The 576,716-nt window shown below is 39.3% G+C and overlaps 6 protein-coding genes and 4 long non-coding RNA genes across 18 annotated transcripts; 6 read left to right on the top strand and 4 right to left on the bottom strand.

The window, feature by feature from the left end:
- Positions 1-44,748: 44,748 nt before the first annotated feature.
- Positions 44,749-49,663, bottom strand: LOC120411466. Its single transcript, XM_039566501.1, has 2 exons — positions 49,605-49,663; positions 44,749-45,897 (listed from the first exon to the last, which is right to left on the bottom strand). The coding sequence occupies exon 2, from the start codon at positions 45,655-45,657 to the stop codon at positions 44,968-44,970; it is 690 nt and encodes a 229-aa protein (XP_039422435.1). The 5' UTR covers positions 45,658-45,897; positions 49,605-49,663; the 3' UTR covers positions 44,749-44,967.
- A 1,109-nt stretch (positions 49,664-50,772) lies between these two features.
- Positions 50,773-64,748, bottom strand: LOC120411571. Its single transcript, XR_005603975.1, has 2 exons — positions 64,353-64,748; positions 50,773-50,963 (listed from the first exon to the last, which is right to left on the bottom strand). It is a non-coding gene; the product is annotated as an uncharacterized LOC120411571 (long non-coding RNA).
- Positions 64,749-118,289: 53,541 nt separating this feature from the next.
- Positions 118,290-125,028, top strand: FST (follistatin). Its single transcript, XM_010395259.4, has 6 exons — positions 118,290-118,540; positions 120,535-120,726; positions 121,133-121,351; positions 121,697-121,921; positions 122,957-123,187; positions 123,906-125,028. The coding sequence occupies exons 1-6, from the start codon at positions 118,459-118,461 to the stop codon at positions 123,986-123,988; spliced, it is 1,032 nt and encodes a 343-aa protein (XP_010393561.2). The 5' UTR covers positions 118,290-118,458; the 3' UTR covers positions 123,989-125,028.
- Positions 125,029-152,861: 27,833 nt separating this feature from the next.
- Positions 152,862-200,187, top strand: NDUFS4 (NADH:ubiquinone oxidoreductase subunit S4). Its single transcript, XM_010395260.4, has 5 exons — positions 152,862-153,000; positions 173,648-173,726; positions 192,041-192,213; positions 195,643-195,716; positions 199,979-200,187. Exons 1-5 carry the CDS (start codon positions 152,915-152,917, stop codon positions 200,080-200,082), a joined length of 516 nt encoding a protein of 171 aa, XP_010393562.1. The 5' UTR covers positions 152,862-152,914; the 3' UTR covers positions 200,083-200,187.
- A 25,807-nt stretch (positions 200,188-225,994) lies between these two features.
- ARL15 (ADP ribosylation factor like GTPase 15) lies at positions 225,995-478,957 on the bottom strand. 7 transcript variants are annotated; one of them, XM_039566722.1, is made up of 8 exons: positions 478,856-478,940; positions 469,807-469,822; positions 467,888-467,978; positions 467,228-467,284; positions 394,636-394,780; positions 390,455-390,514; positions 378,185-378,393; positions 225,995-226,709 (listed from the first exon to the last, which is right to left on the bottom strand). In XM_039566722.1, the coding sequence occupies exons 4-8, from the start codon at positions 467,279-467,281 to the stop codon at positions 226,662-226,664; spliced, it is 516 nt and encodes a 171-aa protein (XP_039422656.1). In that variant the 5' UTR covers positions 467,282-467,284; positions 467,888-467,978; positions 469,807-469,822; positions 478,856-478,940; the 3' UTR covers positions 225,995-226,661. The 7 variants fall into 7 exon arrangements, with proteins under 7 accessions (XP_039422656.1, XP_039422652.1, XP_039422653.1 ...); XM_039566718.1 differs by lacking the exon at positions 225,995-226,709 and adding an exon at positions 246,618-250,762 and having other exon boundaries at positions 478,856-478,935; XM_039566723.1 differs by lacking the exon at positions 225,995-226,709 and adding an exon at positions 252,487-252,650 and having other exon boundaries at positions 478,856-478,939.
- LOC109144076 lies at positions 434,640-437,813 on the top strand. The gene is made up of 3 exons (XR_002044568.3): positions 434,640-434,806; positions 435,685-435,767; positions 436,813-437,813. It is a non-coding gene; the product is annotated as an uncharacterized LOC109144076 (long non-coding RNA).
- A 236-nt stretch (positions 478,958-479,193) lies between the features above and the next one.
- Positions 479,194-481,382, top strand: LOC109144093. The gene is made up of 2 exons (XR_002044605.3): positions 479,194-479,399; positions 480,650-481,382. It is a non-coding gene; the product is annotated as an uncharacterized LOC109144093 (long non-coding RNA).
- Positions 481,383-498,312: 16,930 nt separating this feature from the next.
- LOC104686665 lies at positions 498,313-514,909 on the bottom strand. Of its 3 annotated transcripts, none has more exons than XR_002044513.3 (5): positions 514,629-514,909; positions 514,429-514,544; positions 509,361-509,471; positions 500,991-501,177; positions 498,313-499,326 (listed from the first exon to the last, which is right to left on the bottom strand). It is a non-coding gene; the product is annotated as an uncharacterized LOC104686665 (long non-coding RNA). The 3 variants fall into 3 exon arrangements; XR_751381.4 differs by having other exon boundaries at positions 509,368-509,471; XR_751380.4 differs by lacking the exon at positions 509,361-509,471.
- On the top strand, positions 501,757-503,423 carry HSPB3 (heat shock protein family B (small) member 3). The gene has a single exon (XM_010395264.4). It carries the CDS (start codon positions 501,904-501,906, stop codon positions 502,498-502,500), a length of 597 nt encoding a protein of 198 aa, XP_010393566.2. The 5' UTR covers positions 501,757-501,903; the 3' UTR covers positions 502,501-503,423.
- Positions 514,910-515,111: 202 nt separating the features above from the next.
- On the top strand, positions 515,112-534,700 carry SNX18 (sorting nexin 18). The gene is given in 3 exon segments (XM_010395428.3): positions 515,112-515,280; positions 515,282-516,749; positions 533,832-534,700. Coding segments are annotated over 3 exon segments (1,800 nt in total). The 5' UTR covers positions 515,112-515,202; the 3' UTR covers positions 534,086-534,700.
- The last annotated feature ends 42,016 nt before the right edge of the window (positions 534,701-576,716 follow it).

The raw sequence follows: 576,716 nt of genomic DNA, 5'->3' as shown, positions 1-576,716 counted from the left end.
AGGGTTGTCCAAGCACTTCTTGAGCTCTGTCAGGCTTGGTGCCAACCAACCAACCTCTAGGTGAAAAACACTGATATCTAGTCTAAACCCTCCCTGACACAGCTTCAGGTCATTCCTTCGGGTGCTGTCACTGGTCAAGAGAGTGGAGAGATCAGTGCCTGTCCCTCTGCTTCCCCTCATGAGGATGTTGAAGACCACAATGAGGTTCCCCTCAGTCTCCTCCAGGCTGAACAGACCAAGTGACCTCAGCTGTTCCTCATACGGCTTCCCCTCCAGACCTTTCACGACTCTCATGGCTCTCCTTTGGACAGACTCTTATAGTTCAATGTCTTTTTTCTATTGGGACTCCCAAAGCTGCCCCAGCACTGGAGGTGAGGCCGCCCCAGTGCAGAGCAGAGGGGACAATCCCCTCCCTTGCCCGGCTGGCGATGCTGTGCCTGATGCCCCCAGGACACGCTTGGCCCTCCTGGCTGCCAGGGCACTGCTGCCTCCTGTTCAACTTGCCACTGACCAGGACCCCCAGGGCCCTTTCCATGGCACTGCTCTCCAGCCTCTCATTCCCCGATCTGTCCATACATCCAGGGCTGCCCCATGCCAGGTGCAGAATCTGGCACTTTCCTTTGTTGAATTTCATATGGTTGGTGAATGCCCATCTCTCTAATTAGTTAAGGTCTCTCTGCAGGGCTTCCCTGTCTTCAAGAGAGTCAACAGCTCCTCCCAGTTTAGTATTATTGGCAAATGCACTTAACATTCCTTCGAGTTGTGCATTGAAGTGGTTAATGAAGATGTTGAGGGTCACTGGACTGAGGATGGAGCCCTGCGGAACACCCCCCTAGTGACAGGTCACCAGTCTGATACCACCACATTCACTGAAACCCTTTGTGCCCAACCCATGAGCCAGTTCTCACCCGTCCCATGATGTATTTGTCCAGCTGTGAGCTGGACATTCTGTCCAGTAGAATCCTGTCAGAGACAGCATCGAAAGCTTTGCTGAAGTCCAAAAAGATCACATCAACTGGCTTCCCTTGATCAACTGGGTGGGTTCCCTTGTCATAGAAGGAAATCAGGTTCAACAAGCAGGACTTCAGACATTGTGAACCATTCTCTCTGTGGGCAATATTTGGAAACAGCATTGTAAAGAGCAATTCCCACCACCATCCTAGGAGTGAAACCATGCATTAAGTACTGCCATTTCTGCTTTAAACCATCCATATCATGTTGCTTTAATATGTGGCTATGTTGCTGCATGGAAGACATGTTCTGGTCACGGTGGGCTTTACCTGTACTCAACAGCTACAGCTTCCTGGCAGTATTCTGTCAGCACAGCAGCGTACAGTATATCCTGCATGGCTACAAGGAATGAACAACACAAATACATACCTTCTGATTCAGTGGGAAATTGCCAGTCCATTACTTTGGGTCACTGCATGGTTTTGTGCCTTTAATGGCCTTTATGTTCAAAAATTATTATTTTTCCTCCATAAAAGTCATAGCATGGCTTTTACTATGTTATGGTAAGGTGATAAATAAGAATTATTTGACTCCAAATCCATTTTTGAAAATTACTGCTTCATCTATATAAAATTTTGCCTGCAGTTATCACCCTGATCTTTGTATGTATTGGGTCTGCATGACCAAGTTTTGGTAGTGGTGGGACTACAGAAGTGGCTTCTTTGAGAGGCTGCCAGAAGCTACCCCGTGTCCAACAGAGCCAATGCCAGGTGGCTCCATGATAGATGTGCTGCTGGTCAAGGCCAGGCAAATCAGAATGGTGGTAACACCTCTGTGATAACATATTTAAGAAGAAGAAAAAAAAGTTATTGCACAGATGTAATTGTGGCCAGAGAAGAGTGGGGTGAGAAGATGTGAGATGAACAACTCTGCAGACACCAAGGTCAGTGCAGGAGGGGCAGGAGGTGCTTCAAGCACTGGAGCTGAGAATCCCCTGTAGCCCATGATGAGACCATAGTAAAGCAGCTGTGCCCCTGCAGCCCATGGAGGACCACAGGGGTGCAGAGATCCACCTGCAGCCCATGGAGGAGCCCACACTGGAGCAGGGTGATGCTCGAAAGAAAGCTGTAAACCCATGGGAGGCCTGACCTGGAGCAGGCTCCAGGAAGGCACCTGCAGACCTGTGCAAAGAAGAGCCCACGCCTGGAGCAGGTTTCCTGCGGGGACTCACATTGGAGCATACTGTGCCTGAAGGACTGCACCCCATGGAAAAGTGTCCCACGTTGCAACAGTTTTTGAAGAACTGTTGCCTATGAGATAGATTTACATTGGGGAAGTTAATGTAGAATTTTCTCCTGCGGGAGAGACCCTGTGCTGGAGTAGGGGAAACAACTCCTCTCCCTGAGCAGTGGCAGGAGCAATGTGTGATGAACTGACCATAACCCCCATTCCTTGTCTCCCTGAGCTGCTGGGGGGAGGAGGTAGAGCTGGGAGGTAGAGGGGTGGGGGATGGTGTTTTTAAGGTTTTATTTTGCTTCTCATTATCCTTTTCCGATTTTATTGGTAATAAATTTAATTAATATCTCTAATTCGAGTTGGTACTTGGGGAGAGATTTCTCCTGGATCTTATCTCAACCCATGAACCCTTCTTCATATTTTTTCTCCCCTGTCCAGCTGTGGAGGGAACTGATAGGCCTGCTTTGGTGGATGTCTGCCATCCAGCCAGGGTCAACCCCTACAGTCCTGTGCAAGATTTGACCAGCCAGAGGAGGGGTGCAGGTCACTTTGCTGGGATACTTTTCCTCTGAGTACACTGTAGGGCATATGATCTTTTTTGTACCACAGGAGTTGTGCTAGACATAGGAATATCAAATCAGAGAGAAACTCAAGTGAAGTGCTGTGAGGATGGGCAGCTTCTATGTGTGTAAGATCATTTCATGTGGAAAAAAAAGTGAACCTTTTGGACCTGGCATTGTCCTTCTTTTGACTATAGAGCTCTCTGGTTCATAAAAACAGTGTCACAGCCTGTAATTAATAATCAGTTAGAAAACCAAGGCAGACCAGACATCCAAAGATATCTGTGAACTGTTGTGCTGATTTCAGCTGGGGTAGAGTTAGTCTTCTTCACAGAAGCTGGTATGGGGCTGTGTTTTGGATTTATGCTAGAAACAGTGTTGATAACACAGCGTGTTTTTGCTATCACTGAGCAATGCTCACTTAGTGTCAAAGCATCTCTCGTGTTCCTCACTGAACCCCAACAGCAAGGAGGCTGTGGGGGCACAAGAATTTGGGAGAGGATACAGCCAGGAGAGCTACCCACAGCTGACAACAGGGGTATTCCATCCCATACAGCATCAAGCTCAGCATATAAAGCTGTGGGAAGAAGGAGGAAGGGGGCGGGGGGGGGATGTTTCTGGTGATGGCATTTGTCGTCCCAAGTCACTGTTACACATGATGCAGCTCTGCTTTCCTGGGGATGACTGAACACCTGGCTGCCCATGGGAGTGAATGAATTCCTTGTTTTTCTTTGCTTGCATGTGTGGCTTTTTCTTTACCTATTAAACTGTCTGTATCAAACCACACTTTTAGTCCACCATGGGGGGAGTGACTGAGTAGCTGCATGGGGCTTAGCTGTCAGCTGGGGTTAAACCATGACAGCTGTCCATAACACTATCTGTCAAAACTGGTGTAAGAGACAATAACTCCAGTCATATTATTACATTTGGGATTTTTATTTAAGGAAAAGAAGAGCCATGAAGGAAATTAAGTATTGGAGACCTGGTTACATCTTGCTGAATCAGAAGAGAATTTGAAGTAGTAACTAGACTGGATAAGATCAGCATGCATGTAAACGTATGCGGTTAAGCTCCAGTATTGTCTCCTTGGAGAGAATGTCCACACATTTAGCAGGAATAAAAATGATGAATATGTACCCCATTTTCAACTTACGCAAGCAGTAATGTTCAGTAACCAGTGGGTTTGTAATACCCTCTCCTTTATGTTTACATAGGAAAAGAAAAAAGAAACCCGGACATAGAGCCTTTGCTACAGCTACTGGATTTGTTTTCTGTAAAATACAATGTTGGCCCTCAATTCAGGGAGCATACCAATGGGTAGAGTCAGAATGTGCTCTGAATTACCCTATTTTATAATCAGTAATTAGATAGTTATGGCACTCTTGCTGGACCTTTGCTTAGCTAATACTGGCTTGACACCAAACAGAAAAGAAGGTTGTAGTCCAATCTCTCCATCTGCATGTATTAACCAGTTTCATTTCAGTTCAGGACATTGAGTCCCTCTGTCTATCTATGTCTATCTGCCCCGTCACTACTCAGCTGAACAGGAGCAAAGTGCTCTTCTAGTGAGTCTTGGCCACAAGAACCAAGCCAAGAGTGCTGCTGCTGTCTGCAAGGGCAGGCACAGCAAATTCATCAGTCTGTGAATCTTTAATGTAACAAAGGCTCTGGCTCTGCAGTGGCCAATGCAAGCACCAAGTGAGGCTAGAACAGACTAGCTGATGTCTGGGTGACATCATTGTGGCACCATTGTATTTTAACCAGTGGGAAGGGTAAGCATAAATGAGGAGAAGAGGAAGGGGGTTTGCCTCTGATGACATGCTCTCAGTTGCCCTGCCTGGGAGAAAGAGAGGAGATGAACATGAAAATGAAGGATACAGCAATGGGGCAGAGACCAAGGGACTTATTCTGGAGCCATGGCCTTGCCTATGTATCCCTCTCAGCGCTACATGGCAGGGCAGGGAGAGGAAAGGCTGGAAATACATGAAATTTTACTATTTCCATCCTATAGACTTAATCCATTTTAAATACCCAGTCCAGTTTTCAAACCCATTCAGACATCTGGTACCTCTGCAGGAAAACTAGAACCCAAAATTACTTGTCTATAAATGGTCCATGCATGCCCATTATTAGAATGCCCAAATCTAAAACCTAAGAGCAATCTAAGCCAGGAGCTACCTTATGTCAGTGAGAACACAGCTGCCAGGAGCTAGACAAAAAAGAAACTCTAATGCTATTGTGTGTCTTAGATCTTACCCTTTACTATGGGCTGCAAAAAATTGATTTTACACACCCAGTATGTGCAGCCAGGACTCACTCTGGAAGCTATGTGTCTCTGAAGAGCTAGGCAGAGCTTGTTTGTTTCTTTTAAAATGTAGTTAGAACTTGTGCTGCCTCCTTGAAAAGTAGTGAGAGCATTCAAGAAGAAACAGACTCAATTCTTTCCTCATTTCAGAATATTTTAATCCCTCTTTTCCAGATTTTCAGAAGACAGAGATCACCAGGAGGTGGTCTATTCCTCACAGGCTTTTCTGGGAAGTAGAAGAGGACTCTTCTCACCCCTTTGGGAAAATGGGCTTGCTGCGCACAGTATATGAAAGACTGAGTCACAGAGGCAGAGAATGAGTCTCTGGTCTAGTGGTTAGACTTAGAGCTGAGAGACACCATTTGGGTGCCAATTTCCATGGTCATTCCTATATTTTAACTAAATCACCTAAAATACAGTTACTGTCCTGGGGGTGAAAACCAAAACTCAGAACTTCTCCTACCGAATTAAGCCACTTACCCACTTAAGCTACTGAATTGTGTTTCACCCCATAAACCTTGAAGTCTTGCCAGTGGAATGTACATCTACCCAAATTGGTTTAGTCTGGTGGCAGGACATTTCCCTCAAAGAGAGGACATATAACTCTGAATCATCTCATAAACAAGACGGAACTAAACTTGATTGACTATGCCAAGATGGGTCAATTTAGATACACAAACTGAGCAACTCTGGAGGAAAATTTAAGCGGAAAAGGGTCAACTGCCTATTATACCCAGGTGTCTTCAGGGATAGGCAGGCATTTTCAGTATCATGTTTTGAACTTCTAGCTTCTAGATCCCAAATAAAGTGCTTAAGTACTCTTTTGAACCTGGCCCAAAGTCATGTTTAGATCTGAATATAGCATTTACATTAAAAGTCACTGCTTTCTCACCTTACTTTTGGGTGCAAAGTTCACTGAGTTCATGAGTATAAGCCAGTGATCGTGAAAGTTTGGCAAACACAAGAAAAGTTTGTTCAGAGAGCTGGGAATCTGGCAGACCTACACCACTCAGATTCTGGTGTTCATACATCCTTAAAGCAAAAGCGATTAAATTTACCATCCCAAGCACCAGCCCGACCAGAGCTCAGTGGAGCAGGCTGGGAGGGAGCAGAGAGTCTGACCTGGTACCACTGTGCCTGTAAACGCTGTGCCATTGGAGATTCCCCTGCTAGCACTGCTTAAAGCGCTGTGTGCACAGGGAGCTGCCCTTCAACAAGCCTGCAAGCTGTTTGTGAGCACAGCATGTAATATCCTGGCACTGCAGCTGATTGCTTACAGGTGGTAAAAGAGACCCTCACATCCATGCTGAAAGCACCTTTGCGCAATATTAGCCACTGCAACACACATCAGAGACAGGTGACAAAAATGCATCTGCAGTCCTTACTAATGTATCTCTGTGCATTTACGAGGAAGTTGCAAGGGAGGATGACAGAAACAGCAGCTGGAAGGATCTCTAGAGACTATTCAGTCATGCCTCCCACCTGAAGCTTGAAACTGTGGGGTTCTTTTCAGTGCCTCACTCTTACTGTCTTCTCAGGCCCCTTGCGTGCTGACAGATTCAGAGATGTGGCGTGCATTTTGGGTTCTGTAGCACAAAAGTCAAATAAAAGCCTAAATGAAAAGAGAAAAAAAGAGAGAGGAAAAGAGAAGTCAGGAAAGAGCCTCTAGTTTTAAAACACGTCGAAGTCCATGGGTAGTCTTGTTGCAACTGGAATGTGTGGAGCTTTTTTGCCATTAACCTGAAGATGAATGGCTTGTTTTAAAGACAGTAAAAACACCATGTTGTGCAGGTGCCTCTATGTGTGGGTGGATTTCTCAGGGGGACGTCAGGGACTGTAGCCACAGCATTGGCACTCCCCAGTGCTCTGCGCCGTCTGTGGTGTGTGAGGGGGAAGCAGCTGCAGTGCTGCACAGCCCTTTCCCCAGGTCCTCCTCTCCATCACCACCCCATTCGCCTCCAGACCTCTATACCTGAAATTCCAGACCTGAGGTTGTTAAACAAAATGCCAGCTGAATAGAGCAGAAACTAGTCAATGAGCAATAAAGGAATTTGAACACCAGAGGGCAATTAGAAAAGGAGTTGAAATGGGAAGAATTAGATAATACAATTCTAAATGAACAGTGAATTTTAGTTAATCCTATTAACTATTTACGATAAATAGAGCAAGTGGCTTGTCAAAGTGCTGCTAGTTTTTCTATGGTTTGATAGATCAAGGTTAGTTACTGTTAGAACCACAACATTATGCTTTGTTTCCAACTGATGAAGGAATAAGATTGATTTGAAACATATGGTGAAAAATACTGCAGTTCTTTGTTTGCATCTGTTATACTTTTACTTGTTAGTAATTGGTTCACAAGTTGCTTTTCTATTTCTTCGTTGTATTTTTTAATATATTAAGTGAAAACAGAGACTTTTCAGCAGATGTACGAATGAGAGGATAAACGTCTCAGAAAGCTTTGAAGCTGTGTTGTGTTTTTTCTCCAGTTTTATATCTCTAGGGCTACGCACAGGGTTTTCTGCTGGCGAACAAGGGTCTAAGGCTTTTTATTGGGTCACTTGGACCCAGTGAATAGGGGGTCCATATCTGGAATTACATAACAGCATTTTTCAGAGACATAAGATTGCACCCAAAGTAGTAGCACCTTTCTCTGTGGTGTACCTCTGTTTTTAAAAGGGTTAATTCGTATTGCTTCAGAAGGGTTCTGAAGGAAGTTCCAGAGTGTTTATTTAGCTAAAGCCAAGGCATTGTCACATGACTAGTTCTTTTAAAATGCCTTCAAACTGTGAACAGCCCAATATTTAAAGTTAATTCTTAAAGTTGCAATGCAGTGCATTTACAGCATTTTCACATATTTACTCTCTTGTTAAACTATGAAGAACAGCTAATCGTAACCCCATGATCTGTGAGCTTATACCAGAGCAAGCCTAAAAGCTCGTGGAAATTACAATGTGTGTGTTTCAGTACAATCAATTTTGTTTGTTGTTTTAGTGGCATGATTCCTGTTTACAGCAATCAAGCCATCATATTATACAGAGTAAATCAATAGGGTGATAATGTAGCTGTTTACTGTACTTATAGGCTTGCCTGTGACTATGGCTAGGACACACTATATTGCACTATACAATGTTCTTAATTTTTATTTCCCTTTGGATGAAGGTTGACATAACTCACAGGTACTAGCAAATCCCACCATGCTACAGAATGTAACATTTATAAGAGATACATATGGTACATATTTATAGTGAGCAAAATAAGGACTTGTTTCAATTATGCATGTGGATTAGCTCTTTGAAGAAAAAAAAAAGTAGGTGTTACCTCATGCCCATATAAATCCAGGGGTAAAACATGCCTAAAACAAAACCCCCTTTACGTGCCAGTACTTGTACATGAACATTAACATGTTTCAGGCACAACTCTGAACAAGATACATAGACATATGTTGCTATGAATCTTGGAGAACACACTGTGCTTACATTTTTCAAGCTATCCAACAGTTTCTGCAATAGATTTATGCTGTGCCAGAAAAGGACAGTATATGGTTATCCTGTGGACATGAACAACATATATTCAATGCACATCAAAAGCATATAGGTAGACAAGCATGTTACTATTGGCTAAATTAGGAAGTAAACTTGCAGCATTTCAGCTGTTTGACACATCATCCCATGCACACATTATTACCTATTGTACCTTGCACTGTACCCAGCACATCCTGTCTGCCTGTCATTGAGATGTACACAACATCATCTCTGGGAGGGGATACTGCAGAATCACAGGTCACTCTAACTTCTGCCACAAATTTACTCTGCAGCAACCAACTCACTAGAGAAAAAATACAAACAGTAACACTGCGTCAGTTAGTTGTCATTAAGAGTTCATGCATGTCTGTTTCATAGGATGGAAATTGCAGACTTCAATCCCAAGTTCCTTTTCTGGGAGACATGGGAGGACTAGGGAGAAGGCAGAGGCAGGACAACCTCTTGGAGAAGGACCTTCAGGCAGAATACCGCTTCCTGATTTAGCACAGGATGAATCTAGCAGATAGTGACATTACTGCATGTTGGAACCCTGAGTTCTGAGAATTTCAATCTTTCGGTGCTGACAGACAATGATCTTCAAAAGAACATTGCATTTGACCTGAGGCCTTGGGAAAAGCTTCCTAAATTGTGTGATGACACTGAGGTTGTTGCTGTGTAATTATGTCACTGGGCGGAATATATAGAGATGTAGAAAAATTAGGCTTATGGGATTTAGTAACAAAATGGAGGATTTTGGTGTGGATTAGTTCTTCTTCTTTTTCCTCCTTCTTCACAAATCTGGTGGTTTTGGTGCTGGTTCGAGAAACATGCAGTGCGGATCATAAATGAATATTTACTGGGTTATAAGTAAAAAAATTAGTTGGCATTCCATAATTGAACAGTTTGGACTTTAAAAGGCCTTGGAAGTTAAAACTCAGGGCCATTTTTACCTTGTTAACTCAGAGGCACATTCTGTGCAGCTGTACTATAGATAAGAAATAAACAACATTTGAGTCCAAAGATAAACCCCTTGTCTCCTGCATTTCAATCTGAACTCTGAGTAAAAGAACTCACAAAACTGAGGCAAAGAAGAAAAGAAATGAAACGGACAAAATTAATAGCTACAGACTAGGATTTTCACGATTTTTAGGAGAGTTACGTGCACCCACTTTCTAAATCATGTTGTGTCTGGAAAAAAAAACTTTCATCATTAAAAGCAGCATTACTTTCCAGCAACATGGGCAAAGTGGAGATTAATGATGTCTGTAACTAAGTTACATTTTCTTTGTGTATTATTTTGTGTATTCACTTGAAATTAATTCATAAGGGGTGAGAACTTGAAGACTTCTTTGTGTTACTTGCAGCACAAGCTTTTTTTTGGAGGTTAGTGACACTGACTCTCTCTCCCTGAATCTCTTCTATTTCCATAATTTCTGGAGTGCATAAGTGCTGTCTCCAGAGTGTGCCCATCAAAAGAAACTGCAGTATGTCATGGTCTAAAAACTTTACCAGAGCGTGCTAGGTTTGGCCCTTATCCCTCTGCCTTCTAGAGACTTCCAAATCTTCCCTTGAGGGGAGCATTCTTTGGCACTTCTCTAAGTAAACCTGGCTTTGTTTGCTGAGGTTTCAGCCTTCCTTCCTTAGGTTTTGCTCTATATAAATGAGTTATATTCCTGAGACTATTGACAGATAGCCCATTCCTACTTCCTACAAGCCCTCTAGGGTCTCTTCTAGGGTCTAGATCATACCAGGTAGAAACATATTCTTTTGGGTTTTTTGGGTAGTTTTTCCATTATAACTTCGCACACTAATTATTTGTAAAATCAGATTTGTGTGTTTAATAAAATGAATACAATTTTTTTCAGATGATTTGACATTTTATGGAATTCTATTTATTTGTGTTTCAATTAACTTTGTTAACAATGGCAAAGTTAGTAATGATATTTGGCAATCAAAACCCATTATGAAGTATTTGAACAATACAAGGTTAGTTAAGTTAAAGGAGATGTTGTGCAGAGCATTTCAAATTGAATTTGGATAGTGGCAAGCATCTGTGTGTTTGGAAATCTCTAAATTTGTGCCTGAAGGGTAAATTGAAGCTTATATAAACAAGAACTTGTGATCTAATGTTTGGGCTTTTACTGACACAGACACAAAGACACACTCAGATGCACACACATAAACCTCTATGGGAGGTTACAAAAGATAGGGAAAAAAAAGAGAGAAGAGTAGAGGAAGAGATGAGACATGTTAGCTGTCTATTTAATGTTTTTCACTCATGTAATACAGTCTGGCAAGACATTTTCCACAGTTCCACCAAATCAGACCTGTAAAAGCAATTATCTGTCATCATAACGTGAATCAAGCTTGAACTGCTGTGGTTCTGAAAAGCGTGACAAAGTTAATTGAAATTTAGGCAGTGAATAGTTTTCACTTCCTGAGATAAGGTATGTTTTCAGGGGAAGTTTGTTGCTATGTTGGCTTTAGTTAACAGTTCTTAAGTCTCTTGTTAAAGGATTTGTATTATTTCTGTGGGTGGATCATAGTCTCATCCAATTATGACTTCAGTAGAGCCAAGCTTTGTGTCATATGCTTTACTAGCCCATACTGGTTTGCACATTCCTTTCACTTCACAAGAAGATTTGAAAAAAAAAAAAGGCAAAATTTTCTGTCTCAAGTGATTACAAACAGTACTTTGGAAGTATCAAATTCTACTGAATGTTCATTTCATTCCAAAAATATAATTTTGGTGGCTTAGTGGTGTATTGTTTTAGTAACTACAATAAATATAAAATTGTTTAATATATGGCAAAAAATAATATTAGTTCTCAGCCTAGAAGCCAAATGTGATATATATCTATATTTCCTTGGCTAGTTATCTTCTAATCTCCTGACTGTAGAGAAGCATGAATTTGCTTTCATGTTGTGTTACATCTTTTTTAAAGCAATCTCTATATTTAAATGGTTTACTGCTAATGACTAAAATTCTGAAGGCATCCATGGTATTGATATGAGTGCAAGGATGGTAAATATTGTGTGGAAAGGAAACTGGAACTTCCTGAGTCCCTGGGGTATATTGCCTGATTGTCTTTTTTTTAGCCCTGTTTTGCTCTAAAATTTTTGCAAGTTTTGGAACGTCTCTGTGCCAAGTTACAAGAAATATCAAAATTACCATTTAATTTTTGGGGAGGTTTTTTTAGAACTGATTGTTTTGATACATTATAATTTTTATTTTTCGAATGCCAGCCCTTAGTTCTTGCCCTTGAGGTCTTTTCATGTCCCAGAGAACACAAATCTTTAGTCACTTTGAAGAAGAAAATTATTCTAAAGAATTTCTTAGATATTACAAAAAATCTGTTTCATGAAAGAAGAGTTAATATTTCAGTACATTTTTCTGGGTAAGACACGCCAGTAATATAGATAGGATCTGTGGCTCTAAAAACTTTTTCAGAATGAAGACTTGACTAAGAGTCAAAAGAAGCCTTAGTCCTCCTGTCAAACATCTCATAACATAGAAGGACAAAATAGTATTATATAATAGTTGTATGAAGGTTTCTTCTCAAATAGACTAAACCCCTTTATGGCATCCTCCTGCAGCTCCCATTTCATCTTCCCTCTGACCTCCAGCATTCCCCAAATATCTCTGAAGCAAGAGAGAAACTAAGAGTGAGGATACCAGAGAGAATCACACCAGAATCTAATCTAGCAATTTTGAGCAGTTATGAGGATCCCAGGAATACTGCAAGACCTGACATTGGTACACGAGGTTTAAATTTAATCCCACTGAAGTCATTAAGGTCCAAATTAATGCTGTGGAAGTCAATCTAGCATTTAGGGAGAGCAACAATGTTTAGACTGTACATAACAGGCTTCTGTGACCTAATGATTTAAACAGAATGTATTTCTGTATTTAGTATTTCTTTTTGAATGAAAAATGCAAGACCTGCATGCCCCAGGTCTACTTGGACTTGTTGGCCATTTGGGACTAATGCTCAGAACTGAGCATCCCCAAATGATTCTGGTCCTGGGTAACCACTGGAATTGTACCTGAGGAAAATGAAAGCCTGGCATCTGAGCATGTACCATTTGATAAAATGATCAAAAGACAGGCAACTCAACTAACCTTGCAATGGTAGAGTTCTCCTTTCCCACTCCTCTGCCAAATGCACTTATTTGATTATAACAATTCTAATTAAGCTCATTATAACGCAATGGAAACTTCCCAGGGCAGACTTCATTGCTAGAAATAGGCTAAATGATACTTACTGGAATTATTATTTCCCTGTAAACTAGTTATATTTTCTTCCTTTCTTCTAGTGCAAGGTCTAATTTTGGACATGCAAAGAGCTTTCCAGTTTTTCCCCATTCTCTCTACCCTCTGGAAACTGTTGCATTTTTGAACACTGAAGCAGACAAACTATGAAGTATTACATTTCTCCTATCTGGCCTGCAGCCTACCCCCTCAGGCAATGAGCTCACTGGATCTCATAAGCCATGACAGGGTTAGGCTAGGTCAGCAAGTACTGGAGAGGATGGCCGAGCAGAGGGTTGGGTGCTGCAGGAAATGTGAGTGGCATTTCAGTAGGTGGCATCCTTTCCTTTGGAGTTAACCCCAAAATGACACTGCTGCGTGCTGGATGGATCCACACATGCAACCCAAGTTCAAGTCACCCCCCAAGTCCATGAAGGTAACAAGCAGAGTGCCAAGTGTCCCCTCCATTTCACAGGGTCAGCATTAATGGCTGCTGAGCCCCACGTAGGCAGCAGGACAGTGTGTTCATCACTGGCATATGCCACCATTTCGTCTGGGAGAGACACATCATGTGGGCTTGGAAATGACAAGGTGTGGGAGCGTGTTTCCGTTTGGTTTGGTCCGGGTCTCCCCTTTGGATTTGTATTATTGCGATAACCCAGTTTGCACCCTCCCAGTTTCATGTTAATTGCCGTACTCTCCCTCCTTGTCTCCTCCCGGGCCCCTGCCAATCACGTTGGCACTCCTCCCAGGCTTCTAGAAAGCTCTGGCCGGAGCGTGATTGGCCATGGGGAAAGGGTCCCTCCCTTCCTTTCCTCTGATTGGTCCCTTTGTGTGCCCTTCATCCATAGACCGCACCCTCCCCTTCCATGATTGGATACCCTTGTGATCCCTCCCTTGTCGCCACCCCCTCCATAAAACCTGCTGCATGAGCCTTCCAGGCTCACTCTGAGCTGGGTTTTCCTGGGAGGCGGGCTGGTGCTCGAGGGCACAATAAACTTCCGGGATTTCACCCAGACTGGAGTCTGCCTCCTTCTTCCACCACCTGCCTCTATTGCTGCGGTCCTGTGGAAGGACCCACGAGCCAGACCTCTGGTTTCCCTGATTCCGGAGGCTAGCCCGCTGCCGGAGCTGACCGGGCTGAGTGGGAACCGCTCCGAAAGGACGCAGAGGCAACAAGGTCCGTCTGCTCCACCACTTCCTACCTGCCACCTGCCAAGCAAAACCTCTTAAGGATCAGGGGAAAGGAAGCCCAGGGCAGTTCTCCCTTGAGGATGTTGAGAACTAGCAGGATCTGCGAGACACAATGCCAAGGTTAAATATGACCTAATTAATGAGATCTAACTGCTCACAATGTCCCTGAAATGTCAGGTCAATAAAACTTCCCTGGCTTTCAGCACTGTCTGCAACAATTTGGTCCTGTTGTTCTGCATCATCTGCAGCTCTGTTCTGTCTCCCAAAGGCTTAAAACTTTCTGACTGCTGTAGACACTAAGAATATAAAACAATGTCCAAAATTCAACTGTTAGCAATTTTCCCCAAAAAATTAAAGAGGGCTCTGTAGCCAATGGTGTTTCAGCTTTTTTTCCCCTCTGGAGTCCACTCACACAACAAGAAAGAAATCACCTTCTGGAGCACTCAATTCTTTTCCATGAGATCTGTTGGGTATAGTGTAGTTCCCAAAACATTTAACTTCCCAGACCACCTGGGAGAGCCCCACAAACCACTGGTGGTCCATAGACCACAGTCTGAATGCTGTTCTGTTAGGCTACTGGTTAAAGAAAAGGAAATTAAACACAGAAAGTTGTTTAAATGACATTGTGTGTGAGTCATGGCTCCACATTTAGTAATACTCATACAGAGCACTTGTCTTGTCCCCCTGGATGAAAGCTCCCCACCTTCTGTCTCTAGTCTCTACCTCTTAGTAATAAATATCATATTTTTTTATTTCAGAAATGAAAGAAATGCTAATGCTTTGTCTGAGAAACAATGAAGTGATAGAAATAGAAATGTAATGAGAGGTGTATGACTGAATACAGCACTCACATATTTCTGCTACTGACATGCAAGGAATCCTTTAAATTTCCACTGAAGCCTGTTTAAATGAAATTTGTCAAAGAATACTTCTTTTTCACATTCTCTCTTTCCAAAGTGCACCCTAGTGCAACAAGATTGTTTTGTTCAATATTGGGCTGTAGCAAGCTTGCTTCAACCCTGCTTGCCAGCTGATGGGATCATGCAGAGATAGTGTCTAGCGGCCACAGGTTTGTGCAGTTCCCTGTCCTATTTTGAAGCCATTTTTTTTTAATGAGCTAATTTTTGTGATTGCGGACTTGCTTGGGCTTTAAGAAAATTGGTTCGGTCTGGGGAAAGACTGCTGTGCAACCATGATCCATTACAATTGCGGTCTATTATTATTATGCTTCTTTCATCAGATTACAAATGTGGTCCCTCAAATCCCAGATATGATGATGCATCACACAGAATATAATACAACCTACAGAGGACAGCAAAAGAAGGCTTTTTCCCTTGGCATCCTGCCACTTTCAGATCTTGGACCCAGAATATACTGCTAGTTTGTAGGGCTGCTTGTGACATCTGCATCTGGATTCTCAATTCAGACCCTGTTTGTTATATGTGCATGGAGCAAGCAGAGCTCTGAATTTGGTTGATTCTTTCTGTGAAGCAATAGGACCAAGACCCAGATCTGTCACACTTGGGACCTGCTCCCCATGGTGGGTGGGATGATCTTGTGCAACCCATAGCAAAGGAGAAAGGTCAGAACAATAGCTTTCTGCCAGCAGGAACATAAAAAATTGAAGTGTCAAAAATATGGTTAGTAATGCACACAGGATTGTTGTCAGCCTTTTTGTAACTGAAAGCTTTTATTTTCAGCTAGTGCCTCATTTCTAAGGCTTTTGGAATATTGGAACCCTCTCAGTATTGCACTGGAGGTGTGGATAGATGAGGCAGGGCTGCCAAATCCCTTGGTTGTATGAGGCGCACAAAGCTAGACAGGCTGGCAAGGAGCTGTCAAGAAACTGGCTGTGCTATCACAACACTAGGTTGATGGTCGCTCCCCTTCCTGACCCAGGGGTGGGATCTTATCTTGCCCACCAGCAGAAAGGCAAGATTTCTAACTTCTGGGGTTCCAGGTATCACTTTGTGAGAGCATGACTTGGTTCACTTTTTTAAAGCATTCCCCAGCAAATCCACTATACTGACAATATTTCAGCAAGACCTGGCAGCATAAAGCTGGAAAGAAAGGAAGGAATGATGTAGACAAGGCTCTCCAGAAAAGCTCTTGTTGGAGTGGCTGACATGTGAATTGTCCAGCTGGTATTTGCTGCCCATCTCTCCAGCAAGGGTTGCCCGTTGTCCACCTCTTTTCAGGCTGGACATCACCAACACAGTTCCTCTGTGGTGTGTGTATGTGTAAAGGGGACACTTCGAGAGAATTTCTGGAAGTGTGTTGGCTACTTCTGTATTCTGGAATTGATATTCTGAGCTTGGATAGTGGGCCCGTGGTATCAGATGTCAATGACAACATATTGCACTAACAGTAGTTACGATAATAATTGGAATTATGGTAATAATATATGGAATAACTGATGGTAGTAATACTAAGGAACAGTATTTTTTCCAGCAGAATTCTCAGAACCACTGCTCAGGGTGAAGATATGGAGAATTTTACTATACCTTCAATGAAGTGAACAAGATATTGTTGCAGTGGGGATACTGCAACACGCATATATCAAACCAGGAGTCCTGTGGAAAGGAAACATATATGGACAGACAGATTCTTTATAGCTGTTTCAGAGATGTTTATTTCTCCAGCCGCATGGCCGGAGCTCTGCCCAGGAACTGTTCCAGTCACGGGACCAAGGGTCCTTCTGCCCGCCAGAACACAAACCAACCAATGGGAACGAGGCTGAGCAGGGGCAGGGAAACCCCGTGTCTGTGCCCTCAGGGCCCCTCTCCCAGGGCTACACGGCAGGGGAGGGACCCCAACACCTCACCCGTTTTATTTTAATAAAAGGAGAATGAAAACAACTGGATAAACATAACAAGAACAGTTTCAAAACAAAACAAGCCACCCTCCTGAGTCTTTAAATGTCCAAACAGATTCTGTGGAACATCTTAGGGCTGACAGAAGGGAGACAGGACTCTCTGAGCATGCTTTGTGGGGAAACTGAGGCAGGAGAGGGTTTAACTTCTTCCCTCCCCCTTTTCATCCCCCACTCGGCATTGGAAAGGGATTTTTGGGGAAACAATTGGCAAAAGCATGGTTTTGTGAGGGAAACCATGGATGAAAAAACGGATTGGGAATACACTGGGGGTAATAGGACATAGGGTAAAAGGGGAAGGTGGGATTAGGAAAGGGAGACTGTAGGGAGGGCTTACAATGGAGACATTGTCTAACATGACTACGATTTTTTGCATATATACTGCCTTTTACAGGAACACCATCAGGCCCAGTGACCTGCGATGCTTGTAACCCTTTTCTCCCTTGTGTAATTTTGAATTCTATCACCTCTCCATCTCCCAAGCTTGGGATGCATTTTTCAGGGTTATTCTTTTTAATAGCAGTTCTATGCATGAATATGTCTTGCTGGTTGTCAACACCTTGTTATAAAACCATAATTTTGCTTAACATTATACCATTTTACTATCCCTAAGATCTTAGCTACTATGATCTTTTCCTTTTTCCGAGTGGCTGCTGTTTTCTGTCTCGCTGCGTCTTTGCTCTCTCTTTCGGTCGCTCCCGTGTTGGAATTGTCGGGGCTGCTGGTGCCTGCGCGCTCTTCCCGGGGTCGCGTTCGGGGCGCGGGCCGGGCCGGGCCGCGCCGCTCAGTTCTCCGTGCGTCGCCTCCTCTGGTCGCAGCTTCGCTGCCGCTGCCGCACCCACGTCTCGGCCGGGCCCCGAGCGACGACCCCCCCGCCCTGCTCCAGCGCGTCTTGGCTGGGCGCGGCTCCGCTCCACCGCCATGCCGCCCGCCGCCGCCCGCGCGCCCCTCTCGGCCGGGCGTTCACGGGGCTCGCTCCACCACGCGCTGCGGGGGCCACCGCCGGGTCCCGCCGCTCCTCCTCCACCGCCTGCGGCTCGCTGGCTCCGCCCGCGCGGGAACTGCCCTCGCTGCTGGCTCGCAGAGCGCGTCGGTGCACGTGGCCTGGGCCGCACGGTCCCTGCGCCAGGCTTCCCTTTGCAAGACACCAGCTGACATTGCTCAACAGTCTTGGTAACTAAATAATATTCCACGAAAATATTCTTCCATAAGGCATATATTTTTGACTCCAATATTAACTGTGTCAAACCGGTTTTCCAAAAGCCCCTTGGTAGAATGAATCCCAAGAAACATAGAAAAAGTTCTTAAACAACCATGCCAGGAAGTGTTTCAGTTCTTTTTGAGCTTGAATCAAGCTAAAATTTACAAACTGTTGTTCAAGAATCTTTTTAAGTTTAAGATAAATGTCCATATGCGGCTCTGAGAGCCAAGAGTCTTCCCACGGTTCCTCCATAGTTTAGATATGGAATAGCAAAACAAAACCAAGAAGAGGAATCCAAAGTTTCCAGGGTTTACTCACACAAATCAGTCGCTTAGAGATCGGGGATCGTTCTGCTCACAAATTTCCACCATTTGTTGCAGTGGGGATACTGCAACATACATATATCAAACCAGGAGTCCCGTGGAAAGGAAATATATATGGACAGACAGATTCTTGATAGCTGTTTCAGAGAGATGTTTATTTCTCCAGCCGCATGGGCCGGGCTCTGCCCAGGAACTGTTCCAGTCACGGGACCAAGGGTCCTTCTGCCCGCGCAGGGAACACAAACCAACCAATGGGAACGAGGCTGAGCAGGGGCAGGGAAACCCCGTGTCTGTGCCCTCAGGGCCCCTCTCCCAGGGCTACACGGCAGGGAGAGGAGACCCCAACAAGATATGATATAATCTTCCAGCAGTAATCCTAGAACATTTTCCTTGGTTTCTTTTAGCAGATTTGCATATCAATGTAAAGCAAGCAAAATGTCAAACTATTGTTCACTGCCAGACACTTGGAGGATAGGTTCAGAAAGCAACTAATCCTGCACTTCTAATTTTTACTTTGATTAGGCATTTGAGACATGTTAGTAATGCTAGAGGTAGTAAACAAAATTTATTCAGAAAGCACTTGAAAGCCAGTTCCACAGCTTCTGACATAAAGAGTGGAACTTATGTCCCAGTCAGCTGGCACAAAGTGAGCACAGATCCTGGTGTAACAGTTTTTTCCCATTATCTTGGGTGCTGAATTTTGTTGGCTTCTATGTGGAACACCAGAATTAGACAAGGTGAGGTTATCAGAGGGTGATCATCTCCCTCTGTGAAAGAACAAAGGTTTGGCCAGGACTGCAGAGAATCCACAAAGCATCCTCTCACCACCATCACCTCCCATATTAAATCCAGCTGAATTTGGCTGAACAGACAAGGCTGAACAGACAAGGATGGAGACCCAGAGAAGGACCCAAGAGCCCTGTATACCTCTCTGTGATACAGCAGTGTATGCAGAGCAAAACCAAGAGATGCTTCTGGTTGGAATTTGAAGTCTGGCAAATTTATTTCCGTATAAATATTCAGGAATGCCAGAATTTGTGTAACGACCTCAACCTTGGGAAACCAAATATCACCAAACACCAGAGATCAAGGCTCAGAACAAAAATTGTCATGTCAATTGGAGACATTATAGTGAAAGCAGAAATACTATTAAATAATTCTAGCATTTTGGAGAGGGTTACAAGGTGCGTATGGACATAGCCCATAGCAAAATAATTTGATGGATATTTAGCACTTTTGAAGTTAGTTCCACCATCTCCCCCGCCTTCGTACATGAAACTCTTTGGCCTATGGATGGTCTGGATTACTGTGGGAGCTAAATAAACCCTTAACCATAATAAATATGGAATGGTGTAGCATTGCCTTGTTTGTTTCATGGAAAACAAGGCATGACAGCACTTACTTAGGACTTTCGTGCTTTTTTATATGTCTCTGTTCACTCCATGCACCTGGTGCCTTTTGATGATTTATTTTAATGTGTTCAACACATGCTCGTACACAGACTGAGATCACGATAGAAAAGTGCTGCAGTGTGAGTATCCAGGGATCTATGCCCAATCAGTTGTTGACAATGACAGAGTGACAAATGCTGTCAATATTGTATAATGTGAAGAAAAAAAAAACCCTACTAGAAAATTCAGTCTTGGAAAATTCAGACCTGGAAAATTCTGAAACACAGGTTTCCAAAGGTTTCATGATATAAGCAAAAAGTCCCTCAAGCACATATTTCCCTTGAAGAATGTGGATGGTTTCAGTACTTAAAGTCAAGCACATGCATATGTTCTGTGGTGATCCAAAGCTGTTACCACTGAAAGTGTATGGCTTTATCTGTTCCCCTTCTACTATGATAATTTATGTCAGATTTATCATTTACTGTAGATTGATGACATACACCAGACTGTCATTCGTCATAACTAGGTAGCTGAAGTAATCTCCGAAATATTTAGCATCATACCTAGAATGTGTGTTGATGGTACTCAGTGAATTTTGCTGAAATTTGTGTAATACCTTATAAGGGTATGTGGTTCCTGGTACTGAAGAGGGATCCAGAGACAGAAAATAACAACTTCTGTTATTCCAAAGTACTAAAGGCTATCTTTGCAGTGCATTTTCAGTCTTGTTTCTTTACCTTTAAGAGCACAGATTACTTTTATTAGATAGGCAGACAGACAGACAGACAGATAGTTATGGCTGAAAGTACCACAACAGAAAAACAATGTTTTTCATTTAAATTGTTTTGCTTTTCAGTCAGCTTGTCTTACTCAAAAGCAACAGAAGACCCTTGACTTCATTTATATTTCAAAGCACAGTCACTCTTAGACATCTGTTTTGGTGGAAGTTTAAACTACTTTGCTGACTTTGTTGCTTTATATAAATGTTTAAAGACAATTCAATAAAGTGCAATTTCTTTGAGACAGGTACTATCATGTCAGTTTGAGGTAATCATGGCCATGCCTGCTTGCATGTTTTTAATGCCATTTGATAGGTGTCATTGACTTTTATGAAAATCTTTGAGGCACTTCCTTATAGACTGTGTTTGGAATTACTGTACATATCTCTTTCCTGGCCTCTGGCTGAATCTTACAATGTAAATAGGTTCATATGGCTGGCACAGAGAGGAATAAGGTGTGTATTACTAGAGCCAATACTTCAAAGGGGTATGCATGGTTTCAACCAAAATTAAGAACAGGAGAGCCCTACGCAGACACTTCTTCTTTTTTTATTTTTCTTTTCTTTTTCTCCTAGTTGTCTGTTTCAATGAAGAATGTATGGGGTGAAGCTTTCGAAATAATTATTTTGAATAATTTAAATAAAGTTATATGTTATCCTACTTGGATGGGGTTTTTTTTCTTTTGAATTTGTTTGGTTTGAGGCATAACAATTTAGAAAACAAATTAGGGATGTTAGAACTTCACAATAGATCTATTACTGCATTATCAGCATGTTGAGCCGAGGAAAAGACAAATGCCTGTACTTGATATTAAAAATGAAATAAAATTATTTAAAAATATGACCACCAGAAAAATCATATCAACTGTATAAATGCTTTAAAAAACATTGAAAAAGCTATATACACTAATCAACAAGCTTGACAAATATAATTATGCTGCTGGACCTACCCATAATAATTAATATCTTACTCACATTTAGAGGCAAGAACTGCAACAGAATTCATTATATGAAGTCCATACAACTTCTGATAAAACTTTATACACTCTTAATGTCCTTAGAAGAGTTAAAATAAGTATTCTATTATTTCATTTCAGGCGTGGAATGAAAACTATGCAAGAGAAAGTTATTTTTAAAATGCTTTCATTGCAGCCAAGGAGACACAACTGTTTGAAATGAGTTGCACTTGATCTCATTAGCACTGAATTTGGTAGCACTACTATAAAGTGTGTACCCCAAATGCCGTACAGCTATGTTGTGTTTCAATCATAAATAGCCTTTTTTACTAGGGTCAGGCAAGAAAAAAATTATCTCAGGTTAGAATGGACAGACTTGAAGTATAGGCTAGAGGAGTACCATACTTACAGAAAGTACAGGAATTAACAAAATTTTAAAAACTTTCTTCTGTAGTTTATAGAAAATTATGTTATGCCACATCTAGTTTTTTGGCCAAAGCTGTCCATTGAATGTCTTTTTTCCTCTCTTTCCTTTCTCCAGCATGTATTTCGGGTACTACTTCTGGGGTTATTTTCACAATATCAAATTACATTTTAAAGGAAGAAAAGAAGGGTTTAAGATCTGAGTCCATAGCAATTATGAGGAAGAAGCCCACATACAATGTCTTTTGGAGCATCTGTTCAAAGGGAGGACAGAAGCCCTACAACAGCTTTTGGGCAGGCAGGATGTGGGCAGTCCTAATCCCCTGCAAGAATGCATACAGCATTTTATAGCCAAGTTTTTCTGGGATCATTCAATTTCTGCTACACCACCACAACAGAGGAATAATACACACTACCATCTAGACAGCAACACCTTTTGTCTAAAAGCAATTTGCTGGACACAATAATGCAACATTATTTTTGTCTCACCAATAATACATCCTTTCATTCCTACTACTTGTAAACAAAACAAAAAAGCACCAAAGTGGTTTTCCTCAATAGAATTTTGTGTGAGATACGAAACCAAGTAAGTAATAGTAATTATGAAGTGACAAGAAAAATAAAAATGTTATGCTTATAGTTACAGAAGGTGAAAATCCTAAAATACCGTCTGCAAATTGCGTGTCATGCTATATCTGATAGCTTTGGTCTTCCCTCAGAATATTAAGAAAATATGGCTACACCACCTGAAAGCAAATGTTGCTTTAATCTTCTCTATGCTGTGGAAGAAAAATCATCATTGGTTGCATCCTGTAGGTATGATCTATAGTGTACTGAAGTCTACAGAATCCATTATACTATTTCAGTGAAGAGCTGGACTAGATCCAATGCTAGGTGCTTTAGAAGTCTAATAAAGATGGAATTTGGTGGCGTATTTAAGACAGAAAGTCATGAGGACCTGACCTATAAAATAGTAAAGAAAGTTGACTCTTCTTAATAATAATAAATAATGTAAATAATGTTTGCCAAGACAAATTGGAAAGATGTTATTGATGCAAAAATTGGGCAACATAATACACCCAAAGAAATCGTGTGGGAGGCCACTCACATCAAAGCAGATGCTGAACTTTAGTTTGAGTATCTTTGAAACATTAGAAGTAAGCTAAGAATCATGTTATTTGAAAAAGTAAAGTAATCCATACATTTTTCTCTCAGATACTCTTAAATACTATCTAAATTACTGTAAATCACTCTGTTGCCATCTAAACAAAGACTTGGTGACCCTCACAGTTTGCTAACTTGGATTCTGTTCCACAAAATTATATGAAAATTTTGCTTTCAATATGGCCCACTCTGAAAAAAACCCCCTCAGAATTATTAATGTTATTGTGGTTTTTACTTCTTAGAGTTCTAATTATGCCATGGGTTTCTTTAAATAAATTTTAGACTTTTAAATTTGTTCATCAGTGTTCCCTTGAGCTCTTAACACTTCTGACTGTGTCCCTTCATTAGTCAATAACAGAGCAATTTACTGCTATTTTGAGTTAAACCTTGAACTGTAATTTTTGTACCTGAGTTGACTTGTTCTCGACACTGCTGGATATTTTTCTCCTCCACCACAAGCCAATTTTTTCTTCATGTTGTGATGGGGTATTAATGACTTTATTCCTTCCAGCAACCTAATTAACCACTTATGTAATTTGTGTCCAGCTACCTGCATAGGCACGGGATTGCGTTCCGGGTGGCTTAAACCTGAAGGTCCTGAACAGCTGGAGTAGCTTCTTGGTGGGCTGGGAATGCTAGACTTTTCTAGTTAGGACTGAATTTATGTTGAGCTATTGCCTGCCCTTGGAAAGAGGTCTCTTCCCAAATGAGTCTGCATCCTACTCAATCTAATGCACCAATACAAGATCAGTAAGACTTGTCTCATATTTAATGGTTTTTACTACTTAATTTAATTGCTTTAATTTACTTCAGTCTTAATTAAGAACATCACTAATCACTTGCACTCAAAACATTGCAAAACCTTGACATGAAAGGACTGTTCTCATCCAAACCCAGTCTTCTTTTCTAGGCAGGCAGGAGTGAACTGGAAATGGATCAGCCCCAGGTGTTCTCCTTGTGCATGTGTCCAGCTGGTGCTGGTCACTGACTGCCCTGAGCTCTGCAGATCTGGGAAGCAGTTTCAACTGCAGATCCATTTTGGTAATTTTTCCACAGCCTGCGTGACTCCCTCCATGACCACAAACACTGCAGCTCCCCACAGCAGCCTTCCTGAAGTCCCCAATCAGTTGTATGTATTGCCTCTGATCTCAGTGTGAATGCTCTAAATTAAATGATAAATTCTGTCCGGAATCACCTTGGAATCACTTTACTCAATGGTTAACATATTTACCCTTCCAAGTGCACTGAACCATTTTAGCCAGACAGATTTGAAAGAGCTTTTTAATTGAAAAATAACAACTTAGGAGTGTAAAAACTCAATATTGACCTGGTTAGTATGCTTCAGTATAACAAACAGCATAAGACGACTTTGAATCCAACAGACAGATATTCAATATTCACTTCTTATTGCTGTCTGTCAGGGACATACATCTGGTTTTTCTGACACATATTTTGCTTTTCCAGTACATAGCATTCAAGAAAAATTACCTGTTAAGTGATTATTTAAGTAAAATACCCATTTTCACATCCATTAATTAACATGATAGTGCAGTCCTTTGGCTAAGTCTCTTCATAAGGTTTCTAGAAACATGCAGCACAATATTGTATTAGATTGGATTATCTTCTTTTCTCCTCATACTTGTAGAATTGTGTAAGAACTATATATAGGAATACTTTACTGTATGCAACTAGCTAAAAGTAGCAGAATTTCCACCCTACTCAGAGCAAGCCAATAATTGCAGCATTAGACTTGGCACACTAAAGAAGACATGTAAGAGCTTTTTCTGAAAAATAATTTTTTAACAAGAGTTTCTTGTGGTAACTTTTAAGTTTTTTCCATCGTGCTTCTGCATAATAGATATAATATCCCAGGACTTTGTTCCTAGATGCAGACCTTTTAACCTTTACATTCAGAAATGCAGAGATTTTTCTTATATTTCAAGTGACTTAAGGGTATCTTATGTCACAATTACAGAGGCGCAGGTTGACATATGTATTTCGGCTCACTGCCCATAGGGTATTGTTGATGTCACAAGGAAAAGGCAGGTGTTCTGTACTCTTTTACTGAAACTGCTTATAGAAGATTGGTCCAATTACAAATGCGCTTCAACACCTGTTTTGTTAATACCGAGGATTCAGTACTGAGCGTAACTTGGAAGTTTGTGTTGTCTTCACACAAAGAAGAAATCCTGGGCAACATAATTTGACCTTCCAGTTTTCTCTGATAAGTTTCTTGCTTATATTTCATTATAAAAAAAAAAATAAATAGACTTAAGTTTGCCTTCCAGTCCTAATTCTTGGTTTTGCACACAAGTTCATGTCTGTTACTGCCACCTCAGGATGCAATTTGTATTCTTGTGAAGGGCCAGAAAAATATAAATTCCTGCCCCCAGCCTGTGTGAACTGAGATGAAATACAAGAAGTCTGTATCATATAGGGCTATTCATCTTTGATTTGAGAAACTGTGTCAGTGATTCAGAGCTCAACTGATGTCGTACAGCACTCATTACAGTTGTGTACTGGAGGCAGCATACCTCATCTGGATAAGGTGCAACACAGAGGTCGGGTCTGCTCTGTGGCCATTAAGGGTTCATCTTTGAAAGAGAACGAAGTGTTGGGCATTAAAGTGTCAGTTAACTCATACCTCTGGTACTTTCAGAGGCACACACACACATATGTATATGCTTTTGGAGCTCACATTTCAGTGCTTCTTTAAAAACACACTGAAAACCATAAGTGCTAAATATGATGGTTACTATGATTAATAAAAAAATCTGATATCCTTCCAGATAAAAAGTTTATAGAGAAATGTAAAATTTTCCACTTCTTTTCACAGTGCTTGGAGGCCAGAGGGGACCATTAGATCATCTAGATTCATCTCCTGTATGTCACAGGCCATTAACTTTCCCTAGTTACCCTGTTTTAAGCCCAGTAACTTGTGTCTAAGCAAATCACAACTTGTATATGGCTCCAACCAGGCATTTCCATCTGGCTGGTGTGACAAATGCCTTCCTCAGTCTCCCATGAACCCACATTTCCTATAGAAGTCTTCTTGCTGTTTGTAAGTTTCTCTGCAGAGTTACTATCCTGTAGAGGAAAAACAATAGCTCTTAGCCCAAACCAAGAACTGGTACTAGTTTCTATCAGTTTTATTTGTTTGTCTCTTTTACACATTGTAGTCCTTTGTCCAGGTCTTTATCCTCTACTCATGGCAAATATATGTGTTTGCCATAATCTTTGGGATCACACTGTGGTTCAAGGTAATTTTACAACAACTTTCTGTTCTCTGACCTCTTTTCTGGCCTATTCATTGAATATTTGTCTTTGTGGCTTTGAGATATGTAGGGCAGCGTAGGCAGTATACACCCATGTACTTCATCTCTGTGAAAACAAACTCTTGGTAATTAGTGGTTTGCTATTGAGTTGGTAATCCAGTGAAATCCATATTGCAGCATTTGTTAGGACTCTGCTGGCAGCATTTGGGTTACTGAACCAGTGGACTTAACTGCCCAATGCAAGGCATGGTGAGAGGATGGGTGACGCTTGTGTTGCATCATGCTTGTTCTGCTTTCCACTTCCTGTTGCATGAGCTCCTGCTAGCAAAATATACCCATTACTTAGTTGTCTTAGAAGGGACAGCATAATAAAAGCCTCCTCTCCTGGAATCATTAAAAGATATCCTACCCAAACAAGCCGAACATTGATGACCTGCCTTGCTCTGGTGTCCTTGTTGATGGATACAGCAGTTCATGTGTACCTGTTGGAGAGCTAACATAAAAACAGGGAGTGTTTCCCTCTCTTTCCATATCGGTCAACCAGTCAATGACATCTACATGTGTAAAGAACCCCGAAGCCACATTGCAAAATCAATATAAACCAAACATAGTTTAGAAAACGAAATGAAATACTCAAGGTTAATTTTAGCATTTAAGAGAATAATAGGTCAAAATCACTTGTCTGTTTCCCAGATTATACTTTCCATTTTACTACACAGGTGTCTGTTAAGGCTGGCAAAAGCTCCTCTGTTAGAGAGTGAGGGAGGGAAAAGAGGAAAGCAAGAGTAGCAGGGAGAGGTGACCTTATTTTACCTTTTCTGACAAAGGCAGATAACATTGCTAGATTAGAGAGACGATCCCACAGGCTGCCAAAGGCTCTTTCCTTTGGCAATTTCCTCTTTCTGAACAACTCTCACTTTTAATTTTATCATCTTGACAAAGCCCTCAGCACTCATAGTTACTTCAGAGGTGGAGAAACTTCACATTCACAGTGGTACAAGGAGTTAGCATGAGGTCAACTTCTTGTTTTAAATAAAATGCTATGCTGAAGAGCAGCTGTAAGAAGAGCAACAATGAAGAGGGGTTCTATATCACTGATGCTACATGTACGTATAGGGTAGGGAGGCAGTGATATCAGGATAGCACAGCACAGCCTAGCAAAATCAGGTTTTTCTTGCATAAAGTGATAGATTATGCAGCAGCCGTGTAAGCATCACCCTGAAGCCTTGGTCCTAACTTCAGTTAAATTGCTGTTCTCTCATTTGTGCACTTCACTAGCACATTGCCCACTCATATAGTGCTCACAAAATAACTGCATAAGATAAAAGCTTTTAAGTAATTATTATGTAGATACTGCTTGTATCAACAGAGACAAAAGCCCGGTGAAAAGCTGGGGACGCTATATGATATCCACACAGTAGTTGCCAGTGATGCCTCATCTCCTTTTCCACTTCTGTAGAAGACAACAGGGGTGACTTTGAGTTGTCACCACTCATCAACTTTTCATGGCAATGAGGAGACAAAAGGATCCACTGACAGGTACAAAATGACAAAACTTTAGCTTGATGCCTATGTCAAAATGGTCACCTATGAAGTCATAACCACTAATCTCTTAATTTGCTGCAGACTCCAGGAGACATATGTACTTGCTGGTTATTTCAGAAGATTTTGCCCTTACTAGAGGGAGGCCATTCTTTTAAATGAATCCACAGGTGATAGTTCATAGAGCTGTGACAATCTAAAGAACTCTGTAATTACATTAAAATTTATACAGCCATGGAATTACTGGAAAAATATTTATACCACCTGTTTCAGTGCAGACAGCTATAAATTTTTATTCCCAACAGGACTATTAGTTCTTCTCATCATATTACCTGCTCAAAATACTAAGCGTATCATTGTTCAACAAAGCAATAGATAGGGTTGATCATTTGAATTCAAAAGGCAATTTATTGTGTTGTCTTTCTGCAATTACTGCCAAGATTCCTTCACATTAAAAAATAGTATTAAAAAGAAGAAGAAAAGGAAAGAAAAAAAAAGGCTCCATTCATTTTGGCACTACTACTGCTGAGTGCCAGCCAGCAGCAGTATCTGGCAGGGTGCTCTTGAACCACTCTCCCAAATAAATATAGCAGATGTCAGTCAGGTGTTTTTCTACCCATGTCCAACCACTCACCAAGGAATACGTTTTTATTTTAGGCCCACAACATCCTGGTGTAAAGAATTTTTTAAAAAAATTAGGTGTCCTAGCTGAATAGCAGGAATCATGGAACATTTGCCTTCAATATCTTATTTGGTAAATCTGAGTCTGTGTTTGAGCTCCTTGTATATCAGCCAGGCCTAACCAAACCTTACCATCTCATGTTGAAGCGTTGAGCTCTCTAAACTCCATTAAAGTGTTCAAGTTCCAGCATTTGCCATATTGGTCCCATTATTCTCCAAAAGCACTTGTAGACCCCACAGTGCATGGTGGCACTGGCTTTACCTTTGCAAAGCTCAGCAGGATCTGATGGTGTCAGCCCACAACACCCAAGACCCTGCAGCAGAGCTGCCTCCAACCCAGGGATTACAGTGAGCAGCCTCCAGTGGAGGTGAGCAGAGTGATCTCTCACAGAGGTCTCTTTAGTTGCTGCTTAAATCAATGAGTTCATCTGCTTGTGTTGCTGCTTGCTTGCCGTGATCAAAAGGTTAGTTTATACACACACAAGAGCACCAGAGGTAATATTAAGAGTTAATAAGGGTTATGCTTATGGATTGCTTTATGTGGTTCATACATACACCAAATGGAGGTTTTGTGCATTGCTGTGGACCTATCACTCCAAGCTTTTTGCAACAATTAGGCTTGATCACTGCAGTTCAACTTGCTATCATGAGATTCTTACTGTGCAAATGCAGCCAATTCAGTGCTACAGACCTCCCCTGTTTTTTAACTGGCATGTGATGATCAGCTTTTCCCAGTCACTACACACTTTTCATACTTTCTTATCTTTGCATGCTACATAATGAACCAAGGAACAATTATATGTTAATTTTCCCCATCCTTTATATGAAGATATAAAACAGCCCTTGTTGTTCAAGTAGGCTACTCACTTCAGTGTTACTTGCCTCGATTTCTCAATACGCTGTTTTCACTGTACCTTTTTCACTGAGAGGGATAGTATTTCTCTTGTAAGTTCTACTCAATTTCCTAGCCAGGATTGCTGAGACACTGGTCATATGACCCTGAGATGCAGTCTTCAGCAGGGTTTGGGCCATGACCATCTAATCATACCCTCTGTGAGAGTCACTTCTTGATGCACAGCAACTCCGTCTACACTTGTGCCTGGGAGCTTCCAGGCACTAAAGCCAATTGGCAACGTATGGCTCAAGACTATGCCTTTGCCTCTGAAGCAGGCTGGCTGCATGAAAACTGTCTATTGGAAGCAGTCTCTGGATCACTGAACTCCTAAACTGTGCCTCAGAACTGCTCTTGAGAGCACAGGGTGGACAGGTCAGGTTCATGCCCAGGACAGCTGTGTCCATGTCCTGGTGTTTGGGAATGTTTTGAAGCTTTCACCATTGCTGGCTGCAACACTGCTCCTGAAGTGACTTGCTCTAGCCATTTAGGTGACCCCTAGTTTGATCTGATGCCTATAACAGTCAATGTTTAGAGGCTCATTGACTCCAATGGACTTTGGCCTAAACATACAGATCTCTGGATTTCAGATGTTTCTGATTTGCAGGAGCAGGCAGGTTGGCAAATGTCAAAAAGGGACATTTGCTTCTGGCAGGAATCAGTAAAAGAGAAAGCCCCTGCCAAGTATGCTATTTACTGATCTACGTATTTGACCTGTCAGCACAGTGTAGTAGGCAAACACTCAAAGGAAACATGTTTGTGACATAACTTATTTTAGTAGAATTTTGCATTTACTACAGCAACTTGGTTTTATAATTTACAGGTGCAAGTCAGAAGGATGAGTTTTCCAAATGTACCCCTAGAGTTTTATATTTTATTTTTACTGTATTTTAAATGCCAAATCAAAATTATCATGTTTAATTTACTTTATTCTCAGTGGTTTTGCTTAGATTTATGAATTACTTTGGACTAATTGGTGTATAGCATTCTGGTTTTATAGTGTAATTTGGGTGTGTCTGAGCGCATTCCATTTTATTACTTGCTTTAGGGTATATTTTGGATGAACTGTATAATATAAAATAGATTTGGTGTTATGTTTTATATAACGCCAGAGAAGGCACAAAAACTGCATTTAAGTTTCTAGCTTTGTGGGTTCCATGTCCAGAAAACTTTGAAGGACAAATCTGCTTATTTTCCATTTTTCTCAGTTTGTTCTGAGTTCTTCCATTTCAATTTTTCACAATAACCTTTGAATTATTGAAACCTGGTGTCAGTCAGAACAAAACTAGTAGTCCACCCTGAATGATAGTATAGATACCAGTATCATATCTTCCAAGACCCCCATTGAAAAAGTCAAATCAGAGCAACTAACCAAAGCAAAATGAATACCCCACATGAGGGCCTGACACCCTTATTGTATCAGACCTTTCTTCTTTCTTGTCTTTGGAGGGATCAAAGTGAAATACTTTTCACTAGCTAGCACACTGCAATTGTTGACATCTGGAACTTCTGACTCTCATAAAATCACAAAATATTTTGCTATGGAAGGGATATTAAAGAAATCGTGCAGTTTCACCCCTCAGCCCTAGGCAGGGAACTGCTTTCTAAATCAGGTTACTCAAAGCCCCATCTGACCTGGCTTGAACACTTACAGAAATGGGGCACCCACAGCTCCTGAACAACCTGTTCCAGTGTCTCCCCACCCTCACAGTAAAGATTTTCTTCTTAATATATAATCCAAACCTGCCCTCCACCAGCTAAACGCCATTCACACTTGTCCTTATAACTATATGCTCTTGAAAGTACTCTCTCTTAGGCTTCCTTCAGGTATTGCAAAGCTGCAATTAGGTTACCTCAAAGCCTTCTCTTTTCCAGGCTGAACAATCCCAATTCTCTCAGCCTTTCCTCCTAGGAGAGGTGTACCACCCCTCTGATCATTTTTGCAGCCTCATCTGGACTCACTGCAACCAGTCCATGTCCTTCTTATGTTGAGGGCCCCAGAGCTGGATGCAGTGTTCCAGGTGGGTCTCACCAGAGCAGAGCAGAGGGGCAGAATCCCCTCCCTCCCCTGCTGCCCACGGGGCTCTGGATGCAGCCCAGGACACATTTGGCTCTCTGGGCTGTGAGTGCCCATGGCTGGGTCATGTCCAGCCTCTCACCCACCAGCACCCCCAAGTCCTTCTCTCCGGGCTGCTCTCAGTCTGTTCATGTCCAGCCTGTGTTGATACCAGGGATTGCCTCAACACAGCTGCAGCACCTTGGTCTTTGTCTTGTTAAACCAACATGAGATTCCCAAGAGCCAACTTCTCCAGCTTGTCCAGGTCCCTCTGGATGGCATACCATCCTTCAGGAGTGTCAAGAACACCACTCAGCTTGGGGTCATCTGCAAACTTGCTTGAGGATGCCCTTTGTCTATGTCATTGATGAAGGTATTAAATAACATTGGTCCCAACACAGACCTCTGAGGGCACCACTTATCACTGACATCCATTGAGACTCTGAGCCATTGGCCACCACCCTCTGGGTGGGACTGTACAACCACTTTCTTATGCACATAATAGTTCACTCCTCAAATTCCTCTCTTTTCAGTTTAGAGAGAAGGATGTCTGGGAGGAACCATGTCAAAGGCTTTACAGAGTCCAGATAATTGACATCTGTAATCCTTCCCTTGTCCACTGATGTGGTCACTCCACCACAGAAGGCTACTGGGTTGGTCAGGCAGGACTTACCCTTGGTGAAGCTGTGCTGGCTGTCCCGAATCACCTTCCTGTCCTTGATGTGCCTTAGCACAGCTTCTGGGAGGATCTGTTCCATGATCTTCCTAGCAGAAGGGTGAGGCCGACAAGTCTGTAGTTCCCAGGGTACTCCTTTCTACCATTTTAAAGGATGGATAAAACGCTTCCTTTTTTACAATCACATGTCCTGACTGCCATGACTTTTCAAATATCATGGAGAGCAGCTTGGCAACTACATCAGCCAACTCCCTCAGGACTCTGGGGTTCATCTCATCAGTTCCCAGAGATTTATGTACATTCAGGTTCCTCAGGTGGTCATGAACCTGATTTTCACCTGCATTGGGAAACACTTCAATCCCCAGTTCCTCTCTTGCAATCCAGCCACTCAAGAGGTGTGGGAAGAGAGGTTGCCATTGAAGACTGAGGCAAAAAAGTTGTTGAGTACCTCAGCCTTCTCCTCATCTGTTGCTGCCAGCTTACCAGAACTGTTTATCAGAGCAGCAGGCGTTATGTCTTCTTTGACCTGCCTTTTCTAGATTATATACCCATAGGAAGCCTCGATTAGTAAAGCCCAATTTTTAAGTCACAGGCTTCTGTAGGGATTGCTGTAAACTGCTATTGACTGCATTTAGTACTTTTGATGTGCTTAACCCAAAACTACACATCCTTGTCAGCCTTACAGCATGTTCTCTGATTCCTTTTATGCCTTTTATACCCCCCGTCTTTCATTGCATTTGTGTTGATAGGTCTCTGTTCTGCACAAAGAAGCACCTTCCTGCAGTCAGAGTGAAGAAGACTGAACAAAAAAAACCTCTGAATGTTAGAAACTTGCATTTTTTTTTTATCATCTTTGTGACTCCTTGGCTTGCCTTTGGTGCCATTACAGCTTCTACATTTTAGTAAATTGGTGGACCTGTAGTCAAAATGCTACTCCAAAGAACCCCTTTCCAGGCATTGAAATAAAACACTTCTGACCCCTCTTGTCTGCCCCTACTTCAAACAGGCTGGTAAATGGTGGATTTCCTTCCAACATAACATTGGACAGTCATGTTAAATTGTAACAACCACTGCCTGGAACGACAGAAGGCAATCTAGAGACAACAAATTACTAGGTAAGAAGAATACAATTCACGAATCCCTGACAAACAGAGTTGAAACTGAAAAAACAAATGAGTCACTAATGTTATGTTAAATGAAAATTGGGAAGTACTGAAGTGTTTGAACTACTGTACCAACAAAAAGAAGTTTTCCATATAAATGTCATGAGATTGGCTTCAGCATCAGAAGTTTGACTAATGAATCACTAATATGACGTAACTGTGGTTGATACCTTGTCTCACAAAAAAGTACCAGAGAAGTATTAATTTCTTAGAATTTATTCAAAGTATTGAGCATGAATCACTCTAACAAAGAGAGAAGATCCAAAATTTTCATTAATTGAAGAACATGTGAAACACCTTAGAGTATATTTTGTAGGACAAAGGTAAAGCTAGTTAATAAGTTCTATTTATTTTGGAAACTGGAATCATTGCAGAATCATTCTACAACTTGATAGCTATACTATCATCTCTTATTAATGCAGTTTCAATTAAAATGACTCTGTGCTTAGTGTTTAGTAAATACAATAATTACACACTGTATTTTCTTTGCTACTTTCTCCTCTCTCCTTTTGGGCACTTGAAAAAATTTCACTGGCAATGATGAATTGAATCTCACAGTGCATAGAAGTACACAAAGCAGCTGGCTGCAGGGCAGAGAACTGAACAGAGTATTTATGTGACTCTCAGCCCCACATTGGTAAAGTCTCCACAGGCTGGCTAACCCTGGTGTCCCTAGGAGCTCAGTCAAGCTGAATCAGAGGGAATGGCACATACCATAAAATGCATGTGCAGCCTATTGGGGCTCAGTATCTAGCAGGAGTTAGAGCCTAAAGTGACTTTGGAGCTTTTGAAATCTCCAAATTAGATGCTGCTTTGTGTTGTAAGTATATAAAAGCCTTGAAAGTTCTATTATAAGCAATTTTTCCATACACATCAGCAAATTTACAATAGGATCTGGACATGTATACAGCAGAGACAGCATCTCAAAAGGCATATGGAGACCTGCAGCTTCAACTAGTTAATTTCAAAGAAAATCCACAAAACAGTAGTATTTCAAAAAGTAAATTATCTCAGAGATTCCAGAATACAGGAATATAAAAACAAAATGTCTGCCTGTTATTGACTTTACACTCCTGGTGATCTTTGCAATTCAGTGTTAAATTTCCATTTAACGTTCGTAAGGTGTCAACTGTTTTCAAAACATAATTTTCATTACCTAATATTTACAAAGACATTTGGTCTCAAGTTCTGCATGTACATTGGTCATATATCCATGCAACATGTAAGAATGAACATCTGTATAAGGGCTGTGAGGCGATGAAGATTAAATGCTAACTTTGTGAGCTTTACGTAACTCCTACCAAATCAGCTGCCCACAAACCACAGGAGTTCACCACATAAGCAGATAGAAATTTTGTTTGGAAAGGACAGGATGATGATTTCCAGTTCATAAGATATTTATCCCAAGACACATTCATTCATCTGTTGCACATTTAAATGTCTGCTTTTAGTCACTTGCTGGAGCAATACAATTAGAAAGAGCATCTCTTTCTAATAACGGCTTCATTCCACACTGAGTTACAAGCAGTCACTGTGTAATCTAAAGCAGTAGGAACAAAGTGTGAGTTCAGGAAGTCCAAGCCACAAGGAAGGAGATTCTGCACCAAAGAGACAGCTAGCCAGAGGTGATTAATGGGGATGTGGAGCCCAAATCCTGCAGGAGGAAAGGAAAATAAAAGTCTAAGTAAGTTACTCCACCTATGCAAGGACTGTTGGTCTTCAAGCCTGCCTGGTGGATGTTGAGGACTGAGGTCCATGTGTTTTCTTACCACATCAGCCGCCAGACAACCTTCACTCAAGGCTTGGGGTGTAATCCTAGACTGGTCCAATGATAAATGAGCTTTGGTTGTTTTTAAGAAGAAAAACAATGGTAAGAATATGAAATATCTTTTAAAGGTAAAGTATGAGAAGTATTTAATTTCAACAGTTACCAAATTAATTAAATTTAATTACAAAAAAATTATGTGGGCATTTAAATCAAAGAATAATTGGAAATCATTTATCTCTATCTGAATGCTTTCAAACTACTTTCATGGATTTATTAACTACAATAACCTTCGTTTTTAAGCAATGAGTACAGTCATGCATGAACAATTACATTCTGCAGTCTTTAATTTGATGGAATTTATTCTCAGACATCCTTCCTAGGATGGAACATGTTCCTGGAAGAGGTTATGGTTTGATCTAAACACTGTCAGTTTGGGTTCAGATTGATCACTTCCAGTATAGAGTTCAGTAACAAGTTCCTGAAAGAAGAAGGCTTCACCTGCAGAGACCACTGTTCCAAATTGGTGCTTTATGCTGTGGAAGGATGTGACTGTCTAATTGGATTGTGATAGATGCTGAAGGTCTGAGACTGCAAGACTGATTTATTATGAACTTTGCAAATGAGTCCTTGGCTACATGTCTTTTTCTGACTTGAATATTCAAATGTTTCTTAAACAATTTTTTTGCTGACCATAACATTCATTCCTGAGAGATGCTCTTGATGTCAGTATTTCAGCTCATCAGTCTCTTTAAGCACTGTATTAGACCATAAATTCACTTTGACTAAGATGCAAAAGAGACAAAAGATTGCTTATTTTGTAAAAAGAATAAAATATTTTTTTGCGTTTACATGTGAAGATTATTTTGTGAATTTCTTATTCACTGAGTTTCCTTCTGTTGGTTATTGGTCTGATGGGATTTTTTTAGAGGCATGTGGTCCTACCATATAAAACTAAAGCACTACTATAATTTAAAAATTACTCTGGTGATATTTTCTTTCTAGTAATATGTGATACTTATTAATTTTCTCCGTTTCATTTGTTTTCTTCCTTGCCTTTGTTTCGTGAGTTCTTTTACTCAGAGTTCAAATTAAAATACAGGAGACCAGGAGCTTGTCTTCGGATCTTAGATGTTTACTATATCTTATCTATAATACAACTGCACAGAGTGTGCCTCTAAGTTAACAAGGTGAAAATGGCCCTGAGTTCTAACTTCCAAGGTCTTTTAGGGTCCAAATTACCCAATTATGGAATGCCAAGTAATTTATTTTTACTTATAATCCAATAACTAACTATTCATGATCCTCACTGTGGGTTTTTTGACCCAATACCAGAATACCCAGATTTGTGAAGAAGAAGGGGAAAAGAAGAACAAACCCACACCCCAAATCCTCCATATTGTTACGTATATCCCGTAAACCTAACATATTCCACCCAGTGATATAACTTTTAGTTACACAGCAACAACCTCAGTGTTATCACACAATTTACAAAGCCTTTCCCAAGGCCCCAGATCAAATGCAGTGTGCTTCTGAGGATCACTGTCTGTCAGCACTGAAAGGCTGAAATTCTCAGAACTCAGGGTTCCAACATCTCCCCCTCCTGTTTGAACCATGAACACTGCTTTAACTGTTTTGTTAAACCATTACTGGATACATGGAAGTACACAAGGTACAAGTACCATGATGACTATAATGACAATCAAAACATACATGCCCAATTTCAAAAGCTTTCTCCACAGTGGTGTGAGGTTCAACCAATCGAACAGATCATCCAACCATGATCCTCTTTCAGCTTTGAGTTTGGTGAGACCTTCTTCTAATTGTTGAATGCTCTCGTGCATTGATACTAAATGGTCAGAAAGGTTCATGCAACACATTCCATCAAAGTCTTTGCGTCCATGTCCGTGCACTAACAAAAGGAAATCTATCGCTGCTCTGTTTTGCAAGGTTGCATGTCTTACACTTTGAACACCTGTTAACAAATTGCTCAATGTGAGAGAAAAGGCATCAGAGTTCTTACTTAGCCAACAGTGTAATTGATCCAATTGTTTCAAGGCTGCTCCTGCAGTAGCTTGAGGTACAAAGAGCTGCAGCAAACACTCTTCCAAAATTCCAAGCTTTAAAATTATTATTACAATCAGCTGTATATTAATCGACAAATCTTTTTTCTCTGTGCTCATGTTCTTTTATTGTTTTTACATTACGTGTTAGTAAAGTAGGTCTCCCAATCCTACATGGTCCACCTTTGGGGTTTGATGGAATGGCAGGCCAAACTCTATCTCCACAAATGAAAAAGTCTCCTTGTGGTAATTATAAAGGAACATGGTTGGGTGCTATGTGAAACTGAGGTGAAATTGCACCAACATGTCGCATTTTCGTACAATGCATGATTTGGAGTGACATCTGTGATTTTGTTTTTCTTCTGTTTTGACTCAGGAGAATCAAATATTATGCAAAAATCCATTTTTACTGAGCCAAGGATTTCTAATTCTTGAAGTTCATAGGGTGTATCAGGGAGAAATTTAGTCCAGACACCCCATTCCTCTGTGGGATTCATGAGGAATTGTGAAAGATCTGAAAGGACATTTTTTGGTATTGGCCAATTGTCTACTGGTAAACTGACCAAGCAGGTTGAAAATGGCTTTTCTGAATAAGTCAATGTCCTGGGTTGCAGTGTATTCTAATGCCATCCTCATGAGCTGTTAAAATGAGGTGGGGCAGTGTTTCCTTGCCTCCTCCCCCCAGACTATCTTGCTGTTTAATGGCCCATCACTGTCCTGCCACATGACTCAGAGATAACTCCCTCCGGACTATCTTCTGTTAATGAGCCTAATCAACACTTGGCCTCATGACTCATTACCCCATTGTGAGATGCTCCACCCAGAGGGAGGAACCAAGCATCCCATCGTGGATATAATCTGAGACTCTGAACACCAGAGACAACACTTTCCACTGGATTTCCAGAGGACAGGAGCTGCACAGCCACCACTGGACCTTCTGAGAAAGAGCAGACCCTTTTTCTACAGGATCAGCACTTCAGAGGACTGCAGCCACCACTCTACTGCTACCACCACCCTGCCAAACAGGGACTCAGGTTGTATCTTGACTGTCAGTTTGAACCAGTGTTTTCTTTTAGTTTTTTTTTCCTTTTCTTTAATTTCCCCATTAAATTGTTATTCTGACTTGGTGCCTCCCACTGGTTTGTTTTCAAACTAATACAGTCAAACAAATGGTATCCAAACCTGAGGCATCGGCTAAGGTCACCCAAACATTGGTTTTTGGTTGACTCATGGGCAGGATCGCGTTACTTAAGGCAAACAATGAAATAATAAGGCACAAGTATGATACCTGATTTAGTTTCATGTTTTTCTTTGGTTTCTTTTCTCAGTCTCGTTTTGAGACAAGCCAATCGGAAGGCACAAAAGTTACTTCTTTTGCATTCAATTTCACGAATTTGGACCTCTTTGGATTCTCTCTAAAGTTCTCTCCAATTATTGTGGAGACGAGGACTATTCCCTTCCTTGTGACCTAATATAATTAAAATTTCAATGGCCTTACATTTTGTATGTAATTCCGAATCATAACACGATCCACACCACACACTTGTGTTGGGGTTTTAAGAGTTCTCCTAGGTTTTTTTTTTCTGTTAAAGGAATTTTTTCCCCTATACATGTTGCTAGGGGAACAAATGGCCAAGTACTTAAGAAAAACAAAGGACCTGGCTTCTTTTTTTTGTTTCACCTGGGTGTGTGGTCAGTCGGTGTCGGCATCCGGAGAGAGAGGAAGCTGCTTTTCCTTCAGCCACTTTTCTTTCTGCTGGAGAAACACCGGGATCCCAAGCCTGCCTTCCCTGCTCCGCTTGGAGCCGGGCCGTGGCCGCCCTGCCCCACCGTTGCTTTGAGCCTTCACTATGTTGTAGCCCTGTGCGACCTGCCTGCCCAGACCTCTGGGGGAGTTCTCTGTTTCGATACACCTCGTCTGCCATCCGGGATTTGTGCTCGTCCCTGCCGTTCCAGCCTGCTGTTCCTGAGGGTCCGGCTGGACACCAGGGTCAGCTGCCCAGGGGTTTGTGAAGCCTTTGTTCCATCCTTCCCCGGGATCCCAGGGCACCAGTGCCGCGTGCTCCCCGAGCTCGCTCCGGAGCGCCCCCTGCAGCCGCGGGGGAACCATCGCACCTGCCCTGCTCACCGGAGCCGCCAGCGCCCCTGCCGGCTGCGAGCGGAACTGCACCCGAGGGGAAATAGCCTGACAGCCGAGAAGGCTGGGACTGGGTTTGTGATTGTTTGCTGTTACTGCCAGAGTTATTGTTGTTTGTTTGACTGGTTATACACATAGATATGTAATAGTAAAGAACTGTTATTCCTATTTTCCACATCTTTGCCTAAAAGCCCCTTGATTTCAAAATTATAATAACTCGGAGGGAAGGGGGTTGCATCTGCCATTCCAAGGGAGGTTTCTGCCTTCCTTAGACACCTGTCTTTCAAACCAAGACAACTTGTCAACAAGGCTTTATGATATCAACAATTCCTACACTGTTATACCGGTACAAAACCCAAAGTTCACAGCTCTGCATATAAAATATGGGATAAAAGATGTTTATCATCAGCTGCAGTCTTTTGGCAGTTCATGTCTGCTTCTCTGCTTCCGGGGGCATCTTGGTATTCCTGTGGTTTGTAGGGCTTCATGTTTTTTGAAGGAATCCACTTTGGACCACCACCTGTAGAGACACAAGCATACCCTTTGCCCCAGGTTATTAGTGGGAAAGGGTCTTCAATTTTCCCTGTCTGTGGACTTCTTATTAAAACTAAAGGGGTTTCCTTTAACTTTGCTTGTGTGGTGTTGGAAAAATGTCTGATTATTGGTGGATTTGGTTCTGTAAAAGGGCTGTTCAAAAAATCTAAAATGTACAGCGCTTTATTCAAGCACATTTGCGGTGTAGCCTCTGCCTCCCTCCTTTTTTGTTTGTCCAAAAGGGATTTTAATGTGCGGTGTGTTCTTTCAATGATTGCTTACCCTGTAGGAGAATGAGGAATACCAAAGGAGCAATGCACACCCCAATTCATTAATAATTTATGTAGTTCTTTTGCTATGTAAGCTGGACCCTTGTCTGTTTTTATTTCTTGAGGCACACCTAGTAATGCCAATGCTTGCAGAAAATGCTGACGTGCATGTCTCGCTGTTTCTCCTGTGTGCAAGGAGGCAAAGACTGCACCTGAAAAGGTGTCTACTGATACATGGATATTTTTTAATTTCCCAAAAGATGGGTATTTTGTGATATCTGCTTGCCATAATTGCAGACTCTGCAATCCTCTCGGATTGACTGCTCCTGCAACAGGAGGTTGCACGAGCTGACAATCAGGACAAGCACTTTTGATTGCTTTTGCCTGATCTTTGCTAATCTGAAACATTCACCTACGTGCTTGCGCATTTTGATGAAAAAATGCGTGACTCAGTTTTGCCTGTTCAAAAATGTTTGGCAGGGTGTTTGCAGTGGGCATTGTTAATTTATCTACTTCTGCATTTCCTTCCACCGAGAATCCTGGAAGTGAACAATGTGCTCTGATGTGAGAGATAAAGTATTTGTTTTTTCTGTTTTGTATAACCTGCTGCACTCATGCAAGATAATGATACAGCTCATCATTATCAAAATTTTTTAAGAGTGATCCTTCTATTCTTTTGACCACATCAGCTACATAGGCTGAAACTGTTATCAGATTGAGAGGTTCTTGAAATAATTGAAATGCTCTAACTACTGCTGCAAATTCCACAATTTGAGGAGAACCTTCTACTATCTTAATGTCTGATTCCCATGTTTTTGTTGGGTTTTGCCATGTTATCACTGATTTATATGATTTCCTGAACCATCCATGAATAATGTTACTGTATCTAAAGGCACTTCATTTAGCATGGGTTTTTCCCTGAAACTTAATTTTGTCTGCAACAGCTTATGCTTTGGAAAGTGAATTGAACAGGCACCTGAATAATCTAGCAATGCAATTTGCAAGTGTTCTGATTTTTGCAATGCCCAAACAAAATATTCTTTTTTTCAATGGCAGATAAATTATTGCAAAATCTTTGCCTGCCATTGACAGCAACCTTGATCTGGCTCTGATTACGATCTGAGCTATCATTGCAAGTGTTGTGAAAATTGTTTTTGGAGATCTATAGGGTAAGAATACCAATTTGATTACCAGCAAAGGATCTTTCTGTGAGGTATCCCATTGAAACATGAGACCATACAATTGCATTTTTTCTCCCAATACTGCAAGAAGTAATGGCTGTGACATCACACAGCGGTGTGCCTGTTTTTGCTGAAGGGCCTCAGTGGTTCTCTCAAGGGCTTTCTGAGTCTCAGCTGTAAGGGTTCTGGGAGATTTAATGTTGCAGTCTCCTCTCGAAAAGTGGTTCAAGTTCATCATTGCTGATCCCCGAAATCGGCCTGATCCAATTGATTGCTCCCAAGAGCTGTTTTAGATCCTGCAGATTGTTGATGCAGGTTCTAAGTTGTATCTTCTGTGGCTTGACTGATTGCTCTGTGATTGTCCATCCTAAATATTTCCATGGAGACACTTCCTGATTTTGGATGTAGTCCCACTTTTTGAACTTCTGCAATCACGCTGTCATGAGCCTGGTGCATTTCTCTGAGTGTTGGTGATGTAACGAGCAAGTCATCCATATAATGCACAATCATAGCTCGAGGGTGCTCCTTTCATGATGGAGACAAGGCTCAAGCCACAAAACATTGACAAATCGTTGGTGAGTTTTTAAGTCCTTGAGGAAGGACCACCCAATGATATCTTTGGAAAGGTTCTTGTCTGTTGATGCTTGGGACAGAGAGCACAAATCGAAGGGTGTCTTTTGGATGAAGTGGGATGTTGAAAAAAACAATCTTTCAGATCTATAACTACAAGTGGTCATTCTCTCGGGATCATTGAGGGAGAAGGAAGTCCCAGTTGAAGTGGTCCCATTTCCTCAATGACCTCACTGATTTTCCTGAGGTCATGGAGCAATCTCCATGAATTGGAAGTTTTCTTGCAAATAACAAACACTGGAGAATTCCAGGGACTATTTGTTGGCTTAATGTGGCCTTTCTGAAATTGTTCCTTCACTAAATTTTTGAGAGCACTCAATTTTGTTCCTTCCAGGGGCCACTGGTCCACCCAAACAGGGTTCCCGGTCTTCCAGGTCAGTTTTAGGGTGGTGAGTGCCTCAGTGATCCTCATTAAAAATCCACTTCTATTTTTGTTCCCCATTGTGACAGGACATCTCTTCCCCATACCGTGATGGGTTTTTGCACGACAAATGGACAAATGATTGCTGCTTTTCCATCTGGCCCTGTAACAATGAGTGGGTTTTTGCTTTGCAGACATATCATGGTTCCTCTAATTCCTGTGAGAGAGATCAAAGGTGTAACCAAGTTCCACTCCCTGGACCAAATTATGAGAGATGACTGTGACGTCTGCACCAGTGTCCAACATGCCTGTTATTACGGTTGTTTTGCTGTTGTATGTCACGTTGCAAGTTATTAGTGGTCGATCACAGCTTATTTGTTTTATCCAGAAAATGTCAGTCTCCATGTCTCCACTTTCAGGTGGTGTCTGCTGATTCACTATTGGCATTTTTATTGCATTGGATGGTAAAGCAATGGCTTTAGCTGTCAGAATATTTTCTGGAACAATCAGTGGAGGTTTCAAAGCCTGAGCCAAACCTGTTAACTCTTCATTATGGTTTGCTGAAATAACGGATGAACAGCCCTAAAGAGCTGTTCTTGTCTTTGCCTATAATCAAAAAATCTCACCTTTTCCATGAAGTTCCAGTGACTCCTGTGGGTATTACTGCATGACTATCATTCATGAAGTATATTGATTCAGGAGCTGCAATTTGCATTGTGCTCCTGGGGGTAGCAGTTCTGAGTCACTGGGGAAATGGCAGATGGTCTTGTGTAGGGAGTCTGATTGATGTTCCCCACATATCGTGTGTCTTGAGGGATCTCAAGCTGAGGAGTCACCACTATGATTTGTGTCTTCACGCTTTGGTGTCCCGCACTCCTTCTGGAGTTTCCAGGAATTGGTAGGGGTCTTCTGTCCACATTCACTTTGGAACGACACTGATTGGCAAAGTGTCTCCCTTTTCTGCATCTTGGGCAGCGATTTGGTGCTCTTGCATTTTCCGCAGACTGGGCAAAACCTTTTGATATGTTCAAATTTTCCACACTTGAAACATGGCCTCCTTGCAAGTTCTGCTGCCATTACTTCTGCAGAATCATCTTGATGAGGAATTACATGGAGAGCAGCAAGAGTTTTTGCAAGCCTTTGGTCTGCTTCTTCAAGGACTTTCCCAAATTTTTCCCCTTAGGCATTTGCTTGTACTACTTCTATATGTTGAGGAGTGCCTATCTTGCAGCAGGCCTCTATCATTTGAGGCAAGGTTGGCTGAGGATCTGGTAAGGCACTTGCATTCTTCATTTGCATTAGCAAAGGTGAGACTTCGAAGCAGATGGGGATGTGCTACTTCATCACTGCATTGTCTTTCTATTGCTTGAGTAAGGTGGTCTATGAAAGAAGCAAGTGATTCCGATACTCCTTGTTTTACTATAAATGCCCTCTGGGATTCCAGTAGGTTGAATTTGCAGAATTGCCTTCCGAGCTGCTTCTTTGATGTCTGAAATCACTTCTTGAGGCAAATCTGCTTGATCTTCTGGTTTATCATGGGGTGCATCACCTGCTATTTCTGCAAATGTAAGAGCTGCATTTACTCCTCCAGAAGTCTCTATCAGCTTGGTGAGAGTTCTTCTCCATTTGACTTCCCATAGTATGTATTGTGAATCTGTCAAGACTATAGGTGCTATGTATTTACAATTGTAAGACACCAAATCGTAGATATTGAAGATGCCTTTCAATAGCTGTTTGAAATATGGAGAGCCTAAGTCGCTGTCTTTAATTGCTAGTCTCAAGTCTTTGATGACATCATGTGTCAGTGGAATCCATCTAGGATTTGCATTGTTTTTACCATATCTTATTGGCATTGCAATTATTTCTGTTGCCATATCGAAATCTCCTTCCTTCAGTGCCTTTCTTTTAATCTCTGCCCAGCTGGTAAAGTTAGGCATATCTTCTGAAGAATTGCTTGGATTATTGTTTGAAAATACTCCTGAATTAGGAGAAAATGTGACTAATTCTCTATTCACATTCTGCAGATTATTTGTATTTTGTACATTTATGGTTTTCCCTCTGGCTTCAAAGCTGCCTTCATGCTGTTTTCCCTTGTGCAGAAATCTGGTTGTCTTTGTGTCTGTCTATTATATATATTTAAAGGTGCAATAATAGAAGCAGCCACAGGTGACGCTGCAGCTGGAGGACAAACAACTTGTTGGTTACAAGATGGCAGAGGCAGAAGTACGTAGGCATTGTTTACGGAAGTGACTAGGGCACCACCAATTTGTACGGCAGAAGTATGCCGAGTGCCACCATCTTCCTGTATGGCAGAGGTGGGCTCCACGCGCCATTTTGCTGTACAGCAGAGGTGAATTGCGTGCCGCCATTTTGCAAAAACACAAAATCCTGTACACTGTCTTGGAGCTGCAGCAGTCTCGGAGCAAATCCCCAGGAAGTCCATTAGTCTGAACCATGCCAGGACTCAACCAGGCAGCCACAGGGCTTGCCGCCATGGTGAGGGACCCTGCAGGACCCTGCACAAAAGCAGGTGACCGAGAAGGACCTCGTGCCGCAGCAACGGGAAGTAGGGAGTTACAGCTCGTTATTTCTGTTCCAATATCATGCCCTGCTTCTCATTCACTTGCCTGGGGCAGCTCCTGTTGTTCTATTACCTCCCGCCCCAGATCGGTCTGCTCCGCAGTTTGCGGACCAGCTGGGGACAAACCCACACTCCCCTCGCTTGAGCCCCCAGGATCTGCCGAATTCACCAATTTTGGCGATCCGCCGCTTCTCTGAAGCGGCGGGACCACTTCCCTCCATTCCTCAGAGGTTGGTTGTTTCTCTTTTATCGTGCCTGCCACACCGGCACACCTCTCAGCTGGCTCGGGATCTATTACAGATTCCTTCTGGTCTGCTTGAATTTTAGCTGCCTCCGCCTGAGAGGGAGGCGAGGCCTCCTCCCCATCCTTTTTAGTTTGTGTAGGCTGCGGGAGATTTTTGCTGCTGTGAGGTGCCACTATCAGCTCAGGTTTCTGTTCTATTTGATTTTTGCTTGCTATAACTTCATATACAACTCTGCGAATGGGAAGAAGCTTTGCAGCTGGACCATTTCCATGGGATGCTGCATTATATTGTCTTAGATGTATAGAGTCCCAGACATACGGTGTAAAAAGCAAGTCTGGATCAGAATTTGGAAATTGCTGCTTGATCCAAAATACAAGGTCTCTTAATTGTTCTTTCGCGACAGCTATAGGGTGTTCTTTTACCATAGTTTCTAACTTATTAAATGCGTCTCTCTGCAATTTTGACGTAAAATTTCCCATTATGAATTAATTAGCCCTGAAGCATATAAATCATACCTGACTTTGCCATCAGAAGTCTTCCTCAGTTCCCCTTTTGCATGGCTGACCGGCAGCATTGGTCCTGCTTCCTTTCACCGGCTTGTCGGATTTTCTGAGCTGCTTTTTCCTTTTCCCCGGTGAATATTCTTCTTCCTTTTCTAGCTCGAAGCTGCTTTTTCTTCTTTTTTCTCATTCTCTTCATGGAGATTCAAACTCTGAGTCCTGGCACATGGGAGCACCAGTTATTAATTTTCTCTGTTTCGTTTGTTTTCTTCTTTGCCTTTGTTTTGTGAGCTCTTTTACTCAGAGTTCAAATTAAAATACAGGAGACCAGGAGCTTGTCTTCGGATCTTAGATGTTTACTATATCTTATCTATAATACAGCTGCACAGAGTATGCCTCTAAGTTAACAAGGTGAAAATGGCCCTGAGTTCTAACTTCCAAGGTCTTTTAGGGTCTAAATTACCCAATTATGGAATGCCAAGTAATTTATTTTTATTTATAATCCAATAACTAACTATTCATGATCCGCACTGTGGGTTTTTTGACCCAATACCAAAATACCCAGATTTGTGAAGAAGGAGAAAAGAAGAACAAACCCACACCCCAAATCCTCCATATTGTTACGTATATCCCATAAACCTGATTTTTCTACATCTCTACGTATTTCACGTGATATATGTGATATAACTTTTAGTTACACAGCAACAACCTCAGTGTTATCACACAATTTACAAAGCCTTTCCCAAGGCCCCAGATCAAATGCAGTGTGCTTCTGAGGATCACTGTCCGTCAGCACTGAAAGGCAGAAATTCTCAGAGCTCAGGGTTCCAACAGATACTGACCTTTCAGTGAAAGAAATTTTTCAGTATTTTAAGGGCTTCACCTGTATTTCTCTGCTAATGCATTTGTGTGAGTTTTATTAATGTGTAGTGCTAAGCAATAAGCTAAACTGACAGAGACATTTGGGAAAAATTTTATATTTCCCAGCAAAAAAATATTGACCCCCAAATGATTGTCACAATCCTGTATGATTTCCTTATGCAAAATCATATGGAACATGTATACTTTCAATTGTCTGATTTGCCAAAATCATTGTCATATGTACCACTTTGGTCATATGAAATAATCATTTACTGCAGCTAGGCATATTGCTAATCCCCCCCTGCAAAATCATTGTAAGCTCCTTGCCAAGACACAGTATCCCACAAAGTTGGCTTTGACATATTTTCACCGTTACCAGGAAGTTCTGATTGCCTCATTAGAGTATTTTGGCCACCAGAAGAATGGTTTTTTAAGTGCCTCTCTACCTCTCTGTCACATGTAGGCAGGTTGGTCTGTTGTCCACCCTCACGTCATAACCTGAACACTGTTGGTGCAGTGCTCCCAAGCAATGAGAACAGGTTGCTCCAATCTCTTTGTGTGGTGAGCTTCCTACCATCTTCTGCTTTCCTATGTCACTTTTTAATTGCTATAGAAAAGTGGCCAGAGCTCTCACCCATGATCAAGGCTCACTAGGTGAGGCGATGCTTAAAATCTAATCTTCTGACTCCCTGCTCAGTCCTTGAAATTTGGTATTTTTCTAGTTTCTTGTCTGTAGTCTGGGTTTCCTTTCTTCACCTGGCATGGGTACTGAAATACTCTACTTCCCAGACATTTCTTAGACACATAGCTAAATCAACTAGTCTTTTGAAAACTTACAGTGAAATAAATATGTCTGCGTGAGGGAGTTTGCCTGTAAGTCTTCAAACCACGTAACCCAGTTTATTATGTTCTACCAACTTGCTTTGGGAAAAAAGTATTAATTCTGCAAACAATTTGTTTTCAGAGCAAGAATACTTACCATTCTTTAAGTCATTGTCATGAAAACAGCAGTTAAAACACAGCACAAAAAACTTTCCCACATGAGATGTGGAAGACCTGTTTTTTTCCAAGTTGAAAGGATCCATTTTCCTGTTGTGACAATTTCAAAAACAAAACCAAAACTAAACAAAACAAAACAACAACAACAAAAAAAACCACAAAACTGCCTCTTAGGAGCTTTTGCTTACCTACTTCCCAGGTACATTTTTGCTTTTATAGAACTTTGTAAAAATTATCTCACCTTTATCACCAGCGATTTTCTTACTATGTCTTCCAAAATCGGGTGTATGTTCTTTGGCTAGGGCCAAAGCTTCAAAGAAGCAATGCGTTGTATGATTCTCAATAAAGATTTATCATACATTACTAACTCTCTTGCTCTGCAAGGCTGTGTTTTGTTTGGCAAAGAAATTTTGATGGAGATGAGAATGGCAACTACAGAATATTATGAACAATTTCTTATATTTTCAAGGAAACAAAACTGGGCTCAATATTGTTGGAAGCATAAATTAGTCCTTTGGAATAACTGTAAGTAGTACACTGCATACCTTTATTGATAGTCCAGAAGGGACTTCATCTCTAGGCAAAGCTCAGGAACAGATATGCCACAAAAGGGTGAGAACCATTCTGCCTTCAAAGCATACATTGGTACTGTTCTTACCTGCACTTTCTTCCAGATAAATGCTAAAACCCATCCTACAGTTGGTTCTCACTGGCAAGACCATTTCAACACACTGGGCTCAAAAGCAGCACAATGGAGAGTGTTGGAAATCCTTGCCTACGCTCATTAAGTGTCCCCTCCAGAAGAACGTTGGCAACAAGGAGACAGAAATATTCCTTTCCTTTTTCTTTTCCAAGGTCTTCTAGTTTTTGTATCTAAGGCCCAATATGCTGCTTTTTTTTTGGTGAAGTTAGTCACTATTTTTGAAAATAAAATTGCCAAATAATAAATTGCCAAATAATAAATTACCAAATAATAAATTACCTACCTCCTTTTTAGATAGAAAACAGAAAATGAGGCATCTCTCCTGTGTATCAGAATAAGTTGTTTTAAACAGAGAGGAAAATAACTGTTCTTAACCTGCAAATATATCACCTTCCCAGTAACATGGCAGATTCAAGATGCTCCAACTGCCCTTTTCTTAATTGATGCTTATTTTTCCCTTACTATGCCTTATCACCGGTGTCTTGATGATGAGTGCCTTTGGAAGAGGTCTGTGTGTGGCTGTATGTTTAGAAAGGTCCAAGTACACACCAAGTGGTACCAGAATTCATCTCTTATAGTAATTTGTGTAGTTTGTGATCAGCTTTGTAGGCTGGGACTGATCAGGCTGTTCTGTATCTGGCTGGAACTTCAGGAGGGAACAGGCTGAGAAGCTGTGAGTGGCCCTGTTCCGGTTTGGCCAAATTTAGAAATATATCCTCTGAGAGAAGGCACAACCACCCCTCCTCCACCAGGTTCGGGAAAAAAAAAATTTCCTCGAAGGAAAGTGAAGGAGATAAAACTATTTATTTACCAAACACACAAGAAAAGGAAAATAATGCTAATAAAATCTCTCGCTGTGGAGAAAAAACCTGGGAAAAGTGTTAAGAGTCCTCCCTTTGGTCTCCTCGGAGCTGGGGCTTGGCCCAGGGCCAGGCCCTCTGTGCCCAGTGGAAAGTCCTCCTGATGTGCTCTGGGTTGAAGCAGCCCAGTAGGAAAGGGAGACAATCTGAAATTCCAGGGAAGGAAAAGCAAAGTTCAACTCTGTCTCTCTCCAGAGAAAAAGCAAACTGAACAACTGGCCAAAAGCTGACTGGAAAGCAGCTAGCTGGGTGCCTCCTCCCTCCCCTGCCGCAGCTGGAAAACAAAAAGGTTGCTATCTCTGTGTGACCTTGAACAAGCTGCAAACTGCTTTGAAAAAGTTTTGCTCAATTTTTCCTTCCCCCTCTTAGGCTCAGTTTAGAGACATAGAAAGGCACAAAGTTAATTTCTGGGCATAGGGCAGTGACGTGGGATATACATCATAAAGTCACCCCAAGGCAGGCCCCCCAACCTGACCTTCTCCTCAGAGCCTGAGCCCTCATACCTGGCTATGACAGCTGGTTAGGGGTCAGTAGCTCTGACCAAGGAAGAGGTGACCGGTCCGGAGAGATGGTCCCGAAAGGAATCGCCTTCCCAAGGCCCGGTGTCTTCCCTCAGCTGCTGGCTAGGAGGGCCCGTGCAGAAGCTGTCAGCTCTTTAGTGATTGTCAGCTCGTGATTTCAGCTCAGCTCTGCAGGGCAGCCTCCAGGCCGGACCAGGGACAGAGATGAGAGGCTCATGTAGCTGTTCCACACGAAATGACTTTATTGGTCCACACTCCAGCGAAGGGGAACCAGGGACGAACGACACTCTGCCCTCGCAGGGGCAGGGGGCTAGCTTTATAGGGATACAGGGGGTGGGTATCAGAGGGTAAGGGCCAATGGGTTACAAAGGATCTGCATAGAGTCCCCCAGAGGATTCTGGGTTTGTCTTCTCACCGTAACTGAAAGTAGCTGCCTTCCCAGGGAGGAGGTCCTGCTAGGAGATTGCCCAATCTCCTTATCTCAGCAGACATCCCTCCAGGGCAGTGGCTGGGCATACCCTACACCTGGCATCTGCAGGACTCAGCAGAATGGCTGTGTTCTTACTGCTGTACTATTGGAGATACACAGAAAACTTCTGCTCCAAGACGAGCTATAGTCTGGAGGTTTTCAAAAAACCTCACATTTCATCTTGAAATTATGCATTTTACTCAGTTTTACAAAATGGTCCTGAGCACTATCGCTGGAATTTTCATCAGTTTAGCTATTGATCTTGATTTGGGTTCCCCAGAAAATTCTGGACAAGTGAAAGTCCTGACAGCTGAATACTTCCCAGAAATTTTGCCTGGATATGCACTATTTGATTTTGTTTGGTGTTTAATCTGTTGAGTGCTGTGTTGCTGCTGTACTCCTAAATAATTATTACCTTCTAGTCAAAATACAGATGCATGAAAGTCCTTGTAAGGAATTTGGAAAGGGATGGGTTGGGATTCTGAAATTATATTGACACTCTTAGAAGATGTATCCTGTGCCTCAGGCTTGATCTTCCTCCAATTAAAATAACATATACCAGGGATTATTGGACTGGCTACCTTCAGTCTCAGGGTAAAGTGGATTCAGCAGGCAGAAATGGGTCTTTTCATCTGAAGTCCATGGCCAGATTCCTGTCCAGAAGTCACAAAAACACATAGCTTGTAAACAGTTGACAAAAGTTTATTATATACAGTGTGTTAGAAATAACTGCTTGCTGTTAGATTGCAAGAGTAAGAAGCATCCATTTGTGTGAGGGCTTCTCCCAGATGTGGGTCTTCTGCTATGCTCAGTCCACCCGCCTCCGATACAGAAAGAAATCCCCAAAGGGTTTCGAGACAAAGCATGGCAGCCTGGAGAAGAACAAGGACATATGAGGAATGAGGAGAAATTCATGGTCCAGGAAACCTTCAGCTTCAGTTAAGCACTGTCTATCCAAGTGTGTTCCTTCTTCAAATGCTGTGCTCAGTATGGACTGTGCCTTATGTGGACACACACCTCATATGATCTCATTCTTATTTATTTCCCCATTATTATGCATTTAAACCGCTGATTCAAAAATGTTAGCTTTTATTTAGGAACATTCTCTGGGGACAATTAATTGAAACACAGCAAATTTTTACTTTTTTAGAAAAGGTAAAGTCAGAAAAATATTCTGGACCATATTCCAGTTTCCCTTTTTTGCAGGCTGCTACATTCCCAGTGCTTAAGTCTGTAAAATATAGACTGCTTAAGCTGATACTAATGCTAGTGTGACTACTGACTGATAGAATAAGATGTATCGGTTCTGCTTTTGTTATTATTCCCTACTAAAGAAGCAAAAGTTCATCTACGAACAATTATGTGCCCATCCCTGCTTTACAAAAGGAAGGACAGGAATTTTTCACATGTCAAGGTTCATTTTTGGGGGAAGAAAGTCAGCTCTTTGTATCAGCCTTGGCCTTGAAGAGCAGCATTGCTGTGTATTTGCAGAACAGTAGGAAAAGAAAAGAAACAAAAGAACGCATAATGTGTAACAAAAGATTTTAAATTGCATTGTGCTCTGCGTGCAGCTGGAGGAAAAAAGTTCTTGGTGCCTGAATGAAGCAGGACCCATACCAATGACGGTGCAAGGTGTCTTACTGCACTGGCACCCAGCCAGCATGCCAAGGAGCACCAGCCTGCACTGGACTGCAAAGCACCACTTAGCCCAGCTTTTCTTCCAGCTTGAAATTCTGCAGTTGTCAGAGGTTTCTCACTGGTTCAGTTACACATCAGATTAATCCAGCAGGTTTTGGCTGATGTGTCTTTGAGCAAACATCAAAAAAAAAAAAAAAAAAGAAACTCAGGAGACTAGAAAGAATATGTTTATGACAAGCCCCAGAAAACAATAGCATGGCAATCTGCAAAAGCTCTCTTTCAAATCATTGATGAGAACACATCAGTTAAAAACATGATAAATGTTTTGCAAACTATTAATGTATGCCTGATCCACAGTTGCCTTGTAGATGTTTACAGAAGCCAAATCCCCCACAGAAGAGTAATATGTTGGCTAGCATATTTCTGGTTTATACCTTTTTACACAGCAGAAGGACAAAACCAGTATTTTGCAAGGAGGGCACTTTCCACCAACTGCAAGCAGAGGATAAAGCTTTCAGTATGACCTACAGTTCTGAGGGCCCTTCCATCTAAGTTTTTTTAGTAGCCCACACAGTTTAGTTTAGTGAAACTGACTTTTCAGGAAATATCATGTTTTCTGTATCTAGTCACAGAGAGAATTGTGAAATGCCATGTTTACCATGTGCAAGTGTACTAGGACTGTCCAGACTTCAGCAAATATATATTAAGGCTAAAAACAAGACAACTGATGTAGGCAGAAAAACAACTTGTGAAAGCGTAAGAAAGAAAGAGAAGAGGTGGTGCAGGGAGAACAGCATGAGTGAGGCTGCAACATACTTTGTGTACACAGAGTTTCCAAACGTAAACCAACAGTGCTTTGCTATGTTCAATAACTTTTTGCTTTTTCACACTGTACTCTTTGCTCAATTGCAACGTTGAAAAGGAAAAAAAGGCAGAAAAGAAATGATACATACACACACAACTTTTGAGAAAATTGCATCAGCTTTCAGTGAGAATATTTCACATCATGTACCAGAGCCTTTAATTCTTAGTTGATTTTACATTTTCATAGTTGTTCTGGGCTTTGTTAAACTTACCTTAACTTCGGGCTGTGTGTGAAACATCTGAGTAGAGTGAGACAGCAAAAGTGATAAGTCTCAGTCACCTTTTTCCTCCCATGGTCTCTGGTACTGTTGTGACAGGTTTTTTATGCAGTGTGATTTTGGGCCTCTCTGAGTGCTGCTATCTTCTAACCAGGGTTTTATACTAGCTGTGTGTCACTGGGGTGCAGTGTGCCCCAGCCACAGCCTGTCATGCCCTGGCTGACTGACAGGCTTTGTGTTACTTGAACCAATAGCAGTGAAATCATTGCATCATTAACTTCAGGGTGTGTTACCCACTCGAGTAAGCACAGGAGGTCCCAGGCAAATTTGTAGGGCCTACACTAAAGTCTGTGTCAGCACACCTTCATGGCTTGCCAAATTAATTTATGTTTGGTTCCATATGTATGTTTACAACCTCTATATCCTGACTGCAATAAAGTCCTATTTGTAAATCAAGAAGAATTAATTTTGTCTGCTTGCCATCTCCTGTAACCTGCAAGGACCTTGCGATAGCCCCAATTTAACTAGCCTATCTAATCTAATCCAGTTTTTCCCTATCCACCTCAAATAATCATTAAATGGATAGTGTAACATGTATGTGAAGGGGAAACCTTCCGCCATAATAAAGATGTACCACTGTGTTTATATTTGTTAATATTCAGAGTAGAGATACATGAAACTTCCCACTTCTGCTTTGAAATAACCTCCCTAAGTTTTGTATCAGACCTGTCGTAATTTGTGCTTGGCCTTGCACCTGCTCAGGTTGACAACAAGGATCTACGTTTGACCATCTGTGTTCAGCTGATAATGACCATTCCATGCAATGATGGTACCATGGTCTCACCTCTGGTACAACCCACCCTACTGCATGGTAACACAGAGACACTGAGTAATTTTCCTATTAAACAAAGATTTAAGTGGTTCATAAATATACTCTTAAGTTGACCATTTCTTCTTCCAGATAGGTTGAATTCAATAAATTCTCATTTTCAGGAAATGGCAAGTTTTTTTCTAACCTTTGCATAGCTCCAACTGAGTATTTTCTTCTTTCAAGAAAATATTGCAGGTTTGGCAGTAATGTTATTTCAGATCTGGTGCCTTATTACTCACTGCAGTTTTTAGTTGTTGTTACTGCTCTTTCTATAATTATTATCATCATTATCAGCCCTGTCATTATCACTGTATTGTTATTATTACTTATGATAGTATTCTTCATTAATAATAGGTAAAGGCTAAGACTAAGTCACTGTAGAGGGATGCCTGTGGTGAAGATCGTATTTCTTGACTGGTAGGGAGGCCTCTGACAATCAATTCATTAGAAGTTTGTCATCAATCATAAGAAGAAAGCAGAGAAATTAAAGGCACTATGCTTATTTAGCCTGTGTGGGGAGGCAATTAAAGGACACATGACAGAAGTCTGTGGCAGAAGAATTTTGCTCAGTATTTGTTGTTACACTTACCTGTAAAAAAGATGTCTTGCATTGACCAGACACTGACATTGTGCAGGACATCCACTCACTACCTTGAAGCAAGCAGTTTGGTTTTAATTTTTGATAAACAGCGCAATCTGGGAAGGTCTTAGGAAAACCAATCGTATTTGTTGACAGAGGGCTTGAATCAAGAGACAGTATTTCAGTTCTTGAGATTAAGATCTTTGCACAGGTCAGCTAGTGAATGACTCAGAAGTTCTGTATGAGCACCTAAATCATATATGGACCCTCTCAACAGGGAACTGACTGGGAAAGGTCAAGAAGGTACCTGCTCTATGTGGGAATAACATTTATAATACAGACTGGGCACAGCCTACTCTTAAACCTTTGAACTGGGAAAATGCAGCAATATACAGCATTCTTATAAACCAGTATGCACTTTTCAATCATTAGTGTAAAAACAAGATTAAAGAAATTGCTAACTTTGCCAGTCACCTTCTTAAGTCATCATTAACTGACTCACTTTTTACTGGCACTAAGGCAGAAGTTGTTACAGCAGGAGAAATGTAGAAGAACAAATAATAGCAGCTCTATGCACATCTGGCAATACAAATTCCATTTATACTTTTGTCATACGAGCTTTATGTCTAGGTTTAAAAACCTTTTATACTCACAGCTTCCAAGCTATTTTCTACCATGGCCACAACTGTAATTAACAGTAAAATCTATCATATTAACTCAGTGTCTCACTGCATCTAAGAAAAGTCAGAATCACTGGGCAAATCTAATGAGGTTCCTATTCAGTACTTGCAGTACAAAAAAAAGTTGTGCAGTGCAAGAAATGCTTATTGTGGACCTTCACCATTCATCTAAAACATTTGGGGATCTCTGTCCTCTGACTTCTAAGAAGTAGCATGCTTCCTTTTGGAACACAATATTAATTTCCCTTGTTTTTTAAGGCTCAAATTCTGCTAACACATTCATGCATCTAGATGTTTATTAGTGGATATAATTAAATGCATATGTTCAAATATGTGTGTATTGTGTATACATTTAGTAAGTACATATATATATATATAAGCATTTATACATATGTACATGCATATACAAATGCATAGATGTGAGTAGCTTCTTAGGAGTCAATAGTATTAGTCACAAAGTTAAAGACAGTCAAGAGCTGAAGTATTTTGATATATCAGATCCTCAGCCTGATCCAGAGGATGAAAATATATGAGCCAGAATTATTTAGAGCTGAAGGTTCATTTGGAGCAGAAAGTTTCAATTATTCTATCCATTTAGATGTGCTTTTTTTCTGGCATTTGAACCTTCCAATGAAAGTATAATAATGATGAAGACATAGACTGTCATTTATATTTCATAGTAGACCATATGTTCCATATACAAATTTCTATTTGCTTAGAAAAAAATACTATCTATATATGTGCAATGGAAAATGAGATGACACTGAAGCTAAGTGAGAACATATTTTATGGCAACTATGATATTATGTTCTCTGGACACATTTTTATGGAAATCAACTTATGATGCCCTCCATCTCCATTTATTATGCTCTGTGTTACCAGAGTAGGGAGCTGCCAGGCAGTGTTTTATAATGTCCTCAGAGAACATGATTTTACAAGAGTTCTACAGTGAAGTCCCCATAAGTGTTTAACAGTCAGCTTAGATGGTCATTCAGCCTCTCCTCACAGGTTACACTGGAACTATAAACAGAAGGTAGTAGAAATAAATAAAACTAATAAAACCAGGATGGTGAAAAGCCATGTGTAGGCCCTGTGTAAAGGGAATACTCTATGCACTCTTGTGGAACTAACAGCATTCAGAAAAACTATTTAACAAAAACTTTACCAATTCAAAAATACTCTGTGACAACAAGCCATTTTAAGTGATTCATACAATGTTAGAGTTTTCAAATAATTTATTTCCAACTGACATCCATGAAAGGTCTCTTTGTTTCTTCAGGAACCAAAATACCTTTGAAAATCTAACTTCAAGTAATCAATTATTTTAAAAAATAAATACTTTGATATTTTCCTACCAAGTTAGACTCTCAAGTATAATACAAAGGTATCACACTAATCTGCAAAATCCCGGGGCAGGTGCTTAATCACACACTGGCGGGGCTATGTTCAGCTGTAAAACATGTAATAAGCTTGAGCTACCTGCTTCAACCCAGCATTAAAAACATTCTCCCTTCCTCCCCTTATGCAGGGCCCGCCAGACAGATACATTCAAAGCACACAGATGGGACTAGTCCTGGCACAAAAGGCAGCCAGAAGCAAGACTTTCTGGGTCGCTTAACTATTAGTACACTTAGTTTAACAATGGTCTGTGATATGAATACAGAAGACTGATTTTTAAATCCTCTCTTCTTGATTTGGGAGCTACATCTTGAGTATCACTCCCAGGGAAGTATCTTATACTCTACTTCAGTCCGTCTTCATCTCAATTCCCTCTCTGTTTAAATCTCAGTACGCTATTGTCCTACTCCAACAAACACTTTAAGCTTCCTTTTTTATGCTCAGTTTATGTCTCATGTGGGAATACAGCCCAGGCAGGTTTTGTTCCAGGGAACAGGCACAGCTGAGACATGGGGGCCAGACACAGCCCAGGCAGGAGACACCAAGTGTGTACGTGCCTGTCTCGCTGCACCACGTCAAGGAGACACATCAAACAGCCCGTGAAGATCAGGGAAAAAACAAACTACCAGAAACGGGGTTTACAGAGGATTGTGTGCTGAGGTGAGTGAGGTCTGCCAGCAGGAGACAATGGGACTGAGACACTCCTATTCACACTGCAGCCACCTTCCCCAAAACTCTTTCTCCCAGACAAGTACTTTCATTCAGTCTCTCAAGAGGCTGGTGATGGCAACTGTATTTGACAATACTTTAGCTGTTTTTTAAACCACAAATCACTTTGAAGGAAATGGTTTTCTCTGAAAAGCTGTTGTCACTAAGCAGACTCAGAAAGAGTCTAAGACCAGGTCAGCCAAGGATGCAGAGCACAAGAGAAAGCACATTTCTGCGCCGTGGTGCCGAGGAGAATGTTACAGATTCTGACCTCTTCTCCCAGGCCTGTTTCTGCACTTGCCATTAAATGATCATTAGGTTTGCTGCTGATGGGGAAAGAGTTAAATGCTGAGTGAAAGCAGACACAGCTGACAAGGACAGAAATAGGAAGAACAAAACAATGTAGAGCTCATGTGTGCGTGGGTGTGTGCACGTGGGCATGTAGGGAGATAGTTACCTGTGTTGGGACTAGTATGGTGCTACTGGAAACCCAAAGCAGAAAGGAGGGGCGTTGTATCTTTGAACGAGGGCTCAGGAGGGACAGTTGGCTGTGTAATGTAAATGAAATTAAAACACAAGCGTAGGGGGGTCCTACTAATGATTTGATGAGTTGTTAAGTTGCCAGCTAGTGGGGAAAATGGAGGAGTGCTAATGCATGACTTTACAGACCAAGAGGTAAGTCCTGTTGAGTGGAGCTTAATATTGTATACATCTCTTACTCAAAATGTGAACTGCAGACCAGATTAGATCAGGGAATGTTAGCCACATCCACTGCAAAATATGTTTTGTTTTGATTGGTTTCTTTTAAAACAGAGAGAGGGAGCATAAGTTCAGGGAGGTAAGTGAAAGTTCAGTGAGATTTCTCCACATTCATGAAACCTGAGTTCATAGTCAAGCTATTGAGTCACACACAGATGAAAATCTTGCCTGGTCAATTAGGAAAGAAAAAAGGAAAAAAGAACACCAACCCTTTCCCCCTCTAAGTTCCTTGATGTTCAGTAGGTGTGGTTGGGTGAAGAAAAGACAGACCAACACCAACAGCTGCATGGAATCTTTCCACGACTGGAAGGTGAATAATTAACTCTCTTATAACTGCAGCCCCTCGGGGGGAGGTGAATCACCAGCCCAATTTAGAGTTATGTTATCTTGTAATGAACAATAAGAGGAAAATCTATACATGTCCTAACAGTTCTAGTGAGACATCAATGATCTGTGCCCCAAAAACCTCAGGAAGGGAGTTGATAAAAATGCATCTCTAAGAAAATAACTGATTTTTTACAACCAACTCACCAGTGCCTGAAGTTTACTTTTTTTTTCCTAGCTGTACGACATTTTATGAATATGATACTGAGGCTTAGACAAGAGGGAAAAGATGTGTCAGTTCTACCTGGCCACATTGTGCCAGTACCTAAAATCAGATAGAGTTGGTGTGGGAATTAATTTATTTTTGTGCATCCAGTTATGCTCATACTGTTGCCTCTGGAGTTTTGGGATGAAGGGAGGGGTCAACAAAAGGCAGATACGAAAAATAAGCCCGCTGTTAGGTGACTTGGAAACCTACTAAAGGATATTTTTCCAAAGGGTTTGAATGTCCACTGGGAAATCTCCAGCAGACCACAAATCCAGAAAGTTTAAGGGCCGGTCTAAATTTGACAAACTTTTGCATTTATTAACTGCACCTAAAAGAGACAGGCAGTGTAAATCACTCTTCCTCATATGCAGAGATGGAAGACTGAAGTCCTTGGCTTCTGTTCCTGCACAAGGCAAGAGGCAGTGTCCTTGCTGCTTCTTCTGGAGCTGCAGCCTCTTAATTTAGATTTTTAGAGCTCTGCAGGTGATTCAGGCTCAAAAAGTGGCTGGTAGAAAATACTAATGGATTTTTCTTTATAAAACCTTGCAAAAAACAAGTGATTCCATGCCTTCTCCTCCTTCTGACTAAAATGTTGATAGTTCTGATCCCATTTGAGGGGTTCAGGACTAATTAGGTTCACAGCATAACAGCCATAGAGGCACATCAGCCTTATGTGTCCAGTCAATGTATCATACAGTCATGTTCTGGTGGAAGGAGAGCATCTTGGGTTGTTTAATTTGCTTCAGCTGCTTTAGAAGTAGCATTGACTGACTCCAGGAGCCACACCCTCTATATTATCTCATTAAAGAGAGTTTGAAACCAGTGAAATATGTAATTTCATATGGAAATGAAAAAAACCACCAAAACAAAACAAAAGAAACCCAACCAAACAAACCAACAAATGAAACCAACTAACAAAAATGAAAACAACAACAACAAAAAAACCCCCAAACACTACACCCAACAAAGCAAAAATAAAACCATCCCAGCCCAAACCAAAAACTCAAAAATATTCTGAATTAAAGCCTCTGTAGTGGTTATTACTTTTGATTACTGTATTTCTGACTAATTAACATCTATAAAAGAGAATATTTTCCCATGGTGTTTCACCATGCACCATCTAGATTCAAGAGACTGTCACTGGGTACATTTTAATTATTGTGTAGTCACTATCATGTCTTCAGTTCATTACAGCAGATGGTATAGATCTGTTGCAGAAATTCTGTGATCAGTTGTAATGGTTTTTTTCATTAAAATAAGAAAAGCCATTGCTCAGAAATGGAAACCAGGATGCTAGAGAGAGATTGAAAAAACCCTAAATGTCCTATTTTGGAATATAATCAGAGTGCAGAGGACTTCCAGGATAAAGATGCATCTTATCTGATTTTAGAAGGTTAAAGCAAGATACCTCTAGTTTGCTGAATTTTTTTAGGAAGGAAGGAAGGAAGGAAGGAAGGAAGGAAGGAAGGAAGGAAGGAAGGAAGGAAGGAAGGAAGGAAGGGAGCGAGGGAGGGAGGGAGGAAGGATGGGAGGAAGGAAGGGAGGAAGGAAGGAAGGAAGGGAGGAAGGAAGGCAGGCCACAGAGAGACCAGTAAAGCTAAGTCCACCATTGCAAAAAAATGAACCTCCAAGCTTTGTATATAGATTTGTATGATACGTTATAAATATACAATGAAAAGCAACACACGTCTGAAGGCTCTACAACTGAGCTAGAAAATAACCATTTCAGCTTGTTCATTCCAAAAATACCTCTAAATGGGACAGCCAAACAAGGTCTTTGTTTAGAATTGTCCTAATTACTTGCCCAAGCTGGAGCTTGACAGAGGAAGTCCAGCCATGCTGCTTGTAACATGCCCTTACTTCACTGATATTTCAGTGACTTGTTTGCTCCCTGCAGTTCAGACAGTATTTTTTTTAGCCTTGACAGAATGGCTAGACTAGGTAATCCACGCAAACAGCTGCTGCATGCAATGTGATCTTTTCTCCAAACCTTTTTAACAAAGACTTCTGAACTGTTCCTTAGTTTTGGATATGTTGGAAATATCCAGAAGCTAAAATCTCTCAATATGAATGTAATTGACATATCAACTGTCTGACGATACTGCTTTTAGTTTAAGAAGTGTCCCAAGGAGATTAACAAGAGCTCCATGTTCACAAAACCACTCCCTAATCAGAAAGCATTCATCAGGATAATACCTCTGCTTCAAACCATTTTCACAGAGGATTTGTTTTGAATATCAGTGTTCCTGTCTGTAGTGAGAAGAAACATCCTCCTGATTTTTGTAGCATGAGCTTTGCAAACTTTCAAACTTCATCAAAGATAACATAATCAAGATTTTTCATTGCATTTTATAACTTGAATTCTTTTGTTCTCTGTTGATCATTTCTGTCTAATGGAACTCCTATGAGCCCAAATAAAATTAAAGTAAGTGTTGCAAATATTGAAGATATAAAATAACAGTAATAGATCCAAGGAGATTTGGGAGAAGAACAGGAGCAAAGAAATAATGGGTCAGTCTTTAATGAGGTCTATGAATTTAAGATAAAACACATTCAGATGAATGGAGGAATTGGGAAAACAGTAATTTTAAAGAAGTTGAGAGGTGAGAGTGGACAGAAAGTGAGAAATGCATTAGGAATATGATACAACATCCAAAAGGGTATTGCAGCTTTGAATTGCATAGGCAAGGGTTACATCCTCAGTGGGCAGGATGGCAAAAGTCCTTTTCACAATACTCCACTACCTTTTAGGAACTTATATCCTGAATAAAAATCAGTGTATTGGAGAGGATTGAGGGAGCAATAAAATAAGAGTAGGGGAGAACAGAATTTATTTTAATATGTAAGATTAAGTACTAAATCTGTCATAACTGGGAAAAAGACCACATGGATAAATACTTAAAAGGTGTGTGACAGGAAAGGAATTATTTTAGGACAATGAAAATGTTAAGAAAATGAAAGGAGGATGAACATGAGAATGAGGTGTATCAGGCTGTGAAATGGTCCTCTGTGAGATGAGAGAAAAAAAAACTCTCCTAGAGAGAACAACTTTAAACAAGTTTGGATATTATCTTAGTGACCAAAGGGACATCTGGGAATATCAACTATTTTTGAGATTTTGTAGGCAAGGATCCAAATAAAAGAATTTTATCAAGGCCTTGTTTTTTGCTGAGCCACACACCCTTTCTTTTTTTGAGTAAGATCTATTGGCTAGTGGAGTCTCAGTGCTCTGCTATTGCTGGCTGCTCAGTGAGTTCATTAGGAAGAAGGTGAATGGCTGAATGCTTTGCCCCTGAGATCTCTGCCTCACCAGCATCTCTAAATAAAAGTAACAAGGACCGTTGTTGCATGGCAGTAACATTACTCTGCACTGTGAATTTCTACATCCTGTGGTCTTCCAGGTTGTCTGCCAACTGCGAGTACAAGCCCCCAAGGAAAGTGGAGAATCACAGTCACCTAGGTGTTGCCAGTAAACTAAACCTTTAGGCATTTCTTTGCTTTGATCCAGAGAAATGCATGTGCTGTGCTGTTTGTACCCTCAGAACAAATGGCAGTCTTGGGAACTAGCATGGATATTTAGAGATGGTATTTAAATAACACTACTTGGGAAATTCCCACTGCTTAAGAAAAGACCAACTAAAACAAGAGCTTTCTTTCCCAGAAGCCTAAGACAGGTATAATAAGGATTATCAGGCATAATTGATATAATTTCTGTATCCTAGAGGATCATATGATTCATCTTCATAGTCATGTCCTCCCTGTTCTTACTACTGATGAGACTGAAAATGTTGCTGTGAAGTGTAAAGAAACAATATAAACATACTGTGTGATACAAGCAACTGATTGCAAACAAATAACTTCAATAATCCATGTCCATAATAATTACTTACAGCATATATATTTTATACAGCATATTTCCTCCGCAGATCTAAAAGTGCTGTACAGATGGAAAAACTCTGGAGGTAAAATGACTTGTTTGAGGTCATTCAGGTAGACAGTGGCAGCTCTGGGAGTAAACTATGCCACAGTGCCTCACTTTGCGTTATAAATGCCCCTCATGTGCAGTCCTGGAAAGGATCATGGCAGTGAGCCTTTGGAGAGGGAGAGTGTGTAGCTGGAACTGAAATAAGCCTGAGTCTGATCATAAGACCATTGCGAATTAGAAAGGCCAAATTCCACCCTAATGTGCAATCTCTCCTAAAATCAACTGGAGCTTTATATTTAAGTATTTCCAAGGTTTTCTTTCCCATGGTGTCTGAGTACCAGCAAAATTACATCACTCTCGAACTATCTTTGAGGATGATTCCTTACTACTTTTTCCTACTAGCCCTAAGCACCACTATAGATTGTTTTATTTTTATCACTTTTTTTTTTTAATTGACACAAACACTGGTTCTAATTTACTGATCATGCTGGAAAATGAAGGAAATTATTATTTACTACCTAAAACTACAGTATTACAGGATGCCTCAGGCCTAGAAAATATAAAATATAGCAAGAAAAGGTTTCAGTCTTAACTATGTATATAATTTTAAAAGTACAGGGAAAACAATCTGTAGGCATTCAACATCCCTAGCTCACGACAAGAGAAGCTAGGCAGATACTATCCACAAACACTTCACATGATTAAAAAAAATAAAGGGCAGAATGGGAGAGGAATCAAAACAAAATATATCATAAATTCCAAAATTACAAATCCCGTTTGCCTGAAATTTGGGAGGTAGAATACTTCCTACAAATTCCTGGAAGGGAAGAAAAGGCGCTGGTCCTGAAGCCACAAGTCTAGAGTTCCTTGCTGGCTGAGCTGCAGGCTTCCTCTGTAATCTTGGGCATATTGCTTTACTTCTGTTTCCTCTCCCACACTGTGGGTGTGCCTACATTGCAGTCAAAGTGGGCTATTAAAGCTTGACAGCCCAACTGAAGTGACTTAAACCAAGTCAGCTTATATGTACTGTTAGCATTGTAATCTAACAGACTACAGACTAAATTCTTAAGGGTTTCTAAAGAAATTTGTAGAACAGAATCTGAAAGCTGTCAGAGAAATCTCATTCAGATCTATATTTCCCATTATTCTTCATTTTCCAAAAGAATAGTAGAAAAAAAAGTCTGATTAACAGTAGGAGCTGAGCCAGGAAACAAAAAAATAAAAAAAGGAAAAGAGAAAAAAAAAGGATGGTTGATGTTTTCAGAATCATTCAAGGGATTTAGCCACATGCTTCACATTAATGTGAGAGTGCTGCTCTGGGATACAGATCTTAAGAATGAGAATCTGTTCCTGAACTCCATCCAAATAGTATTGTAACCAGGGTATGAAATGAGATGAGTTAGTCTTCCACAGGGGTAAGACCAGCTGAGAAAAAGTGTGTTTCAAAACCATGAAGACATTTTAAAGGAAAGTTGCTTATTGTTATCTGAAAGTCTGCCCAGCTGGTAAATATAATTGTATTGGTCTGCAATTATATACATTTTAAGAAAACACTTCTGTATTGTGCAAGAAAAAGTTGATCTACTTTTTTTTTGTGAAAGAATAACAAATATAACTTAAAGCTGTACATCAGTGTCAAAATCAATAACACAATCTGATATGACACTTCTCCCCACCCAGGTAAATGACTCATGTGCTCTTAGAAACAGCATGATAGTTAAAATACAAATAAGGGGTATTATATGGAAATTATAGCTCTAAAGTACAAACACATGTATGAGAGTTGTTTTAGAAAGTATAGTGAGAGACAGGGTAAGAGGAAAAACTTTATTAATGTCAGAAAGATACAGTGAAATATTTAGTGCACACATGTCTGGAACAATAGCTAGGATGAGGAGCCAGATGCTCAGCTAGTGAATGTTGATGCATCTCTGTTTAAATTGGTGGTATTATGCTGATTTACATCATCTACGGATTTTGCAGCTGGTTTTGACATGCGTATAAACTTTGTAAGTTAAGCAGACCTACCTGCCCTCTACTCTCTGGAAACAAGGCTGGAAGTCTGATGGGATAACGATTCTCAAGGAGACCTCTTGCATTTCTGTGGGTTAGAAACATGGTGAAGACAAGTATTATTGTGGTCAGGACAGAATTTCTACATTTTCCTAGCCTCCTGGGGAATCAAAATGCACACTAAAAGCGAATAATTAACCTAACTTTGTAAGCCTTCAAAAAGCATTCATTCTTGTATGATTCAAGCTGCATTTTGTGTGAATCAGTGCTCCCCTCCCTACTTAAATGTAGACATGTTATTTTTGTGGTCTGGAAGCTGAGATCAGATTTCACCCATAATGATTTTAGCTGCCACACAGCTCATCAAAATTGCAATTATGAATACCAGTGTTTTTCTTTTTCTGGAATGCAGACTGCATCACACAAGATCCTGCCAAAAGATGCAAAATTAGCACTGCAATAGATATACTTCTGGAACCTCTAGGGAAGGACAATTAAGGAATGAGGAATAAGAGGAAAGAGGGAGTTGTCACTACATAAATGACCAAAAGTCTAAATCATCTCTATATCCATCTCTCCTGCACTGGGAGCTTTTGATTCAAGACAGAATAGCTTTAAACTGAAAGAGGGTGGGTTTAGATTAGATATTGGGGAAAAAATCTCAACTGTGTGAGTGATGAGGCACTGGAACAGGTTGCCCAGAGAAGTTGTGGAAGTGTTCAAAGCCAGGTTGAATGGGGCTTTGAGCAACCTAGGCTAATGAAAGGGGGGTTGGAACTAGATAATCTTTAAGGTCCCATCCAATCCAAACCATTCTATGATTCTTAACCCAGTAATTTTCATTGATGTAATGAGCACAGTGGCAAAAAAAAAGTGCCAGAATTCGCTTCGTTCTTTTTCATTCTTCCTTAAACACTGTGTTGCTAATGTGTCGCTACTAAGCTTCTTCTCTGAGTGGATCAGGCTTGAGTTAGGACAACTATCCAAATTCACTTGGAGTCTGTCTGTCAACAAGAACCAGTTGTATGTTTCTCTCCTCTTTACATTCTACCTGTGCTGGCTTGTATTAAAATTAAATCTCCATTGAATCTATGACAGGTGTAGCAAACATATTGTAAATAATACCAGACTCCTTAGCGCTCTCACTGCAGATGGAGAAAAGATAGGGGAACCATAACTGGGTCAGACAGACATACCTGGAAGTTCAGTACTATCGATCCTGCCTCCAGCTTAGGGCTGGTCCAGGGACAATTCAGTTCCTCATTCCATTCCATGTGGAAATCAAATATACATTTCCCATCTGTTCTCTTTGAAGTAGAATCTTTACTTTGACAGTGCTTTGAACAGTCTCCCAATCTGCATGAAAAATTCCTTAGTGTGCTCTGTTTAATCATGCTCAGAGATTTTTGGGAAATAGCTCTGATTAGTTCCAATATCATTAGGAATGACAGGGCTATGCTTTTACATGTAGACTATATAAATTTCCAGATGACAGACTTTATAAAATGAGCAAATACAACATCAGCAGGGAAGGCAAGAGAATGGGAAAGAATGTTTATAAAGATTTTAACCTCTAGAAAAATAGATATCTGTGAGTCCTCAACTCACCTGCTCAGTTTTCAGGTGAGATGGGAGACAGACCTACAGGACACTACTCAACTTTTCCCACAGCATTTTTTGGAAGAAACTGGCTGCTCAGGGCTTGGACAGGTGCACAGTTCATGGGGTAAAAACTGTCAGGATGGCTGGCTCCAGAGAGTGGTGGTGAGTGGAGTTATATCCAGCTGGTGGCCAGTCACCAGTGATGTTCCTTTGGGCTCAGTATTCGGGACAGTTCTTTTTAATATCTTTATTGATTATCTGGATGAGGGGATTGAACTCATCCTCAGTCAGTTCACAGGTGAAACCAAATTGTATGGGAATGTTGATCTGCTGGAGGGCAGGAAGGCTCTGCAGAGAGATCTGGACAGGCTGGATCCATGGGCTGAGGCCAATGGTGTGAGGTTCAACAAGGCCAAGTGCTGGGTCCTGCCCTTGGGTCACAACAACCCCAGGCAGCGGCAGAGCCTGGGACAGAGGGGCTGGAAAGGACCTGGGGGTGCTGATGACAGCAGCTGAACATGAGCCAGGGTGTGCCCAGGTGGCCAAGAAGGCCAATGGCATCCTGGCCTGGATCAGCAGTAGTGTGGCCAGCAGGACCAGGGCAGGGATTGCCCCCTGTACTGGGCACTGGTGAGGCCACACCTCGAGTGCTGTGTCCACTTCTGGGCCCCTCACTGCAAGAAAGACATTGAGGTGCTGGAGGGAGTCCAGAGAAGGGCAATGGAGCTGGGGAAGGGTCTGGAGCACAAGTCCTGTGAGGAGCAGCTGAGGGAGCTGGGGGTGTTCAGCCTGGAGAAAAGGAGGCTCAGGGGTGACCTTATCACTCCCTACAACTGCCTGAAGGAAGGCTGTAGCCAGGTGGGGGTCAGCCTCTTCTCCCAGGTAACAAGAGATAGGACAAGAAGAAATGACCTCACTTGCACCAGGGGAGGTTTAGATTGCATATCAGGAAAAATTTCTTCTCAGAAAGACATCGGACCAGGTTCAGGGAAGTGGTAGAAGTGCCATCCCAGCCAGTGTTCAAAAACCTGTGGATTCGGTGCCAAGAGCCATGGTTTCATATGGCAATGCTGGGTTAATGGCTGGGCTCCATAATCTTAGAGGTCTTTTCCAGCCTTAATGATTCTATGATTCCAAGTGTGTCCTATGCAGGTTAAAATGGCTTGATTGATAAGCCTTAACCTAAAGCTGTAATCAGAGAATCACCCACCGTTCCTTCTGAAGGTGCTCTACAGCCTGTTCTTTGTCCCTCTCTATTTGGACTTCTATCCTTAACCTCAAGTGAAACATAAAATTGCTACCATTAAAATTTACAGCCCATGCAAATATTGGAGCAGTGATAGAAAACAGAAAAAAGCCTTACCGATACAAGTAAATTCTGAGTTATTTGGTGCTTCATAGGCTAGAAAACTGTGGGTATAAGAATATGAAATCAAGCATGTGTGAGAAGAACACAGACCATATTTAAAGACGATGAAGGCTCTGTTTGGTAAGCAACAACTCAGAAAAGATATTATGTAGTCTTGGAAGAAAATCAGCTGTTGGGATAGACAACCAGCATCCAAGTGATCTGCCTGGACAGGCTGCATACTTTTTGAGGCTGATAGAAAAGAACCACTACTACAGCTGCCTTACCTGCCAAATGTCTGGAACAAGCATGCGTGTGCACAGCAAGTAGGCTGAGGCAAGCACACACGAGAATTTGAACTGCTGGGCAACTGTGCATGCGGCAGAGCTGAGAGGCACTTACACATGGTAGCATTCAGCTTCCATGCCTCCCTGGTTAAATCTGGCTGTGTGTCTTGTGCCAAAGGGCTACATGGCTCTGGGCTGCCCAGAGAGGTGGCACTGGGCAGCATGCTGCCTTCCTGCCAGCACAACTTGCCCAGCCTGTGGGCTGAACTTCCCCACCACACCAAAGGATAGTAAATTAACCCTTGTATGTCTTACTAAAGGAATCTCCACCAGGAAGTTTATTTCTTCTGAAAAGAGTCTGATTGGCTTTTGGCTTTAAGTAGGATAAATACCACCTAAATCAGATCATCCACATAGAATTATTCACCATGGGTTTCCTTACAGTAATGAGTGAGAAATAGGCATTTTTGTGGTATGATTCATTTAGGGCAGACTCCCGAAATCTGCAAAATGAGTTCTGTCCTCAAAGTGACTGTCTCTCATCAGTGATATATAGGGCTCTTGAGTGAGTAGTTCACCTTTGGTCAGTTTCCTCCCACCCACTCTGTCTTTTCCAGTGCACACAGTGCAAATAGGTAGATATTTCACAGAAGATTGCAGAAAGAGCCTTGAGAATGAAGAGGTAATTTGGAAATTTACTTTACACTGAGGTAGTGTAGGAGCCTTGCTTAACTGTTCAGAATAACCAGAAGAAAATTAAGACTCAGTCTAATCACATCCCTAACATACCACCAACCATCAGATTTTCAGTTTGATAGATACTAGTCTAAAAGGCTGCATTAGGAGACAGAAGAAATTCTGGAATAGAAATAAGTAATACAGTCTTAACAGTGATGATAATTAAAATGGCATCAGTTTTACAAAATAAATATTAACGTCACATCTTTCTGCACCACATAAAACAAGGATGACAATATAAAAAGACACAAATCAAATTAGAGCCAAGTGCTCTAATTGGCAGGAAAAAAATGATGCTGATGTATATACCTCCACCTGGGAAATTCTAAGTCAAGTCTCAATGAGCTCAACTCAGCATTTTTAGAAGTTTGCCTACTGGACTTCTTTTCTAATACTGAAAGAGTATTAGAAACTCCTGAAAGAGGAATTTTACTGTTCTGGAAAGAAAAGCCTTGTCTAAAGGTGCGAGCTTTAGTCAATGAGCCAGAAAGACTCTGTCTCTAATCCAGTCTTGTCTCTAATTCCTTCTGTTGCCTTGGGCAAGTCACTGAAAACCTAAATTAAGAACAGTAAAAATTTAAGAGCTATATTAATGCAAAATATTGTTATTTTCAAAATAAAATCTTTAATATGTCAAAACCCATCAATAAAAGCAGTAAGGAGAAGAAGTCTAGCCTTGCAAGACTCATAGGAATTTTGGAGTCTCAAGCAATATTGAGACCAGAATGAATTAATTGGAAAAGTGGGGTTTGAATCAATCTAAGCAAGTTGAGACTTACACTTAAACTCATGCAGTTTTACTCACCTGATACAAGATAATCTAGATATTTGCTCAGCAGAGTACATAGTGAAGGTTTGTGTAATGAGGGGAAAAATCCTACAGCATGTGGTTGTCATTCCAATTTGATGAAACATAAAAATTATAAACCTGCTATGGGTACACCAACAAACTGGAACAAAGACTGACTCTTGAAAGCTTTAATATCCTCCCACCAGGAAAGAATTAGAAGGAGCTGAGCTAGATTAAACACAACAATCTAAATTCTGCTCCTGACTACATGCATGCAAATCTTAAATAACATAACTTAAAGACTTATTTTGGACTTAAATTGGTGTCTCTGTAAGTTTGAATTTTGGCCAGCTTTTATTTCAGCTGGGAAGAAGAAAACATGTTTATAAAATCTGAGCAGCCCCCAGTTTATCTGCCTTTAAAAAGACACACTGTGAGCAAGCCAGTAATAGACTTCCAGCTGTAGTGAGATGCTGGACTGTACTGGATAACTTAACAGCATACAGGCTGCTGGCTGGAGAACAGCTTATCTTCTAACCATGTATCAGTGCCAACTCAAAGGCATCTGGGCAAGTTGGTAATACAAACAGATTGTCCTGAGCTTTAAAAAACAACATAAACTTATCTCAGAAAACAGCTCACAGAAGCAGCTAGATCAGTGATATGGAACTAGGAGGCTGCATGTTTTCATGGCCTGCTTTAAGCATCTGGTCAGATTGTGGGCAAATCCCAGAGATTCACTTTTGTCTCATCCAGCTCATAGCATTTAGTGTCCTCCTGGATATTGATATAAGTCAGGTACATCTCAGGCACCTTCTGGCAAGACCTGACATTTTGTCCTGAGTACAGGCATTCCTCACAAGGGCTGAGTTTCTGACTTAGGTGCTGTAAATGGCATAAAAGTAGGGTAAATCCTCCCTGGGTTGCTGGCTGATTTGATTGCCCAGCTGTACAATGGAAATAATAGGATCTGACAAGGGAAATGTGAAGATAACAACAGAGACTGTGAGACACTCAAATGTTATGATAATAGATATTGTACATGACCTTAAAGTAGATAAATATGAAATGAATTATTCACATATCTTTCATTAGTCGATGACAGAACCATTCTGATTCCAACACAGCTGCAATGACCTACACTGTTTTCAGCTGCTCCTTCTCCTTTATTTTTTTTTTTAATATCTTAGTTGCATTTGCTGTGTTTTCAGGGCTAACTTTTTGCTAAATATGTATTATTCAAGAGTAATAAATAAAAACTATAATAACCTTTTATTTCCAACAAACCCCATAAAATGTTCAGTTTTCCCTCTCCCCACTTTAAAACCTCCACCCTAGGAGTATATGCAGCACATGTGAAGAATGTCTGGATAATGAGCAATTCTGAGTCATGAATAATACTTCCAGATTTGCAATTTTGGCAGCTGAGAGTAGGATTCCCTATTTGTACTGTGTCCAGTCCTTTCCTGCACCTCTTCCCCCTTAGAGGCCCTGACTGTGTAGACATATTTAGCAAGAAGGTCCTCTCATTTACATGAAACTTTACTGTAATCTGAGAATCCCTCCCAGGAAGCCAGGCAACCTGCTCATCACTGCAGGATGAGAAACTTTTGCCTTCTCTTCAATATTTTAGCTGCTAAAACACAAACAGATGCCTAAGCATTTAATTTCTCCAGAAATCAATGAGGGACAAGTACTCAGGCAAGCAGGTAGGAGTTCATACAGGTTAAAAATTAACCTTTTCTATCCGTGAAATGTGGTCCCTTGTACCTTTCCATGCCCCACTGAGGCTGTCTCTGTCTCATACATGCTGTGGAGTGCCAGCTGATATTGAGTGGTTTGCAGTGACCTGTACAGCAGTCCAGGCACCCATGGGGACTTACGGTGCTTGGCAGCTGCACTTCTATCAACAAATTCACTTAAGCTTCTGCATATTTTGGGTGATGAATATAAATCACCATTGCTTTTTATGAAAAAAATTGGCAACCGAAGCCTACTTTACACATAACCATACTACAAAGTCATCCATAGCATTTGCTGATACAATGAGAATACACCTTTTTCAGTCACATTGTTATGATTCACATAGCTAGTTGTGGTGCTGTTCACAGTTTCAGTGAAGAGGTCACACCACAGGTTCATGGAGGGCATAGGTTGAATGAAGTAACCCCTAAGTCTGGCTCCTTCAAGTCAAGCCTCTGGTGAGGAAAGTGTGGAAAGATTTGCATCCTACAGTTTGTGAGTGTGTCAATGCACAGAAAATGTATTTTCTATCAAGAGTCCGGAGCAGCAGTCATAAGACCTTTAATAGTCAGTCAGCTAAAGTGTTCATGGATGCAAATATTGCTATTGATTTGGGTACATTTACCGAGGGAAAAACGGCTTCACTGTGCATTTTGTCTTTGCTAAAGGAAAATCCACAATCCTACAGGTGTGGGCAGTTCTTGCTTCAGGAGAAGTTATCACAGAACCACAGAATGGATAAGGTTGGAAAGGACCACAGTGGGTCACCTGGTTCAACATTCTTGCTTATGCAGGGCCATCCTAGAGCACATGGCACAGGATTGCACCCGGATGGTTCTTGAGTGTCTGTGGTGAGAGAGACTCCACAATTTTCCTGGGCAGTCTGTTCCAGTGCTTGGTCATCCACACTGTAAAGAACTTTCTCCTCATGTTCAGGTGGAAAGTCCTGTGCATCAGTTTCTGCCCATTGCCTCTTGTCCTATTGGTTGACACCACCAAAAAAGGCCTGTCCCCATTATCTTGACACCTTCCCTTCAGATAGTGACAAACCTTGATGAGGTCCCTATTCAGCCATCTCTTCTCAAGGCTGAAGAGGTACAACTCTCTCAGCCTTTCCTTGTGAGACAGATGCTCCAATTACTTGATCATCTCTGTTGCTCTCATCTGGACTTACTCCAGGAATTCCATGCCTCTGTTGTTGTGAGGAGCCCAGAATTGGACAGTGTATTCCAGATTGCAGCCTCACTAGGGTTGAGTAGATGGGCAGGATCAGCTCTCTTGACCTAATGTTCCCCAGGATACCATTGGCCTTCTTGTCCACAAGACACACTGCTGGCTCATGGACAGCTTGTTGTCCACCAGGACCCCCAGGTCCTTCTCCACAGAGCTGCTTTCCATCAGGTCAGCCCCAGCTTGTACTGGTGTAGGGGATCATTCCTCCCCAGGTGCAGGACTCTATGCTTGCCCTTGTTGGAATTTCAGATTGTTCTTCTCAGCCCAACTTTCCAATCTATCAAGGTCCTTCCAAAGGGTTTCACAGCACTGCATGGTATTGACCAGTCCTCCCAGGTTTATATCATTAGCAAACATGCTGAGGAGACATCTGACCCTTCCTCCAAGCCACTGATGAACAAGTTACACAATACTGGGCCCATTATTGAATGTTCTGGGGCACCCATAGTGATAAACCTCCAACTGGAGTCTGCGTCTCTGATTACAACCCTGTGGGATCTGTCATTGAGACAGTCCTCAATCCATTTCACTGTCCTCTCATCCAGTCCACACCTCCTGAGTTTTCCTGTGAGGATGTGAGAAACAGTGTTGAAAGCCTTGCTGAAATTGAGGTAGACAATATCCACTGCTTTCCTGTCATCCATCCAAGTAGTTGTTCCATTGTAGAAGGCTATAAGGTCTATCAAACATGACTTACATTTACTGAATCCATGCTGACTGCTCCTGATCAGCTTCTTGTCTTCCATGTGGATAGAGATGAAAATGAGGTGCTCTATCACCTCTCCAGGGATTGAGGTGAGGCTGAGTGGCTGGTAGTTCCCTGGGTCCTCCTTCTTGACCTTTTTGAAGACCAGGATGATGTTTGCTTTCTTCCAGTCATCAAGCACCTCTCCTGATTCCCACAACCTTTGAAAAATGATCATGAGTGGTCTTGTTATGGTGTCCACCAGCTCTCACAGCACTTATGGATGCATCTTGTTAGCACCCATGGACACATGTCAAGTTTGTCCAGGTGTTCTCTAACCCTCTATCCTTCTGGACCAAGGGATAGTTTTCACTCCAACATTCTTTTACCCTGGACTCAGGGGTCAGAAATCCCTGAGGGCTGGTCTTGTCAGTCGTGACTGATGCAAAGAAGGTATTCAGTAACTCTGCTTTTTCTTCATCCTCTGTTACCACAGTCCTCTCTCCATTTAGTAATGAGACCACATTATCTTTTGTTTTTCTTTCGTTATTGATGCATTTGAAGAAGTCCTTCTTATTGTCCTTGACATCCATGGACAGATTTATTCCAAATGGGCTTTGGCCTTACTCATCTCATTTCTACTTACTCTGACATGGTATCTATATTCATTTGAGTGACCTGATCCTGCTTCCATCTCCTTTGTATTTCTTGCTTATACTTCAGAAATGACAGGAATTCTCTATTCATCCATTGAGGTTTCCTGCCTCTTTGGCCAAATTTCTTTCTCATTGGAATGCATTGTTCTTGAGCCTGGAGGAAATAATTCTTGAATATCACAGAATCACAGAATCTCCTGATCTGGAAGGGACCCACGAAGATCATCAAGTCCAGCTCTTAAGTGGATGCCCCATATGGGATTGAGCCCACAACCCCATGGCATTATTAACACCATGCTCTAATCAACTGAGCTAATCTCAGTGGCAACTTGCCACTCGTACCGCTCTTCCCTGCAGGGGCCTGTTTCCATGGAATTCTTCCAAGAAGATCTCTGAAGAGGTTAAATGTAGCTCTCCTGAAGTCCATGGTTATGATCTTACTTGCTGTCCTGCTCCCTCCTCACCCAATACTGCACTCCACAATCTCATGGTAACTGCAGCCAAGGCTTCACATCTCCAAGAAGGCCTTCCCTCTTTGTTAGTATAAGGTCAAACAGCACATCATTCCTTGTAAGACTCTCCACTGCCTGTGACAGGAAGTTGTCATCAGTGCTTTCCAGGACTGTTTCCTGGACTGTTTGTGTTTCACTGTGTTGCTTCTCCGGCAGATGTCACAGAATATTCTGAATTGGAAGGGACACACAAGCACCATCAGGATGATGTCAGGATAGCTAAAGTCCCTCACAAAAACCAGGGCCTGTGATTTGGAGGCTGCTTCTAGTTGCCTGTAGAAGGCCTTGTCCACTTCCTCCTCCTGATCAGGTAGCCTGCAGCAAACACCCACAGTATTGGGTGTTTATTAATCTGCCCTTTTATCTTAACCCATAAATTCTTGATACACTCATCATCCACTTCAAGATATTTCAAGTGTTGCTTCACATTAAGGGCAACTCCACCACCACGCCTTCCTGGTCTGTCTTTCCTAAACAGGGTGCAGCCCTTCCTGACAACATTCCAGTCATGTGAGCTATCTCACCATGTCTCTGTAATTGCAATGAGGTCAAAATCCTGTGACTGCACATAGAGGTCTAGTTCATCTTGTCTGTTGCTCACACTCTGTATGTTGTACAAGTACTTTACAGAGATATTTGATTGTGTCAATATCTCAGTAGGGGTGTAAAGGGACACTCCATAGTCCTGTCTTGTGGTTACACATTTGTCTTCTTGTACTTGCTCAAGGTATTCCATCATAAGTCTCCTTTTGCTACTATCATGGTCACAATAGTCCTCCCTTGCCACACATTATTTCTGTCAAGCTTGGTTATGTCTCCATCCCCCTTAAAATCTAGTTTAAAATTCTCTCAACAGGTCTAATAACTCCTGAGCTAAGATCTTTTTTCCCCTTTGAGACAGGTGGATCCCGTTATGCACTATTCATTGATGTTAAGAGCATATGATTTCCCGCATATGGTAATTACCCTCTTGTCTGACAAAACCAGTTCACCCAGTCCCATTCATGTGCTGCCTGACTGTGTGGGATGCTCTTACCTGCCACCTCAATTCCCATGTAGGCAAAAGAGCAAGCATCTGATGCCCTCAGTCTCTCCATAGAACATGCCTAGTTTCAAGAGGAAGAAACGACAAAAATTCACATAAGAAACCTAAAGAAAAACTGCAGCCAAGCAATGACTGTTACTCTGGTTTCAATTTCACTCAACAGTAGGGGAAAAGCTTATACAGGTTTTGAAAGAAGGACCTTTCTCTACTAGTTTTAACAGTATAATTGTGTCCCTCTATTTAAAGAAAACAGTTCATGGCTTCTAAGTACTGTAAGTTTAGGCAAAATAATGGTTAGAAAACACACTTCATGTGTGGTTTAGTTATTAACTATTTTCTTCAGACTGAGAACTAAAGGGTCAATGCAAGTTCAAACAATAGCTGAGTCAGTCAATTTGTGTCATACAGCAGCCCATGTATCTGCTAAGTAGCCAGGGAAAAGAGGTTCTGCCTTCATTCCTTGCTCACTGGACACAGGCATTTAAAATATGCAACACCTATCTACGTCAGTGAGTGATGCATCACACAGGGTGAATACAAATGAATATTTTGCCCTAATTAAGAATTTTACAGATCCAGATCTGGAGGCTGGATGATGCATCTTGTTGTTCTCCATAAAGAATTTCATGTTCCAGGGCAGATCAAAGGCAGCAGACAGTATGACAACACAACACGTTGAGTGCTGTAAAGCACAGGGAAGGGCTGTCCCTATCAGATATCTTGTGGTGTTGTGCCCATCATGCAGTCACCACCTTCCCACCAAGAGAGGGGTTGGAAAAGATATGCCATTTGAAGCACATTCACTGTACATTTTAAGTTTGACGGCTCGTTAAGTGTCACTGCTGAAATCAGCTGGGGGATTTCCATCTCTGCTTTCCTCACTCAGAAAATAAAGCAGTAAATAATGAAATAAATAATTTGGAAAATTATCATAAACCAATACTAAACTGGAAAGCAGATTTTTGAAAGACACATTTGTCACAGATTTGCCATTTGTGACTCAGTGATGCAATGTGTCACACTGAAACAGTGTTTGCTTCCTGTTCTATTAATGTTCTTAGCACTGGGTAGGATTCAGTGATATGTGCCTGGCTTAGGAATTGCCTACATCTTAGTCACTCAGTTCCAGGAGGGATATCCTGTCCTTCGAAAAAGCTTCTCACATCCCATAAAATCAGTTAAGAAAAGTTGGGGCCTTGAAGACATCTTGTAAGAGATTCCATCCAGCTACATGATCTTTGTCTCCACTGATTCTGTAGAGCCCTTAAGCAGGTGGTCTCACAGGACCTGTTTCCAGCCAGAGGGAGGGCCATAAGGAAGGTTCTGGAGCCATGCCAGTCTGAAAGGTTTGAGTCACAGCTCTCATGGGTCAGGCAAGTCATTTACCCAGCAGGTTCAAACACGCACTCTCCACCTTTTGACAAGTGCAAAAGTAAATGTGTAAAAAGGACGAATGTCTCTCCCCTCAGAGGGGAGAAAGTATATGTACCAAAACCAACAACAACAAAAAATCCAGCTAGGAGTAAATATCAAAAGGCTTTGTCCATTCTCAAGTCTGAATTAGAGCCATATAGGCTGATTTTCTTCTAGCCCCATATGTGTACATTTTCAGTTTTGAAAAATGAGCATTGCACCCAAATTTCTATGCATTGCAATGGTTCATACCTTCTCAGGGTCAGAAGAGCATGAAAACAACCTTGTAAGCAAGAGGTTGCTGTTATGACACACTGCAGAAGAAGAGGGTAACTCAAGTCCTTGTTAACAGATTCCTTGGGACGGGTTAGAGTGAACATCTCTAAATGATTGGTGTTTGTAAATACACACATGGAAGTCTATTACAGAATGATTTGGTTGCAAAGGAAAGCAGCTATGTTGCTGTTTTGGTTATTATCTATAGTAATACAACCACATGAAAGCATTGCAATATGAAAGTACAACATCACCCAAGAACATACACAAGGGAAAAGAGAGAGAGAGAAAGGACAAGAGTGTGAAGATCTCACCACCCATAGGCCCCACAACAAGCCTTGATTGCTTCACAGTCTTCGTTGAAGTAGTGGTCACAAACTGGATCCATTGGGTCATGGGGAAGTCCCGAAGAAGTGGTGGGGAAAAATCCACAGGAAAATCCATGGAACACAAAATCTACTGGGTTTATATCCACTCAGGTTCTGGTGGGAATGCCCAGGTACCTCCCCCAGGGTGGGGGCCCTTTGTGAATCCTTGACACCTTCTGAGACAACACAGCTGCCCATCACACCAGTACAGTTGAGTTGATTATGGCCCATTATGGCCATTAACAGAGATGAACACTCTCAGGCCACAGTCAATGGCCCAGTACTTCCCCAGGGTGGGATGGAGAGGGAGCCCCACAGCCCAGTGTTCTGTGCAAGGCAGGACAACTCAGCATGGCAAGAGGCACCTGCCCGACTCCACAGGACCCTCTGCTGTCTCACTCATAGCCCATCCTTCACCCTCTGTCTTTTTAGATCAGAGATTTAGCCACTGCACACCCAACTGCTCACCTCCTCTGCCTCAGCAAAGCACTCTGGCATCTCCACAAATGGGGAAATTTTTTGAGTCATTATCCCTTAAGACCTTCAGTCTTTTACACCACCAAGTGACTCAATACATTCAGTAATTCAAACCTTCTTCAAGGTGGTAGTTTTGCATAATGGACAGGACAAAAGAGAGAAGAAAGAGTAAAAAGTAAAGACAAATTGTTGTCCAATACTATGCAATTACGAAAACAAAAAGTAAAATAGTAAGTATGAGGAGAATAATCACAGGGTGTGATTGGATTATCAGGGTCTGAGTAGTTACACCAAGTAGTTATACCTCAATATCAACAAACACAAAAATCAGGATTTAATACTGATTCCACAATACGTTGTCTGTTGGATGTGGGCTCAATATGTCTTTGCTGGGTAATTCTATACACTATGAAAATTTTACTTTTGTTATAGAAAATTTTCATACAAAACAGAAAAACATTTTCATCTTTATGCAAATATATAACATACTTGGTTTGCTTGAGAGCTGGTAAAAGGCTTTCTGTGTTTTATAAACATCTCATTTGTAGTCTATAGGTATCCCACCTTCTGGTTTAGGAAGGGGGACTCAACCATTTCTCATGTAAAAAATTTAGCCAAATTAACATAAATTTAAAACCATCTGAGACAGACCTGGAAAGGTTGATACATAATTGTGTGATTCCAAATACATATAAATTCTTGTAGCAGGTCCCGGGTAAAAATGGTTGAGACAAATTATGCATCCATAAAAGTTTTTCCCACACAGTTTTTGTTTGGGTTTTTTTTCAGTAAAAAGAAGAAAACAAACTTGACAAAAATAAAACTTAACAATATATAAAACGTTTTGACTAATATTTAGTCTCCCAACAAACCATAAACACTGATAAGCTGACAATACAAATTATGCTAGCAATTAGATGTCCCATAGTTTCCACACAGCTCCATCTCATCTGTTAGCAGGTTCCTGTAAAAAGAAAATGAAAATTCAACACACTACAGACTGAATATTAAAAAGAAGAAAAAAAATCTGTTGAGTGTTTATATGATCATCCTTTCCATGTGCATCAGTAGCTACCCATGCATAATGGTTGGCCAGGAATTTTGGAGTATGTGGCATCAGTCACACAGAGGGTAGGTTAACTAACACAGATTGGTCTGGATAATGGAGTGGGTTTACAGGATATTTGTCTTCCTTTTTGTCCAGTAGTGGGAGATTCAGGGCAGAATGCTGTAGTTCAGGGGCAACCATTGGTTCCCCATCAACTAGTAATTTTGGTTACCACACTGGAAACTCCAGAGACTCATCCAGAATTATGAGGCTTTTTAGTTTGTTTTAGGAGCACATTGGTGCCTTCCACAATACCTTTTGCTTATGGATAATACGGAGTGTGGAAGGGCCACTGAATTCCTTCCTCTCAGGCCAACTCCTGTACCACCCCAGCAGTGAAATGCTTTCCCTTGTCTGACTGGATGGACTTTGGTTTGGGCAGCCAGCTGAACCTTAACTTTTGGGGTTTTGCAGTATTTTCTCACTTAGCTTGTTACACAGCTTCAGCCAGTACTGATGTTGTCTTGACCCCAAACATATCCCTTGCTTTCTATCAGCAATTTGGGAGGGACCTATGTAGCCTACCTACCACTCTCTTGTTTTGTCTCAGGGGCATTGGTGGATCTTTCAGTGGATCATGATCTCTCAGCCAAGTGTGGCACAGGCTACAAGCAGAGACCGCTGTGTTGCATAGTTGCCTAGTCACTGGCCACCCTCTAGTGATTACTTCTTTAAATAGATCTTTCTTTCCTGAATGGCCTTTTTTCATGTGTAACCATTCCAACAGGTGCTCCCACTTTTCCTTTTCTCTCCTCATTGCTACCCTAGCTAATCATGTCAGTGAATCTACCTGATTATTCAACAGGTACACACAATTATTCCATGTCTGGTGTACAGGAACCTACCCCACAGGGAAGGTTTTTTATTTGGCAATATTTAGAATTTCTTCCAATTTTTCTCATTGCCACAATGGTATTCAATTTACTTCACAGTGATTCTCTTCCTGAAAGGGGACCCACTCTGGACATCCTTTGAATACTGCATAAGAACCTGTGTAAATGTACATGTCTTCCTCAATGTCTGATTCCCTGGTAAATACAATCCATACTGCTATAATTCCCCCACCTGGGAACACCCTTCTTCTCTCACCACCCTGTTCCCCAAATCAACTTGTAGAACCACTACTCAGTATTTTCACACTTTTCCCTCTCATCTGATGAACACATCTGTAAACTAATCATTCCTTAGGTAAGGTTAAAAAGGGGGAGGTTTCATACAGGAAGGAGGAGGGGCCAAGTCAGGTTGTTTAGCAGATTGTTCTTGTATTCTCCCTCAGTTACTTTGTGAGAGTGACAATAAAGATCAATTTATGCATACCATTTCCAGACTGTCTCCCTCTGTCTGCCCTGTGGGGGGAGGAGTTCCAGACAGCACTGGCTTGAAAACCTTAAAAGGCCCTCACAAAATGATCAATTTCTGTTCGAATTGGGTTTTTTGCATCCTCCAGGGCTAATCAAATCACAAACAAGCCTTTTTCTCAAGCACAATATGGCTTCTTAGCATCTTTAAAGCTAAAGAATAAAACCCAACAGGATGGTTGGGACATTCACGTCCTCGCTACCACATATGTATGGATAGACAAAGGATTGCAAATCTCCATTCAGTTTGGAATGGGTCTGTGCAATGTGTTGGCCCCAAAGCTTGATGTACACTGACTTCAAATTAGTAGTTTTAGAGCTTCTTCATGCATGGGGGTCCAGTCTCAAGTTGCTCTTTTCCATGTTAGATGATACAGGGAGCAAGCAATAATGGAGAGGTCTGGAGCATGTTTGCTCCAAAAAGCAAATAAACCCAAAACATGCTGGAGCTCTTTTTTTATTCACAGACATCTTTACCTGGCTCTAAGGTGGTCAAGGTTTCACAGGGAATACACCCTGCTCCTCCTTTCCACCATATAACTCGGAATTTAACCCTAGAGGAATAAAGCTGTACCATTTGTCTGCAAATTTGAAGTCCCAGACTCTCTATGTGGGTGATAATATTTGTCTGAGTCTGGCCCACTGTTGTGATGTCAGAGCCACCCACCAGTATATCATCAATATATTGATATACTTCAGTTCCTCCTTCATGGGCAATCTGTGCCAATTCCTATGCTAGTGCATGATGAGCCAAAGTAAGGGAATGTTGGTATCCTTGAGGCAGCTGAGTAAAGGGATACTGATTCCCCTCCCAGGTAAAAGCAAAACAATCCTTGTCTGCCTCCTGCAAAGGAACCATAAAAAACATGTCTTTGACATCAGTAGGCTCAAGCATGGAATGGGTCCATTCCTGAGTTGTGGCAATCAATTCAGCTGTGTTAGGTACAGTGGCTGTTAAAGGGCCACTGAGGCGTTGGTAATCCACCTTCGGCCACCACTTCCTGTTTGGTTTATGGACGGGCCATACAGGAGAATAATATGGTGATCTTATGGGGGCAACTACCTCTTCCTACCGCAATTCTGCAGTTACTGGAGCAATTTCTTCACGTGCTCCTAAAGGGAGTAGGGTAGGATTTCACATTTGTTATTTTGGAAGGCGGCAGACTTGCAGCAATCTACCTTAGAGAAACAGAGGGAGATGGGAGGCCAAACACCCATTCTCTCTCTCTGACATCTGTCCAGGCATGTTTCTTTAATAGATCCAACCCCAAGATGTTAGCCAGTAGTGCCTCCACAATCATGACAGCTTCTGTGGCTGTCTCATCCCCTGATAACCAGCATTTCACCAGAGCTGTGCACTGGAGTTGGGATTTACCAGAAGCATAAGTTACCCATATCTTTTTCTTGTCTGGCTTAACACCATAATGAATGGCAACCTCAATCTGAAGTGCTGACATTTGTGCTCCAGTACCTACCACCAAAACAGCCAAGGATTTAAAAGGGCCTAGGGGAAAGGTGATTACCATATCTCCCTGGCTTTTTTCTGTGAGCCTTCTCATATAAATACACCAAGTGCTCCCCAGCTCATGTACTGAGACCAATGAGTCCAATTTCCTGGCTCAGAACTGATTAAATTGGTTAGTTAAGTTCCTGGAGGAGCTGAGGGGACCACAGTGTTGGACTCCTCAGCAGGGTCATCCTTAGGAGGTTATTTGATCTTATCCCAGTTCTTTATCTAGCCTTACAGAGTAGTGGTGGGTACTTTGTCCATTATTTCTTGGGGAATTCCTTTCACAACACCCTCCACCCACAAACTGTTTCTCTGCCCATTAGTTGATAAACTTTGTCTGCAATTACCTGTCAAGGAAGGTTTTTGGACCTGATCTAGCCTCTTCATATTTATCTTTGGCTTCAGACTACCACTACCAGAGACTCCCAATTGATGACCAGTAGTTACTAATTCTTGGACTACCTCTAACCAGATTATTCCTAGTCATGCACCCCTTCTTCCAAGCCTAGGGACTGCCATAATGCACTCTTGTAACTGTTTAGCATGGACTTTTAGTGCATCAGGCAGGCCTCAGATCAAGACAGGAAACCTCAGTGGATCCACCTCAAATTCCATAGAAGAATGGCATTCCAGGTCCAATAATTGTGTGTGCATTAATTGGAGACATGCAGTCTTTTGTACGTTTTCTGTAATGTGTCGGTTGTGAGGGTTTTTATCACTTGAGGATCTCCGCTTTCCATGGGGTCCATGCTTGGTTATCACTTGTTATCAGGAAGACCCTTGGTCCCCAGTAACCTCTTGCTTCAGCCTCACTCAAGAGAATCAGATCTCCTCCAGTTAGGGAGACCCTACACACGCATAAAGTCTGATTCATCAGCCCTTCAGCTGTATTTTTCCTGAATTTTAGCCAGAGCTTCTCCCTTGTAGAGGATGGTCCATGTGGTAGTTTGCTGAGCTTCCCCCCACCATCATTAGTAGTTTCAGTTTTAATGAAGGGACACATATGTATTACTTTGTCTTTCTGATATCTTTGCCTAAGCTCTTCCAATTTGCCAGCAGGGTACAGGGATTTGTTAACCCCCCACAGGTGCAGGGCACCTTAAATTGATGTCCTGTAGTTCACAATTTTTTGTTTCTAACTTCTCTGCCTCCAGGAGAGCCAGATGAAGGAATAGATTAATTTTCCACACAAACTGCTTCACATTCCACAGCTAACTGTAAACAGTCCTTCCCTAGTTGCTCCTGCAATGCTTTCTCTGACTCTTGTAAAAAGTTCTTATCATAAGTGGATTTTTGAAGAGCCAATCTCTCTTTTCATGCTGCTTTAAAGGCAATAGCCAAAACAACATGTACACGTAATTCTGAACCACAGACAGATATTTGGAGGGGACAATCCCCACTTGACTCACCCTGGGCAATCATTCTTTTTGAATGGGTCATTAACCCACCTAGAGCTACTGTCTTTCTCACTATTAACCTACTGAGGGTCAGCTTGACTCTGTCCTGGGGAAAACCTTTCAGCGGGACCAGATTATACCAGAAAACCTTTCAGTAGGCCTGATGTCCCCAGGAAACAACAAGAGGAGAGAAATTATTGCTATAATTTCACAATGAGGGGACAGCCACCACCTGACTTACCCTCGGCAATAATACATTTCAGCCACCCACAGAGCATCAATGTCCTTTTCTCCACCATCCCCTGGGGGTTGCTTAGAATTATTACCAGGAGAAAATCCTAGAATGTCTTTGGACCACACCAATCACTCCACCACATCCAGGCGGATCCTGTACTACAACACCAATAAAATGTTACAAGCCACCAAAGGCAAGGGTAAATCAGGTTCTTGTTAATAGATCCCTTGTAGTGGATTAGACTGAACAACCCTAAGTAAATATACACATGGAAGTCTATTACAGAATGATTTGGTTGCAAAGGAAAGCAGCTATGTTGCTGTTTTGGTTATTATCTATAGTAATACAACCACATGAAAGCATTGCAATATGAAAGTACAACATCACCCAAGAACATACACAAGGGAAAAGAGAGAGAGAGAAAGGACAAGAGTGTGAAGATCTCACCACCCATAGGCCCCACAACAAGCCTTGATTGCTTCACAGTCTTCGTTGAAGTAGTGGTCACAAACTGGATCCATTGGGTCATGGGGAAGTCCCGAAGAAGTGGTGGGGAAAAATCCACAGGAAAATCCATGGAACACAAAATCTACTGGGTTTATATCCACTCAGGTTCTGGTGGGAATGCCCAGGTACCTCCCCCAGGGTGGGGGCCCTTTGTGAATCCTTGACACCTTCTGAGACAACACAGCTGCCCATCACACCAGTACAGTTGAGTTGATTATGGCCCATTATGGCCATTAACAGAGATGAACACTCTCAGGCCACAGTCAATGGCCCAGTACTTCCCCAGGGTGGGATGGAGAGGGAGCCCCACAGCCCAGTGTTCTGTGCAAGGCAGGACAACTCAGCATGGCAAGAGGCACCTGCCCGACTCCACAGGACCCTCTGCTGTCTCACTCATAGCCCATCCTTCACCCTCTGTCTTTTTAGATCAGAGATTTAGCCACTGCACACCCAACTGCTCACCTCCTCTGCCTCAGCAAAGCACTCTGGCATCTCCACAAATGGGGAAATTTTTTGAGTCATTATCCCTTAACAGTTCAATGTGTCACAGTCACTTTATAAAGACACTTTTTGCAATCAAACACAAAGTCATGCAAACTTACCAGACTTCTTCAGTTACTTAGGAAAAATGTAGGCAGCCTCCCCCACTGGAACCAACATGGCAGTTGTGTTAGAGTAAGCCATGAGCACCTAGGTCCCTGGCATATCTGTGAGCAGATGTAGACAAACGGAGTCAGACACCTGGGAAATTTACAGATCAGTTAGGGAATACATTCATGCCCCTCAACAGTGATGGAAAAATGCAATGATTGTAATGTTATCTGCAACACAGTCAGATTTTTTATGTATGTTCCAGTTCTAGTAGGATTTTGGGTACTATCTGCTTCAGCGTTTTTTTTGTATTTGAAGAAAACCTATTTCATTCATTTATGTATTTCAATTAATTAATTGCATATCCAACCACATCAGAGATGAAGACACTGTCTGGGTAAAAACTGAACAAATAGCAGTGCCTGCTTTGGGTAAACGTTTTAATTTTTACGGTGAATTATTCTTAAATTCTTTCCAAATTTTGAACATTTTAGTTATCTATCTACAGATAACATATTCAGCATAAGCTGCTTACCTGGGATACATTGGCAGTTTATAGAATGATCTACTTTCTCTTGAATAAAACGTTATTGACCATTGTGTTCATATATCTCTAGCATTGCAATAATTAGGTCTGTATTGTATTACTGTTTTCAGTGCTAAAGGCTGATTCTTTTGCCATTTTTCATGTTGGAAATCACCTTACTCCATGACCAATAGAGATGTTTTAGGAATGATGCACAACTAAATATGAGAAATATAAAAATTATGCCCTCAAATTTTTAAATTAAAAGAAGAAAATGACACAGTTGCCATGAAATTGCCTGAGGGGAATACAACAATACTAATCAATAATAGATCAGGCCATTAATATTGAAAGAGCTTTACACCTCCTGGTGTAACTTACATTGAAACTATGTTTAAAATTATCCCATCAAAACAAGTGGCGTAGTTGTAACTTCCTTATAAAAACCTGCAAAATCTGTAAAATGCTCACAAAAACTGCAGGCTAAAAGGATATGCTCTTCTGCTCTACATGCACAGAATTCAGAAGACTAACACAAAAATCATAAAGTCTTTTACATCTGTTTGCCTGATAATTTTTCTTCATTTTTTTCTGGAAACTATGTTTAAATGAGTTGATCATTAGGATTTTAATTAAGAAATATTAGTAAAATTCATCTAAAATTTATTTCACTTCAGGATTCTTTTTTATCTCAAAACTTGAATAATACAAGTGAAAATATTTAGGTCAATACACCATGAAAGTGAAAAAAGAGCAGATTTGTCATTGCTCTAACCACAAGTCTTGATGATGAAAGATATAGTAGCTTATTTATGTCTCATCACTGAAGTGACTGTCTAAATTGCCTGCCGTCATTTGGTTGTGTTTGTCTTACACACTGTGAAGACTGAACCATACTTGAGCTGGATAGGTGTACTAAGTGGGCAAACAAAGTGGTACCACAGATGCCCAGTGATATTAGAATTTCTGAACATTTATTTGGTATGTCTCGAATTAAATAAACAGTCTATTAGTGTTCAGAATATGAAAGGAGAGTTGGGGAAAATAGATTCAGGAAGCAGCCTAGCAGCAACAAAAGGGACAGCAAAACTGACCTGCTCTCCCATGCCTTACATTGTGCTACGCTCTGTAGAAATTTGGAGTTCACTATGGTAACAAAAAAATACTTTCCATGTTATTCTTTCAGTACTTTTTTTAGAAAGAATAAATGGGGTAAAGTCTGGATAAAGGACGATCAAATAAATGACAGATTTTTTATTATTATAGGCTTCCTAAAGCACTTTGTTTATTTTTGTTTTCTTTGTATAGAAAGGCTGGCTAGGTATTTTCAAAAGCAGTGTTAATTCCTTTAAACCCCTGAGATCTTTTGGAACTTTTTGTCTTTTGAGACACTAAGATTCATCTCCTGTAGGGGAGGAATTAGAGTGAAGTTATAATAACAAACACATTTTTGAAAAGCCTTTTCTGTGCTATTACAAGCCCATCAGAAAATGAAATAAAAAAAGACTGAATGGTGTTGATTTGCTTTTGGCCAGAACAAAAGTTCCAGAATAGTTAAGGCAAAAGTAAACAGATTTAAATGCAAAAAAATTACATGGTTTCCCAGCTCAAGGATAAAGACATTCTCAGAACTATTCTGTCTGCAGGGAGAGTTCATTTTGGTTCCCACTGAATTTGTGCAATTGAATTCATCATAGTGATAGCCAAGTCATATTGGGATTGTAGGTAAACATCACAAATAATTGTGTGTGTCTCTGTGTCTGTGTGTGTTTTCGGGAAGAGAAAGCAGGAAAGCAGTTTCAATAAAGCTGCAAGGATGACCCACAAAGTTTCTTTGAAAAATAATATGAATGTTTTCATACACTAACAGGTAATAATATAACTTTTTTCAAATAATCAGTAAAAATGTAATCTTATTGGGAAGGAGTGACTTCACATGACTATTATCAATAAATAGCATTTTTATTATAGAATTTATTTTAACTTAAATACATGTGTTAAATTCAGTCTACTCTGTGTCATATCTAACCCTTTGGCATTCTGAATTAGTTTTTCCTGGTTATAACTATGAGATAAGTTAGAAGAGGATAAAGATGTCTATGGATCTATATTTCCACAGTCTGACAGCAGGTAGATCCTGTGTCCTGGCCAGGACCCTCCTACAGTAACTATTTGTCTTCACATACAGGAGAAATGTGTTTTCTGCAGCTACTGTTACTCACTCTTTTGTTCACTCCTCCTCTGCTCATACACTGGTTCTGTGTTTCCCAGAGGTGCCACCAGCTTGACTGGTGGGCTCAGCCCTGTCCTGACATGGGTCCATTGGAACCAGCTGGGCACAGGGCAGTGCCTGGTTCCCTGCTGCAGAGGACACCCTGAAGTCTATCTCTCTCAAGACTTTGCTAACTACACCCAACACAATACCTTACTGACACAGCAAGTGATGAAAACACAGTGTGAAGCTGCATTTATTGGTAATCTCATGTTTCATTGACTGATCAAGGAATTGGCTGAACAGGGAACAGTTGTGTCCGTTAACCCATGCCTTGCAGAGCAAGAAAAGGTGAACTTTAACTCACTAGATGCCACAGAACTTCTTTCCCGAGGAAAAGAAGTTGTTGAGAAAACCACTAGAATGAAAATGCATTAAGGCATAAACTAAATTGTGTTGCAGTTCCACGGCAGACTGTACAGCTGTGATCTGTTTCAGCCCTCTTTATACATAAACTTACTATTATGGTGAAGGCTGAGTGAGACAACATTGGTGATGTTTCCCTCATATATGGGAAACAGAAGAAGCCGTTGTAGTCCTTCTTAGTGGAATGCATACAAAACAGCTGAAGCTTGTGAGTCACTACTCAAACCTCTAGCCATATGCAAGTTGAATAAGAGACTGAGTTAGATGGTGAAAAATTTTGCTGGAAAATGTCTATAAATTCAATTAATATACATACTGTTTAGTAAAAGTTTGCATGTTTATGGACAGGAACAGCCAGATGCAAGCAAAGAAGACAAAGATACATCAAGACAAATACTTGAGGGTTTGAAAGAAAGCCAGCTCATGGAATCTGGGGGACAGAGCACCAGCTGAAAAAACTGCTTTCCTGGAATCTGAAAGGTTTTTTTGTACACCTTGTAAATAAAGAACATCACATCAGAAAGTACATGGCTATATTACACATCTGCTCTTACAATAGAATCAGTCTGAACAACTATGAATATTGGCTACCTACTCTATTAAAAACAGTAACAGTGGTGTTAGTAGTGAGTTCCATTTTGAAGAGGAAATCAAGGATTTCCCCAGGGGAAGAAATTGTGAGCTGAGATTCCTATTGTGCATACTAAAGTCCAAGATAGCCAAAGATGCTTTCAAGTCAGAGGCTGAAACTTCACAAAAGGAATTACAACAGTATCTGGAAACTTCCCAGGAAGGGCTTGGAGAAAAACTTAAAAGAAGGAGGAAAAATACCTCAGTTCATCAGTGACAAATTGTCTGGATTCATTAGGAAAATCAATAACAAATGGTCCCATCATTCAGTAGTAAAGAGAAATCAAGAAGTAATCAGCAATCTGGGTTTTGTGTATTAGAGGATTTCCTAGAAAATAAGGAAGGATCAGAAAGGTATAGCCAACTTCAAACTTGCTAAAAAAGTTGAGTTGTAGCAAGGACTCGAAGAGCAGATGGTTCACACTGAGAAGAATATCAAAAGATCACAGACCTCACTGGCAGACAGCCACCTCAAATGGCGCTGATCCAGGCAGAGGATTGTAGGAAGACAGACTAATCACAGTATCTTTCTAGTGCATCTGTAACCCTCAAAGGGGAGAATTTGGGTTGTCAGATGCTTCTATTTGCCTTAGCTTTCCACACCTCATCAAAAACTCCAGGGCTGACCTTTGACGACATCATGACAGTCCTCCTCCTGGACTGGTTTGAAAGGTGCCTGATGAGAAATATAATAGTACCAGAATTCTTAACAGCTGACCAGAGTTAAGTTTTTTGAAGTATTACCCAGAAATCCAGACAGGATTCTTTTTTCTTGATTTCAACTAATCAGGATTTTCAAAAGTCAAGGGATCAATAAAATGGTTTCAAGACTGACTCTGGGTCTGATGGGACAGTGAATAGCCTCAACAGCTGGGTAGCATTTAAAACATAAAGAGTGGGGCAAGTACCATCCCATCCCATTCCTTGGTGGTTTATTAGCACCACCTTCCATCGGGGCACAAAATACACCCTAACACTTCCAATCCTTGGTTACAAGCTAAGGAACAACTGCAGCAGGAACTGTCAGAATGGAAAAATGGCATTAGGACCATTTGTACTATTCAGAAATGTACTGTCTCCAATTTTAAGGAAGTTTACAGCATTTGCTTACTACAAAGTAGGGACTAAGAAAATAACTGAGAAGAGAGATACAAGGTCATGTAAAGGAACTATAAAACATGGCCACCTAACCTGCTCCCCTGAGGCAGTGGAGGTGGTGTAAAAACCCAGGGTATTAGGTTTGTGTAATCCTGCTCAGAAGAGCAGTAGCAAGCATATAGCCAGATCCCGTTAGTCCTTCAAGTATTGCATATCCAGGCACTACAATTGCTCAGAAGTCCATAGGCCAAGTGGACATCAGGATCATGAAGAGATGGGGGAGTACAGGAGGACAACCACAAGCAGGCACTATTCTAGATCTCAAACCACATTTTAACAATTCAGTCCAAGGATAGACTCAAAAATTATCCATAGAAAGGTCTGAGAAAGGAGCAAGGAGAAAACTCACCAGAACCACAGTCAAACACCAGAGATGAATACAAGAGGCAAAATTCAGTGTTCTATGTTTATAAAGCTACTGAAAACAAACAGTCCAATTCTCCTCATGCTTACTCAGGTAAAAGTACCAACAGTGGCTACACAGAAGTAAAATACCCAAGGCTGTGAGAAGAGCATTAAGTCCAGAAGGAGCAACATTGACATAACTTCCATTACAGAATTTCCTTGTCTTTTGACATTGAGTGGTTGAATAAAAGACATAGTAAATCAAAAATGAACTGTCAATTCCTTACTGCCAGCACACACAGAGAAGAAGGATTTTGTTTCTCAGGATATTTGGTGGTGGCTTTTTAGAGCAAAGTTCTTTCTACATCACAAAACTCCTTATAGAATAGAATCCAATTTCATGGAATGGTACAATATTGTTGGTTTTATGTTCCTGTTTCCAATCTGCCTATAGAAGTATGGTTTGAGGGACAATTTGCTGATAGCGTCATTGTTTAGAAATAGTTTTGGTAGCAGACTCATGGTTCATGAAAGTGGTGTAGCAAAATTGAACTACAATTGCTTTCCCATGGTATAGTAGCACAATAATTTTAAATTGCTTCATTTTCAAAGTATTAATAGCATTTTTACATCTAATAAGCTAAATTGTTCAATTTAAAAGCTAAAATATGAAAAATTAGCTTATGGATCACTTAATTCATCATAAATATTTACCTGCTTCATTCAATAAACTTAGATGCTGCTGGAGCACTTTAACAGGAAAGGACACATGAAGCAAGAATGTCAGAACAATCTTGAATCCTGTCAGATATGTTTACTCCGGTTTACCTTTGCCTGTGCAAAGACCAAGAAAGAGAATTAGAAAAAAAATGTCTGAGAAAGAAATCAAAACATACTAATATGTAAAAAAATACTATTAACTTCAATTAAGTTGTGACTTGTTTTTCTAAATTTTTAAGCATTTAAAAGTGCAGACAAAGGGTTTTCCAAAGCATCAAAGCACGCAGGCTCAACTGAAATTTTGGTATGAGTGCCACATAAGTCCTAGATATTACTAAAAGAAGAAAATAGAACACTGAAGTAAATATCAGCTTCATTTGTAGTACTTGCTCCCATTACTCACAACCCTACTCACTTGGTCAACATTATGCCAAAAAATTATGTAATTCTGTGGTTCTGTAGAATATGTAGTCAGAGAGGAAAGGTAACTTACAGGTATTATGAGCACAGATAAAATACACACCTAAAGACTTTAGGAACAAGAAATTATATAACTCTAATTTTGTAAGGAAAAATAGTACATGCTGAAATATGAATGTAGATCTGGATCACCATGAGCTCCCACTGACTATTGGTCAGTACCACAGTCTCTATTAGCAAGAGGAACTTTTCCTTATCTCACTTTTATTTCTTAACTTTATTGCTTAATTCTTCATCTCTGACTCATAATAGAAGTTGCAGGGCAGCTTAAAATGAAAATGATGGCCAGGTTTCTAAATAGGCTGTGTTCAGTCCTTTCAAGTTAGACAGTCTGCAATGTGTACACTTCTGCGCCTCTGAAATCCAAGACCAGAGGCCAAAGTAAAGAAAGAAGCTTTTTGTCCAGTTCAATCTTAATTTAAGTGGATACACTCTTTCAAATGTAGCAAACCAGTTATTCCACCCCCTTGTAGTCTTTCCTTACTGCCTCGACATTCTTTGACCACAGAACACAAATATGCAGTTAGCAAAAGGAGTCAGATATTCTCCAGGTAGCTTGCAAACCAAGTTCTCCAGTATTTATTAAATAATTTATTAAAATTCCCTCCCACCTGTCTGCAGAAATAAGAAGCAGAACAACCATGGTAAGTGGCTTCAAATATCCAAAGATGTAAACACCAAATATGCAGTAATTAGGTTGAATTATGTACTGACATTTTGACATATTAAATTTTGGAATAGTGTCCCTGGAGAAGTGGTTAGGTTCCTCGAAGATTTTCAAAATGAGTGAAATAACCCTACTAAACCCTACTTACCTTAAAGTAGGAAACACCTGAAAAAAGCAAGAAGTTGGAAAGTTTGAGGTAAAAGCCTAAATTGCACCATTTTGTGAAAATACATTTTTAGGCACACTATTTCTACGTTGACATAATAAACTGAATTGAGTGGAAAAAAACTGTAGACCATGTGACAAGAGTATTTAACCAGCAAACAAGTTGGTCACTAAAAATTTCAGTTACAGAGTTTGTGGGTTTTGAAGAGAAAACCTGCCTGCCTTTTGAAAAAGTCTCCATTCTACACATTGACTTTTAAAATATGGTCTACATCTGTATTAATGAGTGACAAGGAATTTGAGAAATCTGGTGCACATGTGGCTTGGCAGGTGCTTTATATTGAAAGGCACATGAAGTTTTGTCAAATTGAGTAGAGCTGCTCTAATCATAACGTCTGAGCATCAGTCATTGTTTACCTTAATTCTATCATAAGCACATCTGGGTAACTCCTTAAAATAATGGTAAGGTAATTAGTCATGAATTGAGTTGGAAATCTGATAAAGTACTTATGACATCCATATTGGTACCAAATTAATTCATCATGGTTTACATTGTTACAAAAACACCAAAGGAATTAATAATAATTTGTGCCAGCATTTGAATTTGTTGCTAACATGAGATCGAGTACAATGTATGCTTTTTAAAAAACAGAAAAAATTATTATGGAAGTGTCTCAGTAGCTGTACAAAATTCTATGTCTGCATTTTTTTTTATTGATAAAGCACATAACTCTTTTTCATGTACTTTCCCCCATCCTTGGGGAAAAGGATAGGCAAGTTAATTTTGTGCATCTTTTCCAGTAAGTTTTCAGGATAACTCTTTGAGGCTGCATTACAAGAACTGAAGACTGTCTATACAGAGCCCACAGCAAGAGCTCCTAGGTGGAGGCAGCATACACAGTGTCCCACCAGGGAAATCCATAAATGGATAGTTAGGGCAGATCTGATTCTTTCCTGTTTTGACTTAGGACAGCTGCAGCCAAAGTTGGTGAATCAATTGCTCACAGCAGCAAGAAGCTGTCCTGATATGTCCATGGCAGTGCCACTGCCATGTGAATCTGGGGAAAGGCTGACACTATAAAGTGGGCTGTATCCTTTGAACCAAGTCAGAGGTTTTAGTCAGGAATAGCCTGCTTTATTCATGCTAAATGGCTACACATTTCTGGGTTGTCTGCTTAAAAAGTATTAGCTAATATTTTCATCATTCTGCACTAATGAAAGTTGCCTGGCACCAAGGCAGAAAATGTCTGCCACAGAAAAAACCTAGTTATAACCTACTTATGAAAAGAAAGGAAGAAAGGACCCATTCCCTGGTATGTGTATGTGTGTGTAGTGTGTCTGCAGTGTATATGTACAGTACTGTCCTGACACTTTCTATTTTCAATTATGTCTGTCCTTGGCAGATTTTTAACTCATTAGTTCAGAATTCTGTGCCCCAAGGGAATTGCAGGACTCACTACAGTAGAAAAAGCACAGGGCAGAAAACAGCACAGACATCAGGCTCTATCCATGGGAGGGTGACTGGATCCACAGGTCATCTTCCTGATGTTCAGGTATCTCCTTTCTTAGTTTTCCTTCGTATTTCCATTTTTCTCCATTACCACACTGATACCTCCCTGATTATTTCCTGATTACCATCTAAATGCAGCCTTTGTTTTCCATCCACTGTTTTCACACTTCTCCATATTTTTCCTCTCTCTTGCATTCCCAGACAGGCTTCCAAGCCTTCAGTAAGCTTATAGGTTTGTAGCTTTGTATCTGAATAAGAGGTTTCATGTTCTCTGTGGCTCTACCTGAAACCCCTTCATAATCAAACTCCTGGAAAATCCTGTTGTTTTTCTTTTGTGCTCTCACAGCATTTAACCTTTGTTTCTCATTTCTTCCACAAAAAGCCTTACTTGTGCCTTAGTCAGTCATTATACCTACTTCCACAATACTTTATCTCAGCTTCTTTCTTTGTTCTCACTTCCTCAGTCTCAGTTCCTATTCTCACTGTTCAAGAAAATAGTGCTCATCCCTTTGAATTTCTCACTATCCCTTCTGTGCCAGGGCACAGTCAGCCCTTCAAAATTTGCACAATAGAGCTGTGGTTACACCCCTGCACTAATATGCACTGATTCTCCCTCTGTCCCTCTGTGCTGCCCTGCCCAGATTCCTCCAACGGCTTTGCTGCACTCTCTAACTCCTTCTAAGTTCATTCCATGATCCAGTCGCCTGCTCATGTTGAAGGCACAGCTTTGTAAATATGAATTCACCCTATTTTATCTTGGCTCATCTTGCTTCTGAAGTGCATAGAATACCTCTAAGTCCAGTGGCTCTCCAAAATCTCTTCTGTCTATTTATCACTAGCCCCTTCTTTCCCCACACCTGCAACAACTGTCAGTCTCACAACTGGTTCAAGTCTAAATCCTTGACAGGCATATTACAAGTCTCCTTCGTAATGCCTCTGTCTGCATCAGGTTGGGAGCTCTGTAAAGTTAAAAAATGCCTCATTCTGTGTCTGTGTAACATCACACTGGTGCTCAGCACTTGAGAAGAATGATTTATTTCTCCCATTTATATGTTCTTGATTTAAAGACATGTTTTCTCACTTGGAATGTATTTTATCATCTGATTTGAAATTGTCATGTAATCATAACAATGTGTTTGTGATAGTACATTACATTCCATGGCAAAAAAATGTGATGTCATAAATGCAGGATTTATACCTTTACTGCAAAAATCAAGCTGAAGAAGCAAATGGATGGAAAAAACCTCATTAAAATACCAACATTTTCTGTAATTGCAGTAAAAATATCAATGGAAACCCAGACACACATTGTTTAATAGTTTTCTTTTTATACATGTTTCCTGATTTTTAAAAGCCTGCTTCTCTGAAAAAGGCCTTTTTGGGGGGTGGAAATATATTTTAAAATAGCTGCAAAAAATAAGTGTTTGGATTCAAGGCTCTAAAATTCAAAACGATTGCCTCAGACAAATTAAATAGAATGGAAATAAAAAGGGCCACAATGGTGAGAAAACACACATAAAAATTTCTGGGCTGCATTTCTCAAAGCTGAGCTGCCTCTGCTGCACTCTCTTCATTAGAGTGCAAATGACGTATTAAGGATGTACTTGCACAGATTATTTACAAGAACTAAGATGTGATTAATAAGAGGATGGATCTGAAAACATCCTCTGTGTTGTTCTTGCTAACAAGTGGGCTCAGCTTTGTAATCAGACGTTGTCAGGAAAAGCAGCACATCCCAAAATGGTATGAATCATGTCTGACTTCCTGCCCTCCCTCACTGAAAACATAGACAAGGGAAAAACAAAAACTTTTGAAGATAATACAGAGGTTAAAGACACATGTTTGACAAAATCATTGAAATTTAAAGAAAAAAAGATGTTTCTAAGCAGATGTCCCTAAACAACTGGTGTATTTCAAACACAGGAATTTCATAATATTATGGTTTTTTATGATTAAATTATTTATAATAGAATTTTTTTGCTGGAGTTTTCAGAAGATTTTGCAACTGTAAGTTAAACAGTAGGAAATTGTTTCCTGTAAAGGAGTTGTGTCTCTAAACTGATTGTAACAATGGTGTTGGATAGAAGATAACCTCTATCCACCCAGTTTGCCTATTGCTCCCACACATTCTGTTGCAACCAGATAAATGAAGAAGTTACCCTTTCCTCACCTTTAAAGTAGGTTGGGAATAGATTAAAAAGATGTGGTTTAACATTTGTGATTGGATGCATTTGGGTTTTGGAGCAAATAGAGTGTTTGAAGAACAAAGAAGAAAGATGGAAGACAGTACTAATATCTGAACTCAGCCAGGTCTCAGAGCTACTAAGCATCATTAGGAAGCATTTGTCACAGCCCTTGATCTGGATTAGACGGCCCTCCCATTCCTGTTACAACTTGTATGGACTACAGTAGTCCTCTTGAGCCAAGCCGCACTTGATGGACATCCTCTGTGAGGGTGATCACTGTCTGAGACTCCAGAGTCAGTCAAGGCTGCCATCAGAAGGACAGATTCTATGGACAGATTTTAAACACCTTTTTCTTCTCATGTACCCAAACACTTCCTTTGGCTTCTCCTACCTAACAACATGTGGGTTTTCATGTAGAGTTCCTTATATAGTGTGAAATTTTTCACTATGGAGAATCACTGATTCCTACAATCTCCGAACAATTAATTTTTTGTGAGGATAATCTTAATATCCAGTGTAGGGATACAGGTAATCAAGACAATCCAAACAGACAAGCAAATGATATTTTGGGACAACATTGAGCACTGCCACGCCTTGCACATGCCCAGGAAATGGATGACAAGTAGACAATAGCTGCTGTCTTAAATAAAAAGTGCGTATTTCAACTATTCATTTGGTAGGTTCACCACGTCTGACCAGAAGGTCACGTACGTGATTTAAAATACAGAAATACTGTTTGTGCTTAGAGAAGGAAGTCCTCTTTCTGAAACAGGAAACCATATATTCAAGAATACAGGCATGGTTTTCAATGTGAATCCACATGGATTTAGTTACAGTCCTGTCACCCACAAGAGCTGTGAGAGCCAATTTAAAGACCTTATAAAATGATGTATAGATGCTTGCACAGTTCCCACCAGCCAGCTCTACATTACTTTCACTTTGCTGTACAAACAGTATTGTGTGTTTCAGTGGAACTACATTCAGAATGAGACAATGTTGTCTGGGGTGATTTTTTTTTTAATGTTGACTTGTGATTTGAGATGTTCCAGAGAATGGCATTTAAATGTTTTGCAAAATTGTGTCTAGCATGTCTAGCATGTCCTTAACTTTTGATGTTCCCCTCAGTACAAATCTTTATTTGCTTACCCATTCAGATCAGCACTCTCACAATCCTCTACTGGACTAGCAGAGAATTCTACACAATCAGCTAAAGGCCAAACCTCAGAAAAGGTTGCCTGTGCTTGTGACAACACAATAAACTATTGCTGAGAGCTGATGACAAGCTGTCCAAATGAGATCCAACTGGTCTGATGACAAAGTAGTCCTCAATGGCTTTCAGAAGATGGTTTTTTGTAACTCTCTGATGACTCTACAAAGAAATAAACACCACAGTCAGTCAAACTGAGGTATAATATGCCTAACACACTGCTGGCATACAACTCATTCGGTAATGTAAAAAGTGACCATACATCTTTATGTTACAAACATTTCCTACCTGCATTTATACAGATATAAAACTGTTAGCAAAATGGAAGCTATTTGAGGCTTGTAAAAGAAAGCAGACCATATTATCTGGATTATTTCCATTTTGGACATATTTTTTTACTTAGTCTAGTATGAATGGTTTATATTAAAACATTTAAATATTGAAAGAAGTTTTGGGTTACGGACTGATAGTAGTTCCATAAAAACAAATTATTTTTCCATTTCTACAAAATTTAATTAAACATGTGAAAACAAATATGTTGTGTAATATCATTCTTCCTTGCCTCCAAAAATAAGGCAGGACGCTGGTAATCTGCTATAGACAGATTTCTTTTTGTGGCTGTATGGCTGGTACCCCTTTGTGAATTACTTCTCCATATATTCTCCCTGCTTCTCCCCTCCCTTTTCTGCTAATTTCAACTTAAAATATTTTCCTGTTAGAAATAGGAAAAGCCTATTGCAACTTGGGAAGTGACACATTGGTATTTGGTTATTTCTAATCAATTATAGATTAAAAATTTGTGACAGCAAAGCATGTAACTCAATTATTACTGTTATAATTATTATTACACTACAAGGTACACCTAAACATCAGGACCTGCCTTAAACCATGACAGGCAAATGCACAATCTCAAGTTTTGTCCATGCCACTTCCATGTAGACCTGAGACTTTTTACCTGAACCATCGACATTGACTGTAATCTCTCACTTAGTTTGACTGAAAAGGGAATGCAAGATCCCTGAATTAGAACCAAGGTTTGGCATTGTCACAGGTAGTCCCTACCCATGTTTAGTTAAGATGAACCTGGATGTCTCAGCACAACTTGAGACCCAGCAGCTTGAGATAAATTCAAGCCTGGAAGGAAAATTGCAGCCTCTCAGGCACTATTCCTCCTCAGACCCCAATTCACACCATTTATTGCAGTATGTTCTGTCATAAGGGCAAAGCATCAGAGTCATTTGTCTCTTCACTGTTCTTTTAGAAACATTGTCTTCAGCCGTGCCTTTTTGCTTCTGAACCTCCCTTCACCTTTGCTCTTTCATGGCTGAGTAAGAGGTTTGTAATATTGCATCACTTGCCCTGCCATCATCTGGCTTTTTGAACTACAACATCTTCATCTCTTCCGCCAGCTGTCCCCAAACAGTCATTGAGGGTTTTTTTGCCTTGTTTTTTATCAATAGCACAACTGAAGAAAAAAAATCACGCTTTCCTCGTTATAAAATCACACCAATAGCAGAATTGCCTCATTCTTGTCTTTCTTCATTTCATCCACTTTGTTTACACGCCATTGGCAAAACACCAGCCAGCATCTCCTACCTCTGCTATAATTGCCAGGACTCCAGAAAATCCAAGCTCTATTTTATGCTCAACTGACAGTTAAGTCTCAGTTGAACATTACACATGTAGCATCAAGATTCCATGTGTCTTCCATTCCCCATACGTAGATCTCCTTCTCCCTTCTCTCCTGCTTCAGTCTGTGAATGCTGACATTTCTTCCTAATTGCATTTTCTGGATTCTCTTTTGAATTTTGCCTGCAGCTTTCCTTCCATGAAAGTCTTTATATGTGAACTCTGTCTGCCTCCCTGTCTTTCTACCAAAGCATTCACAACATGCTTTTCATCTCTGAGGTCAAATTTCTGCTCCCTGGTTTTCCTAATGTTCATTGATTCTTCCAGAATATTCCTTGTATGTCAAGTCATACAAGAGGAGACAAGAAGGTCAACCACATTTGCATCTCTTTTAAAGACCTGTGGGCAAATATCTTAGTTCTATCGTAACTGTTTACTAGATTGGAATCTTACAACATAGATCTCTGAATCGTCACGAACCCACTTGCAGGCCAGTTAGCATTGATTTTACTGTCTGACAAGATATCGAGTTCAACTTCTGATTTATTTTTCTTGTCTTTTTTTCTTTTTAGGAAATTATTATTACAGTCAGGGTGCTACGTAACTTCACTGGACTAGAAAAAATGCTTCTTTTCCATATTCATCTGGATGTAAAATATATCACGGTACTTTTATCATGGAGTGCCCAAAAATATCTGACAATAAAGTCAACTTTGAGTGAGCTTAAATAAACCAATAAGTCTAGAAGACAGCTATGGAAGTGAAGAAAACTCAGAGAGAGGAAATAAGCAAATGGAGTAAGTTGTTTTTGCAGGACTGATTTTGCTTTAATGTATTGCCCTGAAGACAACTATAGGACAACTGTACAGTACAGTTAAATGAACAGATGTGTGCACCAACCATACGTTCAAAAAATAAGCCTTTTTACATACACGTCTGCTAAAGGAATAAGAATAGAAAATAATATCTTTCCCATGCGGGAAAGGGTAGAATATTCAACCCATATGGAACGGCTGGTCTTTAACTCTTCTTCTTTATTAGTGTAGTAGTAGAAATGGAAAAGTTCAATTTATCATCAGTGGTAAGATTACCAGTCTGCTGTCATTTTTTACAGGCTTAATAAGTGATATGCTATTGTTATTAACTTTAGTTATTGTAAGTTATGCGTAAGTGGTGTTTCAATTTTACTTGTGATGATCTTTTAAAAGAAAATACAGGATATTTGATAAAATAAATGTCTATTAAATAAATACACTAGTATTCTGTCCAATTTGAATAACTAATAAATCTCACTATCTGTTTAGAAAAAGTCCGATTTTATGTTTGTCAGCCTCTAACCACACTGAAACTTCACATACAAATGGTATGAATCATGAGACAGAAATGGAAGATGGATGTTACCTTCTGTGTGTTGTGTAAAGATATTATCACCCTCCTCTAAGAAGATTTATGGAACCATCTAATGAGAAACACTATTTAAGGGACAGACAACATTGTGACAAAAACCAGTCTCTCAGAGTTTCCGCACTTCAGAACTCTTCTCTGGGGAAAGTACCACCAAGCCATTCATACCCATAATAACATATAATAGAACTCTAGAAACACTAGGGTACCATGAATATCTTGTGGAGTGTGACCACTAACGGTGCCAGATAGCTACACAACAAGCAGAGGCAGCATGAACCTTTTCCTAGTGACACCAACATCAGCAAAAGGAATTCTTCCATCATCAGCACTTTGCAAATCTTTGAAAAGGAATAAAATCTCCAAGCACGTGATAACTAGTAGGTACTTTATAAGCAGTAAGAATTTTCAAGCCCAGTGGAACACAACAATCTCTGGGAAAGACCTTTTTGACACAGTTGGTGAGGCGCTAGGTGATATTGATTTTTTCCTCATATTAGCAATTCAAATACAACGTATCTCATTTGAGCTACTAGTCTAGGCTAACTAAAAAGGTACCTCCAAAGTGCAATTTGTTATATCCTGAAATCATCACTAAAATGACTGCCCCCTTCACATCTTTCTTTCCCTTAGGAGGCTAGCCAATTAATGCATACTAAAAGCCTGACTTTTTGAAATAAAAGCCAGGTGATATTATTTCCAAACACTGTATGAAGTCTGTCCAGGGTGACTCTAGGAATAATGAGAAGTATAAGCAAGTAGCAAGAATGTTAGAATCAGAAAGCTAATGTTCTTCTTTTGCTTGGTATCTGGCATGAACTAGCATCATTCCACTGAAGTTCCTGCAAAAAGCTTGGCTTCCAGAATGATTGTGGGTTTTATTATAAAACTGTCCATAAATGTACCCTTCCCATATGTCACACCACTGATTATCACAGCAGAATCCCTTCCAAGAGACATTCTGTTCATCCTGCTGGGTTTGACTGACTGTTCACTTATACCACTGTGAATAAGACAATGAATGACACTGTAATTATTATAGACACATCAAGATTAATTAAACAAACAAACAAGCACAAAACCTAAGCATCAGGAAAATCAGATCAGACTAAAGTTTCTGCTTATGTTACAGAATTTACTCCATTAGTTTCACCAGATTTGTTCCTCATTCCCTCTTTTATATTTTGGCCTCCTTTTTTTTTAAGACTTACTAGCCTGGCTATGGTGTGTATTACATACACATCATTCCGTGTATGTGTGTCTGCACATGTGCTTATTTTCTGTCTCACTGACTCTGGCCATCCTTCCCAGTTTTCGAAGTCGTTATCCCACTTAATTAAATCACATGGCAGAGCAGAGTTACTTTCAGAGATATTTAGTGTTTATGAGCTTCGTGAAAACAGATAGCTGGAATGAGAAAATAGCTCCTATCAGTATCCCTGGAAAGATTGTGGCATGAGTCTCTAACTTATTAGACACTTGGGAATCTAACCACAAAACACTGCTCAGTAAGAAAGTGTATTTCAGTAGCTTCACTGTTCATTGCCCCACTAGGAATAAAGTCTACCACCCACTGTTAAATTTCTCTTGAACTGCTGTGGAAATGCCTAAGTGACTACAGATGCACAACCTCATTTTTAATAAATACACTGCAGAATAACCTACAATCTTCTGAAAAATCAGCTGGGTAGAGGATCAGACTGGCCACTCTGAGAGGTCTTCTTGAGCCAGCACCCACACCAGCAGCCTAAAAGCTCAAAGTACACTATACCTTTCCAGCACAGACTGGGCTCTCATGTAGGCAAGGACCCTATCTCCATTTTCCATGTAAAATAAATCTGTTGCTCTATATATAGAAAGGTTAGATAATAGCAATGTTAATGTCATGGCCTGTTTTGAAATTAATTCAGATCACCAGATGCACACAGTACAACCTCAATAGATTTCAAAATATTTCTCTGCAACACAATCACCTTGCAGTTCAAGACTTCCTTTAAAAACACAGGAAAAAACTGCAAAGTAGAGAGCAAAATAACTTATACTGCCATATTCCAGTGTTGTGGAAGAGATTCAAATCATTCCCACCTTGGTCTATCTGCATTTGTGTTTTATCCTTCCTAGCTCAGGGAAACTAAGTGCACATGAATATGAACAGCAGGAAGAAGCAGAAGTGTTAGAAGATATCTGGCTATTCTCCACCCCAGTCTCTTTATCATTATTCTGTTTTTGCCCGTGGCTTTTCTATGTGAAGGGATAAAAATTCATAAAACAAAAATGAGAAAAAAAAAGGAAGAAGAAAAAGAGAAAAAATAGGAAAAAAAAAAGGGGGGAAAAAAGAGCACCACCTTGGTTTAACTAATATTTCCTTTCCTACTTGTTTTATATTACACAACCAAGTGTGCTAGCACTAAAACACCACATCGTCCTTGCTGTATGAGTTAGAACAGCTGTAGCCACAGCGTAAGTGCCCTTGAACATGCTGAAATTTTCCAATGTATCACAATTACAGAAACACCTGTGCCAAACAGCTTTCTTCTGATCCTCTATAAAAGTTCACAAAGCCCTCAAACTTTCTCATTTCATACAGGTCTGTACTGCCTTGAAGCCAGCTCCATGCATCTCAATACAGGACACTGCAGCATTGTTTCTTGTCATTGTGCCTCAAAACATAAAATAAAGGGTATGTGCAGGTGCAGAAGTCAACTTGTGATTCTGTTACTTGACAATAAGGCATAAGACACACCACAACAATACTGATTTTCTTGATAAATCCTTTCCACAAACAAAATTCTTCTCAAAAAATTAAAAGCACAAATATTGTGACAACAAATGCTAGCTGTCTTGATCTCTGCAGATCAGCTATCCCATGAGTACATGTGAGCTATTGATTTGTTATGCATCATTTGGGGGCTGGTGAGGGTAGGTTTAAATCACATCTGTACGTAGTGACCAAAGCTTCAGGACTGGATGCATTTGGCTTTGTTGTTATTTTACAAACATGATGCTATGGTTGCATTCCAGCTTTAGGAACTGCTGGCTTGAGTCTATTAAATTGTTTACATTTATACTACCCAAAATTTCTGTTTAAAAAGGGCCGGAAGAAAGCCACCCTTAGCAATCACCATGGAAAGTGTGGCTGATGATACCCCAGGCAGAGATCCAGAAAAGGGAAAGGGAAGTAGAAGTCAGTTACCAAGCCCAAGTGTTTGGTTCATGCAGAATGGCAGTCTGTAGATAAGCTTGTCTTTTGAAAGATGAGGAGTATGTAGTAATTACACAGCCTCCCAAGCCTTGGCTCTCTATAGCCATTCCTAGCTATCAGAAACTTCTCCATGTCCAAGAAACGCAGCAATAAAGTTTTAATAATAATTCAATCATAAATACTGCATGTAATAATAACAATATATATTAGAATAATAAAATATTCATCCAAAAGTCACCATTTTTGCTGTTTCAGAGAGGGAAAGACTTCCACCCTCCCCATCAAGATAGCCTACTGTGGAAAACATGAGGTTTTTTTCACAGAGCATGAGGAGATAATAAATAAAATTACTACACTAATTCAGGAAGCAATACACAATGGCAAGCATAATTTGAACCACTTCTGCATTGCTCATACACTCAAGAAAAACAGCTAGATGTCATTGTGTACAGCTCAAGGGAAACATCTGTTCCAACTGCCTCGGTCAGCAAGCAATAAGGAATATTACTGAAAATATCTGAATGCTTTTATGCAAATAAGTGGTATGTCTTCACCTTGCATATTATGCTCTGTTCTGATTACTCCACCTAATGAAACATTTAACAGAAATAGAAAGCGACTGGAGACAACTGATAAGAATGTTATAGCCATGAGAAGGATTCTATAGCCTTAAAATGTTAGGATTATTTAGCCTGGAAATAAATAAAACCAGCAGTCACAGTGCAAGCACATGCCATAACGAAATGTTATTAAGGGTGTAAATTGAATACTCCTATTTGCTTGCATTTTCTGTCACTTTTCTTACCCTTCAACTGTCTGGTCTATTTAGATGTTGTGATATGAGAATTAGTAGATGTCTATTACTCTAAATTTGAACCATGGCTGCCATGATGAGGTTCACAGATGGTCACTAGGCAATTTCATAACAAACAAAAATAATCTTATTTACCCTTTGTCCTCATAAAACAACAAGGAGGCCATTACATTTAAAAGGCAACCCATTTCTAAAGGAAACACTCCTATAACATAGCCCTAAATGTGGTTTTTCCATGGTCCACGCATCTCTGGGAAGCAACCACTGCTTGCTCAGGAAAGAAGAGATCTTGTGAGCAAGTTGCCATCCCACAGATGGAGCACCCAGCCCCGCTGCAGCCCAGCCTTCTGCCAGCTTCAGACACCACTCTGACATGAATTCGGGCAGGCAAGGGGGACAACACTCCTGTCTTTGGAAGGGACTTTTTCTCTTGCCACTGGAGCACTTGGGACGCTGCAGTCCCTGGCTGCCGGTGCAGAAAGTGGAGATCCCCCTGCTTCCTCCTCCATCAGCACCACCCTGCCTTGGCACACAGCCACCCTGCGCAGCTCACAGTGACAAACAAGCATCACCGAAGCACGGAGCTCTAAATGTTTCCAACTAATAGTCCAAACACTTTGTGCCATACATCATAGCTTTCTCCACACTCCTTTCTGGAGAATTCAATGCTGGAAATGATCAAGATAAGAATCCAAATGGCTGTGATGCCAGATTACGTTTCTAATTCACATTTCCATCAAAATAGGGGTTATTTTTAGGAGTGATGAAAAGACCTGCTTATTTAAGTGATAAACACATTACTACAAGGTAAAAAATGAGGAAAAGAATTTAGGAGGATTCAAAAGGCTTAGACTCTGTGACAAGTCAAAACTGCCGCAGTTACATATAGCAGACAGACCCCCCTGTAGGAGTGAGAGCATCGATGCATAGTTCAGACACAGGGCTGATCACTGACTGACTGCCTCAATGGACAATCTTCCCCGTAGTCACCTTATCCCATATTTGTCTGCTCTGGGGCTTCTTGATCCCTTTCAGAAGCTTCTGGTAGAGTTGATCTCTGTCACAGATATTCTACTGCAGGCACCAGATCAGTCAGAATTGTAATTTCTATGTCCCAGTCAAAGAACTGGATTTTTTTCCTTCTTTCAATCTTTATCTTCATGTGTATGAGAGACAGAGAGAGGAACAAAAAAAGAGGGGGGAAAATGCTACCTTTTATGCTTTTACATATTGAAACAGGACTATTAGAAGCAGAACATCTGAGATAGGAATCTTAATGGTGGCAGAGATCAAATATAATCTTCCAGCTATAGTATTTATGGTTCCAGTTTTAGTTTCAGTGAATAGAAAATTTATTCCAGCATCAGAAGTTTGCTTCCATTTGCTGTCTATTGCAAGCACTGGCACATACTTTTAGTGTGGATATCGTGGACACAGTCTGTGAATACATGTTGGCACAAGTTTCCCTGCAGCCACGGAAACACCTGCCTCCAAGTTAATTTATAATCTGCACCTATGGCCATGGGCCACTTACAAGTTTATTGAAAAAGGTCTTGTCAAACCATATAGGAAAGACTCTGTTCTTTCTCTTCCTGTTCCACATGACATAAGTTTGGCATTAACAAGTCACTTTTTTATGTCCAGCTTTATAGATTGTTAATAATACAGAAAGATTTTTGATACGTAAGATCATGGGTCAAATATTTCTCACTCTACTCCCATGAATAGTCCCACAAACTTTATTTATACAACTAGTCTGAGGAAGACAGTCATGTTTTACCTATCCTGTAAAATTATTCTGCAGTGTTTTGAAGTGGCTCTCACCATTTCTTAAGGGTGTTCTCATTAACTTTGAAGCACAATGTATGTTAGCCACTTGAGCTCTTCAGATGAAATGCTATAAGATAAAGCAGAGTTGTTCATACATAAAAAGAAATCTGATAATGCAGTCAAGATGTCCTGGTTCTACTCAAATACAATTCAGTACAGGAAAATATCATATCCCCTCCACTCTTTCTGGGTTTAATGTATTCCATGTCACTCTACATAGAAAGGATTATGAAAATCAATTCAACCACTATTTCCTTGACAACTTTTTTCCCTTTGGTTTATTAATGACTATGGAGAACAGGTCTGTAAATGAGTCACTGCTTTTTGACTCTAGTGTAGTCAGCTGGCATACTGCATCTTGGCCTTGTACTAGACCTAGGTGGTTTGTTTTTGTATAATTATCATGTAAGTAATCAGGAAGTAGAGTCTCCTAGGATGTTTACAAATATCACGAAGAGTCATTATTAAAAGTATCAGATAGATGATATAGGATGGTCTGGAAAGTACAGAGAAGTTCAGGTTTTCTGAACTAACTTGTTTTTCTCCCCTAACTTGTGTAGGAAAGAAAAGTGTACCAGAAAATACACAGCAACATAAACAACTCATTTCAGTTCAAATCTGGATCCAAGCTGGAAGCTTAGTATTTAGCACTCAACCCATTTCAACACAGAACCAGCAGCAGAAAGTTTCCACAGCATTTGCAGTTTTATTGGGAATCAGCAGATGGTGCTTCCACAAAGCCCTTTACAAGTTCTGTGTAATGAAATATATAGGGGGCTAGGTCATGCTGAAATGTTAATTATAACTGTCATGCCTGGCTGTGCATTGCATCTGTAAAATCTTTCATTGACCAAGTTTCTTCCATTTTTTTAATTGCTGACCCACCTGTAAAATGGGTGATTTATGCCAGAAGCTTCACTCTTACACCTCTGCAGATGACAGCATAGGTACTCCAAGCCTGGTATTCTACATCCCTGAATGATAGGAAGAAAATGCATAGCTACTTTGCAAGGATTCTTTGGAATCTAAAAATACTGACTTAAGTTAGGCTGAGAAGCAAAACGCTGAACAACTCCGGAATGAGTATCTCACTGGGAGAGGTAAAAGAGCTGTGGGCATCAGCAGCTTGGGACAGAAAACCACCAGTGTTTTTAAAACAATCTAGCACTGATGTGTTCAGAAGTAAATGCATCAACAGCAGAGGTGCAGTTGCTTCTACAGCCACAGTCTATCTTGACTTCAGGGCCAAAAAGAAAAGCTACTCCATACCCCCATTTACTTGGTTTGGACCCTCACCTGCACAGATACTCATGCTTCTCCAATTCTCTTCTGCCCCACTGTTGGCAAGTAGCTGAGGAAAACAGTCACAAGGCAAAAGTTGTTTGTGCAGTCTTTCAGCTTGGGCTGCCAGAACTGGATGGCACTGGGATGTGACAGCACGTTCCTCCTCTCCCCAGAGGCAAGTTCCTTTTCCACCAGTAGCACAGCACTCAGGCACATCCTCCCTCATCTGTGTTATCAGACAGACAATCCCCGTGTTAGTGATTGCATTTTCCCTGCAGCTACCTGGTGCACATTCTGTATTAGACAGCAGTGCTTCAAAATAGCCCAGGACCAAATATTTCATTCATAATTACACTCCGATTATGACATGAAGGTATATTAACATTACCGTAAATTTACAGTGACCTAGAACAAAACAAATTAAATTAGTTTCTTGGAATGACACAAGAAAGACCAGTAGGGATTTTCCAACTGTTATGTTCTATTTTAACCCCAAATCCATCTGTCTTCTTTGCAAATTGACATTATGTATACAAAGTTAGTCCATTTATATCCAACACCTTATTGCTTAGCAGTGGATTCCTGAAGGTTTTCTTGCAAAATACTTAACTGCCTGAGGCCCGGGGGAAATAAAACCCCTTTCTTTGTTTCCCAGCTATTTCTAATGGGATGAATAAAGCCTTTAACTCTGGTAGTAGTTAACATACACAGTCGGAGGTAACAATTATTTCCTGAAAAGCAACTGATCTGTGTACATCAAATCCTATCTTTCCTTAGAGGAGATATCTGGGGAAAGGAAGGCACTCCATGAACAACACAAGGTGTCATCATAGCGTGAAAACGTGATCTAGTAAAATTCATGGAGAAGGGAACCAAAAGAAGTACCTACTGACAATCTGATTGTCATGAAGATGCCCTGCCACACATCTCCCTAAAAAAATCCTCTAGAATTTCCATTTTTCCTTTCTCTTAGGATCTCTGCAGGTGATTTTTATTTACTTATTTACAATGAATTCAGTTAACTGAAAGTTTGAAATTTTCTCCTGTTTCCACAAAAGGAATATGACCACCAAATCTCAGAAACCAACAGCAAAGCAAGTGAGGCCTCATGAGGGAATCCAGACGAAACACCTGTTGTGTGACGTGAGTTAGCTGAGCTGGGGCAGAACATGGGAGAGGGCAGCACATATCACAGACCTCCATCCCTGGGGTTTCCATGAACTTGATGGGAACACTCCTTAAGGGACACAGCAGAACTGGACAGCCGCATGTTAAGCATCTTCTTTCTGAAAAGACTTCCAGCGTGTCACAGCTCAAATTCTATCAGAGCGGTCTCAGGGGACAGCATCCCTGGTGGCATGCTGCTTGGGGAACACTGGAGACATTTCCACAAGTGTCTGAAATCCCAACCAGTTCCACTAGAGGGTTATGCCGAAAGGACAAGCCTAAGCAGCAGCAGAAGCAGGCAGTGTGCTTTGCCTCAGCGCAGTGCTAATTGTCCTTGTCCAAATACAGGGGTACAGCCTCTCATTTATACCCCGACTTTTTCTTGCAGGAGCTATTTAAGAAGCATAAAACCCCTAAATGTTATCCTTTTCTCTGTCTGTGTCTCTGAGCCTTCAAACTTCCCCCTACAAATCTTTCTCAACCTGAATTTGCTGGCTATGGAAATGAAAACTTGACTGATTCTAAGATATTAAAACAAAAGAAACTGCTGAACGATGCCTCTTCTCCTCTGACAAATAAAAGAGCCATATAAGAGAAAATATATTTACATCATAAAAAGGGAATTATTGTAGAAAAGTATGACTTAAATAAAAGGCCATGTATAGTAACCATGTAACTGAGAAAGTGATGGGCCCTGGTCTAATAACACACATCACCTCTACACGTGCATCTTGTCAGAACAGGAACACTCAAAAAAGAGAGATCACGTTTGAAGATACTCTTGTTTCTGCATTGAAAAGAACATTCCTGTAATTGAATCACAACATTCTATCACTTTAAACAAATTATTAAAACTATAAAGACCAAAAAGTAATTACAAATAAATCCCTACTATCTAGTTTCTCTCCCTACATTCAGGCATAATTTATCTGTTATCATTCATCTATGTGTCAAGTTGTTACTTTTTTTAATTTGGGGTTGAAACTTGTCCAGAATTTAATCTCCTTTTTCTGTGAAAATCATATTATTTTAATTCTGAGAAGCTCCAAGAACATTTTGGAGATTTTCTTTTTTTCTTTTTTTTCTTTTTTTAGTAAGTTCAATAGAATTAACACTCTCATACTGTACTCTTACAATATCTTAGAATAAGACAAGAATTACCTGCTAATGTCCTGATGCAGGATAAAACAAATTTTCTAGGAGGCTTAAAAAAGATCTTAAAAATTATGTGTATCTTTAAACAAGAAAGGATACAAATTGTATATTTATTTCATTTTTAAGTGGTTCCAGACACTGCAAGTTACACTGTTTGGTATGCTGTTATTTTCGTCAAAAGAGTCAGTTACTTCACTTGCACTATTGAATTTTGGGATACTGTGGTTTGAGCCAAATAGCATACAGAGTCTAATGCTTAAATTACTCTCTCACTGTCTAGATTTGTTATGTCTTCATCTTTGAGATACTTCAGAATGAATTCTTTCAAGGATTTGTGTTTTACTAGTAGCAGGTTACTAAAGCATGCTTCAAAATTTTGTGGGTAAAGCACTAACTGGGCTGTAGACTTTCCACCTCATGGATATGAAATCAGTTTTGACTTAGGCCTTCTCAGGAATGCTTTTCTTTATTCTCTTTCCCTTTTATTTTATCAATAGGTAAACTGCACACACATCAAAGACATCTAAGAAGAACCAAGCTCTTGGAATTCATTCTTAGTCCTCAAGAGGTCTCTCTTATTTTGTGAATTCTTTGTAGCTGTAAGTCAGTTTGGAGTAGTGAACATTGTTTTAAAATATTACACTTTCAGATTTTCAATTGTTTGTCAAAACCTCCCTTATATCTGTTTGCTGCTAAGAATCCTTTTAAAATTTTTTTTCTCTACTAAAATACCATGAACACCAATTGAAATCTAAAAGCACAAGTTTGATTTGATTCTTTACTTCGCAGTCCTCTCAAGAGGTTCTAATTATTCCATTATTTACCCCTGTGCTATCCCTTCCCTTCTCTCTCCCCTGCTCCTCCACCAAAAGCTCTTGAGTTTCTGTAAATGAACATGAAGAAAAGTGTCTTTCTCTGACAGTCACATTTCCCAAAGTAGGCTGCTTTTGCTATTGTGTTTTCACATCTTTTAGGGACAGTACAGCCCCACAATTGGCAGGCCTAAATTTTCTGGTTGGAAAATCTAGTGTCTCTTTCAAGGACATAGATGTTCTTAAAATGCTACATATTGGAATCCAGACATCATATCAGAGTCTCTGCCTTAATTTCTAAAAAATTACTTGAAAATCTCATTGTTCTGCAGAAAGGCTTGAAAACGTGATTGTCATCTCAGAAACCAGAAAGTAGGAAAGCAAGAAAACTGAATTAAAAGCTACATATTTAAGTTGATTTGTTTGAATCAAGCCTTATGACACATGTACATTCAGAACACTTGACCTTGACAGTACTGCAGCTCACTGAGGGAAGCAACCATGAAAAACAAAGACTTATGAGAACTTCTGGCCGGAGGAGTGGGGCCTAAGGCACCTTCTAGTTACCATTACTGTCATCATTACAGAGAATCAGGGACTTGCCAAGCCTCACAGATTTGCTGATTATGACCCTACGTAGCAAATAGCACTATTTTAGCATTCAGGTTAGAAGGAATTTGAGTGCTCTGACAGAACACTTTTGTGACTTTTCCCATTTGCAGACATGGCCTTCTTTATCTACAAAGCTAAAAGGGGTACTATGCTGCCTTCTCACCACCACCACCACAGAATTTCATCTCCCTTTTGGATACCATGAAGGATGCTCAGAAAGTTCTGTGAACTCTGCAGCACATGGTCAGTCAGTGAAGGACTAGAAACAGAGTGAGTTTAGTCTTGTAAATAGGGTCTTTCAAGACTGTACAATTAGGGTGGAACTAAGATGTTAGGAACAAGGAATACTTGGACTCCGGGTCACACTGCTGTCACAGTCTACTGCCTGTAATGAAAGAAAATAAGACAAACTTCATGACCAAACCTCATAATTCTTTCATCTTCAGAAAAAGAAGAAAGTGAATCTATGGTAAATGTAATAGACATAAATAAGAAGTAGCCACCTAATTTAGACCAAATCCTCAATGTCTGCATTTTATGAGAAACTTTCCTTTAAATAATCAGCTTCTCTTTATCATTTTACATTTAAAAATGTGGGGCCAATCCAAGTATTTCTGCATGCATAAATGAGATACGGTAACACAGCAGCAAGAAAGAACGACCAGTGGGGACAGATTTAGTTAAGATTTGGGCTTATCCCCACTGTTCCACAGGGTATCCATATGTCCTTGAGCATGTGGTTTTGTGCCTGAACAAAGTCAAGTCCAAGTGTACCCAGGTTATTTTTACAAAGCTACCAGATATGTTACAATACACTTCTGGAGCAGCAGCTGGAGTTACATAGAATAGGTACATCATATGGAAAAATGGCTAAAGCTTTTTTCCTGCCCGTACCTCTCAAACTCTCTCATCTGAGATGTAGATGATCTCCATGCTTATTCCTCCTGCTCCCACAATAGTCTTGCACAATGACAAGACTTGGTAAGGGCGAGCAAGTTCTCAGAGTCTGAGGGCCCACAGATATCCCTCCCACCAGAGGAAACCAGAGCTGATTGGATTGATCACGAGAAGAGGCAAGGGTCGGGACAGAGACAAGAAAGCAGAAGCTCAAACCCATGCACTCTGAACTGCCCTGCAAACCTGTAAGTAAACTTGCTACCTGGTGTACAGAAGACGCACCTCTTTTCCCAGACATCCAGGGAGAAAGGGTACTGTACTCTAGGGACTGGCAGTCTGGATATGTATCTTCCTATCCATAACTTGTGGCTACTCAAGTCACCTCATGATCAAGCATAGAAGAAAGTGTATGCAAACTAAACACATTTGTGGACAGAACAGAAGCCACAGGGATCACTAGACCCCCTTCTCAGGGGAGTTTTAGGAGGACATAAGCCAATCTTAGTGTTACTGAAGGGCGACAATTTCCACAGTACATACTGTGAAGCCAATGAAGTCTAAGTAATCCATGCAGGGCCTCCAGTGCAAAGAAATTTATGCAATAAACCCCAAAAGAAAGCATGAATTACTCTGGGGTCTTCATCCTTCCCAGACTGCTAGCTAGTATTTGTATTTATTCCATAAAAATCTGAATTCAAAATAAGACTTTAGATGGCCTCTATCTAGCACTGCAGTAGGACAAGTCTACAGAGATACATGCAGAGCCATGTGCTTAACATAGCACAATAGTTTCAATTTGTACTAAAAACAATTTTTGGAAATTCACTGTTGTTTTTGTCATAGCAAAAATGTGCTTCATAATGGACCAAAAATTTTGATGACCTGTAAAGAGATGTGATACATGTGTGATGATGCTTCAGATCCTGAAATACGCTCCTTTTCTGCTCGTAAAAATAAAGCAGCTCACCACAAAAGGGAAAAAAACTTTTCTTCCATCATAGCTATGACCTTAACTTCTCAAAAATTCTTTGTCAGAGTTAGTCCCATTCACATAATCTTTTTTGCTGATATCTAGTTCATTTCTCTTCTGACTAGAATGTTTAAGGAAGTACTAGAAGGTGACATTTGGAGCATTTGGAGTTTACCAACATGTACCATGTACGACAATTTTGATAACGTCCCAGTAAGCTGGCACTGACTAAACAGCAGCCTAAAATCCATTTAGTTCCATTAATATTGGAAAGTAAACCATTAAAACTGATCCTCTTCCCTGATGGGCAGTAAAGTAAATATAAACCTCACAATAAGGAGTTAATGATCTGTCCCTAACAAGGCTGTAACTTTGATGCACTCAAGTACTTACTCTCTTAGTCTAGAAACAAGATCCAGTACATCACCAGATACATGCATTGAGCTGGAAATTTTCCATTTGTTACCCTTTTTGTCTTGGTATATTCAGATTGTCACAGTTGGCTATCATGCTTAACAGTGATTTTTTTTTCCTCATTAAGCTCCAATCCAGGACCTATAGTCAAACATAGCCTTTTTTGGATTTGAGAGTTACGTGACTCCACACTTCCAAATAATCAGATTTGCCCTTCACATTAAGTCTAATAGAATCAAATTAATAAGAAGAAACACAAAGTAATGGCAAAACTTGACTTAATTTTCACGGTAGTTATTTACAAGCTATGCCTGTCCTCACTTTATCTTTGGGTTAATCTCCAGTCCTGGTTCAGCTGCAACTGATTGCCAACTGATATGTCTCTTGAAGTCTGCCATTCAAAATGTTTCAGACCTTAAAAGCACAATACCCACATATAGCCCCGCCATTCCTAAAGCCCTATGCTCCTCATCTATAATTACAACTTAAAAATTTGAAGTTTTGTCACCAAGAATGACATAGCTTCACTTGGCAGAGTTGTGGAAGTAGAAAAGGCAATTTGCCTGTCAGGAAGCTGGGCAAGAGCCATTCTGCACTTAACACATGACTTAAGACAGCCAAAGGTTGAAATGGTCTTCCAGGAGCTGTTCTGCCTGACAGCTTTTCTCTCTCCATGCTCCCTCCCACTATGCCACTTCTTAAGCCTTTATGTGGAAATGGGTTGTCTAGAGCTGGTGCTGCTGTCCTGGCATTTCTTTACAATAGTAGCAATCTAAGAACTCTTAAGAGCAGGTCTCCCACAACAATTATATTTTCTTTCCTATTTAAAATATTTTTTTAAGTTTTCAAAAATTCATTCAGAATCTATGTCTGAATTCCTGTTGCTGTTGAAAACACTGCAATCCTAACAAGCTGAGAGACTTTTTCTGCCCTAGAAATCTATGGTCTGTTGCACATTTCTAGTTGTTTTATATTGTCTGAAAATATACAGAGGAGCACCTCATCAAAAAATCGGTAAAGCAATAGATCAGTAGACTCCTTTATAATTTTTTATTTCACTTCCCCAGATAGTTAATATTTTTAAGAGTTTCCTTACAGTTTTTTCCAACACCATTTTCTACTGGAATTTTGCACCTTTGTCCAAATTTTTAATAACCCAGAAAGCTTTTGCAACTTGTTTAACAACCTGTTTTCATTCCACTCACACATTAATCCTTGTCTTGCCACACCACATCCCGTTTGCAATGGGTACTGAATAAGACAACTTGCTGGACTTCCTCAGTGCTGGTCCATGATACTGCCAGCACAAGACAAGAGAATGTCTTTGGAGCATCTAAGACAGCTTGTCCTGTTTGGACTTCCAGTAAGAGGTAAATATCTATCAAACGGTAGAGGGATACACAATTCTGTTATTACTTCCTGAACTACCAAAAAAAGGTAAGGAAGGGGCCAGTTTGGCTCATATCACATATATGTCAATTTTATCTGACCTAAAACATGAATGACACCTGTGTCCGTGACCTTTCTGCAGTATGAACCAGAATGAACAGTTGTGCCAGTGTTACATTTTAGGTAAGATCCCTACTGCCTCTTTATCCAGTCCATTGCTCACCACTTGAAAACAGACATAACCTCTTAGTTCAGCTAAAAAACAGAAAAACGCTGTTCAACATACCTGTATTTGTCCGATAAGCACAACACTCCCCAATAGCATGCAATGCAACTTCTATGTTTAATAGTCTCACCGATGTGTAGGAATAATTTCAGTGTAATAGCACACATATCCAATACCTGATATTAGAATTTAGTTGACATATTTTAGAGGTTCGTTTTGCCAGGAACTGGTTTGCTTGTTTTTCACAAAAAGTCTTGGTTAAATCAAGAAATTAACTTTTGTAATATAATTTTTATGCTACTTTTTGCTGAGGAACAGCACATGAAATTTCTACAGAAAATGTTGTTTGAAGGACTGTGTTCTCCTACACTTAAAAAAAAAAAGTGGAGGGAAAGCTTTCCAAACGGAACAATGCAATGGTACTCAGAAGAGTCCTTAATCTAGTATCTGAGATGCCAATGAGGGGAGCCTACATAAAACTGCAGTTCTCCAGAAAGAGGCCCTTCTTTTTGTGATAATTGGTGCAATTAGATGGGAACAAAGCAAGGTAACAATTCTTCTCTCCTACCAGAAAAGGACGTTCTACCTTTATTTGAGTACTTGCTCTGTGGGAGAGGCCAGTTGTGTGAGAAACTGCATGGGATGATGCATACATACATCCAGGACCACAGGAGGGTGTCCGATTCTTTTTCTGCTCCCTTGAATGTCGTATTCCCAGGATAGGCCTTCCCATTTTCACTTGATCAAAATCCAGATCCCTTCCAAATAATCAGTTTTGGCCTGGAGTCCCATCCACAACCTCAAAAAACTTTATTGCAGACACGTTCCTCAAAAAGAGGGGGTTCTGAGCTGCTCCACTCCTGATACAAGAAACCACTCCTCTGTTAAGAGGCAACACAGAGGGGAAAGGCATAAAAGGTAGTAAGTTATACTAGTACAGTGAATAGTGACTTATCACAAAGTAACTATTCCATGTATATGTGGAATATATGCATGTACATGTGTGTCTATATGTATGTGTGTGTGTATGTTAATAGACGAGGTAACTTGCAGATTATTTTTCCTCCTTCTCAGTATTTTGCTGCTATTTTCCTCAGAGGCCCGCTACTTAATATTTTGGATTATGGAGTTTGCTGTAGCTATAGCTATATTAGAAGTAGGACACAGAAATATGTAAATTGAGAGCCAAATCTGAACTTTCTGAAAGTCTGAGATGTTAGTATATAAGGGTTTTTTTAAAGGCTCTATTATTCCAAGATCAGGGCCAGCTGCAAAAAATGGATTCACATCCAAAAGCCTATATTAAAATGCATACATTTCTTGGTAGAAAGAAGTTTTGAAACCTGTCAGACTGAAAACAACACTCTTTTCTTGTGCTGCCTGACAATTCAGTTACAGATTGACCCTATTGGTTTTTTGGTAATTTAAATGTGATTGTTGGCAAAGCAGAGAGGGTGGGGGACTCATAAAGAGTGGCATGCACAGTGAGAAAGAAGAAAGCATTTCTGATTACATAATATATCCCTGACATGTTCTTACTCACAAACGCAGTATCTGGCATTTAAAAAAAGAAAAAGGAAAAAAAAAAAAAAAGAAAGAAAGAAAGAAAAAAAAGAAAACAGTGAAAGAAACAGCAGCTGTTTCTATGTGATGTCAGCGAACAGGTGTGATACAAATCTCCATACCAGCGCAATCATATTGATCTCCTGATGATGCATGCGTGAAGCACATGTGCAAACCTTATCGACCTATTCAGCGTTTCATTTCCAGGAACATGGCCTGAAAACGCCTCACTATAACTGAAAACATTATCAGGATAAACACCGTATTGGCCAATTACTAAAAAAAACATACACAAACGGAACACGGGAAAGGGAGCCTGACCCCGCAGAACGCCCGGCAGCCGTGCAGTGCCGGGCCGTGCCGGATCGCGCAGTGCCGGCCTGTGCAGTGTTGGACCGTGCTGGGCCGGGCCAAGCCGTGCCGAGCCGGGCCGGCCGAGCCGAGCCGAGCCGGGCCGGCCGAGCCGAGCCGAGCCGAGCCGAGCCGAGCCGAGCCGAGCCGAGCCGAGCCGAGCCGAGCCGAGCCGCGCCGAGCCGAGCCGAGCCGCGCCCGGCCGTCTCGTTCGAGAGCCGCCGCCTGCGCGCCCGTCGCTGCCGCTGGGATGCCCCCGAGCCCCCCCGGGACGCCCCCCGGACCACCCCCTGCCCCGACGCTGCCCCGGCGGGGGCCGTGCTGCCTCCGGAGCCCCGCGGGGACAGGCGCGGCGGGGGACCGTGAGAGGCGCGCCCGGCGGCGGGGGCGGCGAAAGCAGCCAGACCCCCGGCTCGGCGAGCTACGCGCCCCAAGCCCGGCACGCTGCCCCCCGCCTCTGGGCTGGGCCGGGGCGGGGGCCGGGAGCCGGGGGAGCGGGCCCCGGGAGCACCTTGCGCCGGGCTCCGGCGCTGCCCGAGATCCGTCCGCGGCGCTGGCAGGGGAGGCTCGGGGCCGGGGGCGCTCCGGCGCTGCCGCTGCGCGCCGCCGCCAGTAGAGGGCACTACGCAACCCTGCATGAGCGCGGCTCCGGCAGCCGGCAGCAGGGGCGGGGGGCAGGGGGAGAGTGGCACCAATTTGGGAAAAGATTAAAAAGGATGTGGAGTCCTGGAGCTTCTGAAGTGCTCAAAATGCCCGGGCGATGCTCAGGACGAGGATCATAATAATAATAACAAAAAAAAAAAAAAATGCAGAGAGGTCAATCATTTACCAGTCTGCTCCTTAATGCGTGTGACCGCAGGTGGTACCGAGGGACATTGTGATTCATGCCCACTTTCAAAGCGGGACCAGGGCCCGGCCTGAGGCACCCAAACAACTGTCTTCTAATATTAGCACGGCTGTATTTCTGGATCTATTATAGTCTGTCCAGACAGATCCTATTGTAATGGGATCTTTTATTAAAAGATTAGCACTATCTCCTGCAGTTGGTGGAAAAAAATCTGTTATCACTGAGTTATTTGCAGTTGTGGGGAGGGGGCAGTCGGGAGGGGGTGGCGGGGGGCGGGAGCGGGGAGGAGGGGTGTGGGGAGGGCCGGGCGGAGGGCGCGGGCGGCCGCGGCGCACCGGCCCCTGACCCGGCACTGTCCGGGCATTCCTGTCTGCATACTTCGCAGTCTGTTGTGCTTTGGTGGCTCAGAAAAGCGAAAGAATCGAAATTTAAAAGGCAGCTTTTGAATAAACAATACCATTTTCCGTTAAGTAATCGTTTTGTATAAAAGGAAATATCGCCTACTCAGTTTCATTCAGCGGTGCCAAAAAATGTTATAAATGAGAGACCGCCAACTTTTCTAAGGGGAGAATAATGCCAGACTGTGCTTAATAAACTAGTGCCCTAGAAGTTCATTATCGATGTTGCAATCTTTTCTGATTCTGAAAAGAGACCGCCTACGTCGCCCCCTTTCCCGTCTCGTCCTCCCGGGCTCTCCCAGTGAAAAATCTATCACTCGGGAACGGCCCTAGGTATTAAACTTTTAGTCGGTTCTGTCTTTTGGGTTTTTTGTTTTTTCAGGTTTGGGGCTGGTCGATCGCGGTTTGGGTTTCTTTGGGCCGAGCGATCTATCCGCCCGCCCGCCGGAGGTGCGGGGAGTGGGGTGTATCCTCCGCAGCCACCTCGCGCGGGGACCGCGCCCGCGGAACCGACTGTGGCCGGCCGGGCGCCGCTCCGCGCCCCGGCAGCACCCCCAGCCCGCCGGCGAGGCCGGGGCGCCCCTGGGCCGGCCGTGACCCCCCGCGGGTCTCCAGCCTCCCGTGGCGCTTGCGCGGCCGCGGCGGCTCCGCGCCGGGGGCCGGGGGCCGGGGCCGGGGCTGCTCCCGTCGCTGCCCCCGCCGGCGGCTCCGCCGCTCAGGGCTGGCGTGGGGCTGCGCGGGTGCGCGCCTGTGTGTGCGTGCACCTAGAGCGGATAATCGGAGAGGGTTTCCAGAAGGTGGAAAATGTCACCTGATTCACACTGAACTTTTTAAATCTCCCCACCCCCGAGCAGACACACACACACATTAGGAGACCGCCCACCGCAGACAGCTAGGACCCCCGTATAGATTTAAAGAGAGACTGCATTCAGAGCCTGACGTTCATTCAATAGAGCGATCATAAGCAGGCTGGCTAGTGCTCGCTCCCTCTCCCTACTCCCCCTCACGCTGTCTCTGCGCCTCTCTCACTCCCTGCTATACTGAGGATGTTAAATCAGAGAATCCACCCGGGCATGCTCTTAATCCTGATGTTTCTGTGCCACTTCATGGAAGATCACACAGTGCAGGGTAAGACCAGACTGTTTATTCGCAGATATGCTTCTTTATTACTACTATTTTTTTCTGTCTTTCGGGATTGGTTTAGTTTGCTTGTGGTGTTAAACGCCTCTCTCCAAGGTCCAACAGAACTGAAGTTAACTGTGGGCATGGGATTGCTTTGTACCGAGGCGCAGAGGTGTCATTTAGATCTCTTTTTGATGGGATCTTTGCACTGCTCTGCAAAGGCACAGAGGACAGATAGGATGTTTTTAGTTTTTTATTGTTATTATGCAGCATGAATGAAGAGTAGAATCGTGAGGGAACTTTCCCAGTCTCGGCTCCCGAATGAGTGCTCAAAGTTTGTTGGTAATTTAGCTCAGATTTTTATCTCGTCTGGCTGACTGAAGGAGAGGTGGTGATGGAGAACCCCACGATTACAGCTGACATTTTTAGAAACCAATAAGTGGTCATTTTACTGACTTTAATATTGGGATTTCCTCCTCCTCCCTACTCCCATACTTTTTTTTTTTTTTTTTTTGAGTGTGCGTGTCTGAATAAATATTGATGTTGTAAATCCTCCTGCACTGAAAAGTATGCTTAAATAAGTTGGCGGTTTGGTTTTTTTCTTCCCCGTGCGAACAAAACAAACCCGAACCTGATATTGACAACTCTTAAGAGCCCTCTTTCGACACAAGGGAATATTGATTTTTAGTTAGGGGGCTTTTCCCCTTTTCTTGACCATATTCCAGCCACAACCTGGACGTCTTGCCATTGCTTCTTCTATAATTCTTTCTCTCTTTTTTTCTCTTCCCCTGTACCGATATAGAGCATAAATTAATCTAACGTAGGCAACAGTGAGATGCAAAACTTTTTTTTTTTAGGGGTATTGTTTGTTCAATTATTTTTAACGGGGGGGGGGGGCGGGGAGGGCGGGTCTTCCCCCTCGCCCTGCGACATCTCGGCTGGCCGATCCTGACCCCTCTCTGCGGTATATTCCCATCGGAGTAAGGAGGCAGGATCGAGCCCTGGCTGGATTAGCAGCAGAATCAATTGGTATTGAGTTGCTGGAGAATTCACATTGGTTATTCACGAGAGACTCATCCCAACCAAAATGCTTCCGCTAAAAAAGGGGGAGTTGCTTGGACTAATGTTCTTGGCTTGACTCCACACATAACAGGGATACTAGGGGGAAAAAAAGCAAAAAATAACCCCAACAAAACCCACTCTACCCGGTGTAAGGACAGTGTACTTTCCTCTGAAATGCTTGCAGGAGAGATGGCACCTATAACTTTTTCAGCTTGATCGATTTTTAAAACTCTGTAGGGACCTCCTACTCAAAGTGTCCTTGTATTTTATGTACTTTGCTCACTTTTTTTTTTAAACTCTGCTGAATTATTTTAGTGAAGGAGACATTTGTTAATAGAAACAGCAAAATGTGGAGATTTCGAAAGACTTCGCTAACAGCAAATGTTCCCAATTCGTGCAGATTGCAAAATGGGCTGGGAGTGAAACTGTGCGGCACTAAAACAATGCTGCTGTGCAGCCGCGGTGAGGAGGAGAGGGCAGGGGGAGGAGGAAGGAATTTGCAAGCGCGATTTTCTTTTTATTCCCTTTTAAATGCACATCCTTTTCAATCTCTGTCACGTGTCGGCAGTGCTCCTTCTGCTCTACATATGGAATAAATACCTCCGAAAACTCTAGTTCTGTTTTGGTCGGGTATTCTCTTTCTTTCATTTTGTTTTGTTTTGGGTTTTGTTTTGTTGTTTTCTTGGTTTGGGCTTTTTAGATCTTTTGTGGTTTTGGACGGGGATTTTTTTGTTTGGTTGGGTTTCTTTGCGGAGGGAGGGCTTGTTTGTTTCTTAAACTGCGCTTCCAAATAGGCCATAGTAGCTGCGGGTTATGAAACGGGACAAATAAAAGGAAACAGTCTAGTAAAAGTCACGGCAAGGCGCACGTGCTGTGTCTGGGTCACTGGTGGCCGCCACTGATCCGTCTGGGTGTCCCCCCCGCCCCCCGCCCCGCAGCTGGGAACTGCTGGCTCCGGCAGGCGCGGAACGGGCGCTGCCAGGTCCTCTACAAAACCGACCTCAGCAAGGAGGAGTGCTGCAAGAGCGGCCGCCTGACTACGTCGTGGACGGCGGAGGACGTCAACGACAACACGCTTTTTAAGTGGATGATTTTTAATGGGGGAGCCCCAAACTGCATCCCGTGCAAAGGTGAGGGGGTGCTGGCGAGCTGCTCCCTGCTGAGGAGCGGCTCCGGCAGGGGCTGGTCTCGGGGAGGAGGAGCGGGTAGGGAGCTGGAGGGGGGCAGCGTGGTCCTCTCGCTTCCTTCCTCGTCGGGGCTTTGAGGGGCTTCTCGTACCAGCCCCGAGATCGAGGAGGGGACCCCCATTTCTGCCCGCCGCCTTGAATATCACGAGGAGAAGGAGAGAGACACTCTCTCCCCCCTGCCCTCACTGGCGGAAGGAATTTACCTCGAGTGGTGTGTCCTGGAACGGGAGGGAACGGTGGTTTTGCTCTGTGCTCTGCGTTCACGGTATCTTTTTTTCTTTAAGCAGTTTTGACACCAGGTCTGTTCTGCACGCTTGGTACTAAAGTCGTGCCTCTTTCCTTCCATCAGAAACATGTGAGAATGTGGACTGTGGACCCGGGAAGAAATGTAAAATGAACAAGAAGAACAAACCTCGGTGTGTTTGTGCTCCGGATTGCTCTAATATCACTTGGAAGGGCCCTGTGTGCGGCTTAGATGGGAAAACCTACAGGAACGAGTGCGCCCTTCTCAAAGCCAGATGTAAAGAACAGCCTGAACTCGAAGTCCAGTATCAGGGCAAATGCAAAAGTAGGTTTGCAAATCTAATCCAATCTCCCTCAAATGCCAAAGGGTGTCTGTCTGAGTGTAGGGAGGAGTTGTTGGATGTACTTCCTCACAGGAATCCGGTTGGGAGAAAGTAACTAGACCATGCTCAACAGACAAGGATGTAGCTGAACTGAGAGCTCACGATAGTGTAGCAGCACTTGTGTTCCACCAGTTATCCTGAGATGGGAAGGCATCCTCCGGCAGCCCTTAACGGAGGAGAGCTGCTGAAGGCTTCTACCTGATCATTTGTTCTTGTTGACACCTATTCACTCCTCACTGGGATCCTGTTATCTTCTACTAATCACTCTGTTTCTGTCTGTATTTCAGAGACCTGCAGGGATGTCTTATGCCCAGGCAGCTCCACATGTGTGGTTGACCAAACCAACAATGCCTACTGTGTGACATGCAATCGAATTTGCCCAGAGCCTACCTCCCCGGAACAGTATCTCTGCGGGAATGATGGCATAACCTACGCCAGTGCCTGCCACCTGAGGAAAGCTACCTGCCTCCTGGGAAGATCCATTGGATTAGCCTACGAAGGGAAATGCATCAGTAAGTATCTTTGGAGGAGACCAAGAGTGGGGGGAGCTTCCTCAATCACCTGTTTCAGGGTATCCAGTGCACGTAACTGGAAGGATATATTGGTGGGGAGGAAGAGAGACTTCAGCAGCCTGGGTTAGTGCTCCCCTCCCAGAAGAGGAGAGCCAGGGTGAACTTAGTCCTGGAAAAGATTGCAGTAGCGATGAGGAACAAGAGGGCCTGATCCTACTACAGCTGCGGGTGCTGACATCAGTATCCAAGGGAGAAGTAGCCTCACTGAAATAGATGATGAGACGGTTACAATGTAATAAGGTCTCTGTATTCAGTGGGCCTGGATTCCTGGAAACAATTGTCTTCAAGTGGTCTTGGCAAAGATGATGTTAACTAAATTGAAAACATCTGATCACCTTTTCCTCTTTAAAAATAATTGTGGGGTTTGGAGACAGTGGGTGGGTGAAGACAGGCAAATAATTTCTGTGCAACCTGACATTCTGTGTTGTGAGTGATTCCAGAAAGGACTGATAGTGCAGTGCATTACAATGGAGCACCTGCAGGGCAGCATCTGCTCCCCAAAACTGCTGGGTGAATTTGGGGGAGTCTCAGGTTGCTTTTAGTTGGCATAAGTTGAGGTGAATTCCCTTTCAAATCTTGTAGACAGCTGCTCTCAGTGGGTAGGTTTAAAAATGATAGATTTAGAAATGCTGGACCTGTTGACAAATCCTGCATTTACCACTAATTTGGGGAGCCGAATTTCCACTGACATGAAATGGAGCAGGAAAGTCATGTACAATAGGCAAATGTAATTCTGTATTCCCAGGGCCAAGCTTTGCTGGCACAGCTGTCTTTCCTCCCCCACATATAGACAGGCAATGTTGTCCAGGGGAATACTCGCTTGAGCAAAATCAGCAAGTATCATCACATCTACTACATCTGAGCTTTGTTTCTTCACAGTTCACAGGGGAAAGGGAGGATTTAGGGGTTGCTTGTCTTTGCTTTGCTTTTTGCTTTGTCTTTTCACTTACCTCTAGTATTCTGTGTTATTTTTAGAAGCCAAATCCTGTGAAGACATTCAATGCAGTGCTGGGAAGAAATGCTTGTGGGATTTTAAGGTTGGCAGAGGTCGGTGTGCCCTCTGTGATGAGCTATGCCCTGAAAGCAAGTCAGAAGAAGCAGTGTGTGCCAGTGATAACACAACATACCCAAGCGAGTGTGCCATGAAAGAGGCAGCTTGCTCCATGGGTGTGCTTCTAGAAGTTAAGCACTCTGGATCTTGCAACTGTAAGTGAGATTTTTAACTCTGCAGACACTTAAGGCTTCTGAAGGCGATACCTAGGTAATGAAGACTTACACCTTTAAACATAAGAAAGCTTGATTTATTGATTCAAGGTACAGTAGAATATAAGTATCTATCTTTCACGCACACACTTTGGTTGCTGATAAAATGCAATAGATCTCCAACAACGAGCTGGCCTTCAAGTTGGAGTTTTTGGGGATGTTCCAAGGACAAGCCATTCTATCAGAAAGGGGTTGCCCGAGGAGTGTAATTCTAGTGACTTTTTTTGTACTTTGTCTGCTCTCGTGTGCTTTGCTGATTGCTTTATTAACACCTGGATAAACTCTTAAGTCGGTCCAAAAGAACAAGCTTAAAGGTAGCACATGGCACCTGGTTTAGCACAGTTGCCTCTACTAACTCTCAATGAAGGACACAAAGCAATTAAACTAAAACACCAGAGCGCTTTTTATTTGATTTCAGGAATCTACCAATAAAACCTGAGCCATTGATTCTTCAGAACTTTCTGCAGTTATGACTTCATAGATTATGTATAAAAAACCTTATTGCATAACAGCAGATGCCAAAGAGCATCTCACTACAAGTCGCATAAAATGCAACGCTGTATAATGGCTGTTCAGAGGGCTTTGAAAACATGCACTGAGCTGCTTCTGCGCTGTTGTTGTCCTTATTTAAACAACAGCTCCCCTGTATTCCCCCATCTAGCAATTAATGAAGACCCAGAAGATGAAGAGGAAGATGAAGACCAGGACTACAGCTTTCCTATATCTTCCATTCTAGAGTGGTAAAACCTCCATCACTATTGGAACAGCCATTGGGCACAAAATCAATGTCCGTACTGTAAATAAGTGTATGCTTATTTATTTTGGGGAGAAAAAAAAAGTATACATATAGTTGAGTCTCGTAGACATTTATTTATACTGTGTCATGTTTTATAATTTATACATAAAATGTCTGGTTGACCGTACACCTTGTTTTTTGAAGAAATTTATTCGTTACGGGAAGAGCAGTGTTATTTATTGTGAGGTCTCTTGCTTGTAAAGTAAAGCTTTTCTTTTTCCTTGTGAACTATGAAAGTCCATTCCTTAGAGCCTACCCACATGATCTCATCTCTTCATTTCACTGATGTTAACTCTTTTCCACTTTAACAAACTTGCATGTCAGTTTCTGTTACGTTTATTTATTGGATTTTCTTTTTGCTGGTTCTGTACATTAAAGATCCCTCGTGTTTTTGTTTACAAGGAATCTTGACTGACCAAAAGTTGTTGTAACTGACTTAAGTATACTTTCAAGGTGCAGTGAGGCGATCTTTAAGGAAACTTCTTACACTTAATTTTCTCTACTTCCGATCACATTATGTACTGAAATGATCTCAGTGTACTGAGAGTTTATACTGTACTATACAAATTTTGAACCCAAAGAAATTGGATTGTGAAGTTTGATAACGGCAACAGGCCTAACTGTAATGAGAATAAAGGTTTTATTTTATTTTTTGTTGTTTTATTTTTTTGTAACATGCATAAATGTTTTATCAGGTGTTTCCTTTAAGATGGTCTTGCAGTACCACTTTCAAAGTTTTCTTTCCCAATCGGTGTGTTGCTAAAAGTTATATGAAAGCTTTATCAGTTCAAGTTTCTTGCTTTTCATAATACTTTTTTTCTGATGCAATTTTATATTTTCAAACATGGCGAGTTAAATATAAATTCATTTAAATATATAGTTTTGTACTTTTCTACCATGTAAATGTGCAATGTATATAAAAGTTATAATGTGTATTTGTAAATAAATGATGAGTGAAAAAAAAATAAAAAGTGGAATTTTCCCTAGAGGCAGTCATCAGTCTTTCGTTCTGAGTGGTTCTGATCCTCTGGATTCTTTTGCACCATGCAACACTGTTTAAGGCCAAAGTTCTCAGCTCGTATTGATATAAAAAACCCTATTTTCAGATAGGGGCAATGTCTCCAGTTCATTACTATTTAAGTCTAAGTACAGTGATAGAGGAGAAGAGATTTGTCATTTTTGTTACCCTCTCAATGCTCTCAATAAAAAATGTCATTTCATAGAATCACAAAATGGTTTGGGTTAGAACGGACCTTAAGATTGTCTAGTTTCAACTCCCCTGCCATGTTCAGGGACACCTCCCACTAGACCACATTGCTCAATGCCCCATCCAGCCCGGCCCTGAACACTTCCAGGGACTGGACATCCACAGCTTCCCTGGGCAACCTGTTCCAGTGCCTCACCATCCTCACAGTAAAGAATTTCTTCGTAATACCTAGTCTGAATTTCCCCTCTTTCAGTATGTACCCATTCCTCCTTACCCTGCCACTCCAGTTCCTGTCAGACAGTCCCTCTCCAGCTTTCCTGTAGGCCCCTTCAGATACTGGAAGGTGTCTGTGAGGTCCCCACACAACCTTCTCTTCTCCAGGCTGAACAGCCCCAACTTTCTCAGCGTGTTTTCATAGGAGATGTGCTCCAGTCATCTTACCAACATCATGACCCTCCTCTGGACTTGCTCCAACAGTTCCATGTCTCTCTTATGTTTGGGACCCCAGAGCTGGATGCAGTGTTTCAGGTGGGGTCTCAGCAGAGCAGAACTGAGTGGCAAAATCCTCTCCCTTGCCCTGCTGGCCACTCTTCTTTGGATGCAGGCCAGGATTCCCCTGGCTTTCTGGGCTGTGAGCACTCACTGCTGGCCCATGTTGAGTTTTTCATCAGCCATAACCCCCAAGTCTCTCAACACAGGGCTGCTCTCCATCACTTCTCTGCCCAGACTGTTGGTGCATCTGGGACTGCCCCCATGCAGGTGTAGGATGCTGCACTTTGTTTTGCTGAACTCCATGAGGTTTGCATGGTCTCACCCCTCAAGCCTGTCCAGGTCTCTCTGGATGGCACCCCTTCTCTCCGCTGACCCACACTTTATTTTAGACATTTTTACTTTCATATTTCTAGGAGAATTTGAATATGCATTTGAATTTTTGCTATGCTTCAGATCCATTTAGATGACCAATAGAAAAAAGCAAAACAGGATCTCCTTGCCTAAATTCAAGATATGTAACAAACAGCGAAGACAAAAAAAGAAGAAATCCAACAAACAATCAAAGAGCACACTATCACTTGGAAATTATTTTTCTCCCAAAAGGAAGTTTAATTCAGAAGTTCTTTTTGGTCAGCCTGTATTAAGACTGGACACTGTTTGAGACGGGGTACTAATACTAATACAATAGTGAATTGAGGAAAGGTAACCAGCATAAGCATAGCAGGAACCAAAATCCCATTCTGTGCTACCCCATCATGCTGTTCTCACAAATAAGGCCCCACTTACAAAATTTTCACTATCATATTTCATAAAAATTAAAAATGTACTTACACATCTTATTCAGTGACCTTTTAAGTACTTTGCTGAACTGAAGTCTGAGTGAAGTTGATTCACTCTTTTAGTTTAAATACAAATATTTGAAGAATTTCCTGCTATAGTTTTCTGTGTATTTTCTACTATATAAAAAATTCTAATTTGTTATGGATTGTTTAGTATTATCCAAAGCAAGCATAATTTATTCATCTCTGAATATATAAAAACTACAAGCATGCATTTATAATATTATATTCACAGTAATAGCAAAAATATTTGCCCTTCTGTTACCTCATGTTACCTCCTGTTATCTCATTTAGACAAATAGTCTCTTTGGAAGGAAGTACATAGTGAACAGAGCAAAGGGAGCAGGATTTTGGTCTCCTGAGGGAACAGAACCCAGAATAAAAGAGAACAGGGGCCAGGAGAACAAAGATATGAAAAAGAATCTATTGGAAAGCCTCTCAAGGAATTAATAAATACATGTCAATGACAGAGAAACAACCTGTTTAATAGATATAGGGACTATCCGAGAAGATTTTTCTTAAATTCAGGTAGGTGCCAGCTACTTCATTTCCAACAAAACAACATTAAAATATTGGTTTTAATTGTAAATACATTTACATGTCTTACAGAGAGACTGTAGCAAAGCAGGATTTCTGGGTTCTAGTTTTATGTCCTGCTGCTGGTTCACGAGAACACCACCACTGGACAAATTCAAAAAAGAAACAAAAATTCCAAGATATATTTTCACAAGTACATGTATGCTAAATGGCCACAAAAATCTACATCAGGTTTTTGCTGATTAAATTATTTTAAAGTTCTGAAACTGCATTTCTCATTGCTACTGCTATTTCTATACAGCTGGAAATCTTGAAGCCTACCTTGCACCAAAGCCTGTTTGTGATGCACAGGTGTGGCATATCCTGAGAGGCTTCATGAAGTAAGCATCTTCTGAGCATGCCTACCGTAGACCAGCCTCATCAGGAATCACAACAGCCCCAGAGACTTTCTCCCAGAAAGATGTCCAGAGGTTGTGGAAGCACAACAGCCAACATTTTACATAATATCATAGTTGTGGATAAGGCACTTGTTCTTGAATTGATAAGATGCAGGTTCACTGCCAGTCTCTTTCTGAGGACATCTTTCCCACATCTCCCAAGAGTGCATCCAGCACCAACTCAAGGTGAAGCTCAGGCTGGAGAACCGTCTGTCATGCCCGCTGAAGCCATACTTCTGTATTGGACAGGAAGCAAGATTCATCGAGAGAGGATAATTTGCAACCCTAATAGGTGTTCCTTTTGAAGAGGAAGTCCTGGGTTATTGCCCCAGGGGCTGCCTACACATTTTGCATTTGTAATTGAGTAACATGCATAAATAGTGCTTGAGGCAGGGGCCAGAATCCAGGTTGCTTCCCTTGCTCCTTCCCCCAGCAGGTAAATGCCTCCATCCTTGAGCTATGAAATCATGTTTAACTCTCTGCTTAAATCAAGATTACAAATCTCAAATCTTTTTCTACATTGAGTCATAGTTACAACAGGAATGAGAGACTACTTTTTTCTTCCTCTCTTCAAGGTTTGTACATGGGGAACTTTTTGGGAAGTGGAACTGTGAATTTAATTCCCTCAGTCTAAAGAAGGGAGTGGTTGTGTGTTTAAATGAAGAGACAAAGACATCTGGATGCTTAAGCACAGAAAGGTATACGAAGCTCTGAAACTATGTGGACAAGCTCCTAAAACCAGAAGAGAAATAAATTTTCAGAAACATCTTTCTCTTCAGTATTTTGTATAGTCTGGCATACATATTCCCCTTCCTGTAAATCACATTTCTGAAATTCCTTGATCACCATGGAGTATACTTCTGTATTGAATCCGAAGTCTGTGAACTCCATTCACAAGTGCAGGTAAAGTAACTCAGAGTGGAGTGCATGTGTTTAAGAACAGAACCCACATTCTGGAGCTGAAGTAAAATCACCTTAATTCTATGAGACTCAGCTTGAGGCATTTGAACAATAAGAATATTGTCTCAAAAGCCCTGGTTCCCAAATGGATTTGTCTGCACAATACAGGCAAAAGAGTATACTACATTTTGATCACACTTGAATGCATTTCTGATAGCCGTGTTCTTATGACAGACTTAAGAACAGTATCATAGACCTTTTTTCCACCTTTACCTCTTTGCTTGCCTTCTCCCTTGCAATACACGTCAAATAAAGCTAAGTTCCAAGCCTCTCTACAAATTTCAAACAGCTGCTATTTATTTCTTTTTCTTATCCCTTCTTTTTCTTTATTTCCTTTTTTTTTCTTACATAAAAATGTTTCCTTTTTTCCCACCAAATGCGAATCAGGTGAAATGAAATTTCAGTATGCCGTGCTGTTCTCTAGGCAGTGACATTTTACTACACGATGAATCACAAGAACAGAAACATCTGTATCTTATCCCTTTGAAGAACTAGGATTCCATGCTTTCTGGTGAAGCATAGCATTTGTGTATAGACCAAGGCATTCACAAGGTACCAGACGGGAAATTCATAACTCCCTGAAGATAAAAAATTACATATTTTGTTTGATATTCCTGTAACTCCAAGGCCTGTCTGACCCTCAATGGCAGCATGAGTTTTGCAGGTAGTATATGAAAAATAATTTGCACAAGTTAACTCTTTAATTTTTTTTTACTTTTTATTTTTCCTGATACATATAAATATATAATAGATCCTAGCGGCTGGATTTGCTCATAATCATTTGGGATCATCTGTATAATTCACATTCATTTGTTACTTCTGAACAGTCTGGCCAATGAAGTTATCACACTGTGGAGAAACACAAGTGGTGCAAGCCACAATGTTCAGCTCAGAGACTGATTTGGTGTTAAACAAACAGGTTTGGCTCATTTTCCTGTAATTTACAACTACATTCTTTTGATCTCCTAATCTTTAAATGGACTTGGTCAACTTCATCGTGGGATTGAACAATACTAATGTGTCAGAAAATTGAGAAGGAAGTATGGATGTTGATAATAGCTAATCAGATGTCCGAGGTGCTACAGGATGAGTCTACCAAGGTGCTGAAGTGTAGATTTGCATGTGTAAAGGCTCCTCAATTTCCACCAGTGCCACTCAGTAATAGCATCTGAATCTCCCACTGTTTCAGTGAGGTCTACAGATACTCAGATCTTCCCAAAATGAAACCACAGCATGCATATTCCAGACTCAAATTTTAGCCATCTGTTTTGAAAGATTTTTGAACAATTAAAAACTAAAAAATTAAATATTTCAAAACTTTGAACTATTTAAGAATTAATTATCAATTAATTGGTAAGTTTCATAGCATTTTAGAGGTCCACAGCAAAAGCAGTATTTTTAAAAAAATCATTCTTACCCAGTGTAACATGGTTATATGCAAAAACTTTTAGATAAGAACAGTTTTAATAAATTTTCCAAGATCCCTTAGCAATTTGAAATGTTCTTACTCAGATAACAGTATTCCTATAATCTTTTGCTGAGCTTCACGTAATGTACTTATCATGTTAATTTCCACTGACCTTCGTATTTTAAGAGACACCTGGAACTAGACGGCTGATGTTGGTGGGTGGCCACTGAAGATACTAAAATGTTGGAGCGGCTCAGCCCACTCTTGGGCCAAGACCATGGAAAGCCAATCAAACCAGGGCCATCCACTGGGTGGATTCCCCGCCCAAGACAATGGGTCGGAGGATGGATCAGAAGATGTGACTGGGGTCTAAGTCGCTGGGTGGTTACTGAGTTCAGACTACCTCCCCCTGTTCTGGAAAGTTCTTTGTTCTTTGGATGTTTATTGGTTCCCTGTCGTGACTCCTACCTCCCTTTCTTCCCCATTGGTTCTGAAAAATTGTATCCTCCCCTTTGCTTGTGTCCCATTGCTTGCTTCCCTTTTCCCCACCTTGCTCCACCCCCCCATAAAAAGCTGTGTCTTGCTCTCCTCGGGGTCTTTGCTGGTCCCTGGAGCTTCCTGTAAGTAAACTTGCTGGAACTCACACCAGAGGCCCTTCTGTGTTCCTTTGCCTCCGGGCTGACACAAGCACTGACACTGGCTGCCTGTTGTGTCTCCTCTGAGGAGGAAGCAGCACGCGCATCCATCTTGCGCCTCGCTTTTCCACCGAAGACGGTCTTCGGACGTCGGGAAAGTGACGCTGTGTTCCCTCTGACTGAGGGCATGCCAGGACTCGAACATTCGAGCCAGCCAGCATCACTAAATGTGCTTCTGTCTCATTTCTGAATTAGAAGCATTGCTAAAATGCACAGGTCACAGGGCAAAACACATAGGTAAGACAGGTAATTATGCAAATCACTGGACAATGGAGACTGAGGTTGCACTGTTGGCAAGTGAGCTCTGCAGAGTCTCAAGGGCTAGGACACTGGCCCTGCAAGTGGAGTCTGAGCAATGGAGGTGTTTCTGCCTGGAGAAAGGAAGGCTCTGGAAGCGCCTCAGATCAGCCTTTTCCACCTACAAGCAGGTCATTGTGTGTAGCAGCACATGTAGCAGGACAAGGTGTGCATAAGCTGAAACAAGAGAAGTTCACACAGGGTTTAAGGAAAGCCTTTTTCCACATTAGTACAATCCAGCAGATGATCTCCTGACAGCCTTTCCAAGTTGGATTATCCTATGATACTATGAAAAGGCGTGCCCACCTACTTCCAAATCATACAAACTCAAAAACCAGAAAGGAATGGCCGATTAAAAAGAAACAATTCCCTCAAATCTAGAAGGAGCAACCATATCACCACAGATCTAAGATACAATTGTAAGTAGCAATATGGAATGTTCCTCCTTTAATACGTCTTTCTGTTATATGAACTTTAAGTGATCCTAAAATTTCTCATAAATGCTATTTTCCCAGTGAATTTAGTGAAAGTTTTTGCTGTTCAAGGAATGCAGCACCTATGCCTAGAATATTTGCTCTGTGCTGAGTAAAATGTGTAGTAGATAAAATGCAAGAAAGTGCATAAAATGTCTATATTTTTAAGTGAAAACAGGTAAATAAAATGAAAGAGGGAGACAGTTAAAATGCAGTTTAAAATTATGCTATTGTTCAATTTGCAATATTTTTTTTCTTAGTAGTGACAATAATTCTCAGAGACAATAACTAGCACCAGCTAGATTGGTCAAGACAGCATGGAAAGCCAAAAAAACCCAAGCCCAAGACAAGAAACTTGGAAAAATAATAGATAATGCCCATTGGAGCAAGTTAAAAAAGTTCTTCAGGGATGTTTTCCATAATCTTTTCCCACCTAGTGTGGTTTAGTCAGATCAATTCAAATCCTCATTTCAAATGGTGACTCCACCAAAACAGCTAAAAGACTAAAATGCTTGACATTCAAGATATACAAATAATGAGTATTTTCACATTTGGACTTCAACCTTAAAGAAACTAATTTTCATTCCTTTTTATGAGAAAGAAAAAAGGGACTGAGCCTATCCCTATAAATATACAGAGCTGGAGCTCCAAATTTACACAGCGCGCAAACTCGACACTTTGCATGCTTCTCAACCCAGCATGCCTGGAAGTTGTGACAATTAGTTTATAAATTTCCTCAGCATTCTCCACTTACAGGTTGTGATAGAACTTCAGCCGTAATTGAAAGACACTTGCCACTGCCAGCAACATAGCAAGCAGCACCACATGAGCTGATGGGACAAAATCCACCCACAACCTACAACAGAAGCCCAAACAAAATCTTCATTTCCTATCAGGAGAAAAGGCCAGAACCTGAAGTGTGTAGCCAGAGCCTGTGTAGAGCAAGGGTAGTCTAACATACAGAGTTGAGTACATACAGCGTGCTTCACAGCACGTTAGCAGAGAGCTCTTCACCTCACACTGCAAAAAATACATGGTGAGGCTTCAGAATAGTTGAGAGTTAATCTTACTGCTTCCACTCACCACCACCCCAGTTCTCCTCAGTAATGAACTAGTCAGGATGTAGATAACTCTTTTCTGAAAATAAATCAGTGAATGATATTCCCCTTATTAGATTTGTTTTACTTTTTTTGGTGGGTTTTTTTTTGGGAGGGGGGTGGTGTTTGTTTCTTTTCTTCTCCAAATGAGACATAGCAAATGCAAAATTGAGAGAAATGAAGAAGTAACAGCAAACTGTCACAGCAAGGTAAATGAAAAAAAAAAATATGATGGCAGAGTAAAGGTATGAGGAAAAAACCACAAGAATAAAAAGAAATCAAATTATGCTAAAAGTTGCACATGAAGAACTATACACCAGAAGGCCATTTGTAGCAGACGCTCAGATGCATGAGCAATGCTATGAACACTGAAGTGCCACCTACTGGTATATTTTGTGCTAACCATGTTGCTTGGAGTACACCATGGGACTCCGCAGGGAATGGGAGATCCATGTTTTTCTCTGCCACCGACGTTTTGGTGACTATGGTGACTTTTTGGTCACCATGGTAATGGCCCTGGTGCTATAACCTCTCCACTGTAAAAGGCAGATATTGAGATTTCATAATCTGTGTGCTTCCACAACCTGTGCGAAGTTCTTTGAAATCTAGCGGTAGAATGTTCTGCAAGAGAAGTAGAAACTTCTGCATGTCCACATCCACTTCTGGAGAAGATGCTAAAAAATGAAGTGTGAGACTTATAAGAAATGGAGAACAGAAGACAGATGAGGAAAAAGAAATGCAAGAAGGTGAAGACCAGTAGGAGTTAAGGGGAGGAGAATCAATAGAATACAGTGTAAGTGATTAATTGCTAAGGACAATACAATTTACACTGCAGTTTTAGCAGACGTGTATGTGTTTCTCCAGCTGTGGGAACAGTAGACTCTCCAGATCTTGTTTCTGACACACAATAACTGTGAACCCTATTATGTGCAAATAATAAATCTAAGCAGCACCTCCAACATACGAATGAGCAAGAAAAAGGAGGTCATATTTTCAGAAGTGTTAGCACATATTTGTCAACACCAAACTTAGCTAAATAGCACAAAGGAAGACTACAAGACAGAACACACACACAAAGCAGTATGTGAGCTTGCAAATAGATACACGATTTTGAAACCCCATATTTAATAGGTAAGGACCCTAGGGATGGCAGACAGCAGGGTCTTGGGCAGACTGGATGGGCTTGTTTTGCTGATGTATTTACTGGCTGGTATGTTAATTTTTTCAATGTGTTATAGAGCAGTTCCCAAGTTAGGGTCATGACCCCACTTGGGGCCCACAAGCCTGGAAGTGAAAATGAAAGTGGGGTTGTGACCCTGGAAGTAGGGTTGCTACGGAAAAACTTTGGGAAGCACTGATGTTGTGCTTCTAGGTGAGACCCCTACGTGGACAGTATGTTTAATCACTGCTGAGGGACAAAGTTTTTGCCAGTGCCTATATTTCCCAGACTTAAGTCTCATTTCTGACTGATGTATTGCCAGATTCAAGTAAATGTCTCAGGTATATAAAGAGAGATTTGAGAATTAGATTCAGAATTTTGAGTACTACATCTTGAAAAGATCAGGCCCACAACACAGTGTAGACATATCCACCATTTTCTTTAAAATATCCTTTAGTAGCTATATTCTACAGATTAGAGCACTTTCCTCACAATCCTTGTCCTGAAGAAATCATGCCCACTTTTGCCATTCTTCAGAAGTATGATCACACCACCAGGACATCACTGTGGCATGGAACAAAGTCTTTGGTAACTCTGCTTTGTTACCAGGGGACATGAGGGTTGTCCCTCACCATCTTTATGATCTTTGGGCAAGGAGCAAGTGTGTTGGCTAAGGAAAGAGTTACTATGTTGAGAGACATCCTCAATAGAAAGGGATAACCACTCTGAAGTCTGACATTGTTTAAAAGAAGTGGCACAGATACCTTCTTCAAGAACAGATCCTAAGCTTGAATCCAGCCTGCACTGTGAAGGTTTGAAGGTTTAGTAGCCAGGACACATTCATCCAGTCCCATTTCAGGCACTGTAAAATATCCTTGTTGGTCTCCAGCTGCTGCACCCAAATGAGACAGTTTTTCCAGCTCCTGTGTAATTTCTGACACCCCACAAGGGAGCTTGAAACCCCAATGAGTTTTAAAAAGAGCAAGATCCCTATGTGTGGTCAAGTGAATTAAGCCCTTAGGCTCTTAAGTCATGTAAGTACTTTTGAAGAGTCATGAAAAGCAGACATAAAGAGTTGCATCTCCTTATTTCTCATGCTCTATGCATAATTATTTCAATCTGAAATTATACTGTGCCATGTCATCAGCTTTCTCTGTAGAGCTGGAGAATATTTCTGACTTTCACCTAGAGAAATATTTTGTAGTCATTAACAGAACAACTGTGATATGCAGCATGCCATTTCAGTAAGTGAAGAGGCATTAACAGCTGATTTTTGGCAGCAATATGTCTCTGTTTCTCATTTATTAGTAGCTTATATTGATTTATACCAGGATTAATTATTGATACAAATATTTCATCCATATTTTTTATGTCACAAACAGGGAAAAAGACATGGCTGTGAATAATCCATAGAATGGTTTATGAAGCACAAATTCCTCAGAGAGTATCAGATATCCACCTGGTGTCCCTGAGTGCTGGATTTCACATTTAAATCTCTGAATTAACAGATGTGTACAGTCACACACAGGCAGAAATCCCCTTCTTGATACTACATCTGAGGAGGCTCATGGACACTGTTTATTTTAACAAAGTGGTGGGGTATCTTGTGCTCATGAAATTTATTCCAAATCTACACGTCTTGGAATGTTAATAACCAGTATCTGCACAGAGTTCAACTCCCAAGTTTTAGTTCACAAAGCACATCTTAAAAAGACAAGTATACTTATTGAAATCAGTTTCCAAAGAGAAAACAGCTACAATTTTGAGCGGAAGTCTCCAAACCTGAAAAGCATGCTCTTCTAATGTATGCAACCCTATTAAAAATTACATTTTTCAATTTTAGCCTGAACATTTTGATAACTGAGATCCAAGCATTTCAAATTAACTGAGACAAATAAAATTTATAGAAGCCATTATAATAAAAACTAAAAATGGTAGATCTCAAAAAGAAGGAACTTGCTCTAAAGCTTAGCATATTTTAAAATACTGCACATTATAGATCCTTCCATTTCCTTTGTTAGAAGTGAGGATTGGAAAACAATTTTCAAGCTTTTTCTTCACGAACATGAATACTAGGAATATAGGCTTCTATGATGCAATCATATTATGCAAGAACTTGGGGATTTTAAGAAACAAAACAAAAACAAACATTGAAAAACATGATAAAGTCATTAAGAGTCAGCAAGGCTGCTGCCAAGCAGAGAGGACTTTATTTAGTCAGAACTGTTCTGTCCTATGAAACTGAAGTCTTATATGCATTTAAGAACACCTCTTTTAATTAGTCCCACATAGGGAAAATCATTCTCCTCATCTAGAAATGGTAATTCTAGCTTAAACATGTTTTAAAGGTATATCCTATTTTTGGCAGTGAAGCAAGTCATATCTTCAGCATGAATGCCAGCATACCTACATCTTTGGAAGGGTAGTGTGAAGCATAGTTATCATGACCAAAAAAAAAAATTGCATTTCTAGCAAACATAATCATGTCAGTGAAATGCATTAAGTATAGACCAGACTGGAATACACCACTTTCTGAAGTACCACAGAAACAAACTGTTATTTAGAATTTGATTTTTCACAGGGGCAAGTAGCCACAGCTGCTTATGAAGTTTTAATAGCTGTTTTTCACTGCAGTAGCAAATCACATAAGAACATATCAAATAATCTTTTATTATGGTCTTGTAAAATAGTCAACAGCAAGTATCAAGCCCAGAACCTGTGTCCTTATTCTTTGTTAATAATGAAAAAAACCCTCAAACAACATGATATTTTGATATATGTGATCTCCAGAAGAAGAGTTGAGTATGCTTGTCACTGTGAAATCTTCATCTTTTCTAATGAAAAGCAAAATATTTAAAGTAATTTTTTCAACAACTCATGGAAAAATGCTTGCACGAACTATCTGGATATTGAAAAAAATTAATGTAATTACTTGCACATACAATCACTTGATGTGCTGTCTTGTCTCAGGCAGATTGTGCACCAAATCCTCAAAGCTTCCGTGGGTTTCACAAAACCTGCAAATCACAGATGATATCTTTTTTTAAAGCCTCCAGTGGCGGAACAAGTGGCTCAACAAACTAGAGGGCGTGTAACAACTGTTGCTCATGAGGAAGGTCTGACAGACCCACCATTACATGCATTTTTTCCTCTCCCCAGGTTACAAAGAAGCACTGCTGCCAGTAAATAAATCTTAGCTGAGAAGGGAGGTGGTTTTTGCCCTTCCACCCCTTCTGTGCAGGCACGTATCCCTAAGCCACTGAGTTCAGTACAGAGAGCCGGGCTGGGCCTTAAGAGCCAGAAGGGGACCCTGGATAGTATGCTAAGGCAGGCATAAGGGATACAACAAAATACTGTATTGATGAGCTCAGCAGGGTCACAGCATGGGTGGCCGAGTGTAGTGTGAAATTGTTATCAAGGTTCCTGGCATAGTTTTGGCTCAGGCCAACTACCTCTCTTCCACAATTCAAAATTGTATGTCCAGGATCTGCAGAGACCAAGGATCATCCTCAACATGAATGCAACTAACACAGTCAAGAATGGACACAGACTTTTGCTTCAAAGAATAGTCCATTTTATTCATTCACACAGACACAACCTTCAGGTCAGGTTTACACACTGTCTGTGTGAAACACCGTATATTTATGGTTCTAGAAATTACTTGTATAACTTGCAAGTGATGGAATGACATAAGACAAAGCCACAAATGAGCTGTGCATGATACTCATCTTAATTTTCCAGCAAAGGCAAGCATGTATCAACCTGACTATGTTCCTTGCTCCTTTAAATGTACCACAGAGATTTTTATTGCAGAATCAGGAGAGACAGCAGTTAAGAGAATATACTTAATAAATATCTTAATATGCAAACAGTATATAAGCAAAACACTAGTAAACAGAAAATGTACTTGCTATTAAAATAATCAGGAAAAAAATTGATTGATTTCAGTAACTTCAGTGAACTTCACAATCTGTGTTTCTGAATAGGAGAAATGCCAGATTTGGAATAAGTAGTTGCCTTATGGAATCTTGGCGTTTTCTCCTGCTCAGAAATGCAAACTCTGAAGTTCAACTGAGCTATGCAAATCATCTTGTCTTATGCTCCTCTTATTAGGCAATTCCGTCTTGATATTCTGAGTAATGAACTACATAATACAGTCTCAATGGTACATGGAATCAACATGTTACTTCAAGAGCAAAGACACTTTCAGTAAAAAATTGCTTAGAATAATTTCTTTCATCCTTAAAGAGCTGCTGTCTGCACAAACATAGCTAGGCAGACTGAAGCAAGGAATGAGAAGGAATGAAGTGCTTTGGACACACCTCGTGGGTTCTTGATATTACTAGGAATATTCCTGGTGCATAGCTCAGTCTGAGATGCTATCTACATTATGGCATGTGGGCAGATAATTCACATTTCCTTTCTTGTATGTCACTGATCTGTCTGCATGAGAACAAGTTATCTAACCTACTGAACAAAAATAAATCATGAAGCTCTGTTTTAGAAAAGATCACAGAAATTTTTGCAAGGTTAAAGCAAATACCAAAATACTTTAGTAAAAGAAAGAAAAAGAAAAAAAGGGAAGAATGCATGAGAAAGCATATTAAAATAGCCAGATGGGCTACTAGTCCTAGGAAGCAAATAAAAGGAGTTAAATTACAGATATTTATGTGCCTTTTTTTTTTAACTCCAGAAAGGTGATTTTCCAGCAGGGAATTAATTGAAAGCTACCTGCTTGGAGCATCATTGTGGAGAAAAAGTGCTTTAGATTTCCAGAAGTAACTAAGCAGAGTCAAGGCTATTGCCTTGATAAGTCAGAGCAGTATGATAATTGCATTGCCTCCATTAGAATTTTGCAGGCTTCGTTAGCAGGAACTAGTTGATTCACTGAGGTGAAAGAACCCAAACAAAATAGAAATTAGTGAAATAATGTATTCTGAACCTTCACTTCAATGCCAGCTGGAGAAATCTGCACTTGATTTGAGCATCCAGGTCAGCCCAGGAGCTCTGTGCAGTATTGGTCCTCCACTTGTGAGAGTTGTAGTGCTTTCATGCGTGGAAAGTCTGGTGTTCTTCCAAAAATCCATTCTCATGCAATAAGATAAACTCTCTAATTTTTCTGTTGTAAGAATGTTCTGTCTTGGGAAGAACTGTTTGAGAGTCTCAGATAGCGCTTTGATGAGTTTAACTTAAGATTTCCACTGCAAAGGAAGTGCCTTAGGCAATCAGCCTTGGTGAAAGTAAAATCCCAACTTTAGCAACATAAAGGTAACCACTGAGAAAGGCACAAGAAAACTACAAAATAGTGACTTGTAAAATAGTTGCATTTCTGAGGCTAATTTTAGTGGGACAGTTTCCTAAGATTAATTAATTAATCCAGCAGACCTAATTGCAACTAAAGACATCTGTCAAGAAATTATCTTTTTGTCATCTTAAGTTTTGATCTAACTTACTTGGTCCATGCATGGAGGAAGAGAAAACTGTTCTGTTTTCCTGTTGACATGAAGATTTGTGGTCCAGTTGCCTTTTTTTTTTACATCATCTCTTCTTCAATCAAGGTATCTAGACTATTTGTATACCCTTTAAAAGACCCAGTCAAGAAATGCTTTACTACGAAAACCACATACATCCCTAGAAATTAAGTCATTTAAATAAGATAAAATGCCACACATATTTTTAAAATTGCATAAAACTTAAGATTAAATAGATGGAAGTTCTGAAAGTTTACTATAACCATCCTGCTGGTTAATAGGGACCCTTTTTTTGTTGTAGTTTGCAGTCAAAATCCATAATTCTGTAGGGTTTTAGCTGCTGTATAAATTGGCAAGAGGCCTTCAAGTTCTTCTTGGACAGGTTACATGGTAATTGTACTCTAATTCTGGAAACTTGTCATTAGGAACTGGTGAAAGGGACATCAAGAACCTAGGATGCTACAAAGAAATACATTTTTCCTCCAAATACTTATGTATGATGATATGGAAATATAAAGGACCTTTTGTGATTCCTTTCTACTGACTCTACTCCATACACTTTTGCTATAAAGAGGAGGATGACCCATGCCAGAAAAAAGCAGGACTTGGTGACTTGTCAAAAAGGGAATGAGTAATATAAACCCAAGAAACTGGATTAGGCTAAAATCAACTTCCAATAAAAACATTCCCTAGGAAGTCTGAGTTTGGAGCTTATTTTTACGTGAAAGTATTTAAACTTTCACTGATACTTACAGTTTCAGACATCCCAATGGTTTTCCATTAATAAGAAAATTTTAGTTTCTCACTTACAAATTTCAGCTGGTTGACATAGCAAAGAGAGGAAGGGCATGACATTCTGGGAAATCTCTACCTTGTAATTCTTGGTCTTAAGGACCTAGGGGAATAAGTTTCATGTTCCATGAGGCTGCCCTATAGATAAATTATTACCTATAATGATAACCTCTTATCAGACACAGCATTGCATGTATTTAAAAATAAACAACATGTTTTCATACAAAGCAAATGAAACAGAGATAATCCACTTGGGCATCAGCAAAAATCATGCCACAACACCATAAAGGAAATTTTTAGTTATGCTAGAAGAAGGTGGGGATCACAGGGAAGATGGTACGGCAGTTAAAAAAAAAAAAAAAAAAGACAAAAAGAGGAAAACTGAGATAATCACAAGTAGTCCCAAGCAATGAAGTATCCCACCTGAGTGCTTCTTAAACATCTTATTTAATATATTTGTCAACTTTACCTTGAAACAAAATCCAAGTATACAAATGTTGATAGCAAACATTAGGACACATTCTAGTCATACAGATAAAGACACGGATACAACCCAGAAGAACAATATGGCCATGATTAACTGGCTAGTGACAACAGACAAAAGAATGAGACTCCAGACTGAGGAACAACTGAAAATGATACAGGACAATAGTGTCATATGAACAAACTTCAAGTCAAACACAATCCCAGGACAGGATACAAAGAGCAATGAAGCTCTTGAACAGACTTCCATAAGGAGCAATGGGGCAAAATTAGTCCAGATCATCTTAAGATGGAACTTTATCAAAAAAGGCTATATGATATAGTTGCCTAAAGTAAGAGGAGATTGGGTGTGGCAAAAGACCCTTTTAAATCCTATATATTCTTGGTTAAAAAACCAAAACACCTTGCGACTATTTCTAGAAATGTAATTCATAGGGACAATAACCTGCATTCAACAACTTTCTATTAAAATTTATTTTCTTGTTCCAGTTTTTCCTATTGAGAAGCTATCAGTGCAAAATTTTTAAAGCACTCAAGGAAAGAATGTGAATACAGAAATCCAAGTAGGGATAGAAAGTTTTTAACCTGATGAGACAAGAATCAAAACAGAATAAATATGTGAAAGAAACCATGGGCTTTGCCTTTGTAGGGAGACCTTAAAGACTGAAGGGTGTGGTGATGAAGAAGGTAATAAAGATAATTATTCAATGCAAAATTCAAAGTATTTTATATGAGCATTCCTGAAATTCCCCCCCATTTTGTAGCAAATCAGTAACAATTATACAAAGTTTAGTACCAATGTAGAAAGTTCTGGAGGTTTACTGGATACAAAATTTTCATATTGGCAAATCAAACATTGCTATTATAAAAGTCCAGAAATTGTGAATGTGGTGTATGGACTTCATAACTTGGAATTTTTTCAAGAAATATCCCCAAAAATTGAAATACAGAAGCATGTAAAAACAAGTTTTAACATTATTGTCTGTGTTCTTAAAGACAGAAAACTAAGAAAAGGGAAAATTCTTTCTCTATTTTCACTGTACTTTAGGAATCTAGTTGTCTTCTGAAGTGCAAATTGCAACTTTGCCAATAACGGGGATATTTCAAGAGACTGCAAAAGTTTGCATTTGTTTTTTTCCCAAAATGTAAATTATGGCAATTTTTATTTAAATCTTCTTCTGAAAATTGTACTCTTTTTTTTGCAGTTGTTTCCTTGTTATTTGAAGGGGTTTTACGTTGTTGGAATTAGAGGCCTCAATTCAGTGAAGTACATTAGCACATTCCAAATTTCTTTAGGGCCATGAATATCTCAGTTGAATGCATGAAGGACTCTATATAATATCACTGTCAGAAATAGACCTGGGTTTTAAACATATATGAGGCAATATTATAAAGTATTTTACATTAATATCTGTTAAAAATGCATTTTCATTTGAATATGGTAATATAAAAAGGTAATATAAATTAGGAATACATTAAATAACCAAATATGAGGCTAAAGAACTCCCTTGAAATTGTCTGATCCTATCAGATAGTACTTAAACAGTTGTTACATACAATAACAAAAATACCCTTTGTGAATAGATATAAATTCTTTTGCCATTTCTAAGATTCACCTGAATTAGAGATATAAGACATAAAATGAATTTAAGCTTCCAGAAGATGTTGCTAATGTCTTAATTTTTTTTCTGGGAGCCTTTGTTCTCATTCAGAATGCCAGTGATCCTCTCTAGACCACAGAGATTCAATGGAAAACCTTTATTATTATGTCCATTTTGTCCATAAATGTACTCTTTGATTTCATCTTGTGCTCTCTTTTCAGATCAGCTACCCTCCTCTTCAAAAAGGAAAACCCTAATAGCACTTTCCTCCAGTGAATTCCAGTAAAAGGAGGTAAGCAATAATAGTATGGATTAACAGGCATTAAAATGAAACCATATGGAAACATGGACAGAGGATTTGAGCAGGAAAAGTACTGTTTAAAAAATAATCTTTATGTCTTGAAAGGGATTGTTAGGAACATTGCAAAAGTTCTGAAAACTCTTAATTCAATGCTGCTACAAAGTCAATGTTCTGAAAAAGTAAAACAACATTTATGTTGTCAGATTGGCTTCTCTTAGAATGACAGCCTGGGAAATACACTTTGTGACCTAAATCTAAACTAACAAAAGACCCTGAAGAACACTTATTGTATCTGTCATTTTAGTCACAATTTCTGTGATCACTGACATGTACATGTTAACATGGAATTTATTACCCTCTTGCAATATTACTACCCTTTTTCTTTTTATGAGGAAAACAGAAAATGAGAGTCTCCAGTGTCTAACATGGCAAATGAAGCACAAAGAAAGAAATATGAGAGCTACAGTACTATTTAGCCTGTTGTTTATGGGGGGGGGGGGGGCGGGGGGGGAGGGGGAGAATGTAATTTAAATTATAATTTTAAAATATTTAAAATTACAGTTTTCTACCTGCTTTTTCACTGCACTTCATTGATATAAAATGGAAAATATATGAGAAAAGTAGTCTGAAAGAAGGGGAGTTTTAATGATACTTTCCAAACTGACATGAAGAACACACAGACACAACAGGGATTACAAGTGTTTTTGATGAAGTCTCTCTCATTTAAATTTGTTTCCGCTTTCCTCATAGAATGGGATAATCTCTCCAAAATGAATTCTTAAAAAAAAATTACTCAAAGAAAGGTAATTGCTAGTATAAGGCTTAGAGGCCAGAAAAAACATGGGAAGAAAGGTAAGGAAAGCAATAATAAATAAATTTATAAAATTAGAAAAGGACTAGTATGAGGTAATTTCACAAGCCAGTTAATGTACCAAATGCTTAACTGTTTCATTGAAGAGCAGAAAAAGTAATGATCATGCATCCACTTGTATGAAAGAGCCTTGGTTTCACAACAAATGGATGAGTTAGGTCCTCCTGATTAAATCTTGACATGTTAATATCTGAGTCAAAAGGCACAGATATGACTGACTTTGCTACCTATTAGTTAAAACTAAACTCAACAGGAACACTGAACTGAGTGAACTGAGGAAAAGACCTATTTGTGTCTAATAGTTTCTGTTTCAGATGAAATATGAATTTATTTCAGTGGTTTTTCCTTGTGTTGCAATACAGCTGCTTTTGGTGAAAACTGAATCTGATAAAAAACTAAACCAGCAACAATTTAGTCAAGAAAATGGAAAAGTGACCCCAAGTTAAAAAATGACCGAATAAACTATTTTCTATTATAGTTATACGCTTGGGGGATTGTTTTAATTTAATTTTTTTAATTGAAAAATAGTAATTAATTTTCATTTGGCAGGCAATTAATGACACTTTTGCTTTGCCACTTTCCTCTTGGATGTAAGTAATTTGTTTCTCAGTATAGCAGCATCCTGCAGCTGAGTGGCTGATAGTGGCAAGCATACTGATATGGTAACCCTTTTAGAGGCAAAGGGCAGAACCACCCCACTCTCCCCAGATGTTTAGACAGGCCTACAACTTATTTCACTTCAGGATCCTGATATTTGATTTGGCCTATACTCTTCAAAATTAAGAACTTTACTGTATTTTTAAGTAGAAATCTTGTGGCATTTACAGTCCTAATCTTATAAAATTAGGTGGTACAAATCAGTGATATTACTACTTTACAGCACTGTTTAGAATTGTCAAGACAAAATGTGGTATGCATTAGAAATTGATGACTACCAAAATGATAACCTCGTAATCAACTGTGTAAGTGACAAAACAGAGCTCACATCTTTAGAACAAAACCATGCTCAGAAACACATTCAAGCAGACAATCTTTTTCAGAAATTCTTTTTTTTTTATTAGTTTTATACAGGCTATAGTATGTTAGCAAGCAGAAAAATAATGTGCATCACTGATGTCACTGTGATTTAACAAATAAAAAAAGGGTTTATACAAAGGCACTTAGACAAGTAGAGAAAAGAGAATTACTGTGAATAAATGATCAGCTGCCTTAATTTATAAAAGTAACAGCACATTTTTGTCTAGTTGTGGTGGGCAAAGCAAAGGTGCCATGGCCAAGCACCTATATATAAAAAAAAAAATTCCTACTGAACATAACCTGACTGGGGGTTGTTTTAAGGAAGGCATAGTGTTCCTTCACCAGTGTATTGAGCAAAATCACACATTCTTCAACATATTCTCTTATAAATTACTCTGATTTTTCTTTTCTGGACATTTTCTAAATATTCTATTTAGAAAATATTCTAAATATGCTGACATATATTTCAGCAACTTACTTCTATGGAAACAGAATCATTAAGAACCTTAAGAATACCAACAGCTGTTTTACAGAAATCATATTGTTTTTCTAGGATTACAATCCTTTTTGCAGAAACTAATTGTGTCACCAAAACATCCCTGGTGCAGCTAACACACTGCTGGTCACAATCAAAATTTAAAACACTATATAGCATGCTGCATTACAGTAGAAGATTTTTGTCTTTCATCCAAATACAGAAGGTGCAGAAATATAGGTCTCTTCCAGTATGCCAGTCCACAAGGCAGACAGAGACAAAACTTGTATTTCCTTATCCAAAGTACTCAGCACCAAAGCAAGTTGGTTGTTGCCAACCAAGAACCAAATGGGTTGTTGCCTTCCTTTTTGCAACCTCCTGATTTCCAATTCCAGCTGCTATTGGGATATCCATCTTTCATTTCTATACAGACAGTTACAGATATTGCAGACTTTTTGGCAGCTTTTGTGAATCTTAAGACTCTGAAGCTCTAAACATAAGACAAAACTTATTTTTTATTTTACAACAAAGATCCAAAATAATGTACATGGTTCCGTAGGATAATTTGATTATGAAAAGTGAGTAAACCAAAAAGGCCCAAATGTCTGGAGGCAACCCATTTTTTTACTTTTATTTAGCAAACTCATTACATTTGAGGCCCCCTTCCCATTTCTGAACAGACTGATTCGCAATGCTAGGTACGTGACAAATGAATCAATCCTCATACAAGGTATAGCATAGCCAGTCTTTTGACCTGGGTATTTCCACAGCAGGGGAATACTGAGTAAATGCTGCCCTTTCCCAGATCGTGTTAGACAGGGGAGCTGGCTGGGGTATGGTGGTGACATGAACACCTGAACACTAAGCATGCTCCAAGCAACACATGAACTCCTGTGAGCAGCACAAAGAGAGCTGGAAGTAGCACTTTCTTCCATCTGGTCAACAAGACAGGTGCACAATTGCAAATCACACACAGATTGCTGCAGCCAGGAGAAAACAGAAAAGCACTTCTTAAAATGTCCTGCAAATTTTATAGCACAGAAGTTTGATTCCCAGTCTTTTCTGTGGTCCAGAACTGCAGAAGTCTGGGGTCCAATCCTTGCTTCAGTTTGTATGCTGTGGAAACAAGCAGCTGGCATTGAGAATCGTGATTATAGAAAGTGAGGTGGGGCTTATTCAAGACTTACGAGAAACGGTTAAAATACTCCACACTATACCTAACCGACTTGTGGGTTTTACTGCCAGAGAATACTATGAAGTTCACTCAAACTCCATCTTTAAAAGAACTTCTGTGAGTAGGAAAAGCTTTCATGATAATGGATATTACTTAAGATGGGAACTTCTGTGTGGAAGATTGAATGTCATCCTTGCCTCCAGTGTCCTCAGAAACATCTTTTAGTGGTAAATACTGAGGCCTACTTTCATGCTAACATTAAAGGACTTTAGTCTGATCTAGCATTGCACTGTTGATATATTTCTGTTCTATATTTCAGTTCTCATAAGGCTAAAGGAAATTTTTTTCAAATATATTTTACTGGACAGCACAGTTGCTCCATTAAGATGTGTTTATACTACCTATTTTCAATAATTTCCCCTAATCTCTCAAAAACCTCTTCAAAGCAGGTGGACTTATTCAGCATATATCTGTAGTTGATGGCATTCAATAAATAGGCAAGTTGAAGTGAGCCACTATTTACAGTGATCAAATTTCTCACAGAGCAGTGGTACTCTGAACACTACTCTTGTGAAAAACTGAGTATAATGTAAGTGTGTGCATCCAAATGAAGATCAGATCAGTGAAGGAAGAGATTTAAATTGCATAGAGTAAATGAAAGGAAAATAAAGTCACAAATTAGACAAAAAATGTTGGTCTCAATACAATTCTCTACCTTTAAATAAATTAATAATTAACCAGATAATCTTTCTCATAATTTATTTTCCTAAATTCTCAAATGCATGTATTTATTTAGCTTACTTATGATTCTCATTTTCAAAAGGAATTAAAATCCTTTACATATAAATATAAATCTTAACGATATATGAGATATACAGAATATAGAATATACAAAAATAGATATAACACTAGATATTATATATATATATATATATAAAAAATATATCTCATAGATATAAATAAATCACTACTTTTCACCAATATATCAAGAAACATTTCCTAATTTTGCATGAAAGGGAAATAGAGTTCAGAAAAATGGTACTTCTACTGCACTACATATTATAATATCATATAGTGTTTCCAGCAATATTAAAGAATGGTGATTTTAAATTCTTTTGTTCCACATTAATCAGTTTAGGTGGGATTTTTTTATACTAAATACCATTTAGTATTTCAGAATGCTTCTAAAATCTCATCATCTGAACTCAGGGTTCAAAAACTATGCAAAATATCAGGTATGGACTTCTAAAATTGTTGGCAACAGAGAAATCTTTTATTTTTTGCAGCATGAACTGTAAGGACAAGGACCAGATTAAGTCATGCTCCTTCAAGACTGGAGGAAAACATTTCCTGAAGACTTCATTTTCCAGGAACCTCACAAAAAGCTAAGAAGGAAGAATGACTATCATTATCAGTGAAGAAGTGTCTGATCTGGACAGCTAAAAGGACTAGAATCTCTAACAATTGTTTTACTTTTATTATTCTGATACACTCTTCCACTAAGAAACACCCAGGCATACCTAGGATCTTTCAAAAATCATATGAGAAAGCAGATGGCTATAAAAATTCAAAGACTGAAATCTGTTTTACCTCCAGTTAAAAAAAAAAAAAGAAAAAGAAAAAGAAAAAGAAAGAAGACATAGAAATTACTCTACAGATGTTAATAATTGTCTGGGGTGGGAGTCGGGGAATGGGAAGGCTGGCTTCTAAGTAAACAATGCAAAAAAAGACAAAGAGGTCCCTGCTGATGTACAACAATAAAAGCAGTTTTCTCAGCAGTGTCAGCTTAGCAAGCCTGAGGGTCTGTATTTTAAACCCCAGTGGCCTGACGTCACTCACCCTGATGGTGTGTGTGAAGGAAGCTATCTCTCCGCAATGACCGACCTGAAAAGTGTTTTCAAAGCCCAGTGGGCTAATGTCACTCACACCGACGGTGGATGGTGGGATCTCTCAGGGTGGCAGCCTGGGGGAAGTGAGCTGCAACACCAGCAGCCGACCATCACTCACTCTGATGGCAGGGGGTCAGCTGGGATTCTTTGGTGGCCTCCCGGGCAATAGTTAAAAAGAAGATTTTGGTTCACATGTCAATGTCTAACTTGAAAGCAGCGAGTATAAAAAGTGATTTTTTTTTTTTCTATTTTTTTTTTTTAATTGTGTTTCACTAGTGGCAGCAGTGCAGCCAGGAAGGGGAGTTTCTCTGCAAGGATGTTTGATTGCATGTGAAGCTTACAATGAGGCTGGCTCTGCCTGGTTTTAATTTTTTTCTCCTGTATGAGCTGAGATATTTTATTCCCCCATACCAAAAGGGGGGGAAAAATTAAATCCAGACAGCTCCAACTGCACTTTACATTTCATATGCAATCAAACAGACTTTGAGAATACCGTCAGCTCTTTTACCAACCTGCCTGCCATATAAAGAATGTAAATAAATACTAAAATCCCAAAACATCATGTTCTTATGCTAACTCATCTTGTAATGCAGAAACTGACATTTGGGACAAATTCTCCCATTAAATTTACCCTGACACCTAAAACCTTGTAAGGTTTGCAAAGGACTACATAGGGATAGTTTCTGTCCCACTGCAAATACTAAAAAAACCCTACAAGCATAAGTGCAGCTGATATTTCATCAGCAAAGTAAATTATTTTGGACAGAATGAAGCCAAAAGAGTCACTACTTACACAGAAAGCTCTTTACAAAGATAAAATTTTCAAAATAAAATTCTCTAAAACTTAGTATTTTAAAAACTAAATCCTAGTCCTATGAAAGTAAATGAATGTTATTTAGTCTGTGTTAAGCTGTCATGCTTAGTTAGTTTGAAGGGTCAGAATCTGAGAGGTATCCAACACTGAAGTCATAGCTTCTGTATGTAAAATCAATGCAACCAACAAATAAAATGAAACTGGGAATACATGCAGCTCTAGACAATATAATCAGCTTTCTTGTATTTTGTATCCCTTTTCTCCCAGCTCTTTGCCCCATTAGACTGTTGAGATTGAGACTGATGCTATTGTTTCCTACACAGTTCCTCTCTGCCACCCAGAAGAAAACAAACTAATTCAAAGCAACAATACATTAAGGAATAGCTCAAGAGCTCTACTTGTGACTGCTAACTGTAGTTTACTTGAGACTGTGAAATTATTTCCACCAAAACTGGTTTGGTTGAGCATGGAGTAAGGCTGTGCAACCTCAGTCTAGCAGGAAAAAAGTAAAAGGTTAAATTTTGCTCTCAAATTCTCACAATGTGTGCAGCTCACATATGTGAAGAGAAAATATGACTAACTCTGCACAGTTAAGCTAATAAGCTTTCTCATAGAGTGAGACAATAGGAACTCTGAGCATACCGTACAGCACAATAAGTGCTGGCACATGAACTGTTTCAGTCTTGAGGGACAGTGTTTCACAGTATATCAGTGACAGAAGATCAGCTTGCAGCCAGAATTATGAATGAAAAGTTTAAGCCTTTGTGAAAGTATTGACTTCGAATGATAGTTCTGCGGTCACCTCAAAAATTGATGCATTGAACTAATTTGAGGCATTTCACACTCCACTTTCGAAAACTGCTATGCACAAAAGTTCATTAGTTTAACCTAAGACATGATGATTAAAAAAGGTGTTGTATTATATGTGTGAATACATTTACACACATTTAAGCCAAACAGATAAAATAGTATACATTCGACCTATGTAGGAGTATCTTACAGGTCTTCTTATAAACCTGGGGAAGTAGTGGGAGACAGAAAAATTCATGTCTCTCCCTTTCTCAGGCACCAGACTACAAGGGACTGTTGGTGCATATTAATTTCAGGGTAAACTGTGCACTTGGAATTGCCACAAATGCTGTCTCTGGACAGCTATGGTTGTTTGTCTTGAAATAGTCTCTCATAATTTTGTGACTACTATACAAAAATACTTCATCAACAAATGCTATGGTTACATTTAAATTAGTAAATAAACAGTCTAAGAATCCTTTTGTAGCCCTGATGCAGCTCAGCTTACATGGCACAGCTCACATCCGTGGAGCTAAACTCTTTCTCCTCTTCTCCCCTACTCAAAAAAAACCAACCCAAAACCTAGAATGGCCTCATCCACACGGCTTATTAGGAACAGTCCCAGGCCCATGCTCATTCCCAGACTGTGCTCAGACATTGTTTCAGATGGTGCTAATTGGTCAGGGTCAAAACGGTTCCAGGGGCTGTGCAAGCAATTAGCAGCACGTTCACTTGTGCACATGCTCAAACCCATCAGTCGTGATCTAACACAGGACCGTCCTATCCCTGCAGCTGCCAGAGGCAGCTCCTGGATTTGGCAACCTCCTTTGAAAGATTCAGTTGATAAGGTGGCAACTTCGAATTCCAGCTGCCATGTGCTAGCTACCTCTGTCCTTCTCCCACCCAAAGGAGAGGCAGCAGGGAGGGCAGGAGTTTGAAGAACTAGGTCACATGAAGCACAGGAGCCTTCATGTGCTGTCCAAACCACTGGCTTCCTCTCTGGCAGGGAAAGAAGACACAGATACAAAGCTGGATCTACCCAAAAGATCTTCAGCTGAGCTATGATAATCTGTCACCTGATAGACAGACTCAGACAATTTACCTCAGTTCACAATGGAGCCCTCAAGGGCAACCAAACCATTGGTGCCTTTATACAGCTATAAAATCTTCCCCTGCTCACATAAATGACAGAATATTCCTCCTAGATGAAGCACCACAAAAGAGAAAAGTTTGGATCAGAGGAAGTAAATCTGAGTTGTTGTGAATGCTGTCATCACTCATGTGCTGGACAAAGATTTTGGAAAAGAGAAAAACTAATGAATTTTGTGAGATACAGATACTCTTACTATGTCTTCTATGCAGGTGACTGAAGTTTTGATGTGAGACGCATTATTACACTGACAGCTAGTACAGCTGTGGAAAAAAAAATTTGGAAGCAGTTTTTCAAGTCTTTCTCTCAAACTTTGGACAAAAACTGCTAAGTTCAAAAGTTTGGGGTATTTTCCCACCTGAATTTACCAAAAGACACCTCTACCCCATATAAACCATACCCCATATAAACCATTCCAATTCATCATTGCTTCAAAATTAGTCCTGTTATTTGTCTTACTACTTCTGACTTTGAACATACTCACTAGCGATTGAAAAATTAATTCTAAATACTCATTTCTGTAAATCCACCAAATTTGTAAATCACTCTTGTTACTGTATCTCTCTATTGTGCTCCCCAAGCAGATTTTTCACTTTTCTCTTTTTCTGCAGCATTGTTGCTATTTTGAAAGGGAAAAACAGGATACACTTTCATTTCCCCGTAATTCAGAAATACTTGATGTGAAGAAAGAATAGAAAATTACATATTTTACAGTGGAAAGTTTGTATAGAATGCCTTGCAACTGCCTAATACACAGACTATGAAATAATGGCTCTAGGTCTGACATTTCGTTAGGACTGTATAAAATAAGGGTGTTGCTTACAAAATTAATGTTCTGTTGATCTGATGCTGTAGAAGATATTTGTTGAAAATTTGTTTAGTTTTTCATTAGAACTATTTTTCCATCTTCATTTAGGGCACGAAAGTGCTGAATTTACTAGCTTGTACAGAATTTTTGTATCTGACCCTGTCAAGCTCTGCTGTCAAAATCAAGCACAAGGCTTGCTTCTCCTGGAGCAAAGCAGAAAGAGTTAGTCAAAACCAACATCCCCTCCTGTAGGAATTTCACAGGTTTTATTTTTTAAAAAAACTTCTAAACATTTTCTCTTTTTTTAAGTAAAATTAAAGTTGAAACTTTATTTAAGCTTTTTTTAAAATATCTTCAAATTTTTAATATAAAAATAATTAGAATAGTTTCAAGAATTCCATCTATTTTCACCATCAGAACCAAAAACTTTTCAGTTCTTCACAATGTTGCAGATCCTACTATAACACTGCTTTTCCACCATGTGTTTTTGGAAAGTTTATGTCATATGAGCTTTTGGCACTGAACAGAAACATACTTGACTTCTGATTTATAGCAATCTGTCTTTAACCGTGTACACAGCACCCTAATTATTCTAGGGCGTGAGCACTGTTATTTACTTCCTGTTTACAGTTAATGTATTATAAATACTACTCCACTTCAAGAGACTAGGGGTCATGTCAGTCTTCCTTGCTTGAATATAGGAGGTAAGGCTGGAATTGGTTTTAAAATAGAACAGAGCTCCTGAAAGTGCCACAGTATGTTAGAGACTTCCTTACAGAGACTCAGCAAACTAAGAACGTGAATCCATTTCAGACAGTGAAACTAAGAAGTATGCTAAAAAGCAGACGCAAGAAGATATACCAATACTTCCATGTCTTTGTACAGAGTGCACCATTTTGTCTGAGAAACATAATAGGAAAGAATGGGGCCAAAAATATCTGTCCCCACAGCTTCTGTGCCCAGGAAGAGATCTCCAGGGGCAGGAGGACCAGCCAGCCCAGACACCTGCCCGCCCTGGGGCTTGTCCCCTAACGTCGAGAGTCACAGAATCAGTAAGTATTACGGCTTGAAACAGATTTTAAAGATCATCTAGTCCCAATCCCCCTGCCATGGGGCTGGGACACATCCCACTAGTCCAGGTTTCTCAAGGCTTTATCCAACCTGGCTTTGAATACTGCCAGGATTGGCGAATCCACAACCTCCCTGGGCAATCGGTTCCAGCGTCTCACCACCCTCACAGTAAAGAATTTCCTTCTAATATCTAACCTAAATTTCCTCTCTATCAATTTGTGCCCACATAGAAAATGGCCTCACAACCAACGCTGCCAGAAAATGTTTCTGGGACAAATATGCGGCTGTGGAAAAGGAGCGTCTGCACCCCAAACACGTGAATGGCTCCTCCACGGAGCTCCGGGCGTCAGCTCTGCCCTCTCCCCTCTCCCCGTGCCAGCAGTGCCTTTCGCTCCAGTCTCTGCCGAGCGCTCTCCCCATCGCTCCCTATCCTTGTCCCTATCCCAGTCCTCCTTCCCGCCCGCCCTGCCCACCGCCTCTTTCCGCCCTCGCCTTCGCGTTTCCTGTTCGGGCGGAGGAGGTTTGGCCCCGCGGCGCCGCCGTCTCCCAGCGGCTGCGCTGAGCGTCATGGCGGCGTATCTCTCAATGTCAGCGGCGCTGAGGGGCCTCGTCGCCAGGAGCGGTGCGGCCGCGCTCCGCCCGCCGCCGCCCAGGTAACGGCACCGTGGGCTCCCCGCCGGCCGCCCGGGGGGCCTGAGGAGGCCGTCCCGGGCCTGGGCCTCCGCCGCGGCCGCCCCGGGAGCTGGGCCGGGGGGGGGCTCGTAGGGACCCGCCGATGGTGGGGGGCGGCCAGGCTGGCAGCAGGCGCCCAGCCGAGGCTTACTCCGTGTCAGTCCATACGTGTCCTTGCCTGTCCCCGTCTGTCCGTGCGTGTCCTTTCCCGTCCTTGTTGTCTGCCTCGCGGTGACCGCCCGCCCGATGTCCTTGTGGTGCCTGGAGGTCGACTTCTGGTCGTCATGGCCGCGCTGCTGGGGCGCGTTCCCTCGCCAGCAGGCCTCCCAGAGATTTGCACCCCACTACCCTCTTCTGTATCGTGTTGCCTTTCCTCTCCATCCCCTCTTCGAAACACGTTACCTTTTTCAGAGGATGAATAGCTGCTTTTTCACTCACTTCCTGAAAGTAATATTGGAAATAGCTTTATGGTCTTTGCTGGAACTTTTTCATTTATTTCTTTAATGCAGAGACCTGTGTTAGAAGTCGAGTACATGACCCAACCGTGAGCTGAAGATGTGTACATGTGTTTACCTTTGTGCATCTCACAGGCCTAAGGCTATTTTAAGACCCCACTCTAGTCAGGAGAAGTAATGTAGCTCAATGCCTTTACTTTTGATTTAGAGGGTTTGCTTTTTGTGCTCATTAAGTCCTTACGTATTGACAGATACAGGTTAGTTACAGTAATTTTTTTAATCTATGGGGTTTTTAAAATGTGTATGTATATCTGTGTGTATGTATGCATGCATATAGAAACACACAGAGAAATCTATATATACATACATTGAGAAAGAAATATAGCTTAACTGTTTTTTCACATTTTTATGCTCTGATTGTCCCACTGGTTACTGCTGCCTCCTCCCTTCTAAAATGGCACCTGTTTTATGGTGTTGAAGGTTAATTCTCAGTCTCCTAAAAATGCTTTGAAATGTGTGAGTATGAATTTAGGAGTTCCTCTAGGCTAATGCAGAAACTTACTGTTCATGTTCAGCTGCTTGTTTCTGCTCTTCTTCTCCTCCTTCATGGTACTGACAGAACTGTTGCCTGTGCCATGTGGTAAACTGGGTCAGTCAAGTGATTCAGGCTAAAAATAATTTTGTTTGTTTGTTTTAAAATCTTAACCATTCTACATTTCAAGTCATTATTTTGGAAAAAATAGTAAGGTGTAGCAGGGCTGGGTATGAAAAGCATGGAAGTATGAGGTAGGTACTGTTAAGTAGGTATTTCTTCTTTGAAACAGTGCCTTAGGTTCCTTCCTTGCCACAGAGTGAGACAAAAAAATTGTGTCCCTTAGTGTTTTCAGTAAGAGGGATGTCAAAGACATTTGCCTGAGTGGGACTGAAACTTATGCTTCGCATTCTGTAGGATAGTGGCCTGATCATAGGTCAGCAGGTTTCTTGGAGAAGAGAGAGAGCATTATGAGTTTCTCGTAAAGTTTTGTAAACAGCTTTGTAATCATTGCTTGTTGTTAGAATGAGAATAAAATTTTCTATGGAACAAGGAAAAGACGCTTCAGAATTAGATAGTTTTGGCAGTATGAGGGAATGCTTAAGACTGTCATTCATTGCATGAGTTTTGCAAAGTAATTATTTCTTGGTCAGTAGGCACTAAAACTTCAATCTTTTCTCAGTTACTGTTTTATATAAAAATATCTGTATATGGAAAATATTTTTGTATGAAATTTTATTCTTAACCAGCCTCTGTAGTCTCCCTACTTGGGGATGAGAATCAACATACATAATTATAGAAAAGGATTTAGGGTTCTATGTTTTAAATTCGAGATGTCTTCACCGATCTTGCAGCTCACAGTGAGGTAGTAAATCAGATAGAAGTAGAGGGGAGAAAGTGTATCTGTTGCTTTTCTACTTTTTATTGCTTCTTGAATGCAACTGTTTGTTTTCCTTTGTTACATACCATATAATCGTTCTTACAGAGCATGTAATCCTTTGTATTTCATCAGAAACCTAGATAAATTTCAGTATACAGATAGATGCCTCAAAGTTTGACGGTGAACAAGTCCCATTTTTAGCTTTAGTGTCTCCTAACATCTCCTGAACTCACAGAACTGAACCTTTTGCTAAAGACTACTTAAGCTTGTTTTCCAATTACAGTGGTCAGCAGCTATCCAAAAGACTACTTCTTTGAGAAGCCAGTAGTTTGCTGCATATCTTGCAATTGGATATATAAATCCTGCAATACTGGTTTCCTTTCAGAAAAGTATTTTGACAGACACAATTTGGTACAAGTAGTTTCTTTGTTTTGGAGTATATTTGAAGTATTTTCTGTCTAATTTATTACTGGTGTAATCTCTGTTATTGTCAAACGGTAGAAAGAATGTATTATACTAGTATGCTAGATGTGTGTCTTTAAGTAAATACAGGTGTTAGAATTACTAAGAATAAAAATTATTGGTGTTCTTAGGAGATGACTGAAGAAGATTCTGGAACTGTGAACTGTGAGGGCATTTGAGTGATTCTTACATCACTCCAGCCTTACACTTTCGTTTACTTAGATTCAGAGTAAGGTTTGGTTGTTACGTAAAACTTTAGGTAAGTTTCATGTTACTTGCCCAGTTAGGTTATGAGAGTAATATAGCTTATTGTTTGGACGCTGTAGGATTAAATTTTAAGCATTCAAGATGTAGTTTTATTGGCAGTGCATTTTTATGCAGCTTTTTGCATGTGAAGCTTTTTATAGTGCTCCAGCTTTCAGAACTTCAGTTAAAAAATAATACAGTCACTTTTCAAGAGTTACAAGAGAGATTCTGTTCTGATTTCCATTTGTGATATTTTGTTCTTAGAAATCTTATGACATCATCTAGCACAAATACTGCTTTTATCGGGACATGTTTAGGCACTTTAAGATACACATGGCCCAAGCTGCCCAATGATTCTAAACTGGTTATTTCCACAATATGGAAATAAGTGTTCAGTTTGAAGTTAAGAGAACATGCAGCAACATTCCTCTTATCTTTATGAAATCCCTAGTGCTTGTTTTAAATCACTTAAGCAGTGGTTACTGAGTCCCTCATTATTTCATGTGGTGGTGAGCCTTTCAAATGTCAGCATATGCCTGAGCTGATTCAGAAAGCAGAAGTGCATCCTTTGCTTAAATCATGTTTTGAAGCTTTCATGCTGTAAGATCTGTGAAGTTTCCAGGAGGCTTGAAATTATGTTGAACATGCTCTCCCTATTTGACCTAAAAGATTGCAGTGTTTCCTTACATTAGTAATAAGGACAGTTGCAGCTGGGAAAAGAAAACTTCAAACAAATTTCTGCTGAACTGGGAGTCAGATACTTGTTTCAAAACCACTTCAGAATGTTTCTGAGAAGCCCTTTCTATCACAGTGTATTGGAGACAGAATTAATTTCTGTTGCTGTTAGCAGAGTATTTTGTGTGTGAAGGTGTAATATGGCCACACACTCTGAACATTTCATGATAATGAATTTTTCATGTCACTTTTCAGTGGTTTTTCAAAATGTGTTACTTTCCTCTTGTAATGCTGTTGTAAAGACAGCAAATGTGTTGCTGGTTCATCATTGTTAGGGGTTCAGAAGAATGCCCATGCACAAAAAAACTCAAGACACAGTCAGAATTGCAAAGCAAGTCAATTTTATTAGTCAGCAATAAATACATACCAACCCCTGGATGTTGGAGAAGCCGCTGAGCAGGAGAAGGAGATGGAGTGTGATGGTCAGGCAGGAGGGGCAGACAGTCTGTGCACCTTCAAGGCCACCCCTGGATGAAAATGGCATGCATCATGTCCTCCTCTCCCCTCCACCCCAGAATCACACATTATATCTCCTCCTCAGGAGTGGCCAGTTTCAATATTATCTCACATGGGGCCAGTGCATGAGATGAGGTCATAACAGCCCATGATCACACCTCCATGCCAACAATGGCTTTACTGTGTATTATTCCTCTTTCACAGGATGAATCCCACCAGGTGACTGATACATAGTTTCATTTCTGAAGGGTAGTCTTACCAACTAACAATAAGGTCTTCTTTTACATTATCTTGTCCATGTGTACAATAGCAAACCAAATATGGCAGGCCTTAGACATGTCTTTAGTCCCTGATACAATCGTAAATGCATATCTGAGGTTATGAAAGCAAACAATTATGGATACTTGTGTAGCACAAAGCCTGTTATTCAATTCATACTCAAGAAATTGAGGATATCTGGGATGCCATTTACATCTCAGTTTTCAGTTACTGTCTTCATAAGCAAGCTTCCCCTCAGGAAAATGAGGGGGAAGCCATTTTTGTGGCAAAATAAAGGACTTCTAAAACAGAAAAAACTCAGGTCTTAGTTTTTTATCCTGTCCTTCCATGGAGAATAGATAAAATGCTTACTAACTTAAAAAAAAAATCTGCAAGATCACTAGCTTACTCTTTTGTGTTATTGTTTGGTTTGTTTGTTTTCTTTCATGAAATAATATTGACCTTTTTGTTGCATGCCAATACCAAACCATGTGCTAAAACAGGGCTTAGTAGACTTCCTGCATCTGGGTAGAGGAGAGAGCTGTTTAAAGATGCACAAAGCCCTGACTGAATTGGTTAATAGAAGCACTGTTTGGCCAGTGTTAGTGCTAGCCAGTGTGAGGTTTTTTGTCAAGTCTGGAATAGGTGGCATGTTGCAGAAATTGTATTATTTATTATTTCATCCACATGTAATACATGTCTGCTGCTTACTTTATCCCACACAACATATAAAAGTATGTGTGGTGTTGTCAGGCTCAGACACATCAGAAGCTGTGGTTTTCATTAGTAAAAATTAGTCTGTAGCATTTATCTTTGTTAAAATTATTTCCGGTGACTGATATCATCTGCAGAGATTATCTGGGATAAAATTTAAAGATAAGACCAGGCGAAAGAGCAGCCTTTTTGCAGTCTTGCCCTACCTGTATAAGTGATGTTTATAGATAGTTTCATTTTGGTTATTCACTAGGGAAAAAAATGTATTTGGCTTCTAAAATATGTATTTGGCTGGAATTTGACAATTTTCTTTTAAGTATCAGTTTTGGTTTTAATATGTATCAGAGCAAGTACAGTGAATCACAGTATCTTACGACATAATATCATTACTGTAAGCTGAAATCTGGAATAAAATTCCAGCAAGTTTTTTGCTCATGATGTTGCCTTGACATGGAGTGTTGGAGCAGACTCAAGGTGAAAGATATGGAAAGACAAATGGGCATAGACAATGGGAGAAAAAAGATTAAATCCACTACAGTTCATACACTTAATAAGCATGAGTTTGAAAAGAAAACTCCAGGCAGCAGTGAGTCTTTGTCTGATCTTGTCAGACACCATGAAGAAGAAGTAGTTTGGGAGTAGGCATTTCATATGTCTTAAGTGCATAATTTGTTTAAAACCAGCTCCTTTTGACTCTGTCCACACTGTTCAAATAGTGATTGTGTCGTTCAGAGAGGGTCTAGGCAGCAAATCTTGCCTGTTCACTGTGACTGAAAGCAGCAGCAGTGGTTATTTGTTACAGTCGCAGGTCCTTTGATGACACCCTGTATCTGGCACTTAAGAAGGATGGCCCTCTTTATGCAGCATTTTTGCATGCTTTGAGGAAAAGAAGGGGAAATTTCTGATAAGTAGGATGACTTCAGTCCCTCTGCAGTATTTTATGTAGTATATCAAAGCTCCTATTCCATCATTACTTGAGTAGTTACAACAGAACAACATACTCTCTACTCATGTCTGTTGTGTTCATGGGTATGCACCATTATTAAGATATCAGAGTGACTCTGGTGAACCAGAATGGTGTCTTAGATGTCCTTCTTTTGCCTTTTCTGTTCGGCACTATTGGAAGTAGGATGTAGGAGTGCTTCTTGTTTCCTTTGGAGTGGAAAGAGGAAGCTTTGGAAAGTCCCCATGGAGTAATGAAGATGTTGAAGGTAATGAAACATGGGAGCAGTAGGATGTTGCTGTCAATGTGAACAATTCCATCGCAATGAAAAAGTGAAAAATACCATGTGTCATGTAGTTGTTTAGTAGTGAGCTCAGATCAAGCTCATTCTACTTCTTAAAGTGTATGGGATTCCTGTAGTGTTTGTGAAAGTTAAAGTACTTTCAGTATTGGTCTAGAGGAGGAAGAGGATGGATTAGAAAGATGTGCAGGTAAGAGGGGCAGATAGGAAAAAAAAGTTTGGGAGAGACAAAGTTTAGGAATGGGGCAAGGAGGAAATGTGTCATTCTGGAAATGGCTATTTTTGTGATGTACTTATGCAGAAGTAAGTAGAGCAGGCATCTTGACAGCAAAATGCTCCTGATAAGGCTTCTTAGGTTGTTCTTTCTTATTGGTCATATAACTTGGAGTGACTTTTTAATTACATCCAGTTGCTTCATTTTGGAATCAGAAACCCGGAGGGGAGGAATGACAATCTATTCAGAAAGTGAAAGTTGAACAGAGACAAGCAGACAGATGTTTAAGGTATACTTGTGTAGAAAGATAACTAGTAAGTAAGCAATGTGCTTGCTTCTCCCCTAAAACAGGAGAATGCTCTTCTAACCAGTTCTGTGGCAACTAACCATCGTGGGCTCTGAACTGTAGTCGCTTACGTAAAGTTTGGCATACTTTTAAAAAAGCATTGTTACATGTGGTAATAACTTTTTTCAAAAACTTACTTATTTGAGAACCTAATAATCTTCTCTCTACATAGAAGATTTGAAGAGGAGTGGAGATATAAATAAAACCCCAAAAATGCACCAAAACAAAAAAACCAACCAACCAACCCCTGAAAAAAGCTTTGGAGGGTAGAGGTGAAGTTTTTGGCAATAGTATCCTAAAACAGAAGGACTTAATACTGTCCTTCAGGGACTAAACAATTTAAAATAGAATCTAACTCTGCATTTGAAAAATGACACTTCGTTTTCAAGACAATCCCCCAAACATTCTTATGGAGAAGACTTTCCTGTTAGTATATGCTAATACCAAATATTTGATATCTCAGAGTTTGAGGAACATATTTGTAGAACTTGTTGCACTAAGTTGAACCACATTTTTTGTCAAATAAATAAGTCAATAGTAAGATTATGAAATGCCAGATAGATACACGGGGAAGGGGAATAATTATGCCAGTTGTCAGTGGACAGTTTTTCGAATCTATGTTAGCAAAATAATAAAATTTGCTTTATTGATGTATGTTTAATATATCATGTTCAACGGGCTTAACTCATAATGGAAAAATACTGCTATTTGGATTTTAAAATTACCTTCATTTTGCCTTAATGTAGGTTTGAGCATTTTGACTCAGTTGACCTTGTTATTGTCTGTCTTAGATGAAATTGACTGTTTTAAGAGACTGAAATGCTGAGAGACTTTTATAGTTAGCAGAGAAGTATGAACCTGCTTGCAAATAGTTTTTAAAAAAACCCAAGTTTAAAAAATTTTATACCAATAATTTCTTTAAATTTGTGTGATCCTTAATAGCTGAATGTTTGATATTTTCTACCCATGTGCAGGTTTTCATTCTTATTATAATACAGTGGACTTTGCCAAGTTTTTAAAATTCTTTTGTAAGCATTTGATTCTGAGTATGTTAAAAAGTATACCTCTGAACTGTCTTAAGATCATATCCTTTTTTGTTTCTAATAAAAGAAATCTCTAAACTAGCAGGAGGCAAGCTGAACAGTTAACATTACCTTCTTTATAATGTGTGTTTTCGTATTTCCTAAGAAATGAATGGCATTATTTCTGTCTGAGTTTCAAAGGACAGTTGTTCTCTCCTGGCAGTATAATAGTATGTTTAAGTACTATTTACTTAACTCTTTCTAGCTGCAGTAGTTTCTGTCCAAATCTTCCCTTGACCCATGACTGGTGTTGAAGAAGTAAAGTAACTTTTGACTCAATAAGACAGACTGTAGGCAGCTCCAGAATGTGTGTGGGCAAACAGTTCTTGCAGCTGCTTATTTCTGGGGTCTTAACATAAAAGAGCTCATAAACAAGTCCTATTCAATTTTTTTAAAGTCAGACTTTTATGTATTTTTAGACCTTTTATGGATGTATATTCTATATATGAACACCTCTGACGTTGCCATTTATGATCAGTCTATTGTAGTAATCTTCTGCTAAATGTTAATGATGCCATTTATATTGAAGTCCAAACTAAAATTTTATTGCAGATGATGGCTGTTGAGTTTTTAATATTTTTCATAGATTTTGGTACTTTTAAGCTAAGATTTTTATGCACATTGCATGTTCAGAAGTTACCATATATCATCATCTTTCTACTACATTTTAAATGAAGGAAAAAGGCAGAAAGCTCTTCATGAAGTAGCTTTGACTATTGTGTCATGTAGTCAAGGAGTATTTGCATGTGCTGTGTAAGTTATTGGAAGGAAAATCCTGCAAGAGTGATGTTTTGTCATATGCCAGTGTTTATGCCTACTAGAGAAAGAGACAAATAATCTGAATGTTGTTGTCTGAACTGGAATTCAAGAATAAGGTTTGCATTTAAAACACCAGTGTTGCCTTAAGGCTTTAGAAACAGTGAGTATTATCAAGACTTCCAGTCTCCTTTCAGAGAGAGAGGTAACAGCTGATTAGATAGTAAGAATATGAAAAGGAAGAAAGAACAGTACTAGTAGAGGAGAGGATCAGTGTACAAGGAAGAGTACAAGCGAACACGCAAATAGGGTATCTATTTTTATTCTCAAAGGTGAGTTCTCAAAAATGCTTCTGAGGTGTGTTTAATAAATAAGGACAAATGGAAATAAAGTCAGATAATTATGGAAAAACAGAGCACTCAAGCTTTCTTTGAATGTAGACTTAATTTATGTAGCTTGGTAGTTTCATTGTATTTCTCTTGTAGCACGCAATAGTTTGTCCTTCATCAGTTTAAAGAGTTGTTGTTCCAAGATTGCAGATGCTGATGCAGTATGCAAAAGAAAGGATGTAGGTTTTTTTTCCTAGCTAGCGCCATGTAATTGTTGCTTACACTTGTGTGTAGAATAGGAGTTAAAGTTTTGGTGTGGTAATTTTTTTTTAAACTCCTGTTAGAGACATTTATGTAGGTTGAGTACATTGCAGCCAACCGTTTGTTTTCATCTCAAGACAGATGGGTATTGTAGAAGGTATTTAATCACACTGGTACCCACAACTAAAAGCTTGTGTGGTTAGTATCTCTTGAAAACAAGATAAGATTTAAAATCAGTCATTATAGAGAGACTACATAAAAATTAAATCCTTTGCTTTGGTTGCAGTATGAGTGTGAATACCAAGTGCAGGTAAATTGCATACACTTGAAAAAACCCTTTTTGATAGGAAACATTCGATAGAAATTAATGACAAGCAAAGTGTCAGGGAGCAGCAAGGGCTGTCTACTTCAGAAGGTAAGGCAAGCTGGAAAGTGAGGGTGACCCCACCAGGGACAGTGCCCTTACAGATGAGGGTAAGAGCCAGAACCAGGGCAGGAGGTGGGTACACTTAATGATGCAACTTAAGCAAGGGCTCAAGACCCAGAGCTGAGCTTTTAAATGGTAATGGCCATTAAGACCTGTTAGTGCCCTTAGGGTCCTGATGCATGGTCCGAGAGAGTTAGTCTTCAGACTGTCAATACCAGAGCACTTGAAAACTCAGACTATATTATTGCACGTGAGGTGGCACCATTGTATCTTCTCTCCATCTAACTCAGTAGTCAAAAATTTATTGAAGTATCATGAAGGTTGTTCCCCTCGGAGGTGTATAAGAACCATGTGGGCAGAAAGATCAAGTGGTGTGATTAAGGTGTGTGACATGGAGAGTAGCTAAGGTACATGATAATTGAGGAATGGCAACAGTTCAAAGGGGGATTGAGGACAAAAGCTTAGTCTCAGAAAGGAAATTGAAAAGTAAGGTAGCTGAGAAAAGGCAAAGTTCACAAAGCAAGTGTGAAATTAAATCATACAAAATAATATTACCTAGATTATCCCATTCTTATCTAGAACAGTTGCCAAGAGCATACAGTTTTGAAAAGAAACCTGTATGTCATGTTCCATTTGTAAAGCATTTGGCTTTCTCTAAGTGGTTTGTACTACAAACATTAATATATAGCTCTTAAATACAGTTTGTCATAGCTGCCCAACAACTAAGGCTTACTAGCCAAATAGCTGGTAGATTTGACTTTCATGAACCATTATAAACCAAGATCTAGTTTTCCAGTAACACTTTAAAGGATTCTTTTTTGTGTAGTAGTTTACAGTTCAAGTGTTTGAGAGCATTAAATAAAAAAGAAGTTGTCTTTGTGTGTGTGTGTGTGTGTGTGTGTATGTGTATATATATATATATATATATATGTGTATGCCATGTTTTACAGGTCTTAGATTATTAGAGTAAGAATTAATTAAGCCTGCAAGTGCAGTCAGATTGCAGAGCTAGTGATATCAGTAAGTGTGGATAGGGATGAAATACAGGACCGTGCTATGCCATAAACCAGTTTGCAAACACAGAGGAATCTTTACTCTTTTTTTCTGTTTAATGTTACGTGATTCAAAGGCTCTTTTTCAAAATGCACAAAATAAGACAGAGGTGGGTTGTGGAACATTAGTTTCATTCCTCACAGTTTTGAAACAAAACCCTTTGACTTTTGTTGTTCCTTCTATAAAGAGAGCACAGTTTTTAGTTTTGTCAAGTTGTATGAATGCCTGAATGTGTATGTGTGGGGAGTTTGACATTTAGAAAGCACAAACAAAGCAAATGTGTCACCTGGGTATTTTATCTTTACACCCTACACAACTTTTCTCTTTTCCTTTTAACTTTATTAGGCTTTCTAACTAGAGAATGTAAAATTCAGTTGATAGTTGTTACGGGCTGTGCAACATTTCTAGTATTATTTGTCTTCCAACTGACTTGCCTATAAGAAGTTTCTTGTTCTTTGCAGCCTGCTACTCTCCGATTGTGAACTGAGGTTAATTCCTAAGATTAGATGTTCTAGTTTGGAGAGTAGTGTGTAATGAAATGGTTTATTAGCAACTGTACAGGTGACAGTAGTTCAGAGCTCCTGTGACCTGATAGCAGTTGGACATCTTAAAAATTACATATTGTATTGCTGTAAAAGTAGTACACCAGGTCTCCTTTTATAATTAGTTATTTCTACAACAAAAATATTTAAATAATTTTGAGTCATTTTATTCTCAACATGTTAAGCCCCTCTCTTAAGAGTGTTTCTAGTCTGTTTTCTGTAATCTATCGGAGACCAATGGGATGCTCTGAGTCATATGCATGTGAGGGTCAAGGAGCACCGATGTGACTTTTTTTAGAAGTTTAGTTGCAAATAATGACTCAGTTGGCATCCAAGCACTTACAGAAATGTTTTGATACCAGCCTGGGACTTGCAGAGAACTGTTTCAGGATGTGCAGCTGTTGCTTGCCAGTGTGCTGACTTGAACCTCCAAGCTCACTCTGTGGATTTTTGCCTGAACTTTTCCTCAGCTCAAGCTGTTGCATTGTGTGTATGCTTGTACTCAAAAGCTTAGAAGACACCTGTACAGCTCTGCAGGAGTAGGTTGAGCTGGCCTGGGCATACTGCCTGCCTGATGTGGAGCCTTCTGAAGGACTGGTCTTTGTTGTGCGCCTAGTCATGTCACCTCAATTAGCTGGCTACTCAAATGGGCCCTGAGTCAGGGAAAGTGTGGGCTTGGTAGTAGGTCAGACCTGACCTCCTTTATTATGTCTTGACTGCAAGAAGGCTGGTTAAATAAAGAAAACTGCTGGTGAGCAACTCATGTCTTCACAGGACTGACTTGTGTCCTGCAGAATTCAATGGGGTGCAGGAGTGGATGCAGTGCTCTGGTCCTGTGGTAGTTCTGGAAGGACCATGTCTGTCTTTACATTGTGCAGTGGTTCAGCTGATGCTTGTTTGAATATAGTAGGTCAACAGCATTTTCCCACCTGTGGGATAATTAAAGTGGAATCTAAAATAACTAAAATTTGATTATTTTCTACTTAATGACATATTCACTACTGGAAAATTTAACTAATTTAAAAGAGTCACAGAATATTCTGAGTTGGAAAAGACCCACAAGTATCATTGAGTCCAGCTCCTGGCCCTGCACAGGACACCCCAAGGGTCACACCAGGTGCCTGAGTGCATTGTCCAAACACCTCTTGAACTCTGTCAGGCTTGGTGCTGCGACCACTTCCCTGGAGAGCCTGTTCCAGTGCTCAGCCACCCTCTGGGTGAAGAACCTTTTCCTGATACCCAGCCTAAACCTCCCCTGACACAGCTTCATGTCGTTACCTCAAGTACTATTATCACAGAGAAGAGATCAGTGTCCACCCTCCACGTCCCCTCACAAGGAAGTTGTAGACTGCAATGTGGTCTCTCTTCAGTCTCCTCCAGGCTGAACAGACCAAGCTGCTCCTCATACGGCTTCCCCTCAAGACCCTTCAACACCTCCATGGCCCTCCTGTGGGCATTCTCTAATAGCTTTATATCCTTCTTATATGGGGGTGCCCAAAGCTGCCCCAGCAATGGAGGTGAGGCCGCCCCAGTGCAGAGCAGAGGGGACAATCCCCTCCCTTGCCTGGCTGGCGATGCTGTGCCTGATGCCCCCCAGGACACGCTTGGCCCTCCTGGCTGCCAGGGCACTGCTGCCTCATGTTCAACTTGCCACTGACCAGGACCCCCAGGGCCCTTTCCATGGCACTGCTCTCCAGCCCCTCACTCCCCAGTCTGTCCATACATCCAGGGCTGCCCCATGCCAGGTGCAGAATCCAGGACTTGCCCATGTTAAATTTTGTGTGGTTTGTGATTGTCAGTCCCTCTGACTGTCAAGATCTCTCTGTGCAGCCTCTCTACCTTCAAAAGCTTCCCCCAATTTAGTATCGTTGTCAAACTTGCTTAGTATCCCTTACAGTCCTGCATTCAGGTTGTTAATGAAGATGTTGAAGGGCACAGGGCCGAAGATCAAGTTCTGTGGAACCCCCCTAGTGACAGGTCACCAGTCTGATACCACCCCAATCACTGTGACCTTTTGTGCCCAACCCATGAGCCAGTTCTCACCCATCCCATGATGTATTTGTCCAGCTGTGAGCCGGACATTTTGTCCAGAAGGATCCTGTGAGAGACAGTATTGAAAGCTTTGCCAAAATCCAAAAAGATCACATCAACCAACTTCCCTTGAGCAACTATGTGTGCTACCTTGTCATAAATGGAAACTGACAAGCAGGACTGTTCCCTCATGAAGCCATGCTGGCTGTGACTGATGGCTACATTGTTCTTCAGGTGTTTTTCACCTTGTTTGATCTTCTCCAAAGCTTTACCAGGCATTGAAGTTAGACTGACAGGCCTGTAGTTTAATATTTGTAAAGGCAGGTTAACTTAACATTTAGCTTTGAAGAAGCATACTTTAAGTTCCAAACCACAAGTCAAATGCTTATTTCCATGTTTATTTAGTACATTTATATAACCATTGCTTCTTTTCATAAGTCTTGCCTGACAGAAAAGCATAGTCAGTTCTTGCCCTGTTTTCCAAACACACAACTGGAAAAAAATTTATCGCATGTGAATTTAATAGCAAGTAGAGGTAGTGTCTGTGTATTTGTATTTCAATTTTGATGATTTCAGCAGCTTATTACAGAAATTTCAGTAGTTTAGATTAACTAAATTAATATTGCTTTCATCTATTTAGAAACATAATTTACTCTGTTTAACATCATTTTATAGGCAAAAGTATGATCAGCCAATTTTGTCACAGAATGAAAGCATTATTTATTAATGAGGAACTTAGTTTTCCTCCAAACACAGAAGTTACTCTTGCATAGAGTAACTTAATAGAACTACATGTCTCCATAGGCAGTGTTTGGCACTATTTTGCTTCTGTTGGAAAGTAGTAAGACTAGTAAATTAAATCGGGTAAAAATGAATGCTGCTGACTCTGTTAAGTCATTATTACTTCAACTGCAGTAGTGAGTTTAATACCAAGGAAGCATTATCCCACTGTGTTTAAATTCATCTCTCACAAGTTCAACTTTGCAAGCTGTCTTTGTAAGAATGCACTATATTGGGGCTAAACAAAAATATATTATATGGGTCTGAATACTGTGATCTGTATTGTATGTGACATTGTATCATTATTGCTTGTGTTTTATGTACAAGAACTTCGTACTGATCTGTATTTAGTCTGTTTAATCACAGTGTATGACTAGGTTGGATGCTGTGGAAGTTGTTAGCTGGTAGTGCTTCTTTTAGTTCTTTTTGTTCAGAATTTAATGTTTTGATGGTGGCTGAACATTTTGATGCTCATATTTTTCCTTATAAGTGCAATAATATTAAAAAGGCTCACTAAGAATTAACATTATTTAATGTATTGAACCGTTCATCATGGCTTTTGCATATATGTATATTCACACCCACTGGTGCCCTAGTCTTTCAGTGTCAGAGCGCTTAGAACATCCTTTAGAGTTCTTGGTGACTTTCTTCATTTTTCATGTGGCACATGGAGCTTTCTTCAAGACTTTGTTTTACCTACACTTTATGATCTGATTACGTGTTTTTTTTAGCCATATCTCCAACAGTTGACCAAAAGGGGGTGCTAATAGATCAAACAGTCAGATGTGTTGCATAAAGATGTTAAGGAAAAGTTTTCGTGCAATGGATTAAGTCCCAGCTACTGAATTTTGTCAGGTAAATACAAGTTTTCACATCTTGGTGTTGTGTAACATTCCGATCACAGCACTGCTCTCCATGGAAGGTAAATTCATGCTGTGTAAATATGGCAGCTTCTTACCATGTAGGGGTTAAGCATGGGTTACCTAGCAGATATTTACAGTGGTCAAATTTGTTGAATTTTAGCAATTGAATGCAGATACCCAGAACCACCAAGTTTTATATGTTCAAGTCGGATGCCTTAATATTCTTTATTCAGATACCACAAAAGACATCCACTGACCAGTTTTTACTGTTTGGTCTCTTCTATTCAACGGAAGTTGTTAACGGCATCAGTAGAGCTGGGACTTCTTAACATAAGAAGGGAGGTGGAGACCTAAGTATCTTCCCTGCAACAAGGAACTGCTATGTCCTTGTCCTACAGTGGGAAGGGAGGGTTCAGAGACCTGATACTGTTATGAATATTGTGATTCTCCAGTAGACTGAGGAACTTCAGTGGCTTCTCACTGGACCCCTTCATTTGCGTAGCAGGGATGTGGAACAGCAGATGATGGTGGAAGGGGAGTACGCACCTTCCATGGAGGACATGTGGTTAGATGATCACAGCATTTGTTTTTCCAGGACACATGATACCTACAGAAAGTTTTGAATTCTGCACTTATTTTTGCTGATAGTCCTCATTAATGAATTCCACGTTACTGAGCTGATGGAAAAGTTACAAGTATTTAATAAGACCGTGTAGATATTGCATGTAGATATTGCAAAATATCTATTCCTGTCTATACAGTGTAAAAGATATTTTACATGTCTAGATTTATTGTGACACTCTAAAATAACAAATGGTAGCCCTAATTCATTCTAGATGCAATGTTCAGTTCTATAATGCCTCTCTAAAGAACTATGCAAAGTGGAAGAAAAAGTCACTTTAACCTATTTAAAATTCCTAACACTGAGACCCAGAAATATAATTAAAATATATTGGTTTTAGCATATATAAAAGCAAAGTCCATACTGAAATAATCAGATTGATGGTAAAGAGAAAATTTTGGTATACATGTTGCAGTTTAAAAGACCTGTAGATATTAGTATCATGAAATTATTATAAACTATAGAAAAAATTATTATAGTGTAAAATAATGGTATCAGATCATATAGGTCAAGATTAGGAATGGGGATTCCCAACACAATGGCAAGGGCCAGGGAGAAAATCCTTTTGTAAATATAAACTAAATGACATTTAAATGGTGGACTCTGAAGGTAAAGGAGCTGCTGTAGTGTGGGAAAGTATATGCAAAATCATAGAGAAGTGGCTTTATTTAGTAAACCTTAATTTTTGTTCTACGTAATTTTGAAGTGTTTTTGTTTTAAAAGGCTGGCTTTTATACCTAGGTTTTTACATTTAAATGCCTGTTTATTCATCACCAGCAAGCTCACTATAAGGAAATCATTTGGGCAGATTCACAACAGAGCCATGGCCGGCTTGGAGCCTTGTCACGCTTTGTTTATTAGATAGTAACCATGAAGGAAGTAAGTTTGGTACGTGTTTTGAATAGGACACTAATGAGCCTAGAAGATAGCAAGGTTTATTGTTTCTAGTTATGTGTAAAACTTTCTGTATAGTTTCTGAAATTCAGAATTATTTTACCAGTCTATTTGTGATTATTCTAAGTATTCTTTGTACAGTAATTTTAAATCAGAGTTTGATTAGACTTGGAACAGGGTAGAAGTAGAACTTCCTGTTCTTAAGGCCTCATCCAAAGATATTTCAACAGGGGGAAAAAAAAGTACAAGCAATCAAAAAGAAGCAAAATGGGGTAATGTATACCTGTACTGCTTACAGAGAGAAAGGAAGAAAGCAGATTACCTTTTCAGAGGTCAGTAATAGAAAAAAGCAGTAGAACCTTGTGAGAATGGAACTGTAAAAATGTATGGTTTATAATTCTGCAAGATTATCCATCAGAAAACCTGTGTAAAATTCAAGCTGGATGTGGGCAGAAGCAAATATTAATGGGGAGTTTTGTGAGAATTACTGTACTGTTGAGGATGAAATAAAAGGCTTAAGTCAAGTGTTCACTTAAGTGATTTAGATTGAGGATTCATTTAATTTGAAGGTAGAATAGATATAATAAAGTTTATACAATTTCTAAGAGGAAGCTTGAGTGAGGAAATTATACTTGCCATTGTGGGAGTTGGAGAAGAGAGGGTTGTGTGAAAGAGGTGGGTTTCCTGGTTCTTTCCTCAGTTAAGTGCCTGGCATTAGCTACAAACTTGAAATGAAGCCTCTTGAAAATTAAACAGTCATTCTAGGAATCAAGCTACACTTTCTATTAGCTTTCAAATAGCAATATTTCAGTTCACATGACGTTTCAGAGTTGCTGGTTTTTCCAAGCTCCTGATTACCTTCCTGTGAGAGATGCAACAAATGGAAATATCATCAGCCTGTCATCTTTAAAGAAAAACTGGTGTTTTATGTATTTTCAGATGGAGGTCTCTCCTCCACTGTCTTGAGATTCACTTTCCTAGTCTAGTCCAAAAGCCAGTTTTCGACCACTCTCCACTTAGGAAGTTCTCAGAGAAAGTATGTTCTTTCCGACTCATTGCGGTCCAGGGATGGACAGAAGGCAGCTCATTTAAGAAGCGTACAAGGTTGCAAATTCCAGTAACAGTTGTGTGTTTTTCAGAATTGTGTAGTCAAGAGAAATGTCTTTGAAAAATGGTGAAGAGGAGAAGTTGACTTCGTTTAGTAAGCTGTCCATCTGCTTTTGAAGAATAGCTAAAATATCATGGAGAGCTATAAGGTATTGATGCCTTGGAAATTATCCCAGTTGACAGTCACCTGGTGCAAAAAAACCAGCTTCCTCTGTGTAAAATGTGGAGGCATCTCAGAAAGAGATTCTGCCCACCTTTAATCTGGTGGGGTTTTTACCCTGCTCTTTATCATGGCATTAGTAAAAGCAATGTCAAATGACGTAATGCTGAGTGAAAATAATTTCCAAGGGTATGGCATTTGTACTTTTCAAAGCTGATTAATGCTTTTTCAGTTTAAAACAAAACAACCCACACTCAGCCATATTCAAACGAAATTGTTCTAAATTTTGTTCATAATTGAATTTATATTACAAGAAAGAGTATGATTCTGATCTTTTACATCCTTACAGCCTTTTTACATCCATTGCATACTGAAATCCTTACAATGTTGATCAGACTTCTCCACAGAGCAAGCTTCAGAGAACTTCTTGATTCATAGTCTCGATTACTTTTCTTTAGAGAATGAAAGAATCAAATTGCATAATCCAGTGTCCTTCTCTGGACATATGTTAAGTAGTGTAGTGAACACTGTATCACATGAAGTTCTGGAATACCTGCAGAATGCTACCTTGATACCAAAGCTACTGTAGTGGGGAGAAACTAATTTTCCTGTTACAATGTTTTTTGCGTATTTAAGATTGGATATGTTGTAGCTTTAGCTACTCAGATCTGGAACACAAGTGTAATGCTGCTGTTCAGGATGCTCTTAAGGTAACTGCTCTCTTGGTGTGTAATTGAATAAGGACCAAGTGACAGCCTGTTCTCCTATTACTGCAGTATCTTCCTATTCTGTTTTTATGATGTATTATTTTACATGTGCAAATTAAAAAATAGGAGCTGTGTTGAGCCAGAAACTCTGTGGTACAGGGATTTTGAGCTAACAAAGTAGTTACCTTGAATTTTTATGGAATTATGGTGCTTTCTTGCACTTGAAAGCTTCTCGGTCTTGAAACAAAGTAACTTTCCTGACAGATTTTGTCACTTTACGTAGGAATAGATATGTCTGTCCATGCCGCAGAGTTACATGATCCTGTAAATTTTGTGCTTTGGAGATTTTTTTGAAGTTATTAATGGCAGATGGAAGGTAATTTAGTAGAATGTAATCTGTGTTGAATGTATAGACTTACATTAAATATTTCTGAAGTGAACTTTGTTCCAGGTGCTTAGTTTTCTAAGATTCTTGTAGAGAAAACTGAATTCTTGCATTTTTGTTCCTCATTTCTTTAAAATGGTCTTAATTCACTATGGTGCACACTGTTGTCTACCTGGATTTCTCCAAGGGTTTTGTTATGCTTTGTCACAGCCTCCTCCCAGAAAAACTGCTGTGTTACAGTCCAGCAAAGTGGTCCACGCAGTGAGGGGGGAACTGGCCGACAGGCAGCATGCACAGGGTGGTGGTGCATCGCTCCTTTTCATGCTGGCAGCCTGTCACAAGTGGGGTCCCCAGGGATCAGCTTTGGGCCCAGTAGTGTTTGATTTCTTCATAAGTGATCTATGGTGGGATCCTGATAAACCCGGATAAAAGTTAGCTGATGATACCAAACTGAGTGGGGAAGTGGACATCTTGGAAAGGAAATTCACTCTGCAGGAAGACCTAGACAGGCTGGAAGAATGGGCTAACAAGACCCTTATGAAGTTCAACAAGAGCAAGTTGTTGCCATTGTTCAACCTGGGAAATCACAATCCAGAACTGCAGCATAGTCTGGGATTTACCTGACTGGGCACTAGCTCTGGGGTAAGGGACTGGGGGGTCCTGGAGGAAAACAGTCTCAATCTGTGTGAACAGTTGCTTCTGAGCAAAGAGAGGCAATGGGTCGCTGGGTTGCATTAATGAAAGTATAACCAGCAGAGATGAAGAAGTTATTATCCCACTGTTCTGAACACTTCTCAGGCCATACCTGCAATACTACATGGACAGGCTGGAGAGGATCCAAAGAAAGGCCACAAAGATCATTGAAGGAAAGGGAAGCCTGCCATGTGAGGAAAGGCTGAAAGAACTGGGTTGGTTTCAGTCTTGAGAAGATCTAGAGGAGACCTTATCGCCATGTTCCAACATTTTAAAAGTTGGTTACACAGAAGGTGGACACTCCTTTTTTACAGTGAGTCACATGCGAAAGGAGCTAATGGTACAAGTTACTCCTGTGGAGATTTTGGTTAGACACAGGAGGAAAATTTTTCACAATGTAGTTAAGTCAGTCAGCTATTGGAACAATCTCCCCAGGGAAGTGGTGGGTTCCTCAGTGTTGGACAATTCAAAGATTCAGCTGGACAGGGTGCTGGGCCATCTTGTCTAGACTGTGCTTTTGCCAAAAAAGGTTGGAACAGATGGTCTTTGAGGTTCCCTTCCAACCTGGTATTCTATCATAAGCTCAGAGAATGAGGTTTCTTGGCTTGTTTCACCTGCTGTTGCATTATTTTGCCAAAAGATGATTTGTACTGAAAGGGCCTAATCCTGACATTAGTGACATAATGTAAGTTAAAGGTAGATTTAACTTGCTAATTCAGTGATGTGGAATTGGGTTTTCTGTTTCCATATGTATCTTACAGATTTAGCAGTTGTGCAGGAAGATAAATTGTATTTCTTGGTAATGAATAAGCTGACCCCAAATGATTTAGAAATGAAGCAAAATAGTTGCAAGTTTTGCCCACTCACAACAAGCAAACTGTGTTTGCAGTATCAGCTTAGGGTTTGCTTAGTTATTTTTTTGGTTTGGTTTGGGGTTTTTTGAATTTTTTAATGTCCTGTTATTGAAGTGTAGAATTTGGAGCTTTACCATTACAAATAGATTTAGGATTTTTTTCCTCTGATGCCATCATTTTAAGGATCAGAGTTCCAGAATGCTTGCAGCAGCCTTGTATTTTTCTGTCTGTTCGTGACAAACTGGCTACTGTACATTCATATAGAGCAGTACAGTCCTTGCCACTGGCAGTCTCTCTGTGACAGAGAGCCTGTAGGCTGACATAAAGTGCAGCCTGTTGTGAACTGCTAAGTGGGAGTCTGCCAAAAACTCAGCAGACAGAACTAATTGGGGAGAAAAAGGATTTTTGTGCCCTCATCTCTCCCTCTTCAATTTTTTTTACAAGACGGATATTGTTAAAGTAACTTGTTTATGTAAGATTTGTCTGCCTCTATTTTCTCATTGCATGAATCATTTTTTAACTTCAAGTCTTGTACTGCAGGTCACTGAGCACTTCCACATGGCGGCTGGCGCAGGACCAAACTCGAGACACGCAACTCATCACAGTTGATGAAAAATTGGTAAGGGTTTTCTACTGAATACTGCTATGATACAGCCTTCAGGGTTATTTCTGCACAATAGGCATTCAGTATGGTATTCTACGTTCTTCTAGGAAAGCTGTATAAATGCGAACTACAAAGCAACAGCCTTTTAAATACACTTTTAAAAGTGGAACATCACTAAAACATAAATATGTGAACAAATATGGCATTCAAAGTGTTAAACAATGTAAAATGATGAGTACCTTATTTATATTGTTACATTTTAGTCAAGGACCAGAGTGAGCTGTAATTAATTACAAGTTTGTTCTTTTTGAAATTTGTGTATATTTTTTATGTAGTGAAATTATACAGAATTTGCCAGCTTCCTGAAATTTTCTTCATTGGTACACATGTTACTAAAGATACTGAGTAAAGAAATATCATGGAAGATTATTCTTACTATGCATATACACTCTAGCTTTTGAATATGCATGAAGGTTAGATTACAACTGGAAACAAATGCATAACATTCTTCTGCTAATCAGTAGCAGATCAGAAATTTGGCAATCTTTTCTTGTAACTTCTTCCATAATGTGTGGTCTGTTACTCTAGATGCAACCTGACACTTATGTTTACATTATTCAATAGTATAATTTTTGTAAGACTTCTGGGGGGAATGCATCACAGCAGAAGCATGCCTTTCATTGGTTTTCATATCGCTTTTGAATCTCCAGGAAAACAATGTTCCTATCGTATGTACCAGACAGTTCACACTGAATGTATCTTTTCTGTATCCCTGAAGCTATACTAACTACCTAAGAAATATTTGGAATTTATGTTTATAAATTGTACGTTTGTAATGATATGTACAAGTCGAGACAGCTGAAGTTTAACAGGCTGTTGTTGGAAAAAACCCACACTTACTTTAACAACTCTTTAGGGTTTATTTCTCTCATGCTTTGTGTATAGATGTAGCAATAATAATCTACATATGGGTAAAAAAAAATTGGTTATTTCATAAACTTCTTTCTGAATTTAAGAAGTAACAGTATAATCTTAGATTTAAAAATTAAGGAAAAAAATGGTACTTTATTCTAGCTAATATGGTTATCTTACTAGTCAAGTTGCATAACTTGGGATTCAGGAAATTTGTACAGAGATCGTGAGTCACTGTGTAAAAAAGATTGAACAAGTTAGTAGACCTGCATTTTCCTAAATGGCTTTTAAATGCCCTGTTCTTTAATGTTAAAATATACATATATATGTAAATACAGCTTTTATAATGCCTGAAAAGTATCACGTTTCCCTACTGTGGCCTTGGGTGACAGATACATAGGTCTGAAAAGACTACAGTGCAAAGACAGACCCACAAAATAAATACTCTTCCATCTTCTATTTTGAATTTAAATGTACATTATCCAAAGTTAGTGTTGTACATTACCCTGTCTAGCTATGACAGTTGAGTGAAAGTGAAAGTAGTTTGAAATACAGCTATTCAGTTCCCTTAGTGTTACTGTAAATGAACCGTATGTGGAGTGCATATTTCTAATGTCATTATATGTTGTCATCAGGTTGAAGACTCTCGTATCATATTTGCTGAGGTTTTTTGAGATCTCATAGTAGCAGCCATTAAGTATTTTTATTTTGATACATATATTTAGATATAATGTATCTAAATCATTATTTCTTGAAGTATTAGGTTAAATGTCAGACTGGATAGTACTTTCTTACAGTGTTGTGTATGTAGGTTCACATTCTAAATGCAAAAACCTTTTTTTTTTTCTTTTCTAGATTATTATAGCGCCTGAAACAAAATGACAGAAAATTAGAAACTTCATTTGTAGCTTTAGTTAAATTTTGTGAGTAGTTTCCATAATGTCATAAATTCATGTTCTTTTAATGGGCAAAAATTATGTCCCATTAACAAGGAAAATTGTCACAAAAGGGTTTGATATGGTTTTCAACATTTTCAGCATTAGGAGAAGTTCTCTAAACACCTGTTAAATCTCATGTTAAAATAGCGTATTATCTTACCTTATTTTAGGTTGCTGCGGTATAATTTTAAGTAGGATTAATTACAACCAGTTAAGAGTAGTTTAACATATTAAAGGAGTTTTCTGTTAATTAATGTTACAAAGCATAAAACCATTATTTCCTTGCAAGTTGTATTTAAACTGTACTCTGGAAATTGATACAGAACATTTAATTTTAAAAGACTTCTTCTTTTGAATTAGAGATTGTTAGAAATCACTAAGTCGTATTTTGATGGGCTTGTCATCTTTGCCATATTTTTAAATTTTTTTTTTTAAAGCTGGGCATCACCTTATAGGTGCTTTTACGTGCATTTCAGAAGGAGCAAGAACAGGTGGAAAACAGGATATGGTTATCCTTGTTTGCCATGTTCATCTTGTAGCTTATTTTGAAACTGAAGTCTTCTTTGACTTGATATGTACAAGGCTGGAAGAGTAATGCTGAGGTTGTTGAAAACTTCTAACTGCATGTTTTAGTGGAATAAATCTGTATTTCCAGTGCTCTTGTAGATCTTGTATTCCTCTGTGTACATGCATATGCTAGAACTTGTTCAACGGGATGATTTGGTTCTAGAAGTACTAAAATATTCCTTGTGTTGGGAAAAACAAATTAAGAAGAGGTATGAGCATCCTGACGTTGAATAATTAGGCGGTAGTTGGTCACTTCCTTACTGCAGCCTAGAATCTGTTGAATACAATAGAAAAATGAGTTCTAATGAAATAGTAGGGAAAGCAGTAGTGTAGACCACATTTGTCACACTAGAAAAAAAGTGTCCCTTTAATGTAAAAGGAGTTAAATGCTCAGCTTGTGTAGAACATATCCAAGAAATTGTGTCTTTGTTTCAGTTATTAGCTGTTTTCAGTGAATACTGAATAAAATTACTTTTAATGGACAGTAAAACCTGAAGAAAATAACATACAAAAGGAACAAAGCTCAAAGAAATACAGTTCTTGCATCACATTTGGATTCTCTGGCCACCAATTAGGTCATATTCCAAGAGTCTGGACAAATAGCTGTGCGAAAAGTAGTCTCTCAAGACCCTGCTTGCATTAGGAAATTCGGGCTATAGAGGGCAAAGGCTGTCAGCAGCAAATCTTACTCAGGTAATGTTCCAAATTATTTAACTGTTTGTGTGTATGGTATAAAATGCATCATTATATCATCATTATAAAAAAGTTTAAGTGGTTTTGCTTGAAATGGGGTTTGAACTGTTCTAATTCCTGCAATTTGTTTCAGTTGTTGTGAATAGGGTGCATCAATACTGTGCGTAGCTAAAAGTCATCCAGTTCCACATGTGTCCTTTAAGCAGGCTTCCCAGTCAGTGCTGGTAAGGCTGCATTGTGGATGTTTAGCCTGGAGTTACGCACTTTGGTGGAGGTTGCTGTTTGCAGTTGAAAGGTTCCCACAAATATTTGTAAATAAAAGGACTTTTCTATTGGTGAAATGATAATGATATTTCAAGAATATTTCAAAATTAGAACCACTGTCAGAAAGTATCCATTGCATTGCTAAAGCAGAATATTCAACTGATAATATATATTCTGTAGCTCAATGCAAGAATAATTGCAAGAGCAGTTATAGGGCTTAGTCACTGGGGAGTTTTAGTTACCTCACAGATGTTTTTATTCTGTATCAGGCCAAGATAAAATAGGATGAGTTGCTGCACAGGGTTAAGCATTCCAGGCCAGTGCTATACAGTGCAGTTTAAGTGGCACTGAAGTAGTGTTTTTAGCAGGTGAGAACATCTAGGGACAGACAGTTACAAGCACGAAAGGCTAAACAGAATGATGCTATTGACATTTCACTGCCTGTCCTGAAGTTGTTTTGTCTGTACTGCTATTTAACCTTTTCTAAGTAATGGTTCAGAAGTCTTTAGTACTGAACCTCATCAGAGGACCATTTTCCTTCAGACTGTAGACAAACTCTATGTAATTCACTGAAAATAACTTGTATGAACTAAACTGGGCACAGAAACCTTTATTTGAGGGTGAGCAGTTCATATCTTTGAAAGGGTGCTCATGATGATACAGAAATACCGTATACTGCAGCTTGGATCAGCAATATGGTGGCCAGCAGGACCAGAACAGGGATTGCCCCCTGTCCTGGGCACCGGTGAGGCTACACCTCGGGTGCTGTGTCCAGTTCTGGGCCCCTCACTGCAAGAAAGACATTGAGGTGCTGGAGGGAGTCCAGAGAAGGTCAGGGGAGCTGGGGAAGGGTCTGGAGCACAAGTCCTGTGAGGGGGAGCTGAGGGTGTTACGCCTGGAGAAGCTCAGCACACTTTGTTGTTCCCTACAACTACTTGAAAGGAGGTTGTAGCCAGGTGGGATTGGTCTCCTCTCCCAAAAAGCAATTGATAGGAAAAGAGGAAATGGGTTGGATATTAGGAAAAATTTCTTCACAGGAAAGGTTGTCAAGCATTGGAACAGGCTGCCTGGGGATGTGGTTGAGTCGCCATCCCTGGAGATGTATAAAAGATGTGTAGATATGGCACTTGAGGACATTGTTCAGTGATGGACTTGGCTGTCCATCCAATTGGATTAAATTATTTTACATGTCTTTGCAGTGATTTCTGTGATTCTTATAACTATTGTGAAATCCTTGTGAAGAATCTTAGCAGCTTCCTTTTGGCTGTCTAGAGCTATCATTTAGTGTCTGTTTTAAATCTTTGCTACTAGATAATCCAGGAGTAACAGTGTATTAATAGGATTTTCAGAATATGAACCTTTTCTGCAAAAAAGTTGTGGAAACACTCCATTCCATTTTTTCTAGAAGACTGTGTTATTAGCAAACATCACACGGTGTTTTCAGGATTGAGTCATAGTTTGTTCACCATCCAAATCCCAATTTTGGCTAGGATTAAAAATTAGTGAAATTGTATAATCTTTGTTTGATTAAAGAACCGTAGACTTTACTATAATAAACAGTGATAATACTGCAGCTCAACGTAAAATATACAAACAAGTGAAAAATAGTCTGGAATGATGAAACGTCTTCAAATCTCAGTCTGATAGTCTACGGTGCTGTGAAACAAAGGATATAGCAAATCAAGCTTTAAAATGCATTTTAAAGTGTAATCATTGCTTTCCCAAGAACTGAGAGTATGTAATACACTTTACTCTGAAAACCAAAGCAGTAATGTGTCATAAAATTGTGTGAGACAGTGTGACATTGCATTGAAGACTGCATGTAGGAGCTGTTTTTGCAACTCAGTGAAGAGAAACACTTGGCAAAGTATGCATTTATTAAGGACAGGCTTACTAGATTTTCTTTTATTGAAACTACTATTCAGCCAAGCATTACCACTGTGTTAAGTAATAGGGATATAGTGGATGTTCTATGTTTTGGTTTTCCAAAGTGCTGTTAACCCATTGTTGGTTAATTCCTTAAGGATGAGTTCAAGCTGTTCCTAAAGTACCTTAATGGGATAAAAGAATTTGCAATAATCCTTTCTTCATTTAATCCACTCTAGCTGCAGTATTTATTCAAGTGGCTACCATAAAGGATTCAATTGAGGACACTGTTCCTCTGTAGATGACAAATCTAACTTACAAGTTTTTCTGTACTTCATATATATAGCTCTGATAGGGGCTTGTCATATTCTAAGCATACATGGGATCAGGATGGTAATTTCTGTGGGGGTTCAGACAGTTACTCATTCCCTCCCCTAGCCTCAAATTTTCCTCTTGTGGCTTGTCTTCCTTCTGTTTTTTGGTTTCTTTTTCTCTATAAATTAGATCAGCAGCTCGCATTTTGCTTCAGAATACTGAAAAATTAATAAAAAATAATAAAGCTGTTATGTAAAATTAGGCTAATAAAGGGTTTTTTCCATCCTTTACTTTGCAGATATATTTTGAGAAACAGTTTCTAGCTTTGCACAAAGGGGCTTTGCATATGAAGCCTGTGATTTGGAGAAGTACTTTCTTCTATCACAGTTGTGTCAAGTAAGCAGGTGATCAGCTTATTTGATGTATTACAGTGTTGTACTCAAGAGACAAGATTTAAAAAAAATGTTTTGTTTGCCTTTGGTCATCTGCAGTTCTCTGTTTGACCACTCTGATGTTTGAACAATGTAGAGGCTGATTAAGGTATAAAACTATATTCTAGAACTATTTCCAAATTATTTGAATTATTTCAATAGAAGTAAAATATTCAAAAGAGAAGACCATTAGGAAGTAAAAACACATGCACATCTACTTTAATAAAATTGTTTAATCTAAGAGTGGACTTGCACAGAGTTAAATGCTTAAAGGCCTTTACTCTGCGGTCACTGATAATTTATTTGTGACACTGCATTTTTGCTATAAAACATAATCTATTACAAAGTTATTTTTCTATTTTTCTGTTTTACCCTGCACACACACACACTCATTTCCCACCACCCCCTCACCCAGTGAAGACTAAGAAATAATACTTTGGGAAGAAAAAACCTTGTTAAAGAAGCAGATACTATGAAAGGTAATATTTAAAGGTTTAATGACTCTAGAGATAGTGATAATCTTTCATACTTCATGTACAGTGTTCTCGTCTGCCAGAGCATATGTTTATTTCTAAACATTAATTAATTTGTTTGCTTCTAATTGAAGTAATTTGACATTTTCAAATTATTTGGTAGTTGCATTTGGGCTTAATTACAGAACAAGCTCAGGTTACCAGTTTATCTCGTTATGTACATATTTTCACTACTGCATATTTACTATATTTTGCTGTTTGGCAATTAAATCCCTCCTAAGTTGCAATATCCTAGCTCAATTCAGTCTGTAGTACTTGCTACAACTTGTTTTTTTAAGCAATTGTAGTTTGATGAAGCTTGCAGTGGTTTAGAAAACCCAGCTGGCTGATAAAGTGCTTTCTGTAAGAATGTCTGGAGGCAACAAGTTATAAACTCCCTGTTATAAAGAAGCTTTCTATAACTCTGACAGTCTCAGCAAAGAAATTCCCATCACCTTTAGCTGTCTTCTAAGAACAGTAAATATTGCTGTATTACCAAAGCTCAGTTGAAAATAATTCTGGTGTTCAGTTTAGAAAACTGCACATTTTGCAGTTGCTCAGAACCCCATATAAAGTGTTAGATCATTGTATCCATGAAGGCAATTGTCCTCTCATCCCTGTGTAGGTTTATTTTGGGTTTGGGCAGGGGCAAAGGATTTGGATTTCTTCGGTCTGAGTCTTTTCTTTTGGTACATAGTAGTGCTCTCTCTGCTGGCTGTTGGAAGGAGAAGTGTCTGTGATTGAGGTTACACAACCCTTCTGAGTGTCTGTTTCAGTGTCTGGGCTTCCTTCATACAGCGTTATTGTGCAAAAATTTCAAGGCTTCAATCTAGAGCACTTGGTCAAAGTATGTTGTTTTGAAAACTGTGTAGGCTCCTTTTTTTCATTTCATTACACAGTATTTAATTTTCTATCAAAGAATAATGCTTTTGAAGACCTTGCTGTGATGGCCGCTCAGAACAAGTTAAAGGGTTGTCATTGTGTGGTGTTTAGTTTGGATTCCAAAGGGTTATTCAACATGCAAATACTTACTTGGTTTTGGAAGTCTAAATATGCAAACCATGTTTCTAATCGGCTAGGAAGAATAAAAGTCATTGATACAGCCAAGTAATCAACAGGAGTAACTTCTTTTTTTGGAGCTGTTTTTTTCAATAGTTTGGGTTTTAAAGCATGGTATTTCCATGTTCTCATAAAACAGTATCATTATCTGAACCTTGTCTAAAACACCCAAGTTCGTATCCCATGTTATGAAATATTTCTGTAGATGACATGAATTCTTTTAGTCTTGTCAGGAATGGTGAATAAACATTTCACTGTACAGTGATCATTTTTCTGTGCATTCAAATGTGTCTTTCTGCATTTCTGTAGTACTGAGTTGTAGACTTAAACCACAAATCCTAGCTAGGAAAGTCTAGAAAACCACAAATCCTAAGAAAGTTCCTTGTACAGACATGAAAGCTGTTTCTAGTCATGAGGTTCTAGCTGAATCATTTTATCAAGTCAGAAAGGACAAGCTTTCCTTCTCTGGGAAGCCTGGTAATTTCATGGGAATCCTTGAACGTCTTGGTCATGCTGCAAGAGAGCTTGGTGCTTCTTCAGTACTTCCTTGCCTCGCTCAGATCATCAGTGATGGAATCAGATGCTTTTCAAATTCCTGATGGCATGTTTGTGAGGCATCTTTGAAATACTTTCATGTCTGTTTTCTCAAACTGGCAAAGTTAACATGTGTCAAGTGGGCACAGTGGACCATGGAGAGGGCATCTGATGTTCAGATCCAGAGTTTCAGTGTGCCATTTAGTTCTTGTGTTGTGAAGCACACACTGTAGGGATATTGCTTAGTCTCTTATGTATCTTTTTGGCATACTCAGTTCTACTCGCTTCAAATTTAAAGCAAAAGAAAGTCTGTGCTGATGGGAAAATAACTTTTATCCTATTACCTGTTATCCTGAAACCTCACTTGGTTAACAAGTGAGAAGAAGCTGAGCTATAAGGAATTTCTACAAAATGCTGGTGAGACATATGAAGGACAGTGTTTTTTTAAAGATGTTTTAATTATGTTGCAGATGTTTTTGAGAAATTTTGACTGGTTAGTAATTCAGATAAAAATTTCTGCAGAAGTTGTTGGTTTTCCTGGTCAGTTAATTTTCTAGATGTGCACATAAATTCACGTATAAAAATAAGTAACTGTTTTTCAATGTAGGCCAACATCACCTGTATAAATCATGTATTTGAAGTTTTCACTGAATAGCATGTTAACCAGGCAGAAGCTGTTTTAAGATAAATATTGTAGCTTGTACTACTATTTTATTTTTTATTCTTCTGGTGTGTATTTTTTCTTAGGACCTCATTTTTGTTGCTGTGTTGACTCCATTTGAAGGCATTCTTGAATCAACTCATTCTGGTTCTATTAAGTCAGAGGTTGACTTAATATCTTCTCTCTAATGTCTGGTTACAATGCAAATTCTTACTTTTTTATCACCATTTAATAAACACAATTGTACATTGTACTCTCCTTTAATTTTTTTTCCCCACAGCAATAGAAAACTGAAAGGAAACATGTAGTGTATCAAGTTGAATTTCAAGTTGGATTTCAAGTATCAAGTTGGATTTCTCTCTATTGTATTAGAAAGTGTAAGACCATGATTTCCATCCTATGAATAATCTTAAAGGCCAAGCTTATAAGGGCCAAAGCACTAATGACAGGAATTGACTTCTAGAGAGAACAAGCTAAAACCAGTTGTGAAGTATTACTGATATGTTGTAGTTATGATTCAGCTTTTTTAAAGAGAGCTTTTTGAAACCATCAATTTTAAGTAGCCATATAGATAAATGTAAAGAAACCTGTTTTGTCCAATGGTATTAAGTAGTATTTTATTGATAACATTGAAACAGTTGAAGCCCCATCAACCCTTCCCATTCCCACCAGGAACTAATGACTGTGCTACTGTTAGAAAAGAACCTTCTAAAACACAGTTAAGGCTTAAAAGCTATATGCACTAATTAACAAAATACAGTGAACATTTAAGCTGTTAATAGCCGCAACATCCCTGATGCATAGACCTTCAATATGCTAACACTGCATAACAGTTCTCTATTGTGCATCTCTTTAATGAGGGTAACTGTGTCAGTTCTTTTCTTGCTTCACTACCTGCTGTGTATGGAAATTATGTACACTATTTAGCACTTTCTTTCAACTTTTAAAGTGCATGCATATTACATAGAAGCATTACATCCTGCATTAGGGTAAGGGACAGCTTTTAACAGGTCTGATTTCCTTGTAGTTTCTGAAGTGTAACTTTTCTTCTTCTAAAAAGCATGCACTAGCAGGGATTGTGCTCTAAATTTGCATTTCTTGATTGGGGATTTGCTTCTGTTTTTCTCATATGTCTCACACCACTTGTAACTGTATGGGCAAAGATCTGTTACAGAAATCACTTTCTCTATAAAGGCAATGTGAAGAATAGAGAACATGCATCACAATGAAGGCAGGCATTGGTTGAATTTCCTGATACTGTTCTTAGTAGCAGACCATACAGTAGTTTGACAGAACTGCCAAGCTAAACTTTAAAACGCTACTTTTTGCCCTTTTTTTCACCCTCACATTTGATGGGTACCTTTTTTTAAATAAACAGAACCCTAAATAGTTTGCTAAATTTTAAACCTTAAATGCTGCTCCATAACTACCATTCAATAGGGAATTAATTAATTGGTGGTTGTGAGGAAAAGAACACTAGAAAATGCATGATAATGGAATTTAAATTTTAGTATTCTTTGCTCTAGCTTCCAGCCTGGGGACACTGTTAGTTAGTTAAAACTGAATTCACAATTAATGTTTCATACACTGTAGTGATAATATTTCTTATGATTTGAATTCATCATAGAAAACCTTACCAGAGCTATCAGTTCCTAAGATGTTGCTGTACATTCAAATGGGTACTCAACAACTCAGACCTTAGAATATTTGCTGTCCAGGTTGGATTAGGAATTGACCAAGGTGTACCTGCCTCACAGCAGCAATTCTACTACCTGTGTGTAAGTAGTTTCCCGGTTCCCTGCAGGCTCTCAATGTTTTGCTCCCTTGGGTCTTTTGGAGCTTCAATGGATAAGGGAGCTTTGAGAAAAAGCTCCCTTAATATTTAATTAACATCAGTTGAAACCCTTTCTAAAGGCTCACGATTATGGAACAAGTGATACCTGAATTTGGGAACTCTACTGGGGCCTTACTTTGAAATGTTCTTATTGATACTTCAAAGGAAGCTTTGTAAGGTTTTCAGATGGGCATAAAGCAGATCATAACACTTAATTTTTTTGTTCCTGACAGAATTCCTGAAAAACCGTAATCTTAAAAAATTCATTTAAATCATATGTTTATGGTTTATTTTGTAAGTACACCTAACTTCTAATGAATGTTGAAAGTAAGTACTTTATTAAAATGGCATCAGAAACATAGAGAAAATACAGAATTTTTTTCCAGTGCACAAGAGTAGCCTGAATTTTGGCTTTCATTTCAGATATGAAGACCTCATCCTGAATTGCTGGTTAAGGCTCTTGGTGTCCATGATCAAAACTGCATTTTATAGACTATAAGTCATCGGTAATGAATAATTCACCAAGATATTATTGAAATACTGTGTTTAGCTTTGCAAGACAATCTGCTTACTGTGACTTACGCTAGGATTATATTATAAGTAATCAGAACTGCAAACTGAATAAATGATGTTTGAAAAACATGCCACCACTGAGCTACAAGTACACTACAATATGCTATTTATTTAATAGTACATACAAAATTGAACTAACCGGGGGAATAGGTACAAAGTTCTTTATCCTAGGTAGTGTCTATCTGCTAGTACTTCTGTCTGCTTTCCTTCAAAGCTCTTTCCTGCCTGTTCTCTTGTTTTCCACTGAGAAACAGTATCTGTAAGAGCAGTTGCTTATGGTAGTACAGCAGTGAAGTGTTGCCATAATGTAAATTACTGTAAGATAAATCAGATTGTTTCAATTGCTTGGTTATCCTCTTTCTAAATGCAGATAAATTAAGACTGCCTCTTCTTTGACTTGAAAGTCTGTCATCTAAAAATATGGCTGTAGTCTTATTCTTCACTAATTTATTTCCTTGCATGTTTTTTAATCTGAGCATTGTGAATTTCTAGCCGAGTGCTTGAAATTTGTGCACAGTAGAAAATTGTATTTTTAAAAGACTTCAAAGACCCAGCCACTTGTGTGTGTGCGCGAGCAAAACATTTGCTTACATATGCTTTGGATGAGTTCTAGAAAGTATGCTTTCTCTAAATATTGTTGGGATACAAGAAAAAGTAATTGCGAGATCTTCTGTAATTCAGACTTTTTTCCACCTTGTTCGAGATAATCATACTGTTTGTCATTTCATCAGTTTGAAGAGCATCACATCTACCCTAAAGTCGCTTATGAGTACTAGTAGCAACATTAATCTATTTTTGTGAAGTATACTCTGTCCCTGATTGCCCCAGCTTTCCTCCATTTAATAATGGTTTTCTTAATTTCAGATATATGGAGAAACCAAAGTGTAAACCCAGCTATTTGATTTCCTTTCTTTTTAATGTTTTTTTATTTACCCAGACAACATCTACACAGCTAAGACATACTGTTACAGGAAAAAAAAATGCAGTATTAACACATTTTTGTTGCTTGTGATTTTTTCTTGGCAGAAAAATGATATTGAACATGAAATAATATGTCTGTGCTGAAAGTGGGACTTAGGTGTTTCAACTGTTTCATTTTTAAATTTCTGAAATGTTGTTTACTTGTCTATCAGAATGCAGGCTATATGGTAGGTATTTTTTGCAAGTGTGCCAAGAAAAATGCGTCTCTGTTTGAGTCTTGTTAGGGTACTGAGAGGTGCAGAATCATAGATTTTTGTTTTTCTTTTCAGTGTTGTAGTTTAAACTAACAAAAGCACAACTCAGCAGCTTTTTCCATAAGTTGCCAGTAATCACTTTTATAAATACCAATTTTCTGTGACTTTTGGAGGAGATGTGAATACAGAATTTGGGGATGTACTGCAGACTTCAAGTGAAGTGTTTTAAAGATGTGAAAGAAGGGCTGTTGAGAAGGATGTTTTCTACTTACTACTGTGAAGGAACATTCCAATCATTATTCCATTATTCTTTCCTTGTGTTTTTCTCAAATCACAGATTCAAAGAGATGTTGGTTTAATGGCATGTTGGAATGTGTTACGCCATTTTATTTGTAGTCTCTCATATAAGCAAGTACAGAATAATATTAAGTATGTAAAATACTGGTGAAGTGTAGTGAGCCTTTGCAGCAGGACAACAGGGAGGTTCTCAAGGAATTTTTGCAACTGCAGTGAATGCTCAGACATCATGGTTGCTACAGTATTGCCTCAGCTGTGAAATACAAACTGATGAATAGAAATGCTGAAGCTACCAGTGCTTGTTTTGGATGCTGACACTTCCTTTATGTAATGGCAGTCAGCAATCTAAAAAGTATTATAGTGGACTTAGCTTGATTCCAGTAGTGTGATGGTTTCTGCTTCTATTAGACCTACTTTTCTTCATTTTCAGTTTCTCTTTAATTTTTTACAAAACTGCTTGTGAAAAGACATTTTCTTTAAATGGAATCTTTGTTACTATCAAATTCTGTTTCCTGTTTAGAATGTTTGGTTTTCTTTTTAAAAATACAGTTCTTTAGGTGCTTTTTTCAGCTTCTTTATTAATCATTCTGCAGGATGGCTACATGGGAGAATATGTTATGAGTAATACCATGTTGTTCACCGTTTACTGTGATAATGCAAAATGACTGTGAAGCCTGAAAGAAAACTGTATCCTGTGTGATACAAAGTTTCCTAAGGGCAAATATGCTTTTTCCCCTTGTTTTGTCTGTAGCTATTAGATAAACGTTGTCTGACCATGTTTAGTTCATTCTGCTCCATTTTTCCACTTGCAATTTACATAGCAGATTCTGTTCTCTTGCATTTCCTTCAAAAATATTGTACTGAAATGTTGAAACATAAATGTTCTCATCCTGACTTACAGTTAAGCAGCTGAGCACATTAAATAAAAAATTCTTTTCACAGCAGCTAGTTTGTGGGTATTATGCAAGATGTTCTGTGCTTTGATAGAACAACTTTTAAATAAAGTGAATTGCAACATGAATTTACAGCAAAACTTTACGTACTTAGTCTAGTAAAACATGTTGGCGGTGGGGAAGAGAGCAAGCTGTTGTAAACTCCTATAAAGTACAGAAAACTTCTACTTTCTCTTCATTCTAACAAGTGTAAAACTATTGAGGTTAAGTAGGTGGGGCACCCGGAAGTAATTGCTAAGGCCAGTGGCATTTTTGTGGTTTAATAAAGGCAGAAGCTAATTATTCAGTTTTTATTTAAGTGAAATGATGCCAAAAAGGAGGTTCCTGCAGAGCAGCTGCACTCCTTCAGTGTTACCCTAATTTACCACAGACACAACTGTCACAAATAGAACTTTTAAACTTGATATATAGCCACGAAAGTAAGGAGCCCTTTGTCTGGAATGCATGCAGAAGAACTCCTTTATACAAATCAACCGGCAGATGACGGACAATGATGAAAATTTGATTCTTTGAAGTCATAATGGTCATTGAAATGTGTGAAATTCTGGTATTGAAAAGAGAGCAGCTAGCAAGACTCTAAATCCTGGGTGGTTGCTGGAAGCTTGCTGGGAGGTTTTTCTGTGTTTTGACATCAACTTCCCATTGCTTGTTCCCTGTTTCCTTTATTAAAAAAAAAAAAAAAAAAAAAGAGGGGGTAGTGCTAAACTGTAGGTAGTTAATAGTGGTTATGTACAGTTTCTGTCTTTGTGGTGAAAGAAATGCCGTAGAAGAAACATGACACCTTTATGCACACCTGACCCATCTATTCAAAACCATTTGTTTTCAGAGCTACTTTCAATCATTTTGTCTCTTTCCTTTAATTAGAGAGTTCCATTTCTTGTCCCCTTTGGAATTTGTGCTATTAGTGGAGTACTTAAAAGAAGGAAATTCTCATTTCCTTTATAAGTCATCTTCATGCTGAATAGTGCTTTCATTGACACTGCCTCTGTGAATCAGTTTTTCTCCTTCCTGCATAGCACATTTCGTTTCTTATTACCCTTTCCAGAACAGCTTTAGTAGGCTTTCCACTGTGACAAGCATTCTTAAGTAATATAAGTTATAATAAAGAAAATCCCTACGTTTGTAAGCAATTTTATGTGGTTTCTGCTGTTTAAAAAAAAAAGTATTTTGTCCCTTTCAGCTTATTCCAAGAAGAGACAAAATGCCTCAAAATGAGTATTAAAATTTTCTTGAGTTACAAAAAAAATTCAGTTTGCTATTCAAAGAATATATATATTAAGAAAAACACAATGTCAGAATGCACCTTTTAGATGACAGCCTGTTTTAAAAATGTGAAGCAGGGTTATTAATTTTTAGTAAAGTAAACCTATACAGTTCAAATCTCAAGTCTTTTATATTGTCATCTCATATCTTTAAGATTTTGAATGCTGAATACCTCACTAGTATCTTAATATGCTAATACAGCAAAATTCATTAAGGAACACTTTAAAAAAAATAGTAATGTGAAACCAGCTGTCAAAAATATCTTTGTTTTGGAAAGTTGGTTCACAGGTAGTTTCAATGAGAACTTGAACTCAGAACAAAGCACTGAAGACCCAGTAAAGAGTTCAACCCAATGCAGCATAGTTCTTTTCAAGTATTATATTGTTTTAATGGCATCTTGGAGCGGGAGCTTTAGCCCATTGAAATGTCGCTTAAAGGACAGGTTCTTCTGTCACTAGCTGGAGCTGTGTGGATGAAATGATCACAATAGAGTGTTGTAATGCATTTTAAAAGTGTGAGAAATCAGTTTGTCTAGACTAAGAGTGCGCCTACAGGGAATAGGAATCTTAGAGCTTCTGTGCTCTTTAGGTGTCAAGTATGTGATAGATGCCAAGCCTTTTTATTCCATATCTTTGGCAACAGCTCAGCTATGCTACAGTACCTTACATGTCTACAGCAAGCAAAATCAGTGATTTTATGTCAGGACAACTTGAGCTTCAGCAACCAGAAACTCATTGTCCTAACAACTGTCTGTTCAATTGCCAGCTTTTAAAATAGGAAGATATCAATAAATGATTGCTAGATTCCCAGAAGGCATGGAAACTGTAGCTGTAATAAATGTAGTATGGAGAGCTAGCAACACCATGTAGATATTTCCATTTTAGAAAGCAGGCAGGTTTTAATTTTCAGTTTGAAAAGATTTTTATGGGATTAATCCTATATTATTAGTGAAATAACCTTGATTTAGAGCTGAGTGCCCAAAAAAAACATGGTTTGAAGGGTTTGTCTGAGGTTTTGGTTTTACTTTCATCCAGATAAACAAGTCTAGGCATTTCTTTACTATGGTTATCTCATAAATATAGCTTTTTCTGGTTTTAACCCTCCTTTTAGATTGTGTTCTGTATGCACTGTGTAATATTTCTGGGAGAAAATAGTATATGTCCATAATGTTATTTAACATAGTATCTTAATTTTAGTACTTCCAGATTATTCTGGAAGAATTCAAAAACTTCTAAAGTTTTTTTTCTAAAGCATAAAATACATAATGGACTTACGAGTTCCTGAGATTAATAATAGTAAAAAATAATCATAATTTTGAGCTGTTTTGAAGTTGACATATCTGGAAGTGTTTGATGATAACAACACCAGCATTTTTGCACATACCATATTGTTTGGGAGAAGAAAAATAAATTTTTTGGGAATATTACCACATTTCCTCACGTTTGTTAAATACAAAAATAAAGACTAATATTTCAGCCTATTTGTATAAATAAGCATGCTGAAACTTTGAATCCTCACCAAACTTTACTGCAGGTAAAAACTTCTTTTTGTTAAACAAAGTACTTTGCCAATTCAAATCAGAAAAAATTTAAGCAAATTCCTCCTAAAATTGCAGTTTAAGCTTCACCAGTGAGAAATGCCAGTCTGTCAGAAGGTATTTTTATATAGGTGTTGCAACATTCCAGTGGCTGGTACTGCTTCTCTTTCATATCACTGGTAGTCTCATACTAAAAATAAGCATGATTTGGTCCTAATGAAAGCATTTATGATGGAATTGTTAAGATACTTTGACAGTTTCTTTTGGTAGTTTGGGTAGAAATGTTGGAAGTTGGAAAGCTAGTGAGGATGCTTGTTTGTTGCCCCTTCAGTCCTAATAGCAAATGCAAGTCAAATGCTTTAAACTTCCTGCCTCTTGTAGTTTTGAGGGACTGATCTCCCAAAATTTATTTTCTGAAGTAAAATTGAAAATAAGAACTTCTGCATTTCAAAGGATGGTCTGGTGATTGCATCAGGAAGTTTTAAGTTTGCCACAAAGCAAAATCCCATAAAGTTACTAGGTACGTTTATGTAAAACCACAGTGTTCTACTTAAACTTGTTTCTCTTTTCATTCAAGTCATGGCAATACTGTCAAGATGAGTTCAATATGCCCAAAGTTTTGCTGCAGTTTTCTGGACTGTTACCAGTTTACTACTTGTTCCTGGAGAGACAGAAGAGGAGGGGAGGGAGGGAGACTGAGGAGCTCCCACTGGCCTTTTAAGTATGTAAGGAACAGGAGTAGTTTAGTCCCCTTAGAGATAGATGGATTTGATGTTTGATTTCACTCTTTACTAGGGTGAACTGACAGGTTAATTTTATATAATTACTGTTTAGTTTTTAGTGAGAATGTTCACTTTAATTATATCAGATGGTGCTGAGGGTAATTTTTCATAGCAATTCTTGTGAGGTTTTTCCCTATCTTACACTTTGTTAAAGTCAGTTAATATTTTTAGGCTGGTTTGAAGGATTTATCTTTCTTAGGTTTATTTGGGGAGGCCCTCAACAAGGCTCATCCCTCCCTAGTAAAGGAGGGCATCCTACTACTGGTTGTATACAATGTTATATATCTTTTTTTTCTTTGAAGGTTGGAATCGCCTAAATAAATTTGTCCTTCACAAATATACTGAAGACTGTTACTAGCATCAAATGTGCATCTCTTGATCTTGAACATCAACAGAACTGACTGTCAAATGCTGAGTCATAGCTTGAAACACGAAGAGGAGGTCAACTTTATGTAGTAACTAATGACTAGAGAAAGAAGAGAGCTGAATTCTAGTACCTGCTCTGCAGTCTCAAACAATCAGTAGCATATTGTGCAAAAGACACTACCTTCTGCCTCTTCCTTCATGCTAAGCATAGCTTCTTGAGTCGGCATAGGTGTTGGTGTCTCTTAACTCTATACAGAGCTAAGCCCAAGGGAAAGCACTTGCACTGCAGCACATACTTGGCTGGCAAGTATTTTGGTAAACAGTCTTGTTCATATGAAGTTGAGTCTCCTAATGGTAATGTAAAATTTTAGAATTTGTCAATATTTCAGTCTGTGCTCTAATGTTTTCCTGAAGCAAGAAAGCGTTTGCACATTTCCATGTTTGCTTTAGCTGGTGCAAGTTGAAGCAGTCCTGACTTTGCAGCTGTGGACAGAGAAGGATGGGGGGAAATGTCCAGTCCCTCCTCTGGCACTACCTGTTTTGTAGGTGGGAAGCGAGCAGGGTCAGGTAACTGATCCAAGCAAAACCTAACTCAGCTGGGGAAGCAGAACGATAGCAGCCCTAACATCTGTCACCTTCCGTTGTTTTTAGTTGAAATAATAATGTACTTCTCTAAATTTTTTTCAGTTTTTGTAATTTTAAAAAAGGTATGAAATTATGTAAAAAGCATAACCAATGTTATTTTACAACCCTCTTACAAACCTCTTTTTAACAAGTCACATTATGGTTTTTTTTAGGATATTACTACTTTAACTGGTGTTCCAGATGAGCACATCAAAACCAGGAAAGTTCACATTTTTGTTCCAGCACGTAATGCAATGCAGTCAGGACTTAACAATACAAAGAAGTGGAAGATGGAATTTGATAACAGGGAGCGCTGGGAGAACCCTTTGATGGGCTGGGCATCTACGTGAGTACTTACTGAATTTGAAAATACTTTTCTTCTGTATTCGGCTCACTAGTAATCTAAATCTGAAATATCCTTTCTACCTGTAAATCTGGTTGTGTTTTAACAGTACTTACAGTAAGTGGTTGGGTTTGTTTGTTGTATGATTTATGATCTGTTAAGTTTAAAAGCAGATTTTTACTCACAACATCATCTGGAAGAGTTTGAAAAAGATGTTAACAACCAGAAATTTCAATGATTACATTGTGGTGATGTTACTGTGTGGCAGCATCAGGGCCAGAAAGTCATTAGTTACATAAAGTAGTAAATCATTCTCAGCTCTCAATTGCATCTTTTAAACAAAACCAACAGTACTTCTGGATTTTTTTTTTTATCCTGAGGATCTAAAATGAGGAGTCATAACTAATAAATAAAACACAACAAACCAAGCTATTTAAAATATTACACTGTTTCTTTAAATATTGCCAATATTAGTATTAAAAACTCCTAAATACACAAAAAGTACAGAAAGGAACTACTTTTAGCTAGATATGCTGTAATTTGGAGATGTAATTACAATTTGGATGCATCTAATTTTTAATTCTTTTTTTTCCCCCTTATATGAATACACTACCTGCATTTCACAGCATGGTTAGAATTCCTGTAGACTCTGAAAACTATGCCAGCAGTTCCTCTGAAAATAGTGTAATTTTGATTTGCAGCTGTCTCCTTTGAGGCATATTGAGAATAGTTAATTATTATACATAAACCAAAGTCAGCCACTAAAGATTATTTTTCAAATTTCAGAAAGGATAAAATGTGTACTGAAAATACCTGGCTACAATCATATTAGCACTTATGATCAAAGAATACAAAATTCTATGAAAGAAAACTTTAAAACCTTAAACATTAAATTACCTGAGGATGCATTTTTTGAGATTTATTAACATTCCAAATCCAGTCACAGGTTTTTTTTTTATTTATAACATGAGTATATCCAGAAATTTAGTTCAAAGTAACTCTGAAATCAAGTCTTCCTGTTGCATTGATCTCTCATAAAAATTTGAGGAGGCTCTACATACGTTTTTATTTTGGGGTAGGGAAAGGAATTTCTCATGGGTAAGCAAGCTCCAGGTAGAATAAAAGCAAGTGCTCTGTTGAGAATTGACACTGCTAGGTTAACGGTTTTGTAAATTAGTTTGCATCTGTTCATTTTTAAGGCATTCTTGTAAAAAGTGTTAGTGTAGACTCTGGTGTTACCATTCAACACCCAAAAATACCTAAGAGTTTTTTCTCTTGAGATTTAATTTCTGCAAAGAACATTTCTTAGACATTTTCCCATTTCCTTTTGAATAATGTAATGGGATTAGTGGATTAGAGCTGTTTAGGGTCTACATATTAAAGCTCTTTTTTCTCTGAACTCAATATACTTATTTACCTCTAGGTCTTTCCTATATTTCTGTCATTTTAGTCTTGTTTGGGGTTAGGGGTTTTTTTGCACTTGCTGTTTCTTGGCTGTTGGGGCTCTTCTTCAGTGAAGATTATCCAGTTATAGATCTAAGTAAAATGGAACTGTGGCATTTTTTTTAATTGGGAGGTTTCATTACAAGAATGCCTAAAGGCAGTTCTCAAGTACACCTTTTAATATAAAGCTGTAAACAAAGAAACGTGGCAAGTGTGAAGTTTCCATTGTATGAGATCTCTTAAGAGAACAAAATGTGGAATCCTAGTTTTCAGTGACTGATGAAAGAATTTGGGGTCGGTATAGGAAATTCTGCAGCACTGGAACTGCTGACACTATCAGGACGTCATCCTGGACATCCTGAAATCAAGTTTGCTCACACGGATAGCTCATTTATAGAAATAAATCAGAAGTGTATTTAGATTGAATGAAAGATTATTCCACATAAAACAGAAGAAATAATTTCTGCAAAATTCTCATTTCCCATCTACCTCTGTCCAGGAAGGCTTTTGCCATATTTGCAGTACTGAATGGGCACTGGTACCTCACTACACTTCAGACTTAAAGCTTCTTTGTTCCTTTTTAGTAGTGTTGAAAAGATTTTTCTAACCGAAATCATGGAAGAGAATAACAACAAGCAAAAGTTGTCACAATATTGCAGTACACTGGGGCCACTTCATTCTCCCCTGGTCATGTCATGAACTAATTCTTAGTTCCTAATTCACTTACTGCTGTTTTAAGAGAAATCTTTAAATGTCTTTAAGAGAGCCTATCGCAGTGGCTTGCAAAAGTGTAATTTATGTCTTTATCCTGGTTTTGTTTGTTGTGTGTTTTTTGTTCGTTTGTTTGTGATTTTTTTTACTGAAGAATATATTGGATATATAGTGAATTCCATTTTTCCATGTGTACATCAGATAAAATTACACTGTTGTCTTTGCTGGAAGCGAGATTCCCCCTTTTCCCCTCCCCCTTTGCCAGTCACAGGCTTTGTCCTTTATTGTAGAGAGTTCAGTGTATCTTAGGTCTTTTCTCTTCATTTATCCTTCTAGCTTCAAAGAGAGAACAGTTGAGAGGCAGCTCCTTCAATAGTTTGTTGCAATTTGGTCTTGTCTTTCCAGTTGTCTCCCAGGCTCATAGGCAGTGTTGTCTCAGGGAGGCTTTATCTATCTTTGTGCTGCTACTACCAGTATCTCATTTCTTTAAGAGTTAGAACCCCTCTCTTTTTTTTTTTTTTCATCCTTTGCCATTGTTCTTAAATTGAGCTTTTATAGCAATAAATAAGGCAATTTCATGTTTTAACTGAGATTTTAATTTGTTTCAAAGGGGTTTATGGTGTTCCATTCCTTTCAAAAATGCAGTTTAAGAATAGGTGGTCATCTAAAACTAACCACTGTGTAATTAGTTAGCTAGCAATTTGCATTTTGGAGCTTCATTTTTTGTTGAGGCCTGTGATCTTGCTTGCTGTATAGGAATAAATTGTGGAGGTCATGTGACCTCAGCCAAAGCAGAACTCTCAATATTTTTTATGGACTTTGCAGTTTCTGCTCAATTCCTTCTCTTTTCACTTAAGTATTCTGCTCTTTTCTCTCTGAGATTTTCTTCCCCTAGCTGCTCTACAGACTCTTGGTCTCCTTGAAATGTTCAGAATTACCTTAAACCTTACCAAAAGAGAGGGATTTTACAGATTTAAATTAAAAAGAGTATTGCAGAGCACTTACTATAACCTCAGCAAGTGGTTAGACATGTTTGTCTACTAACCCAATTAATTTTTGCAAGTAGTTGTGAGGGAAGTTTAACACACTGAAAGAATAAAACAGTACTCTGCAGAAAATAAGTGCTGACCCTGGAAATAATTTTAAAAAGTGTTTTGAAGGTTTTGTGAGTTGGCATACTAAAGTGAGCTGTGTAATACAGCGTTTAATATTTGAGATACAGATATAATTTTTTTCTATTTCCGATCTGCCTAAAAATTGTCATCTGATTTCTTACAGAGCTGATCCTTTATCCAACATGGTTCTTACTTTCTCTACTAAAGAAGATGCCATTGCTTTTGCTGAAAAAAATGGTATGTATTGTACGAATGGGCTATGAGGGGTTCATCCTTCTATAGGCAATCTTGATCTCAAAGTATTAACAACAGAATAAGTACAGGATAAAGTACCTTCCCTCTGTTCTGCAGAATTGGTAGACTGCTAGTGTTCTACAAGAGGAGGAGGAAAATAGGAATGGGGGATATTTCCAAGGGTGCTGAAGGCATTGAATCTAGACTTTCCACTCTCTAGAAAGGTGTTTCAGTCATTAATATTAATATTAAAATGTAATATTAATATTAAAATGCTTTTGCAAGTATCTCCGTTTTGAATGAGAGCTGAATGAGACCTTGCTCAGGTCTTGAAGGAAAGTTAATACTTCAAGTGTATCCCAGGCTTGGTGTTCCGGCTACATGGCAATGTGTTCTTTGCCTGAAGGCTTAACATGAGCATCTCAGTTCTTACTAAGGGAAACTGTCAGAGCGCTTGTGAATATTTGATAATCAGAAAAACTAAAATGACTACCAAGTAAGCATGTTGGACTTCATTTTTGGCTGTGTTGCAGCACAGATTTATTGTAAAAGGAACCCAAGAGGATCATCACGTCCAACTCACTGCTCCTCACAGGACTGCCTAAAAGTAAACGGTGTGACTAAAAGCATCGCCCAGATAATCACTGAACTCCGACAGGCTTGTTGTCCTGGTCAGTTCCCTGGGGAGCCTGTTCCCATGACCAACCACTCTTTCAGTCAATATGCTTTTACTGTTGTTGAGTCTGGATTTCCCCAGATGTAGTTTCATTGCATTCTTTGTGTCCTGTCACTGGTCACCAGAGAGGAGATCAGCACATCCCCTCACTGCTCCCCATGAGGAACCTTTAGATTGAGGATGTTACGCCTAACTCTTAGCATGAGAGTCTAAACACATACACTTGATGATGGTTCTTGTGAAAAAGACAGTAGAAAAGCCAGTATCATCACTTAATAATTTTTTAAGCTGATGATATATCAGAGGGAATGTATCTGTAAACTTATTTCATTAGTTAGGCTTGTATTTCCTTACAGAATGATGGTACCACAAACAGTACCCATAATCTCAGCCTTTTGAATATTCAGCAGTCCTTTTTCATGTTAGCATGTTTTTTTGCTGCTCTCTTTTCTTTTTTTTCTTCTAAATCAACTCAATTTTCCTTAAAAAGTTAATCTTGATGCTTAGTCCCTGTGGATGTGAAGAAGATTAATTACGTTGAGATAAAGCCAGGAATAATAATACACATGAAGCGTAAGCTTCTTCAGAAGTCTTCCCTGTGGTCTTCAGCTTCCAACTGTATTTAGTCTGGGGTAAATAGTACAGTTCCTTGGTCAGACCAAATTATGCAGAGTTGTTAGATGGTTGATGTTGTGCACCACAAACATTGTAAGTCCATTAACCTATACATCTAAGAAACCAAACCATTTAATGTGCAATTTATTTGCACTTTTTAATGGTAAAGGCTAGTATTTAATTTGTCTGTTCCTCTTTGAATGGAATTTTTTTTGGTTTAATAGTCCTAATTTTATTGAAAAATAAGTTCTACTTCTAAGAAATTAATAGGATCATATTTGCATTGGATAATTGTGCAATTTTATTAGTGGTTTTTATTGTTTAATGAACAAATACGAAATTTGGAGAATTTGGTATAGTTGCATTCATGCTTCTGTGTTGTTCATGTTATTTCTTGAACAATTCAGCATACAAGAGAGAAAAATTAATGTAATGAGCTGCTTATGTCATCTCTTTGTAGATGCTATATTTGTACTTTCAAAATGCAGATTCAAGTAAAATGCATTTATTCAGTGTAGAAAGTTTATGCTTTTACTGAGTTAGAAATTACTCCATTGTGCACGAAACCAAATAAACTAGGGCTATGACTTGGTATTAATATTAGTAGTTCAGTATTATGATAAAATTAAGAGTTTGCACTCTTAATTTTACCATAATTGAGATGCACCAAACTCTTCTGTAGATACTGACTTGCCTAAATTGTGATTTCATTTTAATTTATGCATATGATATGTGCATAATATTTTCTGTAGTGATAGCTTCAGTATCATATGTAGCTAGAAATACAAATTTTACGTTATTTAGTTATGCTTTTTAAAATACATTAGAAATTTAGGCACACATTTACACTGGAAGTTAGCTTCTTAACCAAGATAGTATTGAGACATATCTAGGTCTACAAACACAAATACTTAACTCTCTCTGTTCCTCCTGTATGAACCACACAAATTTTCCATTACAAAATTCCTTAAGAACCTAGAGTTTAATTTCTGAAAATTCTAGATATTGCAGGTTATTTTGGTACAGTTGGTAAACTCAGAGTTCTTTCTCACCAAAGAACTTAAGGAGGTAAGACAAGCTGTCTTTCTGCCTGCCCCATCTGATGTGTCTTCTAATGCTGGAGTAGCAGTGCTGGATACACTTAACAGGAAACATTGCTGTCCAAAATATTACTGCTGAGAATGGTCTGAGGTCCAGGCAAGGAGGAAACATTGTAAACTGGAAGAAATTAAAAGTTCTGACTGTTGACCTAATTTTTTTTTTGTCCTGTCTGACATCACTGAAGCAGTTGTTTAAAAACATACAGCTTAAGTAACAAGGATGGAGAGTTTTTCTACTCCACAATAACCTTTAGTCAGGTGGTGAGGGTGTTCTTCCAGAGACGGTGAAATCTGCTTTCTGTCTACTTGGATTGTATGGCAGGGCTCTGGGCAAGAGTAACTCCCCCCACCATTCTGGTATTTTTATAAAAGTGACCTCTGCTCTCCGTCATGAACAACTCAAAGTGCTGGTCTGAAGGAGTCTGTTCCAAAGTGTGGAACCAAATCACATATGGTGGCCTCTTGCAATTTTTAGTTAGATGTAACTAACCTTATGTATTTTGGATATCTATGGCAGTGCAAGTCATTGTGCTGGCAGTTGCAAATCTCTTTTGGAGGCACTCGGCCCCTCTCCATCTAGTGTATAAAAAGATGAAGCAATACCTTGGGGCTGTAGATTCCATTCCAGCAGCCAAATGTCTCAATGTTAGGTGTTACAATGCTGAATGTTGCAATACTGAAGTCTGTCTCTGGATCTAGTTCTGGCTGTTTACTCAAGCTTATATTTTTAATCAGAACAGGAGGCAAAAGCCAGTGTTCTCACAGATGGAAAGAATATGTTTTTAAAATCTCTATTCAGTGTTTCTTACAGAGAGTAGTTAACTTGGAAATTAACACTGGTTGGGACTAATAAACATGAAGAAAATGTTTGTGTGACATTTGTGAATACACAAAAATGAGGCAGTGACATGACAACTTGTGTATCTTACAGAACATTCTGGTGTGTAGGTGTATCTTGACTGTTTACTGTGAGCACCTTAACTGTAAAAATTCAGATATATGTTAAACATTTTGGGGCTTACAACTTTCAGTTTTAAAACTAAGGAAGAAAAGTACTGTCTTATGAGTATCACTTAAAACTGCATATTTAACCACTTCTAGCTTCAACTGAAGTATCTCAACTTTGAGTGAAATATTGCAGCTAAAGAGACCAAACTTCGGAATACTGAGTGCTGCCCTGGCAACTTTCCAGGCACCTGGAGGCTGCAACCAATTTGCATTTTGATTTACATAAACACTAATGTCTCCACCTCCTCTTTTCTGACATTTTTAAGCATTTCTCTTGCTTAACTATCACATAATTTACTTGTCTTCTATCACTTCATTCCCCTTTCTTTTTACTCCTAATTTTTTATGTTCTTATAAAAAATGTTAAGTATTAAACTCCTTTCTAATGTTGAAGTTTTTTCTTTCCTCTTCATTTTTTTGGTCCTCCTACCTTTCTTTTTTTTCTAGCTTTCCAAGGTCTCCATTGTCTCCCAGCCTTTGAGATTGATCTTCTATATGTTATTTTTTTCCATGTTTTTTCTTATCTTCTTCATTTCCTGTGCCAACATACACAGGGCCTTAGTGCTTCTGAGGTGCTGTGGAGTTGTGGAGCCATGAACTTACAGCACAGTCAGTCTTCCCTGTTGAGCTTTTCATCGGTGACTGTCAAGTTGTCTGTAGTATGGTCAGGTCTTGCCATCTCACAGGATGGTTATTAGCCACATTTCAGTATTCTCCATTGCCAACTAGAAAGGAATAGATTAGTGGGTGCCTACATGGAGAAAAACATATTAAATCTAAAACCTTTAAGTTGCATTTGCTGTATATTGTATGCTGAGAATATAATTCTCGTTGTTTCTTGTCTTCCCCTGCCGCATAACCTCTAGGCTGGAGTTACGATGTTGAAGAGAAGAAGATTCCAAAACCTAAATCCAAGTCTTATGGTGCAAATTTTTCTTGGAACAAAAGAACAAGAGTGTCTACAAAATAGGTTGGCATTGGCTGTGTGACTCTGAATAAAGTCAGCTGTGCTATATTTATAGTCCATGTATAATACATCTCTTAATCTCCTAATAAATTTGACCTTTAAACTACATATGTATCTTGTGATGTCTATTTAAAATGTTTTTGATGTCTCCAATTGAACCTGTTACAAACTTCCCTATAAATAGAGGAGATTTGAAGTGTTCATACTTCTAAAAAATTGCTTTACTAGGAATATCAAAAGGAATGTTTGAAATCAGCTGCAACTTTAGAGATTATGATTAATCTTTGACGGTAATTTTATATCTACTATCCTGTTTAAACTTCTGAAGTTTAGTAAGTTCAATAAGCTTTGCATATAAAAAGTCTTTGAATAAAAGCTGGGGTTTTTTTCTTTCAATACAGGACAGTTTTGGCAGTTGAAGAGCAAAGGATGGGTATAACTCAAGACCGTTCTGTATAAATGTATGTTATATAACTCCTTTCTGCTGAAATTACTACTTTCATTATTCCAGAAGAATTCATGACTGGAATAGAAAGCACTGGGTTTTGTTTTGGTTATGGAGGAGGTTTAGTCCAAAAGATTAAGATTGCAGTTGTTTCTCTGTGATGTTCTTGAAATGTGAAACTAAGCCAGTTAAATATTCACAAATTAAGTCAGAATAGTTGGGTGCCTCATACAGTATCAGCATATACTAATTACTTAATTATAGTTCTGGGTCTTTTATTGCTATTTACATGTTTATCTGAATTGAGGTTTCCTGTTGCTTAACAGGAGATGTGATGATAGCATCTCAGCCTTAACAGCAAGTATATATACTAAACTCAATTTGTCTTAAATGGTGTTAAATTATTAGTTTTAAAAATGCACAATGTTGTATTTGAAATCTTTGGTTATATATCTTTGGCTGTTGCTTTATTCACTTAACAAGTTACGGTATTGACATATGATAAGTGAAATGTATTACAAATGGGGGGTGTTGTACCTTTTTCTTATGCAACTGAGAGTTTTATCCCAGCTGTCACAAAAGATACTGTTGAGACATCTCTGTCCACATAGACCTAAGTACTGGTGTGAGTGCTGTGCACTAGCTTTTAGCTAAAAGGAGGCATAAAACTATCTTATGTTGCCCAGATTTTATTATTATATAGCATATATTCTTGCTTCAGTTTTAACCAGCTCCCTGTATGCTGGCTAGCATTCATTTAAGGCATTGGTTCTGACCCAGTTTCAGCATAATCAACCAGTTGGATGAAGTTGCTATTTTCTTATCACAGACGAGAACTGTTATTCCAATTCATCTTCTATTGAATTTTGAATGCAGAATTCTGCAGTGGAGCCTGAAGTCGTCCAGGAACGCCAAAGTGCACCAAACTGGAATCATAACAGGCCAGAATCTACTGCATCTTTTTGTATTCCAGTTCAGCTTAATATGCTGACACTACTAGGAAGACAGTAATAAGAAAAGCCATTCGTTGGAGTTTTTTTCTTCTGTTTTTTTCTAAGTAAAGAGCAGCAAGTTCATTAAATTAAGATCTTCAAGCTTTGTCAGATTATTAAAACAAGAAATCCACAGATATGTAATGCAGCTGAGACACAGCTTGGTTTGTGAAATTACATGGTCCATAGAATTGACTGATTAGTATTAGATACCTAACATTATCTTTGGACACCTAATTCGTGAAATTGCTGTCTGTTAATCTATACTTCTCATAACTAGAACCAGTTCCACAGAAAGCACAGTTTCTTGTTTCTTTGTTTCTACTGGAAAGATAATGGAAATACTTAAAAGGAGAATTTGATAAATCACCTTTTATTTCTAAGGAAGAAATCTTTTTTGTTTGTTTGTTTTAAACGGGTACGTTCATTATGATTCTGTATTGTTCAGGCCACCTTGATGTTTTTAAGTTGTGTTTGGGACCAGGATCTTCTCTTCCTTTGATCATTTTCCTAGGACTTGGATTTTTTGATCCTGTTACATGGATTAAGAATGATCATGGTGACAGTGGGAATAGATTGATTGTAGTCACTACAGTCTTGAAACCCTAGAAGTAATACTGAGGGCATGAGCTTGGAGAGGATCAGTTGCAGCAAGAATATATTTTAGAGATCAGAAGTTCTATTAGATACTAAACTTCTTTAGCCTTTCATTAATTTACCAAATCATTATAACTCTAGGCTGGAACTGAACTTGTACAAGGTGATCGGGCTGTCTTTAGTTAACTGCCTTCAGAAGTGAATGTTTCATAGGTGAACTTCAGCTTCTAGCTACTCTGCAATATGTTGTGATAAGTAAAATCACTCGTGAAGCTTGAATATATCAAAAGGCACAACAAGTAAACTACCATAATAGGTCATTCTTGATGATAGAGATTAGCCATTCATTTGAATAAGAATTAGAATGCTGAATGAGATTAGAAATCCATTTTGGTGGTAGATGTAGCTGTGCTGCATCCAACTAATCTAAGCTTTTAATGGGAAGAATATTTGAAAACTGTGAAAGTAACAAAATCATTACTGGGTAAAGAAGTGTAAAGCTCAAAAGTAAACTGAACATGTTCTTTACCCAGTGGGATTTGTTTGCATCTCAGGTGTCTTGTCACCTAACATGGCACTAGCAAAAGAGTGTTAAAGAATTAATAGACAGCTGCAGTATTCCAGAGTAATGTACCACAAATGTTACATTTACATTCTTTCACTGAGCTGTGTAGAATTGAGGTGTCTTCTTTCCAGTTTTGTAGCTTCCATTATTGTGGAAAGCCCGCTGCAAAGAATGAGCTGATTTGAAGTAGTTGATGTTTTGGCTTCAGTAGTTATGTTGTGTGGAGAAAGCATGCTGCTGCTGGAGACAAAGTCCTTTCACATTTCTAACAAACTATCCACAGAACCTTTCTGAAAAAGGCTTATTATCTGTCATTTCTGTCTCAGCCAGCATATCATAATGAGTTTTGGATTATTCCTGTCAAGTCTTGGTGAAGGTTCCTTCTTCAAAGAAAGAAGCAGCATCATAGTATCTTTCCTCCGGTATGCTACTAGCTTTTAATCCTGTCAACTCTACAAGGTATATGGAATATAGGTTTGAGGGTTTTTTCGTGTCTCTTGTCCACTTGACATTTTCATACATGAGTTTTGAAAGGTTGGCCACTCCAGTTCTATAATTACTGCGTAAAACCAAAAATGTTTTAGTGAAATTTTAACTTCGCTAATAAACTACAGTTTCTTTATTTTACTGCATATTTATGTTTCCACCTTCCTGACAGCTGATAGCAAGTGTGCATCCTGCAGGTACCAGGAATATTGTCATCATTCATAATTCAAATTAACTATTTTTTAAATTAATAATAAAGGCCCTGCGATTCTTAAAATTGTTATGTTACAATGGAACATAAAGAATGTCAGGAAACTAAAAGCACAGTTTCAGATTTCTAGCAGAGTATTTCTTAACTGTGCAGTTTGATGGATAATTTAAAACAAATCAGACTATTAATGGATACTATGAAATGGAAAAATTATTTATCCATATATTGAAAGTTTGGCCATGTGCTAGAAAAGGAGAAGCTAATTTGGACGATTACTAGCTTTTGCCTGTATTTTCACACTTGTGTAGTTTGGTTTTGCGAGATACAGTTATCTAACTATGTTTAGTTACTGGGGTGGCCAACATATTTTGTTATTCTGAAAAGAAAAAAAGGTGCAAATAACTTGAAAATTAACTAAGAAAATTATTTTAGAGAGTTGTATAGTAAGTTATGGTGTGTCTGGTCAGGTGACTTGCTTTCATAAGTCCTTTTTCTCATTTCCACATTCTGAGAGGGATTTACATTTAGTTGGTATTTAATTAATGGAGAGAGTATCACCAGCTTCACAAGATTGTGCTTACAGCAACGTAAAGAAAAAAGTGGGGGGTGCAAAATAATACTGAATTGATATTAACATGTGGATTTCAGTGGATGTAAAATACTGATTCTTCACATCCATGTTCATCAGGAGGGAAATTAAAAAGACTCCTGTCATGAATGCCTCCCACACTGAAAAAGTGAATTACCACCTTTTAGGACAAGTTGATTAGAATAAGTACAAATAAGTTGATTAGAATAAGACAGTAGTCTTGAAGTAATTGAAATTTGGAACTGTGTAACTATTACTTGTGGTATAAACATTTTTCTTAAAACTCTCATCTGAATAGCAGGTGACAGGTTTTGGGTTTTTTGTTCATTGGGTTTTCTTTCATTCCTTCCTACACCTTGAAAATATCTATAAATAATGCTGTGAACAGATACGATATAAAAATGATGCAGCAATTTGGCTATTTCAGATACTACTTATTTTCACAATCTTCATAGGAGTTGGTGGTTATGGGGACAGGGTAATTCGAGCAGTTCATTTAGATTTACAGAAGGCTTTCAAAAAGGTCTCTTATGAAGTTACAGAGCAAGGCAACAGCACATGTAAAGACGTAAGTATCTTTTATTTGAGAAGCAAATCTCTAACATGGAGGAGAGAAAACTGAGGACTAGTATGGGTGGCCTCTAAAATCACAAGTAATCCAGAGAGTACTGTATAATTCACTGTTTTAAACAGGCACATCAACATACTCATGAGAATGCAGCTTAAAAATAAATAAGTACATTTTCACATAGCAGATTTTGAAATTCATTGGCAATTTTTTGATTACCAAAACTAGCTTTACATTAGATTCAGTACAAGAAATGCATGCTATAAACGTCTGCATTAAATATAAAATAGTATCCTGTTTAGTAAAATCCCTGAGATAAAGGCTGCTGACAGCTGGAAAAGGGTATACTTGGAGTATCCCTGTTTCTATGTTCTTTCTTTGTCAGTCACTATCAGCCACTGCCAAAGCTGAGTTTGTTCAGGTGGCTATACTGATCTGGCACAGAATGGCTGTTCTTTGTACTGTTTGCCAGCATGGCATTCCAACATTGTCTGCTATTGTGTGTTGTCAATGTTTTGTGATAATTAAATACATCCTTTATAGTGAAGAAATGACCACAAACAGTGTCCACTTTGAAGCTGAAGGACATTCACTGTTGGCCATCATGATCTTCAGTGATCATCAGGTTTCTTAAACTGGGTTATCATACTTGGATACCTGCATGAGACCAAATTCTGCTGATTCAAGATTATTCTCTAAGACCTCAGAAATATTAAATGAAGATACATGTACAGTTTTCCTCCTGAAACATTCTGGTAAAACAATGGCTAGTCTTGATAAGTAACTACAATTATTCTTAAAAATACCACTCAGAAGAAGTGAAGAAAACTGTTTATTCTGGTACTGTGCCTATACATACTGGAAGATATTTTAATTTCTCTGTTATTAGGTAGAGAAAATGAGAAAATTCTTATCATGTCTGTCAAGTAAAGCAGTTGTCTTTTGGCATGCCTTGGTTGTCTGTTACAGGAATATGTATGCAAAGTTGTAGTCAGTCTACTGAGATGATTTCTATAATTGAATGCAAGCTTGTCATTGCTGCCTTCTTCCTTAACCAGCTAAGGGAAGTCAAACATCAAACTGAGAAGTACTGTAAATTTAAAACAAGGACTGCTTATTACAAACAGTCCCTAATAAATTCTGTGCTTATTCCAGCACCTTTTTTAAACAGTTCTTGGATGCTTCACTGTTTTTGTTTACATGATCCAGTGTTGTTGCCAAATAGTTTTGTCAAACTTACAATCTGCTTATAAATGAAATTTATTTTTGCTTTCTTACCCTTTCCCCCACCTGACCACTTTTATTGCTTCACTTGGGATGTCTGCAGAGTGCTTGAGAAAATATTTTTGAGTATGACTGGGGAAATGCTGTAGTTACAGTGCCCTTTGCATTTCAGACTGTCTTATTCATTACTCTGTTGCATGGATCATTCAGGTTTTAGCTTTCCGGTGGTGCATTTTCTGTCTTTGCACTTTATTACTGGGATATGATAGCAAAGTTCCTTTACCAGTCAACACCCCAAAGTATAGCCTTCAGACATGTAAAATACCCAATTTCTAGAAGAGACATAAAATCTCATTTTTAACAATTGAAGGAGCTTCACAGAGACATTATGAAATAAACTACTAAATAAGGGGGGCGGGGGGGGGGCAGGGAGGGCTGGAGAAGGGGGGCAGGTAATTTCCAATTTCTAGTTATGCTTAGTTTGTAACTGCTCTTTGCAGTTATGCATAAAATAGAACTTTGGAGCAAAATACATGTTTGCCTCAACCCAGAATACTGAACCACAGCACTGGGAATGTGCATTACCTAGATTCCACAGGCTGCACTTGCACAGGTGTAATAACTATGTAAGTAAAATTATTTTATTAAAATGACTTAAAATAACTAGGCTATAAAAAAGCAAAACTTCCCACTGTCAATATAATCCAAATTTTTTAAATAACAGTAAATTGGAAACAACTTTGCTGCAGCCCATCACTGTAACTTGGAGTAAAATTGCCAATCCAGAATCTTAGAGTATCTGTTTTAAAATGAGGTGAAGTGAGAATTGCCCACCTATTCACAGTATGTGGATATTTGCACTTAAACCGGGTTCCTTTAGTAGCTGGTTGATTTTGATTAATTTCTTTAGTGCAGAAATCTGAAGAAGTGAGATGCACAGAGCTTTAGAAATACCTTCTTGTCTATGGGTGTGGTGTGAATGAATGCTAAAAGTGCATGTCTCAAAAGAGAGACTAAACAAATTATTGGGGGGGAAAAAAACCTTGAAGGGTTTTTTAAACACATAGCAGCCACCTTCAGCATAGAATTCCCTAAAGCACAAGTGGCTGAAGGCTGTCAGAATAAGCAAAGGAACACGACTCAGCAGGCATCCCTGCAAAGCTAGACGGCTGTCTACGTTTGCTCCCCTTCAGAAACAGGACCTGGGCTAGATGAAGCCACCATAACCACCTTCTGTTCTTAGAACCACTTACGTGACTGTAAACAGAGACCAGTTAAATGAGTGCCATCTCCACTGTAAACACCTGAAGTTCAATCATCAATACCAATCTTCATGTATGAGAGATAATTAATGTCTGTTGAATTAAATATCATCTGAGTAATGATGAAACTGTTGGATTTATATCTCTATATCTGAAGCTCCTTGCTTTACACAGCTTAAGATTGAATTACATACATACTTTTATTTTGTTGTATTATCTCAAGTTCCTTCAGGTTTTTATCCTGCCTGCTTTAAAAATGATGGCTGAAGCATCCTCTGCTTTTACAAAGAATGGCTAAGAAATTCCTTTTTGCTTTGTTTTTTTTCCCCTTCAGACTGTTAGTTTGGTTCGGTGTCAAAGTCTTGCCTACGTCTTGAAATTCTGAACACTTTCTGAAAGAGGCATAGATACTACCATTGAGTGCAACAGAAGCATGGAAGTTGGGTGTACTCAGTTCTCTTGACCTGACTTCGAAAATAGCATCCTCACTTCACACCAGTGCCTATCTTTGGATTTCAGCCTGATTAAGAAGCACAGGAGAGAGAAATTGCAGGCCCGATGTTTGAAATTAGGCCTTTATTTTTCAGAAGAGAACCAGAAGACCAAATGGAAGATAATATAGGAATTTCATTGCAGAGAAGGGCAGATGACTTACTTTACAACCTGAAATTATTTGAAAGAAAGAGCTGAGATAATTTTTAGATCCACCCGTGCCTGCTTTCTATACACTGGAAAGCAGGTTATGAGGAAAAGTGGGAAACAAATAGAAATTACCACTTCTTTTACTGATTTTTACATGTTAGAACAGGGTATAAAATAATCAGCACCTGGCTCCACCACCCACCAATCACAGAATGCACCTTAGGAAATTGTCTCAATACCAGGTTTCATTTCTTGCCTCTTTTTCCCACACTACATGATGGCTTATCTTCAAAGCATTCCCATTTCACTATCTTCAGACAATTCTGTTTTGCAGGTGGAAAGCAGCTTTTTGTTTTTCCTCAGCTTTGATCATTACCATATGGTCTTTCATACATGCTCAGGGTCTCTTTGCAGGATCACAATTTATTTTTCTCTCACTGGACCATTTTTCTGACCAGTTCTCTATACAAAGAAACTACTTAAACACAAAATGATGTGGTTCTTGGAAGCATTTTGGGTTCCAGACAGAAACGGTTGTATGGTGCCAGGGACATAGATCCATGGCCTGGCCTGGGGATGAATGTTATCAGGTAGGAGGTTTTATTTCAGAGGAATGTTAACCTAAGACACAAATATCCATAATAGAAAACAAATGGTGTCACAGAAACAAAAATCCAGTTCTTACTGGCGCCTCTTGGGCCTTTTATTCTTTTCTATAGGCATTGCCTTAAAGTTTCACAGTCAGTCTTTGAGTGATGTGGTTGTGTGTGCTCCATTCTGGTGCTATGTTTTCTGGAGTTTGGAATGTCTCTTTTGGCCAGTAGGCTCAGTATCCCACATCAGTGCACTTAAATGACCTTCACCATCTCCTGAGGGCATAAAATGGCAGAATGTAGCCAACTGTCTCATCTGTGATTAGAGTTGCTTGTTGTGTCTAGGTGCTTATTTCTTTTTATCTGTGGCATATCACTAATCTAGTACCAGGCTAACTCAAAAAAGTCTTATTTTTAGGCTTCTTTTTTTTTTTTTTTTTTTTAACCTATTACAGCCCTGCTGTTTGAGTTGTCAGCAATGTAAAAAGTTCTCTGATTCTTGGCAGCTTGGAAATATTCTGTAAAAAATTAGGTTATATTGGGAAATGTTGAGTTGTTGAAATCATTGTGATTTGTGGAAAAATTCTGGCTGAAGTAAACATTAGTTTTGAAATATTTTGCAGCCTGTGAATGATTTCAGATCAAAACCACTAAATTTGTACTAGAGCAGCCAGTAGCAGGAAAGTACATCATCTGGAAAGGTGCAGTTAAGGGTGTGGTATGTGCTGCTGCTACAACCCAGGTGAATTCCCTAACTGTTAGGCTAAGGAATTCCTCTTTTCTGCTGACACAACTAATACCCAGTTATTTGCACAAAATAAGACTGTTCCAGAGAATTGACTGAAGCAAGGACAATGGATACTGATGGGATAGTTATCTTGTGTAGGAATGACCTGGGTCTGATTTGAAGCCAGAACTTCAGTCTGGATCTTATGTCTTGTAGGAAGGTGCTGTGACTGTTACTTGCTGTAATTTATTTCTCTCTTTTTCTTTTTTTCTTTGCAGGGGACTTCAAAAGCTCCAGGTTTTATTTCCAGGCAAGGTTCTCAGGGATAATATTTTCCCACCCACTTGTAATTAATTTAGAGTATCTTCTTTGCCAGATCACAGACAGAATATGCTGCCTTACAATTCCCTGCCAAAATTTTGGCTTAGAATGAAAAAGAAATTCAATTTCTAATGCCATCTTGCTGAACTTGCAAACTTTGGCTTCAATAGGAATCAGTAAAACTTGCTTCAATTTTAGACAAGTCCCTGGGCAATGATAACCTGAATCTGAGAATACTTAGTCATGTGACATGGGGTGCATCCATTTCTCTTGAAGCCAGATTTTGTCTTTGTTATGTGCAAGAGCTTCTGGCCTGGCATCCTGGTTCAGAGACTAAAACATTCTAGCATATCAGGTGGAACAATCCTGTTGCAGTATATATAAGGCTGTTCTCACAACCTTCACCTGCAGTGATGCTGATAAAGATTTGCAATCTTATGTTCATCCAAATAAGCTCTCATGCTGTTTCCCTGAGACGTGGGGAGTCTGAGCAAGTTTCAGGGTTTCTTTGTACTTAATTTAGCAGCAATTAATCCAGCTTCTTATAGTCTCAGAAGAATTACTGTGTGTGCACTCTGCAGTTACTGAGCCCTTCATTCTTAGTATTATAGGTGAAACGTACAAGGACTATTTTTTGACTCCTTTTGTTTCTTAAACTATCTTTGTGTGAATATAGGATTCTTTATGAGCATTTTAATTCTGCTTTTTGAAAACCAATAGGAGTCCACCTTACCTTAATTCCAAAGCAAAATTTCTCCTTGAAGTAGTTGTAGCTTTCCATGTCAATAACTTCATTACTATTAAGAAAAAAATTCTCTATTATGAAGACAGGCTGAGAAGGTCGGGGCTGCACAGTCTGTAGAAGAGAAGGCTTTGGAGAGGCCTTAAACAGCCTTTCAGTACCTAAAGGGTGCCTACAGGAAAGCTGGTGGGGGACTATTCACATGGGCATGTAATGTTAGGACAAAGGGGAATGGCTTCAAACAGACAAAGAGTAGACTTAGATTGGATATTAGCAAGAAATTCTTTACTGTGAGGGCTGCCCAGAGAGGTTATGGATTGCCCATTCCTGGAGGTGTTAAATCCCAGACTGGATGGGGCTTTGAGTAACCTGGTCTAGTGAAGGGTGTACTGAGAGAGTTGGAAGTAGGTGATCTTTAAGGTGCCTTCCAACCCAAACCATTTTATGGTTGGAACACGTTACAATTATTTGGATCAAAACATTCCCAGCCCTGATTGAGATGACTGGCGTTGAAAGAGAGAAAGAACAAACCATTTTGCAAGCAGTACTGCAGATTTTCTCCCAAAATGAACCCATATGGATTGCTAACTCAAATACTCTACGTTAACAGATAGCTAAATGAGAACCTTCTCAGTCAGATAAAAATTTACTTCATAAAAGCTTCTGCAACTTCTTTTGGAAATATTCCCATCTTTGGAGTATGCGCTATGCCACCTGTTTATGTATTTATGAAACGCTGCTCCCTGCGGGACAAGTCTGGGTTGTATGCTTATTTTGATAAAGCACTACTTTAATCTTCAGACACCAAGTAACTACCTCCTGCCAATGAAGTTACATCCAAAAGTAAAATATATTATACCTTTTCTCTCTCATTTCAATTTCCACAAATTAATTGCTCATTGTATTGTATACATGTAGGCAGTACTCTGCTATTTCAAAGCTTTTAACAGATTTATAAGTGAAGGAGATATCTGGGACTCCATTAAAGACCATCTAACAACTCAGGATGCAGTATTCTGATGGTGCATTTATGGCATATGTGCAAAAGGTGAAGAGTACTGCACAAACTGGTGTTATAAAACAGTGATCATCAGAGGAGCAACAGTCGAGTCTCCTTTGAGTGAGTGTGTTTCACTGTTGGTACCTTGCAGATGCTAATCCAGTGATAGGAAGTGATGTTTACCATCCAGCTAAACAAAGATTGAAATGCTGCTTAATCAAATAAGCTTATGTTCCGATGTTTCCCTAAGGGCTCCCAACTGGTTTGATATCTGAATACTGTTAGCCTGCTCTTGGTATTCTCTTTACATCCCATCCCATTTTATCCACGGCTGAGCTGTAATTCCAAGTAGATGCTACTCATTCAATGATAACTAAGGATACATAAATTATTCTTCCTTTCAGGGTTCTTCACAATTCTGCTCAGTGAATGGACATCATATTAGCTCCAGCAGGGTGGTTCAGAGTGGTTTACCAAGACTGATCCTTTCTTGAATTACTGTTCTGGTCAGTCAGTATGTTTAACAGGAAATTTGTAATATATTGCAAAGCATTTTTAGCTCTGGAATTGCTTATGTACAAGGGGAAATGGGGTTGCCCATTGCTGTGTGCATGGCAGCATCATCAAGGTGCTGATGAACACATAGAATGAGCTGGGTTAGTAGAAGTTACTATCTCCAAAATATGTCTCACTCATCATAAATCTAATTGTAGAACTAAAGGTTGGCTTTATACATCTGGAAGCAATAAAAGAAGTGGCCTATACTCTCTCCAAGTGTCAAGACTGACGATAGGAGGTGGTGAATGACATACTAGAAAGCTAAGCAGGGTCCCTATTGCACGTTGTCCAATCTCTTACATTGCTTTAGGAATGGTACCAAAAAATATCAGTGATAAGTAAGTTGCTGAGATGTTTTTTATGCCATCTGGCATAGAATGCTAGGACTCTGACCTCACATCTTCAGCATCATTCTCCAAAGACCAAATCTGGCTATGCTGCCAACATGCCTACATGCTGGAGCTAGAGTGGAAACCTAGATGGAGTGATTATTACAAACGCGCATCCCCAGAAGCTAGAACTTACTCTTCTAACTGATGAACTGGTGAAAAAGAGTCTAGGAGATTATAATACAAGAGAATTAGGAGTACCTGCACACAAAAAACCCAAAACACATCTCCTCTGCAAACCACACATTCTCAGAATGTTCAGGCAAAGGACATATGGAGCAGTTCACTACGCCTAATGTTCCTTAGGGCATCAAACATTTTCCAACTTGTCACAGTCACAGAGGCTCAACAACTGTTTGGTGAACTTAAATAATAAGAAACATAGGTCTTGAGGGACCTGGAATCAATCACAGCCAACCATGGATATATATTCTTCTGTTGTCTACAAAAATCTCTGCTGTAAATGCAGGTTCAGTATAAAGAAAAAAAAAAGAAACCAAACAAAAAACCACCTCAATCATCATGGGGTGTTGACGTATATTGACATATGTGAGAGTAAAATTGGAAAAATTAAACGTAACCAGTGTCCCAACCATGGCCTTAGCAATAGGACATTTTTGAAGAGAAACTGCCTAGTGGATCCTAGAAAGTAAGCACTAACCCCATGTATAAAGGCAGAAACAGACAAGACTGTTAAATCCCTTATGAAAACAGAACAGGAACCTCTGTGACTACAGATCTGACAATCAAGGTCCTCTTAAACAATTGAGCAGAAGCAGATAAGGGTTTTTTTCAATATCATATCATATACTAGTAAATTCTGCCCCAATATCCCATCACTTTCTGTGGCCATTTTCCGATGCTTCAAAAGAAAGTAACCCCGTCTACATTCATTCCCCAAAGGCCAAATTATACTCTGAAGGCAAATGTAAATCTGGCCCCTGCAGGTGAACAGCTGGCAGCATTAAAGTATTTAAAACATAGTGCAAAAAAGATATATGGAAATACAGTCTCCTTTCAAGGCTCTGTTAGAGATACAAGAAGTTAACCACCCAAAGATACAAATCACAAGTTTTAACTTTGAACAACAGGATCACTTCTATCCTGTCATCAAATCCCACTTACACACTTGTGAGTTGCTAGCATTTTATTCCTTGTGGACATTATTTCAAATACTACTCCAGAATGGCTTATCTTCAAAATTCTTATTTACAGACTAGTTTTATTTATAACCAGTTCATACACCTTTCCTCTTAGGTGCTTTAACCAATATTCCCTCTCTGGTGAGGGCTTTCTGAATTAAAATACCTAATCAGATTCCTTTCTAGGCTTTGATTACAAACACATCAAACTCTTTCTTTAATCTCTTCTCAGGCATATGGCTTGTCATTTGCTAAATCATTTTGGTAGCCATTGCTTTAATTTCTTTTATCCATAAATCATGCCCAATGCAAAACCAAAACATTACTCAGACTGGGAATTGTAGTTGGTTGTTGTTATTAGAGCTGATAAAATGTGTTTCTGCCACAAAGTGCAGTTAACCCTAACCAGCGTTTGATTGAGTATGAAAGATCACAGCCTAAGAATTTTCTCAGAAGTAGAAAATGTTGTAAATTTGGCAGTGACTTGCAAATCAGATTCTGAAGTGGGGAGTCTGGAACACCAGTTTGGTCAATCTATCAAATGGAGACACTGAAAATTTTCAGCTAAACACTGGGGAAAATAAACTGCTGCTCAGATTTTTATTGTTGTTTTCAAGGAAGTAATTTGTAACTTGTTAACAAGTTGCAATCAAACATGGATTGATTGAGTAGTTTTTAACTGCCTTCTGATGGCACTGAAATACTTTGGGTTTAGCAATTTTATTTCAATGTGTGAGCCATGTCCAGAGACCTAGTCTAGAATAAATAAATACATACATAAATAAATCTTAAAACAAGTAGCCATTTAGAGCATTGAAGGTACTGAGGGTAGGTCTCCATTTTCACCTTCTTTATCGAGTTGGTATTTTTTTCAAACAAAATTCTGTCATCAGTTGGCCGAAAAATGCTGTCACCTCTCTCTGCAAACTTTGTCTTATAAAGTTCAAAACAACAAGGAGAGAGTCATATATAGTCAATACAGTCAATAAATAACAAATGGGAGTTGTTTTCTTACTAGAACAACGGTGCCAGTGGTGGTGATTGGCCTACTAGTATTTACCTTCCATTTGCAACACAGTTTGCCAATCTGATGATTATTTGTGCATAGTCACAAATAAGATAGATGAAGGAGAAGGGGAAGTTATTCATCAAGACTGAAAACTGCAATGTGACAGTGGTCAACGTATATCAGGATTGCAACTGTTGAAACAAATGCTGATTTTCTAAGCTCAAATTGTTTAGGAAAGGCAACATGTTAAGATAGTCCTTTGATAGCTTTACTGTTCTGTTCCTTATTTAAGGGCTGAAGAAAGAACTGTTCATTATAAAATGTGTAAACTTTACTTGAAAGCATATTTCCTTAATCACTTAACTGCAACTTAACCTTAGAGCTAAGAAAACCATCATAACTAAATATGTAGGTTTCAATGAAATTAATATTAACAACTCAGGTAAAGAATCAAGCTGCCTGTTTCCAGTAGATAAAGGCTTTACCTTCCTCCACAACAGTACCAACAACACTTTCCTCTAAAAGAAACCAAGTATGTAAGCAAAGTAAATTTTCATCAAATTTTCATCCAAATCCAGGCAAAGTTCAGTTTTTGTCAGACTGCCAAACAGTATGTGAGCTTTAGCTTTAAATTCCAAAGTTCTGTGACAAAATTTATTCTTTGAACTTGTTAGTTTTCAAAAACTGACAAGAGTAATATACTGAACAGGTTAGTATGTAGCACATAGCTATTTTAATTAGACAGCTGCTTTCCTTCACAGTTTCTAGGAACTTTAAATGCATTGCCATATAATTTCTTGAGGTAGGTTTTTACCGAAGGAGATGCCAGGTGAGATACACATAGGTATATATTCTAGCTTGGATAAGGGAAGGGAAGAGGAACATGGGTGAATGATAAGACTAGATGATGTTAAAAGTCTTTTCCAACCTAAACAATTCTATGAGTTGCTGAGACTTGGCTGTGTCCACAAGACATTCCATTCTGTTCTGGCATTGAAGTGGGTTTGGAAACTACCTATCAATCAGCGGTATTCGCAACACTTTTGTTTTGTGTGTCCATGTTTTCAAAATTGTAGCAAGAAATTAAATGTTTGCTTATCACAGATGTAAGGTATTAAACCTGCATTCAAAGTTTCATGGTACTGACACTGGCCATTTTGGAAGACAATGCAAAATAAATGCATGATGAAGTAGGTATGCATGGAAAAATGATTTCTCTTTTTTAACTGAAATGCAGGGGCTATTTTTTTGCCACAAAATGCTGGGGTTTAGAGTGTTTCAGTGAAGAGGAAACTATTGCTCCTTGCACAGGAAGAGCTGTTGGAGGGAGATTAATTATCTGAGTTGTCAGAAATAACAACCCTTGACTATCATATGAAATAGAAGCATAAAAACAATGGACATAAAAAGATAAGAATAAAATGCAGTGTGTTAGCTAACCAATCCTCAGTGCTCTGCCAAAGCCCCCATTGTCATTAAGAGCAAGCTGAAGGATTCCAGAAGTGAGACAAAGTTGTACGGATGAAATCACGAAAAGAGGCCATGACTGGCTGTTCATTGTTGAAGGAAGTTGATGCTGTGTTTTTGTACATGGTATCTTGAAGAGCATGCAGAGTTGGTAGACTAGAAGGAGCAAGCGTATTCATCTTGTTGCTCTTACATCATCTACCAAGAAAGCATCTGGCCTAAGCCATCAAGTCAGCACTGCCTTTCAAAACAATGCACCAGCAAGCATTCTTTTCTTTATGCATTTCATGTGTGATTAAAACCAAGTTGTTGGTACTATGGGCCATGATAACTTCTTAGCAAGCTGCATACCAGAAAAAGATAGAACGATGCTGTGGTGAAAAACAGACCCTGTGAGCGCCTTCTCCATGGCAGGGAGCAAGACCCATCCTTTCAATCCAGCATGGTAAACCAGTTAATAAAAACAGCAGTGTTAACTCAGCACTGAGTGCACTGAGCACTGCACGTCCCTTGTGTTCTTTTCCACCTGGTGTTTTTTATTGTTGGGTGTATCTGATGCTTTTCTCATGAGGCATGACAGAAGCTTATGATAAGATGGAGTGATCTTAAATTCACTAGGCAAGGATCAGTCTGAATGTGTTTTAATTCTTAATGTGAAAGAATCTACATGCCAGTCAGCACTATTGTTGTAAAATACCTGTCAGGTGCACAAGATTAAGAAAAGGTCCATGCCAAAGACCATTCCCACAAAATTAACAATTCCTCAATGGCTATAGGCTGAGCAAAATTCCTGTAGGCTGAGCAACCTCAGAACAAAGGGTGCCTCTTACCCAGGAGACTGTTCCCACCAGAGGGGTATAAACCTTGCTCAGTCTTTGTCGCTGTGATTCAAACAGAGGCTGTAACCTGATAGAGGTCTGCAAGAACTGAGGCAGCATGTAACACATTTCTGTAGACTTGGGGTTTTTTAAGGCATAAATGTTTCAGCCAGTTGCTGTCAACTGGTGTACCTGTGCAATAACCCTCTCCAGGGATTTCAGTGGCTGTCCCAGAGCTTGCAGAGATGAGCATTAAATGATATGCCCTTCACATTAGAGAGTCACAAGGTGATGGGTATTTTCTACATTCCAATGTATAAAAACAAATTATCCTCATCCTGATAATATTATCTGTATAATTAATAGTCTGTACTCTTCTTGTTTGCTCAATACTGTTTTTTAAAAGTCTCCATTGCCTGACATACTTACACACACCCCCAAGTATACTACAGAACTTTCCGTTGAATACCCTGCCACTGTACATCACCATTACAAGGAAGATCTTGTCACAGTTTCTGGTATTAAAATCCACTTTCTCAAAAATAAATCAAAGTGTTGCTAAAAAAGTCTCAATATGTGCTCTTAGTCTTTGGACTGGCAATATCTGACAAAAAACAATTAAAGCAGGCATGATTACTCAGTAGGAAGATGTACAATGCTCCCAAAATAAAATCCCTTTGGGCAGGGAGAGGCATATTTCTTTGACATATTCTGAGAAAAGGTGACATATAATTCAGGTTTATCATTTTAGCTGCTATGCTGCTATACTGCTACATTACTGCTGTACTGCAGATAAGTTGTGATTTCTAAATAAGTCAGTAATTGAAACTTGTGTATAGAATATGAATCTTGTGTGGATTCTTTAACACATCACATGTCTCCACTACAGTGACACAGAGAATTCCACTTTACCGAGAGAATAATGTCAATTTACTCTTCTATTAGAAAATATGTCCAACGTGAAAATTGAAGTTTTGTTGTAGCTCCTGGCTCCTGTAATGCAATATATAGCAGTTGCTCTGAAACCCCAGTGGTTGTAGCTCTGAGTTGTCTTTCTTTTATTACTTTGCACAAGCTCTCTTTTAGAACTGTGAGGAGAGGAGGGGTTAGAAATGTAAACAAAAAATGAAGTGGTCGAAGATACCTATACAGATACAACCATTTTCAAGTCCAGACTTCAGTTTTGACTCCCAGTGTTAGACAACTGCCAGACACTGCTGGGTTTTGTGCATTCTGTGGTCCACAGCTCCTGTTTGCATCACTGTTGTAGTGGAATAACAGAAAATGTAACTATTTCTATATTGCCTAAGAAAAACTATTTAAGACCTCTAAAACAGAATTTAGAAAATAACTAACTAACTAACTAACTAACTAAATAAATAAATAGTATTACCAGCAAAATTAGATTGGAGCTAAGAATTCCAAAAGCCCATAAAGTAAAACAGTTTATGAAAAATCACAATTATTTTTTTTTTTAATTTGATGGTAAATGGATGTTAAAGTGCAGCTGAGTATATGATTGGAGAAATTTGGAACTCCATTAGATATTTTATGTAATGCCTTCTTGCCTCTTTTGTATGCTTGTCTTGCTGGCTTTGAAACAACAGTCTTATTTGACCTTATATGCATCTCTGTGAGTCACAGGAAGACCATAAGGTTCATAAAGATAAAATAAACCACCCCACTCTATTCCACACTCCCGAAAATGCTTCACGGCAGATCAAAATGGTCTAATATTAGGTTTCAAAATGTTGCATCTGTTTTTAAGTCAATCTAGATTTTTCCAGCAAAATTACACTCACTTTTCCAGAGTTTTTTATACCCAAGAAGAGGTAAGAGCTCCTCTAGAGTAGTTACTCATTATGTAACCTCAGCCACAGAGATGAATAGGTACCCTAATTTTTTTCAACCTTCAAGAGTTACAAGCAAGCCTTTCAGAGAAACACACAGCACATGAATAATTTTATTCTTTTCATTGTCAGACTCATGACATTTATTTTTCTGTTGGACTTTGAGGTTGTAAGGAAAGTTCAGTCCCCCTTTCTTTATAATGTGTGCATATGAATGTTAGGAATCAAACTTCTTTGAGCTTTTCAACAAAGAATGGAATGTTATTGGAACATACTGCCCTAAGAATCATTGCAAGAACTTGATGATCCCCAATAGAAATGAGTATTTGTGGTCTTGCAGTGTTTCTAAATATTTTCTTCAGCCAAAGTTTACTTACGTTTTTCTGATACGGACAAAGAAAACATTGTTGAATTTTATAAGTACCTAGATTAGATGCTAAACTTACCATCATTTTTACTTATTCATCTGTGAGTTGGTCTAGCCCAAGGAATGATTGCTGGCAGTTATTTAATACATCAGTTATTGTAGTCATACACATTAGATAATAACTTCACCTTATCAGGAAAACACATTTCTGAATCTCTTGATCCACTGAAGGCTGATAATTGGAATTTTTTTAGGAAACAGTAGAAGAAGATGGAGAATAAAATAGTCATTTAGCTCTTTCCAAGCTATTTTTGTGTTTCTGCAAAAATAGTGGGTTTTGACAGACCATTTTGGTTAAAGCAAAATCCTTTTCGTCAGAGGTTGCAGCTTTAGATTAAATAATTTTATTGTTTTTGACTGAACTCTGCATATGTAGAAAGATTAAATAAGAAGGAATTGAAGAAAGTAAGACAGAGGCAGGAATGTAATGAACTTTTTTTCTCGACCTTTGGAATTCCTAGTTGTTTTTTTATTAATGCAACAGAGATCCAGGAAGGATTAACTGGTGGAACTGGATCATAATGGTCACAACAACCCCAGCAGCATTACTGATGAGGGGAAGAGTGGCTGGAAAATTGTCCAGTGAAAAAGGACCTGGACATGCTGGTGACAGCAGCTGAACATGAGCCAGGGTGTGCCCAGGTGGCCAAGAAGGCCAATGGCATCCTGGCCTGGATCAGCAATAGTGTGGCCAGCAGGACCAGGGCAGGGATTGTCCTCCTGTGCTGGGCACTGGTGAGGCCACACCTCGAGTGCTGTGTCCAGTTCTGGGCCCCTCACTGCAAGAAAGACATTGAGGTGCTGGAGTGAGTCCAGAGAAGGGCAATGGAGCTGGGGAAGGGTCTGGAGCACAAGTTCTGTGAGGAGCAGCTGAGGGAGCTGGGGGTGTTTAGCCTGGAGAAAAGGAGGCTCAGGGGTGACCTTATCACTCCCTACAACTGCCTGAAAGGAGGCTGTAGCCAGGTGGGGGTCAGCCCCCTCTCCCAGGTAAAAGACGATAGGATAAGAGAAAGTGGCCTCAAGTTGTGCCAGGGGAGTTTTAAATGGAAATTTGGGAAAAATTTCTTCGTGGAAAGGATTTTCAAGCATTGGATCAGTTGCTTAGGGAAGTGGTGGAGTTACCCTGCCTGGAGGTACTTAAAAGACATGTTAGATGTGGCACTTGGGAACATGGTTTAGTGGTAGACTTGGCAGTGCTGGGTTAACTGTTGGACTCATAACCTCTGTGTGAAGATGATGTCAGAAGAGGGGGTGTGGGGGGTGTGTCCCCTCCCTTTTTTTAAGGCAGGAATTTGCATGGAAATTTAGAAAGAATCTTGGTTCCAAAATCAGTTATATACTGCAATCCCATAGGATTTTGCAGAAGTACCACTTAAGACTGTGCATCAGGAAGGTCTTGCGGCCTTAATTAGCATAATCTAGCAGGCACAAACAAAATGTTCCAAACCAGCATGTTTGACTTATGCCTATAAAAAAAGATTAAGCTGTGAAGAAATACAACTCAAGTGACTGAAAGGAAAAGCACTGGAGCTTAAACCTCTTGGTAGATTATGAAAGGCCTGAATGGAAATGTAGAGGAGAGAAGCAGAGCAATTAGCAACAGTAAAGTAGTTACGACTATGGAAAGGTGTGACAAAATGTGAGTATAGATGCCATAAGGGCTATAAACAGATCAGTTATCCTTAACTGGGAACACAAACCAGACAGGAAAACAAACAAAAATATAGAGCAACAGGCAGGAAAAAAGAGTAGGAAAAGGACATGGGCGATAAAGTTAGAAAATGAAGAGAAAAAGGAAGGTAGGAGAGCAATCTTGTTTTACACTGGGGCAACTGATACCAGTTTATTTTTCAGTCTGGGGTGGGGAGGCAGTTTGAAAGGTGGGGAGTATGGTGGAGACTGTGCATGGGAAAAGAAACTGTAGAGAGATATTTAGGGGAGACATTTTAAGGTCATTCATTTCTGTATATTGGCAGTAATCCATTGTGGAGAACAAACAGCTACTGTAGTTGTTAGTAAAGATAAATGTCATTGAATTATAGATGAGCATAATAGGAAAACTTCATGTCTAGCCATTGTGTAAAATTAGGAGTGGGACATACTGGCTGTGTGGGTTTGGTGAATGCCAGGTGCGTGGGTGAGTCGTGAGCATTGGGAAAGAGTGTCTTATTCAAGTGGTCTATTCAGCTCTTACACCAGTACTGTAATGTCATTATTTTTTTCCTGCTCTGTCTGCTGAGTACAAACCAAAGCATAGTAAACACTAAGTACCTTAGTGACTATCTCAGCATGTCCATATGTTTCTGCTTGCATGTTCAATGCAGTGACAGAGCAGAGGTGACTCACCTTTAATGTGGTGATTGTTCATAAAGGCCTGTGTAATCACACCTGCTAACAACACGACACTGCACTGGGTCACAGTGTACAACATGCTAGCCAACCTCAACCAGTCAGTCAGAGATTACAACTGATTAAGTATTAAAGTCTTTATCTCTTCTGACATACAAAATTTTCTTTACCTAAAATACTTTAATAGGTGAACGTTTACTTGCCAGTAGTCTGAACAAAGTCATAGTAGAGGTGTTTCTCCCTCTAAGCCTGTGCTATACAGCTATTATTTTCCAAGTACAATTTTCAGCCTATTCTCACCGTTGGCTGTTTCGCTCACACACTATTCTTTACATCACACACTATTTGTCCTTCTGTATGCATGTTTGAGAATGACACAGCCACTTTTCCAGAAAAACCTGATTCTTAAATTAAATGTGTTAATACCCCAATTGCTGCAGATTTCACTGCCTTAATGCAAAATTGAGTTTACAAAGGCTACCATGAGTTGTGCTTTATGTGAAGAATGACCAATTGAAACAACTGGCCTGCTCAGACAGGAGACTGATAAAGAGCAGTTGGAGAATGAACACAGCTAGCCATTAAAGGCAGAATTCTATAAAAATTATGAAGGCCTATTATCTACAAACGTAGCTTAAGAACTTAAACATATTGAAACATATTCACTAGGGGCATACTTAAAGCAGTAACTGAAAAAGTTAAATTTTCTAATGCAGTTTCTGCATGTTTAAATAAAATACATCTTGTTTAACAGTAGCTAATAGGGAGAAACAAGGAGTAACCTATACTGCATTAGTAAAAAAATCCTCTTAAATTCCTTTAAAAGAAAAACCCTACAAACTAAATTATATAATTTCTTTTTGTTGGAACAGCACAGACAGAGAATTATAAATGGTGTTTGGGAGTGGACAGCATAGAGGAACTATGTCTCCCTCTCTAACATTCAAGGTGAGATCTGGTAGACTTTTCCAGGGTGCATCTACCAGGATAGGATACAAGTAAACATTCCCTGTAGACTGACCATTGCCACGTCCTCCTGGTACTCCGTCATCCTGGGGATGGGACAGTCACCTCGCATGTTTAAGACTTGAAATAATTTGACTTTGCAGCCCCTCCCTGACAATTTCTACTTGGCTTTGATTCTTCTTGAAAGCGAGAAAGGGAATACTGGCATGTGATTTGGGTAGGGGCACACTTCTTTTGTGATTCTCACTCTCTGATTGATGGTAGAAGAAAATCCACTGTCTATGTGACCGTCAGATACTCAAATATCATTTGTAGAAAAGGAACATAAGAGATTTATAGAATATAGAAAAGTAAACACTACAATTATATTTTTAGAGTAAAAAGAGGGAGGTGGAGAGACAGAGATGCTGCCTCCTACAGAATCTATAAACTACTGCAAGCTAGAAGACTATCCAAGGAGCCATCACTATATGCTGCCTATATGTTTCATACAACCTTCCCAAGACATGTGCTGTCAGATACAGCTGAGATGCATCATTGCCTTTACATGTTGCATCTATTCTTTATAGTCACAGATTTAGCTTCTCAGATCTGGATTTTGTCTTCCCAATAATTAGCTCCTTCTGAAAACCACACCCTCCCCAATATGATCCTCAGGATGCAATCCCTAGGAACTCAAGTAAAGAGGCCTCTTTCCTTCCAGTCAGACCCATCCCCTCATATCAGAGGAACACAGTCACTTGGCTCCAGTTCCAACATATACTATCACTTATTCCTGACATGAACACTTCACAATCTGTGCCACTTTCCGGCCTCTCAGCCACCCTCTGCTTCTATGATTCAACTTCTGAAGGTCACCGCTAGCCTGAACGCCTCCTCCGTGACAGCTACACAGTGTGTCCAACACACTATAGGAACTGCCCAGGGAAGAATATCTATGCCATGGTCAACTCTTGGATCTTGCATAAGGCAGCCAACTCAACAAAGACTGGCAAAAAATCACCTGCAAATGAAGGAAAGCATGAATCTATACATCTAATCTACACTTCTAGTCCACACTATGGAAAATACAACTCACCCCAAACCAGACCAGCCTGGAAGAGAGTACTTCATTATGTGCTCTGGTTATAGAAGACAAACTCACCTGCTCTTTCCTACCTTCTTGCATAAGCATTCTGAACAGTTCCATCACAGAAGAAACCCCTGCCACATTCTTCCCCAACCACCTAACTGTTGGCTTGCACCTAAAACAAGGTCCACACTGGGCTCAATCCAGCCCTTTGTGCTGCCCCCACCTACTGGTTTTAACGTAAGAGCTGCTCCCAAACCAGAAGAACCTGGCATGGCAGGGGTTAATGGGGCGACGGGGAGGGGAGGGTGAGACTAAAGAAAATAGCCCGACACTCTTCGAAGCTTGTTTGATGGAGATGCGACCTGGCAGCATTGAAAAGCTTCAAGATTAATGGAGAAAAGGCGGAATCTGACAGCTTTTCCGCTGGTTTCACTCCTCCTGGGTGGGCCGATTGCTCTTGAATGTCACTTGCTACTTAATCTTGTGTATCTGAAACAGACTGATGTGTTTGGGGAGCCCTGCTCGCTCTGTATAGACATCAATTGGCAAGGCAGATAAAAGGAAACTGCATTGAATTACTCTCTTATGCCTTTTATAGAGCACTTTCTGACTACAAAATAATTAGTAGCCTCATCCAACGAAACCCATCGTGGTTAGGGTGCTCGTTAAACACCAAAAGTGAGGAGGAGAAAGTACTGCTTACTCTCTTCCAGCTCCTTCCTAGAGCTACCATCAAACCAAGTTTATACTCAAATGAAAACATCTGTGGCTAATATTGTCATTTAATATCACCTCACTGTCCGTGGGATGCTTGCATTGATTTTTTTTCTGAATGATTATTTCTGTTTGCACATTGAAGATTTACTGCAGAGTTAACAATTGATGTGTTACATTCTTTCACTGCTGAGCAGAAAAAAACCCTTAAGTACTCTTTAAAAATGTAATACATCTCCCACTCAGTGAACATGATACATTCTCCCTTGTAGTGTATAAAGGAGGGCATGGGAGACTAAAACGTAAGGGATTTTTTTTTTCCATCTGCAGTGAAATCAGATGGTGACTGTCTAGCAAAAGACATTTGATTCTTTTTTTAATCCCAGAATTTCAAGTCAAGTTCTTCCATGTCTTTCACCCATGTCATATCATTTACAGCAACCTAGAAATAGTAGCAAAATAAAGAAAGCAGCCTTTGATAGTTAAAATTTGCTTCATGTCTCAAAGTGATTCTCATGCTATAAATCTGAGTTTCTCCCTATTTGTTGCTAAAACTTCATTTGGAGCTGTACTAGTGGTATAGCACAAAGCTGACATAGCTGTTCAAGTCTGCAGTCAGCAACCCAGGCAAAACTCTGGCAGTGTGTGAACTGAAAGTTAACATTTTAACTTTAGTTTTTAAGCATCTGAAAATTTAGGAGCACTTTCCTGCCACACAAATTACCTTCTGCCCTGTGATAGACAATTGTCTGAAATAGATGCACTGAGTCAATTTGACACAGGATGTATCTATCATAAAATTCAATATTTTCCTTTTCAAACAACAAAAGTAATCACAGTTTAGTCTTAAAACTGCAGACTGTGTCACAGCACCTTGTAACTAAGGAAAAGTATCCCAGATTAAACATCAGCACCACCACTGTATTTCACATGGCACCTAAAAACCAGTTAGTAGGAGACGACTGTGCCTTCAGCAATTACATAGACCTGTTCAGCTGGCAGTGGGAAGGAAATAGCTTTGTTCTGTGCAGTTTTTTACAATATTTTTTCTTTAGATCTAATTGGCCCTTTATAGGACAAACATGTGATTGTACATATATAACACAGGGGAGGAATAGCAGCCATTTCACTGGGTTTTTTTAATCCATCTAATTTCTATGCCCTCCATAGAAAGATAGATGATGTAAACTGAATAATGAATCACAAAAGGGAAAGCATCACTAAACTCTGGTATTATATTTATCTACTACTGTTTTTTAGTAGGGGAATCTGTAGACGCTTTACTGCTTTTAAATGAGCAGCTGTTATTTTCTGTTTTTTCTACTTCAGCTGCGTGGGACTACTAACATCCTAACATCTAATTTAAACAATCTTTAAAAATTCTAAAAGTTGTTTGCGAAATTTAAAGCAATAAAAACTTCATAAAGCCCAACTGTTGATTTTTTTTACTGTTGGGCTAATGATTGTGTTTTAATAAATGAAGCATAACTACACATTTAGAGTCAAAAAACATATCAATATCTGTTTTCTTATATTGATATTCAAAGTTCAGATTAATTCCCCCCTTTAAGTTTGTTCTGTACATTTCTCAGCATTAAACCTCTAAGAAACTTTGGAAAAAGGTAAAAAGAGCAACCAAATTTAGTTATGATAATTTATAGAAAATGGATCCCATATCAAGTATCTGTTCCTTTTATATCAATTCAGGAGTGAACAAAGAAACACTAACGAAAAAGAGGCTATTAGAACCTTTTGGTAATATTGTGAAAAACAAGCAGCATGACATCCTAGAAACGAAAGGGTCTTCACATCATTTCCCTTCCCCCTCCCCCAGGAGGATGACATTTGCATTGTTAAAAAATACACAGGACTTTAAAGACATTTACTGAATTTTGTTGAAGGCTCTTAAACAAAATTCTTTCTGTAAATGTAGCCAAATTTATATAGTATTTGTCAGAATAAATCCTAATCTTTCTATATTTGGTTTTGTTTGCTAAACTTGTTTAAGATTTTTAAGAGCACTGATCAAATCCTCTACACACATTTAACTTCACCAGTTAAGTTCATGTGACCTGGTGGAAATGAAGGTGAGCATGTACACAACTGCTTACAGGACCCAGATCTTACAAGCAAAACAACCTGAAACAAGTTACTCTCTTCTTTTTAAGGATTAAGACAAGACAATCTCTGTTAATTGTGTACATATCCTTTATCTGTAAAATTTATCACTTGTTAACATCATACCAATGTTTTAACAAAGTAAGAGTAGGGGATGCAGTCAAACCTTAGGTAATTCATACAAAACTGCTTTACATTTTGTTGTCACATTTGGCCACAAAGTGGAATTTCTTATCTAAAGGTTCTTAGTGCAACATACTGCAAGTATGCTTTGATTTGCAGCCTAGTTCAAAGTACTTGAAATCATGGGTCACTAACACAATATACCACAGCATTCCCTGCCAGTCCTCTTCCCTGCTATTTCGGTGCAGTGTTTGTTCCTACTTGCTAGCAGGATCCAGGCGCAGTGTCTTGTAAGCCACTGATGTGTGCAAATATACACACATGTGCATAAAACAAAAACCAGAAGGAGCTTTGTTTTCCTTCTGCTGCTATTCCACATGAAGATGCAATCACAAACCAAGAATGCCTGGATGAACATCACTGGTGGTAAGCTTAAATGGCAGACAAAACAAAGTCTGATCTGTTTAGACTTTTGTACTACCACGGAAAAACAACAGACTTCCAAGGCTGAGTTAGGCTTCACAGTGACACAGCCAAGGGCAACGGAGTTGTTGTCTGGAATTGTACTGTCAATGGAAGGAGGCCTTTGCATGGCACTCACAGCCCCTCTGCAGCCTCACTCCACTGCCCAGCACAGATGTGACATCCTGGCAATTGTTGTTTCCTGTAAAGAAAAAACAAACATAATTCTTTCAGCCCCACCACTCTATATTGAAACCCATGTGTTAAAAGCTGATTTCAAACTCCTGAAGGTTGATAAATCTAAAGGTAGAACTTGTACTGTTGCAAACACCTTCAGCTATTATTCTCATCTGGAAGCTGCCAAAGTGAGATGACTTTCAGGGTCCTGTCCTATCCCTCCAATTCCAATTTCATTATGTCATAGTGAGATGAGGAGACAAAATGATCATGGTGCAAGAACTACTTTCTCTTTTTCCTAATAGGAATGTGCAGTTATAAAGACAAATGGCATACTCACCCCATGGTGCTTTACAAAGCTAAGACAATATTGTAGTCAATAAATTTTTTTCTCAAAACTGCTTCATTGCAAGAATTCCATAGGAAAAACTTCCCCTTTACAAAATGGGCTGAAATTCCATTTTACCATTCTCTAGACATTTTCCATGACCCTAAAGTATTATTTTCCCCCTGTGCTTCATCCTCAAAGAACTTGCTAATATTTATTCCAACTAAACAGTTTAAAATGTGTTAGCTTTTTCCAGGAGTTCCAAGGCAATGTTGTTCCCTAATATAAAAAAAAAATGAAAGGTAGCATTACAAGTGTAGGAGGAATGACGCAGTCATAGCTGAAGATGCATGTCAGAGCCAAGACACAGCATCACATAAACACAGATGGGCTGCAGGGTCCCAGACAGGACCTGGAGCTGAGAAAACCCCAAGCGGTGTCCTCTAGGCCGCCTCATTTTCCCTGTGTGACAGAAGGTGGCACATCACAAACACTGGAAGGGAACCAGGGCTGAGGGAAAGGTTTGGGCACATTTGACCCTCGTTCAGCAGGAGAGAAAGCAACACTAATGCAACATATCTCATCTTCCAAGCTGACAGTGCTTGTGGGAAATCCAGCCTGCTGGAATGGGGCAGCATGAAGGCGCTGGGTTTGGGGAAAACACTTGCTGTGGTCCATTTGTGTAATGGCTAAGATGGGTAAGTGTGGGTCTGTCAGGGGGAAGAATAAAAACTTAGGAAGGGTAGGAAGGGCGCTCAAGCAGAAAGGCTTGAAAAGCATCATCACCAAGCATCCCTTAAGTTTTTGCAACACAAGACAAAATATCACGTGGTTCCATACCTGTGAGAGAGTTCTGAGACAATTAACAGGTTTCCACATGCAAAGTATTTCTGTAGATAATAAAATAATGAAATAAACTACATGTAATCGTCCTAAGAGACAATATTTTTTGTCAAGATTTAGACAAAGTGAGAAGATAACCAGGACTTGGCAACACTTGATTTTTTGCAAAACCACCCTCCTGCCCCCATAACTCCTAAGGGTGGGATTTTTTCTATCGTGCTTTCAAAGGGCCCCAGCCTATACCCCAGGTCTTGGCTCCCATTGTGTTGTTTAGGAAATATAAATTAAACCTCCTTTCTCATAAGTGCCAGGAAAGCAGGGCTCTGCAGCCAGTTTCAGGAGCCCTTGCCCAGGTCCTGTAGCTGCTCTGCCCTTTTGAGGCCCAGCAGGCGATCCAGTATGCTTGACTCTGCTCCTGGCCACTGGCTGCGCTCAAATGGTCGCTTTCCCACCCCCTGCTGCCTAACTCCATGGAGGAGTAGAGGGAGCACGCCTTGTAATTCAAGTACCTCCTCCCCACAGGGAAAGGACAGGAGGTAAGAGGCAAGTCAGAAGACAGAAAACAAAAGGTTGAGCAACTGCCTGCAGCAAAATAGGGAATTCCAGGAGGGAATGCTGGATTTGGTGGCACCCTGATGAAATGCCAAATTACTAGCCAAATTACTAGCCTTTGCCTTGCTGAGCACTGGGGCCCTGGGCCTCAGGGAACAGGATTAAGATCAATTGGATCAATTCACACAAGTTGGAGGCATTGTTTCAGATTCTCATTGGAGTCACACACATGACATTGCAATGGATTCCACCATATATTTTTAAGTTCTTCTTCAGAACTTAAAGAGTTGTTTGTTTATTCTTACCTCTGAACAAAATTGTAAATTTCTTTGCTATGAAATACATGGAACTATTTTAACAAATCGTTGCTGCACATAAACTATTGCCAGTCATCTAATGGATTATGGATGATACTTTAATTAGGCTGGCCACTTTACTGAGACCAAATCTCAGTGTATCATATCTTGTCTAATTTTAAAATCCTTGATTCATTAACCTCCTTCTCCTCTCCTCTCTTACTTTGCATCCATATTTTATAGATAGATACGTAAATGTATTTACTACAGCTACATATCTTTTTCACATTAGATTAGTTTTACTAATTGATCAGCCCATGGTGCAGCTGGAGCCATCTGCAGTGGTGGTTCAATGCATACTGGTTCAAAAATCCTCCATACTGCAAAGATGTGATGCAGTGAAAAATCCCAGTGCTGGGTCCAGTTTTCTAGAGTGTTGCTGGGTTAATGCTGCAACAACAGGCTTTGTCCCTTCTGCAGCTAGCGTGAAGGCAGCATGTATTTCACACTGTGTATTGTGATCTGTATGACAGAAATGTTCTGATGCACATCAAATCAGGTGAATGAGCCAGGGGTGATCTCGTTCTTTCTTCAGAGACTACTAAGACAAACTGCTGCAACTGCTTCAGTTTCTAAGCTGTTCTGTGAAGTCATTTATCTATCTTATCCAGAGGGAAAAAGAGCTTCCCACTGCTCAAGGATGCCTTCCCCAAAGTAGGAACCAGTGTCATGTGAGAGGCTGGACATCAACATCAGGGTTTATAATGAAGATTTTCTTCTTACTGTGTACTGTGAAAGCATGTGAGCTGCAGCCACACCTGAGGGGACATGAAGGACAGAACAAAGTGTATGGGATTTGTGCTTAATGCCTGATATTTCACACATTTGGAAGGATCATTTCCCTGTTTTCACTTGTAAACCTTGGTTGGAAAATGCTCAGTCTGAGGCAGGGAGGGGCCCATTGCTCAACACTTTTCTGTTAGTTTTGTAGTTTTGGAAAAGATATTGTATTCTTTTCTCAGTCCCTGAGTAATCGTAGAGCTACCTACCTGATGAAGTGCCTCTTTATCTCATTGCAGAGTTTTCACAATCAGCTTCATTCACTTTTCTTCATGATTCATGGTGTTTTATCTCTCAGGAGCAGAAGTAAGGCAGTTCTGGGATACACACCAATGAGACTGGTTCTTCTGGTCATCTGCCAAAGCTTGTGGTCATCCAGTTTCAGAAGACAGTGAAAATCATGGCTGTTTATATCAGCCTTTAATAAAATTTACAGCAACCTCTAGAGTTTATTAATTTAAGGTAGTTGCTTAAGTTAGAGTCCTGTGTTTATCTCTGTTGCCATTACTATTCAATATCTTAAAGGTGTTGTGAGAAGACACTATTCCTGCTCTCATACCTTCCTACCACTGATGCTCATATTTTGTCTACCCCAGCTTCCACTGTTTCAGCAGACACACAATGACTTTTTATTTTATAAACAGAGAAAATTTGTAACTCCCAGAACATATGATCACAGCTAACTTCTCAGTGCCTGAAAAGGTGGTCTGTGATGGCTTTTCTGGCAAACTCATAATTTTGACTAGTGATGGTGAAATGTTAAATCCCCATTACATTAACCTACCTTCTGTCTCAAGTACTTGGAATAGCACCAGGCCTTACAGAACAGAATTTCTTTTCTTCTTCCCAAGTTTCCAGCACAGCCTGGAAGGGCAGCTGGCTCTGCCTTGGTGTATTAGAGGCACGGTGCACACTCAGCTGGCTGTTTGACAGAATTTGCTGGGCAAAGGCACAGAGGAGCAGCAGCACAATACAGAAAGCTCTGATGAGCACTGGGATAAAACAGAGGGAGTTTCTCATATGCCTGAAGTCTGGTTTTGGTATAAAGTATTCTTTGCTTTGTGCACTTGTCTCGCTGATGTGCTTCCCCTGCTCTTGATGCCCTCCTATCTTTCCTTTCTTGCTCCTCTCCTCACCACTCTCTTCTGCTCTTTTCCACACCCTCTTCCCCCACCTGCATCCTCTATGTCCTTTTTCCGCCTCTTCTAGAGTTACCCTGTGTGTGAAGCAGCCAATGCTTGGATTTCATGGGCAGTCCCTCATGCCAAGCATCTGGTGCCAAAGCAAATGTCTGGTTAAAATGCTGGTCTGCCTTTGGGATGGTGAGTGCTGCACGATGGACAAAGAACTGCTGGATGTTTGACTGGGGCTTGGCAGCAGCACCTGGGACACCTCTGCCCTTCCCAGCTCACCATGCCTCCCCTCTTCTTTACTCGTCACATGGACAGGGGAAGTTCTTACCTTCCAGCCTGGGGACAGAGGAGCTGCCATCTTCCCTTTCCATGGTGTGGGATTTTAGAGGGTACCTTTGATTAATTGTTTGATAAAAAGCTATTTTGTCCAGGTATTTTTGCCAGTGTTTTTCTGATGATTTTTATGCCTAGTAGAAAAATTGATCAGAAGAGAAAATAAAATCATCTTACATGCTTTCTTCACTCCTTTTGTCAGGCATAATCTGTTTCATACCACTTTTATTAACAAGATTATTACTGATAGTGGGTGGGGTTTTGACCCTAAAAAACATGTCTCAATTTCCCTCTACAAGACTATTTCACAGGCTGATCAGAAAGCAGGATCTGCTCTTTGAACTGTTTTTTCTTGATTAATCTGGTATTCATACAAATTAAATTAAGAAATTTAAGTCTGACATGCTGATTTATTTTCAAGAGCGAGGTCTCACTTTGTAATATTCCTTGAGAAGATTGTGATTCCTCCTCAGTTTTATTTTCTGAGTTCCAGACAGAGGTCATATAAAAATAGTAACATATATAAAAAGATGTTTTTTCTTCAAGCCATTATTCTTAATTACACACAGCCTTGAACCATCCTTTCTCTCCTTAATATTTACACCAGTCCAATGTTTGTGCATTGTTATCATCTCTTCTATCAGTATCATAGTTCCACATGACTAACTCCCCTAATCTTCGTGGCAGGGAGGAGCAGTGGAGTTTGCAATTGTTGTGTATCCCCTGGCAGCCTGACAGATGGAACAATCCCCACACAAGGCTCCACTATCAGCTGGCTCCTCTCATTACCTGGCAGTGAACTGGCCGCCTCGGAAAGCTGCTCACGGACGAGGAGCTCTGCCATGGCAGCCCCAGATGGGCTCGGGCCAGATTCCTGACTTCCCTGCTGGTCTCAGCTCAGCAGTTTTACAGCTAACTAATTTTACAAGTGTCTTGCACTGATTGCACACATGCAATTGCACACTGAGCTGGGTCAGGGGACTCATATGGCTGAAAAGCAATGTGGAAAAAGGACACTGGTGCAAATGAGAAGGAGAAAGGCAAAGCACTCAGCAGTGTAAACTGTGGAGGAACATGTGCTGGCCAGGGGGACTTGGCCTCTGATTAAAGTCACTGGCGGCAGGCTGTCCTCCCCTTTCTGTAAGAAACCTTCCCCCAGTGCCAGCCTGTGTGGATGGGGCAGATTCCCCACCCACGACTTTTAAAGTGGAAGGAAAATGGCACTTCCACAATAGGATATGCAATTACTCTTTAATATCGCAACAGAGGTAGCTCGGGTAAGCACTGACTGCTTACACTATGGGCAGAGTTCTTTGAGAGGGACTCCCAGAGAGGCCACACAGCTCTTCTTTCATGAAGTAACAGTTTAGTGTGGAGAAAGCACCTCACTACTTCTTTACAGAAGGTGTTTAGGTGTTTCTGTTCACTTAGAGCAGGACAGTCCTAGCAATAATGCTACTCACCTGGATGTTCCTACAAAAAAAATTATCTTGGATAAAACACTGCACCACTGCTGTCCACATCTTAACAGAAGTAGACTTTCTCCTAGCAGTGATTGAGGTCTGTCTCAGTTTTGCCAGAATGGGACAGTTGTGGCTAAGGAAAGAGGCCAGGTCCCCAAAATTCCGCATTTCTCCGGCTTATATAACAACTACTGAAGTCCACTAGTTTAATTTCTGATGGCTCAAAGTGAGCATATATAGAGCCCATTAATAATACAGGCATGTCCAAGAAAAACTGGGAGAAAAGAATTAGGAAAAAAATCCCTAAAACCTCACAAAGAATCTAATCATGATTGGGTGAGAAAAGAATGTGGCTGTGGATTGATGGATGATGTGCAGATATTTTCTGTTAGAGACTTATGAAGTAAGTAGAAAGTCCAGATGTTTCAGAGACAGTAAATAGCTCAATATTTCTGAAATGGGTGTTGTCAAGGGAGAAAGTTAACACTGAGATGCCCAAATATGTTATTATCTTCCACTTGGCTTTATTAGTTGGTGTCTAGCTGAGGTTTTCTTCTAAAAAGAAAAGCATTTTGACCTTCATCTAGGCAATTTTTTTTTTAGTTATTTCAACTAAACATATCAGGCAGGCATTTGTAACGAATTTGGATCCTAGTATAGGACCTGGTTGCTGTTGCACATGACCAGAGAAGTGGTACGAACATCATGATTGTGGGCTGGTGTAATCTTCAGTCCAGTTTTATCTGTATTGCAGAAACCTAGAGGCTGGAGATTTCACTCAAAGGCACAGAAATTGCTCTATACTCACACATCTGTAACTTAAAAGTTCACTTCCTGTCCCCCTCACAGGTCTTTATAGATTTGCACCTAGCCAATTCTGCTTGGAAACAGACATTGTCCTGCACTGTTAGTATCCCCATCTTTTGTTTTCCACTGTCAGTAGGTCTGTTGCTCTTTCTGTTGCTACATATCCTCAGCCTCGAAGAAGCTCCAGGTCACTCAGCCAGCTCACATTAATGAGTTGCTTAAAAGATAAACTTAAATCGCAGCTTTGATTTGTGATTTGCTCTGCTAATGCTTAAATCAGTAATAGTTCTTCAATACTGTGACACCTAAGCAAGCCACAGCTTTGCAGTAGATTTGTCTTGACATTTTATTTTGGTGGATTTTCAAAAAGAGATCAAACCTTGCCTCCAGGCTTTGGTCCAGTCAACCCAGTGGCTTCCCTAGTAGCAGCACACCTGGCAGAGTCTTCTGCAGTCTGCAGAAAGTTTTCTCCACCACTGCTGGGGTTTGGCTGCTGGTTCACTGTTCCTCTCAGCAGGATCTTACTGCTTGGTGCCAGGATTTTCATCTGCAGTCTCTGGGCTGTCCTTCCACCAGCTCTGCAGGGATGGAGGAACAACTCTGCCTTCCAGAAAGTACTCTGTGTCCTTTACAGGTGTTCAGGTGTTCATAGGGATCTTTTTAAAACTTCTCACCAATTAACCTTCGGTAACTTCTGTTATTCTTGACCTGATAGGCATTGGGTATTTTGACTTTTTGTCCTTTCTGGATTAAGGGCTTTCAGACCCAAAAATCCTTACAACCTTTCATACATACATTAGTGAATGCTCTTCCAGTGGCTTGGAAGATATATAAATACTCTTTCCCTGGAAAAAAACGAGTGAGCTGTACTCATTCCTTCCTTCCTCACTTTGCAGGCTTTGTGCTATTTATGGCTCAGCACCCACCCCCAGAGTCTGTTCCCCCAGTTTACTACAGCATATTCTGTACCTGCATTCACACCACAAGGAGTCACAACTCCTAAAGGTGAAGACATCGTATACTGCAAGTCTGATAGATTGAAAGTCTGATACTTTCCCCTTAGTAACTGCATTTCTTCAAAGAATTTTAAGTAAGTAACTCATACTCACACCATCTGAGACAGACTGGCAGGTTTTGTTGCTTCTTGTCCTCTCTACAAGGAAAATATGGCCAGGAATAGAATTTAATTTAAATTTTAAGATTTCTACCTATTTTACAAAATCTTTTAATAATCCCTAATGGCAATTCCAAAAAAACTTGTATCATAAATAATACTTTCCTTGGACCTGAGGTGTGGCATATGTATATGTGTGTGTGCATAAAGACAGACTCACACTTCTTCCTTTTTGTACAAAAATGTTGTTCCTCAGCACCTGAGAGCACCTGAAGCATTAGAAATGGAGAGAGCAGAACAAAGGACAGTATGTAGGCTCAAAGTGTGACCAGCATATGCAAAATGTAATCATTGTTGGGACCACTAAAAATTCCATGACCAGCAATGATTTATTAGTAGTGCAGAATCCAGGGAAACACTCCCTTCTAAATTATTGTTTCTCTGACTCCAAGCGTTCAATATATTCCCATCTTGAGCCAGGGAATTTATTTTCTCCTCTCCTCTATGTTTTTCTGTGGTTTGCATTATCATTCACTAAATATACTTGGACATGACATTACTTTTCTTGAGGTACAGATTTGAAAACTTCTGTGACTCCCCCTTTGACCCTCCACCATTTCAGGAATTTCATAATTAAATCAGTAACTCACACTCCCATAATGAACGGGACCTCTTTTTTGGTGTTATATAAATTACATACTTTTCAAATAAAAAGGGCAGACTAACAAAACTTATCTAGAACTCACTAGATTGAAAGGCTTGAAATATGTAATTTTCATGTTTACACAATTTCTCCCTTTCTTCTAGAAGATATGTATAAGTAAAGTTGAAAATCTGCCACTGAGACAGCTTAAAAGTAGATCTAAAATATAAATTCTTACCATTTTGTCTGGAAAGCTACCATTCTTCTGTCACCAACTATTTTCATTAACAACTTATATGCTTGATGGAAGTCTTTTTCTGTACTAATTACTCCAATTTTCAAGAAACCAGAGGATGAAGTATTTGTCATTAAGGGCCAAAAAGAATAAGTAAAGTTACTTGGGTCTTAAATGAGCCAGACCAAGAAGTATCATATTGCCTACACTATTACTACATGCTCAGTTTGATAAGCCATTGATGTCAGGTTTGGCCAACACTAGTTTGTCTTGGCTGTGAATTTGCTGAAGATGTTACCAAATACACTGAGGGTTGGGGAATCTTCTGATTGCAACATTGAGAAAAGGAGGGGGCAGACTCAGCTTTCAGAGAATCAATCCACACAGGTACCCACTGATGTTTCATGGCGGCCTTTGCAGAGCTGCTGCTAACTGTGAGAAGGAGATGTGCCCCACTATTGCTCTAATACCAATTAAGGAAAAGAAAGAGCACACAAAGGTGAAATTTCCAAAACTCAGTAAACCTGTGTTTCACTGCTAAAGACAAAGAAGAAAGGGATTCCAGTGTGATCTAGAGATGGGTAGTTTTTGTTACCTCCTTTGCAAAGAAGGCAGGAGAAGCAGAAAATATCTGCCAGAAAACGGGTAAGATGGGCCATATAAAACAACAGACAAAGATATATCAGCTGAGCCAAAAAATTGTTAATTGGGATGCTGGTCTGGGAGTTCACAGCTTTGTAGCCATGTAAAGGCTGGTGCTTGACTCTTACTCTTTCTTTTGCTAAGATGCTAGACAAATTCATCTTTTGAAAATTAGCACATGTGACTAAATACACAATGATAAAAGCACTTATATTATTTCCATAAATTCCCCTGACAGCCATTTGAATGCAAATTGAGCAGAAAGAAACCCTGTATAAATGAATTAACAAGGAAAGGCAGCGGGGGGATGTGGGGAAAGAAACAGGACTGAATATAGACATACTAGATACAACCTCTTAAAAATAGAGTTGGTTCATATTCAATATAATTGAAGAAGGCATTTCAAAAACCATTATTTAGGGTCAGAGGACTCTTAATTTATCCAGCTTGAGTGCACTGATACAGTCAAGATAGTGAAACGTTTCATCTATTTCAATACTGCAAACCAGGAACTGCCTGTGATGTGTTTGCTTTCTTCCTTTTGTCTCCATGAACAGAAGAAACAGCAACCTCATAATTGAAAAGATAACATCACAAAATTAAAATGATACAGCACAAAAATTGTGCCACATGTTTAGAATATGCAGTAAACAAATCTCGTTTTGGTGAGGCTCTGTTACAGTGCTTGCTGACCTGGCATGTGCAAGCTGTGTAAGATTGATGACTGTTAGAAGATTTACAAGAAAGCTAAAATTAAGCAGGTAACCAGTTCATTTTATCTTGAAAACAGTGAAATGAGATGAAAGTTTATACCAGTTTGGAGTGTGGTATATTATTTAGACTGTTTTTTTCTGAGAAAGGGATACACAGGTCAGTGGGAACTTTTGGTTCCCAGTGCTGCTGCTGCTCTACATTGCCACAGTGGAACCTGAGGCTGTGACACTGGTGCTAACACCAGGGGCTGAAGATGAAGAACAAGGGCAGAAATAAACTTCTCCTCATAAACTCACACCAAAGAAACCAGAGGGAGACTGCAGGTTCACCTGGGTATTAGTCATCCCAAAGCATTTCATTGGAAAGCATTAGTGGAAATAAAATGGACGGAACTTAATCTGGTATGAAGTAGTACGGGGAAAACAACTCCAGAGGGAAACCAGAAAGAAAAAAGGCATATACTCTCTCCACAGGTACCTAAAACAAGCATCTGCTGCAATACAGATCATTAAGAGCAGTAGGTAGGGACAGACCTATTGTAAAACCAAGTATGGGTTGCAAGAAGTAGCACTAGTGACTCACTGTTGAACAGTGTTAAATTGCCATTCAGCTCTGGTGAGTCAGGGATAACTGTACAGATGGATATATCATGTTCAGAAAAGATGTAATATCATGACACTTCTAATTTACAAGTGTATTTTCATTTGAAAAGAAGTTACTTAATCACAAATAACTTCAGTTTAAAGAAATTTTTAAATTTCTTTCCCTATTTTTCCAATAAAACTATAATTATTTAACATAGTTAAAAATATTTGAGGCTGAAGTAGCCACATGGCACAACTCAGTTTAAATAGAATCAGTTTGAACTTAGCTTCAAAATTAGAAACTGATGATTTGAATTATAGCAAAAACCAAACAACACGTTTAAATAACAACATGGACTGTCCAACAATCCAACAGTGAGGGTTTGAAATAGGCAATAGAACAGATTCCAGACTCTGAACAGATATCCTTTCTTTATGGCTAACTGGGTTTAACTTCACACGGTTTAAAAGATATATGTGAATGTCTAGCTACAGCTGAAAGAAATTAACTACATCCAACAGATCCTTTCTTGTACAGACCACATAAAAAGATAAATCTATGAAATGCTTAGACAAAAGACTCCTTAAAATTAGTCTTTCATGAAAACCATCATTCAATCATCTTCTTAATGTGACCCAAGATATAAGTATACAAGGCCTGTACCAGGTGAAATTACACCATTGTACACATTGCCTATCTAAAACTCTAGTACTGCAATGCAAAACACAGCTTTTATCCCAAAGGACTCTCTAAAAAAACTAAAACCCAAGCCATGCTGGGGACACAACCTTGTCTCCCCTGCAGAACAGCTGCAGAAAAGAATCATAACTGTTTGCAAGGTACAAGAGGACTGCATGCTAGTTGTGATTAGTGAAATCAAGCCCCTTGTTATGAGACAAATTTCATTGAGTTACTAAAGTGAAAGTGCATTGGGAAGCTTAACATGAAAGGATTACAAACTTGCTTTGCTGGTCTCATCTGTGGGAGGCCTTAGTTGCATAGGGAAAGCACTGCAGTGAGAGCCTATGCTCAAGCACCAGCACTGCTTCAGAGTTCAGATGATCTTTAGGTCAAAATCATTCTGCATTTGATCTCCCTCCCTGCCAAATGGAAGAAAAAAAGTCCTCACTTTTGTAAAGAACAGAGTGAGGCTTAATGCTGTGGGCTTGTAAAGCTATTTGAATAACAAAGGAGACAGAGCCATAGTAGAATAATGATGCTAAGTCAGGATGTTCCAACAACACAAGACTACGGCACTGATTAAATATTGATGTGAGAAGGAGAATTGGTAGAAATAGATCATTATATCAGACAAAACATCTTCCCTAGAGAGCTAACAGATAGTTCTGCCCAGACAGACATTCAAAGGCACTCCATGAAACCTAGATAAAAATGGGGAAATATTGACACAACTTCATCCGTTTTAACTGTTGTTCTGTCTGGATAGCAAGATAGCTGCAGGTCATGCGGCAGTTGCTGCCTGCAAATATGCATGCTTAAAACTATTACCTACACCTCTACACAACTGTTCATGTGATGATGGTCTGAATGTCAGCAGCACAACAGGTCTCAGCTCATATCAAACAGACAATGGAGGTTCTGTGGGAGGCTCCAGACAAAACTGGTATCCTTGAAAGACAGCACCACATCCTTAATACTCTCCACACCAAGTTGTATGTCAAATTCTAAAAACTGCCCTTTCTCCCAGCAAGATTTTAATTACTTGAAAGGGGGAGAGGGAATCTGAGATAACCAGTCAATTAAGAAAATATTTCCCAGAATGATTTTGAGATGTTGTCTGACAATGGTCTGAGCAGGGCTACTGGCATTGTGCCATGTTGTTAAGGAAGCTAAGTTGTGCTGTTAGGCAGCCTTTGTGCTGAACTGTGCCACAGACACCGCCTTCCACAGAGAAGATGTTGTCTGCAGCCAAGTCACTGCTCAAGGCATTCCCAGGCCTCATAGTTACTATGGCTGTACAAGAAGGAGGTAACACATCCTTTGGATGTTGGGGCCTTTTTCAGGATCTTGGAGATCAAGAAATTAAGCAGCAAATGAATAAAAGCTTAGGGTTTTAGCTGAATAGGTAAGGTGAGGACCAGTGTTCTGAAACCAGTCGGTTTCTGGGCAGGCACCAGACCTACCTATTCAGAGAACTGCACAATGACCTTGAGATGGAAAAAAATAAAGCAAGCCTGTCTGTCCTGCGGAAAAAAGGCAAGCGGAGTGACCCGGCCAGTCAGAGAGAAAAAAATGTGCCTCTTCTACCTGATCCCTCAAGACCCACATCCATGATACCATGACCAAGGATTAGGGGGCTGTTTTGAAGGTGATGGATCAAGAAACTAAGCCTCTGTTTCGGAACTACATTTGTCCGACATGAGGGAGGGTGATTCTCATCATCCCCTCTAGACAGGTTACATAGATTTGCCAAATTCAACATGCACTCATTCTCTGCTAAGGAAATGCTCTCTTGCTCAAAATATTTTTGTTCTGTCTTTCCATTCATTGAAGACTTTTCATCCACTGGACACTCTTTCCATGCTGTGTAAATGCTGCAGATATGCAGAGAATTCACGGATGGAGGGAAAAAGGTATAATCCCAAAGGTTTGTGAGACCACCAGCACCATAGGGAGCTGCAAATCCCCATAAAAGGGTTGATAAACTGCTTTAGCATGAAGGTGGGCCAGTCATGACCTAATTTTGACATTTGGCATAACTGAAGGATGACAGGGAATTTTACTGGGCATCAAAACCAGACCATGTGCTGTTTGAAAAGTTGTGTTAAAAAGACAGATAGAGAAATGAGGATAGATGAAAAAATTTCAAAATAAAGTTAATTATAGGTATGTATATCTGACACTAAAGTAGTTCTGGTAACAGAATCTCACATTTACATCCTCTGAAACATCAGTGTAATATTTTTTATTATTTTTCAACACATTTGTCTGAGTGCATTTTGAGCATACACAAGGATCTTTCCTACAGGACTCTTTAATTGAGTTACTTTGGTAATGTTTTTCTCTCTCAATTTTCTATAACTTTTTGTTCAAGAAACTGAATCTGATATACTGTAGCCTTAAAGTAACCACAGAATAGAGACATGCAGAACAGACACTGCTCAATAGAAGCAAGTCATTTTAACAGGTGAAGAAAAATCTGAGCGATTCTGAAGGAGAAATAAATACTGAAACATTTTATGTATTCCAGCTATCACAGCCCATAAATGATTACATGAAAGAGATATTTTGTAAAACGCATGTAGACAAGATTTTTCCTTTGTTCTGTAACCACAGATAAGGTTAAAGTTTCCTCATAGGAAACTTTAAAATGGGGGAAAAAATGATGGCATTTACCTTACCGTATGGAGGTCTACATATGTCAGTACAGTGGTGGTATCCAACATGCTTATCTGCACTCCCACTTGACTCTACATCTGTCTAACTACCCAGGAGAGTGATGCATCTGGAAAGGTTGAATAGGCCAAGGGAGTTTACATGTATTTTGCAATGTTCTTGAGAAAATTTACTGGAGAGAGGTCAACATGTCTTTTTTCTTGTATCTCTTTGCATTAAATAAAAACACATTGTATGTTATTTGAACACCCTGACAACTACGTTTATTTATTAGTTTGTTTGTTTTTGCTAAGAATGCAGAAACATATTTGAAACTGTTTGCTTTTGAGAACCTTGTATGCAAGGGGAATGCTTGAGAGGGCGTAATATGAGGATTAGTACTGAGCAACAGATGTAGATGAAGAGAAAAAACAGGTTTCTGATGGAACAGATTACAGCAGAAAATGCTTTCTGAAGAAGTTCATAGAGTTGCAGTCCAAAAATTAGCATCTTTTTTATTTATGGTAGTGATTCATGGTAGCCTGTGACAGGATGGATGGGAATGTGGCATGAGAGAAATGGTGGGGAGGGTTGAGCAGTGCCAAGGAAAAGGACTGGCCCGGGGGAGGGGAGGCCTTTCACATGCCTTTTCTGTCCGTGCAGCCGGTCAAGGCACAGGCTTTGATCTGCCCAGGATGACAGTGAGCCAAACTGTCCCTCGTTCAAATGAATCCACCAGACAGTTGTGAGACATTCCTCAAAGGGTCACCAGCAAAGGGCTGTGGAGGAGGGCAGCTCTGGCCATACTCCTGTATAACATCTCAGAGTCTCACCACCTGCTGCAATTTCCCCCCACATCAGGCTCAATTTGTATGCAAATTCTCCCTCATTTATTCTTGCTCCCTTCGGAAAGGACAAATTAAGTATAATAACTGTAATTGCTTTAATAACATGAAGAAAACGACACCTTTATGGGACCAATAATCAAAGACTGAGACTGTAATACAGCATGACAGGTGTGAAGGCATGCCACCAGCAGTGATTTTCCCATTTCAGTATTTCTTTCGTCACCTCGAAAACTGCTTGTCTCAGTGAGGCAGGCATGGCTGGTGCATGGCTGTAAACTCCACACTGTTCCCGACAAGCCAGTCAGGGTTCCTGTGGTAGAGGCACCGCTGGCAAGCGGCAGCTCTGCCAGAGCAGCGACTGTGGGTCATCAGCACCCGGCTCTGGAGGAGGACATGGGGTGGCATTATCTGGTGAGGCAGAGCCGCTATTGAGGCCTCCTCAAACTCGTGTCTCCCCTCAGCTCTGTGGCAAACAAATCTCTATGGCTAATAGGTCACAGGCTCAGGCAAATGGCCATCCCTAAGGAGGCCTCAGTGCTGGACATCTCAGTCCATTCAGAATGGTGGGCCACATCTCACTGGGATCACCTTCTGCACGCCTCATGCTGAACCAGACATTATCTATTTTTGGCAACTTTTTCTGGTATGATTCTGACATTAGTAAATGAGAATCAACTTTCAGCATAGTCAGCTGGAGCAAGGCACAGTTGACCTTGGCTTTTAGTTATACTCAAAGCCATCTACTAACAATTACATTTTCTAGTTACTTGCATTGTAACCTGTAATTTTGATCATAAAAGAGTCTCAGAACTATCCCCCTGTAATAGTCTCTGCTTTGATAAAAGATAAACCCACCATCAAAGATCAATTACTGCATGAACCAGAGTTCCCACCCAAAATAACCAGACATGGAAGCACAAAAGATGGTGAGAAAATGGGCCTTCATGCATATTCTGATGGAGAAAGAACACAATACTGTGTCTCATCTGGACACAACTATGAATTAACTGGTCCTTGGGTGCCAGGGGAATTCCAGACCGGTATTAACAACCACTCCAAGGGCACACTTGCATGACACGGGAGAGAGATGTGCAAACAGGTGTGAATATCAAGGGGTTTTAAAATTCTATATGCAGGCAGAAATCAAAAGGATCCAGTCACTAACTGGAAACACTGACTAGTAGTGAACACCTCCTCAGGCCTTAATCAGGTTAGATGCAAAACGGTTCACACAGACAAAGTGCTTGAGAACATCCTAATCACTGGTATCCAGGTAGTATAAAGTACCAAACTTGAAAGAAAGAACAGTTTCTGTTTAATTTGTTTTGAGCCAAAACCTAAAAGCAAAACTGCTTTCTGAATCTCTCAGATTCAGAAAAAAGCACGCAGAACAAGATTTACCATCCCACAGCAGTTTCATGGAAGATCTGTCCTTACTATTGAGAACCTAGAAAACAAGATATTTCTAATCTACAAACACTGTATGCATTTCTTTAATGTCTATGTCACCAATATATCTACATATGAGATATGTAGATATACATATGTACATATGAAACCACCACATTTGATACTAAATGCTTCAGAGATCAAAAGCGAGTGCTAAAAATAGGCAAGGTATTTATATAGCCCATAATAGTAGAATCCCATATTGCTGGCACTTCTCAGTGGAGACAGGCCTGAGCCAAAATCTCAGGTCTGCACATCATACCAACAAAAGAAAACAAATAAACAAAGAGCTGAAGTTCTGTCTCAGATCTCAGAGGGTTACCAGGAATGCTCCTGGTTCTGTTAAAGACGTTGGTGTATGGGTGTTTGGTACTCTTAATGCACCAGGAAAAAAGAAAGAAAAAAAAGAAAAAAAAAAAAAGAAAAAAGGAAAAGAAGCTCCCTTTAGTCTATGAGTGAGCACTAAAATCAGCTTGTTATGTGAATGAAATGAGAGAACCCTGAGGAAAAAAGCCTCAGTAACATACTACTATCTTTAGGTAAACATTTGTTTGCAGTATCTTTTTAAAACAATACTGTCAAGTTCAGTGATTGACGATTTCACGTCATTAATCACTGACAAACAATTATTTTTTCAGCTGTGGATCATGTTAATTGTGGAAGCTAATAGGAAGGAATGTGAGGTAAATGGTCTCAGTACCTTCAGTATATGTGATGACTTTCACAGACTTGCAGTACTGTATTTACTGTAACCAAAAGGTCATGCTCTATATAATAAAGGCAAAAGTGAACTTTCCTGCATCAATCACACTCTTGCAAATCATGTAAAAAAATACTTTAGACAAGGCAATTAGCATTTTTAAAAATCAATCTTAGTTTCAAATACTTGAAGGAAGTCTTTCAATTCTGACATCCATGTGTAAACCAGAGAGAATTACATCTAGCTGGCAAACAAAGCAATTTATTAAAAATGGACTAATGCTGTTATAACTCATATTACTGAAAATGAGTGCTAATTTCTTCTCTGCATCAAGATAAATATTGAGAAAATGTTGAGATTGCATTTTTCATTCCAATGTTAAACAAAAAAAAAACTTTTCCAGATACTGCAGTTAATCAGTGTTAATTTTAAATAGTACAATCTGATTCACATCTTGAATCTCTATGTCCTACAAAAATACCAGACATGGGAATGCTAGAATAAAATAATTCTGACTTAGTTTTGCAAAAATGTATTTGTTTCCACAAGGATTAAAACTTCATACTGGTAGAAATAGGGTCTTCGAAAGTTACAATAATACTGCAATTTGGGTATAAATTTCTCTGAGGAAAAGCTAGGATATATGCTTTAAAATAAATGAGAAAGTGACACAAGACAAAAAATGCTATTTTAGTGTATGTTAACTGAACATAAAATGGATTCATTTCTATAGAAGAGATTTTTAAAGCGTCAACTTTTAATGCACAGCAGGAATTATTGTTTTAAAAGGAGTATGTTGAAGTTGACAAGCCCAAAATGTAACCTACCATAAAATTAGACTTTCTACATTTTTTTACATAATGCCCTTTTGATCCTGAAATATCTATCAACCTTCCTAATTCAAGACTGTCACATTGTGAAAACACCAAACACTTTGCAGTGTGATTGGCCATTAAACTTGTTTTGGTTTTGCAACATTCATATGCAAGTCATGATTTCCTCTCTCCTGCATACCATTTCTGGGATTATGCATTTGAACAGCACCAGACCTTTTGTTTGAGATTTCAATGATTTAGCATTTCAGCTGGCAGTGTTTTATAACAAAGTTATAACATAAGGCTCCTGTACTCCAGTGTTCAGTGCTTCCTTTGAAAGACGGCAGCTCTTCATACATGGAAGTTGCCAAACCACAAAAGGATTTTTTGTCTTCTTTTACTTATTACATGCAAATACTTTCTAGTGCATATTGAAATGCAATAAATTATAGTTACATGGCATAGTAATAAAAATGAACAACAGCATTTCACTGTTGCAAGGTGACAGGTGAAAAAAAAGTACTGTGGTGGCTGGTTTTATTTGTCAGTTTTAGGTACAATTCATGCCTCTTGCTTCTTAGTAAGTAGGCAGGTTTTCAAATATATGTACAGTTTTTTCATGTGTGAGGAAATGTTTCTGTGCTTAGAAACTAACTGTACAACAGCTTTTCATTAAAAATATGGTCTTTACCAAAGCCAGCTTGGAGGAGACTGAGGGGAGATTTATCGCAGTCAAAACTTCCTTGTGAGGGGAAGAGGAGGGGCAGGTACTTCTCTGTGACCACCAACAGAAGTCAAGGGAATAGCCTGAAGTTGTGTCAGGGGAAGTTTATGTTGGGTATCAGGAAAAGGTTCTTCACCCAGAGGGTGGTTGGGCACTGGAACAGGCTCTCCAGGGAAGTGGTCACAGCACCAAGCCTGACAGAGTTCAAGAGGTGTTCGGACAATGCACTCAGGCACATGGTACTGTTCTTAGGGATGGAGCTGTGCTTGGCCAGGAGTTGTACTTGAGGATCCTTGTAAGCTCCTTCCAACTCAGAATATTATGTGATTCAAGCTATTTTCAGGCAAAAAGTGTCTCTTTGCTGTAATCATTCCAACCAGTAGTGGACCTTGTGCTGATTACTTCAGTTGGGTTTACTGTAACCCTGACAAGGTTAGAATACTTCTGTTCTCCCCCAGCTTATTGCCACAGGTAACTGGAGTTGCATAGACTACTGTTAGTACCAATACTGACATTTGAATATCTGCCTTTCCTAGAGAGATTCAGTGATTAAAAAACTAAAGCATCTTTAAGACATTATAAATGGAAGTGCTGAACATGTTTGATGCACAAACATACCCTCCACAAGCAAGGGTGTCCTGAATATATCCCATTAAAACCCACCAGAATACCACATATTACATTTTCCTATGAAATTCGGTGAATGAACAAGCAACATATACAGACTACTTTGGCTTCTTTAAATATAGCTGCTAACATTAGCTTTAAATTTAGCAGCTAATAAATAAAAGCAGCTAGAATTAAGAATAAATGTCTCAGAACTATTTAAACTTCATCTTCAGTCGAACCCACACAATGAAATTAGTCAGTTCACTCATGAGGGCAGAGGATTGAGAAAGGTAATGATCTTTTTTTGGTTTCTTCACCTAGCAGAATTCAGTACAGCCCTACTTGATTTCAGGTGTCCTTTTCAAGTACAGATGCTGAAAAAGGTTTTTGTTTTTATGTAGGATATGGACTCCCTCTTATCCTCATGTTAACCTGGGCCCTGGATGACTAACCCTACAGCTGACACAAACAGATGTTTTTATTTGTTTAAACTATTAGGTCAAAGGGCTAATGAGCTAATGAAAATGCTTTTAAGAGCTATCAAATGAGGCATAATTAGCTGGTTTTCAGTTCCTATTTGTATGAAACAAAAGAATTAAAAAGAATTCTCAGTTTACAAATCTTTCATTTCATTCCTAGTCTTGGTTAAGAGGCAGATTTAAAAACAGTGACATGAAAAAAGCATACCTCAGTAGCTGCATCAGCAACTTCAGTCTGGTTCAGCATGGTGTTCTTCTATCAGCTGTTACAACTTGCATTGTGAGAGCAACTTCTACTCAGTGTTTGACAGGATAACATTGAGTTGTTATCAATGAACCAAGCTTCTATTTTTCCCAGAATCTATTCCTTTGCTCAGCTTCCGTAGCTTTTGTTCCGCATATGTACTTTACCACGTCATTTATTTAAAAAGAACTTCCAGTCACATAAACATGTGCCTCCATTTAATATTATGGAATAATTGTGTAGGGATTATTCCACAATCTCTGTTTCACCAACAAACTCGCAATATCTTTCAGATATATTTCCAGCGTAACAACATCTTGCTGTGGAAATAAATCAGGCAGTTTTGGGAAGTTTCTATTTCAAATGTATGTATGTGAATGTGCAACCATGTATGATGTACCAATGATTATACAGTAGTATTTGTTTTCACTTATGAGTAGATAATTCATCTTGAAGAATCCAAATCAAGGTAATACGCCATGCTCCCAAACTGGCTACTTACTTGAGAAACAAAAACTAACCAACTCAATTCTACACGGTGTTTATTTTCTTTTTTTTTTTTTCTTTTTTTTGATAGTGGAAATCATGTATAAATCACAAACAGTACAAGCTCCCCATGTCAGTAGCTGACCACTTGATTGGGTCAACGTCTGTGTATAGACACTGTATTCTTAGTATAAAGTCAAGATAATACGGCAGTTAACTGATACGACTACAGTAAAGATACAAACTTTTGTAATATAAATTAATTGCCATTACAAAAAGGCAACTGTATTAAGTAATACGGTACAAAAATCTGCAACTTCTATAAATATAATGAAATGCGAGAAGTTAAATGAAATAATACATCACAGATTTTTGTATAGCGCATTTGAATAGGCAAGCTAAGATACACATGGAGCATTATACAGCAAGAAAGAATATAAAAACCCACTAAGACTTAACTTTTTAGCCATACAAGTGCCAGAAGTACAAGTACAGGACACAACATGAAGCAGTTAAGATTACCAGCTCAGAGTGGGTAGACAAAGAAGTCTTACTGATGAGTTGTAAAGCATTAGGCAGCAGACAGAAGGTTGTCAAAACCAGCTGTTGTTGGATACTGATTGATAATGTTTTCATTCTGATGGCTGAGACACTGCAGACAGCCACAGGTCTGAGTAGAAGCCCAGTGTGGGCACACATACATACACACACAAAGTAACTTAACAGATGGCTAAAAAACATAAAAGCACAGTATCTTTTTTAAAAAGACAATGTTCACTCCTTAATGAACTTGCATGGAAAGTAGAGCCTAGTGCCCAAGTTTATTCCACCTAAATGACAAACACATGTGAAAAGATTAAAACAAACAAACAAAACCCAAAGGAATTGAGATTGGTTATTTGAATGAAAACTGAATGGTGCTTAAGTAGTCTACCATAGCCAGAGCACTCAACAACACTATAGACAAGAAAGTGTGACATGAGCTGCTATGAACATTGTTATCCCCTCATAAAAAGGTGAAGTTGTTTATAGACATTAAAAAGGTACACATCCATCAAGTCCATCTACAACACAAAACCACAGAAGTACTACATTCAAAGTAAAGTTAAGTGTTGGTCTTAGCCTTCAGCAGTTATGAGGTATTGTTTCAACCTATGATGAGGAATGATCACTGAAAAAGCATACTCAAAATAATTCTGCAAATTAAAATCACTGCTTCTGTGCAGTTGACATTTGCCTAAAGAAAAAACAATGAAATATCGAAAGGTCCTAGTCTACGTGGCCACTGGCATACTCCAAAACCACATTATCATGGACTTCTTGAGCCTTTCCATGTTAGTCATGTAGCACCTTCAAACAGTGCATAGCCGGGAGATCATGACCAAAACATAACTTGGAGCTGCTAAAGTTTTTGGACCAGAAAAACTCACTGATGGTAGAAATAAGTACAGTTTCAAGAATGAAATACAGCTGGGCTTATTTTCATTTCCTGTACGTTTTGGTCTGTAACTAAAGGAAAGCAGGGGGAAAACAGTAAGAAAACATCATCTCACATCTTCTAACTAATGGCCAATGAAAAAGCAGTAAAAGCTTCCTCATTTTGTCTCCCCAAACTGTCTGTCTTCTCTGGGAAATAATCCTCCTACTCCTCCTCACCACTCATTTTTCATTATCTCTAAATAGGACAGAAATTTGGGGACCTTGTAGAAATCTGGGGACTCTGTAGTCTTTAAGTTCACGTCAGCAAAGAGAGAGTTTGGAAATGTAAATTAGATCCAGTTCCTCTTTAAATCCAGGGAAAGGAACCTTCTTAGCCCCCACAAGAAAAACTGATGGGCAGCTGGGTCCCCACTAAAGTGTGCTGAGAGAACTGAATCAAAGCAGGGCTCCTCTGTGCTTTAAAATGAACAATTCCAGTTCTTTGTTGTTTCCAAAAGTATTAGAAGTGAGACGATTGACCTGGCAGGAAGGAGAATATAAAACAAAGCAAGGACATGCCTTTCAGGCTTCTTGCCTATTCCATCTCAAAATGAAACAAGGAGTTTACAAGTTTTCCCAGCTTCTTTCCGATAACAGGAAGCAGTTAAAACAGTGGGAGCAATGCAAGAAATTAATGGAAGTTGAAAAGTAAACTAAAATACCTATGAGAAACATTTTGCTTAACAGAGAGTAAAATTACAAGTAATAGAGAAATGGCTTTTATAAGCCTTTAAAAGCTGATATTCGCTATTTTCTTATCCCCAAATAAACTAGTGAGAAACTACAATAAACTTCAAACAGAAGATAAATGCTCAGAGTGGAAAGGTATGTTGCTTAAAGCCCTGAAAACAAGGCATTGTGTGTTTCAAGACAGAAGCAGAGTCCATGAAGAACTAATGACACCTCACTTGAGTTTGTGTTTGCAGACACTCATGCACAAGCGTTGCTGAATGCGCAAGGCACAGCATTCAAGGCGTGCACCAGTCCAGTGACTGATCTGCACATACCCTGTTGTTACTGACTTGGTGAACCAGTGGCCTGGCACGTTTCTTTAATGGACCAAATCAGTTTATAAGGTTTATAAAAATCAACAAAAGGCAGCCAAAATACTGCAAATCTACAATGGGGAAAATACGGAAACAGGAAATGTGGACTGTGTTACTTGAACCAAATAGACTTTTTCTAAATGTATTGCAAATGTTGTTTCCAACGACTACTTTTTTGTCTTCTAAGTAACACTTAGCCCACAGGAAGTTTGAAAGAACAAGATATAATCCCCTTGAAAAGACAAGCTTGTAGTACAAACACTGGAAGACCCTTAATTATGGGATAGATGCCTTGGCAATGTTACAATAACAGTAGTAGTCTATGAATGAGTGATAGAGGAAGCAATCCTTACTTAAAATCACTTACACTTCTAACTAGTAATAAAGCCTCCGCAGATGAACTAACAGATATTTGCTCTGCTTTTCTTACGGAAAACAACTTTCAATGAAATTTATTACTTTATCCAACTGCTGTATATTTCTAAACTCTTTCCTATACTTCTAAAAGCCTTTTTACTTAGATCACCTGTTTATGTAAGCTATTTCCCCCAAGTACTGTTATCTGTGTACATCTATTTATTAATTTACTTTTCAGTAAACTTCCAGCAAAATACCATACTGCCTCTGGCAGGGTTATGCAGTGACTTTAGAAGAGGACTCAACTAACTTGTACTCTGTGTTTTCACTTAGTAAAACTTCAGGAATAACCTTTGCATTAACATGAAACTGCCTGCCTTTTAGGTATCCTATTAAGGTTCTCAGTGGCTGTGCTTTTCCATAATGTGAGGTCAATAAGCAAGCTAAATTAGACTCACAAATTCTTTAGACATTAGTTATTTTTTAAAATCCAAGGTAATACGTGGAATTCCTCCTTTACAGACTACGTTACTTTTGTGCGTGTAACATTTTCTACCAAGGATGATCGCGATGCAAGAAAGCAACATGCAGTGTGCAGAAATAGTGGTAAACAAAGAGGAACTTCCTACTTCAGTAGTGTAGACAACTTTACTGGAAATAGTTGTGTACCTGATTCACAGAACATTTATTTTAATGAAACGACATTCTGCATTAATTCTGTATGAACAACATATCACAGCTCAGCCTTGATACCACACCACAATTAAGCTGTGACAGAGTGAGCAGGTACAGTGATGTGTGGGAACCACTTCTTTCTCTTGGCTTTCACATTCTTGAAGGTTCGAAGTCTCTCTCTTCTAGCAAGTTTATTAGAAGGGAGAAGCTGTCTTTTACTGCCTCCATATCATCCAAGGAACAGGGTTTAAGAATCCAGCGCTTTCCACGTGCAAGTGGCTCAAGTTCAAAATATTTTTTTATCTATTAAGAAAAAAAAAAGAGACTGATGTATTATATTATGACAATTCTCTGTCTCACATCTAAAAAACCAAACCAAACAAAAACATGTAAAAAAATCAGGATATTCATTTTTAGAATCTTACCCACAGCTGCTCTTATAATACAGGTTATATGACACAACCTGAAAGTGTTTCTTTAGGGGTGAGCAACCTCCTTAGAAGCTACCATTCTACCCATACATTTAACAGCATGGGAGGTCTGAGGAAGAATTGTACTGACTTGAGGCAAAGAGCAAAGCACATGAAATATGTGCTCAAAAACATATCCAAACCAGCAAAAATAAGTAAGAAATTCCAGGTTGCATTTGTATTTTAATGTTAAAAATGTATGTTTCATTATACTCTTACTGGTAAACACTTAAGATGTAGAATTTGTCACCATACTACTCTAACATCAAAATTAAACATAAAAAATGTACAGAGCCTAAACATTCCAGACAAACATGAGCTATAGCACAGCATCTCTTAGTAACCAAGAAAATCCTATAAAAATAAAAATTCTTTCAAAATTTCTTAGCTTTTCTAAAATTAAACACAGAAGACTAGCACACTGCTGTTAGGAGGATAGTAATAAGTATTATACATGAGACATGATGCAGTTTCTTGGAAACACCAATCATTACTGACATTGCATCAACTGTCAAGGCACAAATACAGACCCAGAAAGACTGAGAAAGGAAAGATTTTAGTTCAGTGGTATATTCCAATCACTTTTCAAAATAGAAAGTACAATATCAAAACATGTTTCTGACGTCTCTTAGAAGAGAACAGTAACCTGCAGGTTATACTGGTCCAGTTTACTGTTTTCATTAAAATTTTAGTCTTCGAATGTATTTGATCCAGAAGTCTACTCATGTTTGACTTGTTCAATAGACATTTAGTTTTTATATCCAAAACTATAACCCTCAGTTCTTGCTACTGTCCATATATAACAGAAATACTTAGTCCTGACTTAGTTTGCACATTTTTGTCTGTGGGAATTATTGCCAAATACTCTTAATTTTCTTTTATCACAGACTGTGTCATAAAAATGCAGCACAGTTACAGGAACAGTTGCTAATAACATAGTAGGCAGTAGAGGCCCTAGACAGGCAACTGGAGCCACACTGTGTAAGGCTCCATGTACAGAAGGAATAAAAAAGAGAAAGGAAAATAAAAAGGCTTTCAAAGTCCATACAAACTGCAACATCTCTATGTAGCTCTTACAGTGTCTACTGACAGAATAAACAACAGTTTTGTTTATCTATTAATGTATTCTAACAGAAGAAACCCAAGTTGAGTTGTATAAATCCACATAATTTTTAATTCAACCATGATTATGTGTCAGGAAGGCTTTCTTATTTTTCAGAAAGGAATTTCAACCAGAATGTTTAGTAACAAATATCAGGGAAAAAATTGTGATTTTGAGATGAGAATTTCTGCTTACCCAGAAATGACACTGTGAAAAATTTTACATCTCTTTCCATCGAAGTAGAATTGTATCAATAACATTTGAAAATGAAGTGTGGTACTTGACATTCACTTCCCCTTGCACAAATTTTAGAAAATATACAAGTTGAAATAAATGGGCTTTCAACAAACCACTAATTTAATATCAACATACCTATTTTTTAGCATTGCTATCTCAGTGCCACATCAGTATCTGATATGTTAGCACAATTATATGTGATAAAAACCAAGATACTCATCTCTGTAACGTATTGCAACGTTTCCAGCAGCTTGAATTTATCCCCATTAATATACTGAGTTAATGGCACTGATCACAGTACTGGAGAAGCACGGTAAGGAAGCTCTATTGCCTGTTTCAGCAACATCCTCCTTGACTGTCACATGAGGGGAGGAAGCAAAAGCTGCACGAAAGGATAACAAAGCAAAGTGTCAGTGCAGCTAGTGGATAGAGCTGCCCGCTGGTGTTAAGCTGACAAATATGGCTGAGTAATTTGAGATGTTTCAGACCCACAACCCAGAGGATGTCCACCACACCCCCTCTACTGGAAAACTATTGCCATCAGACCCTGGAGCTCACTGAAGTCAGTCTGCAATCTTCTTTACACAGCCTCTTGAATTAGGGCTCTGCCTTACGAAGGAAGGTCATTACATTGTAAGAACAGCACTTGGGTTTAAAAGTAGAAACACATGCTCAAGGAAATGATGGCAGTAAGCAGACTAGCACTGAGTCTTGTGCATTTGTGGGCAAATACAACACAAGTTACCAAGGTAGCCTCTAGCCAAGAAAAACACAATGCCTTTAAGCTGTATTTCAGTGACTGCAGATGCCAACAGCACCAACTGGTTTAGTGAAACAAATTTTGTAGATAAATTATTTCAATGCCCAAAGTTGATTAAAATTTTTTTGTGTGTTTCTAGCTGTGTAATCAAAATGTTACTAAATCGGTGATGTGCTGTCATCACTTTCCACACTAAGGAACAGTTCAGAGTATCTGCATTAAAAGATCCTAGATGAATGCTAAAATGAAAGTGTTTGTTAGGCAGTTGTTTCTTAAATGTGAGGGTTTGATACTGGCATGAAAACACAACTGATTATATTCACACAAGTAACAGCTATTTTATTCATACCTTCTGCAGAGAAAAAAAAGATTTGCTGGATGACTCGTGTCTAATACAGAAATCTAGAAAAACAACACTGATTGCCTTACAAATAATAACTAACTAAACCAGAAGTAGCACAGAAGTGATTTTCCACAACCCAAGGGACACTTTGTGGTGTGTTACTATATTTCCTCCTTTAAATTTCGCACCACAATGGAGTTTGCTAAACCTCAAGGTTTTGCAAGCGAGCTCTCTCTGAACTTTGAAACTTCCAGAAAGAAGTTTGCACAGACAAATATTTTCCAATTTAATGTAACTTTTCCTCCCTTTAACTCAGAAAAAGTAATTCTGTTCTAAAAGCAAAGTACTTTTTTTAGACTTGAAAAGATAATCATTTTTTACATGCAACAGATGAAACATGAAAAGACTGACACAATCAGATGCCCAACTCTTTTTGTATAGTTGAATTTTCCACTGGAATGCTCTCAGCTCTCCATCCCCATTTGTTTTTCTAGTTGCTTTCTGCCCCACTGACCATCATCCACATTCATTCCCTGCAGATTTCCTAAGAGGATGTACAGTGATCACCAAAGTATCCAAAGAAAGCTGAAATTCTCTGAATACTCACATACCTAGGTAGCTCTTGCATAATCAGAAGTTACTATTTTACAGCTCCTTTCAATTACATTAGCACAAAGGGGTGAGTTCCTAAGAGAGGCTCCTGTCTTCCCCTCAGCATAAACAGTGAAAAGCCTTCTGCCTGTTCATGGATGCTGCAGTGGAATATAAAGACTCAAACATGTTTCAGAAGTCTGACGCATTAGATGTGCTTTTACATACTGGCTTTGCATTTTTAAGAGTTTACTTTGAGTTTGCTAAATTTTTGAGATATAATCTAAGAAGAAAATACAACCAATTAAATCTAATTTTAAGGTTTATTTACTAATTTTTACAAGATCTCACTGTATGTCTTGACTCCATATGGGGGCCTTGTTTTATAGAGAACCTGGCATTGTATTTACGCCACATTCTGAAGTCAGTAAAATCTAACAATACATGTTTGCAATTCCCACTCTTCCCACACTCCACCTTCTAAGTCCTATTCTACTGGCACAATACACTAAACATATGGTTATCAAATGTTGCTTAACCTACGTGCTAGAAAAGTCAAGACACAATAAAAAGGATCAGTGCCCAGAACCTCAGCTGGTGTAAATTATCATAGCAGTGTGGAACTGATGTTACTAAATTGATATACGTAAGCTGAGTAACCAGGCCCTGCTGAAAGCTTTTCTATGTTCGATTACTGAACCTCATCATCTAGTCAGTTCACCACACATGTGAACACAAGATCTACAGAAAAACTTAGATATTATAATATATGAAAAGAGTAATCTCTATTATTCAACATGAAAAAAAGCTGATTGAAAGCATTATTTTTCATTCAAATTCAAAATTATACTACCAAATTTCATCAACACAGAAAAGCTTCTAGCCCACTGTGACTAATCTGTTGTAAACAAATACAAAATTCAGATAGTCACTTACATTACCAGGCTGGTAAATGGAGAACTTAATGAATAAAATATTTTTTCATTCATCACTGTTTTATTGAACAATTTCACTGGGACAAAAAATTGTAGCACAACATGTCTGTTACATCCATCAAAGGCTGCCTGGTCTTGTCAGTGCCCCCACTAGTGTAAATTTTTGAAAGACCTTTCCAGATTTACCAAGTATTACTGCAAAAGTGTGACTGATGAAGGTATGAATTAAACTAAAATCATCTAATTTGCTGAATCCATGTATTAACCATAAGACATGCTTCATTCATCCATTCCAAAACTGCATGGACAAGAAACAAAGTAATAATGGGAGACAGGGGTATTCCATATTCACACCGTTAAAGTTTCACTGAGCTGTGATTCTGGTAATATCTTTTCAGACATTATAATAATCTTCTTTTTGGAGCAACCATTTAGAAGACGAAGGAGAGAAAAGGAATTTTGCTTGCTAGCTCCAGGAACAACAGACAAGCTGCCTGTAACAATTCTTGTGCAAATTTAGTATATTTGGAGAATAGAAAAAGCCAAGAGTCCTTTACATAGCATTAAGTTTTAAAAAGGGAAACTACATAAAATTAGGAACTTAAAGAAAATTAACTGTGCAGCTAAAAAGGTAAAATGCTTGCAGGTGGCACAGAAAAAAATACCATAATTAGAGGCTCAGAGTATATTTATACTGCTACAGAAGACTTTAAAATAAACAAAAAAGCTTTCAACAGTTGCAGTAAGGAAAAGGATGGTATTAGAGGTAAAAGAAGTCATGTCTAAAAGAAGAAAAGAGAAAACAAAAGAAAGGAAATTCTGGCAAATTAAATAGAAACCACAAATGTTGACCTACTAACCATAGAGTAGAACTCATTGCTTAAATCACCACTGAAGCTGAAAAGTAAATTGAAATCCACTCTAGTCTATGTTGGTGTGCTGGACTGCAAACTGCACAGCCTCTTGAGCTGCTACATGTACTTTTCTGCTGTTTCTTTTCTGAGTACAGTGATTTATAAGATTGTGTGGAGTGGACTGATAGCCACTTAATCTTAAATCAACTGGTCCAATCCACTGTCATACAGGAGTTAACACATCCATGCTTTTCCTGAAGAAAGCTCCTTATCTGACAGCCCACTTAGCTAAAAAGGACCTCCTGTCTGACCAGAACAGCTGTTGTAATGTGCACAACTGTCAGCCAAAGTTTTGTAATATTTATTCATCCTACAGAGACACTTCACTTCTCCTGAAAAGATACTTCACGTATGCCTGCTCTTATGCTTCTTCTTAACAGTGAAACAATGATCTCATCCTTGTCTAGAGGGATCCCTGTAATGCACCTATGCATCATAAGCACTCCTCCTAAAGCACCTGTACCTCATATTTATTGATTCCATACGCACTATCTCTTATACAACAGGGAGGGGAATCAAAGTGCCTCAGATGATGAGAAGGGATAGTGATGTGCTGTGGTCTGGAGCAACCTATGCACAGGGCTACTCCCAGGAATGCCAGCTGAGGTCCAGCAACACTATCAGCCACAGAAATGCTTTTATATTTTAGTTCTTTGAGGATACGTATTTCACTGTTCACTGACTTTACTGTGCCAAGGAATCCAAAGTCTGTATGTACAATGTTAAAAATTTGCAGTGAGTCCATTAAGTACATATTATGATAATCAGATTTATGTAATTGAGGTGCCCCTTTATTTTTTAATTTTAAAATAGCACCTGCTGAAGTAAAATCAAAAGTAAAAACAAGTCTGTCTTCTTCAGCATTTCTGTGTGATAGCAGATTTCTCTAGACAAGATTACGAAACCATCAGAGGCCTTTTACTATGTCTCACAAGTAGTGGTGAATGCTTTACAAATTGGTATTTCTAGTTTGTACAGATTTCAACTTTATTTTTTTTCTTTTAGATTTCACCTTTTATAAAAGACTACTGAAACATGTCCAACTGAGCTTTGCACTTAGCTTTCTAAGAGAGCCGGATGGTATTTTTGGCTTCTAAGTCTGTACAAAGAAGAAAACAGTCACTTAAAACAATGTACACAGTGCTTTGTGCACTTTTCCATCCTTGTTAACTCCAGTGGCCACAAGTGACAATACTTTCAGATTGCAAGTGACAGCTGAAAGAAATGTATTTTAAAGAAGATAACTAACTATTCAAAATTAAGAAATTAGATGCCTGAAAAATCAGCATAGCCACACCATTCCAGAGAGCATGGAGTATTGACAAATGCAAGCATGAGACAAGAAAAGGGGGAGTCAGCTAGAGAGCTGGAAGGTTTTTGAAATGGGTAAGTTGGGGTTTTTTTTACAGATAGTCATGTTACAATGGGTCTGGACAAATAAGATGGGTGAGAGTGAGGACAGAAAATTGCAGAGGTTGTAGAAGTAGCACTGAGATTTGTATGTGGATGGAAGCAAAGACAGGCTTTGAGAAGCTACTAGGATCCATCAACTTTTTGCACAAGTCTTCACCACACAACAGTCTACTACAGGGCATTAGATTTTTTTTGTTAGATTCTGTTATTTTATACAAAAGAAACAGTAAATCATGTGTAGCTGCCAAAAACATCCAACTATGCTTTGCCTTCCATGTCTTACTCACCCAGGATATTCCCTTCATATAAGCATGTACTTTTCTTACAACTGGAAGAAATACAAATAACACAAAAAGAGCAGAGCATACTTATATAGAGAAAAACAGACTTCCAGATTAAGGTTCATATAACCACATAACTGGAAAAACAAGACAAGGACTCTCAATTATCCAACCCTAGAGTGAGCGAAACAGCATCTCAAGTGACAAGGGAAACAAAAACAGGGAAGAGGGTACTGTACAAAAATGCATGCAATGAAAGCATAGTAAAGTACTTTCCTTTAATGCAGCTTTAATTCTTATTTTACTTCAGAGAATTACTCAGAAGTGAAAATCAGACATCACTTTAAGTTACTGCTCCTTTTGCTTTCTCTCTTACCCACTGTGTTTTATTAAGTAATTTGGGTTGCCACAGATACTGTCTGACAGTTACGCACTTACAGGTAAAGTGTTAGACTATAAAATCCTAAAGAGTAATGCTGAAAATTAGCCTTGGTTAAAGATAGCTGTTTGGAGGACATCTAAAATTCACATATCTTTTTTCCTTCACATAAAGCAGAGATACAAGAATGCCAATTTACTGCATATAAGGACAATTTTCTATTTTAGTGTATTCTTAGCACATCCAAGTATATTCTTCAGCTGTACCAAAAATGACTGATTGAATATAAGATCAATTTAAACTTAGGACAACTTGTTTAAATTACTATCGTTGCCCTAACGTGTTAATAAAAAATATAGAATGGAACATATCGAAAGATAATTTTACAGAAAACCTACTGAAAGGTTTTACTATACCACCACTCATCTCCTCTCTACTGTCTCTCACTCAGGTTTGTTTTTGTTATAACTTCAGTTAAATAGCTTAAGGAATATAAATAACTAGTACAGACTTGACACTCAAGACCTTTAGGAAACATCTTTCAGAGATTACAGAGTTTTTGTAGCATCCTTGTTTTTTAAATAGACTGCAGGTACTCATGGTTTACTTCAGAATATAAGACAACCGACAGAGTATGCTGATTTCAGCAGCAAAATATGCTAGTTTTAACTACAGATTGTGGTTTGAACTAGTAATAAAACCTGAGACAAAAGTGCTGAGATTTTACCCTCCCCAATTCAGAAAAGTTCACCTGCGATGCTGAATGTCAAAATAACCTTTACAGCAATGAGAAGTCCAATGATCAATCCTTATTTATCACAACCTTTCTGCAAATAGCATTTTTTCTGTTCAGATAACAGTTAAACAGTATTTTCTGGAGAAGTGCATGTGTGATGATTCATTTGCATTTGCCTGAACATGTACATAAATCTAGTACTTGAATAAATAACATCTGTATACTGTGCCCACGTCTGCAAAGCACCAAAACACTGTATGGACATGTACCCTTGTATCAGCAGCAAAGAACAATATTTCTAAGGGCTTTGTGTTTGGCTCCCCACATTCACACTGCTGACACTGTTCCAAGTTAACAGTCAGTGTGAGCGCAGAAGAAAAGCTGCTCAGCAGTAGGTGTGGTTCTGTGAAGTGTGTGCTCCCACAAGAAGAGATAGACAGTGGTTGTGCCTATTTCACTTGTTCCTTACCAGGTACAGAGCACAGTGTGTAAGTGTAGGATGGTTCCAACCTCATTCCAGGTCCTTTGCCAATGGGAGAATTACTTGTTGAACAAAGTCTGCTTAGAGGCAATGGAAGCCAGAACTAACAGCAATTAACGATTTCTTGTTCAAAAGCAGAAACTGTGTAATAAAGCCACTTTAAAAAAGTTAACATAAAACAGTTGTTAAGCAAAAAGTGTTTCCAGAGACCATGCCTCTGCCAGGTTCCGTTGCTGGCTGCCAGAATGCCACAGGCTCTGTGACCCTCCCAGCTTCTCCAGCAACAGGAGCTTCTGTGGGAGCTGTTTCTGAGGATTTCTTCCTGCCATGTGGTTAGAGGATGCAGATTTGTACTTTGGGTTTTCTAGGTCCATGTCTCTGGAAAGATTAATATTTCCACACTCACAGCAAGCCACCACTTAAAACTACTATACCAGGTAGCACCAGACTCATCTATTTATTGATATTTTTTAACTCTCCAGCTAGAATTATCGCAGAACCCCTTCATGCTTGCTTGAGTAAGGCCCCCTCACTGCTTTCAGATTTCTTTATAAAGCACAAGGACACTAAGAGGAAAATTACACAGCTCAGTTCAGACGCAGTCCTGTACACACGAGAACATCCACATGCAAAACAAATCTTCCACTAATTCTAAAATGAAATGCATAAGCAATCACTGATATGGGAAAAAAGTGAGCACTTTACCAAGTAAATGGGAAGTAATATTAGCAAATTAATGCAGAGATTTGTAGCAGTGGTACTGGAAAAGACACGGATGACCAGACGGATTTGGAGAAGATGCGTGAATGCAATGGGATGCTAAAGAGGTGAGTTGTTCTTTTGACTCTTGAACTTAAAGGGCCAGAATCATTCTGCTTTTTAAGTGACAGTGTTATTCATTCCATTACCATAGGTTGCAGCAGACTTTCTGAAAAGTCTTTTAGCAAACATATTCCATGGGAAGGCGTAAGAAAATGAATAATGAGTATTTTTCTCTTACTGCACCAAGACAGTGCTTCCCTACATTATATTGATCCACACGTCAAGGAAAGAGACTAAATAATAGGCAGTTGACCAAGAGTGCTGTCCTAGGTTACAATGTAAGATATAACCAAAAGCATGTATTCTATGATCATCTTCACAAGCTGTTAAAGCAGGTGGGGGCAGTGTTCGTTATCTCCTACCATGACTCATCCCTGATGACTCCCTCCAGGGGCTATCTCTGTTTAATGGGCAATCAAGGACCCACCACATGACTCATAGAATTACATCAGTCCATTGTGAGATGCTCAGCCCAGGGGGGAGGAGCCAAGCATTCCCACCTGGATATAATCAGGGGTTTGGAACAGCATGAGCAGGCTTACCTACTGGATTCCCAGAGGACAAGAGCTACAAATAGACCTTCAGGTAAAGACCAGATCCTTCTACGGGATAGATAACTGCTTCAACAGGACCACTTCATCTGGACTGCTACCACCGCCCTGACTAACAGGGCATCAGGTTGTATCCTGACTCTGTCAGTGTTCTTGTACTATTGCATTTATTTTAATTTTCCTATTAAATTATAATTCTGACTTGTGATCTCCCACTGGTTTATTTTCAAACTAGTCCATCTGCATATACAAGAAAGAAGAGAGATACACAGATATCTCAGGAAGGATATCAACCTTCACATGTGTTGGGGTTTTAGGAGTTCTCCTTTTGTTTTTCCTGTTAAGGAATTTTCCCCATATGTGCTGCTAGGAGACAATAATGACTGGATACTTAAGAGAGACAAAAAACCTGGCCACAGCTTGGGGAGCGGTCCAGCTGACTACTCTGTCTTACATGGGGTTTCCTCGTGTAGGGCAGAGATGCCACAATATTTGAACTGGGAAAAAGAGATTGGGTGGACCCCCTAGCTCTCTTGTGCTCTCGGCGTTCGGAGGGGAGAGAAGCTGCAGTTGTCGTGGGGAGAATTCATCACCACTGTGGTGCTCTGCCTTCTGCTGCCTTCCTTCTACTGTGAGTGGAGCTCCGCTTGCTGGAGCGGCTGTTACACTGGGACCCTATTTAACACCCTACCTCACTAAAAGAGGGACTTTCTCACCATCTGCTAGGGTGCCTCAGGGGAAGCCCCAGGATCCCAAGCTGGCCTTTCCCTGCCCCACTGGGAGCCAGGCTGCAGCCCTCACCGCTTTGAGCCTTCACTACTCTGTAGCCCTGCACCCCCTGCCTGCCCAGACCTCCCGGGGTCCCCGCTGCAGCTCTGGAGTTTGATACATCTTGTCTGCCACCTGGCATTTGTGCTCATTCCTGCCATTCCAGCCTGCTGTTCCCGAGAGTCCTGCTGGGGCACCAGGATCGGCTGCCCAGGGGTTTGTGAAGCTCCTTTGTTCCATCCCTCCCGGGATCCCAGGGCACTGGTGCCGCGTGCTCCCCGAGCTCGCTCCGGAGCGCCCCCTGCAGCCGCGGGGGAACCATCGCACCTGCCCTGCTCACCGGGAGCCGCCAGCGCCCCTGCCGGCTGCGAGCGGAACTGCACCCGAGGGGAAAGGGCCCGACAGCCGAGAAGGCTGGGACTGGGTTTGTGATTGTTTTGCCATAGTTATTGCTGTTTGTTTGCCTTGTTTTATATATAGAACTGTTTTATACAAAGAACTGTTATTCCTATTTCTAATATCTTTGCCTGAAGGCCCCTTAATTTCAAAATTATAATAATTCGGTTACATTTAACATTCCAAGGGAGGCTCCTGCCTTCCTTAGCAGACACCTGTCTTTCAAACCAAGACAACATAAAAAAAACCCCAAAACAGCCCCAAAGTACCATACAAGGGCTTGGGTTGGAAGGAACCTTAAAGATCATCCTATTCCAACCCCACTGCCATGAGCTGAGACACCTTCCACTGAACAACCTGGTCTAAAGCCCCATCCCACCCAGCCTTGAACACTTCTGGGGATGGGGCATCGACAGCTTCTCTGGGCAACCTGTTCAAATGTTTACCACCCCCACAGTAAAGAATTGCTTCTCAATACCTAATCTAACCTGTTCTCTTTCACTTGAAAGCCATTCCCCCTTGTCCTATCACCACATGCCCTTATAAAATGCCCCTCTCATCTCTCTAAGGAATGGCCAAACTCTGACTGACAGCATTTGTAAAACTTATGGTCTCCTTAAAGGAGAGCTACTGAAAATAATATTGAAGAAGCTTAAAACAGGTTTTGTAGTAAAGCTGTTGTTACTTTAAGTGAATTAAGGCTTTCCTTTGTACACTCCAGCTGTGGAGTACCTTTAAAATAATTGAAAAGCCAGATTATTTCTAAAGAAAAGCACCTGGAAGCAGGTGCTATGTCCTAGTAATGCCCCAATTATCATGACTGTATCAATGAAAAACAAAAGCAGATACTTGTCAAGTGATTCCAGCAGAAAGGGAAACCTGGCTTTTGGAAGCTGACAGACAGCTCCTTCCCTCTACCTTTGGATGTGACTTGCAGTTTTACCAACAGGCCCTGGTGTTACACCTAGGGTAAGCAATGCACTGAAAAGGGAATCAAATATAGCAAATATATAGCTGACACTAACTTTTGATGAGGATGAGAAGATTAGCATCAGTTGATTAAAATATCTTAATGCAACAGATTTTTCTAAGCCTTCTTCACTCCCCTTAGAGAGTAACCTATCTATTCAAAATTGTGGTCTAATACGAGGTAAAATCACCTCTTTGAATTCTGAGTTCCCGTGCTCAACCTAAGTCAGAAATCTGCACTTGCTAACTGAGTTTACATTAAAAATCACCATAGGCTAAGTTTGCTGACCACTAGTGGCAACCTAAAAGGTTATAACCACTATCTTCTACAGAACATATTCAAAATTTGTACCATTTTACCACTTCTCAATAATGAACTATTATATATGTCTATAGCTAAGAAGACCTTAACACTCCTTACCAAGCCAGAAAAGGTTCTGTATATTGAAGTTAACAAGTTTAAGTTCCAAGCTCACATATGAGAAACAACCAATTATCCTGTCTGAAACACAGGCTTGTAAAACTCTCAGTTACTTGTAAAACGGTCTGCTACACACGAGTAAGATGTTGTTTAAATGAGTTGTTTGACTAGATGCATTCACCATGAAATTGATTCTTTTAAAGCATTATTTTTAAACTTGATACAAGTTAACTGCGTAAACTCAAAATGGGAAAAAATCTGGCATTATAAAGCGTAGGTTGCAGTATGAGTTTAGTATTTTACGAGGTTGAGGGTTACTTGAATGAGAAACCCATCAAGAACAAATAGCCATTTGTGAGGCAATAATTGAAAGGTTTAATACAATTAAACTATTCTGCTATTTCTATGCCAAGATGTGTAGTATAGGATCTATTGTTATATCACCACAGCCTGTGCAGCTCCAAAGTATTAGAAAGGCAATAAAACAACAAACAGAACATCCTTCAACCATAAGCACCAAAAATAAATCTAAGTTGTGATTTTTCTATAGCCTGAAAGTAGCACTATATCATAGCTTTGTTCTTGGCACTTCCAGTTATATTTAGTATTACTATCCTGTTATGCCTTTTATTGAGTGGGTGGCATGAGAGGGGGATAACTAGCAACAGGTTAGAGAATATTCTTCAATCTCCAGCTCATAGACACAGTTTTCAGCTTTACAGTGGTCCAGATTTCAAAGAAAAAGAAACAATTGCAAGGAGGTAATGGATTTAAATATATTAAAAAACACCCAAAGCTAAAAATATGTTCTTCAATAACATTTTAGATTTGAATATTTAGTACAGACCTATAAAAACAGAAAGATCATGCCAGTTTTACTGAAAAGACTAGAAATTGCAAACTAATGTTTCATGTTTGCTTCCACAACTGAAAAATGATTCAATTGTTTTATAGGGAATCAGTGTACTAACGGTACGTTGCTCGTAATTCAGATCCTTTAGTGACTTATAACAAAAAAGGTCTACTTGGCAAAGAGCTAGAATTTTAAATATTAATAATGTAGTATTTCCAACTGTCCTCTCACAAAAGAAATTACCTCCTTATAAGATGAAGCACTAACAACATTTTAAAAAAATTAATATTATGAAGTGTTTTATATATTGCTCCAGAAAAGCTGGAAAAGATGCTATGTTGCCTACTGCAAAACTGTTCTGGAGATGAATCAAATTCTCAAGACTTAAGACTTCAAATAAGTAGTATTTGCACATTGTACAGCAGTTTCCTCAGCACGCCGTGAAGAGTGCCACTAGCCACACTGTTTTATAAGACCAGCTGTAGACAGATTAATAGAAAGGACATGTCAGTCAGACCACAGGCAGTGCATCAGGAATTGGAGAGGGTAAGCAGATATCATCCATATAAAATGGCTTTAGATGACTTACAAGCAATAAAACATCCTGCTTCAAAAGATGTCTAATCCATCACAGCAGAAATGACTTTATATTAAAAAAAAAAAAAAAAAACAGTCCAGCTGGTAGTGTATCAGTTTGATGTCTGCCAGTTAGAAAGCACAATCTGCAAAAGGACTTGACAACAGTGGAAGAAGAGTATACTGAAAAGTGGACAATGTTTAGAAAAATCAAGATGAAACAGTGACATTTGTCACAGAAAACAAAAAATGTTTCCTTTGTTTCCTTGACAAGAGTTAAAATGTGTTAACAGGATCTATCTGTAAAAAGGTATAAATTCAATCACCTGGGTTTAGATTAAAGACAAACGTGGACAAACAAGTACAACTGGACCCTATAAAAAAATACACTGGCCAGTGGTCTGATTAGATCTTTAGCTGTTCTTGTGGGAGGGGAGAGAGCAAATCTGCTCATTTTATACGTAACACATGCAAGACCATAATGCTTCTAGTAGGATTTGTATACTCCATTTTTAATTAAAGGTTAACATATCTGACTTTTCTGAATTTTCCCAGAACTGTAAGATAAAACACAAAGTTCTTTCCCTTTTAGCCTTGTCTGGTTTTATGGATACAGTATACGAAGAGAAAAAGCCAATGAAACTACATTTGAAGTTATATTCTACTAAAATAGCCAGGACACTCAAAAGGCATATATAAACTAATCCTTATTTCTGTGAACTGTCATTTAATTTGCACAATGAATTTTCTGACCTAAAGAGCAAACATGAACAGTTCAATTACTTGCTTTTCAGTATCTACAGTATATGATTGATCAGCTAAGTTGTTTGGTTTGCCTGCTTCACTGGATGGCATTTTAAAGCATGTCAATAACAGACAGATAACCCAATAAACAACAATTGTGGCTTTGCACAAATACCCTGAATAACTTGCAACTTCTCATTCTCTATCTTCCTTTCACTACAAACATTCAGACATAGTATGTTTATTATCAGTTACACAGTTGATTCATGCTTGATACAACACTTAAGAAAGACAAAGGATTGCACTTTAGATATAAGCTACACCTTAGTCTACATGCAAGAATATCTCAGCTTGTATCATATAAAAACATAAAGTGACATTATCATTAAAATGGCTTCACAAAAATTCACAGCTGAAGCAAAAGGAGAATACAATGTCTTGTTAATGTCCTAAGGAATACTGTTATGTCTCATTAAGCTCTTCTAGTATCTTGACAGACTATAAAGAAGTAAAACCCCTTAGTAAAAAAAAAAAAATTTGAATAGAGCAGTCCATCTACTTATAACCAATCTGCAAAACACACAGCACAACAGAAACCCATTTTACAGGAAAAAACCCCAAACTTTTATGGTCTTACACTTTGATATTGGCACATACTTAGCACTTACACTTTGCAAGACACTGTGACACCACTGTGATGTAGACCATGCTCTGTCTGATACAGACAAATCTGGAACATTTTGATCCTAGTTTGTGCTTAAAGCTGAGAACATTCAGAAGCACGAAACAGCAAGGAGAAAAATTAGAAGAGACATCAAAAAGAAAGACAAAAATAATCCTTTTGCCTACAATTGAAAGTGTTAATATACTTTATAGCCATGATCTAGGCAGAAGGAAGCTAGTGCAAAGAAGTGGGGGTCAAACCTAGAGCGGCATGGTTCATTGAATGACCAAACAGAGGTTTACATATTTCCTTTATGGCTGCTGGCACTGGTTTTGGCCTAGAAGCCTCTAAAGAACAAAGAAAGCTCTGATCCCTTCTGGAGCCATTCATATGTGATTAAGATCCAACAATACAGCACTTTGATCCACTGAGTTACAGAAAGATTGGATGTTTCCTGAAGAAGTCATTTCGGGTGAAAAGGGAGGAGAAGAAAAGAAGAAAATTTTCCTGATCAGGTCAAACTTACTGAGACAGCACTCTTCTCACATTTGACATGCATTGTACTCTCTTGAGAGTTTTGAAGCTTTGGAAAGCTGACAGATGACTGAGGTAAGGAAAAGAGGAGTGAACTGTGGTATCAATGTCTCAAACTCAAAAAATAAATTTAACTTTTTGAAGATGGAGTAAGATTCATTTTCAAGAGAAAGAAATTTAGTTAGGTAATGCAAGGTATATTGCAAAAAAGAAGGACATACAAATGTACAACCATTACAGCAAATTGGACGGCATCTTTCATAGACGTGTTTGAAAAGCTTGCAGCACCATAGTCAAAAATACATGCTTCCTTGTGCTGATGTAGATGAAAAAAGCAGGAGATATATGGGTAAGTCCATAAAAAAATCTCAAGAGAATGAACACCTGGTTTCTTTAAAGTAATCTTTCTATCTTGACACCAATATACTTCACATAACCCAAGAGAATTAAAGGCCTGTTTGAAGTTAGAAGAGCATGTTCTTGACACACCATTTGGAGTATTTACTTTTTTTCAACAGACATAAGTATTAAGCACAGGTGATGGATTCAGATCCACAGGAATGAACGGAGGCTGGAATGTCTAGACAACCAGGAAAGCATAACACAGGTGTGACAACTCTGCTTGACTATCACATTCCAAAATTTTCAGTATAAACTAAATAACTTCCATCATCTGTTGATATAAAAGCAGAAGAGGGAAAACATATTTGGCTTTGTCTACTACAAATGTCTATTCCTAATAATTTATTTTGGAAGCCAACTCTCCTTTTCATATTTGGGTTGGATGCTTCCAAGTCCACCTGGGAATGGCTCAGCTCTCTAGCTATCTAGAACAACAGTTCTTAGTTCAGAAAACACTTCAAATTATTTGTCACTGGTATAGTCAGACTGCTCATACTTCAATGTTTTGCATGTGGCTGTCCTAATGGATGGCAGGTGAGTTTTTCCTCAAAAAGAAAATCTTAATGTTTTAAATTTAAACTCTAACTTCTTGAATCCTTTGCCAATGTGTGTGTTCTATGATTCTTCGTGTACAAAACAAGCAAAACACATTATCTTTCCTCAGATGATTTTTAAAAACCAACAATGTAGAGCTGCACTGATAGCCAACTACCAAAACAGGAAAGCTGAGGTGAAAGCGAAGGGAATCAACAAGCTGGTAAGCCTGAAAGCAAAATCTATTGTCTCTGTCATAAAAGCAGATTTGCCACCAGTTTTGTACCATGAAAGAGAATACCACCCTCTATAAACTACTCAGTTTTATAGTGCTATAATGCCAGATACATATTAAATAAATCTTGAACTATTATGTGTACACAAGCAAGGCAATTAAAGGTTAATATGCTCCTTAAAGCAATATGAATTAAAAAAACATATATGAAAAAAGCATTTTCCGTCTCTAAGAGGCTGAGATACAGTTTACCTGTTTTGGAATTGAAGTTATGGAAAAGTTTTACTTTTCCTATCACACACCTGCAGTATAGCATGTTCAGCAGACAGCTGATCAGTAAAAACCTCAGTAATTAATGTTTGATTACTCCCATCATAATTTCTTCTGCTTCACAGAAGATCATCTCTAATTAATAATTAATTAATAATTTAATTTTAATCAACTAATTAAATATGTATTAGAGACCATTTGCTATTACAAATCCAAGAAAAGGAGACAATTTAACAAATCCATTAGACAAGTACAAATACAATTTTTGCAACTATAGAACTGTAGATGAAAAAACCAGTTTCTTTTGAAAAACTGACAGTGGGTTGTTCCCCAGGACTGACCTGTGAATTAGCAGAGGGGCAGGAGTCTGGACAGCAGCACTCTCCCATGACATTTACAAAGCTGCAGTTCATCAAAACCACTGCTAAGGGAAGTGCTTGGTCTGACAAACCAAAACAACTTATTGATCCTATTTAGAATTAACAACAAAGGCATAAATTTTAATGGCAAGTAAGCAGTTAAGCCAGTTGCCAATTACTGCCAACCTGCAACTGGACACAGCCAACACCTGTGCTTTCAAAACTTTCTACAACCACATAGCTGAGATGTTTGACAGCCTAAGTGTGACTGCTCTTCTTCACCTTCAGGAGTTTTCCACTTCTCAGGGTTGTCTGTACTGCAAAACTACTGCACGTGTAACTGTGTGACAATTTTCATTATTTTCATTGTATTCTCTGTCTTGGAAAGTCCGCTTTGCTCTTTTCTAGTGACTGAGGAATTGATTTTTGGACATTAGCTTTCAAACAACAAAAAAAAATGCACTCTACTAAAGGTTGTTTTAACAGATTATGACAATTAAATTGCATACAGAGTACCAGTGTACTGCAGTTGTAACTCTTCAAGAATCTGAGTTATGCCCAGCTTCTTGAAGAGGCTTTCCCAGAAAGCCCTCTAACTTCCTTCCTCATTTAAGTTCAAAGTAAAAGACATAGCAAGCTTTTGACTGAACTTGTCTAAAATACATGTGGCAGAGCAGAGCTTTCACTTGGAGAGCTGCCAGCCCACCTTTGGCTCCCAGTGACAACCAAATACCCAGCTGCAGTTAGGCTGAAGGATGAGAATTTGGCATATCAACAGCAGTCAGATAGAAAAAAGTTTACTCCCAGGCTCCATGGTTAAATGATCACCTTTTTTGCTTTGACTGGCCACCCAGAATAAGGGAGGCAAATTTTCTCAGCATTCATCGGCCATGAGCAAAGTCGGCTTCATTTCCTATTCAAATTTCACTGTAGCACTAGAATGGTCCATGTTACTCACGGACAAAGGTGAATGCTGCAGGACTGAAGCCCTATACAAATGCTGGAGTCATAAATGGTGACTAGAGCTCCAGTTGTGAGCTTACATTAAAATCAAGTCAAGTATGCCCAGCAGAAATGAAAGAGAAATAAGGGGACTACACAGTTGTGCAGTTGTGAGATTTGTTTGTTTTTCTTTCTTTGTTTGTTTTTGGTTTTTCTTTTTTTTTTTTTTTTTTTTTAGTTGTTGTTCTTGTTCCTTTTGGGATTTTTGTTGGGGATTTTTGAGTGCAGGTGGGTTGTTTATTTTGGGGGATTTTTTTTTTTTTTTGCTTGGTTGGTTGACCTTTTTTTTCATTTTCTTGTTTACATAATTCAGCTCAAAGGAGACTCCAGGAATAGATGAAGAAATGGTGAAGGATATAGACAGCAAAAGAAAGACATGTTCCATTAGAAAAAGAGGAAAAGACACAGAACTTAAAGCAGAAAGTTCAGATCATGATTAGTTTCACATTAATTTTGTTTACTAGAAATTGCAAGCAGTCAATATGGGGCATTATTATATAAGAACTCCATCTTCATTACAGCTACTCATTTCTCTCCAGGGTTTCTCATTCATTTCAGAAGTCAGCTGAAATCTCTCATTCCATAAAGTTCGTATTTTGGGGTCACAATCCTGGGTTTAAAAAAGTGTATTTTTCAAGTAGTATTGAGATGTTAAAGGAATACCACACTACTCCCTGTCTTTCAGACACACCTGAATCTGGAAAAGCTTCAATGTGAACAATTTTTGTAATTAATGCTTTCATTAATGCAAGTACCAACTGCAAATCATTTTATTATCCACTCTAGTTCAACAATACCACTGCCAAATGCAATGATCATGCATGCATCATCATGATATACCCTGAAAGCATGGTTAATAAAACAATATGGTAACATTTACCATCCTCATAACCAGTTACAGTATCTCATATTCAGCTAACAGAACACCTAGAATCCTATAGATAATCATATATATCATATATATAAGAAGGCAAAATATTTGAACCATGTCTTCAATAAATTAAAATTCAGATCTTGGAATATTTTCTTAATGTAAACATACTGTTGAGCATTGTGAGTTCAGAAAATTTGGTTTCTTTACTTCTATATCACTTGGTTTCATTCTAAGGGCATACCTACTTCAGGCATCACTTAAGGAGACATAAACAAGCTTTAGATTAACATAAATTACAATAGGGATACCAGCTGTCTTTCTCAAAAATACTATTGAGTTCTTGAAGACTTTCTATGTGAGAATACCATCTTATGCCCAAGATATTAATGAAGGAAATGTCATCTATCCTTGTGAGCTAAATAAGTACTGTTTTCCCAGTTTTGCAGATGGAAAGCAGAAAGGAAGAACTAAAATCCTGAAATGGCAAGTTACTTCACCAAGTGTTTGATTACCAGTTTTGAGAAGTCCCACTCAGATGGGTAAATACTTCACTTCTGACTTGCAAGCAATTTTTTCCAATTTTTCCCAGCCACCCCCATCCCAAATATGTTGGAATAAGCTCAGCCAGGTAATGGCTAGCCAGAAGAAAAACAACACTTCTTTTTAGGAACTGACACCAGCTCAGACTTGTTCTTTTCTGAGTCTGTGCCTTGGACAAGGAAACTTGTCATTTCTACACAGAAACTGTCTCCTAAAATAGACTCACTTACAAACAGGCTCTGGCAGCACCTGGATCTGGCACATCTCATGACCCCAGAAGGGGAGTTGACACAGGTGAGTTGGTAAGGAGCTGTGACATGTTTTTGGGTTTTCCTTAGAACTCCCTGTCTTTTGGGAAAACATGGGACATTATTAGTGCTTATTGTCTAGCCATTCAATAAATTCCTTATGGAGGAGTGAATACATCCAAACTCTCAGTCAATCAGCTAGCCAAAAGTTAAACTGCCAGGGAAGGAACAAGGTGTAGAGGGTTGGTTTGCTTGCAGGACAAAGAAGGACCTAGCTCTCCTTCAGACATCATCTCTTTAGACACATAGAATGGCCGAGGCTGGAAAAGATCTTAAAGATCATGTAGTTACAACCACCCTGCAATGGGCAGGGATGCCACCCACTAGCCCAGGTTGCTCAGAGCATTCAACCTGGCATTGAACATTTGTGGATCATTCACAGCTTGTCTGATCAATCCTCACCATCCTCACAGTAAAGAATTTCTTCCCAATGCCCAATCTAAATCTACTCTCTTTTCAGTTTAAAGTCATTCCCTCTTATCCTGTCATGACCTTGTAAAATGTCCCTCTCCATCTTTCTTTAGGCTCCCTTCAGGTACTGGAATGACACAATTTGGTGACCTCGAAGATTTCTCATTTCCAGACTGAAAAATCCCAATTCTCTTAACTTTCTACATAGCAGAGGTACTCCATCCCTCCAATCATCTTGATTGCCTCCTCTGGACCTTCTCTAACAAGCTGGTGAGGGCCCCAGAGCTGGATGCAGTGCTGCCGGTGGGTCTTACCAGAGCAGAGCAGAAGGGCAGAATCCCCTCCCTCCCCTGCTGCCCACACTGCTCTGGAATGCAGCCCAGGACACATTTGGCTCTCTGGGCTGTGAGTGCCCATGGCTGGGTCACGTCCAGCCTCTCACCCACCAGCACCCCCAAGTCCTTCCGGGCAGTGCTGCTCTCAGTCTGTCCATGCCCACCCTGTGTTGGTACCTGGGACTGCCCCAGGGCAGCACTTGGTCTTGTTAAACCTCATCAGATTCCCATGGGCCCACTTCTCGAGCTTGTCCAGATCAAATGTTGGGAAGCAGTAAACTATAGTAATTTAGAATTATGAAAAAATAAGGATTTTTTACTAAGTTCTTTCCCAGTATTTACTAGCAAAATGAATTTTAGGTTGTAAACACAGTAAGTTTTCTCATCTACATGTCTCAACTTTTTTGGGAAACTATGCTATGTCCATATTAAGTGTTCATTTTTTTCCCCCTTCAGGTAACTTTGAATCCACAAATTCAGTGGGTTTAAAATAGAGTAAAACTAAGTTTATACAAATCATATTTTGTTAGCAAATCTATCTCTTATTTTTATGGGTAAATATATGCACAGAGAATTGCAGTATGTTGGACAAATTTTTGCCATTCCATCACATTGATGGCTATATCAGGAGTTCCAGTGCTATGTATATGTCACACGTATAGTTGTCCAAAAGATAGCTGAGACTTCTGCTTGGCATGAAGCCAAGGAGAAAAGATTCTAAAGCCCATTAACAGTGCATCATGACTGGAAATTTAAGAATCTTGTGGAACAATAAACTGTCTAGAAAGAAAATGAGAAAAATAATAAAATTCAATCAGAGAGTTAATATATTTTTATTAGTGCCTGGCAGCAGACTAGTAATAGACCATTTAAATGTGTACAGCAATATAACTGTCTTGTGTCAGATGCACAGTGGTGAAAAATCTGCAGACAGTAGAGTATTTATACTCTAGATAGTAGAGTATAACAATTAAAAAAACCCCAATCAACCAACCAATCAACTAAAAAACCACAAAAAAAAACCCAAAACACCAACCCCCCAAAAAACCTGACTAGACTTCGCACAGCTCTTATCTGTATTTATCAAGCTGATACTCTCTGTAACGTGGAGATTTTCTACAGCAATCAAAACATTACCAAATGTTTCCAGGCTATCAATATCAATAATTACATAGCAAGCACTGCTGGGAAACTAGAATTCCCACATTAAAATCCCAATCTAAAACACTCAAAACATAACTACCCCACCAATCTCTGTTTAAATAAGGTAAAAATAGCTGCTCAATGCACAGCAAATTTGCACAGCCCAGAAGATGAATGCTGCAAGGTAGAACTACCTCTCTGTCAGTGGCTGCAAAAAGTAATATTCTGAAGTACATCTAGCCCATTAGTCAAGAATTTCATAGCAAGTCTCAGGAATAAAATACTACTTTCCTCCTAACAGAATATAAAATGAATATAGAGTATTATTTAAGTTAGATTTTACATGTCCTCAAATACTCAAGTCCTGAGAAGCCAGATTTTGGTTGTAGAAAGTCTTATGTTTAAATACCAAAAAGACTGTATTTAAAAAACCAAGGATGTTTAAGAAGTTCCAGGATCTTTTTTTGGCTTTCCCATAAATGGGAAAGCCAAAAGTGACACTACAAACCTAATATTAATTCATTTTAGCTACTAACACATTTGAAAAGTTTGTGGATGTAGAGTTAATTAACACAACTGAAGATTCTCCAAGTAAATACAAAGAGAAAGTCAGAACTTTAGCTGATTATGGAAACATTAACCATATGTTTTTGTTGTCCTCCTCACCCACCAAAATGGTCTTACTGTTTACTTGTTAAGATATTTATATCTATTTATACAGAATTTAAAGATAGAAAGCAAAAACTTCAAAGAAAAAGGAGAAAATAAACATAGCTTGTTTATCCCTCTCCATTCCTTCCCCTCTACCCCCAGTCAAGTGCCTTTCCTGTGCTTACCTTGTTCTGATCTTTCAAATCCACCCAACTGGACAAGAACCATCTGCTGCAGCACCACAGCTCACAAGGCCAGGAATAGCATGGAGAACCATAGCATCACTTAGCCCACAGGCTGTTTTCTCACGACTGCTGAAAACGTGTCCAAGAGCCAGGTCATACTGCCTTCCATCTCCCACAGAACAGATTGCAGTGACTCAGGATCCTTCTGGGTCAGAAGTCCGCTGGGCCAACCTGCTGCTGCCATACACAGAACTAATGCACCCTTTTACAGCCACTCCACTATTTTCGAATCATTTAAATGTGTTCTGGCAGACAGCTATGACAAATAAATGCCTTTTAGCAGCAGACTGAAGTGAGGCTTTGGGACATTCAGTGAGAACAGATGTGCAATTCAGTTTAACACTGGACAACTTGTTTTTTTGAACATGCTTTTTCTTAAATGATGCTTCACCAAAATACAGCAAGCACTACAGTGGTATCACATTTTCTCTGCATTTCTTGAGGACCTCTCAGAACTATACCTGGGCTATGCAAAAACAATGCTTATTTTAATGATTTGATAAATCCATTCTTGGTCAGTAAAGCACGCACACATTCATGTTAGTTGACTTCACAAATTGACTATAAAAATGATACAGAGAAGTGGAGGGGTTACTGCCAGAGACAGAAGAACTTTAAATAATAAAAATTAATAAACTCAAGCAGCAGAAGAATTCAGACGGAATTATAATGTATGCTTCTTTTTTGTTTCCTCCTTACTATGTAGTAGAACTTATTTTGGCAATTAAATCATAGTAAGAAAGATGTTTATGTAGTGAGCTTCCCTTATTTTCTACTCATGCTCTCCCTAAACACACAAACTAAGAAGACACAGGAATTAACCAAACTGCAAAAAAGTCCAAACAACTCCTAAAATAATCTCAAAGCCATCTGCTTGAAAAAGATTCAGGTACCACCTGAAGTGAACAGAGGAACTTCACTATTGGTACTTTATATAGAAGCAACTGAGATATGAAATCTTCATACAGAAAGGCAGCTATACTAAGCAATTTAAATAGCACTGTCTTTTCTTCCTGTTATTCTTTACTTGTGGTGATGCGAGGTTTTTACTGTATATTCATATGTTTTCTGCACCCCAGTGGTTCATCCCTACCTTCCCCACTCCTACTCCCAGTTGGTTTACCCCAGACCCAAGCCGCCCCCCTGGTGCTCCTATATGGTTGTTCTCCTCCCCCTGTTCTGGCGCTTTCCCTATCAATCACCCAGACCCCTCCTGTTGTTCCCGAAGGTTCAGTGTCCATCACCTGAGCCCTCCCTAATTACCCTTATATGGCCCCCGTCAGTCCCTGCCCCCTCGGATACCTCCCCTCTTGGAAATCCTCTAAACCTCGACGCCCCATTGGGGCATGTGACCCCTCTCCCTCCACCCACCAAGACCATTGGACCAGATGTGAGTCCATCCCTCCAGCGTCCCTCCCTCCTAATCCGCTTATTGGTCCCTGGTTGGTGCACTCCCCTTGTTCACCCCCGCTTTGTGAGGCATGGGCGTGCTGCAGGCGGGGCTTGGCCTCTGTGGATTCTTTTCAATAAAGTTGGGTTAGCCCCCGGCGCAAGCCTTCCTGCTGCTTTTTCTCTCTCCCTTCGTCCAGGGCTGCTGGCTGCCACAGTGCCTGAGACCTTGGCTCCCCTGGGTAGAGCAGAGGCTTCAGAGGAGCAGCTTTAAAGCTCGGTGCCTCCGGCTGCTCCCCAGTCCTGTCACACACCGCTGGAGCCAGCCCGGGCTGTAGACAGCAGCGGTCCATGTGACATTTACTGTTCAACACAGCCTTATTCTGATAATAAACCTCTGATAGCAGTATGAAAAATGCATTGAGAGTCTCAGATACAAAGCAAGACCGTTACTACCTAATTAGTACCATAAACATTACATGTTTTTCTGATGAAAAATAGAAACATTATTTCCATTAAAACTTTTGTATTATTCTAAAGTTTGAGATACACTAATTGAAGTACAGAAACAGCGAAATGCTTTGTTTCCCTACTTTGAAAAATATTTTAAAAGCCAGTATAGAATTCTGGAACATCACAGCAAGACTGATTTTAATACAGTATCAGTAATAATGATAGCTTAAGAGCCAGAAAAAGGAAGCAAGAAAAAAACCCAAGGAAATTATTTCCCCAAGCAATTGGGATGTCTGCAAAAGGACAGAAGGAAGGTGATTTAGTAATAAATCTAAACAGTCTGGGAAGTCACCATGCTCTGTACGGCTCCACTACAAATTGCAGATTACTTTCAGTACTGCTTTTTTACTCCTGAAAGGTGTTCCAGCAGTTTCAAACACAAAAGTACTTAAAAAACCAGTCACAACTTTGCTGGCTGCTTGTCAGAGCCTTTTGCTGTTGACAGATGTTTCCTTAATAGCCATAGCAATGGTGATTTGTAGGAAAGATGAAGACTTGACACTTTCCTAGATATCTATACACAATTTCAGGAAAGGAGGGAAAAGCTCTTCATCTGGGACAAATTCTCCTTTCTGAGAAGAGAAGCACAGTGGAACTTGCACCTTCAGACAGTGATGTTCTTTTTCTACCCAGAGATCTGTGGTTCTTCAACACTGCAAGCTACATAGCTCTTTACTGACAGCAGCCTTCTTTCAAAGGTAAAAATCATCTGGTGCTAATTAAAAAAGTCTAATGTCTGTACTTAGAAACCAACTAGATACCATGGGTCACAAAATAAGAAACTCTTATGCAATGGGCTGCAAGCAGAAGGAAGCACTACTAGTATGTTTGCTTCAGCTGGTACCCCTTTCTGCTTCTCCTACTGGAGAATCAGGATGAGACTTTGTCCGTGCCAGGACTACTGAGGCATGCAGAAAGGTAGAGCACAACTCAGCCAGCAGAGCGAAAACAGACAGCTACTGTGCTGTCCAAGCAATTATTTCTGGATATTGGCTTTCTGTATCTTCAGGCAGGCATCTCAAGCTCAGAAGAGCTCATTTCCTGTTTTAAAAGCCCTGATGCTCCAAAAGAGATACTGTGAAAATGACTGCTGAGTCTCAGTAACTACCACCAATGCTGTGATAATGAAGGAAAAACTCTTCATAAACACTGAGTCCTCTCCTGTTCCCTGTGAGGGCAACTACAAGTTCAGTTGCAACCATTCACATGTGAAGCTCTGCCAGGTTATCCTTGCTTACAGACTGCTCATGCAACAGCAGTATGACTGAGTGCAAAAGCTCCCAACTGAGAATAGAGAGCTCTTAACTAAAAAGAGAAAAATGTCAGCCTGAAGAGACTGGGCTTTTATTTTTGATGGGAATATCCCCAAAAATGGAAATTTCTCCAAATCTAATATGCAAGAGCACACTCTTTTTAACTAAGAGTTCAGCAAGCTCATTTAAATTATCTGCACAGAAAAAAAAACAAAACAGAAAACCCAGATGAACATACATAGAAAATTCATTAAAAGAATACCAGCCATGAATGAACAAATCAACTATCTCAAAAAACTGATCTACAGAAATAAAGACCACCATTTTTTATTCATCTCAAGATCCAGACATTCACTGTTTGATTTGTCAAAGTTTGTAGCATTTTACAGCACTTTCCAGAGTTAATGTGCCTACTGAGTCTTTGATAGTCAATATTTACCATAGAAAAGTTCGCTCAAGCTGGGTATCAAGAGAAGAGAACCGAGAGAAAACACAACAATGAACCACTAAAAACCACTAGATTTCAGTGACCTATTTGGCATTAGACAAAGAAAGTCTATGATTTTAATATAAAGATAATATAAAGATAATATAAAGATAAAGGCAGTCAGATAGAGAAGCCTTCAATTACTACAACCACATACTCTTTGTGTGTTGTCTTGCACATCCTCCCAACTGGATCCTATTCCTTCCTTCAAGGATTTCCAGCAAAGACCAGGATTAAACAGAACACTACGTAAAATTTCAATATGCAGTATGGATTTTAAGCACATGCTGACCTTCAAATATTTAAAATGTACCATTAGTACATAAAAAGAATTGAAGGTATTTAAGGACCAGAGATAGGACCCTTATCATCTTCAAAAATAAGTCCTTGGTTAAGAGCTTTGCTGAATCAAGGCTTAAACACTAATAAATATTATTAATGGCCAATTCATAAAAGAACCCTTGCTGAGTCTTACTCTTTTGCATTACTTTTGTGTGTACTTCAGACTGCCTTATAGCTCATTTTTGGCTCTCCACACTTGGTACTAAGCTCTGTGAAGAACATCTTTCACAAAGATACTGCAGAAGAATCTGTAGAAGAAAGTGTAACAGCCACCAATGTCAAGAGCACAGTATCACATGATTGACGTTAATATTTCACCAATATGGAATGCCAAAAATAATCAGGAATGAATTTAGGCTTGATTTGTCAAATGAGATGCCTACAGTTACATTCCTAACCCAGATTTGAATGCTGACTTTGAATGCTGACTTAGTTTTCAGAGGTGTTGAGAACTTGCAAAGCTCAGGGTTTCAGACCTCGAACATCACGCCATTTGCTGAAGTACCTAAATATAAATTATGTAATGTAACTGGAGGTTAGGCTGACTTGCTTCAAGATTTTGTTGATGAGAAAATTAAAATTAGTCACTACTTTATTCTAATGAAACAACGAACAGAAGCACCGAAAATCATGTGGTGACTTTGTGGTTTATAGCAGTATGGAACCACAGCACTGTAGCTACATGAAACCAAATCACAGTAGCTAGAAAGCCACTTTCAAAAGTATTCTCTACAACTGTTTTTCAACCTGGAAACAAAGGATTCGCACTGATGTTCTTTGCTGTACACAGTTTTGAATCATTTTTTGGGAAGATGATTGTGAATCATTTGGGCAGAGAAAACATTTCCATAGATGGACAAATCACCCCACAGCTGAAATGCATCCACACAAAAACTAAAAATAAAACAGAACTATGCATCAAACTAACTTAAGTGTTATCTATTATGAAGTCCAAAAAGAATGCAGCTCACATTGAACACAAACCATAGGATACTCAAAATGAAGACCACACCATTCTACATGCTACCAACCAAAAATGTAAAATCAACAACTACAACTTAAAAAAATTATTACACAAGTCACCTAGACATGGGTCCACACAGACTTCAGTATATCTGGTCACTGTCATTTGTTCTTGATGAAAAAGATTAGCAGAGAAACAGAAACTTACAGAGAGAAATGTGCCTGAAGCATAAGCCCTCTCTCCCACATACCAACAAGATCCTATCTCCTGTACTTACTGGAAGCCACGCACACAGGGCAGAACTTTAGTACACGTTCCAAAAAAGCAAATTTACTGTTTCTCAAAATAAGTCATTGAACAACCAGGAGAGAGAGAAGTCATTTCTACAAAAGAGAGAAATTCTTCTCAGTGTGGCAATACTGGCTAAAACTAAACTACAACTCAACTAAAATCACCCACTAACAATCATTTATGCCTAACACAGTATGATTCTGTAATCAAATGAAATTGCAGCAGGATGAAAGAGGATATATAGGTGACAATATTTCCCCCTTAAAAACAATAATAATGCAGTTGCAGTAGGCATGTTCTCAGACATTTTTTCATTTATCTGTGTATTAGAAAACCTAAACGCTTTCACTTTAGTTTAGGAAGGAGAGTGTTTCTATCTACATAAAAACAACTTCTTATGGAGTTGAGAGGGAAAATTCTCTCCCTCCTACAATCTCCTTTCTCACTCCTAAATGTCATATTATATGTAACAGTAAGTTACATATAAGTATAGAGTAATAAATGACTTCATACACTGTTGTATCAGAAAACACATGGAATGTTTGTAGTAGTCCTAATAAAATGCCATTTTTAGGATAGCCCACATACTTGAGCATTTGTTTCACTTTCATCTGCCAAAAAATGTAACAGGATGAGTGTTTGGTGCTTAACACTATTTTTTGATTTTTATTTGTAACTGGAATTACAAAACATTTTATTAGGAGAAAATGTACTTTAAAACATAACTTACGGAGAGAAGCAACTTCAGTGTTTTCACCACATCTGTTTCCTCTTACACAAGCCATACACAACACGTAACAAATGGACAACACTCAATGAAAGGAAATTAGACATCTAAAACCAAATACAACCACATCAGACTGATCTAGTTGAATGAGACTGCACGTTACAAATTTTTTCTCCCCAGCTAGTATTTTTGGTGTCTAAATTTCCGTCAACAAAATGATTGCCTACCTATGAACATGGGTCCTTTAAAAGGATTTCCCACACACAAAATACAACCAAACTGTGAAACTCGCTGCCACAGAATGCTGTGGATGCCAGAAGCATAAATACATTCAACAATTAATTTGAGAAATTCATGGAAGCATCATTCTTTTAGGGGGGAAGGTATGAACGCAACACTGCACAATTAGGAAGTACCTAAAGATCACTCAAAACTAGGATAGTTTTGATGATGGGCGAAGGATAGGATGATGGGCGAAGCATTACTGTGTACCTACACTGGTAAAATGGTACTGCAAACCAACCATGGTCAGAAAGGGGCACTGGGAAAAATGAGCCTTTGGTGTGACTCAGTGCAGCAGTTTGTGTCTTGCAGTTCCATACTGAAGCTTTTATCCAAAACATAATCTACTTTCATCCTGTGTATCATACCTAGGTCTTTTATATATAAACTGAAACAGTGTTAAATATAAACAGAGTGCTGAATTGTCTAGTGAAGCTGATGCACAGGCAACTGCATGAACCTGTTACTCATGCAGCCTGTATATTCATACTTCACTAAGAGCAACTCGGTATACCTGTGTTTACATTGTCTTGCAAATCAAAACAACCATATTGAACGTATATTAAGAAAAGTGTTAATAATATTTTAAAGCAAACAATTATTTAGAGTTATTTTAAAAATAATTAATCAGAAGGCATCTTTGCTGTAATTTAAGTACATTATGAGATGTTTCTATTAAAAAAAAGAATGCCCCATACTTTCTGAATACACAAAATTATGCTGAAGTATCTAAGAAAGTCACAGAAGTTTTTGGATGTGGCAGCATAAAAACACTCATTCCAAGAGCAAAACACCCCGGAGTACAGGCAATTTCTCTTACTCAATGAAATCATGTATCAGTTTCCTTAGGCAAGAAAATACAACAAAATTCCCTATGTAATATTTGAATGCAAATGAAAAGCAAGTCTTATAAAATCAGATTCAAAAAACCCAATTAGTTTTGAGCAAGATTATACTCAGATGGTAGAAGTGGAGCACAGTTTTGATTAAAAACAAAATAGAATTCCTCTAAAAGAGAAAAGACTTAGCCAAAGCAATACCAAAGCAACATCATATAGCAAATGTTCCTGTGGGGCTACAGTCCTCTCATAATCTAATGTAAATAAGGAAAACTACCAGTATAAGAAAAGAGAGCTGGAAATCAGAGTTTGTGACTTTGGTTTTCCAATTTTCATGAGGAAAAATAAAGTAAAATCTGAAAGAATGGAATGGTATTAAAGGTCTGTCTTTTTAAACAAGGGAGTCAACCAACTGAATGTAATAAAAGTTAAAAAGAGATAGAAAATCATTAGCAAAAATACTAACTCTTGGACACCAATTGCAGACTTCTAACAACATAAATTAACTATAAAAATTCCAAAAGGAGTGGGAGGCTGAAATATCAAAAGTGTAAACATCTCTACATTTCAGGAGAGGATTACAAGCTTGAACCAATAGGGTGCAGCTTGTTTCTGAGTATTTTAGCAGAGAAGGAGGGAACACTCCTCAGGTATAAACCCCTAGTAATTATGCTACTATCTGGTGAGCATGGCACCTTTTAGGTTTCTATCACATACCATTCTACCTTATATTATTAACATTACTTTAGTAAAAAACCAGTAGCAATAAAAGCTTTACCATGGTACTCCAGATAGCTGCCTGTTGGACTTGACTTTCAGAGGCTTTCTGAGTGCAGGATATTCGACATAGTGTGAAAGGCCATAAATAGTTTTAACATAATTTAAAACTACCAAAAGATATCCACAGATGAGCTACAAACTAAAGTGGAGGAACTCATGCAGACAGTACAACCTTGGCAGTCAGCAAAGCTTAGACCTCCCAAACTTCCAGGTTGTTTTTTTCCCTTGCTTTGGGTATATAAAAAAAGAGGAAAACACAACATTTTAGAATTTACAGACTGCTATTAGGTTTCTTAGCAGTCAGCCCTGCTTCAGTTATGGGAAGATTATTTTCACATGATGGATAACAGAAATAAACCGAATTTATGAAAAGCATTATATGAGAATCTAGACTAAATCTTGTTTTCACCAACAACAAGCTTGGGAATCAAACAGATGATAAACATTAAGTATTAAAAAAAAGAAAGTAAAGCCATGTGATTTTACGTAGGATCTCAGTAAGGAGTCAGTGTGGGCAAAGAGGCTCACTTTGCAGGAAGTATCATTGCAAGACCGAAGCACAGGGCTGCTCACCATGTTCCTTGACCATGTTCCCTGGGTTCTAGTTTTTTCTAGCTTTGTTTGGTGTATGGGCATAAAGTCTTTGGGAGACTGAAAATCTCTGACTGACAGAGATGTGGCATGAGGGCAAGTATTGATGGATTAATGGATCTCTGACATTACTGAAATTTTGCACACTAATTTTATGCGCCAATAGAACAAACCAAAAAGTCCCATTAAAAGAAGTAGTTGAGAAAAACTCCTGTTATCATACAGTTATTAAAATGATGTTAAGAATTCATACATTTTCCCTCACATATATCCATGCCTTCTAAACTGTTCCCATAATTTTCATGTGACTTTTTCAGCACAGCTTCAAATCACAGATTTTGTGATTTGCAAGCATTTTTCCCTTCAGAATGGCTTTTCCAAATTACACCATAAAGAGATACCTACACGAAATAAGATCTTATAATATCAGAAAATACACTTTTGAAATAAAAAGTTCAGTTACAAATCATTAGAAATTACCACCTTAGTTTTTCAAGAGCACCCTTCAGGTGTGGAATTACTGAGTACTCCATATTTTAAAATACTTGCTATTAGTTCTGTAGATCTAACCATTACTGTACCACTGTCAAATATTTTGGATAGGTAAATTTTGCATGGTTATCCTATTTCCAGCAAAGGGAACTAGAAACTGGACTTCCTTGACTGTACCATATAGGGTAACACTTTGATCAACTTTTCAGAAGGCAAAATTTCTTCCATTCATTAAATTATTTGAAAACTCAAAGCCTTACAAAGAAACTTATTAGAACCTATGAAGAACACACTTTTGCTGAGTGGTATGATATAATAAATCCCTAAATGTACAGTCTTCAGCTGACCAGAACAGGTTTTCAGGTATGAGAAGGAGATAGTGGCATGTTTCAGCAGTCTCCTTTCTAAAGGCTTTGCATCACCATAAAGCATATGGCTAAGGATCAGCACAATGAGATCAGGCTGTTCATTGAGTTACACAGACGTCTCATTTATCTTTGGTTTTGGAAAGCAGGGTTAGGTAGGCTCTATTTTCACATTAACATCTGCAGAGCACTACAAAATCCTGGCATGGCCAATGACATGGAAGCTTCAGGTCCTACGATTTATTTTCCTCCAGTACACATAAATTAGTGTGTGTAGATGGAATCCTTTCACTTCAACTAAAGTAGATAATTTTCGCTGACAGATTTTTTTCTTCACCTGTTTTTTTTTAAATTAATTTACAAGTCATTATGATTTGTTCAGCATGTATGTGTATCCACAGACATCCTCCATGCATCCATTTGGCAGAAATTAAGAGTAAGTCCTACAGTGCATTTGTATATTACATCCCTGCATTCAACAGGCAAACCTACATCTAATAATAAATACTGAATGAGAATAGAATGAGTGCATGTGTGTAGATGATAAATTTGACCACAAAGCACAAAAGCTTTACTGAAGGGCACAGAAAATTGCTTTCATTACTCAGTTTCTTTTATACATGGGTAGGATCCAACCTTTTCTTCCGACTGCCCAGCAGTTTTAAGTTTGTCTGGTCAAATAATTTCATAGCAGCCTTCATCTGAAGCTACAGACAAAACTATTCATAAGTATACATAGCTTGCAATGATTTTTCCTCAATTAGATTTTTAATACAATGGGTTTAAAATTTAAATTGGGAAGAATAAAAGTATGAAAAAACATTTGTCTAAACAGAATTTCAGCATGGTGTCCCATGCAATCCAGGGAAATAAGACACAGCATATTACTGCACCATTTTTCCCAGCAGAATTAAACATCAAAATACCTTCAAATTAACACAAAGGCCAGACACAGAGAAAAATGCACAAAGTATGACATTAACCATACTGGAGTTATTAATGGAATAAATGCAGCAGTCAAAGACCCTCTGAAGATAAAAGCATCACTCTCTCCCATCTCTGGAACTCTGCCCAAATCACAGTCATATTTTCATATTTGTCAGCCTTTTTTCCCCTGTAATGAAAGAGTTTCCTTCATAATAGTAATAAAAATTAAGTGTTCCTTCTGTGCTTCAAAGTAAAATGGTTTCAGTAATGATGCAGAAGTAGAGTGTGCATCTTTCTAAGGAAAGATTTACTGCTTCAATTTCAATTTAACATTTTGTATTGCTTCAGGGTTAAAAATACTAGGACATGTAATCATGCAGAAATCTATTTCTTACAAGTGAATTGGTTGCTTTTTCTGGTATCTAGCTCTATGTTTGAGAAGGGTCACATTTACTCATTAATACTCAGAGAAAGAGGTTTTATAATGTAAACATATGTGCTGTAAAACTAAGTCTTGCATAGTCGACAGTAAAATAATCTTAAAAACTTCAGTGTAGAATGTTAACTAGACTTGGCCTTAAAATTCTTTCTGCAGGAAAAGTAACTGAGCTAGAAAGAACAGTTATGTCAATCACTGGTTTGACAGACTGACAGTTATATCAGTTATGACAATTTCTGGTCTTACAGACAATCCACAGAGTTTCTGTACAAATCTCAGCTATTATTGTTTGAACTAGAACCAACTTTAAGCAAGATATCTGGTCTAGTTTTAAAAATTGCAGAAGCTTTGACATAGTCACTATGGAACAAAGAGTTACTATATTCCCAAGCACCATGCTGACAGTTTACCCTGGCCCAAGACAAATTCAAGACACTTTACATCCTCTGAGAACTAACTTCATTTAGATTATTTTGTGTTTCCCGAAGGCTAAGTAGGCATGGACTGCGATTGTGAATGAGCTGACCTGTAGCAAGTTCAAATCCCATTGCAACTGTCTTCCGTCCCCCCAGCCCGGCCCCCCCAGCACTTACCGGAGCAAAATTATTTCTGTACTTAACTCCCTCTAAGATCCCCTTCTATTCAAAATCTTCCATGTGTTCACTTACAGATGACAGTAATTTCTGGTCTATTTACTTGTTTACATAAGAGACATAGCTTCTTAACAGTAAGCGATTTTGCTCTATCTCAAATCAGATATTCTTAACACTTGACTCTGAAAAACAGGCTCGGGATCTGTTAGAAATGGGGGCAAAAACAATTAGAAAGTACTTGGACCCGTAAAGACAATGCCTTCTTTAGCTGCATGAGGAATGGCAGTTACAGTCTGGTATTCAAAGCCAACTTTGCTGGTACCATTGCTCAAGTAAGTTCTGCTGTCTTAAGGCAAAGCTGAAGCATCAGGGAGAACATAGAAATGCCAATGTTACAAACTATGTATCACTTTGTGCAATGTTTCATTTTATCAGGATTGCACGTGAAGTGAAATAATACTACTAAGTGGTGTTGTTCATTTTCTAACTAACCTCTCTGATAAAAGGGGGAAAAAAGCTGTGGCTAGCATATAGCAGACCTTCAAATCTCTTTTGGATTCCTTTTCCACATACCGCAACAGCAAGCTATTTTCTGTCCTCCCACTCTCACCCAGAAGTAATGTCTGCCTGTCACTTAGATAGCTACTCATGAAAGATACAAGTAGTAACAAGTTGTTGATTTCAATATTTAATTTATTGCCAAGAGTAGAAGCAATAAGCAAAATTCTGTTTGACTACAAGCAGTCAGCAAATTAAGTACCACCACAAACAGGCCTGTATCCTTTAAGTGTAACTTAACCACACCTTATAGCTCTTTTCCTATGCAGCAGGCCCTTACATAATGTACGTCTGACAAAGCTGGTGTGTCTCTACATTGTCCTGGATATCCAGCATCTTGACATAATGCAATTGAACTGTTTCTTGCTTGCTACACCTACAATTCTTTTTATTATTAGCAAATTTGGTGTCACACTGTGACTGAGGCTATGCAAGCCAGCACACACGCATGCTGTTCTCCAGCACATATGCTTCTTGGGGCCTGCAGTCTGAATCTCAAGTACAAAGGTGAAGAGACTTTCCATGTCCATGAAGACTTGCAGAACATTACCCAGATGTGTTGTTACAGAACTAGAAGGACAAGTATTGTGGATTTTGAAGGGACTTATCCACTGTTACGCATCTCTTTCAATGTGTGAGGGAAGAGCAATGTCAACTAACCTCACAAGCTGAGAGGATTTACAGTTACAACTATTTAGTTCTTTATAATTTCTTTCAAAGTCATAAGCAGAAGATTACATTTTAAAATTGTTATTTTTTTCTGTTTTCCAAAAGTTGTATCAGGTAACACATGTTACTTTTGATTTGAACTCAAGTGACATCTATTTGAATGTTCAAACACTTTTTTTAGGTATCTATTTCATGCTAAATGTACAATTTGGTAATAAGAACAAATCTCCTGAGCTGAGGTTCCATTCAACCACAGTGCATGCCCTACAGATCACAATAACACATTAAATCAAAGCTGTTTTTAAAACTTCCTGGACTGAAGCTAAGGTTTTTAACTTTAATTGCAAAATAAATATATGAAAAAATATGAATGTGAGCAAATGGGTTATCAAAAGTTTTCAGTCTTTAGAAATTTCCTGCATATCCAGAATGAAGGCAGATTCAGCATTGCTAATGGCATACAAGTCCCAGTGTGATTGTAGTAAAATAAATCTGAAGTCCACAAAATCTCTACAAGCTCTTCTAATTCCTGCAATAAACTTAGTAAGATAAAAATAGGGGCAATGAGAAAACTGTATTGCAATATTGATGGAGCACTGCCAGCTGCTGCTCTCATTTAAATGGGGATCTTTTGTTTGAGCTCCCCTGTTGCTCACTGCTAGAATAAACTGCCTAGACAAGTTCCAAGCCTTCAGGTGTTCCATAGGCCAAAGTCAATATTTTAAATACCACTGCAAGAACACCACCAGCATTATTAACTTATGATTTTATCATGAGTCTCAGGATATTTGTTGATTTTTTTTTCCACACCCCAGTTTCCAGAGTCACACAGTGACAAGAAAACCGCACTTGTTGTATTAAATGAAAAGAGTTGCTGGAGAGAGATGCACTTAAAGAAGCAGCCTACCATGCTCCTTACCAGCTTTGGTGTATGAAGGTGGGTTAAAAGGCAGTTCAATAAAATGCATGTTGCAAACATCTAATCACAAGCAGACAGAAGTCTGCAATACAGCTCTCCACGCTCAGTCTTCTATAAAAATACAGATGGAAAAATGTTTTTTTGGCCATTGATCTACTTGATCATTGCCAACAGCTAGAAATCTAGCAGGATTTGTAGCTCATGAATACTTCCACTAAATTTTCTGGTAGTTTCCCTTACCAGTATTTTCTTTCTTTTCTTTTGATTGAGCTTCTGCCAACCAACTTGCTTTTGTGCATCAACCAGTCCTCCAAAATACAGTGACAGACTGCTGAGACCATCTTAAAAGAAAAAAGCTCGCGTTGATAGGATTATGACAGCAACAAGCCTGTAGCTCTCTATTCCTGTTGGATTTTGATGCCAGGAGAGTTCCCCTAAGAGAGAAGAACTTCTTCAAACTCCCTGGGGGAATGTTTTGTAGGAAAGGAACACTTGAAATTTGATTTGTCCACTGAATGAACAGTACTAAAAGTCTGTTTGAATGCTATAACAAACACATGAAGTACAGCACAGCCAAGTAACTTTACTTTATAAGTCATATCGTTTTCATTTCCTGAATTCATAACCACAGTGATGCAATAATGGAAACTTTTGTATGTTTATAAGTTAGATGACCCACAATCATTCCCTACAGTAAGCACTAGTAATTTCTGACTATTAAAATAATTGTTATATTCTATTGCTATGGTTTGCTTAACATTGTAAGACAAGTTTTCTATTTCATAAACCGTCTTACATTGGCAATAAGATTTCTTACCTTAGCCAACAGTATTGGATGTGATTAATTTCTAACATTCTTTTTGGAAGTCAAAATAAACATCCACTCAGTTTTCTTTGTTTGCCATCTTAACATCCTAAGCCGGCTAGCCCTCTCACAAATTCATGTTGATTGTCCCTAATTAACTTTTTTTCTTTTTAAAGTGTTTGAATTACGTCCACTTAGATTATTTCTATTTAAACTCCCTTTCATCTAACATTAATCCCCAATTGTTGCATTTCATTTAAATAACAATCCCACATTCTATTTTAAATTAAACTGTCAATTAAAATAGACTGTTCAGACTTTTAACAAAAGTCATTGATGCGGCAAATAATGATGGGGAAAATGAAAATACCTTTTACAGAACTCTACATATGAAGTACTATATTACAAAATCAGATCTTAAAACACCACCACATGTGATCAAGGAAGTTAATATGTACCATTTTAGAATATTTAGAGGAATTGCTTTAGGATATTACTTTGTAACCCTTCATTTCTTAAATTACTCTCCATCTCAGTATCTTGTGCTGGTTAGAGAGAAGTTAGTTTGCTCTCTCAGCTTCTGCCATAGATTCCTCACCTATGTAATTAACAAAACCGCTGAAAAGATACCTTGCAGATTTTCTCAAGAGTTCTTCTGAAGGAGAACAAACCTGTCCTTTTGTAGAATAACACACAAAGTAGCCTGCAAGGTTAGATTCTACTCTTCACACTTCTAACTAATATTCACGCATCTGTTTCACACCTTCAGTGTAGTAGCTGCTTTCCAGACACTTGAGAAGGGCAGCCTGTTATCTTTCAGACAGGAGATCAAAACTAGATGTGCCATTTAAGCAAAATAACCACAGAATAGCTTGCTGGAAGTAACAACCACACTATGAGTCTCAACAGATGAGATGCAATGAAGAAATTCTGTCTATACAATCTGCTCCATCCATTTCTTTTCATAATTAACTTTAATCTTTGCATCCTATGTCTCATACTTAATTTGTTTAATTGGCTGAAGTCTAGAATGGCCTCCAGCTGTCTAGACCATTGAACTAAAAATGCAACCCTGCACTAGCTCAAAGTACAGTGCCTCAAGTTTTGCTCCCAGAGACTTATGTGAGCAGTTATTCACAGTGCTTTCTACTGTGTCTTTGCAAGGTACTTCCTGTTCTACTTGTTTTAATTGCCTACCTGTTATTCTACCAAAGCATTACCTGACTACCAGTGTATTTACCATAAATATACATTTGTTTTGCAAACAATTACAGTTTTTCTTGGTGTGGATCTTCCATCATTCTCTTCTTTCATTCACTTACAAGGTATATTTTATGTCCTTCCATGATGTTAATCACATTATTGCGTATATTTGCTTCAGTACAATGAAGTATCTTTCTCTTTCTTCCTCTCTTCCTCTCCTACATCATAATTTTTCTTTATTATGGGTGCATGAGCCTATAGTATAAGAGCAGAAAATTTCTGCATGTTTCATATTAACTTTCCCATAAACTAGCTCTGCTGGAAATTTTATATGTTACACTTAGTTTTTAGAGTCAGTTCTCTGTAGCACTTAAATAAATAGTTACTTAAATTTTATGTCTAAGAACAAGGTGGTTTTGAAACACTCACAGTTATATATTTTGATTTTTTCAACCAAAACACAACTTACCATAGCTCCATAGCATAAAGAGTTTCATTCATTTTTCTACTTTCTGACATACAAGATAACATTGGGCTGTGTACCTGCGTCTTGGGGTGATAGGCCAACATTCTCACGGCTTCATTTCACAGTTTATGTCAACCAATCATCCCTTTGAAATGCCAATCCCTGAACACTTTAAAAAGGTTATTTGATAAGGATCTAAGTCAAATTAATTGTCTCCCTCTCTCTTTCCAGCAGAGAAGAGACTTGATGCACTAAGAGACTTCACTCTACTGACTCTATCCGCCCAGTAAAGTGGGAGATGAGATGTGCCACCAGTATATTAAATCTTCAAGTCTCATGACGATCAACAAGTCTGCTGAGCTCTGTAATCACATTAACTGACCCACTCTCTTAAAGAATGAAGCCCAGATCCAAACCTCATTAGAAACTGAAGAAGCCACAGAGGGAGGTAACAGCATATGTACTTTGACTACAGAAAAGCCAGAGATAATCCTCAGATCAATTTTAAGATTCAAGTCCATCAGAAGTCTGCACCTTAGACTCCTTCCAAGGTTTTTATCACCTTCTCATTTTTAACGCAGCATCTGTAGATTGTGCATCTCCATTCTTGTTTTCAACTTTTTTGTCTGCTTATCTATACTGTTTAATAATTTGGAAGTTTATTTTCTTGGATTTCTATATCCATGAAGAGAGTCACCCTTCTGTATGACTCTCCTTCCACTATTAAGCAGTAAAACCTCAATGAAGTTTTCAAGAAATTGTCCTTCATCTTGTTTTCATTCCTTTTGATGATATCTGCCAAATCTCTTTGTATTCTCTTTCTCCACAACTCTCTTGGCAGGTTAGGACTTCTGTTTTATCTAAATTTTAATAATTCGCAATTACATTTACCAGATTTAAAACCTATCTTACATGTCTCAGAAAGCCCATCCAATTTTCTTCCTATTATTATTCTTTCTATTATTCTATTATTCTTTCTATTTGATCCTTCCCACTCTTCCATTATCTCCATAGATTGTCAACATCTTTTGGACAGCCTGTAAAGGGATTACTCACTTTCATGATACTGTTATTTCTACTTATTTAGAAGTACAAGCTTACCACATATCAGTTGTGCAATCCTTACTCCTTTCAGTTTTATTCATATCTTTCTTCTTTCTTGGGCCTCTCCATAGAGTTATTGCCTCTTCACATTTTAATTTTTTCAGCAACAAAATTCAGACACTACCAGTAAATAATACTAACAAGACATATCTCAAGTCTGCTCAGGAAAAAAGTTCAACCTTAATCCAATACTGTATCTCCGTATAAATTACTCTAGTGAGGTGAACAGGCTGGAGAAACTATTTTAAAAAGAAAGTGACTGCAAACATGGCCCAAATAATGAAGACAAAGATGCAGATCTAAGCACAATTCTGAATAAGATCAACTAAAATGCATAAGAAAACCCAGAAAATTTATACTTAATCATCAATAACATCTGAGCATCTCTACAAAAATTTTCAGTTTACCACTCACTTTTAGAGTGTCAGTCTTAAGGTATAACCAAGAAAAAAATAAGTTGAAAAAAGATTGAAAAAACCAAAATCCCTCCAATCAACACAAAGGTGGTACGGGACAAAGTAGCAGCATCCAAAAATCTAAGTTTTTATCTCTGTATAAAAACATTAGATTTTAGAAAAATTGAAAGGTTTTTGAACAGTAAAGTATCCCATAAGAAATAAAACTGGTAAAATGTTCGAAGTCATCACACGGCATGGCAAAGTAGTCAATAAAATATGGACTACAAAACTCCATGTAATTTGCTACTATGTATTTGTGATAATTAGGAATATTGAAATAAAATGAAAGTAGCAGCCACAGTATTTATCTCAGACTATAATGAATAATAATTTCAATTAAAACATTATCAGAAAGATATACCACTGTATCATTTAAAAAATTGCCTATATTCAATAGTGATTCTATCCACAGTAGTTAGTGTGCACATTGAATATAACTGTAACAGCATAATACTTCCCAAGTATTGTATCTTGCAAAGGAAGAGGCTGAAGTCTCAGTTTGAAACTATAATAGTAGTCCTAATTAATGTCTAAACATTAAGTCATTTAATACCTAACAGATTTTAAATTTGTTGCTTGATTCTATGGAATTTTAAAAAGTGGTGCAATAGATTTATCTGGAGATTACTTAAGTGGGCAAGAAGTAAGATCAGTAGTCTCCAGATCTCCTAGGGCACTTAAGCAAAAACGGACAAAGGAGACCTCCATTTAAATAACACACCTGGGAATGAGATATGAACTTCACAAAGCTACAAGGGAATCAACAGAGAACAGAGTTAAAGAAGCTGCAGAAGCTAAAGTTAATAAACGCAAGGGTACACATATCCTGAAAGAGCTTGTCTGCCCATAATATCAAAGCAAAAGCAGTTTCAGGACATAAAACATTGCTGACATGAAAGGACTTATAGCTCTGAATATTACTACCACACTTTGAATTTCTTTCAAATTAGGGGCTGACTCACAGCAGCTGCTTTGTAAGATTCAAAGCTTTATTTAGTTTTGATAATGGTAATTTATATTTTTAAGGCATCCCCCATTCCTGTGGAAAAATTGCCAAGTTTAGTATTAAGAACATCATCTGGGCTCTCTACCATATGGAAATACAGATCAAATCTAAATAGAGAGCTGACTTTCTTCAGACACTTTTGGAGTCAATCCTGGATGGTAACTAACTATTCCTGATTATGATGCTGAATGGAACAGACAGAACTAAATGAAAAAGAGCTAAAAATTATACAATCAAGTCTAGCACTAATAGAAATGTTAAAATTGTGCATATTCTCAGGAGCTGCAGAGTACTTTTTTAAAAAATTAGTTTTACATTCACTGGGTATTTTCCAATTTAAATACCTGGCAATTACTTTAGACCTTTGTAAGCTTTACTTAAGCTACTACATACTTGGACCCAAAACAGTACCCTTCCCTCTTTCTGCTGAAGCCATTTTCTATTCAAAGCAAAAGTATAAATCAGAAACCAGTTTCCAAATATCAAATTGGAAGAAAACAATCTGCAGTAATTATTAATAGAACTACTTACTTTAGTGCAGCTAAAGATAATTTACTGCGATCAGTTTTGGTTCTTTTTTTAGGGAAGAGATGGAAGTAGCTAGAACATCAGTATGATGCATTTATAATGAACAAAAGAACATAATCATCACCACTAAGTCTTTACAGGGGAGTGTTTTGCCAAATCACTTTCTAGGGTTCTAAAATGGAGATGAAAGTAGACAATAACCCTTTATCTGCTAATGCGGTATCGTGATTGAAAAATACATGTCACAGTAACTCAAGGTGGTGGGTGTAAATTTTTTTCTACAAATAATGCCTATGGCCAACATGAGAAACTGGCATTTAGATCTAAATCCTAAATTCTATGACATATGTTTTTATTTTGAGTTTTCCCCCCATCCCTGATTCAAAGCACTGGCAAGAGAAATTACATCAACAGATTTTTGGCACAGCCATGACAGATCCCACATTACAATGAAAAAAATTCCCCCAAAAACTGTGTGCGACATTTTCTCCTTGAGACCAATGAACGTCCAGCATTATCAAAACATGACACGCCAGACTTTCAATATTACTCAACTGAATACATAAAACTCCTGAAATGTTGATGCGCAGAGTAAGACTGCAGTCCGCGGATTTAAGGTTCAGAGGGATCATCAGATAACTCAATTTTACAATCTGTGTAACATATACAAGGCATTTCAGGCAGCATTTCATGTAATCACTGCAATGACTTGTAAGTGGTAACTCATGGACCCCATTCACTGATGATTCAAACAACTGGTGATAAAGGCAATGTGCAGCACTCCAGTTTCTCAGGGGTACAATGAGATACCATCCAAAAGTGTTAGGCATGCGAATGCTGGAAGAGAAGCTGAAAAGGAAATGGAAGCAAAGTACTTTAGCTAATGTTAGCATCTCAAGTCAGCTCATAGTACAAACACAGAAAGCCATATTTCAGGTTGCCATGGTAACAAACACCAGATTAGAACATTTTCACCAGATTTACCTTTTTGTTTGAAAGGAGGAGGAAAACCCCATGACTGTCATGAATCCCCTGGGGTATTCTCTACATAAGCAGAAAGCCAGGTCAGAAAACACACCTAAAGTATGCGCTGTGCATATGAATAACCGGTACCTTTAACCCAAAGTACTTAGCCTGATCCACATAGTTTCCCAAACAAATTGTTACTGTATCACAAGTGCAGAAAAGGGAGAGATGAACATGTGGAGGCCTCTTTCAGCACACACACATGGACTAGAAGACCTTCTTTGAGCTGCAAAGGAAAGCCGACTAGGATAAAAGGTGTATCTGAGAACAGTGTTATGCATGCAGATGGCTCCTTCCGTTGCTGAAATGCAGTCTTGGATCACCAGCCAACTGCTGACTGTGATCTCAGCTGATGTCCTCTGCTGAACACATAATTGCTTCACTGCAGCATATCTCAGGCTTGGTGGAAGTACGTGGCTTTTAGATCATCTGATCACACAATCAGCCCTGGAGCCAAATACGAGGTATGCTTCCAGGGTCCCAACAATAAAAACCAGAAATATGTGAACAACAGCATTTGTCACACCACCACAACATACAGATTTACAACACCAAGAAAAAAACACCAGCAATACTGTTTAAGTTTTAGCTTTTTTTAGAATATCACAAAATAAATTCTTCAGCCTTTCTAACACTCTCCACGCAATTTTGAACACTTTTGTGATCCTGTCAGAGGCTGTGACATCAGCTAAGTGTGTTTGCATTGCGCCAGCCAATGTTTCAATGCCCACATACTGTAAGACTGTTCAGAAAAATTTCTTTATGATAAAATACCCAGACTTTTTTTTATTCACATCAAGCAACTCAAAATTCTTGAAACATCCCATTTCCTGATCACAATTCAAAGTAGCAATGTTGATACTCAGGCAGTATTGTAACCTCAAGTTTTAAGCTCTCAGTTTATCCAACTGCTGTAATAACACTTCCGTCAGTTGTCCAGCTTGAAATTCTTCATGTCTCTGTCAGCTCTGGACCCTTTTTTCTCTTCTTTCATATAGTTTAAAATGAAAGCACTACCATACAAAGGCAGATGAAAGAAGTGGAAGTTGCGAAAGAAACACAGGTTGACTAGAGGACAGGTAATCATATTTACAAATAACACTGATAATCAGAGTTTAAGAGTTCTGACTAACACATAGTTAGATACCTCTCATTTATTTGCATATTTCAATGCTACTTTACATCTAGTAAGGGCAAGAAACTTAAGTAAGCACACAGACAAGTAGATACACAAATGAATATCTGCACTATGTTCAGGGGTTCTAGAAGTACGTGATCAGGCATAATTATATTTTCAGCATGCCTAATGAAGTGTCTGTCATGATAAAAGGATAGAAAAAAACCCCTTGCCTTGACGAAATGAATCCTGCAAAATGATAATTAGGAAGAAAGGCACTTAAGGCAAAGGGACAAGACTGAAAAGTTACTTTCAATACTACAAAATTAAACCTTAAAGAAAAAAAGAACAGGAAGGCTATAACATGGACAGTACTTCTACCAGTTGTACCTGAAAGGATTTTTCTGATGTAGAAAGTAATTCCAGAAACAGCTGAATGGTTCTTTCTTCCTATGCCATTCTCTTCAGACCAGATTTACTCCATTTGCAATCATGAGCTTAAATTTCAAGAATTCATTTTCTGTGCTCTTTCATGAAATACCAGCCCACTGAAACTAAAAATTTCAATCTGAGCATTTCTATCAAAGGGACTGGGACAGTTTAAATTTAGAAAATGTAATATGGGATACATGAAGTTTTAATTCACTTTTTTCATTTAATTCACCACTAATTCAAACTCAGCCTGGAATTTGACAGCTTAAGTGTGATCTTCTATTGCTGCTCATCCAACAGAGAACCTGTATTTTGCAGGGTCTTTTGCAAACTGTGTCAAGTGACTGACCTTTGGCAGCACAAATGTCAAAATGCAAGCCAGGTTTGTATTGATACTGTGGAGTTAATAGGAAAAGCAACTGAAGTAAAAAGAAATATTTTAAGGCAAGCAGATGCAACACTGAGTATATACAAGGAATAGATCTGTTGAGTAAGGTGACATTTTACATAGCCACTTTTCAAAGTAGAACTACATTTTAAGGGCTTTTGCATATGTTTTACCTAGAGACCTCTGTGATGGTGTGCCAATATCAACTTCCCTTTCTCTTTAGTTGCCAATTTTATTTGATTTCTTTCTTCAGATATGTGCCAACCAGTTTCAACTTGTTTAACAACATTTTTTTAAAATCAGCTGCCTTGCTGGAATGTTGAACTGATGAATGTGTGGGTGTGCTTATAATGCATGCAAAAAATACATTAAAGTAATATAAAGGGTCTGGTTTAAGCCCATAAAAGTAAAAAAAATTAAGCATGAAGGCCAAATACTGAAGCAGACACCTCTTTACATATCATAATACCTTACAAAAACAATCACCTAACTTGCATAGAAAGTGCTGTGGAAGTGGGAGTGCTACATGTTCATTTAATACAGCTGTGGTTTGTATGGTTGAACTGCAAACCTAATGGACTATCATAACCATGTTATTATTTAATGGAAGGAGTTAGATTTGCAAAATGTTTCACTCTCAAATATCATAATATGTAATAAAATTATGCAATATAATATATTGGATGATTATATATATATTGGATTGTGCAATGAAGAGAAGTTCTTTCCAGAAAATTTTTTAATAAAATGTTGATGACATGAGGGTAATCAAGCAACACAATAGAACCAGGATGTCAGATGGGGATATACTATTAATGAAATCAAAGCTGCATCCTGATTTGGAAAAGCATTAAGATTTACTTATTAAGTCAGCTTGAGGCACAAAAGCTTGCCTGTTTCAGGCTCAGATCTCCAAGGTGTCATAAGCAACAATTAGAAATACCTTAGGAAATTTCAGTTGCATTGTCTGACCTTTATGTTTGTGATTAAAAAAAGCTATAGGATGAGAATAGACACATAAACAAGAGAGAGACAAGTCCACACCTCCACTTAACGCTGGTAATCACACTAACTGTAAATCCTCATACTTATGATATACAATATTTTGAAGTGTTTTGATAAAATATTAAACAAATCACAGAATAATAGAAAAGCTTGGGTTGGAAGGGACCTTGAAGATCACCTTGCTCCAACCCCCCTGCCACAGGCAGGAACACCTTCCACTAGATCACATTGCTCAAAGGTATTGCTTCTGAATGCCTTAATACTTAATTGGATTCATTTTTGACAACTGATAAATTGTCAGATTCTTCTTGTCCACATTGGGAGAGAGAAAGTAGAGTTAATAGGAGGTTTTGGGGAAAAGTGGTAAGATTTTACAGCTCTAACAGTCACTTCAGGATGCTTGGATGATCAGCATCACTTTGATAAAGAGCAGCTATTTGTGCAAGTCCTACCTTGTGCTTAGGTGTGACTTCCATTCTGCTAGCAGAGTAACAAGCTTGTTTGCGAAAGGAAGTGGAAATACACTTAAAGGTTTTTTCTTCCTTATATAAAAAGGACTGTTCAGAAGAAACTTCTCTTCTGGGTCTGTCTTGCCATATCTCCGTCATCTGAATATTTTCACTGTCTCTGAAGCATGGTCAGATGCTTTTGATCTTCTCTAATGCCTCTGATTTCTACATTTTTCTCCAAAATATCATCTATGCCAGCTGTCTCAAATAATCTTTTTTGTTGTTGTTGTTCCATTAATACATATTGTTGTTAGATTAATACATTCCATTGTATTGCTGTAGGTTTCACTAGAAAAGTGAACAAAAAAAGCCACCTACAACACCTGCCTTGTCTTGACTTTTGGCCAATCACCACTGACTTCACCTGCTGGAGCTGCTTAATGATTTTGCAAGGTGGCAAGAGCAGTAGGGTCCTGCTTTTTTAATCACTGCTTAATTTTTTCCATTACGTGAGGGGAATTGATTTGCTTAAATCAAACCTTTTTCGTAAGTAGAAGGTATGTTGCATCAAAAGACATTTTAAGAGTCCACCCAACTCAGTAATTCTGCTTGCCTCTACCTGCCTCACTGTGAGTGAATTTGTGAGGAATAAATGATGCTTAAGCTTGTCTAAACCTGATTGAAGACACATGTTCAAAAGAAAATGGCAGTCAGTGGAATTTTTTTTTTTACTTTTCTCTTGTTGGCATTGTTTGCCTTTTGCTGTCGTTCACTCAACAGTGGATCCAAAAAGTAGTAACTTGAGATTTTACTCATGCACTACTTCAGCAGAAGTTCCTGCCACATGGAGTTCATAGGAAGGTCTCAGGGGATGTAAACCAACTAGTAGTTGGCCCAGATTGGCCCTCTGTGTTTACATACATTCCTTCTTGTAAAAAATAGAAAGTTCCCTCAAACAGTCCTCAGTGACTGCAGACGCTGACCTAGCATGTTGGAAAGATAATTTGCTAACAAATGAAGTGTTAGTCATAAAAAGTTGTCTGTGCTCATCTGTTAGAGTTGTAAGGCTCTATGGACTGTTATTTTTAAACACCTGAATACTCAAAAGGTCATAGCATAGCTTAAAAATAAGAGGAACTCCTGCAGTATTATACACCTATTCAGATTGCATGTATTCTTTGATATTTTGTCTTTTTCGACGCAGAGTTGATCTTTTACCAGTCTGTTTATATGCCTTTGGTAAACTTCAGCTATATTCGATGACTATGGCGGCATAACCTCCTGCTTTGACATGGCAGGTCTTGTACCACCTGCAAGAACAACCAACTCATCAGGCACCAGCCAACCAGCACACTCCACAGAGGGATTTGCAGGTGTCCATTAACCATGGAACAAAAACCAGAACCACGAGTTCAGCTTTGTACTGTGATAAATCTCTAATCTAAGCTAAATCTCACCCTGACTTCTGCTCAATATCCAAAATTTTCATGCCAATTTGACTACTTGAATCTCAGTATCTTGAGCAGAATGCTTTCTGCATCCTTCCAGAATGCAAGGGGACGTAACCGTCTGATGTAAAACCATTCAAACAAAGAACTTTGTCATCACAGTTGTAAATAGATTAAATTTAAACCACCCTTTTCTAGTGAATACAGCAGACTAATACTCAAATGATTTTAGTTGAGTAAGATGTACTGACACAGGTATTAGAGGATACCACTGTCATTACACAAAACAATCTTCCTTTATAGTTACTTCTTTGCAGTTTGATAAAAAATACTTCACCATTCCAATTTAAAACTTACTGCTCTCATAATTAGACTTCTTTGACAAGCAACATAATCACTCACCTTTGCTAAGAGTAAATGGAGTTATGCTCAACCTCTGTGCTGTTGAAATACAATATCACATGCAGTTTCTAAGGTATTTCTCTCAATATCTCTATCTATTCCTTGTCCAAACCAATAATTAGATATGAATATTTTACCAGCATTTCTGCAAAGGATATAACTATAATGAGAAAAAGTATAACCCAGATGTAAGAATTAAAAATCAAATTTGATATAACAGGGTTGAAGATTTAATATATATTTCTCCCCTGTTAATGCCAGAGTTAAATTTATGTCAGAGCTATCCAGGCTATCAATATGTGAAGATGTAAATCAAAATGAACTTTTTTTTTTTCCTATGGCGTAGTACAATGAGTTGGAATGAATGAAATGACACTGAAATGGTCAGTTTAGGTTTTGTAACTACAGATTTCTCAAATTTATATTTTTTTGTTTCCGATAGTGTGAAATACCTGTCAATCTATGCTTAATACTATGTTACATAAAAATTGACCTATTTAAATGATAGAATGCAAAAAGGAGGGAAATAAAATTCTCAATTATTTCATGCCACGCAGACCACTTTTTTTTTTTTTAATTTATATGCCTGCCTTCAAAATACATAGTCCATGTTCTAAGTTAAATGAGCAAAGCCAGAGGTATTAAGACCTTACTTTTCCTTTAGTTCTTTGTAACTCAGAAATTAGTTCAGACATCGGCAACTTTCCTTTTGTTAATGAACATACAACTCTTCCCACTTTCTTCTATGGACATCTTATTTTGATTCTTGAAAAACAAAAATCACTTTCAGTTCCAGGACAAGATATTAGGTACTCGGATGGTATTGGTCAGGTGTGTCAAGTAATATAGTTATTTTTAAAAACTCTAATCACTGAATTTCAGGCATTTTTTTATCCAAGTGGCAAATACACTGAACAATTGACTGGATTCTTCAGGGTCACACAAAAAAAGAGCTACGTGATTTATTTGCTAAAAAGGGAAATATTTAGGAGAGTTGGGTGGGAAGAACCTACAGAGAGAATAGGAGTCAACAAGAGATGGTAGATACAGGAGGAAATAATCCATAAAACCTATCTACATAAACAAAACAAGACATACTTCTTCCTGCAGAAGCTCATAGGACATTTCTTACTAGGCAAAACATTGGTGGTTTCGCTGTGGTGGAAAATTAACAAAACTAAACCAAACAGAACAAACCTGACATCAAGGCGCTAAGTGCAACCTGGATTCAGAGTCTGTCCCACATCGTATGTTTAAAAGGAAAAGGCTACTTTATGCTGAATAACAGTATCTTGGAAACACATCCTCAAAGTAAGAGTCAAACAATAAAATTTTATCAGAAAGCTTTTACCAATCTTCTTATTATTCATGTCAAGTAGTTACAAATGAAAGGAGAAGAAAAAAGATGGTGTGCCTGGAGACACCAGGACCTGATCAACCCTTTGCTGTATCGCAGATTTGAGTAATAAGAAAGAAACTTTCCCTAAACTCTCATCACAGATACTAGTAGTAACAACTCTATACTACTTCAATGTAAAAAATCAAAATAAATGACTGAGCATGTACTATTTGATAATTTAGAAAATAGATGTTTCAGGACATTACTAAGTCTAAAAGTCCTACTCCTATTTTTGCTGACAGTTTTGCAACGCATAAAGCGATATACTTCTAATAAAAGAAATGTTCTCTGATTTTCAAAGACAGATAATTTATTTTTGGGAAGGCTAAAATCCTAACTCAGAATGATCACTCCTTTATGTTTTAAGTAGCAGATTAAAATAGCATCCACATAGTGATACAAGTGTTTCCTTTTTAAGGGAAGTCCATGGCCTGAGGCTAAGATGAGTGAGAAAATACAGGTCAAGAGGAGGAGCACAGGAGAGGGAGTGCATTGCAACTACCTGGCTGCCACTAGAGAGATCCTTGGGAGCTCTGCACTTGCCCATGGGGAGGGCAGGGGCATATGGGAAATATTACACTTATCAAGGTGGAAGACCAGAATGGGACAAAGCTGCTACAAAAACAAGATAAAATGGGCAAGTAACAATTATGTAGGAGCGACAGAGCTTCCCCAAGCTTCCCTAGGACGAATGCAGGGGATACACTGAACTGAAAGCAGCAGGTAAGCATAGTTCAAAGGAGAAATGCTTCTCTCCTCTGCTCAGCTTCTATTTCAAGCTTGGAGGCAGGGATGGCCTGCTCTGCTCTAAGCTGCTGCAGCCTCACCTTGAGTCCTGTGTGCAGTTTCAGGAACCACAATATAGAAAAAGACATTAATCTATTAAACAGTGTCCAAAGGAGGGCAACAAAGATGGTGAAGAGCCTTGAGGGGAAGCTGTATGAGGAGTGACTGAGGTCACTTGGTTTGTTCAGCCTGGAGAAGAGGAGACTGAGGGGAGACCTCATTGCAGTTACAACTCCCTTGTGAGGGGAAGAGGAGGGGCAGATCCTGATCTCTTCTCTGTGGTGACCAGTGACAGGACCCATGGGAATGACATGAAGTTGTGTCAGGGGAGGTTTAGGCTGGATATTAGGAAAAGGTTCTTCACCCAGAGGGTGGCTGGGCACTGGGACAGGATCCCCAGGGCAGTGGTCACAGCACCAAGCCTGACAGAGTTCAAGAGGTGTTTGGACAATGGTCTCAGGCACATGGTGCCATTCTTAGGGATGGTCCTGTGTTGGGCCAGGAGTTGGACTAGATAATCCTGATGGATCTCTTCCAACTCGGTTTATTCTATAATTCCATGATTCTGTGGATAACTGGGCTGGCAAGGAAGAAAACATCAATGGTTTACCAGTCATGCTGGACAGCAGACAGTCATGCTCACAATACCATCTAACACACCCTCAAACAAATTACAGAAAATCTAAAATATCTTTTTGAAATAAAAAGACCAAAAGAATAGCTGATATGATCACTACCATCAGACGAGGGTCCACACTTTCAAGCTACATCATACAAAGAAACTGAAAACAGCATCCATACAGTCTATATAAAACAGGGCCAGATCTCATGGCTTGCTCACCTGTATGAGAACCAAATCTGTCATCTCAGAACTCCCCATCAAAACAAACCAGCCTGGACCAAGACAAAGTCATGCAAGGCTGAGTTTAAAAAGAACCTTTCCCAACTTGGAAAAGACACAAATTAAACCCATATGTTACATATGAATCAAGTGTTTCCACAAGCAGCTGAAAGAGTAAAACTTGGTTTTGTGTCCTGCCGAGGTGAACTTGTTTTTCAGAAGACTACTCAGAGATGTTGAAGTTGGATAAGAGCCAAAAGTTATTGCTAGTAGGGCGCACAGGCAGGTTCACACATGCAGAAAACACCATCACATGAGCTTTATTTTCTTGGGAAACCACATTTAAAAACAATTCCTCAAAGGATATTTATTTTAAAGCAAAACTTCACTTGTGACATGACAATAATAAAGAATCACATATTTTAATAATCAGAGTTCACACCACATTCCTGGGACAAAAATCTAAAATCATGTTCCAGGAAGTAGAAAATTTGAAGGAAAAAAGCCATCTTGCTGTGATTTTCTAAGGCATTGAGGCATTTCTAAGGCTGAATTAATTTCTTATTCAGAATTAAATACTGGTAGTAGAGGGAGCACTGAGATTCATAACTGGTTTGGTACCCTAGAACCCAACTCTCTTAAATTAATTCATCTGAAACTCATACTGTCCTCTCAGTACTATGTTAAAGAGGATTGTACAAAAAAAACAGGTATTCAAACAATAAGTGGTTCATCCATAACCTCAGCTGTTCAGCTGACTGCCATGAGCTCCTGTGCAGAACCTGAGAACCTCACTATCATACCTACTGTATTAAATCTTCAGTCATATTTGAGTTCAGAGAAGAAAGCAAAATTGTATCTATCACTCAATAGATTTTAGTCTATAAAGATCATGTCTTATTTGGTGTACAACAGTACGAAAATAAAAGAACTAACAATAGTTGGAAGCTAGAAATTCTTAATTTTTTTTACTTAGTTACAATATTTGTGTGTGCGGGACACCAGGTTGACTAAGGAGGGGTGAACCGGCCCAGGTCGGAGACGGAGCAGGTCAAAGCTCCCGTGGCGGTCAGTAGCGGGATCGTGCCTGTGAATAGCCACTGCAGCGTAGCCTGGGCAACACAGAAAACTTACATAAAAATACAATAAAGGTATCTCATCACCACAATTTGGAAATTTTACAGCAATTATTTCAAAAACTGAGATTGTGGGAGTCTTGGCTACAAAACAAAATCATTCCCTACTGGCTGGAAAAAGTTGCTAGATTCAGATTTTTGTTTTGAAGTACAATATTTCAACTGTTATTTGAATACTTTGTTTCATCTTCTGTATTACTTTACTGCAGAGAACAATCTTTTCAACATAAAATAAGGCAAAATACTGGGATTTTTTAGAGCTGTACCATTAAAACCGACAAGTTCATACAACATATTTCAGTTTCAACAAAAGATTTCATTATTTTGTAAACAAACAACTTTTCAACATAATAATTTGGTGGACTGTTTCAAGTTTTTTCAAGACCAAAGCCACTTAAGTTTCCTGACCACCATACCCAAATGCAGCAGTTAAGCTGGATAAAAAACTGGTATGCAGTAGGTGCAAAGACCCAACCAAAAAGACATCTGCCCCCTAGTATGTTTACAGTTACTATTAACCAAGAAGCTGAAAACACACCATTCTTAGAGCACACACTGACATGGCTAGGAAAGGTTTCCTAGTTGCCTAATTAATCTATTAAAAAGTCTCATTAACAAAGCAGTTGACAGTATTGTCTTATAATACTTACAAAAATATTCTCTTAAGACTGGTAAAATGTAGACTGCTGCTGGTTTTAATATTTAATAATCCAAAAGATATTTAATATTTTTTTAAGCCTTGATCTATTTCTTTCTAGGTCATAGGAACCAAAAGAAGTTTCTGCTAGAAACATAGATTTATATTTCATCCTTAAAATCAGTCAGATGATGTTGTCAAAGGTAACAGCCATTAACCAAGAGGACATGGCTATGCAAACACAGGCAAGCTCAAAACCTTATGGTAGCAATAAAAACCCCTCCAAAATACAGAAACAAAGACAAGATCCAGTAGTTACAATGTGAAGACCTTGTGGGCATAGGGGAGAACCAAGACCTGTACTGATCCTTAGACAGCATCATAATTCTTCTAAGAGGAGGGGAAGCAATCAGTCATTAGCAAGAGCAACACTAACAATTTTTCCTACTCCTCATGGCAAGTGCCATAACACCAGCAATTTCTTTAAGAATGTGTTTGCCAGAACAGAGCATGACACAGTGAAAATATGAGAATCCAGGTTCCTTTCAAGATGTCATCAGAAACATACCACCTCAAGTGTTTAGTATCTTGCTCACCTAGCATTATTGTTCTTCTTACTGGAAACAAAATTTTATTATATGTTAAGAAAAGCTTATGGGTTTATATTCTAAAGCAAGCAGCTTGCAACTTGAGACAAAGCTCAGAAATGCATACTCAAGACAAAAAGTCTTAATAAAGGTCAAAGGTTCAGATAAATTCTGCCTTTTGGCATAAGCCCTAGGTGTGTTAAAAAGTATTCAAAGGGACTTCACCCACTTTTATGCTCAAGCAAGATCAATTTATAGTATTAAACACATATGTTCTAGTATCTTTAGTAACTATGTTTACACAACAAGCATTCTCTGTCATAGAATATTATAAAACTAGTATTACTTATTCAAGGATGTGAATTCCCTGGGAAGTTTTGTGGGGCCAAACAGTATTATACAGTTTTTCATAAGTGTTTATGGCAGAACTTCAACTACTTTCCTGTTAATGAAGTGTCCAGAGTGGGGGTTTTTTTCCATGTTTATCTTAAAAACATTAATTTTCAGAAATTGGAAACATGTGACAATAATGACTTCTGCATACTGCCAGAAGCTAAATGTAGTCTTTATAATGAGAAAGATTAATAATAACTTATGTCCCAGTAAATCAGTTAAGATTCACAAAACAAGAATGTTTTCACCATCAGTGCTGAAAATGCTGAAGACTAGCAAACAGCCTCTCACAGCTCAAAGAGTCAGACAACACCTATTCTGCAAAACAGTCAACACAGTATATTTTTTGAGTTCAAAGTCTTATCAAATAGCAAGCACTCACTTTCTTACAAGCAGTAAGATGTTCATACTCTAACCTCTTCCTCAGGAACAGCATTAAATTAAATTTTATTAGACATCCTAAATTCATAGAGTAGTCATTAACATAATTTGGGGCGTCTAGGTTGACAAGTAGGTTCAAATTTTCACTGTACACAAAACTCATTCCAGATTTCCATTTAGAAACAAAATGTCCACTACATCAGATCTACACAATTCTACACACATGCAAAGAGTACATAAGAATATCTGCATGCAACGTTTTTTAGCAGAAGTAGTAATGCTCACTGTGTTCAGGCTCACTGACCATGCTTATCTCAGGCTCCCTAGCAATGCAAAAACGCTCTCTTCAAAACAGCTTTTCTTCTGAAAAATTACCTTTTCCTTCATATCTCCAACTCAAACTACACATACGCAGTTCAATGCGCAGCACATTTATATTATGGTATATAGGGCATCTCAGAGAACATGGGTACTACAGAGAGTCACCTTGGCAGTCCTTAAACTCTCCCAAGTTTTGTTGAGACACCTATTGATGATGCAAAAGCAAGCATGTTAAGTGTAGACAAGGGAGGCAAGGGAAAAGATTCATTAGTTTGCCAGACCTTCTTCTGTAGAAGTTTTGGGGTTTTGTTTCTGTAGGTTTGTTTGCCTGGGAGGCAAGTCCACAAGCGCCAGCTCTTTAAACATCTGTGAAACACAATGGACAAAACTAGAAACTGCTGACCTTCCAAGCATAGCAAACTGTAGTTGAACATAGCAGCACAGAGCTACAGAGCACACTGTTGGGGCTGGGGACTGCAGAAGGCAGCCAAGTCCCATGCACTGGGCAGTGCCTCTGCTGATGGTGCTGCCTGTAGCTGAGCTCCACAAGAAGACTGATTTCTTAACTTGGCTGTCACTGCCACCTGCCAGCTCTTTTCCCCGGCACATCAGGGGTTTTCTCTCCCTACAATATGCTGGCATAACTGCTTGAGCAATTATTTGCTTAATTTGTTCAACCACAAATTGTTAGAATTGTCTGGGCTAGCTTTAACATCAGTAGTATACTTTTTAAACTATTTTTTTGCAAAATTTTCAGCCTAGAGATGATATGGGAGTAGTGAGCAACCACGTGAGTTATGTGATGAATGCTAACTTGCAGCAGGGACAGTGTCAGGGAATTCTGGAGCAAGGAGGCAGAGTGAATAGAGTGAGATGGGGTAACTGGACAAATTCTCTCTGCTCAGCTGTAGAAGAGGATCAGCAGCCAGAGATTGGGAAGAGGAGGGGAAAGGAAGGTAAAAGCTGAAGACCATTGGCATGTACCAGCAGCAACCCAGCAGCAGTAGAACAGCTCAAGGCCTTCAGAGTTGGGCCAGGCATAGGGCTGGGATCCTCAGAAGGGCTGCCAGCAGATCAGCGCCATGTCCTACAACTATAAGCCACTCAGCTTGCTGAATGCTGGAGCAGTTTGTGGTTGATAATGTCAACAAGCCTTTATTACGTTAGTCCCCGTGTTCGTGAGGAACCAGCAGCTGATGTCCATCATCGAGCACAAAAACACACAATTAGTGCCTCCGTTGAGAGAGACCTGGACAACAGAAGTGACAAACACTTTCCTGTTTGCTGGCTATTCTATTTAATACAGCACTTTACAAGTATGATCTAATATATTGTGAGATTTGGGACATAGCGTTACTATGGTTATAACCTCCTTTGCTTTCTTCCCCTTGCAGGCAACAAATTAAAAGTAGAGCAGGAAATACTGTTCACAGATATTAACTGGTCCAACTCTGGATTGTCTTAACATAATTGTCTTTCTCCATCATCCATGAAGGTTTATTAAAGGTTAGAAGAAAACAAATGATCACAGGTACATAGGCTGGGGGATAAGATATTTTTGCTAATTGAGATGGAAAACTTCTGAGGCCCAATTCCCACCTTAGGCTTGCCAATCTTTTAATGCTCTTACAGTTAGATTTATACTACCTCGCCAGACAAAATACACAAGGAATTAACTGGAATGATTACAAATGAATATTTTTTTTCCTTTTTTTGTTTAAAAAAAACCAAGTTATCCAGTTGCCAGAACCATATTTAAAATGGAACCTCTATCAAGAGCTTTATATGGCCCTCATAATTTCTGTTCACCTATCTCAAACCAATCAGAACAAGTCTATTTAGGAATACGGCTGAGATATATTTTAATCCATAAATAATATATGAAACTGCCTAGGGAGGATTTTAAAAGGGAGTTCATTGACATGGGTAAGAAATTTTGTACTAGTGAATAGAAATAGTTGAAAACAATGCAATTTTCTTTGGATAAAAGATCATTCTATTGTCCAGTGTAAGTATTTTAAAGAAAACCAAAGAGACTGAAATTGTTGGCTCAGTATAGAAATTATGACATTGAACAAATCAAAGTCAAAAAAATAAAAGCCCAAAACAATACTAGGAGATGAGAGGTCTGGTCAGGTTTTAGACAGACTATCCAAACAGCTGGAAAAGATGTAGATTCTCTGAGGGAAATTTGTAATGTATTTGACTCATGTTTTTGTGGAGTGGTGGATTATCCTAAGGGGTTTGAAAGAAGGAACATATGCCAGAAAGTTACAAACATTATCTGGAAAATGATAGCATTTTAGTAGTTTTCCAACATAGCCAGCAATAGAAATTAAAGTTTAAAAATAATGAAAGAAAAAGTAAAACAACAATTGGTGGGATGGTCAAAATGAGAGATTACCTATTGATGAGGGGGATTCTTCTTTGTTTTCACAAAATAGAAACAGGTTCACATTTCCAAAAACTAAGCTTTCTTTAAAAAATATGTTTTCAGGATATACTTTTTAAAAATATCATTAATTCCTTTCTAATTTTTGCAATTTTTTCATCCATTAAAATGACAGAACAGAAATAAAATTCATCATTAATACAGCTCTTACTGGCTTGCTTTTTCAAGTCACATATGTACTACACTCTGTAAGTGACAGACTACCCTTAACATGTGTAATACTGTCTTCTCAAGTAAATCTGTTTTATAATGATTATGACTTTACAAACTATTTATTTTTAGAGATTTGCAATATGCTTCCTCTCACCATTTTCAAGTACTTCATAAAACCGATAATTATGGAGATATTTTGTGTCTTTGTACGATTACATCTTCTCATGTTAGAAGCCAGTTTCATGTAATTAAAGATGGAGCTAGAATGGCTTACAGTGTCACTTTTCCAAACAAAGGTTGCTATCTTCCCTGAAATTTGTCAAACCCAGACAACCAGAGTGTGTCATCTTACTAATTACTAATAATTTATTAATTACTATATTAGTAATAAAGGGAAATGTTCAGAAACTAGCCCAAGTAACTGCTTCTTGTCTCCATTATAAGGCTTAAGAGTTTTTTATTTCTACTTCAGTGACCAGCATTTAACATTTGGGAGGGGATACTGGGTACTTGTGGAAGAATAATGCAGAATTTCCAAATCTTGCAAAAGAATTCAATTGACAGGGGCCAGTGACAGACAAGCCTCTGAGTAAAAGGGTGTGCATAGTGCACCTGACCAATGACAGGTGGGGAGAGATGTGATGGGCACTTGGGGCTTGGCACAGGACACCATGTCACAGAAGTGTCCCCAAATACAGGGCCCTGAAGGGTTGACACACACCTCTTGGAGTTGCACAGATCCTACAGCCTCCCACATCAATGGAGCTGACAATTAAAATATACCATTTCCAAACAACTGTGTCCAGGTTGATAGAAGCTACAGAGAGCAAGTGAGACTGTGATGTGGAGATGGCAAGCAGGACTGAGAACGCATTTGGAGTGATTAATATGCAATTTCACAATTCTCAGAGCAAGAAGATTGATGAATCTCAGTATGCTGGGGCAGGATGCACATTCTTTCTGAGTCAGGAAAGTAATGTGTTCATCAAATTACCAATCAAACTGAAGCCAGCTTTGAACACAACAAATTTTGATCCCTTTCTACCATGGGAAGCCTTCACTGCACCTCCTGAGATGGGCTTCTGGGGGGTAGTCCATGTTGGTGGTTCCATACCGGGGGTTCCTGGCACAGGAGGGATTCTCATGTGTAGTAGCTAAACCTGCTCTTCATTGGTAGAGCCAATTAATGAGACTGTGGATTAACGAGACATGTGGCCCAAAGACCAAAGCATCATTGGAAATACATGAGCAATGCCAATCCTGAGCCAAATCCAGGAAGTTAAGCACATGGAAGGAGGTTGTAAGAGCCCAATTCTGTTCCCAGAAAAATTCAGAAGTGTTTCTGCCATTAATTTTTGTTTGGAGGACACAGCTCTGCAGAAGAATAATCAAGTTCAAATTGTTTGCAAGCTTAACAGTTTTAAGGCTGAATGATGAACACATCCAAACCTTCGGGGAAAAATTCTGCTTGCTCTTTTAGTCCAAATATGACAATTAGATTTTAAGCGGCATAATTGAGCAGGTCCAAACACCAGTTTAAAATTCAGTCCAGAATCCAGAACATAGCAGCCAACTGAGAAGCATCTGGGGACATCCAGATCAGACCAAAGAATTTATAGCACAAACCCAGTATTTATTTAATAATCATAATAAATGTACAAAAGCACATTAATATAAAGGCCAAAAAAGTAACTGCATTTACCCAAATACAAAATTCTACCCAAATTCTATTTGCAAACTCATTACATTTGAGAAAGTCTTAAACTGGTTTTCACTTCACCTCGAAAAATTACTGATCAAGCAGCAGAATTTTAATTTTCAGTAGATATTGAGTAACAAACATACTGAGAAGAGTTCTGCTAGAGTGGAAAACTTCTGTCTACTTACAAATCACAATTTGGTGGTTTTTTCCAGTACCAAAATAAAGAAATGCAGATTCACAAATGAAATCTTTAAAAACAAAATGTTTTTCCTATGTTTTTAATTTAAACCGTATCTCAATGTTGGATCTGTTACAGAAGCAGAGGCAGTCTTTTAAAAATGTGCTTAAATGCTCATGCACAAATATTTCTCCATTTCAGTAATCAGACGGGTCTGTTTTAAGACAATAAGACGTGACAGGTAGCACATTTGTGGGAGATCAGTGATTCCCTTGGTTGCTCTGCAAGATGCAGGTCTAAAGGCATAGTGACATCAACCAGCTGAGAAGTGCAGTAAACCCCTGGGACTAGCTGTCATGTCTCATTGTCCTTATGAAAGAAAAATGGTAAACAAGGAAGCCAGTCTGCAATCATGAATTTATGGATGTTTGTTAATAAGTATCTCAGACCTAGTCAGACAGCTCCTTTTGGAGTATTTTCAAATTTCACAGGCTGTTTCAGAATGGTCCTTCAAAACTGATTAAAAATGCCACCATCATTAGATTATATGAGAAAAAAGCCCAGATCAAAATGTTAACTCAAATACACTTCAAAAGCCTGGGGAACACAAACCCCCCTAAGTTTCAGGCATCAGCTCTTTCCAGTGAACAAATAATCCAGGAATGAAAAAAAAAAAAGAGATTGAGAAAGGGATTTAATTCATAATGGTACAAAATAGAATGACCCAAGAGGACTTCAAGGACCAAATTTAATGTATTTCTGGTTTAAGCCACACAGACAAAAATGAAATATCAGGAATCATATATTATGATTTATGCTAAAGGAATCCTTCAGAAAAATTGCCAGACAATTACACAAAAAGATAATGAGGCTAAGATGACACAATTTGAATACAGACACCCAGACAGACACCCTTTTGGCCATTTAGTAACTCCAGACAGACAGTTCGCAGCAGTTCTCTTACCCTAACTATCCTTAAAATCAGGGAAATCACACAGGAGGAAAAAAAAAAGCCTTCTTAAAATTATAAAAAAATAGAATGTAACTAGAGCAGGAAAATATTAAGTGAGAGAAACACTGATGATTTATAATGAGTACTGGTACCAGACAAGGGAGTAGGGTTGGGATGGCAGTGGATAAGCAGTTCATAAAAGTGTCTTGGGCTACAGGTCATATACAATATAACACAATATCTTTTTTATGGGGGAGATTTACTTGCATGTCTGCTTAATGCTTTGCTGCATGCCTGGGTATACAAATGATCCTTCAGAGAGGTACAGTGCTGTTTCATATATGGTGTTTAACAGTATCCAGGCACCAGTCTGCAGATGGAGTTTTATAATTGATCGGAACATATTTTCCGCAAATAAAACTAATTTTTCCACAGTTTGTTGAACAACAAAGGCAAACATCCACTGAACTACCTGACAAAGCCCTAAGAGCAATCTGTGAAAAAGAGAAGCAGATCACAGAACAGTGCTTACTGCCATCAGCTAAGATCCAACTAAGTCAACAAGTTTTGTCTGAAGTCAGGTTTCATTTTACTGCATTGGGGAAACCCATTGCCACTCATCCATTCAATATATTTGCCTTCTTGCAGATTAATCCAGGTGCTGCACATTGCACAGCTCAAACCAATTTCTGAGCAGCATGCCAGTGAGCTCACAGACATGAAGCCATTCTGGTTTAAGGACACAAGAAGCTCAGTTTACTCTTTCCTATTCAGTATATGACTTTGAAAGGTGGTAAGAGAGGGAGAGTGTGGCATTACAGCTGCAATATATTTCTAGTCACCAATGAACCCTCTCTCCCTGAGAGCATCTCTGGAGACTCTCCAGCTAAAAGACACACTCACAGTACTCACACACCCACAAGCTGAGCAGAGCTCAGTTGGAGGGCTGGTGTCCTAGCTCAAGCAATTGAAGTGACTTTGATAGAGCCACAGAAGTGCCAAGTGAAAACGGGAGACTGAACTGCATGTAGCAGTCTTGCAAGTCTCTGCTGTGCATTATTTCACATGTTCAGGTCACCAAAGAGGCCACTGCTACAGCTCAGCATGTCACAAAACCTAGTCACCAACTGCTTAGGAAGCACTACTGCTCATGCAGTTTAAAGATGCAGGGCACGATTCTGTTCCACATCTATTCAGAATTAGACTTTTCTATGGCAGTATAAAAATTATCTGATCCAAATATAAATACTTGTATGCAGCCCTAATGTAAGTGACCCAAAGAGGAGACTGATTAAGTTTCTAAAATTATCTTAATTATATAATCATGGGAAATTTAAAAAAAACCAACATGCATTTGGAGCATTTCATGTGTAATTACATGGACTATAATTAAAACAAATGAAGGAATTAAAACACAATAAAAATATTTTAAATGCGTATTTTAGACTTTAAAAAAGAAAATTATTATAAATTATCCAAAACAGGACCAAGGATCTTACTTTTGTGTCAGTGACACTATTTTATCTAGATGCACGATATCATAAGAAGATTAACAAAATATTTTAAGGATGCAGGTTTATAATGCTTGAACATCACATATCCCAACTCTTACACAGCACTTGACGTAGGTACAAAGTGCTTTTTTTTTTTTCACACCTCAGATATAAATGGACCAAGGAAAATGGGATACCTTCTTGCTCAACAGCTGTAGCTGTAGATAGTTACTGTGCTGCAGATGTTTCTACTATCATTACACACCCTCATTTGAGCAAGACAAATATATATATCTCTCTCTATATATATAAAATATATATATATATATATATATAAAATAATTGTATATGCTTTAGTATATGTCAGCTTAAAGAAAAGGTTAACTTAAACTGTCTTCATCAGCAGACTACACCAGCACATTTTACCTTGCTCCAGAAATAAAGAGGAGCACTTGCAGTGCTGGATATGTCATTGCAGTTCAGTGCCAGTAAACAGTGTTTTGTGGGGTAACTTCTGAAATAGCTTATGGCTGCTCCCTACAAAACCTGACTTGGCTGCATTTCATTTTGGTTGTTGCAATTTTATTTTCAAGTTGAAGACAGCAAGATAGATGGTCTTTTTTTGCTACAATAAACCCACTATCTTCTCTTGGTACCAGGGAACAAAGCTATGAAGACATATGTGTTATTGTATAAAAAAATTTCTTTTTAAAGAAAAATTAATAGTATCACACCCAAAGGGAGTTATAGTAAGTATCTATATCATGTGACCTACAAGTCCAGGATTTTAGAAAAATGAAGAGAAGAGTCTGCAGCAGCTAAAGCAAAACCTTTGTTTCACAAGGCATCAGTATTTCTCCGTTTTCTCCTATCTCCAATACAGAATTACATTTTCTTGAACTGCTGGTATTTACTTTATTACCAGCTCCCAGAGATACCAGTCAAGAATCATTCATAGTCTGAGTGGATTTTTGGAGTGGGAGTGGGTGTTTTACTGTAGGGGTTTCTGTTTTTTAAAAAATAGTTCACTTAAACAAGGATCTACAACAGTAAATATACAGTGTACACACTCAAGTTGTACTGGCTTGAGAAATAATATAGTTAAAGAGTTACCAAGATCCTAGCACTGGCATTTTTTTTCCCCTCAGAACAGGCAAAACTATTGTGAACAGTAGGAGCTCTGCACTGTCAGATCTTCCTGCTTAAATCAAAACCTTTATTCCTAACTTCAAGGATGATGAACAACTTGTTGAAGGCATATGACTACAGACTCGAGACAAACCTTATAGGGAAAACCTGCCTCTACAGTTTTTGATCACTTTGACTTAATCAAGCCACAGAGAATGTTCTTGTCAGCGATGAGCATGGTCTTTGCAGACACAGTGCATCATAAGAAACAAAAGCAGAGTTACCAAATGGAAGCCATCTAGACAGTCAGCAGAAACTTGAACATTAGCATGTCTCTGACCCACAACAAGAGAGGATTTTGCTCTTTCCCTAGAGAGACTCTTCCCTTGAGCACAGTTCCCACCTGTGAAAAGAATGTATAATCACTTCATGGGTTTCTAAGTGCTCTTGTCAGATGATTTCTACTGCGTGAGCTCAGGTCAGGCCGCACGAGCATGAGACCAAATCCCTATTTTAAGGACACAGCCACAGCATTTAACTACTCACACCATGCAGCTTGGCTGCTGCTATAGCAGTGTGCACAGAGTAAAAGTGAGTGAAGCAAAGGGCTCTCATTTCACATCCCGCCTTCACTCTTGTTTGGAAGAAAGGGATGATAGCATAATGATTCCCGAATGTCTGAAAGAAGGAAGTGTAACACTGTCCTAAATTTCCTAATAACTCAAGCATCAGATTACTTCAACTCTAATGACTATTTCTATTTTATAACCAAACCTGAAACTTAATAGCAGTGGAACTACATGGAAAATAAACTGAGAAGAATGTTGATATTTAAAAAACTATAAGCAAATAAGTATAATTTGATTTGGGTTCTATTTTTGTTTCTCTTTTTCTTTGTAATTTTTAAAAGGGCCGGTTTGGTTTCCATGAGTATATTTCTTTTGCAAAAATTGATTCTACAGATGTTTATGAATTTAGAAAAGTAAAGCAACAGTGTTGCAAATCAGGCTTGGGAAAAATCATCAGAGACTGCTTTCATCAACTGCATCACAGACACACTTTAATACTGACCCTTCACCAACTATAAACTATAGGAAGTATCTAGTGCATTAGCTGTTTCCTGCTGGTACCTAAAGTTTAAACATTTGTGCACAGAATGAGAACTTGACAGTCAGCTGACTACAAAAATTGGTTTGGGGTAGATTGCTTTGGTTATAGTAATGCTATTAAACCTATTAGCTTTTATGAACATTAGCATAATATTTAAGTATATTTGAACTGCTTTTTTTTAATCCATAGAAGTCAGCAGCTTACTACCACTGGCAGTTAAAATGATGCTAGTCTCAGTGGCAGCTTGCCTAACCTCAAAATCATTGAGGTTCATTGCAGCAAGCAAGCCACTAAATCTCCTCAGTGTCCAGTGGGGACAATCAGAATTGTGCTGATTGAAAGGAATCTACAACAGGGATACAAAAGGGTCACCACACCTAAACAAACATTGTGGCTGAAGGCAATTTCAATCTTTATATGTTTTGTAAACTAGAGAGACTTCTTTTTCCAAGGAAAAGTAAAATGAGATTCAAGTCTTCCCATTTATTTTCTCTTAAATCATCTGGTTTTCCAGTATTTATTCTTTACACTCTGCCAAGCAATATTATAATTTACAGAAGTTTTTGCTGATAGAAAAAAACCTGGAAGCCCTCTCCAATGCCAAGCGACAGCAGTTTAGAGTGCTTAACTGGTGAGTAATGCACTGATGAAATACCGCAATGCAAATTTTTTTCAAAATATTTAGGACTTAGAGATTACTTGCGGAAATGGTAATGTTTCCTAACAAATCAAGTGTTTCAAGAACAGACCACCCAAATGTATTATCATAAAAAGAAGTCAGTTACTTAATTATATAATAGAATGACACATTTCTGCTTTACTTCTCTATTTTACATTTTTTAATTCTTTTTTTTACCAAAATGTATCCTCTCTAGAGAGTAAAAGATTTACAACAGGAGGCGGGTTGAATTAATTTGCTAGAAACCAACTTCCTCGTGTTCCAATTACTTTGGAAATAGTTTAGCTTGAACCGTGATACTGTACATACAGCACAAGGGAATGAAAACACTACCCCTTTTCCGCATCTGAAATGGCTTTACTGAGACCACCTACGCTGACTTAAACTGTGCGCACTCTCAAATAAATTTAAAAATCACAGAATCATTGACTTGTTTAGGTTGGAAAAGACCTTTAAGATCATTGAGTCTAACCACTAACCTACCACTGTCAAGTCCACTACTTCTGGACCACTTGTCCAGTGCTTGACAACAACTTAGGTGAAGAAATTTTTCCTAGTATCCAATCTAAACCTCCCCTGGCACAACTTTGAGGGCATTTCCTATCATCCTGTCACTTGTTATCTGGGAGAAGAGGCCAACCCCCACATCACTTCAACCTCTCTTCAGGCAGTTGTAGGGAGTGATTAGGTCACCCCTGAGCCTCCTTTTCTCCAGGCTAAACACCCCCAGCTCCCTCAGCTGCTCCTCACAGGACTTGTGCTCCAGACCCTTCCCCAGCTCCGCCGCCCTTCTCTGGACTCCCTCCAGCACCTCAATGTCTTTCTTGCAATGAGGGGCCCAGAACTGGACACAGCACTCGAGGTGTGGCCTCACCAGTGCCCAGCACAGGGGACAATCCCTGCCCTGGTCCTGCTGGCCACACTATTGCTGATCCAGGCCAGGATGCCCTTGGCCTTCTTGGCCACCTGGGCACACCCTGGCTCATGTTCAGCTGCTGTTGACCAGCACCTCCAGTGGCTTTCCAGCCACTCTGTCCCAAGATTGTAGTGCTGCCTGAGGTGTTGTGACTGAAGTGCATGACCTGGCACCTGGCCTTGTTGAATCTCAAGCTCAGGCCATTAGTCCATCCTGTCCAGCTCCCTCTGCAGACCCTTCCTGCCCTCCAGCAGATCAACACCCCCACACAATTTGGTGTCTGATACAAAGTGACTGAGGATGCACTTGATCCCCTCATCCAGATCATTGACAAAGAGGTTAAACAGGACTGGTCCTGACAATGAGCCCTGGGAAACCCCGCTAGTGACCAAATGGATGTAACCCCATGTTTCTGCCTGTTCTGAGCTTCCCTTACCCCTCCCTCCTCCCCAAGACAAGCCAGGACTTGCCTTCTGCCATGTGCTCTGGACCCCTTTGTTCCAAGCGCGGGCAAAACCAAATGTAACTCAGACTCTTCAGCAGTGCTCATTGGCCGGTCACCCCGGGTCCGCCCCCAGTCCTCCCCTTTCCCCTTCTCCGAATAAAAGAAGGACCCAAGAGGGGGCCCGCCCTCTTTGGCTTTGCAATCCTTCCGGGAGCATGTGTGTGTCTCTGTCTCTGTCTCTGTTCGAAAGCTCTAATTGCAGGAATTAGACAAACCAAAAGCTGTACTTCTCCCTCTTTGCTTCTGCTGGATATCAGCTTTGCAGCTACTATTTGCTGCTTTTAGAGCTACTAAAGTGCTGGATTGCCCGTGCTGCCTCTCTAGGCTGCCCGAGGCTTTCTAAGGCATTGAACTACAAGCGCTAGCAGGTAAAAAGCTGTGAGTATTCCACAACCCCATCCATCGCCACCCTCTGGGCCTGGCCATCCAGACAGTTTTTCACCTAATAAAGAATGCACCTATCCAAGCCATGAGAAACCAGCTTCTCCAGGACAATAATGTGTAAAATGGTGTCAAAGGCTTTATTGAAGTCCAGGTAGACAACATCCACAGCCTTTCCCTCATTCACTAGGCTTGTAGGCTGGTCATAGAAGAAGATCAGTGAGGATGTCTGGCTAAGCAGAGATCTACCTTTCCTAAACCCACTCTGCCTGGGCCCAATACCTGGTGTGTCCTGTACATGCTGTGTGACGTCAGTCAAATGATGTGCTCCATGACCTTCTCAGCACTCAGGTCAGGATGACAGGCCTGTACTTCCCCAGATCCTACTTCTGGCCCTTCTTGTAGATTGGCATACTTTCCAGCCTCTGGGAAGCACACATATATTACTAAACCTCTCCTTCATATTTTAATTGTCCTCAAAATGAGGAAAAATATGCTCCTAAAATGTATGCAGCAATGGTATATCTGATTGTTCAGAGTTACTTTCCAGAAATGTGCCTTAAACACTGGGTAGCTTAGTGAATACTAAGCAGACACAAACTCTATTTTTCTATTTGAGAGCAAAGTGCTGAAACAACTACTTTGTACTTCACTACCTATAAGCCATATTGTGTGTTCATCACCATTTTACAGAATAGTCAAGTCTACTAAAGGGACTATCAGTATCTGATGAGAAAGCAATATGTATTGGCAATCCATTAGAAAAGGGTAACAAAAAGGACAAAGTATTTAAATAATTGAATTTCACAGCAGATAACTTTAGTGGGTGCCATAAAACATGCTATATCTGTAAAAACATGAACATACTGAAGGGGAACATGGAATAAAAATGGATCAGAGGTGCTCTGGCAAAGAAAGCAGGGAAAGAATAGGGATTTTGTAAAAGAATTCAGCACTGGTCCTTCTCCTTTTCTGGGCAATTACCCTACATTTTCTTCTGGGACTGTGACAAGACATTTGGTTTTTTTCTTTTTCATTTTATTGCACTGCAGGCCTACCATTTATTTTAACATATTCGGTGGGTGACTGTGCACTTTCCTTGGGTGGCTGTCCCATTGGTTTACTTCTTATGTGAACCTGAATTTGAGAGGATCCTATACCTCATCTGAAACTAATCTACTGTGCAAAGAAACTTCTACTTATCTCCTCACTGCACTAAAACTGTTTAAACCAGATGTGTCAAAGTTATTCTGCAAGAAGGGGCTGAATTCCACATTTAATTATGCCCCATGGAGCAGGTCATAAACCTCATGCTATCACTGACAAACTCTTTTTGATCCCTCTTGAAGAGAAGCTTCTTTGGCCCAATGACTAAACACAGAAAACAGCCCTCTACAAAAAATAAAAAATGTTTTAGACTTGCTTTGTAAACACAAGGAAAATAATTGGAGAAGAAAATGGTATTAGATGTTAATGTAGCATTGACTGACAAACAGTATAATGGGACAGAAAACAGCTAGCAGAGTGGAAGTTAGTGCAAGTTTTTACTTCTTGGGAAGCATCCCATTTGCCACATTCTCCAACAGAATGACTGGAAGAAGTTTACAGCCTTCCCATGTTACAGTGCAGTGTGGTTGCACTGTAAAATGGACCATGGAGACATCCTAGAACAAACATCTTTCTCTGAAAAGAAAGGAAGGTACATTGAAGGATGTAGAATTTCACTGATTCTGTTTACAGCAAAGATATTTCTATCCTCCAGCTCAACAGCAGTGTTAGTACCACTATTGGGAACAAAAATTTGCAGCTTGGAAATGAGAAAAAAGTGGACAAGGACACAGCTGGGAGAAAAAAATAGGAAAAAAAATCAAGATGGTTTGTTAAATCCAGTATCTAACTTAAACTTTCTCCATCTTTTCAACCCATCCCTCACTGGATTTGAGAATTTTTCATACCTCACTACAGTACATAGCTCCCAGCTGATCAGCGCTGCTTCCTATCTTATTTGTTGTTGACAGCCTCCCCTAGAAAGTGTTTGTTCTTAAATTATTATCTGGTTCAAGTAAAAAAAAAAAAAAGTCGCCATTTTTGCTAATACTGGTGGTCTGCATGACCTTGAATTTCTGCTTTTTGAACATTTTCTACAACAAATCACATGACTTGGGCTGGCAGAATTTAAACACTCCTATGCCTTGAAAACTTTTCATAGATCTTTCAGAAGCAACACTAGCTCAATCCTTATTAGGTATGTAAAAAAAAGACCTTTGCTTTTCATGGGTGGGGACAGTCATGCCATCTGATTTTCTCTCTAGTTTCAGTGTTTTATCCACAAGCTATCACCTGTGACATTCTGCTAACAGCAAAAAGCTATATGTTACAAGAATGAGACGGAAAAGACTATGTTAAAATGATCTTAGAAACAGCAAAAAGAACAGAGTATTGTCAAAAGTTACTCTAGGACTTCATGCAAGCATTGCTGCCTAGTGTACATGTGTGGTACAGAACCTTTCACTCAAGTGCAGGAGAGCCTTCAGTCTGAATTCAACTTGATAGCTTCAGTTAGGCTTCCCTCAGGCAGCATGCCCCTTAGTGTGCAATCTATCACAACTAAACTGTACTCCTCAGGTACTTGCTATACACTACATCCACGAATGAAAAATTCTCAATTCAAGTGACACGTGGGTTGAAAACGTTGAGGAAGTTTCAGTTACATAATAGCTACTTATCAAGGCTGAAACCTGTGGCCTGGCAGAGCACTTGCCTTCAGCAGAAAGTTTTGTCCATGATTCACTGGTAGGAACCAAGATCTCACCCAGGTTCTGTTCATGGGCATCAGTGAACCCCAGCAGATTGTAACAAGACCTCTGTAGATCACTGAGTGTGACTTCAGGCAGAAGCCTGGAATAACACCATCACCTGGAATAACACCATCAGTTGTGGCTTTATCTCCATGAGTCTTAAAAATCTCTGAAGCGAGACTCCATAACTCCTCTTTCCCAGTGCAACCATGTTCTCCTGGGGGAGATCCTCTCCCAATGTCTGGACTGAGCCACCCAACACACAACTTCTGGCTATTACTCCTTATGTCACCTGGCTCTACCAAGAAGAGCTTGCTTTCATTATCTTTCTAACTGCTTTTCCTGTATTCTTACAGCATGTAAGCCTTCTCTTTGCCAGACTAGAGAAGCTCAGCTTCCTTGCAGTCTCTCTTGGTAAGAAGGTGGGTCCTGGTTACCCTGGCAGCTTGCCACTGGACTGTCTGCACTTTTTCCACATCACTGCTGACTTGAGGACTCCCTGACTGAAACGCAGTATCCACATAGGAAGACAAAGGGCACAGCAACTTGTGTGCAGCTCTGCAGAGCTGCTGCTAACACCCAGAACAAAATTTGGACAACTCGTTCATGGTACTAATCACTCATGTGCAATCTGTGCAATGAAAATGTAACCAGAAAGAGAGAGATCCAGATGGTAGTGGCTAGATCTGAAATGTAATTAGTTCAGTCAATACAGTAGTGTATTTTTAGATCTTCCACTAGTCAAAACAAGAGATGTTGCTCAAGCAAATTTAACATTGCTTAAAAAAAAAAAAAAAAAAGATTGCAAAAACTGTTTGCATGTCAACTCTATAGAGACTTTTCTGACAACTTAGGCAAGAGCTGGAAAGCATATTTTAATTCATACAATGGCTAAAGGTAGGAGCACTGCCAGAAAATATGATTTGGAACAATTCTTGGAATACAGAGGTTCATCTGTTTTGCAAAAGAAAGAATCAGAAGCACATAAGTATAAGCAGTTATTTTAAACTTGCCTATTAAGCAAGGACACCAATAGCTAACAGATGCGGTTATTTGCAAATGGTTTCAGCAAAACATACATACTACATATGACAAACCCTGATTGAAACCTGTGTCCTGGTAGCGACATGACTATAATACAAACCTGTCTATTGAACTCAGCATTTGTCTGAGGGCTATTACATTAGCTATTTAATTGTGTTTCAGTAATGGTATCTTTCAGATGCAAAGCTGGAATGTAGAAAAATTAATCTAGATTGTCATTTCCCAGAACTATTTAAACCACTCAACAGAAAACTTGCCTTTGTTGGAATTTTTCAGTGTGGACTAAGAAAAACTATTCCTACTCTGAAGGATCTCTTTCTAAAAAACAGACCTAATTGTTTCCAAACACACCTCAGAACACTGAGGAAACCCAAACCTTTACAAACCAGTTTAAACACTGTGGCTTTGATTATCATTGACACATAACACCCATTACATTGTTTGGGTCTGTTTTGATAAGTGCTACACAAACACAGTAAGAGTGAAAACACAAGAGCAATACATATCATCTGGGAGGAAAGAGAAGAAGGAGACACCAGCCAAGTAACAAATGGCTACTTCATGTCTCGAGCTGTGTAATTGGGAAATTTCAAGAAGCAGCAGCCTGGGAACAGGGTATGAACTTCCAGAAAAAGGGCAGCTAAACTGAACAACCTTATGAACAGGCCATCACAAGGAAAAGGTACTGTAAGGAAAGTAAAAAATGCTCGTTTTGGAGAGCAAGCAAGCTGGTGAAAAGCCAGATAAGAGCATTCTACCTATAAAACAATACTGTTGAGTTTAAAATAATTTTTTTCTAATTAAGAAATAGGAGTCTAGGGGCTTTTTCTGGAGGGAGACCAACACCAAGAGGAAAAAAACCAACAAAAACTACACAAAGCCACCCCCATCTCCCTTGAGAAATGAGACAAGGCAGTAAAGAACTGGATTATCCATTTTGAGAAGTGCATAAGGTAAGCTATGGTGGTTTATGTTATGTTGCATTTCAGTGGTTAGAAAACTTCACTGGAGCGGTGGAGAGTCCCATTGGCTCAATGCAGAATAGTGGCGGTAGCCAAGACAGCAGTGATAAACCACTTTAAAATGTCTGGTGCACCACAAGAGAGCTGTGTTTCAATGACATCAAAAATACACAGCAAACCAACCATTAAAATCATTCATTCAAAACACAGTTTGACAGTTTTCATGGGGCCAGTTTTAGGATTATGGATTTTTATTTATTTAAGCCTTTTTGAGAAGTGACAAGCCCTTTTGTATATAGGCTGAACAATGATTGCTTTCTAAATTACTACAAACACAGTTCAACTTGTGTTGTTTTCATCTTTTGCTTTCACTTTTTGCATAAACAATTTTATGAAATATACTTAGTTTCTGCCATCTTCTACCCACATTAAGCAACCTAGGATTGTAAATGAGCGCAGTTTTCAGGCTGAATGCAGTGTATTCTCCACTCCCCTAATCGTGCAGAACCTCCTCCGCCTCACATCTGCAGGGCTGGAGCACTGCCAGTGGCAGGTCTGTTCTTCACAGCATCATTCCTTCGATGCCTGTGGGGATTTTCTGCAGAAGATAGTTTTGACCATATCTTACTAAAAGTGGATGTGCTTTGATGGCATCAAGTTGATAGTTTGATAGCGTGTGCAAATTTGGTCGATGGCCTTGCTTAATTTCTAGAATTCCTGGTATTCTCAGTAATAAAGAAACAAACCCCTTGATTCACACTACCATGATGACTAGCAATTTTGGCAGCTCTGCAGCTCAGACCCAAGGCTGAAGTGGCACAGGAGTAAAACCACTGTTTCCCGTTCCTGCAAACTGGCTTTTGAAGTCATGGCTGAAACACACTGGGCAGACAGCTTCTGGGCATAAACACAGGACAGTTTTTAGGACTAACCACCATGCTCTCTCCACAGAGTCTAAACCAAGATTAAAATAATATTTGCATCAAGAGAAACTATAGCTGTAAAGAGAGCTAATTTTATGCTGGTATGGTTGGAATATTATACCTGAACTTGCTCAGAAAGTACATACCTTCCTTTAATACAAAATTAGCTTTGGGTGTAACTATTATTTGTTTTTCAGCAGAACCTACAAACTACTTCTATTTGCTTGCACCTAAATGTAACAAAAAGATGTCCTCCACACCCATGAAGTTTAATTTTAGGAGCCAGAGGCTTCAGAAAAACCCAGGTGAGCTAAGAGCTGGCTCTCATCTTCCTCCAACCACAAATGGAAAGGTGGAAAGTCCTAAAGAAGGAACAGCCCTAATCCTATTACTTTTCACTGCTTCCACTCCATGCCAGCCAAGCACCTCAACCACAGTCACATTCACTGTCTCCCTCTTGCGGGATTAATGGCCCTTTCCTTGCTGTCAGAAGGTAGTCCTCACCATCAGGAAACTTCCTTCGCTGTAGCTAGTGTCAGATTTATCTGAGATTACTGATATTTTTCTTCTTTGTTTATGCCTTTCTGGCAGGACTTTACAAGAATGGCTACATTTTAAAACTTAAAATTCACTTGCTAAATACTGTTCATGATTACTCACTCCTTCTGCAAGATTATCGTATTCCAAGCACTGTTCCAATTCTACCAGATACCAAAAATCACTAGGGAATATCTGAATTAATATTTTCCATCATATGAATAAGAGAAACAAATATTTTTTTTAAAAAAATTAGTTCCTATACTTCATTTTTACTCTTCATTTTTTATAAATTAGACTTGGAATATTTTTATAAATTTTAGCATTCCTCTATTTCAAATGAGAAACTAATGGTTTTGTAGGTAACAAACCAAAAATTTTGGCTGAACTGCTAATAACTGAATAGCTGAGTTTGTGTGTGTGTGTGTGCATATATACATACATGCATGCACAAAAAGGCAACACCCTGAGGTTAAATTATCTTTGCAAGAAGATTCTCCTTTATTATTTTTATCATGGTAGAATCTACAAACCCCACTAGAGACTGGGGCCCCACTGCATGATGTGCTGTACAGACAACTATTACAACTCAGTTACAGCCCAAGAGAGTTTACAAATGTGTGTTTCTCCTATGATGCACATAAATACAGTGTGGCTGTTTAGTTCTTCAAAACTAGGCTCAATAATACCCCCGAGAGCGCAGACTATCAAGAAATTACTATGATTTGAGTTTGACTATCCATATATTTTTTAGAAGACTAAATAGCACTTCAGCTTAAAAACATTTTGAGCACTGTATTGAAAGACAAACATCAAATGGACTTTTAACACTTTTATAAAAGCAAGCCCAACTAAAAATTAATCAAGTTTCTAACTGCTGAAGCAGTCAAAAAAGGAGTGCTTTTGCAATGGCAAACCTTTTTTTTCCATATGGAAAGAGGTGGGGTAAACATTTTCGTTCAGCTTTAAGCCAAAAAAATTAAATTGGCCCCTCACACTATCAAGAATAAAAAAATAACTTGGTGGGTCTTCTCTCTTTCACTCATCTCACAATGTTTTTTAGTTTTGCACATTGACAATGACAACAGCTCGTCTGACACACACACTCGTTAATTATTCTGTTTTACTGCATTGCCTGATGCACAGCTGTTGACTTGCACCCAGTGCAATAGATACTGCACATACAGAACAGAGGCTCAGCCCCAGAACTTAGAATGCGTGTGTAACAACAAAAACGGCAGATGGATGCAGACAAATTCCAAAAAGGAGATAAAGCTGGTCAAAATATTCTCAGCACAGTGGCAAATGATTGGGTCTTATATATCTCACTATATAAAAAAATAATACAGCAAACTTCTTTTGAGGCACACACAGAGGATGACAATGCTTGTTTAAGTGTTAGGCGAGCAATGGAATTTATCATCATAAACAGAGTTAGAACACTTCACATTGGCCTGCAAACATTCCTATTTAAACTTTTCTTTTCATGAGAACTGAAGTAATGAATAAAGAGCTCTCTCTCTCTTAATATGCAATTGGACTCCACAAGGAATCCTCAACCAATCAATCCTCCTTTTTTTTCAACCTCTAAAAAAAACTAACAAAAACCCCCCACAACCAAACCATCCAAATGCCCTCCCTCCCAAAAAAACAACAAAAAACAAAATCAACCACCCACTGAATAAAACCCCCCAACACATCAACAGCATTTATCAGTCAAATGGGTACTGTGTATGGGTCCTGTGTATTTCTAAGTATTACAGTGGCAGTGACAGAAATATAAAAACATAATTTTAAGAGCATATGAATGAAAAGATTCAACAGAGTTTTATCATGATGATTGTTTACTGTGAAGTTATTGACAGATTCCCTCTGATCTGATTTCAGGTTTGTATCCGTAAGCTACTGAGTAGGTAACCCCTTAAGTACAAATCTTTAAGGTAAACTGGGAGAAGTAGTTAATATAAATGCAACACTACTGTTCTCAAAACTATCAGTCAAAAATTATTCACATTTTTGCCATTTCCTGACTGAAAGCAGCGCCTCCTGTTAATTTACTAAGTGCTACACTCCAAAATTAAGTTCATGGCATCAAGGATACTAAAACATAAAATGTTTACCATCAAAGAACGTAAACATTGAGATGATTAAATAAATTAGAGGATTAAGGTCCCTAGGATCAGAGAGGAAAGGTCTGTAACTTGGCTTTTTCATCTGTATATTTCTCCCTCCCTTCTCATTTTCACTTATCTTGCTCCTTTTCCACCATCTCTCCATCATCTTTCTTTCCAACTCAACAGGAGATCAAAGGATGCTCCACCCATAGTAAATCAAGCCAGAGGCTGCCAGTCTGGAGAACACAGCCAAGGCACAACTGCAGGAGAAATAAACACAACTGCACTTATATCAGCAACAGAGGTTAATAATTTTTAAAAGATAGAAGTCACATTTTCACTGGTTTTACAATTACAAAAATGAAGTCTGTGGTTTAGACATCCAGTAACAAGGTTAAAACATACTATTCGCTTTTTAAAAATAACTCAGAAGCTGTTTACATTGTTCTAGGAAAATACTATTTTTTGAAACCTGTTCTTGTTAAATGTTTAAGTTTATATTCAGCACGATTCAGTCTAATTTCTATTAACATGTCTGCAAGTGTAACAATATCCGTATCCTTTTCAAGCTGTTTGAATGTGGGATTTTTTCCAGCGTTTTCTTTAAAAGTTTAGCTGGCTGTTTTATAATTTGTCACCTTTTGTCTTCTTTCAGCAGTATGTCATTAAGTCTTTAATTTGGCGTTTCCTGTTGTCTGCAGAGGGATATATGCTGTTTTAAATCCAAAGGACTGCAGACATAGATGGTGGGTAAAATCTGTGAACCATAAGTAAATTCTTATAAGGAACATACAAAAAAGATTGTTCTTCAGTCAGACTTAAGCCATTACTTTCTTCAAAAGAAGAAAAGACACAAGTTAAGAAAAAGGCACCGCCAAAGACCTTCTGCCCAAATGTGCATCTCCATGAAGTTTCCTGCTGAGTGCATATGAATGCACAGCGATCTGGGAAAAGGATCCAAATAGGATTTCAAACATCCAAAAATTTTAACTCAAACATTTAGGTATTTCACCATGCTGCTATTCATTCATTCACTGATTTTTTTTGTCTTAGTTTAAAGAGATGCTAAACAAAAGGAGAAGAGCTCTACATGTATTTACATTCCAAAACTAAGCTCCCCTTACCACCCCCCTAGTCTGTCATCCCTTCATAGCTAAACAAACCGTAAAGTCTAGCCCTATGTCCTTGAAGCAAAGTCACAAACATAGTAACAGAAAAGTTTGGTCTTTCAAGAAAAAAAAAGACAAAAAGCGGTTTTAATCTATTATAGCTGCCCATGTTGTTTAGACACCACATTCAGATAATATGTGCAGACTGAACCGGTGGAGGAGTGGGATCAATTTCTTTATTATTTTGGCTCTTACTAAGCTTTAAAGTTCTTTGACGAATTCCCAGTCATTAACAGCTATTCCTGTCCTACTGCTAAAACCTGCTCTTAGATACAAGTGATACATTTACCAAAACTATCTTGCAAAGAAAACCAGAGGCTAAATATTTTACCATGTAAAAGGCAGGCAAGACCAATGGTTGGCTCTCTGCAGCTGAGGGGTTTCCACAGAGAGGAAGCTTGACAGCCCCAGCTGCCTGTGCCACAAACAGCTGCAGGGCCCTCTTGGGAACCACTGGGTGCTTCGGCTAGGGGAGGTCACATGCTGCAAACACCAAAACCTGTCAAAGTTTTCCCCATTTCTGACCCAACAATACTTTTCACAGTACACACATACAGGCAAGGGGCTGTATCTTTCCCAAGGAGGTGAGAACCTAAACAACATTAGAAAGGCACATCATTCCATTGAGAAACTCCACAATACTTTCTGTTTGTGCTGAACTCTTAGAGCACATGTGTTGTCTGCTGTGGAACAGGCAGAAATACCCCATTTGAAGCAGAGCAAAGCATGAGAACAGAGTGTGAATGACTAAGTGGATTACAAAGAAAATTCCTTCACGTGGAGAATACATTTAACCCACTTTCTTAAAAGGATTCATAACAAATTATACCATCTTCTGTTCGTGAATCGTATTTTAAACTTTAGTATAGTATATCCAGCTGAAAGATTTAAACATTGGAATTTTACTATAAAGTTATTTATTCTTATTGTGAAAATGCAAAATGATATATTAGAATAATATATCTACCTAACAAGGCCTCTTTGATGAGAGTGACAAACATTATTTTTGAAGCACTTACAAAATTACACCTTTTAACATTAGAAGAATCTGTTGAGATCATTGTGATAACTTGAATTGCATCCTGTTCAATTTCAGTTCTTCTAGTGAAACATTGCTAAGCACCACCTTTTTGAGCATTAAACATGCAACAAAACTCTTCCTAGGCTGCTGCTAAGATATATTAGACTTTCTGACCATGTCCATGATATGTGTTTTGCTTTGTTATTCACATCCAGCCTTAAAAGCTGAAGGATTCCAGAACCTGACTTTCCATCTGACTTGTTTGGAAAAGTTCTGGCCTTTTCTGCGCCAAAAATACAGGAGTTTTACGATCTTGAAAGTTGTACAGGCTGAATTGATTTCTGATATCAAGTATGAGGCAGAATTTTATAATCAATCTTTATACAGCGTATTTAACTGCTCATGACCAGCATTGTTATATTCATATAATTTTTAAGAGCCTTCATTTGTATGTTTATTATTTCGTAAATATACTTTAAAAGTTTTCTGAAGCTGTATGCTGTCATGAACCCCAAAGGAAAATTCTCCTAGAAATGGTCAAAACTGCTGCAGAGACAAATGTATGTGGGGAGGGTATTCTAAAAACACAGAAGTACTACACCTATTCCGTTCAACTCCCCCACACTCTTACTAAAAGCTTTCCTGTGGTTTAGCTAAATCCACTTTCAAAGTGGACGAAAAAAGACACCCTTAACATCCTCTCAGAGAGCTACTGCAGAAGAGCTATTCCTTGGCAGATATTTTGGGCTAGTTCTTCATGTAGACAAGCCTTATGTGATACCTTTCTTGGCATATTTCCTAATGTTACATCATCCACCACAATGCTTCAGTCTTTTGTAAACAACTTTGTGGGTAGACACAGGTATTCTTTATCCCAAGTCCTCTAAACTCTTATATACTTCTCATCCATAGAAGGCTTTGTCTATATAAACAGTTTTTCATGAAGCATTTGTACAGAAAATGTGAACTCTGAACATTACTTTGTCATACTCTAAAGGTTTTCACTATTATTCTCCCTTTGTACAAGCAAATTTTCCATCCAAATTAAAAAGAAAGTCTCATAGCTGTATTCTTTTTAAACAACAAACATTGAAACCTGCTGTTTCAATCTAGGAAATTGCATGTTTAGGAAATTACATGTTTAGAACTCCAGAAACACTTATATAATCTTTAGGATTCAATTCGAAATTGTTCTTTTTCCTCACCTTTATAATAGAAAATTACCTATTCTGATGTAGTAGTTACACTGCTAATCCAAAACTTAACATGGTGCATTAAACCTGTTCTGTGATGATAGAAAACATGTGCAACTGTGCAGATACATCCATCAAGAGAAAGACATCCAATAACTTTAAGACAGAAAACAGCAAACTCTAGACTCCAAAGGGAAAACAAAAGAAATAAAATGTAATTTCACACTTTGTCAAATGAGAAACTATAAAATAGGTAAGTAAGATGTCTCTCCCTTTTCAAAAGCAGTCAACTTTGCCAGCCAGTCAACTCCAGCCAAAGTAATAGAATATATCACTAGGTAGCCTTCATTTACCATGTAATAACCCTGTCTTATCTGGCAGCATTATCAACATTGCATTAAAAGATGAATTTATTTCACTTGAAAGTTTGAAGCCTTTAACATGGAATTGCAATAATTACTTGTATTTCACAAATATCATTGAATATATTGCAACGTGCACTAAAGATGCAATACAATCATTGTTTTCCTGTGCATAAAAGATTTCAAGAGACATTAGCAAATCACTGTTGTTTTGGGACATGCTAAACTAAGTTTGAGCACACAAAAAGCAGGTCTGCTGGAAATCAATTATCCAGTCTCAGAGGATGGTAAGGCCAAAAAATGTAAAACCATTTATTAAAAAAAAATAGTATGTTCTCAACATGACAACAAATGGGGCACTGCAGAAAACAAAACTGTTCTGGACATCATCACAAGGCTGTTCATGACCTGGTTAGAGACGATGCTCAAAGGCATGACGTGGGAAGCCTTGAAAAAAGATACATGCAGTCATACACCATGACAAAGTGATTATTTTTTTGGACTCTACAGCCTGCATGATTTCCATCTGCTGTTTATTCGTTCTCTTCACCCTCATCCACTCATTTACATTTTGTGAGAAATAGACACATTTTATGTCTAGCTGTTTCACAGTCCAGCTTTGTTCTCTTGCTTCCCTCTTTTCCACCCAAACTCTTAAAGGCTTCTAGATTTTTCTAATGGCTTTTTTTCTACATTGTCAGCCTGGTTGCTAAAGTGCAGAAGACTACCACAGCAGTTCTAACTCTCAAACCTAATCATTGAAGCTTGCTCTTCCTGCATCCAGCCTCCCAGACACATCATTCCACTAAACCTTTTCATCTGGCCTATAGGCTTTTGATGTATTTGTAGGTGAGAGAAAGGTACACAGTGCAAGAATGCAAACCCAAACTAGCCAACCAGCATGTCTCCTGTGAAAGAACACACTCAATTTTAGTCAGCAGTGGCACTGCCTGGCTTATTCTTCCTCTAATCAAAAAAATCTTTCCAAGAGTCCATTGCTGTTTCCACGTCCAAGCTGGCTTTAACATTACTCCTTTGCAGTCCATATCTATTGGTTGTGCATCAAACCAGTTCCCAGAATACTGTCTCTGTCTCACTATTTAAAACACAATTAAAGCTCTTTCTCTAAAAGCCAAGTATGAGCAATGAATTCCCTTCACATGTTAACAAGGCAACTCCACACCAGTTACCATCCTCTGCTCCTGAAATTTCAATAATCTTATAAAAGCAAGTACTCAGAAGCAAGTAAAATGGAGAGTAAACCTGCTTATATAGACTGAATATTGTCCTCTCAATTACCATTAAAATACAAAAATAATTACATTCATCAATAGGGCCCTATTTTCTGTAAAGATGCTTCCTTGATTCCATGCAAGTGGACAGCCTCTGGAGAATGAGTTCTCCACCTCTACGTGCAGGTTAGACCTAATGAAGAAAAGCATAACCCATGCAATTTGCCTGACACTCCGTGACTAACCAGCAGAGATCTGGTTTTCTGTCTTCCAGTTAGAAAGACAGAAGCTCTCAATTTTAGTTTAATTTTTTTACACTGGAATTCACCACTACCATAAGGCAGTTAATTACAGCGGGAAGAATGCATGGGGCAAAACAGACTGAGAAGCCCCTGTTTTGGGGTTTTATTCCTGGTTTAAGGAATAGGGTTTAAGAGCCAGGGTGTTTAGGTTTAAGGGCCAGGGTGTTTAGGCACCTTCAGAAGAAGGATGCTGGAGAGGATTCACAGCAAGTAGCCTTGGGTAGGTCAGAATTCCTTCCTCGGTAAAGAGTGATTAGGAAAACACAGATTATTAACATCAGTCAGCAGACGTGACACCTGATCTCATTCTTTTCTGATTACCTGCCCCAGGACACCTTTGTCTGGGCCAAAGGGTATTTAGAGGGAGGAAAGCAGCTGCAGCCGTAGCCACCACTATTTTATCTGCGTCCTGTCTGGAGTTTAAATTGAGTGTGTCATACTGACGCAAGACACTAAGATGGTTCAAGTGTTGTGCTAATAATGCTTAGTGATTCTGGCAGGAATCCAGGAACACACTGTACAAAGGAAAAGCTAGACAGACTATGACAATTTTCAACGGTTTATAACTTGCTCAACTCTCCAAAACTTTTCAAGGAGCTAGCAAAAGACTCCCCCCACTGTCTACCTTTCTTTTTCAGGAAAGGAAGTAGCTGAAAGTGGAAAAAAAAAAGAACCTTTCAAGCTGGGAAGCATTAGTATTGAAAGAAGTATCAATAGTACAACAAATTTTCACTTCCCCTGAAAAATTCAGACACGATGTGCATGATAAAACAGCAGCAAAACTCCCTTATAATAGTCAGTTATCAGCCTACAAAACCCTTATGAGCCTTCATCTTGTAAAATCCCAGTTCTACAGTTCTGATAAGACATTTTTAAAAATCCCAGAAGTTGTTTAATTGTGAGGACCTCCTAACGTGAACTTGTTCTACTGGTAATAAATCCATCTATCAAGATTACTACTTGGAATAACTAATTGTATAGAGATCCTCATAACTGTGAAACATCATGTATAGTACATTAACAGGGTTTACCTGAATCTTCGGGAGACTCTCACTATCTCATTTTATATACAGAGCCCTAAATCACAAACTTTCAGTACTCGTCATACTTTTCCAAGGCATTTTAATTCAGAGAGAGAAAAAAAAATCTGTTTAGTTACAGAAGCAATCAGTTTAATGATAGGAAATACATTACTGCATGATAGTCTGGAACAGTTGGCCAAGCCAACAGAAAGCTATGATTTTTAAGAAATGTTTTTTCTATATAAGCCTTGAACTGACCTAGTTAGAACCTTAAGCAGAACTGGAATTATTCTGTAAACTTTTAAAGGTCTTGCCTGCAGGAATACATTTGCACAACTCTCATCCCAGAGTTGTGTCTAGTCCAAGCTTTAACAAATTGACAAACACCGTAAGTGTTCCCAGAAAAGAAATTTGTTTAGAAGGTTCAAGACCAGGTACTTTAATGCCTGGTGAGTGAGCTTGAGCAGTTTCATTATTCAATTCTCATGAGGAAACTGACAAAGACAGAAGTCGTTGTATGCTGTGCAGAAATGGGTTGTGAGAAAGGAAGCATTAAGATAACTCAAGCATTGGACTGATTTCCTACAGAGTCCAACAGAGACTGATGTACTGGACTTTGACAACGCCCTAAATTCAAAATGTAAAATGCCAGGAAAGCCATTTTATACAGGACAAAGCAAAAATGCAGGACTTAAGATTAATAAGAAATACCTCAAAATCTGTGTCAAGCATTTAGTTTTGGATAAGAAGAAAATTTCCTCTTACGTTCCCAATTTGGCAGTACATAAAGCACAGGTAATACTCTTACCACCTGTCCTACATAACTCAATTCTTAAAGTGGGCTCTGTTACGCACAGCAGTAGGTTTAGGAGGAAGAGAAAAGACAAGATGATCATGACTCTTTGTCCCTAAATAAAAAGAAAACAAAAACCAAAACTAAATACGGAATAGAAGCCTTAAGCACTTTCAAATCTTTACCCTATTCATAAACAAAATAATCTGTGTGGATGAACCTATAGTGTCAAAGTTCTTCTCCAGAATATAAATGGACATAATATGAACAGCAAATAAAGCCCAAGAATTTTCAGTCACCTATGCAGGCTAAGCTTTAACTGGTGTTCTTATAACTAATTTATTTCCCAACATCTTGTATTGTACATCAACTATTTGTATTCAGTTAAAATCTAACAATTTTATTTTTAAAAAATGCTTATGAAACATATCGTGCCTTGAAAATGAAACTCCAGCACAATAGATCTGTCTTCACTCTCTGAATTATTCACAGACAATATCCTGTTCATCTCAATACAATTTTATTCTTACAAAAAGCAAACAATACAACTGGTTTGGGGGCTGTGGGGAGAGCTGCATCCCATCTTGTCCTAACCAGTCCAGAGCAATTCTACATGGGGAGATTCCTCTGGATATTACTTAGACTTCCTTAATGAAATTCAGGTGTAATCCCTAAGGCTCTATAGCAAAGAGTATCTTTAACTCAACTACAGAATATAGTATTTGCCAAAAGGAGATTAATTATGTTTAGATGTGTCTACTATGAATACCAACAAGTCTAGAGTCTTTCTTCGAAATACTTTTCAAAATTCATTGAACTTAAAATTCAGTAGTGAAAAAAATATAAGCGATTTATAAAATACACTGGGAAATCCAGTCTATAAAGACTTTGCTTTCATTAGTTTTAATTCAAATAAAGTGAGTTACAATATGAACTCCCTCTCTAGCCCATAGAAAATACTTATGGGGAGCAAAACGTTCAATTCTATTCCCAGATTGCCACAACACAGTCTGTGGTGTAATCCACAGAGGTTTTCCACCAGCACACTATGGAGCCCAAAAAATATTTGCCTTTTAATTTGTTCCTTCTCATGCTTTTCCTGAAGAGAAGCTTTATCCATCAATACTATTTTGGTGAAGTTTTATGTTTCTGCAATGGTTTCAATGCAGTCTAAATTAGAAGGAGAGTAAGAGTCAAGCCCTACATCTCTTTTGAGCAAACATCTTTTCCAGAAGCTTCAGCCTTCAGATTTTTTATTATTATTATTGTGTTAATACTTTCAGCTGTCAATCCACCCTCTCTCAACCTGGGACCATAATGTACTCAGAGCATTCCAGTAGTCTATGGGGTCAGAGACTGCTTTTTGTTGCCAGACAGAGCACGTGAATAAGAAAAGTAAAAATACTGACTAAAGGAAAACAGACAAATATTTCTAAATGTAAAACTGTGAATGGACACCATACTAAATACCAGCCCTTCCCTTCTTCTGAATCAGGAAGATAAGGGAGATGATGTTTAGACTATGCTGGACATTTCAGGCAAATACCCTCAAAACCAGTCAATATCTCAACTTCAGATTTCCAAAATCCTGAAAATAGGCAGATACTGAATAAAACAGTCATTCTGCAGAAAGAAAACTATCAACCCACTGACAAAAATGGAAAACAAGGCATTTATTGATTCAGTTAATATATGTGCTTTTGCATGGAAACCTAGTGCCAAGAAGAAAGAGGTGCATCATCTAGAAATACCACACGTCATAGCTTTTCTTAGGTCACTAAATCAACTTTCTGTTTACTTACACAGGTACTGCAAAAGCTAATGCAAGTGTCTAAACCCAATAAGCAGTGCTACAGTGACTGTAGTCCCATGCTGTGGACCTATTTTAAACAGTCAAAGATTTTAAACAGTTCAAAATCATAGGGGAAGAAAAAACCCAGAAGAATCAATGCTGACAGTCCTTGATTACCTTAGCATAAACTATTAATTCTTAAACCTTTTCGTTACTAACAAAATGCAACAATATCTTCACTTCTTTTATCACCCTAGTGTGTTTATTTTTCTTCTCTAAACACTTCAGACTTGTTCCTGTTACCTGATTGTATTGATGCACGCTCATGAATGGTGTGGTTGTGGGGAGGGCTCTCTTAAACTAATAGAGCAGGAAAAGCCTCAGAGGAATAGTGCAGTACAAATACTTGTCTATAGACATATGAAAGTTAATTTAACATTGAAATGTAATTTAAAGAAGCTTTAGACACAAATCCTTCAAAAAGCTAAGCTGAAAGTTATATGTTCCATCTACATTTATAATTGTATTACAAGGCCATATTTTGAATATTTTCTATTAAACAGGCTACCAAGGCAGGTAAGTCTGACTGAAGTGGTAATGGATGTACTTTAAAATTTTAGGTATTGCTAACACAGAGAAAAGCCTCTATATTCCTGGCCCACCTAATTGTTCAAATTTAACAGCTGATCTCTCACCATAACACTTTCCTTCTTATAGACCTTTGTGAAGCATCACAGTGACCTGTGCTAATAATGACTTTTGTATATAATGGAACAGCAGATCACTGAGAATTGAATTTGATTTTAGAAACAAGAGTAATAAAGCAATTCAGATTCTTCCATAGCAGGATAATGTGTTCCTGCACCTTGTAATACAAACCCCAGAAAAGCAAATAGATAAGAAGTCAGAAGGAAAATAAGAAAAATGCAGTAGTAGTTATTACCTATGGAGCTCTCTTGCCTCTCATTTATATATGAACAAGAGAACTGTGTTCTGGTTAAGAGAAGTGTTTTTCCCAGTACATGTGTTAGTTTTATCACTTGTCAAGTTCTAGGAGAAGCTTAATACAGAAAGATCCTACTCCCTGAAAAAGGAACCTTTCCAAACTGTGAAGGGAACTGCAAGGGTGATCAGAAGGGGAAGACTGCTCTGCTTAAGCACCATGACTACAGAAAGATGTACTCGTGATGATGGAGGAAATGACCAGGTGAAGAAAAAAAACCCCATCTCTGTTCTCCTCAAACTGAAGGTTAGAAATAGCTAACCTAATTTATGTACGTTTGAATGTCAAATTCTTCAGGCTGACATAACAAAAGAAAGTATTCATATATTATTGTAATCGACGAACCCTTTTAGAATTCAAAAACTGGTAATTAATCAAATTGTCAAAAGAATATTAGAACATGCTATTTTTTATTTTTATCTACATACAGAGGAAGGTTCTGTCACCCAATCATTTTATCAAATACCCTTTAATTTTGCATTTATTCTTACTCTGACAGCTACAGTATGTCCCAGCTTGTTGTAAAAAAACCTAACAAACATTGTAGCAAAAAGGGATGGAGGAAACAGACACTACCTAACCGACTCAGTTCAAGCAGTACAGCCAGTAAAAGTAATTAAACAATAATGTAATATGTTAAATTTAAAACAAACTCGTTTTCACTGGATGGTCTTCAAACTTCTCAAAGTAACCTTCAAAGAAAGAAAGATTGTACACAGAGTCTTACACAAAGACTAAAAGAATAAAAATATTACTCCCTTTCTATTACTACCTCTTATTTATTTGCAAGAGTAATGTACTTTATTACTCTTTATACTGCAAGACTAGGAGGTTTTTATAGACTCCACTCTTTAACTAGTTACATTTAATTAAAGTATTTAAGTTTTCATTTCTTTGGGGTTTTTTGCTGAAGAAATCTACCCACATTTGCCAGGAATAAGCTTGGATTTTCACAAGGTGTTAGTGATGCACTCTTGTACAGCAATAAACAAGGAGTACTTGGGATGAATTCCTGAAGCATGCCATAGCTTATTAAAACTGTGAAGAAATCAACAAGCAGACTTTTTAAAAATGCAGGCAAGCCTAAAAAAGAGAGGTAGAGATGACCTGCCCTCCCCTCACCTAAATGGGGCATCTAGGGAATGTGGTATCCTCCTCCTGTTAGGGAGATTGTCACCTTGTCTCCTTTCCTACCTCCCTGGGAACTTCCTTATGGGCCGTGTCTGGAAACACATGTAGTGAGCAATAAAAGGCTAATGAAAAAACTCATCCTCTTACTGAGTTTCAAAGCATCTTCTTTTTGCCAAGGTAAATAAGAGCAACATTCAAGGCTTTAAAAGAGACTACCCTGGTTTTCGTATTTTTAACCAAAAGCCCAGTATGTTTGATGGGAGAATAAAGGCAGGAAAAAAAGCTGGAACAAGCTACTTTTTAGAGAAAGACAAGGGGGAAAAGAAGAGTTTCATCCTTAAACAAACATCTTAATAGGATATCTTTCTTCAAGTTACTCCAGAAAAAAAACCCCAGCCAACCAACCAACCAACCCAATCCAAGTTCCTTTAGTTATACGTGAATTTCCCATATTCGCATATCAAGGCTTTACATACAGCTCTGACCATTAGCATCTGATGCTGCATCACTCTCACTGCCAAGGACACCAGTGGGATTGACTCTTAATCACCCAGCTGCCTCTTCCAACATGTGCAGGAGCTTAGTTTTCTCTGAGATACTGATACTAGGATCTTTGCTTAAACCAGACAAATAATCTTACAAGTCCAGTTTCAAACTCACCACAGTTAAAAGGGATGCACATTTTTAAGTGATCATGCTCCATAGCATCAGTAGCCTGTGCACAGACTGCCCAAACCTCTTGTCCATTCATTTACTCTTACCTGGATAACTACGCCACTGTACTGCCTTTATCTGCATCCTGACTCTACACAGTCTTCTCACACAAACATCCTGCAGACAACATCCTACTCTCAGACAAAAGGAAGGCAAAAAATACATCTAAGATCTGTTATCTCTGGTTTTCTGTAGTTTTTCCCTTTCTTGTCACTTTGCCATGAACTTATGATAGACACAATGCCTGTCCATAAAGATGCTAGCTGTCATCTAGAGTACCTTTCACAAAACGAAAATGAAAAAAGGGGAGGAAGGGGGGCTGCATGTTCTTCCAGTAGTTTTTCCTGTGAGAATAACTGAAAATTATGGAGAACAGTGGTAGTTCCTTCTAGAAACTCCAGGCATGATCCTAGACTACTGCTGTTGGACATTTATATGGAAGAGCTAAAAACCTCCATGTCATCACAGTTATACTTCTTTAAAATTTACTGTTTATCTTCTGGTTCAGAAAGGCCTTGTTCCCACTGTACATGTGTGGGGCAGGGCAGAGCTGTAAGTAGTGGTGCCCCAGCCAGACCATCACATACTTGGTTCTGCAATATTAAAAAACCCACACTGCTCCAGGACAACACATCAGGAAAAACCTGAAATCCTCACAACTAGTAATGAAAAATAGTGAAATAATAACTGTGATCCTTCAGTACTCTTCAGGAACTTGTATTTTAGTAACACTCAGAAGCAACAAATTATAAGATGCTCTTTAGACACATTGTAAATTCTCTCCAAGCAGTAATGGCTCAGAAACACAGTTACTTGGTGTGTTCTGCAGTTTCTCAAGATACTTCTACTGTGTCATGTGGACAATTATTCTACCTAAATGTGATCACTGTAGAACACATATTCTGGACGATACATACTCCTCATCTTAGGACCTTAAAATCTATTAATTGCAGCATTCTATATAAGAGCTCTCTGGGAGAGTACCTGTATGTACTTTTAAACTGAAATGCTCTATTCTCAGAAGGACTGAGTCCTGAACTAACCTGGACCATTCTAGTTCAACTTGTCCTAGAATTTACTTAAATCAACATGTTCTTATTAAAAGGATTTTTTGGGGTATTTTTTTCTACTGACAGTTTTTCTAAAGCATGAAGGACTCTTCATTTTACAATAGACATTTTTTGAATGCACTTCACAGTTTTTTTTAATGTATACAAATACATATTAATACTGAAATTGAGAACTGCGATCTTACCTCAATGCCACAGAAGAAATAATTTCAGTCATTATATAGGTTTTTCTGTTTCTGGATGCTAAAGACTGATCAAATCCTCAAATTCCCAGAAAAACTGCTGAATGCATTTCATCATGATTTTATAAGAACTCTACCTTCTTAATTAAGCCAACCGAAAAACACTTTCAAGTTGCCTTTAAAACGGGGAAGGCTTGTGATTTTTGTAATGGGTTCTGTATAAACTGAAGAATTTCCAAAATTTTATTGCATACCATTATATAGTATGAATTTATTTTTTAATAATAATACTAGATTTTTAGTAACAATACTGCTTTTATTACTTCTATGCTAGCCTAAAACACTAAATACATTGGAAAAAAGTCAGTAACTAAGAGTTTATCTTAGCAACTCTGTTTTCTAAGACAGCTACAGGAAAAAACTTAGGTGCATTTAAAAGAGGCTATCACCATTTGTGAGCAAACAAGGATATTAAAACCAGTATCCATACAATTAGTAGATGGATTTTTCTTGTTTTGGAAAGACACCAGACTACCCAACCTACTTCAGAGATCTTGGCAAAACTTAAATATACCATAAAATGATGTGCCTATTTATTTAGCCATTACAAAACCTGTCAGCCATGCTCTCTTTGCTTTTCTTTTTTAAGCAGAAGTGAATGCAGTTTGGTGACACTTTGATAATATTTAGTAAGAAACATATTATTTGATACTGAAGTATTTATTAGTCTTTGCTTCAAGATAAAGCTTGAAGTCTGGATATTTTAGCACTTAGTTAAATATTAGATGACGACCTTCTTTAAATGACAGAGTAATTATGGAAAATACATAAAAAGAATTAGCTTGGACACATCACCAGCATCTTGAAAATGTGTTAAATGATTATGACAGACACTGCTTGACAAGGCTAATAAGGCAGACTGACATAAGTTATTTCATTGCATATTGATGCTGATGGCCTTAAAACAGTAATTTTAAAAAGTATAAACTACATACATTTAATGTATATATAATATATACACAAACATTTTTTCCAGCTGAGTCAATGAATATTTAAGAGTTAATTTTCTACAACAGAAATATACAATCTCATTAGACAATTTAGTAAAATAGAAATAGTAACTACGCAGAAAATAGTGATTTATAAGTATATATACATAAGCAAACTAGTATTCTCAGACACTGGAAAGTAAACTGTGTTTTCTTCTTTACTAAATTGTGGTCAGTCTGTAGATAAAATATTTTCACAGTTCATCAGACAGCATGAGATGCAAAAGTGAAAAAAAAAAAAAAAAAAAGGATGGTCCAAATCTGACAGGGTAAGAAAGTTGTTCTCTGTTTTTTCTCCTTCCAGAGACCTGAGGTGTCAAAGAAAACACTAACTTGGAAGATAGAACTCTTTCTTTTAATGGCTTAAAAACAATAATCATATAATAGCAGATAGGAGTCACATCGGTTTGGTGCAAAATATCTTCTTATCTGCAGTGAAAGAACTTAACATTTGTAAAACTATCAGAATGATACAGCATGTGTCTGCCACTAACAAAACAAAGAATGGCAGGCAGTGAAATCTTTACTACATTTCAAATTACTATGAGATTTAAAGTAAAAATATGGAACTCTGACTTGGGTAAACTGAAGAAGTACAATGTCTGTGGGGATGAAAAAAAGAATGGGGTGGGATTTGTTCACACTGACTAAATACTTTTGGTTTATATGGGGTGTCTGGATATCATACTTAAGAAATAAATTGTGACAAAAAGGTGATGACCAAGTTATATAATTGGAAACTGTTTGGGGTTTTGAGGGGTTTTTTGTTTGATTTGGGGTTTGTTTGTTTATTTGTTTGCTTGTTTAAAAACTAATTACTGGCAACAACTGATGAGAGAGAATTGGAGGACAGGGATATCTCTTAATGTTTCCTGCAACTAATTGTTCCTAGCAACTAAGGAAAGAATTTAAGCCTCCACAAAAAATATAAATCCTATTGCCTTTTTTCTTATATATTTTCACTGATGGAAACCTGAGTATATACTAAGACAACCAACAAATACATTCCAAAACTAAAGTCCAGGGATTGACTTGTTAATTCATATAAAAAAACTATTTATGTGATAATCTATGTGCTCAGAACATCCCTTCCCATTAATTTTTGCTCCCTTTCGTAATTTTCAAAGACTTCAAAATGCATAGCCTATGATTTCCCTCATTGTAAAAGATGTAGTTTTATATGATATTACAATTACAACTAAAAAGTGTTTGGCAGAAATGTTGGTAGGTTATTTATTTATTTATTTAGCTCTCTTTGTCCAAGGAATATTTTTTGCAGATTTTCCTTTTGCTCTCATTCTAACATCAGTTCCCCAAACAGAGTGAATTTGGTCAGTTCCCTTAAATTCAACAAAACATTGTTTGCTTTTTCAAAAAAAATCTATCTGCCTGAGGAATTCAGAGCCCAAAATCTACTTCGTAAGAAAATATTATCATTGTTGTAAGCAAGGTTTTCTGGTAACATAAAAAACAAGGACTTCAGGCTGATGGAATAAACTGCAGAAATCTAAGTATTTACTTCCCTACACTGCTCCTAATGAAAGCAGCAGAGGTGGTTCCAGTGTGGTTTTACCACAGTTAAAAGGGAACGGGGAGCTTCAACCAGTGTGGCACTTCAGACAGCACTTGACAGAGATCCTAAACAGCCTTTCTTTAGGCAAGTCTGTAAGTTTGTCATTACACTTCTTCTTCCCCTTACCCTAGCCTACTACTTGGCTCTTCAGTTCGAAAGGAATAATTTTCAGTTCCCTTGCAGAACTACTGGGAGTAATTTTTTGCTATATTTTGGAAACACTGAGGAAAATGCAATAAAAATGTGTCAAAATAGCTAGAGCAAAGTATCTTTAAGGACATGTATTTTGCTTAACCTTCCCAATACAAGATAACTTCTCACAATAGGATTCTTGCATTTGTCTTGCTCTGGTTTTAAAGATGTAATTCTTGCGCTTTATACCATTTCTCCTCTCATGCCTTCGGTATCATTTGAGAAAAGAATCCCACAAAATGAGACATCTTTTAATGTCATCAATACTAATTCAAGTTCTACACAACTCAGAACAAACCTTCCCTTCCTTATTAGTCTTCAATAATTCACAGACAGTTGTTTCTTTCTTAGCCTACATGCACCTCGCTAGGCTGTATGTATTAAGCCCTGTTACTCATCCCTCACAAACCAGTCCCAGTATCCTCTTTAATGTGGGGTCAGTTTGTATGAAAGAAAAAAGACAGTTACTGTCCTTTTACTGAGATGTTTGAAAGCGTCTGGGTGAGAGATGCAAGGTGATCTTGAATACTGTTGTATACTTCATTCTTAGGTAGATCAGATATGTTTCACTTCCTGAGTGAGATTTATTGGCAGCTACTACCAGGATTTTTTAATATTTGCTGATGGCTTCAATTACATATCCCTCATGTTAATTCCTACCATCTCTTTTAGAAGTTGTTATGGATAGGTTTCCCTAAGTTCATTAGCCATTTGCTCATTCATTAGCAGTAGCAGCACTATATTTAAAAGAAACTGTTAATAAATTGCCTATCTCCAACTTATAAACTTGGATCTAAAATACCCCGATTCTTTTGAAGAAACACACAATGACAAGGGTGATGTCTACATATTTTCACAAGCCCTTTCCCAGCACTAGATACTTCCAGGAATTTTCTTCAAAACTCAAGACAACCATTGTGTGTTAAAAGCCGTACCTGTTACTAAAATACATCTTTTTTATGGCGAAGTGCACTACCATCAGTCAGACGATAACCAAGTTCATGAATGATTACTAAAATATTTCGTCAGCATTTAACCCTTTCAAGTCTTTGCTACTTGCCAATTTTTGAATTATTTTATCCTTGGGAGCCGATTCTTGCTCTGAGAATGAACAGATATATAGAAGAAAACTTGCAATCAGTACAAATGATTCTTACATATATACACTGTTCCTCACTCCTATATTCTCCATAAGCTGGTCATTTTCTTCCCTTCTCAGTTTACACTTCCTCCTCTCCTGGACAGCTTTCAACTATGTGACAATGAAGAAATCAAACACCAAAATAGCAACAGCTACATATCCTCTGCATGACAGTGTAATTTCTTCTGCCTTAAGGCAGTGTCTAGCATTGAAATCAAAGCCTGTTTACTTCCAGCTCATGTATGTTACACCAAAGACTTAACTCTTGCTTACATAAAACTTGCAGAAAGACCAATTTACTCACAATGGTTCTGTTTAGTGCTTAGAGTCCAAGCCAGCCATATATTTCACAGCCAAGGCAGTGACAGTAGTTGGACAGAACCCTGGTCCTCATGCAAAAGAACAGAGGAGCTCAAGCCCTACTGTTAGTCGTATTCCTAGAAACAAGAAAGCAAATGTCTACACACATTTACTCTACATTTTAGGTATAGAACCTGTTTAGAATAGTGGCAAGTTTAATATTTTAAAATAAATTATCTTGAAGAGTTTAAAAAATAGTTTTTATACCTAAAGTCCAATGTATTTGAAACAGATATTTCACAGTTTAATTAAAAAGCTAACTCTTGTATGATGGGGTCTTGGAAATAGGTATGCTCATCTGAATTGGGATGCATGATTCTGATAATCGTGTGAGAATCAAAGGGAGAAAACTTCAACTAAAATGAGCAAATGAAAATGCAGCAAGAAACACTGAGACCTCCTAAAGACCAAAAAGTAAAATTATTAGCTTCACATGTTTTACCCACATCTGCAAGATATTAGCAGAGAGTTGAGAGGGCAACAGCATTCATGCAAAAGTCGTGCAGGTTAGAAGCACAGCACTCGGCATGCACTGCTGGCTACATAATTCAGCACACGTGAGCAGTTCCCCCTGTTGCCCATGAAGGTGTCTGCTGCCAAATGAAGTCACTACTGACTACCTGTTCATTGTTACCCAGCATGGAACGGTACCACACAGTATTTATTTAGCCAAAATGGTTCGTATACAACAAACCTTTCAGAAACCTCTGTAACTGTAAATTAAACATGTCCATAAGTATCTTCCATGGAACTGAGGCCAACTGGTACAAAACGACATGTGTCTAAGGTGGTAAACTCCCTTAGTCTGCAAAACAGAGTGGCCTCACAGAAACTGTCTTTAGGGGATGATCCTTGGAACACTGACTACCAAACAGTGTCCAGAAATTAGCTCAGTGGTTTTGGCATCAAGTTAATCAGGACATTTTTCTGTAAAACTTTTACTATGGACATAGCCAAGGAAATTCAAAATGTCCCCAGGTCCAGTCTACAGCTACAGAGAAGAACTGCAACCCGTCTTCAGCTGGTAAAGGAGTAATAGTTCAACATCATTTTAATTAAAAACAGGCAAAATTGGAGCCTAAAGCTGAGGAAACAGATACTTTGTTGCTGCAGTGAGAAGGCAGCTGTTTTTACCTCTGAGGGGAGTGTGTGGTTAAAAACTTCCATACACACAATGCAGACAGGTAAAGAAACAACCCTATCCCTGTGTGCATAAACAACATAGCTACCTTACTTACCGCGGTTACTTCAAGCTCCCACATCAGATGACACGGTTGTGCTACTTTGAGGGAGTTGTCCTATCCTACCCTGTTTCCTCAGTGGGGCAGTCAGGTCTCAGGAACAAGATGGGGACACATGATAACTGACTCACCATCCAGGAACAAGTAGGAAATAATCTTGACCTTCACACTGCAAGCTCTAAAATCGGATGAAGCCACAGCCTCAGTGAAGGATGAATCTCACATCATAGTACAAAAGGAAACAATCCCAGCTGCAGCTGAGTCACATAAAGAATGCATTTCACAAAACTGCATTTTTGTTGGGCACATTTCTCTGTCCTTCTATAAACAGTTCAGGTATGCAACTTGGGCCATATTCTATGAAATTCCTTAAGGCTATGGTATTTATACTAAAATACATTTTATGACACAGCAGATTAAAGCAGGAGTTTCCACAGATCTGCACTGTACCATATTCTATACTACATTAGGAAACTCCACTGCTGTCCTTTGGCAGATCTCTGTTTTGTTATTCGTTATAATCTATTTTACACGAAGTAGCTTAATTAACTTATATAAACTCAGTTTTCTCTAGCAAATTTTGCATGCTTGGAAGCAAAAAATCTCTGGCTTTTTTTAACACCTAAAATTCTACAGTGAAGCCCTTTACCTGTGATAATTGATAGAAATTATACATGTAAAAAAATCATTCTAATCAACACTTATCTAGAATTATTCTACACAAGTGGGGTTTTTTTTGGCTAGCCACCTTAAAAAGCACCGCCTCCTAGTATTAATGAAAATAAATATATCTATTCTCTACCTATAACAATAAAGAATAATTTTATGTTGCTATGTTGAAAATAAACCCCACATCTTCTGTGTAAGACAAATAAAACAACTTCTGTGTATTTACGTGTTCTTGAAACAAGCACTGATTTTATGGCATAATTCCAATGCCCAAACAAACAAAATGTACAAACATCTTTTATTATACAAGGAAATTAAGACCATTTCCACAGCTAGCAATTGGTCCTCTAAGCCACTGTCTATCAATGCTTGTTGAGAACTTAGGCTCAAAGATAATTTTTATATGCCAAAGCAACTTCATAAACTACATTGTGGAAATTCTCAAAATGGTTTTAAAAATAAATGCTGTCTAAAAATCAGAGTCCACTAAAATTGCTCTTAATTCTCTAACTCTTCTGGAATAACTTTTTTGTTGGACATCTGCAGTGAACATAAAATCTGGGAAAAAGAATCTTGAAATTACAGGAGTATCTCATGTGGCCATCTCTAATTTAATGAAGTCAGCCTATCTGAGTGAAAGAATGCAACAAGCCTGATCAGACAGACACTATCAAGAAGTGTTTAACTCAGAGCTATAAGCCTAATCTTTTGCTGTCCAGCATGCACCAGTTAAGCCCCTATAAAGAAGGCACAAGTAGATTCGTTACAAATTTCCATTTCAAATTACTAGGTCTCAGAGAGCAAACACTATCATCAGGAATTTCCAGAAAATATGACTTACAATCTTCTGTTCATATAACAGTCAGTCTTTATTAGGTTGTACTGTGGGAAATACCTAAATCATTTAGATACATTAAATATCTTCCATCAAAATGTCTACTTGGGATTGAGAGTATCAGTATTCACAGAATGGGTCAGGCTGGAAGGGCCCACAGTGGTGCGTGGTCCAACCTCCCTGCTCGCGCATGGCCATCCCAGAGCACATGCCACAGGATTGTATCCAGACGGTTCTTGAGAGGGAGACTCCAGAACCTCTCTGGACAATCTGTTCCAGTGCTTGGTCACCCACACAGTAAAGAATTTGTTCCTTGTGTTCAGGTGGAACTTCTGTGCATCAGTTTCTGCCCCTTGCCTCTTGTCCTATTGCTCAGCACCTCCGAACAGAGCCTGGTCCCTCCATTGACCCCTCCCTGCAGACACTGAAAGACATTGATAAGGTGCCCTCTTCTTGAGGCAGAACAGGCCCAGCTCCAGCCTTTCCCCATAAGAGAAACATTCCAGTCCCTTAATTGTCTTTGTTGCCCTCAGCTGGACCCACTCCAGGACCTCCATATCTCTCTTGTCCTGAGGAGTCCAGAAGTGGACACAGCACTCCAGCTGAGGCCTCACCATGGCTGACTATAGTTGGGGGTTTTTTTTTGGTTTTTTCTCATTTCAGTCTTTCTGATTATTGAAATCTGACACTTGAACTAGCAATTTTTAACATCATGTAGCTCATTTATAAAACTAGGTAAGTGCATTTTTATAGAATGAACAAATAATCTCCAACTTCAGGTAGGAAAAAAGAAAGTCACAGAAGATTAATTTCTGTGTTCCAAAAGTGCTATTTTGATATAAATACACTATTCTAAGATTTCAATTTTTCTTCATATTAGAATAGCTAATTTCAGAACTGAAGCTGTGTCTTAAGCATAATACAGGGGTGCCCTCAGGTTTTGGTCTAATTATTTTATGTACTGAAGTATGGCTATAGTGAAACAGAGGTGGTGATACAACCCACACAATTTTTAAAATACTACAACAGAAATTCCTGTATTAAGACCACATTATCAGTAAGTCTTCCTTTTGCTGGGTCACAGGACTCAATAATTAACATCAAGGCTCTGAGACTGAGTAAAGCCTCAGCTTTCATCTAATTCAGATGACCTCTTCAAAGCTTCATTATAAGATTTAATTGCACTAATTAACAGAGATCAGAGTCAATTAGCTATTTGCAGGATGCACATCACAAGGCACCTATGTTTGCAGTGATGCTGCATGACAGGAAACTAGATCAATTAATGTAACACAACACTTATTTTCTTCCCCAAACGTGCATCTCCAGATTATGGATGCCTCTCTGCAAAAGTTGTCAAAGCTGCTAAACCCAGCAAAAGCTCAGTAATATTAAAGCTCTTTACAAACAGGAATTACCGGGGCTTTTAGCTGTAACAAGAACTTCTAAAAAAATCACCAAGAAAAATAGTAATAAAAAACTCCAACTTATCAGTGTCCTTTTCACATTCCAATTTGAAGGATCAAACTTCCTGCACAGCTACATTTTTAAATTCAGAAGATATTCGGGAGAAGTAAATAATGAAGTAATAAAGTTTTTCATGCGACAGACACCCTTCAATCTCTCTGTAAAATGCACCTGTGCCCTGCAGCTGTGCTGGACAGCAATAGTAGACACAACACCAAGCCCTGCATTCAAACCATCGAAGTTTCCCCTGGCAAGTGGCTGCAGTGCTGAGGCAGCACAGACACTTATCTGCCGGTCCTGTGCTTTCCACAACATTTGTTCCTTTGAATGCAGTGTAACCTTCTGTTCTCCACTAATTACAGGCTCAGTGACCAGTAGTAGAAAAAGTCTCTTATAGAAGAAGTATGTATAAAGTAATGACATCAAATAAAACAGTGGCTCCAACTTTCAGCTGAGCCAAGACATGCCTAAATTAAAGTGATCTTCATATTGCCCCATTAGAATATGCACAGAAATATAATCCTAAATTGTAATACATATTTTGTACTAGTACATTGCAATGACCATTATTTAGGTATCCAAAATCTATCCTGAAGGCTGGCCTGAGCTTCCTTTGCCTGAACTTTAACCATGTATAGCCAAGTCATGACTTCAGATGAAGAGAAGAGTGCCAACAGTGGTGTGCTATGTGCCCAGACATCCTGAGACCAGTGCCACAACAACACGGCTGCAGGACACCCGGTCTGCTCATAGTCTTCCTGCAACTGCCTGGAAAACACTGTGTAGACGTGGTTTTCATCTCTGGATGATTTTACACATTATTTCTTACTTGATCTTAAATATTATAAGATATCTTAACTCTTTTTTGGTAGAATACTGAAAACTGGTTGCTGCAGGAAACTTCTGAGTGCTTTTTATTTTCTTAGCTTTACATCGTATGAAAATTAAGCTGGCTCATGTTCTGCATATTAAATGCCATATCAAGCTCCTGTAAGTGGGGCCCACTGAAATTCTCATACACCGGGAAACCACTGAGATGCCACAAAGCCACTGCTTTAAGTAAAGAGACTGAGATAACAGAACTATTATGCAACATGACATGGGTATGAAAATCACTTGTGTATGTTTTTAATGAATAGATAACAAACTCAAGAATATTTTTCTGCTGATATTAATGTACATGCATATCTCAATAATAATGAAAAATATTAACACTGTTTTATGTATTCTCATATATATATAATTTAAAAATTAAACAGTATTGATAATGATTCAGGTTGACAAAGGGATCAAATAGATCTAGCCAAAGCAAATGAAGGGCTACATAAGGTAGCAATAATTGCACATCAATTATTCTTCTTATTATGCTTCTGAAAGGAGTAATATGACATACACATACATTTTACTGAACTCTAAACTGACCGCCAGCTTCTCAGCTAGGGTGGGAGCTGATGACTGTGGGGAGCCAGCCAGGACAACCAAGTGCATTCCTTCTCTCCTGCAGGTAATCACAATCCCTGTTTCCACTTGGAAAACTGATGAAGCTACATTTTTAAAAGTATGATCTGTTGACCTGAGATTATGATTGACCTTGATTATAATTGTAGGTTTATTATTTCAAGAAATTTGGGAAACATTTATATGCAAACATTTCCATTTTTGCTCTACTAACTAAGGCTTCCACAAAACCATCTCCACAAAATCCATCAAAGCACTGTAGCAGGTTCTCAAAAAAGGAGACAACCAGAAAAAAAGAGCCTAAGACCTAAGTGGAATTTTCCTTGGGAAAGTGATACTGCTTTGGTGATGATACTAATCACAAAACACTCTTTCTGCAAATAAAGAAAATTTAGTAAAAACCAATGAGATTAGATTATGCTAGGAAGGCTTAGGGAGAAAAGAAGGGATATAGGAACCCAGGGAAAGAACGACCAGGTCAGAAACACCACCCAAAAAATCCTGTGTACTGTCTATTTACCATCATACGTATAAAACCAAGGGAAAGTCAGAATCCCAAAATCAGTTAGGTTGGAGAAGCCCTCTGAGATCATCAAGTCCAACCTATGACCAAACACCACCATGTCAACTAGACCAGGGCATTAAGAGCAATATCCAGTCTTTCCCTAAATACTTCCAGGCACAGTGACTCCACCACCCTCCCTAGGCAGCCCATTCCAGCATCTAATCACCCCTTCTGTGAATTCTTCCTAGAGCAGAGCCAAGAGACAAACTATTTTAAAACCACAAAGCCTGCCAGAGTTCAAGAAGTATTGAGACAATGTTCTCAGGCACATGGAGTGATTCTTGGGGCTGTCCTGTGCAGGGCCAGGAAATGGACTTTGATGACTATCATGGGTGTCTTCCAACTCAGGACATTCTATGATTACATAATCAATAAAAGCTGGGGCTTGGTGATTATTAATTTCTCAGCCCCACCCCCCACCTCCCCAGTTCAGCTGCTCTGTGAAAAATGTCAAAGGTAACACAGCAACTAAATTAACAGTAGTTCTTTGGAGCATTTACTCTGGGCTTTGATCACTGGACCCAAATGTCTCGGTCCAGTTCTGTATTCCATCCTCATCCTTGCAAAGGAACATAAGCAGAGACGTTTTCTCACACCCAGTGAGATGCTGCTTCTCTTCTTGTCAGAACTGGGCAGAGATGAGAGGAGCAGCCAAGCAGCTGCACAACTGCAACAAACACAATTTCCTTCAGAAAACTTTTCCCCCTATTATTTTTGCAAAACCTCAGCCAAAGTCTTGTGTATTTTGCTTAATTTTCAGAATCCTTAAGCACGTTTATGAGAACCTTTCTTAGAAGAGCAGATTTCCATTATAAGTGATTTCAAAAGAAGCTAATACTATTAAAATTCAGGCGAAATTTATACAGAAAAATATTATTATATCTATTATATTAAAAGCTTATTCTAAAAACTTCTCAAATGTATCAGATTACATTCACAAGTCAAATTCATAGTTCAGCTTCTACCGTTCATTCCCACCATTTCAGCCCGAGTGTAAAATTTGCTCAAAGTTTGCAGTACTCTACATTTTACTCAGAGAAGGAAGAGTCAGGAGGTTTTGGGGGATAGAGAGATGGGAGAATAGAGGCCTGTTAACTGGTCTTTATTTTCCTGAGTATTTTGGTATTTTTTATATTCCTGAATATTTTGATAGTATTTCTTCTAGGTGATCAACGGAAAATGGATAGTGGAATTATTTTTTTTCTTGTATTAAAAAATAATAATTACTATAGATTACCAAATCCTTAGAAATCTCTGAGAGGAGATACATGAGTAGTTTTGCCCTTAACTGCAATTGCTATAGATTAGTACTCCTGCTGGGAATACTCCTGTTTTCTCTTTTATATTATCTGGGAGGAGTTGATTAGGTGATCAGTCCTCAAGTTTTCTTTTAATCCACTAAAATCTCCCGTGGTTCTCAAGTTTCTCTCTCCTTTCCCTGCTGTTTTGTCCCCCGTTTATATTAAGCTGGAAAGTAGCTTTCTTCAGGATGCTATAATGTTAAACAGTCGTTACTGGCATGACAACATGATTTTTCCTGTCACTAGTGGAGTTTCAGTGGCTTAAAAGAATTGAAAACAACAATCAACCCAACAATTTTTAACCTCCCAACACCCAAATCCCCCCACACACTGAAACAACAACAAAAACAAACTTACAAAAAACTTTCTCGGCACTACTAAGGGAATACGGCAATGTTGAAAGTGATAGTATTTGAAAATATTGGGAGCATTAAGACTGTTAAATCTACTATGCACAATATATAAATAATTTGGAAATTAAAAAAATTTAAAATAAAATGCAATTTTAAAAGGACTGATTCTGAGAGATAAATAAGGCCTGGGATTTCCCTGATTTCTTCTAAGCTATCCCTTCTTTAGGGAACTCTCCATCACAAAGAGAGGAAAAAAGACTAAAACCAAGATGAATGACACAGCTAGACTGAAGTGACTGTGTCCCAAAGTTTTTTGTTCAACCACACGTTCCTGTACCAGGAATTTGACAACCAGTTAAATGCTTGACCTTTATGCAAGAAAGAAGCATGAACATAGGATTTCTTCTCAGAGAAATTTTTTATCCAACCACTTAGAGCATCTATGTGTGGCATTCACTTTTTGGCTCATCTTGGATAAGATGAAGATGCACTCAGAAAAGCTTAATCTTTCCAGAAGAGCAGTAGAGGATGTCAAAGGTGAGTAAGGTTTCCATATACTAAACGACAGATTTTATTGTGTAAAGTCCAAATTCTGTAACACCAGCAAAAAGACTGGGAATAAAGACCAGCAGAAACTTGTACACCACAGTAAGACAACTCATTCTTCATAAAAGCACGTATCTTTTCAGCACAGGAAAACTCATGCTGGATGTTACAGGCTTATCCCTCTATTATAATCTCAATCTCCATTGTTTCTAGGAAAAAGGGTCAAAATTCTTTGTGTGATTCTTTATGTGGTTTTTTATTTGTACATATTTCAGTCCTCCTGCCATTTTCTTACTTCTTTAGAAGAATGTTGTTATCCAAACACCTGGATCTGTTGTTTTCTCTGCAATATAACAAGTAATATTTTGTATATTGTATATTCCTGTAGAAGTATTTTATTTGTCTACAGTTACATACACTTAATTGAAGGCAAGAGTGAAAAGTATACTGCTTATGTTCCTTACACCTGACTGTGTCTTACGTTTCTCATGATGAAGAACAGGACCAGCAAAGTCTATACACATTGTAAAGGCCTGTTGAAAAACTACTCACTTCATGATCTAAACTGCTTGCAATAACAGATTATCTGATTAAAAGTCTTTTAACATAAGTAGATAAATTTATCTTGCCTACAGGCATAAATGAGAGTGCATCTGCAAACTTACAATAATGTTTATCTATTGGTCTCTTTAGCAGCTCAATAACATGCACTGAAGAAGCATTTTAATAAATTCATCTGCCTTTTGTAGTTCACAGGAAGGGGGGAATGAAGGAGAAAATGCAGACATCTCCAGTTTTCGTGTAAGCCAACAATTTTAAAAGGGTCTATTACAGTACACTTGGCTCCTGACAAACTACTCGAGAACCTGTCATATGGCATGCCAAGTTCTTTTAAACCTCTGAACAGGTTTATTATTACTGCTCTACAAAGTCTGCAACAAGTCTTGGCAGACCTACCACTCAGAGGCAAGAGGAACACTAGACCAGATGTGTTTAGAATTCAAAAGTGCAAAGTTGCCATTTTCCATTTACAAGTCACCTTTAATCTTTTCAACTAACCTTTCAAACTATAGTCAATCCAGGGTCTTGCCTACTCTAGCAAGACAGATAGATGGAAATGTAATGAGTTCAGTTGTCAGGCTAGCTCTTCATGGGCCAAAACCACTTTTCTAGTATGTTAATTAGCCTTTTGGTAAATCTAACTGAAGACAAACTACAGTGACTAAATGCTGCTGGGCGGCAGAACTACGGTGCACAAATATACACTATTTCAGATAATATTCACTGCAGCACTGCCTGAAGATGTATGTAAAAACACACACACACATCCAGATTAATTCTGGATGATCTTTCCTCTATTCCATACTACCCCTTTCCACCTCAGAGTTCCCAAAAATATCAGGACTGACAAAACTATCATGTTAGAAGTGGCCAGGATGTCACGAATCCTGACCAAATGATCAGTGATAAGAATTTCAAAATGCCACAATTATTAATTTTCAGATGGTCATGTAATGTAATACTGTGGTAATATTTATTAAACTGCTTTTTTTTCAAAAGAGTTTCTGGCTCAGAATCAAGAGAGAAAGAGCTTAAGAAAGAAAATTAACAATTAAGATTCCAGAGTATAACTCTTTGGATAACAATGATGGCTCTATCATGTTCAGGACATTACTAATCAGAACAGAAGACATTTTTTCATATAAGACATATGTCTGTGGTTTGTGGAGGCTAAAGGCTTCTCAGAGGTTTAGAAAACTAGCTAAGATACAAACAATATCACAGTATTTCATAAAGTGCAAGCATTAATACATATCTGAGAATTCACAATAGCGTTTTCTGAAAACACGTACTTTCTCACCCAGAATTCTTTACAAAGATGCAGTTCTCTTCAATCTGAAGTGATCAGATAACAAAGAGTATATTTTAGTAAATAATTACAAAACTGAGGTAAAGTACTATACTGAATGCACATTAATAAAGGAGTGAATTAATCCCTGAAATATGTTGCCTGAAGGAATAACACAAATTACAATGTTTTTTGGTAATGTATAAAGTTTTGGGTTTTGGTTTGCTTTTTTTTTAATGGGTGTGTATGTGTCCATGAATTTCACATCATTTTGCTAAGGATTGTAACAAGGGACAAAACATCAAGAATCAGTGAGAGAACAAAGCATCAACAGTTTCTCAACCCCAAAGTACATACGTTTCAAAACATGTCATTTACACTTTCAAAGAAAGCTTACCTCGCAAGGAATAACCGTTGAAATAGGTTAGGTATCCTTTCAGGTATAAATTGCCCATTTGCTATAGGATATATAGATTCCACAGTATTTCTCAAGTGCAAGAAGCTGTGCCTTCATCAGAAACAATGATAATATCTTCAGAAAACATGTTTCCCTGTATTTTGTATGCTACTTCTCTTTCATCAGACAAGTAAACATTACATAACTTAAAAAATTGGACACAAACTGCATTCTCTAGAAAACAGCTCAATATGATGATCACTTCTCAGAAGCAGCTAAGAACACACCACAGAGCTTTCAGTGTTTCACTTGTTTGTTTTGAAAGGACTGTTTCTAGCAGAGTAGCTATAGCACAGTATAATGAGCACAGTTTCACGTAGCAATGGATCAATGTTAATCTACGATCAACAAGCATTTTTATGTAAGGCCCTAGCAACTTCAGATGATTTTGAAATATTCACCAACACCCAACAAACTTGACTGAAGAAGCCTTCCAGCCTTCTTGCTTACTGGTGGCATTTGCATGACAGTACTCTTCCACACCACATCTATACAGCCAGTATCTTTGAGAACTTCAGCAGTGTAACACCTTGGAGCACTGAATCAGTATTTCAATTTAGATCCTATGCATGGATCGGAGAGTTAAGCTGAAATCTTAAACAGCAACGTTTACAAACAAGGAGTATGCTTCTACAAACTAGGGAGTGTCTTTAGACCATTTCAGCAAAGATGCCTTCTAACAGGATGGTATTATATAGCTGCATTATCTTGTCTAGCATGGCAACCCAATTTCAGGACATTATGTAGGCATTCTACTTCTTCCTAGTATAGACCAAGATGAGTTGCTCAAATGTGGATGACCTTATGGAAATAAGAATCACACAGTTGGTGCTCTCAACAGCTTATGTACACCTATGCTCATCTTAATGACAAAGATCAGCAGTTGGAAAGGTCATGACTGAGACCTCCCAGGATGATGAAGAAGAGCAGCTAATCATGCCACAAGTTATGCAACTGCTAGGGGGGGGAGTTCAAAAACCAAAGCAGATAGCTACAAAGACAGGCCTATGTACAACAGATAGATATCTGTATAACTGTAGGGATAAATACTTACCTGTATGCACAGGAACATCAGACAGCGCCAGACACCCTTCTCCTCAGGGGAAACTCAGAACCATGAGATACTGTGCATTTTGCTCTACATGACCACCATATACATTTCTATATACCTCCGAGATGAACACTGGGATCCGACTCAGAGATTGATGAATGTGAGATTATCCATGTTAATATTCTGATAACGTTATGTCAATGAGGTGAAAGGATAGGCTTATAGGAAACAAAGGGAGAATATTTCTATGGATCAAAGAGAATTCTATTTGCAAACAGAATTTTGGAGCAGGAAACTCACTGGGCAGAAACTCCTTTTACACAGGAATTTTTCCACTGGGGTCATGTAACTCTACTAATCAATAAGTAACTTTCTGAAGACAGTTGAAGAATAAACACACATTGCAAAACATGCCATAAAATGGGAGTTGCTTCTTCTGATGATACAATGAAATATTCCAAATGACACAAATGTCCTCCTACAAATCTTTCTCAGCTTAATGCCAGGACATGTTTGGTTACTGCTTGTCAAGTTCATTTTCTCCTTTCAACAAGCACCTCATACAAAAAAAATCCTTATTAATTAATGTTATTATTCCATAGCAACTTCCTTTACACAGTCACAACAAAGATCTGTCCCATCATAATGAGATTACGTAAAATATGCGTCCACCTTAGTTGTATAACACCACCTAAGATAGGCTTTAAATATGCTTCTTTTACCATGTTTTTTTCTGAAACTGTATGCTTTTTGGACAATCAAAAAAATAAAGTTGCCTTCTTCAGTTTAAGAAAGCTGTTTTCATGGTCTTGCTGCTTCTTATCTCCTTAAAGGAGTTATTAGCATTATTCAGAAAGATAGTTGATAAAGAACACTTAACTGTTTAACAATACTCAACAGACAGTTGATTATAGAAAGACATGTCAGTGCACATATGGCAGGCGGATAAATTATGCACATCTGGATTACTTTTGGCAAGAAACACAACTAAGTGTCTAACGCCAAGTTTAGCAATCTGTCACTATCAATATGTGCATTTATTTAAAGACGTCAAGGATTCAAAGTCATATTTTCTATTTCTTCATAAAAGTTCCAGCTCTTCACGAGACGGCAAAACAGGTGACAAAACACATTGCTTAAATTGCCAAAGGCTGTATAAACAGGGAAATTTTTTAACTTACCATGCTTATAGGAGTAGCCAAATTTTCAAATCAACTCTATTCTTCACCAGTTTATATTAGTATCTAATATAACAAGTGGGTATATAATCAAGTTCTGAATACTCAGCCTCAAAACATAGGTGAAAATTTGCTATGTTCAAAGAAAATGAAACAATATGAAGCTATCAGAAAAGTTTCAATTACAACCTTGTTTGTACAGTAACTGATTATTTTTTGTGATAGTTTAATGAGAAAATATACCCATATCTAACTACATTGCCCATAACTAACATTACATACTAAGTAATAGATTTAGCAGTAGGGAGAACTTACAAGCATAAAGGCAAGCGTAAAACTGAAGGCTGAGAAGTCATGCTTGTTCTTAATTCAAATCTAAGATAAGTAACCAAAACAGAGAAATACAATTGATATGGATTAACATTTGCCACAGAAAGCAATAGTTGCACATAAAGAAAATTATCAAAAAGCCAGAGCAGTTTTTTCTCAAAAGAACAGAGAGAATAATCAACAATATATATAAATCCATAAGTATATTAAAAATATGAAAATCAAAATGAAATTTTGCAGCAAAAAGCCTACTTGCTTTCCTACACATTAAAATCATTCAGCTTATACTAAACAAAGGGAGAAGGGAAAGAAGTAATACCACTGTCTATCATTTTTAATGTAAAAAAAGCTACAAAAATATGATGTAAGAATTTCAAGACTACCCATTGCTTAAAAGAAGGTGAACACCCCCGTAGCCTGATGCTGCTGTTTCTTTGCTATAAGAAATTCCACTCAGGTTTAGCTCTATGATCCTATTAGACTCATCCACAGTCCTCTTATGATTTACATCTCTGAAGGGAATAAAACCTCATTCGGTCTCACACTGTCTAGATGTATGGAAAGGCAACATTAAGCCTGCATAAATAAATTTAACTTTTATATTCATATTAATACATGATACATGAAAAATAGAAATGTAGTTGTAACAGAGCCTTAATTACATTCACAAGAAATTTAAATTACTTGAGATAGGTAATAACATTTATTCCAAATACTTACTCAAATTTATATTAATATTTGCCATACCAAAATATAAAAATTTAATTATGTATTTCAAAGCCTAAAACCTTGGCATATTTTCTACATAAGTAGTAGCCATTTACATTTTATTTCACACACACACAGAGGTAAACAAGCAACCACAACAATTTAAATTTTAAAAAATTTATTGATTCACCACCTTATTGAACACTTTATCTGCAGCTTTGAGTGAGTTTTAACCTAGCCAAACATAAGAAAGAGAAACTGAAAGAAACCAGTGAAGAGCGAGTAGAATTATCTGCCTTCCTGATAAGCAATCTCTCCTCTGGTAGAGAAAAAGGTATTGCACTGTTGGGGTTACTGGGAAATTACATTTCATAAAAGCCTTGGGACAAACACACCAGGCAGCATGAATTCACCCAGGTCTTTGAGAGTTTCACTTAAGATGGATTTTTGTTTGTCTTTTCATTTGTACTTTCCTGCTAGTTCACCTTCTAGCGGATAACAGTACCTACTTCTTACCATAAATAATCTACTTCTCTTGTCTCCAGTACCTCTAAAATTTTCACTCTTCACAAGTACTCAAAGTAAATATGCAAAATTTGGCACAGGCACTTCCCACCACAGAAGGAGTTGAGAAATTCTCCTGACAAGCATGCATAGGGCAATGTTTTAAGCAGATGATTAATTAAATCAAATTGGAAATCTCTTAAAAAGGGTAACTAAAAAGGTTGCTTACTAGGACAAAAATCTTGAACAGCACTGAAATGAGTAAACACCAAGCTGAACAGTCACTGGTTTGGTATCGACAACACAATTGTTCACACTCCCTATTGGGCACTTGACATGAATTACTTACATGCTAGCTAAAATAAATGGACATAGAACTTGATAACTTCAGTTGTACTATATTTCACTTTAAAATTCTTTTAGCAGACTGGCAATAGTTTACACTGTGTAACAGAGGCTCTTTCTTTGCATAAATATGTTCAGACTCAACTGTGTTTACCCGCGTCTAGACACACTGAAATGTCTTGAATGTTGAACTCTCTACCAGCAGAGGGGGAACCTCTATTGTGATTTCTTTCTTTCAATACTTAAAGGCAATCACAATCTTAAAGGCAGACTTCTAAATCCATTCTTTAGCTTCTAGAGCATTCTTTTTACAAACCTCATGTATAGGAGTAAGTTAATACTCCTAATTCCCATGGGCATTCAAGACAGAAGACTCAAATTGGCTGACTGTGCTTTTTGCTTTGATCACATCATGAGACAGCATTTCTAAAGCTACTTCTATAATTTTAGCATATACCAGCATGACTGTATGTTAAGAGAACTGTATACATTCAGATTTTTCTCAATCCTTGTTTTAAATTACCTCTTAGCAATTTGTGTAACTCATTTGACTGTCACAATCTTTTACAGGTTTTCTTTGTAGAGAAGAAAGTTCTTCTTTCACAGAAATCAATGTTTCTTCTCCTTGTACTTGAATTTCCAAGCTTTTCAAAACTATGTATCTTCATTATAATTTAGAGTACTTATAAGACTCTTCTATATGGACATAAGCTGGAGAATAGAAATAACCTACTCCCAAAAAGTCTTATGCAGCAAGTCAACAGCAAATATAAGAAACGAACCTATAATTCATACATCTCAATAATTGTAATGACTTCTCCTACTATGATTAATTCCACCTTAATTTCTTTCCCCCAAAGGATCCCCTTGGATGAAAGCAAACTGTATTAGCTATTAGTAAACAAAACAATGGGTCACTAGCTCTTATGCTCAGAAAGCATTATATTATGTTATTCTAACTGTTAAAAATAAAACCTCTTTCTGACAATAGCAACTGAAAAATTGGACAGTGGCCATTTGCTGGAGAATCCTCAAGGTGGAAGATTTATACATAGAAGCAACTTATGAATTAAAATATTTTAAGTATACACAGGTTTTATCTCATTTATGTATTTTCATTTACATCACCCACATAAGATGCTCTAGATTGGAGTCATCAGGAAACAGTATTAGGAGATATAAAACAAGGAACACAGATCTAATGCAATTCAAGAAAATATTGTAAACAGATTCTTTTTTTCTTAAGGGCAAAACATTTTAAGGGCAAAACATTTTTCTCACTAGAAGACAAGTGCCACAAAAATAGAAAAAAATAAAATATCTAAATCCCCGTCTAACTTTGCCAAAATCTAATCTGAGAGCTTACATTGTGCTCAAACAAAACTTTGATCATAAATTTCTTTTCAGAGACCAAAATGAATGACAATAGGAAAGCAGGTTTCTATGGCAGGGCAGCTCTGTTAAAGCTTTCAATAACCATGTCAGCTCCCAGGGGCTTTAATTTGCTTCTGTGGTGGCCTTTGTTTTTATCTTTAAAGAATTCAGTAACTACATGACATACATGTACCTAATTTTTTTTTCAGTATTCTTTGGTAAAATTCTAATTGCTCTCAGACACATATTTCTGAGGGATGATGGTCACCAGAGCAGATTTGTAGAGCACCACAGACAGGTGAGGATCTCAGCCTCTGACAAGAAGTCCCAAACGCTGACAATTTCAATTCTTTTGGGGAGGTGAACAGGCAAGCACAGCTCTAATTTTCTGCTTTTTAGTATTCTTCTTTCCACTCAATGCTTGGTGACATTAGCTGGCACACCCTGCCTGTCAATATTTTTTTTTTCTGCAGAAGTAGTTTCATGGGGGAAAAAAAAGAAAGAAAAGGAATTTTCTAGGCCTCTAGTTTGCTTTCCTCCTCTTCTCCCTTGTTATTTGCCTCTTAAGATGAAAACCTCGGGTCTGCAAAGACAAGCAGGAGCTCACTACTGCATGACAAAAAAACCCCTCTTGTATTTTCTAACAATAGCCTGCCAGCCTCAGAAACAGACTACAAGAGACATGTAGTTTGGTCCTTCTAAGGCAAAATTTAGATACTATGTGTAAATAATATTTTCCTAAATATGTATTTCCTAGTGTTATGAAATACAAAAAAGCCAATATGGCCCTAAAATATAGTACCACAGTACAGGAAAACCTTGCAGGATCTAGTACCAAGAACACAATTTAAAGAAGTAAAATGGAGTGATTAGAAGGGTTGTATTGATCCATGCCTGTCATAGAAAACTACAACGATAAAGTTTTATTTTGGAAATATTCCTCAGTGTCTGAAAGCTCATGAAAAGAAAGCTTATGGTGGTGATAGCCATAAGTTGTCCTCTGCAGGAATAGCAAGTATTCCACTCACAAGGTAGATAACGCCAGGCTGGGTGGTGCCCTGAGCAACCTGGGCTAGTGGGCTGGCACTCCTGCCCATGTCAGCGGGGTTGGAACTGGGTGACCTTTAAGGTCCCTTCCAACCCAGGCAGATATCATATCATATCTAGATATCTGTCATATCTAGAAATCCAAATTAAAATCAGAGAGGTTTTAAATAATAAGGTGCCAGAACCAAACTCTTTTTGAAAGACTTTTAATAGCCAAGAAGTAAAAATTCACTCAACAAGAACAGACTTCAATTTTCCTCTTATGAGCCGAAATTTAGACTTGCAGAGTGGTTTTGAGTAAGACAGTTCTAAACATCCTGGTGAGGAATAATCAAATCTGTCCCAGAAAAAAAAAAAAAAAGCTGCAGATATGAAAACATTTCACTATTTCTGAACACTGCACAAAGCATCCATCTAATAAAGTTTGAAGACGCAAGAGAGAAAACTGATAGAGGTTGTGAGACTGATAGTCCTGATCAGTCCTATCACTGTTGTAGAGGGAGGGTAGTTGTCCAGAGTGCAGTCAGCTGAAAAATGCTATATTTGTGGAATCCTGTGGTGTTTTGCAGGATTTCTGGCAGATTTTTCCCGTATTTCAATAGAACTACATCAGTTGCTTGGTGAGTCTTTTGTGGAGCTCAAATAGAAAATTCCTTTAATAGGTAAAAGGTTGCCACACACTTCAAGTAGTAACACTTTATAGCAGTCTTCAACAAAACTCCCATTGCCTTCTGAAGTGCGTCATTGGTCTAAATTAAGAACTAAGTAACTGATAAAGCAACACTTAAATTCCACAAAAGAGACCTGGGATTCAGATTTCAAGCTTTCTTTTCATGGGTAGAAAAATACAGAATTTTATCAAAGTTTGCAAACAACTCCACTGAGCAAGCTAGCTGACACTACTTTTTGCATATTAATAAAAATTAAAGAGTTGTTATCTAAAAGAAATTACATTCTTCATGTATATTCACGCTAATAGTCTGAATAATTGCCCCAAGAGTCTGACTTGGTAATTCTGCAATACTTCCAAATAGAAACAATTTCTTTTTATACACAAGATGAATTAATACTCTATTAAGAACATAAAGTCAAGCAAAAGAAAATGGAAACAAATGACAAAAAATCTAAACAGTAACAGGAAATTTTAAATCTCTAAGGTAAGGAGAATTATGGTTTTCGAGTCACACACTAGCAAAATGACCATGGATTATTTCTGCATTCTCTAACACCACAGCTGAATTGACAAGGAGGAAAATGATCACACAAATAGAGAATATTAAATCATCACAGTTCTCAAAAAACATTAAACTCAGAGAATGATTCAACTGTTCTAGGACAGACATCCTTCATAGGAACATACTAATACTAATAATACATACCACAATGGATGAAGCATGCAGAGTAATTTCTTTATGACAGATAACTATTTAGAAGATGCTCTGTATTACCTATGTCTCAGGAAATTCAACAGTGCCACTTCAGAACTTGAAAGTGCTATATTTATTTCCAATTATTACAATAAAAAATAATACAAACTGAGACCAAAGAAATCAACATCTTTTTCAAAGGGTCAAGAAAGGTTTTGAATGACAATGTTGAAGTGTCAAGAGAACATCACTACCTCTTTCAATTAATTTGCAGCTATTGCTCTCCAACAGGTTATAAAGTGACATTATAGTTATAGGAGTATGCTAAAAACTGTATTTTTAATATAAATTCAAAATTTAAACCCAATTTTAATTCAAAGAAACAAAATTAATTTTCAGATGCATAAAACAACCTAGTAAGTTTTGACAGATTTTTCCAGCATTTCTTTAGTCAACTAACACAGTGAGTGCCTGGTAGAGAACCCTGAGCAGGGCAAGTCAACTCTTCTTTCATTGCCTGATCACAACACCCTGACAAAACACACTGTATTCTCAAGCACTTCCAGTTACCCATTGCAGGTTCTTCAGATACAAACTCTCATTGGAATCACCAATAATTAAAAGGCCACTAGCTTTGTGGTTGTAGCTGATAAGTCTACCAGTGCTTAAATTACTGTAAAATTAACAGCAGACTGCTTCCTTACCTCAGAGATGACAAGCAATTACATTAAAAGACTGACATGCTCCAATACTAAACTACTATTTCAGTTAAACAGGTAAGTACAGGGAGCAAGATGCACGAAAAAGACACAGACATCCTTCCATCTAAAAACCCTAAAGAAAGGGTGCAGCGTAGCCACAGATGTAACTCCAGTCATCTCTGGTATAACGACTTACACCTGAGGTCTCTCTTTAACTCAGATTTTGTAAACATGAGAAGAAAATTGAGTAGAAAGAACAGAACCACAATTATGAATCTGAAACTTCCTGAGAAGGGCAGTTCTGCAAAATATTTTGTATCCAAGAAGCCAGATTTCCAGTCTTCCCACTAGCATGCTTCTACCTAGGACAAGTTTCTCCTCTTTCATGATATCTGATTCCTCCCTCCAATCCCTCTCTGTCTGAATTGTCTCTGTTTTAGGGCTCAGATATATATGCTACTTGTTTTGTCCTCAAATGCCTTAGGGAGATTCAGAGCCATGCACAGCCTGATCAATACCACACAGAAGAGGATTTAAACACCAGACCACGACTGAACCAAACTAACACAAAGAGGTGCCACATACCCCACAGACACAGGAGATTTTTTAATTCTCTCTCAGCCAGGTTCTACCAAAAGTGGAGGCGGTGCTTTGCCATTGTTTGAATGCAGTCCACTTCTGCAGCATTCATCCCTCTGCACAGGGTCACGGATTGATGATCTGATGCCTTCTACATGCTCAAAAAACATCAGCCAAACCCTGAGCTTTACTACCCACAAAAACAGACCCTTTGAGCTTTGACCCAGTTTGGTTACTAACAGCCTGTAAGGATATTCCTAACTAAACCCTGCTGTCAAGTAAATACCAACAAACCAACATGTAACAAACCAAAAAACTTAATTAAATGTTCCTGATTTCAAAACAGGCAGTTCTTCAGTCAATAAACATTTCTTCTAATGCTACAAGTAAGTGAAAGGTGACTAACAGGCAAAAGACTTTTTAAATGTCTGGCAAGTTTGGAGAGGGTTTGGAAGGAATAAGCTTGCCAAAAACTGCTGGCAAGCACACTCCCTACAACAGCCAGCAATGGATATCCAAGCATGCATTTTTGCTTCCTTTCCCAGACATAGTATTACCACCCCCACCTTCTTATTTATGCAGGGAAAGGGTGGCATTATTGAATTTGTTTTCTTAGTTAAGCAAATTTTTTTCCTATTGCACAGAAGGAATGACTTCCAAATGGAGAGGTAGCCAAATACATCTGGGGAACATTTTAAGTCCATTTTACAGGTACTAAAAACTGAATTGTCAGAGTCCATTGGCAGAACATAACACTTCACTTTTATGCAACGTATTAGTTACCACATTCCCAGTTTAGGACAGTTTGAGAGTTATACCTCTCAAATATAGCCATGAGATGCAAATAATGGCTTCAGAGAAATGTAAGAATGCACACCCATTTTCTTTAGGAAAAGAGCACCTGCAACTACTTCTATATTTTCCTTCTTCTGCTCTGCTAAACTTTGTGTTTGCCTCCTATACATGACATGGATTAAGTCATAGCTACTTCACACTGTTAAGGATTTTACAGTGGATAACCCATGGGAACTGTAGCTTAACCTGAAGGAAGGTTTTGGTGGAGGTTTTATATCATGACATACAGATAAAAAGGAAAAACTTCTAATGTTGCATTCTAGTGCCTATATCAAAAGTTAACATCTCTGTCTTACAAGAAATGCTTTCTAAAAATGCAACTGTGTACTAAAAAAAAAAAATTTCCAAAAGCCCGCATTTGGCTATATCCCTCTTCTTTTGTGAGCTGTCTTTCTGAAGCAAGCAACAATATTGCCATCAAAAAAGAACTTAATCTTTTCATATAATACCTGGCAAGTTCATGTGAAAACAATCTATGTGGCAGCAAAATTGTTGTGTTTTTTAAAAGCGTTTCCAAGCACCAAACTGCAAAAACTATTCCCATCTTAAGGAAAGCTAGGAAGAAAATATGAAAATTTCCCTTTTCTTCAGATGGGTAAGTAATATTTACTCTTCCAAAGCCTGTGATGGGCAGTATCGATAATATACTCTTGGACTGACTTTTTTTTTATAAGCCAATTTTGAAATACTCCTCCAGTGTCTTGATTCCTAAACACACACCCGCAAAAATTAGTCCAGCAAGATGACATTAGTCTCTTCTCGCTGACCAAATGCTTTGTAATAAGCAGATTGGCGGAGATGACTTAATTCAGACACACTGAGTAACTGAATAATTAAATCAAATAGAAGAGCTAATAAAGAGCGCATAGAGACTGCACAGACAACATTATTTAGGGAATGGAGAAAGTCAATAGAAAGAGAATAGTAGTAAGGCTTAAATGTGCCTTGACTCAGTATTCTGATTTGTTAAACATTTTCCCATCTTTTTATGCCCTAATAAGTTTCCATTGACTAACATGACCTAAAGCTACTGAGAAAGCTAGCTGAGTGCAGAGTTTCCTAGAATGTATCTCCACCAAGATGCTACAACTAAATATCAGTTAAAATAACTGAGAAAATGGAAGCATATACCACAGCAAATTTTTTTGAGACTAGTCTCTGGGTATAGTAACAATTAAGCCACTTTGAACACCATGCTGTTTCAAAATAAACTAATTCTATTCCAAATTCTAATAACAAGTGAATTTTAAAATGTGTTAGAAACAACAGTGACATACTGGGGAATTAGTTGAGAAATGCAGCACTGAATATAAAAAATGTACTTTGCTACCCACATTCAAATGTCACTTAAACCTCAGGTTATCAGGAGGTAAAACTATATACCATACATTCACTGTAAACAAAAAATGGCCAAGATGAACCAAAAATAATCTGGCACCACATATTAATACATAATCCAATACAAGTTAAAGCCAGAAGTTAATGTTCAATGTGAACACTGAAGCCTGACATCCTGTTGTCTTCTCTTCCCTTCAACCAAGAAGAGACACTCCCTTAACATGAAATTATTTGAATGATCAATACGAGCACAGCCCCTGAGATCAGGTAAGAAATACAGACTTCATTATGAGTCAGTTGTTCTCAGCTGCTTAATTTCTTGTATTTCTAATTGCAACAAGACACAAGGATCAAGACAACAACCTCTGTCTATGAAGTACACTCTAGAAGTTAACATATATGCAGCAATAGTGAAAACCAGACTTTTGACAGCCAACAGGAGTAAGAATCTATTAGTGAAACTTCTGGTAGCAGACAGAAAGAAGTACCTTACCCCTAAGACCACTCATTTGTTTTATTACCTACTGCTACAATGAACAATGATAATAAAGCTAAAAGCTGCACTTAGATTTTCATTAAAGCAGCCAGATCAGAAATAGCAATGATGGGAGTTTGCTATGAGTTAAAAGCTATCAATTCAACTGTCTGTACTCTTCAAATCATGGAGAATCAGGCCACTGCCAAGTAAGTGAATGAAACAGAAGAGTAAATGCAAATTCAGGTAGCTTAAAGTTTTTGGTTTTGTGATTGCAAAGCAGCAGGCTGTTAAGTCCAATTCAAGTGTTCAGAAGCAAGCTTTAATATTAGGAAAACTAACTCTTTAGTATATAAAGACAATTTTTATGTCTGTCTGTATTTGTAAATTTAAGATAAATCTATGCCTATTTCAAGACCAAAGGCATGAAGATTCATGTTCACTCCAGAAGAAATAATCAAGGATATGAGGAAAAAGAAGTACCATAACATGCTGAAGAAGATTAAAAATCTACATTCCTGGGCAAGTAGTGCTAAAATTTTTTTTTTACATACATATGCATGTCTGGATATACATCTGTGTGTGCATTTAATAAACACAAATAAAAATTATATATTATACAAACACGTGTACACATACACTCTACAGATCTCAAAATAAGCAGCACGGGCACATAATTAAGGGGTCCCCAGGGCTCATAAAGAAAGTGCAACGACCTTGTTAGTGTTTGGCCTTTCTTTCGCACCCAGTCTCATTGTAAAACAGTCAACCATGAAAGTACTTTAAAAAGCTGGTTTTCTTTTTATTTACAGCATGATTTTATAATGTACCATTCATGTTTTATAGAAGCTGGTACTTCTGTATATCTTTCTGCCAAATTCAACATGAACCACAAACTTTCTAATTTACAACTTTCAGAAATTTGAATGCTTTTGAATACCAGGATTTTCAACTTTGCAATTTAATGACAACCCTGCCTTTGGCCTTTCCTGACCTGTTGTGAAGTAAATCAGGCACACTAATGTGGGCTAACAAGTCTTTTTCACACTGTTCGATCACCCTGCATCTTTTTTCTCAGCAGACACCGCCTCTCTCCCACTCTCTGTCTAGCCATCCTCCCTCAAAGCAAACAAAATGGTCACTGTAACCCTGCATTACTGCTCATTAGATCACAGGTTAGTCAAGTGGAACTGCCCGAGGTTCCCAAAGGAGAGCTATACTTCAAAAATCTGTCCATGTCAAATGAAGAAAAAACCCCTGAGCGTGGGGTCACCCAGATCAATGATCAAAAGAGACTGAGAATAGTGGAGGGAAAAAAAAAAAAAAAAAAAGAAAAAGAAAAAAAAAAAAAAGAAGAAAAAAAAAAGCCCTTTTTTTGTAAAAAAACAGCCTTCTGTATAATAAATCAGAATAGAAAGATACGAAGCTTTTTTTTCCCCTTTAACAACAGTCCATTTTGGCTTTAAAATGTTTTTCTTGTTTTTCAGAAGATTTTACAAGAGTAAGAGTATTTTTAAAGTGTTAAGAGGGAGGTTTTCATAAAACCCAGACTTACTTTAAGAAAATTAGCAAGAGGAATAATAATGGAAGATATTGGAGATTTTCTCTGCATCCTTTAAATACTTTACTATTCCAAAACAAGTCAACATCAATTTTCATTCAATTATGACTTTAATTTAAACAAAACATACATTCTGAACTTCATGAGAAATGATGCAGGTAGCATGTCTACAAAAAAAGGTAGTCAAGCAAAACTACATAGTTTGAACTCTTCTGGTACATGACAGATGTGCAGGCACGTGCAATACTTCAAGAATGTGCAGTACCATTTCTGTAGCCTCTGTTCACCTTTTAAGTACATAGGGCAATTTATTAGTAACAACCACAAAAACAAAAAAGCCCAAACCAAATAAAAATGTTTTAAAATATAGTAATAATTTTAAGTAATAAATTTTGATACACAGACCAGATCAAACTACTCAATGAAGAGTACTGACTGTTTCACAAGGTTCTGTGCACACACACATTATAGAGATCCATGCATAACTCTGCTTATTCAAAATGAGTTATGTATTTCTAAAACAACAAACATACAGTGTCACTAATGAAGACACTGTTGCAGCTAAAGGGACCTGATTGTTTCCTGCAATATGGTGACAGAGCATCCTTTTGTTTACAGCTCTGAAAAGATTTCTTTTCCTGCCCTAGGGAGTAACTCAAATTTCACTCTTACTCCCTTTATCCTCAGCCATGAGTAAAGGCATAATTAGGAACAAGGAACAAAGGTAAACAAATTGGAACTACATTTGTAGTAGATTTGTAGTTAATATATGGTCTGTTGTAAAAGCATTACTGCAACAGAACAAAGCTATAGGAAATCAAAAGAAAGAAATCCTTAAAGTACTTAAATGCTTCATGTAATGTAGTAAACAATCTCCTAGCATTTATTACCACAGTAATAGAAAAACCAAAATGAGACTGTAAATGCTGTTATAATACATTATGAAAAAATATTGAAAAAAAGTTTACAGAATAAGCTTGTATTACCAGAGAGACGGATGGAACAACTTATTTTTAAATAAACAATGCAACTGTAGCAAATATATAACAATATATGCAGTAATCCCAATTATCCACCACTATAGATATTGTGGATGAAATGAACAGCCTTTTAATTAAAGCTCATTCACTAATGCAGGCTGGGCTTTTTGCTGGTTTTTTTTATCAGTTTGCACTACACTGTGTATTAATACTTGAAATGAAACTTCAGCATGCATTAACTTGAAAGATGCCCACACATTAATACTGAGTCTTTACTTCTAAGACAGAATTAATACAGCACAGGCTTTCTGACCCTTTCAACTTTGCATCTAATCAGAATCTGAACAACTAAATATAAAGAAAAGATCCAAAAAATCAAAGATACTGAGAAATATGTAGTCTTAGGTATGGATTATTCAGTACACTGTCAATACTCTATTTTTGAAAACACTAGGAAAAAATATAAGGATGATGCGGGTAAATCTGGATAATAGATGAAGACCTTTTCAAGTAAAAAAATTGCTTAAATTTGCCTTTTTTAAAAAATATGTTACCTAGTTAATTTGTATGATCCTCCAAAAAGTTATTTTCTAGACTAATTCAAAATTTCAGGGAGTTCAGATTCTAACAGAAGAAGTTACTGTTTCATGTCAGACTGCTGTAATAGATTTTCTAAACATTTGAACTATTTTGAGAAAACATTTACGCTTATAAAGATTCCAGCATGACTAATGATATGCTGCAGTATCAACAAATCACCATTAGAATAATGTCGTTACATTCAAAACCCTGCTTCTAGTCTTATGACGACGATTGTTCCCAGATGCTAGAGTGGATAATTCAAGTTTCTTCAGCAGCATGTCTGCATCTGCTGCTGAATCACTGCAAGAAGCGGATGGGAAAATGGTTTCCTCTTTTTGAACCAAATGTCATTATGCACTGAACAGAAGTGGTTTCTGAGGAAATAATGAATACTGTTCTCAGCCTACATTGCTATAGAAGAAGGTCTTCAATGGGTCCAATTTTCTTTAAGCAAAATCTCTGAGTACTGCATCCTCATCATCCCTGAACTGTGGGGCCCTTCACTACTTTTGAATTTGCAGAACTCCATTCCATTCTTCATTTTAGTTTGAACCCCCAGAATGCTCTCTACTCACCTCTTCTACTTTACTGCCAGTAAAGTCTTGGGAAGTAACAGGGAAAGAGGTGCATGAGACTTGTCACCAGTCCCCTTCCATTCCTCCTGCTACTCCTTATCTCTGCTTCATTCCATTTGCAAAAACAACAGTGTCCCGTCCAGCAATCAAGCTCATAGCAATCTTTGATTTTTGACTTACATCACACCCAGAGAGCATCCAAGATTCTTCCAAGAGCATAATGGCTTGAAAGAATCCCAGGGTAAAAAAAAATGAGTTCAAAACTGAGAATGAATAGGAAGGTATTTAATCTCACTTTACAGCAGTATGTGTTTCCTTCCTGGCCTTTGGCAACTATAGCATTGTTTCAGTAACATCCACAACACTGATGCAAATACGATCCTTTCCCCATCCTGTCACTTGGAAACACATAATTGTTTCATGAATTCCCACATATACGCCAACATCTCCATGTGCAGAGGTTTATGGTTTGTTTTTGCTCATAGGAATTTTATGCTCAAGCACCTAAAGGAGATTCAGCCTCTGATGGGCCAATGATGCCTCAATTTTCAGGTTTGCCTTCCCTCATGCTGTAGCTCACATTCAAGAGAAATTCTCCTCAAGCATCTTCAGAAATGTTGAGTTTCATAAGGAACAGAAAGCCTCCCATACTCAGGCTGAGCTCTGAGCACCTTCTATTTGATGCAGTTTTTAAGAAACTCTGCATACACATATTCCCAGCAAGGTGTTCAGGGCATTGGTAACTACAGACAATATTAATCTATGCTACATCACAGTGCAGGTTGTACTGATGCAGCTAAAATTTTTCTAGTTTTGTGGCACATAACTAAAATCCAATTTGAAATATTTACATAGATATAAAATGGATAGATTTTCCCCTGCTATTGTTGAACTTCCCTGACACGACCAATAAAGATGCTCATCATGATTTCCCATGTGTGTGAGTGCCTAATTCCTGTAGAGTGGACTGTGGCCAGAAATTAATTTCACTGCATACCTACTCTAATGGAATGAAGATTATGTGATCACGATAGCCTTGAAAATTATTTTTTTTTAATATACCTCTATATTGAGTATCAAATATAAATTATGTAGTTCAACTACAAAAAAATGAGCTTTCTCCTTTCTAAATACAAGGTTCACAGTATATTTAACTTGCCTTTAATTAGCAAACTTATTTTAGCACTAAAAACAAAAATAGAAGAGAAGGATAAGTCCTCATCTTTTAAAAAGCAGCAGCTTGTATTACTGAACTCAAGATTTCATTCTAATACATATAAGATGGATGTTTGAAAGAAAAACACATACTAAATCACTTTTACAATAGCAGAGTTTTCACAAACTCGATCCAAGGCATTACTAAATACTTTTCCATTCTTTTTTCAACTGATCCTGAGACCATTTTTGCTAAAATGGTAGAGTTATATTTAGAAAGTACTTATATAGCCACTATTTAGTTCCATTTGTAATAGCTATTAATTCTGAAAGAAATACATCTTCTCTTGTTCATGTAAGATGTCACTAACGGCAATTAAATTTTTGAGCATTCAAGAATTCCCCAGAACAGCAACATCACAGACAGAGAGGCTCAAAAGGATCATAATGATTGTGTGGTCAGATTCGCATCCAACAGGCCTCAGGATTTCATTTAATTCTCTACTAAACTGCACTTTTGACCAAGCAAAAAAGGTTTCACAAAGAACTGTAAAAAGCTGTGCTCTTCTCCAACAGTCTTTACTGAATAGCATAAAAGCATTTGTAAGCATACAAATATTTATGAAAAGCATTTACTAAAATATGAATATAGATTTGTATCTGAAAGCATGTTAAACTTTCTCTCACAAATTTGCTTTTTATTTATAAAGGCTGTGCTCTACCTTTACAGGCACTGTGTTTAGTTCTGCAAGTGCAGCCAACTCCTTCTCTTTGAATGACATTTTCTCTCTTCTTTCTTTGCTTGGAAGTCAACAAAGATACTAAATTTTCAAAGCACATAGTGAAAATAAATGCTTCTTTCCTATCTTTCTCTCAAGTCCAGTAAAAAAAATTGGACACCTACTCTAAAATATCCATTGTTAAGAGGGAAAAGTTATTTTCCAGTATTGCTTGTATAATCTTCCTCTACTGTGGTTCAGGGTAGGGGGATAAGCAAAAAAGCATGAGAAGTAAGGTGATAGGTAGAAGGGTCCAAGTCTCATTGGATTTTAGAGTTCCACACCTCCAACTTTCTGCACCACTTCTACTTTTACACCTTCCTCCAACCTCTTATTTGTGCCTGTATGCCAATTTATCCAATTGTCTTCTCATCCGAGTCTACTCAAAAGTAAGACCTTGATGAAGGATGGTAGTTAAGTAATTTTTAGGTCCAAACCAGTTCATCACATGGCCACACAGTCAGACTGTCTGTCACACCTGAAAGATGGCAGAGACAAGCAAACCAATACTGCTGATTAAAGAAATACTCCAAGTACACACCATCTATATACATATAAAACAAACATTTGGAGACCCAAACTGTAAAAGTCCATGCCTGATATTCAAAACTATATATAGCAATACTCCTCAAAATCTACCCCATGATATGCAGCTGCTTTTTTTTCAGAACTGTACCTGGCACCATTAGCTACAAAGGGCCATTCACAAGATTTATTTCTCTAAGTTCAGTTTGATGTTGTGAAATTGGTGTGTGTGGACAGTACTTCCACTCCTGTCTCTTAGCCACTCTACTCCTACTCCTTATGCCCTTGTACATTGCATAATATATGCACATTTTCAGGTGTGCTCAAGCATTTGTTTTGGTATCCTCAGGAACATTGTTCCAAATCAGAGTTTCTAGAGGCAGTCTTTGAACTCATTTCCTTGCAGACTAACGTATTTGCCAAGAGCACAACTAGGAATTACTATTCAGAGAGGCACTGCTCCTTGTTAAGTTTTTGTTTCTTTGTCCCACATACACTGGGACAGCAGTATTAAGCTGTACTAAGCAATATTATTCACCAAAAAATGATCAACCATACCAATTCATCTTTTCATCTAATGAAAATACGTTGATGATTTTATATATTATGGCTTTTTTTATTTTAAAACATAATTGAAACACAAATTCATGTAAAGAAAAGGTGTGGTTACTGTTTGGGTTCAGTTTTGCAACTGTATGAAATTCCTTGCTGTTCACATTTACCTAGGATATAGATGTACTCTCATTTACTTAAATTGCTTATCTTTTTATATTGCATTTCATATATATTATTTCTATTACAGGATCCTTTTATATCTAAATCATCTTCCTAATAGGTATGAAGAAATTTTTAATCAGAATGGAAGGTCATATGAGACATGCAAATAGGAGTTACTTCTGCATTGTTCTAAACAGGGCAAAACTAATATTGTCTAAACACCAGTTTAATAATATTCTCCTCTGCTGCAAATGTGTTCATAACTGAAGTCTGACATATAACTCTTCTGTTCCCTCAAAGGCCACAGTTGTGAAGGAAGCAGCCAATACTCAAACTAGTAGAGTCCAGATCCAAAACAATCTTCAAATATCAGGGGATACACCTTGGACGAAAAAGAAGTATTTGCAGTGAGGGGATTGCAAATATTAAGGTCACTAAGGTCACTATGATCTCAAAACAGGGTAGGAATCTATATTTTGGCTATTTACTGCACTAATCTGAAGATAAATAATCTCAGAAACAGATTCTTGAGGAACTAAAAATCTGTCCCCAATTTAACTTCGCTCTGGATGTCCCTGTCATAAAGTACACAGATTTGCAACAGCTGGTCTTTGAAAACTCAGATTCAAGAGGCTTGACCAGGGTGAGGATGGGACAGACTGCAGAGAAAACTTTCATTTTCACTCTTGATTTTAGGCTAAGTTTTTGTAGTACTTGCTCCTGAAGAAAATACATGCTCAAAACTGTTAGCTAAGATACTGCAGACTCTCTGAAGCTAAACCTCTGTAGGTGTCACTGTTCAATGCAGTTTTTCAGATTGCTAGTAATGACATCTATAACTCATACACTGAAAGGGTTTCCAAAAAGAAACCATTTTCCCCTAACTAGCAGAAACCACAAAAGGCATGAACTATGGAAAAACAGTACAAAGACATTGGAATATAAAGAAGTGATTACATCCTGAAATTGACCCTGTCATACACAGCCAACTTGGACCAGGCAGGCCCAGAAAGCCCAGTTTCTAGAGTGTTCCAGATCCCTACCACCAGTGAGAGCCACCACAAATGCTGGCAAACCCGAGCATTCTCCTGCAAAGATTATTTAGCTTTAAGATATTTAAGGCTTCAAGAAGACATTGCTTATCTACCAAATTATTTCTAGACATAAACAACAGAGAAGAAACTGGCAGAGTAATAGATAACAGCCCTCATAGCCCTAAGGTGGCTCTTTTCATAAGGAGAGTCACCTTCCACTATTCTGCTAGCAGAAAACCCAATGAAACAACTGTCAGCAATTCAAAATCCATATATTCTCAAACAGATAAATACATCACAATTCATGCAAATATGCAATGAACCTTTCACACTCACTTTTGAAAATACTGTTTGCAATTAAAAGGGGGTTTTTTCAAATCTTGCTCTATCAAATAAAAAAGAAAAATCAAAATGACTCTCCTGTGGAGTTTCACACCCCCATCAATTCAACTTTAAAGTAAGGTCTTGTTTGCAAGGAAAGAAACAGCACTTGTGATCAGCACAAGCTTTCCACATTATTTTATTCATGACAACCATATTTAAAACAACAGTATAATCTTAAAATAGGCTGAGAATGGGTTGATTCACTGTTAACTAGTAAATCTATATCAAAAAGTTCAAACATTTTTTTAAATGGGAATTTAGAACAAATATTCAGTGCTTTCTCCTGAGTTTTCAAGTGGTCACCAATTTAAATACATGAAAGAAATGTACTAGTTCCCTGAATTTTTGGATAATTGAAGAAAAACCCACCAACAGGTTATAATCTATGAATGTGTTCGTGTATATGGCCTTGGAATAGAATAGTTCAAATGGAGTGGACCTACACTGATCATCTAGCACAACAACAATCTTAAAGACAGCCTTAAATACAAAAAAATAAACATCCCAAAGTCAACATACTGCCAAACAAGTAGCTGCTCCATCAGTGAACTGGAAAAACTAGTTCAATTTGGTTCAGTTCTATATAGCTTCCAGCAGTCCTGAACACATTCAGACAAGAGTCCAGAGTAGCCTGCTCTTAAAATATAGTGCCTACCAACAACTTCCAACATATGCAGCTCCAAAATATTACTCTGATCTGGGAGAAAAGTGTCTCTCTCTGCACATTGGTTCAACTGAGAAGAATCCACTGCAATATCGAGCTTCTGATACACAGAAGTAGTAGACACTCCAAAATAAAACTCAACAAGTTGAAAATCACAGAAATGCCTGTTCCCTTTCAAAGCAATTTGAAGCCCTTTTATCACCATCACTATCCTGCAATATTTTAAGCTTGTAACAGAAATCTGACTAATCAAAACCAGTTTTGATAATCAAAAGTAGTCTTGTGTGGAAAAGCAAAAGCACATTCCATCAACAAGATACTTATTTTAAAAAATATATAATTAAGTAAACTGTTTTGGAACTGCACCCTGTATTTTGGAAACCATGGCCAAACTGATATGCCACCACCTTCCCTCATATGCTGAGTAACTGAATTTATTTTTCACTTATACACAGTTTTATTTACTATTTCATAAGGTTTCCACAACTACAGTCAGAACTGACTTATGTATGATTAGTTCTTCATTACTGTAATTTTAATCTGAAGTAAGATTATTTTGGAGCAAACCTATTTAGTCAAATACAATTGTAACAGTTTTACAGCCTAGTTAATATACGCAGTCTTTATTTCAGCATGGCTCTGTTGAAATCACTTAGCAGATATTTGAAAATGTCTAAATAAGAGCTATTGTCACAGGAAAAACAAAACAACTTACAAATATCTTCAACATGGGAAGATGGAATAACCACCATGGAAGTCTACGTAAGAGAAATATGAAGGACATCTTCATTTATAGTTTCTACAATGAAATTTCAAGCTTACTCTCTTGATTTCATTTTAAAATCAAAATATAACCAGGAAACAGCTAACCAGAAACTGAACTCAGGGAAAAAAGGATTACATTTACTGATTAGTATTTCAGCTTGGCTCCTCCTGTTATTTTCCCTGGTCACTTCAGTAATATGAAGCATATTCTGCAAAATGAATTAGGTTAAATTGCATTTCATAAATTAAGTAAGTTATTTGGATATTTTTGCAAGTATCTATTATAGCTGTGAATTGAACCATTCATGAGATTGCTTATTACTTACAGCACGCGGGCTCTACAATACCATTTCTACCTAAGCAATGCAAGGAAAAAACCACATTAAACAAAGTACAACGTTTTTAAAAATTGAAGCAACTGCACTTCCCAATAATAAATATAACTAACATCTGTTGCAGAAACTGCTTGGCACTTGCACAGTTTTGTGAAGAATTTTTGTTATAGATAAATATTTTTCTACATTTCCTATTATGCACCACTCAACTCAGACATTTTCCTTAATTACACTCCGAGGAGTCCTTTCATATCCATTAAAGAAAGGCAATTTGTTGCCTAATAGAATGCATACATATTTTTAAATTTCAGCTGTGATTCATATGTCTTCTGGCACATGAAAAAATCAAGGTAACACCTCTAATTACTGGATTTAGTTCTGCAAAAATGCCTAACAAAACTCTCAATGCTCAACATATTATATTTGTTAAATACTTTAATAAGCTGGTTTTGATATAAGCAATGGTCTAATGATTCATCATTTTACTTCTATTCCACATCTCAATAATGAGGCCAACAGGAAGGCAAGAAATTACCATTTTAACATAGGTAAAAATGACTGAAGAAGGCTTCTACTTTGTAACAACTTTGCGATATTCTCCTCTTTTTTTTATTTTTTCCCTTTTAATTTTGCTTTCCACTATTCTTAGGTAAAGAATTTCAAAATCACTGAGCTCTTGATACAGGGTAGGTAGTTTTTTTTCCTGACAACATACATGTGCTGTGCACATCTAATGTTGTATTCTGCATTTCATACATACTCACATTAGCAATCAAGACTTGTCTGCTATGATAATAAACTGTTAAGATTTTTTTTTAAAAGCATGCAGTAGAAACCTATTTAAATGTTATTGTAACCATATAGAGATCTATTACCCTACTGAGATTTCAAGCAACTGGTAATGAAGAATGAGGTGAAAATGAGGGTACTGCCAATAAAAGAAAAGAAATGCTAACTCTACATACACAAAAAATTCAGTTCAGGCCCAAAAGTCTATCCACACAGGTTCAGCTGCAAAATGAGAGAGTTGTAAGTATAATTTGCTGTAAAGCAAGCCAACTGGCATTGCATTCATTATTAATATGAAATTGGACAAGGAACATGTCTTAAATTTTATTTGCCATCAAAAACCTCACTTAACATTGAACCAAATTTTGCCACTCTAAAAATGAAAAATGTACAAAAATAAGAAATACTTAAAGCATGTAAGAAACAGCACTTTTGTTGATGAAAAATGTAATCTGTATTGCTCTATGAAAATAGTTAAAGCCAAGTCACATAGGCTATATTTGGATGATAAAATCAAATCAGTTGTGTCTCAGGATATTGTCAGTTTTTAAGTGCAAGGTTTAGGACTGCATGCTTTGCTTTTATGCCGTATAATAAACTACACCAAATTATTAAACTTGTATCAAAATTGATATTAAATTTCTTTAAATATTCATTATTTCCTTCTAAGTCTGTTTTTATATGAACAAGACCTAGAACTTGTAGATTCTATCTCTGCATCACTATCATTTACCTATTTATGTAACTTGATATATTAAATACAAATTCCTTTTCTTTCCTTTTTTGTTAGAGTGAATTCTCAGAGAAAAGCACCAACAATTTAAAAAACATTTTACAGTGTAGTTTACATAGCTGTCACTTAATCTCTTCTGATATTAAAAACACTTGCTATACTCCAGTCACATTTACATCACTTCTTAACACATAATTTATAAGCTTAATTTAATAGTAATAAATTTAATTTTAATAATAAGCTTAATTTCTTTTGACTAAGAAAAGAGGCATAATTAGCAATAAAGAAGTAAAACTGTATGTTCAGCTATACCGTCTAAGAGCACCTATTCTACAGATCAGTTTGTTCTGAGTTGAAAGTCTAAAACCTTGTATTTCAGACAATCTAAGAAAGAATCTAGTTTAAGTACAAAACAGCAACATGGTAAGGTGCTGAAACAGTTTTCACTCTCCTGCACTCACAGAAGAAACAGATTTCACATATAATCTTTAAGAGGAGGAGTCCTTTAAATGACATTTATGAACAGAATGATACAACCAGATTTTAACTTCTTCCTACAATTTCAGAAGTAATTTTCAGCATTTCCTCAAATGTATCTGACATGATAGGAATGTAGACAAGATGAATTTCTCAGAAACGCAAGAGCAAAAGGTACACTGAATAGAACAATTACATAATTTACTGTGTGATAGCTAGAAATTAGACAAAAACATTACTCCTTGGAACAGGAGGATCATAACTAGTTAAGGACTTCAGGAATTGCAACTCTGACCTCACATCAGTACACAGCAATTCAGAAAAAGCTTTTACACAAAAAAGACAACCTATGGCCACAACGTATTGCTTTAAGCAGTTGAAAAGAATGGAGTAATGGAACAGTGCAAAATTAAAACTAATAGCAAATAAAAACCCAAGCTAAACAAAAAAAATCACTGTCCCAGTAGCTTTTCATAAGAGTAGTTTTTAAAAACATCTTCTCTCCCTTAAGCAAAATATGGTGAAAGCAGAAGATATGTTTGCATCCAAGTATTACTTGTCTATTTTCCAGCACAATTAAGCCTGTATAGAGTGCAGTGGACTAAGTTTTTAGGGATTGGGACTGTTCTTGGTCTGCATACTTACAGTAAAGAAGAAACTGAGGTCAGTCCTTAACCAGGATGTCAGAGTTATAAGTGATAGTGGATCAGTGGTGTGCAGATAGTAAATATAAACAGGCAAGAAGCTGCCACATTAACATACCTCTTGTACTGAGCGAGCTGCTGGCTTGTCTTGGTGATTGGCCAGTATTAAAAACGGCAAAGTACATAACTGTGGGTGCTGGAGAGCAGAATGCAGTTCATTCCTAGCAGTTTCTAGATCATCTTCAGAGGAGGCGCTGTCTAGTACAAATATTACCCCTTGGGATCCTTGGTAGTAACGACTCCAGTATTTCCTGATATTGTCAGCTCCTTTCAAGACAATAATGAGAACTAATTAAAACAACAATAATTTAACAAATTTAACACTTGTAAATGAAAATAAACCATCTACTTAGAATGATCAAAATAATTATCTAAACTTTCTCTCCTACCTATCATTAAAAGAATAAAAAGAAAAAAAAGCAAGAAAAAATCCAACATAAACACACACAAATTTCAATCAACATTGTTTAAATAAGGAAGGAGGTTGACTCAATGCAGCTTTCTTCCCTTAAAGCTTCTCTCTATTAATGAGTACTGGCAGAGCTACCATGCTTGCAGTACCACACAGCCTAATCCTTTACCTTCTCACTGGAATATCTTGGAACTCTGATACCTAAATCTTTATCCATTCTTTTTCACTTTGCCCTGCAGCTCCTTGTCATAACCTGCAGCTTCTGTCACGGCAGTTGCTCATTTCTGAGCATGATAAGGTCTTCAAGTTCATCTCCAAACCATCAGGCAACCGCTTCATAATTGGGGAAAAAAGGTGTCAGGAAAGCCTATTAAAGTAATTAGACACTTAATGAGGAAAATGATGATACAATAGTGAGTTGAACACTGAATGAGGAGCTATGGTGACAACATGCAAAGGCATTCAGTTCAACTACTTTTGCTCTGTCAACCACACTAAGGATTCTGGAAGAGCCCAACAGTAGACACATGAGTGACTGTATAGGCTTATATGCCACAGTAATTTTTAGGACACAGTTCAGCAGCACTCAGCCATCTCAACAGAAGCCAAGCACTAAGGTTATCAACAGAAAGCTTTTGTCTCCCCTGGAGAGCAGCATATGTTGTAGCAATGAGGTAGGAAAAAAAAAATTGTATTTGACAGCTGTCAAACTATCTAAACTATGATTTGGATATGGGCTATTCTTTGTATGTCTGGATCTGGCACTACACTCATGGGGACGAACACTAAACAGTGAACAGCAGCAGCAGCAGTAGTCTAGTAGAAAACTTGACATGTCTGCCAGACAGTGACTTGCAAAAATGCACTGAAGGTACCTTTTATAGACACTTTTTCTTATTTTGAGACAGGGAGAAGTAAACTTCCATATATACACAAGAACGAAGAGCTGAAAATAATAAAACTCTACTTTCCAATGAAACAAAATGATACAAAATTTCTGAGCAACGTAATGAGGTTTTAATACAACATAATGACCATAACATTGATAGAATACTTAAAATATTAGCTTAATTTACACATTGTGCAACAAAAAAGACAGTCACTAAACAGAAGTGAAGAAATAAACATTTGCTCCATCTAATTTAGGTACGCAACTCAAGAGTATTCAAATCTCGCCTAATGGAATTACTCTTGTCTTTTTACCAGTCACACTGGAACCCTGAACACTTTGTTTCTGTATCTGCACCTAGCCCAAACACTGTCAACACATAAACACACACGCTTTTTCCTACAGAGAATACTGAAGTCATACTTAGTCAGTTTTTTTCTGCAAGAGATCTATAGAGTTGATTACTTCAAGGCAAACGGTCACAGGACTAAGTCAAGACCTTGCTTAATCTCTCTGTTAATTTAACCAGACTCAAAATAACAATGCACAAATAGGACACGTTTTATTTTTTTTACCATCAACACCTGAAGATTATTATTATATAAACAGAAGAGGGATTGCATTGAAAGCTAGTTCTATGTTTCTGTAGCACACGAATATCTGTCAAATGTACTTAGAATTTTATAGCATCTGTGAGATGCCCCAGTCTTTCTGAACAGCTGTCTACTTCAGAACCAAGTAGAGCATGTTGCCAGAGGGACACTATTTACACAGCCACACACAGCAGTGTCGCAGGCATCTGAAGTATCACATTACTTTAAAAACTAGTAGAGAATCATTTTCTATGAACTTAAAGGCCAAGACCATGATCAGTTCTTTGAACATATTTTTTCTTTCCTAGCAACATAACATCTGTCTTATTTACTCTAAGCATCAGTCAGCTACTTTTCAATCACATGTCACTGCTAGAACCCGAGTCTTATCTTTGTAACCATACTCACTCTAAACAGAAAAACTGTGGTGAACTGCAGAGCATTTGACCTCTTGTATCCAGGCACATGGAAGAAAGCAGCTTATGGATCCCTACATGGGACATTGAAGCCAGAAAAGGAGTACACTGATTTGTCAACCTTATGGTCCTGTCTTTTTGGTTCAGGTTCTTTAGCAGCTCAATTTTTTTTCTTCATGTCAACTGTCCCAAAAGAAACACCACCAAAGTACAGCAGTCCTTTTCTCTCCAGCCCTGGTCAGCCACCACGGCACAGTTATAAGAACCAACTTAAAACGTCCCATGAAACTTGGTATTTTCCGCAGGATCTTCCATTACTCTAATGACATGCTCTGAAATTGCTAACACTTCAGCTCTGAGGAAATCACAGCCTAAGGTTTAAGAATAAAAATAATTTGCACTAAGCAGACAAGAAAAAAGACTGATAAAGCATGCACCTTAGGGTGCCATTTCAAACCATTTTTCTGGCAAATGCACTTGAAAAATTATTCTTGGCATCAATAAGATATCAGCAGCTGGATGTCACAATTTCTACAAGACAAATAACCTGATATTCTTTTGCCTTAACTCTTCATATCCAGGGAATAGAAACTGCTCTCAGTTTCTTTCCTCAGAGCAGTGGAATGGAGTTATCCTGAGTTATCCTGGGCAGGAAACACTTGCCTATAAATAGTGTTTCAGCCATCACACTTTGCAGCATGACAAATGCAGCCTTAGAAACCAAGCAGTTTTTAGCTGCAGTTCAGCAAAATTGTCCTATTAATTAATTTTTTCTTCTATTCCAAGGGTTTCAAAGACAGGAACATTCAAAGCCTGAGTTCTTTGGAAATCCAGAATACAACTTGTATCCATTAAACATCCTTAGGATCTCAGGAGACTGATGTGATAAACCAGGAATTCAACTTAACTAGTACCCAAAACATCCCATCAAACAATAGTAACACAAAGAATTAAGCACTTAGGTTTGCCAGTCTGATCTCATGTGTTTCTCTGAGAGCTTCAAACCATATGCATGTTTCTTCAACCAATAAACTGTCTAAACCAAGATTAAAAAAAAAAAAAAAAAAATCTCCAAAACATCAGAAAAAGATAATTCACGTTAGACCTAAGGAATGTGCTATGTGACAGGTTCGCTAAAATGTGATCTTCAGGGTAGCAGCTTCCTCAAACACAAGCAAGAGCCACTACTTACGGCTTAGGAGTGGGTTGAGTCCTGTGATGTGACTAAAACATGCAATTTACAAATAAACTAGGGGGAAAAAAACAACAAAACCCACACTTCGGCACAATCACACCACTTATTCTAAAACAAAAAACAGTATTCAATCAAACATAGGCTTGAATCACTTTATAGCAGGAAAAAAACAAACCCCTCCTTACAGAAAAATGACAGGATGCTGCAATTCAAAACCCCAACCATTTCACATTATTACAGGCCAGGTTTACTCAACTAACTGTAATTTTAAAGACCATAATTTTAATATCTTTAAATATCAAATAAATATTTTTTTCTTTATCAGTCAAAGGAACAGTGTGCCTATATTAACAATGTTAATTATTTGTATCAGTGCCAACAGTACCCCCTGGGAGCTGGGAGGAAGATGTTGACTTATGTGCAGTTTAACATTCACCTGAACCAGTGCACACAAGTACTACTACACACTGCTATAAATATTATGCAAAACACAGAGCTGCAAGATCTTCCTTTCAGCTATGAATACTTGTATTTACATCTTCATTCATAGTGGTTTCAGGCTACCTTCAATTCCCTCCTTTTCAGTACTTTCAGGAGAAAAGAACACAGCATTACAGAAAAAATTGGCTGAAAGAAATTTACATGTGTCAAGCTTGTTACTTGTCAGACTTGCAGCAGGTCTCCATCAAGAGCACAACAAATGTCACAGAGCCCTTGCTTCAACACAGTCTAGTCCACAACTGAAAACTCTTGTTAACCTCAAAATACAGGTCTGGAAAAGTTAAGAGTCTCAAATGGAGGGAAGAACATTTTTTCCCTTCCCATCAAAAACAGTTAACTTGGGGACATAAAAGAATGCAGTCTGCAAACACCTTTTGTACCACTTCAAATATATCCACTCACCTGAAATGAAGACACCTACATACTTTGAAGGTTTTACAGGTAATTAAAGTATTATATAGATCATTCCTCTACTGATATTAAACAGAACATTTCTAATAAAGCATAAAGGTGAAAAAATGCCAAGTACTATGCCGCAAAATCTTTTTGTGAGAAACACCGGCCCATGGGTCAGGGAGTAAGAAAGAAGGGTAGGGAAAAAGAAATCTCCTATCCATCTTGCAAAATCTGTAAATACACCCTACTCTCTCACTCCAAGAAAATCTTTGGAAAACAAATGTTTCTAAATTTATGTAGCGTTTTATAACTTCACTTCCCATCATATCTGCACAAGCAAAACCGATAGATTTTCCTTAGTAGTCAAGAAGATGCCTGAAATCTTAGAAATACATTCAAGAGATGTGGCTGCTCTTTATCTATCACGGGCAGGTTTCCCAGTATTCCATCCTTGAAGAAATACTGTATACAATTTTTTTTTTTAATGTGTTAGCTCCCTTTTATTACAAATAAATTTATAAATACTGTTTAAGATACCTGCTAGGAATGTGCATGGAATTCGTCCCTTTTGACAGACACATCCACACAGAGATACAAAAGTTTTGCATGGGTGTAATGTCAGTCACCATGCTATGGCTAATTTGTATGGCTACTGCAACAACACAGATCCTAAACCAAAACCTTCTCCAGATTCAAAGTCCCAGGACTTCTGCTTCCTAGGGTCTAAGACCAAGTGATCACAGCCTGCTTTCTCTACGCTTTCAGGCAGTGCCCTCCTGCAATGCACAAAACATGGCAGCAGGAAACTGGCACTTTTTCCCCAGAAAGAGGAACATTTTGAGACTGCCAAATCAGCTATATTCACTGCAGCAATTCAACTACAATATGAGAAAACAGCACAAAAGGAAAATGAAAAGAAAAAAGATGTTGAGGAAAAATTTTTCTGCCTTTGTATTCAAAACATAAAAAATCAGCAATGTATATAAGTTTATGCTGCTTAATTTTATTTTTCTTACCAAACCAAAGTTTATGGAAACCATCTCTGTCATCTCTTGTCTGCCTTCCAGGCTTTCCCAGAGAGATTAATCTGGAAGTCAAGCCTTCAGTATTTTCCTTATTAGCTAACTTAAGTGCTGTTTCCAACTCTGAATCTCCACCTTACTCTGATACTTAAATCTGTTGGAACAACATTCAGGTTTCAAGCACTTGGAAGTTTTAAAAACATTATACTTACACTTGCCTGCAGAAAGTCAGTTTGATCTACTTGGATGTGTGCATTATACTACCACATTAAAATAAAACATGCAATTTGAAGCAAATATCTACTGTTCTAGTCAAGAACATAAAATTCATTATAAAGTTCATAAAAAAATTTACAAATTAATTTAAAAGAAAGAGAATGATATATGTTCCTTGCAACATGCTTTAACATCTATTTAAGCCTGACATCTGAAGATTTAATAGTTTGCAGCAGGTGGCACAGACAGCCATTCTCACCCCTTCTTTTTCTTTCTTTCTATGAGTTTGGGGTTGTTCATTTTTTAAATTCTCAAACACACAGTAACCTTTAGGGCTAGCAAAGAATGGTTGGCAACAAGACAATCTTCTACCACTTTCCTCTCTACCCACTACCCCATCTGTGTCCTTCTCCCACATCTGCTAGAGGACTCTGAGACAGCCAGGATCTCAGAAGCAGCAGCACATCCCCACAGCAAGACTGCTGCCAGCACCCAGCAAAGGTGAAATGTACTCTCCCCTGAGCTGCAGTCACAGTTTTGGTAACAGTGCAGCTAACCTCAAATAAAGCTCAAAACACATCTTTCTCCATGGCATTTAAAACTAGAAGGCAAACAAAAGAAGCAGCAAATCTACCACAAGCTGTGTATTTTTGTTTAGCCGTTGTGCTAATTGGCCCACAGAAGTTTAAAGCTTTAGCTTTTGGAAGGATCATGGTCTTTCTAAGAATCAAAGATAAATTTTTTTTTTTTTGGAGGGGATATTGTTCATAAAATAGTTGTATAATTTCTGATGCCTAACTATGCTGCTACAGTCTATCCTTTGATTCTGCCTGAAGAAAATGGTATTGAAAGCCCAACAGGCGACAGAGACTTTTAAGCAAACCAAATGTTCTGCTTTTCTCTCCACAAAATATCTCACAAACAAAAACAACGAGTCCCCACCCACAAAAGCTTTACTAGGAAATTCTGTGTTTTGCTTATCCTATTTACATAGCTGTGATAGGTGTTGCGTGCATGGTTCCTACTTGCAGTGAGACAAACTGTGGGATGTCTTTTCACACTGAAAAAACCTAATTGTAGAAAAAGCACAATATTTCCAAAGGACAATGGTAAGATCACTATGCTGAATAGAGCTTCCCCAGGACTCAGGTTAAAGAGGTCCATAAGCAGGAGCAAATGATATCTCCCATCTATGAAATGAGGAAACTATGTGACAGAGCCTGGGCTTAGGCACCATTTGAACAGCAGGGTGAGCATGATTGATAGCAAACAGATCTAACTTTAATGCTTTTGGAAGCTGAATGTCTCTGTGCAACTAACAGCGTGGACAGCTCAACAGGGTCATCTAAAAATTTCATCTGCTAAGACATTCTGTAAACTGATGCAGCTATGGCGCAGATGGCATTGCATGTACTCCACAACCAGATTTCGTAGAGGTGTCAACTGCCTTTTAGTCAAGTACAGTATGGAGATTTTATTGCTTTGTGTTAGTTCATCCCTGTGTAGATGACTTAGGCTGGCATTTACTTGTAGGATCAGTCTTCTGATGACTAACTTGACGAAATGTTAACTGCTCTGACAGCTATGTTGCTAGAAGGATGTTCAGTACTCCACTCTACCGCCACAGAGCAAAGGAAGAGAGAGATTTCCCACAAATATTTAAATTTTCAATTCTAATTAATAGAGCAACATTATTTTCTCCCTCGTCCATCATTTTTTTCATCAGGCAGATGCTACCTGACAACTGTTGCTGTCTTCTCCAGAAGTTCATATTTACTATTCAAGTTGGACTGCACAACAGTGTGGCTTCTCCTCCTACTCTTTTTTCTGCTGGTCATTACTTCCAAATTAAGGCAAAATACACATGCTTTGTTTAACCAAAACTATTTAAAGCTATTTGTTCTCAAGCTGTCACCTAGACAATTAATTTAGTTGGCCTAAGAATGTGAATTTATGACTTTGGTAATCAAGTTTAAGAAGTAGCAGCAGTGGGGTGGCAAGTTCTCATCTCTTTTCCTGGGCATGTTCAACCAACTGGAGACAAGAGCATTCCTGATATTACCCGCTTTGCTTTTGCTAAGCACTTAAAACATTTTTGTCTTAAATGAAATTTCCAGTATGACTACACAACACGTAGCCTCTATGTTTGAGAAATGGCTTTAGGGTGTATCACAAAACCTAACACAAACATATGACAATATATTTTAATAAATAAAAGAGAGAACATTACTAAACCCTACAGCATGCTGTTGGTATGAAGAAGAGCTGCTCACATCCACAATCATTCTTTTAAATTTGACTTGGCTCAGTGTTTGGCATCTCACTTGTTTCTAAGCCTGCATTTACAAGAAACTAAACTAAATTATCAAATAACTTATTCTAAAAAAGACAACTGGAAATTCTTAGTTGACTACCAGGATGGACCTTAAATGTTGATATAGGCCTGAATAAATATCTAAACCACAACTTCATATTCATTTCAACAGTATTACAGCTGCAAATGACTAAAAAAATAGGGAATAAATGGTGATTTCAGCCACTGTGTCTCCAGGCTGGAATATGTTAAAACCAAAGAAAAAGCTTCCTATTGCCTTTACACCTCCATTATCTATCTTGAGAACCAACCTCAGCATTCAGCGTCCCAAACTTTTTTCAGCAAAACACTGTTAGAATCTTCTGAACAACAAACATTACTATCTGCCTTATTCTTCCAGTCTTCTCCCACTGTTCTGTATGTTCATCATACACAATTTCATCCTTAGTTCCCACAAAAAATTACTGCACTGTAAGAGGAAATCAGCACAACTGTAGTTTCTTGATTACTCAGCTCAATTGCATAATAAAGAGGGATATTTCCAATTGTCCTGGTAATAGTAAATTCTGAAAGAATGTGGACTGGGGCATGGCACATCTCCACAATAATTGGAATTATACGTATTATCTTATAGACCAAATTTTGGGGGGGAAAAAAAGGGTAATTTTTTAGTTTCTTGGGATCAGGAAGGGATTATTGGTATAGCAAAATAGCAGCTTAGAGAAGTGGCAGTTCAACTTGGTCAGCAAATAAAGCAAGATTTTCTTTTCAAGTAATTCAGGAAAGCCTAATGTTAGATTTGAAAGCTCTAGATATATTCTTACTTTTTCACGATCAAACTCAAGGTTTTTAAACAAAACATTTATCATTTATGAAATTGGATAAAACTCTTACTTTCTGTTAGGAAGGAAAGTTCATGTCTCAGGAAACAAAAACAATAAAAAAAACAGAAACTTGGTTAAATTTTTAATATTCTGGTATCATGTAGTTCAAAGAAAAACTGCAAAGAGAGTACAACAAACTTTGCTCCCTGTCTCTAAATCTTAAAGGAGCATGAAGAGATAATTGGTCCTTGAATAGATTAAAGAAGAGAGACTATGTTCTATATATTTTGTCTGAAAATTTACAATCCCTGCAGAAACGAAGAAATAAAGCCTGGCTTCATTAGCAGGTTTGGAGACAACCAGCACAGTAAAAACTAGCACTATCTTCGACCTCAAGGAAATGAAATGATACTTCAATGAAACACAAAGGATGACTACACAGTCAGCATCTGTTTCACATAACTGCTTGGCTGCTGAATTTAAGAACCTTATGCAGTATAACTTCTGCTGTGTTTTAAATATTGGCTGTTAATATGATACTGTATGATGATATATGAAGCTTTCTGTTACCTAAACCTAAAAAGACAAAGCACCAAAAAATTAAAACTATATAGAACTTCACTCTCTAAATAGCATATAACAACAGACAGTGGTTGTTAAGAACAGATGCCTTCCTCCAAGTCTGCAAGATCAAATGTCTGGACAAGACCTCCACACTACAACAAAGAGAAATTATATAACAATAGCATAACGACTGAAGGTAAAAACCAGAAATAAAACAAAAAAACCCCAGCAATCCAACAAGAACATGGCTTCTCTTCAACATCAGAAGCAGAAATTCCAAAATAAAATTTAACAGTGATTATGTATTTAAAATGTTTTGCTTTATTTTCATATAGGAGCAAGAGAGAAACCATGCCTGCTCCAAAAAGCTCAGGTTTTACCCTCATCAAACAGGAACACATTTCTCAGCTAAAAGGTTAAATGCTGACTAGAGAATCACAGAATGATTTAAGTTGGAAAAGACCTCTAAGATCATCAAGTCCAACCTTTGACCTATCACCTTGTAAACTAGATCATGGCACTAAGTGCCATGTCCAGTTGTTTCTTGAACACCTCCAGGGATGGTGACTCCCTGGGCGGTCATTCCAATGTTTAACAACTGTTTTCATGAAGAAATTCTTCCTGATGTCCAGCCTCAACCTCCGCTGGTGCAGCTTGAGGCCGTGTCCGCTCATCCTGTCGCTTGACAGGAAGAAGAGAGTGCCCCCCACCTGGCCACCAACTCCTTTCAGGCAGTTGTAGAGAGTGATAAGGTCACCCCTGAGCCTCCTTTTCTCCAGGCTAAACATCCCCTCAGCTGAGGAGTTCCCTCAGCTGCTCCTCACAGGACTTGTGCTCCAGACCCTTCCCCAGCTCCGCCGCCCTTCTCTGGACTCCCTCCAGCACCTCAATGTCTTTCTTGCAGTGAGGGGCCCAGAACTGGACACAGCACTCGAGGTGTGGCCTCACCAGTGCCCAGTACAGGGGGCAATCCCTGCCCTGGTCCTGCTGGCCACACTATTGCTGATCCAGGCCAGGATGCCCTTGGCCTTCTTGGCCACCTGGGCACACCCTGGCTCATGTTCAGCTGCTGTCACCAGCACCCCCAGGTCCTTTCCAGCCCCTCTGTCCCAGGCTCTGCCGCTGCCTGGGGTTGTTGTGACCCAAGGGCAGGACCCAGCACTTGGCCTTGTTGCACCTCACACCACTGGCCTCAGCCCATGGATCCACCCTGTCCAGATCCCCCTGCAGAGCCTTCCTGCCCTCCAGCAGATCAACGCTCCTGGCCCAACTTGGTGTCATCTGCAAACTGAGAATGCACTTAATCCCCATGTCCAGATCATCAATAAAGTTACTAAACAAAACTGGGACCCATAACGAGTCCTGGGGAATACAACTAGTGACCACCAACTTTTGGAACAAAACAAACTTTTGGAAGCTTGCTTTTGCTCTCTTACCTAGACAATGAAAAGGTAACAGAATTAGCATTTTTCTGCAATATTTCATAGAAGAAAACAGATTACACAGTTTTTAAAAACAGACATGCAAACATCCATAGTCAAAGGAAAAAGAAAGTAAAAGATGCAGTAAAAAATTCTGACAATCTTTCTGTCTTTGAGGAGATAAATGGATGAAAAAACAAATCAAATATTCTGGATTACTTCTCATCATGAGTCAAAACCCTCCAATAAGACAAGATTTCTCAAAATACACATACCTGCAAAAATAGAAGTTGTATGATCAGAAAAGGTTAAGAGACTTTAACAAGGATCTGCTATAGAATACACAGATTCAATTCTTGATTAAAAATTATATTTACCTACATAAATTATATATTTCATATAGCTTAGGTAGCAGAATGTATAAACTAGACTGCAAATTATTCATCCTATTTTTAAAAAAAATCAAAAAAGTTACATTATGACTAAGTGCACATTATGCACATAACACACTTAAGCAGTCTATCCCTGAGGAGTGGTCCCTTTATGAAAGAAAATTACTGGGTTTTTTTTACAGAACACATGCTCAAACAGGAACATATATGTTTAAATCCATGAACTGGTGGTAGTAAAGAGGAAGTGCTATGCTTTCCACAGTTGCTTACCTCAAAGCCTTCTTGAAACAATTTCACATAAGACAACTATCATGCAACTAGATCTCCTGAAACTTTCCTCAAGAACCAAGTCAAATTCTACCCCAGATAATTTAAGAGAGGATCCAACCTTGCTGAAAAATCTAATAAATATCCTCAATATTAAGTCTACTATATTTACATAAATAATAAAGAAGATATACAGAAATTATAGAATATAAAGAAGATCTATGTGGGTTTTTAATTAGAAGAATATTAGACTCCACAAGAAATCTCATCAGGAGAGTGTTTTCTTCCTTGTAACAAACAACCTCTTGGTCACTTGAGACTCAGAGTCAGAACTGGGAGCCAAATAGGTTGCCTGTATATGGAAAATTAAAAAAAAAATCCCACAACCATAAAACAACCATTGTTCCAAAATCTAACAAATCCAACAAGAGAACAGTTCACAAATAATATAACTCATTAGAAGTTGGTTGCCTTTGCAACACTTTCAGTGGTGGAGTAAATATATTGGTTTTGACAAATGTTCACATAGTTACCTGAGCCAGTTCTAATAAATGAAAGTTTATACATACAATAAATAGAAGGAATACACACTTCCTTGAGCTGCCACATGAGCCATACTAAAATTACAGTCCAGTTTGTATTTCTGTATAATTTAACCACTGCAATCCAAGAAATTACATTAAGGACATACAACACACACCTTCCACTCCTCCTGCTTTTTACCCTTTGTTTTTCGAGGTCAGGATTTGTACAGCTTTTCCCAACTTTCTCTGCTGAGATTTTTAACTCCAGCTGCACTGATCTATCATTTCAAAATTTAAAATATCTAACAATTTAAAACAACTGACAGTTATGATGAGATTTAGACATTGCACATTTTTATAACCAGATGAATAAATGCCGTACCTCCAAGTTCTTTTACGTTCAAAATTGCATTCTGGAATGGCACTGCTTTTATACTAAAACCTAAGAAGAGAAATAAAGAGCATTAGTAAGCTATTTGTTAAAGGGGCCATTTAGAATCAATTGCATATGTTCAGAAAAAACAACTCTTTCCATTAAGAACCAGGATCTTCCATGTGAAATTCTGTTTCAATATGTTTAGAAAGTCAGTTATAATGGGATGGGAAGGGGGTAAGAGGTGGAGGAGGGCCATGGAGGGGGACGAGAATAAATCAGTATAAGAAATGAAATTGCCAATTATAAGTACCTGGCACACAAATTCAGCACAAAACTTCCATCCAGACCATCTACCAGAACATACTTCTATAAAATCATCTTTTACTGCATGTGGAGCTAAAGTGGGTAATTCAGACTACCAGTAATACGAGGTGATCATTCTGCAAGTTTCTTCAACGTTGTTGAAGACAACATGCAATTCAAATCACTGTTTTCTTCCATTTAAACTTTATAGATTTTGGTTGCACCTGGATTATTAATCCTGTCTATAAATGTTATTAACTTAAAGATCCTTCTACAGACCTTAGCTGGATGTATTAAAATGGTTATAAGCACACTGGAAACATCTATGAATACTCTATCAACCTGATTTTTGCTTAAACTGAAATAGAAATTAAAAATCCAAACAAAAAGAAAACCACCCACCAAAATGTGATCTTTACCCTTAACTAAAACTTCAGATAACAAGAGAAATGGAATGTGAAAGGCTTCCAGCAATATACCAATGCATTATATACTAAATTTTGCATGTTTAGTGCATACATATATATAAGTATATATAATATTTTATATAGGGAAAATTATGTCTGCTTTTTGAGCATAAAATATCCAGACAGACATTAAATTTATTTCCATCTAGAACAAGTAGTTTCAACATGATTACATATCTGTGAACTGAGTAAAGAAGTTTTGAAAAAATGTGTTTCCCTTCACATTTGTTAGCTATCCTTTAACAGAAACAAGATGTTTTTCGCCCTGGTTAGACCAGTAAGACATTACAGTACTATGGTCAGGGCTAGACGCAATAGAGGAACGTACAAGAAAGTCTGAAGGGAATAATTATGAAATATTCTGGGCATTGCTGTCTGAAAAGAAATCCTAAACTCTTCCTAGAAAGAAGGAAAAACTGGGATGGACCTGACTGGCACTGATGAAAAAACGCAAAAACATAGGTTATAGTTTGAAACCTGAGTGGAGAAGTTGTCACATTGTATTCTTGGATTCTCCACAATATTATTTGATATACCACATTTAAGTGGATTTATTATAAGCTGAATACCCTAGATGTGCATCATTTTGGTTTGCCTGCCTAGTATTGTCCAGAATACTGGTGTTCATTCCTCAAGTTGCCTAATTATATAATGGTATTTTATTGCATCTCTCTAGAAAAACAAAATCAATTTAATTTTTTCTTAATGATATATTCATTACTTCCTTTGATAGCTCTATACTTCTATTTATATTGCTGTGACTGTTTCTTTCAGGGTCTAAAGTGTTAAAGTACAATTTGTACAAATTCCAGAGATAAAGCTCAAGAGAGGGGGAAAAAATAATTAAAAAAAAAAAAGGGTAATTACTCTACAATTTTCTTCAAACTTTTTGAGTTAGTCACCTTCTCACAACCAAGCATCAGATCTCTGTAACGTTGCCAATAACACCACCATAGAGGCCAAAGGTTAACTATTCTTTGTAATAAAACCACTCTTCTTTTGTACCTGTTTTACATTTTACTTACAGTTGTATTAAATAATCTTACCTTCTTGTAAATTAAGCAAACATACATTGAAAAACAGTTAAGTTGCTAAGGCACAATCATAAAATTTAAGCCCCTAAACCACAGCTACAGTACAAAGCCTGTAACTGTAGACACAAGTTACTTGCACAACACTTAGTATCTGTTCCATCAGCAAATCAACCTTTTTAATTGCTGCAGCCACTGAACCAGATTTCTTCCATCTCCATGACCTAATCTGCCCTCTTTCTGAACTTTCCAAACAGGTATTCCCTCTTCCTTCACATGCTTGTTTCTGGTTTTTCTGGTGCTGTTTTGTTCTTGGTTTGTTTCTTGTTGGTTGGTTGGTTTTGTTCTGGGGTTTTTTCAGTCAAAACACGCTTTTCAGTATTAGGCATCCTGGTTCACCTTTACCAAGATGCCTATTGTCGCGGGTTCGGTTTGAACCGGGTGGAAACACCAATTTAGTGTAGTGGTTTGGTCCAAAATACTCATTACTGTTTATCTGCTGTGAGATAAGAATTAGGAGAAATGCAAAACAGGCACCAAACTTGAAAGAATATAAAGAAGTTTATTAACAGACCTAAAAGAAGAAAAAAAAATTATACCACCTTCAGAACTCTCCTCCTCCTCCCACCTTCCTCCCTTCTCCCACTGACAATGTTCAAAGACAACCCTTAAGATGTTCAGTCTGTTTACCACTTCCATAATAACCTGGTTCAGTCCATTTAGAAAGAGAAGTCTCTTCTTGCTCATGCTATGAAAACATTATCACAACGAGACAGCCGCCCACTTCCAAATATTGTTCAGTCCATTTAGGAAGAGGAGTCTCTCTGCCTGCGTGTGAGTCCTTTCCCCCGACTTGCAGCTTTTCCCGCAACTGCTTTCGAGGGTCCACTCTTGAAGTTTTTTGGGGTACAATTTTAAGGTTGAGCCGTTCAGAAACAAAAACAGAGGCCCTTCTCCTTCCCTGGGAGCAAAGGGTCTTCATCATCTTCATCGTTAGGACTATCTCTGGGAGCATCTCTAGGGACTGAGGTTTTCTCCTTTCCCGTTTGGAGCAAAAGTCCTCATCTGGTCCATCTCTCCCTGTCCAAACTTCTCATGAAATTACAGCTGCGTCAGCATCTGCCTATCTCAACGCAGGTGCTTCTGCTTACGAGTTGAACACTCCACCCCCCATATCTTCATGAAATTACAACAGGATACTCTGATATATCATAGATTCACAACAGAATTTCAGCTTTGAGCATCTCCTCTCTCTCTTCCCTCAGGTTTTCAGCTCTTCACAGCAATAAAAGGGTTAATCTCACCTCGGCCTTGCAGCTTTGCAGCTGGAATGTTGAATTTTTCTTATCGCAGTGGAGAGGGGGGAGAGCCGAGCCGCTCCGGCTGCCCACGGCAAGGCAGTGGGGGGGGTTCCACGGCTGGAACAGGTCCATCGGCTCCAGGGTGGCCGTGGCCCGGCCCAGCCTGGCCCAAGCAGGGCCTGGCCGGGCCCACTGGGCCCTGCTCGGGCCCTGCAGCCACCTGTGCCAGCACCGGAAACGAGAGAGAGCTTGGGGGGGAGTTTGCCTATTCTTAAATGTGGATCACAGAGGTGATCACAACTTTAAGTGGCTTAGAGAATTGTCCATATTCAAACTGGCCAGCTGATAGGTTCTATCAGTTCCCAGAGGAAACTGTAAGCACCCCTTAGCAAGGACGTCCCTTCCGGGACTATGCTTGCTAACCTATGACACTATTCAAATTTTTTGGACTTAAGATACCTCTTATCTGTGGTTGTGCTGTCTATTTTTATGTATCTTCTCAATACCACTGAAACTTCTTGTAAATTGTTTATTTAAACTCAATCTGCCCTTACTACATAAACAAGCCTGTTGCTGCTCTAAAAATGTGAAATTATCACCAAAAAACATATTTCCATTGCATTTATTCTTTTGGTTGCTAGCATATACCACAAGGCGGTATGGACCAAGTATGTACAGAAATAAATCCCAATTTAAGTTTCAGAACATCACTGTCCTATTCTATTTTACAGCACATTCTCCTCCTTTCTCTCCAATATATAGTGAGACTGTTTAAAAATCAAAAGTAAAATAAGAAGAAAGGAACATTTTAATGTGTGCCTAAAGTATAGTGCTACTGTATGTTATGGTTCCGCTTCATTAGACCACACTGAACTTTTAACACATTCAAAATTGCATGTTTTCATGCATATTCCCCAGTGTATGAACAAAACTGAAAGAAAGTAGTGGTAGCTTCAAAGTGATCCATTAGGTACTTTCAACAGCAAGGTAAGTAGACTGAAGTTCTCTACAGCCTTTGCTATGTGTTTCAGAAGTCACTTTTGGGCAATGTTCTAGTACACCACAGAATAAAGGCAGCATCCTACCTGTGGTAGACACAATATTCTCCGGGCTTTCGCTGCAGAGCTGAGACAGAAGACTCGTCTTGCCAGAGCCAGAGAGGCCTATGCAAACCAAGTCATACTCAGGTCGTGGTGGTGGCGGTCCCTTGCAGCAAAGTGCTCTAAAACACTGCCAGGGTAGGGCAAAACAAACAAAACAAAAACAAGAGGAAGAGGTTACTTTTCTTTTCTGGCAAATGTTTATTCAAAAATGTTCTAAGAAGCAAGTTTATAAACCTAAAGGCATTGGAGAGAAGCAAATATTATTATTCCAACTTATTATTTTGACTAAGTCAACAAGTAATAGACCAAGACCACCTCTACTAAAATCTAGAACAACTTTCAAAGAAAACAAATACACATGCTAACTTTTCACCTAAACCTCGAAAAGCTGGTGTGGAGAAATATGACATCCATTTCCCAAGTACCACAAACTGCTCACACCACCAGATAGGCATGTGCCCTATACAGCTCTGCAGTTGATTATGTATGAGTTTCCTTCCTGTGCTAATTTCATGCAATACCTGGTGTGAATATCAGGGCCACTCCTGAGCAGCTGCTGGCCAAGCTCTACCTCTTGTCACAGAAAAGAATCAGGGATCTTTGCTCCACTAATGTCCTTTCTGGGCTTGCTTTGTCATGCGTTTTAGCTCAGAATAACAGCTGTTAAATGGTACAGCTTGTAAATAAGTAAATAAATAAATAAATAAATCTTGCTGGACATAGAGCTAGTAAAAAACAGATAGATGTCTCACTTTCACTGGAGAAGTATAAATTAATCACAATGTAAACAAATAAAAATCTCTTACACAAAGCCTCCTTCAGAGTTCTGCTCATTTCTCTTAAACAGTTTTGCCAAAACAGGCCAAGTATGTCCAAAAGGTTCCTTAGGCCCTCCGAAGTTCTTCAGTTCTTTGTTTATATGCAATTTAGAAACTTTATATGTAAAAATCTAAAAGCACACAGTTCCGGGAAAACTAGGAAGTTTATATTTTATATATAGAGCGTAATTACTCACTAATTTCCAAGGCAGATCTCCACCACCCCAACATATCTATGAATACCTTTTTCCCCAGTATCTGCCACCTTTATATCAGAGCAAGACGGCTGCTCTAATAGCGCAGGGAAAACGTGTCTGTGCAATCAGTCCTTTCTCACACATTCTGTTTTTACATAACCCCATCTCAACCACAAGTCAGTCATTGCACTGATTGCAGGAAAAGAAATCCAGTCTTTACAACTTTAACCTAGTTTGTCTTGACAACTGCCCAGGTTTTCTCACTGAGGGCTACTGGAGGAGCAGAGAAACTGAACTGATGTCAGTAAGGCTCTAATGCAAACAGTGGGGTCTGACCCTGTGAGCAAGTCGTCCAGTGAGAATGTGATTATAAAAGAACAGCTCACTCAACGCAGAACTTTAATTGGATTCTTTCAGTATAGATGGTAAGTTATTATACATGCTGCCAAAACAGTTTTCATTCCTTTAAAGAAGCAAAAGATAAATTCAGTGAAAGCTACAAAACTACTTCAGCACCTTTTAAAAGAGTGAAATGAAACACTTTAGAAGAAGTAAGAATATTTACAATAATATTTAAGCTGAAGAAAGGCAGCAAATTTTTAAAATAATAGCTTTGCCTCCACTAAGATTTGATTCAAAAATTATTTTAAGAAGGTTTGCTCTTGTATGTATATCATACCTTAAAGGAATAAACATGCCTCCTAGCTCTATTTACTGATGTTCTATTTATTTACTGGTTTATACTTATCTCACAGGTTCTACAAAGCCACACCAAATATTCTACTGTGGCACTTAAGTCAGAAAGGCCAACTGAGCACATTGAATAACATAAACTCCTTTAAATAAAGCTTCCACTTAATGGATATCAGGCTGAAGGCCACATAAAATCCTTCAGAGCTTGCCAGAGGTCCGGAGGCTGTGTGTCAGACCCTCTACAGCCAGTCTTTAAAAGGATTCAATTTTTCCCTGTCAGCATGGCATCTTTGCAACAACCTCTTGATGTCACATTGAAAAACTTAAAGGAATAGATGAGTTGATGGAATTCTGTGCTTCCCTCTGTCCAGCCACTGTGCCAGTTCTTACGCAACCAGACATGACTTCTGAGCCCTGACAACATCTAGTAACATACAGTCCGGTGAAAGATAATTTCTGCTCTTTGCAGAAATATGGAGGCTCTGTGGTAACAGGCAGATTTTGTCAACTTCAGGATCTCTCTACTGCAAACTCTTTAAGTCTAACTTAGTCTGGAGAATCTTTATATGTTGTGGATTAAACACATGATCAAAAATCCAGGTCAAATTGCAACTCCAAAGTAGCATATGTAGACTCACCACCCCCTCACTTATCCTTCACCAGTAAGCACAGTTAGGCATGAAAATTTCAGAGATAGAACCCTAGAAGATAGGAACATGGCTCCCCCCAGACCACTCTCATATTTTATTTGATATGATTCCCTTATCTTTGCTATATTCATGACTTTGTCCTTCTGCTAGGCTAATTTCCTTCAATAGCTTGGTTTAGCTGTAATGAAAACAATTTTTTAATGCTCCAGCTTCAAAAAGCTGCTAAACTTAAGCTATTGTGTATAGCACATAGCAGCAGCAGAGATGAGAAACTCTAGAGCACATTGTAGGGGATACTTGTAAAAACATATTTAGACTTTTATAAACTTGTTTCACAACCCTCCTTACTCAAGCTCAATGAACATCTTTCCCATAGGAAATATCACTGTACAAACAGTCTGATCACTCTCTTCCTGTTCTCTCGGCAGCCTAAAGTTACCTGCTCCCTAACGAAGTTAGGGTTATTTAAGCATCCTTTATTGAGACTAAACCTTTATTGTCACAACTTTGGCAGCTGCATGTAGTAGCTGCACAGTATCTGTGGAGGAAAGGAGAAAATTCAGAAGTCACAGACCCTGCAAATAAAACTGCATCTTATATTCTGCATTTTATTATGGACAGGAAATGCATCCTGAAGTATTTTATAACCATGGACTAGAGCTACACATTGTTCAAGATGTCGTCACATATTACAGTGCACTCTGAAAACCACAAAACTGCAAGAAATGTGTACTAGTAACTAAAGAAATCATTCCAGAACTCCAAAACACAAATATATCAAAAACATTGAGAGAGTTGCTCAATTCACAAGTAGTGCTCAGTTCTTTCCCAAACCAGCATACTTTCCACTCCATTTGATCAACCCAAAAGGCATAAGAGAAGCCTGAATTAACTTGCCAGATATGGACCTGGAAGTCTCCTCCATTGATTCCCAAACCCGATTTGCTTGATGGGCAATAAAATCCTGCCTTTTAGGTATTACAAAATAAACTCTAAACCCAAACAGTGACTCTCAGAGGACGTGTCAGAGCAGACAGAAAGAAAACATTGTACAACTGCAAATACAGGGTCAAGCGGAGCTAGCTGGCACAGTTACTGAAAGGTTGTTTGAGATACGGTCATGTGTGCAACCCCACTGCTAGCAACAAAAATGCAACAACATTTTTTTAAACCTTCTCATCCTATCAGGGTAAGACGTTACTTAGTATAAAGGAAATGACATACCAAATGGTCAGCTTTCATAGTTTTTGAGAATATCACACTCAAATCTATAGCAACTGGATGGAGAAAACAGGCATGCAAAGAGAGGCAGGCAGGGAGAGTCAGGAGTTAATTTTTTAATGAACCTATTTTTAAGTACTGAAAATAAAACAATAAGGTACCTTTAGTCAGTTTATGAAAAAAAAGGATGGATTTGTCCAGGAAACCAGGGGTAATAGGTGTTGCAGTCCACAGAAATCTGTGCAACATTCTGCAGCTCTGTTACTTTCATTTTACTGTAAGCGTGCATGAACACTGCATGTGCCTGTATAATCATTTTGTAAAAGTTAAGGGAAGAAGTTAGCCAGTTCTACTCCTCCTTTACAGATTTCTAACCCAACCAGACGATTCTGGGTTTAGGTAGAGCAGTATTTATGCTGACAATCCTATACAGTGTCCCTTTAAAACCCCATGGAGATTTCTTCTGGGAAAAGCATATTGTGCTTATAGCAGGGATAGCCAAACACTTTGGATGCATGTGCCGCTCGGAGATCACAGATTGAAGCTCTGGGCAGTAAATGTCCCTGAATTACTGCTCTCTACAACACATTAAACTGCCTCCAGCTGTTGAGTCTGTCTTTGCCTACTCATTGTACTTCTCGTTTCACTCTCCTTTTTGGGGTGAAATACTCCATTATTTCTGCTTTGTTCTGGACCCATCTCCTGTCTGTTTCTTTTGTTGCCACTATTTAATAGGGACAAACAGAAGCAAGGGATTTCATGCTTAGTTGGTTAAACACACACACTCTCAAGGAAAAATACCCTAAGTTAGTGCAGCACTAATGCTAACAAACCAAGCATTCAGAACTCTTGAAATACAGAATTAAGGCTGAAAGCTCAACCCTAACTCTGCTCCCTTCCCCCCTCTTGGTTATACTTATGGATATGGTCTCCTTTTACAATTTACTTTTCATTTAAGGTATCTTTGAAAAAACAGGCTTCTAATACTCACACACACTTATATCCAGAGGACTGGTTAATCATCTGAAGCTGTTGATAAAACTCAAGGAGTTTACTTTAAAAAGTAAAATTTGCACACAGTAGGTTCCATAGCTCTGAGATCACACAAGCATAAAGAAACCTCAAACCTTGAAGAGATAATGTGAAGGGGGGGGGCTCAACAACACAAGACAGACAGTTATAATGTTAATGATAGGAGACAACTGGGAACAGCAGCGGGATAATTGAACGCAAGTAGTAAAATATACAAGGCACCAGAATGAAATTATACACTGGAGGGGGGGCGAAGGAAATATAAATAAACTAAATTTTAAGTGTACAAATACCTCAACTTTAAATTAGTACAACAAAATTCCATGCATTTCACAGTGTGAGCTAAAGCTGCAGGCTCTTCAGTTTCCACACTGCTGTACAGGTGGTTATACCTCTACCAAAAAAAAAAAAAAAAAAAAGGGAAGGAAGAGGAAAACCTACAAAATTTAAGGCACCCAATAAATGACACTGCTTTCAGGTTTTCAAACATCAGATTAACAGGGTTCATCTTTGTCTATATGACTTCAGTAATAAGGACAAAACTTAAGAGTGCTGTTCATTTTGTGGCTACCAACAGATATGAACACAGATGCATATAGCCACTGCCAGCCTGAGTGATGTTCAGCACAGATGAAAATCCTATAATCATGACTCTGACCGTCCACAACCTCATTAAGCAGTGACCACTGTACTCAAGATCCTCCACCCCAACACAGGGTAATGATCCAAACTCCAATGGAAGGCTCAAGATCTCCTAACCTGCTACACCATTCCTCGCACAGGATAAAGCAATCCTCTAGTTTAATCTGGCTAAGGAGTGAGTGATCAGCCCACAGATTGAACCAAAAGTGTTCTTTCTCTCCATACATCTACCTCTCTTCAAATTTATAGCAGCATGTGCTGCAGAAAGACCAACAAGTATAGGCATTAAAGACAAGATAATATAAAAAAGGGCAGAAGAAAACAGTTTCTCAAGGAAGTGAGGCAGTTTTAAAGAGCGAACAGTCCTGGTGATATCCTACAACACAGAAATCATAGAATCATAGAATTGTTTAGGTTGGAAGGGACCATAAATATCATCTAGGTCCAGCTACCCTGCCATGGGCCAAGACACCTTCCACTAAACCAGGCTGCTCAAAGTCCCATCCAACACTTCCTAGGATGAATCACCACAACTCTCTGCAACCTGCTTCAGGGTCTCACCACCCTCACAGTAAAGAATTTCTTCCCAACATCTTATACAAATTGACCCTCTTTTAGTTTAAAACTATTCCCCCCTTGTCCTATCACTACATGCCCTTTTCAAAAGTCCTTCACCAGCTCCCTTGGATGCTCCTTTTGGGTACTAGAAGGTGATACAAGATCTCTCGAAGCATTTTCTTTTCCAGGCTGAGCGAGCTCAGCTCTCTCAGCCTGTCTTCACAGGAAAGGTGCTCAGGCCTCCTCTGGACCTGCTCCAACAGGTCCATGTCCTTCCTGTGCTAGGACCTCAGAGCTGGATGCAGCAAATGGGATCTCACCAGAGCAGAGGGGCAGAATCCCCTCCCTCCCCTGCTGCCCACACTGCTCTGGATGCAGCCCAGGACACGTTTGGCTCTCTGGGCTGTGAGTACCCATGGCTGGGTCATGTCCAGCCTCTCACCCACCAGCACCCCCAAGTCCTTCTCAGCAGGGCTGCTCACAATCTACTCTCTGCCCAGATTGCAGTGCTTGGGATTGTCTTACCCCAGGTGCAGAAACTGGAATTTGACCTTGTTGAATTTCATGATGTTCACATAGATCCTCCTCTGTTAAGGACACTAAGCAGCAACATATGGTCTAGAGCAGAAATCTCAAATTCTGCCTTCTGACCATGAAGAAATACATTTGGATTCATTGGTTAAAATCGTTTACCATCCCATGTCAAAAGCTTCTTGGTATTTCAGAGAAGCCAGGTTCTGGAATCTCATAAGAAGCAATCACGCCTTAAAAAACTTTGAACAGCCCTTGTAGTCTCAGATGAACAAGACATAAGACACCGGCTCAAGCCCCAAAATCAGACAAATGACACAGACATATTCATTTTTTAACATATTTGATAACTCTGCTACCAATAGAGAAGGCTTAGCAGAAATACAGCTAAGAAGAAAGAAGCGGATGACTTCAGACAACCCAGATACGATACTGCCATTCAGAGCATATAATTTCAAAAGACTTCGTGGTCATGATAATAAAATTATAGTGGGTCAAATTGCAGGAGATAATTTGTTTTACTTGGTATCAGATGAACTGTTCTTGGATGAAGGCTTGACCCAAAGTTCAGGAATCAAAAAATTCAATAAATGCAGTCAAAGACATAACTTCCCTGGAAGGAGCTGTATGGCAACAGGAGTCCTTTCCCTACTACCAGTCAAAATAAACCAGAAACTTCACATCCAAAATGGAAAATGAGCCTCTCTGACCTTAATGTCTTGGACACTACCTATAAATCAAAACCAAATTATGACCATCCCTTACATTCACACTAGAAGAAAGCGTGAAATAAAGTAATATCAAGTTCTAGATATACTCAGATATTCAGTGAAGTAGTATGATTTAAAAGCCTACATAAAATAAAATGGCAGACAGCTATGATAAACAAAAGCTAAGTCAGCAAACAGTTATAAACACATGCACAGGTGGTACTCTGAACAGAAGACAATCAGTCGCTTCACTGCAATGTCAGTCAAGCTCCAAGGGGGTTTTTGGACACTTCTAAGTTCCATCAAGTGTAGAATTATTGCTCAAGTTGTTGCCTCTCTGACAGTTTGCTTTCCACTTGTTTTATTGCACAAGAGTAACTCATTCAACGCACTAGTCCATTCACATTTAACAGCAAGAGACAAAGGCAACAAAAAAGATGAATGAAAGCCTTAGCAAACAGTTTATTTCACAACTTAAGGAAACACAACCACACTAAAAAAAAAGCCTGAAGAATCATTGAAAATACCAGCAAAAAAGGCAGTAGCAGCATCACCCAAATGTGCAAAAGTTAAGGATGGGACACCTCCCATCACTTCTAATTTCTGGTAAGGATAAAAGATGTATACATTTTTTTTCTTAATACTCCCCCTCAAAAAAACCCACAAACAACAACTTTAACAAAATCACACCTTTGAGCTTTCAGGCTTGCTAAAAGTCACCCCTGTACAGTTTCTGAGCCAAACCATAAAAAGCATTTCCATGATTTATGTGTGCTACAAGGTGGCTTACCAAACTTTTTTTTTTTTTCATCACAGAATGAGTAATTCTGTTCTGTTCACACAGGATCACAAAAGCAGAAAGAAGCATATAGACCACTTGGTGTTCTTTGATTTTTTCTGAGCTGACTACATGACTACATGACTACATGCCACCTACATGCAACAGCACACTTTGTTTCTTTTTTCTCCTCAAAAACTATTCACAAGTACAGAAGACCCTGGACATTCATATTTGATATACATGGCACGCATACGATTACTCTGGTAACAACATCAAAAAGAGGATTTATTGATACAGTAGAGTGATATCTTCAAGCCCCATGCCAGAATGGGTCAAGAGAAAAAAAAATACAAAAATATATCTGGTGCAAAGAGAAATCTAGCTGCACACTAGATGGAGGTAAATGAAGACTTGCATTCTATTACATGCATTAAAAAAGTAAAGAACAAGAAAAGCTACTGCTGCTGTCCTACTCTTAAAATTTGCAGGCAAATTCAAATACATTAAGAGAATAAGACCCATCATGCCCTGTGAAGTGAAACTTCTGAAATTTACAATAGGATCTATATAGCAAAACGGTCTCAAAAAATTCAGTTCAAATAGAAACAAATTCATTTGAAACATAGTTGGAAAAAGCAGCATGGGAATAGCCAAGTGCAAACAAGAGAAGTGTGCACTAATAGCCAGAAGATCTCAAGGGGGATTCAGGTGATACCAGTGAATAAATCCCTGAAAAAAGTAACAAGATCTGAATTCTTCCACCCATTTTATCAGTAACATTTACAGAAACAGGCAAACTCCAGAGTACTTTTTCCAACCAGCTTCCGCCCATGCTTTCAGAGTTGGGCATCATAATCATAAACAAAAGGAAGTAATTCCTGGGCTGACACTTTACCGCGCCGTAAATTAAGTCTCTCCTGATGGGAGAGAATTTACTGAAAGTGTGTGTGTTTCTCTTGAGTATCAAAAAGCAAAGTAATCTAGAGAAACTATAAGTATGTTTTGAGGGAAGAAGAAGAAATAACTGTTTACTTAAGGCAAAGTTTCCTCTGAGATTAAGCCCCAAGATATGTCTTGTTCCTTCTTATGAAAGATTTCAAAACTAACATTTGACATCAAATCTGAGAGAAAAGAGGAGAAATCTCTGAGGACAGCAGTCCAGACTGTTTTCTACCAAGTCTGGTCTTACTGAACAAGTTCATAGCTGAGACAGAATAGTAAGTACAGTAAGATTGCGAGTATCAGTCAAACTAAAAAATTGTGTGCAAAAAACCACAAAAAAACCAACCAACCAAAAAAAACCAGAGAGACAAAAGGACCCATTGACACTGTGGTGGGGGGGGGGGGGTGGGAAAAGTCACAAATGGAGAGTTTTAGAATCAATTTGCCAAGTACCATAAAGCAAAATTAAACACAATCAGGATAGTGTGACAATGCATTAAGAAGGAAAATACAGTTTCAACTGTCACTTTTAAACCTGCTCAGGAGTCCCTGCTGCTCTCTGCTCATGCAGTATGCTGAGCACACCATGGCAAATTTAGGCATTAACAAACCAAGAAGTGAACAAACCAAAAAATATTTGGTTGCCCTAAAATTATCAGGAGATAAGGGAAAGAAGATATGAGTAGAAACTGATGCAACAAAAGTTACTAAAATAGAAAGTGTATGCACCTAACATCTAAATAGCTTTACCAGTATACACAATCCAACAAGAAGTAATAGGAGGATAACAGATAATAGAAGATGGACACAAAAAGGACAGCCTGACTTTGCAGGCTGTGCAAGTCTTCTGGCCAAAGAATTCTTCAGCTTGGAACACTGAAGACAAAACTGCTTTTCAACACCAGAAAATGGAGTAAGAATTATACCAGTATTAGTGCAGTCACAAATGGGAGATTCAAAAAACATGGCCTATTACCAGTTCATGGTGTTACCAGTCTCCAGTGTTGAATTTGAAACACTAGATAGTTGCAGGCTGTAAGTATCTCTTATTCATTAGGCTCCCTATGAATGATTTCAATCTTATGTGGCCTTTTCCTTTTACTTTCCCAGTACATTATATTTACAAAAAATGAGAAACTTCAAGAGAATACCTGTTTTGACCAAAAGACCCTAGGGAATATGAAATATGTAGTCATGTATACAGAAACGTCTCTTCCCTCCCCCTTAAAGAGCATAACAGTTGTACTTGGCTAGCACAGCACATTACTACCATGGGAGGAAACAGACCAACCCACACAAAAACATTAATCCAAAATATACAATTAGAGGAAGGCATATGAATCTCAAGTACCCTTAAAAATTCTTCAAATTTTAATCAATGAGAGCGTCTTGGAATGCAGAACAAGTTTACCCTCAATCAAACTCTTAATGAGTTAGGTTTGAGGAACTTCAGCCATTGAAAACATCCCATGCTCCAACACAGGCATTTCACATTTCTCCTCTCTCCAGCTGCAGGTTTGGATTTTTTTTCTGGCTACGTATCTACCATGGAGTTTCTCAGCTGACACCCTGAGAAGGTGATGAAGATTCCATTGGCTGTTTTGTTCACTTAGAACTGCAAAATCAGAACTGAAATTTATTATTCCTAAGCATGCATAAATCAAGAACTACACAGCCTTTAAACTGTTTTAAAGAGAATGCCAAGAGATGCCCTACTTCTGGTGCCTGAAAGTTTGGGGAACACAACTCAGTTTGAGATAAGGATTTTCAGCTGATAGGGAAGGGAACAGATCCTACAGAGAAATGTGTCAACTACACATGATAGCTGTTTTCACAAGTTTGCACTGCAAAAAAAAAACTAAACAAAACAAACCCAAACAAAACAAAACAAAACAAAAAACCTCACGTACCCAAAAAAACCTGACACAAAAACTCACACAACAACCACACGAAGATTTTTTTTTTTTTTTTTTAAAGTAAGTATTGAGCAATGCCTATTCATCTTCTTGAGTTACGTGGGGGAAAAAAAAACCCAACAAATAAATGGTAAAGAATAATCTGTAGACAAATTCTGGATGTATAGATTATGTTGCCTTTGAAAAGCAGTGGCTGAATTTCAACATTTTTTAGGTGAAAATGGAAGCTGGCAAGAACCAGCTTTACTTTTTGTGAAAACACAGATTACTGTGGCCTTGCTCACAAAACAGCCTGCCATACAACTATGCAGACTCATGGGTATGTCAGTGTGCCTGCTCTGTGGTGCTGACAGCCCAAACCAAGAAACTTCTCCTGGTGAAACAACCACCATTTTTTATCAATTAAGAGGCATGAAACACTTCAATCCACAAGAGTGTATCACTATGCTAGATTTTTTTTTTTCGGTCTCAGAACTGCTGAAAGCCTTTTAAGGGGAATTAAATTTTTCTCCTTTGAGTAGGTGCAGCCTCCAGGCAGTTCTAGGAAACCAACACTTTTAAAAGGAGTAAAAGCCCTCTGCCTGAACCCTTCCTGTGCAATCTGTTTCACAATGATACTGCTTTCATTGAAAGTGTGATGAGTGTCTGGGTTTTTTCAGATGATTATTATGCAACATTTCCATAAAAATTCTTGAAAGTTAAAAAAGCAACAGGTTGTTACTTAAGAGTACACCTGATGTTGATGAATACAATCACAAATCCAAGCAGAAATAAACTTAACATGTTGTTCAGATAACTGAGCTTAGTTCCTCTAAGGGATGCTCAGTTCCTCAGCTGATTTAATACTTAGCTGGGGGAGATTTAATACATGTTCTAAGCAGGCTGCAGACACCTCAGTAAGAACTGACTCACTGCTTCTTACTGGAACAAAAATTTTATCATTTATTCTAGATCAGCATAAATCTTGCCAAGCTGGGAAACTCCTTTTTGCTGGCTAGAGAGAAAAAATCACTGACGACCAGGGAGAATTGCCATAATGGTGAGAGTCTATCAGAGAAACATAAGCAATCTGTAGCTGGTAGCATAATTTAGAGTGAGACAACTAATAAAAACAGGCTTAAGAAATAGAAGACAGTTGTCTTTTAGAGACTAAGACATACAATTAGTTGTAAAAGCAGTACACTGGCTTTAACTCAACTTTTTGCTTTAAGTATCTTAGATTTTTTCATTCACTTTCCTAAAGACTGGCAGATTACTAAAGAACTGTAATAAAGAACTGAAAGCTGTGATTTTGTAATATAAAGGTATAAGAAACTTTAACAGTGAAACTTCAGCAACTGCCAATTACCTACATATCATTAAATCAGTATTTTTGACACACAGAGAACATATAGAGCGTGAGAAAAGATGCACACAGTTCTATTCATGCCACAGAGATTTTTCACTGAAAAGGATGCTTTCACAGCTCACAAGTAATTCTTCAAAGCAGTTTACAACAATGAAAAGATACAACAAGGCATGGGATATATCATACTAATTTATACAAGGATTAAGGGGTGTAGCACATTTTCATTATGTTATTGGGGAATAAAGTTACAAAGTGTAGGATTTTAGAAGAAACTAAGTGCTCTAAAACATGTCAAAAATCACAGTAACTGAAAAAGCACTGGAAGAATTTTACTTTCTTAAGTAATAATAATATAGGCCTCTTTATTTGAAGAAACGTGTAAATGATCAGGTTTCCTCATCCTTGCAAGAAATTCTTAAGATCATGCTGTTGAGATTATTGCCAGAAAAGCATACAATCACAAATTATGTCTTAAAGAGATCAATGCTTAATCAGGAAGAAATGGCAATCTATAAAATCAGGGAAAGAGACATTAAACTTTGGTTTTCTAGTGCACTGCACACAATCCTTATCTGATACCTGGAGGTGGAATCATCATGCACATAGATGAATTTTACGTGAGAGGTTTGCAGAACAGAGAGAACAGGGTGCTGGTGCATTTCTATATTAGAAACACTACTTCTGTAGACCACTAGAAAGCAAAAACTGCCCCAAAGTCCACAGCCCAACAGAGTAAGAGCTGGTAGTGGGGCATCAGCTCTAAATACAGCTTTGGACAACCTAGCTTGGACTTGTATAGTTGAGCAGGAAGTATCAGTGACCTTCTAGATAGACACTGAACCCAAGGAATTAAAAGGGGAGATCGTCCAAAACTGCAGTCACTTCCAGTTCTGAAGGTCGAGAGCAGAAAGATCAGATTTTGAAGTATTTACTTCAAAAGAATGTTTTCTACTCATTTTTATACAAGCATTTTATAAAGCCTATATAAATAAGAAAAAAATGCTGTGTGCATTCTCTAACAAGGCAAAATTTCTGGTACCCAAAGGATAGCACAAGCTGGTAGATCTCCTGCAACAGGGAAGAGGCAAATTGTGTCAGGTCACTATCCTCAACTGATGTGTACCAAGAAAATCAAACTAAAAATACAGAGTAACATATACAAAAAAGCATAAGACTGACCATTCCTCAAGACTCACTAGTTAGGCAGAATGATGAAGCAGAAGTTCTCCTGTCACTACTAACCATATTGATCAAATCTGAAAATGTGCTAACAGCTACTGTTTTTCCTATTGAATTTTCCAAGTTCCTTACCACAGAAAACTAAAACATCTCAGATCTTTTTTAAAACATTAAGTGCTCGCTCTAAACTCAGAAATATTTTGATGGAAAAGAATAAAATATCCAGGCCTAAGGTTCAAAATTAGGTAAAACATGAGAAATTCTAGTGCATATATGCTGTCTTGAGTAATTGTCCTAAAAATAAAATCTCAAAGGTGTTTGACTACTATGAGGTGAACTGTGACTTCCAAAATTAATGCACGTTTGCCTAAATTTTCAAACTGAAACTAGCAGTCAGGTTATTTTTAAGTTCATTCTTAGAAACATATTTTATTAAACCTATTTTTAAATGTACCTAACTTCACTAAGTTGATGCTAATGTCAGTCCAAACAGAAAAATAGAGACAGAGAGCTGGAAAAGAAAATAGAAAAGAAAACAAACAAACACACGAAACAAACAAACAAAAAAACAACTATGAAAACTAGCAGGAAGGGGAAAGAACATGTTGCTATTAATGTATTACTTCTAGTGAAATACCACTGAAGTTCAACATAATCCAAGCCACAGCGCAATGTGTGTAAAGCAGCAAAGAGTCTAAGTTCCATACACTAGAAGAGAAGTAATAATTATATGGCTTTTTTTCTTTAATTTTGTTCAGAATTGGAATTTAGTTTTGGCACTGATTCAACCTATATGTACTACAAAAGAAAGCAGTCCTTCAGCATGGAAGCATGGTCTAATGCAAAAACAAAATGCAAATTTCAGTGCTAGTTTTGTTTTTAAAGGCATCAAAAAATATGAGAACATGATTGTGATGTCCATCTAGCACAAGGGAACTAGAGCAATTTAAATTAGTTTATTGTAAGAGGACACAACTGAGCTGAGAAGTCTCGTATTTGACTTGTGTCCAGAAACAGGAATCAAAATGAACTATTAAGCTGTAGTCTAAATGTTTGAAGATTTTTTCAGCTGGGAACATTATACAGCCTTAAATGGTAAAAACAGTTAAGTCCTATCCCAGTAAAAATCCTTGGAAAAATAATCTTCTACAAATAAGATGAAGATAAAGTTCCAACAGACCATAAATTGATTTGGAAATGTTCACATAAGAAAAATCACACAGACAGCAATAAGCGCACCATTCAACAGTATGAAACCAGGTAAACATTTTTGCACTACGCATATATGTGAAGTCCATTGTAAAAACATTAAAATCTACTTGGACTTCCAGGCACACTGAAGTATTTTAATGACAAATGTATCATGATTCTTCTTCCTGCTGTCTACTGCTTTTCTCTTCTGCTAAGCCTTACATTCCAGCCTAATAGCAATATATTTTTTTCCTCCAATCAACCATACTATTCGGTGGTATTTCCTAGAAAAATTTTTCTTGTGTGTCAGATAAACACAGAAGAAAATCCTTCAGGGACAGCTTGATATACCACAGATGCCAGTTGAAATAATACTGAACCAAGAAATTAAGAATTTTGTTAGTGAACCTATCAGCACAGAAAATACGGTAAAAGTACATATTTTAGCAAAATTTAACTGTATCAAGCACGTGACTTGGACTTCATTCCATAATTTTAAAGCTATGTGGGTTCAGAAGCATCAGGAAAGTCATACAGTGGGAAAGACCAATTGCAGAAAAAGCCAACTGAAAAAGTCTACAGAAGCAGCATGATAGTATCGCATTATTGTACTACCGTGAATGTCTTATTTGGGAAACAAAAGCAGCTCATATGTGGCATTTTAGGATAGCAAAGTCCTCTTCATAATTTTCTGGTTAAAAAAAAATTGGTGGTGTCTGGCTAGATGAAAACAGTGACAAAAAAGTTACCTTGCAGGTGCCACACAGAATCTCATTGAGGGTAAACAAAAACCTAGCTCCTGGAGAAACTGCTGAACTTCTATCAACAATTAAACACCCCATTAAATTAAACTACACGTAACAAAGAACTGTGGGACTTTGCACTGAAACTCAATAATTAGTGATCTCATACAATTCTGTGCTTCCCACATTTTCAGGAATTAGACCTGCAAGTTTCCCCATTTTTACACATGTTCAAAGAATTTAACATTATTAGACTGTCATAAATGACTTAAGATTTTTGGCAGGCCATCTGCTGTAATAGCTTTGAATTTCCCTTAAGTGCATATTGTGGATGACTTATTTTAACAAGAATTAACACTACCTTGAGGCTCAGACAAAATCTAAACTCTTAACTCCTTTGCATCACTAACATGCCAAGTGGAGGTCAGTGTTATATATGCGTTATTTGCTTAAGGTAGATTAAGACGTATAACATGTTATATATACTAGACATTCTTTTTATCTTAATTTGACACTATCAATCCTTTTAAAGCAGAGTAAGACCATCTCCATATACTTGGACTATGTACTTTGTATCTCTGGCCAGCAGAGTCAGAACTCTAGAAAAATTTCAAAGAAATACTTTTCCAGTCACGTTAGGGTTAAAAATTAAGCATGATTGCTCATGTTTGCCATTCCACAAATTCCAAATATATTTGAAAGTCATACTAGTCTTATTCTGCATTCCAAATTCCTGCAATATTCATTAGTCTCAGCGTAAGAACCATCATGAGTGGAAGACCAATTTGCTCATAATGTTTCCTGTGGTGGTAGCACTCTAGATTGACTTTTTTTACTGTAGCATATTGGAGAATTTAATCAATCTTCCCAGAAAGAATCTCAGCAACTAGAGCTATTTCAGCGGTTCATTAGCTAGTTATTAGAAACAGACTTCATCACTGATATCTTAGGACAGTGAAAACCAAAACCAGATTGCACAGATTTGTTTTTAAAGAATTTGATGTCATCATTTTTGCCATTATAAATTGATACTGAAAACAAATATTGGCAAAGAAAGCAAACATCCTATACTTGCTTGATTTCTCCATTGACCACACATAGGGAAAAATATTGCTCCAATGCTACAAAACCCTCCTCTTCCAATACAGACATGAGATGAGAGTATTTTAAAAATGAATTAACAAAACCTTTCATTTTCTATTCTGTCAAAGAGAGGAATCTCAGTTTACAGCTTTACAACCATGTTTTCCCCTCAAAAAAATACTGACATAATGGTTCTGCAGTTTTCAACCACTTTACACTGCATATCATGTGGCAGAAATGTCAGCCATACCCTTCAGCATTTCCTACTCATTAGTTTGGGTATTCTTTACTTTGTGAATGAATGGGCACATAACTTTGTTCATTCCCAACATTTGGCGACAGGTTGAAAAGTTTCATTCAGAAACCTGAGCATCTAGAAGTTCCAGAGGCATTCAACATGATGAAGGTGAAGATTCCTGAATTATTTCACTGTATTTTTACACACCATCTACTAATTACAGTTTTCTCTTTACCAGCTGAGCCAACATTCAAATAATTTCTTTTAAGTATCATTTATATTCATGGGTCTGTAGGAACAGACTTTGGAATATGGCATCAAGTGCCCATTTGGTTTTTTTCTGTACTTTCCTATAGCCAAAGAATATCAGTGCTTAACTCACTTCAGTCAATGCTTCCATCCAAACAACCAAAGGAAAATGTTTTGATACTGAAGAGACACTATTCACCAGCTGTGCTTATCCTACAGCCACATTATCCCAGGTTAAGCTGTACTGCATGGTAAAGGTGAAGTTTTTAGTTTCAGTATCAACACATACTATGCATAGGTAGGACCCATTAAAATGAACGTACGAAGAAAAAGAGAATCTTCCCAAAGGTGTAGTCTCATTCCTTCAGGGGCATTTGCTCAATTGTTGCTTGGGGGGGATTTTTTTTTCTTTTGCAATTGCCAATTTTAAACCCTAGGAGGCTAAGGCTTTGAAATCTGACTACTAAAAGGACTGATATATCCCAAAGAGTGCAGGAGGAACTTGATTAGGTTTTTTTACTGGGAACTATATGTAGTACTCCTAGATGCTTACATAGTAACAGTAGCTAAAAACTCTTGCCATCTTTGGCTGTCCAGGAGACTGCACTCCTTCTCCAGGAATGTAATCCACGTTCAAGCATAGTTATCCACGTATTCATCAGCCCTAGGCTGAATATCACTGAGCACTACACCCCAGGGATGAGGCGTTCCAACTGAATCAACAGGCACCCTGCCCTGGGAAGCGGCACGTGGGGATTGCTCACCGCGCCAGGTGGCCTGCTGGTCTGCTAGCAGATTCTTTCCAAGATCGGGTGCTTGATTTCATGCTGACACGTGGGAGGGGATCCGTTTCTCCATGAATTTCTGTGATGATGGCAGTTGAGAGATCATTGCTATGGGCCAAATCAGGGGAGGGAGGCTCATTTCCACCACAGCTGACTTCAGCAGTGAAATACTTGTGGTGGTATCTCAACCGCAAGACAATTATTAGTTCAGCAAAATTTCCTTTGCGATAGCATTGTGATTATAGGAATGGGTTCAATGCCCACAAAGAGAAAAAGTAAAGCACCATCTCAGAGTACCATATTGAATTTCACTAGGCACTCGTATCACTTTACCATGCATTTTGAGCAGAACATTTGAGCAACATTTTTGGCTTAACAAAAAGTAGTATTTAAGAAGTTGCCCAGAAAACTTATAAAAAATACAACAAATGCTGTTTTACATAGAAGTAAGAGTAGGGCAGGACCAAAGACATTTGCACAGATTTCTTTTATCCAATTCTGTTGGTTTTCAGTTGGAACAGAGGTAAAATAAATAAGTAGATCAATCAAGGTACAGACCATTCTGCAGTTCAGATTTCCCATGTCTTCCCAGTTCCAGCAACTCCTAGTTTTCTGCTCTAATAAAGAAGCTACTGACTTCAGTAAACAGTACTTTTTCTTAGTCAAGCCTCGTATTACAAAATAGTTTCTGGCCTTGATGCTAGATATTTAATACTGGCTATTCACATGCAGCTCTGCACATCAAAAATGCTATTGTACCACTGCAGAAAATCAACTACCTAAGGCACAGGCTTTAGAAAGCAATCATTGTAGATACTGTGCAATACAGCAAAAGCTCCACTGCATCTGGATCAGGCAGAGGAAGAGAACATTACACAGTTCCTTTTTAAAAATGGGGGTTCGCCCATTCAAAAATAAAACAAGTAATGTACTTTACACAGGCCCTAGACAGCTCAAATGACAGTGTGGAGCTACACACACTCAAGCAATACTTAAGTCCTTTCAGGTAATGAACAAAAAGAAAGCAAACAGGAATTCAGGACTGGATTCTTAGTACTTCCATACATTGCATACATACATCATGCAAGTTAGCCTAACCTAACTCAGTGAACTTTCATACATAGATTAGTGCTTACATACCTAAAGTGTTTTAAAATTAGTTTTAATTACACTGCAAATTGTGCACAGACTAGACTGCAGCTCAGCATGTATTCATGTAGCATGTAGCTCAACTCTATTTCCTTATGACTATCCAAAAGTTGTAAGGTAACAAAAGAGAAATATACAAACCACTTACCTACTTGATAGTCATTAAAGAACAATCTATCTGTGGAGCAGAGAGAAGGCATCTATTTTCATAGAACTGGATATTTTAACATCAATTTCAGGCTGCCCTACTATGTAAGAATAGTGGCATATTAACATGTTGATGTCTCTTGGTTCTGCTGACTTTTTAGTGTCTTCGTGGATGCCCTAAGTTTTCTACACAAAACTAAAATCAGTTAGTCTCTCAACTCTGAGCCTTAAATGTAGCAGCATATTAAAAAAAAAAAACCATTTCCCTTTGTTACTTGCAAAGACACTCATTTCCCTCTTTCAGAACAAGCATTTGTTAATGCAAATGCATCAAGGCATCACATTTTTTCCTTATGTTTCAGATGACAATATTGCCAAAAGTACAAATTTCTATTTGTTCAAATTTATTTTGTACTTATACTACATGTGGCATACAGAATGTGCCAGCTCTCAAAAATCTCAGCGCAGTCTTGAGCTGCACGCTCTGCTAAAAGAAATCTCACTTAAAAAAATCTAAGAAAGCCACAGCAGTATAAACACAGAATAATCTTCGAGACAATCTAAAGCAATTGAGATATCCAGATAAATGTCCTGGGAACTTTCTGAAGGGATGCATGCAGCTGTAAATGGAGTGAGGACAAGAAACAATGGACAAATTGAAGCCCAAGAGGTTCAGGCTGGATTGAAGAAAATACTTTTTGCCCACGGGAACAGTCCAGCACTGCCCAGACAGGCTCCACAGCCCTTATCTTTGATGGTTTCTTCCACTTGGTTTCAAGATCAGAACTAAGCGGAACAAAGCCTTGAGCAACCTAGTCAGACCTTAAGCTGACCCTTGTTTGACCACAAGGTTAGACCACAGACCTTCCAAGATCCTTCCCACCTCAATAGTCCTGTGAAAGCAACACAAATTCTGCAGAGCCCTTCTGTGATATTTCATCTATACAAGTTTTAAGAGACAACATTTCCCAATAAACAAGTTGTAAGTTAACAGTGCTCTTAAAAGGCTAACATCACTAGGGAGGGCCCTCAAAAAAAGCCTGAATGGTTTATTAATTTGAATAGACTTCCACAGATTGCTTGATCCAATGTAGGCATGTTGATTCACTGCCACTTTTGTCCAGGTGCTCAAACCAAAGCACCCACACCAGTTTAGTCACAGGGTGAGTAGTCAGTACCCAATTTACTGTTTCTTTACCAGTGAAAACACCTCTAGAGGTGTATCACAATGACCAGGATGCTTTTTGCTTTGTTTTTATAGTCAGGGGGAAAGAGAACACTCTCACACATTAACTGGAAAGGAATTATCAAGCATCTGCCTGTGCTTCTGGGAGAGCTGTGGGACAGCTCTGAAGGACTGCCAGATCTACTTACTCAGTATCCTCATTTGCACCATGGGCAGGTTGCCAGACTCAGTTAAAACAATACCTGAGGTCTAGTTTATATTCCCACCTAGACCAGATAGCTGGGATTTAAACACTTGCAAGTTTGGGTGTGAGGGAGGTGTGCGTTGACAAGGGAATTAGGCCACGGCTCTACAGGATTTCTCTTCTGATGCAAGATTAGCTCAAGCAGCTCTGCTCTCCCCCTCACCCAGTTTTCCTCAATGTCTGCACAGATGGGAGTGAGGGGCAGAACTGGAGACCGCACTGCATCTCGGGTGCAGTGATGGACCTGCAACTCAGAGCAGTGACCCAGGCAGAGTCCAGCAGTACAGTGCCCTGGTTCTGCTGTTCAGGCAGGCAAGCTGCAGAAAACATTCCTGCCTTTGGGCTGGCAGGGACAGGCTGGTCTCAATTTATTTTAAAAATCAGGCCCCTTTCAGCTGCTCACTTGTTTTTCGTCACTTACTCCTCTGCCCCCATGTCTCGCACACCAGTTGCCATAGTTTGTTTTCTCCTCGCTCCCACTTCTCTCTTCACATTGTCAGAAAAAAAGGGGAGATGTGGAAGCACCTTCTTTCCCAGTTCATCACCTGTCAAAAAAATCTCTCTAAGAAAAAAAAAAAAAAAAAAAGGACAGTGACTCACCCAAGCACAAAGCCAACAAAAAGTTCTAAGTCTTGCTGCTTGCACATCTCCTGAGTTAGGCAACATGGGTGGCCCACAACTATCTAGAATGATGCATTGGAAAGGGAGCACTTCTGGCCATTGTGATGGCAGTACCCAGCACCAGCATCCAGCAGCTCCTAAGTTTTCCTTCTCTACTCCAGCCACATGCTCACAGAGCAGACTTCCTTTGCTGTGGCACTAGGAGTCTTTGCCTCTCAGAACTGACAACAGTTTGTAACTCAATGACCTCAGGCAGCACAACACACCATCCTGCTAGGAACCTGGCCAGGCCCACTATTTTATTGTCAGTCCCTCTGCTATCTTTTGTAAGTTTAGACTGCCCCAAAAATGAGATTTAGGGGGTTGAGGGAAACCAAAACACACACACAAAAAATGTGAACCTTTTAGCCCACCTCTGACAAATTCACTTGCAATGAACAACAAAGTTATGTTAAACCACATCCATTAAAGTGAGCAATGCTTACATAAATACTCTTATTATCTTGCGTATAAGTAAGTAGAAGTAACGATTCTTGAAAATTTAAACTATGAAAAATTTTTAAGCTGATTGGTACAAGTTAAGGCAGCATGAAGTAATATTTCATTCCAAGTTTTCAATGTATCAAAACAAAACCAGAAGTATGCTGAAAGAAAAATCTCAATTCTTCAACTTCTAAGAAAAATTTTGCATCTAAAGCCTCCCAGGCTGGATATGGTTTTCCAGTGTACCATGAGAAAGGAGTAAAAAAAGTAAGTATAATTTAATGGTCTTGAAAATAAAAAAGTAATAATAAACCTGTACTTATTGTTTGTAGATACATGTTTCACGATTTCCAGTTAAAATCAGAATAAAATTATAGTGAAGTTACAATGTTTACTCAATTATTTAAATGCTGTACTAATACTAGTTAATTTTAAATTAATATGGAAAATTAGCAGGTTAATTAAAATATCTCAATGCAACATATGCTTATTTTGATAAAACTGGAGCACAGGAAAAAAATCAGAACCAAGATTTTTTCTCTTACACTGCTCAAAAGGCAGAGTGAAAAATATGCTGCCACTGAGACAGGAGAAGGTACAACAGAGAGACAAAGTTTGACAAACTATTAGACCCAACAGCCATAGATAATATCCCTAAGAATAAAGAAGAAAAAAAAAAAAAGAGAAAAAAAATAACAGCTCTATGCCTTCTTCGCATAAAAATAATTCCTATTCTGCTGTTAGATTTGTTTCTTTGATATTTAATATTCTTTTCACTAGAGAACTTAAAGAGGAAAGCTGTGGAACAGTCAGACATGCTCAGAACACATAAATCACAGAAATCTACCAAAAAACACAAACAAGTATTATACCATCAAAGTCCCTGATCACAGATTTGCAAAGAATAAACTATCTGCTTTTTTCAAGATTCAATAATACACTGCTGCTGTGTAGCAGAGAGGTTTTGAGCCCCCAAAACAGTGCATAGAGAATACTGTTTTCCTGGAGTTGATTCTTGTCAATTAGTATTTACATATTTAATTTTATTTGCATATTTACCAGATGTATTTACTTTCTTCCAGTGTCACAAAGCTCCTTAAAGCAAGAAAAATGACAAAAGGAGAGGATAAAACTGTCTATAAAATGGCTTTATATTTAATTGAGTTCTTGTTCTGATTCATGATCAGTAATAATTATTCCTAGCAAATAGGGGAGAGACTTTCCAAAGCACATACCACAGAGAGACTTGCAAATTAATTCAAGTATTTTGTAAAATTGTTTCTTCATTAAGTGGTAGTGCTCCCCAAACATCCAGTTTATTATAACATCTGGATCTTTTCATCATCCCATTGCTCCTTTTGCTATTCTTGAAATATCCTTGTAACAGGAAAACACTTTCAAAACATGCTCTGGCATGTTAAAGCCCAGAGCTTGCCACTGCAATTCAGATATTTGAAATTTACACTACCTCTTGTTTCCACCATCAAATGTACTAGTATGTCTAGTGTAATTTAAAATTTCCCCAACACTCCTGGTTAGCATTCCCACTGCAACAGAAATTACTGGTGCCTTAAAAAAATAGAAACAAAGATACTTCAAAACATTTGCCTTATTTTAAATATGCTCTCCTCAAAATCATCTCTCCCCTGGTCAACCATCAGTGGTTCTTGCATTGCATAGTAGCTATGACCCCTGCGTTTGAGGTGGCATGATCAAAGGAGCCCTGGCCAGACTTGGAAAAACATTTCCACTGAGAATGGACATACTGCCTGTCAAAAGGTTATTCCCACTGCGTACAGGGAGCAGCTCATATTACTGCAGTGTAACATGAAAGTGCAAAATCTAGCTGTAGTAATCCACATACATGTTTTTCTTTCTAAAAAGGGCATATGGGAGACACTGGCTAGAACAGAACATCCGTATTATCATTTTAAGGGAGGGGATGGACCGGCGAGGGAAAGCTTCCCTAATCAATCCAGCTGTAGGAATCAGCCTCTTAAAAAAATACTTTAAAAATTCTGCCTCTTACCATAGCAATTACTTCTCTTCAGTTGCTTTCCTTCCCTTTAGTTAAAAATTTATATATGCAAATATATATCTACATATAGATAATCACACACATACACATGATCAGACTTTACACGCTGCGGAAGACAAAATAACTTTGGAGGCGTAAATCTTAATGTCAATGACAGGAAGGCTTTGGTGAACCATTACCATAAATCTGACAAACGCTAATTTGATGGGTGGCTGTATCTGTCTGCTGCAAGACCAGTCTAGACAGTCTATTGAGAAATCCTAAAACACAACTGTTTGTTCCCTGTAACACCATCTGGATATGGCAATAAGAGCCGACCCAGTGCCATTCACACATGGATCAAAGCACATGCTAATGCCATCATGAAGTCATACACATAAAAAATTCAATCTGAGAACTCTATGCAATTTTCCTAAGTCCTCAGTGAAGAAACCTCAGACTTAGCACAACTCAAGCTAAGTGCATGAAGAGGGGGAGAGGGTGGAAAAAAAGAAGAGAATATTTAATGAGCTTGGCCTTCCCGAGGAATGTTAGGCCACCCATTGTATTGGAAAAGGCTCATGTCACACTTCAGTCATGGCACCCATCAGGGTGCCCCTTTACAAAAATTGATCCGGAGGTTTTTGTAATTACCTGTTTCAAACAGAAAGAGTGCCCAGAAAAAGGAGAAGGTTTCTGAGGTGTAAATCTTGCATTTTCTTATTTAAGACAGAGCTGGCAGAATTTGCAATATCGCAGACAATATTGAAAACCCCTCTCTCATTAAACTGCACCATGGCACTAGATCAAAGCACCAAGGGCCCCCTATTGAACTTCTCTAAATATTACAAACCTAAGAGCAAGTCTGGCTATGCAAAAACCAAAGTAAGGCCAATTTTTTCCTCCTTCCGAAAAAACAAATGATGGCTTTCAATGACACAGCTTAAATAGGTAAACATACTATATAGCATACTGCAAATTTTAAATTGTCAAAGCTTCATCTACCACAAAAAAAAAAAAAGAAAACAAAAAACAAAGATTACTGTGGGCTTTTTTTCCTGCAAAGCTCACTTCTGACAGTTTCTGGGGTGCTTTTATATTACTGCCCTTCAAAAGGATCTTGTAATTTTTTTTTTTTTTTTAACATAATGCATTATGTAAACAATTCAACAATCTGCACAAAATATTTGGCTTTGTCATCAAATCCACCATTTTTTTCTGTTAAGTATCCACTAATACTAGGCTTCCAGCAATTATATTGTTCCCAGCTTTTTGACCATTGAAACCGCATTTCTTATTTAACTCTGTTTTCTTTTTATGATGTAAAAGTTTACAACAAACTGTCCTTAGTCTTTCCAGAAAAATTATGTATGAAGCTGGTTTGCTGATCCTGAAGATGTATCAAGTCAGGAAGTAAAGGCAGGTTTTAACAACCATTTTGATACAAGTCCCAGCTTTAAAAGCTGACATCCTATCATTTAAGTTTTTTTCTCTAATCTTTTGAAAGCAATCTAAATACTGTTGAACTTCAATGATTCTTTTGGGTCCCTTTCAGCTAAGGCTATCCTATGACTCTATACTGTTATGGTGGTGTTTCATATTGAAAACATTTGGTAAGATCACAATCCTAGCTCCTTAAACAATTTTCTCTGTAAATTAAAAAGACAAGTAGCAAAATTTATTTCTGCCACTATGAGCAGCTCGATGGAAGTTAAATAACTATTAAAACTTCATTTTAAACTTTTATAAGCTGATGTCAGTAATTTCCTTATTCCCAAAAAACAGAACTAGCATGTTAAGAGGACTGACCTGTCACAAAATACTGGATCCCTAAAAGTTTCATAAAATTACTGCAGAAAAATAAACTCCATAGTTACTTTAAAGAGCCTACAAAAATCCTGCATATCTGCAAACAAACACACAAAAATCACTCAAACTAAACTTCCAAACACAATTTAACTCTCAGTCTAACTAGAAAAAATATGTATTTGTAAGAGTAAGTATGAAGTCACAACAGCTATAATGTAGTTCATCACTGAAATAAAACTAAAAAAAGGTGCACTACAGTCCTCAAGATCTTTGAATTCAGTACTTCTGTGGAAATTACAATTGTCTTAAAATTTAAATATCTGAGTTCTGTATCTATAGTTTTTAATAACAACTTCAGAAGATAAACAAGTTCGGCCTGCTACAGAGATGAAATAGTCTGAGGAACTTTCTGCTACCATGCTGTGGGAGGAGCAATTATAATAAACTTTTTTTTAGTGACATAGATTAATACAAGTACTTTTCGCTCCCCCAAAAGATTAGCATTCCCATCCAACAAACAAACAAACGAAAAAATTTAAAAGAAAAAAAAAAGGAAAAAAAAAGGAAGGGTGGGGGACAGAAAAATTTATTGTTGCAATCAGATGACTTTAAGACCAAAAAAAAAAAAAGAGTGATCAAGTAGTCTTTCCATTCAGAGTGTGTTCACAGATAAACAGAAAAAATCTCCACAAAGATTTCCAGTACTAGAAAAGCCAGGAGATTGGCCCTGACTTATGACTCAAAAGACTGATACACTATGAGTCATCAAGTTTTCAGACTGTAGAGATATTTCAATATGGGGAAGTGGGAGATTTACAGGAATGAACTCTGCATCACAAACCAACAGTTGTTTCTGCAGAAAGCAAGTATCTCCCCTTGAGGAAAGAAGCTGGAAGTGTGTACACATCACAGCAATTTCTCATTACATTTCCAATGGGATTAAATGGCATCATACTAGCATTAGGCTCTTTCATGTCTGAATCATGTCCAAAACAAGTAACTGAAGAACACACATGTACTTAGTATCTGTTTAGAAACACACAGAATCTCCTGTCTCCTCCAAATTTCTGCATGGAGCATTTTACTAAGAGAACTAACCTAAGTTTAGGCAGAACAATATATGCCCTATCAATGTTTCAGACACATAGCGAAAGGCATGTTTCGCAGGCTTTAGAATTTCCGAAGACTCCCCTCCATGCTCTGCAACAGGACAGCACTGCCATCTACTGCTCACTGCCGCAGCACAACCCTTTAACACACGTCCAAAAAGTCTCCACCAGCTTAAAAACACCACCTCTCCCAAGCAGAATCAAAGACAGAACCCTGAGAAGCGAGTCCCAGGGAAGACACCTGCCCCAGTAACTCCTCTAGCGATTCTGTAATTGTACATAATACAAAACAAACGTCTGTGTTTCTTTATCAAATGTCTCACGGAGCACAGAATTAACTGGAGCAGAGGGGGAAGAGAGCTGCAGCTGCTCCCCAGAGGCTTCACCAGGTAGCTGTGCAGTGCCCTCTTCTGCTTTCCCACCAACGCAGCTGTACACTTCCTGAACACGGAGTTCTTTTTCCATTTTCCAGTCCTTTTCAGACTACAAACATTAATCTGTTTGTATCCTGAGAAGCTATCCACTTTCACACATACACAAACATTACAAGGTTACACAAATTACATACCCAGTGTTGTAAGCAAAACAATCATTAATTTTCCCAATTTTAGCACAACAGATTCATTTCTACCACATGCTATAGACTCAAGTCTTTTTAAAACAAAGCTTGTGGATAAACCACAGACTAGCTAATAAAAAGGTATTTCATTCATCTGCTTTAAAGAGGTGTCAGGAAATTACTGACATATTCAAATCACTTTAATCACAATCTTGATATGATGAAGAATTTAGTAGAATGAAAGCACAAGGATGTATTTGTGCCACTGCCTTTCTAACTGAAAGAAAATAAGCTAAACCAGTAAGCTTGACAGATTTTGAAGAATCCATCCTCAAAAGTGCTATTCCCACTAACAACAAATTTGGATCCACTAGAAACTGATGCACATAATTTGAAGAAAAGGAATTATGGATTTTTGCTGATGCAGAACATCTCACATGGTAATAATGATGATGAAACTACTGAAACAATCTGTAAATACATTGAAGACAAATTGAACCACATCATTATGAAAAACAAAAAAGTTATTACTATTTTGCAGGATACAAATAGCCACGTAATCACTTCAATCATAAAGCAAGCATCATATAATTACAGCACATAGTTACTCAAGTCTCCCAGATTCCATGGCAACAAAAGGTTACCTGTTACCATATGTGGTAATTTGAACTTGATGGTGACAAGTGGCAGAGGTGGAAAACAACTGAGGTGAGAATAAAAAACTGAGAATAATTGTGTAATCTGTAATTATAATATTGTGAAGTTACACATACAGTTTTCATTTGCTGTTGTTTTGTGGTGTTTGAGTTTGTTTGGGGATTTTTTTGTATGGCAGTCTATCAAAATGTGACTGACCTCGCAGAAACTTTAAGAATCTTTAAGATCTTAAAAAACCCTCCCAAAATACCTCTGCAGACACTCTACCCCTGTTTCTTCTTAAAACAATTTTTCAGAGAATGTGCAAATATACTTGCAGAACCCACAAAAGCAAGTCACAACATCCTCTCTATTTTCTATACCCGGCAGACAAAAAGAAATACAGATTAATTTCTTCACAGGTGACATTATACTGGGGATCTGCCACAGGCCACTCAAACAGGAAGACCAAGCTGATGAGGTCCTCTACAGACAGACAGGAGTGGCCTCACGTTCACACGTCCTGGTCCTCACAGGACAGTTCAACCTCCCCAGTTATCTGTTGGAGAGACAACATAGCAGGGCAATCCAGGAGGTTCTTGGAATGTGTTGGTGGTAACTTCCTTCTCCAAGTGACAGGTAGCCTGGGAGGAGTACCAAGCAACCAAGAATCACATTAGGAAAGCTGCAGGCCTCATATTACTAAATCTGGTCGGGGACATCAAGGGCAGTAAGAAAAGCTCCTATACATGTGGGACTGATAAAAGGAAGATTAGGGAAAATACAGGACCCGTCCAGGAAGAAATGGACAACAACAAGGAAAAGGCTGAAGTGCTCAATGACTTTGTTGCTTTCAGTCGTCACCAGCAAATGTTCCAGCCATACTGCCCAAATAGAGGAAGGAAAAGGGAGGGACTGGGAGAATGTAGAATCACTCAACCACCATAGAAGAAGATCAGGTTCAGCACCATCTGTGGAACCTGAAAGTACACAAGCCCATGGGAATGGGTAATATACATCCACAGGTGTGCTGAGGGAGCTGGCCAAGGAAGTGGCTAAGCCAATGTGAATCATATTTGAGATGTCATGGCAGTTCAGTAAAGTTCCCACTGACTAGAAAAGGGGAAATACAATCCCCATTTATAAAAGAGAAGTAAGGAAGACACAGGAAATTACAGGGCTGGGAGTGCCACCTCAGTTCCCAGCAAGATCATGGAGCAGATTCTCCTGAAAACTATGCTAATGCACATGGAAAATAAGGAGGTGAATGGTAACCTAAAGGGTAAATCATACCTGACAAATCGGGTGGCCTTCTCTTGATAGGATTATGGCTACGTGGTGGATGAGGGAGAGAGAGCAACTTACCTCATCTACCCAAACTTGTGCATAGCATTTGACACTGTTCTGATGACACTGTCCCTAAACTGGCGAGAATGGATTTAATAGATGGACCATTCAGTGGGTAAGGAATTGGCTGGATGGCTGCACACAAAGAGCCACAGTCAATGTCTCAGCATCCAAGCAGACGAGTGACCTTCCTCAGGGTCAGCTTGGCTGAAAATCTTTGTTGGCAACATGCTTGGTGGGATCAAGTGTACCTTCAGCAAGTCTGTCAACAACACCAAACAGTGTGGTGCAGGCAACATGCAGGAGGAGAGGGATGCCGTCCAGAAGGGTCTTGAAAGACTTGAGAAGAGGACTTGTGCGAACCTCATGAAGTTCAACAAAGCCAAGTGCAAGGTGCTGCACCTGGCTTGGGGCAATCCCAAGCACAAATACAAGCTGAGCAGAGAATAGATTGAGAGCAGCTTGGGACATCTGGTAGCCAAAAAGCTCAATACGACCCAGCAATGTGCACTCACAGCCCAAAAAGCCAGTCATGTCCTGGGCTACATCCCATGAAGAGGCCACCAGGGCGAGGGAGAGGATTCTGCTCCTCTGCTGTGCCCTCATGAGACCGCACCTGGAGAACTGAATCAGCATTGGAGCATCCACCATAAGAAGGACATGGCTCTCTTAGAGCAGACCCAGGAAGGGTCACAGAAGTGCTCAGAGGGCTGGAGCACCCATCCTATAGGTAGGTTGAGAGACCTGGACTTGTTCAGTCCAGAGAAGAGAAGGCCCCAGGGAGGCCTTATAGCACCTTTCTGAAGGAGCCTACAGGAAAGCTGGAGAGGCACTTTTGACAAGGGCATGTGCTGACAGGAGAAGGGGGAATGGCTTCAAACTGAAAGAGGATAGATTTATGTTTGGTATTAGTAAGAAACTCTTTACTGTGAGTGGGTGAGTCACTCAAACAGGCTGCCCAGAGAAGTGGGGGATGACCCATCCCTAGAAGTGTTCAAGATTAGGCCGGGGGGGCTTTGAGCAACCTGGTTTAGTGGAAGGTGTACTGGCCCATGCCGAGGGGATTGGAAGTATATGATCTTATTGTTCCCTTCAAACCCCAGCCACTCTCCCTATGGTTATATGAACTGGAAAGCTGAAGAGATTCAATTTTCATACAGTTCTCATCAGGAAGTGCTGACCACATTAATCATTCTATCCCTCCAACAGACCTGCAAACAGATTTTAAGATATAAGTGGTAGACTACCAAATTCACCCTGAAGAATTTATTTGGAACACACAGAAACCAACTTTCAGATTTTATATATACAAATCATTACCTTTTTCTTACAAGCTACGCCTCTTTTTTATTTTAAGTCACTTGTGAACAAGGGTATACTGGCTTTTGCTGGGGTAGAGTTAATTTTCCTCCCAGTGGCTGCTGTGGGCCTGTGTTTTGGATTTGTGCTGAACACAGGGTTGCTAGTACAGAGTTATTTTTGCTATTGCTGAGCAGGGCTCACACAGAGCCAAGGCCTCTTCTGCTTCTCATACTGCCTCACTGGTGAGGGGGCTGGGGGTGCACGGGAGGTTGGGAGGAGACACAGCTGGGACAGGTGACCCCAACTGACCAGAGGGATGTTCCAGAACATGTGACATCACACTCAGCATATAAAATGGGGGAAGAAGAAGGAATGGGGGGACATTTGGAGTGATGGTGTTGGCCTTCCCAAGTCATTGTTACATGTGATGGGGCCCTGCTCTCCTGGAGATGGCTGAACACCTGCCTGCCCATGGGAAGCAGTGAATTAATTCCTTGTTTGCTTTGCCTGTGTGGGGGGCTTTTTTTTTCCCTATTACACTGTCTGAACCACAACCCACGAGTTCTCCTGCTTTTACCCTGCTGATTCTCTCTCTGATCTCACTCAGTAAGCGAGCAGCTGCCTAGGTTTGGCTGCTGGCTGGGGTTAAACCATGACAAAGGAATAAAGGTAAGCCCTACCTGTAAAGAGACACTTAAAATCTTGATGATAGAAAATAAAAAAATTCTAACTGAAATCTAGATGCTTCTTTTGGTAGTTCCCCCTCTTTATATCTGAAAAAAGGTGATCAGTTTTACACCTACCATAAGTCACTTATAAATCTGCAGCTCAATAATGACTTAAATTCTTTACTGTTCTTTACAGACAGTAAAAGGAAACAGGTTTCTCCATAAGTAAAGATCTTCTCTTTCCAAACTGAACATATAAGGCCACAGGTCTAATTTTATGTTTAGATTTAGAAGTAAACCAGAACTGTAGTAAAGAAATAGTTACCAACAGGATGCTCATACTGAAAATTACTTCAGCTATTTATTTTTCTTACACAAAAGATACTAATTCATCTTTGGCAGCCTGAATAAATCATCTCACTTCATTAACAGGGTATCAGCTGTTCCCTCATCACAAGATGATTTCTGGGAATTAATACTGAAAGAAAATTATGTAAGTTGCAAAAGAACAGAGAGAAAAGAGAGTAGCTAGAATTGTTAGACAGTCTTTAAGGTGTCTAAGACAGTCTACTTCTGGGAAAAAAAAAATCCATTATTCAATGGAAATTGCAGCATTCCTGACAATAACGAAGAAAAGCGTAAGTTTAGTACACACATCTGTCTGAGAAAAAGCAAACAATGATGAAATAGTTTCCATTCCAACAGTAACTCAAGATGATGTTAAACAGCAGCTATTAATTGGACACTTTTACATCAGCAAAGCCAGATAGCTTGGATACAAGCATGCTGAGAGATCACATAGGTACCGGCTAGACTGGTAATGCTTACTGTCATTAAGGTTTGAAAAACTGGAATTGGAAAAGCTCACAAGAACAGCAAGAACAGAACTGCTATGTCAATATTTACAAAAGACAAATTGGATGCGCTGAATAATTATGCCTGTCAGCCTAAAGAAGATTTTGTGAAGAAAAGTAATTTTTATGTAGTGAAATAGCTGATGAAAGATTTGATTATGAACAATTAAATTAAATTACACAATGAATGCAAATCAACAGGTCTACAGACAATAGACTTACTGTTCTTAAACTGGGTGTAAAAAGTATGTCTTTATGTAATATTCTTAGTCTTCTGTAATATCCTACAGTGCCAAACTGAGTGTATTTTCCTTAATCCATTAGAACAATCCAATACTGACGAAACACTTTTAAAGTTGTGTAAGTTTATTTGATTTATGGGCTCCTGGAAATACCTTTAAACAAGGCACTTTCATGGAGAGATACATTTCCACTGTGGTCACACAGGATCTAGCCCATACTGTCTGATATTTAAGAGCACCCATCCCAAAGAAGCACAGGATCATCAGAAACAGTGAAAGAACACTGATAAAAAATGAAAAACACAGTTTGTCAATAAATTACTAGGTGTCCAGTAACACAGTAAAACTTGAAAGAGACACTGCTTGAATGAATCTGTGAAAGATAAACCTGTTTAAGTGACTGAATGTGCACTGGGTTTCTTAGAGAGAAGATTGTAGAAAGCAAATGGCAGGCCACACTGACTGTTCTGGGCACAGACAATAAATGGCAGGCCTAACAAGAAACAAAGTTGTGCACATTTCTATCTAGAAACTAGAAAGACGCTAGTACTTTCTGCCTTGGAAAATAACACCTCTGAAAATTGTTTTTGGGCATGGTAACTAAATTTGCTTGGGGCATCTATAAGGATCAGTCATAGCCTCAAAGGACTGATGTCTGCTTTGGAGAATCTAAATTGGAAAAGTAAGAAACTATTATGTCTGCAGTTGACACAAGAATAATCCCATGGCACTGCAGTTGTTTGTTTGTCCTGACACCCACAATGAAGAGTGTTCAATATGGAGAAAAATAGAATCAAAGAGGTCAGGGAAGAGTCACTAAAATGGGATGGTGAAAGAGCAGAAAAAAAAATAATTCAAGGACTGAGGAACTCATAAATTCACCTTACAAAATAAAGAGTAAGGGCAATCTTCCTCAAAACATACAGAAGAGGAGCAAAAATGCCATAGGCCTTCATTGAAGGAGCAGCAGCTAAAAACTAGAACTTCTTGCCCAGAGTATACTGGATTTTTTACTACTGAAAATACTCAAATCAGAACTAGAACTTTTGACCTTCACCCCAAAAAGGTGTTGTAGTTTAGAGGATATCTGTAGATTTATTATGAATAAACCTAATCAGAACAAACCCTTCTGGATTTACATCTATTAATTTGGATATCCAACATATATTGTCTGGACAACCAGCAGCCATGGCTTTACTAAAACAGAGAGAAGGCAGTGCACATCCTGAAGCTGAGTAGTTCCATGCTTGGTTCCACCAGTGCCATTGTGGGCTGTTCAACATTTCACAGTGCTGACAGACGCCCATATTATGCTGAAGCATCTCAGACACAGAGACAGCTCAGATTCAGAGAAGTAACTGACAAGGACATCATAGAGTTCATTAAGTTAAAACTGCTATAGACTGATCTTGGCTTATGAATCTTACAGAGTTCAGGGAGAACAAACAGCACAAAGTACAAAACCAGCATAATTCCCCATTTAAAACACAGCAGCGCAATCTTTTCAATGCAGAGAGAATACCTCTTTCAGGAGGACTCTGGTGCATGTCAGACCCAAGAAGAAAAGCAAACCTTTCCATAGGATGTTCTGTGGGACAGAGCAGCAGAAAAGGTTTCCTGCCTACCTAGCCTGTCACAGAGACATCAAAATATGCAGAAGCAGAAATCACTTCTGCAAGAAGAAAAAGAAAGGAGGCAGAGCGGGGAACAACACCACCCTTTTGTAATTCTCACTTTCTCTCCCTGCTATAGATAGGAAGACAGCTACAGGCACTGGTTAAGAAAAGAAGGGAGATCTAAAAATGTTACAAGTAAGATAGCCACTACTCCTGCTACAGCTGAGAGGACACAGCATGTTCCTTTGTCCCTGCAGCTGGACACAAATGAGGAAGCATTTTGCTCATCTACTCCCATGTGTCAAATGGACTAAGTCTGGAGGACAGAATCCAAAGACAGAACATATTGACTTCAGGGTATTTCATCTGGCTGTCTGTTTCAAAAAGCTTTTTGTAAACTTTAAATTCTTGTTCCGTGTTTGGTGTATCTCACCAAATTCCACAGAAAATGCATCCAGATTTCTATGACAGAAATTCTGTTTTGCTTGCAAGCACCACTCCAAAGAACTTCAGGTGCAAAAGTTGCATTGTTCACCTCTCACATCTAATGTAAGGTTCTCCAGGCAAATTTATGCTGCTGGTCACATGTATTGCATCCCTATGATTTTAACAGATGTGCCCACCTCCAGCTAGAGGTCAGTGAACTGAACACCAGCAGCAAGTTAGTCAGTGAAGCAAGCAAAACCAGCTCCTAACACAGAAAGCAGTTTGACTTAAACAGCTTTTATTTACTCAATTTTGAGAAGTAACAAACTGTATTTTTTCTATTTAGATCCAAAAATAGTCTATGTGTCCATATAAACAGATTTGTAAAGTCTGCACTGACTCAAGAATTAAAATGGTGTCTGTAGATGGCCATGTGGTAGTTTAGACAGCCTTTATTCAAACCAACGCAGTAGAGGAAATTCATCCTAAGTGCAGTGAGCTTGAAAGAAAGACACCAAAATTGTCATTCAGAAAAAGATCCATTTCTGCTGAAACCACACTTCCCTTTCCCATATGGGAACTTACTATAGGGAACCTAACGACTGAGAAAACATTTCAGAGAAGAGTGTGCATACACACCCACATTGGAACAGATTACCAATTGTTAGGCTAGTGAAGGCAAGCATATTTCGCTAAAGCAATCCCTTCTCCTCTCAGGAGATAAATCTTAGGCAAACAATACTTGCTAGCAATGAAAACATAAGATGTCAACAGCTTTGTAGTTTGTTATGTTATTTAATATCAAGTTTGTACAAAGCACAGTGTGGGAATTAAAAAAAAAAAAATAAAAGAGAGACTGAAAAAAACCCGCAGAAAGTAATTTCTGATGTTTTCAGGTCAAATTCAGAACATATTAGTTAGAAAAGTCTGGAGTGATTCTGAACTACATAAGGCCTGTAGGAGTCTTGGAGATGTTCTCATGAGCCAAACAGGCATAAACAAAAGACAGCCTTAAAAAATGAGATAAATCTGAGTTTAAATTGAGCCAACATGGATAAAAAGAAAATAAAACAAATTCTACCTGACCTGAAACTCTCAGTAAGCCACAACACAAATGTCAGCTCTCTCCAAAGGACTGCAAAATGAAACAGATGTGGCTAAACAGACAATACTGTATTCTAAGAAAGCTCCCCCTGGAAATTTGGTTTACATTTAATAACTTGCATATAAAAATCATCCAAGGCACACTTTTTCCACAGCAAACCTTAAATATGATAAATTGCTCCCAGTAATGATAAATTGTTTCTGTTTCAGGTAACACTTTGCAGATAGAAGATGTATGCACCTACCTTGCACAGTCTTATTTCACTATTTAGGGATTATTTATCACACATTAATGCCATTGAATATCCTTCAGCTCCCACATGTAGCAAAATCTACAGTATGGCAAAATTAAAAGACTGAGAACTAATTCATGATCTAGAAAAATACAAATAGTAATGCCCAGAAGTATGATAGAGGACATCTGTGAACAAAATTTGGCATAAATTTCTCACAAAATTTGTGTCTTGATGACTGATGATACAAGTCTCTTAGACACAACAGCACAGTTCAAGCCAACACCTCCTCCTCTGAGCATGAAGCCAAACTGAAAGAAAAGCTTACAAGAATTTCTCAGCGACTTACATTGAACCAGGTGATGCAAAGTTGGCACTGGAATGCTGTCTTGGTTAACATCCTGATTTGGACCAGACGCTTCTAAGTCTAATATGAATAGAGCATCAGCTTCATATGAACAAGAAAAAGTATTTAACATTCAGGCAAGACTTACTTGGTAAATGCCAGAAGTGCAAAAGCATTCATGGATGCCTCATGAACTCTGACCCACTCTCATTCAGGACTAACAGTACAATTTTAAGAGCACTGTCTGAATATTTAATATAATCTGATGAGGCTTTTGTTAGAAGTTAGAGCAGTTAAATAAAGATTATCAGAAAAACACAGGGCCAAGATGGATTCAGAAGAGATTGCTGAGTCATCCAACAAGGTATGAAAGAACTCCAAGGCCGGAAACATCACAACCCTGTAAGAGCAGAAAATCCAACGCTTTCCTTTTGCTAACACTGCAGCTTACATAATCAATACAGGAATTGCATAAGCAGAAAAAAAACAATTCCATTTTTAAAAAGTGATCAGTTTTCTGGGCTTTAATTTTTAGACCAGTTTAACTCTAGCATTAAAATTTCTCTGAGTTACAGTATTCTATCTTCAACATTGTACTTTTTCTTTGTTTCTGGGGCAGTTGGCAATTTAAACAGCTAGGAGAAACAGATGACAAAGCAACAGGTGGGGAAAACCCAGAAGGCCTAGAAAGTACAAAGGAATAAGGCTTGTGGAAACTTGATGTTGGCAAATTAAGTTTTCACTCAGCAGCTGAACAAATTCTCTGAAGTCTCCACTGCACATAATTTTATAATCTCTCAAAATAAGTCCCAAGATTTCACTTTTCTCTTTCATAAAAATGAAAAGATTTGCATTAAGAAACTTCTTTTTCAGTACATTGTTCATTAGCAACTGGACAATATGAACAGAACACCCTTGATCACTTTACTTTGTATCAGTTGTCTTTTCACTATTTTCTACAAAACTTCTAAGACTAACCTTATCATGCAAAACTTTCTTCAAATCTTGAGAACAATACCAATAAAAACGTCATTACCATGCTATGAGTAAGATGCTTACAATGCTGCTACAAACAAGTACACTGTATTGGTTCATGAAATGATCTAAGAGGTGCTATATAAAGCATTTACAGTGAAAGTGAAGGTTGATGACCTTTCCTCCAGGTTTCCTTCATAGTACAAAACAAGAGAGCACATGCAGTGGACACTTGTTAGTCTCTATTAACTCAAAGAGATGCAGCAAAAGCTGTCGTGAGACAATTAGCACTCAGTGATGTCAAAAGGGGAGGCTCACCTCTTTCTGTGTCCCTTATGAGCTGCACATTCCTGCCCCTCACATGCCATACGCCCTTGGTGCTAATTTGGTCCCTCATGTAGACCATTCATGTACAGTGAACTGTCAGAAACCCCCCATAAGGCTGAAAGAAATAAACCAGCTTGCAAAACTGGCAGAAAAATAAACAGGAGAGTATAACTACCACACACACATGCTTAATCTCCCATGTCAGAACAAGTAGAAAGCTAGGGGGGTAATAAACCTCAGAGCAAAATTCCCTTTTCGGCAGCAAACTAGTCGTGGAAGCTCAGCTGTCCACCAAAGTCTCATTCTAACCACTCCCTCATTTTACAGGTTTGAACATTTACCTAGAGAAGAATTTGAAAAATATCACGACAGCAGTCCATAACATTATAAACAAGGAAAGTGCTTCAATGAAAGAAGATCTCCAAGCTCTAGCTCACAGCTACCTAGATATTTGTGCTAATTCTCACTTCCTTGAGTCTGAAAACTTATTCCTGGTTGAACAATAGAAATCTTAACTAAAGAGTTAAAGTACTCTTGATCTTCATTTGCCCTTGTTTTCTCCCCTCCCAGATAAACACCATGCTCTTTCACTTTTGGAGCCATTGCTGGATTTCAGTGCTGGCTTGTTTGTTTGCATCATGAGGTTTTCTTCTAGGCTCTGTTTGTTCTCAAATATATCTGAAATCTCTCTCCTCTGGAGTTCTTGGCACTCGTCAGCTTTCTTCATGAGCTTTGCAATACAAGACCTAAGGTGAGACAATTCAGAATCTGCCCCCGCCAACAACACAACTGTCTAACCAGAAGGGATTTACATGATTCTCCTTGCAAACCAGACAAATCTGTCTTCCTGGCACGTCTTTTTTCAGAGTGCCTAATAGCTTAGCCAAGATAATGGAAATGCCAGAATGGCAAACAGAGGAATAAAGTTGTTACAGGAAACTTCTGCTTGCTTCAAAAATCTTGCACCTATTTCAAAGAATTAGCTATGTAAAAACAACCCTGCCTTGAAAAATCACGGTGACAACTTTGCTCTTTCTCTTCTGCAAATGCTCCATAATTGGAAACAGAAGATTGGTACACTTCCTTCTCCAGGGAAAACTGCACAATGATCTGGAGATGATGCACTTGTAAAAACAGTAAGTATGCTAAATGAGTGGCTACTTCAAAACAAACAAACAAAATAAAAAGATCCCCCCTCCCAAAATGTACAATACAGCAAAACCCCACTGTTACAAGGTATTACAGAATCCAGTCATTGACAAGAACCAAATAGGTTCTACCCACTTACCCAGCAGCAAACACACTTAGAGAGCTGCAATGCTAGGAAAAAGACAGATTGTAAGGAACACAAATTATTTAAAACTCAAATTTAACGATTAGGCACTGTGAAAAATCCTCATAAACTTCCACGAGTTCATATGGGGAGTTTTTTATGTTTTTACTGAATGCTGGAGACCCCAACTGAATCCCAGGTACAAAGAATGACAGTTTTTATGTTCTTATCTCCCACACAAATACTACAGGGAGTAACAGTTCTACTATGCATTACTCAGATGCCCACAAATGGTCTGTTTCTAGAAAAATCAAATTAAAAAAAAACCCAAACACAAAAAACCAAAGGCAAACCACAAAGAGCCTAACAGCAGCAGAGATTTGCAGGACAACTGCAAACAAAGCAGATCACTGTGGATCCTCCCTACTATCCTCCTTCCTGCCTTTTCTCCCCAGTTTAGCCAAGGGGGAAGATTGCTGTGGATTGACACTCTTTCTGCAGAGCAGCAGCACTGCAGAAGGTGGTTGTGTCTTGGCTTTTCACAGCACAAAACCCTAGAAATGTTGGGGGCTGCAGGTAGAAATGTTGCCTTTCTGTTCTTATATTTTACATCCCTCTGCCCTAACACTAGTACACTGCTCATTTCCTGCTATCACCATGTCTCCCAGGTGTCAGGCTCAGGCACTCACTCACCCCAAAACTTCCACTGTGCAGGAAATGTTTGTTTACCATGAGGTGCTGCACTGTACCATTTCAAACACCCCAAGGGAACTACTCCAAATTAGGTCTCACGCTCAGACTTAGCTCTCCCTTTCTGCAGTCCTGACTGCCATTGCCAGCCTTCTAGTCCCTCTGTAGTCTTGTACTCACAGGGTCGGGCCATCCCTGTTCTCCTCAATGTACAGGGTCACTTGTTCCAGCTTTATTCATTGCTCCGTCCAGCGTCCCGTGCCTCAGACCACAAAATCTCCCAGTAATTGCTTCAGATGCTCACAAGTCACAGGACTATCCTGTATTGCACCGAAGGCAAGATACTAGCAGGGAAAACAGTGGGGGGAAAAAACCCAAACAAAATCAGCTCTCTCACCTCACACCACACACACTCACTCCCCTCATCCCCTCGACTTCAGAATTCCTAAACTTGCCCCAGTCTCTTCTCAGCCTTCTCCTCATAATAGAACCTTCGGTCACACCCTCCCTTTTGGCAGGGATCTAAAATTTGTTCATCCTCAGTAGGAATGAGGGCTCCATGTCTTAAACTGCAGCTTAAAACTAAGACGGCAAGCAGTGTTTTCACAACAACGTGCCATGACAGCTCTTCGCTAAAACACGAATCCGCCTCAACTGCAACTCTGGACGTTTCCCAGCAGCAGCACTGCCACACCTGCACTCCGTTCGCACAGCCCCGTGTCTGACGGTGCGAAGGCCGGGCGGAGGCGCGGTGCGAAGGCCGGGCGGAGGCGCGGTGCGGAGGGGCGGAGGCGCGGGGCGGCCGGGCGGAGGCGCGGGGCGGCGGGGCGGCCGGGCGGGACGAGGCCGCAGGCGCTCGCTGACAGCCACCGCGCCGCCGCCCGCCAGGGGGCGCTGCCGCCACTCACCGCCGCGCAGGGCGCCCCCTCGTGGCAGCCGGGGGAACCGCGCCCCGCCGGCCCCGCGCCGCGGCCTCCGCGTCCCCAAAGGGGACACGGCTGGACACGGCGGGACACGGCTGGACTCGGCTGGACACGGCGGGACACGGCTGGACACGGCTGGACACGGCGGGACACGGCGGGACGCGGCTGGACACGGCCGGGACACGGGCGGCGGGACACGGCCACCGCCGGCGCACAGGCACCGCCGCGGCGCGCAGGGCGCTTTCTGTTCTGCTGCTGCGGCTTTCACACTCCTTGCTGCTTCACCACCCGGGGAACCGGGCGCGGGATGGGATGGAGAGAGGGCAACACACGCCACAGGAATTGAGGTTCAAAAGAAAAGTACTTAGGTTTTCTTATTTGTTTTTTGTGGGTTTGGGGCTTTTTTTGGCGGGGGAGGTGGGTGTGGTAGTGTATAAAAGACTTTTAACAAACCTCCATAAAAATACATTTAATTGATAACACTTGTGAGCTGCAATCTCAGTGATCTGTTACCAAACTGCAGCCGACTTTTCTGGAAGACAGAGCTGGTACTGAGGCAAAGCTTCACCTGGTGAATTCCTTCTATACCTTTGCTGAGTGTATTTGTCAGCGTACAGCTTTTTCATCTGCAAAATTTTGTTTGCTAAACAAGTTCTTAAGTAATTTTCTGACGCTATTGTCTCCTAGCTCTTCCTAACAAAACAGATCTGTAACTCAAAGCCACGTCTGTAACACAGGGAATTCTAAAACCAACTACAGAGATTCAGTTTAACCCAGTTCAGAAAACGCAAGACAATCATGCAAACCTATATACTGTATATACTAGAGGAAACACTTTTCATTCAATTAACTCAGAGGGAAACTGGGCAAGTTTCATTAACATCTTCTAAAAATACTTAGCCAGTCTCTTGGGTCTTACCTGTCAGTATCCGAAAACCACAGAAGATACAAAGATTTCTTCCCACAAGAAGTCTGAAAAATCCAATTACCACCTTGACTTTTACTTATACCCAACAATGAGGTATTGTGTATATCTGAACCAGCTACACACCTAAATCACGTACAGGTACATTCTTTAGAGATTATAACAATGCTGAGGGAATATAAGAAGTGGTTATAAAGTAGACTAAAAAAAAAAAATCAATGAAGCTTCAACACTTGAAGCTTGCCTCTTTGCTGTGCTTTAGCTTCTTCTTCTGCTACGCTACAGGTTTCAGACACATTCCCTTCCCTTTCAGAAAAACTGCTGTCCTCACTACTGTGGCAGAAAGATCACCCACAGACTGTTCACAAGGAGAATTTCCAGCAGTGTGAGAGAATGGTAAGGAGTTGTGTGACAAACTGTGGCCAACAGAAAGGCGGCACCCAAAGATGGTGCTGGCTGATCTCAGTGGTGACTGAGATGGGGGCAGGGGGAAAGATCCCAAGCAATGCTAGGGTCATGCCATCTTCAAAAAAACATCTAGGGACCTACAGGGTTATCAGTCTAGATTTGTTCCCTGGGAAAGTCACAGAGCAAGATCTCTACAAGAGGAAAGGCATTACAGCCTTAAGTAGACAACTTAGGATGGGTAAAAACTGACTGGATGATTGGCTTAGAGGCAGCAGCTAATGTCTTGTACTCCTCCAGGACTACAGTAACAAAGTGGAGAACTACAGAAGCAAAATCAATGACCTGTCCTTCATCAGTGGCATGGGAGAAGCCACGCTTGTCAAGTTTGCAGATGACATCAAACTGGGGGGAAAAGCCAATGCACTGGAGAGCTGGGTTGCCATCCAGAGGGACCTGGGTAGAATGCAGGAAGGTGGCGGGGGGAGGCCTTCTGCAGTTCAGCATGGAGAAAAGCCCTGCCCCTGGGAAATCAGAGACTCAAACAGCAGGGTAGGCTAGACGTGGCCTGCCTGGACAGCAGCTCTGCAGAAAAGGCCTTGGGGCTGGCAGCAATGGAGGAAGGGCAGTAGTATCCATCACTACATTAGTATAGACACAATGGAGGAAAGTGATGGTTCCCCTTGATTCAGTAGTTTTTAGACAAGAGCAAGATAAGATACTGAGTTCTTGGTTTGGGCTCCGTACTGCAAGACTCCCACTGCCAAACTGATGTGAGCCCAACACAGGCCCACCATGGGTGGATGCTCAGGGACCAGAGCACCTGCACAGTGAGGGGACCATGAGGGACAGGACTGCCTCAGCCTGGAGAATGGAAGGCTTTAAGGGCACCTCAGAGCAGCTCTCTTCTGCCTACAGACAGGTCACTGACAAGAAAGAGCCAGGCTGTGTCATGGTGGCTGAAGGACATACAACAGACAGGAGCAGAAAGACAACAAGTCCAAACTGGAAATAAAGGGAAACTTTTCTCCTACAGGAACAGTGCAGCAATGGTACAGGTTGCCCAGAAGTGCTGTGTGGTCCCTGCTGTTGGAAGTTTTAAAGAAAGACTGCAAAAGCCCTGAGCCATGTGGTCTGACATCTTTGTTGACTCTGTTTTGAGAAGAAAGTCAGACCAGGGACACCCAAGACTTTTCCATCCTTAGGTATAGTGTCCATCTCCAGTCCTGGCAAATTGCAACACAAAACTGAAAGTCTAGTGAGCTCTTTAGCTTTTCATTTACATTAATCTTGTTAATTTAGTGGGTGACCAGATTCCTACAAATCCAATCTATAAGATGACAGCACCTTTTCAAACCTACTGTCATGGAAGAAAAACACAGAAAAGTGAAAAACCTACTAATTTCAATCCCCAAGCCTGTATGGTATCATCTTCCATGCTTTTGGAGACCAGGGAGGATGGGCTTTCATAAGAAACATTACACTGCCCATTACATATGATCATCAGAAGTATGGAAAGAACTGCATGACTCTTCAAGCAAGTAATACAGTAACAAAACAAAGTCATGTGAACAAGCTCAGTGCTGCTGTACCTGCAGCCAGCATAAAAACAAATTCAAGAAAATCAGTACTGGACACAAAGCATACAGGTTTTTTGAAACCAAAACTAAATACCCTCTTTAAAATGGGGAGGAAAAACATCAGTTCCAGAACTTTTCACAGGCAGAGTAGAAACAAGAAGACCTGCATTCACCTGTATCACAGAAAACAGGAAGCAGATGTGCTGCTGGCATGCAGAGTGATGACAGAGTCCCTGTATTAGCAAACAAAATTCCCAATGCTGAAGCAAGAACTACATCATAATCCTTAAAAAAAACAACACAGAACATGTGAGTTTCCCCAGACTCACCAGCCATTAGCAAAACCCTGATGTTTGCTTTTAAAGAGGTCTGCTGTGTGTAGTCCTCATTACAGAGATTACTGAACGGAGGAGTTGATTCTTGTATAAGTAAATTGATTAAAACTTTGTACATGCTATTAAGTTCTTCACACGAGAAGAGGCGTATGAAATAGGTGTTAACCCTCCAGTCTCCCTAGGAGGGGGGAAGGCTTTGAGAGGGCACAGCACTCAGCTAACAAGCATGCTGTAGAACAGTCAGATGAGGGGTTGTACAAAACAGTCTGAAGTTTCCGAGATGGCTGTAAATTACAGGAGTCTCATATTTTGAAGACCAAGTGTAAGGGACTGCATAAATACCAACCATTATTAAGAATAGCTTTGAAAATGCCAACCTATCATTTCCATAACAGTCAAGTTCTCAACAGTTTGAGGATGGCTCACCAAGAAGAATGGCTACCACACAACAAGTTTAGTTACAACTCAGGTTTACCAGCTTTTGGGCATTATATTACCAGCCCACACTAGACACTGTTACACATACTGCCAAAGCTCGGAACAGCACCATCTCATCTGGTTATTAACCTCAAGGCTCTGCAGGTCCAACATCCAGAAGCAGAGCTATAGTAACTGATCAGCCCCACTTGTGCATCATCATCTTAAGCTCCATCTACACTAAGGTACACTACATAACCTACATCCATCACACTCTGGGCTAAAAAAAAGGCGTCACTGGAAAATGAGAACTACTAGGGAAGGAAATGAGAAATAAAATTTAGCATTTGATCTTCCCATTCTTCACTCAGATAAGATTCTATCTACACATGAATTTACAATTCTGCTCAGCTGAATTAGTAATTACATATAAAACATTGCAAGAAGTCAACACATTAAGACCCAGCAGAAAGGCTGTCTTCTTCCATAGTTGCACTGATGCCATGAAGATTTTTGCCTTTTCTTTTATACCCCTGTTATACCTTTTTACAGCTTCTGTATTCCTAGTGCTTTTTGCCTACATTCTTGGACTTGTTTGTTAAGCTAAGAGACTAAACATCTTAGAAGCTTCCTAGCTAGGGATCAGTGTGCCCCAGACCCCAAGGTCCTCTCCAGAACATATTCTGTAAACCAAGATAGAACCATCCAGGGGAAGGTTTCTTGGGGAGGGGGTGCTCACTTGAACCTCTCATTGGGGAATCTTTGATAGATATGCTAATTAGTAAAGCCTATAATGTTATACCCAGTGTTGGGGGGGATGAAGACACGGGAGAGGAGGAGAGACACAGAGACACAGGGAAAGACTCGGTGGGGTACATCTCAATGCATATGACCTGGACGTGTACACCTAAGGATCCTTAAAAATAAATACCAAGGTAAAATCCCTTTTCCCCTCCTAACCGTGTATGCCTCTTGATTTTAAGACCAGGAAAAGGCATCAGCACAAAGTCTACGCAATTACCTGGTTTTCCTGCTGTAGCTATGTGGCCTATACTAAAAGATCCTAAAAGCCACCTTTGTAGAATGTTCTGTTTTGCCAGTGGAAAAAATGAGATATGCAAGCAACTGGAGGGAACGAGAAAAAAAAAGAAGTGTACAGATACATACATGATCACTCCTACAAATCAGTCTGCCACACATACTCTCCAAATCTACTTATCTATTCTTCCCTTCTCACACTGTTTTTCTTCCATTACTGTTTTCTTTGCTAGCTTCAATAAATATTTCCGGTACTCCAAATACACTAATGAAGAACTAATTGTGTGTATGTGGAAAAACAGCTTTATATATGGCAATACTGGAATGGTAGCAATCTTAAGACACTCTACAATGTTAATAAAAATCATAAAAATACTTTTAGATTTCACCTGGGGAAATGCAGAAGCATGAGAGGATGGCTACTGGTTGAAGGAAATCCCCATTTTCCTACTTCCTTTTCCCTACTTGTTCCCTTACGCTCTGCCTCCTACCTCCTGCATGACAGCAGCAGTAGGCCAGACAACTACCTACTAACAAATTTTACTACCTACTGACAAATATATGCTCTCACATTCAGGCTTAGTTTATCATTCCCCTGCAGCTGGCAGACAGAAACCTCTTGACTGGTTGGGCTACCAGACCTTTAGGGCACACCCCAGCATGTGTTGACTACCAGTAAATGTTGGAGAACACGAGACCTCCTTTCACAATGTCAGGACATGGTAATCAAATCCAATTCTGTGCCAGATAGGAGTAAAAGTCTATGTGCATAAACCGCCTCTTTCCAAGCCCAATATTTCCACTGCAGTGAAACAGTGGGATAATGGGAATTTTCCATGCTCTTTCCTGTTGTATGTTGTTTTATTTTCAGCTCCCCAGAAATTTAAACATAACTCATGGGGTTTTTTTTAATTCTCTCAGAAAATGGAGATGTGTCATTCAAAATGTAAGAAAACAAATCATTTACACAGCATTTGCACACAAATCCTGGGAAAAGTATATGAGTACAGTGAATAAAATTGGAAAGTAATTTGCTATCACACTGCTGCCACATATCATTACATGGATCAATAGGTGCATTAGTGGCTTTTGCTGTATTCTCTGTACACCATAAAATGCTGGATGGTGCCAGAGGACCAGCTGGTGTCATAAACACCAACCTCAGATTTGAGGTGACAAAGAAATATCTCTGGTAATGATGTTTATTTGCCCTTCTTACGTCTTTTGACAGTGAAGACAAAGGCACTGCAACAATCCTTGACCTACACAGGACAAATGACAGCAAATTTAGTCTCTTTTACAAATCTATAAACTATGCAACATTGTTTGTTGCAGAAATTTGAACAAGGCAAGAGATTACAAGCAGAAGACTGCAAGCTTGGTACATGTAATTCTATCACTTCTGCCACGGAGTGGCTCTGTTAGAACACTTAGACATTTCAAAGATTTCAAAGATAGATGCTATTTTAGATACCCAACAGGAGTATGATTTAGTTGGAGTGTGACTTAGAGAAGAACTAGTCATTGCTACAGTCAGCATTATGGATATGTACCAGAAATGATGGCATGTTCTATGAGGATGAGAATTCTGGGGAAAAAATGGAGTCTGAGAGAAAAAAATGAGTCTGAAACTGGGCAGTAAGTTATTACACAGTTTAGACTTCAGCTACTTTATGCTCTGTTCCATAATTGAAGACGTTTTACAACATAAATAACTAAAATTCAGCATTTGTGAAGTATCCTTCACAATAGTAGCCATGACTGCCACAGAAAGACCCACAAAATCATCGTCAAGGTGTATTTTCAGTAAGCTTTCTACAAAATTCTTCAAAAACTGAAGAAACCCAAGTCATCATGATAGAAAAAGAAAAGCCTTGCATGGATGAGTAATTGGTTAAGTGCCAGGAAACAGAGGGCCAATTCTGCAGTGTGGGGAGGCCACGCGCAAAATTTCTCAAGGAACTGTGATGGATCTGCTGTGGCAAAGGTAAGCAGCAAGAAACATCCAGTTACTCAAAACAGTACAGGGTAAAGATTCATGGAGAGACAATGTGAAACTGAACAGCCGTCAGAATGAAAGGTGACATTCAACAAATAAAGTGATCTACATGTAGGGGAAAAAAACCCCAGCAGTTCTAATAAGTTTATATGGTCTATTGCTCAGAAAAGAGATTTGGAGTTAAAACAATCCTTTTAAAACAGGAGTTTAGTCCTTGTCAAAAAAAAAAAATTAGGCAAGTGTTACTCTTAAGGACAGGAACATCATAAAGCCATTGTAGAAATCAGTGTTTCAATTTAACCATGTTTATACTTAAGACTGTATTTTTTATTCCCTTTAAATCAAAAATGTTAACAGAAGTGGGAAAAGCTCCTAAAAGGACAAAAAAGGATGATCAAAATATGGGATGACTTTTCCTTCAAGCAATCTTAAACTAAGCAATCTTTGTTTCTTTATTCTGAAAAAGAGTATTTTAGAGACTGACAAATTTATGAAGGTTTAGGTAGGTTCTAGAGGGTGGTGGTACAAACTGCACACCATGTCTTCCAGTACAAGGATTATGAGCCATTGAATCCAGCTCATCGGAGGCAACTTCAGAAGGACATGAGGGGTTCATTGTGGAACTTGTTACTTCACCCAAAGAACCACCAGCTCATTTGCAACAGAGGCTGTGTATTCTTCTGACTTCATGAACAAGCGGGACGTATTCAGAGATGAAAATCTACTGATGATAAAAGAACATAAGCCACAACTAACTCCAAGATCTCCTGTGCTTAAAAGAGTTGCAAACTCATAAGGTATGAGGTAACATTAGTGCATACACATTTCCTGTTCTTACACCTTCATAGGTATTTGTTAATGGCTATTGTAAAACAATATTGGTCAAGCAATGCATTTGGACTGACCTCATATGACCATCTTTGTGTTCTAATTCTACCTTCAGAACAAACAGCAAAAAAGAATTTGAGAAAACAACATCTAACTCGGTTTTTCTCCACAATTGTTAGCAGCAGCTAATTAAATTACCACCACCCATCCTGTGCAATGAATGACTCATGGGTTCAACGGGGAAAGGAAGAAGGAAAACAAAGCAATGTTAGGTAATTAAAGGCTATACCAAAACACACATGAAACACAGAAGGCAAATTAGGCAGGATTATCTTGCTTCTATATTTCCCAATCTGTGATAGCCTGGCTTTGCAACCAGGCAGTTCTAATGTCTCCTGTTTCTAAAATGGCATGGATAAATTTTGAATGGTCTGGAAGAGTTTGATGTATTGACCTTTTAAGGGAGAATGTCACTCATACATCATATTTAATGGAGTATCTGACAAATCTCCACTTGCTTGCCTGGAAAGAGACAATGCATAAATTATCAAAGACAGTGCTTTAAACTGAACTGGGTGACTTGTACTTGAGTAGATATGGGAGCACTCAAACTGTCTTCTACACAGCTAAGACAGGCAACCATGCTTCTCTCCATCCATTCAGGCAGATTAAAGGTGCACATGACCACAGCTTTAGATGTTAATGAAGAAGTTAGATGCCAGCCCACTGACAGGGCAGTGGTTTTTGTCATCAGTACCAGAACATCCCACACACATCTGCCAGTTAAAAAGACACATCTGTAAAAGTCCTTCTGTTTCTTCAGCATTGGATCATAACCAGAAGGTTATGGGTGATTATGTGTTAAAATTGGGCTGAGTTTACTAATAGATATTATCTGTCAAAGGGGAGGCAAGATTAATTATTCTTTTTAATCCTGTATTCTTTCCTAGGACAGAACCTTCAAGAGCGAGTAGAAAATGCTAACAGGGCTAAGTAAGTATAAACAGACTGCCAACTTCACAAAAGCTATTATTTTTAGGAACAGACATTTACACACTGTGTTTTAATAAGAAGAGTAAAACACAAATTTCCATATAAATTTCCAGGACCCGAGGACATAGCTACACCAGGGAAACTTCAGGTTGGACACTAGGAGGAATTACTACACAGAAAGGGTTGTCAAGCTTTGAAACAGCCTGCCCAAGGAGGTGGCAGAGTCACCATCCCTGGAAGTGTTTAAAAAAGACTTGGGCACTTAGTGCCATGGTCTAGCTGACAAGGTGGTGATTGGACTCCATGAATCTCAAAGGTCTTTTCCAGCCTAATTGATTCTGTGATTCTATATCTGCCAGTGGCTGCTAAGAAAAAATGTACAAAAGAGAGTTGAAGTATGCATGTGAAACAGCACCTGAAATACTGTCTGTAGATTATCTGGTAGAAACCTGAGGTTTAATGTCTTCCCTAAAAATGTCTGCTGTTCAGGGCAAGTATAATTTAATACCCATATAAACATTCAAATGAAATTAAAACTCCAGCACAATCTTATAGCATCAAGCTCCACTCCATACTACAAAAAAATATGCAACCCTCTACAAAAATTAGTTTTCCTCTTTAGTATCATTATTCTAAGAAAAGAGTCCCAAATTCTGCAGTGGCCTCTGGAATCAGAATTTAATAGATTTATAAAGATTTAAAAATTTAAAAGAGTTAAAATTTTAAAGATTTAAAAGTTGTCAGGTTTTTTGTTTTTAAACAGAGCTAGAGGTATTTTATTTCCATAGCATTTTTAGAGAAGAGATGAAAAAAGACCCCTGTCATGCTTTAGGTAAAGGAACAACAGTTATTTATCAAACTGCATCACTATACCATTTCTGGCACCCATGTTTTCTTCTTTTCCAAAGAAAAGAAAGGACCAGTAAGCTTTATCCAATCATGGCAGTCCAATAATTGTTATAGTTTTGTCACCTCTCAGTTTGCATGTGAAGGTAACACATACAAACTATTTTGCTAAGTTACATAGAATCCCTGTTCTGGTCTTCACATGCAGCTGTTTCATTCAACATGCATTCATGCTGCACTGGTTATTTATTTCAAATTCATTAAACCATGAAGCACTTAATTGCCAAGTGGGTACAGACCTCCCCTTTGCAACCCAGCTAATCTGTTCTCTTTTTAATTGCACCATACCCAATTTCTGGGTTTCATTAACTTCCTCCTTTGCACTGGTATCTAGGAAATCTCTTCATGTGCAGTTTAGACAACTACACTGATTTACAATTAAATTGGTTTACACACCAAGACTGCGTCAGACTATATTTCTATGACATTCAATTCAATGTCAATTCCCAAGAGTCCACTTGCTGTACTGAATTACAGCTTTCAAATAATGTATTAATATCACAAACTTATGATACAGTCTGTTCAATTTCTGTGTACCAACTCATTTGGCATCTGACAAAAGACAAAATAGTATTTTAATATTAATTTTTATGCCCAGAGTCTGCCAGTCAACAGATTCCATAATATCAATTAACACTTGAATCACACAATTCCCAGTAGCCACTGTGAAGCACTTATATAGTCCATGGAACAATCATCTACCTTTAGCTGGCAACAGCTCAGCCACTTCAGGGCAGGGTGTGAACTTTGACACCTACATCCAGGAACTGCAGCTGTTTCTCATTCTCCTGACCTGGAAGAAACAAGCTACTACTAGCAGTAGTAAAGTTAAGATAAATAACCATTGGTAATGTAGGCTCTTGCTAGACAGTGCTGGGTAATGGAGAAGACTAGTCTGCAAGGTTTTTTTGAGAAACACCAGTAAAATTTAAGGAGAACAGGTAGTATTTGCTTCTTGCAAATTCTCCCTGATTTTCTGGAAAACGTTTGGTGACATTATGAAAAATAAACTAACATCATGTTTAATAGCTGAATGTCCACTTGAAAAGTAAGGGCAGAGAAGGACCACACAGTCTTACAGTATCTAAACCCACAGTCCTGGAAGGGAGGGAGCAATCACAAAAATTCCTCAGATAGGAACTGAGTGGTTTATAATCACTCTCTAATGCATACCAGGATTTTTCTCAGTAACTTTGCATGAAACCACACACACTGTGAGTGACAAACTCTTCTGAGTTTTAATAAGCAAACACCGCTTTGCAATCACAGTGTGTTAAGCCCTCAGGCAATATCCACATGGTACAGAACCACGCAGTCTTTATGAAATAGCTCTGTAGGACATGTTTCTTATGGCCAGTCATGCAGCAATACAACTGAAGCAGACAGAAATTTTACAGAATGTGGTATGAAACAGTCAAATTAGCAATGCACAGGCATAAGCCAAAATAATGACTGGGACTCAGGAAGAAAAACAGACCATGTATGAGTAATTTGCTTACAACAAGTATTGCCACTGCTTCTGGTACTAATTTTCAAAAAAAGTGCAATTATGCATAGTTTAAAGATCTAAATTATCACCAGAGTTTTCAAATCATTAACATGTATGCTATTAATTTTATTCAAACATAACTACAAAATAGACCCTGAGACCTCAGTTATGCTAAATTACTTTAGCCACCAGGTGCATCGATCAAATGCCACAGCGAGTTGACAGTATGAAGCTATTATCAACACCTGAGCTCCACATTTAGGGTGCAGAGCAGGTAAAATTCCCTGCTCATAGGCAAACCACCTCCCAGCATAGTAGAAATGAATGAAGCAACACAGGCCTGATGGTCTGATCTCAGAAAAAACACATTCTTGACCTACCAATAAAATTGAATTCAGTCATATGAACCAGAGACCAGGCAAACAACTAAGAACACTGATACCACTGTCCTCCATTCTCCACGTTCCTTCCAATGCCTTTGAAAAGGCTATCATAAAACTAACAAATTACTCAGTGCAAGAATATGCATCTTCCCCAAATCCCACAGATGACCAGATAAGAGGCTGAAACAGAAATTTTCTTCCTCCTTGCCTCTCATCTCCCTCTACTTTTTATTTGGGGAAGGTAGGTGGGGTAGTTTTTGTTTTGAGCTAGAATCATTGTCAGATTTCATTAAAAAATTTCCCTGAGAATACATATTACCAGATTCTGAGAACCACAGCACTTAATTTAGGGAAGTTTTTACTGTTGACTGAAGAAAACCAATCAGCACTGTGTATTCAAAAAGCTGGGAGTAAGAACTCACAGCAGCTTCAGAGAGGGATGAGAGGTATTCAGCACAAACTACATAGAAGATAAGACCCACTTTCGGTAAACTCAAGATTCAGCATTGTGCTGGCTCTTCCTACTGTTAGTGGGAACACAGGACTAGATAGGATCACTGTTGAGTCACTAATTTCCATCTTTCACAAGAGCAGGTATCCAAATAAAGATTTATCCATATAAAGATTTACCCATATAAAGAGATGGACAATCTCAATCCTGAAGATTCATTTTGTTCTGTTCTCCTATCCCCTGGACACATTTTGAGCTTCAAGTCATCTCAGTTCCTCACAATAGATTAAAGATTGCCAAAAAGAAATTCCAAAGTCAGAAAACCAGCACTTCTCCAGAAAATAAAAAGAATAAATTGCCAATGTTTTGAGCTCACCAACACCAAAAAAATCTTCGAGGAGTAATTTCTTAGTCACAAAATGGGACTGGGGGAGGGGGGGGGGGGAATAATCAAACCAACAGATAATAACCAAAGAGTCACAGAGAACTTTTAGCAGTCAGTAGCTTACAGAAGACACAGCCTCACAAGGGCTTAGACAAGGAATTGGCTTAAAAGGAGGACCATTAAAAAAAAAAAAGAAGAGAATAAAAAAAAAAGAAGGGAAGTAAGAACAGAAAGAGAACAGAAGGAAACTTCATAGACATTCCTACTAACATCTTGCAGACCAAGAACTTGAGGCAGTAAGCACTAAATTTGTAACAAAAGAAACCACCATAGAAGAGGCAAAGAAAGGATGAGTGCACATTGCATGCATACACCTCTTCGGTCTCAGAATCCTCCCCAAATCTACTGTCTATACAAAACAGAGGGGCAGTAATACAGAACGATTTTGATCCACAGACAAAACAGCTTAGCTTGAGTGTCTCAAGTGACCTTTCATTTAGAAAGAGTCTAAGAAGTAGAAGGCTAAAATATGATTTCATCGAAGCAGGTGACTGAATGAAGCAGAAGTTGAGCCACAGAAATGCAAAAATAAGCACATAAATCCCTAACATCAGGTGAGGCAAATGTAGAAGGCAAAACACAAAGCCCTTACCAGCACTGACAGAGACGGTAATCTGGGCTCCCCTCAACAATTCAGACACTTATAAGAAAGAATTAAGCATTATAAACTAGTCCTGACTAGAAGGAGAAACCACTTCTGCTGAGACAAGATGGTCCACTTCAAAGGAATTATATGAGAAATTAGCAAACCTATAGGGATAGCCAGGAGCAGTATTGATGTGAGTATTATCTGAAATTTAACTAGGAAAGACAAAAGCGAGGAAAAGGAAACATCCCAGCTAGTTAACTTTACAGAATAAGATAATATAGGAAAATACAAAAGAATAAAAATCTACAAAGCTTGTTGTATGGCAACACCAAAGTAAGAAACAATTTAATACAAACTATGCTGCCAAAAGAAGCCCAACCAACCAAAACCAACTGTGCCTAAATTCACTCCCACAGTTTTAAATCTGAAGACACCCCAGTGATTCAAAACTAGCCTGTCTGAACAAGATGTTATAAAATGTCAACAAGATTGACAAGCATTTCTTCCCTGCCTCCATACAAAGGTATTTCCCAACTCTCCTATCATAGCCAATCTAAGGTTTTACTATTTTCTTCAGGTTACATCAACCATGATCTGCCCTCAAGGAAGGACAGTATCTCCAAGATGAAGATTAAACAGTCAAGCATACTGCCAGAATTAGAAGCAGTTTCACATTTTGCTACTGCCTGTCTGTTAAATCTGTCTATGGTAGCTTCACAAAGGATTTCCCTGCTGCTATGTAGAAAGCGCATATCAGCAAGAGTGATTTGACTATATGGAACAAACCACAGATAAGCGACTCAGCAGGCACATTTAAACAAAACAAAAATAAGGGGGCTTAAAGTGATAGAGTGATTATTGTTACAATAAATCAGCATGCAGTTTTTGAGGACAGTGTTCATTAAACTTGTATCCACCTGCAGAACAGGAATGCTCTAAAAAGACAGAATCTAAGTATTTGTTTTAGCAACATGGTATGTACGAGAAGTCTCTACGCCAGTACCTGAGCACCTTCTTGCTCAACCCTGAATATTTTGCAAAGCGTTGAAAAAAGTCAGAACGATTTTTGATTAAGAACAAAAAAAAATAAATAAATAGATTACTGTTAGCAAAAAGAAATTACAACACCTTGGAAAAAGAGGTTTTAAATACTTCTTAAATTGTATGAATTCTTCTTAAGCACTGTCCGGAAACTAATGAAAGAACTGTTTCTGAAAGGAAACTACATTTCCCAATATACAAGAAGTTGTGTGTGAGAAAGCTCCACCAAAGTAAGTTTGTATTGAATTATTATTTATATCTACATCCTGTTTAGCCATTTAGAAAACAAAAAAGTTTAGCTCATGTTCTATAGACGCCTTTGTGTAAAGCTTTAAAAAGGCTTCTGCTAAAATAGGGAGGGCCCCCATACTTATATCCTCCAATTCACACTCTGTGGCAACTCAGAGCTTTCAACCTGGATTTCCCCAACAAAAATAAAGTCATCCTTATCATTTCCTCATGAAGCAGTTGGTTTTAAGCTTTAAACAAAGAAATATAAAGGCAATATTGAAAAAAATAGTCATGTTATTGTTTATAGGTCTAGGTAACTTGATCAAAATACTTGACTAAGACAAAACTAAGTTTTGCCAGAGAAGGCTATTATTTGCCATGCTATAGCACTACTTTTCTATGCCTTTCTGCATGTTCCCAAGACTCATAACCCTTGAAAAAGGCAGAATTGGGCACAGAGACTGCCTAAGGACCCTTTCCTGGCTTTATTATAGCAGCACCACACTGAAATGTCATTGAGGTTTGCTTGCACTTGCCTACTTAAAGTGACAGGTTACCTCAAAAAGTTACAGCTTACATTCAGGTACTCCTCATCCTCACCTTTTTTTACAGGACACAAGGTACTCCAGATACAGACACTCATCTGATACAAACTGTACATTTGTTTCACATTCTGGTTGCACAAAATGTGCAGGCACACAGCTAGCACAGGACACCTCTGGACCCATATATAACTGCTGTTAATTTCTTTTATTATTATTGTTGGCATCAAGTAGAATGTCATATACTAGAATAACCCTGTATTTCAGCACAAGAAATACAATTTGTAATTCAAGTTATATACTGTATTTCTGTAAAAGAAGACCAAAAGAAGCCTTATCTGCTGGGGCATGGGGGAGGAAAAAACCCCAACAAGTTCCAAAAACCACACCAAGCCAAATCAACCCTCAAAAATATTGAATCACAGCTGAAGTCCTCAACACACAGAGCATGTTTCTTTAAATTACCTTAATGCCACAGTCACTGTAAATATATTTCATACTATTAACCACCATTATGAGCATTCTGCTTTCACACATTTTGAAAAAAATATGTATGATGCTGAGTTCTACAAATATAATGTTTTCTTTCAGAATTACAAAGGTACTTCTAAGACAGAAATTGCATATAGCCATCTGCTCAAATTATTAGATAATTGTCTCATGTGACATCATTGAAAACAAGCTGACTTGTATACTTGGGCTTTACTTGAAATAAATATGCCATTCAAAATTAAATATTATAAGAATATCTAACAATTCAATCTACTTCTGTTTTAATTTTACAGAACAGGAACAAGCCCAAAACCAAATTATTTACAAATGTTACTCAAAAATATGCCAATAGAAATGCGTTGTTTGAAAATTAGTTTTCATTCCTGTGGTTTTCATTTTTCTGGGTTTGGTTTTACTCCATTTGAGGACTTATTCCACACTTCCACCATGTAATTTAAAAAAAAAAAAGTATTTTTTACTTCTCCCTAAACAGCTTACTGCTGCTTCTCCTTGCTCTTGAACTTCATTCTGCTTCGGTTTTAAACAGGGGAATTAACATCAAGTTTCCTACAAAATGGAGAAGTCAAACATTAATTTCACCTCATAAGACAGTTAGGACCTGATGGTCAGAAACTGTTTACGGGTATTTCAAAGTGAGGAGAGTCTAAAACCAGCTGCACAGTACCTTGTCTCGTAAACATACCAAAACAGCTCAATTTGACATAGCTCAGCTTTGCCATTTGGATAGTGACAGCACTGAAAATCACATTACTTGGTAAGGATTGCTATTTGCCCCTTCAGGGGCAATCCAAAACTGGTGGGGGAAATCAAGAAAGTCTCCTCCATAAAAAATTACTACTAACTGATTTTAAACTTCTAACTCAGGTAAGTAGTACCATATCATTAAACTACAAATTAAGAGAAAACCTAGAAAACTGATAATTTTGTAATTTAATGCTCTGTTACCAAAACATTAAGTTACAAAAAATAGCAAGAACTGTCTGATGATAAAGTTGACAAGAGCCCTGGTACTGACAGCCAATCATTGGCCTCTGGTGACTTGCAACCAGAATGTGAAACAAACATACATTTAGCAGCAAAAAAGAAAGAAAAAAAAGAAAGAACACTGCATTTCATAAAAATCACATACATTTACTCAGTCCTATAGACACATTCCCAAGTTTTAGAAACTTCCTGAGTGTTAAATCACAAATAGAATGAGTTCTCTCCATAAAAGACCATAGTAAACAGCTTCACTGGAGTTATTTGGTCTATAATAATACAAAAATAATAAAACTGAGTACTAAAACAAAAATAACTGATTAAATAAAGTAAATAAATAAATAAGAGGGAGAGTGACAAGGGGCAATGGCTTTAAACAAAAAGAGAAGAGGTTTAGTTAGATGTTAGGAAGAAATTCTTTACTGTGAGGCTGGTGAGGCACTGGAACAGGTTGCCCAGAGAAGCTGCAGATGCCCCATCCCTGAAGTGTTCCAGGCCAGACTGGAGGGAGCTTGGAGCAGCCTGTGGAAGCTGTCCCCGTTCATGGCAGGGCTGTTGGAACTGGATGATCTTCTAAGGTTCCTTCCACTGTTGGAAATGATACCAAGTTTAAAAATTTTTATATAACTTTAGTCAGGGGTTTTGTTCACCTTTGCCCACAGGGAAAGGAATTGAAGTTTCTTTCCAAAGGACTGTTTCACCAATTGAGGTCTGATGAGCTTAACATCTGAGTAGACTGGGAGTAACACAGAAGATACATAAAAGATAATGACCATTAACGAACATCAACTCCAAACATCACCCCTGGTATGGCTGGAGTCTCCTGATCTGGAAAAAGACAGATAAGAGAATGAAGAATGAGAACCTAATTAACATTGAAGGCAAAGGGATCAATAGCCAACAGGACACTAACAACTGTGTAACCTGGGACTAATGAACATTGAATCAATAAATTTCTCTGGGTTTTGGCTGTATAAGTATATGAAAAATACAGTAAAAATTGTGTGATGGAATTATTTTCTCTGCACAACCAAGGCAATGTGTGGATGAAATTATTTCTGTTGCATATCCTGGCCAGAACAACATCCTGGCCAGAATAAAGTAATGCCTTAATACTCTAACACTAAAAACGTTGGAGACTTTCTGCTTCTCCTGCAGTTTCAGTGACACCAACACAAGCCTTCCTATGATTCTATGAAATGCAAGTATTTAAGGACTGAAATCTAATTACATAGCAAGTCATATTGCCTGTAAACCAAATACCATCCAATGATGGAAGCATTTTGAAATGGGGTTTTTTGTTCTAAGTTTACTATTATACATAGGAAAGAATCTTAGAATCATTTGGGTTAGAGAAGATTTTTATGATCTTTAAATCCAAGCATTAACCCAGCACTGCCAACTCAACCACTAAAACATGTCCCTTAATGCCATATCTACAGATCTTTTAAATACCCCCAGGGTCAGTGAATCAACCATTTGCCTGGGAAGCCTGTTCCAAAACCTGACCGCCCTTTCCATGGTGGTATTTTGATGGCAGATATTAGTGGCTATTAAGAGCAAATGGTGGATATTAGGAACACATTTTCCTAATATCCACACTAAACTTCCCCTGGCATAGATTGAGGTCATTTCTTATCATACTGCTTGTTAGCAGAGAAGAGGCCAACCCCCACCTGGCCACAAACTCCTTTCAGGCAGTTGTAGAAAGTGATAAGGTCACCCCTGAGCCTCCTTTTCTCCAGGCTTAACACCCCCAGCTCCCTCAGCTGCTCCTCACAGGACTTGTGCTCCAGACCCTTCCCCAGCTCCATTGCCCTTCTCTGGACTCCCTCCAGCACCTCAATGTCTTTCTTGCAGTGAGGGGCCCAGAACTGGACACAGCACTTGAGGTGTGGCCTCACCAGTGCCCAGTACAGGGGGACAATCCCTGCCCTGGTCCTGCTGGCCACACTATTGCTGATCCAGGCCAGGATGCCCTTGGCCTTCTTGGCCACCTGGGCACACCCTGGCTCATGTTCAGCTGCTGTTGACCAGCACCTCCAGGTCCTTTCCAGCCCCTCTGTCCCAGCCTGTGGCGCTGCCTGTGGTTGTTGTGACCCAAGGGCAGGACCCAGCACTTGGCCTTGTTGAACCTCACACCATTGGCCTCAGCCCATGGATCCACCCTGGCCAGATTCCCCTGCAGAGCCTTCCTGCCCTCCAGCAGATCAACGCTCCTGCCCAGCTTGGTGTCATCTGCGAAGTGACTAAGGGTGAACATGATCCCCTCATTCAGATCATTGATAAAAATATTAAACAGGACTGGGCCCACTACTGAGCCCAGGGGAACCCCACCCATGACCGGCCACCGGCTGGATATAACTGCACTCACCAACACTCTCTGGGCCCAGCCATCCAAGGCAGTTTTTAATCCAGCAGAGTGCACCTGTCCAAGCCACGGGCTCTCAGCTTCTCCAGGACAATGATGTGGGAAATGGTGTCAAAGACTTTACTGAAGACCAGGTAGACACCATCCATGGCCTTTTCTTCAACCACTAGATGGGTCACCTTCTCGCAGAAGGATAACAGGTTGGTTAAGCAGGATCTGCTCTTCCTAAACCCATCCTGCCTCAGACTGATCCCCTGGTTGTCCTGTACATGCCACATGATGCCACTCAAGATGATCTGTCCCATGACCTTCCCTGACTGAATACTGTCACTGTAAAAATCATCCCAGCTGCTTCAGAAGAAGCACTGAGTCAACACTGGTAAGTGTCTTAAGACAGGAAAGAAAAAACATTGAATCTGTGCTGTGGTTTCTTCCATTATTCTAAGAACACCCACAAATACATAAATGTTATTTCTCCTGTCAAATAAAATCAAGTGCTAACATTAGTTAAGTTCATCTTCAAATACTCTTTCCTTGACAGAAGGAAGAGTGCCTACCCAGTAGGTGATGTTCATCACACAATTTAACATGTTCAGCATGAAAATAATAAGCTGCTTCTTGTTGCAGCGGGGATTACTGCAACAGGCATATTTCAAACCAGGAGTCCCGTGGAAACAAAGTATATATGGACAGATTCGTGGTAGATGTTTCAGAGATGTTTATTTCTCCAGCCGCATGGCCGGGGCTCAGCTCAGGAATCCCGCAGTCACAGGACCCCAGGGTCCTTGGCGACCCCGGGGAACACAAACCAACCAATGGGGAATGAGGCTGACCAGGGGCAGGGAAACACCGTGTCTCCCCCCCAGGGCCCCTCTCCCAGGGCTACATGGCAGGGGAGGAGACCCCAACAGATTCTGACTGCCCTTTTTATTGAAGTAAATAAGGCAAATGAGACACACAAACTTGTGTAATCTGCCATACGACCCACTCCTCATTGTAGTTATGTATCTGGGGTTCTCTACAGAATGACCCATCCGTTAATCTACAGAAAGCTGAAAAAGCATGTGAAAGCAATTTTCAAACAACAAAGGAAGAGACTTTTTTTTTTCCTTTTTTCTGTCTCTAAGACAAGAATGATAGAATGGTTTGGGTTGCAAGGGACCATTAAAATCATCTACTTCCAACCTCCCTGCCATGAGCAGAGACAGCTTGCACTAGACCAGGTGGCTCAAAGCCCCACCTAACCTTGCATTAAAAAGTTTAAACTGAAGCAAGAAAGATTAACAGGAGATTTAGGCTAGATCTTAACAAAATAGTGTGTAGAAAATAGGGCTAGTTGAGCCCAGGAAGAGTTTGCCAGAAGAGATTATGGAACCTGATGTGGGTTTTTTTTAGAGAAGCATTCTGGTCAGAACTGGTTCGGTCACAGTTCATCCTGCTTTTGAGCCAGGAATTAATTAGATGACTCTCACTCCTTTCAGCTCTATTTGTTATTATTTTATCATGTGAACATGAAAAACGGAAACATTTGTGCATTAACAGAGACTCCCTGTTTCTGAGGCCTCTTATACTTTACCAGTCTGTGCCACAAAGTCTTGCATCAGCAACACATAAATCCATTAAGTCATCTATCTATAAAACACTTTTCTCAATTAAGCCCTTCTTTTAAAATGTATTTCAGCCTTGTCACACTCAAAACAGCTATTGAAAAAGACCTTTACAGAAAGACTTTTTTTGATATCCCAAATTAATTTTGCAAAGCCCCACCAAGACTCAAAGCCTACTCTTCAAATAAGGAGTCTGTTTTCAGTACAAAACACAGACAAAGCCAACAGAAAATTACTTAAGTCAGTTTAAGAGCTAAGGAACACAGCAGTGTCCAGTGCCTAAAGAGTAACACAAAGACCTGCAATAGTTCAACATACTGCACATATAGTAGTAAAAATTTATATACCACTTCTATAATTTCTTTTTAGTCCTCCACTGAGTAACTTTTCCTTCTTAAGAAGTCCTTCCTTGCGCAGCTGTTACAGTAAGCAGGCAATACACACACTGAAATATAACAGAAACAGCTTTTCTTAACAAAAATATTCCAGCAATGAGGGAAACAGGGAATCAAAACCAGGAAATCTTGAGCCCTGGTCACACAGAATATCACAGTTAGCATCTATGGGAAAAAAATGATTACCTCATTAGAATCAGATGCTAAGAGAAAAAAATATGTCAGCTTACCTGGTGCACCTATCTCACATAAAGCAGCCTTGTAAAGAAAGTTTTTAAGAGGTCAGAGGAGGACGGAGAAGTGACAACATGAAATCAAGTGGCATTCTTTGCAATATTATTCAAGAACTTGAGCAAATTACTAACATCTTCCTTCCTCAGGAAAGAGCTTCCCACACTACAGAATTTTTAAAGAGAAAATCCTTAACTCCTACAAAAGAAGCCACAAAACTTTTCTCTTTTCTCAATCCCATGCTAGAATTCGCAAACTAATTTGCACAACAGATTCTTTCTAATTATGTTCTAATTTCAATGGTAAAAGAGCAGGAGGCTAATATAAGTATTCAAATGCTCTGACACCAATCACCCAAGGCACGCACTGTGATGCGGAACCACAAGATCTTGTGTAGAAGCTGCTGTGGAGCATCAGCAAATACTTTACATTTTACCCCTCAGTTTACCCTGCTGAAAAACAAAATAGCTTGTGTCTCATTGGAAGTTTGAAAGTTGAGCCACTATCTGTCAGATTTGGGAATACAAGCATATGGAATAATAAAACCATCATTAGGAAGAGTTCCACAGGCATTTCCAAATACATTCAGATTTTGTAATTACTAAGAGCTTTATTAATATGCTCCATCTAGATCTGATTTATCAACCACTAAATTATTATTGGAGAGTGATAGCTTATAAAAGATTAATTAATGTTACATTACAGGCTCAGCACAACACACACCTAAAACCACAGTTTCTTTTATTGTGGTTTTCTTGTTCATTATCCAGTAGTCCTAGAGCTTCAGTTCAGCATAGTTTACTCCACAGCAGTTGTTTTTTGGGTTTTCTAGTTGTTTGGGGTTGAGTTTTGCTTGTTTCTTTCTTTCTTTTTTTCTTTTTTTTAAAAATATACATTTTGACCTTCTTATTTATGGGTTATTTGGATTTAAAACCCAATTTTATGACCCCTCTATTATTCTTTCCTGCAAGGCTGAGGTCCAAGATTAGGGGTTCTCATCCACTGTGGCCATTGCTTTTTAATTTGGTATGATAAGGTATGTATTTCCACACTTCATCCCTTTCAGAGTCATCTTCTTGTTCGAAGTCAAGTGAAATGTCACCATGAAAAGCATTTTAGAATCACTGAAACCAAGAGTTACTTCCTTCTAATATCTCACAATATGGCCCAATCTGCTCATAAACCTCTCTTAGTAGATTCATTCTCTTCCACAGACAATAAATTCATGTATAGAAAAAAACAACACACAACTCTCATGAAGAGCAAGGCAAAAGCACCTGAAACACAAATCTTGATGTCAATAACCAGAAGTCTTTGTCAAGTCTTAGTGAACATATTTGCTTCACTTTCCCTTCATGGTTCCACATCTTTTGCCTATACAGATTCAACTTCACAACAAATCCCACCTCTTTTTCCACACACAGACAAGAAGTGCACTTGGCAAGACCCTGCATGGTTTCCAAATACACTGATGTGTTTGATGTAATCCCTGTCCGCCTGTAGCCTGCTTGTCACAGCACAGACTTGAGTCAATATCGATCAGAGTAGCAACCTCTGTTGGGGCTCTAGATACAACCCTATACAGAGGGGTTATTACTTACACATATGTATTACAGAGAATTGCACTGGAATGTCTTCCACTCAACCCAAGATGACAACAAAATGAAGTACGCAGATCTTCAAGACAATGCTAACACAGGCCTGGTTAAGAAACATAATCTCACATGTTTTGGAAATGTGTGCACTTTCAGAATTGGGGTACAAATAATCATCTTCCGTTAGGGTAAAGTGTATGTTTACACTGACTACATTACAATGTAAAGAGTGGATAAAAAAATCCATTATTAATGGAATTTGAGGCAAAGATAAGCAAAAAAGATGGGTTGTGGGTTTTGCCTGAGATGCAACATTTGTTACTGTTGGGGACATCTTTCACTAGACCAGGTTGCTCAAAGCCCCATCCAGCTTACCCTTGAACACTTCCAGGGATGGAGCATCTACAGCTTCTCAGGGCAAACTGTCACAGGGCTACACCATCTTCAAAGCAAATAATTTCTCTCTAATATCTGTTACAGTGGGGATTACTGTAACACGCATATATCAAACCAGGAGTCCCGTGGAAACGAAGTATATATGGACAGATTCGTGGTAGATGTTTCAGAGATGTTTATTTCTCCAGCCACATGGCCGGGGCTCAGCTCAGGAACTCCGCAGTCACGGGACCCCAGGGTCCTTGGCCACCCCGGGGAACACAAACCAACCAATGGGAAATGAGGCTGACCAAGGGCAGGGAAACCCCGTGTCTCCCCCCCAGGGCCCCTCTCCCAGGGCTCCATGGCAGGGGAGGAGACCCCACACCTCACCCATTTTATTTTAATAAAAGGAGAATGAAAACGACTGGATAACAAGAACAGTTTCAAGACAAAACAAGCCACCCTCCTAAGTCTTTAAATGTCCAAACAGATTCTCTGGAACATTTTAGGGCTGACAGAAGGGAGACAGAACTCTCCGGGAATGCTTTGTGGGGAAACTGAGGCAGGAGAGGGTTTAATTTCTTCCCTCCCCCTTTTCATCCCCCCCTCGGCATTGGAGAGGAATTGTAGGGAAATGGAATTGTATAGGGAAGCCATGGGGTGAAAAACAGATTAGGAATAAACTGGGGATAGGGTAAACTTAGGAAGGGGTTCATATTGGGTATAGGGTAAAAGGGGAAAGTAGGCTGTGGGTAGGGAAATTGCTGGGATGGATATTGTTTATTATTTTGTGCACAACGGCTGCCTTTGACTGGAATACCTCCAGGCCCAGTAACATTCGCTGCTTGTAAACCCTTCTTTCCTTGCACTATATCAAATTGTACAACTTCCCCATCTCCTACACTTTGCAGGTAATTTTTGGGGTTATTCCTTTTAATGGCAGTTCTATGGATGAATAAATCTTCCCCTGTATCATCTCGTGTTATAAATCCATAGTTGTTTTTGACATTGTACCATTTCACAGTTCCTGTGACTTTCGTGGCTACAACTCCTCCTATCACGTGCTTGCGTGTTCGCCGTGGTTGCCGGTCCCGCGTGGCCGCCACCTCGCCGGCTCCAACGTCTCGGCCAGGCCCCCGCGTTGCGGCTGCTCCGCGCTCTCCAAGCGGCGCTGCTCCGGCGCGTGTCTGGGCTCTGCGCGGCCCCGCATTGCCATCGCCGCTGGCTCCGTGCCCTGTGAGCGGTTCCACTCTGCCAACTCCACGCTGCTTTGAGAGCGGCCCCGTTCTGGCTCGGCGCTGCGCAGCTTCTCGTGTCGCTGTGGAAATTGCCGCTTCTCCCTCCGCAGGGCTCTCCGAGCCGTGTGCTCAGAGCGGGCTGCCACACCGATGCCCGGTTCCTGGCTGCTCGTGGCCCACGGCACCCACGGCGCCTGCGGCATCGCTCCCTCACTCGCGGCCGCGTGGCCGGGGACCCCGAGACAGGGATGGGGTCCGCGATAAGGCGCGCGCTCCCGAGGGGGCCGGGCGCATCCAGTGCAGGCACCTCCGCTGGCGTGTGCCACAGGGATGGCGGCCGCGCAGCCTCGGCCACGGGATAAGTATGATCTTCTGCTTTAGGGGTAATGGGACCATACAAATGCTCCTCAAGAGCTTCCCTGATTATAAGGTATGCATGGAAAGCTTCTCTTTGATCTCCTACTTTATCCCAGATCTCGTCCCAGAAACACCCCTCACAAGATTCAGGAGGTTCGATATCAAAAAGTAAGTCTCGAGAAATATAGGAGAACCTTTTGAAAAGCCAGATGAAAAAAATGTTCTAGATCTCCCGGTTGCATTACTTTTTTGTTTTGTTGTTCAAGGATTCCTCTTACTTCTAGATACTTTTTCTGTGGCTCAGAGAGCCCCATTTCCCACGATTCTTCCATCGTCCAGAGAGAATATCCAAACCAAGATGAGAAGAGAGGTCTAGAGTGGTTATTTTACTCACGAATCTTCCTCAGGGATCAGTGTCCTGCCCGCATTCCTCCACCAGTTTGTTACAGCGGGGATACTGCAACACGCATATATCAAACCAGGAGTCCCGTAGAAATGAAGTATATATGGACAGATTCGTGGTAGATGTTTCAGAGATGTTTATTTCTCCAGCCACATGGCCGGGGCTCAGCTCAGGAATCCCGCAGTCACGGGACCCCAGGGTCCTTGGCCACCCTGGGGAACACAAACCAACCAATGGGGAATGAGGCTGAGCAGGGGCAGGGAAACCCCGTGTCTCCCCCCCAGGGCCCCTCTCCCAGGGCTCCATGGCAGGGGAGGAGACCCCAACAAATATGTAATCTAAATTTTCCCTCTTTCAGTTCAAAGCCATTCCCCCTTGTCCTATCATTACATGCCCTTGTAAAGTCCCAGTTGCAGCATGGAAACATGTTGCCTTGTTTTGAAAAAGAAACCATTGGAAGAATATGGATCTGTTCAAAAACATGGTGCCTGCATGTGCTCAAGGCTAAAATGAAGTTTTGAAAATGCTACTGAGCAGCTATTCTCTGTTCTGGCATCTGCATCTTGTTGAAAGCCCAGGAAACATATATCAGACTTGTGTGTCCCTCTCTTAACTGACACTTTGATTTGGAGAACAGGAGGAGAAAGTGGGACATTTCATTCCACTGGCTGCTGTTGCTTTCCTTACACTAATAAAAAAAAAAACTCTTTCAGATGAGAAGCTCTGTGGGAATGGATCTGAAGATTCACCAACCTTGTTTTTTCTGTAATGTGTAAGGTCCCAGTATATGAATCAAGAAGCATTTTGACAATGCACACAGTGAGATTTTTTTGGGTTGTCCTGTGCAGCGCCAGAAGTTGGACTCAAATGATCCTTGCAGGTCCCTTTCAACACAGGACATTCCATGACAAAATAACTGCACAACAAATAATTTGTGTTCATGAGGTCTTGAAGACACCAGAAAGATTGAGTGAAACAAGGTAGGTGTAGCACTTTCACCAGTAGCATTAAATAAAGCTAAAAAAATTGAAGTCATAAGTTTGGAAAGCCTTGGGAAATGCTTTAGAAAGCATTGCTGAAAACAGAGGTACTAGAGATTTGCCTGCATTGACACAGGCAATTGTGACAATACCAGGAACAGAATTTTAAAGTCTTGGTTACAACATACCATGTGATAGCTGTATGTAGCCTTTGCTTCCCATGACAAAAGATATTCTTAAACCTAAAGGTCTATTGCCCAGAATGGCATTTGAGATCCTAGCAACAATTACTTACCTGAAAGCTTCCTTTTGAAATTTAAGTATATACAGACCTACCAGTGGAACCATAGTATGAATTTATGGCATCTATTAAACACTGTTGTTTTCTACTCTTAAACAACATAATACCCAGCAATATAAACCCAGTAAAAATTCAGTATAGTTTTGTACTATATAAATCCCTGCCATAAAAATGAAGTGGCACTCAAAAGGTTTCATATGACAGAATACAACTGGCTTTATGATTTGTGTGCAATATAATCAAACTGATCAAAATACAAACACTGTAATAGAAGGCAGATCTAAAAGCACTATCTACTTTAAAAGGCTCTAAAGGATGTTGTAGAACAGCCTTTCCAAAAGCATTTATGGATTTAATTACACATGCATACAATCTTAAACTACTTTGAAGACAGCACACTATAATTATAAAGAAGCTGTAGCAGCAGATATTTAGCAAACCACTTTGAAAACTAATTTCAACACCTGCGCAAACATTTTCAACTTTAAGATGAGAAGAAACATTAAAAACACCATGGATAGACATACAGTGATGGTGAGAATTAGAAATGTCTTTCTACCAAAAAAAAAAAAAAGCTAACATGTGAACAGATTACATTTTGTGGCATTTGATACATTTCCTTTATTTTTAATCTACTATCCACTTGTATGACTTCTTCCCTTAACAGATACCTATTCTTGAACAAATGCAGGATGTCTTCAGAAAACAGAGTTGAACTATTTTCAGCAGCAATCATAATAGTAACTATCACTGATGCCCTCAGGATACAGGGCATGCATGTTCACAGGAAAAAGCAATCTTCTCTCATTCTAGGACAAACAGACAACTTTTGAGCTCACAGTACAAAGTTTAAGACCTGCAGAACAAACTTTTCCCACTTCTGCTGTAATATGACATCTTGTGAAAGATGATTATTCTGCAAGAAGTGTAATTTCTAGTGCTCTGTGGTTGTCCAATTGCTGTTAAAGGCAAATACAGATTAACAACAGTTTGTAATACATACTCAAAAGCAACACCATTTTTGGCAAGACTAGGACTAAAAAAAACCAGAATAAAAAAACCTGCAACTGCATGCAAAATACTGTGAGTGGTATATATTACTGTTGGCCCCTATTTCCACTTGCAGATCACGTATTAGATTCTTACTCATCCAGCTATACAAGGTAGAGGATGTGATTGAATGTGCACAGACAGCAGGGCATGCAACTTTGACCATAATCACAGGGAGTCTTCCATCACAACTTCCAATCACCCAGTCAGGAATCCTTGCAAATCAATTTGCTCTTTTGCACATCTCATTGCTATCCATACTCCCAACCTCTGCATTACAGAATGTGAAAGAAAAAAATTCACATTCACTGAAGAGCCATTTCTAGTCTTTTCATCCTCTCAATAATTCAAATGATACAGTGAACTACTAGATTTGTAATTTGCCATTAATTCAACAGGTTCCCCTGCTATCTTTCCAAATCCACAATCTCAGGGCACCTCAGATTTCAAACAGGTCATTTTTGTCATAGGAGATTGTCAGAATTTTGAATATCTTTACTTGGCAATGTACTTACAAATTACATTTTAAACCTATTATATTCAATTAAAATAATTTTTTAATATAAGTAAAGAGGCTACTTTGCAAACTACACAAAAAAAGGATGCTCAGCAGAGGCCACTAGAAAAATTCCATGCTCATACCATCACCCCCTGCATCACTTGAGCCTGACAAGAGCAGTTTATTTTCCATGTGGAGCACCATGAAGGCAAAATACAACATTTTGACAACACATTACACAACTGTTTTCTGGACAGACAGCAAGACTGAGGATTAGGAATCCTCACTTCCACAGGAAAAATGCAAAACAGCACTTACGTACAGGATAACTAACCCCACAGCTTCGAGAAATGCAAATTGAACAGCACCTTGTCTGAACAGAAAGGATTGGAGTCTTTTTGTAATGATGATCTGGCCTTTTCCTCTTGTCCTCCCTAAAGCTAATGGCCTGTGGAACAGCCCTGCTGTCCTGTAGGGCAGGAATGAGCCATGGACAGCAGAGACAAATCAGATGGAACAAAACCTGTATTTGTAAAGGCCCTAGTCCAGGACAAAGCTCTATTCCAACCCAAGAGATTCTGACAAAAATTAACAGGCCATTTTGGCAAACCATACCTTTCCAAGTGAAATCAATTACTAATTGTCAGAGGTTCTCAAAGAGCTGGAAATACAGTGTATATCACTGAATAGCCCAAGGAACCAATGCTGTTGCAGCAGCACTGGCTGCACCAAGCTGCTGAGCTCTTTGAGCAGGGAACATGAGCTCTGGCCACAAGGAGAGACTGCTCAGCAATGAAGCACAGTTCACTTTAACCAACGAACTCTGTGGAAAGAAAGGGAAGAGAATTGTATTCTGATCTCACTCCTTTCCCAGCCTTGATGTTCTCCCCCTTCACCTGTCTTTACTTTCCTCATTTGAAAAAATGTTACAACTGTACCTTTATTTCAGGGAAAGTCTCATAGCTCATAGTAAAAAACCCACAGTATAGCTAAAATTCACATGCACAGTGACACATGCATCAAGAGAGTCTGCCGCTCTTTCTCCTGTTTAGGTTGCTAGCAACATAAATCACACCTAGCATGGTCCAAGCAGCTTGACTACAGATTTGCAACAACCAAGCAGGCATAGTCCCACCCAATCCAAGTCACTGCCAAGACCAGGGTGATAGCGAAAACCTTTTATTTAAGGCTGGAAGTTAAAAACATTCACACCTTTCCTTTCCAACAGTCTATCCACAGAATATCAGCAGTAACTGTGAATGGAATTATCCACATTTCCCCAAGGGTAGCACATAAAAGGACTTTTTCCTGCTGCACTTTTGTGCTTTTGTTTTGCAGCTCCTGTCAAGGACACGACATGGGAAAGGGAGGAGTAGACAGGATATGCTATATGAACACTGTTATTACTTTAACTTAGTATTTTCCAATGGGAAACCGTGGGGGGGGGGGGGGGGGGGGGGGGGGGAAGAGTCTCATAGGAAGCTTTCCATACTCTAACTCACAGGCTGGCTCCAGAAACCTCCCAGACATGTTCCCATGATTACCTCCTATTTCACGGCTGCCTTTAGTTGCTGCCTCAGTTGGTTTCTCTTCTTTTAAAAGCTTCCTCTCCACCACTTTATGAGTAAATGTTATTTCTGGTTTTTTTCTAACATCAGACAAACTCCTTAGCACAACAGCTGTTTCCAGTCAAATCGTTTCAAGACATGAATTTATCATTATAAACAAAGACAAATGTAAGTAAGTCCAAAGTAAACCAGAAAACTAAAAGCACATTTGCATCGTTAACTGTACTTACCATATATAAACTATAGCAAGCAAAGCTGTAAAAATGCATCATTTATTTCCACTTCTCAATGCACAAATTCAAGCCAAGAGGCTACTAAAACTGAAATATCCACTACTCATGATTTTCAGGAAGGTGATGCCAACATTGATGCAACGTTGCTACAGTGCATCACTTTCGCCATACCCAGCGTCTTAAAGCAGAAAGATCTACAGAGAGCTTTTCATTATCCTTGTTTTGCTTTGAAACAAAATTATTTATCTATTGATGACATATTTTGAAAACAAAAAAAACTTACTTTTTAATTTCCTGAAACAGGAAAATGCATTTTCCAGTATTTTTACTTCTAATATACACCAGTAAATGACCATGCCACTAGGCCTCCTTAGGTATTTTTGCATGGTTCTCACCCCACACAGGCTTCTGTCCATTTTGCTGGCCAAAACAACAAGTGATGTGAAAATCACGTTTTGCATGTTCCTGCAGTCACATTTAAGGGTTAGGGACAGAACCTGTTCAAAAAAGCTTAAAATTATATGCAAATGGATGAAAAGAACAAAAGTCTCAAAGCCTAGTACAGAGTATCAGTGAACATTCTGGAGTATATGCGTAGGCACCTAATCATGCACATAGTTTCCAAGGTGGAGTCCTAAATATGTATAAAGGTGGCAAGTGTCCTGACATAAAAATTGTTTTACAAGACAAAAAAATTTGGATTATTTTCCCTCTGAGGTTCATGTAGGTAGAATTCTCCATCATTATTTAACAGGACCTTTATCTGGTTAAGAAAATTAAATCAGAAACAGAAAGGAAATAAATTATAACCTTTGTTACAAGCTGCCATATGCTTACAATCTCCACAGTCACGCAGATTCACAAATTTATCTGCCTGTTCCCACACATCCAATTGACACATCTGATGCAGATACTAGTATGGTGGGAGAAGCAGAAACATGCACCTGAAAAACTGGTACTTCTGCCAGAAGCTACTAGCTATGTGAAACACATTGAGGTTTATTTTCATTGGTTGGTTGATTTCTTAATCCCAAAAGCTTTCATTTGAGTTTATAATAATGTTTTCCTTTTAGAATACACATCCATCAGTTTCAGATTCAGAGATGGGCATCCCATCTCTTCCTGTACTCTTGCAAAGATGTAGGTTTTCTCATAGCTCAAGACAACAAAGTTTTGACTTCTTAATCATGGCAGCACAGGCTGTTTTGCCGCAGATCACTATATAAACTCTTCCTCCATCTCATAATCTGTATGTCCCATAAAAACAGGAAGCCTATTTAATGGTGTAGTACAGGTGATGTAATGGGTGCTTTAGAGTGTTACTGATAAGCAGCTTGATAACAGACTAACAGTTGAGATGTCTGTAGTCCAAAGGACTAAAAGCCTTATTTGCAGCATTGTACCATGAGGACAAGGAAGTGTCCAAGTAACACAGTACAAGCTGAACAAATGGTGCTGCTAAGGACTGGCATCTGAGAGACTTCTTAGATTTTGCAGAAAAATCAATCCTAGCAAACAGAAAATCTATTGAATCTGCAAAACAGCATGCAGCAGAAAGCACAAGACACAAGGCATTAATTAAAAGGGAAATAGGAGCTGGAGTTTTGTGGTTTGCTCTTGACATCAGTATGGAGCACACAATACTTGCTAGCTGCCAGACTGCTGACATACCTGAGAAACAAAGCCAGTGACAGAGTTACAAGCATGAGCAGGACACGGTGCAGAGGCAGAAACTATCACACTATATTTCTGCACAGCTCTCACTTCAGCAGGCCTCTCTGTTTATTCTGATACCAAAGCTGTCCAAACCCACCAACCTGTCAGATCATCTGAAACTCACCCTTGCAATGACAGGCATTTTTATGTAAGCAAGTACTCTCTGCACCTAGCATTTTCCTAAATGAACTATTTTAACTTTCAAATGCACTTTACATTGGATCTGTGTCCTGCCTGTACAACTGTGGCCACAACTGTGCATCTCCAGATGCTCTGAAGTCTAGTCATCATCTTCCTCACTATCCTCCCTTAAGTACCAGCAGTCAGTGAAATCAATTTCTTTCAGCATTTTAACAAACCAAGCTAGCTCTTTTTATTTTGCAATTTAAAACACTAAGTATTTTGCTGCCCAGAAGGTGAGAGTGAGATACCAGTTATACAACTATCACTGTAACTGCAGCTACCACAACTTAATAGGGCACTCCAGTATATAGACAACACTTAACCAATTTTAAACTAAAACAGAACTGATTACTGTCAGAGGATGTATTTTGTTGTACATTGTACCTGCTTATACCCAGGTCTGCAATACATACACATTTATACTTGGGACATTCCCTCAAATGAATTTGAACAGCTTACTCTAGCCTTCTAAAGAACTGGCAAACCATTCGAGTACCTTGCAGCCATTGAAACCTCATACTGTAACCCTGTTGATCCTTCAAGATAGTATACTCCTATCACATAGGGATTTTTAGAGAGAAAGTCTTCCTAAGAAATATAAATACCATAAAGAAATATGCCTTTGACTCTTCTACCATTTAGAAGACATTTAGATGTTGAAAACAGAAAGCAGGCAAATGTCATGGGAAAAAAAACTCAGTAAGATATTAAACACTACCTGGAACCAAATTCTATGAACAAAAGCAGATGCTAAGCTTTGAGATTCTGTCCTCAGGTAAGACTTACTGACGGCACATAGGCCTCATCACTGTTCAAAACTCACCTACACTTTTGACTGCATGAAGTGGTACATTCCAGGCTTCCTCCTGAAAAGTGGTAACAGAAGGAGCAGCATTCCCTCTCCAAAAGCTCCAGGATATGAAGCATGATTTGAGCAACAGAGTCTTATACATTGTGTAAGCTCTGTTTACACTACACATTATTGTAGTAGTGCAATTAATTTCTGCAAAACCCCATTCATCTAACTGTTCTCATCACTAATTAGAACAACTGGGACCAGAAAAATAAATGCTAGCATATTTGGGACATATGTTTGAAGTAAACTTCTTATTTCTCTTATATAAGGTAAGTTTAACTTAACAGCATTTCCAAATGTTAAGGCTTTCAGACAAAGCTTACAATATGTGCATTTAGCTACCATGTTTGTAATACGTCACGTAATACGTGACGTTACTCAAACATCATAGATATTTAAAGGCAAAGGTACATAAACCCTTCAGCAACGACACACAAGAATTCTCAGCAACTGATGCACATGAATTCTAAATTTTCTTACACCTCAAGAGGTTGGCTGAATTTTTCTTTCACTTTTTTAACTAAAGTGGAAGATACATTTTCTCTTCTGGTTTTAGTAAATCTTTGACAGGACAAAAACCTACTGTAGTCTGTTTATGCAAACTAGTATGAGAAAGCCCTTTTGCTATCTGCATTACTTAAATCCAGTACTAAAAATCTCAACTTCTTTTCACTCAAATGGCATTAACACTAACAAAAATGTACTTATTTAGTTAGAACATTGCCTTACCGTGTAAATGCCAATTCTACAAACAGCAAATGAGAGCTGGATACATTCAGACATAGTCTAAAGGAATCAAAATAAAGAAATTACCAAGAATGCTATTTATTCAGAACTACTTTTCTTCCCATGTCTCCCCTCTGCCCCGAAAAAAACCAACTTCTTCAAGGCTGTATTAAACAACCTGAGAAAAATGCCATATAAATTCAGGTTATTCAGATGCATACTACCTTTCATACAGAAGCAGCTGTCAACACCTTTACACTTACTAGTTCAGTATTAATTATAGGCCTCAGATTACCTAATGATCCCCAAAATGCCTGTACACAATCTTAACAATTTGCATGTAAGCTTTCAGTCTCATTTATTTTTATCTACTCTGTTTCAAAAACAATCTGCAAGAAACATTTTAATGGAGTGCTTTTTGGCCTCCTAGTAGACTGTAAAGAGCTTCTGTGTTTATATGTTACAGTTCTTCTCTCCCTGTACCATCACTGAAACTTTCTTCCTCTATATACCAAAATAATGTATATAATTTAATGCTTGCACATTTCTGGAGTCTTATTCCTTTAGTTTTCTGATATTTTCATGTTCAAAGTAGAACATGAAAATGAACATTTTATTTTATCTGTTCTTACAGCTGGGAAAAATCATATTAAAAGTTTTTACCCTCAACTTGCTCAACTTCCGATCTGCTGTGATGCCACAATTCTATGTCTTCTGCAGTCACCCAGAGAGGCTGAGGATGGACTACGAATTTCTGATGAAACAGATGAAAAACACCTTCTTTAATTAGCATAACAAAGCCAGGAAATAAATGCAGCTCTCCAACACGAAAATAAACACTACTGTATGTTTGCCATATTTCCTATGCAATTAGGTAAAATAAACTAAGCTTACAATGATTTATTCAGAAAAGTAATTGAGTAATTTGCCTTTCAAATACCATATATAAAGGTATATAAGGTATTTGAAAGGCAAAACTTAAAGCCAAAACTTAAAGCCAAAGTGAAACATTTTTATTTAATATTTAAAAAGTTCACACATTATCTAAGATAAAGTGCTGGATGATACAGACTTTAAACGTACCAGTCAAAACATCATCTCAGCATCTGCTTTCTAATTTCTCCCACCCTTTAAATGAAATACCCATTTAATTAGAATTGGGATTTTAAAAAATCAAAAGAATAGATCTTATTAATTATAAGTAATAAAAAAAATGTGTACCAACATTTTTCTTTATCTGTAATTGTTACATTTAAATTTGAAACAAACAGTATTTCGCTGAATTGTCTGAAAGTCAAAAAGCACAGCACAAAACCCTGAAAGCAAACTTCAACAGCACAGTTGATTTTCTTTTCTTACTGGAAGTAATCTAGCATATTATTAATGACAAGGAAATGCTGATTCAAAGCACCATTTCAATTTAAGGAAATTTTTTTTGCAGCTTTAAGAACAAACATCCAAGTCTATCACTTCTGCTCTGAGCTTCTCCCAGAAAGAAAAAAGTGACAGAGAAATAGGAACTGACTTCAAGAAACCCTGCAGTTACACAAAGTGGTGGGGCGGGGTCAGAAACCATACCCCTCCTGACAGTATTTGCAGACCTTGTTCCAAAGGTTCCAGGGATGGATGATTTCCCCAAGCAATTTAGTCCAGTGCATCATTACCCTCTCTACTAGAAAGTTTCCTAATGTTTAACCTGGGTCTCCGGCAATTTAAGCCCATACTTAAATACCAGGTGATACATGCAGTGATTTGCATTTTCAGTATCCTGGGAGATTCTATGTTGCTAGCGGACGCAACTTTATATCCAAAGTAAATTTATTTGAGCTTGCAAGAGAAGTAAACATGCAGCAGCAAACCATTACAGCTTCTCCATATATACTGTTTGCTTTTATTCTAGACAAGCACAGCATTATAAATTGTTTTATTTTTTTAATTTTTATTTAGTATTTCCAGGCTATACATTAGTGGGAGTACTAAACTGCAGTTCAAATTCCACAGTAAGCCCCTGTAGATCCTTGCTTCAGTAGAATAAAACAACCTACATCCTGTGTTACCTTACTCATCTGTTGTTGGGTTTGCTTGCTACTGTAATGTTCTGAAACCACAGGCTATAATTATAAAGCACGAATTCTGTCACACACAGTACCGATGAATGTTTCCCTTATGCATTTCCCAGTGAAATACTAAGATAATCCCTTCTTCAAGTCCCCAAGATAATGCTTATAAACTACATTCTATTGTGGTAAAAAAGGTCATTAAATCCAGTGCTACTATTAATATCTATTAATATCATATTCACCTATCCTTCTGAAAATTTACATTCCCTCCCCAGTAGTATTTCAGTTTAATCCCTGAAAAAGTGACAGGAATTGATTTAAATAATTTAAAATTTAATGATAATATCCTTCAGACTATCACTCCAACCACTGAGTTAAGATATAGTTGATAATCTGTTGCTACAATGGGGAGTTTATTCTTGATACTTGTAATCTTTCGTTATTTTGGTTGTGCAGCTCACTTGGGACCATACAATTGGGCAACAAAACAATTGTTGTAAAATTTGCATTTAATTTACTTACAGTTTATTGTTGCTTTCTGAAAGGATTTTACACGGTAAGCATGAAAATAAAAGAAAAAAAAATGTAAAAATATACCTACAAATATTATGAAAGAAAGATACCTTGTTTGATACAATTCTACAAGGACTAATTCTTCACAGAAGTGACTTCACATGTCAAAAGCGAAAAATGGAGCCAACAGGTCAAATATGTCAAACAATATACACATGCATCTCTGCCAAAAAGCACCCTTCTGCTTAGGCAAAAGGTCATCTCACAAACATTAAATAACTTCTCCCACTGAAAGTAAACTCATGGCTAACTTTCCTATTTGCCCAATACTTTGTTACTTTAATAGTACCTTGTAAAAACGTGGCTGTTCATAATGACTTTGAAAGACGTCTGCCCTGCAGCTGTGCAACATTCAATTCACAACAAGCATCTGTTCTGCCCATTTTTTCAAGTATTCAGCTATCAGTACAAATATCAGTAAAAAACAATTTCAGTATTTAGTGTTAAAAAAAAAAATCTCATTCAGCTCTGACACAGGCACACAGTCTGCAACTCACAAAGCCATTGTTTTAAATAATATCTATTTTGTCAGCAAATACAAGATTAAATCCCTACTCATAATATTTACAAGAGACCAGATTTTGAAAAGATTAACTAGAGCATGTTCTGCAACTGATGACTTCAAAGATGCAAGCACCAAGTTGAAAGCACTAGCATCACAAACCGCGGTGGGCAAAAGGGGAGGGGGAGCCTAATCAGGTTCTCAGAAAAGAAACAAAAGGCTCAACACCAGACAGAACTGCAGGAGCGGGTATCCTCAATTCTACCACCCAGCAGAAACACTCACCTGGACCTCAACTCGCTGTGACATAATCCTAAATAAATCAAGCAGTGAATATATCTCCAAGACCACAAAAACAGAAAGCAACACAAGAAAAGGAAAATGTTAGAGGGTTTTTTTTCTGGTGATAGGTTTCTTTAATAAACTAAAGATCCAGGCACACTTCTGCTCATTTATAATTAAGTGACACAACCCAGTAATCACTTGGAATTGCTGGATCTTCCAGGCAGAAGTTTTTTCCATCTCCATTCTTACCTGCATCTTTTCCAGTGTATAAAATGGCAAAAATTAGCAGTACAAGTGTATAAAATATGCAATTTTTAAGGCACCTTTATGTATGGAGCCTGAAACAAATTCTCAGTACTTATGTTTTAAGGAACATGTGCGTACCCACTACAGTAAATGTAGCAGGAACTTTGACCAGAACTGCTGTTTGCTAACCTTGTGTACTGAACTCCAACTAGTAACTCCAAGGCTCCCCTTTCTGCACAAGATGTCACAGCCCTCTAGCACATTCCGTTAATAACATTTCTAATTTAAACTCCCCAAATTCTTTTTAATACTGTTCTCAGGGAAAAAGGACACAGAAAATATTTTCATATTCTCCTTTAATGCTGAATAATTAGATTTTTAAAATACCAATCTTCTTGTACATAATCATTAGAAAAATAAATCTTAGTTTAGAGACTAGAAGAAACCTGATGTTGATAGAAAAGCAATGATATGCGAACAGGAATAGGACTGGATCCAAGAACTCTCTTGTCATCACAAAAAGTAATCAAGTGGATGCACTAGAGAACAATGCTCTCCTCTCTTTTAGGCAATATTCTCAGTAGAACAGTTTTCCATGACTGTTTCCAGGACTGCAATGGCTCAGGCAGTGAAAGATGCAGATTAGCCAGCAGAAAATTAAAAGCTCCAAGAACAGCATAGACATTTCTCAAGAATTCTGGACCTTTTCTCCAGTCTTGCTGAAACCTGAAATTATGCAAGTTTCTAGGCAAGAAGAAAGCACTCAGAGAAGAGATCACTCTTTGTAGAGCGCATCATCTCTCTACATAGGCTGTCTACACGGTTTCAGGTTCACTCAGTGTTGTGGGCCTTAGATACAAAGTCATAAATTCAATTAAAACAGAGATGTTGGAAAGCCAGTAGCCTCTCCTCATACGTCAAGGCAGCACTTCCAAGCAGAAGGAATCCATTAGCTACGTGCCCCTGGAGTAGATTAAGTATCTTCATCAATTCCTCTGAATTAAAATGTCCCACCTCCTGTGCAGTTGATGCAATTCTGATTACACCAGGGAGTACTCCTGGACACCACTTGGAACATGTCAATTTTCTAACTGCAATTCCCTGTTCCAGAACTAGTTCTAGCTGTCCTCTCAATGAGGAGAAATGGATGTCTTTAGCCCATGGCAAAGCCTAAGGACATCCAGGGAATTATATCTCATGATCTATCCTTATGGTCCAGCAATCACAACTTCAGGATCTCCTACCATCACATCTGAACATCACATTTAATACCAACCCACAACAGACCTGTTTTTGAAGGCACTGTACAAATTCCTGGTCTACTCATCTTGACTTCTCTAACATTACTGCACAAGTGAGAATTCAACTACACTCACATGAAAACACAGTTCCTGGATTATAACTGTCAGTGAGTTCTTCTATTGGGAAAAATTTACTTATTGCCTAGTTACCTCTCTTTCTGATTTCAAAGATGTCTAGAATATTGCCTGTTCATACCAGTCAGCTCTTTCTCCAGACTGAAGGGCTATAACTATTTAATCCCTGCTTGTACGGAAGCAATTGCTTTCCTTGAATTACCACATCATCCTTCTCTGTATCTTCTTTGGTTTTTCAATACTCTTCCTGAGATGATGCAACCAGACATGCAGCATCTAAGACAAGACCAAACCATACATTTAAGCAGTGTAAAAATGAGATCTTTCCCTTTTTCCTTCTAAATACTCTAAATTTGTTGACAGATGTCTGGGTTGGGGTGACATTTTAAAGAAGGATCCTCATTCCCTTTCCCGAGTACTGATGACATTTTAGGGCCTATCCATGCATCTGTACTACCATGTGACTTCTTCTATAAATATATGCAACTTTGCATTTATCAACACTGAATTTCATGTGCCATTTCATTATGGATATCAAAAGAGGTACTACAATTTTTTTCCTGGGTTCAATATGCATTCTTAGTATTTGTCTCTGCATCAGCCCATCCAAAGCACATGCAGTTTATTTATTATAGTTAATTCTTATTCATGAAATTCCCTTGTAATCTCTGAATTCATTTCTCCCTCTCATTCACTGCCAGAGCTGTGCTCTCAGTGCTCATTCGTACTTCCCATGAAATTTGTATTACAAAAAATGATTTCTTCATTTTTAATTGCTTCTAAGTTTTTCACCTCTATTGGAGTCAAAATCATTTAAAGGAAGATTAGGCAGCAGCAGTTGTAAAAGTTAATAAAATGTAGAAAACAGATGGTTCTTCCATACAAAAGCTCCAAGTCATAACAAAAAAAGAAATCTGCAAACTTACTTCTCCCATATCAACAGTTCCTAGTGGATCTGGGATGCCATCTTGCTTACTCAGACTCTCCAATGCCAAAAGCTAATGTGGGTCCTATGAACAAATTCTTCTGCTGCTGCTCCACCAAAACATACAGCAGAGCATCATACATAGATTCACATTCCCTCCTACTGTTTGTTCTTATAAGCAACTAAGCTCCAGGGCTGGACTGCATCTAGCATAAGGATTTGTCACCTACACTTCCTGTTTTGTGTCTCTTCCTCACAGTTACTTACACACTGGTTGGCAATTAATTTAATCACCTTACCAGGCTGCCAGTGAAAAAAAAAAAAAAATCTGTAAGCTGAAGAGCTCCAGCATGAGATGAGACATCTTTTACTCAATTGCAAATACCCTACTCATGTCCACAAGGACTTTTATACAGTCAGACACTTTGCACTTCAGAAAGTTATGCTGCACACACTGTGAAAAACAGCAAAAACAACATACTGCAGAGCAGTATGAGGCAAAACACAAAGAATCACAACATTTTAAATACTGTTGTGTTTTTTTTCATATGGCTTTTACAGCTCTTTGGGTGCACATGTGTGTTTTTAAACGAAACTAAAAATTATTCTTTTATTAATGGAGAGCTAATATCCTCACACAATCACAAAACTTCAGAACTCAGTTTAAGAGAATAAACATCACAAGCTGGCAGTATGAAAAAACATGACCTGATGATACTGACAACAAGCCAAAAATGTTAATCAGCATGTGGTATTAGAAGGAATATTCTGTCCTTACTAAACGCAGATATTCTCACTTATAAAAAGCTTACATTTCTAACCTTTTGTGAAATTCATCATGTTGCCTCAAGCTTGAGGTCTGACTGAAGAATTCAGGAGCAACATACCACAGAGCAACATGGTGTGGTGGTACAAAGCAAGAGCTGGCATTGAAGACCAAGTATTCATCCTACATACTTCAGACACTAGTTCTAATCTAGGCCCGTGATGTAAAAACCCATTAGCGAAGTAAGTCTTTCCATCTGGTTTCGTTCGAAAAAATATTAAGTTCACGTCATCTGTGATCACTCTGCAATGCAAATCTACAACCATAAGTATTATCTTCTTCAATTCAATGATTCACATCTGATCCAAACACTAATACAGTTGCATGCACCCTGTACACTAGTTGACCTTACAGCTGTTGTTTTCTTTCCTGCATTCAGTTATATCTTTATTTTGAAACAACTGTCAGACCCTTCATCCTTGTGTCTAATCAACTTCCCAAACAGAAGGGAGGATAATAAAATAAAAGCTCTTGTGCTCTACAGAAGGTGTAAATCTTGAAGGATGTTAGAGCTGATAGATGAGTCAACACAGAGCCTAAATAATCCTTATTGCTACATGACAAAAGACAAAATTCCCATGAGAGGGATGTTCAGCAAACACTAAGAGGAGAAGGCCCTATGTATAGACCGTTGCTGCTCATGTTTCAGGCCCTGTATCAAAAACATGCATGTGCCTCAGAGGGAAAATACAGAGTTGCTGGTATAGACCTTTACCCAGTTTTCCTTATTCAAAGGACAGCGTCTATGGGTTTACAAAGTTTCAGTGAAGTAAAACTCCTACCTTCAAACATATGCCTCTGTAACACATTTGTGGTATAAGAAAGAATGTTTTCAATGACCTGCAGATACGAAACAATGGAACTGGCAACAGCAATGGAAACACAGTATCTGAGGTGGAGCAGAATCACTAACTGATCTTGATCTTCCCATATTGCCACTTCCGGAATCTAACCTGCCCAATTAAATTAAAGAGTCTAACTACTTAAAAGAAAGGTCTTAAAAGTAAACTCCCCAAGAAAGAAAAGTTGCTCAGAAACTTTTTTTTTTTTTTAATATCATCTAACACTTTTAAGAACACCAGTTTGGTATATGCAGCTTTCCCCAACCAAGACTTTGTCTGAACACTAACTGTCTAGAATGTGAGGTCAAGACTGTTCAAAAACCAAGCAGAAACTCTTAAGTCACTTTAAGGCCTATTCACATATTCATCTAAAATTTGAAAATTTAGTTACATTTACTCAAAAACTTTCCAAATTTTAGGTTTCATGTGCATGCATACAGGAGTAAAATAGTTTGTATTAGCTAACAAATGTACAAAGAACAAAAAAACCCTCAAACTTGTTATAGTTAAAAGAAACCAATCCCCAACAAAGCAACAAGGATTCTAGCACACTAGCAGTGTGCACTCTCTTGACATTGCAGAACCCATGTTCCTGTTTAACTCCCCAGAAAAGGGGAAAAAAATGAAAAAAAAAAAACCACTAAAGCTGAAGCGGTTGATCATGCAAGAAGAGTTATCTTCCATTTCAGGTCGTAACATGCTCTTCAATACCTGCTCAAGAAACATTTTTATATACAACTAAGATACTACATAGTATCTTGGGATGTAATTTAGGGATAAGCTATCATAAGGAAAATGCTAAAAATACAAAATTAAACAGGTTATCAATTTTTTCTTATAAACCTCTTAGGCCAATATAACACCTTTCTTTTGTGAAGAAACACATTCAAATTTCTACACCACTCTCTCAAGTGGCTTTTAAAAATTCTACACAGATCAGGCTGATACCTTGAATGGAAGCATGTAAGAACTTCATCCACTGCAGAGGATGCCACTTAAGAAGTGTACTGTGCAAGTCTACTCAGGAGCTTAAAATTTGCATTGTAATTTTAGCACATAAGAAAAACGGAAGCTTTTTTATTGTTTCCCCACAAGTTCTCCAAGCAAAAACTGTAAGACTGGTCACATGTCATGCTTTTCACAAGATGCATCATGCCGTAACTCCTTAAATTAAGCATAGTCTACTGAACAGAGGCCAACCAACACAAGTCTCTAATACACTAAAATTCTTCCAGACACAATGTAGCAAGAATGAAGCTGAAGACGATTGCAGACAGTACACCGGATTATGTAGTCATTGACGCAGCTGTGTTCACAATAATGTGTTTTAAAAGTGTTAACTAAATACAAGGAGAAAAACACGTGTAAGTAAAAGGTGCCTCTGAGTGAAGATGTATTCTTTTTTAGAGGTTGAGCCTAGTTTAGTCATGTTGACTGAAAAAAAAAAAACCACCACATCACTCATAACATCATAATTATATCAACACAAAAATAAAAGAGGCACCAGGCTGAAGAGCCTCTTCTAGCCATTAAAGATACAGAGGCAGTGATACTTTTTTGTTACAATGCAAAACCGCAAAAACAGACCAGAGCATCACAGAAGATACTCTTTTAGTACCAATTTATTATCAAATGGCATTAGACATAAATCAAGGATCACATGGGAAGTAGGGGAGGCCCTACTCAGGTTCTGGTTATCTGCCCATAAAAGCTTCAGGCCACAGTCCAAGCTGGCTCCAACTGACTTCACTTTGAGCAGATTTTGAATGCTTTCAACAGCCTGATGATATTGGAAAGTGCTTCAGATGTTCAGCAGTTCTTGGGATCTGCTTCTTAATGGAGAAGTCTCCATCAATGTATGTTGTATCCAGATAAAATCAGGAAAAGAACTTTGCTATGCAAATTTGGGAAGAGCTGGCTTAGGGAAGATGTGTAGATGGACTGACTCCTGAGTCCCTGCTGCAGGAAACCTGACCTCATCTGTCCTCACCTTCTTCCACCAAACTCCCTCGCTCAGCCCCACTGATAACCAAAACTTTGTCAAATACTGTCACAGCACTACTGCAAACAGAAACAACCTCATCCTTTGCTCTGCTCTCTGCCTCAACTGCAAGCGCAGGACAAAACCTCACTGCCTGCAGGCTGCAACACAGGGGCCCAACATGAGGAACCAGAAAAGGAAGCTTCTGTTTGTGTTTTGATGCCCATGTATGTGCAAGAACTCAACATAAATGCACAAAACACAAAATTCCTTAACATGTACAGCTATTTTTGCTATGGAAATAACGCGACAATTATTCTACCGCCATAGGTTAACATTTACACTACAACTTCAAGTCTTGCATAGAACAAAAGAGTAGACCCATCTTTACACCAGGGCAGACTGTGACAACAAGCTAAAAATAGCTGTACACAACTAGTTGCCTATCTCACCATCATAATTTTTTTTTTTGTTAGAGCAGACTTTCTGAGGTGACTGAACCTCATGTTCAATGAGGTATTTCTAGAGCTGATACCAAAGAAGGCCACACAACAACAACAAAGAGGAAAACGATCAGCTGGAGAATAAGAGTCAGGGGAAGAAAAAAAACCCAGAGCTATTTAATCCCCTCCCCCCTTTAGTTAATACAAAAACATGTTCTCAGTTTCCAAGGCTTATTAAATTTATTGTTCTCAGAGTGGTTGGCCTTCCACACAACAGCCTGTAGAAGTCACAAAGGTTAATGTAAGCATTTCAAAAAGTACAGAACGGGCAGTTTCATCTGGACATAAGTTTATAAAGGAAAAAAATCTAAGAAACAGCTCCAGGCTCTCAAGGAGCTATGAGGCTGCACTTGATACCCAGCAAGTTTACTATCAGTGTTTCATTAACTAGGTTCTTAAAGAGAAGTCTGCCTACCATTTCTGCCACACGGGACTCATTTTTTAGTGCCTCTCTGTAGTATTCAAATTCTGAAAGGCAAGCGTAAAATATTTTGGGTATTTGGGGGGGGGGGGGGGGGAAGTGAGGCTCAATAAACCAAAATAAATCTTCGCTACATGGACATAAGAATAGTAAAGTATGCATTTAATGTATTTCTGGTTTAGTTAGCTGTCAGAAAAGGAAAAGCCTGCATGCAGCTCTCATCTCAACATGGCAAATCTTCAGTTCATTAAAAAGAGCATCTCCAGAGATTCTGTTGCATTTGACGAGCCTCTCTTGAAAGCCTACACCCTTGAGCATCCCGTGTGAAAACATGAATGACAGAGCCAAGATTCTGACTCCAAATACTTCCTGGTCACACTTGACACCAACAACGAACAGGGATGGCCAGAAGATGCCTGCTCTTCGTTGCCCCAGCTGACGCTTCGAAGCACTTCACGGTGAAGGAGAGAGCACCAGTTCACAACACAGCGCTCAAAGCAACAAGAGTGGAGCAATGGGATCCCAGCAGGACTGGAGCGATGGCATGTGCTCGTTACGCCCTCACACTGTTAGGCTGAAAAGACCAGGTAAGCAGGTACCATACTATAAAACAAAGCCACCTGCTCATCAGCCAGCCGTGCCACAGGGTTTTTGCTCGCCGAGGGTGTGCGGGTGAGTGCAAACACCAGCCACGACCCCAGCTGAGATGCGAGCCCGCGATACGATCTCTCGCAGACGAATGAAGCCAATATTCATTAAAGAGCAATAAACACTACCCCCGAATACCAGCTGCCCGGGCGCTCGGCTGATCCCGCCGGCAGTAGCAATTTAGTTCATTCAAGCGTGCCTTAAGCTCCAGCATTTAGGAAAAAAACAGCGACCCGGGTCACGGCCTTAGCAACCTAATAGCGGCCAAATGAGCGGGGCCCGGCCGCTTTATCGCCCGTGAACAGCCGGGCGGGCCGGGCACGGCAGCGCGGCCGGACCCAGCGCCCCCGGCCCCGGGCTGCCCCCCGCACACTCCCGCGCCGCGGACGCTGCCCCAGCCACTCGGTAAGATGTCCGACGGTCCGCTCCCGCCGGGAACCTACCAGGTAATCCATGTACCGGGGTGGCGCTGGGCGCCGCGCTGCCGAGCTCTCCGGAGGGGCCGCGGGCGCCCGCCCGGCTGACAGCGGCGCTGGGCCGGCGGGGGCAGCGCCGTCACGGGGCGCGGGGCAGCGGCGGGGCCGGCGGCGTGGGGCGCTCGGCGCGCCGGGGGCGGGCGGGGGCGCGGGCGCTGCCCCGGCGGCGCTGTCAGAGCCGCGCTGCCGCCCGCACCTCGCGGCGGAGGGAGGGGGGCAGGGCGGGCAGCGGAGGGGAGGGACGCGCCGTCAGCTGATCGCACACGTGGGGGCGCGGCCAGGCTGCCCTTAAAGGCGTACGAGCGCCACAGCTGTGCGGCTGCGAGTCCGGGGTTCTGTCGTGCCCCGGAGTAGGAGAGTCCAGAGAAGGGCAACGGAGCTGGGGAAAGGACTGCAGCACAGGTCCTGTGAGGAGCAGCTAAGGGAGCTGCGGGTGTTTAGCCTGGAGATAAGGAGACTCAGGGGTGACCCCATCCATCTCTAAAACTGCCTGGAAGGAAGTTGTGGCCAGGTGGGGGTCGGTCTCTTTTCCGAGGCAACCAGCGACAGGACGAGAGGACATGATCTTAAACTGCGCCAGGGGGGTGGGTTAAGTTGGACATCGGGAAGAATTTCTTCACAGAAAGGGTGATTAGACATTAGAATGGGCTGCCCAGGGAGGTGGAGGAGTCACCATCACTGGAGGTGTTTAAGGAAAGACTGGACATGGCACTTAGTGCCATGGTGTAGTTGAGATGGTGATGTATGGTCACAGATTGCACTCGATGATCCTTCAGGTTTCTTTCCCAATCTAATTGATTCTGTGATAATTTCCCCAAGCACCTGTGAAAGCAACGCCCATGTCTCATACTGCAACCTCACATCCTAACCTGGAGGCTTTTCCACAAATTTGTGCCTTACTCTTGGAGAAATAGAAGGAAACTTCTCAATGTGTATGACGGTGGGATAGGAAATCTAAAAATGAGGCATCAAGTGAAAGAATGAGGGGGAAAAAATAGAGTGCAGTAAAAAGAACTAGGAGGTAAGGAGCTAGAAGAAGAGATGTGTAAATGAGGCGCCAGGAGCAAGAGGGAATCAGTATTTGTAAGGATATTGGTAAACAGTTTACTTAGATCTAGTAAACTGGGGTGAGGGAAGGGAAGTTACAATTGCTGCTCTGAATTTTGTAATTAATTAAGGCCTGTTGTGGACAGTCTCAGTTACTACATCCAGAGAGTGTTGTAAGATGTTCCCCTTGCCCGCCAAAACCACATCTTTTCCTTGTCAATGGATAATTCATTTTCCTCATACATCTGATCTAGAAAAAATTGATTCCTAGGGCAGCCCTTACTTTACTCTGGGATTCAATATCAAATACATCTGCATAGCAAACTAAGTTTAATTTAGATGAGTACAAGTAATTTTTTTTTAATTTTCAATCATTTTGAAGTTCACTCATTTTAGTATTTTAGTAGGTAATGGGTGTAAGGAGGGATACAGGCTTGGCCCTTCCTGCTACTCAGCATTTTGACTGTCTTCCATGTAGTCATAGCCATTGCTGGCAACTGTCTGTTGATCCTGAAATGTCCTTTTGAGAGGAGGAACTACAGGGTAAAGACTACTTAGCCACTACAGGGGTGGCTAAAGTAGGCCTCTCAATAATGTAGCACAGGAGCCACAAGAAACTTTGATTTCATCATGGTTCTGTTATCACATGTGATTTTTAACATTTTGCAGTGCTTTCCCCTTAACCTTTAAAACCCTTTATTTCTTCTTTTTTAGCAGTAATACATCACTCTTGAGACTTGCTGCCTTTTGATGCTTCTCTAAATGAAGGGTGACTGAAAGGAGAACATCAAGAACAAGAAGATATTTAAGAACTGTTTCCTGTGAGACAAATAGCAAAGGACTGGGAATTATTTCTTCTATAGCTGATTGAGAAGAAAATAGAATCTATGTGTAGAGAGTTGTTGCAAAGATGCTGCTGTTATAGGAAAAGAAGTAAATGGCTTTCATTGCAAGAAGGAAAATTCAGTTCAGCTACTGGAAAATACTTTATTGGGAAGGATATTTGAACATGGAGAGACATCACAATCAAAACTAGTAGAATTTCTGAAAGCAGCCATCAACATTTCTCAGATGTAGTTTAGTTTAGTTAGTGAGCACTGATGTACATTTGGAGAAAAAGAAGACCCCTCTGTTTTACATGAAGGTGATAGATCTGATTATGAAGATGTACTGTGTTTATCTATCCAAAGAAAAATGTTTATTCACAAATGACTATTTTATAAATGCTATTTTCTTTCTACTTTATAAACAAGACCTTATGATCTGAACACAAAATCAGTTAAAAAAATGAAGAAATTTCTCATGTATACACTGAAAATCCCACAAACTTGATCAAAAGAGAAGCCAAGCCTAAATTTATGTATTAGTCATTCTGTTCACTGTAAACACATTATTCCTTTGGCCATTGCATAGCCTTATGCCCCATTAATCTTATTACATAAAGTGGACATTAACATTGAACAATAGCAGAATGTAAGCAGAATACAAGCCCTATAACACATGCCTTCCAGCCTACATAGCAGTCATGCAGTTGCTGAGATTTTTCTAGCAAGTCCTGTAGGATTTCTTTCATCTAAAATGAAGATCAATTTCATATTGGAATATATACCTAATGCAGTGTTAGTTATCTTCATAAAGAAGCCTGTCAGCAGGACCTCATATGTCAAGATGGGAAGGAAAAGATCAAAGTATTTAAGTGGAGCAAACTTCATGTGTTGGCTGTGAGGTATAAGTCTGGTTCCAAAAATGGAAGTGAGCTTATGCACAGAAGCACAAGTTTATCTTCAGTGAAATCCTGTTGCAAGAATAATTTTCTGTAAACTTGTATGAAAAATAATCAATGTGGGACTCAGACTTCGACCCTGAGAAGTGCTGAGAAGTGCATTTTATCATCCATTGCTTATGTCAGTGCAATTTAATGAGTTTGAACATTTTAACCTAAGAGTAGCACCTGACTAATTCAAGTTTTTGTAGCACTAGCAGTTAGCAAACCCTGAAGGTGGATTTGACATAAAGATGTGTTTGTTACTTAATAGGTCAGCAAAATGGGAGTTTAAAATGTAAATACTAATGAATATGCCTATTTCCAAACATATTTGAATAGAATTAGCTTATTTTTTGGAATTGTATAGCCAGCTGTATAGATTACAAGCTTTCCAGTAAGCATTATCTTGGAAAACAACTTGAAGGACAGGCATACTGTAGTACATCTTTCAGTCATGTTGCTATAATTTCTAGTCTCATTAGTTAAATAGATCCTTTTTTAAGATAATATTTGTGTAAAAGTCCTGCAGAAAGCAGTGCTATTCATTCAGTAGCTGTACATAGGCATTGCGTTGGCACATCATGGTTTGAATGACCTGAAAACTGGATGTTTTATAAAAGGTGCCCTAAAACAAAAAGACCCAGCAGCACATCAGTGACTAAGACAATCTAAACCTCTTTGCCACATGAGAATAATTTCATTCATTAAGAGGACAAAGTGCATGGTATGTTTGTTCTCCCCTTGCTCTCTGCATCCCACCCAATTTTTAATAACCCTAGGGGAAAGGCAAGTGACTTTTTTTTTTTATTATTAGCAAGAAGGTGGTTGCTGATAAAAGGAGCCCTGATAGCTCTGTTTAAGAACATTAATTACCAGAGGGCGGAGGGGCATGATATTTTACCCTTCTAATTGAAGTTGTGAAGCAAAGCATTCATTATCTTTGAAAGTACTGAAAGAGGCTACCTTACTCATACTTATCAACAGTTTTCCATGGTACAAGGTTGTTACAGCAGGCATGCACAAACTCTCATCTTGGCAAGTTAGCAGGAAAGCAAAACACAATTTGCACCTTTAGGCTAATACCCTATACTTACTCTGGAAAAATAAAATCTGTAGAGAAAAACCTCACATAAAAATGTGGACCTCTTTGACTCAGGATACTGATACATTAATAGAAAGGCTCCCAAATGCTACAAAATCCCTTTATTTATTATGGCTAGGAATTTAGAATTGGATGCCTTAAAAGGTACAAATTGTGGTTAGTTCAAGAATATAAATGATGTGATAAAACAGTCTCTGGCAGAACAGACAAGAAGCTGGACCAAATAGGAATTTAAGAGTAGTTAGAAGAGCTCTGTTGTTCAGCAGCTGGCAAACTAATAGGAAAAAATATTTGAATGGTCTAATGGTAATAGATTTCTAGGTATACCTTTTAACAATAAATGTTAAGAAATGTGGCCAGTTGTGACCAAAAGTATTTCCTAGAAAGATCCAGAAGGGCATAAAAATGTAAAAAGAACTGGACAGAGAAGGAACAGAGAGGAGAGTAAGGAGAGTTTGAATATTAAATAGATGCCAAGAGCAGTCAGCAGCTCAAATTTCAGTAAGTGACTTGGAGCCTGCTGTTAATCAAACTCATGTAACTTATGGGGAAAGGGAGAAGGTGCTCTGAGTAGATAATGCTTGAAGCAATTTGCAGCTCTTTATCTGATATATTGACCAATGTCAACATGCAGAGATACTACAGCCAAAGGTGAACGAACGCTATGGGAGAAGCAAAACCTCTCAGTCAAAAATCTTCTCTTCCTCTTCCTCTTTGCTCTAATGCTTTACTACCTTATGGCATTTTCCTCACCATGTGTGCCATGGTTATGTATTTTTTTTTCAGTAAAAGAATAGATGGATATGAAAACAAGGAAACAGATTTTGAAAAGGATTTTTCACCTGTTCTCCCTCTTCTTGTTTCCTGAAATATTTGGCTAACCTTTAGGTAACCTCACTGGCAAAGTAACAACAGGCAGTCTAAAAGCAAAGGTTAATGGTGGAACAAGGTCAAAAGTAGAAACCAGTTTCACACTGTACTTACACTGATATAAATTTAGTATAATTGTAATGAATAATTAATTTAAACCTATGGGATATGAATAAAGTGATTGTAATATTACAGTTGATTTTATGTAGGTTATTTACTCCTTCCCCTGCACCAAAATTGTTACTGTTGATATTGCATGAGGAAATTTGAATAGATTACATTGCCAAGCAGGCTGGAATTTACATTTTTTTTTTCATTTCTATGTCACCCCAGCTCAAGTTGGTAATGCTGTAGACTCATTTTTAATTTCATTACTGTTCTATGTAAGGTTTTTAAACTGTCCCGCAGCAATAAAAAATGTAATTAAGAGTCCTAGTCCTAAACTGGTAACCTTGTTTGAATTATTAGCAGAATTTGAAGACTAAATGGCTACAGATATCTGTCTTGGTAACAGGGGTTCTGTGTTTAAGACACTGAGGAATGCAGAAGTCTTAGGGCTTTAGGGTTTCTTCTCATACACACTTAAGAAAGCATTTGCCATCTTTGCTTGATTTCTCTTCTGTGAAATGTCTTGTGAAGATTAAAAAAAATAAATCCACAGTTATGATTGGGTTTAACTCTCTATTGCTTGTGGCACTGTGGAAACCTTAAGAGATGGATTAGAAGTTGTACCTTCACGTCCCTGCTAAGAATCAACAAGGACGCAAACCTTAAGAAACTAAGAAATCTGGTCCTGGTTTACATAATGTCTGGTTTTCTGGGATGAACTCAACCTTTCAATTTTTATGACTTAAGTGTGGTACATTTTGTGAGGACAACAATTTTGCTCAAAGTTTGTAGTACATTTGTTTCTAATATTGTTTACAAAGTATTCAAATATTTATCTCTCATGCTCAGATTGTTTTGCCTTTTTACAGAATGAATACATAAATAGAAGCAGTACAGTTAGACTCTGTGGTCTTTTCTCTAGTGTTAACATGCAAATACATGTTTCCATTTGTAGCTTTTTCCTTTGTTTCCATGATGAAAGCTCTGTTACACTATAATGACACTTGTGCTCCAAATTTACCCCTAAAAAAATGAGAGACACAATACTCTGTCTCTTTCAAATTATGAAATGGGCTGGGTTCAGATCCAGTTCTTACAGACTTCCACCTTCCTATTTGGGTTTAGAAAATTCTTCTTATTTTCATAAGTTTTCAAATCATAGTCTTGCTAAGGTGTGAAAAAAATGCCATTGCTTTACTAAAAGAAAATGTATCTTATGACATCAAAAATGCCTCTGTTGTGTTTGAAGATTAACAGTGCCCATCCCAGAGGTCTGCCTGTCCAAAGGAAAGGAAGGTGGTGTCTCAAATAAAGCTCTGCAGGAACCTGGAACATGGGTGACTTTTGCCTGCATCAGTCTTTCTCTTTACTCCAAAGGAGGAAGATTCAATAATGGCACATATGAATTGGTGAGAAGAATTATGAAGTTTCAAAGTAAATGGAGGTACAGATACTTTTGAAATAAAAGAAATTGCAATTTCCATATGACCTTGTGTTTCATATTTATATTGAATGTGTTATCCCATCTTATATACTCCAGCTGTGTCTTCCTTAATAGTCATGTCTTCCCAAGAAGTCAGTGTGACTACAAACTCATAAAACTAAACTTTGCCTGTAGTCTAAATATTAGGAATATGCTTGGCAAAGCATTGCATCTATATCTGTAGATGGTCATTTCATCTCTTGCTGGATATAATGAACATCAGATACAAAGTCTCTGTGGTTCAAGTTTTTTCTACATTTTAACTTACTTTGTTTCTGAGTATTAAATGCAAAGCAAAATTCTTTCCATCAAAAATAATAAAATAAATGCTAAAAATCAGTAAGAAATAATGTCTTGGTATGGATATACTTTCGTGTCAGGTTTTAGTCTCATCTAGGTAGTACATTAAGAAGAAGAAGGACAAAGTAGTAACACATGCCTTAGAGCTTGAATGCCAGTTACCAATTCACACAAAAGTAATTCTTTTATTCACATTAGCCAATTTAAACTATGCAGGCATGTGAACACAAGTTATAATTGAAACTGCATTTTGCTATGCAGAATATCCTTAGGAGCTTTTTTTTTTTTTTTTTAAAGTAAATCCTAAAGGTCTAGTGACTATGTTTATAGAAGCAGATATTAAATAGGTCCTTCTTAATTTTTTTTCTTATCTCAACTTTACCTTAGAAATCCACAGGTCAAGTTTTCACTATTTGTTTTGTGTCACGGATTTTTAAGAAACTATTCTGTTAGTGTGAGTGGAAATAAGAAAGGAACCCTATGCAAAATGGATGATCTTCATAACGAGAATGGTTGCCCATTCTGAAGTCATAGGCAGAAATCACTTTAAAAAAATATAAAGAATATTTGCATCCAGTATTTGCATCTTCAGCATAATATTTATGATTATAGCAATCATCTCTCTGGAAGGCTGAACCCTGTGTCTCAGGAAAAGTAGAAAAGCCTATACTCCTCTTTACAAAGATGCTATATTTGATCTGAAGACCTAATTCATGTTTCTACTAAAACCACTTTTTGCAATAAAAGCAAAACACAGGCTACCTGACTTTCATGTAAAGGGCTTTTTGTGCTGAGGTTTTCTTGGTAATTGAACTGGATTTTCATAGACCTTATGCGCTCACTTCTATGGCTGAACAGACTTGAAAGGGAAATCCAGCTCTTAAATTCTGGTTACCCAGAAAACTGCATACCTCATCCATGGCCACGAGGGAAATGCAAAGCAAACAAGTGAAGTAGCTTAGATGTGTTTATCCAATCAAAACTAAACTCTAAAAGGAAATTTGGTGATATAATTACTTGTCACATAACTAGCACATTGATCAAAAGATGTGTTTTGCACTTTGAAGCTGACCATGTAGCCTGTGTGGTTTTGGAATACATATTTTCTCTTTGAACTTAGGCTAAATTAGCATGACAAGATCTGACACTGTTACTTTCTGCATGGAAGATTTTTTAATGAGAGAAAACAAGGCACCATCTGTTTGGACATGGGCAGCTGACCCTGAAATGCCATTGCTGTGACAGCTCTCTCCACTGTATCTTGTTCCCAGCCCCGGAGATACTTCCAGTAACACTGTTCCAGAATGACTGGAAGCCACCATTCAAGATTATAGCAGCACACAGTGTGGTTTCTGAATCCTTTAAGCACAGGGAAATGGCAACAAGTATTGGGATAAAGTGAGATTTAACAGTGGGATTCTGCTTGTTTAAATCCTTTGTCTTAGAGAATTCCATAGGAGGAATAGAATTAAAATTTTGCCCCTCAGACCAGAATAGACACCTGGAAGGGCCAGAGAGAGGACTTTATGAATCTCAGAAGGTCAAGATTGATTTGCAATAAATGGAAAAAAATCAGTATTGAGTTCGGCTGTGGTGGAGAAGTGGCAATGCTCAACAAGTGTATTTGAGAGTTTCATTCCTTAGAACTGACTGAAAGCAGGGAAAGAAGAACTGGAATTGGCTTTAGGAGGTTTCAGTGGGAAGGATGACTGGAAAAAGTCAGTTCTGTGGAAAGGAGTGGGATTACAGAAAAATGAACCCCCAGCAGATCTTGCAAAACAGGTCACAAACACACTATTGTTTACTTTGGCAGTGCCTGAAAGTCAAACTTGCCCATTGCCAGTTGTATTGGTGAGAAAAGCCTCCACAGATTTCAGCTGATTTCCATGAGCAAAAACTGAATGGTTTATAGTAACAGCAAGCCCCGTTTTCTCTTGGGTATCTGGAGGAAGGTCATGGAAGCCTCTAATGCCCACTGCTACATTTTATAGAGCTTTTTGGATACTGGTGGTAGTTGTACAGCAGCTTTAAGATGGCTCAGTCAGTTACTAGAACATATAACAATACAGAAATTGTTGATGTTCTTTACTGCTCCTTGTAGAATACAACTTCAGAGAAATGTTTCTTTCCCTCACAAACAGTGAAAAATAATAAAGTAAAATGCATAGAATCCTTTGGAGAAAAATATAGGTTGGCATGAGTAAAGGACATTATTGACTGAACCAGCTGGACAGAAATAAGCAATTTAAACAATTTAATTCTGCTTATGTGGGCTGTGTAAAATTAGTTGTAGAAAACAGCTAAAGGCAAAGTCTGTTGTAACTCCCTAGTATATTATAAACTAAGAAATTTAGTCTTCTTAAGGGTGTGAAAGGTATCTAACCATTTGTCTATAAAAAGCATGGAGTAAGTATTGCCATTTAACAAAGGACCAACTGCTTCTGTGCCCTGGAGAACAGAAGATGGTCACTGACAGGGAAGGATTCAGTCCAGAAAGAGGTGATGTGCTGTACTGTCTTGCTTTTTCCTCTGGGAAGAGGTACCAAATGAATAGAGATGTTAACTGACAATTATATTAAATGTGAACTTGCTCTTACAAGAGCAAAGGGCAGGTCTGCATTACTTGCTTTTTTCTGAGGTAACCACAACTAGTTACTGTATTTAAAACTACAGTGAATTAGTGCATTATAAAGCTTAGTATTTTCCAACTAAAGGAATTACAAAAGACAATGGAGGTGCCAAATACTTCATTTTAAATATCAGTAAGGAACCCTGAAAGAACTATCCTGTTCACAGGCAGAAGCAAGTTGCTGTGAATCAGGGTATCTCAGCATTCCTCATCACTGCCACTCACTTTTCAGGCTCTACTAACCTGCTTTGGGATACAGAATGGGGAAATGTGTGACTAGATTTCTGTCAGGATAAGGCTCCCTCCTGACAGACTTTGTGCAAAGGTCTGCATCGCTAAATATGCATTAAGTTTTGAAGAGACTCAGGAATGAAACCAATTCCATATACCTTATGGGAAAATGTAATTACAAACTAAGAATAGGCAGAATGTTCATTTCTTTTAGAGTCTTCTTATTTTATACAAACAGTAAATGACTGACTACTGTTCCATGTTACTATTCACAGGAAACTTCAACTATATAGTTAAGAGAGAAAATCAGAGGGTTATAGCAATTATGCAAATGGTAATCCAGGGTAAAACAAAATTCTTCGTTGTACGTTTTCCATATATGTAGTTTAACACATTAGCACAAACAGCCACTTATCTCTCTTATTTTCATTGCAACATTTTTCCCTCTTAATGTCCAGCTTTTACTCTTTCTACAGTATAGGTATTATAAAAAGAAATACTTAATCCTTTTGTCCCTTTGCTCCTTTTCAGTCCAAAGGAATGCGAAATTCAATTTCAATATGAACTTTGCCCAGGAGAGATCTGAAATGTGAGTGTACAGTTGTTAATTTTAAATGGAACTCAAGCAGTTTCATCCTGTAAAAGCTTTTTGTAGACAAAAATCCATTCATAGTACTATAGTATGATGACTCTAGGAATAGGCACTTTTTTGTATTTTCTTTGCAAACTAATGTTCTACTGGTGAATAAAACAAAAGCAATAGCCTTGCAGACAGGACAATACAGTTACATTTACTTCACCAACAGCAACAAAGGGTAAATCTGCTGAAAACTTCTTTATTTCTATCAAATGCAATCCTTTGACAAACTTTTGATTACTGTGTGCTTTCTTATTTTCTGTATACCCACTCTCCACTTGCTGTACTCCTGTAGTATCAGATGCACTATACTGATCCCTGAGCAGCCACCCATTAACCAGTGACGTACTTCATGCCATAGCAGAGCAGCGGGGAAGGCTTACCCCTTCCAGTAAGTCTGCCTCTGATACCTGAGTCAGCAAGTTGTTCTTTGGTTTCATCAGGAATATTAAAGGTGTGTTCACATTAAACTCAATTTCTTCTTTGTCACTAGTGGTACACCTTCATACTTAAAATTTTCATGATTCGCCTTGTTTGCTCTTTTTTTCTCTGAAAGCTTCATATGATATTTTGTGTAAGTTTTTGCATACATGTATTAGAAGATACTGTTTCTCCTAAAGATAGTAATAATCTAAACAGGGCTAGGATGCCGATACTTCTTCCTGCACTCTTTGAAAGTGGAACAAAAAGACTGATTTTCCAGAAGCCAATGAGGAAGACCTGCCTTAGAGACAAGAACCAAATAGGATTTCTTACATCCCACATCTTACATCTTACATGTGCCCTAACCAAAAGTTCAGCCACCCTCTCTTGCTAACAGCTTGGCAGCTGGATTATAAACCTATTTTGTCAGTAATATAACCAGTGATAATCATCTGAGCAGCACAAACCCAGCAATACTGCAGACATGCTAGGGTACAGTTTTGTGTATCCAAGAAGCTCAGCTGCATTAGAGTCAAGAGTATGGGAATAAATAAAAAACTCTTGGAAATGCATTTCCACTCAGGCAATTTACTTTGTAACTGGGAAATTTACAATAACACTGCCCCTTTTCCCCAATGTTCCTATGTGTTTCCAGGGTGAGGGTCTAAAACCAGCATGTGAATTCAGCCACTTCAGTGCAATTCTTTCATCTATCCTACATACAATTACAGCTCCAAAGGAGAGGGGAAATAAGACAATGGTGTGAATATCCTGAGTCCATCTTGAAGAATTCTTGCTTAGGAATAAACTATGTTTGTCTTTTGAGCATCCTCCACAAAGTCTTGAGGATGGAAAAAACTGCCAAGAAGCTGCACCATGAAGGAATGTAAGGAATGGCCCTGAGAATGGCTCAGTTTAGAGCATGGTGCTATTAGCACCAAGGTTTTGGGTTCAATCCCTGTTACTGGGCCATTTAATTAAGATTTGGACTTGATGATCCTTGTGGGGCACCTCCCCTCACAGAAAATTCTGTGAATCACAGTTTAAAAGATGCTGATGGGTCTCTCAGCCAAACTGTATTTCAACTTAGGAAAACAGGTCGAAATATAGTAAGGCTATGTAAAAGCTCTTTAAGGGCTAAGTATTTTATGTGGTAACTATAGATTTCAGCTCTTGAAGCAAGACCAAAGCACGCTTTACAGGGCCATCTGACTCTCATTAACCTATTTTAGATGTTTCTGTTGAGGGAGAGGCCAGCAGCCAAAGTATAGGTTTCTTGCCTTTAACTCATCTGAAGAATAAGTGAGAAGGAATACCTGTTGTATTTTATTTCTGGTTTATTTCAGCATGAAGGATATGGATATATCTGGACCATATATGATTTTTACAGTCCTGTCTAAATAATGAACTACTTTTCTGTGTAACTAACATGAAATTTGATCTCTTGCTTCTGTGTGGAGGGTTTAAGAATAAAATGGAGGTGAATTTGTTAATTCATTAACATATAATTCTGTTAATACTTACTCAGAGAATTAAAGCTAAATATTGTTGTTATTCTGAACACATAAAAGCCTGTAAGTAATGGTACTAAATTATCCAGATACTGGGAGATTCTTTCAAATAAAGTTGTTTATATTGTGAGCAAAAATCACTGTCCATTTGTGCTTAGACCAAATGATTCTCATTAGTGTTGATCATTAATTCTTCATTTTCACCCTGCTCAGCAGTTCAGCATATGCATATTAATGCACTGTCTGAGAACTGAGCCGTAGGCAAAAGTAATGCTTTTCACACACTCACTGTTTTAATAGCTAGCTCTTAGAAGGCTAAGACATATTACTGCATACAAACAGATATCGATAAAAGTCCCAATAAATTCTGTGGTATATAAATAGACACTTCCAATTTAAACATTTTAACCTGGGTCCTACCAGATCCTGCCTACATTTCCTAAATGGGGAAGTTCTGGTGTATCTCTGCTAGGACAGGGGACAGAAAATACCAAATAGATTCGGCCTCTAGACAGGGAAGTGCCAAGAGGTTTCATTTTACCACATCAGCTGACTCGTAATTCTCAATGAAGAGGAGTAGACAGAAGTCACAGTGTGCTCAGATCTAACTTCACTTTTGAAAACTGTACATTACTATCTGAATTAATTTCCAAATGAGATTCTTTCCACATATCTCAGATCCTTATAGCAAATTGTGTCTCATGCTGAAAAACAAAGAAGAGGAAGAGAAACCTAACTAACTGGCTGTAGTACAGTAAACTTTTAAAATACTTAGGAAGAAAATGCTAAATTTCAGATTTCCTGTGCATCTTTATTTCAGCCTGCACATGCTTGTATATTATGTCGTGCTGTGCGATTATATAACTCTACTGTATATTTTCCACTTGACTACTATATTAGTCAGTATTAAATTTTCCTTCTTCTTTGCTTCTTAGTAATAATTATTGCTGCATGTGGCCTCATGCTTTTTACTCACTACTTGACAAATTCTGTCTGAGGACAGAAATCTTTCTATCTTTGTCACACAATCTGATATTAACTTCTTCACAGATACTATGTTTCTAAGATTCTATGATGCTGTAATATTAATCAGTTAATTTTCACAACAATCTACTAAGATGAGAGATTACTATTGCTTTCTTTCAGAAGCAGGAACGAGGCACAGAAAGTTAAAGGCCAAAGTATCTATTGATTTTGCGTACCTAATATAAACCAGAAAGGATTCGGAAATATTTAATATCAAATAGCTACCAGCCAGACTACTTTTAATATTTCCTGGAAGTACAGCTCTGACTGCCTAACACTGCTGTAGGTCTTGACATTCCAGCTCAGACTTGCTGTACTGGAACAAAGCATGGGCTAATGGCACAGGTATTTTCTGCTAGCCTTTCTCCCCACATCTGGAGGTAATAACTGCAGAGGTTTGCATCCAGTAACACAAGGCATCAGTCCAGTCGTTTCAGACATGCAGGCAATCAACTCCATATTAGTTGGTACAAAAGGCACAGCTGACATGTGGCAGCCTCCTATGTCAGCCAATTTGGAGTCAGAAAGAGAACTCTTAATGAACTCACCCACAGAGGAGATAGGAATGTAAAGGGTAACAAGCTGTTGGAGACAAGTGACTGTAGCAACTGCATTTTGGAAGACCCTAATGGCTTTTTGTCTGCTCAAATGGGACTGAATTTTGTGAGTGGTCATGCACCTGATATGTAATTGGTATGAAGCAAGCATGTTTTGTATCCACATTACCTAGCTTCTAAATGCTTGCTTCACACTTGGATATGGATAAAAATAAACACAGATGTGAAATCAATGTGTGACATTTGAGATCAGGAAATTAAAATTATTGTCAGAGTACATAAAGGCTTTAAAGACTAAAGAAATTGAACTAGTGAGAAAAAAAATATTACATAATCAGAGCATAGAACTGCAGCAGTACACTAACACACTTTTCCAGATTGCAGAATAGTGGTGTCTTTTTATGGTATCAACAGGATGCATTTTTGACTCTGGGAACAATAAGGAGAACAGGAAACTGTATTTGATTTCTCAAAATAGCAGGTCTCTTGCACTATTTAAGTAGCTAAACTTAGGATGCTGGTTTCCTATGGTTCTAGACTAGAACTTAGATGAGAGAATTACCAGTTATTTGTATATTCCAAATATACAAAAAACTTTATTGCTCTGCAGTCTGTACATGTTAGCCTACCAACAACTACAGTTCATAGAAGAACTCATTACTATTGTTTGCTCACTGATGGCTAACTGCTCTCTATAGTTCACTATACAAAGGGAAGAATGAAGCATGATCTGGCATGTGATTTGGCCCTGATGCTTGTTCCTGAGCAGAAAAGGGACCTGTCTCCAAACTACACAGATTCAGGTAGAACTAAATGAAAAACAACATGAAACTGTATCAAAGTAGGGAGGAACTAGAAAGCATCCCTTCCTCCACTAGGTCATGTTCTTAACCCTAAAATGTTGTACGTTAAAAAGAAGAAAAGCCATTGTCAAAAAAAATCTAACATTGCACCAGTGGAAAAAAAATGCCATAGGCTGTGAACCACTGGTATGTGACTTAATAGCCTGTCATTGTTCTTAATCCTGTTATTGTTTTCTTTGCTATTTGTTTCCACAGCAAAATTCCAGCAGTGGTAGAAAATGAATAGCAGTGAGACAGCTTGGAGTCTATCTGAAACTGTCTGATGGTTTTTTCTGTCCTGGATTTTTGCTAGAACAAGATTTAATCCTGCAGCCTTTACTTTGCTTATATCCTCAGTGAATGCTCTGGGAATAGCAGTGAGAGCAGGGAGTTGACAAATTGGACAGATAACCACAAATTATTCAACATCCAGCTGCCTTTAGTTATTACCACTCAGTACAGTTTGCTAAATGACAGCTTGCTTGTACGCTAATAACCAAATTTCTTTGTGTTTAGAACATTTTGTCTTTCATTCTACTTCAACCTTCTTTATCCATCCGTCATTCTCTTTGTAAAACTGAATATGTTTTGAATTGATAACAAAATGTCAACAATGCTAAGTCCTTTGACTGCATGTCAAAGCCCCCTCTGTAGTTTTGCTTATGATTAACTCTTCTGAATTATTTTCCTGTGGCTTCGTTCATCTCTGCACAAAGAAGCTCCTTCTCACTTTATAAACCATGGAGTCCATACTCTCCTATCTGTAAGTAGCTTTAACTGGCCTCAAAGAAAGCTACAATATATATATGGAATAGCTAACACACTTACGCCCTGTAAATACATGAATTATTTTTTAAAACTTCCCTCCAAGAAAAAGTAATCACATTTAAGTACAGTTGTACTAATTACTAATTACAAATCTTTGACTACATTACTACCCCATTAGCCTGCACAGACTTAATTTACCTTCTTGGTACAGCAAAGATTAATATGAAAGAAAGAGCTTCTACTGTGAAAATAAAATGGTTTCTATAATATGTGAGTTAAATCTGCCTTTATAAATATTATTGTTCTCTCATGATCTCACTACAAACATTTTATTTCTTGCAGAGCATGGTATGTAAACATAAACCTTGGCAAAATAAAGTTTAATTAAGGATCTTCTGACCTTCAGTAGAACAACATACAAGCACCAGATTTTCACAGCACTTCTGATCTGTGTTATAAAAATAGCTGCATTGACAAATACATGTTGGGAGGAAAGCATTGTAGTAATGGAAAGAAAATGCTACCTTACCTACTAACCAGGTTTCTGGTCATGTTAAATAAATGTTTACCTGTTTACAGAAATCTTTGCTTAGAGGGTATGGCAAAGACTGAGTGAGATTCTGCCAGTATTTTATATGATACAAAGGCTTTTCTAAGAAGAAAAACAAGTCTCCAATTTTTTTTTCCAGTATGTGTGGCATGGGGTCTTTGCAAATACGCAAGTGTACAAACCAGGCCAGAAAACATTTTTAGATTTTTCAAATTATAATATGTATAAGCAGAAGTGCAAATAAGAGAGAGGACAAAAAGTTTTAAATTTCAGACCAGCACTTCTTTAAAGCATTCATGACTCACATATGTGGAATAACCTACATATCCTTGTCCTGTAAATCAAGGTTCACAGTAAATTAATTGGTGATCTTAAAAAAAAGTCTGGCCAAGTTCTGTCTTCTGAGATGAACACATACCAGGAAAGAAAATGTAATTTCAGAACTAGTATGGATGATAGTGTTAAGATTAAGGATGTAAATTCTGCACTGATAAACACTTAAGTGCAAGTCCAGTAAAGACAAAGGATTATGTAGTTTAGATACCAGAATTTGTTCCTCATACTTAACTGAAAACTATCTACAGAAAAGGATTTCTAGCAGCAGATTTTACCACCTATGCAGCCTTCCTGGCATTGCCAAAGTCAAGAAATTAGGACAATATGAGACTCTTGTTATAATTCCAACACTAAAGGAAATAACAGTTCTGACATAGGACCCAGATTTTGGTTGGCTTTCACCATATGGAGAGTCAAGGCGAGACAATATTTTTGCCAATGAATTTTTCACTTTCCTTTTAAGACTGGAATTTCATATTATCCACTAAATCATCATGTGAAGAGAATAGCATTGAGATATCATTAATTCCCTATCAGTCGCTCTAAACTTGAGATTTCACAGCAAGCCTTCCACTCTCGTTACTTACCCAGTCAGTCTCCAGCTGCTCCTTGTCAGCTAAAGATGCTTGACACAGTAGTTAATTCCCAGCGTACATCGCTATCAAACAGCATTATTTATGTCATTCCAGAAAGCAATTGTTCACTAACCACAGCAAACTCTTCCTGTAAATCCCCCAGCAATTTCTCTTTAAAGACTTTCTGGATGAAATACTTCTACCCTAGGATCAGCAGCCGGCCACCTTCCAGACCAACAGGTTGACATAGCCTCAATGAGTTCTGGGCTGAGTTTTCAGGGATTCTTTGAACACAGAACTTCTTAAATCTCAAAATTCATTTAGTAAGTTCAATTATTTTCTGGCAAGCAATTACTTTGACAAATATATCCAGAGGATCAGTACACCACATATGCTCATTCTAGCTATTTAACTTCAATTTTCACTTTGTTCTTAGGAAAAACAAACAAACAAACAAGCAAACAAACAAACCCAAAAGGAGATAATGAGTGGTTTGTGCTAATTACAAGTTAGCATATTTTATGTGTACTGTAGGACCTAGACAGTACATAATTTTAAAGAGCAGAAAATTTTCTACTTCCAGGTCTTCATAGGTGAGATTTTCAGTACTTGTATTATTTTTACTAAAGCGGTCCACATGAAAACATGCACAGATGAAGATGTCCCCATGAATAGGGGTTTCACATCCTAAATGTGCATGTGAGCACAAGCTATGAAATTTTAACAGATCCAAAATAAATACACCAGTCTTACTGTACTTCATTGCCTTGAGTTATTTCTATCAAGTCTCAAGTAAAACCTTCAGTGAGGCAGAAGAGGAGGAAACCTGAAAATTGGCATTCTTCTTGGAACACTAGTTGATTTTTAACTGGTGAAAAGTAAGACTGTTTCTACAGCAAGAGTGCTTTGGATCCTGACTTTCAACAGCAAAACAGAGCTTTCAAACCCTTAGGCACATTATTCTTTTTTAATTGCTCATTTCCTCTCTACCATTCTGTCTGCAAGAATTGAACAGATTATTATCACTCTAAAGAGTTTGTTTTCTATAGGAATTCCTCAAGAATTTGTGAGGCACAGGTGCATTTGTCTCTAGCATACATAGAAACATTTGAAAACAAGCCATGTGAATAACAAACCAAATTTGGGTAAAAAGTTGCATGACATCACTTTAACATTTATAGTAATGTGAAATTTTAAAATCATTGTTATACATGTTGTATTGCATTCCTTCACTGTTCTGTAAAGATGTTGCTCCAACAGCAGCTGCTGTGGTCCTCTCAACCTTTATCCTCATCCTTCATCTGCTCTTCTATCACCTCAACATGTCAAAAGAAAAATCTTGTAATAATGGTTGCAATGTGTCAAAATGATAGTTCATTCCATGATTACTTATATTTCTTATATAGCATCCTAACAAATGAGCAAACACTTGATTCTTAGCACAAAAGCTGGGATTAGTTTTCCACTTCTTAAGAGGCACCTAAGCTACAAGAGAGCATCAGTGCCCTGGAGAGATTTTCCAAGAGGTTGAGCAGATCCAGCCTTTTCCAGGTTTTGAAGGACATGACCCACAAACTGAAGTCTCCCTTCAGTAAAGCTGGCTATGTAACAGCACAACCTTTACTACTTGCAAGAATTTTTATAACACAGCGTGAAGTCTTGCTGCAGAAAGAGTTATGTTGTGATTCACTGACCAACATAAACACCATGTGACTGGAATGAGACATTACTTTAAAAAAAACAAAGTCCCTCAATATTTATTGAAAACAGAACACTTTGTATCTGCTGATTAGGCACTTGCAGGACTTGTGGTTACATTGCTGATTTCTTCAGAGCTTACACAGATCCAGATCTAGCAATCCAGCTAAAAAGACAGCATATAGCTTTAAGGAGCAATGGACTCAAAGCGACAGAAGTAAGAGACAGTCATTTTCTCACTCTAAAAGGATATATTAGATACCATGTGGAAAATAGCTCTTTACCATGGAGTTTTCATATGTATCACACCATGTTCCATTCTCACATACATTTTACTTTACTATCTAGCTCTTTAGTACCACCACAAAGCTTATACTTCCCTATTGGGTGTAACAACACTGGTAAAACCCAGGGAGTCCAACTTTTCCTTTCATTTCATATGTATTGCAAAGTCTGAAGTGACAATATCTCTTTTGAATGACATGTGAAGTAGACCATGAGTGGCATCATTGGGTGCTTTGGTAAAAGTAACTGCAATGCTTCATCTAAATTCATTTGGATAATTACATGGCCCTGATGTGAATTTAGCCTGTTAGCTTCTTCTGTAAGAGTTCTTGTTCAATTCAGCCTGCCAGCCTCTTCACATTTTTCCCCTTTCAGCAGTTACTGAATTTCAGTGGTAGTTGAAATACAAATTTCTCTTTGGGGAATCAAGCACACAGAAGATTGTGACAGGGCAATCTACTATTTTAAAGTTGTGTCAAGCAGGATGAACCTGTATTTAAGAAATGCATAAAAATGGGTTACTCTCATGATTTTGTGCACCTTACATTTTTTCAGTTTAAAATACAGCTTTACCAGGATGTCTACTTTATATATTTAATAGCATCACAGAATGGTTTGGGTTGAAAGAGACATTAGAAATCATCTAGTTCTAACCTCCCTGCCATGGGCAGGGATGCCACCCACTATATCAGATTGCTCAAAGCCCCATCCAATCTGCCTTGAACACCTCCAGCGATGAGGCATCCACAATTTCTCCAGACAACCTTGTGCAGTGTTTCACAATCCGCATAGTAATGAATTTCTTTCTAAAATCTAATCTAAACCTACTCTCTTTCTGTTTAAAGCCATTCCCTCTTGTCCTGTCACTACATGCCCTTGTCAAAAATCGCTCATCAGCTCTCCTGTAAGCCCCCTTTACATACTGGAAGGCCACATAAGGTGTCCCTGGAGCCTTCTCTTCTCTGGGATGAAAAATCCCAACTCCCCAACTCTCTCAGCTTGTTTCTACAGGAGAGGTTCTCCTGCCCTGTGATCATCTTGGTGTCCCTCCTCTGGACCCACTCCAGCAGGTCTATGCTCTTTTCATGCTGAGGACCCCAGAGCCGGATGCAGCACTGCAGGTGGGATCTCACCAGAGCAGAGGGGCAGAATCCCCTCCCTCGACCTGCTGGCCACACTGCTTTGGATGCTGCCCAGGAGATGAATCAAATCTTTTTTCAGACACCCCCTTCCAAAATACAGGGAAAAAACCCTTAAATCAGCGTGGAAGTAGCCCGCTGTGAGCTGGATCTCGCGTTTCCAGCCGCAGAGGTGCGCGGCCGGGCGGGGCGGGCAGGCGGTGGCGGTGCCCGTGCCGGTGCTGCCCAGGCTGGCCAGGAGATGTCGCTGTGCCCCGCGGAGCCGGCGCCGCGCTCCCGGCCGGCCCTGCAGGCGCATCCCGGCGCTGTCCTGGAAAACCCGCGGGAGATGGGAAGACGAGGAACACCGGCAGGCAGCGAGGGACGGCGTCGGCTGCTGAGTTGCCCGGCTGCTGCTTCGGAAGAACAGCTCTGCAGTGCTTTCCCAGGGCAGCTGGAGGGCTCCTGCCCGCTGGCCAGCATGGAGAGAGGCCTTCACATGGACGGCAAAACCGGGAAACAAAACCTGAGGCACCTGGTGATTTAGGACATCGATCCTGTTCCCGTCGGATCAGCTCTGAAGGTTTAAAAAGACCACGGTAATCAATTGTTATTAGAACGTATTGTTGGACGGAATCCTCCTATAGGTATATTTGAAGAGTACGGCACCATAAGCATCAGAAGTGCCTCAGTATTGCAGCGCTGCACTCATGTTTAAATTTGAAAGCCGAAAAAAAATATCAAGGGTGTTTGCTTGTTCCACTTGGCATATTCCCCATGTTAGTAATAAAGTGATAAGAAGTATGGTGCTAATTCATGAGCCCACAGGTGGCAAACGGAGAGAAGAGGGAACTGAACAGAGGAGAGGGCAGGATGGGAAAGCAGAAACCCCATGGCTTCATCATCAAAATGCTTCTGATTTCTCGTCCTACAGAGTAGAAAGGGATCCTATAAAGTTCTGCAGCATTTTGTATACAACGTGAATTTAAAGGGTATTCAAAGCATCTTTCGTGCTCATTAAACCAGACAGTTTCAAGTATGCTTAACACAGACATTTGAAAGGCTAACACACCTGTTTCTAGGAACAGACACAGTTGTCCCACAGTGACACAGTTGTCCCACAATCACAGAGACGGTGATTTCTGTTTTCATTTGAAGTGTAACTATGGGCAAGTTTACCTTTTTCCAGGGATTATGGGAACAATTAAAACAAAATTTAAAAAAAATTTTAAAAAAAAAGTTATATTCCTGAACAGTGCATTTATTAATGAATCACAAAATTGAAGTAAAATAAGTCAGGCTATCATGACATCATTAATTAGGGATAGCAATAGCTTTCAGCAATCTGTATAAGCATAATACCACAACCAGCCAGGCATACTGCTTCATTCAGGGTTAAAGTTTCCTCATCAAGTGGATCATGTGCTAGCAAAAGAGAAAACAGGTGTTGAACAGATAATGGGCAATGTTCCAGGTTGGTTTTATCAATATTTTAGTCAGTCATACATTCAGAATTACATTTTAAAATTATTTCTGGAGAACAGTTTAACAGGAGAAGAGCCCATAGTTAAATAGAGTAGCCTAACTCCCTTTACTCACAATACTCCTCTCTCACAATACTCAATTAAACAGTTGGCCATTAATGTAAGTTATCTTGAACTTTTGAAAATTTCCTTACCTTCCAATGCAGCCTTTCTAAGTTTAAAATAAAATGGCAGCCCTAGAGCTTTAATTACAGATACATCTGGCAACCCTGCCCTGCTATTAAACCAATAAAGAAGTCAATATCTGGTAAGCACAGTAGTTCAATTGTCTCTTTGTTCATTACTCCATTAGCAACCAAAGATCCCATATTAACTATGGTAATGGAACATGTAAAGACAAGAGAGAGACAGAACTCTGAACAACAATAGCCAAATAAGAAGGAATAAAAGTATCTTCTTTGATTATTTCTAGCACTAGGGCAACTATTACTGCACTAACAAATCAAATAAAAAATGTTCACCACCAGTTGCCATAACACATTCTGATTTACACTACCAAGCTCAGCTAGAGCGATTTTCTAGCAAACATACTACAGTTTAGAAATTATTTTTCCTCTTTATTGCACTTCTCTGCTAGCTCTTGTTAAACAAACTATTGGCCTTTGTAGGTGTTATCTGCCCTGCAATCATAGAGTAGGAAGACGATTACAAGCAAGAGGTTGTACAAGCTCCTTCTCTGGAGATATTCAAAACCCACCTGGATGTGATCCTGTGAAACCTGTTTAAGGTGAATCTGATTTAGCAGGGAGGTTGGTCTAGATGATCTCCAGAGGTCACTTCCATTCCCAAACATTTTGTGATTCCATAATTATGCCTCAGAGAGCCTTAGAGGTCATCAGTCCTGCTTTGCAGACACATGCAGTAGATGAGATCATAGATTCAAGCTGTTAAGCAACAGAAGATGAAGATTACTGGGACAACGTGATAGCATTAAAGATTTAGAATTGTCTTTACAATTCTGCGGGGGAAAATAACTCTACCCTCTTCTGGAAGCTCTGAAACACGAGCTTTCACTGTAGTTCTCTCTGCACTCTTGTGCCTGACTCCCTGACATGCTGGAGACATTTCTGCTGTGTTTGTAGGTCACTAAGACTGTAGATTCAGCACTTCAGGCTCCCCCTTTCTGGGCAGAGATGGTTCCCTCCTCCCACCAATAACATGGTTAACCATGCCCAAATTTCACCTATGCACAACTTCTGCAAAAAAGTCCAATGCACTTGCTAACTTTACAGTTAGTGCATTTTTACCTGAAATCTGCTCTATTCCTGCTGCCAAGGTGATGAAATATCTTCCCTCACTAGCTCCATATTTCAATTAGAATACAGAGTTTGTACTTGTTATCATGTACGCCTTGGAAAAACAAAAGTATCGAACTTCATTTAAATAAAAAATGCTTTCACATTATTTGTGTAATCATTATTCATAATTATAAACAGCACAATATTGCAATAAGAAGAGATGCATTAAAGTTTTGCTTTTACTACTCCTGCATGGAAGCTGTGCATGTGTTGAAGCCACTCAAGACCGCAGCACTATAAATAGTGCTCTATTGTTAGTGGATAAAAGATGAAACAAGTCTCACAGCACTGGAGCACAGGACACTGTATTAAATGTTAAGCTCTGCCTGTTCTAAAAGTGAAAGGCGACATCAACTGATAGACTGGTCTGTGGGTAAGACATACGGCTGGGAAGAGCTCGCTCTGACTCTGCAGCTTCCTGACACAGCACAAGTAGCAGCTGATCTTTCTGCCTCTGCAATGGCAGAAGCTGTCATAAGACACTGGGTGGAAACTCCTGTACGCTACCAGGAGCAGTTTGTTGGCCAAGAGCTGGAAGCACACAAGCTGAACCACCTTTTATACGCTTTGCCGGGCCCTGCTACCACTGCGCTGAGCAACCAAAGGTGCATCACAGAAAGCACGGCTGGGGCCAGGAAGAGCAGCCAGGAGGAGGAAAACACACACTTTCGGGTCTTGCTGGACGTTGTGCAGTTCTGCCCCGAAGATATCATTATCCAGACTTTTGAAGGCTGGCTCCTGATTAAAGCTCAGCACGGACCCAGGATGGATGAACATGGTTTCATATCCAGAAGCTTCACCAGACAATACAAATTACCTGATGGAGTGGAGAACAAAGACCTGTCTGCACTTTTCTGCCATGATGGCATTTTGGTTGTTGAAATGAAGAACTCAGTGGGAAAGAACTAGAACCATGTCTATAGTTACTGGTGAGATTAAATCATTCTTAATGTAACAAAATAATATCAGTCATGCAATGCTTTAGGGTATAGTAAGCATGTAGCTGTATTTATTACAGCAAAGTAAATTTTTTGTTATATTTTTCTGTATGCTGAGTTTATTGTTTGATGTGAAATGTTAGACTGCTTGCCTCCAGCTACACACAGGTTGAAAACCCAGGCTGTTTGAACAGCAGCAAACTTGGGCTAGTCTCAGCGGGAGAAAAAAAATCTATTTGATAACATACTGAAAATAGAGCACATTTTTGAGATAAGTAGCAGGAGTTTTATTTCTAAGGAATAAGCATTTATCATACATAGTCATAAACATTAAAGAAGCAATAGACAAGTTGTGAATCTTATGGAAATTTAATTTATGTACCAAAAAAATCTGTGTTCTACTTTTTGAGATTAAATTCTTCTCTCTGGAAAAGCACATGAACTGAAAGACACCATTAAGACAAAAATCCCTATTTCCATAGCTTCTATACTGAAAAACCCTCCCGAGATTACTTTTTAGAGGTGTGTTGCATGTTTGAAACTATAAGGGAAAAGAATAATCACTGACTTTATTTGCTTGAAAACACAGTAAATAGAAATTATACTTTCTGTCAAAGTAATATGAAAGAAAACCTTTAAAGACATTTTAGAAAATGTTTTGTTTAAGATAACAACTGAAGAAAAAATTTTTGCTTACAAATGCTCGAAAGAATCATATTCTTCTTTGTGAAACCTCAGTAATAAAAAGACGTTGCTCTTGCACAAATGCCTTTTTTCTTACACATTTTAGGCAGTTTTCTTATTTAATCAAATGAGTATTTAATTGTCCATGTTGCATGACACTTTAGGCTGAAATCTCACAACTCTGTCTTCAACAGCAAATTCTTCTTTCAATGATAATCCCCCTCTCCCCAGAGGAACACAGGCTCTACATGAATCTAATTTTAAATAGAGGGGTTCCTTATTGCAGACACAGCTTTAGTTTCTGTTCCAGTGTCTCACATTTCATGAGTGGTGGTGATAAAAAAATATCCACCTTCTATATCTAGTATCTGGTCTTCTCAATACTAAAAAGAAATAATGCTGTGGGTTTGTAAATACTTACACATTTGAGGGGAACTGCATCTGCAAGTTGAACTGCCTCCTTTATGTGTACTGGAGACGAGTATGACTGGTGTGCTATGAATAGTAAAGGAATGTGGAATGGAAAGTGCCAAGTTAAATGCAGACTCTTTATCACAGCCATCTGCTGTTTGGACATATCAAAAACATATTCAAATGAAACTGAATACAAATACAATTTTAAGAATACAAGAAAAATATGATGAACAAAACCTGGCTCTCACTAGCTGAAGCTAGAGTTCCTTTAGTTTCAAATGAAAATCTTAAGCTTGCATGTCTGCACATGTCCATTTATGAGAAAGATTATTGTTGTTTAGACTTCAAGATACTTGAAGCAATTGATTTTAGAAAAGTGGGTAGTACAATTCTTGTATTTTACTTACTAATTGTGCTAAAACTCACAAGAAATTTGCCCAAGAAAGGCAGAATAAAGTCTGAATTGTAAATTTCTATCATGTGCAATTATGCTTTTAATATACCAGAAGTCAAGAGTGTAATGTTTTCTAACAAACTAAACCAAATATAAAACATATGTCCCTACATTTCCACTCAACCCCACACTTTTCCCTCATATTGCCTGTGTTCAATTTGCATATTGGCTTAAGATCCCATTAGCAAATCAGATCTAGATTTCTAAGTCTAGGAGCTTCATCAGACAGCAATCTGGTAGAAGATGTAACATGGATTTAAGAAATTGAATTCTAGATACAGGTCTGGATTTAAACTTTACAGACCAGCTTTATAAAAGCTGCACAAGCTTAAAACCATGGTTTCAACATCACCTTATGGCACGACAGTTGGGATAGAGTTCAGGATCACAAGTTAGTAATCTGCTTTGGTGATTTTTGTTTACAGAGATTTTTGTAAATTTTATCACTTAAACTTACAGGTTGTTATAAAAACTATTCTAGCTATGATGGCAGTGATGATATTCATAGCCCTATAGATGAGAAAGTTCTTCTAAAAAAAACATAACTGATTTAATTATTTCAAATTAGATCATGATTAAACTACCAGAAACTTGGCAAGGAATTAAACCATACAGCCAAAATCACATCATCTGTTCTATATATGCTAATACCATGGTTACACACAGACCTGCTTAATTTCACAAAATTGTATGGAGAATGTGGCATCTGACTGTTCTGTATTGTAGGTCTCTCTGCATCACTCTGTGCCCAAGTCTGTACTTGCTCACAACATCATCAGTCAGAAATCACTGGAACACCTTGACCCAGATATGGCAGGGATGTACCCAGCCAAGCTTTACCTTCTCTTGTAAACAGATCTTTACAAAAGCCTACATCCATGTTCCTTGGTGAATGGGAACTTCCCCTGACCTGGCACCTGAGTGCTCATGTAACAGGGACCTGTCACTGACTTCCTGCATTTTAGCACCAAGAAGAGCACAGAGGAAAAAATTTCTCCCTTTTTTTTAAAGTGGCAGTTTATCAAAAGATCTTGGATGGATGATTTTTAGGTGTTTACCAGAACAACCTCAAAGTACTTGGCAGAGTGTTTCTGAATAATCTGGAAAGAGCTGTTCTCACATATTTATATGATGTTTTACTTCCATAATCTGATTAGAACTGAATGTGAATGTCACATAGAAAGGTGCTAATATTGCTCATGGGCAGCGGACTGAGATATTTATCAACAGCAAAGGATTTCAGAACAACTACAGCTTAAGACAGGTTTAAGACATGCTGATGTGGTTAAATTAAGAATCGTGAAATTGGCTGTCTATAAAATTCTGGCCCAGAATAAGTGATAAGCCTGTGCAAGCCTTGCAGACCAAGTGCTACCAAGCTTCCTCAGTTCCCACCAGTAAGGGATTACCTTTGTAATTGATCAAAATGCTCCTCCAAATGGATAAAGATGACTTCATGCGTGAATCTAAGCACTGTGAAAAATGCTTTCACAGAGATGAAAATGTATCCATATGGCACTAGTCTCCAAAAGCAAGGTAAAAAAAATAAATTTCCATAAAATCCTTGTGTGCAGAAAGCCCAAAAATGCCTTTCTTTGCCTTGCTGCCTTTTCATAGTTTCTGCTGCACCCAAGGTATTTGAGATCTCTCTACAGAGTCCAATACTGGTGGTACAGTGAACCAAGGCTGACACCAGTCACTCAATAACCACTCAGCTGCAGCACTGGAAAAGAGAAAAGGAAATCTCTGGAGTATCATGGTGGCAACATTCCCGCCCAGAGGGGAAGGTCTCACATTCCTTTACTTCATAGCCAGGAATCAAAATGTCCTTTTTAATCTGAATAACATTACAAGATTGGCTTTTAATGTGAGTAGGAATATTTCTGAAAATACTAGGTACACCTTCTGTTATTCAAAAGACATGCAGACCTCTGTCTTGCTGACTACCAGAGACAGTGGCTGGCCCCTCTCACCCAGAGGACAGCATCTCAGTAGCTCTACACTGTGAACACAGGAGTTAAATCTAAAGAGTTACACCTGTACACTACATTGTAGGTACCTGAGCTGGCCCCACTTGTGCTAACTCTGGAGCCAGAAGTACTGTCCCTGTGTGCCAGCAAGTCCAGAAAGCTCAGACTGTCTACTGCTGTGCTCAGGCTGAAAAATCATCCCTTATTAAAAGCTCTCGGACAGAAAGAGACACAGGAGAAACATGGTACTACAGCTCAAGACTCTCCATTCAGGTTAGTGCTAGAGCGGAGATTTCTGCTGTCTGTGCCACTGTGGGCTGCATTTTTACCACAAATCACATCAATCTACATAAAAAGGAACCCTCTTTAGCCACATGGTAGTACCACTGATGGTCATGGTCTAACCCCAGCTAGCAACTGAGCCCCATCCAGCCACCCACTCAGTCCCCTGCTGTGGGATGGGTGAGGGAACAGGAGTAAAAGTGAGTGAACTCATGGGTTGTGATAGAGACAGTTTAAAAGGGAAGGCAAAAGCTGCATGCACAAGCAAAGCAAAAGTGATTAATTGACTACTTTCCATGGGCAGGCAGGTGTTCAGCCACCCCCAGGACAGCAGGGCTCCAACACATGTCATGGTGAGTTGGGAAGACAAATGCCATCTTTCCAAACGTCCCTTCCTTCCTCCTTCTTCCCCTGCCTTTATCTGCTGAGCTTGATGCTGTGTAGGATGGAATACCCCTGTGATCACTTGGACTCTGCTGTGTCCCCTCCCAACTCCTTGTACCCTCCCAGCCTCCTTGCTGGGGGGGTAGGGTGAGGAGCAGAAAAGGCCTTGACACTGTGTGAGCACTGCTAAGGGAGAGCTAAAACATCCCAGTGTTACCAGCACTGTTTCCAGTACAAATCCAAAACACAGCCCCATAGCAGCTACTGTCAAGAAAATACACTCATTCCCAAGTCAAAACCAGTAGGCACATAGAAAGAATTTTGAAGACATAATACTTAAACCTTCTACAAGAAATACTTGACTTTTTTGTAAAATAAGCATTTTTAGGGGCTGACAAAGACATTTCAAAGTTACTTTAAAAAATTTTGGTTGTTAATAGAAAAGGAACACATACATGTACTGAACCCTTGGTATGCTAGGCTGAAAGAGTAAGTCACCTACTATCTTCAGCTACGTTTCTTTCAAATTGCACATCTCTTCAATTTTCTCATCTATTAATTGTATATTCCATCATCTAAGTAGACAGCATGTCAGAATCTCCAAAATTTCATTTGTTCCTGGCAGAGTTGGATGACATGGGAATTAAAGTGGGAGTGTCCTTTCTGAACTAGCCACCCCAAAATTTCTAGTCAAGTCCTCATCAGCTCAAACTGGTTTACTGCATTAGTGTAAACTATTTAACTTGTGTAGTTGTCACTCTCAGTGGGTCTGTATGGAGCTGGTTTGATCCAGCAAGACTTCCTCACTCAGGTGCCAATGTGCAGCCTCCAGGGCTGGTTGGAACCTTTCTCTCTACCACCTCAGTACCAGCAGTAGCAGCTGGCTGCTTCTGCAGCTGATTCAGATGCCCAGAGGAACCACACGAGTTATTCCCTGTGTATGTCTCACTTCCCATAAGAGGTAAAATGGGATCTGAAGATGTTTTGTGTTCCAGTGACACTAACTCCTTTATCTTTAGTTCCTCTCCTCATTTTCCAGGATATACCATTCTCCTCTCAGCCTGCACACAAAAATCAGATGTTCCACAGACATCACAGTAGCACACTGGTGTAAGTACAAAGCACAGGTGTGGCTTGTGTCTGTAAATGAGCTAATTTGGAATTTGGATGTTGAGTTTAAAGAATTCCAACTCTTAACTAAAAGTGATTCCATTGATCATAGCTATAATGAAAAACTAATGAAGGGAAATGATTTTCAGAGCGTAGTGTGACTAATAAAAACGTAATTCTTGTACTCTGTCTTACAAGGCAGACAGAAACTCATAAACTACCTGCTCTGGTGACAGCTGTATGCATTTTAATAGTAGTTCAATTATATTTTGCAACTTTACCACAATTACCCAAGCACTGGTGGCATGATTAGTATGTACTGTACAAGACACACCGTAAATACAGTCTCTGCCTTAATGTATATATGGAGCCTCAGGATTTGATCCTGGAATGAAACTGAAAGACTCAATACAGATTAGGAGACTATGAGACAACTAAGTGAAGAAATATGAACTCGGAGACCCTATCATAATAACCATAGCAATATTTAACTTAGACCCTCTGGAAACTTCAGACTGAAATGGCTACAGTGTCAAGACAGATACGGTTTCCAGATTTATTTTATTCCAGATTTAAAGGTCAGAAGGATCAGTGATGATCCCCAGTGTGATACCCTGAACAGAACACACATGATCTCACTTGATAATTGACTCATGAAGGCAGCCCATAATATGTTTGAAAAAGATGACGTATTTAAGCAAGAGATCAAGTCTTTATTTCAAGACTTCAGTTGATGGAAAACTCATCACACCCCTCCATCAAGTTCACGTGTTAACAATCATCATGGCTTAAAAAGAGCAGGTTTTCCCTAGTCCTCTGAGATTTGTTTGGTGATATGAATTTTACCCTAAAGCTAGAAGTAATACTCTGGACAGCTCTTGGGACAGGCTTTTTACTATCCTGTTGTTATGAGTTACAAAAATATAAAAGCATAACACCTTGTGCTAAACACCCTTATTAGCTACTAATAGAACACAAAGGAATTCATCAACATGAAAAACATTTAAGTATAATTTTTCCACATAGAGCAGAAATATGTATTGAATAACTTTGCATATAATACCTTTCTTGTATCATCATTGGTAATTTTGTCACCTTCATGTCCCACTCATCTAAACTGTTGCTACAATTCTGTTTCTTGCTGAGTACATCCTCACTGTTTTCCCACTGACCATAGAATTTATATACTTTGAGCTTTTTTCTGTATCAATTGGTATTGCTTGCTACCAACTTCTTATTTTTTCCATTTCTACTTTCACTTGCCCTTTTATAACAATGTATTTTAAATTTGGATAATTCTGCTTATATGAGCACAGTTCTGTGTTTATGGGTAGCTAATAAACATTCTAAATGTATACAGAACAACCAGAGCCAGGTTCTGACACTGTTCCTCTCAGTAAATTATAATCTCTTAAAATTTTACTGATGGTATGGGATGCCCCATATCTCTCTGCTATGAATTCCCTCCTAAAATGAATGTTCAAAACAGTGAAGCACCAGGCTGCACCACCTGTGATAGGGAATTCCATTTACCATTTACCTTCTCACAAATACATGGCCCAAAGCAAGCACAGCAAGAATCTTCTTCACACCTCAGTCTTTGCAGGCCTCTTTGCTCTCCAATTGACCAGCAAAACACAGAAGCTAAAACAGAGTAACATAGTGTCATTTTCAGCCACTGAGCTTCTCAGAACTCTCCATTTCTTTAGCTGACACAGACAAAACTAGTAACTCCTTGGCCATCCTTTGAGTAGTCCATGTCCTCAAGCAACAACATGAACAAATTTTTCTCCTTGAAGATAAAACAGCAATTTCACCCAAATGTTAATATTAATTAACCTTAATGTAAAAGCCACTGCCTCCTGATAGCAGAATGCACTATATCAGCTTAAACACAAGCTCAGAGAAAATGGAAGATACTTTGATGGTCAAAATGCCATCAAAACTGGTCTGTTGCATAAGTTAGTGAGCACTTGTCCTGCTTTCCAGACTGAGACTGAGAAGTCACTCCCACAAAATTCAACGATGGACAGTGAAAACTCATAAAGTAATGTCAAGGCTCATCCATCCTGATCCATTGGCAGGTATAACTGAGGAGCTGCCAGTGACTAGTCCTTCAGTGTGCAACCAGCCTTTACCAGGCTCCTCTCTGCACTGACCACAGCAACTTCAGGATTGACCAGAGCAACTTCAGCCCAAGTCCTGTGGATTTCTAGAACCCATCAGCATTAATTTTTCCACGATAAACACCAGCATTAACACATGCATAGAGCCTGCTAAGGAGGTCCTCTCTGCAATTTCTCCATCCCGAGTGACGACAGAGACACTTGTATTCAGGAAATGAATGAATGCTCAATTCTTCATTCTCCCTCCTTCATTCACCTCGACTTACTCGTCCTATACAATGGGTTTACTGCTGGGATAACTTTACTTTCATGCCACATTTAAATGGTACATGGATATAACGCTGGCCTCAATATCAGCTACCCCCTTAGCTCACAGTCTTGCTTTTTATCAAGTATTTGTTATCACTAAAGGTATTGGATTGAAATACACAAGACTGAGAGTCCCTCAAGGACTTATGTAGCTCAGGACAAAGAACAGCAGGCTCATTCATCCTCTTTTGCTGTCTCAGTTTTTATTCAGCAGGTAAATTCTGCCTGTGTGCACGCCGAGGGACTGGCAGCTGGCACGGGCCCATTAGTCCATAACCATGAAAGACTCCGCACCGTCAGAATGTCTGCCTAGCACATACCCCGTGCCACTGCATGGAGGAACTGCATACATAATGGATTTATCCTGACAGCACCTTTAGTTTGAAACATTATCCCTTCAGACAGGAAATGGAGACAGACATGCATTCCAAGCAATATTAAATGGAGAGTGGAGAATAACTGAGTAACAGCCACCTATTACACAGACTGGGGCTGAGATAGCTACTACATAGTGCAAAGGCCAAGCAAAAACCTCAGTGTTTCTGATCAATTACCTCTAATTTTACACAACCTAGTTTGAAAAAAGCAATGCAATTTTTGCTTAATTCATGCTTGTGATTGAAAAATATTGTGTCTTCTTCTATATCTCACTGCATCTTTTCCTAAATTTCAGTTTATAGCACACTATAAAGTGTCTTCATTTCTCTCTGTTTTATGTTTTCAAGTAAGATTTTATAAAACATTTCAAATAAAATCATATTCCATCTTTCAGAAACTGTAAAAAATACCACTAGAATAATATATTTGTCAAATTTATTGCATTTTCTTAAGTTGTTTTATAGTTCAAAGTCTTTACTTGTCTTTAGCTTTTTACTTTAAGCAAGTGAAATGTTTAAATAATTTTGTGTTTAAAATCATTTTGTGCCCTCTAGTGGCAGCCCTGCCAGGCACCCAAACTGGGACTTTCCTGTTAGAGATGATGTAATGATGGAAGAAAAACAGTTTATTCCCCTATTAAGTGAAATATGTTATCAATCAATTAAAAAATTACAGTCAGCTCTAGTTTTGATGAGGTAATACCACCAGCTACAGATATACCACAAATAGCAAAACCCCCAAAAAACCCACATTTTTCAATGTGTAAGCATTTCACCAAATTTCCTCTTAGAAATTATATTGATGAAAATCGACCTATTTGTAGCCATTTCCTTGCAATTTGTAGCCATTTCAAAGCACTACTCAGTGTACTTCCCATTAGAACATTGTTCAATGTCCAGACACATGGTTTTTCCAGGGTCCACAAAGGGGTATCATCATAAAGAAAAGGCTTAGTGCCATAAAGTTTCATCTTCTCTCATGGAAAATCACTTTGCTTTTCTTAGTAAAACAGCAAATTAATAGCATAGAGGAACAGTAACAAAACAAAGATGGAAAGATTTGACACCTTCAAGGGAAAGTTACACAGGGCAATATAACCTTCTATTATTTTTGAGTTCAGATCCTCTACTCATTCACTTTTTCTTAATTCAAGATAGACTAAATGCATACATTTTTCCTAAAATGTTTAAATGTTTCCAAATTTTTTCACTCTAAGTTTCTGCACCTGATCAGCAAAAAAATCATGCTGCCTTCAAACATCTCTTTTAGCACATATTGCCAGGGGTCTTGAGACAACTAACTCACATACAATGAGATATCCCATATATAGTCTTTAGTAGCCATTTGGGTTTAGTATGGCTTTCATCTTTACTCCCCCAAATTACAGGTCCCTAGGAACACAGTAAATAATAGACATTTTCACTGAATTATAGGTTATTAGTCTTTATAATAACATTCACTTTGCCTCTGAAAATTCAATTCCCAATGAAGATGATAGAAATTCCTGACCAAGCAAACATGGAGATACATGCGTTGTGCAGCTAAAATGCTCTAAGTCACTATGTGCCATTATTACTTTGAAACCCTTGTCTCTCCTAATCCAAACAGCAAGAAACGCTCTTCTGCTTGGCATGTAGATGGTTATTGAGGACTTTGGAAGCTGTTTTTTTCAAACACTTTAAAAATGTTTGTTAGAGTGGCTTCTAACTTTGCCAGTTGGTTTTCTTGAAAATAATAATTGATGGTTTTAAAATGTTCTTTATAATATCCACAACAGAGTGCCTCAGCACTGTGGTAATCAGAGTTGGCTCACTGGTGGGAAAGGATGGAAAACATCATTTGCGACCTTTTTATTGTTCCAAATTCTCTTTGCAGTTTTGATCACTAGGGAAATAACATAGCACACATTTTCCTTTCATATTTTTGCCTTATTGAAAGCATTAGTGCCAGAAAAACCATGACCCAATTTCACATAACTTAATTTTTGTTGAAGTCTTCAGATAAAACTGAAAGATCTTAGAGAATAACTACTTAAAAAATTACACCTATGTAATTAAGAAATATTGTTCTCATTAGCTTTGTTGATCTTACACCTTCAAATTCTCCTGATAACAGTTCTTATGCCTGTTGGATTTGACATCTTTGCTTCTGTTCATTTGAGATGCAAACATCAAACCAGTACTTACTGGAGAAAAATTAGGCCAAATGCACTGAGGGGAGCAGGGGGAAGTAAGACAGCTGCCACCTCCACCACCAGACCCAAGGAAGTAAGATAGATGCCCAGCTCAAAGTTGTCCCTTTGTCCTACCCTGGCTGTGACAGCCACAGGCTGACAGGCACCGTCAGCATGACCACTTGGAGCAGCAAAATCCCATTCCTGAACCAGCTTTGCAGCTGCGCAAGGCAACTGTGTGTTACTTCAGGTTGTCCAATGAGAGCAAATCTTAAATATCTATTTAAAGCAAATCAAATAGGTCAGCATCATGTCTAGTACTGTTCACTTCATGTGACAAAAAAGAACTTTCTCTATTCAGAGATAACAACATTCATCATTAAGGACATTAAAATTTAGATGAATAGAACCAAAAAATTTTGGAAAGGAGTTGGATCAGGTGCAGTCAAATATATATATGCAGTAAGTACTACAGAGAAGGCAGTTCAAGGACTATTCTTCTGTAGTTTAACCTGTGAGGATTCACATGAATGCACAAGACTGCCCAGATCAATGTTAGCAGTAACTTTGGAAGGAATACAAAAATCCCAATCACTTATCTTGATCTGTAGCAGTCAGAATTTGGGAGGAAATCTAAGACCGACGTCAAACTAATCCACATCTACCTCCTGATGGGGTTTCAGTCTTTACTTGAAGCTGGCCACATGGGTGGAGGGCAGCATGGTGGGCTGCGGGCCAGCTGCCACGGCAATCTCCGTATTTTGCAGAAGAGAACCGGACCTGTGTGAAAGGCAGACACTGACAGTGTGCCAGCAGCAGGGGCAGAACGCTGACTGATGGAAAAAGAGCTTTGGTGATTCTAAGAGCACTAACAGATGCTGATGCAGAGCTTGAGGATCTCTGCAGGCCCTGTGTGTTGGGGGTGAGTGATCATGACCAGGCCAGGTCAGGGTGTTTCCACCAGCTGCCAGCTCTCTCTCAGCAGAGGACTGATGCTTCTCATCTTAGCACTGATGTAGATACTAAGAATTGCCTTCTGTAAACTCGCTGCAACACAAATGTGTTCCAAAGGGTTGGCCACTGACGAGCTGGTTGTGTGGTGAATTGTGTGTTTCTTTGAGCACTGTATTGGCTAATTAAAACAGACTTCCAGATTTAAGCATTAAAGGAATTTGGGGCTAACACGCTGGACTGGGATGAGCTGACATATTAAAAAATAATAATAAAAAAAAGTTGAGCAGACAAACTGAGCAACAGTAACAGAAAAGTACTGTGATAATATGTGCAGTAATTTTGAAGAAAATGAAGGTCCAAAGAAAAAAGTGTAAAAAGTAAACCCCAGGTATCAAACACTAAAACCAGCAATGAAAGGAAGCAGTGGGTCTTGTAGCATTCCAGTGAATCGCTCCCAGATGAAGACAAATTATTTGACACAAAGATCTATGAGAAGTAACATACTCCCTAAACTATGACAGAGAAATAAACCAGAACTGTGTATCCATCCAGATGCTAATAGGAAAACATAAAGAACTGGGGACCACAAACATGAACATCTCCTCTAATAACTTCTTTCTAATTGCTCGTGAACGGTAGAATTTTTGAGAGAAACTTGTACCTAGGAATCCAAAGAGAGCTCAAAGATGATTAACGGGACGGGATTCAACGTAGGACCAGGTGCAACAGGTGAGGAAATAACCACGCAGGGACAAAAGCACCTCGATGGGTCTGAGGCTGTTCCACAGAAAACCAACATTAGTGTTATGACCACATTTTTCGCGAAGGCTAAAATACACGTTATCCACGAGCAAAACGCACCGTGACATTCTTTTTCTCTGAAGGCAGCAGGCAGCCGGCGGAGCGCCAGCAGCACCAGCGCGGCCGCCCAGCACCTGCGTGGCGCAGCTCCCGCGGAGCGCGGGGAGGACACCCGAGGGCTCAGGAAGCTTCCCGGCCGCACGCGGGGAAGCGCTGACGCGTCTTCGAGGGGTCGGGAGGCGGCGGCGGCGTTGGAGCGGCCAAGACCCGGCGGAGCCTCCAGCGAGCAGGCCCGGGGGGCACACGGACCGCGGGACGCGCTGGCCCGGCCTCCCCGGCCCCGCGGCCGGCAGGGGGCGTGGGGGGGGGGGGGGCATCGATGGGGGCGGCCGCTCTGCGCTCGGCTGCTCCGCCCTGCCGCTCGGCTCTGGATTAGCGCAACTGGCGACGTGGGACGGACCGGCCCGGCCCGGCCCCGCGCCCGCCGCCGGCTCCGGGAGCGGCTCCGGGAGCGCAGCCGGGCAGGCCGCCGGCGGGACGAGAAGCCCGAAGGCGGCGGCACTCTGGTGCCGCAGCCCCGCCGGCGCGGTGCGGTGAGGGGCGGCGGCGCAGGGAGCGCCCCGGGGGGGCGGCTATGGCGCTGCGGGCGCGGGCGCTGTACGACTTCAGGTCGGAGAACCCGGGTGAGATCTCGCTGCGGGAGCACGAGGTTGCTGAGCCTGTGTAGCGAGCAGGACATCGAGGGGTGGCTGGAGGGCGTCAACAGCCGCGGGGACCGCGGGCTCTTCCCGGCTTCCTACGTGCAGGTGATCCGCGCCCCCGCCGCCGAGCCGCCGCCGCCCGCCCGCTACGCCAACGTCCCTGTCGGCGGCTTCGAGCCGCTGCCGCCCCCCGCCGCCTTCAAGCCGGCGGCGCAACAGCCCCCGCCCGAGCCCTTTCCGCCGCCCCCCGCCGGGTATCCCTTCCCGCCTTACGGCGGCTCCTACCAGCCCAGCCAGGGCAGCGATGACGACTGGGACGACGATTGGGACGACAGCTCCACGGTGGCCGACGAGCCGGGCGCCCTGGGCAGCTCCTACCCCGACTACGAGGCGGCGGGCGGCGGCGCCTCGGGCCGGTACCGCCTGTCCACCCGTTCCGAGCCGTCCCTGGGCCCCCGCGGCGCGGGGCACCCGCCGGGACACTCGCACCCGCCCGGCGGCGGCGGCGCCGCCAAGAGCTCGGCCACGGTGAGCCGCAACCTCAATCGCTTCTCCACCTTTGTCAAGTCCGGCGGAGAGGCCTTCGTGCTGGGCGAGGCGTCGGGCTTCGTGAAGGACGGCGACAAGCTGTGCGTGGTGCTGGGCCCCAGGGGCCCCGAGTGGCAAGAGAACCCCTACCCCTTCCAGTGCTCCATCGAGGACCCCACCAAACAGACCAAATTCAAGGGCATGAAGAGCTACATTGCCTACAAGCTGGTGCCCAGCCACACCGGGCAGCAGGTGCACCGCCGCTACAAGCACTTTGACTGGCTCTACGGGCGCCTGGCCGAGAAGTTTCCCGTAATCTCCGTGCCCCACTTGCCAGAGAAGCAGGCCACTGGCCGCTTTGAGGAGGACTTCATCTCCAAACGTCGCAAAGGCTTGGCATGGTGGATGGACCACATGTGCAGCCACCCGGTGCTGGCTCAATGCGATGCCTTCCAGCACTTCCTCACGTGTCCCAGCACAGACGAGAAGGCCTGGAAACAGGGCAAGCGCAAGGCTGAGAAGGACGAGATGGTGGGTGCCAACTTTTTTCTGACCATCAGTGTCCCCACAGGCCCTGGAGCCAGCCTGGACTTGCAGGAGGTGGAAAGCCAGGTGGATGGCTTCAAAGCCTTCACCAAGAAGATGGATGAGAGTGCCCTGCAACTTAATCACACGGCCAATGAGTTTGCCCGCAAACAAGTCACTGGTTTCAAGAAGGAGTACCAGAAGGTGGGGCACTCCTTCAAGTGCCTCAGTCAGGCATTTGAGCTGGACCAGCAGGCCTTTTCAGCTGGCCTCAACCAAGCCATAGCCTTCACTGCAGAAGCCTATGATGCCATCGGGGACCTCTTTGCAGATCAGCCCCGGCAGGACCTAGATCCTGTGATGGATTTGTTAGCGCTATATCAGGGGCATTTGGCCAACTTTCCAGACATCATCCATGTGCAGAAAGGTAAGACCCTTATGTGTTTTCTGAAACAGTTTAAGTTTTATGTGTCAGTGATATGCAACAGATATAGGAACCAGGGACTAAATTTGCCCTGTGTCTGTCCTGCTGGCCTTGGGTTCAGTCTTCCTGTGTTTACTCAGGTAAGTAAACCCTTGCTAGATATAACAAAAAACACATCAGTGACAATTTTTTTCCTGTGTCAAAGGCCTAGACATAGCTGGGAGTTTTGCTGGTCAGAGATTGCTGTGTTTGGCTGTATATCTCTGAAAGCAACCACATCTAGCTCTACTGCTGATACACTAAAGATTAATAGGCTTGTTTACAAACCATGGAAGTCAAGTGGTATGGAACATCTATTACTCTGAGTTACATTAGGTATCTTAAATCTCCATCTAGTAGGTAATGAATGTGAAGTAATATGAAGATGCAGGCACTCCTCTGATTGACTGCCCTGTTCAAGGTGCATGTGGAGGTATGTGTTTTGCAGCATCAGTCTGATGAGACATTTAAAGCTGCTGGGTCATGTCTGTTCAGCCAAGCATCTTGTGGTGTCTTTGGAAGAGTAATGATCAGCTACAGTGTTCTTAGTTGGAGTTGCTCAACCTTTGCCCTTATTATCATGAACAGATGCTGCTCACCTGATATCCTTTCAGCATTTTTCTAGCTAAAATAAGCTTTTCAGGTTCAGGTTGCTATTTGTAAGGTACTTTGTAATCTGTCAGAATGAAAGAAACTCAAAAATGAAAAAAACATCTGCTACGTAACTAATGACACTTGTTCAGATAAACAGAAGCTTGTAGTACTGTGTATGTGGAGATGCTGCTGTTAAATTATTGATAGTCATGCACTCTTTACCACTGCAAGTAGGTAAGTCCATCATTCATTCTTTTCTATGTTACATTCCTTACCTGTAGTTTTCAACTCAAAAGTTCAGGAGGGTGTGGGGATTTGAGCTGTAAAAGAGACCAAGAAAACATCACATATGCTCAGCAGAAGTAGGCGTCCATAAGTTACCCAGGAAAATGCATGAGCTTTGTTGAAAATTATTTTGGAGATTAATAAGTTTTGTTCTGGATCCCAAGTGAATTGTCACCCAGGGGGAATCAGTCTTTTTGTCCTTACATGGCATTTCCAGGGGTTTTGCATCTGGAACATTAAATATGGTAAAGAAAGAGTTGGAAAAGTTTTTTTTAGAAGAGCAAAAAGATGGGCTTCCAGAGGTATGCACTGCTGGGAACGTCTGAGGAAAGAGAGTTGCTACAAAGTGCGCTATTTGTTGTTATTTAAGAAAATAAGCTTTTCATAAAAATTGCATGCATCTAAGTCAGATTTCCATTCTGCTGTCAAATCTCAAAAATTGTGAGTGGAAACTTTTTGAACAGGAAGGGGAGGTGTGAAGCCTAACATTTGAGGAGTTGCTTTGCTAGCTGCTGTGGTGTTGTGTTCTGATAACAGCTTTCAAATATTTTAGATTTGGAGAGATGGATCGCCTTGGCAATGCCTCATGTTTAGGAGCAGAGCACGTTAAAGTGAGTTGTCATCTAGTAGGATTATCTGTAAGCTTCTAGAAAAAATAAAGGGACAGATATTTTTATTAGTTGGAAAATCCAGCAGACTGTATATACTATTTAAATAATGCATCCTCAAGCTTTAAGGTTATATGGAGGTCTTCACTGAAGTATTTTTGGAAACAAGGCTTTGAAGAGAGGATTGGGAATAATAAGGTATGCAGTGAACCCATCCTTATTTCTTTTGTAATTCTGTTTGAATTTTGCACCTACGGGTGAACTGGGAAAGGTTCATGTAAATACCTAGAGCAGTGCATGAGCGTGAAATATGTAGAGGTGATTTTGGGCTAGAGCACTGTCTTGGAGCGGCTTGGAGAAATGTCCAGCTCTCCTGCATGCGGCTATTAATGCTCCAGCACCTCTGGGCTAGCACTGTGTTCACAATATCATCCATGGTACATACCAGTCATAGGAATATGGCATGGGCATGAGAGGTTGGTCTCTTGAGTGTCCATGGTTGTGACAGGAACAGAATTGTGTGGGTTATGTGTTTGTTGTTGTTTCTGCTACAGGACAGCAAACTAGAGCAAAACTGAGAGTCCTGTTTTGCACACCGTATATTGCTGGTTTATTACTCTTAAGAGGTACTTCTAAAATGGTACAGCTTTTAAATTTCAATCTGTAAACTTCAGAGGAAAATATGAACTGTTTGGTGTTCTTGCAACATAAAGGCTTTCTTTTAAATTTACTGTCTGGGATTGTTGCCAGTTTTGAGAAATAATACTGTCTCTGTAGACTATACAAATGTCTGTTGGTGATAAGAAGTCATCTGAAAAATAGAGTTGATGTGTTTTTCTTCAAGGGTTTTATTTTCTAGTGTACAACCTCATTAAGCAGTAAAATGACACCTAAGTTCCCTTATAAGTAGCAGAAGCAGCAGCCTAACTGATACATTAATTAAATAGCCATGCTTTTAAAATGATGAACCCTGAAATTAGGAGTAGTGCTCTTTTTTTTTTTTTTGCTACATAATGCAAATATATTGTTTACTTTGGATAAAACTGAAGATCATATTCCCCTGGACCTAAGAAGGATGGAAAAACAAAAGCAGCTGTATCCAAAACATGCCTGTATCTGTGCATAGAGCTGGAGAACCGTGAGTGTGAGAATGATCAACTCCCAGTCAACCCTCAGCTCAAGCTGGATCCCTGCAAGTATATGGGGCTTGATAGGATTCATCCAAAAGAGCAGGGTGATGTCATTGCAAAACCCTTCACAATGATTTTTAAACAGTCTTGGAAATCCTGAGAGGTCCCAGCTGACCGGAAGCTGGCAAGCATTGTCCCAGTTTTAAGAAGGGCAGGAGGGAGAACCCTGGAAACCACAGGCCTGTCAGTCTCAATTCAGTGTGTGGTGAAGTTACAGGGAAGATTATTCTGGGAGATGTTGAAAAACACCTGAAAGACAAAGCAGTCCTTGGTGACAGCCAGCACAGCTTCATGAAAGGAAAGTCCTGCTTACTGAATCTTACTTCCTTTTATGACAGGGTAACCCACCCAGTTGATCAAGGGAAGCCAACTGATGTGATCTTTTTGGATTTCAGTAAAGCTTTCGTTGCTGCCTCTCACTGTATCCTTCTGGACAAAGTGTCCAGCTCACAGCTGGACAAACATATCCTGTGGTGGGTGAGCTACTGGCTTATGGGTTGGGCACTAAGGGTTACAGTGATTGAGGTGTCATCAGAGTGGGGATGACATTAGATTAGAGGGATAGGCAATCACCAACCATGTGAAGTTCAGCAAGGGCTAGTGCCAGATTCTGCACCTGGCATGGGGCAGCCCTGGGGAGTATGGACAGTCAGTGTGGACAGACTGGGGAATGAGAGGCTGGAGAGCAGTGCCATGGAAAGGGCCCTGGGGGTCCTGGTCAGTGGCAAGTTGAACATGAGGCAGCAGTGCCCTGGCAGCCAGGAGGGCCAAGCGTGTCCTGGGGGGCATCAGGCACAGCATCGCCAGCCGGGCAAGGGAGGGGATTGTCCTCTCTGCTCTGCACTGGGGCGGCCTCACCTCCAGTGCTGGGGCAGCTTTGGGTGCCGCAGTATAAGACATTAAACGAACAGAGAACATCCAGAGGAGGGCCATGAGGATGTTGAAAGGTGTGGAGGGGAAGCCTTGTGAGGAACAGCTGAGGTCACTTGTTCTGTTCAGCCTGGAGAGGAGGAGACTGAGGGGAGACCTCATTGCAGTTACAACTCCCTTGTGAGGGGAAGAGGAGGGGCAGACACTGATCCCTTCTATGTATGACTGATGATATGACCCAAGGGAATGGCCTGAAGTTGTGTGGGGAGTTTTAGGCTGGGTATTAGGAAAAGGTTCTTCACCCATAGGGTTTTTGGGCACTGGAACAGGCTCCTGAGGGAAGTGGTCCCAGCACCAAGCCTGACAGATTTCAAGAAGCGTTCGGACATAGCTCTTGGGCAAATGGTGTGACTCTTGGGATGTCCTGTGTAGGGCTAGGAGTTGAACTCAGTGATACCTGGGGGTCTCTTCCAACTCAACATAGTCTGTGATTCTGTAATTTTAACTGCCTTGTCCTGTTATGCTTTTGCTGTACTGCAGTTAGCTGAAAAGCTGCTAACGTGATTTTTAAGTGCATTTTGTGCTATGGACTGAGAACTTTGCATGTTTGAGGTTTTGTTTGAAAACTTTCTGCAAGTTCTGCAAAAAGAGCCACAGATAAAACTTTCCCTCTATGTGGGCTTTGTCTTTTTCCCTAAAATTATGAATCAAAGCCATGTAAGTCTTGCTGTTGCTTTGTCTGCATGTTACCAGGAAAATGTGTTAACTCTTGTGCTTTTAATTGATCTGGGATTCAGGTCTTTCTGCCTTCTGTGCTGAGGACATCGTATGTGATCTGATTTGTGTAATTTGTGTAAAACGTGAACCAACAGACTGTGGGAATATTTTCAAACTGTTCATTATCTTATTAATATTGTTAATTGACATTTTATGAAATGGCAATATCTTCAATAGGAGATTTTACAAGATTCCTTTTCCTCTTCTCTTTTACAAGATTCCTTTTCTTTCATCTTGAGTTCCTAATGTTTAAGGAAATTTCTGCAGGGAAGGAAGAGTTAAAGTTCCTGCAACAGGAGAGACAAAGGAAGTATTTGAACATTTCTGTACCACATGCCAGTCGAGGATCAGCTTGGTCAATGCTTTGAGAGAGACCTCTCCTGGTTTCATATACAACCTAGTCTGGGTCTGATGATTCATTGGATTGAACCCTACAGCAAAGAATGTGCCAAGTTGGAAACCCCACATTTCCATCTGGAAATGCTTGGTTTGAGAGTCCCACTGAGGCTAGTATAGAGCATATCAGTACCAAGGCATACATCCCTTACAAGAACTTCTTGTTCAATAGGTTTTGTTTGAAAAACTAAGTGATTAGGGAAAACTGGTGCCTGGATAGGGTAGATGGCAGAGTGGTGTCTGAAGCTTCTTAACACCCTAGATTCACCAACTCTTTGATGAATCCAGCCCTCAACCCCTTGTAGGTAAATGCTTCTAAAGTGCTTGCGTGAGAATTTTCTTGGGCACATACGTGGGTTTTTGGAATGAAAGATACATATTAGACAGATACACTTGTACGCAGTTTTCTTTAGCCTCCGGCAAGACATTTGCAGAAGAGGGATATCAAGTTCCAGGGGCTCAAAAAATTCAGCTGCATTTTGTAATTTTTTATTGTAGAACTGGTGTATCTTTCAAGAAATACTGGTTCAGGTTTTTTAATTTTGAGAAGAAAAGCAGCTTCCTATTTGTAATGGATAATACCTTCTCTTTTATGCATTTAAGGTCTACTTGGGGAAATTCCCTAGGCATTCTTGGTGAAATAATTTCTACATATTAATTGCTAAAGCTTCACTCAATTTGATGCAATCTTCCTACTTCAGTAATCTTCAACACAAATGCTCACTGCAGGCCCATGCAAGTTCAGGTTCAGAAAATTTGTGCACTTGTGAGAATTGGAGACAGCATATGCTAGTATTCTAGCTCATTCTTGTCTGGCTCTCTTGTCTTCATATTGCTTAGTGAAAGTAGAGAAGTTTGGGGCATTTTGGATTTCTTTCTTTCAAGTTTTGTTTGAGGAATTACTGTAATTGGCCTCTTGTGATTCATAAAGTGGAAGAAGTACTAACATGCTGTTTCATCTGTGCTTTCCAGATTTCTTCTCTCTCTTAACATTATGATGTTAGTGTTTGACAAACTTCTGGTTATGGGTTTTATAAGAGATCTGAGAAAGTGGTTCTAAATGTTTCCTAAGATACAGGCAATTCCATTTCCTTTGCATGCCAGGATTTAAGAGAATTATTTTTAAAAATAACCTGAATGATTTACTTGTTTCTTGGTCACTATTTGTGAAAAGTAAAATAAGGTAAATGATCTTATTTACCTGAAGCAAACTTAATTCTAGACATAGGCTTTAAAGAATGCACTGGGTGTGTTTTTAGAATATCTTACAAAACTGTAGATGAAAAATCTATCCAGACAGAAGTGCATCAAAATTTAAGGCACCAGAAAACCCAAACAGCACTGGAATCTGGAACTCTCTAACATTTTCAGCTTCCTTCTCCCTCTTCCCCCGAGAGGGAAGGAGTGGTATTTGTATTAATGAATTAATCAGACTGGTTAATATTGGCACCTAAAATTTTATATCACAGTGTAAAAGCAGTGCTTTTCTCTCATGCTTACTTCCTAAGCTCTTCAATTTGTTGTGCAGACGAATGGGTTTTTTCATCACAGTTTCTGCTTTTATCCACCTTTTAGGGTTTTTTCCTCCTCTGTCCCTCAGATGCATATACTTTGCATGGGCTTCAACTCAGGTAGCTGCTGGTTAAGAGCTAGGCATGTAATCCTAGCCAGATGACCCTTAGAGCAGTAAAAAGAGATGGGCACTTCATCTGTGTAAGAACTTTGGTGAGAAAGGATGTACTGCACCAGGATGACTTGTATTTTTTGCCATGTCAGCCTCCCCATAGCTGTTACAGTGAGGATGTAACACTGTCTGCTTGCTGCTGCATTACTCAATATTGTCTCCCAATATTTGAAGGTAACCTTAAGGAAATGGAGCTAAAATGTGAAAGAATCTTCACATTTAGAAACTGTATAAAATTACAGCTGCTTTAGTGTGTGTGAAATCAGAGGACAAGAGTAAATGACTAAAATTGAGTGGTAGCTTTACTTGAAGAAAATTAAACAGGAAGAGGAAAAAAAAAAAAGGACTTCTATGCCCTGTCTCTGAAAGATGTATGGCTCTTCTTAATGTATGATTGTTTTTTCTTTTCCACTCCCCCACAATCTCTGTAGCTTTCTAGGGGAGCAAGATTCATACTGTCCTGATGGGTTTTTTTCCTATTACCTTTTGAAGCTAGTCTGATATTATACACCTTCAGTAACAGAGAGACATTTCATGGCTAATAAAACACGGGTTTGTTTTTTTTAAAAACCTGCTGGTAGGAGAGGATGAGTATAGCTTTTCCTTCCATGGGAGAGACTATACATGCATGACTGCACACCAGAAAGTCTGTCCAGTCTACCCCCTTAGTCCTAACAGGAGAAGTTTTGATTGGAGCTAACACCTGTAGGTTTGACTGCAGGCAGTGCATATTTAAATAAATATAAATTTTCATCAGATTTTTAGTCACATCACAGAAAATGCCACATATTTTGTGCTCACCACAAGCAGCAAGGCCTTGTCTACTGGGAAGGCCCTGTGAGCAACTAGGAAGTTGCAGAACAGTGTATTGAACATTGAAAAATTCAAGATTACATTGTAGAAGGAGGAAATAATTCTGTTTCAAAAACAAAGTAGTGCCTTTTGAGAGACATACAAAGAATCTAGATAGTAGGATGATTCTCTTGCAGCTCTGAGTGTTCCTGGTCTGGCTGAAGGGGCTTCAATCCAAATACAGAAGACAAGAATTGGTAGACTGAAAATATAAAGAAGGTCCCAGAGTTCTTCCAATTCTTTGTTAGCACGTTATCAAAAACAAACGAGCTGACTGATTTTTTTCAGTTTGTAAGTCACCTTTGAAACAAGGACGTGTTCCAGCCTTTCCAGCATCTTTCCGTGACTTCATTGTTAACTTTGTTTGAACAGTTAAAGTGCCAAGTCAATAAGTGCAGACTGCATAAGCTTATCCAGCTGGCAGCTTATGTATTTTAAATTGCCTGGTTCAAATAGCACAGAATTTGAAAATTTTAATTAAAAAAGTAGGAAATTACATTTGGCTGAGACCCCAGACATGAGCCTTATCAGGGGACTAGGGCAAACAAATGGCACATGCTTTCTACACAGTCTTGTTTGTATCTTTCATGAAGGCCATGAGGACTTAAATAAAATGGAAAAAAAACCAAACAAAAAAAACCCCCCACCAAACATTTAAACAATCTGTGCAGTTCTTGCCAGTGACTTTGGGTTGTTGCTGTAGCAGAACAGGAAGAAATGTGATGTTTTCAGCCTTTGTTTTAAGTAGGTACACATCATGGGTGGACAACTTCTGTAACCATAATGAACTAAGCTACCCTTTTTATACCTACGTGCAGTTCATTAACAGTGTGAAAAGCAAGTTCATCCTGTGATTTGGAGTGTATACTGCTTTGTTGTCCCATGGTAAAAAGCAACTTACTATTCTAATTTTTTTTAGAATTTTTATTATTTTGAATCTTTATATGCATGAATAGCTATGCTGGCTAACTAGCAGTATAGTATATTAAAGAAGCTTTTCTTTGAAATAATAGGAGTGTAGATTATATGATTATAATTTCCACATGTTTTGCTTTTGTACTATATAAAATATTTTTATTGCTTACATTAATGATGGCTTACCTTGAATATTTTTTCTGCAACAGGAATTGTACTTCTTTTTGTCCTTACAGGAAAACTGCAGCATTCAGATATCTAAGAGAGGGCAATTAAAGGGTACTAGGATAGAGTAAACCAGCATCTGCATTTTATTTGCATCTTGCCTCTTTTCTTATGAGTTTATGTTAAACTGTCTATACATGTTTTATTTGCTCATCTTAGGACAGTAGTGGAGCTAAGCAGATGATGATGGACAAGCAAACATCATAAGTTGTGCTTGTTCTTTGCTTTTCTTTTTGCCTTAAGAGAAAACAACATTCAAAAGCAGGTGTTTCATTGTGCCCCAATAAAGCAGTGATGTAAGAGTCAGTGGAACTTGCATTTATACTTACTTCTCTCAGTAATAGTGTATGGACATTGATACACAGCGTTACCTGTCTTCCCCTGTCCATCCACATACCATGAACCTTACAAAAAGTTTAACAGAAGTCACGATTTAATGTAATAGTGCTTACATCCATATTGGAGAGGAGGAGGAGACGTTTCTGCTCATTTGTTGTTAACCAGTTCTACTGAAAATTAATTTCTATTACCCATGCACAGCATAACTTCTTATGGTTGTTGTTTTGAAGTCAACATTGTGAACAGAGCATTTACAAAATCTGTTAAAAGTCTGTAACATCTTTCTAACATAAAATGCTTGTTCTTGGCATCCTATTTGGAAAAATTAGTGTTCAGAACCTGTGTCAACTGAACTATAATAGACCAACTCCAATTCTGGAAAAGCAGAGTTCTGTATTAAAAGCTCGTTTGATGCCCCAGTTAGATGTAAACTAATGAGAAGTACTAAAAATGACTGAAAGGTTTCATCTTGGTACTTCTGCAAATTCCAATTGCTTAAATTTTCAAGTGTGGTCCTGAAAAACATGACTAACTTTCTAATGGGCAAATGTACTGTGTTTCTGGTGACCAGCCTGGTTTATGTTTTGCTCTTTTCTGCCCCCCCAGTCTGCACTGCCAGCTGAAACCATACCAAAGGAAAACTGTTTTAAATGGTACATGTGAGTGCCAAAAAGTACAGAACTGGGGAAACCCAGCATTAGTTAGCATTTGCCTCTCAGACTGTGGTGCAAAATACTATATTTGTGATAACAGAGAGCTGTACACATAGTTCAGCTGGATTTTACAATCAAATGATTCCTGGTGGGCCTCCTGTCAGACATCACTGTAGGTACTTGTAAAGTCAAAACTATTCACGAACACAGTTTAAACATACTTTAGTGGCTAAAATAAGGTCATTTGTTTGCTTAAAACACTGCTGGTGTACAATACATCAAAAGATAACAGTTTTGACGTCACTGCATTCAAGATTTGAATGGAAAATATTCATCTCATTTTACATATTTTTTCAATGTGGCTACCTGTGTAGCATTATGTTTTGTTGGGGTATTTTAAAATTTTGTTAATGTCATGATGTGAGACAGTAGATGCATTAAAATGGTAATTCTATAATGTTTCTTTCATTTATTTGACCATCTTGCTGTCACTTTCTGTTATAAACACTTCCAAAGGCAAAGTATGGCATATGCTCACATAGCATGGTCCAGCAAAACATTTGTGCTGGAGGTGCTGTACACCAAAGCTTGTAGTTTTCACTGGGGTACTCTGGAACTGAAATGCCCATTGGCAGTATGGAAATTTAAATATGTTTTCAATAGTGTAATCATTTTAGACTCTCTGACCCATACACAGGTATGATTACAGTCCTTGTAGATTTGGATAAGTAAATCGGCTCTGTATGCTCTTCCTCTGTGTGTGTACACTAACCAGCAGATGTATGCTTGATGAGTCTAATCAGATCTTAATAATCATATTATTTAAAATTTTAGAAGTATTAGTTAGACATGTATAGTGGCCAGTAACCCTGGTAGTTTTGAAAAATTGTCATTTTACACTGTGCATTCTAGTACCATTAATTTGGTTTACGTTAATTAAATCAATTTATAAGTTAAGATCATCAGATGAGGTTACAACGAATTAACTTTCTGAAATCTCTAGCAAAGACTGTTTTATTTGTGTGCGATCTCTTGGTTGTGTACATTAAAAAGTGACTTCAGTTTGAACTGAAGAATATACTTTTGAGTGTCAACTTTCAATAAGCTTTGCAGCAGGGTAACTGAAAGAACACATAATTATGTCTGATGTTAATAACTCTGCAGTCAGTCAGTGTTGATCTAGATATCAGCAGAGTACTGTAATTTATAAATCTACATTTACAGGATAGTACTATGTTATTCTGGGCTCTTTTTTGAGCAATGGGCAGCAAAATAATAAAACACAAACCTTACTTCTTAGACTATTGTTAGGCTGCAGATTCTAAAAGCATTATAGCCATTTTCATGTATCCACAAAACCCCCTGTAATACTAAAGTAATTGCAGTTTGATGTATTTGAGTTTTATACTTCTGACATTTCACTGTGGAAAAGGGAATGTTGTTAAAGTGGTTTTGTGCCCTTAAGGAGAAGAATATCATCTTTTAAACACAAAGGCTGTGTTTAAAAACTGTTGCGTTGGCACTTACCAAAAACAAGTAGCAGAATTTTGCCTTTGGTTTTGAAAATCACTTGCTTTTTTTTTTTTGCTGTAAACCTGTAGATTTTAAAAAAAGCAACTCATTCCAGTATTAATAACTGTAATGGTACTTTTTGCCTGTGACATTCCTTTTAGTTCAGTCTCTACTGAAAAAGTCTTCTGGTTTTAATTTCAGGCAAATTCCTATTATGCTGCTTTCCATTATAAATCTTGGCCAGAAAATGTAAAGAATTTGCAGAATCTCAGTGTAGGCTTCTTTTGTTAATCAGTGCTCAGAACATTCTTAAGAAAATAATCTGTCAGTGTAGCAAAATCTCTGGTTACAAACTATTTCACTTGCAGTTGAGAGGGAGAAGTTTGGGGGCTTTTTTCGTAGTAGGATTTCACATTATGTGTTACCTCACTGTCGTGGTTTAAGCACAGCTGGAAATTAGGCACTGCACAGCCACTTGTTCAACGCCTTCCTCTCTTCCTCTCCACTCCCCCCCACCCACCTCCACCCCGGCCCCAGTGGAATGAGGAGGAGACTCAAGGTAAAGCTTGTGTGTTGAGATAGGAACAGTTTAATAATTGACTGATACTAAAGTAAAATGCAATAATAATGGTGAATAATAATAATGATGATAATAAAAAGGAAACAAACAGGTGATGCACAGTGCAATTGCTCACCACTCACTGACCGATGCCAGACCCCCCTTCCCAAAGCCAGATCTGCTGTGCTTCTGGGTAACTGCCCCCAGTTTATATCCTGGGCATGACTTCTGTGGTGTGGAATATTCCTTTGGTCAGTTCCAGTCACCTGCCCCAACTATGATCCCTTCCAGTTTCTTTTGTGTACCTCCTCTCATGCTCTGCCAGTGAGGAGGAGGGTGGAAAAAAAAGTCCTTGACTTGGAATAAATATGCCTTAGCAAAAACCCAAACATCAGTGTGTTATCAACACCATTCTCATTCTGAATCCAAAACACAGCTACTTAGTAACGGCTACTTAGAAGAAATTAACTCTACCCTAGCTGAGACCAGGACACTCATGAAATGCTTCTGCAACTTCCCTTGTGTTGGAGCTAATGATTGTGTAACCCAGGGCTGACCTGGATCACATAGCTAAGCCATTGATAAAGCTAAACCATCATCTCTCTCCCCAGGCGAGTTGCATTCTTTCATTAGATTAGTCATTTGAGACATCTTGTAACAACATCTTTGCTAGGGGGTAAGAGGGACAACCATGTAGACCAACTTGCTCCGGCAGCACTCTGCTGGATTAGAAATAATGTTATTTCCATGCATGTGAGCCACCCAGGGTTTGCTTTTTCAAATCTTTAAGCAAAGAGCTGTAGTTAAATAATCTCATAATTAAGTAAGGAAAAAGAAAACAGTTCTAGTTACTTTATCTGCTTTTACATCCTTTTATGAAAGCAGCATCATGAATATATTTTTTTCCCTTTCCATTAGAGATGGTGTCTAGATTATAGCAGTGTCTTGTAAGAAAAGTAAAACAAAGAGAGTTGTTCGACAGGTTCAAAGCTCTCCCTTCATTAATGTGCTTTGAAGGGCACATCATTCTACTAGACGATTTAATGTGCTGGACAGATGAATGGTAGGGAAATGTAAGTTGTTTTACCTTCTAGTGAGTAGTGCACTAAACGTTATTTTGTAGCTTGCTGATAGTAGAAAGGTGAAATATTTATTGCATAGATCGTCTGTCTTACTTGCACAAGATTTCTGAGGTGCAACTGCTGAGAGATTGTAAGAAAAAAGAAGTGTCTTTGCTCTGTTTTAGCATAATTCATCACTGAAGTGAAAGAAACACTTTAATAACTGCAGTGATAAAGGCATTACAATCATAGGATATAAAAAATAAACCTGCTGGCTCTTACAAGCTGGGTGAGTTTTCAAGCTGAGTGTTTTGAAGTGAGATACTGAAGACTTCTATGCACTGGTGACTTAATGGGTTCTTGAGACTGACTGTGAATTTCAGACCCTAGTGACTTTAACAGGCACTGACCACTGCTTCAGGTGCTGTATTCAGCAGCGTTGAGCTGATACTTCTTTGTGTTTCATCCATATGCAGCATTACAGTATCCAGTTAAATCATTGCTGCTACAGCAATGTACTGTTTGTATTTTTTAAGAATGGACCAAGCCCAGCCACGAAACAGATGTCATTGTAGTAAACACTGTGCAGAGAGCAAAAAAAGGGCTCGTGCCCTGCAGAATTTTGTGTGGATTAGTAGCTTCAGACACAGCTGATGTTTCACTCCCGTTTGTTGCATGCAGCACTTGAGAGCTGATGTTTGGGTGTTTTGATAAGAGGTGGAAAGGGGAAGATGGTACATCCCTAGCAGGTATCGCTGTTCTTTGGCTTCTGATTGCATATGCTGGCAAGCCTGCCTTCCTAGGGAGACTAAGGAGTTGAGTGAAAAGCAGTCTGGATTGCAGTCTGCAAGAGCTGAGCCCCCAAACTTTTGCCTTCTGGCCACATTGCACAGTGCAACTTGGACACACATATGCATCAGCATGGATTCATAGGAGTACATGTGTACTTCCTGTGTGGAGGAAGAGTGAGTGTATGGATCCAAACCCATCCTTAGCTGACTCTTCACACATTCTCAGAACATTTGTTACTGGAATAAAACTGCAGATGATGTGAAAATACACTGTTTGACCCAAACCTGAGTGCTCTCGGGTTAAGTTGGTTTTGTTTTCTTTTTCCCTGATGGTATATAACTCTTCCTACCTCATAGCAATCTCATGTTTGCATGAGTAGCTTACTGTCTCAATACACTTCTTTTTTTCCTTATAACTCCTCAGCATTCATTTAAGTTGCTGTTTTTGTACTGTGTTTTATGGCTTGAAATTCTTTCTTTCTATCAGAAACTCTATTGTCCCTGTTTTCTTGGCTTCTAGCACAATACACTAGCACAAATTTTGCTAGCACAAATGTCCCTTGCTAAACGTGTTTATATCATTTTGTGTTGTCTAATCTCATATTTCAAAACAAGGACTGAAATCTGAGTCTCTTTTAAGCCCTTAGCTGCATTCAGTGAGCACCAGCATCTGTTTAATATAAGGCTTTGGGCAATAAACATCCTTCGTATATGCTTTTCCCCACCTTTAGAACAGAAAGAGATGTAGCACAGTTTTTGTATGATTTTTAATCCAGGCCCTCTTCACTTGCTTGAAAGCTAGTCTTGATCACTGGAACATGATTCCTGACAGAAGGTCTTTTCCATAGACCAGACTTTAAATGCATGAGCAAGATTGTACAGAATCTGTACATCTGGATCTAAAAAAAAACCCCAGTAATTTATTTTTATGTAATCCATCCCTCTGGGAACAGGGATGGTGTGTATTTATCCCAGGCATGTACTCAGCAGGAGGCTTCCTTGAGCCAATATGCACTGGGAGGTGGCTCCTTCTGTTTCTTTTTCCTAAAATATGTGCTAGCCTTTTCTGGGACTGCTGTGATTCTGCCTTTTTTTTTTTTTTTTTTTAAATATATCTTGCTTTTTTTGATTGTCTGAACAAATACTTGGTATTCACATAATTAAAATCAGAAACCAGGAGAAGTTTCTGCAGGTGTACTTTTAGACTGCGGGGCCTTGCTCACCCCAACATTCCACAAGGGTGGCAGCAGGAGCTGTGGAGTGCTGGATTAAGCGCTGAGTGTGATGGATCAATTAGTGAAGATGGAGTTGGAGGAGTTCATGGTGTACAGCCTGGGGTGCAGTAGGTCAGGAGTTGTGAGCTGGGAGTCCTTAGGGGTTACCATGCCCTAGTTAGGCATCTCTGTGCAAGACCCTTCTCTTCAAGAGGGATGTGCACAAGGGGCTGCTCTCCAGTCCCCAGTTCCCTGTCCTTTTCCTCTTGTTCACCATAGGATGAATCACTGAACTTTCCACATCAGTAAATCTCTGTTTCAGCTCAGGGTTTTGCTCACATAGATTAAAATACAAGAACTGTAGATTATGAAAAGGTGTCTGGAGAAAATTTGGGGTTTTTTTGTTACTAAAGCCGCTTTCAAAGCCATGAAAACTAACAGCACTTTTTTACTACGATTTGCTAAACTAAGTCTTGCAAATTTCAGTAGATGCTGAACAGCTTAAAAATGACGTTTTAAAACAAATGATTAATTGCTTCTTAAAGCAAAGCACATGGGTTTGGTTTTGTTTTTTCTTTTCTCTGTGTTTAAGGAGGATTCCTTGATTGTCCTAAAATAAGATTTTCCCTCTATGTAGTTATTTTAAGATTAATTATATGACTAATAATTAAGTGCTTCATTTAAAGGCATTTCAAAAAAACCCCAATCAAGTTTATACTTAAGCATATGTATGAGTTTTGTCATATATTGCTGACATCTGGGTGTAGTCTGTCCAGGTTTTAAAGGAAATGCCACTACAGGACCAATATGATCCATATGCGTTAAGAGAGCAGTGTTAATGATTGTACCTTTTCCCATTGGATTCCTTCCCTAATTATAAATCTTTTTCCCTTTTTTTTTTTTTTAACAGCAAAAAATTGCATAGTATATCTAGTCTGGAGGGCAATAGTGTTTGGTAATGTATGTTTTTTATTATATATTTTTATTTATAATCTGAAGGTTATACATGCTCCAGAGCTTATTTATGCTTTGAGCTGCTGATGCTGTGAATTTCAGTATTCTTTTCCAGTTTGGTCATTCTAGAAATAACATCTAAAGCTGTTTCCCACATGACAACTGAAGAGTTGTCATGTTTATTTAACTAGCTACATCTGGCTTCCAGTAAGTCCCAAATTTCTGTTTTTCACAGCTGTGCATGGATTCCTGTTGTGCCCACAGAGCGCAGAAAAATTTTTTGCTAAGACTGGTTAAGTTTGTTGAAAGGAGTGTTCTTTTTGTAGGAGAAGGGATTAAATGTTTTTCAGAGCGTACCCTACCTCACAGATTCTTTACTCCTTAGAGGACAACATACAGATCTTCTGGCACAGTGCCACTGCTGGCACTACTGCATGTGGAAAAGGTTTTTCAGTGGTGTTTTTGGAGCCAGGCTGAAGATGATGAAGTCAGTCAGCAGAAGCAGCCAGTGCCAAGCTCTTAGCCATCATACTGTCATGTCATGGGAGCCAGGAAGGTTTGGAACACTGCCTCTGCCTTGCAGCCCACAGAGATAGACACTGCCCTTGGCCTTCAGGCAGCACGCTGTAGTCACATGTAAGAAGTGTAATCTGGAAGGAGAGTTATGATATTACAAATATTTAAAGGAGCAAGAATCTAGTGAGATGATAAAAGCGGTACTACTGATTTGGTTTAGTTATACAAATAAAATAAGTGTATAATGTTTAAAGCAAAGAAGTTGCTCTGTGGGAAATTGAGTCCAAGAATATGAATGTCTTAAGAGGTATCTTGGTATTCTATCATTTTATGGATCTGGTTTGGGTAGGTCTGTTTTGGGTGATACTTTGCCTTTGTAGTATGCGTGTGATTTAATTAGCTGTTTGGAGAAGGACTGTCAGTTCTGTAACTGCTTTTCTACTAGCTTTCACAGCACTGCTTAAGGTCTACCTGGGCATCTGTGACTTTGAGATAAACTTTTAGATTCTCTAGTACTCAGTAATTAATTTTGGAGTTATCTCTGGTGTAAAAGCAAAAACATGTATTGACAAGATTTTGTGTATTAAGATCTGCTTTTGATATTTCACAAGGATTGGGAAAAAAGGATATTTCATATAGTCCAGTTATTAAAAATGTTATTTTTCTGGTGTTTATGTAGGCTTAAATTGGTCTGACTAGTTTTCTTGTGCTTTCACTTACTCCGCTACTTGTATAATGATAGTGTTATTCTCTGAAGGACTCCATCTGATTTTTAAGGTTGTGAAATAGGATGTTTTAGTATCTTTTGAATGCTTGAGCCTTAAAAAAGTGTTCAGTTTTATTTTTTACACAGGATCCACTGATCTGTGATTTTTCTTACATTAAAAAGCTTTTATTTTATTCCTTTTCATTCACACATATATATATATGCACACCTATAAATACACTGAGAATAAGCCTTATACAAATCCTTGTTGTTATTAAATCACTTGTTAAAGTTCAGTAGTCAAGTGTACATGGTCCTCACAGTTTTGTTTTGTTCTTTACACAGGAGCCCTTACCAAAGTAAAGGAGAGTAAGCGGCACGTGGAAGAGGGGAAGATGGAGCTCCAAAAAGCTGAGGGCATTCAAGAACGTTGTAACATTATTTCTTTTGCAACCCTTGCAGAAATTAATCATTTCCACAAAATTCGTGTGAGGGACTTTAAATCACAGATGCAGCATTTCTTGCAACAGCAAATACTCTTTTTTCAAAAAGTGACACAAAAGCTAGAAGAAGCTCTTCACAAGTATGACAGTGTTTAATCTCTGATTTGTGGACTTTGCTCAGCACAAACATGACCCAGGCAGCAGAGCAAATGCTGCTGAAGAGCTGTTGCCAGTGGTAGATGGCGGTACAAGGATGGGTTTGTGTTCACCTAGAACCCGGGTTTAATCTCCGATTATGTAGAAAGGAAACAGTTATAGGGCTATGTAGTAGAAACAGTACCACGCATTGTAACTAAGTTATATTGTGTATGCCTACACCATTGTAACTCTTTTGAAATAATGAATATACTATTTGCCTTATTGCTTTTTGAAATATGGTATCTTAGTGCATACTTCGTAGACCTCAAAGCCCTTTGGGTATTTAAGGAAGTTGGCTAGATAAAAGCCTGCTTCAGATGCCTTTTTACTTTCCTAGATTTGGATTTCCTAAATTCAAACAATTCTCTGTTTACAGACTCCTACTAGAGCAGCTATGTGATTCTGTGCCTTTAGACTCTATTTTTCCTTTTCTAGTAAGTCACATTTTTATGATTGAATGAATGAAGGGTTGATGCCTATGACGGGAACTGATGATGAAACCTCTCACTGACTGGAAAAAAAACAGCTGCCATCCAGTTTGCATACTTTCTTATGACCAGTGTTGGCTCAAAAGGGAGAACTTAAATTTATTCACACTTTCCCTGAAAATGGAGACTACTTGTTACATGTACTAGGATGTTAAGCACATGTACAAAAGTACACCACTTAATTCCCTTTCTGAAATAAATAATACAGTGAGGGGTGGGTTTTTTTGGTATATAGTGTTACTGTGAGTGGATATTTGAAGAGTTAGCCTAATAAAAATTGCATATATCAAGGGGATATTAATGCAAGCTATGTGGCTGCAACATTTTTTTTAAGTTTCAGATTATTTGCTCTTTGTTTAGTTGCTGATTCAGTTTAACTTCAGACTTGCATCTGCACTGCCAGTTGTCTGAGTTGAAAATCCACTGTGATTCATTAGTTTACTAAGTTAAAAGTTTTCGGGGATGTTCAGTGATATAAATGATCTGAAGTCTTGGCTGAACTGACTTGGAAAACAGGTGGCATTTTTATGTTTGTAACACTCAAGAATTAACAATTGTCTTAATTTTTGTATGAATATTTTTGACAAGCAGGGTGCATTTATATATATGTAAACACTATCTTTTAAAGAGGTTTATGGCTTATTTCCCTTGAATTAAGTCTGAAGTCTGTATTTCTTACCTATTGGTTTCCTTCTTATAGGTCAGTATGTGTTGCAGTGGGGATCCTGCAACACGCATATATCAAACCAGGAGTCCCGTGGAAAGGAAATATATATGGACAGACAGATTCTTGATAGCTGTTTCAGAGAGATGTTTATTTCTCCAGCCGCATGGCCGGAGCTCTGCCCAGGAACTGTTCCAGTCATGGGACCAAGGGTCCTTCTGCCCGCGCAGGGAACACAAACCAACCAATGGGAACGAGGCTGAGCAGGGGCAGGGAAACCCCGTGTCTGTGCCCTCAGGGCCCCTCTGCCAGGGCTACACGGCAGGGGAGGGACCCCAACAAGTATGAAAGAGGGTTTTTGTTTATCCTATCTTTTTCCTCCTAAACAAAAATAACAAAACTTTGAAAGGAAGCAAAGTGTTTATTTTTTTGTTTAATTGAATGAATCAAAAACAGCTTAAACAAATGAAAACCTGGAAGAGGAAGTTGAGCAACAGTTACAGTTAAGTACAAATCATTCCTCACCTATGCAGCAGAAATGTGCAGTTCTTTCACTCGATCATTTGAGTTTCTGTAGTTAAACCCTGCACTTCTGTTTCAGAGGAATAAAATGCAAGAATGTAGTTTTGGTTCTAAGATTCATCCCCAAATGTTTGGAGATGGCTGTTTTGCACAAGCTGTGTTTGGCGATGCTTCTAGTACATACACAAAGCAGTAAAATACAGAATAATGAAGAGGGGAAAGCAAGTATTTTTAAAGAAAGGACAATCAGTGAGGAAAGGCTCAATTTCCAGCCTGTTGAAACAGTTCTGCAAACAAGATTGACCATAAAATAAGGACCACAGTCATAGGGCTGACTTGCTCTTTACCTTCCTCATGGTGTCTCATGATACATTCAAAACTCACCACTTCCCCTAACAGTTCTTCCCAGCAGTACTCCTGTTTTCCCATATATCATTTAATTATATGACAGAGTGATGAGCTAGGTTTGAGCTGAGTTCCATGACTTATGTTTGCTTAAGTCAAGATACTGTTTTGGTGAATGTCTTTACAGTAATTAGATCAGACTACAATCAAACTGATTCTGTGTGAACGTATTAAGACCTATTCAGAAATTGATCTTGGTTCAGTTGAAGTATTTTAGGAGGTTAGTATTAATGACATGTTCATGTCCAGGAGGAAATTAAGCTGTGATATGTATTCATACAACATTATCAGACAGGTACAGTTTTCCCTAATAAACTGTCATGGCCTTTATGTTACCTTCTCATTTGTGAATTTATTTGTGCAGGGGAAAAGTGGGGCAACTAATTGGTTAAATTTGATGCACCAGAAAATCTTGACGGGAATCTTGGTTTAAATTGTTGCAGAGTTCAGAAAGGTTCAAGTCTACATCTATATTAGCATTTTCCTCTTTTCCTCAGTCATTCTAGAGCTGAAGTTAAACTGGCGATGGGTGGAGCACAAGGAGTTACAGTAAAGGGTGTTGCATCAGGCTGGCGACCGATGCCCAGTGGGGTTCCACAGAGCTCAATCTTAGGCCCTGTGCTCTTCACTGTCTTCATAAACCACTTGGATACAGGACTCGAAGGGATACTAATTTTGATGGTGAGACTATGTTGGAAGTAACTGTGGACTTCCTTAAAGGCAGAGAAGCCCCACAGAGACATGGACAAATCAGAGGGATAGGCAGTCACCAATCATACGAAGTTCAACAAGGGCTAGTGCTGGATTCTGCACCTGGCATGGGGCAGCCCTGGATGTATGGACAGACTGGGGAGTGAGGGGCTGGAGAGCAGTGCCATGGAAAGGGCCCTGGGGGTCCTGGTCAGTGGCAAGTTGAACATGAGGCAGCAGTGCCCTGGCAGCCAGGAGGGCCAAGCGTGTCCTGGGGGGCATCAGGCACAGCATCGCCAGCCGGGCAAGGGAGGGGATTGTCCCCTCTGCTCTGCACTGGGGCAGCCTCACCTCCAGTGCTGGGGCAGCTTTGGGTGCCGCAGTATAAGACATTAAACGAACAGAGAACATCCAGAGGAGGGCCATGAGGATGTTGAAAGGTGTGGAGGGGAAGCCTTGTGAGGAACAGCTGAGGTCACTTGTTCTGTTCAGCCTGGAGAGGAGGAGACTGAGGGGAAACCTTGCTATGGTATTCAATATCCTCATGAGGGGAAGAGGAGGGGCAGGCACTGGTCTCTGTGGTGACCAGTGACATGACCCAAGGGAATGGCCTGAAGTTGTGTCGGGGGAGGTTTAGGTCAGATATTAGGAAAAGGTTCTTCACCCATAGGGTTTTTGGGCACTGGAACAGGCTCCTGAGGGAAGTGGTCCCAGCACCAAGCCTGACAGAGTTCAAGGTACATTTGGACAGTGCTCTCAGGCATACAGTGTGACTCTTGGGGATTCCTGCACAGGGTCAGGAGTTGGACTTGATGATCCTGATGAGTCTCTTCCAGCTCAGCATAGTCTATGAGTTATGATGTAGGGAGCCTGAACTCCCTAATGCTTGCTGCACTGTAACAAGAGCTACAGCATTGACTGTATTTGGAACATGTACATTGACCATTTATGACTGACTGACTACTGAGTGGTGTGGTCTGGGATCCAAATGTACTCTACGGTAATGTGAATGTATATTGTGTGGGATTATGGAAGCACCAAAGGAAATATAATGATTTAAATAAATGTGAAAGAAAGCAAATTTGCTCTGTATCATAATGTTAAATGCCTTTGTTTCATGTGATTCGTGTAAATTTTTTTTGATGCATCACAGTTTTTGTGTTGAGAAGTAATAAGTATCTATTATGCTTGTTGGATATCTGCAAGAAGATCCACTGAGGTATTGGTTCTTGTTAAAGTGCTGAGTGCTATGAAAACTGGAATGAACCCATCAGGGGAATATATCTATGTAGAATCACCAGCAAGGGGAGTGTGAATAATATTTCTGTTCAAATTGTAGGGTTTATAGTTAGAAATTAGCAGCATGCTAAAATTATTAGATGTTTGATTCCTATTCCTTTTCTTTTGTGATACTTGCAGAAGAGAGTTACCCCTATGATTTGTGCATGTCCTCTAGATTTTCGCTGTTTCAGGGTCCAGTTGCACAGTATGCTTTATTTATAACTCTTGTAAGACTTGGCTTAGAGAGATCAATAGAAGAATTGTGTGGTGATGAAACATTCAAGACAAGTACCAACAGAACCTGAAAAAAAAGAAGAATGTGTTGAGAATAAAATTGGTTTGGTTTCAGAAAGCTTTAATCAACTGAGAATGTTTCAGTTGATTAATTTAGTTGATTAATTTCAGTGCCTGCACTGAAAATACCTATATTACTTGGTGAGGCACAGGTATCTTTTTGGTGAATTACAAGGTCTGGTTGGCAGTACCTGATTATTTTGCCAGACCTTCACCATTCCAGCTAGCACCTTCCATGCTGGTTGTCTGCTCCAATCTGAATTCTTCTGGGAAGCTTAAGTGAGAATTGTTCAGCTATTTCTCAAAAGGAGTTAATAAAAAAATTTTTCAAGGGAGTTTTCTTTTTAAATTCTGTAAACAGTTTGGCTGGAAATCTTTCGTTCTTTCATATTTGGAGAAAGGACTTAGTATTTGGCAGACTCATTATCTTTTACAACCTTAGATATGCTTTCTGCACTGCCTGTGAAAATTTGTCCATCTATTTCCAAGTTACACTCAAGTTTCTCTGGGCCCTGCTGTGCTCAATTTTGACAGATACATTTTCTGTAACTCCCCTTCGCTCCAGGCAATCTTGATTCTAACCTTAGTCAGCAGCAGCTAAGGGAGGCTTTGTCCATAATACTTTTTCCCCTTCATTCTGAGGGGGCTGAACCTCTCAGACTAGAAGCTGAGCAAAGAAGCTCTTTAGACCTGGCCATTGGAGAAGAGGAGCAGCAGCCTGGAACACAAGTTTGATGTCACGCCTGGCAGCTACAACAAGGTGGATGTCAGAGATGTTTGAAGAGGAACAGGAAGGTGAGAAAATGGTGAGGAGAGAAAGCCCTGTGGCTACAAAAGCCTTTTCCTCCAGTGCCTAGTTATACTTTGGGCTTCCAAAGCATCCAAGGCCTTCTGCTGTTTCTAAATAGCCATCGTGAGCAGGCAGAAAATGGGTCACTTCAGTTCTGCTGGTGGTGAGGACAGCAGTGTTTTGTTTCCATCATTACTTTGCTCAATGGTCTCATGGGCAGTTGAAAACTTGATTTTGGGGCTGAATGAGATGCCGTAATGCAGGCCCAGTCAGGCAGCACAGTGGCTGTCAGTGTGGCCTCATGTTCCATCATATGCTTTTTTCTTGGGAAGAGGAGATCAATTTATGAAATTGTGTGCATAAAAATCTCTGTATTAAGCAATACTAAGATTAATAATGTAGTAAAAAAATTGAAAATTTAAAAAAAATTAATAATTAAAGTTCCCCATGTAACTAGTATATCAAGACACATCATGAGACATCAAAGAACTTTTTGCCCTGTTTCCCTGCCTGATTAAGTGCACATGATGTAAAGCATTGTCCTAGTCAACTTAAGGTCTTTCAGGAAGTTTGTTGTCTGGACAATCCTTACTCTTTTGCAGCATCAGTAATCCTTACTATTTTGCAGTTACCTCTGCACAGTGAGGAAGACCAGCAAAGTGAAGATCACATACAGGTTGCTGTCAGCCTGCAGAGTGTGTTTAGAGAACTCAACTCTGTCCCTACCTCTACCGAGGTTCCATGCAATATAAGCCATGTGAGATAAACCATTTATATGTTCTCCATTTTGTGTAGGCTTGAGTTTGAACCCAGGACTTACACTGAAAAAATGCTGGGAATTCACAATTTTCACCAAAGCTTATGCACATTCTGCTTTGAATAAAGGAAATGCTTCAAAACGCAAAGTTGTCTGGAAAAAAAAATCAGGTATTCATTTATTTAGGTAGCACAAATTGGAGGACATTTGTAATCCATTAGCTGCAAAAGAGGAACAATAGACGTGGGTCATATTGTTTATATTGTTGCAAATATAAACAACTCCTTGAAATTAGTTTTCAGATACTGATTTATTTTAAAAAATCCCTCCTAAGAAAATTAATGCTTAGCCTTCAGAATGAGGTATGAGTATTGTTTAAGAAATAAGGGATGGGGCCACATGTAGAGTAGTGAGGATTCTCAGTCAGGTACTGTTCCTTCTGTGAATGGAATGATAAAGGACTTCTCAGATGAATCATAGAGTGATCATGTCATTGGAGCACATTTTTGAGGTATATTCACAGGAAAGCTGAATTAGGCACATGGTTTAACTTACTTCTGGCATTTCCTAGGGTTTGAGATGCTGCTTTTGTAGTTCAGTAATTTCTCAGTGTAACACAGTGCAGTATAGTATGTGTGATACATAGAGAAGTAAATTGTGTAATATATATAAGTAGTGTAATTTCAGTATACTTCAGACACATGCAGTTGGCAGCAAAGCTCAGGCATGCCCTGAGTTAATTTAAATACAAATTACTTTTAGATACAGAAAAACACTCCATTTCCTAAAGTTAAAAGGCATCTCCTGTACTGACTGACTGATAGACTTGCCACTTGGCAACTCCTTTTAAAACTAAGCACTTAATTTAGTCCCACTTTAAATCAATGGGATTTTTTTTTTCTTGACTCCACTGGGAAGAGTATCAGGCTCAGTGAGTTGAAATTACATCCCTCCATCAACCCAGAAGCATTCAGCCCACAGTATTCCCCTCCTGTGCTCATTTACAACTGAAACTAACATACAGAATTTTGAAGTTGCCTGTCAAAAAGCTCTATCCTGCAATTTTAATAAAAACCACCCCCTGTTTTAGGGAATATTACATTTTCATTTGAAATGAAGAATGGTACTGCTTTTGGTTTTAAAAGACATTTCCAAGGAGCATGAAAACCTTCTGTGAGAAGATAAAATCAGGAATTTTTAATTTCGTCTTTTCTCGCTTGAGCCTTTTAATTGGCATTAAGAACTGTCTTTTTATGGAGAAAATAATGCACAGGAGAAATTTTCATAAGTACATAAAAAATTGTAGAGCTAGGTGAGGCAGTACGAAGTTTAATTTGTAAGGAGTTAGGGCAACTGTATTTCTCACAGTTGGTAAGCCCCGTGCTATTTTTTAAGATCGCTTTGGAAAAAAAAGCAAGAGTCAGTTCTTAATTAAAATGAAGGTTGTGAAATAATGTTGCAAGAGTATTCTCCCTTCCGTTTTTAGGCACTAGCCCTCAAGTAAGGGTTGCTGGAGACACTGAGTTCCTTCACTGTCCTTGAGGGGCACTTGGCTGGCTCCCTGTCCTGCAGGAGGCTGCCATACCCATCACCTCCACCCCAACCCTTCCTAAGGTGACTGGGGAAAGAGCCACAAACAGCAGTTCAGTTTCTCAGGCAGCTTCTGGTCTAGTTGAAAACACATGAAAAATGTTGCAAAACGGCACTTGCAAAATGAGAATTGTCAGAGTCCCCCAGTGCCATCCTGGCAGAATGCTGCTACATTCAGTATTTTTCATCTTGCTTTGCTCAGAGAAATGTTTCAGGCAAGAAGACTAGTCCAAGTTTTAAATCAAAGGAATTTAAGACCATGCTGCTGATTTAATTGCTGTGTCAAATCTGTGCCAGTGCTTATCTATCAAGTTTAGATTTCATTTCATATGATTGTAAGAAAAACAGAAAGGATTTTTCAGAACTTAGTAAGTGTTGGGAAAACCTCGTTTGCTTGCATCTTTGTTCAGGATCTATGTAGCAAGCTTATCAGAGGGAAGGTCCCTGCAGTCAGGGTGTGGTACCAGGTCTACATTGTGCCCATGGGTAGCTGCTGTGTAGAAACGGTCTGTACAAGAGATTAATGCAAACCAGACTGAATGTGCTAATGAAGAATTGCAAGTTGGTAAGAAAAGTGTGCCTTCTCAAGCTCAATTACTTTCTATGGAAAAGTCTTTAATTTCAAACATTTAGTGTATGCATATGGGGAATTATAAGGTAGAATTGGGTTGTGAGCTGTAAAACCTGCCTGCAGAGACACATGGCAGCACAAAGGTGGCACACAGAGGCTTGTCTCCACCGGACCCTGGGGGGAGGAGGTGTCACACAGCAGACCCCTACAGAGAGGAGCCTGCCAGGAGCTGACGGACGAGGGAACAGCGAGTGATCATCCCATCAAAGGAAGTGTGTTGCTGATGTGGCAACACGGGATAGGTCACACCATGTAAGGAAATACTGTGCCTTAGAAGAGTGTATAAAACCACTCGTTGAATAAACGATTCAGATTCCCTGCTGGTCTGAGTCTGAGATTCAATCACTGACAAATGGTGCCCCGTCTGAGGAATTTATTATACACCTATCCGTGCATCTGTCGGTGAGCTCCATGGGACCTGAAGTGTTGCTGCAAGAAGCAGGAACGCTGGCCAGCAATTAATCCCTACAAGTTGTAGGTGAGCCATGGGGGATGTAGGGGATGGAGTATCCCAGCAACAGAATGTCCCAGAGACGTTAAAACAGGTTTTAAAGAAACATGGCAGGAAAGTTGAGTCTACAGATTTGAACAGGCTCTTGTTCTGGGCAAAGAACTGTAATTCAACTTCAGATAGGACCAATATATTTGATCCTTGGACATGGGATGCTTTAGACGCGTCGTGGAACTGAACTACATGTGGCGACGCAGCGCTGATGGAGCTTTTGTGTCCATGGAGGACAGTGTACAAGGCACTCATGGCTCATGCGGCACCCAGAGACCGGACAAAGAAAGACGCTTGTGCCACTGCGGCAGCTGTGCCGACCCCTTCTGCGTCTCCAGTGAGCAACCATAAGTCTGTTGGGGCTGTGAGAGAAGAACCAGAGGATGGCTTCTCATCCCCCGACCTGTTTGATCTTGGAGAGAAGCTGACAGTACCGTAAAAAAGCTCGCACCGCCCTGCGCCATGCGGCATCAGCTGGAGCCAGGTCGTGGCGAGTGGCTGGAGCCAGGAGGGAGCATGTTCCCTCTCTGTTTGCCTTCTGTGAGAGTGCAGTGGTGGCAACAGACGCGGCAAGGGGAGAGCATGCGGCACTATCAGGGCACGGTGCCAGCGAGCAGCCATGCCAGCAAGCACATGGCAGAGCTGTGCTGTGGTGGCAAGCACGTGGCACTGGGGAGCACATGCCAGCGAGCACATGGCAGAGCCGGAAAGCAGCGGCAAGCACATGGTGGAACCGGAAAGCAGCAGCAAGCACATGGCAGAGCTGGAAAGCAGTGGCGAGCACATGGCAAAGCCACACGGCAGCTACGCCTAGCGGTCACCCCCACACCATGGACGGGCAGGATCAGCAGCACTGAGAGCTGGCAGGGCTGCGGCTCCGCTCAGCTCATGGCAAAGGCTCTCTGCATAAGACATGAGCCAGCAGGGCCCATGCAAGCTGGAGGGGCCCACACTGTTTACAGCCAAGGCTCCCATTCCCTGCTGTCTCGGTTTGAAGGACAGGTGTCTGCCAAGGAAGGCAGGAGCCCCCCTTGGAATGGTAGATGCGACCCCCCTTCCCTCCGAGTTATTATAATTTTGAAATCAAGGGGCTTTTAGGCAAACGTGGGAAATAGGAATAACAATTCTTTACTATTATGTATCGATATGTGTAGAACCAGTCAAACAAACAGCAATAACCATGGCAGTAACAGCAAACAATCACAAACCCAGTGCCAGCCTTCTCGGCTGTCGGGCCCTTTCCCCTCGGGTGCAGTTCCGCTCGCAGCCGGCAGGGGCGCTGGCGGCTCCCGGTGAGCAGGGCAGGTGCGATGGTTCCCCCGCGGCTGCAGGGGGCGCTCCGGAGCGAGCTCGGGGAGCACGCGGCTCCGGCGGCCTGGGATCCCGGGAAGGGATGGGACAAAGGAGCTTCACAAACCCCTGGGCAGCCGATCCTGGTGTCCAGCCGGACCCTTGGGAACAGCAGGCTGGAATGGCAGGCTGGGACGGCAGGGAGGAGCAAAAATCCCAGGTGGCAGACGAGGTGTATCCAAGCGGGGAACCCCCCGGAGGTCTGGGCAGGCAGAGCGAGCAGGGCTACAACACAGCGAAGGCTCCAAGCAACAGCGGGGCAGGGCGGCCACGACCCGGCTCCGAGTGGGGCGGGGAAGGCGAGCTTTGGGATCCCGGGGCTTCTCCAGCAGAAGGAAAAGCACCAGAAGGAGGAAAGCAGCCTCCCTCTCTGTCCAAACACCCAGGTGAAACAAAAGAGTAGCCAGATGCGCCCCATCCTGTAGCCAGCTCTTTTGTTTTTCCTAACTACCCAGCCATTCGTCCTCCTAGCAACATGTATGGGTGAAATTCCTTTAACAGAAAAAAAAAACCAGGAGAGCTCCTAAAACCCCAACACCTGCAGACTCTCGAGAGCTGATACTGTGCTTGAAAAAAGGACTAAGTGGGCCAATAGCCCCTTCACCAGAGGTGGGGAGGCTGCAACATACAGCATTTGCACCAGCTTGTGCTGGAATGGCTGCAAGCTAGGCATATTGTTCCTGCAGCTAGTCCACAGAACTCTGTTTTCGTTATTCAAAATGTTGCCACAATAATTGTAATTTTCCAAAGCCTGGATTTATACCCCGCATTGTTCTAATTGTTTTTTGTTAGAGATGCTCCTCTAATGATTATAATTTGTAAGCTATTTTTTTAAGCAAGAATTAGGCTTGTTACCTTTTGAAACCCTTTAAAACCACTTAGAGAGTTATTGTTATTACAATTGTAATGTCCAAAGCCTAGATTTATATATATTCTGTGAAACGATGAAGTATTTAAGCAGTTGATGATATTACCTTGCTTATTTTTACTTGATGTGCACTTGTTGTTGTATTAGATGTATTATTTTACTGTTCGTAGTAAGAAAACTGCATGTTATGTTACACATTTTCCTGAATTTAGTAAGCTGAAAAATGTTCATGTTACATATTGTTAGAACAGAGAAGAGGGAATGCAGAGATGGGGTGTGCCCCCACAAAAGACTGTAAAAAAGTTTACATGTTCTTAATTTTTCAATCACATTCAGAATGATCACAAGATACTAATAAAGTTTTTAAGCAATTTTACAAGTTATTTTAGGGAAACCTTCTCAGTCACGTCTTGAGGCTCTGGCCAAGCCCTAGCCCTGGCTGATGGGATTATACCATCAGACCCAGGTGTTTCTGCTCTAAAAGTGTAATCAAGTAATTTTGACTTGCTAATTTGATTTTAGAAAAGCTAGACCCTCTTTCAAAGTAAACTTGAAAGTCCTGCCTGGGAAAGACTTTCTAAGTCTTCGCTATGAAACAGCACCTTCCAGCAATTGCAGACTCTGAGTGATGGTAAAAGTTTTAGACAACTTTACATTGTTTCTCAAAGTTCTACCTGTTCAATCACTGTCATAATTCTTAATTGTATAAAACAGAAAAGGCAGAATTATGGGGAATTGTAAGATAGAATTGGGTTGTGAGCTGTAAAACCTGCCTGAAGAGGCACATGGCAGCACAAAGAAGCACATGGTGGCACACACAGAGGCTTGTCTCCACCGGACCCTGGGGGGAGGAAGTGTCACACAGCAGACCCCTACAGAGAGGAGCCTGCCAGGAGCTGACGGACGAGTGATCACCCCATAGAAGGACATTGAGAAAGTGTGTTGCTGATGTGGCAGCACGGGATAGGTCACACCATGTAAGGAAATACTGTGCCTTGGAAAGGTGTATAAAACCACTCACTCCTTTGAATAAATGATTCAGATTCCCTGCCGGTCTGAGTCCGAGATTCAATCACGGACAGGACAGTGTGTAGGAGGCAGTGACATTCACACTGGCATGAGTGAGGGCTCAGCATTACTTTGTTCCTTAACAGGACACACTGTAGGTGTGTTTTATAAAAACTTTCATCTGAAGCGGTACAGGAAGGACATAAGCTCTCAAGGGGCTGTGTCTCACAGCCCCAGTGCTCATTCCTTCCAGTGACTACTTCTATATATTCTTTCTCTTCTCCCTCTGGGAAATGTGTATGCAAATTTTTCAGGGAGTCAAGTCACCTGATGCAGAGATCCTCTCCATAAGCCAGGCACCTTAAGCTAGGTTTACAGGATCTGCATTTGTATGGGTCTTAAACTGCTATCTGCTTGGATAGTGAGGAAATTTTGTTCAAATTAAACCTAAAGTAGATTAGCTAAACCACCTTATGTTCATGTGCTCATTCAGGATTCATGCTATTCCCATTTAGCCTTATTTGCTCATGTACTGAATTAAGATAAATCAAATTAAGCTTAATACTGAACAAGAATGGTCAGTGTTTGCATAGGGAGTTATGCAGCTCGAATACCTAAATTCCCATGTGTAGCTGACACATGAAAACTAGTCTGAAAATTTCTGCACAGAAAAGATGCCAAATAATTTCCTACATATTCATGAATTTATACAAAATCTGAATAACTTTTATCATTCCTAGCATCTTTTCTAAACTGGGAGGCTAACATTGCTCCAGTCCAGATCAGACTCCCAGTATGAGCTGCAAGTGTATATCCACAGGAATCCCAAAACCAGAAAAGGCATGGTGAGAAGAGGCTCTTCGAGCCTTCATGGTTCTCAGTGTTGCTGCAAATACACCACCTCATGTTGGAGGCATGTCATGCCTTCTGCCCTTCACACCAGACCAAGCCATCCTTCTGTTAACAACCCTCTGCTGAACCACACTCCCACAGTCCAGTCACTGTCCCTGCTGCCCAAGGGAGGAAGGAGCATAACAAAGGGAAATAGGCAAAAATGGGTTGATAAAATTAAACCGTGATCAGTAGCAATGGGCAGTGTTATCTACATATTTATGTGTAGGGGTGACTCAATTTTTTCTTATTATTGATGCATCAGGCATGCTCTGTCTGAAACAACTCTGTTTTTGTATAAATTTACTATACATGTATCGTTTCTACATTCAATCTTTACTCCAGTTGGGCTGGCTGCATTCTTAGAACTTGTATTAAAAATTCATGAAAACTTTTGTCAAGATTTTACCTGTCAGATATTTTTTTGTCTCTTGTGAATAGCTGTCACTGAAATGTTGTTTCAGTGGTTAATTTGAACTCTTTCTGGTTCGTTTTTAATTCCTGCTCAAATGTTTGCAATTTCATAGTCTGACAGTGAACAGAACCTAATCTCTACCAGTGGGATGGGAGATAACATAACTGGGTTTTTCCTCTCTGTCTTAGGGTCCTGATGAACACAAAGCAGAAGTGCATCCCAGAGTGTAGTGAAGCCAATATATGGGCTGCTGCAATGAGCACACATTGCAAAAGAGCAACAAGAATATTTGGGGCTACATTCAAGGAGGCATCTAAATCCCAAATTATATATTTAAAATACCTTCTTCAGCCACCACTCAGTCCTGGAAAGTGCCTAATTCCGTAACTACTTACATTTTCAGGTTTATGTTTTTGGAACTGATGCGATGCAGGTGCACTTTGCACTTTGCGGGTTGCTCAGGTCTTCATAAGGTCAAATACTTCATTGCTTAAGGTGCATGTAAAATTCATCAGCACAGATTAACTGGACCTTGCTCTATCCGAGTTTCTTAGAGTTGTGATGGTATTGCTAGAGGTCACCTGAAGGAAATCAAGGCCTAGATTAAGCATCTGCCCCCTAGGTGCAGTGTCCAGAAATTGAAACTTTAAACTTGGTTTAGTTTCTTCTGATTGATCCTGCAGGCTTTTCTCTGGTAGGAGAGTTCATGGCTGCAGAGGGTTGAGTCCCAAGATTCAACTGAGTGAGACCCAACACCTACCAGCTAAGCTGAGAGCCTCTCTCTAGCAATTCAGAGTGTGAAGTGCATTTGAACTTACACTCAACTGGAAATGCTGGCAATTTTTTTGCTTTAAACTGTCTTTCACACAATCACAGATTTATTATGGTTGGAAGGGACCTCATGAGATCATCCAGTCCAACCCCCCTGCCAAGGCAGCATCACCAAGAGATGCAGCACAAGAACACATCCAGGTGGGTTTCGAATGTCTCCAGAGAGGGAGACTCTGTGACCTCCGTGGGGAGCCTGTTCCAAGGCTCTGCCACCCTCAATGTAAAGAAGTTTTCCCTCATGTTGAGGTGGAACTTCTTGTGTTTTAGTTCATGGCCATTGCTCCTTGTCCTGTCGCTGGGCACCACCAAAAAAGTCTGTCACCATCCACTTGGCACCTGCCTCTGAGATAGTCATACACATCAGTGAGGTCCCCTCTCAGTCTCCTCTAGGCTAAACAGACCCATGTCCCTCAGTCTCAGTCTCTTCTCATAAGAGAGATGCTCCAGACCCCTCATCATCTTTGTGACCCTTTGCTGGGCCCTCTCCAGTAGCTCCTTGTCTTTCTTTTGCTGAGGAACCAGGAACTGAACACTGTACTCCAGATGTGGCCTCTCCAGGGCCAAGTAGGGGCACAGGATCAGCTCCCTTGACCTGCTGGCCACACACATCCTGATGCCAGGATCCCAACTGGCCCTCCTGGCCACAAGGACACGCTGCCAGATCATTATCAACTTGTGACCCACCAGGACTCCCAGGTGGTTTTCAGCAGAGGTGGTCTTTAGTGGGGCAGCCCCAGCCTGTGCTGATACTTGGGGTTATTCCTCTGGTTATTCCCCTCCAGGTGCAGGACCCTAGACTTGCCCTTGCTGAACCTCATTAGGGTTCTGTCCACGCAGCTCTCCAGCCTGTCAAGGTCCCACTGAATGGTACTGTATGATAGAACAGCCAATATTTCACATATGAATTGTGGTGGTCCTGCACCGTGCTAGGTCAGCCAGTAAGCACTTCTAAAACCAGTAGCAAGGTTTCGAGCGTCACAATTACTAGAAAACGAGGCTGAATTACGGTAAACCACAAACTGCAACACAGTCTTTCTCACGTTCTTCAATATATGTATTTTTAAAGATAATAGAGGGTTAATTCTCAGCATGTTTTGAAGTGGACTCTATGCCTGTGTCGGTGCATGTTGATATGGGTGTCACTGAGTAACAGCAGCAGGTGTCTACTTTCTGGTTGGAAGAAAATAAATTATAATGAGCACACTTGCTCAGCTCCTGTACGTTTATTTATCAACATATATAAGAAAAGCGGCATCCTTCAATAAAAGGAAAATATTCAAATCCTGTTGACAGCTATGATTTGTTGGATATTTATTGCCCACACTGATGTTAGGCAGCAGGCAGCAGGTGCCTAATTTTCCATTACTGACACCACCCTAAAAAAAAAAAGGAAGCCAAACAGACAAAACACAGGAAAAAATGAGACTAAAACACACTGACGCATCTCTTCACTCAGGTTATAATTTCTTGTGTTAACTATAATTGTAAACATCATGTCAGTATACCTATACCCCATGTTCAGTGCTGAGTATTTAGGTCATTTTGTCATTCTTTTCTGCTAATTGTTTTGTGACCCACAGACTTCGAAGTAGTGTATTTTCTCTCTTATCATACAAGCTGGAAGAGTGCCCAAAGCATATTAGCTCATCAGCCAGCCATTTGTACCTGCTGTTCACTGTCTGCTACTGCTAAATATATGCTAATGATGCTATCTGAGCCTTGGGATGAATTTGTAAATTGTGCTCATGCCAGGGAAATGAATGCTACTTACAAAGGTGACAAAGAAAGCAGCTGCTTTTAGATGAAATGAATCACCACATTATATATTACTCTAGGGTAATAAATTATATTTTCAGTCTTGAATTCATTTTTTGGAAATGTGATTATATGGCAACTGTAGCATGTGAGAAACCCTTCAAAGTCTCCTGAGGTGGAATAAAGAGACTATAATAGATTTTTTTTTTTTTTTAATGAACTGATGTTTAAATACATACAAATCTGTGAGCTTTTTAGAGGTCGTTTCACATATTGTCTTGTAATTAAAAAACTGCAGCCTTTAAATATTTTATAAGGCTTTTTTTCCTTTCTTTAAGTTACTTTTCAACAAGTGTGCAATGTTCAGCATGTCTGAATTACTTATGTATAAGATATATCAAAAGCAATGGAATAATATGAGAGCAAATCAAGCTAATTTGAAATTCCAATGTGCTGTAAAATAATGCAGCCTCTGTTAAATATGTTTGGTATGAAAGAACAATTTAAGCCAACTGTAAGTACAGCTGGAGTTGGAATTGTTTCAACATTTTTGAAAGATTATTAAAACATGTAAACAACTGTCTGAAAACTTGAGTTCTGCATTTGACAAAAATGCAGAGGAATAGAGGTGGGGATAATTTTGGAAAGCACTGCAGTTCCTCTTTCTTTAGTGTTTTTGTAGTGCCAGGACAGGCATTGCCAATGCCCTTCCAAAGTGCTTTTTCATGCCCCATCCTATCCACTCAAACAGGAACAGAAGAGGTGAAGAGAATCAGCCAAACACATGGAAGTGTGGCTGTCTGATTTTGGCTGTCTGCCCATGAAGTCGGTGATGGGCATCCCAGGGCACAGACATTGCTGTCCCCTTGCCTTCCTGATGGTCTCAGCAGCTCCCAGTGCCAGGCAGTGCCACAGCCTGGACTGGGAGGCAGAGTCCAGGGTGGGGAAATTCTTGCAGGAGTCTGCAAATGGACCTTACTGCTGTCCAGGCCGAGAACTGGCTAATCACTGGGAGCTGGGCTGACACTAGGTACAGGATGACATGACACTCTGAGGTACAGGATTGCCATCCCATGGGAAGGCCAGCAAACACAGCTCTAGTTCTTAAGCCCGGTTCACATGAAGTGTCCTAAACATGCTGGATCAGTCAAACTGATCAGACAGTCTGGGAAAAAACGAAGTCTTAATAATTTCTGAATAAATCATAGAATTTTCTTTCATATGCTAAACCACTGGAAATAGAAACTTTAGAATTTGTCCTTGCTAGGGATGAAACAACATGAAAGAACTTTTAAAAATATTTATATTTAGCCACAAAAATACTTATCAAAAAGCAATGGCCAAAAATATGTGCAGGAAGTGTGACTGAGAAATACAAAAAAACATCTAAAGAAGTAAACTTAGGACACCAGGTATTTCAGCCACACAAACATCCAGACCATGATAGAGCACCACAATGGCAGGAATCATCTTAGCCCACAGTCATTCTGGCCACAGGAACTGTGCTTAACCTCTTACAGACAGCACTGACATTCACCACATGGGTTTTCACAGAATCACAGAACATCTTGACTTGGAAGGAACCACAAGGATGATCAAGTCAAACTCCTGGCCCTGCACAGCACCATCCCCAAGAATCACACCATGTGCCCAAGAGCATTGTCCAAACACTTCCTGAACTCTGTCAGTCTCAGTGGTGCGACCACTTCCCTGGGGAGCCTGTTCCAGTGCCCAGCCATCCTCTGGGTGAAGAACCTTTTCCTAATATCCAGCCTAAACCTCGCCTGACTCAACTCCAGGCCATTTCCTCAGTCCTGTCACTGGTCACCACAGAGCAGAGATCAGGGTCTGCCCCTCCTCTTCCCCTCACAAGGAAGTTTTGACTGCAATGAAGTCTCCCCTCAATCTCCTCCAGGCTGAACAGAACAAGTGACCTCAGCCATTCCTACAACCCAGCAGCTTTTAAAGAAAACCCGAGCTTTCCCAGTCCCTGCACATGCATCATGGCTGGAAGATGACTCTGTGAAATGTTTTGAGTGCTGTGTGAATGTGTTGCTATTACAGAGTGATTATGGAAACCCAAATATCTCCAGAGACACCACTCTGCTGTGTAACCCTGTAGCCCTGCAATGCAGCACTGCCTTCCAGCAAGAACCATGAGCTTTGCAGCAGCTCTCCGATGCCTCAGGACTGAGACTCCTCTGGTTTGCTCTGTCTGAATACCTCTTGACTTGCCTGCAGCTCTGTTTTACTTTGTTTAGCCTCCAGTTACACAGGTGCCTGTGGCTAATTCCCTCTACATGTGTTTATCCTTGCATAGTACAATCATGGTTTTATGCAGCTGGCAGTAGCAAGCAGTGGTGCTGTGTTGAATGAGATGTTTAAGACTCTGACACACAATACAGGGCAGAGAAATAGAGGCGTGGTATGACAGCAGAGGATTTGAGAAGTGGAGATACAGAGTGCATCACAGAGGCTTACAGGGATGGAGCAGTAAGAGATGGGCCACAGGCTTGGCACCGGAGACTCATCAGTTGTCCATTTTAGAAATATGGACCCCGATCTGGACAAAACTGATTTTACAACTAGCAAAGGGAACAAGGAAATAATATCTAACATACATCAGTAGTACTATATGTAGTAAATACATTTGTAAAATGAAGCCACAGACCAGAAAAGCAAAAGAAAGGTATAAAACTGTTTTGGAAAACATTAAAAAACCCCCCTTATCCTAAGTGCATATTGGGGAAGGACAAAGAACCCAACACCATGACCATCACATTCCTCACAGTGAGTGAGTCCAGGGGCTATGGTTGACACTGTTGTACTCTCCAGTTGGTCCAGAGTTCCTGAAGGTCCAGAGGAGAGTGGAAGGGTCATCATATGTCCAAGAAAAGAGATAGAAAATATTAAATATATGCATGAAAATTTTATTATTGCTATGATTGAGACTTTTTCTGTACAGAAGTGCTCTGACTTACTAGTCTCCCTTCTCCTGCAATAATAACATCTACATTCTTGAATTGTAGATTAACTAATGATTCTTGAATTAGACCATTAAGATTTCTTGTTATAGCAACTATAAATTCTTGGCTTTATTTATATACATGTCATGTTTTCTCTTAGTCCACAAAGAAGATTTTGAGCATAATGATGTGTTATTGCCCACACAGAAGGGGAAGAAACTTTTATTGGCAACTTGGGTGCGCCTAAGACAAGGCAGGCCAGCACTCTGAGCTCGTTGACCCAGTACTGACACTGACTGCATGGCTACACTGGAGCTAGCACTCATTAAAAGTGATTTGCCAGATCATATTTTCAATTTGTAAATTCTTTTGCAGACACTGTTTGCTGAACAAATGAGATGTTTCCAGTCAAGAGCCACCCTAGAAAGCCATGGCTGTTGCTCAGTTTGGGTGAGCCCCTGCCTCTTGCTGAGTCCTGCCTGTCCTACTCCTGGCTCAGGTCTGTGTCTCTGGTCTAGCTGGGTCATCCCTAATGCTGCCCATCAGCCCTGGCTCATACTGGAGCAAAGGTCACAGGCGAAAAGGACACAATTAACTTCAATCACTTTGTGAGGAAAGCAGACATGATAATAACCATGTCAATATCTGTCTCTGGGAAGGGGAGGGCAGAGACTTAACAGCCATGGGAGACACCTGGACGTCAGAGGACAATGTGTTTTGTCTCTTCCCTGGTTCTGCCTCAAGAGCTGCTACCCACGACAATATCTCAATGTAAAAATACGACTTCCTTACCAGTAAAAGCACCATGCTGAAGTCATGTTAGAGTCACCAAAAGGAAATTTTGATCATGTCTGAAAGACTTGCACCTCCATTTGTGAAATGATGTGTTTATATATTGTCACACTGACCGCTCGCTTCTCTGCTCATTTAGCCCCTGCAGTGTGCGGCAGGAGTGGGGAGCAGCCGGAGGCTCTCGGCTTTAAAGCTGCTCCTCAGGAGTTCAGCTCTGCCCAGGGGAGCTGAAGCCCCAGACACAGTAGCTGTCAGCAGTCCGGAGGAGGGAGAGGATAAAAAGTAGCAAGGAGGCTTGCCACAGGAGGTAATCCTAGTTTATTAAAGGGTCTCCTCAGAGAACAAGCCCAGAACACAGCCGGGAAACATCTTATAAAGGGAGGTGTTACAACGGGGATGGCTTAACTAGGGACCAATAGAAATCTCTAGGGGACGGATAGGGACAGGGATAGACATTCACATAAACCAATGGTCTTGAGGGGTGGAGGGAAAGGGATCACATGCTCCAATGGGGCATCGAGGTTTAGGGGATTTCTAAGAGGGGCGGTATCCAAAGGGGCAGGATCTCGGGGGATTGATGGGGACCATATAAGGGTAATTAGGGAGGGCTTTGGTGACAGGCACAGAACTTTGGGGAATAAGGGGCGGGGTATGGGTGATTGATGGGTGTCATAGGTTAGCAAGCATAGTCCCGGAAGGGATGTCCTTGCTAAGGGGTGCTTACAGTTTCCTCTGGGACCTGATAGAACCTATCAGCTGGCCAGTTTGGATATGGACAATTCTTTGAGCCACCTAAAGTTGTGACCACCTCTGTGATCCACACTTAAGAATAGACAAACTCCCCGCCAAGCTCTCTCTCGTTTCCGGTGCTGGGACAGGTGGCTGCGGGGCCCGAGTGAGGGCCCGCGGGCCTGGCCCAGGCCCTGCTCGGGCCAGGCCGGGCCGGGCCACGGCCATCCTGGAGCCGATGGGCCCTGTTCCACCCATGGAACCCCCCCCAATGCCTTGCCGTGGGCAGCCGGAGCGGCTCAGCTCTCCCCCCTCTCCACTGAGATAAGCCCCATTCCAGCTGCAAGGCTGCGGTGAGATTAACCCTTTTATTGCTGTGAAGAGCTGAAAACCTGAGGGAAGAGAGAGAGGAGATGCTTAAAGCTGGAATTCTGTTGTGAAGCTATGATATATCAGAGTACCCCGTTGTAATTCCATGAAGATATGGGGGGTGGAGTGTTCAACTCGTAAGCAAAGGCACCTGTGCTGAGATAGGCAGATGCTGACGCAGCTGTAATTTCATGAGAAGTTTGGACAGGGAGAGATGGACCAGATGAGGACTTTTGCTCCAAACAGGAAAGGAGAAAACCTCAGTTCCTAGAGATGCTCCCAGAGATAGTCCTAACAATGAAGATGAGGAAGACCGTTTGCTCCCAGGGAAGGAGAAGGGCCTCTGTTCTTGTTTCTGAATGGCTCAACCTTAAAATTGTACCCCAAAAAACTTCAAGAGTGGACCCTCAAAAGCAGCTGTGGGAAAAGCTGCAAGTCGGGGGAAGGGATTCGCATACGAGCAGAGACTCCTCTTCCTAAATGGACTGAACAATATTTGGGAGTGGGCGGCTGTCTGGTTGTGATAATGTTTTCATAGCATGAGCAAGAGACTTTCTAAATGGACTGAACAAGGTTATTATGGAAGTGGTAACCAGACGGAACATCTTAAGGGTTGTCTTTTTACATTATCAATGGGAGAAGGGAGGAAGGTGGGAGGAGGAGGAGAGTTCTGAAGGTATGGTATAATTTTTTTTTCCTCTTTTAGGTCTGTTAATAAACTTCTTTATATTCTTTCAAGTTTGGTGCCTGCTTTGCGTTTCTCCTAATTCTTATCTCACAGAAGATAAACAGTAATGAGTATTTTGGACCAAACCACTACAATGGGGAAAGAGCTAGAACAAGGGGAGGAGAACAACCGTATAGGGAGCACCAGGGGAGCGGCTTGGGTCTGGGGCAAACAAACTGGGAATATGAGTGGGGGAGGTGGGGATGAACCATTGGGGTACAGATAACATATGAATATACAATACAAGTATCACATCACCACAATATATTAAACTGAGTTTAACTGTGAAAAATACTACTGTGGAACCATAAGCATCAGAGGACCAGGGAACAGCTTGAAATGTCAGGGAACGGTGGAAAAATCCTTACAGTTTTGGCAGAAGGAGATGAATGTGGGAAGAGAGGTTTTCATTACAGATACCATCTGATGGTAGTTTTACCAGGAAATAACTGTATATTTATATTTTTAAAGGCAGGTTTCCAGCCTAATTATACTACTACTGCTCTCTGCTGAGAGTTATTGTGCCTGTGAGAGTCCCACACACTGAGCAACTTGCCATAAAGGAGGAACTGTGCTACCATGCAAAGTGAGGGCTTTGCTCAAACGGATAAGCTCGGATTGCTATAGGTACGTGGAAATGAGCATGCACAGATGTAGCAGGCACAGAACAAGGTTGCAGTGGAATGACCGTATATTTTATATTGCTTTTTCTGTTGTCTGAAATATCAGGACCATGATTTCAATTTACAAATGCCTGTGTAATTACATACACATCCATATACTCATATTCATTCTCTGCACTTTGAAAATAGCTACTTATGCAAAATAAACTCTTGTGCATAATAATCACCAGAAGATATGCACTATTCTGACTGCTGACTTCTCACAATGAAATGTCCTGCAGCATATCCCCTTTTTTCTATTTTCTAGTTTTCTATTTGTTTTCCTTCAAGTACACACAGTTTAAATCTCATACTGACTTACAATTAAAATCTCGTACTGATTCAGAAGTTGATTACACCAACCTATATGTTGCCATACGTTGTCTACACAGTGCTCTGAGAAAGTACCAGAATTAACAGCAGTATCTTCAGAGACTGCTCTGCATGTAGTAGGTTTTGACGTATTTCTCAAAAAACTCCGCTTGCCTTGGGATTTGGTGCAAAGGACTAGAATATGCACCATCTAGCCTAAAACTTGTAATTTGTATCTATATTGGCTTTAGAAAGGTTTGCTCTCTGAATTTCAGGTGCCACATCCAAGTACCTCTTGAAGACTTCCAGAGATGGTGACCCCACCAGGACTGGAGGGCAGTTCAACACAACACCAATGAGGGATCCCCTCCCGGGTCTCCACAGTCGAGTGTATTACCTGCTGCCAGCAACTGCTAGAGCCTGTAAAGGACTCACAATCACTGTTTACTGAATACATTCTGTATTAAAATAATAGAAAGTTGTGACATGTTAAAGTTCGAAGATTGATGGTGATAGTATCTGGCTGTAAAATACACTCGAAGCAATACACAGACAGGCTCTAATCAGCAGTAAAGGTTAGGTTTAGATAATAATTCAGCACACATGGAGTGCACTTCTTACCAATAGGTGTTCCTATGGGGAAGAAAACAGCTTCAGCCTGTCAACTAATCCCAGAAGTTATGATGGAGTTTTCTTTTACTTCTCCCTATTTTTAACTCACTTTTATGCTGGTTTTGCATTTATGGAGAGCTTGAGTGACTCGTCATACATCATGTTCACTGTGAAGTGATTGCACTTTGGAGGTGGGTAATCCCATCCAGATAGTAGAATCTGTATTTAACCCTGTAATTTCTGTACTGTTATAACTTCTGTAAGAATGTGAGTATGACTTCTGTGTTTTCCCTAATTTCACCCCCAGTCATTTTCCCACATCCCCCCTGATGCAAGTTAAAGACATTCACTCTCATCCTTTCACTTGAGACATAGCAGAAGAGATTGACCCCCACCTGGCCACAGCCTCCTTTTGGGCAGTTAAGGTCTCCCCTGAGCCTCCTTTTCTCCACACTAAAGAACCCCAGCTACCTCTGCAGTTCCTTATAAGACTTTCTAGACCCTTCCCCAGCTCCTTTGCCCTTCTCTGGTCTCTTTCCCTCACTCCAGCACCTCAATGTCCTTCCTAAATTGAGGGGCCCAAAACTAAACACAGCGCTCGAGGTGTGGTCTTACCAGTACCCAGTACAGGGGGACAATCCCTGCCCTGGTCCCACTGGCCACAATATTGCTGATCCAGGCCAGGTTGCCATTGGCCTTCTTGGCCACCTGGGCACACACTCATGCCTGGGCTCATGTTGACCAGCACCCCCAGGTCCTTTCCAGCCCCTCTGTCCCAGCCTGTGGCGCTGCCTGGGGCTGTTGTGACCCAAGGGCAGGACCCAGCACTTGGCCTTGTTGAACCTCACACCACTGGCCTCAACCCATGGATCCACCCTGTCCAGATCCCCCTGCAGAGCCTTCCTGCCCTCCAGCAGATCAACACTCCAACCCAAACTGGTGTCGTCTGAGAAGTGACTGAGGGTGTGCTCAATCCCCTTGTCCAGATTGTCAATGGCAGTAATAAACAGGACTGATGACTGTACTGAACTCCTGGAGACCTCTAGTGACTGGCTTCCAACTGCATTTGATTCCACTGACCACCATAAAATCTTTTCTGTTACAGCTGATGTGAAGGTATTTTTTATTCCTTACTGAAACAAGCCTCCAAATCTACCTTTATTTAGGGCCTACTAGTGATTTCTCAATCTGGACAGGTGGGTAATCACTTAATTTAAATTTGTGTTTTAACCGAGAGACACAAAAGTGAGATAAAAATGTCTTCTGTCCTTGCAAATCTAATTCAAAGCAGCTGGCACAAATGGCTTCCATATATTTCTACTGGATTTGAAAGACCCCATTGTCAGAGACTGATTTATTATCATTTATGACTTAAACATTTTCATAAAGGACTTTTAAAACTGTTATTACAAAAGCTGCAGAGAAGACTACCAAATCCTGAATGGAGCTCTGAGAGGGCCTGCACACCTCACTGGTGAAGATAAGATAAAGTGACTCAGGTCTGGGCTGGGGGAGAAGAATACATTCAGAAGTGATCAAGCTTAACACCTCCAAGGTGGAGACCACAGCCCCAGGGCTATCAGCTGCCAGGCTCACACAGACTCTCCACCAAAGGGTGGGGGAGGATGTTTGGGCCCTCCCCCTGCCGTGTAGCCCTGGCAGAGGGGCCCTGAGGGCACAGACACGGGGTTTCCCTGCCCCTGCTCAGCCTCGTTCCCATTGGTTGGTTTGTGTTCCCTGCGCGGGCAGAAGGACCCTTGGTCCCGTGACTGGAACAGTTCCTGGGCAGAGCCCCGGCCATGCGGCTGGAGAAATAAACATCTCTGAAACAGCTATCAAGAATCAGTCCATATATATTTCTTTTCCACAGCCTCCTTGTTTGATACATCATGTTACAGAATCCCCACTGTAACAGGAGGAGAGGCTTTGGGTGTGTGTGGGGGAAAAGCCTCTGGTGAGATGCAGTGACTGCCCATCCTCCACTGTGCAGAGGAGCCCAGCTGAGGGACCGCTTCACCGGGGAGAAGCTGCATCCACATGAAGGACAGAGGGGATGACACGGCCCATCAAAGGCCCCCCCAAAGGGGTCCCCAGACCCTGCACCAGAGATGATGCAACAAATCCACAGTGTTGCAAGGGACAGTGTCAAACTGGCCCCCTACAGGGGAGACACGTGGGCGTTCCCAACTGCCCAAAGCGTATATTAATCCACAGGATTCTGTACTCTTCGGTGTGTGGTGGCGTGTGGCGGTGACAGGGGACCCTCACCACCAGCAGACCAGATGGAGGGGAGCAACGAGAGGTCATTGGGACCCCTGGAAGGGTGATATGCTTCCATCTAACCCCTATCACCTCTCCCTGTACCCCCAACCCCCCCCACACACACTTCTTTCTCAATTTCTTTCTTTCCTTCTTTTCTCTTCCCTTCTTTTTGCCTCTGTTACTATTAAATAAAATACATCAATTTTTTGGCACCGACATCTAACCTCATTTGGTTTTAATCTCAGTTTTGGGTATATTTTGAACCTTCAAGTTCTTTCCAGTTTATACACAGAGACGTAATTTTCTTTGCTCTTCTGGGTTTAGAAGATCTGCTGATCATAGCACCCATCCCATACAGTAATTTTAAGGCCCTAGTGCAGTTATGGTCATGATGGTCTAAAACGATAAGAGAATCAGTGTTTATAAATGTAGCAACTAACGCTTGGAAGAAAGGAAACTGAACAACAACTCCTAAGGTTTGTGATATGAAAAATCTTTGTCAGCTGCTTCTTCAGGACATAATGGGGGCAGTTGCATACCCAGAAGTGCTCATGTTTTTCTCCAGTTACATTACTTCGATAAAAATTTTCACCTCTTCCTTCCTTGTATCTCAAAGTGGTTATACACCTTGTTAATTTTTTTTTGAAGAGTATTACCCAAAAGGTACCTATCAGTAAGAAAATTTTGTGTTCTATTAGGTGTAAAAGTATTTGGATCTCAGCTAAAACAGAACAGAATTTGTTCTTAACCAAAGACAAGACAGGGAGCTGATGCCACATGATAACACCAAGTAAATCACAGAATAAAAGAATGTCCTGAATTGGAAGGTACCCACAAGGATCATTGAAGTTAAACACCTGGCCCTGCACAGGACAACCCCAAAAATCACACCAAGTGCCTGAGAGCATTGTCCAAGTTTTATGTGGGATAGAATTCTGGATTGAACTGTTGATATGCCATTCCATAAAGATACAGCTGAGTTGTACGGGAGTATGAAGAATGTTGTGTTGAAACAGATTATGCCTTACCATTCCACTTCATTGCATTGCTGAGCTAGCCTGTCTTTAAATTCATAGAAGTTTGTACTAGCTGGGTATCTCAGTGGATATCAAGGAGATGAGGGTCCAACAGTGACCTGTTGCACGTATACATAAGCAGAGTCTCTTTAAAAATGGCAGCATTCCAGGGCCAGATACACATATGTTTTCTTGGATTGAAGGCAGTCCCAAATACTGGGATGCTTCTTCAACAATGCAGAAATCTCAGGCTCTGCTCAAGGAGCCTGATTTTGCTCTCCTGTGGGTCACTATAAGAAGAGGGCAAATCTGCTCCTGGAAAGGGAACTGGGCTGGATGTCAGATTTATATGAGCTGACTCCAGTTCCAGCAGAGTAGCTGTGAATGAGCATTATAACTGAATGACAATTGGCAACTGTATTGGATGGTCCCACCTGCTTTGTTTTGCACAGACCCTGTTCCTCACATCATTGTTAAAATTGCTAATAGGCATCTTAATAGGCATCTTAAGACAAAGTGGAGGTTGGCATTTGGAGCAAGAGAGGGAGGTCACATTGCAGGATGAACCCCAGTGCTCTCCACCTCCTTACCAGTGTGTGAAAACTGCCAGACACATTTCCTTGCCGATTTACCAAGTGAAGTGTGTTATTTTTGATACTTCCACCAAGAATATATACTTCCAGTATTTTTCCTCTCAATTTGAGTGTTTCTTGGAAATAGCTGTGGTCGCTGTAAATAAAACAAAAGCACCAAGACAACCAGATATAGCAGACTAAGGCAGAGCCTAAGTATGAGATGTTTTTACTGTAGTCTTTGCAGACAATTAAAATGTGTACTTTTTCATGACTAAATAAAAAAGGAAAACATGAGGTCTTCACTAGTATTGCAATCAATGTACTGGAAACATTTTAGTGGAACTTGAATCTTGCAGGGACTAGCAAATATTCTATACAAGCTGACCACTTTCCTGCATTAGCAGACTGGCTGCTGTCCAAACTGAGGCTCATCTATGACAATAGACAATGTTTTAAAGAGACCACTCAGCAAATTCTTCATTTTTAATAATTAAATTTTAATAATTAAATAAACAGTGTAGTCAAGAAACACCTTCCCAAATCTTTGCAGTGTTCATGTTAAAATAACAGACAAGAGTGTATGAGGGACAATTGCATTCACAGACACCAGCAATAACTAAACTGGGTTCCTGAATGTACAATTATTTCAGCAGGAATTTATATTTTGTGTGTTGGATACTAAGGGGGCTCTAAATTTTCCCTAATAAACAGAAAACCTTGAAGAGTTGTGTTACTTATGAAACATGGATTTGACTATGTGTCCTAGACAGAGAATTTTTTCACAATTTGGAAAGGGACTGCAGGGGTGGAGGAGGAAAGCAAGGGAAGAAAAAGGACAAAAAGAGATTCAGAGGCAGACATTATTCAAAACCACATTCAAGGACACAGCGATACTAGGTTAGGTATTAATAGGCCGCTGGATAACTTCATTGCTCCAAAATGCCTGTTAAGAAATCACATTTTATTCTTGCCAGAAGTTACTCACTTCCCACAAAGAATGTTTTCCTGAAACTTTTTCCTTACTTTATTTTCACTGAAATAAGAAGAAATGAAAATAAAGAAGTAGGAACTTTCCCTTGTTGAGGTAGCTGGCAATATCTCCAAAACAAAAAAGTTAAATGCTCAGAACTGAGAATCTGAACCTGAATTTTTCAGATGAAAGTTCCCTAACCAAGACCCCAATCTGAATGCTTCTTGAATTTTTCACACTTTAAATCTCTAATAATGTGTTAAATTACCACTTCAAATTAGATGTGCAGAAAGATCATAGTGCTCAGCTGTACTGTTCTTTAAAAAAGGTGCTAGAGGGAATAATTTTCTGTAAAGACAGATAAATTCCTGTATATCTTACATTAGACAATTTCTTGATTTCTCCTTCATTAGCAAAGCCCTATTTTGCTATATAGAGCAAATGAATGCCTGTCCAATGCAAAGTTGTGTCATTTTAAGTAAATCCTCCTCTTAAATTTCAAAGATAAGAATTATAAAAGTGAACTAATTGCAAACACATTCATGATAGATTTTAAGACCTCATATTGTTCTAAAAGTCATAGTGCCAGGGCTAAAGCTACTATGAAAAAACTAGGTACTTTGGCATGTATTTGTAAGAGACATTACTAAATCAAAACAGCTCTGGCCAAACTTGGATGCTGCATTAAATGACTTCTTGATGTACTCAAGTTGGCATAAGAAGAAATTCTTCTGGCTGGTACCGGTGTTAGCTGGGGGAAAGGAAAACTGTGTGCTAAAGGCAAAAATGTCTGCCCTTGCGGCCAGAGATGCTCTCCTAACTCTTCTTTTCCTGCTCCTTTCCCCGGTAAAGCTGCCAAACATCAGAGGGAGCACATCAGGTTACAGTGATCTTTCCACAAAGGGAATGAGCTCATAACTATTACGAACTGAAATGTGTTGTGTCGTGGGGTAAGGTGTGTTACCATGCAGATGGAAAGGCAACTGTGAGGTGCCAGGACATGCAGCAGTGAAGAAAAGCAGCCACGCTGGGCCACGGACAGAAAAGAAGTGACAACCTGGTTCCAAAGCCGGCAAGTTGCAGTCAAGCAGATCTGCAGGTCAGAATGCAGTCAGCCCAGCTTACGGGAACTGCTGGTCAAAATGGTGCCAAACTGGCAATTTTTCCCTGCTGACATCAGCATTCTTGTCCCCATGAGGAGCGGCAGCTGGAGTGGGACACAGGATGGGACAGCCAGGTTTGGGGGCAGCCCAGTCCTGCAGAAGTGGCTGGTGGGTGCCTTTGGCACACTGGCTCACACAACCCAGCTGCCAGGAATGTTTCCAACTCATTCACAGAGTTGGTCTGAGGTGTTTAAAGAGAAGCAGGATGAGGCTGCACGGCCTGCGGAAACAAGTGCTAGCACAGGTGATTGTCTCTTTAGAATAAAAGTATAAATACAAGGAGCAAGTAATTTCTTTCCCCAGTTTCTTAGTTTTAGCAATCAATAAGGGAAATGGACCTGCAGTATAAGACAAGCCACAGTTTTCTATCTCCAAAACACTCATACTCCAACAAGCTAAAAAACCCTGATACACAGGGATGGATTTGGATCCCAGGTTATGTCCCAAAGAAATAAGACCTAAATACAATTTTTTCTATGTCTGTATGTTATCCCCAATGCCTTGCACAATAGCTCTAGAAAACTATGACATGCTAAGTGCTAAACCTGGCCAATCAATCAGTTTACTCCAAGTGACATCAATATAAATGAGGTACAGACAAGACTTAACCAAGTCTATCCTACCTGGATGCTAAGAACAATATACCCTTGTCTGAATGGGGCATTATGTAGAATTCCTTTAAAGGATTAGAAGACCCCAGTCATTCAGAAACATTCAATTCTTTCTAAATATCAATGTAGAACAGAGAATACCCTGGAAATCAATACTGTCACAAACGTATATTGGAAGGACAGAATTTTAAGTCCAGGCACATAGTTTACTGATGGACTTGGCAGTTCTACATTAGTGGTTGGACTCAATGATCTTAAAGGTCCTTCCCAAAGTAAACTATTCTATTCTAATCTATACTAAGAGTATTTGCAACCGTCTCAAAATAGTGCTGAGGACATCTGTGGCCAGAGACATGGAAAATGTCAGTGGAGTCTTGACACTAACACTTCTGCCAGAGATGAGTGATGGAAGAAGTGAAGAAGCCCAGTAAATTGGAGGGAGTTCATTTATTTCCAGGCTTGGAATAAACTGTAGCTTTTCATCTTTATGAGTAACTGGCTGTTGGCAGCCAGTTGAAAGCTGATGGCTCAAGAGTGCCCTAGGATCAAATCTCAGATGCAAGTGCGATCTCATTAAAACAGCTCAGCAGACCTAATGTGTATCAGATTGTTTCTACAGAGCAAGAATAAAGGTAGTATTTCCTTGGCTCTTCTTTAATGTCTTCAACACTAATGAAATCCTGCCTATGGTAGACAAACTGACTCAGCTGAGCAAAGAGCTATCACAGTCCCTCTGAAACCACTAAAATGTTTCTGGCTGGAAAGCCCAGCTAACATAACATCTGGTATGAGAAAGAATCCATCAAATAAGCAGAGATAAGGCGTGTCACTGCTCAGAAACAGATGGGATCCATTTCCCTACAGACAGCAAAAGCCCTTTTTCAACAACATTTGATTGAGGTCATTTAACTGACAGTGCGTCAAACAAGATAAATGGTGACCTAGCAGCAGTCTCCCACTCTATCCCTGCTGCCAGCTCAGCAGGCGAAGTTGCAGCAGGACCACTCTAAGGAGAAAGGGCGCATGTGGACCCATGGGTCCAGCTTGCAGAGCTGTGAGCAGTGTGTCAGTAGACTGCAGGGCTGCTCTCTTCCTCTACATCCAGACACAAAGCAGGATGCTGCTGACTCAGGGATCCACAAGCAGCTTTGCATGGCTTAGCGGGTGTTTGTATTCTAAATCTCTCTGCATCTGTTTTGCCCACACAGCAAAGCAGCAATAAACAACCATAGTAAAAATGATGAGCCATTAATAATCCATCCTGTTCCCATGTCCTGTCTCACAAGGTGGAACAGGAGAAAGAACCTGATGGGAGAGCATGGTCACAAACATGCAACTGGCTTGGCAAGGGCACCAGTGTGCACTGAGGCAGTTCCAGTGATGAGGAGGGTCAGTGGGTAATGACACTGCTCCCATAGTATACTAAATTAGTCAAAGGTCAAACAAAGCCCTGATGTTCCATCTAATTCATACTCATTTAAAGAATGTTTGTGTGTGGTTTTGGAAATTAATGCAATGAGCTGGATTTTGAGGAAGGACCTTGTAAAACTACTCTTTTAAAGGACTTTATTGGTCAGGTTTTTATAATAGCACCCAGAAGAGTTATTAAACACAGAACTAAATATAGATTATTCAAAAAGAAGTTTGGCCAGTGATCAATAAAGACTATCAGTTAACATTAAACAAAGGCTGATTTATGTAATTGTTAGCATGGTTTGTGCAATGCTCCAAACAAATGAATAGAAGTCAGAATACAGCTGCCTTTTAAATCCATGCCCCACATAGGAGACAGACACAGGGGATTTTGTGATTTGATCATGCAGAATAATAGTCAGCATTTAGCAATTGGATGATATGTTGTTGATTATGTGCACTAGTTGTTGAATTTTTGAGGTGTCCAGGGAAGGAAGAGTTTCCATGTAATTTAGAATATGTATTGAACTGGTATTAGAGAAGATACTTAGGAGAAATAAGACCAGCAAAGAGCACAAACAGAAAAATAACCTGATGAGGAATCTCGGCTTTCCATGTCAGAGCAGATTAAAAGTGCTTGTGCTCTATCAATTGAGAGTCTACAGAGGGAGATTTGAAAAGATGTGTAACCCAGATTTGTTTCCATGGAGCCACCCTTATCATACAAAAGGTCTGCAAGCATATTTAGTGTGTAACTTCAGAAACAATGCGCCATTACATAAACCAGATGTGCAGTGCAGTGGTACCCTTCCCGTTTCCAAGGCAGCACTGTTCATCTTGGATAATCCACTGCTACATACCTGAGTATCTCTGAAGATTTGATTGCTCTTTGTGGCTACTCTAAGGTACAGCAGCTGCCAAAAGCACCCAGGAGGGCTGCTGCAGCAGAGGCCCCTATGAAATCTACACACTCAGACACCCTCCACTGTGGAGAGGGATGCTGTGTGAGGATGGGGAGTGGGATGGAGGAGGGTTCTTGTGTGTGTTACACCACTGCCACTGCAGCACCTCCATAGCAGCAGTGGGGTGGTGCACAGCTGCCTGAAACTAAAATTGGAAACCTGGGCAGAAAAAGGTAAGACAATGCTTGAGCACTAAATGAAAAACACAAGGAACTGGGGCGTCTCCAAGGAGTTTGTCTCAATTAATGTAAGGAATTAAGATATTGCATAACTTCACTTTGAATTATGTGTTAATTGCAATGACCAATGTCCATAGCAATAGACTGACAGGTGAGGTAATATGGATGCCAGAATGGGTGTGCTTTGAATCATACCTTAAAGCACAATCTAGTAAGAGAGTCAGAGAAATATTAAGTTCAAATTACTTTTGGTTATTGGGATGGAGTTGGTTCTCTTCACAGTAGCTTGTGTGGGGCTGTGCTTTGGATTTGTGCTGAAAATAGTGATGATAATACAGAGATATTTTAGTTATTGCTGAGCAGTGCTTACACAGTATTAAGGCCTTTCCTGCTCCTCACCCCACCCCACCAGAGAGGAGGCTGGGGGAGGAGGGGGGGCAGTCACAAGAAGCTGGGAGGGGACACAGCCAGGACAGCTGCCCAAAAATGACTGCAGCGATATCCCATTTCTTATGGTGGCATGCTCAGCATATAAAGCTGGAGGAAGAAGGAGGAAGGGGTGAGAAGTTCAGAGTGGTGGTGTTTGTTTTCCCAAGTCACCACCATGTATGTTGGAGCCTTGTTGTACTGGGGGTGACTGGACGCATTCCTGCCATGGGAAGTGGTGAATTAATTGTGCAGCTTTTGCTTTCCCTGTTAAGCTGTCTGTATCTTAACCCATGAGCTCATTCACTTTTACTCTTCCTGTTCTCTCACCCGTTTCACTTATGGGGGGAGTGAGCGAGTGGCTGGCTGGGACTGAGTTACCAGCTGGGGTTCAACCATGATATCCTTCACAAGGACTATTTCAGAAGGGGAGAAAATAGGGTAGAGGCTTTATGACACTTCTTTGCCTGTCAAAATGAGATTGAGATTGTATCACAAAGGCTGAGACTCTATAGTGGACAAATCCAAAGGATATCATGCAGAAGAAAGATAAGTCACACTGTTTTGAAGCCCCACATGGAAACTCATTATTTTTGAAGAATAGAGCTTGACACAGTGTCTTGACTAAAGCAGTTGCTTATGCAGAATTGTACTCCTTCCCTGCCACATGCGTGATACTGACAAGATACCTATTCTTTAATCTGGCATTGGCTTCCAATTCTGACTTTCCTTCTTTCCACTTTTAAGTGGAATTTCCCTTCCAATAGGAAAGTAGCAGAAAACCTCTCAGCAGCTGGAAAAAATAATAAAAGAATAGGACTAGAAAATTTGAATATATGGAAGAATAAACTGTCTTTGTATCTACCTGTTAACAAAAACTGATTTTGCAACAGCCTTCACATCCTGTTCCTGCAACTTAAGTAGGATATGGACAATACAACAACAGCCATACAAAGTATGGTAATTCTAGTTGAGAAAAGCATTTCACATTTTGTAGTATGACTTTATTTTGAACTGGATAAAAGCCCAAAAATTCAGATTTCTTCCGAATAAAATTCCAAAGCATTTTCCAGGCTGTTTGGTTTCAATATAATACACTTTTTTGAAAGCTGTTCCAAAACACAATTAAAAAGTTACATTTTTTCCATTTTTAAACAGTTCCTGTGCACTCTGTTCTCTTTATAAACCATTTTGTTGCAATTGTACGTTTCAGAGTGATGATATTCCATGAAGTCACTTCAGCAAGCTATAAGCAGGTCTTTTACCTCTCTTCTCATTGTTCCAGATTACCCTAAAATGTAGTTCTCTGCATTTGGGGGTTTGAGGGTGTGGGTGGGTAAGTACTCATTCTTACAATTCTTTTAATATTTTAGAAGTGTCTTTTCTTAGTAACTCTCAGTATAGTATATTTGAATATTCTGGATGGCTGAAATAGAAACATACAATTTTTATCTATGCCATACAAAGAAGCTGCTGCCTTGACAGCCCCAGAGGCAGGAAGATGACAACTGCCACTGAATGCTCCCAGCTGGGCTCAGGACATCTAGTTCCCAACCAGAAATAAAGGAGAAAATCCCCACTGCAGCCACAAGAGCCCCATATGGTGCAGAGGCTTTCAGACCCTCTCCATGCCATAGCAGAGAGCAGCTCCATAGACACTGAGGTGTGATGCTGAGCAGTGTGCAGCTGGTAGGAATTATTTAAGGGCAATTTAGCAAATTAGGCTAATAATTCACATGAATTCACTCACAGTGGTTGGGGTAGCTGGAGGGCCAGAACAGGGTTTTCCCCACTGGAGTGGGGATCTCAGGCCAGCAACCAGCTAAAGTAGGATGGTGCTTTACAGAGGATTCCTGTCAGAGGGCTCACAGGGGAAAGCAGAGGTACTTGAACAGACGGGACTGGCACCCATGATGATAATGCATGTTGCTAGTACAGTGTCGATTTCCACTTGCCAGTGTGGTTAGATCTGTGGGCATTTCATCATTCACACCATTGACATTAGGCTTGTGTTGATGGAAGAACAGGGAATAAATTTGTCCCTGAAAGTATTTCAAAACAATAAAACAGCTGTCCATCAAACCAAAATAGGTGTATCCCATTTCTAATTAAAATGTGCCTTACCTTTAGACAGGGAGTGCTCTAAATGAGTCAAGAGCACAAGTCCATGCCACCTCCTGCTCCTGGCAGCATGGCTGGCTGAGGCAAGAGCTGATTGCTGGATGCAAGGGGTTTGTTACCAGAGCATCTCCCCGCATTACAATGGTAAACATGTAATCTACTTAGAGATTTCAGTGATCTCATGCAGGATTTTAGATGGGCTGGGCTGTAGGAAGACTATGACCCAGCGAAGTGTGTACCTTAGCCTGTCTGATGGGTTGCACATTCCTGTGAGGTAATCCAGTTAGAGAAAAATCCAGCTGGCTCAAATCTTTGCCCTACTAATTAATTCAGTTAATATATAAAATGAGTAAGTTGAGATGGAGTAATGCTAAGAAAAAAAAGGGAGAAAAAGAGGTTCAACACCAGTGATAACAGAACTAGTTAAAAAACACTCGCCCGGAGACAGGCTTTATTCTGTTTGTAGAACTCATTTGCTTTTACAAAATTGCCTAAGTGGTAAATGAATGTTTTTCCTGACAACTTGGACTTTGGCAGGAAAGGGTACCATCTTGTCACTGGTCACATCCTCTCCCCCTCCACACCTTAGTAAATGGAACAAAATTAGTCATTTTGCAGTGTTTGCTCCCAGAGAGCAGCCAGGCTGTGCTGGCTGGCAGGAAGCAGAGGGGCCAGTCCCATTTTCACTCTGTGCAGTCGGGTTTGCCCATCCCTAGCAGGTCACATAGGAGTGTTGCATTGTGGCCCATAACATCATGCTGTTGTTCGACCCTGAATGATTTCCTGTTTCCCCCATTAGGCTCCGAATCAAATGTAAGAATCATTTCACAACATTATTTGTCCTGAGGAAAGAGCTGTGCAGAGAAGAAACAAATATTCAAAAATATAAGGTCTCAAGTTTGCTTTGCAGGCCCACTCCTTTTCAAGTCTGGATTCACTACCTCAGACAAACAATTCCACAATATGTCATACTGAGTTGGAAGCTGCCTGAAATTACTACACTGAAATCACTGAGAATAACAATGTACCTGAAATTCCAGCACTCCTCCAGGGCTTAGGTGTTTGCTCCAGGATTCATTTGTAATGCTGCAATTGCTAAAGAAACAAAAACTCTTCTGAGGTAAAGCCTTTAATGCAGAACTAAATTTTTATATGGGGAGATAAGCTCCTAAGCAGCATGTGGGTTGACAACCAGGCCTTGTCTAGAAAGGTTTGCCCTTCCAACAAAGAATTCAGAGGAGATAAAAGAAATTGTTTTGGCATTCTTGTTCTTGAAGTTATTGAATATTTTGAAAATAAGCAATTTACAAAAATCAAATTAAATATATACCAATATGTTATATATTGGACACAGGACTCAAAGGAATTCTAAGTTTGACAACGACACTTAACTGGAGGGCAAGCAGGCCCTGCAGAGAGATCTCGACAATTAGAGGGATGGAAAATCACCAACCATATGAAGTTCAGCAAGGGAAAGTGATGGATTCTGGGCACCTGGCATGGGGCAGCCCTGGATGTATGGACAGATCGGGGAATGAGAGGCTGGAGAGCAGTGCCATGGAAAGGGCCCTGGGGGTCCTGGTCAGTGGCAAGTTGAACATGAGGCAGCAGTGCCCTGGCAGCCAGGAGGGCCAAGCGTGTCCTGGGGAGCATCAGGCACAGCATCGCCAGCCGGGCAAGGGAGGGGATTGTCCCCTCTGCTCTGCACTGGGGCGGCCTCACCTCCAGTGCTGGGGCAGCTTTGGGTGCTGCAGTATAATAAAGTTATTAAACTGTTAGAGAGCATCCAAAGGAGGGCAACAAAGATGGTGAAGAAGCCTTGAGGGGAGGTCATATGAGGACCAGCCGAGGTCACTTGCTCTGTTCAGCCTGGAGGAGACTGAGGGGAGACCCCATTGCAGTTACAACTCCCTTGTGAGGGGAAGAGAAGGGGCAGGCACTGATTTCTTCCCTGTGGTGACCAGTGACAGGACTGAGGGAATGGCCTGGAGTTGTGTCAGGGGAGGTTTAGGCTGGATATTAGGAAAAGGTTCTTCACCCAGAGAGTGGCTGGGCACTGGAACAGGCTCCTGAGGGAAGGGGTCCCAGCACCAAGCCTGACAGAGTTCAGGAAGTGTTTGGACAATGCTCTTGGGCACATGGTGTGACTCTTGGGGTGTTCTGTGCAGGCCAGAAGTTGGACTTGATGATCCTTGAGGGTTCCTTCCAACTCAGCATATTCTACAATTCTAGGACATTTTAGTGAATGAGAAATAAGGACAGCACAGTCAGTTACACTCTGTTGAGAACTGATGCATGTCTTCAACCAAGTAGCCACAGTCCTTATTCAGTCATTTTCCCTACTGACTTTCAAAAAGGGAATCCTACAGTCCTGCTGATACTGCTATCAGAAGCAAAGTGAGTCATGTCCCTGACACTGTTATGCAGGTCTCCAGCTGGAGCTGCTGATAGTCCATGCACCCTTTATCAGGAAACTTGGCTGACTCGGCTGGGGGAAGCAGAGACAGATGGCCATCTGGGACTAGTACATCCTTACACACAGCTTGTGTGATCCACAGGAACTTGGAGGCTTCCAGGAAAAATGAGCTTTATCACCAAGTAGAAGTTATAAGATCTGGTCAATATGTAAGTGAGAGAGTGTAGAGTCTGCTAGTAATTGTTCTTAAGAGGTGTGCTTTAAAAATTTCCATCTTTGTTATGCCGGTTACATTATGGATCACAAAATGATGCAGCAGAGCTACATGATGAGGGGTCAACATGATTTGATTAGCACGAATCTGAAATATACTTTTCAGGGTAATAGATACTAAGAAAGCACTTGCTGAAGGTAAGGTAACCCCAGCCACATAGTTCCTCACTTACAGACTCCACATTCATTGCCATTTCCACAAAAATCTGCAAACAAACAAAACCTTAATTTATACCAATGTTAGACCTGAAATAAGAAGAGCTGGTCCCACATCATGCGTTACAAAGGATCTTTTGCAACCCAACCAATCCCTAATCTCCTCAAATTTACGAAAGTCATTATTCAAACTTAAATTCAAGAAAACATGAGGTTCACCACAGAAAAACATGTTAGAAAAAAAGAAACCTTCTGTAGTCTCATTATTTTAGTTAAGGAAGAATCACTAACAATATCCTTTCTATTAATCTGTGCAAAACCAGTGTTTTCTTTTTTAAGCTTTTTGTAAGTTGCAAGAAATTTGCTGTTTGCTTTAAATGGTAGAAACACCTTTTAATACCAAAGCAGTGCATAAGTGAAGCTCTCACTCTAAGTAATTGCAAAAGGAGGGGACCCCTATGGGAGTTCAGGTACTCATCCCTTGCTGGCAAAGGAGCGACTTGTGTAGCAACAAGGGTGTCCCTACAAGGGAGGGTGTAGCAAGACAAAGTCTGATCCAATTAAGACCTCTAATATACTTGAATAACTTGTTTCTCCCTTGTAAACTAAAATATCTGCTTTCTGGAGTCCAGATTCCATGAGGATTGAGATAACAGCATCCTGCCGATTAAACTTCCTACCCCTGCTCTTACTGGTCCAGCCCCTCTGAATTCACCTTCCCTCCATCACAGCTCCTAGCACAGCCCTACTGCTCTGTGCAGAGCAGATTACACAGCTGCAACAGCATTGCCAGCTCAACACCCTAGGTGTAACCTGCCAAACACACCTGGCAGTGGAGAGAAAACAGCTGTGATTGAAATCAAGTCATCACTCTCCTCATCCTGCCTTGCTTTCCTCCTTAAATTGTCTCTGCACCAAAGATGACAAAATATTGTCAAGTATTAGACAGCTGGTATGCATAATCCATTCAATTTATTTTGCAGTCTGATTCCATATGTCTACAGGACCAAAATGAAGATAGAACTATGATATATGCTAAACCTACACTGTCTCCACCTAGCCACAACAATGTCACAGTGACATGTGCTTTAGCTCCTGTTAGCAGCATGTGCATCTGGGGCCGAAGGGGTGTTTCTCCATTGAACATATGTCAAAACGTGTCACCATATCTCTGCTGCCTTGGTTACCCACAGAAATGAGCTCAATTTGAACAGGCTGTAATCAAATCTATTGACCACTCCGCTTGTGCCCTTGCAACTGTTGGGCCTACTCACTTCATATTATTTCAGAGGACGAAAAAAGACCTTCAGCTCTTTATTACAGGTTTGCATGGAGCCATGTGCAAGGTTGGAGCATCTCAGCACTGCTGCTGTATGAGCGAAGAGGGATTAATTAATAGGCTCAGAACATGGCCATGAACAAAACAGCGGTGTGGTTTTGGAAACACTGACAACAAGGAAAAAACACAAACAATCAAGCAAAACCTTTTCCTGCTGTGAAGTGTTTATTCACATTGCAAGAATACCAGGGTCTTGAATTCATTATACAAAACACTTCCCCTTGACAGCCAAGCTGAGAAGGCTGTGCTTTCAATTTAGTCTTGTGGGAGTGAGGGAGACAGAGGTCTTCAGTGGTCCCATCACTCTCTTTTATGGTTAGTGTTTTAAGGAAAGATAGATAGAGAACCAAATACAGCAGGGAGGATTTTCCCAAGATCTATAGTCTCCAGAGGCTAGTTGAGAAAGACTGTAACAGCACAGCCAGCACCATGAGACACTACATACTACCACATTTTTGCTGTTTTCTGAATTTCTGACTCTAAGTGTCACGCTAAGAATTTTAGCAAGGGAATATAGGATGTCCTAATGGTAAATATATAAGTGAATGCAACCAAAAATAAGGATCATATTTTACTACAGATGAAATGAGTGTTAAGTTCAAATTTTACAGCTCTCAAGCACAGTTTTTTGTATGAGAAGCACTGAGATAGGTACCTATAAAAACTCTGAACTAGAAATTTCCCTTGTAACTATTCCTTTTAATTGGAAATAGGTTTGCTAGAAATAGTATTAAATAGCAAAAAGAATGAAAAGCAGGGACAAAGCCTGAAAAGAATAAATCTCTGCAACATAGCAACTAAATCCATAAGGTAGCTTTGCCAAGATATAGTCTACTGTAAGATATTACTGCTTTGTCCAGCAATGTGTTTTTAATGCCTCCAGAGTGAGAATTGTGCTATTTACTCACAAAGTTTTTTATTGTACACCATAACAATTCTTATTGTTATGGAAAATATTTGTGTGCATCTGACAAGATTTTCAATTATTACAGTACTTGATAAAACTTTTCAAGATTCAATGTAACTTAGTTACTTCAATAGAAATGTGAGAAAAAGTTACTTGTAGAGCTTCACAGATTTAAAAGACTTCAAAAGAATGCTTGGAGTTGAAGAAGTAAGAAAGAAGAGAAAAAAGATGAAAAGTACGATATATGATTAACTATAAGAATTCTGTAATTTATAAAAATGACCTTACAAAAATATTAAAATGTTGATCTAAAATGCAATATAACTAATATCAAAGTCATATTGCTAGCTCTTAATTGAGGAAAGAACTGGCATATTCAGTAGATTCGCATTCAGCCAGGCAGTACCAGCATGCTATGTCACTTCCCTTTAGTATAGCCTCATTACTCTCTTCACCAGTTAATTACATAAAAAACCCTCCCATCTTCCATAATGTTGCTACAGAAGAAGCCAAGTCTAAAGATAGACTTGGCTATCTTTAGATATCTAAAGATAGGCATTCTTTTTGTAAAAGCAATTTTTATTTTCTGTTCTAGTTCCAGATAAGTTTTGACCTATCACATCAAGCATATGATCTTTTTCTTTATTGAAGGAACTATTAACTCCTTGTTTGACTCCTTAACCACATTTACTAAACCTTCATGAATAATAGATGTTCAGCAAAAAATAAGAGTTCATGTGTGTGACTAATTTGGCTGAAAACACCCATATAGTAATCCTACTAAAAATACTAAAAGGTTTAGGTAATTGCAGAGTTGGCTTGAGATCCAGGACTAGAAAATTAGTCATAGATTTATGGAAATACTCCACCACCCTTAAGGAAAACACAGAAAAAGCACATGATTGTTATTTAAAACGTTTTCTACCCCTGCTCTTTTCCTACACAAGACTACATTGTTTTTAATGTCAGGACTAGTCTTCCTAGTTCCTATAGCTTTTATTTTTTCCTGAATATCATCCATGATTTTTTTTGTGACCGTCTCTCTGGACCTGGCAACTCCTCTTCTTTTGTGTTAGTCATTCCTGTGTGCATTATATCCACAGCAGTTCTTCAGTTTATGACTTTCAGTTATGACCTGAGGGGCAGCCTCAAATCACCTTCAGTCCCCCAGCTATTGATTTATTAAAATGTGTGCTCACACGTTAAAGCCTTCAAAACCTTTGGGATATTTTACTGGAGAAATTTTGGCAAAGAGTAGTAGTTGTACAACTTGCTCCTGTTTCTAGATACAAGGGCTGCCCCTTGCAAAAGTTCCCCCTTTCACTTGTGGACAGGAATTTTTGCTGCTGGCCATGGAAGCAGAGCTTGAGCTGGGCTGAGGAAGCCCTGTAGGGTGGTTGGCACTGCCTATCACAGCAGTTGAGATTTGGCTTCTTCTACATTGAGGTTGAAAATGGTGGTCACAGTGAGCAATTCTGCCAAAAGGAGAGAGAGAGAGAGAAAGAGAGAGAGAGAAAGCCCATCAGACCTTATGGCTAACACTGATTTTAAAGAATAAAATACATACCGTATTTGTATTTCGTACATATGTAATTTTCATAAGCACAACTAAATAGGGTGTTTTTCCACTTAGACAGCTAACAGGCTCATGCGTAAGACAGCAAATATTGTTATCTGTCCAGTAGGTTAAAAATACTGTAGATTTACTTTTTTGAGAACATATTCTATAAGCAACACCTGACACTAGAAGGCATCTTCGGCAATTATCCTGTCCAACCCCTTACTCTAGGCAGGGTCCCATGGAGCAGGTTGTCCAGGGCCCTGTTCAGACAGCTTTTCAGTACCTCCAAAAGTGGAGACTCCACAACCTCTCTCAGCAGCTTTTCACAGTGTTTGACCACCTTCAGGTTAAAAGAGTTATTTTCCTGGGTCTGAATGGAAACTCATGTATTTCAGTTCCTGCCTGTTGCCTCTTGTCTTTCACTGAGCATCACAGAGAAGAGCCAGGAATCCAGCTTCTTGATTCTCCCATCAGATTTTTATCCAGATTCATAAAATCCCTCTTGAGTCTTCTCCAGGCTGAACAGCCCCAGCTCTGTCAGCCTTGCCTTGTTCATCAGATATTCCAATACCTTAATCACCTTCATGGCCCTTTGCTGGACTCCCTCCTGTAGGTAGATGCATGCCTCTCTTGTACTCAGGAGCCCTAGGGTGGACACAGCACTTCAGATGTGACCTCTTACTAAACTCTGGTTTACAGCAACAGCTGTATTCTTCAAATACAGTTCTAGTTCTCATGAAGAGGTCAGTCTGAATGGAGGGATACAGATTTTATATTATTAAACTGCTTTTAAGTATCAGAGCTGCAAAAACAAACCACATAGCCCTTGGGCATTGTTACGAGATGAGTCAAAGGCTATGCCTATCTGCCAAATTCGACAGGGCCAGGCATCAGTCTGAGTGCTGCTGGCGTGATTGACTTGCTGATTAACTGCTGGCTCACTGCTCTGCTCAGGGCTGCTCCAGCCAGCTCCCTCCAAAGCAGGGCTTAGACACTAGTATGGAGGTGGCTGGCTGCAAGGACCACTCCCAAAAGTCAAGTTAAATGGGACTTGAGAGACATCAAACAATTGTGTTAGCTCTTCAGCAGGGAACACTATTGTTCAAGAACCATTGGCATTACAATTCATAACACTGCTGGAATATTTGTTCATATCCAGTGTTTGCCAGTTTCAATTTGGAAGCAGAGGGGAAACTTAAAAACAGCCAAAGTGGTGTTACAAAATCTGATATGAGCTGTCAAACACACCTGACAGGGAGGGAATAAAGAAGCTTATGCTCCTTAGTCTAGACATGGTTATCATAACTCACATCTAGTATCTTACCATCTACTCAAGGA

This window comes from Corvus cornix, chromosome Z (assembly GCF_000738735.6).
Source record: "Corvus cornix cornix isolate S_Up_H32 chromosome Z, ASM73873v5, whole genome shotgun sequence".
Taxonomy (NCBI): Eukaryota; Metazoa; Chordata; class Aves; order Passeriformes; family Corvidae; genus Corvus; species Corvus cornix.
This window is presented reverse-complemented; position numbering and strand designations above follow the sequence as displayed.

Bases quoted from the DNA above. Each gene is read 5' to 3' on its own strand.
- LOC120411466 (XM_039566501.1), bottom strand. From the start codon at position 45,657: ATGGGAAATTTTACGTCAAAATTGCAGAGAGACGCATTTAATAAGTTA.
- FST (XM_010395259.4), top strand. From the start codon at position 118,459: ATGTTAAATCAGAGAATCCACCCGGGCATGCTCTTAATCCTGATGTTT. The intron at 118,541-120,534 runs GTAAGACCAGAC...CCCGCCCCGCAG, and splicing joins GGAAGATCACACAGTGCAGG to CTGGGAACTGCTGGCTCCGG. The intron at 123,188-123,905 runs GTAAGTGAGATT...TCCCCCATCTAG, and splicing joins GCACTCTGGATCTTGCAACT to CAATTAATGAAGACCCAGAA.
- NDUFS4 (XM_010395260.4), top strand. From the start codon at position 152,915: ATGGCGGCGTATCTCTCAATGTCAGCGGCGCTGAGGGGCCTCGTCGCC. The intron at 173,727-192,040 runs GTAAGGGTTTTC...GGTTTTTTTTAG, and splicing joins TCACAGTTGATGAAAAATTG to GATATTACTACTTTAACTGG. The intron at 192,214-195,642 runs GTGAGTACTTAC...GATTTCTTACAG, and splicing joins TTGATGGGCTGGGCATCTAC to AGCTGATCCTTTATCCAACA.
- ARL15 (XM_039566719.1), bottom strand. From the start codon at position 467,281: ATGTCTGAATGTATCCAGCTCTCATTTGCTGTTTGTAGAATTGGCATT. The intron at 394,781-467,227 runs GTAAGGCAATGT...CTACCCTGGCAG, and splicing joins GTAGAATTGGCATTTACACG to TGTTTTAGAGCACTTTGCTG. The intron at 390,515-394,635 runs GTAGGATGCTGC...TTCTCTTCTTAG, and splicing joins GAATATTGTGTCTACCACAG to GTTTTAGTATAAAAGCAGTG.
- HSPB3 (XM_010395264.4), top strand. From the start codon at position 501,904: ATGTTAAGCTCTGCCTGTTCTAAAAGTGAAAGGCGACATCAACTGATA.